The sequence below is a fragment of the Python bivittatus genome, unplaced genomic scaffold (assembly GCF_059951505.1).
Source record: "Python bivittatus isolate LINGU-HERP-01145 unplaced genomic scaffold, Pbiv_v1 ctg000010_np1212, whole genome shotgun sequence".
NCBI classification, from domain to species: domain Eukaryota; kingdom Metazoa; phylum Chordata; class Lepidosauria; order Squamata; family Pythonidae; genus Python; species Python bivittatus.
The window spans coordinates 2,193,941-2,701,082 of NW_028277029.1; the positions used below are offsets into that span (position 1 = coordinate 2,193,941).

Genomic DNA, 507,142 nt, shown 5'->3' on the forward strand with positions numbered 1-507,142 from the left:
AAATAATGTTTTATTCTGTATTTGCACGCCAGTCTTTCTCTCAAGGTCTTGCAAAAAATCTTCCTTGTTGGCTGTTGCAAACAATGCCTTGGGTTAAAGGGGTCTATCAGAAAGACGAGGGAGAAGAGAATGGAAAAAAAGAAAAACAGCCTTGGATTGCTGCACAAGGCACATGCTTACTTAAGGAAAAACGCCATCTCTGCTTTTTTATATTAAAAAATTTATTGAGATGATGTAATTACAAGCATTTAAAAATTATTTGCAACTCACTGGCCCTGAGAAAAGGCATTCTTGTTTGTTACATTCATTCCGCTCACTCCCTTAACCCCACACCTTGAAGAAAGTAGGAAGCGCCATCTTCATCAGATTATAATTTACTTAAGAAAATAATAAAAAAAGAGATTTTTTTTCCTTTTAAAAAAGAAAACAACACGACAGCACAATTTCCTTTTGACTTTGCATATGGCTGCAGCTAATTCAACAGAAACGGTAAAGAGTTTCATTCTTAGTTCTCGTCCGAACTCCGAGCTGTCAGCAATTCTCAGTACAGAGGGGGAATTTCCAAGTGAATTCTTACAAGAGGCTCTTTTCCAAAGTTTTTACCTTTACTTAGCAGATTTTCTATTCCTTTTACTGCTGGCTAAAAGAGGGCTGAGGGCTGCTGGTGCAGCAGAGAATTGCAGAACGTTACGGCAGGAAGAATTTCTTACAAAAGAGACCCACCGCTGCCCTTTCGACGGGCAGCTGTGCATTAATTGCAATGCGTACTTTGGCTTCAAAGAAACAAACTCTGTGATTCAGTTCCTGAATATGGAAAACACACTGTTCCAGTTTCAGTTTCATCTCACTCTTCAGCATCTATCACAAGCCAGACTCTTTTTCCAGATGCTATATCTTCATAAATAGCTTTGGCCAAAATGCCTGAGTTTGGACAGCCCGGGTGAGTTTAGGACAAGCAAAAACAAGAAGGAAAACCAACCCAACGCCCGCCATCACCATCCAACCCAAAACATCGGGCACCATCTCGTTCTCGGATTTCTGCCTTCTCAGAATGGCCGCCTTTCTCTCCGTTGCAAAGATCTTTCTGCTGGGACTGGGTTAGACGTGATCTGACTGCTTCGCAACTCTTGGCTAACGTGTGGTGGCTACTTAAGTGGCTAATGCAGAAGGAACTGGAGTAGCTTTGAAGCTTTGGTGGGAAAGGAAGAGAAGAAGCTGTAGACAAGGGGCAACACCAATCTTTCTCGTGTTATTTTTTTCATCTGCTGGATTTTAAATAGAAGACACACCTCTCTATCGATAGCAAGTTTCATTTCACTTTGGAATGAAATGGAAAGCAAAGGATTTTTGCTCATCAAAAATTTTGCCTGTGTATGTGTGCGTGTGTCAAGATGGCCACTGTAAACATGAGACTGAAGCCCCCTCCTCTTTTTATGTGCAGGCTTTGACCCCATGATTTGACCCTCTTGACTACCTTAAACACCCCCTCCTGGAGGCCTCTATTGCTAGTTCTTTTTAAGGAATACTCTTGTGAAAAGTGATAAGAAGTCACCTCACCAATGTCTTGGATTGTGTGAACTCACCAACCTTGCCAGGCAAATGCAGAACGATCTTGAGAACCTGAAACATAACTCTCCTTTTCAAAAAGTAACTTTCTAGCCCTTAGCAATTCAGAAGATAGGCTTAAAAGGCTGCAATGAAATTTCAGAAACAAGAAGCGGGATTTCCGGTGATGGGAACTGAAAACGAAATTCAAGACAAGCCTTTGTGCTCCTCAACTTGGAGAAGCAGACTGTGTTACACAAAGTAAAGAAAACAGATGCAAATACACTTCATTTGCCCAGAAGACCCTAATGATGCAATTTCATTATTTTTCCTGACGCCTTTTAGGTTACCGTAAGATTTATATAATCTTGTCCATGGCTTTTATGAAAACAGACACTCTTATGTAGCCAGCATTTTGTCATGACAAATGAACCTCTGAACCCAACAAGGAGTAACATGATTTGTGGTATAGAAGCAGGGATGACTTCAACCTAGAAGAAAGAGTCTGAGTTTTGCAGAACAAAGCCTTCCTACCAACAAAAGGCACATACAAATCTCCTCTTAAGGCTACGAAGCTCATCTGTCGCTGCAAGAATCTAGAACATTGAAATGTAATAAAACTAGTCCTCGGTATTCAAATCCACCTAAGAAATGAGGAAGATGACTAGGAATCTTCAGAGTTGCGCTTGGATAGAGCAGAAGCAAAGGGAATGAGGCAAAGATCAGTCCAGAGATTCCATTCAACCTCTCTGAGCTGTGAAGGCCACTCCTGGGAAAATTACAGCCACCATTTTGGAAATCCTTCCTTCTTTTTTGAGAACCAACTGTTTTCCCCACATACTAGAGGCAATGGCTTGCTCAAACCCCCCTCCAAGGAGAGAGAGAGAAGCCAACACTGAAAACAAACTCACTCCTTACACGCTCCTCTGCCTTGCAGTTGAAACACCTTAGTAACAATTAAGCAAAGATTCCACCCCGTCAACGTGATTTCCATTTAACTTTTCTTGAGCTGGAAAATCCTGGAGAAATCTCCTGCATTTTACTGGAGCTTCTCCTGTTCATTTTTCATTTTGACAGTGCTCAGGTGCTTGGATAAAGTCCATGTGCTTTGAGAAGTAGCTGACACTTTCAAGGCTCATCAACGCTCCCCAAATGAGGGCACCCTCTTCCTCATCTGCCACCGGAAAGGCTTCTCTGCGTTTCTTATGCACCAAACCATGGATTGCAGTCCACGTTCTTTGATCTTTGTGCTGACGGCGAATACAAGCAATTTAGGCATCTGGAGGTTCTCTCTGATGCCTTTTGTCTGACACCTGATTTTCCTACAGAGGGCTCTCGTGAGAATCTGCACTGACAGTTGTGCTATATTTCCATAGGAAAGCATTCAGAATACGCAGCCCCCTGACGTTCTGCTCTACAAAAGGAATAAAAAAGCCCAAATATTAATTGGACGGGTTAATTAGGAAAAAAAATTCATATATATATATATATATATATATATATATATATATATATATATATATATATCTCCAAACTGACCAACTGAAAACAAAACGAAAATCAGCCCAAGGCGAGACAGGTCCTAAAAGCCACGTGAGAGTGCTCTGTTCTTCTCTTTCCACCAAACGTTGTTGCCCACACCACCCTTGCCAAGAAATTTGTTTGCTAAGGTGGTCCTGCACAGTCCAAGGTAAATGCCAAGTCCTGGAGCCCTGTTTCCCATCCCAATGGGTCTCCAGAGACTGTTTCTCCACAGACCACGGTGAAGCACGTGGATTGAATCCTCAGCACTCATCTTCCTGGTAGATCTGCTCATCTAACTCCTGAGATTCCAGATGTTCTAAACGGTCTGTGCGGCCGCTCATAATCTCATCTGGCGTCTTCATGAACCTGCAGAAACAAAGAACACGTAAGGAAGGGAGCGGGGTTTAATTCTTATTTTTTCACTGTCACTGGTGTTTCTTCAACGCTTCTTGGAACTTACTACAATTTTGTAAAAAAAAAAAAAATATATATATATATCAGGTGGTGTCACCTGTTCTGATTAACAAATTTTATTCAAAGGCACAAGCCTTTTTCACCTGCAGCTGATTTCTGGCTACTGCAGATTAACTTGGCTCTCCTCCTACAATGTCCATTATGTTGTAAATTGTTAATTATTTTACTAACCAAAATGGGGAACTCAGATTCTTCATACAAACAGTAGCTACCAGACCTCTAATGGTGGGAAGAATTTTGGGATGGCATTGCTAATGACAAAGACATTAGAATACACATAAAAGGTTTAATGCTAGCCATGACTAATCTTTTTGAGGGACCTCTAAAAGTTCTCAGAAGTTCTCCTGCCTATACACAGCTGAGAAATTAGTGGTCTAAATAAGATTGTGCATTTCCAGAACTAATGTTCTCTCTGAATTAAACGTATGTATACAAATTACACATAACTAGTTGCTCATCAAAATAGATGATTCACTTCAATTTAAATATATTAAACCCTTAATAGATTTATTTGGCTATCTATGAATAAGAGTTGCAGGTTGATTAATTTGTAATCTGTAATTAAGTTCTGTATTAAATAACAAAGCAATGCAAAACATCTGGAGAAGATGGCTTAGCATGGAGCCTTGGCAGGACTATGGTGAAGGCCTTCATGTTTGTGTCTTTGTTCACACCCAACTGCCTTAGAAAGAGTCATCTGTAGGTTTTACACAGCCCTGTGAAAGAGAAAAGGAGGAGTGGAATACAAAACTGAACTGTCCAAAAAATCCACACCAATGGAAAACTATTTTGGCCTCCCTAGGTCATCTTTCTACAGATTTAAAATGATTTCTTCAACAACAGCACACCATATCACACCCTTACACAAGCGCCTTTCCAGGAAGAAACGGAAGAATTGTTCATAGTTGGCAATGCGTTGCTCAAAATAGAACCTTGGTTCCTCTGACATGCTTGCGTTTTATAGTCTGGACCAGTATTTTTCCATTTTGGCCGCTTTAAGACGCAGCTGGGTTTCGAAGAGGCAGAGGAACTAGAGATCAAATCGCCAACATTCGCTGGATAATGGAGAAAGCACGAGAGTTCCAGAAAAACATCTACTTCTGCTTCATTGACTATGCAAAAGCCTTTGATTGTGTGGATCACAACAAACTGTGGCAAATTCTTAAAGAGATGGGGGTACCAGACCACCTTACCTGTCTCGTGAGAAATCTGTATGCGGGCCAAGAAGCAACAGTCAGAACCGGTCATGGAACAACCGATTGGTTCAAAATAGGGAAAGGTGTACGACAAGGCTGTATACTGTCACCCTGCTTATTTAACCTATATGCAGAGTACATCATGAGAAATGCCAGGCTGGAAGAATCACAAGCTGGAATCAAGATTGCAGGGAGAATCATCAACAACCTCAGATATGCAGACGATACCACCCTAATGGCAGAAAGTGAAGAAGAACTAAAGAGCCTCTTGATGAGGGTGAAAGAGGAGAGTGCAAAAGCTGGCTTGAAACTCAACATTAAAAAAACTAAGATCATGGCATCTGGACCCATCAATTCCTGGAAAATAGAAGGGGTAGAAATGGAAGCAGTAACAGACTTCATTTATTTGGGCTCCAAGATCACCGCAGACGGAGACTGCAGCCATGAAATTAAAAGACGCTTGCTCCTTGGGAGGAAAGCTATGGCAAACCTAGACAGCATATTAAAAAGCAGAGACGTCACCTTGCCAACAAAGATCCGCATAGTCAAAGCTATGGTTTTTCCAGTAGTAATGTATGGCTGTGAGAGCTGGACCATAAAAAAGGCCGAGCGCCGAAGAATTGATGCCTTTGAACTGTGGTGCTGGAGAAGACTCTTGAGAGTCCCCTGGACTGCTAGGAGGTCAAACCAGTCAATCTTAAAGGAAATTAACCCTGATTGTTCATTGGAAGGACTGATAATGAAGCTCAAGCTCAGATACTTTGGTCACCTAATGCGAAGAGAGATCTCTTTGGAAAAGACCCTGATGCTGGGAAAGATTGAAGGCAAAAGGAGAAGAGGACGGCAGAGGATGAGATGGTTAGATAGCATCACTGAAGCAATGAGCATGAAACTGAGCAAACTCAGGGAGGCAGTGAAGGACAGGAAGGCCTGGCGCAATATGGTTCATGGGGTCACGAAGAGTCGGACACGACTTAACGACTAAACAACAACAACAACAAAGACGCATGGACTTCAACTCCCAGAATTCCCCAGCCAGCCAAGCTAGAAAAGCGCCCTTTTTATGTCAGAGGTTGTATAATTCCACTTCTGCTACTTTCCAGGTTTAATCTTCCACTGCTCTCTTCTTCTTTTAAAATTATGCCAGCTGACATAAATGCATAGTACAGAATGGTGATATACGAATGACTAACTCAATATTGTGAATGTTGGTCATTCATGGAAGTGCTTCTGTTTTCTTTTTCACAGCAGTAACAACATTCAGTGAGTATTTATTGGAAACCATCTGGAAAGTTTTGTAAGGGATGAACTAATTATTGTTCGTGTTGGTGTTGCAAGTAGTTTGAGAGCACTTTAATCCATATGCTATGGTCAAGTCCTTTCGGAGTAATGTTACGCAATACATTGTTAGAATTATTGGGAAAACTTTGGTTTTTAAGGACATGCCTATTGTATTAAATTATATACCTACGATTTGGAATTCCTGTTCTGAACAAAGATGGGTTTTTTTGTGCTCCTGGAATAGCAAAAAGCATCATCTTTAGGAGATGGGAAAGTACTTTTAACTCCAGATATAAAGGATTGAATATTAGAGATGAGATATCTAGCAATTTTTGAGAAAAGTATTTATTCTGTCAATCAGAAAAAGTTACGTTATCTTTCCTTCTGGGAAAAATTCTTAGACAGGCCTGGTGAATATTGAAAGCTTCGTTTCCTTTTCTGAAGATTGTACAATCAAGTGAACCTTGTCTTTTTCTAGGTTTGCATTTATTGGTTGCTGTTTCCTTTTTTCTTTGGGTGGAGACTTGCTCATTTTCATTTTATGTATATTTATTTGCAAATGGACTGTCCTGAATAACACAGTTAATGAAATCAGAGCAAAAAACAAAATTCTGCAGTCAACAGAACCCAGCCGCTTCCACAAAGTTTGGAAAGAGACATTTCCCCAAGCAGAACAGCCACGATTACCTGAACAAAAGTCTTTGTCCTGGCTCCTTTCTGATAATGTTTAGTTTGTAGTAGTGGCGCAGGGCACGAGACATTTTCTCATAGGTCATATTTGTTCTGTTCTGTTCCGTTCAAGACAGAGAGAGCAAGAATTAAAACAAGACACCGAAAAGATAGAGAGAGAAGGGTTGGACCCACCCCTGTTCACATTTCATGCCCCTTGTCTTAGTTGTCCTCTCTTACGTTATGCTAGATAATATTGGGTTCAGAAATTGCACATTCTATAGCTTAGATGGTGTATAATAAATCAACATATGAGATTGTGTAGGCTTGGTTCTCAAGAACTCCCACCTCTTAGGTGCATCCTAAATACATAAGCAGTTGGACTACTGTAATGCACTCTATGTGGAGCTATCCTTGAAGACCACTTGGAAGCTACAGCTGGTCCAGAATGTGGCGACGCGGGCAATACTGGGCAGGCCTTGGTATGCCCATGGAAAACCACTGCTCTACGCACTCCCAGATGCCAGGCGGCTTCCGGGTGGAATTCAGGGTGCTGGTTATCACCTATAAAGCTCTTCAGGGCTTAGAACCAGTAAGTTCAGGCAGGGCTGGTGTGCTTCGAGACCCTTCAGTCCAACAAGACATCAGTTGGGACCCCAGAAGCACGCCTTCTCTGCCACAGGGCCTGCCCTCTGGAACAGCATTCCCCAGAGATCCATGTAGCTCCCATCCTGACAAGTCTTTAAAGACTTGGCTGTTCAACCAGGCCTTGGGGTAGGGTGTTGAGCTCTGTGGGTTGTGTTTTCTATCCGAGGGAGTGTGTTTGTCCAGATATACGGAACTTCCTTTCTAGCATTGTTTTTTTTTTTAATTGTTTCCTATTTTTAGTGTAAGCTGCCCAGAGTCGCTCTGGAGTCAGGCAGCCTCTAAATCTCACAAACAAGCCAGCCAGCCAGCAAGTTGCTGTGGGGCAGAAGTTAAAAGGGTTCAGCTGGGTAGGGCTGGAGGCTTCTCTAAGTATGGGCATCCCTGGGGGGGAGGGGGAAGGCTAAAACAAGTCAAGATGGAGGCTCTGCCTGCATGATGGAAACCCCACCCTTCTTAACACGCCTTGCACATGTGATTGAGGCTATTTCTCTTGGTAGGGCAAAATCGCTCTCCAAAATTGCCTGACTTCCAGGCACCATTAGTACTACTACTACTACTACTACTACTACTACTACTACTACGGCTACCACCACTAATTTGTAAGCTGCCAAATGCTTCCAGGAAAAAAGCAACATAATAAAGCGACCCAGTTCTCACCCGCAAACAACATCAAGTTCATAGGAAAAAAAATTTAAAAATCAATACGTGGCAAGGACAACACACAGTAAAAAATGGAACCGGTTCTGATCACAAACGATCCTTCCTTGAGGGCCCTCTGGAAGAGTTTGGTTTCCACCAACTTCCGGACCACTGTGATCGAGGGGGCAGCCTGGGAAGTTTTTCCTGAGAATGGACACCATGATGGAGGAATTGCGCTATGAAGCCAGCTGGCCGCTATCAAAATTAGGAGCGGATGCAGTTTGCCCGTTTCATTTTAGCCCTTTCCCTCAACGGAGGACTGTGGACCAGAACAAGGACTTTGCTGCTGGAAGAGACTACATAAGCGACCATCACCTGACAGGAAAGGAGGCACGTGCTGGACTTCTTAACCTTCTACTAATGAGAGCCTTGAACTTTGTTCCCTGCACTACTTTGGTGGACCACAGCTGATGTCAGGACTTTTCTGCTGGGACTTTGAGAAGGGAAGTCCTGAGCCTACCAATGGTCCAAAGTGGTGATGAACCCTACCGACGTCCCCCTTCTAGAATACTTGCAATGGGGAAGCCCAAAATAAGGACAAGTGAGATTATCCCCTCCTGCAAGATTCCCAGAATGCACTAGGGATGGGAAAACCATGCCAAAAGGGGTTGAGGAGTTTTCTGGAAGCAAATCTTCCAGAATGAAAAATGGCTCCCGGAGTTCCTGGTGTGAACATGATTCATGGGGAATCCTGGACCAGTGGGGTTTGCACGGCACCAGAGAGCCACCCTGAATAATTTCTCTTGTCTAAGTGGAGGGAATTCCCACACACTCAGTAACTCAGAACAAATGAAATATGGGAGAGATTTACAAGCCTCTCCTTCCCTAAGGCCCTGACAAAGTAATATTTTTATCATAATGAATTATAGATTAAGAACATGTGGAAAGAAGACTACAGAATTTCTCTCGTAGTCTATGTCTAACTACTCTTTTCTTTCAGCAGAATCATTTTTGTTCTTTCTCCACTCTTCCCCAATCATTTAATAATCGATCTCTGCAAGATAACAACCCTTCGTGGGTCCTCCATACCTTATGGTTTCCCCATAGCCGGGCCAGCCCATTGGGGTCCACTATCCGAAATATTTTGGATTCTCTGTCCTCCCATCGGATGAAATTTTCGTACCGGCTGTCAGAGAGCAACTGATAGACATAATCCCAAAGGAGTCTGCAGTCTGGGAAGAGAACAACAGAAACGTCTTCAGAAGGTTCCTGCTTGAAATGAATTAGTTAACTGGCCACAATGGACTCACCTCCAGGAAAGATGCCAGCAATTATCATACATTATTATTTCTTTGTTTAAAGTATTGAGATACGGTTTCTCCTTGCAAAGAATCCCAAACCAACTGACAATAATTGTAAAAGCAGTATTTTAGAATGAAATCAATCCATTAAAAAGACAGGTGCCAGGAGGTGTGGCAACCTGCAAGGTCTGGCAACGACAGGAAGACCTTTCATGAAGATCGACAACATGTTGGAGGCACAAGTAATTGAAATGTTCAACCCCTTCAGGTTTTCAGGCTAAAGTCCATCCAGGGTAGCCTTCCTCCACCTGTATTGGACTTGAACACCCATCATCCCCAGTTTGGATGGTCTTCAACACTTCCATTCTCACTAGCAGCCAGCATGCACAGTTCTCATCTGGGTGATTTTGTGGGTGGATGTGAACCAAGACGACCATCTGGAATGGGGCCCACCCCGGGATATGCTGTAACCCCTACTTTTATATCTAGCCATAACCTCAGGCAGAACTTCCCAGAGTCTACCTATGTACATATTCATGTATATCATTTTTGAACCTCAACTTTGTGGTTGACGTTCTAGGTAACGATGACACAGTGATCCTTTGGCTACTACCACAATATTCCAGGATTCAGTGAGCTCTTCTGTCTAAGATGTGGCATCAGAATGGAAGGATATGAGCAGAAACATGCACAATAAACCTGATATGAATTTAGCAATTTTCCCCTTGCCCGTCTCTAACCCTTGCAGTTCACCATTTCCATAAAAACATTAAAAGCGCAGCAATTATTCTGGAGGTATTATGCAGTTACATCTCCCTCCCTCTCTCTTTCGATAATCAGATTGAATCTTTCTCCTAATACATATTTCAGTTCTCCAATCAAAGGCCAAAGAAATAGATCAGATTAGCATGCTGGCTGGGGAATTCTGGGAGTTGAAGTCCACACATCTTCAAGTTGCCAAGGTTGAAAAACCCTGTCCTAAAACAACCGCGTTTCACTGTAAAAAAGCAGAACTCTGGAAAAATAGCTTCTTTTTCTCCCCTGCTCTTTTCCTAAATCTACTTTCCCAAGCTATTTTTATATGTTTCCTTCCCTGTTTAAAAAAAAAAAAGGGCAGTTTCCATGTGTGGTTATATGTTAAAAAAACAAAAAGCAGACGGAGAGGCAAGAATTGTATTTCCTTTCCTTTTCCTGCTGCCAACTCCGGTCCAATTCCGCCTTTCCCCACTTGCAGATAGGATCAACGGAAAACAGAACATCTCATCACGAACCTCTCATGGGGTTTTACAAAGAGGTTTCGTATACTGAAGGGTATTATAAAGTGAATAAATGAAGAAAAATAATTTTAGCTCTGTGTCCTGTTGTCCTATCAGGGCAAACAATCGCCTTCTCCTGTGGTAGGAGCTCAAGCTATCTTCTAGCTTCCTCCTTAGCTGGTCAAAGAAATCGCCCCAGTCTGCAGGAAACACTGAAATCCCAGGGGACGCTTTTAAACTGAAAAAGGAGTAAGAGGTGTCCATCAGAGAACTGTGTCTTTTTGGTCAGACGTTGAACAAGCCCAAGAAAACCAATAAGCAGAAAATCAGAGGATGGTTCCTCCATGGAGATTACTTTTATTTTTCTCCCTCCCCGACTTCATATTTGTGTACTAGATTTATCTTCCACCTTCCATTCAGGAGATCAAATTGGGCTACAGAGTGCTTCCTCCTCCAATTTTTTCCCATAACAATCACCTTGTGAGATAGGCTAGGCTGAGAGACAGTGACTGATGGGAAGTCACCCATCGTGGCCCATCGCCTTTGCCATCATACCACTCAGGCTCTCGCTTTGTCTATGAAAGGGCCTGTATTCTTTCGGGGCTAAGGGCATACACCTGAAATTGACACCCATGGGAGGGCTCCGTTCAACCAAGTTGATAGTAAGTAAATCTGGATCAGTAAAAACGATTGGGTGGGTGAGGACTAAAAGTAAAATTAAAATTTAAGGCAGTTAATAAATATTCTCCACAATTTCTCCCTTCTGATGCATTAAACGGGGCCACCTTGGAAGATACCCTGGGAACTGCCCCCAAGCTTCTACAAAGCCTCGCACGTCCTGAACCCTCGAGCTGAACAGTCCTGGTCCAGATCCTGGTTGTTGGAAGTCTGCTCATTTTTTTATCATGTGGGCCCTTCCCTGGGAGCCACTGGTGCTCCTGAAACTACTAAGTTCCACCAAGGAGTGTCCTTGAGAAGGCTCAAGAGAGGGAGGGCGAGCTCGCACATTGCTACTTAGCTGCATTTGTCACTCCTCTCTTATAACTAACTTGGTTCCAGAACAACAGCTGGCGAGAGAAAGCTAAAGAAACCGGATGACTTTCTTTTTCTGCAGCACCAAGTAAAGACTTTTCTCACCTTCTCCCACCCCCTCTCTGCAACTGGAGAGCCCCTTGTTAACAAATGGGCAGCATACCTCTGCTCCGGCTGAGGACCTTAGACTTTAGGAAATTTAATGTAGTTTGGGGTCACTATTCTACCACTGAATTCCTGAATGTCCGCCTGCATCTCTCATAGGAACTAATTTGCTTCCTGATTTCAAATTCTGAATGAACACAAAAAAGACACTGCTTTATTAGCAGGAAAAGGAGAAGAGCTATTCTGGATATCAGAGAACTTTGCCAACAGCTAATTCTACCACCTGCTTTTGCACTTATCAGCTGCAAATAAAAGAGACAATTTGTCATTCTGAATGCAAAGGTCACTCAGAATAATACAAGTTCCCCAGTGACCAGGGTTTGTGATTGCATGACTGTTTCACCGTGCACACAACAAATGCTACAGGCTCAACAATGCCCAAATCATTTTGGCTAAACCCTGGAAACAACAGTTAACATTTTAATTTGGAAAAATCAAAATCTCTTCAAATGCAGCCTTTTGACCTGGGCCTTTCTGCTTCGATGGAAGGGCACACCAAGCTGATGGTGCCCAACTGAATTTGAGGTCCAATAGACCAGAGAAGAACCAGGTGAGGAAAACCCAGATTTCAGGATTCAAGTCACTCTTCCCAACCGTTTGCCCTGGTTGCTGGCTGCCTTCCACAGGCTCCTGGACTGCTATGAAACTAGGGTTGCCATATCTGGGCTGCAAAGCCTTGGGAGACCACAAGATGGCGGCAAAGAGTAGGAGATTTCTCTACCTCCACCTAGTGGTTGCTTATTGTTTTGCAGCCTGGGTACAGAAGCCCTAAATGACAGCCCCAACGGATCAATAGACATCGCTACCATGCAAACTACAACAGCTGCTTCTATGGGTCCCTCTATTTTGCTCACCTGGCTCATTGTGCGACTGAAATCTTTGAAACCCTTCCACAGTTGTCAAGATTTCCAGGGTGCTCACAGGCTACTACCAGCCATAGTGAACATGTCTGAAACTTTCTTGAGGACTGGGGCTGAATCCAAAGACAATGTGCATGAATGGAAGGCAGTTCCCCACACCGAGTTGCTCTCAGATTTCCCCAGTTGCCTCTCCCCCTACTCTGTAGCCCATCTGCATCAGATCTGGGTCTTCCGATCTTCAACGGTGCCTTCTGGATCATGTGTCAGGATGAAGGGGCAATGCCTGATGAGGATGTGCAATTCCCAGTGTGGGTGTGGCAATCAAACCAATTTCTAAACTTGCCTATCCTGGATCCAGAGATAAAGTTACCAGGAAGGCCATCCGATATATACAGGGACATTCCCGCCTACCAGGTTCATGGAACAGGTAAGAGTTTCCTGGAGCCTTTTGATTAATGTTGAAGGAAGTTCTTAATAGCAAGGTCTAATTTTAATCACAGGTGATGACAGTTAAGGGTTGACTTGTTTGTTTATTTTTAAGGCTAATTGAATTCCATTGTTAGACAACTGGGAGGTTGTCTAACAAATTAAATTAAATTGGGTTCTCTCCTTCTTGCAAGGAGTAGCAAGTTTTGTTCTTTAAACTGAAAAATATGTCCTGCCTGTTTCAATAATTCAAATAAAGAAACCCTCGCATTCATTTAGATGCAGGGCTTCCATCTTTCCTTGCTGTTTTCTGAACTGGCCTCATTCAGAGGGTTCTTACCATGTTGGTGTTTTGCAGACACTGGAACAAGATTAGTCATAAAAAAAATTAATTGGGGAAGAAAAGATTGTGGCCACATTTCCAGGGGTGCCTGTTGGGGAAGCCAAGATAGCAGCCATGCCCACACAAGCAAAGACCTTTCCCTTTTCTTTCATGTGTTACACGTGTTTTGACTGCAGTTGTGGCCCCCTGCTTGACTTTTTTGACCCCCAGTTGGCCACCCCTGTTCTCCACTGTCACAGATCTGAGAATGATCTCTACAAAGGCATAAAGGGGAGGAAGCATCATGCTATGTACATTTCCAGCGCACATCCATTCTCCGGGCAGAAAAATTCTCTGTTTCTGCTGAACACAGGGAGGCCATGCAACGTGGCCCCAGCTGCTCTTCACACCCTACATTCACATACTACGTTGAGGGAACATTAGAAGAGGGGCGACATTTAACATAAAAGTGGTCTAACTGGAGCAACCAACGCATCTTCAGAAGCAACAGCCTTGTGTCTTTTGATAAGGCTCCCGTCATGCTCTGGTGCTGAGGGGCATCTCTGGATTGAGTCTACAGATCACATCTTCTCACCAGGAAGCCAACCCTGTAGGGAAGCTGTCCCGGGATTGATCTACATCTAAGGGTTTAGAGATCTTCTAATCTTGACTGCACTAGTCCCCAAATGGCTCACAGGTTAATTTTCTGTGCCGAGTTCCCCTAAAACAATCAGTTGAGGGAAACACAGACTTCTACAGTGGCTGCTGGCGCAAAGAGCTTCTCATGGGCTCTGGATTTTTATACCCCACCAGTTGCCTTGCTCCAGCATTTCTCTGAAATCTGCCATCTTTCTTTTGACCGGAGAGGGGTAGCAAGAGGTCACTACCAAAACTGGTTTGGAAGGCGTAGACACAAAAGTCAAGGTGGAGATTGCAACCGCACGATGGGAACCTTGAGCCATCTTGACTTTTTTATCCGGCCCTGGGCAGGCCTGAGATACTTCTCACAAAGTCAGGCTCCCAACGTTTCCACAGAAGCTAAGGAACAACCAACTTGAACTCCAGCCCCGATGGTTTCAGGTGCTGCCTGTCTTGAGACCGACAGGCTGATCCATGTTCCTGGTTCTTCCTTGTGGCAGGGAGTTTGCAACAAGGCAGATGGAGCTGCTTCAGACCATCCTGGGTTAAATCCACCACTCCTTAACATCTACCTCTATCCAGCCTTCGTTTGTCCTGGGCAAAAACAGCTCCCTTCATCATCTGGACTGCAGGCCACCCCTCCCCTGACTTCTCCAGGGCCTGTTTACATTCCAGATGACGGAAATAAAGGCAGTTGCGAAACCATAAGAATGGGTGTCTGAGGTTGTCGGCTTGTTTTTCTCTTCCACTCCAGGCACATCACATCTATTAAAGATGTGCGTGGACTACGCTACGTCTAAGCTCCGTAGAGAACTTTGGAAGTTGGAGTTGCTTTAGAAAAACGAGTAACCAAAGTACTAATTGGGATGCTGCAGATAAATTAAAGACCTTCCCTGCTTTAGCAGAACAGTGGAATTTAGTGGGTACAAGAAACAGAATCTACATGAAATTGGGTGGAAGGTATTGAAGCCAGCTTACAACTCTCCTCTTCAACCCTACTGAGAATGAATGACAGCACTTAATTTTTCTGGGTTGGCCTATTTTTCGTCCTCCTTCCCCTAGTCACAATAGGAGATTTGTTTTCCCCAAAGCCACAGCATTTTTATCAGTCATAAAATAAATGTTTCTTGAGGAATGTTATGACTGGAAAAAATCAAGGAAGATTAACGAGAAGGCAAAGGCTGTCTATTCTGCCAGAAAATCTGTCCCCCATTTTATTAACATGGTTTCCAAAAACTACAGCTGGCCGTTCACCACAAGGTAAATAAACTATTTTTTTCCCCCAAAAGAAGTGTAAATGTATTTTTATTCTGAGAGGGATCAGAACTGGAAAAGATCCCAGGCAGGTCCCGAGGGTTGTAAAGGGGAGTCAAAAAAGTCAAGATGGCAGTCATGATCATGCCCTTGGCCAGCCCTGCCAGACCGATAGCCCAAAGAAGCCCCAGGGCAATTTAATTACACCTCGGGTGGTCTTTCTCTTCCAAAACTTAACAAACAGACATTCTACCTTTCATTTTTTCACTTCTCTTGAAGCTTCTCACTGAACATAAGGTTCTCCTTCTCCCTCTATCTAGCCGCGAACCCACATGGTGACATGGAGCCCAAATTGGAAGCAGTAAGAATAGCTAGCATGGGAAACCTTCACTCCTTTGAAAGAACTGGATGATTTACCAGGACCCACTGAATATTGAGTATCCATTGGGGGGGGGGGAGAGGTATAGAAAATAGGGTGAAAGTTTGGGAAAGGGGGGGACTGAGCAGATGACTTCCTCACAGAGGATCACCATGTTCTGCTGCAGTCCTTGTGGTTTCTTTGTGCATCAGTTTCTGTGCTCCATAACTGTATAACGCTTCCTGCAAGATGGTCCCCAGTTTAATGCACAGCTGGTCAATCCAAGCCCATGACCACCATTTGGAGAACAAAGTAGCTCTGAGAGCAAGAAATGTTGGCCAATCCTGACTCAGAATAGTAACCAGAATCCATGATGCTGGATCATGACCAAGTGTCTCCTTGATGTACCTGCGTATTCACATCAAGAAGACAGGTTTGGTGCAGCGCAACTGGAAGACTTTTGGAGTGACCCAGAGAGAGGGTGGCGTCCACACCCCTTTCTTGTTGTGGCAACTGTTGCCGCTCCTTAAAGAGTCATCCCAATTGTCACACTGCTTCACACTTTGCATGTTTAAAAAAGGGCAGCTTGGTATTACAGTTCCCCCTCTGTTTACAGTATAAAGCTATAACCATATGAACCATGTTCAAAACACGGATGGGCTGTAGACAGTAGAAAGTGCAAATGGGGCATCATGCACACTGAAGTTGCCTTATCATTACAACATAAAATTGGGCTTCTGAAGGAGAATATCTTAGGAAATAGGGTCCACCGACAAGATCTGCTCACCTCGATGGCACCCTAAAAATGCCTGCCTTCATAAATAGGTCCCTCTGAAGTCTACTACAGTGTGTCCCTGGCTTACTTTGAATGACCCTGCCTCCAGTTTGTGGCTCATTCTACACTTTTAGGAGAAGCCAGGGAAGCACAAGTATCTACGTAAGGCACAGAAGTGTGCAACGGCAGCCCTGCCATGCCTGCTGGGGAGAGCTGTGGGGTGGATTCCAAAGAGACAACCATGACTTGGGACATATTGTACTAACCTGCGATTCTCCCAATTGGCATTGCGTGCTCTTCAGGGGGTGAGACGGAAACCATGATGTGGTTCATGAATGCTAACTCTTCGCGGTGGGACAAGTTGATGGGCTTCACCTCTCTGTGCAGCCCATCTTCCGACAACCTCGAGGCTTTGAAGTCAACAGAGTGTCGGGGATTCAGTATCAAAGGGTGCATTATTGGACTGGGCATCAACTGAATGACCCTAGTATTTTCCTGGCGAGGACTGGAAGGCTTCTGAAGCGCTTCTGAAGGTGTTGGGCAATGATTGCTCTCAACTGGAGACACGGAGAGAGGGTAAGACTCTTGATGGTTGTTCTCCTGGTGGTGTCGCGTGCCCAAGAGCCTGTCAGCTGGCGAGAGGCGACGGATAGTGTTCTCCAGGGGGGATTTCAAGGACCGCTGCTCGGATTCTGGTGAAGGCCTGTGATTGGCACTGAGGGGTGATCTGGAGCGATGCAAGAGTTCAATGGTAGGCGGGTTGTGGTGGATCGAGTCTGTTGACTGTCTTGAAGGTCTTGGGATAAAGTTGTCTGTAAAACAAAGAAAAAAGATAAGAAAAAAATCAGATGTTATCGAATAGGACCAATAAAACTATACCTATCCTTGCGGCCAATGCGTAGCCTGTAGACCTGAGATGAGCCATGAAACAATTAAACAAAGCAAATTTTAACTAAGAAAGAGCTATCCTGTGTTTGTTCTCTGGAGAGGGAAAATGTTTGGAAAACTGAGAGACAGAATCACACATCATCACACTTGTTGCCAGCTTGCACTTGCAAGTCTGAAGCCTATCTATCTATCTATCTATCTATCTATCTATCTATCTATCTATCTATCCATCCATCCATCCATCCATCCATCCATCCATCATCCATCCATCCATCCATCCATCCATCCATCCATCCATCCATCCATCCATCCATCCATCCATCATCTATCTATCTATCTATCCATCCATCCATCCATCCATCCATCCATCATCTATCTATCTATCCATCCATCCATCCATCCATCCATCCATCCATCCATCCATCCATCGGCTTCAGACTTACATGTGCATATATATGTATGTATGTATCACACACACACAGAAGCGCGCGCACACACACATACACCAGGAAATGCTGTGGCCTGTCAAAATGAGGCAAAAGTGTTTCTTCTTTTTTCTAATTTATTCTGTAAAAACAACTAGAGTATAGGGTTTGCGCATCCACAAAAGCCAACTATCAGAAAACATGACAAAAACTCCTTAATCTCCCAACACATGGACAGACCCAACCACAGTTTCAGCTGGGAAACTATTAGCATCTGAGACCAAGCCAAGTCCAAAAATGTTAGGGAATTCCTGGAAGCTTGGCATTCAGACAAATCACCATCAACAGACACCTAGAGATAAACCACATTTACAGACCAGTCAAAAGAGACAAAAACCTAGGAGGGGAACAAAAAGGCTAGAACACACCTCCTCCAGCAGCCAACACCCAGATAAGCAGGGGTGAACACCAGACAAACAATCAGGCAGAAAATAATACTCTAATCAAGGAACCACCAAGGAGGTAGCTACACCCCCACCAACACTGGCAGGGCAAGCTACTGTATATAAACAGGCAGCCAACCCCACACTCACTTGCAGCGAGACTGTTCCCAAGTTGGGTCATGAAACGTCTGCAAGCAAATAACCAAGCTCGGAGGGCACCAAGGACTCCACAGTTCAGCCCTGAGCTACAGACACAACTCTTCCCAGCCTGGAACCCTTCAAATGTCCTGACCAAAATTCCAGTCAACAAGGCTCATGGGAGGGGTCTTGGGAACTATTATCCAAAATACATGGAAGGAAGCAGGTTGAGGAAGGTGTAAACTATATTTGCACATGCAAGTTGATCACATTTTCATCCACAGCTTTTCAGCAAACCCTTGCCTACACGCTTCTTGTGGTCTAAACCATTCCCAAGGAAACAATGGAAATGAAAAGTCATTAATGTTATTGTGCTATAATGCACAGAGATGGAAAGACTCTGAAATACCCACAATGGAGGAATGGTTGGCGAAGATGACAGAATTTGCAGAGATGGCAAAATTGACTTGTTTAATTAGAGAAAAGATAATAACTCCATTTGTTAGCAACTGGAAACCCTTTATGGACTTTTGCTGAAAAAATGTACTTGTGATTTATGGGTTTGGCGTTTAGAAATGGTAGATTATGGAAAGAAGGGAGTTATGACGTAACCTTAGAAAGGATAAAATTCAAATGCATTTATAACTGCTGTAAAGAAGATCTGAAGTCATTTCTTTTGTCTTTTGTCTTTTTTTCTTTTTCTCTCCTTACTCCTTCATTTCTTCATTCTTCCCTCACCCCTTTCCTTCTACTCCCCTTTGTTTTCTTTTTCTGTAAATGTTTTTATTCTGTAAAAATTTCTTTAATAAAAATTAATTGAAAAAAATATTATTGCACTGTGCTTTATTATTACCACATCAAAGACCGGGCTTTTTATATTCATATAATTGTAGACCACGCTGATATCCTGCCTTTCCACTCCAAGAAGACCTACGCGTGAGATGTGGAAAAGCTGGGAAAAGGCATAATGTGCCGCTACTGCAGGAAAAAAAGAATGCCCTCTTTTGCAAAGCCAAGCCAGGGCTTTCTACATCCGTGTAAATCTCCGAATTGAGTGGAACCATAATTAGTTCCAGCCCATTTGTGGCTCCCTAAATTTGCCCCCCTTCAGCAGGGAGCATTTCTGCTCCTCCACTTTCTCTGCTGGTGCGCACTGGGAGGGGCCCTTTGAAGGATTTACAGAGCCCCCCTGCTGCAATCCCAAGAGATCCGTTGCTGAGGACCCCGGGGGTCACATCCTGCTGGATTCCTCCGGTGCCGCGCAGTGACCTTCGTCTGACTCCAGCCCCCTCAGACACTCCTCTCGTCCAAAGACAGCGCCCACCCGTTTCCTGGCTGAAGTTGGAGAGGAAACGGGCCTGGTGTGGATTTTATGATTCACAGAGCCAAAGTCATAAACAAGAAAGGTCTCTCTTTGTTTCACTATTTAGGTCAATCTTACCCAAACGGGCACAAGGAAGTGAAACTCGAGTGCCAAGCCATGCCCCTGTCTGCGGCGGCTGAAGAATGTTTGAAAACTGGAGAGAGCCGATGACAAAGAAGACGATTAAAGCCTCATTCCGGGCCCGTGTGTGGCCCCCAGGTGAGGCTGCCTGTGGGCAGGAGAGCAAATCAGGGCTGCGGAAAAACAGGCCCAGGATTCTGACACGACCTTGGCGTTTGAATCAAAGATGCTCAGAGTACGTTTATCCCCAGAGGGGCCCATAAAGCAGGGAAGAAACCACCTAGACGTCAGGAAGAAAAGTTCCAAGGCTTGGAAGGGGATGCCCCAAACTCAAGACTTCCCAGCCCAAATTTGGTTCCGTGGAAAGATTAAGATTTGCACAGGGGAAGGGCTTCAATTCCAAGTGACGAATTTAACGTAGTAAAAGCTCAAGTTGGGCTTGAGTCAAGGGGGCAGGGGGCAGGAGTTCTCAAGAGCTGAGATGGTGACCAAGACCACGCAAAGCCTGCCTCTTCTTTATGTGAGTTGTGTGTGTGATGCACATAAAAAATGGGCAGGGTTTCAAATGTGCAGTCATGCCCCTTCTGTTGACTTTTTTGACACCCCCCCCCAACGTGGCTGCCTCCAACTTGACTCCTACTGACTTCACAGATCCACCTCCCATCTAAATACAACCAGGTCTAACCCCGCTTAAAGTCCAGCCAAGACTTCAGAACATTGTTTATGGTTATATTTTTGTTGACCTGGTCTTTACTGAGATGACTGGCATTTGGATTTTATGTCCCAGGAACCAACTTGGGTTGCCTTTGTGCACACCCTTGGTTAGCTCAAATGCAATGTACGTTTTCTGTGCAAAGTGGGGGTTGAGTAAGTTCACTGCCATTACCGAAATGATAGAGAGGTTACAGAAATCATTAATTCTGTTAAAAAACATGCAAAATTCCAGATAAGCTCCACACCATCCATGTTGGTCAAATGATGGAACCTTCATTAGGGCGACCAGGTCTCTATAACATGGGACATGTGACTTCCTGCTCTCACACATCTTGCTGCATGGATGGATGTTCTGTAGAGGCTGACCTACCTTGGGGAGTACTGACAGGGGGGTGGGGGACCTGAATCAGAGACTAAAACCTCCATGAGGTTCACAGGATGGGTTTGGGTACCTTCTCTCCAACATGCAACTCTATAGACAGGGTGATCACAGGGATGGTCAAAAAAGTCAAGATGGCAGTCTTGAAGAACCACCCCTTTGTGGGGGGCAACCCAAGTAAAAATGTGCTGGGTTTCTGCTGCATGGTTGCGGCTACCATTTTGACCTTTTTGACCTTCTTTGTAGATACCTTTGATGCGGACCATCTCTATATGTTAATGCAGAGGTTCACATTTCAAAATAGTTTACTTTTCTTGGTTCTGTATAAAATAACATACAGTACAGGGAGCACATAGAAAACTGCAGATAACACAATGGAAAAAAGACTTTATCATATGAGGAATTATTTACAGGGCAAAACCTAGCTGCAATCTTTCATGCACTTGTTCTTAGAAGTTGTTTTCTTTATAAATGGAAATATGTGCCAACTTTTCATGACACTGCTGTTAAGATATGTCTGTCCGCTATGATGCTCTGGCTCCAAGTCACGGGAAAAATTCACAGACCCATAAAATTTGAATGGGGCCTTCAAGTCATCCAACACCTTGCTGAATGCAAGAATTCCCAATGAAAAAGATTGAAACCCTTCCACCATTAAGTGGAAGAGGCACAGCAAGATGTTTCTTGAAGGGAAAGCCATTTTGCAGAGCTGCTGGGTTGCGTTCGATGGGCAAAATGAATCCCTTCCTTTCTGAAGTCCTTCAAACATCTGCACAACCTTGGCTGATCTCAAAAAGCTAAGCGTGGTGCACCTCAGTGGACCTGGATGAGAGGCACCAGGAAACCCAGGACTTTAAACAAGGTTGGGAAAGTTAAGATACAAAACCCAACCCCCTTCCTGGAAGAACACAGGGGCGACCAGCTCCAAGTCCCAGCAATCACACTTCCTTCTGAAACTGACTGGAAGCAGATGAGTCTAGATCAGGAGATCGTACAGATATGCAACCGGCAACTTCTTCCGCGGTTGGGTGATTTGCATTCTTAAGTTTCAAATTCCAGGACCCTGTTTTTGGAGGACATTAGCAGCTTTCTTGCAGCACAGACTGCGACCCCACATGTATCTTAGAAGGGATGCTCAAGTTAAGGCTGACGGCACGCAGGTATCGCATTTCAGAGGAATTTGTAAAGCTGATCTTAAGACTTACGGTGAACCCTTGCACACCTTGAGTGTTCCTCTTGCCTGCCTGTCCACAGTGAGCTGGAAGGAGCAAGCGTGGGCTACAGAACCCCACAGAATAATAAAACCAAGCCCAAAGGAACCACTTTCCCCAAAGGGGACACGGGACTATATTTAGCTATCCCAGTTCCTCCACCAAACCCCAGAGAACAGGAAGAGTGAGTCAAAACTGTTCAAGAGAGGTACGATTATCTGCCTGTGAACCTTGGCAGAACGGGTTTCTCTCTCAGTCCAATATTAGAACGAGCCTGGCAGTGCTTTCTCCAACTCACACATGTTATTAAAAGGCGGAAGCTTCTGCCTTTTAACAACACGGGTGAGTTGGAGAAAGCGCTTCCAGCCACTTCCCGATTTTTGGCTACCCTAGACTAACCCGGCTCTCCTCCTACAATGTCCTCACCGCCCAGAAGAATCTGCGGCTGCCAAGTAAATCCGTAATTCAAATGAAACACCCTTCCTCAGCTTTTCATTCCTACCGGTGGAGGCCGTCAGAAATGCAAACCTGACAGCTTAATGTGGGAGCCGGAAGTGAATGAAAAGGATCGGAGAGGTTTTGGGGCGCTGGAGAAGGCGGGCACTGGTGGAGCCCAGCCACGCACAGGGCACGATGCCTTCAGATGATGGTGGTGGGGTGAAAAACAGTCTGGTTACAGTGAAACAGCCTCTCTGGGCCCCAACCCTAATTGGAGTCTGCTAATCCTGGAAGGGCAGTTGGCAAACAGGGGCGTCCATGGTGGGAAGTCAACTAAGTCAACATAGTGGCCGCAACTGTGCAACTGAAGTCCTGCTCCCTTTCTAGCTGCCTGTACGTTGTAAGGATGAGCCCAGGGTTATTTGGAGATAAACTCCCCCCAGCAATGTTGTCAGAAAAGGGACGAGAGCATTAAGAGCTATCTAGCCCACGGCCCACTGCGTCAAAGCCGTTGCTTCCATACCAAACCATGGTACTCTACGAATTCCACGTCTCCATGTGTTTTTCATCCTCCATAGGCCTGGGGGGAGGGTGACACAGCGAGAAAGGGGACTGATTTTGGTATTCTGTCTGGGGGTGGGGGTGCCAAAAAAAAAAAAAAAAATCAAGATGACGTCTGCAAACACCACCATTGAAGCTCCGCCCTTCTTTATTTGAGGTGCGCATGCAGATGCCCCAGGCACAAGCCTTGATTGAACTCCCATGGATTTTTATTATTTTTTTCCCCAAAAGTTAACAAAAAGGGAGGAATTGACAGCCATCCACCTGTCCCCCTCCCTACCCCTCAAGCAGCTGGGAATTATTAATATTCTAACTCAGTGTTTTTCAAACTCAGCAACTTTAAGATGGGTGGACTTCAACTCTCAGAATTCCCCAGCCAGCATGGCTGGCTGGGGAATTCTGGGAGTTGAGGTCCACCCATCTTAAAGTTGCCAAGTTTGAAAAACACTGTTCTAACTTTATGGACATACTCAGAATTCATAAATCACTGTTAGAGGAGTGATCTAAATAGGAAACCGCACACACATTCCATTTGCCATAATGTGAAGAATGAGCCTTCAGTTTTTGGATTTGTTTTTTTTTTCCAACTGTCCTCTTTCCACAGCACCCCCCTGAACTCTCTATGTAATTTTGCTTCTCATAAACAAAGAGATCCCTGCCATTACCTTCATCGTGGTTCTGATGCAGCATGACATCTGGTGGAGCATGAACAGAGTTCCCCGGGTGGAAGAAGGGAGAAAACAGCACATGAGAATTTCTTTGCTTCAAGATGTGCTGAAGAAGCTCATATAACACATCACCTGAAAGAAAAAAGCCAACTCAGGAAAATGAATTTTTAAAGACTGTTTGCTGTCTTTGAGGTCCCTAAAGATAAGGCAGGTTATATGTATTCACTTATTTATCTGCATTAATTCTGATATTGCCCAGCCCCCAGGAAAATAAAATACAATTCTGGAGAAGTCCATGGCTTCTTCCTTTCAAGGCACAAAACTCTGCCTTGCAGTTGAGCTGCAGAAAAGTATTTACTAGGTGTTCTGTTCTCCACAACTCACAAAACACATTTGGCTTCTTCAGGAGAAGGTTTGCTCCCTTGCGTGCAGGTGAGATCCATCAGATCAGTTTTTCAAGGAAAGATGGAGTCAACAGGGCATGTTTACCCTTGAGGAAAATCAACTGATGTTTGATAGTCCTCTTTAGTCACCTAACAGGATGTCACACAGGAGAAGGCCAAGACCTGTCTTTTCTCATTCCAGAATAAGAAACTGAAGTCAAGGGAACGTAGATTTTGATTTAATTTTGTTTCTGCGAAGAGGAAAAACAGAACCGCCAAGTTTGTAGATGCTGATCTTAAGGCTGCATGGGGCTATTTAGAGATGTGGGAAGAAGTCTTATCTCTTCAAGCACAATGCCTGTGGTAGATCTGGCCTCCACCTGAGAGGAGGAGCCAAATCCTGAAAAGTTCTCGGCTTTTCTTAAGCATTTCTTATGGAAGAATATAGGTAGTTGCTGCGTGTAGAAAACCTGTGTATTAGCCTGACTTTGAGAACATTTTTCTCAAGGCAGTGGTTCTGATGCAAAGTTGAAGCTCTTGGCAATTGTTTTAGATATTCAGATGCTTGAAGATCAGAAAGAACATGAGTATTGAGATCAAAGGAGTCTCCGTCGCACCAAACGTTGAAACACACCAGCACAAGATGGAAACTGAATAGATGAGTGATTTGTATGCTCAAGGAAGGGATCTACCATCTTCTGGATGATGCAGGCACTACTTTTTGTCTTAATTGAAATGAGAAAAAAATCATTCTTCTATCCCCCAATAAAAGAAAAGGGCAGATCGTGGCTTGCACTTCAACTATGTTTCAGCCCCAGATCCATGATTTGGCTTGAGTACTTGGGTTTGTCCTTCTGATGAGAAAATACTAGTCTAGAACTCATGGAGAGATAAGGTAGACAACCTCCTCTGAAGGCTGGTCATTGGGTGATCTATGGCAAAAGAATGAAGTGTGCTGTGATACAATGAGGAACTGTTGATGGTCTGAACCACTGCTTGATATATGTAGAAAACTAAGTCTGGGCTACTGGAGAACTTTAGGACAGTATGACTACTGATCCTGTGATATGGACTTACTTTGCTGAGAATAGCAAAGTAAATAAAGAAATAATTTCAGCTTGTTTTGGATTGAACTGCACCTCCATGCAGGCCAGAGTATCAGATTTGCAATGCAGGAGTGATCTTAACCTAGTTTTTCAACCCAGAGCTCTGGCCAGATGTGTCTGGAGGTTGAGTCATGGCAACTGGACTTCTTTTCTTTTGGTTTGATAGATTTCACTGCTTGTCCAAGCAGCTTCTTCAGTCTTGGACAAGCAGTGAAACATATCAAACCATGACTCAATCTCCAGATAATTCCACCTGGATGACTGAGAATCTTTATCAACATACTGGCCAGATGTGCTTTTGCAAGTTAGACTGATGTTCGTGTTAATTTCTGCAGAAGTAGGACCTAGCCTTGATCTTGGAGAACTTTAGCTGAGAGTTACAATTTTAATAGAAGCCAACATGTTAGATCAACTGCAACCATTCCCAGTTAATTTCCAAGGACAAATGATGGTTGCCTTTAAATCCCCAGTTTTGGAAATTTAGCGAGGCAGAACCCAGGACACTTCTCTCACATGATCCTGCCCATCTACTCTGTATCCTCTCAATATCACAGCACTTGGGAAGGAGCCTTCTCTGTTAGACTGATAGACTGACTTTTTCACTTCTGAGTTTCAGACAGGCCAAAGCACTTTGTGTGGCTGAGGTTATAGTTTGATCAGTGTTGTAGTGGTGTTGCTGCTGTTTTTAATGCTACAACTTATATTACTCTTAAAAACATTCTTCACAGTTGTTGTATGTTCTTTTTAATAACATTAACTGCTGCTCTGAATATCTTGTATTAAATTATAAATATTTCCAATACATTCATTTTTCATACCACACCAGCAATTCTCCTTGCAACAATATGGCAATTACCAGAAGTTAACATGAATTTGTCAAGAATTAGTCTTCCGGACTAACCTTATTATTTCCTAATTTCCTAATAGATTGTGGGAATGCTATAGTCATAATATATCTTGATTTCAACAAAACATTGACAAAGTATCCCATGACATTCTAATTTGCTATATAGTTAACTGGACAATAACACGGATACATGGTTGGCTGGAAAATTGTACTCAAAAACTAATCACCAATGGTTCTTTCTCAAATCTAGTGGCATGCCACAATATTCATTTTGTACCCTCTCTCCCACAATATTTTTTATTACTGACTTGGATGAGTTGGGGGAGGGAAATGCTTATCAGATTTGCAGATGACACAAACAAAAATGAGTGTGATAGCTAATGCTCTAGAAGATGGAAATAAAATTTGAAACAATCTTGACAAGTTAAAGAAACAGTCTGAAAGGAACGGAATGAAATTTAACAGAAACAAATGTAAAGTTCTTTATTTAAACAATCCAAAAAAATGCACAGATGAAGGATGGGGGATAGTTGGCTAGGTAACAGCACTTGAAAAAAGTTCTTGGAATAGTAGTTGATCACAAGCCTAATATGAGCCAGCAGGGTGATATGGCTACAAAAAAGGCCAATAAAATTTTAGGCTGTATCAACCAAAACCTAATTTCTAAATCACAAAAAGTATTTTCCATTGATCAGACCCCACCTTGGAGATGCTCTATCTTGTTCTGAGCAGCACCCTTCAAGAAGGGTTCAAGGAAACAAGATCAGGCTCAGAGACAGACAATGAAGATGAGCGGGGACTAGAAATTAAGCTGATCGAAGAGACTGAAGAAGCTGGGAATGTTTAATCTTGAAAAGAGATGGCTGGAGGCAGGTGGGGTGGGGGAGATGTGTATGAAAGTAGTTTTCAAATGCCTGAAAGGATGTCACACAGAGGAAGGCCAAGACCTGCTTTCTCTCATCCCAGAATCCAGAACCCAGAATAATGGATTTAAGTTAGGAGAAGGAAAGTTCTGGTTGAAGGTCAGGAAAAACAAAATTCCCTAAGAGAGCAGTTCTCAGAAATGTGGGGGGCTCCCTTTGGTTGGCTGGGTTCAAGAGGGGGACAGATGACCATCTTTTAGGAATACTTCCATTTGGATTCTTATATTGAACAAGGTGTTGGAGTTGACAGCGTAAAGGGTCCCTTTCACCTCTGGGATTATGTGAAACAGGAATCCCTCCAACATCAGCCCGATCCCCTTCTATGCTAAACCCAGATGCTGTGGTTGCTACTTCTGAACCATCCAGGTATTGCTCACATGGATGCTGAGCCCATTTGAAGAGGCCAAGGATTCCACCCAACACAGAAGTAGCATGGAATACAAGAGACTCAAACTTGGTAACAACATTTAGTAACATTATAACCTGAGTAGAATTCTCCCATTTGCATATCTACCAGCTTCCTATTAGTTTTTATTTTTAATGGGAAAGACTGGGACTTATTCTATTAAAATATATTTGTGACATCTATTTGCATCAATAATATCAGAATTTTCTGACAACAACTGCCCACAACGATCCCTCCAAGCACAAGTTTGTATGATGAGAATGAATCAAATTTCCACCAACCTCCCTTTCCCCATTCCACTTACAAAGGAAGAGTTTGGAGTTATTTTATTTCTCCCTTCACCCTGTCTTGTATTATCTAAAATAACAATCTAAATGGGGTTAATGTTAACTGGAATTTGTCTGATGTTATGGTTAAACTTTGTTTTTTTTCATCTAAACTGAATCGGGGGTGTGCAACATTTCTGCAGTAAATAAATATTTATAACAATAATATTAATGCAATAAAGATTATTTAAAAATATTGCAGGAGTTGATTCTCTCTCACATCTAATCTCTAACAGATATTGCATTTTTGCCCTCTAATGGAGTAAGAGATTTCCTTCCTCAGTTGGTTCTTAAATTACTTACCAGAATGTGGAGACCTGTATCGGAAGTCCTCTTTGGTTAGTAGCAAGAGAGCTTTGCCATTCATCTCAAAGGTATTGCTGTCGATGGGTCTGAGGGAGAACTCCTTCTCCGCCCACTTCAGCCACTGAGCCACATCATCCCTGCTCCAGTAAATGGGTTGCAAACCTGTAGAGAAATCAACAGAACGATGTCATCAGGAAGACACTTATATTCCCTTGGTGGAGGCAAGCAAGGTCCATAGATGGGGAGAAGTGTGGGTAATGAAATTAGTATTTCAAAACCACAAATATGCATATATGTGCACTAAGTTAGAGAAGCTAGAACTCATGGTTTTGAAATATACAGGTCTTCTGATATTGACCGCAACACAGATACTGTGGATATTAAGCTCTTCCACTTTGCTACTTCCTGAAAAATATATTTTTTCTGGAGTACAACATATTTCTGGAAATACAACCTTCTACCTAGGCACTGAGCAAGATCAAGGAAGGTGTCCTGTACTCTCATAATCCGCCAGGATAAAGAGAATTTGTCACTCTGTCCGTAGGCCTGTCTTAGGACCACAGGCTTCACCCTCAGAGGATGGAGGGGATGAGTGCCTTGCTTTCAACTGTGGGAAAAGAAATAGAATCTTTACGGACGACCCATAGTTAAGAACGGAGCCTACTGTAGCAAAATCCGAGTTAAATACACAATGGTTTGAGTTCATTACACAATACTACTTATACAGTATTATACAATAATACTGTTCCAGCTTACACATAAATTTGACTTAAGGACAGACCTTGGGAACGGAATTCGTTCTTAAACTAGCTGTATATGACTACAGCTGGATCACAAGATCAAAACTAATTTTTCTGACTTTTTGAACACAAATGAAATATCTAGATAAATATATCCTCTATCAACACAATCGCTTGCTGCTTTTTAACCAATTGGGATCCTATAATGGCACCTTAACCAAACCAGAGCACATGGTCAGACAGGGTTTTCTTGAAATCCACAAGAAGGGTGCAGTTCTGAAAGACCAGGACCCTGAGTGCCTGGACCAGAAAAGCATCTCCATGATGTGTCTTTAATAGTGAAGTCATCTGCTGAAATGAGAGGATGAAGGATCTATTCAGATTGTGGAGACATCATCTGTGGTATCACCTTCAGGCTTTACAGACTGAAGCAATGGGAAACAATGTTGGTGAAGTGTTGAGCTTCAGGGTTTAGTGACCGTGGTCTAGACAACACATTTCCTGATGTTTCACCAGCAACTGTGGTTGGCATCTTCAGAAGCAGGGTGATCTGCTATGTTGACCAAGGCAACTGAGCAGGGGCTGACTTGGCTCCTGTCTTTATAGCCAGGCATCAAGAATCTGTTGTCTAGACCAACATTGCCCAACAGATACTGGCTGTGAAAGCCTATACCAGTATAACACTGGTGAAAGTCAACTTCCTCTTCTCTTAACACCTGTCCATCATATTACTAATACCTAGCAAAAAAGGGTTTTGTTGCTGTCTTATTTAGTAAAATCATCTCCATGTTAAGCTTGGCTCCTAGTGACCACATGAGACATCCATGCAAGTAGCTGGCAGGGCCAACCTCTGGGACATTTCTGCAACATCCCTTGGATATCTGGAGGTTTTCCATCCAAATACAAACCAGGTCCCATCAATCTCAGTCAACTATAAGTCAAGTCTCCTTTGAGCTGAACATAATTCCTGAATGCCCACGTGGCATCTTTGATAAAGATGTGTAAATGCTTAGACATGGTGTTTCTCTGAGATGTTTTTCTGACTTCCCAGTCAAGCTTAAAGCTAATCTTAGGAGGAAAAAAGGGAGTGTAACTTCCTCTTAAGAGACCTTTCCTGGACTCAGAGGGGCTAGAGAAACGCTCGGCCTCTAAGCTTTTCTAAAGTTTGCAGTGAGCTATTTCCCCCCCTGATCTTACTGTTAATGTCCCTCAATTCTTTATTACTTCCCTTCCCATCCAATCCGTCCATGCCTCAGGCAAAAAATAAAATCATTTCTCATTGAACTGACGGATATGGACAGACTGAGGTTGCACACCTCCTTCTAGCTATGAGACCAGACAAAGAATTAAAGTGTAAGGAGAAGGCATCCACAGGGGGTCAAAAAAGTCAAGATGGCAGCCACAACTGCACTATCCAAGCCCTCTCCCTTTTTCATGTGCATCCCAACTGTCGTCTTGACTTCTTTTATACCCCCTGCAGATGTCCTTGCTCAAATGGGAGGGAGGGAGGGAGGGAGGGAGGGAGGGAGGGAGGGAGGAAGGAAAGAGGGAGGGAGGGAGGGAGGGAGGGAGGGAAGGAAGGAAGGAAGGAAGGAAGGAAGGAAGGAAGGAAGGAAGGAAGGAAGGAAGGAAGGACTTTCCCTGATGCAGGGAGGGAGGGAGGGAGGGAGGAAGGAAGGAAGGAAGGAAGGAAGGAAGGAGAGAGCAAAAATGAGCTGAGATGCTTCGGGGCATGGAGATGGTGATTGACAGAACATTTCAACAAGCGGGTGGTAGAATGGAGAGTTTGGGTGGAAAACTAGATACCTGCACACACGCACACATGGCAAATCCTGCACATCACAAACAGGGAGGAAAAACATCTTGATGCTAATTACAGCCTCCAAACTCCGCTGAGCCACGCAACCTTGGCAAAAACATGCCAGCTTTGGAATCAGAGCTAGAAAGGGTAGCCACGGGGGCATTCAGAACAGAAGGTTGGAGTAAAGGAAAGTGGGCTAGTTTGCCTGCCTGGTAATTCCAAACTAGGAATCAACTTTCAGGACCGTGACAGCCATCATAGACTGCTAACAGAAAAAGGGCTGAGGTTGTCGGTGTTGTTGTTTCCAAATGTTCAGAACTACAATCCCCGGCCTGTATTTTATTCTCTTCAACATCATGAGGGTTAGAAACGTATTTTTAAAAATGCATGCATTCCAATGTTTTAGTTAAAGGGTTCCCCCCCCCCATACTTAGATTTCCTTTCTTTAACTAAATTTTTTTTTTTTAAATAATATCAACCATGAATAACAGACATATAGAAAGAATAGGGGAGTAAAATATAATTAATAAGATACAAATAAGTAAAACATGGGGTCTCAAATGTCACAAAGCTTACAGTTTTTCAATACATCATTAAGTTACTTGCAAAGTTACAAATGGGTTATGCCACTTTTTAAAGGAAGAACTAAAAATCACTATTATACTTTGATAAGCATGCCCACTCTGCCAGATCTCACTGGGTGGGTGGAAACATCATGTGGGGAAGGGGTTTAACCAGGCCCTTGAACTGCACTGCCAGCCAAGGCAGCTACAGACAAGTGGGGTCACATGGGCGTAAGAAGACCTGCCCATCACTGCCCGTACTGCTACATTCTGGACCAGCTGTAGTTTCTGAGTGGTCTTCAAGGGCAGCTCCATGTAGAGTACATTGCAATAGTCCAATCACGAGGTGACCAAGGCATGAGTGATGGTTCAGGAAAGGTGCCACTTTGCAAGGCCCTCTTGGCCATTGCTACCACCTGCTCCTTGAGCAGAGCTATCAGTCCAAGACAACCCTGAAGTGGTGAACTAGCGTTGAAGTGCAACCCCATCAAAGACCAGTGGTGAAAACATCCCCAACCCAGGAGATCCAAATATCCATAACCACTCAGTTTTGTCAGGAAGAGCCTGAGTCTGTTCCTCCCCATCCAGACACTGGGTCAGTAACTCAACAGCTTCACTTGACTGGCCTGGGATCTGACGGATGACCTCGCCCAGAGGCTTCATGATAAAAAGGAGGGGAGACAGGATTGAGCCCTGTGGCACCCCAGAAATGAGGAGCTGCAGGCACAACTTCTCCCCCAACACACTGATTGAGACTGGCCATAGAGAAAGGAGAACCACCGCCACATGGGGCGTCCCATTCCCAAACCTGGCAGCTGGTCTGGAAGGACCCAGAAAGACATTGAAAGCCCCTGAGAGATCAAGGACCATGCACGTCAAGAGATCAAGAGCCATGCTGACTCTTTACTGCTGTTTGGCCTAAGCCCAACTGAAAGAAGTCCAAATGAACTGTCTCCTTCAGAATCAGGCCAACCACCTTCTCAACTACCTTCCCTTAAATTGTCCAGGATTGCTGGGTCCAGTGACAGCGTCTTGAAGAGGGGGTCACATCACCACCTCCTTTGAGGTTGAGGGGAAGACTCCCTCTCTCAAGAAAGCAAATTCCCAATGAAGCTGTTTGCCCAATGAAGCTGTTTGATTGGCTAACTTATCCTCCCAATTACCTACTCTGCCAAGTTCTACTCATGATTAATCCCAAGATTTTCTCATTATTCTCCAGGCTCCATATCTACCGTCGACTACCACCAGATTCCTCCAGGACCTATCTGAAGCTTCCAGTGAGAAATGATTGTGGACGGATGTGGAGAGACCACTGTCTGGAACACTAGCTGGAAGGCATATTCTTGCTGGTGTTATCTCCTTGGATCAAAGGGAGATCATGAGATAACCCACTTGCACTCTGGATGGCTATTCCCCATGGGTAAACTACAGAAACAGAAGTTTTTGCAGTCAGCTCAGAGGTTGAGCAGCTGGGAGTCCTGGGATTCCATCTACGCTCACAGCTGTGGTGTAATCTATACGGACATTAAGCCTTGCCATCCTCATTTCTTAACCACTTTCAGAAATAATTAATCTACAGATATAGAGAGATTTCCTTTGCAGCAAAGACAAGATTCCTTACAGTGAGTTAAACCTTCTTTTGGGATTACAAAAAGAGGGAGGGGGAGAGAGAGAGAGACCTTAAGGATTTAAAGATTTAAGAATTTTTTTGCAGAAAGTTTAACACAGAGAAGATTTAAGAAAGTTTCAAGAAGGATAAAGGGGAGAGTCACTTTTCTATTTTCATTATTTTTACTTTTGACAAAAGTGCTTTGGTATAAATTTGCACTAAGCCAGGTAAAGAAACCAGACCTTTGTGGGAATGCTTTTTGTTTATTGTTAAATAGCGCATTTAACTGGCAGATTCTTCATAACAAAAGATAAGGTAATGAACTGGACTTTGATGTTTTGTTGCCATGGTGATGTGGTGCATATTGTGGCTTGAAGTTACGGAGACCCATTCAAATGAAAATGTTGAAGCCACAGTAAAATAAAAAGGGAGGAAAAGAGAGGCTTGCCTTGAGATATTTTCGCTTTTGGATTACAATATATAATGGCAACTACTAGAAAAATGACAAGAGAGGGTAGGAAGGGATCGCTAGAGCAACCTGCAGAAAAAACAATTACACCAGATTTGGTTCAGAAATTATTTGAACAAATAGAAAATAAATTGGAAGCTTTTGAAAAAAAGAATGAAAAGTTGAGAGGGGAGAAGATGTTAAAAAGATGTTAAAAAGTTCTATAAAGCAAATATCTGAAGAGGTAAAACAAATTAATGGTAAAGTGGAAATTTCAGAGAGTAAGACATAAGTTATAGATGGAGAGTCAGAAAGAGAATTAGATAATTTGGCTTTATTGAAACTGAGAAAGAATTTTGTTTGAGATTTAGAGCTGTTCCAGAGGTTCCAGATGACGATATTAGAGAATGGATTATTAAAGACTTGGCAAATGTTCTGGATTGGGAAGAGGAAGATATGAAGTCAGGAATTGATAAAGTTTATAGAATAAATTCCAGATTTGCTAGAACAAGAAATGTCCCAAGATTGGTGTACTTTGAAAGTATTGGTGTACTTTGAAAGTATTTTGGTGTACTTTCTTAGAAGGAAGACAAGGGATCCAGTTCTACAACAGCATTTTAATACAAGATTGAAGATTGGTAATACAGATTGAATTGTTTTGAAAGAGATTCCTATTAGAATTTTACATAAGAGAAAAGAATACACCTTCTTGGCTGAAAAATTAAAACAGAAAAAGATCCCATTTCGAATGGGATAAGTTGGAAAGTATGATTTTTACTTTTAAACAGCAGAGATTTAGACTGAATTCTGTTCAGAAGGCAAGAGAATTTTTAGAAATATTTAAAGGAGAATTGGAGGAGATGCAAATCGATATCTCAGAGGAAACTACACAAAAATCCCAAGAGATGCAACAGGAACTGGAAAAACACAATACTGAATTAGGTGCTATAGGTATAGACTTTTCTAAATTTTTGGCCTGATTATGGATTACAAATGTTTAACATGGAATATAAATGGAGCAAATGCTCCTCAAAAAAGAAAAAAATAAAATAAGACATTATTTGCCTACAAGAGATTCATATTAGGAAAAAAGATACAAAATATTTGACTTATAAAACTTTAGGCGAAGAATTTATTTCAGCAGATATTAAAAAGAAAAATGAGTTGTTTTGTATATAAATTCTCAACTATATGCAAAACTTATATTGACTGATGAACATGGCAGATTTTTTGGGGTAGAAGTTAATTTATATGGGGTTAAGACTATGGTGTTGGGAATCTATGCCCCAAATGAGGATAAATTGCTTACAGACAACTTACAGAGAGATTAATAGACTTAAGAAAGCTGGTGTTTGATGGGGGGTTGGAATGGAGTGATTTCCCCGCAACTGACAGGACTTGTGAGAAAAATATTAAAATTACTGAAGGTAAATTACCAAAAGTCTTTTTTGTTTTGATGGACAATTTAGGGTTGGTTGATATATGGAGACAGAAAAATGGCAGTTCAAGAGAGTATATTATTTTTCAAAAAGACAAAAATCTTTTTCAAGAATAGACATGATTTGGATTTCAAGAGACTTAGCTACTAATGTTTCTAAAGTAGAGATTTTACCAAAGACATTTTCAGTAAAGTACAATTGATACCAGAGGCTTTTCTTTTGGGACTAATGGACAGATAGCTAAAAAAAAGACATGGAATTTTGTTTTTATATGTGACAACTGCAGCAAGACTATTATTGTCTCAAAAGTGGAAAGGTTTGACACTGCCCACAATGGAGGAATGGTTGGTGAAGATGATGGAACTTGCAGAGATGGCCAAATTGACTTCCTTGATCAGAGAAAAGACAATATCTACATTTATGGCTGACTGGAAACCCCTTACAGACTTTTTGCACGAAACAGGGAAAAAATGCACTTAAGATTTGTGGTTTTGATTATCTAGAAAAAAACTAGATAATAGAAAAAAGTTAACTTTTCTTTTTGTAACCGTAGAGTAAGAGATAACTTTGTAATCATACTTTTATTTGTGCAAAGAAAATCGGAAGCTTCTTCTTTCTATTTCTTTTTATCTTTCTTCCTGCACCTTTTGCTTTTTTTCTTTTTTCTCTTTCTTTACTCTATATTAGATTTTGTTAGTTTTTATCTTCTCTTTAAATTTTTTTTAATAAAAGTTATATATATTACAAAAGAAGATTCCTTCAGGCCATATCTATTGTATCATAATTTCTGTTTGAACCCACAGATCCCAAAGCTGATTCTCGACCTGACCTTCTTTATTTGCTTTTGACACTGTACAATTTCAATTTCAATTTTAATTTCACATTTTCAATTTCAATTTTACATTTTTAATTTCTGGTCTGTGTGTATGCATCTTAATTCCACTGCTGAACAGACAGGTATCCGTGAGTGATGTACGTGTGTCAAAAAAAGTCAAGATGGCACCTCTGACTTTCAACTGAAGACCCGCCCCTTTTTTATGTGCATGTGAAAAAAGAGGGTGGGTCTTCAATCCAGGTGCTGAATGCCATCTTAACTTTTTTAATCCCCCCCCCCCCGACACTCCTGGGAGTTGTTTTTTCTTTCTCCGCTGGACATTTCTCTTAATTTGGATACCTTAAAATCTGAATTACGTTCTTCCTGTAGAGATGCATGAGATGATGTCATGCTAAATGAAATCAACAAGAAGCGAGTAACATTTCTCACTCTCCCTTTCTCTTTTCAGAAAGGACCTCATTTAAAAGACCTAAGAAAAGCCTATTGATTTTTTTTAAAAAGCTTCGGAGCCTTTAGATGAAGAAATAAATCTTCCCAACTCCTGGGCAGAGCTTCCTGGAAGCGTGTCGGCCCCGTTCTGGAACTAGACTGAAAATCCTGCTCCATCAACCCTCCCAGCTGCTGACATAACCCAGAGCACTTGCTGAACATCTTCCAACTTTCTTCCTGAAACCAAATAAAATGAATTGGACCTGTGTTGGGGCTTCATCTCCTCCTCCACTACATAGTTAAAAAAAGGGAAACAACACCCGCTGTGCAATAATTAAGCATCTCTTAGAAGAATCCAGATTTCCAAAATGAACACAACACATACAGTCCCAGTTCTGTGGCAGAAACAATCCTGCTTCAGATGCTTTTTATATGAAGATGGAGCTGAGCTGAGTCCTGCAGAGCCCCAAGTACAGGTGTGGAGCGGATGCACAGAATCCCAGAACTGTGGAGTTGGAAGGGTCCTCAAAGATCTTCCAGTCCAACCCTCTGCAGGAGAAACAATTCCACCACCACTAAGAGGTGGCTGTCCAGCCTTTACTTAAAAACCTCCGGAGACAGAGAGCCCACAGCCTCCATAGGCAGGCTTGTTCAGATCATCAGGAAGTGTTTTCCTTATATTTAAGAAAGAAACCTAGGTAGCTGCAACTTACACCTGTTATTTCTGGCCCTAGTTTCTGTGGCCATGGAAAAGAGTTCGTGGCCATCTTCCCATGGAATCCACCGGCACAGAAGCTGTGGGTCTGCCTCACTGGGGGCTGGAAACAAATGCCTTGTGATTGGTGTGATCTAAAAATCGACAATATGCAGAGAGCCAGTTTGGTGTCATGGTTAAGGCGCCAGGCTAAGAACTGGGAGACGGTGAGTTCCAGTCTCACTTTAGGCACAAAGCCAGTTGGGTGACTTTGGGCCGGTCCCTCCCTCTCAGCCCTGGGAAGGAGGGGGCCAGGGCAAACCACTCCCAAAAATGTTGCCAAGAAAACCGCACGGACTTGTCCAGGCAGTCGCCGGGAGTCAAGATGAACTCAAAGGCAGGCATAAACAAACAACTAACAAAAGCAGCAGCGACAACGTCATGCCACTGGGCTCTTCTGCACTCCTTGTTCGATGCAATTAACGCTAGCTGCCTATTTGCTAGGATTAGGGCTCTTTTTTCCTTCCTGGCATTTTTCCTGCAGGTGCAGGGTCCGCTTTTCGGATCAACCGACTATTGATCCATTGGTTGCGATGCCCAAGGCTGATGTCGGGGGCTGAGAGAGAGGGACTGGCCCAAAGTCACCCTGCCGGCTTTCGTGCCACAGGCGGGACTAGAACTCACCATCTCCTGGTTTCTAGCTTGGTGCCTTCACCACGAGACCAAACAGGCTCTCTTAGGGCTACCCTAGCTAGGCTGGAGAAGTCCAGATGACCCACTCCATGACAGCAAAAGGATACAGAAATTCCTAAATCGTGGCTGCCACTTAGTGATTGATTGATTGATTGACTGATTATGTGACATCAACTCAGTACTATTAGTGGCCACACAGATTTTCTCCAGGGGAATCTGTCCCCAACCTGGTCCTTCAGATCTTCCAACAGTGGAGACCTTTCCCAAGGTCTTCCTGATTACTCTACCAAGTGCTAGTCGGTGGCATATTTCTAGGCTCCTTTACTGCTGACAGTCAATTCTAAAAGGCAGAAGCTATCTACCACCTCGATATCTTCACTGTTGGTTCTCTGTCTGATTGGTGTATCTGTTTTCATTAGTTTGATCTTCTTTATATTTAACCTCGATCCCATTTTTTCACTGTGCTCCTTGACTTCCATTACTAGAGCTTGTCGATCATTTTCAGCTATCAGGGTAGTATCATCAACATGGCTCAAATTATTGGTATTTCTTCCTCCAGTTTTAGAACCATGGTTATCTTGTTCCAATCCATCCTCCCTCAAGATATATTCTACATATGGGTTGAATAAATAAGGGTAAAGTCTGGTGTCATTCCTTTGTCAACCTGGAACCAATCTCTTTCGTCATGTTCCATCTGGACTGTAGCCTCCTGACACATGTGCAGATTTCACATGAGGACAATGAGATGTCCTGGGACTCTCATTTTTCCAAGCACATTCCATAGCTTGACACGACTGATATGATCCATCTTCTCTACAGTTTTCTATAATCAATGAAACACAGCAGGACTTGGAGGGGATACTTAATACTCATCTGAATTTTTGCTCTATTTAAGATCAGGATTTGCCCAAATTGCTTTTGCAGCTGGAAATGCTTCGTGGCACAGATGCAAAACCCAAGATGGAAAAAAGAGGCAGCAGCAAAAAAGTCCAACCCTGAATCTTAAAATAATGTTCAACTGCCTGCAAAAGTTCACTTCGTAGTCCTCTTTTCCAACTTCCCATTTTCAGTAAACGAGGCAGAGGATCGACCTGAAGCAAGATACGCTAAGCCGAAGGCCAACGGACCGATCGACGGGGGTTCCCCTTGACCTACTTTGTGTAGTCTCGCCCCATAAGGTAGGCCAGTCCCACCGAGGCCGAGAAAACAGTTGCTTCTCTGCCATCGCTTTTTAAAAGGTGACGTTTTAGGCCAGGGACTTCCCGCTGTCAGCCTTTGCCAGAAAAAAGAAATAGGCCAGTGGAATGGGGAAATGAAAAAGATAACAAAAATAAGGAAGGAGGAAATGATAAAGGCATTCGCTGCAAGAAAGAGAGTGGAAAAAACCTCAGCAACATCAAGGCCAAGAGGAGTCAGGAAGAAAGTTGTTAGGTGTGGCCTCTCCGATACACAACGGCAGTGCAGAAACACCTTTGGGCCAGTCCATCAGAAGGGAAGCTCCTAGAAAAGCCTCCTTCAAGGGAAGAGCAACTCCTGAGGTTGCTTTCCTGGCAACACGATGGCAGTCGTTTGCCATCACCTTCTTCTGGGGTCCTCTGGTGGTCTCCCATCCCATTAGTATCGGCTCTGACTTGGCCCAGCTTTTTCAAGCCTGGGTCAAATAAATGCTGCTGCTTGTCTCCCTTCTCAATTTCACAGAGCAGAGTCTCTCTCTGCCGAGCTACGCAAACAGGAATTCTCGGCCGGTCTGAACGGAGAAGACACTTTACATCCACGGGAAGAATGAGCTGTTTCATGCGCAGAAAATGCTAGAATAAAAGACAACCCAGTCTGTTAAAGATCACATCCATGACTGCATAATTCTTTGCGACCATGAGAGCAAGGCAAATCATAGCACCGAAATAAAATTTCCCTATCGTTATATGCAGGCAATACCCTGGCGCTTGCTAAAAAGCCCTCCAGCTTTCTTTGAACCGCGTCATTCCATCGTTCCTCGGGTCAGCCCCTCTTAATAACCCACCTCCAGAACCAGAAATGCGATAGACGAGGGGGCAGGCTTCTCTGTGAACGAGCGTCTGGGGCTCCCCGCACCTACTGACTTTGGAATAATTTCTTGCAATGTCTTGCTCTGGTGGCCCCTTTCTGTGGGAACGGCTTATGAGCAATGGCAAGACAGCGTCTGTGCCGTGAAAATGCAGGGAGACCAGCTGGTGTTTGTACTTTGGCACAGGAAAGCTAAATCTTAACAGCTTTCTGAGTGAATTTACCAACCGCTGATTCACAGGCGGAGCGCTCTGATACGCAGAGAAGAGTGAGACCGAAAACAAGGCAGGCCCGCGTGCTGTGATATTTCTGCTGCACAGAACGTGAAGGGATGTTCCCAGGAATGAGCTTTTCACAATCCGTTCACGCCCTAGGCACAGAGAGTCAGGAAGGTGACTTTGACAGAGAGATGCAGACGCCCAGGCAAAGGGGATGAAGCATTTGTAAGTCAAGAACGACATTTGGAAGCAGCCCAGGCAGACACCTCCCTAATTCACTGAAGTATAAGAAGGCGGGGGAGCACAATCAGGCTTGCAAGATCCTCTTATTATAGTCAATCTCTATCAAAGTAGCGTTAGCTTTCCTGTGGAGTTGATTTCCTGGTCTGGTCGACCTGGTGGTGTCTGTTCCCAACCATGACGACTCCAAAACGACGTTGCTTCCTGGTGAAGTTGCAATCCTAATTCTGCCCCTCTGCCATGTCCCAATGCACGTTTCATCATCTGTTCCCTGGGACACAAACAGAACTACCAATTCTGGAGTGAGAGTTGAAACTACTGTGGGAAGGAGAACTGAAAACAGTGCGTGAACTGAGTAGAAGAAAGGGCAAAGAATGAGTTTTTAGACCCAGTTGGCCAGAATCCAGCTTGGTGGGGTATGCACTGATGCAGTGGCTTTGAAGAGTAGCGTTGCTTCACTCCCACCAGTCCTACAAAGGTGCTTCCCCTGAGTTTCCCTGCAACTTCTTGCACACTTCTCAGGCGAGTGAGGAACCCCACTCAAGGCCTGGTTGAACTATCCCAGGATTGATAACTGAGCTACTCTTTGGGCTACCAAAAACCAGATTAAGCAGTGTAGAAAATACCATGAGCTTCTGCAAGGGATCCATACAGCATCCTTTCTCTAGCCATGTGTTTTGCAGTTATTTTTGGAAGGGAGGGGGAGGTGTTACTGACCGTAATCGCCGCAGAGAAAGCCTTCAACTGAAACACCACCAAACAAGATTACAGACACAAAGAGCAGAGGAGGAGGAGGAGAAATATATCAGTGGCTCCTTTTTGCAATTTGCAGACAAATGTATTAAAAAAAAAAAGTTTGGACATCCACCACTACCATTCCTCTTTATTCAAGTGGATTGGAACTCTTTCGCTGGGGTTTCTGTACGTCTTTTCTTGCTAAAGAAAATGTGGGGAGAAAAGCAGATTTAGTTACCCAAAATATTGATTTTCTAAACTGTGCCTTTGTTCAGTTTTTTTTAAATATATACCCCGAGCTCTTGGAAAATAAATTTGCTTCTAAACACACCAGCTCAAGACTCCATTTCATATCAGCTGTACAGTGAACCAGACTGGATGATCTCTCATGTAAAATATAAATCTATTAAAGAACCACAAAGAACGGAAATAACAATAATATTAGCTACCACTAACATGTAAAATATGTGTCAGGCGTCCATACTATAACCAGCGAACTCAACTGATTCCCAGAATTTTTTTTTTAAAATCCAAGCAGAGAGCAGCAAAACATGAATACACAACTTTCTGGCAATGTATTTTCTTCCCTCTTGCTGGCAAAAAACAGGCCAGCCTGTTTTTGGTTGGCAAGCAAAGAACGAGATGTGCTTTAACAGCATCTGAGCATGCACAGTGATGATGCTACACACCGCAGTATCACAATTAAGGAGGGGCTTGCCCTGTGATACACTGTGGTGGGGTTTGCCATAACCTGTCCTGCTTTGCTGCAGACACCCTTGAATGGGAGAGGTAGACAATGGTCCCATCAAATCCACTGGTCCTTCTCCTACCTTGCAGCTTTTTGTCATTTGTATCATGCTGTCACTGTGTAGATTAGGCAACTGGGGTCATTTGTGCACCGAAGCCTTGACAGGCATGACATATCATCGTCAGACTCACAGGTGCCTGTGAGCTGAGTGGGGAGAAAAGAAACAGAAAGGGGAAAAAGAAAGAAAGAAAAGAAAGAGATGATTGAGGAACAGAGGAGTTAGCAGAGTTTGAAGGAAGGAAATCAAAGAAAAGGAAGGAGGTAAAAACCACCAGGGAACCTTCAGTTTCCCAAGCTGCCTCACAGCAACCATGCCAGTTCTTGTTTCCATCTGCTAAACGACATGATAAGGCATATAACATGATTTTTTTCCCCCAAATCCTAATACTTAAATAATAACTAGTCTTGCAACTTGCTTTGCCAATTTTGCTGTGACGGAACTGGGGCCAAGCATTCTAATTAGTTAAATTAATGAGTCTAGTCCCTACAGCAGTGTTTCTCAACCTTGGCCCCAGTGGCTTGAAGATGTGTGGACCTCAACTCCCAGAATTCCCACATATCTTCAAGCTGCCAAGGTTGAGGAACACTGCCCTACAGGAACGGTACAAAGAATGTGACTTTGTCAACCACGTGTCCAGTCCCATAACTGCTCAAGGAGCCCCCTAGTCTGCTGCTAGAAGTCTCTCAGCATCTCTACCACTCAATCCCCTGGCCCACCACAGGCATCCAGAAGAAGCCTCAACAGTATTACGTACATCACAATCTAACCACACAACGTGGGCAATGTGGTCAGGGTGCACTTGACATCACGCATTTCCCCCCGCCCTCCACCCACACTTTCCTACAGCAGCCATGAGCAAGAAGAAAATTGGTTGGACAAGGGTGGCAGTTCTCATGGAGGGATACCTTGAGGACAACATCTGCTAAAATCCAAGAGTTCCCTAGAGGTTAGGGTTAGCCCTTAGAGGCATGCAGACAGCCACCATCTTGACTTTTCTGACCTCCCCCTGCAGATGTCCTTGATTGCTACCATGGAAACATCACTGAAAGGGGAAAAGTCAGATCTTCAGGAAGAATTCTGTAGGCTGTTCTACGCTCCTCCTAACAGATCCTTCAGGTTTCGGGGCTGTTACTTGGTGAGGAAGTCAGCCAGCCCTCCCTCTGCAGCTGCTGCAATCTGAGATTTGAACCATGGCTATTATCTGGCCTTTCCAGCATCTGGCTGACAGGAAGCTTCCCCTGCCTTTTCCGTCACAGGAAATTTCCTGTGGGGAAACACTTATCAGGCAAACAAAGGGCTTTGGGGTATAACGAAAACAGTCAGTGACAAGCTGAAATAGCATTTAGGTCATTCTGGTAAGGCGGCTGAATTTATTATTCAGTTCCAGGAACAGAACAAGGAAGTCAAGTTGGAGGTGACCTGTCTTGATAGCAGAGGAAGCATGCAAGTGAACTCCTGGCTCTGGACGTCTCCTCTCCAACCTGAATTTGCACCAACGTTATTCAGGCGACCCGACAGCTACTAGTTAATTTTTAATTCTCCAGGAAAGCAGAAGAAGCAGAGGTCACTCCAAATGTGGGGAAGAATTATTTCCAAAATAGGCCAATATATACAAACCCCCCCCCCCGCTTCATTGCTGTGACCCAGTTCAAACAGAATCCTATGCAAGTCTATCCCAAAGTAAGAATGCATGTGTTCAATTGCCTTCCTCTTCAAGATGAGAACATATTAACAGTAAATTCCACTAAGCTCACCTCAAGAATTTAGGGATAAGGTTGTATTATAAAACTACTCCCAGCTAAAATAAGTCCTATTCTAGACTTAAAAGTCAATAACAATTCAGAATATCAGACACAGAGGAGGCTGTTTCTTCAGAATCTCAGGTTTTATGATTAAAAAACACATCAGCCTTATAGATCATTGACCGATTGACTGACTGATTGATTTAAAACATTTATTAGCTCCTTTTTAAGTTAAAACCCTTCCAAATTAGCTTCCCAAGATTGCATCTAACATCAAGGAAAAAAGAAGATATAATCAAGCTAAACATTTACAACAGCAGGAACGCTATAAAAATCACTACATAGGCAGAAAACGAATCACTGATTTCCTCTGTGGATTCAGCAACCCAGTGAAAACATCTATAACAAAGAGCAGCAAAAGAATACTTTCTGCGGGGAATCTCCTAAAAAGATTGGGCTTTAGGCATCGAGCGACCTTGACAGAGTCTTCGAACATTAAACAGAGTTAGTTAATGCTTGGATGAGAGAGCACCAGCTAATGTCAGGGTTGCAGATGGCCTGGAAAGTTTATTTATTTAATTCAGTTGGGATACGGCCCGACTCCAAGCAACTCCAAGCAACTTGAACTATTAAGAATCAACAGGGTTGTCCCTCCTACCACCCATTTCCACGATGTAAAATATTCATTAGAGCAGTGTTTCTGAACCTTGGCAGCTTGAAGATGTGTGGACTTCAACTCCCAGAATTCTCCAGCCAGCATGGCTAGCTGGGGAATTCTGGGAGTTGAAGTCCACACATCTTCAAGCTGCCAAGGTTCAGAAACACTGCACTAGAGGGACCAAGACTGTTTCTGCTCCAAAACCAGGCTACAACTGGGATGGGCCAGATCTGTAAAACTAATGCACCACCTTCAGCCGGCACCCTAGACAGGCTCTCTGTGACTTTGACTTGTGCATCTAGCCATCTTGGCTGACCCCCCAAACGCTAAGCCGGGTTAGGGTTTATACCTAGGTTTATACTTTCAACCCCTCCGTTGGTTTGCTTACATTCTCATGGCTGGGAAGCTGAAAAATAGCCATAATTAACCCCGTGCCCTAATCACAAGCTTTCCCGACTGTTAATACATCTTTCAACGTGAAACAAACACAACCAAAGTTATTGGCAAACGCCCAGCCAACTAGCCACGATGGGTCTGAGGCTCAAATTGTTGCAACGTGGAGCCTCCTGAAAAGTCCTGAAGAGCTCAGTTGGGCAACCCTGAGCATCTGCAGTGGTGACACAACCGTGGCTTTCTTTGCAGCTCTTACTGTGAAAGGCCAGAAGGTCAGATGGAGTCTAAGCAGCATTTCGTCATCTTGCTGACACCTGCATGCGACTTACCATCACCGCCAGTTCGTTGTTCTCAAGTCTTCAGAACTTGAGACCAAGAGACCAAGAGACCAAGACGACCAGACTTCAAACCAAGTGTTTGATACGGCTTGAGTCAAGGTGCAAAGAGTGAGACAGGATTATTCGCTTGTGGCAGCCACCCTCTGGATCTACTCATGTACAGTAAAAAGCCAAAACAGCAGAGGAAACATGCTCGAGAAGAACAGACAGGAATGAAATAATGGCTGAAAAGGGTCCTTTTGGATCAAGACCGTCTGGAGCAACATAGCTGATGGGTTTTAAGCTACAATTAGTGGATGAGTTAATTCCCTATACACTAGATTTTTATAGTTGGTTAAAAAAAAAAAAGATGTTTATAAATGTTGAAGACCAAACAAGGAAGGGGTGTCTGTGGGGTATGTGTGTCTCTGTGCCTCAAAGGTGGACGTGAAGATGGGGCTTCAACCATACAGTTGCAGCAGTCGGTTTGACTCTCTTGACCCATTCCCCCATGGATATCCTGGAACACAGGAGGCATTTGCAACCACATTGTGTAAAGGCACTGAGTTGGTTTTACTGGGCTTCAAAAATCTGCCCAATTTATTTGCATCCATAACACTGAAATAGCCAAAAAATGTGCACAGGACAAGAACTTCTATTGTACTGATTTCAACAAGCTGGAAAACTGTTCTAGAAAAATTTCCCAGGAAAATTGTAGGCTTGAAGAAGACCGGCAAATATATTCCCTAAGGGTTTGGGATTTTTTTTTAAGCCTTTGCAAAAGGACCATAGCTGTCTGAAGTCCTGTTTAACAACGAATAAACTATCCCTTATAAAAACAAACCCATTTTCCAGGCATGACTTCCTGGAGCTCATCTGTTCTGCTCGCAAAGGACCAACGGAGATGTGAAGCCCTGGAGCTTTATTTATTCAGCCTTCAGCCTCCTTCCTTCCACCTGGATCCAGCCTGAGCTTTTCACAGCAACCTGGTCAGGTGAATTAGCTGGGGTGATACTGACTGGCCAGTAACTTTCATGCATCAAATATCTGAACTGCAGCAAAGTCTTCTGTCGTTCTTCGGCTGCCAGGAAGAGGTTTCTTTCATGGGGGAAGAATCCAGCCACAGTTTTTTCTGGCTTCCTGGCCATGAGCAACTTCTACCACAAACCCACAACTTTGATTGAAAGCTTGTCCCTGCAGAATTTTTTTTTGGGAGGGGGGGAGGAAAAGGATGCATTCAAGCTCTATTTCTGAACTGTCCCCGGACAGACTTCTGACGGTGCTCTGCCCTTCTTACGTCCCTGGCGTGCCCCGACTTCCCTCCACCCAACAAACTGCAGCTGTGGTCAAGAGCCTCCTGCCAGCAGCCCCACCATGCCCTCCTCCACAGGAAGTTCCAAAGATCTCTTCCTGCACAGGAAATTTCCTGTGGTCCAACAGACATTCCTGTTTGCTTTATCACCAGTGTGCATTTCTTCTGGCACATGGCAGTTCTTCAGCACGAAAGAAACCAAGAACAAAAAACACCCATAACTGGAAAGGAACAGGTTTTGCTGGCCTTTCTTCTCCCCAGAGAGAGTTTTTGACACAGGGGCGTCACTCCCTTTCAGTACATTTAGTTGGCAGGCTTGTAGGCTAGGTCTGCTTGAGCAACGAGGTGCCTGCATGTGAAAATGGGGAACAAGAATCAGAAATGGCTGAAAGAGGCTGATAAACTAAAACCTGACCTGTCAGGGGCACCACGATTCTGTGGAACCAAGAGCTGGTGTTGAGTTGCTGCAGGAATATCCTATGCTCCTCCTTTTAAGCACTAGGTTTACACATACTAGGTTTGCAGCCCCAAAGTATTTGGGAGCCCAGCACTGGGTTTGGGTTCTCGGCACGGATGCCCTCTCCCCAACTGAGATCAATGCACCTGTTATGGACTCTGCTGGATAGTTTTTCTAGGTCTCCTGCCGCCAATAATGTCCAGGCTAAATTATTGCAAGGTGCTGTTCACGAGAATCTGTCTGAAGAGCAGACGTGAGTCAGGACTCCCTGATCGGAATGTATTTTAATCTTCCTTCGGTTCCAGTTGATTTCCGAGCTCAAAACAGTTCAGAGGAGACCTGAAGATCTGCCCTCCTCTGAGAGTGCCGTTCTGGATCCCTTGCCAAGCCCGCCTCCAAAGTACAAGATACAGATCATAAAATTATCCATCAAAACAGTCAAAAACTCTCTTTATGGAAACGCCAGAGCTGTTAATAAGACCTAGCGGTCAAGAAAACAGTGCAGAAGAAAACAAGGGCTAACTAACTAACTAACTAACTAAGTGTCCAGGCTCACCCATAGCCAAGGATGTGCTATGAGGTCCCAGCGGGCTGAGGTCAACTCGGAGGAGTCATTACTAGGAGGTCTCCTTACAGGAGTTGACGGCGCTGCCTCCCTCCGCCTTGCCTCTGAATCACGGAGACTCCATATTTGCTCGCCATGCAGCGTCTCTCTCCGTGCCACCTTCAATTAGCCTCTTTAAATATCCCCCGGCTATTTTTTCCGGGTTCTTTATCAGACTTCCTTATTAGCTCTCAAGCTCTTCTCCCAGCTCTAATTATTACCTTCCTTATTCAGTTTGAATGCAGAACAGCAGCAGGAAGAAAGCAGTGTGCTAATTTGTAGAGAGGGAAGTATCTGGACCTCGTTCTGCCTTTGCCTCTAAAATCCTCACAGCTATTTAATTTTCCAACAGGACTCTGTCTTGCCCTCCCTCCTTCCCATTCCTTAGGACTTTTTGTTGCTAATTATTTCCTTCTCGTCAGCTCTCTCCATCTTCCTCTCTGATTCTCAGGCAAGCACAATGACATAATTCCCATTTCAGCACCGAACAGACACTTCTGCAAGGCTGTCTGAGGGAGAGGGGTCAAAGAAGTCAAGATGGCGACTGCACAATCAAAGCCCCTTCTAGGCGACACCTTGACTTTTTTGCACTGCCTCCCGTGGAAGTTTTCAACTTCCTCGGCTGATCGTTTCTGCTAAAGTGCTACTTGACAGGGGCAAAGGCATTGAGAGTGCAAAAAAAATAAAATAATTCTGCTGTTCAATCAGCGTGGGTGTGGGTGTGTAGGTGTGTACGGAGGTGGGGGTGAGGACAGAGGAATCAATCTTTAATAACCGAAGGTGGTTACTTTGGGATGTAAATGTCTGGTTCTCACTGTGTGAGCAACCTAATTCTAGAGCAGTGTTTCTCAACCTTGGAAACTTGAAGAGGTGGGGATTTCAGCTCCCAGAATTCCCCAGCCAGCAGGGCTGGCTGGGGAATTCTGGGAGTTGAAGTCCACACCTCTTCAAGTTCCCAAGGTTGAGAAACACCGCTCTAGACTGTATTCCTTCAAGCCTATTCTGATTGCTAACTTTGTGGCCTGCTTTTCCCCAGGAAAAATACACGCCTCCCTAACATAGAAAGCTTGCAGGTCCAGAAGAATCAGGCCTCCTACCCAACGAATTCCCTTTGCAGTTCCAAACAACTGATTCAGCCCTACACTTAATTGCTGAATGATTATTGACTAGCAAAACACCAATTTGGACGGTTGGTCTCCCTGGAAATGTTTTCTGTATTATATCCTTTATGGACAACCACAGTTCTTCAGGGAAGAGAAAGGGGAAGCAGAAAGAGGAAAACACATTGAAGTTACTCACACTTCACTTCTCTTACGTTCTGGAGAATAAGAGAATTTTGCAAGTTACTTCTTGCCTCTTTCGCTGGTATTTGCGGTAACCTTTCAGAGTTGGGAATAAAATCAATGCGCTGGAACAACTTGGAAAGTGACCCCAAAAGAGCATTCCCCATCAGAAACAGGAGGAGGCTACTGGTCTGAGCAGATCAAGGCTTCAATGGCAGGGGGAGAACCAATCTTCCTCAACCTGGTACCTTTAAAATGGATTGGATTACAATTCCCATAACTACGAAGAGAATATTCTGAGGTTTAGACCGCCTCAGAGGCCCTGGGAACATGAACAGCACGTGCCTCTGTTCCCTAGAGACCCCCAAAATTGCAGCCAAAGTGTGACTGGAGGGGGGAATGCTGGAATACACAACTCTAATCCTATTAATTATATTTAATTAAAGGAAGCAGAATTGGAGGAGGGGGTCTGACTCCACCCACTACCCTTGGGGGCCAATCCCCAGCACCCCACTCAAAGGCTCTTGACTTGGGTAGAATTGTCTGCACTGGACTTCGCATAAAGTTGCATAAACTTCATAAACTCAGAGCAAGCTTCATCTGAGGTCCAGGAATCCAGATTTCCACAACGCAACTTCCAAGGGAGACCCAGTCTGAAGTAGAGAGCAGGGAGCAGAAGGGATTAACTCTGCATCTGCTACCAGACTTTGACCCTCCCTGTACTTCCGCTAACTGTAGAAAGCTACTAGAAGGAAGCTTCTTACGTTCCTAACGATCAAACATCAGCAAACGTCCAACCAAATTCAATCAGTTAAAAAAGACCTGGGTAATTTTTCCTGAGGAAGCAAGCAAGCACCTTGGACCATCCTGAGTCACTGAGAATGAGTTATGAGTCATAGTCAGATGGATGCAACATATTCATCCTTGCATTCTTGCATGGCTTTTCTTAGCTAAGCAGAAGTGGACAACATGTGGCCCTCTAGATGTCTTTGGACTACAACTTTTATCGTTCTTCACTATTAGCTGTATGGGTTATGCCTGATGGAAACTGGAATTCAGCCCCATCTGGAGATCCACACATGGCCTATTTCTATTTCTAAAAAAACTCAAAAACAGAAAACAGAAAGTCTCTCAGGACTTTTGTCCAGAAGCTACAATTAGTATAGAATATAGTGGCTACAGATGATGTATTACACACTTGTAATAGTTCTGCTTCAAGATTAGCCACTAAGTCAGATTCAAGGTATCAGAATTCGCAAGACGTAGTCCAAGGTGCTTGCTTTTTCCTCAGGAAAAATTACCCAGGTCTTTTTTAACTGATTGAATTTGGTTGGACGTTTGCTGATGTTTGATCGTTAGTGACCTTGGCTGATCTTGCACAGCTATGCAACGTTGAACAGGTTAGTACTTATGAGGAGAGTCCATCAGGAAATTTCAGAACTGTAGACTACAATGAGAAGTTTTTAAAAAAAATCTCAGACGAAGAAAACGGTCAACTACGTGAACTTGGAACCTTCTTCTATGATGCAAGAATTCTCATCCATTAGATCAGTGTTGTCCAAACTTGGCCACTTTAAGATGAGTGGACTTCAACTCCCAGAATTCCCCAGCCAGCATGGCTGGCTGGGGAATTCTGGGAGTTGAAGTCCACTCATCTTAAAGTGGCCAAGTTTGGACAACACTGCATTAGATGTTCTATCGGGATCGTAGAATATACGGAGAGTAAGTAGTGTCCACAAATTCTTCTGGAGTTGACCTAATGAAGAATTCACAATGAACTGAAGGAAGGGAAGTTTACCAATGTCTATTTGATACTTGCACACGAACCCAGATTGCTCAGCAGAGAGATTCGCAGACCAGCCCTCTACAAGGTCCAGGCCCCCTAAATCAGGGGTGGGCAACCTTTTTGGCCAGTGGGAAGATCAGGCAGTTGAGGCCTACAATGGGTGTGTCACCAACCACCCCAGTTTAATCTCATCTTTTTCTGGTAGGTGGGCACATTTCTAAAGAAGACACTAGTCTAGGGACACCTACCATTTCAATGTTTCAAGAATGCCTACAGGATCGGATGAGTTCACGGCATCTTTCTTGAACTAAATACCAGCTACGTTACAGTTTGCAACTAGCAATGATAGAAGGAGAAATATTTATTTCTTTTACTTATTTTAACAAGATGTCTTGCTGCCCTAGTCATTCCACTCTGGGAGGTTCACAGTGGTTAGAAACCACCGAACAAAAGCAATCAAGCCATCCACAACAATAATAAAAACACAGAATAAAATAATAAACAAACATAGCTAGCCAAGTAACTTAGCAAGTACTTCTAGAAAGTCCAATTGTGGTAGGTCATCCTAGGCTGTTGCATTAGCACTGAAACGGAAAAGTAAGCTTTTTCACTCTTGGGGGGCAACAAGGGAGTGTGAAAAACATGGAAACCTGATTCTTAACCATTAAAAACCTTACTTGTATCATTCTTCCTTTTTCTAAGTTTTCAGCTGGCGTTGTCTGTATACTTCTTAGCAAACTTTTGGGTCCCTGACATGTGTTCTTTTAAGAAAGATGAGATTCTTGGGAAGCCAAATTCTGTGCCAGATGTCCTATCATGAGAGCTTTCTATCCTCCTGGAGAATTGCAGAAGAGCCACAAGCCCACCTATTTTATTTTATTTAAAATATTTAGACAATGCCTATAGGAAATACATTTCCAGGAGGGGTCCAAATTGAGCATACATTTAATACAGCAATATTAATATAAATGCAATAAAACACTTCCATAATGACCACCATATGATGTCCAAAGCATTTTCTTCAGGCACACAAATGTTAGCCTTGCCTTTAAGGCAAGTGTTCTGGAGAACAGAAGACCATGACTGAAAATATCCTACCCCTGGTATGTCAACCGAAAATCTACAGGAAATGGATTATGACCACATTGGGGGAGCAGATCTATAGCCCAACTGATCCCAAGCTGTTTTGGGCTTTCTAGAGCAACACCTTGACTCTGACTCAGTAACACACTGGCAGTGAGTACAATTCTTTCAACAGTTGTGTTCCTCCAACTTCCAACAGCTTTAGCTTCCAGACTTGGCATAAGGGCAGCCTTGTGGAGGGCGTTACAATAAGTAAGTAGTTTACCAGTGCATTTATTACACCACCTGAGTTATCCCCGCCCAGGAATGGTAGTCATTAACATACCGATTGCACTCTCTTTCACTACTGCAACTTGGAGGAAGAGGAGGAAGAAGATTCTTAGAGAGCTTCAGATTATGGGCTTGTACCTTGTGAGGAAACACAATGCCATTCCTGTCAGCTACATTACTTGTTTCCCAGAACTGGGAACAAGAGATCTTTACAAGATATCTGTCATATCAAGATTCAGCTCAGTTTCCTGGTCCCCATGCAATTCTTCCCAGTTCAACCTCTCCTGATTCAGATACGACCAGATTCTACAAGTAACCCTTACCGTTCTAGTCAGTGCTCAATAAAACCAACATTATCATCATGTCCTCAAGAAGGAGAAGACAGAGGAAGGGTTCTAGGTCATCATTTTCACAGATATTTTCTGAAGATTCAATAAAATCTGAGTGTACTTAAGTGGAGATTTTTGGGGGGAGGAGCCTACCAGCACCACTGAATAATTTTGTTCCAAACCAGTGTATGCTAGAAAGTCAAGCAGAAGATGTCCTGAGTTATTATTCTCATCCAGGAAACGCTGTGTTAGAACATCCACTTCTAAGATTTTGGACTTTGTACGCTTTCAGCAATAATAAAACTTTGGGTCATCCAAACAACTGAAAAAGCTTCAAATTACTTTTGTGCAGGAAGCGTGTTGAAAAGAATACAGCAAATGATAATACATAGGCAGGAAAACCATTCCAGCCCAAGAGAATTAAGTCTGAGCAAGTATTTGGAGCCGAAAGTATATGAGAAGAAGAGAGAGTTGCTCAAATAATTTTAATACATTTTAGGGCTTTGTAGAATCTGTCTGTGCACCAGGTTAGCTATTTTGGGAACACCTGGTTTGGATTCTGGTCTGTGGCGTCCCATGTGTGCAAGAGAGTGCATGCACACGCCAGGAATGGGTGCCTAACTTGCAAAGGAAGCTATGGCTGGAACATCTGACACTGCCTCTATGCCCACCTCTGGGGACCCCAATGTAGCTGCAGATACTTACCGTGGCATTTGCCAGGCTAGGCAGCCATAGTACAAAGCGTTCAGGGGGCAGGCAAAGAGGGGGTGTCAGGCAGTATTCAGGTAAATTCATCAGTGCTTTGCAACCTGTTATGCCTCCATTTTGTGAATGGCCACATGGTCTCGTTATTCCAAATGTAGCCAGTATCCAGAAAAGAGTGAGGTCCCCAACCAATTTCTCTTTATCCTTGAACAGTTTGGGGATGCAAAGTGGCATGCAAGTAGTATCCTTTTTAGTGGCTTCCTGATGACATTCTTCCTGCACTAAATTTGTAAACCACTGATGCCACCTGACTCAACACCCTCTTTGCTTCTCTCTGCCTTGGACTCTATTACTGCTGGTGTTCGGGGCTCAGTAGTACCACTCCCTCCCATAAATGGATTTCAGAGCACTTTAATGACCATGGCCTCATACCTGGGTGGTTTTGTCTCAGTTTAAAGATGGGCAAATTGGTGCACCTTCATGCACCCAAGCTGATTCCTCTGGACCAGTTCAAGGACAAGCTCAGAGACCACCCTTGGTTGGAAGGGTGCAAGTCCACAGGCTGCAGCTGACTTATGCTAGCTGGTTCCCTGGGTGTTAGGTAAATGGGAAACTAACACCAGCTCTTTCCTGGGCATGTGCCCCAACAGCTGTTATTCAGAAACACAGCACTGCTAATATCAGAGATAAGAGTTGTGTTCTCCTGTCCTTTTAGGATCTGCATTGCTTCCTGCTTGATGCAGAAAGAGTAGAAGACATGTATGAAGTCTTAGGTCAATCATGGGGAAAAGGAAGAGTAGCAGGGCGTTGGATACCCAATGCACCAAATCCTCTTTTTTTGCACCAAAATGTATTATAGCCAAGAGCCAGTGTGGTGTAGTGGTTAAGATGTTGGACTGAGACAAGGGGTTGAACTGCCCTGGACAAAGCTATGCAAAAAGGCTTGATTTTCAAAAATCTTGAAGTCCTTTACACAGGACCGAGGAATAATTCCAACTTCTATCATGCTATCAATCGATGCGGCTTTTTAAACTTTTGCCGGTGCAAGTGAATAGTTGTCATTCACTCCTATGGATACAATTCAAACATTCACAGGAAGGCCAGGCGGTGAGAGGCCAAGCGCCTGTGTGACTCAATGGCTGAGTGAGTAGCACAAAGGTGCCACAGATTTGGAAGCACCTCGACATCTATAAATCACCTTTCCCGACTAGCAAATGTAATTACAAGGCACACACCTTGCAATGGAAAGCTTCTGATTTTGGACTACCGTAGACTAATGTGGCTCTCCTCTTACAAGGACTGGCATCTATGTATTCAAGGGTCTTTAAACAGCTCTTTCAAAAGAGCTTCTCCAGGCCCCTTCAAAATCACTCTCGCCATGGAACTGACTTTGTTCTTGGAGCAAGGAGAGAGGAGAGCAGCCACAGAAAGTGGTCTGTGGTTACTTGCTTTGGCTACTGCTCACCATCCCTACAATGTTAAATGTCAACATCTGTCAAGGTTTTGCAGTGTAACCCATCTTGACCTTGCATATCAAGGTAGTCAACGAACTGAAACACGCAATAAGGGGACACAACAGTTGGGTCAGATCACGGGTGTGACTGTTTTCCAAATGGTTGCTCTGGACACATACCTTCTAAGCTCCCAATACAACAAGAAGGATGGTCATGGGAACATACGCAGCCATGTGTGTTGGGTCATCCAGCCCACCTCTTTGCTGGCCTAGGCAAGTAGATCACACTAGAGACCACCTGCTTTCTCTAATGTGGCCTGGAGATTGCAGGGTCCATGTCTGGAGTGAGAGATAGCAGTTCTGCTCTTCCAGCATGCCATGGCTTGTATCCATCAGAATAATTATTGTGTGGGTTATGAAAGCTCCACAATTCCAAAAAAGGAAATGCACCCTTTCCCTGTTTAAAGCCCCTTTCATTCTCTGAAGAGGAAGAGAAATGTCTGCTTGACTTTCTCAACACCTGCAGAAATACGCAGCGATTCAACAAACAGCCTCGAAATATTCCATCCCTCTGTCTGTTCATCTACTCAGAATTGTGCAATCACCTCTGTGGAAAAATTCCCCTTTTGCACAACTCCTCTCTGTCTTGTATCTGAAGGCTGAAAATACGGCATTCTCCCCTCCTCCTGCGTTTCCCCACAACAACCCCATGAAGTGGGTTTCTACAGGGTGTGAAAGAATTTGCCTGCCTTTCAGCTCAACCATCTTTCTCCACCTGGGTACCACGCTGCCTTGGGAATTATTTTTAGCGCCGGGGCCGCAAAGACATCATGTGCTCATCAAATGATGTCCCAGCAGGTGGACCAATTTTTCTCCTTTGGGGTGAGCTTTGCTGTTTCAGGTGTGTTCAACCAAGGCAAAGATCTGGAGAATCTTATTTCCTTTTTTTGGAAGACACTGGCATTTGGCAACTTCACTACCAAGTTTTGAGAGTGCAATCATGGGTAGTTCAGAGAGCTGCAAAGGGGGAATGCTGGTGGGCCGTTATGAACAAATGCATTGGGACTGACTTTTGAAGGCCCTTTTTCTGCTTTGGAGAAGTCTTTCTGAGGCTCTTCACTATTTTCTTTTAGTCTCCTTGGTACCCTTCTTGAACTTGGTTGTTTCACCACTGACTTCTAAACTAATGAACAAGTCAAAAAATACCCATTTTTCAGCTGAGTTTTGACAAATCCCATTGTTGACACTCTTCTATTGAATTACTTTCAATTCCTTTAGCCAGTTCCTGATTGCTACATTCTCTGAGAAATCTTTGTCAAGCTTTTTAAAAAACAAACAAACAAAAAAACCCAATATTTTCTGGGCTATCTCTATCCATATATTGTTGACTCTCTAAAGGGTTAGTGAGAAATTTACTGTTGAAGAAGTCGTGTTGGCTCTTTTTCAGTAAGATTTGTCCAGATATATAATTTTCTAGGTAAACTGGCTTTCTACACAGCATCGGTCAAGGTTGGAAGTTTCCTGGTTCATTTTTTTTCAAAATGATCATGATGTTGGCTGTTTCCAATCTCTGGAAGAGGAACTGATCATAAGGCCCTGTTTAATATCCTTGTTTCAAGATCAACCTTTTCTCTTTTGATTTAAGAATTATTCCATGATATTCTCTGGACTCTGTGGTTGTTTGTTACTTGTAAATAGGGTCCAACCATTTGTCTTACATCTGTAGATTCCTTTCTTAGACATGTCCACTCTGGCACAACTATCTGCCTGACATCTTTGAGCACCACCTGGTGAAATGTTTTATCTCTTTTCAGAAGATTGCAGTCAGTCTTCAGAAATAAACCACCTGAGACTTTTTTCTCTACTTGTAACTATGATGCAATACAGGGGTGTCCGCAAGGCATGGTCCAAAAAGTCAGGATGGTGGTGCAATTGAAGCTCTGCATGTTTTTTATGCACATTGCAATATGACTTCAAGGTGGCCACCAGGAGCACATCAAATGCCACCTGACATGCTTAGTTCCACTCCTCTAGGATGGTCCAGATAAGCCCTGCTTACTTTTGTAAGGCATGGTCCCCAATAAAATACTAAGTTACATCCACCCATGGTTTGTATTGCCTCAGAAAGCTATGGGACCCAGCACTAATCTTGGAAATAAAGATGAGGAACGGCTTGGTAACCTGTTTGCAGCACGCCAACTTTCCACTTTTAATTAAAAGGGATTTTTGCTGTACAAAGAATCAGAGGCTATCCTTGGAGGATTCTGTAACCGTAAGTATCATCTTTTTTTTTTTTAAGAATTCTTTGGCCAATATTATGGTGGAATTCCGTATATATCAATTCTATACAAATTATCTTCCTGTTGTTTGATATACTGAGACAAGACCCAACATTGCATATGGCTGTTGATCCATTGTCGCGATGGAAATCTACGGACTGGCTTATTGCCCGAGCCTGGCATCGGTTGGCTCGTGTTCAGCTCAGCACTGCCCTTGCAGGAGAGCAGTTTCCCGCAGCGCCAACAAGGAACAGACCCCTGCATGCTTTTGACCATGTTCCACATCAGCTGACATGGTACACACTAAGTGACCATGGTGTGCCTGAGCTACTCATAAAATGGGTCCAGATGCTCTATGTTAATACCAGCAGTTGAGTAAGATGCCCCACCAGCCTTTCTGACAGCTTTCCTGTGAAAGCTGGCATGCACCAAGGCTTGGCACTATCACCATTGCTGTTCATTCTCGTCATGGATACCATCACGCGAGACCTGCATCACAGTGGCCCCTGGGCCTTGCTCTATACTGGCGATGTCCTGCTCGCAGCTACCACCAGGGAAGAACTGCAGTGTCCAGACATGGAACAACTGTCTTAGCCAATTCGGTTTGCACCTCAATATCAAGAAGACTGAGTATCTAGAGACCAGCCTGAGCACCTCCACCATCCAGGTCAGCGGCAAAGTTCTAGTGAAGACAAACTCTTCAAACTTGTTTCTTGACCACATCAGCAGCGATACAGTCCTGCAGTAGAAGGGCTTTGCGCCAATAACAAAAAATGCGGGAGAAATGCCTACAGTGGTATGGCCACATTCTACGAACACCACCCCACGCCGTTGCCTGCACCACCTACCACTTTAACACCGACAGCAAATGCCCACACAGAAGACCAAAGTAAAGGTGGCAGGACACAGTTAACATGGACATGAAAATCATCTAGTTGGACCCAGTTGCTGCATTCGATCTCCTGAAATGGCATTCGTCGATCCGAAAAGAGGACCTTGCACCTGTGGGAAAAATGCAAGGAGGAGGAGGAGGAGGAGGAGGAGGGAGAGAGACAAGACCCAAGCACCTGCCTATACATGTCATTATAATTAACCATATAGCCCAAAGAAGGCAACTTTGACTACCAAACAAATTACAAATTGTCAGCTATGTGCTGGCCTGTTCTCAAACTGGTAGCCATCCCCACCACAGGGGACGTCTTGATTTCATAGCTGTGTATATGAAAGAGTTTATTCATAGTGCAGCCTCATTAAGTGACCTCTGTTTGCCTAAACCTGGCCAAAGAACAAGGACGTTCTTCTTTTTATCTGTTCCAAATTTAGTACAGTAAAATTGCATTTAGCCATCCCAAATTCTAGGGACCCGAAGGAAGAGAATAAGTAGAGAAACTCCCATTCGCTTCTCCAAAGGGTGCGCAGCTGTGGTTATAAGTCATTAATTTGGTTGATGCAGGTAAAAAGGGAATCAAGTACACAAGCTTGCAGTCCTCTTTTAACCTCCGAACCATAGTTAGGAGTTTGAAAACATCTGTCTCTAGAAGACCCTTCAAGGTCTATAAATGGGGAATTATTTACCCTTGTTCTCTGGATCTGCTTCTCCATCCACATCTCTGCAAAAAGACAACATTTGCCTTTTTCCCACTGCAGGATAATTTCATGTGAAGTTTTAAAGCTCTATAAGAAAATGATTTTCTTAATCTCCCTAATAATTTGGATTCACTAGGATAAACATTTGAGTAAGTGCTAATTATAAAATGCAAATTCTTTCCAGACAGAAAATTTATTTAGATCCTGAACAGCAAGGGTCCAGATAGAACAGCAGTTGCCATCTGGAAGCCTCTGTGGTAGCTCTGACAAACACACAGGAGGACAGATTTACATTTCAAAGACACATTAGCAGGGCTCCGATTCCAAAGATTTGTTCTGAGAGGTCTAATTCTCAGATCTGGAACACTAAAACTTCTGACTAAACAATTAACCCGTGAATACTCTCTCATTTACACGCCTCTTTGTTCCCTGTTTCTTCAATTGGATTCACAGTCCAATTTAATAATAATTGCCTTAATTACTGAGATTTGGGTTGAGTTTCTTGGACTGAACAGAACCACGATGGGTTGATAAATCATGCTGCATGCATAGCCTGGGATTCTAACCTATGTGGCTTAATCAACAAGCTATGGTTAAAACAAACCAAAGCTCTGCATAATATACGAAGCCAGCCTTGGAATCCAACCAAAGTATGTCTCCCAAAAGCACATATCACCACCGCAAACCTTAGAAGGGGACTTCTCCAAACATTGCTGCCAACCTGTAATTTGGAACAAGCCAGAACGAGGAAATTCTTAGGTGCACGATGAGCAAAAAGGTTGAGCTTATTAATGGAACTCTTCATCCTGCGCTCACCAGCTTGGAGGGCTGGTGGGGTGATCCTGGACCTGCCAAAGGCTGAATGTTGCTCACACAGGAAATCATAGGATGTCTTGTGCTCTAAACTGTAGTTCGCACAAACTCCAGTACAGCATGTTGTTTGAAACTGAGCTTGTGTTTCTGTGACTAAATAAGGATGATTTGCCATGACAAGTGTTTACAAGGAAATGTCATGGTAAGGTGAGACATGCCTCTTAAGTTTTCCATGGTCAGGAACATTATCTGTAAAACTGACTTTGCAAACTAACCAAAACAGCCTGTATTCAATGTTTCTGCTTATTTATTTGAAAGTAAAGCATATTGAGCTTGATCGGACTTATTTCTCAGTAAAAGTACATAATATTGCAAAGGCAAATTCTCAGAGCAAACACTCTGAAAATGTCATAGCCTTTGGGGTAAAGCTTGCACTCCTAAATGATTAGGATTTAGGGTTTCTAACACTTTTAGTGTGTTTTGGTGGTGAAGGAAGAGATTCAAAATCTAATCTTGTATGATGGGACTTCTTGTTTTCAAATGTACTTTCCAGTTGGCCATGTTGATGTACGTTTTAGCATGATATTTGATTGTAAAATGTTGAGAGATGCCAATTTTCTCCCTTCTTAAAAAAAAGGGGGGGAGGGGAGTTTCTAGTCCTCCCTGTGGCAGAAGATGGCAAGACCAAAGCTTCAGAAACACAAGAAAAAAAGACAACCCTCTGTTTCCAAGTCCACATTTTCAATATTTTTCAAGGCCTGACTCACCCTTTCCCACATGGCAGGTAGGAATTCTGACAGTGGCTAAGCCCCTAACTAGGTCTGCGCTGTGGAGAACCCCAAAGAACAGCACTTGTTAGTTTCCAGATGCAATTCTTTGCAGGCAGACTGGGGCAGGTTATAAATGAGGTCAATAAAACAATTCTGTTCAAAGGGCTGGTCTTGAAATTCAAAACCTGCACGTCCAGCAGATGGGTTACCTGACCCCTTTCTGCCTTATGCTCCTTGACAAGCTTCACTTGCATTTCTTCAGGATATCACTTCTCTCTCCTGCTTCCAACCCCAAACACCCTTGATCCTAAAATCACAACTTAAAGACCAGGATCAAAAGCAAATAGATCAAAGTTGATAGAACCTCTGGTGCGTAGAGAACTATATTTTTAAAATGGGGGTGTGGGGCTTCCTGAGAGGAATACCACCGTTGGGCACAGCCATCTGTTCACAGAAGTAGCTCCACCACACTCAGAGCAACCTTCTTCTCGGCTCCCAACGACTCCCCACAAAAAAGGAGGAGGGTGAAGGGAGCTGGAAATTCCCTTTACAAACATTTTCCCCTGCGTGGTAGTTAGAACCCAAGGATGTATTTTCAAGGTCCTACAGCCCTGTTACGGGATGGTCCAACCACCGTCATTTCAAAAGCCATCTGGAGGGTCAACTGAACAACGGTATCTACTATTTGCAGAGTAAGCTTGGACACAGGTAACAGAAAGAGATTGTGCAAGACCTAAGGTATTTTTAACGGGTGATGAGAATTGAATCTTGGACTTTCCACACGGGAAGCATGCAGCCTGTTCTACGCAGTCAACATGTCCACCTCCCACTTTTGGATCTAGATGACAGAAAGGGTCTGCCTTCAAAGAACCAAACTCTGCATTAGTCAATAATATGTCAACAGCTGCTTTTTCCAGGAAATGTGCAACCCGGACACTCCCTCTACCCACATTCAAGTCTTCTTTCACATTTTTGCATGACTAATTTCCTCAGAAAGGAAATTTCCCTGAAGCAAAATACCCGTTGCTCCTCTAAATGTTCATCTGCTCTTAGCAAGGCAAGAAATGTCCACAGATCCCATTGCAAAACTAGCTTCTGCAGACAAATGCCTGCAGCAAACTTGACTTCAGCCACTGAAGCTACACAAGCATATAGATAGTTACAGCTGGCTTAGCAGGAGCTGAAACAAGTACCCAATTTCTAGATATCAGAAGATTTATAGATTCTTAATAAACCGCCCTTTTATAGATCACACTTTTGAGTATTCACCTGAGACGTTGTACATCAGTGTCTTTCAAATTTGGCCCGGTGTTTTTCAAACTCCCAGAGTTTCCCAGCCAGCTGGGAGTTGAAGTCCAACTTTGGGAGTTGAAGTCCACCCATCTTAAAGTGGCCAAGTTCGAAAAACACTGTACTAGATCCTCTACTTCTTTGTTAGGACTATCCCACCCAGTGAAGAGCTTTTCCTAAGGGAAACTGGTCCGTCTTGCAGAAGAGAGAACGCAAAGTTGAGAGAGACAGGCCTTCCTTCGTTGCAAAGAGAAGGAGCTCCAGAAAAGACAGAGCAACTCTGCCCTTTGCACCAGCCTATTTAAGGAGAACAACAAGCCAGCAATGGCTAAAAAGGGAGTAACGGAGACCTGGTTGAGAAGGGCCTGTGGGAAGGACATTTTCTGTCCCCAGTGTGAATCTGCTCAGAAGGGAGTTTATTTTCATCACCCGCCGAACTGGGCTGAGCTCATCCGAGAGCTGTTTGGAAGAGAACTGGTATGTCTTTAATTTGTCATTCCATTATGAACCCTTTTCCCATCCAAGAAGCCTTCAGCTCAGGAAGCTGCGTCTGCCCACACAGGAAATTCTTTCGCAGCAGCTTCCCCAAAAAGGAAATTTCCCTCCAGTGTGTGGCTCGGAGCGGAGGCTGTTTGAAGACAGGGGTTTTTTTTCCTCTCTCTCTTTTTGGCAACCTCGCCCTTCGCCTCTGCAGCCAGAATTTGGGGCACGGAGGGGTTGCAGGCAGGACAAACAGCCCCCCTCTGCTGCCCCAGGGACACCCACAAATCTTCCTCCCCAACCTGGACAGGTTTGAAGCCAAACCCTCGGCTTCTGCTTCTTTGCAGGGATTTGGGGAATGCCAGCAGCTGGGAGGCTGGGGAAAATCATCTGCTTGGAAATCCGGAATAAGCCAGTCCTTGAAAATGGATTGTCCCACCACTTACATCTGGGCAGATGTGTTTACGATTAAGGGCAGCTTTTTCCATGACATCTCGCTGGAACCGGCTTTCACGTTTTTTCCCCCATGTCTCCCAAATCCTGCCTACTGCAGATTTTATTTTAAATAAACTTTCACACAGAGGAACTTTTTTTTTCCTTCCCAGAAAGAGAGGTCAGTGCAAGCGGACCTACAAACCTACACAATTTATTCCTACAGACATCCCGTGAAGAGAGGGAGAGTTTGGGTGAAAAGCAATATTTTCTCAAGGACCTTGGCAAGGAGATGGTCAGGTTCGCTCCTGGACTTGCAACCGATTGGTCATCTCTCCTCTCGTCTCTGATCACAAGTCTTTTGTGTGTGTGTGTGTGCACGCGTGGAAAGCGTACAAAAATAAGGAAATTATCTGTGATGCTGTACAGATGTTCTTTATTTCCTAAACGAGTTGGCAAGTCCTGATTACAAAACCCCCTCATTATATAAAGTTAGCTCTTGGACCGTTTGAGCCCTAAAGGAAGTCAATCTGACAGAACATGATATTTGTATAAATATAGCAGACTCTTTGTTAAAAATAAATACAGAAGCCTCTAACAATTGGACTCTCACTACTCCTTCACTCCACGATTAAAGTGCTGTGACAACGTGGAATATTCGCCAGTTTTCCAACTGATTTTGGTGTTGGGCACCCTCTTCCATTTCACAATTTTCATGCTGTGATTCACGAATTCCTCTAATTCAGTGTTTCTCAACCTTGGCAGCTTGAAGATGTGTGGACTTCAATTCCCAGAATTCCCCAGCCAGCCTTGCTGGCTGGGGAATTCTGGGAGTTGAAGTCCACACATCTTCAAGCTGCCAAGGTTGAGAAACACTGCTCTAATTTCACAATCTCCTTCATGTCTCTTTGCTTTGTCTGAAACCAGACAAAGTTTCCTTTATCCATCAAATTCAACCACCACTCCTAGCCTTACACAGCAGTGTTCTTCTTTTGCAAAGAACCTATTTTATACACACACACACACACATATGCACAGACACACACACTCTACGTACCATTCTCCTTCTCCTCCTACCAATTACGGAAAGTCAAGTGGAAGCTCTACAGAGGGACAGCCAAACTTGAAATAAGGAGGAATTTCCTGGCCACGAGAGCTTTGAAGCAGCTGAACAAAGTGGGTTCAAAGAAAGTCTGGGTAGGATCCCTGCACTAGACAGGGCGTTGGACTACAACCCTACAAGTCTAGGATCATTCACCTAGTAATTTGGGGGGGGGGATTCCTTTTCCAAACATACAAACACCACAGCTGATTCTCAGCACAACGTACAATTAATAATTGCGTGGAATCAATCTACCGATTGATCAATTGTTTCCTCTGAAAGGCGTCTTTGTAACCGTAAGGGCTAGAACTTTGCTCTTCTTCTTAAAAGGTCTTCAGGTCCCTGAATTCGGCTTCCCGGGGCATAACCTAGGCTTGTATAGAATCAACGCCCTGAAGATGTCTTCCTCGTTCAGGGGAAGCATTATTCATTCCCCTTATCATAGCAACTGAGAAATGAAATCCAAAGTGCCAGGAGGGTCGGGGAGAGGCTTTTGAAAAGACGACGGATATTAAGTCTGTTGTTCTCAACGGGAGGGGAAAAAAAGAGGGAACAAAAAGTAATGGCATGGTGGGGAGGGGGGTTGAAAAGATGTATCTGCTGAGTCACAAGGAAGGAAGTGAAAGCCAAAAAACCCTAAGAAAGAAATAGATGGTGAAAGGGGTAGTTAGTTCCCAGGAGAAGAGAAGAGAAGAGAAGAGAAGAGAAGAGAAGAGAAGAGAAGAGAAGAGAAGAGAAGAGAAGAGAAGAGAAGAGAAGAGAAGAGAAGAGAAGAGAAGAGAAGAGAAGAGAAGAGAAGAGAAGAGAAGGGAAGGGAAGAGAAGAGAGAAGGGAAGGGAAGGGAAGGGAAGGGAAGGGAAGGGAAGGGAAGGGAAGGGGAGGGGAGGGGAGGGGAGGGGAGGGAGAGGGAGAGGGAGAGGGAGGGGGAGGGGGAGGGGGAGGGGGAGGGGGAGGAGAAGGAGAAGGAGAAGGAGAAGGAGAAGGAGAAGGAGAAGGAGAAGGAGAAGGAGAAGGAGAAGGAGAAGGAGAAGGAGAAGAAGGAGAAGGAGAAGGAGAAGGAGAAGGAGAAGGAGAACAGGGTATCTTTATGAATCCAGAAAGGTATTTACAATTACCAGACCAAAACACTACAGAGTTGTACATTCCTTTCATAAGTTTCTCAATTTGTATTTTCTTGCTTTAACACTCTAGTCTCCGATGGCTACATGAATGATGGGCATTAAATGAAGCTAAGCTTCTTCTCAGGAGCACCCCACTGCCACCCACCAATCCCTCTTCCCTGGACCTTACGAGTGAGATCAACTGTGTGCTGCAGCCTCAGGTCTCCGTAGCTCAGCTCAGTCCCTGGCCCAGCGGATTGTGCCCAGGCTTCCGTTCCATCAACCATCCAGTCCAGTCTGCAAGCTCCAGGCTCAGAAAGTTACAGTGCTGGAAGTTCTTGCAAGAATCAGGCAACACCCTCAGAAGAGCTACTCTGCTCAAGTCCCAAATACGGCTGGGAGGCTGTTCTGATGCTGGTCAACAGGAGGCCAGAAGACAAACCATAGTTTGAAAAAAGTGCCATCTGAAGTTCTTAAGCAGAAACGGAAGAAGCATCTTGCAGACTCTGATTGTAAAGCCTATCCCTGTGCAAAAACGTTGCTGGGAGTCAGGTGGTGTACAAATTAAATAAATAAATAAAACCAATGTGACCTTTGAAGTTATAAATACCAACCATAGTTTAAAAAATCAGGAGTCTGGTAGAATCATTTCAGACTAACCAATTTTATTAAAAGGCATGAGATGTTTTGAACTCACGAAAGCTTCTGCTTTTTAATAACATTGGTTAGTCCGGGAAGATCCTACCAGACTCCTTCTGATTTTTTGCTACTACAGACTAACATGACTTCTACTACTAATACCATGTTTTCCATGGCCCTGATGGGAACTAATCCATGGCACTAATCAAATCAGAGAGTAGAAGTACAAAACCAAGCCAAAAAAATACTTGTGTCCAAAAAGATACGGTGCTGAGCCCTTAGATGGCATTTTAGCAAACAACAGAAGCAACTGGAAATGTGCTTTGGGCCTGAGGCCAGAACTGAACATGTCTCAAAGGCCAAGACTGGTCTGTTACAGTAGTGGAACACCTTCTTGGGAAGAGTTCAACCAGAAGATCTTGTGAAGTTGGTTATGGGAGGAGAAGAACAATAATTTGACCTTGTGTCTCTCCGGCAAGGGCTGAAATAGCGTTGGTAACCTCAGAGTAATGGTTTTCCCCCCCAGCATGGCTTTTGAAGACACTGCTACTCTTTGGATGATATAAAATCACATGCTATTCCATGGTAGTTTCCAGAAACAGACATTTTAGGAGTAACGTGGACAAGTTTTTTGGAAAGGCAGCTGGTCTACTCATCAGCATTGGTTGCAACTTGCAGGAGAAAAAAAATCAGCCCTCTGCAGGAGGTCCACAAAATTTGAACATCTCCAGTTGTGTGTCTCTGGTAGGTCTGAACATACAACTGTGTCTCTACAAGAAGGTGGGGCAGGGTCTACTATGTAGATCCACAACAGCATCCAAAAATTGCACTGTGTAGACTTAATTCTTATACCAGAGAATGACTATTCTTACACTTCAATGTTATTTATTTATTAATCAAATTTAAACAGCCACCCATCTCCCCGGTAAAATGACATACTTCTACCTAGAACACCACACAACACCAATGCTGCTGTCAACTGACGCAACAGAGACTTAACAACTTATATTAGAAACTGAATACAATATAACCATATCTATTCACACACACATGTACACCCCCCCAATCAGACCTTTTTCTGAGTAGAACAGTCATCTAATAAAATGAAAAAATAAGCCCACTAACAGTTCAGGCACAGGAATAATCCACAAAAGAGACCCTCAAAAGAAAACAACTAGACTAGATTAGAGGCCCAGCAAAAACTGTTCAAAATTTATCACTGGTGATTTACAACCCATGGTTAGCAAGGACCTTTTCTACAGTGGAGAACAGATGCAGTTCAGGGTTAAATTGTTGGGTTCTTGGTGCTGTCGGAGGTTGCTTCTCCTCCTGTAGATGCTTCATTACCAGGCTAGGTAGCACCATCAGCCTGCTAATGAAACATCTAGAACCCAATAAGGATCTCTTCCTTCGACAGGCTCTGGGTGGTTCACCTGTACTTCTTAGACATGGCCAATCTGAAACTCATTCAGAAATAAAGGCAGACCACAGTGACAAAGGAGACTATCTCCATTTGTACCCTCACAGTCCTATAATAGGCATGCCTTCAACTTCTAATCTTCCAGACATTGCTGTTAATCTGTTAGCCATGCCCCGTGCTTCCAATGCAGGGCAAATTGGTCCCCGCTTCGGTGAAGGACTGTGAACCCAGGTTTGACCCCAGAAATGGCAATATCCCCAAAACACTGAAGGAATGCTTCTCTCTTCAAGACACTCAGGGGGAACTTAAGGTGAGAATCTTTGAACAAAAGAATGAGGAAGTCCTATTTCGCTGCAGGGCAACCAGAATGATGCCGAAGCCCTTAGTGAATTCAATTTCCCAGGGATTAAACAGGTAAAGCACTGTGTTCTCCCTACATGCATTAATTAGTTCACCAAGTGAATAATATCTGTGTCATACCTAACAATTATTTCATTAGTGGACACGGTTAAGAAGATAACTGCTGCTTCATTTCCCTCTGACATCATCATGTATTTTTTCCCTTTCTGCACAACCATCTAGATAGGCAGGTGTCCGTGTTCATGTGTGTGTGTGTGTGTGTGTGTGTGTGTACATGTGCAAACACAAACAAAACCCCTTCTATTTCAGAAGAATACCCCTGACACCCAGAGAAGTACATTAATGCCCATGAAAACTTATATCATAATAAGTACGCCTAGCTCAGTTACAGCCTGTGCCTCCGGTCAGTCTCGCCTAGCTATCCAAGTGTGAATCCAAGAGACTAGAATAACTCTTCTTTTTTAGCAACTGACATGCATTAGATTCCAGCCTTGCACAAACTAGAGGAACCACCTCATGAAAAGTTAGTAGCTTCAGCAACAGGAAATGAAACCAAAAGGAGCCCAGACTAATAAAACTCCTGCTTTATGTTAACAGATACAGACTTATTTCTGATTTCCTTCACAATATATTATCTTGGCAGTTATCAGCTCACTTCAGGTCACGTATGAACTGGCTCACTTTAGAACTGGAAACCTCTCCCCCCCCCCTTTGCTAGTTATCTGGAATGGCAAAAATTGGGTAACTAGAAAGCAACAGACCCACAGGGGTGCATTTTCCTCTCATGGGCTTCTCCTGAGCAAGGAGCTTCCATGTCACCTAGATTTCCCACAGTCAAGGTTCTCCATTTCTTCCGCTCAGACGTTCATGCACTTTCAGTCAGTGCTGTGCTGAATCCTGCCCAAGGATTCTGAAGAGTTCTTGGGGCTTTCTGCGCAAAATGTGTTTTGCTGCCTCTTCGACAGACCGGTGGAACGTCTTGAAGGATTTTGCTGGTGTACGACATCTTATTACATATACAGTATCTCAAGGATTCAGTAGAAGCCACGACGACATCACATGCGCCATGACTTCTTTGTGCAAATGGCATGATTGGTGTTACGTGTCTGATGATGACACGATGATGTAACGTCACCTGTCCTTCTTGTGGCTGGACACGCACAAGGTGGCCAAGGGGTGTATTGTGTCTGGGTCACCACAGATGTGACCCTCTTCATACAGACCCGTATTTCAGCAGTCCTTCCTGGAACGCCCGTACATTCCACTGATGCTGGCTGGTCACATGGACAGTCCAGGAAGTGCTGCTGACCTGCACGAAGGTGCATTAATTGCTTATGGGCAATAAAGATAAATGGATATACCTCCTTTTGAAGCTTGTCTTTCTCAGAAATTCTTCGCGTCTGAATCACAGGGTTCTTTATTACTTTGACTAAATATATTTTGTATCATTCTGTACCCTGAATTTATGGGTGGGGGGTTAAGGCAGCATCTTCTCTGTCCTCAGAGTAGTTGAGATACTCACAAAACAGAGAACACTGCTCTGCAAAGCAAGAAACTACAATGTTTTCCTAAGATCTCGACTGCGCAGGAAAAGTCCCTGAAATTCCTAAACTGCAGATCCAGAAGGCTTTCCTCATTAGGGGAGTGTGTCCAAATGGGAAATTATATTCGCCCTACTTGCTGATTTGCTTCCCAACTTCTGCATTAAGGTTACAATGCAAAGCGGAAAGGCTGTTTCAGGTTTTCTAAAGTTTCTTTCAGTAAAAGTGTGTAGGGTAAATTTTTGCAGAGAATGAACACATCAAAGGCCCTCACCATGAGATTGGGGTAGACAGCAAACCTGCATAACTGAGCTGAAGTCATCCTTTCTTTAGGCAAATGAAGTAAATACATCTCTCGTTTTTTAAAAGTAGCTATTTATAGTCGTCTTCACCAGACCTACTTCCTTATCAGGAAGCGTGTAGCTGGGAACAAGGCTCTGCCTTCCCTGGATATTTTTCCCAGAGACCCAGAAACCCGAAAAGGAACATTTTGCTTGAACAAGACTGTGGCACTGACTTTCACAAAGAGATGGAAGAGAGCACGTGTTATGGGCGACAGAGGAACCCCGACATCCAACTCTCTCTTTCTGCAAAAGACTGGGCTGGAATGCCATTTTAAGATCAAACCGAGCCTTTAAAGCAGTGTTGTCCAAACTTGGCCACTTTAAGATGAGTGGACTTCAACTCCCAGAATTCCCCAGCCAGCATGGCTGGCTGGGGAATTCTGGGAGTTGAAGTCCACTCATCTTAAAGTGGCCAAGTTTGGACAACACTGCTTTAAAGCAACTTTCAGCAGAGGATTCCCAAGACCCTTCTACATTCACTGAAAAACAGATTCCTGGAATTTGAAAAGATTTGGAAAAAAGTAAACCAGCCACATCTTTAGAATGGATATTTCTAGGAACAAAAGAGTACCTATTTGCAGAATTATCCTGAGCTAAGGATGACTGTGATCTATAGCTACTTTCCTATAGAAAGTTGCAGCCTGGTAGGGTGGAAATAAAGACATATGGATCTTGTTGCCCTCTTCCCAACGTTTTTTTTTTAATGGCTGATTCAAATTTCTGTTGTTGTTTTTTAATTTTTTTGAAGGGGAAGCGATGTTCTTAGGGTCTTCCCTTTCTCTTACACCACTCTTCATCCGAGCTGAATTGAAGATCAGGTAGGAAACTGGCCAAACCTATACAATAACGTTTGGAACCCAGGACCACTTGCACACTAAGGATGAGGTCCTGTAGCCTGTGAAAAAAGAAGTCTCCTGTCACTTGGCAGAGCTAAAGGTTACTAAATATGGAACTTGTTTCTGGAAAAGGAGAATTTTGCAGTCATGCCTGGCCTGGATTTGGTGCTCCCAAGGGGTTCTTCAAACCTCAGGAGTGACCCTTGGCCAGGAAAAGGTTCTGCACTTCTGCAATGGACTCAGAGCTGCTCTGCATGCCCGCAACGGCACCCTAAATCTTGGTTTAACGTCTCACCCTGGCATCTTCACTTCCCTCTTCCGCCACTGGATTGTTCTGATTCTTTAAAAACACGTCAAATGGGTTTTGGCCCAGAATGAAAACATTTGCATGCTTTCCTTTCCTGGTCTCTTTCTTGTGTTCTTGAATTTTTGGGAAACAGGAAACCTCTTAATGGCCTCTGACATTACTTAAACAAACACCTTCAGGGCTGTGCAGATCCTATAATCTCCCCGTGTTGCACCGCATATGCCCAGACAAGGGATCAACGTCAGAACTAGGCCGGGCAGGGAAAAAACCGTCCGAAGCCACAAGCTCTCCCCACTTTGCCTGAATTCCTCTGGCATTGTTCCATTTTATGCATAAAAAGATGAATAAGGAAATGCAGCTTTCTCAGAAAGTCAGAGATGGTGAGATACAACCCAGACATGCAGTTTGTGGAGCAGGCCAATTTTGTGAAGCACCCACGTGCGTTTGGCTGCTCCTGTGCAAGTGCTGTATTGCAGACATTTGGGATAAATTCTATTCTCTCTGTTGTTTATGGGATGGTGTAACTGAATAACATGTGAATGTGGCTAACTCGTTCAAAACAGATCATGGGCGCAAAATATGCACCTTATACAGCTTCCCTGTTCTTTTCACCTGGCAGACGTAGCACTATTGACAGATGTTCCCTGGCTTTGCAGGTTAAAGCTAACAGCCTGTAGGTCAGCAATCCTTCCTTCTTACACATAAACCCAGAAGCCAGAATCGTGGTTATTGCAAGTAGCTCCTTGAGGCTATGCTGTGGATCAGACTGGTGGGATCAGCAAGGCCATGTTCCTAGTTCCTTTCCAGCTGACTCGACCTCCTTCTGTTCCCAAGTATCTGGCAAGGGTTACTGGAGCAGCAGAAGGAAAGAAGAGCTAGCTGTTACCATCACATTTGCCCGTAAAGGCCCCTCTGCACTTGACCATCTCACCTTGGCATCCCAGTTCCCCTCCTTGACTCTACAGCTTGAAGATCAAGCTGTAGGGTCAAGGAGAGGAACTGGGATGTTTCATCCCCTGCCCGTGAGGGAGACCAGCTTTTGTTTTCATAACGTGTTTTGATGTTATCTAGTCTGCACCTTCTTATTCCAACACCAGGAAAGCCTCAAGATGTTAAAATCTGTTAGGCTTCACCACCCGTGACCTTGGAAGGAAGTCAGAGGAACAGTGCTGGGTGGGACTGGAGCTATAATCTGGGACAGTCAGGAACATGGAGACCACCCTTCCTCTCTGGTTACTAGCCAGCCTCCACCGCAACACGTAATTTTGTTCCTGGTCTTTGCTTCCTGACTGCCAAGGATCATGGGAGCATTAGTCGACAATATTTCCAGTCCCAGTATCTACATAGGTGCAACTTGGGGACTGTTCTAAGTTTATTTCGCCTGGTTTCTCCAGCACAAATCACACCTAAACATACACTGAAGTTGTGGGCACATCTGGTGCCTACAGAAATAGATGATTCTATACAGCCACAGGCATCTTCAGGGGCACCAGGGGGAGAGAGGGCAAGGGAGTTTTGGCATTTTGGCACTACCACGTTTGGGAGCAGACACATACTGCAGTGTTATGCAAAGCTGCAGTTAAAGTCAAACAACTTCAGCCTTGCAAATAAATATAAATACAATAAAGCAATGATAACCAAACATTATACCATAGCCTGTTGCCAACCTATACAGACCAACCTCTGGAGATCCAGAGATCGTGTTTTTAATCCTCGTACGCCACCCAGAGTCACCTGTCTGAGGTGGGAAGACATATAAATCATATAAATAAATAAAATAAACAAGCACCCGCTGGTTTTGCTACCTTGAATTCCTTGTTCTTTCAGGCTGCTGAATAGCTGCAAAGCACCAGAAGTCATCCAACATAGTTCCTGCTTCCAAAAGTTATGTCGTTATTAGAAGCTGGTACCAAGGGTCACAAAGAGATTTAATTAAAGTGATCAGTTAGGAAATCCAACATACACTTGTAGTGGAATGGGCATCTTCTGGTCTGCAGGATGGCTTTCTAAATACACATTAATAGGCAGGAATTTTTCTAAAACAGTGTTTATCAACCTTGGCAACTTGAAGATGGGTGGACTTCAAGTCCCAGAATTCCCCAGCCAGCTTTGCTAGCTGGGGAATTCTGGGACTTGAAGTCCACCCATCTTCAAGTTGCCAAGGTTGAGAAACGCTGTTCTAAAAAGAAACAGGACCATCCTCAGGGTCAAACTAAGGTCCACTTTGCAATTAGAAAGTCAACAGCAACCGAAAACACAGGGCTCTGATCTACTTTTTGCCTCCTAAGAAATATGGTCCGTGATGGTGGATTCTCTTCTGCTCTCCCCGGACACATTTTCTTATTGCACTCTGAACCAAAATCCCCCAGCTCCCTTTTGTCACTGAGAACATCCCTACAGGACATCCATGGTTGTGTCTGTGCGTGTTAAAAAAAGTCAAGATGGTGGCCATTTTCTGGAACGCAACAAACTTTTAAAAAAGGCAGGGCTCCAACCGTGTAGTCACAGACACCCTGGACTTGTTTTACCCTCCCCGGGTCAAAAAGACACCTCGATCTCCTAAGATGTTTTTTTCGAGATGTGATTAGGCAACATCATTCACCCTGTTAAACCACAGCTCACAAAGATATTAATACGAGTCTCAGGAAGGCAGATCTTTCGTACATCGTCACATCACAGGAAGAGGATGATGACCAACAGCATTAACTACTTCCCGATCTGGGATCAGAGGACAAACCGGGATTCTCGTCTATCTTCCCCTGCATTTCCCCCTTAAACACCAGCCACGCAAACCCACTCATTTGCAATTTGGCTGCTCTTCTAAGGGAGAGTTTTTCTAGCAAAACCACCGAAGTGTGCCCATATACTTTTTGTGGGCTTCCAAGAAACGTACACCCAGAAAGCTCTTAACACAGGGAGGCCTGAATCTTATGCAACGTCATCAAGAAATTGAATCTTGGCCTTTGGGCTGATCAGGGGAAAGGCCTGGGGCAGAGAGAAAAACCTTCTGAATTTCATTAGAGAAACTGAGCTCTGCTTAAAGAAAAATACGGAGGTGACATAAAAGAGAAACAAGAGGAAGTCTAGAAATCAAAAGCAGCTGATAAAATCTGTTGAAGGCTAACTTGTACACACTGTTCCCTACCCTAATTTTCTTTCCCTATTTTCACACGAAGAATCAACGGTTAGCCCTGTCGAAACCTCTCATTCCACACACCACTTTCCTTACTCGAAAATCGCTTCCTTCACATTGATTCTAAAATGTGCAAAGCAAGCATGTTTGTTCCTCGGGGAAAAAATATGCTACAACACGTAATATTTTCCTATTATGTATTATCAGAAATATAAACAACCTTGGCTATTTGCAGGACGCAAAAGACCAAGCGGTGTGCTATGTAGCCCATACTCCTGAACTAAATTTATAGGCGCCAGAATTGAAAGACCACCCAAGAACAAAAGTACAACTTCTCAATATTTTAAGGAGAACCCAATAATCCAGTGTTAGGAATACAGACAGACCATTCAGAGGGGCATCCTTAAGGAAAACAGAGAGAATCTAATCGTCATCAACATCATCATGACCAGGGAAGAATGTCAGGGCTGTACCTGCACAGAATCTCTGAAAGTTGCTACTAACATGTGAAGACGAAGAACAGTGATAGTGGTAGAGAAAAACAGCATGCTGAGATTGGTTCTGAAAACATTTTGTGATCCTTTAGTAAGCACATTAAGGCCACCATGAAACACTGCAATGCCCACGCAGACCTTACCACCCTCAAAACAGGCCTGTTCTAAACATGTCTCCATATGGTATCGGATCACTTTTGGACCACACAGAACAGCTCGTTATGGAACTGGAACCTTTTAGGATCCACCATCGGAGACTTCAGTGGCCTGGGCAAGGATCTCCATTTTGAGACGGAGGACCAAGACCAGCCCTGTCCCTCCTCCACATCTTCTCAAAAGGCCACGTCTGAAACACTCACGCAAATGGGCTGGGAGTCTGAGGGTCTCTTCCTCCATCCTGATGGCTCGAGATACTGGGACATGGAGTGGTGACGAGGAAGGAAAATCGTCTACCGGACTCACAGGCGGAGTATACGAAATCCTTTCTTGCTGTGAAAGGGAAGAGAAGACAACATGAATTTTGGGCAGCAACCAAGAGAAATAAAACAGATCCCATCTGAAAAAGTAGAAATCTGCATCCCCAACAAAGAGAAATAGCTCCTTCCCAGAGAGAAATCACAAGTCTTTGGGCAGAGCGTGGTAGAATCAGCCTTCAAAACCTTCCCTTTCTCTCTCTCCCTGTCTCCTAAGTTCAAATGCTTCTTGGTCCCTAAAGGGTTCCTCGCAGAAGCCAAATATACCAGAAGTCACTTCTGAGATGAGATATGAGATAGGAAGGAGAGCATCAGTTTTCGAACAGCCTTCCAATCACCTACAAATAAGTTCTGCTCACCACTGGTGAGCAGATACGGCAATTTACAATTTACAAGTCTGCTGTTAAGTTCTGATAGAAAGATGCATGTAAAAGAGACAAGTAAATTATTGCCAGGAAGGAAGGAAGGAAGGAAGGAAGGAAGGAAGGAAGGAAGGAAGGAAGGAAGGAAGGAAGGAAGGAAGGAAGGAAGGAAGGAAGGAAGGAAGGAGGGAGGGAGGGAGGGAGGGAGGGAGGGAGGGAGGGAGGGAGGGAGGGAGGGAAGGAGGGAGGGAGATCTGTTTATGTAATAGAATGGAGAGATCTTCCTTCCTCAAATTGCAATCTAAATTGATCCAGATTTTGTAATAAATCTATGATTAGAAGTTAACTGTAACTGAAACAATGTAACTCATTATTTCCAGATCATTCTCATCAGGATAAACTATCATTTAGTAGAGAAGAACATAGCCTATGGCCCTCAGAGATTTCCAAACATGACCATCAAAATGTACTACTAAAAGCAAAAGAAGAAAAATATTAAATAAATAACTGGAGAATCATATTATTCACTACATTTTCTTTTAATTCACTTCGTATACAAATGAGATGGAATTAAACTGAGGTTTCTTCTGGCTACACCCAATATTTTAGAGAGCACCTTCCCCCCTCTCCCCAACATGCCGGTCAAAAACCAAATGCAGCCCCCAAATTTGGAAAAAGCCCGGTTTTAGTGACACAGTTTTAAGAAATCCATTTAGCTGAGAAACTGATCTGGCCTGTAGAGCACATTAAGTGCTTGTTTTAACCACAATTGGCCAGGTTCACACATCACACTAGGATCAAACGAAACAGACCTTTCGGCGAATACAACATGGTAACCCAGTTGCTACACCATGTAAACTTCCAAGTGGAAAACTGGCAGGTCCAATGAAAAACCCTTGGAGAAAAATTCAGTCATCCAGAAATGGAGGCTACCTACCAGCAAAAATTAACTTCAAAGAGAAAATTGGAGTACAGTAAAAACCAGAATCATTTCACTATCTTGTAAAATTTTGATATCTTTGCCTGAAACCTTATAAGCTATTTTGTCAGATTGCTGCCATTTAAAAAAAAAACAAAAACATTGCAATGAATTGGGGTGTTCTTTGGGCACCATCTGGGTGTCAAAAATGCCCTGATCACAATGACCCTACACTGCCAACCTCTACAGCTAAGCATCTCCAGGTAAATCTTAAGAGTTTTACTTACAGAGTAAGTAAATTTTTTTTTTTTTTTACAAGTCTTATCAAAAAGGCAACACATAAATCAGTTCGCCTCTAAGCAACTGCTTTCTAAAGCAAGCCAAAGTCATTGCTGGACTCAAGCAGGGGACAATAAATTAGAATAAGTGTTTCTATAAACAGGGGTTTTCGCGGGTGGTTTCAAAATCGGCAAGGTGGTGGCTGTGGCGTCTCAATCAAAGCCCTGATCCTTTGCACACGTGTGATCACAACGTGGGTGTACCATTTTGCAGATGTGCCCCCCTGCCCCCCAAATGCCCTATCCCTGTATCTCCATTGCTGTGCAATGCCATTTTTGAATCTATGCAACTGTATAAATCATGTACAAACTCTTCCATTAAAACTTGCTCGGTTTCATCAGCACTACCTGAGACTCTTCACAGCAGTTCAATAATCAACATTTTAATCCCACTTTTTCCAACATTCTCAGAGCGCTTGACAGCATATTTAAGATACACTAAATAAACACCTTATTAAAATCAGCAACAAACATACTAACACAATAAAAACTAAAGCATTGAGGAAGTTGCCACCTTATTGATTTTCTAACTTGGGAGCAACTCTGGATATTAAAGCACTTTTAAGGTGTGGTTTAAGACTCTAGCTTGTAATGAAACTGATGATCGTAACTGCCTAGTTTGGGCAAAATGGAAAACTCTACATACTGGACACTTGGCTGGAGTGCATCATGTAGGAATGAAAAAGGCCTGGGCGTCTCTTGAATTATGAAACTGAGAAAAACTGTCAAGCTGGAACTACCTCAATCTGTGTAAAAATGAAACTGTCTCTGAGAAGAGCCTGATGCATTCAAGTAGTTGAATGGGGCAGTTCTTAATGTGTCTGGAGATCTAACAGAGATCTGCCACACTGGCCACTAAGCTGTGCTCATAAGCTTTCCATATGACTTTTTCTCAGTACTTCTCAACCTTGGCCACTTGAAAGATGGGTGGACTTCAACTCCCAGAATTCCCCAGCCAGCCATGCTGGCTGGGGAATTCTGGGAGTTGGAGTCCACCCATCTTCAAGTGGCCAAGGTTGAGAAACACTGCCCTAACTGGACATAAACAAATGTATATAGCTAGGAGCAAATCCTTCATAATTTCCTTTCCTCTTTATTGGGGACCTGCTCTTAAGGACACCATCAAGTCATCACATCGGAATTACAAGAGCATCCCAAAAGTCATTCAGACCCACTCAGGACTGTGCCTGTATGTTTCTCTTGCACCACTGAGATACTGAGGCACCTGGAGAAGATCCTCCAGAGGTGGCTTCATCAATCAGACAGAGAAATATGGGAAAAAGCCCCTTCAGTTAAACAGGTCCCCCAAACCATTTAGGGCTTTTAAAGGACAATGTTAGCACTTTGGCCCGAACCCCTAAAACAAGTCATAATATGACCAAATGATTACAGATGGGTTTAATTGTAATTCTTTACCCACATCTGGCTGCCTTCTATTCATATGATTCTAGACAACTCTAGGAATTTAGAAAATTACCATTGGTTTGTGTACAATAAATTACAAGGCCACTTCATCGCCTCTATCTTTTCTCTTGTTCCTTGTCCTGTTTATCTGTAACAAACACAAGTCCCACACACACAAGGAACCTCCTCGACACTAGAATGGAGATCTCTCAGGCCAAAAACTCTTAAACAGAAAACATGTGTAGGACAGATGTAGGAAAGCTGGGCAGAGAGAGATCTTTAATCTTCAGTCACACAAAACTTTATTCAAGAGCAGGAAAGTAAATGAACAAGGGGATTTGCCCTTGTGCCATATTTTTCATTAAATGTCCTACACCATAGCACGGTCTCCCCAAAGCTGGCATGCTGCTGATATTAAAAAGTCTAGGTGTCCCCCCCCCCTTCACACACACACACACACAAATCTGGGAAGGTTCCAAGCAATAAGTGATCAGTCATTATGTGGTTTAGGAAGTTTGCCAAAAAGAAGAGCTTGTCAGGTGCAGAAGACTAGGTCCATTCTCACAGGAGACCAGTTTGATTAGTGACATGAGATAACTCATGTTTGAGGGAATCCCAGGTTTCTTCAATGAGAAGAACAAAAGATGGGACAAGCTATGTTGTTGGGCAGTCTGCCCTCACCAGTGCTGCTCTGCCCTGTCTTGCTACAGATGGAAAGATATCATCCACAGCACACTGTCCATGGTTCTCAACTGAGCAGAACTATGAGAGCTGCCTGGCTGAACAAAGCACCAGAAAATGAAGGACAAGTGTCATCTTCCTCAGTCCATCCAACCTACACTTTGGCCTTTATCTTTTTAAAAAGCAAAATGCACTAATTTGATGTGAGTCTCCAAGCTCAGTTTCACGGAAACCCTACCAGGATTAACATAACCCCATTCAAGTTTTGTTGCCAGGCCCTCCGAGACCCCAAAGTGTTAAAGATCAAGACCACTGAAGCAGGCAATCTGCATGAAGTAAGACCACCACAGAACCTTTCCCAGAATTCAATTCCTTCTTTGCAACTGGCATGGATTTTTCAGAGCGCTCTGCAAAAGCTTTCTTACAGACTGAGTTTGAGCCCTGACCACTTCATCAGAAACAGCTAAACCTCATCTTCGATTAAACAGGCAACCCATCCATCAAGGAACAGAAGAGCTGACTCTGTATCTGGGCTAGGAGGAAGAGGAGTTTGGTATACACAGAACATCCCGGGTGCTGCAACAAGGTTTGTTCAGATCAACCTCCTTGTAGATCCTGCAAGGCAAAGTTTCTAAAAGGAAGTATGGTACAGAAATACAGGCTGAGCTTTTCTCCCTTGCAATTTACCTTGATGCTCTTCATGTCACAGATCTATTATGGGTCCAGTGAACTTATTCAGGGTAAATAAAGCATGGTAAATAACAAAGGGGATACTCAAGTGCTTTGGAATAGACCTATGCAAAGCAGCCTTTGGAAAAGATTAACATCTCATTTCCTGAACACAGGGAGCCAAGATTCTTTATTGACCTCAGTGAATTCTTGAAGCTAATTTGCTTCCCCCCACCCACTTTTCAGACCAAATCTGAAGGCCCAACCACTCCTGCTAATTTCTCACACCTCGTTTCCTATCAAGAAAAAATTCTGCAGGCAAGGGAAATCCATGGAGGTTCACCAGCTCAAGTGCACTACGCCTCATCCACTCTTTTAAAATTCCATTAAAATTCTTCCAACTGCTATATTAATTAAATAGGGTTGAAACACTTGGTTCATCAATAAATGATTAATTAAACAAAATTAACATCCGAAGGAAAACTTGAATTTGGATCTCCACTAGTCCTTGCCTGTCACTGTAACTACTACAGCATTTTGGCTTCCTATTATGTGACAGAAAGGAGAAAATAATTAATGTATGTTTTCACACATACACATTTACTTCAATTAATTACATTTTAATTAAATCTCTTTGGCCAGCCCCTGCTGCCTTTCTGAAATGCAGCTCCTGTCATGCCACTCAAAATACAAGGGGAGCCATCACCCCAAAAGAATTCTGTGTCCTTGTGAGGGAAAGAGGCAAAAAGTCTTGAGCGCCGACAGTAGCTAAAAATGCTAAAACGTCTTCGACTTTTCTCCAGCATCAAACTGAAGAACTGGACATGCCAAAGGACTGCCATCCAATCCTTGGCCTTTTAGACTTCCACTGGAAACTTCTGTAGGACAGGTTCTCCCATGATGACGGATCACCAGCCTGTTGAGATCTTCCATTACTTTCTTCTAAAATATTTAGAAAGTTGGGAAGGAGAGGAAGGAAAAAGACTGTGTTTCAGATACCTGAAATGTTACTCCTGGAGGGGTCACCCAACTGCCTCTTCTCTGGATCTTTCCTGCTTTATGAAGGCATCCATATCACTCTCATAGCAACATCTATTAGTCAACCCAAGTTGTATCTTAAAACTACATAACACAAATGTACTTTCACACTCCCATGCATGTGACGCATAACAAGGAAGAGCCACACCTCCATAATACTCTTCCAATCTGGAAGGTATTCCAAGGTATGAATACAAATACAAATTAGACATTCATTTGTAGTTTATTGTTGACCATTATGCAAAATTGCAGCACTGGGTATTTTAATAAATTGATATTATAAAGTTTATTTACCGGGGAAAACTCCTAGAAGCTGTGAAACTGGAATTGTAAGAGGCTGCTCTAAATACATGAGAAGTTGCCTATATCATGTGCTGGAAGTATTGTTATCACTTCCCATAGGTTTTCTTCACGTCCCACCATAAGACTGCTCCATACAGGAGTTTCAGTGGGAGGAAATTTGTAGTCCAATGTTTAAAATGCAACCTCTCCTCTTAAAAGCCAGGCCATAATTTAGGGGAAAAGCATGTGCCCCAGATAGCCGATTCCCATGCATACCACGATGACTCCAGTTAAAAGAATCTCCAGTAGCAGAACTGGGAAAGGGTTTTGCCCCAGATTCTACAAAGCCACTGTCCTCTGTCTCCTCCTGGTGATTCTTTTTCTTTAAACAAGAAAAGCTATGCTAGGAATTTAGATCACTTGACTACTTCCAAATTGCACGTTGCCATCTTCTCGGAGGCTAGATTATAATTCAGACGAGCACAAACGCACTGCAGCAACCCAGAACAGCCAAAAAAGGAAACAGACCACCTATACAACATCTTCCAACAAAACGGATATCCACGCAACTTTACCAAAAAGTGCCTGGCCACTCAACCCACTACAGCACAACCAACACAAGCTATGAAAAGGATCACACTGCCATACATCAGAAACTTCTCAGAAACTACCAACAGACTACTACAACCACATGGCATCTCCGTAGCACACAAACCGACTCAAGCCCTCCAAAACATCTTAAGCAAACCAAAAGACCCAGTAGCCCAAGAAGAGAAAGCAGGAGTCATCTACAACACACAGTGTAAGGACTGTAACAACCACTGCGTAGGACAGACAGGCCAAAGACTAGCAGAGCGCATCCATGAACACCAACTGGCACTCAGAAGACACGATGAAAACTCCTTAATCTCACAACACGTGGACAGACTTAACTACAGTTTCAGCTGGGAAGCGGTCAGCATCTTAGGCCAAGCTAAATCCAAAAAACGTGAAGGAATTCCTGGAAACTTGGTATTCAGACAAATCAGCCATCAGCAGCACATAGAGATAAACCACATTTACACACCATTCAAAAGAGACAATACAAAAGCTAAGAAGGAAATGAAAAGACCAGAACATGTCCCCTCCAGCAGCCAACACCCAGATAAGCAGGGATGAACACCAGACAAACAACCAAGCAGAAAACAATACCCTAATCAAGGAACCACCAAGGAGAAAACCAGACCCCCACCAACTCTGGCAGGGCAAACCACTGTATATAAACCACTTATAAAAATATAAGCAAGCCCCACACTCACTAGCACTGATGATGTCAGCTGGTCGGGTAATGAAACGTTTGCAGTCCAACAACAGAGAGCACCAAGGACTCCACAGGCATAATTCTTGCTTGTTGGCTACTTCAAGGGTACCCCATCTTATGCAATCATCTGTGCCAGGGTGAGGAAGATGCCACTGGGTCTTAGATCGGTGGCTTCTTCTTCCATTATTACTAATGGGATATGAAGCATAGATTTATTTCTCCTGTATTAGTCGAGTACCCTGGAAGATCCCTGGAGTGGGGCTTCTACTTGATAGCAACAATAAAGGTGTGACTGAATGCCTGCTAAATTTTTGGAACAGCTACGACACTGTGTAGGACAACAAGTCCTGGCTAAGAATGCAAATTGCACAAAAACTGCACATTATTGTCCATGTGTGTCGGTGTATAAAGCTACCATATATTTAATTTTGGTTTTATTTTTTCAATGTTAGTCCCCCCCCTTTTTTTTTACTGCTTAGCTTTGCATTACTATTTTGTGAGAATACTAATACAGAAAAAAGAGATGACTCTTTTATCAGTTTTTTACCACCGATTTCTAGCCCGGCCCCTGACTGCATTTCCTGCTTTCTGTGACCTGTTTCATTTTGTTGTTAATTTGGGCCTGTGATTACAAAAAAAGTCAGGAGAAAAGGACATCAACAGTATTCCAAGTATTTAGTGACACCTAAGGCAAAAAGCTTCTTTATGGTCAAAAAAAAAAAATAGCTCACTGTAAATTGTCAAGGAAGTAAGGTATGGTCCTAGAATAACTATTTCCAGCATGTCTTCTAGGGAACCACATGGACTCCTTACTTGTTCGCCAAAGACAGGGTGTTCTTCATGAGATAATAAAAGGGAGGAAAAGCAGACCAACTTTCTTCAAGGTCACCTTACCCGGGCATGACTGATCTCTCACTGCAAATGCACGGAGGGTAAGGTTTCTAGGGCTAATTCTCTAGCCCCATGAAGTGAGCTCAGTATCTCAATGGCTTCGAAGGCAATTAATGTACCTATAAACCTTACACGGAATATTCTGCTAGGCCCTGGTGATTCCTTCAGAGCCAAGCCAAGAAGGGTTAAGAACCAGAGGAACAAATCAGAAAGGGAGGAATTCATGCAGTGGCTTATAACCCATAAAGAGTCCTGTTCTTCTGCAGAGGTCAACTTTGATCTCTGCCCAAAAGCTATAATACGATCACTTTTTGTTCCATCTCTTCTACTCTTCAACAGCTCCCCACAGAAGAGTTTCACATCATGAAACAACAATATCCAGAACCATCAAAAGATAATTATGTTTATTCTAGAATTAGGAGGCTATCATCCTAATCCCCAATGCCCTGAATTTAACAGAATGCAAACTTAACAGAACTCCATCTTTCCCTCCCCTCCATAATCCTATTAACCAGATTTATAAATGTTTCACTTTGCATAAGGAAAAGTCCCAATTCCATGCAAAATGGATCCTATTTGTACCCTCTTGTTCCTTGATAGAATATTTTTTCACCAAGACAACAGATTAAATTCAAGACAGCTGTTCTCTGTGTAACTGGCCGGGCTATGACGACACTTAAATTCCACTTCTTGTAATTTACAAGAAGTTCCATAACCTTGCCAGAAATGGAGCCATCCTTGGAGAAAGTCTGGTGGCAACCATCAATCTTCTTTTGACCGATGGTGGTTGGGGTCAGTGAGAAACACCCAACTTGGAAGGGGAATGTAGTTTCCCTGACTAGGTCAGGAATGCCTGACCACTCCATTAATTCTTAGTCTGCCTGCTGCCAGACCTCACTTAAAATGCTTTTTCTTTATATCTTAATTCATTTGGGGGAGAGCGATGACCTTGATGCAGGTTAAGAGATGTAAAATAACACCTAATCTTGTTCATTTCATTAGATCTCTCTAGGAGACAATTCACAGACTAGAGGGCAACTGTTGGGACATACATGCATTTTCTCAGGATTTGATTTGACTATTTCAGTATGGAAGGGCAGTCTCAGCAGGTAACAACACCTGCCCAATCTTTATCTGGTCTTGGAAGGTCAGCAGACTCAATCCTGGTTAGCATTTGGGCAGAGAACTAACTGAGCTTCCCAAGTCTGCTGGCTATCCTGGGAACAAGGAAACATAAGACAAACCATTTCCATATACAGTAGTTGCCAAGAACACCACTTGAACACCTTATCATCATTCTTCTATTTTAAACAGGAGAACCTGGCCAGATGTGGAATCTTTGGCTTTGTAAAGAAATGCAAACAGTTAATCTTGGTTAACTTGTTTAATCAGTCAAGTTGCCCCCTAAAACAAATGGCCTTCAGGTAGCAATTTTGGAAGACTCAATGCTCCTGAAGGAAAAAGCCAACGATGGTGTGTGGAGGTCACTTCCTTGCTCCTATGGGGGTAGATGCTGGGAGGTCCTCTTTCTGGTAACAGGAAGGCCAGAAAGCCACTGGAAAGGCATCTGTGGGCTACAAATACTGTGGGGTTAGCTGCTGAAGGCATGGAAAGAAGCACAGGAAGAAACCTAGGACGGAACACAATCATAAGCACCAGGTGGGCACCATCCTGGGATACCACAATTCCACGAGCAACGGTCCCATCTGCCTAGGGAGCGAAAGGCATCCTTCAGCTAATGCCCTCCTTCTGGAGAAGGCATGGAGAAGCATCCAGACATCCCAATGAACAGGTCAAGAGCCCTCGCCAGGTCCTGGGAGAGGGAGAGGAAGAAGTGGCATCAACTGAAAGTGGAGAGTTCACAACGCTGATGTTCTCTGAATGTGTCGCACTACCCCTGTTCTATGAAGCTCAATTTTAAATTTGCCAGAGGGAGGAAGAATTAAACACTGGCCTTTGCTTCTTTTGAGGCAAAAAAAGGTGATGAAATGTTTGGTGGGTCTTTTCCTTCCACCTGAGCTGCAGTACTCGCCCAGAGATTAGCTTCCTTGAAGATCCGGAGGCACCGATTCACCAGCTTCTTGTTCCAGACTTTAGCCTGCCACTGACCTTGCCTACAAAATCAGCACCCAACGAAATTTCTCCAAGATTCTGTTCCTTCCTGGGTGATTTGGGGCCAGAAATTCCCTTCCAACTCAACCTACTAGAGGTGGGGACACTGTATACACCCCTTTGAGTTCCTGAATGAAAAGCAGAATATAAGCATAATAAATAAGTACGACAATACTATAATCTAGGGACCAGAATAACTGGATTTAGGCAATCTCTTGCAACAACGTGCTCTTGCATTGATCCACCAGCACAAACAGTTCTAGAAAAACACAGCAAGCTCTTACAGCATCCCAAGGATTGTATATACTGTATATTATTAAGAATTAAAGCTGCAAGGATTCACAGGTCTTTGCCAGCTCGAAGCCACTCAACCTGTGAATCCGTGTGGCATTCATTTGGCTTGTGCAATACCAACGGAACCTGTTGAATTGCTTTTCAGCAGCTCTCTCGATACCTGGACTCTCATCTACACAAAGCAAATAAGCCTCAATATTTCTTAATGCCGATGGGAAATTACTGTCTGAAGCAAAACACCAACTGTGAAATTCAACCCAGTATCAACCAGGCAAGGGATCCCTTGCTAGAGGTGAACCTGGATTCCTCTCTGTTCTGCCTCCTCTCTGCCAAACTCAACAGTGCCCAACTTCACTGTTCAAGGAAGTTCGAAGTTTCCATCTTTTCAGAAGGAAAAGGGCTGATACTTGCTCTGTTTTTAAAAAAAGGAGAACATGAATTATAAGCAGGAAACCCACATCCCTTAGCACTTCAATAAATATTTGAGGTCTGACTGGCATTTCTGGATGTATTATTGCAAATCTAACATAGAAATTTTACATCCCGAATGAGACTTTCATTTCAATATAGGAGTACTTTAGACTTGTGGTGCTTCTTAAACATTCCTCAAAGAACAAATATAAAATGGTTGTCAATTATTAAATAGTTTGATTGAACCGTTGACGATCTCATACTTTCAAGATATCCTTTTGGGGAATCCAGCCATGCATTTTGTAGGGTCGGGAAATGAGTGTGTCACTTTTTTTTTAATTTCAGGGATTTAAAATTTCAATTTTGCAAGCTGTTTGCTTGATGTTCTCTCATTTTATAACTTCATCATCATGGCCATCAAGCTATCTTATACGATGTACCCTATTGTCATATTCTAATCAGCACCTTTAATACAAAGAAAATGACTATGAGTGCTACATAATGGAACTGTACTCTAAAAAATATAATAAACTCCTCTTGCAATGTGTAAGAGTACCAAGGTGCAAGCCCCCAAAATCAGATAGTTTAAAAGACTTCTGTGGAACTACTGAATACACAACACCACCATCAAAAGTCAACCAGGAAAAAAATTCACTGTCCAACAGAGAGACCCACAGCTATCCCATGTTAAGTGCCTGATGGAAATAAAGCACCACGCCAGTAGCGGTTCATCACAGCTTTGCAAATGGATATTTAGCCTTGAGATCACACCTCCAAACAAGTGGAAACGCACGAAACACCGCGCCGCATCCCAGGAAGCAAAAGAAACATCGATTCTGATGTTTGAAAACCTTCTTTCACCTAATGGCTCTACCAAGAGATATTAAGCAGAAGTTGTCAGGGATGGGTAACAGGTGGTCTCTCTGAAAGTACCCCACCAGGAGAAACAAGCTCAGGGATATTTCACTTTCTGGGGAGGGCTTAGGTCACTCATGGGACTGAAGAGCTGAAATGGGGAAGAAGGTGAGGTTCTGAGGAGTCTCTGGGTCTTGGCCGTTGTGTGGAGGAAGAGATGAACGCACCCTTTACCCCAGGGTTCGGCTCTTGCAACAGCTGTTCTTTAAAGGGTGAAGGCAATGTTGTGGGGTCCCTACTCATGTGAAGATACAGCGCTTCTAAAATATTAGATGTAAATACTTCCATTTAGGGACTTGCAATAATTCAACTACATCCTTCAGGTGAGGCTGAGACTGAAAAAGTAAACAAGCTTTTCATTGAGGCATTGTTACAAAATGGTCAGATAAAGCCATGGGCCAATTTTTACTTTGCAACTGTTCTACAGGAGGTCACTTTGAACGGTCACATCACGTTTTCCTTTCCTATCAGAGCAAGAAGAACTTAACCTATTTCTGCCAAGCTTTGAATTTAGAAAAGTCTACAATGCTGGTTTTAAAAGCTACCTACAACAGAAAGTTAAGGAATCGTGCACCACCTTGATTCTGCAATTTAAACCAATTTCAACTTGTTCGCTATTAGCTAAGTCTGGCTCGGTAGATTTACTTGCTGGATTTGGGATCACCTATTCTCCAAGATGTGCAGGTGATGCTGTAACTCCTGGCAGAAAAAGAAGAGGACTTGAAGCTTCTAACTGAGAAAACCAAAACGAGTAAAAAGTACAGGTTAATGTAAAAAAAAAAAAAAAAAAGTGATGGTAATCTCAAGGGGGGAGGGGGGGGGAACCTCCAAAAATAGAAATAATGGTCAATGATGCCTCTCTTCGGAATGTCAAGAATTTTGTCAGTCTTGGACACCTAATCACAGAAGATGGGAAAACAGCTGGTGAAATAAAGAAGTGAACAGAAATTGCCTGGAAAACCCTTCCAGAAAGTGAACAGAGCCAAATAAATGTATTATCCTAAAATCCTTCTTAAATTAATTCTTCTCCAATTCTTTCCAGCATCTGTAAAAATGTCGTTTTGATTTTCCATTCCTAAAAGTATTTTTAATTATGATTTGTGATTATCTGTTATTTATACAAGTTGGTAAAAGCTACTACACCATGCCACAAGTTTTTATAAAAAGAGTAGTGCCCTACTTCTTTCAAATATTTTCTTAGTATTTATATCTGTATTTAATTCGCACACATTTTATTCCATCTCTTCTGCCTCATTATTATATTTTAGAAACCATCATGTTCTGATTGTATACAGTAATTTTTCCAAATCTTTTAGCCCTCTTAACCTAACCTCTTAAGGTTTTAGCCTCAAAATATAATATTTTGAAAAATAGTTCACTATAATCCAAATGTTTTCTTTCCCTTAACTAAACTTTGCCATTTCAGTCTAATATTTAGGAACTCGAGAGAGATACTTTTAAGCTTATCGTCTTAAATTAAGAACTGGAAAGTCATATATTTCTGTGGATGCTAGCTGACCCAAATCTCCAGAGAGAGAGGAAAGAGGCTTGGATTTAAATCTTTGGCCAATGGTGATATGCAGAAAAGCCTCACTTATCCAGTCAATAACACCCTCAATGCAACTGGTTAGGAATACAGATTTAGCTGACTTAATAAGTGGCCACATTTCAATTTTATTTACGATTTGGGCTTGAATGTTGCTTTATTTTTGTTATCCCAGGGTATCTCTTGGAACAAACACGATGGAAAAGATCAACGTTTTGCATAAACATCCCCTCTGAATTGTTAAATTGCGACCACCCCAAAGTCACTGAAAAACTAGCCATGGTTCTTTTTCCAATCCCAGGAAAAGGTGCAGCTGCTTTAGGGCTATCAGGAGGCGTCCAACAGCACCTTTTCCAACCAACACATTTTACTGAAAAGCATCAGCCTTTGCGAGCGTAGCTCCCTTTATCCGAGGCCCGGAGCGGCTGAACCGATACGGGGCTTAAATCAGGATGGGGCGAGGGAAGGAAGCTGAAAGCAGGTTGATCATCTGGTGCAGGTTACAGTCAGCAACTCTAATGTGTTAAAAACCCACTGTGTTTGTTAAGAACATCTGAGATAGCCTAAAGAGACGTTGACGCATGTCTGTTCTGAATTCTTCCGCTCCAGAGCGCTGGTGTGGTTTTGTCGTTCCAAAACAGCTGTCTTGCAACGGAGCGTCTTCTGTGCATCTGATGAAGCGAGCTGCAGATCACAAAACCTTCTGCCTTTCCATCAAAGGGGGTCCTCGGAAAAGGTGCTATCAGGCTCCTCCAGAGATTTCTACAGTTTCTCCAAAGAAATCCCGTGGGTTACCCAGGCAACAGATGATAAGACTGCGTGAGCATCTAAACTTTTCTCCAGAGGTTTTCTTAGATACCTACGTAAGCATGATGCTATTTTATTTGGGGGTAAGCAACATTATGCAAAGGGCAGAAAAAGAGTGAGACGCAGAGCAAGCAAAGGAAATTAAAAGGAAGAAATAAGAAAAAGGAAGAACATCTAATTAAATCTGGTTTACACCAGCACCGTTCGCTGTATCTCACCATATCTCTCTATCCTTACAAACCGTCCATGCTGCCACCACAGCCATGCACCATTTCTGGAAGTTATATTTTTTTATAACGTCCTTTGTATTTTTTTCCTCTTTTTTTTTTTTTTTTGCAAGCTGCCTGCCAGCCACAAGCCCAGAAAATGCAAGTTATGCCTTTGTTTGCACATAGGAGTGGATACTGGCTCATGAAAGCTTCTGACTTTTAATAAAATGTGTTACTCAGAAAAGGCCCTTCCCGGCTCCTCATTTTTTTACCCCCATAGACTAACACGGCTCTCCTCCCACTATGGTTACATTAATCATCGACTTGCCTAATTGATAAGTGAAGATCCGAACCATGAGGAGAGGTCATTCAAAAGATTTTGAAAAAGAGGGGCTTTCAAAAACAGGTAACCAAAGAAGACTGAGACACCGCTGATCTCAACACATTTCAAAAAGGGTTGATGGTCAAGTACCAACCCAGTAGAGCCCTCTTGTTCCATAGATACGTCTATTTTCCCTCCCTTTAAGTACGATCTCCATCACAGCCCTCTGGCCCGATGCCATTATCTGAACCGCTAAAATTGAAAAGACATGTGGCATTAAATATAGGATAATGTTCCATTAATTTAAAACAGTCAAACCACAGTTCAATTTCACCTAATGAAATGCTCCCTTGCACGCTAAGCGTACATCTCAATTCTCTTGGCACCTGCCAAGTATAGTTTGAGGGATTCACAATTCTTTGGCCATTAGCCAGGTTTCCATAAATCACGTAAGGCTTTCAGGACCCTTAAGATACCTAAACAGCTACTGTGAATGGGAATATGTTGCGTCTGAGAATGCAAGTGTGAGCGTTCAACACCACCGCTTCATTCAAAGCAAGGCAACTTTTGGGCAAGACTTAGAATATCTGTTATTTTAATAATTAAAAATATTTAATTCTGGGAGTTGAAGTCCACACATCTTCAAGCTGCCAAGGTTGAGAAACACTGGTTTACAGTTCTCCTTGCTAAAGGAATTAACTGAAACTTGCAGGAGAATATTAGACATGTAATGAAACCAGTGTTGTGAGTTTTCTTCTAACTGCGCTGTTGAGGTTACTCTCTGTTTTCCCTTTAGACTCCATGTCCACTTGATTTCTTTCCAGATTCTTCTAAGAGCAATAGTAAAAGAGAATTAGACTTCTCTTTTGCTATTTACCAGCACTCTATTGGTTTCCAGTTGTGCTTTTGGGCACCAGAGAGAATGTATGGACATTCAGAGACTTTAAAAAGGGTGGTTGCCTTTGTCTGACTGGGGTAGTTGTGCCTACTACCCCAGTCTGACTAGTTGTACCTACTACCCCAGTCACAGAAAGCAGCAGGAAAAGAGGTGATATAGACAAATCTCATTTCTTCGTTGCCTTCTGCTATTCATGTATCAGAATTACTTATGGCTTAGAATCCTCTTCATCTAGACATGGCCATCTGTAAGAGAGGGGTCATAATTAAGTCCCATGCCCATATGTAAAGAGGATTCTCTAATTAATGGAAGTAACAGCCAGCTTATATCTGTTGGATCATTTAGAAGAACACAGACACCCTTGATTCAATACACCTGCCATGGGCTTAAGAACCATGTCACAAGTCAGATGCAATAATTTATTCCAAATAATTCACACTGGGAAGGAATGCTTTAACTTTCCTTAATTATGGAATTAGCCACAGCAATGGAAAATTCATTGCACTGCAGAGATTAATCAAATCAAAGTCTTTCTTATGTATCCAGATAAATGTTAAGGAACATTTTGCTAGAAATTATCCATATCAATCTAGAGTACATCATAAGGTTTCTGAACTGTAAACACAAATAACACTCAAAATTATCTTGATAGGTCAGAGAAATGGGCTGAAAATAACAAAATAAATTTTGACAGAGATAAACACAAAGTTCTTCCCCTAGAAAAGAGAAAGTGAAGGAAAGAAGGAAGGGAGAGAGGGAGGGAGGGTCTTCAAATACCTGAAACAGCTTCTCTCAGAAGAAAGTCAAGATCTGTACTTTATTGTTCCAGAACACAGGATATGGAATTATATATTTATGTTATGGGAAGTGAAATTCCAATTATATTTCAGGGGGAAAAGTTTCCTAAGAAGTGGTGGGCACCTCTTCACTGGATGGGTTCAAGCAGAAGGATGCTTCAGTTTGGATTCCTGCAGGGAGCAGAACCCTGGACTCAGTGGACTAAAAAAGAACCCCTTCTGACTCTACCATTCTAAGAGCCAATCAGTTAATTGGCGTAAATAGCTCATTACGTTTCTGAAATTATTAATTTAAAGATAAATCTAACGCTGAGAATCAAGGACAGACCTCCACACTCCATCTTTTCAAGCCCTGACCAGCTGCTCAGCATTGGCAATGCTCAGAGACCCCCGTTCTGTTGCTAATGGAGGGATTCAAGAATGGAGAACCACAAGTTGGAGATGTACTGGGGGTACAGGAACCCACTCATAGGTCTGCAAAATTGGGGCCCTTATTTGAAAATAAATGGATGCCAAAAACTAGGAGAGAAACCCAGGAGGGAAAAGCAACTTCTGAAGCCTCAAGTGTTGTGTTGGTGGCCATGCCTCCAATTTTGTCTAACATTCAAACACGTACCTTACAGTAGTGCAAGATCAGGTTTATCTCAAGATGAATGGTTTGATGGCTGGGCCATCTCAGGACAAACCTGATCTTGCAGTACTAAAGGACAGAGTTTTTCAAACTGTGTTCCCCACTTGATGGGATTCTGTGAGAGACCTAGGGCAAAAAAACTAAAAATAAAATAAACCCTTTACTTGAGTCCACGGAAATTTTTCTAATGGTCAGTGGAAAGGTAGGGCTTGTTCCTCTGCAGAACCCCTGCCACGGCTGCATTTTTCTGCTCAGGGCTTCCAGAAGTTTGGTTTTTTAAAAAAAAACTAACAGGTTCCACAGCCTGAGGAATCTGGGCAAGCTGATCTAGCTGTGAATTGGGAAATGCAGCACCCTCCATGCACAGAAGAGCAGGATGTGGGCGGTTTGCACCACAAGCGTTTCAGATGTTTGAGTCCTGCTTGTTTGATTCCAGCTACAGATCAAAAGATGGGTGTTTCTGGATGAGTAGAAGAGGAGAGGAAAACAGGAGAAAGCCAAAATTGAGGAGTTCCTTGGTAATGATGTGTGTGAAGATGGGAGATGGGAAAGCAGTGTGAAGGTTGGCAACAGCAGCCCTATGGAGAATGTAGTGCTGGATCACCACCAATGAAGGTGGCCCCGGGGAGGCATCGGAGGGAAGAAGGAAGCATGGGAAAGACGTCTCAGCAAGCAGGGCAAGGTAGAAGCTGGGCAGAAGATTGGGGCAGAGAGAGGATCATGCATACCACCTTTCCACAACCTGCCTTATCACTCCAGGATCCCCAAGGATTTAGTTTCGGCCCAAACCCGTAACTACCAAAATGTTCGTGGCTTTGATTTTGCTGAACCATCCCGGATCCAAAACAGGCCAAACTTTCCTAGGACCCAATTATTTGGGGTTCAAAGCAAAATGTAGCTTCCGTTTCCTGCACATCCCTACCCGTATGCTTTGTTAGATGTCCATTAACAATTCTGATTTGGAAATACAAAGCCTTGTTTCACTTGCTGAGTACAAAATTCACTGAGTCCGTTTCACTTTTCGCTTAGGAACTTCTCCTAGGCCAACGGGCAGGAGGAAATGAAATAGCCTTCAGTTTTCTCCTCTACACCATACTCTGAATGCCAACTGGACCTTTTCATCATTTTCTGCTGGTTGAAGCCTCAGCAGGTAGGAGAGCCTAAAGGTGCGAAAACATTTCCATCTCAAAAACAGGCTGTTTTAAGGTTACCGCAAGCATCTGGATGCTTTTTGGCCTTTAGCAGAAGCATTCTGGCCCCAAACGTGCCCTGACTGATCTCAAAACAGTAAGGCAACATCAGAATACTTCTAGGAAGGAGAGAAGTTTCCATCTGAGTTCAAAGTGCCTATTTTGAGCTTGAAATGGGGCATCTCAAGCTAAAAATGAGCTTTAAACGATTTACACCCTAGACCAGTGTTTGTCAACCTTGGGAACTTGAAGATGTGTGGACTTCAACTCCCAGAATTCCCCAGCCAGCATGCTGGCTGGGGAATTCTGGGAGTTGAAGTCCACACATCTTCAAGTTCCCAAGGTTGACAAACACTGCCTTAGATAAATGTTTACTTATGTATTTATTCCAATTGCAATATTACATCGTACAATGAAAATGCAAAAGCAGCACTAAACCCAGTGATACAAAGATCAGAATCAGAGTCAAGATTTAAGTCATCAACCATGAAAAGTCCGTTCAAAGCCGATTTATCTCTAATTGCTTGGGCTCAATGAAACCGATAAAAAGAAAGCGTGCCAAAAACTTGAGTTAAATCAATGCTGCTGGGTCCAAAGTGTTACTTGGAGAAGAGGAAAGAGGAAAGCACGCCACTTTCAGTAACACAGGGACAACCCCATAATGAGCTTTTCCTATTTCTCTGAAAATTAGCACTTATGTCTTCAGTAGGAAAAGAGAATGGCAGTGCCAAATTCCATGAGAGAGACTTATTATTTTGAGAGCAAACTACTGTGCTGGATCCTAGATGAACAAACACTGTAAAAGGAAAGGAAAGGAAAGGAAAGGAAAGGAAAGGAAAGGAAAGGAAAGGAAAGGAAAGGAAAGGAAAGGAAAGGAAAGGAAAGGAAAGGAAAGGAAAGGAAAGGAAAGGAAAGGAAAGGAAAGGAAAGGAAAGGAAAGGAAAGGAAAGGAAAGGAAAGGAAAGGAAAGGAGTCATCTTAGCATACATAATAGCAAAAAAATTAATGAAATTGGTCCAAATAAAAGTTTACTCTTTAGTCAATAGACACACACACACACACGCATAAACTATTCCATATTCTGTCTTCATATTTTGCTCAAACCTTGTCTAAATAATAATAATAAAAAAATCTGGGTGACTGGGGAACCAACCATAATAATTTATTAAACTTGTACGCTGCCCGGCTCTCCATGACTCTGGGCAGTTCACAGCAATCAAAGAAATTACAATAATTTGTAATGGTTGTATCTTTATTAACGTATTATTATTAAAATAGAATTGTATTATTTCTACAACAATTGCAATCATTAGATACAATAAGTATCTAAGCAAAAAAAAAATTTTCCATTTCCACCCATTGCATTTGTATGAGGTCTAACCTGTTGGACGTATTCTATTATATGGTGAATATTATAGGGATCTCCTGTAAACGTGCGACAGTAAAACCTTGATTTAACTACACTATTGGGGGGGGAGGCGTCTGCTAAATCTCAGATTACATTATCAGTGGCCATTTCCGTCACCCACACCATGATGTAAAGGGGTATAAATATCGTGATGTGCATCATTTGTCTAATAACTTCATGAAGCAAATCTTGTAAGTCACCAAAAATGACATAAAATTACTGTAAATTATGCCTTATCCAGAGTCCTTCAGACGCAACGGTCTCGTCCGCTCCTTCGGGCAGACGTCTGGACTGAAATGTGGTCTTCTGTATCCCAGGACCGCTAACCGGAGATCTGTTAACGGGAGGCTTCACTGAAAGAGCCTTTTAGCAAATTGTCCTGCTTCCCCCCAACCCAAACGCATCCTTGTTGTCATTGGCAGACAGGCCGCTTAGTACAACCCACACACTAGCAAAATTTTGCAGAACAGCCTATAGGAAAAAGCAAGAAATTAGGAGTTCTCAGCACAGCTCATCATGCAGCTCTCCCTACCATCTCCCACTCTTATCACCTACTTCATCAAGTTAAAAATCAGGAGGAGTCTGGTCTCATCTTTTCCGACAAACAGATTTTATGAAAAGGCAGAAGTGCCTGCGAGCTGCACCTCATGAAGTCTGTGCCTTTTAATAAAATGTCAGAAAAGATGCAACCAGAGTCCTTCTGATTTCTTGCTATCGTGGAGGAACACCGCTCTCCTCCTGCAATGTCATTAAGTTAATAACTCTTTTAGTATTATTGTTTATTGGGTGGACTCTTCAATGCTGGTGGGCTATTTTAAGTGGTTGGCCTTTTGCCCTAATAAAGAATTAGTTCGTTCATTCATTCATTTAGATCAGATCTGCAAGTAAGATTAGCTTCCATCCTTACATCATTATAGCTGCTTCCTGCAACATTTAGCCAAAAGGCATTCATATCTCATATGAAACATGTAACATGGTTAAATTATTATTTACACACCATTTGTAGGGTTCCCTCACCGCACTCTGCCAAAATCAGCTAAGCCAGATAAGGGCTTAGTGTGATGTGTGACCCATCTACGGAGACGTGGGCTCCCCCATCTTCCTCCAATGGGTCAGCCAACTGGAAAGTGACATCTTTCATTTCCATTGACAGTAAACCACAGCTTCCCATGACCTCCAGACTCTGGGGACAGTGAACTGTAACTAGAATAAAATGAACTAGGATTTGACGCATCCCTTTCCATATTCACGCAGTGTAGATTTTATAAATGTCACCTAGCTTCTTTTATGGAGTTGCTAGGGTGATGTGAGCCATCTGAAGGTGCTCTGGTAAAGCTCCAGACCCAAAATCAGAGAAGCAGTATTTTGGAAATTTCCAAAATTTCCAAGTCACCAGATTTTTTTCCCCAGAAAAAAAGAGAAATTCTTTGGAAAACATGAAATATATGCCATGTTCATTTTTATGGCAGCCATCCCGGATCTGAATTCCATCTGCAACTTTTTAAGAAAATGGAATGTGTTTTGTATGCTTTAGCTCACCTATAAAATCACCAGGTTTGGTATATTTATTTCAATGTGAAAGGGCAATCTACTTAACAGTAATTACATTTACTAACTGAATTTACTTTAAAAGAGCTTTTAATTGTTACTGCAGATGGAAGGGTAGGCGGTAGAAGTCCAAGACACCAAAGACTTTCATGTTTTGTTAATCTGGTAGGTGAACAAAATAAAGACAGTGGAAGACAGAAAAAAAATCAACATAATAAAAATCAGAGTGATGTCTTATGACTTTAGACACTTCCAGGTGTTCACACTTTTAGGAAAAAAGCAGGGGAAACAGGAAAAAAACAAGGAGATTCCTTGCAACAACTTTTTGTTTTCCAACAGTGTCTTTCCTAAACTACTATTACTATCAAGAGTTTCTGCCTTTTCCCAAGAATGAGATTTAATCCCTGAGGTTTCGGATTTTGGAAATTAAAGCTTTGCTCAACATAGACACACTTCTCTATTCTTTTACACGTTAGTCCTCGGGTACAAGTAATATAGTTTTCGTATTAAAAGCAATTGTTATTTTGTATTAAAACTACTAGAGCGTCACACGTGCCTTCACTCAGCTGCAAAGCTCACTACGCTGTTTTTCCATACAATATGCCAATCTGGTTGTTCTGACAATGGCTGGGTAGTTTTCTGGAAATAAATCTTCCAGCAGAGAAAATGCAAATGGTGCGGTTTACACACCCTTACCTTAAACCTTGCAGAAGTTTAAAGTGCACATTTTATCCCTTCCACCTGACTTCCCCCAAAAAGTTATTCTTCCCACCTACTTTTAGGATATGGTTATTGACATGACTCCCAAAACTTGCAATGGCTTTTCAAGCAAAGAAAGCTCACCAAATTCAACAATATTTATCTTCGTAAAAACTTCCAAAAGACTTAGGTGTTCTGAAAAAAGGGAGGTTGCCCACTGCCTCTCTAACGTGAGTCACTGTTCTGGGATTGGTGAGTCAGCACTGGGTGCACCCAAATGAGTCACCTAAACAGAATATGTGTAGCTTGATGGACAATGTACCAACACTCTAAAGGCCAGAACTGTGATTTCAGTTCTAATTCAGAAAAGAAACTTCTTGTAGACTATGAGAAGTCTAGGAAATCTGCCATAAAAGTTAGAAAACAGGTCATTCCCAGACCCACTGAAAATCTGGAGTGACCTCTATATGACGTGAAACGGAGCAAGTTTCCTCCCTCCACTTAGAAGGGTGTCATGCTATAATACAACAGATGGTTAAACAGGCTTGGACAATCTGTCAGCAACTGTGGTCCAGAGCACCCATTTGAAATTGCATTAAGGTGAAGATGGGTATGTCCTTGGAAGACAGGGGATGGTGCAGAAGATCTACAGCAGTCTTTAATTATTACAGCTTTTCGACATCAGAACACGTTAGTGACCAAAACTTAACTTGCAGGCCATGGAATAAGACAAACATCCCAGCTATCAGAAGTTTCTGAAGTCCTAAAGATCACCTCCAAGTCAATCTCGTCTTGTTCTTCCAAACCACAATAGTATTTCTACCTGGAAACCATATCACTAGTCACCAAATGGCAGGCCAAACAGAGACCAAAAGATTTGATCACCCTGATGAGGAGGTCTTCTTTTCCAACAAGCCACCCAGAGTTGTATATAAGTGGGTGGTCAGATACATTAAATAAAACGAACAAGCAAAGAAATAATTGTCGGAAGAACAAGCAGTGGGGGCGCTTCTCCTACATTACAGATTTTGGAGGAACTCCAACTGCCTCTGAATTTCAGTGGCAAATCCAGGGGCAAGTAGATGATTTGGGCTAGTACCCAACTTCCCAAGTTCTGTGGGCCTGGTGATGGAGGGTCACACAAATGGTTTGTCAACAAAGTCCCACCAAGCCACATAAATACTGTAACTCAAAGCCTGCTAGGAGACCAGTTGACTATCAATAGAAGTAGTAGCTTAATTTTGTTTTAAAAAATAAAATACACTATTTACATTATCACAGACATTCTAGTCACTGTCACAATTTGATTTTTAAAACATTAGACCGCAGCGCATTTAATCCTGGGTTCCTTCACTTGGCACATGTGGGCATTAATCTACCTTGAGACCAGAAGGTACACTCAACTTCAAAACATATCTTAAAATACAGTAATGAAAGCATCAGCCTCTGGCATCACCTTTATTTCCAAAGATATCCTTGGATCCCACAAAGGTTCTTCCTAATTTTTGGTCCCGATATAATTTAAGCCATTTTTGCATCTTTCCCCCGAACCTTCAGGATGGTTGTAGGCCTGATTTACACTGTCACATACGCTAAAGTCCAATACTTGGTAAATGTGGGCTAACCCACTCTAAAAGAAGACAAAGAGAACGTCTTGCTGTTGAGTGTCCTGGGGACAAGAGAGCAAGTGGTATCTTTGCCAGCATTTATTCTGGTAAACTGAGGTTTGAAGACTGGCCTCCCTTATTGTAGTAACCATTTTAAGATTGACCTTAGCTCCCCACAGCAGCCATCTTCACTGACCACTCACAGCAAAATGCCAGATGCATCTACTGGTCCCAAAAAGTTGAGGGCTCTGGTTAACTGCCTATTAATCCCTCAGCCCAATAAATATAATAATAAATACCTGAATAAAAGTCTGTGTCACTTACAGTGCTTAATACCTGTAACGTATTCCAGATTTTTTTTAAGGTTAAAATTGTCAATATTTCATGAATTGGTTTTACTAACTGAATATATTATATCATTTTGAAAACTACAGGCTGTTATTAAATTCCAAACCATATATAAATACCAGTACAGTCTAAATCATAAAATAAGATTAAAAGTTACAGTAAATTCCATTCAAAACACTGAAGATCTATTCTGATTTAACAGCTGTTTTACAACTTGAATATTAAGACTCTATGTTAAGAGAAACCTCAAATTTTGGATGTGGTACAAACCCATATATAGAATTATAATCCAAAAATGCTTTCCAAGCCAAGTTAAATTCTGTGTCCAATTAAGTAAATTTTGGACATTGAGATTTACTCCCTTAACTTAGTTAGCTGTTCTTCTACAGAGAGAACTGTACATACTTTCCAGTAGAAAGCACAGAGTATCCTTGGAAGAGTCATTATACAATGCTAGTACAGTATACTTTGTAGGAATACAAGGCTTAGTAATATTTAATTTAAAAACCGCATGTTGGAAAGGAAATGTAACTTTTAGAATTTCTTTCACTCTGGCATAAATCATTTTCCAAAACTGTTGAGCTTTACAACATTGCCACCAAATATAAAAAAGAATATTTCAATCTGATTCAGAAAATAGTCTTTAATTCACTGTGTTACACATTTGTGATTCAGTTTTAGGAGATTGCCAGTGCACTCTTGTATTAGCATTATAGTCAGAACTCATTTTAAACTAGATTCCCTCTTCAAAAGAGGCTTCCAAAGGAACTGAAATCTAAGGCAAGTTTCCACACTTGTTTTAGATATCCCAAGCAAAATCAGGAAGAGAGTTTCCATCAGATTACAGAGTTAGGTTTGCAGAAATCTCCAATTAGCCATTGTTTGGGTAATTGAAAGAATGGCCGGTCTCGGCATTCAAGATGAACAAGAGGAGGGGAGGAAGTGAATAATCTTGCCACGCGAGCTGTCACCTCCTTATTGTGTTCACATTTTACAAGCTTTTTTCTCCCTCGGGGAGCTACCATAAAAACCTGCCCAACAAAGGTAAACTGGCAAGATTGAGCTTTCAAATTTCATATGCCACCTACCTTTAAACACACACACCCATGCAGGCAAGTCATCTCGTGTTGCAGTGTCAAGCAACCCGTAGGATTTCAAAAGAGCAAAGACGTGTGCCTTGAACGAGATAATGAAAACGGGCTCCCTGATATGATGCTACCAACATCAACTGTGAGTACTACCTTGCCCAAAGACAGAGCTTCCTTTCAAGTCAGGAGAGATCCTCCCCCAACGAAACAATTACATTCTGAATACTTTTAAAAATAGGTATGTTCAGATTTACACAACAATCATTATTTTTTCCTACTCAGTGAAAGACCACGCTCCTTGCAATCAAAATAAAGTACTGAGATTTCCTCAGATGTGTACCACAAGGTTTATCAATCACTACCAATCCTGTTGAAATCTTCTTTTCGGATAAGGCTGGACAACCCCACCCCACCCCACCCCTACCAGAAACAGGACTGCTTATCTGACCATCTTCTGTTCATGCCAAGCATATCAAAAACCCACCCAGAAGAACTGACGGGTTATTGCTAATAGTCTTGCATGCATTTCTCCATTTTCAGTTGGCCTTTATAAGCAAAGCAACGAAAAGACTTCTGGACCTCGAGTGTTGCTTCATTTAAGAAAAGGGACAACCCCCTGCTTTCTTCCTACTTCGAAACTGGTGGCCTCTTTGACAGCTATGGTATCTATGAGTTCTAACAGGCAGAAATTAAATTCCAAGCTCAGGAGTATGAACGTGGCACCTCTCTGCACATCTTTACAGCAACCGCATCTTTTTCTAGGATCACATGGCTGCTTTAAAGGCTTGTAGATGGACTATGGTAACAGCCTCACGTAGCCCAAAGCACCTGTTTGGAATTGATCCCCAGGTTCTTCACAGCTCTATTGCCTATAAAATCTTTTCTAAGGGTGCAATTTGATTTCTTGATAGCCCAACCAACAAAGAAAAGATATAGTAAGAAGAGGTTGGGAAATACCTTCCCTTCCAGAGGTTTATGTGGAATTACTCAGTAAAAAGTTAGTCTCTTCCTGTAGAGAGTAAGGAAGGTGACCTTGACCGAGATATGCAAGACCCATTGAGAAGGATACGAGGGGTGAAACGTATCTTAAGTCCACAACAGACAGATAATATTTGGAAGCAGTTCAGGAAGACACTTCCCTAATTTAAGTATAAGTAAGGGAAGGAAGTACAGTACAATCAGACTGTTATTATAGCCAATCTCAATAAGAGTAGGTTTAGCCTTCTGGTGGAGTTGATTTTTGGGTCTGATCTACCAAGTGGGGCTGACGCTTCCATAAAACCAAGCTTAACTGCCATCTTCCACCACTATCTATATTTCTACGGGGAGACCCTTGACCTTTGGCAGACAATTCAAACATCCTATCAAGTCACATTTTTTCGACAATCGTAATGCAGATAAATCAGATCACGATTTGAAGCAAAGGTACAAATAAGGAAACTTAGATCTGAGTGACTTCCTTGCTTTTGTTTGTTCTCTCAAATCAGTGCTTGAATAGTTAGAAGTAGATCTCTTCTGAGTCACATTCAACTTCTAGCTACTAATCCTTGTAGTTACAAAACTGCAATACAAAATCTGCCTGCCGCTGTCCTCTTCTGAGATCTCCTTCAGCTTCTTAACCTAGCCTCCAATCTGGGATTCCCTGGAGATTTCCCACCCTAGAACTAAACCAGGTCCAATCTTGCTTTGTTTCTCAAGACCAGGATAGTGCTGCCCCGCAGCTGCGCATCCTAAGGTGTGTTGAATCTAGATACAACCCTATACAGCTTTGGGAAGCTCCTAGATGCCAGATCTAAGCAGCCTGGCACTATCCAAGACTAAGCACATTTCCCTTCCTCAGAGGCAAGAGGTGATACTCTACATTTACTCTGCCAACTTCTCACCGAGGGCAGTTTTCCTCCTGGTTCTCCCCCAGGTTTTCTGTCTTTCTCTGGGTCACCTGCGAAAGGAAGGTGGACTAATGAACTAAAGGAATAACCCTTTTGTCAATCATGTGCCCGCGTCGGACTTTCTTTACCTAGCTGGTTCCGTAAATGACATCAAGGCCAGAATATTGCACCATCCAGACCACTGTCATGAAATAACACATTCCACAGCGCAAACATCATATTTAGCGAATGCCATTATGGCACCATTCTGCAGAGAAAGGAGCTGAGTCTTAGATACACCACCAACTCGGTTCCAGGTCAAGAATGTTTCATTCTGGGTGGTCAATCAACCCCAATGTTCAGAACCAAACCCATCTGCAACCAGCTTATTTACAGACTAGTGCTCTACAACGTGATCCAGCTTCTAATTTCCAGCCTTTGATTTGCCAGCAACCAGCCTGTGCATGGTTGAGGTGCTGTTAGACTCTGTCTAGCCCTCTTATCAATCGTCAATTCATATGCCATCTCTGTTCCACTGCGTTTTATTATTGCCCCGGTAAGCTCTACCATGATAAATCTTGCATTTCCAGTTGACTTAAACAGCAATCGGACCACATGAAATTTATCTAAACAGTAGGCGTTCGGCAATGGCCATCTGCAGATATTTGTACCACTATATATGCTAACTGGCAGCTCCCTGTTTCTTTCAGCAATCTGCCATCTGCATTTGAAGAGCATAAAGCAGGAAGAGTGAAAGATCAGAGGAAAAATCTGTTCCGCCCACTCACTGCTGTCCCCAACCCAAACACCATTTCTAGCTCAACACTGTCTACCAGCCATCTGAAGAGATGGGAGTGCATTCACTCAGACAGGCGACCATTGGCCCACATCCCCAGACACCTGTCCCCAGAACACGCTGCTGAAATGCGACAGCCAAATGATCAAACTTTGGTGGCGCAATTTCAGGCCACTGGGAGGAGATCCTCTTCCCACCCCAACCTGCTCAGAAAATGGCAAAAACAGACTTATTGCAATATCAGCCATTATCCACCTTTCAGTGTTACCAGGACAGCCTGATTCAGCCTTAGATTTACCAACGGTTGAATCATGGGCTGGATATACTAATTTTATTTTTATTTTTTTCAAAACTCCAAAGTAGATCTCAGGTTGCGAGTCTTCTCAAGTATAGGAGGATAGCGGTAAGTCACTGAGCCCCAGAGAAAGAAGTTGTGCAACTTTTCATGGAAAATTATGGATGGTTTCAGCCCCATTTTAATTCGTATTTAAACAAGAAAATTATTCCATGGAAATCCTGTGTAGAATCATTCTTAAGTGAACATGCCAGTTGGGGTTAATCATGGTTTTGCTTACTTCTTTTTACTCAAGAATTCTGGAATGGATTAAGCAATTAAAACACCTTTCCCTAAATTGCACCGCCCCCCATACATCAGGACTACAACTCCCAAAATCCCCCTTTGTTATGCTGGCAGAGAATTCTGGGATTTGCCATGCCAACATATATGGAGAATAACAGGTTGGGGAAAATAAAGAGTTTTCTCCCCCCCCTAAGACCAAATCAATTTTCAATCAATATTTGGATTCGCACAATAATCTTGAGCCACAAGGTGGTTTGCCTGGTTTTAGCTTAGTCCAATGAATGAACCCAAATATTATGAATTCCAAGCTTTGATGTATAGCTTAATATAATATATAAATCATCCTTTATAGCCTGCTTAACCACCTTCAATTAATTCTGGGTCAACATACTCCACACGTCACCGCCACATCTCAGAAGGATATGAATTTTGACTATAAGGTGAATTTCTTTGGGTTCTTGAAAATCTCGAGAACTTGAACTGTTTGTCCCAACTCCCCTGCCCAGAATTAGATGAAGGAAACAGCTTTAAACAATTTCCATTTAGACTTCTGCAATCTTAACTCTGCAGATCAGATCAATCAAGTGTCAGTTGACTGACTAGTTGAAGCCAATTTTTTTTCAGAGGAGCCGCAAATTCAGAGCAGTCTTGTTTCCTTTTCGAACAAGTAAACATTGGCTCCAGCGTGCAACCATAATAGGAAGTGGAAAAAGAAAATATTCAACAGCGCAGTTCAGGCTGCCGTCCGTAATGTACAGTACTCCTCAATTTGATCCCATCCAGATGGGTTGAATTACCACTTTCATCGTGAGCAGCACCAACTCGGGGAGAGCTGAATTTGACAGCAGTGCAAACCTGGAGAGGATTACACTGTTATATGGGAGGTTGGGGCACGCTTATCAATGAAAAGGTAATGATCCCAGCTTATGTGCAAGACAGGAAATGCAATGTTTAAGGTATTCTTGCCGGGGGAAAAAGAGCCTTGTTTTTAAAATTTAGAAAATGCTCAGTGATGTATGCGTTTAATATTTATGTTGGGCATTAACTATCAATACTAAATGTTCATTTGTAGACAGAAAGCAAGATGCACTTTTCTCAAATGGTATTTCCATCCCTCCCACCAAGATCTTTCTATACCTTCCCTGAGCATTTTCTCACTGAGGAATTTGGAGCACCCCCTTCTTGAAACACGGACTTGGGTCCTTATCTTCAGGCATAACTCAACAGCATGACTACAATGGACAATGGTGGATTTTACTCTTTACATACACACCAGCATCCACAATGGTGGGAATGCTGAAAACTGATTTTCGCATTTGGGTTGGAAGCTGGATTGAGAAACTCAGGGTTTCCTCCTGGTCACTATCCTCCTCCTTTTCAGTCTTGACCAGGCCCAGGTTGGGAACAGAATAAGCCAAATATGGTTTAACTTAACCCTAGCCATGATCTCCATCTTAAGCAGAAGTTGAAGCAGAAATGCATTTGCATCTGTGTAGATGTAAATCTAGAGCAGTATTTCTCAACCTTGGCAACTTTAAGATGGGTGGACTTCAACTCCCAGAATTCCCCAGCCAGCCCACCCGTCTTAAAGTTGCCAAGGTTGAGAAACACTGACCTAGAGGAAAAATGTATCCAAGACAGAAAGGGAGTAGATATTCCCATTGCTGGTTCTCCAAATGCAAGCCAAGATTAGCAGCACTGTTGCCTTGAGACCATGAGCCTCCATGTCACTGAAGAAGAGAAGAGGAAGACTATACAACTGACAGGGGAAGCCAAGAAACCAGCATATGATCAGAGAATAATGCAGTTGCCCCTTGCTTGCTGAATCCAAAAGAAGCAGGAAGATCATCCAATCCTACCTAAATTCACCTTTGCCCAGAAAAGTCTTCTCTTCTCTTCCCTCCACCCAACATACACACACAGTTTGAACAGCCATCTTCCCACTGATGAAACATGCAAGAAAACGACTAAAATGTTTCCATGAATAGCTCCTGGAACGTGGGGAATGCACTACTGGACAAGCCATCAGAGGAGCCCTGGAACTCAAGGAAGTCTTATTCTTACCCAGCAGCAGAGCTCCATGAAAGCAAGGCTAAGTTGGGTAATTAATCAAGGAATTAATAATCTGAGGCAGAGAACATTTGGCAGACCAGGAAGGAATCTATAAAGGACAACACTCAAATACGAAGGAATCTATTCCTTGTTCAGGCTATCAACAGGACTGCCTGAATTGATTAGATCTTCGTGGATCCACTGTGGTTTTCCAAAATGTCTCTTGGGCCATCAGCTTTCCACTAAATGGTGCCAGCTGGAACTTCAGGAGAGCTTGCAAGCAGTGTAAAACTGATTATTTATCACAAGTACTGTGGGCCAGTCTAAGATCCTCTGGATCTTGATGCTCCATTTAACAGTAGCACTAATGGTCATGGACAGTACAATACTGTCAACTTTGGCTGCTGTTCTTTAAAAGAAAAAAAAACAACCACAGAACTGAGTGGCAGTAAATTACATCATGTAGTAGCAGCCTAGGTGATATACAGGCTGTCTATCTGGAGCATTCTGCAACCCATTTAATTATATCTTGAGAACTGTCATTGTAACATAGTTTTTCCCCCCTCTCCTTTTCCTTCTTTCTCCCTACCACAGGCCCTCACATCCCTAAGTTTCAAGGTCTTTGAAAGAAGACTTCCTCTCTAGAAAGTTACCTGGGAAATTCCCAACTTTCCCTGGATTGGAAAGGATATACTTGCAATGGAAACCAGGATCTCCAAAAACAAGAAGGAAAAACAAGGTTCTTCCCTCCCACCCAACCCCAGGAGGTGTTTTTGCATGAAATGAGCCCATCAAGGAACTTTCTGAAGTTGCTTTGAGAATCTTCAGGCTCTTTTCTTTTCTTTTTAATACTGAGACCTCTTCAGCAAAGATTTATTCCTCAGAGCAAACAGAAAAGACACTAAAAGAAAAATAAGGTTTGTACACCAGGTGGGATTCAAAGGAACATCAATCCTGAAAGAACTTCATGGACATCATCTCTATTCTAATTTCTCTACGCCCAATATTGACCGAGGTAGCATTTTGTTGTACACACTGAAAATTAATACATGAAACAGCTTCTTCCAAGAGTGAACCACTGGGATACACAACCACGTCAACATTGCATTCGGAAGCCCCCATCTGTTAGAATTAGCTGAATCCATCAATTAATTAATCTCCACAATTCACACCCAGAAAGGATTAATTTTAACTCAGAAAGCCCTGGGTTTTTTTTTTTTTTAAGGCTAAAGTAAGTCCCGTAATCAATAGTCTCATGCAAATTGTTTACTGGGAAGTTAACTGTCGCTTCCCAGTTTTAAAGCAGAGGCAAAGTCCTAGAGACACTCTGTGAAAATGGAGTCACTTTAGGGAGCCACGTGAAAAAAGGGGTGGGGCTTCAATTGCACAATCATGGTCACTATCCCTACCTTTTTCACACCCTGCCTACACACGTCCCTGCACTCTGAAAACTCTGCTTCCTTTTTTTATGCCCCAGATAAAGGGGAAGAAAACTAGATTTTGCTACTGCAGATTTTTCATTCCATTTATTTAAAAAGGGCAGAGAATTACCATACTGCTCCTGAGAGCCCGTTTGGTCTAGTGGCGGAGGCCCCAGGCTAGAAACCAGGAGACGGTGAGTTCTAGTCCTGCCTGTGGCACGAAAGCCGGCTGGGTGACTCTGGGCCAGCCCCTCTCTCTCAGCCCACAACGTCAGGCTTGGGCAACAAGCCGGTCGGTCAATTCCTTTCGCAACCAATGGATCAACCTTTGGTTGATCGGAAAAGCAGACCCTGCACCTGTGGGAAAAATGCTAGGAAGAAAAGAAATTACAGTACCGCTTCCTGGATCCTTTGTAGGGAGGTGGGGAGGACTGGAAAACTAGTTAATGCTCTACTAACTAACCCAGCACAGGGAGACTAAGTCAACTGACCAGGGACCACCTTGTACAAATAGGATTGTTTTGAACTGTTCTTCCCCATCCCTAGAAGCACAGTAGCTTTCAATTCTGCTTATGCCTCAAAGCCTATTTTTCAAAGCTATGGCTTCTGAAGTATGATAAACCATCTTATACCATTAAAAAAAATTAAGTTAATCATCCCACGGAGTGATGCGTCTTTTCATCAGGAGGAGCTGTTCTTTTTAACAGGGAAGCAGGTGGAAGAGCAGCAATGCAACTCTTCTATGCCATCCATGTTAAACAGCAATGCATTCAGCCTCATTCTTACACACACACAATCCAATATTATGATTTTGAGGCCGGGATGGGCAACTGGATTAAAATAGTCCCAAAAACTCACACATTTTATCCAAAGGCCAAAATAAGAGTTATGACTGTTCCATAACAAAGTTCGGATGTTTGTTGATACAGTTGTGTAAGCGTGGAGGGAGCCATGTGTCTATAGTCATTTTACATTATGTATTTAGTTCATATAGCCACCCAACTCAACTCAACTCAACTCTTTATTACGGTCATAGACAAGCATAGCTGTCCGCCTCAAGCACTAAGACTTTGGATGGCTTACAATAACCAAAAGATAAACACCAACCAACCAACCAACCAACCAACCAACCAACCAACCAACCAACCGTTCCATTAAAATAAAAGCACATTTATTATTGCTGCGCTTCTGGAGATGGAAAGGACTAATTGTTGATGTTTGGTGGGAATGAAAGGAAACTAGGTGGCCAACAAGCAAAATATATCCAAGTCTGAAGACGTCCCTCTCCACGTCCCTCTTCCAGCCAAAGGCTTTCAAGCCATGCAGAAAACAATTCCGCTGAGTCAGCCTCTTTGCCTCTAGACCTGACTTCTTCCTGGAAAAGTTTTCCTGGGGCAAACTCAAGGCAGCAGTAAATCCCTGTAATTCCAGAGGTTCTGGGGAAACCCAGAGGCCGTGACTTGAAAAAGAGACTGTTTCCATACTTCCGGGGCCACCACAGGGCCACCAAAATTGGTTTACGGTCATTCTAGGGGAAGGGCCTGTACCCTATATAAGTACCCAAAGGTCAGAAATCTCAAGAGTAAGCTAGACCAGTGTTTCTCAACCGTGAGAACTTTAAGATGCGTGGACTTCATCTCCCAGGGCTGGCTGGGGAATTCTGGGAATTGAAGTCTACACACGCTGGCTGGGAATCCTGGGAGTTGAAATCCACACATCTTAAAGTTGCCAAAGTGGAGAAACACTGACCTAGACCAAAGCCCACCACTCTTCCTTGAAAGCTGGGAGAAGCTATTTTAACATAAAATAACAACAATTTTAAAAATCCCTCAGTAACAAATGTTCACACAATGTCCACCCACGTTTCAGGGACCATTTCCAAGGCTGAGACTTCATTCTCAATCTAATGGCAGAGGCAGACAGAGGTTTGGGGTGGGATGGCGAGGCTCTGCAGAAGAACAGGGGACGAACTGCATTAAGCATTAAGCATGATGGTTCAGTTCTGGTTTAGCATGTGTGAACCCAAATGGGGAGGAGGGGAAGAGCATCAAACTATGATTTGCATGGTAGAGCTTCTCCCTTAAGTCCTCTCGGGAGCAAACACTAAAATGGATAAAAGGCATTTATTACACTGAAGCAAAACACTTTTCACTAGCGAAACTGCTGCAAAAGAAAAGTATTGTAACACAGGACTGAAAGTTTCCATTTAATAGGCGTATACTGGAGTAGTATTGCTACTAGATTGTTTCCCAGAAAGCTATTAAGTAAAAAAAAATTCCAATAAACAAATTTCACTTCAGCCAAGGAGAAACAGCTCATCTTTTATGTGAAGAAATGTAGGATATGGCTCATTCCTAGACCTTTAGACTGACTTACCTTTTTATTAGCTTCTTGTATCTTAAGGGAACTTCTTGGATTTTATGTGAAGCTTTCTACCTTCAAAACGCTTTTAATTAAAATTACCATTGTACTCACCCCGTGTCATTTATTCTGATCTTTTAGTGTTATCCTTAGGCTCACCGTTTTATATTTGGTTTGAGTTGGGTAATGACTGGAAGAAAAATTGGCTTGATTTGATTTATGAAAAAATGAAAATGCCCAGGTGGGGCAGGGGATGATGTCACATGTAAATTATGCAAATGGTCTCACTGTGAGATGACATTATGTCAATGAGATGTCATCATGGTTTCTACCAGATGTCAGTAACTACGAATGCAACTCATAAGATTGCAAGACTATTAGATCAGTGTTTCTCAATCTTATCAACTTTAAGATGTGTGGACTTCAACTCCCAGAATTCCCCAGCCAGCATGGCTGGCTGGGGAATTCTGGGAGTTGCAGTCTGCACATCTTAAAGTTGATAAGGTCAAGAAACACTGCTATAGATAGAGCTGCTGAATTCACAGAGTTTACTAGGTAAGCCTTAACATGGTTTGGTTTTGGCTAAGCTGGCGGGAATGTAGCTCATTGTGGTTTATTCAATAAAACATGTTTAAACAGACCACAGCTTACAATAATGTGGCTGCCACCTTTAAGAATCAAATCTCATTTAGTAAATAAGAACTATGGCATATTCATTTCGATCACCAAAAATAAGTAGAATTCCTCCATAACTGGAATTATTTGAACAAAAACATTTCTTTGATGAGAGGAAAGGAGAAACAGCACATGGGTAACTATCATAAAACTTATAATCTAGAAGCCAATGTCCAGTTCTTCAGAAGCCATCTTTCTGAGAAGCATTCAGGAATACAATGTTAATGGAGTCTGAATGCCAAATTCAAAGTTTAACTAGGAAATTATATTACTGGAATAATGTCATGGAAGAGTATCTGTTTCCTTTCTGCAGATGTTCCTGAAGGAGGCTTTGTTCTAAAAGAGTTGGCTACAAAAATGAACACACCCTCTTAGAACCCCCCAGGTTAGCTGGTTTGGATCCACTCATTCCCAGTCTAAATCATTGGATCAGACGGTGTGTTTTAGGCATGGAAAACTCTCTTCCGGCCCCAGTACCGTGTCTAAAATCAGATCACAATGGCCATGCAAAGCCAAGAGCACAGAAGATGGATGCCTACAAGCGTCCACAAGATATGGTCAAAAACATCAGGAGGGTGGCCACAACGGTGTGATGGAAGCTACAGATAAATAGCAGGTGCAGCTTCCATCACACTGTTGTGGTCACCATCTTGACTTCTGACCACACCCTGCTCCCAACCATGCACTTTGTGGGTGAAGCAGGATAGGAGGGTTTGATATCTTCTCCAGCTGGGCAGCCGATGGCTTTTGCTGATGCTGGAAAGCTGTTCAGGTACTTGGATGGGAATCCACCAGGGAAACCCAACTGAAAGCTGGAACTGGGAAGTTTAAAAAAAAAACTGCATGAAGACAAGAGCAAACCCCTTCAACACTGCTGCCAGGAAAGCTGAGCTCAACTCAAAGTGGCCATCTCAAAAAGGTTTAGGTCAGATCAAGACATAACCTGGGCGAGAGGCACCCACAGATACAGGCAAGATGGGAAATTGGGGACTTCCCCTTTACATCTCCTTTTTTCCTGGGGGGAGGGAAGAGGGAATGTGGTCGCAAAAATATAGCACCCTTCCTGCCACCGCTAGCAAAAATCATGGAGTAAGGTCCTTCAGCATAACCCCAGAGAAGGTACAGGAGCTGATGGAGGAGATGCTCTCCACCAGTTCAGGATAATCCCAGAGTCTGGCCCAGGCAGGCCAACTCCCATCTGGTTTTCAACAGGGTGAATCAGCCAGACCTGGGACCAGAAATGTCAGGAAATTTAAACGCATCTCACTCACCACCCTGGCCCGCCCCTGCCCCACCTTGGGAGCTATATTTCAGAACCCATCGCCCCTGCCCTTGGAACACACATTCCCCGTCTCTTAGAAGAGACCATCCTGACATTTGGGGCGGAAGGCAAGGCAGGATTCCGGTGGAAAACAACCTTTGTTCATTTCCTCCTCGGTTCGTTTGATAAACTCCTTTGAGGAACAGTTGGTTTCATTTACTTCTCTTTCCTGAATGATTTGTATTTAATAAAAGGATTGTGTTCTGGCTGGGGGAGAGAGCGCAGGACCCAGTATACCGAACCAAATATAACTGGACACCCAATTTTTCAATTACCAAATTATACTTGAAATTCCACTTAAAGGCCCGCCTTACTTTTAAAAAAGCTTCCCCCTTTCTTTCGTTCTTTTTCCCCCAGACTTAAGATTTTGATATTGTTTTAAACATTAAAAGGTTTTGCAGAGGTGCACATGTAAGGCCCAGGCCAAATTATGAAAGAAAGAGATTAAAAAGATGGCTTGCTCGCTTCTTTACTGCAAAAGACGAGAGTGCTAAAACAAAGGTTACCCCCTTTGTGGGAACTTCGTGAACAGCAAATTCCAAACTGAATCACGGAGGGAATTTCGCTTGATTAAATGATGCCAGGATACAGTACACAACTTATATTCACTTCTCATCTCTGGGGAAAGAGGCGCATGCAATATTGATTTTTAAAATGTGTTTATTTTTACCTTGGAATTCGTCCCACTAAATATGAGAGATGACATCATTCTGAACAGAAAAAGAATTTTGGTACAGCTCAGAAGTGTCTTTGCCCTGCGAGCGACCGACTGAGCAAAACCATACCTGTCATTATGCTGGAACTGGATTAGAGAAGACATCCTATTATTCTGCAAGCTAATGAGGACACACGGCCTTTTAACTACAGAGCGAAGGGCCCTTCCACGCAGGAGAACTACAAAAACAACACTGCGGCAGTTTGGGGAGCAAAACAGTAGGAGTCTCTACTGCAGTATTCAGAGAAGAGCTGCAATTCTCAAACTCGGAAAGCCCTGCCTGGATAAAGATTTCCTTTCGTCCCACAGGGCCAGCCCCCAGAAAGCAAGTCCTCTTAAAACAACCCAAATTCAACCAAACCCTGACTTCAGCCTCTGAAACTGAACTGAACGAGTTCACTTCTCACTCTTAACTCGACTACACATGGGCAGCATGCGATTTAGTAAAAAGGAAAAAAAGAAACAGAGGTTGTGTCATCATAACTGTATAAAGAATGTATTATGCGATCGTGCATAATATGTAGCATTTCTGGTAAACCCTGGGTTGCGTTGCCAGAACCACACAGGGAAAGAAAGCAGTTGGAAACGGCCTGAAAGTGAACCGCTCAAACTGCCCTTAAGAGTGAAAAAAGTTTAGCCATCCCATTAACACGGCCTTTGCTTTCACGGATGACAAGAGCGAACTTTGCTGGTAACCACCTTTCCTTCAACTGACACCCTTTTAAGGATGGGAATGTTACAGTACGTGTTAGCGTATCTCAGTGAAACAAATTATGGACATGTCGAAATCAGGTTTTTGGGTGTGAAAGAGCACAATCTGTCCTCAAGGGAAATGTAGATTAAAGCATAAATCATGGGATTTAAAAATATAAAAATAAAGGATGTTCACTGCTTGTAGACGGGCCTTTGTGATTACAGAAGTGTAAAGGGCAGAACACAGATAAAAAAGGAGATTTTCAGACGCAGGCGGTTGTCAGTTTCACAGACCCTGAAATTCCCGGATTTGCTCTCCTCGACCAGCCTAAACCAGCTTAACTTGGACACAGGTCCTAACTTCAGCTGAAGGCATTTCTGAACCCAGATCCATCGGGGTATTAGGAGCGCGACCGGATAACATTAATGTCCTCGTGGTCACCCAGAAAATCAGAGGCAGAAAGCCACAGTCCTATCCAATGTGGAAGGGCGTTATGGTTTGCCTCAGTAGCAACAGACTGTAATACGGGAATACGTTACGCATAGGGTGAATTCGTACACGTGCGGTACCTGTCTCTTTGCTTACAGAAAACACCCCCAAATCTACTAAAAAGTATCTTTTTGTTTCTTTACGCATCTTGGGTTTATGTTAATGCAGTGACTTGATAACGTTTGTTGATCATCGCTCAGCAAAAGCCATGGAGAAAAAGGGAGCGCGGCCGAACACATCGCATCCCCCCGCCCCCGCCCCCACTCCCGCCCCCGTGCCGGGAGAGCAGCGCCGCGAGAAGGCCCCCAAAAACGTTACGTTGCATTTCCGTTCTCCTTAAAACAGGCGAACGGAGCCTCCCCCGGCTGCGGAAGAGGCGGCGGCTGGGCTCGAAAGCGAAAAAGGAGCAGGGGAGCCCCACGGCAGGCTCGGGAGAACAGCGGCGGGCCCCCCAAGAAGCCCCCCCGAACGCCCTTCCCGTCGTTCCCGAAACGCATCTGGAGTTTGCACGAAGCTCGCCGCTTCCCGGCTCCTGAAACGCAGCAACCTGTTTCCTTCTCCCCAACGGCCGAGGAGCTGCACCCCGCCGGCCCCCCAAGCCCGATCGAGCTTTGCCCTGCCCGGGGTCGCCTCGAGGGACCTGCTGCCGGCGGGCCGGCCCGGCCCCTCCGGCGCCGAGCCCGCGGGAAGGGAGCAGCCGCGCGGGGACCCTCGCCCTGGTGCCCCGCCGCCCGCGCCCGCTCCCCACGCCGGGTCGCCTCTCCGCCCCCGGGCCGTCACGAGCCCAGGATCGCTCCCAGCGCGCTCGGCGGAGGGCCCAGCGATCCCCGGAGCAAGTTCAGAAACTTCTCCAAAGAGGCGTTTCTTCAGCCGGGGATCTGCGGGGGACAGGTTTCTTTGCCTCGGGGCGCTGCTCCGCGAGGTCTGGCCCCCCAGCAACTGCAAACCCGGCTGGGGGGGTCCGCCGATCCCGCGCCCGCAAGTCCGAGAAAGACGCGCGTTTCCGCCGAAGCCGCCCCGCGCGCGCGCCCTCCCCGCTTGCGGGGCCGGGGGCCGGGGGAGAGGCGCCGGACCCCCCCGCCGGCCGACTTCCGCCCGGCCCCCGCCGCGCCGAGGCCGGTGGCGCGGGCGCCGCGTTTACCTTGATGCAAACCAGGTCGGGACCCTCCGACATGTCTGGGCAGGAGGCAGCGCAGGAAGTTGGCCGGCTGGCCGCGCCGCGCGCCTGGCTTCCCCTTCCCGGCTGCTGGGCTGCGCCTTTCCGCCCGCCCGCTCGCTCGCTCGCTCGGCTGGCTGGCTGCCTGGCTGCCTGGCTGCCTGGCTGGCTGCTCCCCGCAGCAGCTCCTCGGCCGGCCGGGCGAAGGCGCTCTCACGGCGCGGCGCCTCCGATCATCGCTGCGCCGCCCGCGCCCGCCCCAGCCCCAGCCCCAGCCCCAGCGCCAGCCGGCCCGGAGGGGGCCCTCGCATGGCTCGGAGGCGGCGCGGGGGCTCCTCCGCCGGCCGTGCCCGCCCGGTCCGGGCCCGCCGCGCGCCGCTGCCCAGGAGGAGAGCGCGCCAGGCGGAGCGCACGGAGGAGGCGGCGGCGGCTTCGCTCATGGACCGGGAGAGTTTCTGGGCTGAAAAGTGACGCGAGTTCCCGGCATCGGCTCTGCCCTCTTAAAGGAGCCGACCCAGCAGGAAATGGAAAGCGGCGAGCTCCGGTTGCCGGAAAAGCAGCGAGAGGGGGAGCCACGGGGGAGGGACGGGCGAGCGGGGGCCGCGGGGAGGGGCGCGCCTGACCGCCCGCCCGCCCGCGATGGGCTTCGCCCGAGACCGAGCCGGGCGTGCAGCGGGCGCAGCCTTGCAAGCCCGGGGTGCCGGGCCGGGCTGCAGCCCCCTCCCCACCCCCACCCCAATGGTCTCTCGTGCAGCGGGCGGGGGGGGCGCCGGGGGCGCCACTGGGGAAGAGCCCGGGCCGCGGGGAGGCGCTTCGCCAGAACGCGCGAGGTGGGCGCCCGCCGCGCAGCATCGCCCCGCTCGTCTCCAGAGGCGCTGCCCGGCCAAGGGCGCAGGAGCCGAGCGCGTCTTGGCCCGCGGGCCGCGGGGGCTCAGGCGCCCGGAGTGCCGAGGTAAGGGCGGGGGGGGGGGGCATTTGCGGAAATGAAAGCCGGGGATCCCGGCAGGGACGCGGGTCCGGATCTCCGGGAGTCTCTCTCCCTTCCCCAGACCCAGCCGCGGAGGCGCACGGCGCGCTTTTGTCTGCGCGCTGCTCCGCCCTGCCTCTTGAAGAGGCTCCACGAGGAAACGAGAGCCGCGGCTGCCCGAACGGGGCCCGGGGAACGCGGGCGGGGGAAGGAGCGCGCGACGCGCCCGCGGAGGAGACAAAAGAGCGGCGGGCGGGGACGGGGCCGGTTCCGCCGGCTCTCCCCGCTGGATGCGCACCGGAGCGGCGTCGCGCTCCGGCCTTTCCAAAACAAACATTCCACTCCCCATTTTCCCATCACCCTCCGGCCCTTCATCTTCCGCCTTCCACCAGCTGCGCGGAGGGGATGGCTTTCTCAGCTGGAAATGGACGCGGGGAGCAGCAAGCTGGCTTCCGAGAGAGCGGCCTGCCTGCGTCGGCCTAGTTTGCCCCAGTACGGTCGCCCCGATGAGGCCGGACCGGGTTTCGAGCGGGACCCCTCCGCCTGCGCCGCTCCAGAAGCCCTCCTTTACGTTTCTCTTTTTATTCCAAGGCTTGAAATTCAAGGCAAAGGGTAACAAAAGCGACTGGGGAGAGAACCACCCAAGGGTTACAAAGTCATAGGAGAACCTAATTAACTAAGTATCTGGTTTAATCAGAACGGATAGGACATCCCATCCCCAACACATCCAGAAGTCAGGCCTGTGTGTTCCCCAGGGTGCAGACCCCGGGGGGAAAAAGTGTGTCTGCAAAAATAAATTGTAGCCAATCTGGTTGCACCATCTATTTGGAATAAATAGATCTCTGGTTGATCATCACAACCTGCTTTCTTCAGAGTTGACCCCCATCAGCAAATTACTGCTGAATCTGCAAGAGATATCACGAGCCGTGTGTCCAGAAGAGCAAAAACTTGGCTTAAGCGCCTGACACACTTGGAAACACTTCCTTTTTAGCGGATCTGCTAATGCAGCACAACTCTACAGGGACATTCTTGGACCAAGAACTCCATGATTTCACTGATCAGAACTTGCTAAGTGTGTGTGTTGGGTGGGGGTAGGCTCAAGTGTCAACGCCATGATTTACAAGGTCCTCACAGTCACCCAGAATATCATGAATAGGTGAGGACCACTTAGTTGGACTTCCAGAAAGAAGACTTAAAGAAGACCATATTGAAGATATCCAAGTCCAAACACATGTAGAACTTTAAAGGTAAGGGCAGGACATTAAACTAGGTCCCAAAACGATGCTATTTAAGCAGCCCCAATTGTTTCAGACCTGATGAAAGTAGGAGGCTGAGCTGATATTATGGGATGTGAACCTCCTGATGACATCTTGACCTAGATCTCAAAGCTGCTTTGCCAGAAGTTCCATGTGGGCATTTACAACCGTAAGGGAGGGGCTGGGTCCAATTGCAGAGAAGCTCTGGGGTTGGCAAAAGAATCTGCTAACTCTTTAGCACCACCTTGCGGGGCCTGTGGTCCAGCCAGGGTGGGAGCTATCTCAGTTGCCTCATCCTAGCCTAGACTCTGCCTCGGACACAGCTCCATCTAGCTGTAAAGAGTTTTGACCGTGGTCAAAAACCACAGAGCCTGGGGAAGGAGCGCCTCTTCTCCATTTCCTAACACAAGCTGTTCACTTCAGCAATCAGGATCCTTCTTCAGATCAGGTAAAAGGGAACTAGGAAATTCCTGGAGCTGGAATGAATGATTGACGGCCATCGCTTAAGCTGCAATCTTATGTTGATCTATCTGGGAATCTGCTGAATAGAACTCAACAGAGTTTAACTTCAGATAGGATTGTACTGTATACGTACGACTGTTCAATATGGTTTTCTATTTTATAGTTTTTCATTCTTACCCATCTTATGTCACTGTATATGAAAACAGTAGTTTTTTTCCTATTAACAGCTTTGGTTCATATGGGGGAGGGGTATTCTTATTTTATTAGAGTATTTCAGCTTAGAAATCATCTTTCCACCTCAGGTCAGATTGATGATGATGATTCAGTTAAAGTCAAAAACACCAGCTGCAACTACATTACCTGCAAAGTGAAAAAAATGAGACTAAAATATAAAGAAAACCACAGTAAGGACATCAGGTAGAATGACCAGCCTTAGAATTGGCCGTGAAGATATCGAAGCGGTGGACAGCTGCTGCCTTTTAGGATCAGCCATCAACAGGAGAGGAACAAGCAGTCAAGAAAGACGCCACAGACTTGGTAGAGCAGCCTTGGAGGCCTTGGAGAAGATGCTCCAATGCCGTGATGTGTCTCTGCCTACAAAGATCAGAATTGTGTAAGCCATGGTGTTCCCTGGGACCCTCTATGGAAGCTAAAGTTGGAAGCAGGATAGGAAGAGCATTGATGCCTTTGAACTCTGGGGTTTGAGAAGACTCCTGAGGACACCGTGGACAACCAAGGAAACAAATCAATGCATCTTTGAACAAATCAACCCAGAGTTCTCACTTGAGGCACAAAGGACCAGGCTCAAACTATCCTACTTTGGAGATATGATGCAAAGACCCAGCTCTCTGGAGAAACGCTAATGCTGGGAAAGGGAGGAAAGAGAAGAAGAGGACGACCAACAGCAAGGGGGATGGACTCACAGTGGCAATGGGGGTACCATTGGGAGACCTGAAATATCAGGTTAGAGATAGATCATCATGGAGAAAATCTAAATGATCATTAGGAGTCGAAAACAACTTGATGGCGCATAATAAATCAGTTTCGATTATGCATGGCTCCTTACATTGCTATGAGATGAACCAGAGCAGAACTCTGATATTTAAGTGCACAGTGCAATTAATTCCTTGTCAAACTGTGCTGCGTGTCTGAGTACAGTCATAACAATGACCAGTATTAAAAAAAAAAGTAGAGAAAATGCTTTTTAATGCATTGGCAATTGTGAACTATGTTCTTATTAAAATAATCTTGATATATTTTAGTTTCTAATGGCAAATGTGGAATCCATTTCCTCCATAAATCAAAATACAGGAAATCCAGTAAAATAACAAATGCTAATGGAGCAATGCACCATTTTAGATTTAACAATCACTGGAGGAAAATTTATTCTAACATGAAGCTGAATACATCTCTATTGTATATTAAAAATATTTCCCCCTTTTTTTCTTCTACATTAAGCCACTTTACTTATAACGTTCCTATCATACCCTATACAGTATGTCAGCCCCTGAACAGTTTATGCATGATGAATATTTATGGAAAATTCTTTATTATTCTTTATGCATATTAAATTAAATTAAATGCTATTTAGTTCTAATGCTAACTCTTCTTGACATCAAGAAGAGTTCCCTCTTGCTCAGTATATTCTAAACCAGTGTTTCTCGACCTTGACAACTTTAACTTCAGTTCCTGGAATTCCCCAGCCTGCTTGCTAGCTGGGGAATTCTGGGAATTGAAACCCACACATCTTCCAGTTGCCAGGGATGAGAAACACTTCGAAACAAAGCCCTACAAAATTCCCAGGCTCACAAGGAAACATCGCATAAAAGGTTGCCCCTGAAGCTTCTCAACACTACATAGGTGAGTTGAATAGATATTGTGACCCACAATGATGCAGATCTTTCATGTAGAATATGACTTTATTGCACTGCCAAATATTCCTTTACATTGGTATCCTTCCAAACCCACACTAACATCTTTATCGTAAAGCCATCTTATTTTATACCTGCCTAGCCCATTTTTCCCCAGCCTTGTCTATCTTGCTTAATGAGGACACTTGTTTAGCTCCTTTGCTTCATTAACCGAACCTATTAGATTTTCATGTCAAATCCAAAGAGTTTTTGCTAATAAAGAATCAGCTACTGTTCCTTTCTCCTTGCATGGCCCAGGACTACCAATTCTGGATGGCGGAAGTCCACTGGATGACAAGAAACAGTTGGCATTTCGTACATCTCTTTGCTGTCATCTCGCAACCACCTGGAGATTTACTGCTCAGGTACATGCAGTAAAAAGAAACAAAAAAACCTCAGTGAGGTGCCTATTTATTGCTAGAATCTTTTAGGAGAGCTCCCTCATCTGAGAAAGAAAAAAATTATCTGTGATTCTTAAAGAGCCAATTATCTTTGCTTTACTGACCAATCCTGATTTGGGTGCTTTAATGAGCAGCTCCATTGACACCTGAGAGTCCATCTGGAACTAGCCAAGAGAGGTATCAACTGTTGAGATATTTGCTACACCACAATCTATAAACAAAGTATATACTAGATCAGGGGCTTATTGATACCTGAACCTCATGAAATCAGAATCCAAACACAATCAAAGGAGATGGCAACGTGCCAGGATGAACTCACTCAAATCCAAGGCCGTTTATGCAGGAGAACACTCAGAATTTTGAACCTTCCCTATAGGGCAACATGGGCAGCTTCTGGAGGCTGTTATGGAAAAAGGTTTTGGTGAGCTGTTTTCCTTAAAAGTTTACTCGGTCAAAATTGAATCAGCTTACCGGGTTGTCTCAAACTTATATCCTTATTTATTTCTTTGATTTATATGGCCGCCCATGTCAACCGCAGTAACTCTGGGTGACAATACCAACAGAAAAACTGCCATATATATATAATGGCCACCAAGTTAAGAAACCATTCTACAATAAATTAAAGCACCACCTCACGGGCCTCCACAAACCATTTGACCGCCATGCCTGGGAACATATCCAGGTCTTCAAGGTTTTTCGAAAAGCTGGCAGGGTTGGGGCCAATCTAATTTTGGGAGTGGGGGTGAGGTATGATGTTCCAAAAGGCATTGTGGTTAGCTGAATCTGGTGGGCATGGAGTTCCTCACTCTTTCCACTATGAAACGTTCATGTTTTATATTTTGAACAATATCACTGTTTCATGAGACGTTAGTGATCTGAGATGAAATTTTTTTTTTACAAATTGACCACAAGGAAACCTGAAGGATACGTGTAGATGTAGATGTAAATGCAAAAAAGATTGAATGCAATTATTTCCCCACTAATTAAGATGCATCATGGAACTTGTCAAGGATGTCCATCTTCTCTTACATTTCATTTGGTGTGTGAACTTTTCACTTGTCCTATCAGACAATCCAGAGATGCACAGTTCAGCCAGGTGACTGGTGAATACAAGCTGTTATCATATGAAGATATATTTTAGGCCCTATTAATAATTATCAAAGCTCTTTGTTGAATTTTGTGGAGCTTATTCAACAATAACACCCATTCCAATTAATTGGAATAAAACTATTATGCTGTCTGTCGATAATAGGGTCTCTATGGAAACTATAAAAGAATGGGACTTATTGCTAGAATCTTATTGTGTATTATCTGGAATCTCTTAAATATTTGTGGATAATAATTCCAAGAAAAATACCTTCGTTAATAGATGTGAATATTTATCACTTCCTGGTCCAGTTAAGATTGGCTGCTACCCAAGGGCCTCTACAGGACAAACAGATCTTCCATAGATGTCTCATGGATTCTGATGGTTTCTGGCAAGTTGATCCAGGACTCTTTGAAGACTACCAAGATCCTCTTGGAGAAGGAGCAGCAGCAGAAGAACTTGGAATGCCAGCAGAGAAAGACAAAATGTTACTCTGACCAAACACAGGTTTAAGCTCAAGTATGCGTCTACATTATGATGATAAGGGACATCCAGCTTCATGGCTTTTCCTCTTCAATGCATTGGTGGGCTTGTTTAAGGTGGCTAGCTCCCTTTATGGAAGGGACACCTCACAGATCTCCCAACTAGCCACTGTAAACACTTGGCAGAGTAGTTTGCCAATAAAGTCACTTAGATTCACCCAAGACAATTTTTTGTGGATTGAATCCATTGTAGTGATGAGGACAAGGTCTATGTTATCTGAGATCACTTCTTGCTGTGAACTCTGATGGGGTATGGTGTTCCTTTGGTTGTCTTCAACCCCTTGATCCCTGCCCCTCATGGCTCCTTAGCGGGTGTGGAGGAGTTGTGACAGACTGGATCCGAGATGTAGTCGATACCTCACTGTGAGAGCGGATGATACCAGCAGTCCTAAAAATCATTGAGATATTCCTCCATCCATAGAAAACTCTCATTGGATCTTTCTGTATTTGATAACAATTGTCCAGCCTCTAACTTTCCTTCCCTGGGAAAAGTTATTGGGACTGTAGCCATTGTTCAGTTAAGGAGAACCCTTACAGGAAGCTGATTAACATAACCCTTTTCAGTTAGGATTCTGGCCTGGCCATGGGACCAAAACAACATTGGTCACCTTTTTCATAACCTGAATGGGGAAATGGAACTTCCTGGTTCTTTTGGACCCTTCAGCAGCCATTGACCATGGTATCCTTCTGGACCACCTGCAAGGGCTGGGGAATGGAGGCTCTGTTTTACAGTGGTTTCATACCTTCCTCAGTGGGTGGTTCTAGTTGGTCCTTGTGGGAGGAGAGAAATCAACCAGGTTGCCTCTTCTTTGTGGAGTGCCGCAGGCTGTTGTCCTCTCTCCTCTACTTTTAAGTATATACCTGAATCCACTGGGGTGTAGTTTCATCAATATGCTGATGATTCCCAGCTGTACTCCTCTACCCCAGCTGCCCAGGCTGTCTGTGCCTTGATCTGGTGCCTGGAGCTTTGAAGTTCTGGATTGGGCAAAAGAGCCTGAAGTTGGACCTGTCCCATTTCAGACAGAGCACAGATGGGCTTGATTTACAAGGGGTCAACTAGTGAGTAGAAAGCAATGCAAAGGCAGCAGCACAGGTGTATGGACATCTTGGGAAAAATAGGAAGGAGCATGATCTTGCCCAAGAGTTCAGTCCAGAGTCAGATGAAGCAAACGTAGTCCACGACAGGAGGAGGTGAGTCAGCCAGTTTGAGTTGAAGAACTGAGATTCTGGAGGCAGAGTAGGAAACAAGGGTACGAAAACACAGATCTGAATTGTTATCAACAAAGAGTTGGCCGCTGGTGGCTCTTCTTAAATAGGCCAGATGCAGGCATCGCTCAGTTGAGGGCACTGCCTCCCTTGCTTCTTGAGGAGCTCGGCAGAGGGACAAAGCATTCTGGGAATAGGTACCCTGGTCTGCCTGGACCAGGCCCCTGTCCCTGGACTCACCCAGTCCTATTGATTTTCTCCCAGATGGCTGATCGTTGGCCAGCTTGGAGGCTGGAGACTTGATGGATCAGCCAGAGACCACAGTGGGACCCAGCAAGATGGAGTTACTGTTTACCCATCGCAGGTTTCTAACATCCCCAGGGCTGTCTCTTGATGGGGTGGGACTACCCCTGAAGGCATCAGAGTCACTTTATTGTGGCGGGTAACAAATTTAAGAAATAAATGTTTTAAATTGTACAACACGGATTAATAACTATGCCAACAGATGGTGGAGAATATCCATGAATTTTAATTATATACTTTAAGATGGACGTCTATATTAATTATACTTGTACATTAGACACATCAAAAAGTGAACACTTTTTATGGAAGGCCAGGCTCCTGTCTTTCTAAATTGTGGCCCTCCTCCTCCAATGAAAATTTTCAAGACTTAATTGTATTAATGAGTGTGATTGCTATATAGCCCGACACACATGGGCTTTTGTCTTGTTTTGTAACAAAAACGGTGTTGAAAATATACCATTGCGGATAAAATTGGAGCATTATTATTCAGATCTTTGAAATCTTGGGAAGTATTTGGTTCCAATTACAGTCAGAATTTAGTTGTACTTCCAGTATTAAAGGCAGCATTTGAACGTTACTAGGAAAGAGATTTAAATCTAATCCTTTCTGTCAGGCTCTGTGGAATGGTTCCTAGTTAAAAGTGGTTGGGAAACTTTAGTTTTCTTGGGGAAAAAAGAAAGGGCTGAAAATGAGATTAACGCCCTAGACCAACTTATTGCTAATTCTACCTTGCTTGACACATTACAAAAAGAATACAGCTTGCCTGAAACTGCTGAAAATACATATTCAGTTCAAACATTGCTGATTTCCTTAGTGGCCTGAACAACTTCTATAATTCTAAGTGTATTAGCCAAAAATATTTTAGAGGCTAAAACCAACTATCCCATTTTACTGACAATTGAAGAATCTTACAAAGATAAATATAGACAATTTACGAGAAATCTGGAAGAAAGAATTGGAGTATTCAATTCAAACAAGTCATCAGGTTTCAAAAAGTGTCTGTTTCTTTCAATCATAAGAGAGGAATTCAGAAAATTCTGTTGGCCCCTCCAGCAAATGTTTAAAAATAGTTGGTTAATTACTTGTTTATCTTGCACATTCAATCAATTTAAAAGTATGCTAACACACACACAATCTGATTATACTCTCTGGGGATTATATGTGGGTTGACTTATAATGCTATTGTGAATATTTTAGCAAGGGACTTAAGATTTGAAGATACTCAACTATATTCCTAACATTGAAGTTTGTCAGTTTTTGGAGAACTTTGGATTTATCATGTTTGGATTCTTTCAAAAAAGGAAAAAAGGATTCTTGGAAAGAAACTTGTACACCAGATACCAAAGGCTGAGGATCAAATATGCCTTTGAACTGACTCCTTATTGGTGCACTGGAAGGACAGGGCAATATGATTCTGTGAGGTGAAGATTTAACTTGTTTAAACATAATACAATCATTTGTTGTATTTTTTTTTGTAGTTACCATTTTAGCTCTCTTTGTACATGTTTTGTTTGTTCATTATATTAAGGCAATAAAAATAAGTATTGAAAAAACATGATTCTTGGTGACTTCATGGACGCATGAATGTCCGTGAACCAACGAGTGTGTACAAAAAGTGGTTTGTCGTCGTCTTCCAGAATGTTTTTGCACTTCCAGGCCAAGAGGTCTCCTGTCCAAATCAGAACATCCCTGGCAGAAGGTTGTCCAGCTTGTGCTGAACCCAGTCTCCAAACCAGCATAGAGAATGGGCAAAATAAGGTAAAAATTTAAGTAACAATAAATGGCGCATGAAGTCAGAGTAATAAAAAAGCACACGCTTTTGCCATTCTAAACCATGAGAACCATTTTTAAAATGTCTAGGAATATGAAAGAAGTCTTCCCTTCGTGCCAGGTAGACCATAAGACACCCTGGTGAGCTCTCTGGGGCCACCTTAAGCAGATAGGATTGGAAAAGTGTTTTCCCTTCTAGCTTCCTGTCTTGCCTCATTAGGAGAGAACTTGAGGAAAGATCTTAGCATCCTACCAAGTTAATGTGGAGGAGATATCCCCTAACCTCAAGCCATGTCAGGCTTATAGGTAGATATCAGCACTTTAAACTGGGGCAGAAAGAAAACAGTTACCAATGCAGATGGCCAAACCTTGGCATGACACCAGCCCTTCAAGATAAGCCTGGGCAGGGAACAGACCCCACCAGGATTCCAGGAGTGCCACTTCAGTGTTGTAGGGTATAATAACAAAATCTTGAAACCCTGCGAGAGTTTGCCCCCTGCCCTTATAACCAAACAATCAAGGTGGCATTACTCTGAGTGTTTCTCTCCCTCCTTCGCCTTCCCCAGGACCGAGGTCTTGTTTCTCCTCCCTTAACGGCTCCTGCATTCCTTCATCAAGGTCCTCTCTGCATTGTGTGATTAGGTCCTCCAATCTAGCAAACCCTTTTCGAACTACCAGAAGTTCCCTCCTTCGCCTTCCCCAGGACCGAGGTCTTGTTTCTCCTCCCTTAACGGCTCCTGCATTCCTTCATCAAGGTCCTCTCTGCATCGTGTGATTAGGTCCTCCAATCTAGCAAACCCTTTTCGAACTATCAGAAGTCTCTGGACCATTTTCCAAGGCAGCCTAGCATGGGAGCTGTTGCGTCGTCCGAAACTCAAGATGAGCAGGAGCAGATAAATAGGATAAAACAATAAATATGATAAAATATTGCTAGAATCATGATCACCATACCCGTCTATGCTCAGAAAGGGGAGCCTGGAGTCTCAGAGCCCCCCTTGGTCTCCAGTGCCATGACTGGATTCACAAGTACGCCCAGATGGGGCCTCCAGGGCAGAGAAGAGTCCGCAGCCTTCTCTGGTCACCTCTGGAGTCCACCCCAACCAGAGCTGGTAAAAATCAGCATCTTGGTTCCTTACCCTTTGGTGATGGAGCACACATTAAAGTCTTCCACATAGTTCAGAAAAACCAATAAAGAAACACAGCCAACTTTCCAGACCAAAATCTCCACAGCAAAAGCAGAAAAGCCCAGCTTCGTCATTGTGTAGGCCACCACCCTGTTCACACAGCATCACTGCCACCCCCACCTTCTCCCAAAGGATTAACTCAACCCTCCTTTAAAGAGAATGCCATCTCTTCCGGAGCAGGATTAACATAAATTAATTGCAGATTAATCATTTGCAAACAGAATCTCTTCCTCATCTTGCCCACTCTGGTTTATTAGCCTTCATTCCTTTCATTGTCCTCCCTCCAGCACTGGTTCAGAACCTCAAGTGCCCCCTCCCATATTAGAAGGATCCCCAAATTAGGATATTGAAGGAAGTTGCTCTTCAGCCTCACTGAATGCACAACAAACTGATTTTAAGAAACGATAACATAAAGGAAATCTTTTGATGGGAAAATCAATGGGGTAATAAGACAACCAGCCTTGCTATTCACCCTTAAAGCTACCACCAAAACAAGGATCATCACAGTCAGAAAAATGAAACTAAATGTGCAGTGCCTATTTTCAAAGAATATCTAGAGAGGTTCCAGGGAAAAGTTTCTATATCTAAGAATCAAGTGCTTCCAAACTCTCTCAACCTGAACAGAATCAGCTGCCAATCTACTTAGTCGGATGGAGCTCCAAGTTTTATCATGTTCAGAGAGAGAAAAGAGGAGAAAGGGAGAGAGAGAAATGTCTCACCACTCATAGTTCCTTCACCACCCATTTCATGTTGGATGTGTGTCCTCAGAGAGGGTTCATGTAAGGTTCTTGCCCAGGTCCTCTGAAGAGGAAGCAAGCCTTTGGGCCCCCTGAAGTTCTCTAAACAATCATGGTTTAAACTCCCATCTCCAACTCAGACTTCACTGCAGATCTTGAGTTGTTCTTCATTTCCATCTGAACTCACGTCAGAGTTCTGAGTGCCTCATTCTCTGTGCCATGGAGGCATGTGCCAATGAGAAAAATGGGAGGGAAACCTTGTGGATAATTAATCCTGGATAAAATGAAAACAAGATCTTATCAGATGTCCCACTTTTTAGCCCTGGCAATTATGGAAAAGACCAACTTGCTTGGGGCAATCTGAGCAGAAGGTTCAGAGAAGCACCAACTCAGCAAAAGAGATCTCTGAAGCAAACAAGACTGGCTTGGCTGGGAAGACTCGGTATTTCTGCAAGAAGTCAAGGGGTCTTTAGGGTGCTGTAGATGCATTGAAGGGAAGTGACAGCCGGTAAGCCTGCTAATCTGGATTGATGTATTGGAGCAGGAAAAAAAACCCACAGGAGGACAGAAATGTCTAGATGACGCTGGAAGGTTAGAAATGATAAAACTGCCGGAGGGAAGGAAGAGGAAGAAGAGCCGAGGAAAGACGTTCTTGGCGTGAATCTTTAAGTGACCTAGTTCTGCTGCTGGATGTGCAATCAATGTAACTCCACTGAATTATTATTTTTCTTTTGCAGCAATTACCATCGTCAACGTAATCATCACCTCATGATTAATCAATCAATTTACATTATGAACTAATTGTGGCTCATACCTTGCCATGGAATAAAGAATGGGGACTTAGCTCCCAGGGAAACCGACTGGTAGAGCTCTTCCCTATCGTGCTGCTCCATGATGTCCTTCTAATTCTGACAATTAAAAGTGGCCAAAATACATGGGGTATGTCCAGAAGAATGGGTCTCTCACATAGATTCAGAGTTAGTGCCCAATTTTCCTTGCTGGGCAATTAGATCAGGTTCGTAAAAATTAGTAGCAACTCCCACATTTTTTGCACTTGGGGGATTAGAGGGGTTTTAAGGGAAAAATGCCCAAGTGTAGATCCCCAAATTGATTCTCTAACACGCTGTCCACTACCTGAAGCCAATGGAACTCGTGCCCTTGGAGGACTTCACGAGCTACATTGCACCCCAAGTGCAGTCTCAACGAACTGCATTGCTAAAGAAACTGTGACGTTTGTAGCAGGGGCATGTAAGAAAGGGGTGGGGCTTTGATTGCACGGTTGTGGCTGCCATCTTGATTTGTTCTGAGCCCCCTCCCCTGCAGTTACCCCTGATTTGCAGGGTGGGACTTCCAAATTCCGTAGAAAGTAGCATTAGAATCTCATCACAGAGATGTTGTTACATAAGGGATCTGATGACCGATTTTAAGGCCACAAACTCTTCTCTGATCCTTGTCCAGGGATCAGAATATGGGTGTGAATCCTAGTGAAATGGAAAAGTTTGTTTGTTTTGTTACAGTTCAGCTTGATGCTTACAATTTCGAGAAAGAAGGAGAAGGAGAAGGAGAAGGAGAAGGAGAAGGAGAAGGAGAAGGAGAAGAAAGGGCAGCAGCAGGAAGGACATGAGGAGGAGAAGCAGAAGCAGAAGGAGAAGGAGAAGCAGAAGGAGGGAAGAGGAAGAGGAGAAAGGGGAGGAGGAGGAGGAGGAGGAGAAGCAGAAGGAGAAGCAGAAGGAGAAGGAGAAGGAGAAGCAGAAGAAGGGAAGAAGAAGAGGAAGAGGAGAAAGGGCATGAGGAGGAGGAGGAGGGGAAAATTCACCCTCTGAGGTGAAAAGGTCAAGCAATGGACTATGCCATTACAAGTACCTTCTGCAGGAGATAATGTGCAAGACTCAGTCCGTGTAGGTGGCATCCACTCCAGGCAGTAGCGCTGGTGAATAGGCAGAGTGAGATCAATCATGTAGACAAGCACCGCAAGAGAGACAATGGCTTTCTTTAGTGAGCTCCCACACCCAGGATGTGTTGAGACCAATTTCCACAGCGTTCAGTTTGCTAATTTATTCCAGTGCTCTGACTTCGTGTTGCAATCTCTCTTGGAAACCTTTGGGCAAGTTTCAAGTCTGCCGCAGAGTGTTCTTGGAGAAAGGCTAGCTCCCGAGGGTTACCATCCGTAATAGCTGCTAGGTGTCCTTTGGGGACAGATAGTCTCACGTAGCCTCACCGGATGGCCACACTTGGCTGACTTAATCCTGCTTAGTCCTCGGAGTGGAGACACCAGGAAGTCCCAGGATTTTAGGCTAGTAAAACATCCCAGAACAAGTCAGTCATGGCAAACCACTTCTTGCAAGGCTGTGCAAGAAAACTGCATGGTACTGTCCATGTGGTCCTCAAGAGTCCAGCTTATCTCCAGGCTTTTGGGGGCCGGGGAAGGCTTTTTGTGATATCAGAAAGTGTTCAGCTGGGATGAGGAAGCTTTGACCCACAGACTAATCTCGCCCACCAGGGCCCTGCCCTCAAGGCGCTTTCTTCCATGATTGCCACAGCCTGCCCCGCGGAGCCCATCTGGCTGAGCCTTGTCAGAGCAGCCCGCGGAGACCTCGCACTTGGAACATGACTCACACTTAAACCTACTTTGTCCTTTTCTCAGGGGTGGCAAGCGTAGGACGAGAAGGGAGTGGCTACGCAGACAATGCCATTCTTTTTCCACGGAGAAGGAGCTTCCCATCTCGCTGTGCCCAAAGAAATGCTAAGAGGCAAGAGCTTTTGACAGGGCCTCTCTCTCTGAGCATCAACCAACACCAAGGGTGGATCTACCCTGCACTGAATCCAGTTCCCATCCCTGATAAACTGGTAAAGGAATCCCTGGTGGTGTGGAGTGACTAATGTGGTCCAATTAGGTTTGTCTGTTCCAGCGGAAGACACGGTAGAGAAACACCTTCCTTTTTTCTTAATACACTCTCAAACTAGAGAGCTGATCACTGTTAATCTTGGCTGGGCCTCATAGTAGAGGCTTCAGGACCTAACCTCTAAGAGGGATTTATACTACTTAGATTTACTAGGTTGTTATATTCCTAGTAAAAAAGAATTGAACATACATGCAGGATGTCATTCTGGATGTCTACCTATGCCTGACAAGGCCCAATACAAGGATGAAACCTGTCCTATAGCGCATCCTGGTGGTCGGTAGCAAGTATAACAACCTCCAGGCAAAACAGGACTTCTAGATATAGGAGACCCTTGACTCCAGCCTCTGCTGAGGATTGGAATCCAAATCGAATGGCGGCCTGGGCTCCACGTATATATTCCAGAACAGAAGAGAATATTATCTCTCTGAGTCATCGGTTTTACCCTCGACACGTTCTTGCTCTTAGGAAGTGTTTTCTCACATCCAGTTGGCTTCTGCGTTTCTGAAACTTCAATCCATTATTCCTTGTCCTGCATTCTGGAACAAGGTACGTGGTAGAATTGCAGTCAGATGGACTGTGGAGGGTTTAAAGTATTTATAAGTTGTTTAATGCGGGAGGGAAATTCCTTCTAAAAGGCTACAGCATGTCTTGATGAATTATTTGTTGTTTTTAAAAATGGCCCTTGATTAGGTTAGCAGTGACCCTGGGTCAGTCAAAATTTGAAAATACGTAGACCCCTTTCATGATGAGAATGGTGCTCAAAGTCCAGTGAACTGGGAATTTTTAAAACTGTCTTGAAAACCGTTTCAGAAAGACCTGGGGCTGTTTACAGCAGCGCATAAAACATTCAGCCCATTAAATATCCTTAGCAAACATAATTAAAATCAACATCGTAGACCAGTGCTGGCTTGGGAATTCTGGCAGTTGAAGTCCACACATCTTCAAGTTGCCAAGGCTGAGCAACACTGTTGTTCAAGGAGGAAGAGGGGAGGAGAAAAGGAGAAGCAAATAAATAAATAATCAAAATTCAAGACATAAACTGAGCACCAAAGTTAAACTGGAATGAAAAAGGGGGAAATGAACCAGTCACCAAATGCTCTCCAAAGCAGTCCATCTCAGGTGGGTTCCAGAATACTTAGAGGGACAGCAAGAATCTGAATTCCAAGGGGACGCTTTTCTATAAAGGCAGAGACCTGTCTGAGAAACAGGACCTCCTGGCCTCCATTCCTCTTATGTCATGAAAGTGGGGTATGACCGTAAGCTTCTCCTAGGACAGGCTGATTCAGGTAGGTAGAAGTGGCCCTTCAGATACCTAGTTGCCAAGTTATATAGGTTAGAACCAGCACTTGTACCAATTGTATCAAGAAATCATTAAGAATATTTTGACAAGAAGTTGCTGATTTTCCTGGATAGTAACTATCTATAAAATGGGATTATTCCTGGATAGTTACTAAGTAACTATCTATAAAATGGGATTATGCCTATCAAGAGTGAATCGATTCACTAGGGCTCTGCGGTGCCTTGAATTTGAAGGCAAAAAGATCTTTGAAGCACATGGAGCCATTCGCTCTGCACTTGCCTGCAACTCTTTAAAGCAGCTGCCTCTTTTCCTGCTGGGTAGCTGTGCAATCCTTGGGAAAGGGGGATTACGTTTCAGTGAGTTGCGCTCAGGGCAGGAGTCGCTGCAGAACGTGGTCCAAAAAGTCAAGAGGGTGGCTGCGGTGCTGCAATTGAAGCTCTGCCCGTGTTTAAGTGCATTGCAGGAAAGCTTGGTTCGCTGTATTTATTATCTCAGACTCACTGAAAATCGTTGGAAGATTCTTGGGGGTCCAATCTGCTGAACAGCTGTGCTGCTCAAACTAAAGAAGAGGTTGCCAACCATTCATCTTCCCTGGCAATGTGCAATGCTTAGTGGAGAATTTGTCCTCAAATATACACTTTGTCCTAAAAGGATAATAGTGAGGCCCTAAAGATCTAATCCAGTGTTTCTCAACCTTGGCAACTTTAAGATGTGTGGACTTCAATTCCCAGAATTCCCCAGCCAGCAAGGCTGGCTGGGGAATTCTGGGAATTGAAGTCCACACATCTTAAAGATGCCAAGGTTGAGAAACACTGGTCTAGTCAACATCCCCATAAACATGGTGCAGGACCTTCTGCAGTCCACGGAAGCTTTTCATCAGAGAAATCTAAATGGAAGGAGCTCCCTGATGGTAAATAAAATCTGGAAACCACTCTCTTAGTGATAAAAGCAGAGCCTCTCCACCAGGAAACATTGGTTAGGTAATCTTCGGAGCCCTTGGGGTTCTCTGAGCTTGGTTGTTTTCTTGCAGACGTTTCGTGACCCAGCTAAGTAACATCTTCAGTGCTAGCCGGGTAATGAAACGTTTGCAAGGAAACAACCAAGCTCAGAGAACCCCAAGGACTCCACAGTTCAGCCCTGAGCTACATGTATTCTCTTCTGTTGGTAAGCAATCTTCCATAGTAGTGGGCTGGGGCAAAACCAGTCCATGTTCAGCTTTGTTAAGCCTGCAGACGGTGTGAGATTCTAAAGTGCCTATCTGCTTTAAATTCAACAATTACTGGGAAGAGAAGCGTGATATACAACACTTGCAAAGCTGTAATTAAGCATTTAACCACATGCACATTGCTTCCATCTTCGATATGGGGAAGTCAAGTGTGATGGGCCACCCGAGGCCACGTTGTGAGTCAGCAGCAGCCGGGGAACCGAGCAGGGCACTCCAAGGGCCTCCCTCATTTCTCAGCTAGCAACCCTGATGGGCAAGGAAGGAGTTAACTGGCCTTGGGCAGCGTTATGACAATTAAGGGAAGGGAAGGGATCAGTGTTTGGAAAGACAAATGGAGATGGGAACAAACTGCAGTTAAGAGGCAAACAAGATGACAGGAAAAATATAGTTAGAAAGTGGGAAATACAAGAAACACAATTCGGCAGGAAGCCAGAAGATATTCAGCTGAAATATAATCCCAGTTGCACATGTATTGTTTCAGGTGCCCTGCTTTCTTGGTGGTGGGAATTTCTAGGGTTGGGCCTAGAATGCATTTGTGTAAAAAAAATATCTTTGCAAAAACACAGGCTGACTTGTCTGGGAAGATTCAGAGACCTTTCTGAAACTCACTACGCTCCCCTGGAGCTGATTTGGGTCTGCTGGCTCCAGAAACTCAAGACTCCTTTCTCAGTGGCTTCAGCCTCTAACTTAGTTCCTTTTAGCTCGGCAGATAAATATGGCAGTCAATAAATTCCCCTCTTTCAGGGGATATCTGGGAAGTCAAGTCTTCGTATTGCATGGCCTACTTAAATGGGAACCAATAACACGATGCTTCATCTTCTCCCTGTCTCTCCTCAGCAAGGTAGTTCAGAGGAATACAGAATTTGTTAATATGAAATTTCACTACTGTCACTCCTGATGTCCACCAGGTGGTATAGAGGAGGGCCAACCAGTTTCCAGCCCAAAACACAGGGCCTGTATGATGCCGTGGTTAAGTTGATGGACCAGGATTTGTAGAGAGCAGAAGGAATAGATAAGTCCAGGAGAGTGCAGGGGAGAAGCAAAACCCTTGTCATCTACCTTAACTCCACCTGAGGCCAAGGAACCTGGAAATAAGAGGGCAGTTGGCAATATTTCCTAGCGCCCCCTTAAACTGGAGACTTTAAGGACTCCCAGGTAGTCCTTAAATATTTGCCTATGTTTGATATTCTGTATTTTACATTGGCTTCAATATTTGGAAATATGTAGTAGCTTTTGCATGATTTAATTACATTTGATAACGTATGAAATTTAATATTTGATGCCTGCCAAAACAATTGGCACAATTCTAGCTAGTGCTAAACATGCCAATTTCAAGCTCAAATTTCTTATTCAAAATGAGGATGGCTGATTTGGAAGGGCCTGTGAGCCTGGAGGGTTGGCAGGGCTGAGAAGGAGGCGGGATGGAATGGGGAGGAAGGACAGGTGCCAAGACAGGTGGGCTGGGGGAACAGAGAACCAGTCAGTTCTCCCAGCATCCTGTGCCAACTCAGTGCCAAGTTATCATATCCTTGGTGGTCCTGGCTCCAACTGTTGTGGCTTAACAGTCTGTAATAAAGGCTCCTGCATCCATGAATTGATCATGGATGAAGTGCCAACCAGGCTTATATAACGAAATATTGGTTGGACCCACAGGGAGATCTGCCTCCTCCTCAAGAAGTCATTGCTGGATCTAAAGGTGTTGGATAATTTCTGACCAGTTTCCAACTCTTAGTTTTTAATGAAAGTTATTAAGAATGTGGTCAGGTTGTAGTTCCAGAGGGCCTGGAGGAAATGGATTATCTGGACCTTTTTCAGCTGGATTTCAGGCCCGGGCATAGTATGGAGATGGCATTGACCACAGTTGTGGATGATCTCTGGTGGAACCAGGATGGGGATGGTGTAACCATCCTGGCCATCTTTGATCTCTTGTTAATGTTCAGTACCATTAGTCATGGCATCCTTCAAGACTGACCACAGGGAATGGGAGCAGGGCATGGTCCTACAAGGATTCTTCGTCTTTCTTCATGGTCAGTTTCAGTTGATGTTGGGGAGAAGAGGTTGGATCCAAAGCTCCTGGTTTGCAGGATCCCTCAAGGCTCAATGTTCCAGCCTCTTCCATTTAGGATCTACATGAAGCTGCTGCATGACATCATCCAAGGATACAAGGTTAGGTACCATCAGTTGTGTATCTTGACCTTGGCCAACTAATCAATGTGGTCAAAGTTGTCTCAGAGCCTGGAGGTAGTTTAGCTCTGGAGGAGGATTCAAGCTTAATCTTGGCAAGACCAAGTTGTTAGGGATCCATAGATCATCTGATTCCAAAGATTTACCAATGTCACTTCTCAATGGGGTTGCCCTTCCCCATACAGAAGTGATGTGCAGCTTAGTTTTTTTCTGGACTCACAACTCAAGGAACAAGCAGCAGTTGTGGCCAGAGAAACCTTTCCTCAGATCTTGTCCTGTGCACCAACTGCACCCTTTCCTGGATCGGGGGCTTATTCATGGTCCCTCACACCTTAGTCACCTCACATATAGAGTAGCTCTTGAAGATTACTCGGAAGCTATAGCTCCAGAATCCAGTGACACAAATAGTGATGGGTGTGCCTTGGTATGCCCATGTAACACCTCTGTTTTATGAGTTACACTGATTACCAGTTGGTTTCTGGGTGCCTTTCAAGGGGCTACTGATTGTCATTTATAAAGCCTCACAAGGCATTATTTGTGGACCGCCTGTCTCCAGTTGTGTCTGCCAGGTGGTAAGATCCCACAGGGTTGGCAGACTCTGGGTCCCATCAATTAAACAGTGTCATGTTATGGGACCCAAGTGGTGTTCCTTCTCTGCTGCTGCCCCTGCCCTCTGGAGCAACACTCCCCCTGAGTCTGCACAACCTCCCCCTGTTGTCCTTCAATACAGCTCGGAAGACCTGTCTCTTTCCACCGGCTCCAGATCAGGATGCTATGCGGGCCCACTCTTGAGCCTTGAACCCTTTGTGATGAATTGTGGTTTTATCCACCAACACAGCTCTCTTACTGTTGTTTTAAACTGTGTAGCTGGTTTTAACGCTTTTAAGCCACTCAGAATTTTGCACAAGTGGGCAGTCATAGAAATTGAAAGAATAAATGAACAGTTTGGGGTGAAAGCTGTTTCCCATCATCTCCTGCTTTTGCACGTAAGTGATGCAGACATTCGCTTCTTATGCGTTCTGGTGTTTGTCCTCTTCCCACCTGACACAGGATCAGGGCCTGTTTCTCCCAATCAAAACTGAAAACTCCTACAGCAGTGTTTCTCAGTCTTGGCAGCTTTAAATGTGTGGACTTTCAGCTCCCAGAATTCCCCAGCCAGTGCTGGCAAGGGAATTCTGGGAGTTGAAGTCCTCATATCTTAAAGTTTCCAAGACTGAGGAACGCTGTCCTAGCGGGACCAATTTCCTACTGGTAGAAAAATGATTCCTAACCAAGTACTAACCAGGTCTGATCCTGCTTAGTTTTATGAGGTCAGCCAAGGTCATATTATACTTGTTCAAAAGATATTGAGACAGTGGATTCCCCCTTCCTCCCCATCTTCCCATGTTCTGTTATCTCTTTAGGTAAGTAAATATTGACTTATTATTGAAGTTCGTTTGCCACTACGATTATTTTTCTATTTAGGATACATACTCTTCTTAGGTCATCACAGGACCGTCCAGCACTGGGGTAAAAAAAGGATGGTCAGCCTAAAATTTGATGTTCATTCCGGTCACATCAGACAACCTACTTTTCTCTCAAAAGATGGACCCAACAGGTCACAGGGCTGTCTAGTCTTTACTAGTTTTCTCCCAGGATAAAAAGCATAAGGAAATAAGGTAAGAAGCATAACAAGAGCCTGATGTCAACACTTTCCACTTGGCTCCAAATTATGCAAACTTTGATAGAGCTCCTGATAAATTATCCACATGCAGAAAATCATGATGATATCAGCCAGCTTTTAGCAACAGCTATGAAGTTCCAACGATGTCCCAATTGCTCCTCAGATCAAATTTGCATGGAGTATCAGTGATAAGAAGATCATGAAGCCAAGCTCTAATTTTAGTTTCAAAATCTCATTAATTGGATGACAATAGTCCAGCTTCCCCCAGCTTAGTATTCTTCAGAAATGTTGGTCTGAAGGAATTTTGGAAGCCCGTACCTATATGCATGAAGCCAGACTGGATAAAATGGCGATAGATGGTGTTAGATATTGGGAAACAGTGTTAGCTAATCTCAGGGGAAGGACACTTACATATTTCCAGCATCTGGCAATTGGAGGAACACAATATCTGCACATGTAGATTGCCTTCTTGCTGTGATGAAGTCTATGAATAAATCCATTTTGCTTCATAACAACACAAGAACGAGAGAATTGTAGCCACCATTATAATCCAATGCTTCACAATGAAACTTCATCATTGGTCAATATTCTCCAATTAATGCCCCTGTAACTTTAATCATTCTACTGATTGGTTAGAGAGCTTTTACCTAGCAAAACTTAGGATGACCACATATCTACTTTACAGAGAAAAGAACTCTGTTTCAGGCACAGAGAACTCTTGGTTTCAGTTGACGGGAACAGGATTCAAGAAATATCTGGAGAGGCACATGTCTCTCGCCTTTAATTTTCCTGAAGGGCCAATCAGCTCAAGTCCCAAAGAACCATTATAAGAAGATTAAGCTAGCATCTTGGAGCCGCCCGCCCACAGTTTATACCTGCAGATTTAGCAGGCACATAGGAAATCAGTCAACATATTTCAAGTGTTCCCAATGGGATGAAATATATTTTTATCTAAACCAGCATTTCTCAACCTTGGCAACTTGAAGATGGGTGGACTTCAACTCCCAGAATTCCCCAGCCAACAAGCTTTAAGATGCGTGTACTTCATGCTGGCTGGGGAATTCTGGGAGTTGAAGTCCACCCATCTTCAAGTTGCCAAGGTTGAGAAACACTGATCTAAACCTTAATAATTATTTCTAATCCTGCACCTATATCCATAATTTCCATAAACCTCTACACAATCTTCTTTCTCAATGAATTTTATCTTTTTTGGATCAAGCATAAATGGCTGCCTTCACCTGATTTCATTCTTTTTCTTACACATCTCAACTGGTAATTCCTTACTGTTTTCTTTGCTGGTTTGTTTCAGGATCAGGAATCCTCCTAGAAGAGTGAAAAACAGTTTTTCATCTCATATGTTGATGAAGATTCTCAGTCATCCAGGTGGAATTATCTGGAGGTTGAGTCATGGCAACTGGACCTCTTTTCTTTTGGTCTGATACATTTCACTGCTTGTCCAAGCAGCTTCTTCAGTCTAGAAAGTTAGTTGGGGGGACCCCATAAATGTCTTCCAGGGTGGCTGCGTTCCTCACTAACATGATGGGCTCATTGAAGGGACAATAGGAGATGTGATTAGTAGAGTCTTTGGGATGTGGGTGTCTTCCTCCTAATCCCTCACTCATCCCCAAGTGGTGCTGTCTCCCTGGTGAACTTGTGAAGTGGTCTTAATCTTCCTGGGGACTGGTGAAAGAGCAGCATGAAAAATGGGAGACAAGTTGGGTCTGAGGCCTCCACCTCTATTTAGGGAAGGATTTTCCACTTTGACCTAAATGGATTCCTTCACTCCTCTCTCAAACCACCTATCCTCTCTGTCCAAAATGTGAGCATCATTGTCCTCAAATGAGGGTCCTTTTTCCTTCTTTTAGATGAAGGTAAATGGCTGATTCTGGTCCTGTGTTGTTGCTCCTCCTATGCTGGGCCATCCTCTTGTGTCAAGGCTGTTTGGTTTCTCCAGTGTAGAGCTCTGAACGCTCCTCACTGCACTGGATTGCATCTACTACATTGCTCTTCTTATGTTTTGGTGTTCGATCTTTAGGGTGTACAAGCCTCTGTCTCAGTGTATTAGCGGGTTTGAAAAACACAGGTATGTGGTGTTTTCCAAATATCCATTTTATCTTCACTAAGTTTTTCATCCCATGCAGATGTGTAATATAATCTTATACCCTAGGGTTGAAGTCATAGACCTCTACTAACTTCTGCCCTATAGAAGATACCACTGACAGTACTTTCCAATGCTAGCTTCAGTGAAAAAGGATCTTTGAGAGGTTTGTAGCTGCAACAGAAGAAACAAGCAACTGATATTTTGTAGGATACATCTTCACTCCAGATGGCCTCAGAGTTGTCCCTTTTGAGCTAAAATGACTTGCTGATGATCATCACTACATTTTCCCCAGAAAACCATCAAAACACAGTTTAGCCATCCTGATTAACTTTATATCTTTCAAGACAGACTTCTGAAAAAGCAACTTTTTTTCAGAGCAGAGCAGATCTTCATAATTTGCATCTACTGTCATCCTGCAAAGATTTCCCTCCCACATGAGGATCCAGAAATTACATAACAATCTAATATGTTTTCCAGTCCTCTTAAATACTATTAATTGATTCTGCAATGTTGAAATGTTGCACCTGCAATGGTGTGATCTATTTTTTAATCAGCTTGTGACTGAAATCAAATGAAACTGTTCCCTGTAAATGCACAAACACACACATAAAAACACAAACATACACACAGCATAATTCAGCCCCAGCTGAATTTTAAATCTGTATTCACTTCACTAGAGAATTAATTATAGGCTGGAATGTCCACAACATTTTCAGACTTGGCAACCTGAAGATGTGTGGATCATGGATGCACACCACAGATTGAACAAGTACCAGCAAACAATAGACAACTTCAAGGAACAACTAGAACTGACCATGACCCCAGAGATACTGACTACCACCATCCAGAACACATCCAGAAGACAAGCAGAGAAAAGAAAAACTAAACTTCAAACTAAACTACTCAAATTAAACCCTGGAAACAAAGCGGTACCCGAACCAGAATATCCTCCAGAAGGCCTCACCTACAACATGGACAATGCCAATCAACTAGATTTCTGCGCAGCCCTAGAAGCACAATTCAAAACAACAGGACTCAACCCAGAGACCCAAGAAAACATAAGGCAGACAATCATACCACAGATCAGAAGAACACACCATCAACACCAACTCAGAGCAGAGGACAGCGCAGCCCTCAATAGCCTAAGGAAGGACCAAACCATCATCATCCTCCCAGCAGACAAAGGCCGCACCACATTTATTATGGATAAATCACAATACCTGCAAAAAGCCAAAAAGTTATTAGAGGACAAAGAAACTTACATCCTTGTTAACACCAACCCAATACAGGAACTAGACAACCTCATCAAGAGAACCTTTAATGACCTAAGCAAGGAAGGCCAGATCACAAAAGAAGAACAGTGGTGGATGAAAAGCAGTGGACCCATCTTCCCATGCTTCTATGGACAACCAAAAATACACAAGCCTGACACACCGCTCCGACCAATTGTATCTCTACCGGGGACTCCCACATACAACACAGCGAAAGAACTGACAAAAGCGCTTGGACACCTCACAGAGAACAGTGAATATCAACTCCTCACTGCAGTCCCTCCAGAAAATCAAAGACGTGCACATAGACAAAGATGAAATTATGGTCTCATTGGATGTCACAGCACTCTCTACGTCCACAAACCCAGAACTGGCGAAAGAATCCATGTCAGCAGTACTACACAACACACCCGACCTAACCAAATACACCCAGATTGAAATACCCAGAATCATGGACTCATCAACCTCTGACTCACCACCTATTTTCAGTTTGATGGACAAATATACCAACAAATCAGAGGCACACCCATGGGATCACCACTCTCGGGACTCATAGCAGAGATTGTAATGCAATGCCTAGATGCTATAGCACCTCCCCACATACAACCTAAAGTATGGATCCGGTATGTAGATGACACATTTGTTATTATAAAAAAGAAACAACTAGAGAAGACACATGAAACCATCAACAGCATCTTCAAAGGAATAAAATTCACCAGAGAGGAAGAAAACAACCACATGCTACCCTTCCTGGATATCCTCATCAGCAGAGGAAACAACAGTAAATTAGAAACCCAAGTTTATCGGAAGACAACCCACACCAATCAAGTACTCCATTACCAAAATAACAGCCCAACCTCCCACAAGAGGAGCTGTGTAAGAACATTAGTCAAGTGAGCACAAACACACTGCAGCAACCCAGAACAGCAGAAAAAGGAAAAAGACCACCTATACAACATCTTCCAACAAAATGGATATCCACGTAATTTTATCAAAAAGTGCCTGACCACTCAACCTACTACAACACAACCAACACAAGCTATGAAAAGGATCACACTGCCATACATCAGAAACAGAAGCCACCAACAGACTATTACAACCGCATGGCATCTCCATAGCACACAAACCAACAAAATCACTCCAAAATATCTTAAGTAAACCAGAAGACCCAGTAGCACAAGAAGAAAAAACAGGACTCATCTACAACATACAGTGTACGGACTGTAACAGCCACTATGTAGGACAGACAGGCAGAAGACTGGCAGAGCGCATCCACGAGCACCAACTAGCAGTCAGAAGACACGATGAAAACTTAATCTCACAACACATGGACAGACTCAACCATAGTTTTAACTGGGAAACTCTCAGCATTTTAGACCAAGCTAAATCCAAAAATGCAAGAGAATTCTTGGAAGCCTGGTATTCAGACAAGGCAACAATCAACAGATACATAGAGATAAACAGCATCTACGTACAATTCAAAAGAGACACGAGACCAGAAGATCACCTCACCAGCAATCATCACCCAGATAAGCAAAGGTCACCACCAGGCACACAATCAAGCAGTGAACATATGCCAGTCAAGGAACTACCAGAGGAGCAAAACAAAAAAAACCCACCAGCACTGGCAAGGCAGGCCACAGTATATAAACAGAGAGCAAACCCCATCCTGTTTTAGCACTGAAGATGTTACCTAGCCGGGTAACGAGACGTTTGCAAGAAAAGAACCCAGCTCAGAGAACCCCACAGACTCCACAGGTCAACCTTGAGCTACACATATTCGCCTCTATTGGTAAACACTGACTTCTCACATCAAGCTATATTCAGTGACTGTATAAACTGTAATACATTTAGCTTTTTGACCCCAAACACTAAACAAAATCAGGACTTGGACATGAGTTCCTCAGAAAATCCAAGAGTTAGACGAGGGTATTGGAAAAACTTTCTGGAAATCATTTCCATATTGTGGCCAGGAAGGTGTCTGGAGGTCATCAGGGTCAAGTCTGATTCCTGGGAGACCTTTTTTTTTTTTTTTTAAAAAAAAAGCTCTAATTCTCTGATCTTTGGGGTGACATTAGAGCCCAGAAATTAATATAGAAGGAAACTCTTTTTGAAAAAAAAGTCTGTGTACGTGTAGGGTTGTGCAAATGGAGGTTAAAAATGAGTTTGTGCGTGAACAGGTGTGCATAAGATCTCAGAGTGAAGTAAAATTTCTGCCAATTTTTTTTCCTAGTTCAAAATGTGCCTATCTATTTAATTGTAAGAATCGTGCAAATATCAGCAGAGGGTTTTTTGTCATTGCTGTTGTTATGCTAAAAAATGAGAACAGATTTAAAACTCAAGATAAAACATGGTAAGAATGTGAGAGATAAATGACTGACGTTCTTAAATCTGAAGCTTTTTCTTTTTAAAAGGCAGGGTAGACTGTTAATAGATAAATGAGGCTGTCATGCGATGTTTCCAATTTGATAATGAATAATACCTTCCTGAGGCAAAATCACATCAAAGATCTTCTATCAGATCTGAGATGATGCAATTCCAGTTGTGACACCTCTGAAAACTATGGTATCACCCAAAGAAGAAAAACACAGAAGATCATCTGGGGACTTACTTTATCCTGAAGAAAACTGGCATCTGGATTTGGAAAAGGCTCATAATAGAAGATTAAAGGACTTACTTTATTGCAAAACACAGAGTATATTCTCAATATGAGTCGATGGAAAGGAATTGATAAAATCTTTCCAGGAATTGATAAAATCTTGCCTTCCTTCCAAGAAGTCGGAAGCATATCAAGCCCAGCAGGAGATAATTAAGAAAAGAACCAGAATGAATCAAGTTTGTTAGGATCATCAAATGTTATGCTGTCAAAACGTATCACATGTCCCTAAAAGAACCATTGTCTAAAATAAAAACGTAATATAAACAGGGGCTCATGAAAAGGTTTGGTCTTTTTCAGGGGGGCAGGAGAAGGAGATAAAAAGCTATTACTTCTACAAGATAATTTTACCTTGGCATTTAATATTATGGAAACCGAATCAAATTTATTCAACAGATCCCCCCCTCCTTCTTTTGGCTGTTGTTGATATACAGGTCGATCTTGTTATTCCAGCATAAAATGAATGATTTTACGATGCAAGTTTGAGCCTGTGAGAGTTGGAAGGTTAGATCTGGGAGCTCTGGAAAACGTCCGAAAGCTCACTAAAAATATGAGAAAAAGGCAGATTTGGTAATCTCAAATGGACATTACCCATGCATGAAAAAAAAATCATAATTCTTCCTGTGTTGATGAATTCCAGATACTGGGAATCAGGAAGACATGATGCCCAGGTTATCTCAGTGTTTCTCAACCTCAGCCACTTTAAGCTGGCTGGGGAATTCTGGGAGTTGAAGTCCACACAGCTTAAAGTGGCTGAGGTTGAGAAATATTGGGTTATCTGGTGGCAGTCCAAACCCAAGTAGTTGACATGCCATGACTGGCCATTAACCATCAGATAATTACTTTTCAGGGTTTGGACTACCACCAGACAACCTGCGCATCACGTCTTCTATCATGTGAACATAGCTTATGAATGTTATCTCAGTCACTGCTGGAACTCAGTTGGCTGATGCCCACAGCCAGGCCTGGAGAACGCTCTGGTTGTTTTGCACACCCATCGCACAGCTGGCGGATGGTGTCTTCCTGCCCTCTGGTGGGCACAGATTGAATTAACAGATGTTTGCGTGGGTTATTTTTCGAAGTCCTGTGAGGATCTGCCCCTAGAATTTTAATTTTGCTCTTTCAAGAAACACGTCGTCGTTTCCTGCATCTTTTGCCTTCCTTCTACCATTCTTGAAGTAAATCAGCTTATGGGTGTTATTAGAAAGCGGAGTAAGCTTTTAATCTCATGGCACAGGTTGGCTTAGGGATCCTGGCTGGGGTGGGGGTGGGAGGTGATCTCCAACAATGCTCCCTGCAGAGGTTGGTGGCCTTGGTTTCACGGTAGGGTTACACATTTACTCATTTATATTGATTGATTGATTGATTGATTGATTGATTGATTGATTGATTGATTTGATGTATAAGGCTGCTCATTTTGCCTTCGGGCCCTAAGCAGCCAATGACATGCAAAAACATAACCCAGACTAATATCAAAATAGCATGAAAACCCTATAAAGACAGCTTGGGTAGAAACCAATCTACAAAACTGAAACCCACAACCCCACAAGCTTCCACCGGCTACCAACTGGAGCTCATCCATCAGTGTTTTCTGAAAGGCTGGCAGAGTCAGGACCAGCTGAATCTCCAATCTCTACAACGGGGTTTCCAAACTCAGCAACTTGAAGATGTGTGAACTTTAGCTCCCAGAATTCCCCAGCCAGCAGGCTGTATTCAGTGGTCCTCATCCTGTAGCCAGCCTTGGTTGATTCAAGAAGGTGACCATGGATGGACCTTGATTGTTTTTGCACCTAACTGACAAGGTCTGTAAATAGTGGGGAAGTTGAGGATTTGGGTAGGTGATGTCCTTGGGATGACTTCAGCCCTATCTGAAGAACGGTGGTGACTAGCTGGGACCTCAGCAGGGTGTAGCAAACCCTTGAAGTGTTTGGGTATCAGAAGGTGGTTGTGATGTGTGGGAAGAAGAAGAGGAGGCGGGGGGATGTTGGACCCAGAACGGGGTTCTTGCCCGGAGACAACTGCCAATAACTTTGCTGGACACAAGAAACCTTTTGGAGCAAAACTGTGATGGAATGGACTTATGAAGGCCAGGCTCAGGGAGATAAGCATTTTCTTAGCTCGCCGCAGGAGCATGGGAACTACAAGAGGATGAGACTGGCACCTCCCTGAGGAATTCACACTGTTGTGGCTGGCTGACTTGGGAGATGGGGTTTGAGTCTGGGAAGATTCTTGCTAGAGGTTGTAGCTAATAAACATAGCTGGACTGAATTGGCATTGTCTCTTGGAGTTCCTTGGGCTAGGCCTGACAAAAACTCTTTTATTGGTGCCTCTGTCAAAAGAGGCACCCCAAACACAAGGAAATTGGGTTTTTATATGTTGGGTTCAGGAAAACAGAGTCAAAAGGAAAGACATTTATTGGTTATGAGCCTCTTGGTGGGTCCCCATTATCAGGGAAGGGTCCCTAAGTTAGTTTGCATTTATCTCTTTCTCACTAAAGGGAGGGGTGCCAATTATCTCTTTCCTAAAGAGGGAGAGGCACCAAAAGAGAGGGGAAATTACAAGCTAATCCCTTTGTGCTTTGGGAGGTTTCAGATATGGGTTACTGCACCCTTGCCTAAAGACAGAAGGATCACTAAGATTAAAAGATCCACAGGAATCACGTGTACAGAATTGCACGTACAGTATTTTCCATTTCATGCCCCTCAGGGAGGAGGAAGAAGAGGAAAAGGGACAAATAAGGAAGTGTTTTGGAATGGAGTAGATGAGCTGAGGGGAGGGTGGCAAAAGTTGGATTGGACTGAATTGGATTACAAGATAGCAGGGTTCCTCAACCTTGGCCACTTTAAGACGGGTGGATTTCAACTCCCAGAATTCCCCAGCCAGCAAGGCTGGCTGGGGAATTCTGGGAGTTGAAGTCCACCCGTCTTAAAGTGGCCAAGGTCGAGGAACCCTGCAGTAAAGGCAGGAGAAGGAGTTGGAGCTGACTGATGGCAGGAGGCTTGCAGAGAAAGGACCACAGAAGGAGGACAGGGAGGGGAAGCCTCAGAAAGGCAGAAACTAAGATCTGGTGGTGGAGTGGTAGCCAAATCTCCGTAAGAGTGGGGCAGAGATGGCAGTCCCCAGAACCTCCTAAGCTCCTTCACGATCAGTAAAACAAGGGTTTTCAACCTTTTTCTGGCCATGGAACCTGTTAGATTAAAAAAGATAAAAAAATCAAACTCCTGGAACCCCCGATAGAAAATTGGCTGCATTCAAGTGAAGTTTCTTCCCCTTTAGGGTTTCATGGAACTCCACCAGATGAGAAATTAGATTAGATTAATGTTGGTCAGTGACCAGGAAGGAAGGAAGGGCAAGTATGAAGGGCATAAACAGAATAAAATAAATGATACAATGATGCAGACTGTAAGAACTAAAATTCTTGGGTAAATTTTGTATGCAGATCTAAAACAGGAAGTAAACATTCAGCTTATAATAAAGCAATTTAACAGTATAAACATAAATCAGCCTATGAAACCCCATCAGGTCCTCACAGAACGCAGTTTGAAAAACTCTGAGCTAAAAGATGGGCCAGTCTGTCACTTCACCAAAAGAGAGAAGAGAAGAGAAGAGAAGAGAAGAGAAGAGAAGAGAAGAGAAGAGAAGAGAAGAGAAGAGAAGAGAAGAGAAGAGAAGAGAAGAGAAGAGAAGATCCACCCAAATATATGCTGGGGATATATTGGCTGTATATTGAGAGACATTTCAGTTGCCAGAATTCTTGTAACCCCATCTTTTTCTTCTTGCCATCTTGGGTCTTGCCATCTTGGGTCTTGCTAAAGAGACCCAGTGAGCATAATGCTGGGAAAATAACACTGCTTCCAGTGTTGGGAAGAATCCTAGAGCCACTCTGGGAGCGGCTGAATCAGAAGGAACCAGCTGAAGGGGACTCCCTGCAAGACAATGCTGCTGTTTGTCCCCAAACCATCTGGTCCTCTGGCTTGAGGGTCCTTCCAGAGTCATGGCAACTGCTAGAAATGCAGGTGGAAGTTGTAGCTGAAGAAAGAGGCCCTGGAGACAGTCACTCACACCTTCAACAACTCAAGGCTTGGCACAGACAATGTACTCCACATGGTTCTCCACTTGAAGACTAGCCAGAAGCTCCAGTTGGTGCAAAATACACCCGTTGGCAGGTAAGAGCCACTGCCAATTCCTAACACCAGTTCTGCAGGCGCTGCTGTGGTGGACTGGAATGGTGGGAGGGGAGTAAAGAATGTGCTCTCAACACCAGAGGAGCGAGGAAGAGATAAGCGGAGGAGACTGGCACCTCCCTAAGAAATTCCATCGGTTTGAACTGGCTGAGCCTGGGAACTGGTTTCATTCTGGGAAGATTCTTGTTAAGGGGTTGTAGCTAATAAACCTTGCTGGATTGATTCTGCATGGTCTCCTGGAGTTCCTTGGGCTAGGCCTGACATCAATCTTCCCAAAATGAAACCAGTTCCCAGGCTCAGCCAGTTCAAACCAATGGAATTTCTTAGGGAGGTGCCAGTCTCCTCCGCTTATCTCTTCCTCGCTCCTCTGGCGCTGAGAGCACATTCTTTACTCCCCTCCCACCATTCCAGTCCATCACATCTGCATTATCTGATAGGTTTGAGAGTCTCATTCAAACTGTTGGTTTTAACCCAGTGAGGTCCTTATGGTCTTCATCTCAATTATCTCTAGAACCATAATCTTTAGGCAGAACCTACCTGTCCAGTCCACTTGTCTCAAGGAGAGATGTTCCCTGTAGGTGAGGGGGCTAGGAGACCCCATCCTTCTGGAACATTTTTCTCCATTCTTGGAGATTCAGACAGCTCCCACTCTCCTGTGTTCAGGAAGGTGGTTAAGATGGAGCCGGTCTAGGGAGCTTTCAATCTATAATGACTGTCACTCGGAGTAAAAACACCAGGGTGTGTTGTTGTTTTTTATTATTCAGCAGCTTTATATATTTGTTTTTATACATACTTTGATTTTAATGTTGTAAACTGCTGGGAGTCTTTTTAGATTAGAGTATAGAAAGATCACGAATAAATAAATACTTGGATGGGAGACCATCAAAGCAGGCGAAGCAGGTCAGAAAACATCTCTGACAAGAGCAGTGCCAGAAAAACTATAGAATAGGTTGAAGGCTTTACTTCCTAGTACTAAGCTGATCTAAAACTGCCCAGCTGTAAGAAACTGCGGCACTCAGCTCCCAGCAAAAGCAACTCCCCTTGAAACCGATGTAGACTCAAAGAAAAGTTCATTTACTGAGTTCAAAAGTCATTGCTGAAACTAAAAGCCCGTGTGTGCCAAACTCAATTTGACCCCCTTTCTCCTTTCACCTCCCCCGTTCTATCCCATAGTCCTTCTCGCGCATGCCACTGGGTCTCTCCTGGTCTCATGCTGGTACGACCTTGGGCATTCCTGAGAACCAGATAACAGTCCATCTGCCTTAGTGGTTCACCTTCTGACTCTCCCCGCACCTTTCTTGTAATGGCAGAAACGAAGCAAGCAAACTAGCAGGACGGCTGATTGATTGCAAGGCTTCTGACACCAGCCTTCTAATAAACTGATCTTAGACTTGGGGGGGGGCAAGGAAAGTCTAGAGACCCTCTATTACTAAAAACTAGATTATAAATACTTGTAGATTGTTTGAAGCAGCCAGATTTCCTCAAGGGAAGTCCATAAGGTTGGGAGATACGGCAATACTCAATGCTACTACTAGTTAGTAGTACTATACTAGTACTAACTAGTAATACTACTAGTTCCATCTGCTCCCAACTAATAATTAGGTTATCTGATGTAAAACTGTTAAGAACAGGTGCTACATGTTGATCTTAGTGCAAGGGCTCTTGTCTTGGGAGTCCCCAGCAAGTGGCATTTGAGCTTCCCAAGAGCATAGCTATGTAGCACTGTGCCCATCAGCTTCCCAGGGATGCAACTCCAGAGAAGGTGCTGTGAAAAGGTCCCCCGACCCTCCAGCCCAGAGACTTCAGCTTCTGTATTTGGGGAGGTGTAATGGTAGGTGGGAATGACCTTGGGAGACAGGAGGAAGAGCCGCAAACCAGACAACAGTCAGATAAGAGGCAGCTGAGCCTGCAGAAGGAATGGGGGCCTGGCAAAAGTCTCAAAAGAGACCCTGCCCAGTTCCTTGGACTGTAAAGGCAAGGGGGAAGAGATGTACTTCCAGACTTACAAAATTCTTTTAATGTAACCTTATAATCAAGTAGAATTAGTCCATCTGGTTGTGGCTACCTTGCTAGGCTGACAGGAGGATCATTTTTTGGGAACATCCTTGGCCCTGGAGCTTGGATCTGTCTAAAGATGCCCACTTCCTTGTCACCAGGTTGAGGGATTAAGGAATGTTTCTTCTTTCTTCTGCTCTCTCTCCCTCATGTCATCTGGAAAAAGTGCTCCATGGGGAGTCGGAGGGTTGATGGGCTGGACATGGAGTGTAGATCAAGCAGGTTTCCATGGAGGGTGGGGGTCTTTTCCTGCAAAATTGTCCCAGTTGTCAGCAAGGCTGGGAAAGCTGTAGGAGGTGCTTGGATTTTCTTCTGGGTAAGCAAGGTCGGTGTCGTGGTGAAGGCCCCAGGCTAGAAACCAGGAGATGGTGAGTTCTAGTCCTGCCTTAGGCACAAAGCTGGCTGGGTGACCTTGGGCCAGTCCCTCTCTCTCAGCCCCAGGAAGAAGACCAGGGCAAACCACTTCTGAAATCTTGCCAAGAAATCTGCAAGGACTTCTCCAGGCAGTTGCCAGGAGTCAACACCAACTCAAAGATACACACACATATACGAAAAAGCAAGTAATGGGTTGTTACAAGTGGGCAAAGGAAAGCCCAGGGTGGGGTGTGGGCGGGTCTGCTCTGGGTCATGTGACCAGGAAAGAGGTGGGAGGGGCCTTAGAGGAGGGGACAGCATTCTGAGCTGTGCCAAACTGACCCTCCAGTTGGGTTGCACTGGACTTGGGGAGGGGGGAACCCAGTTTCTTTTCGAGCCCCATCTGGTTCTGTTTTGCTCAATTTCCAGAGGATTATCCTGCTGACTGTCAGTGGGGTGAACAGAATCCCACCCCCTTCCAACATTTCCTCCCAACGGAGAAAAGCTGATCCGTTCTGCTGCTGCCGTGGGCCTCTGTCATGAAATCAGATAACCCAGCAACCGAGGGAAAGAATAACAAGCTGGCTTTCTTAAAACAAAGCAGCGGAAATGCTGACTCCTCCTTGAGGATGCTGTGGCATTACTGTCCTCACGTGCCAAGCTGGGAAGCCATTGGCAATCAAGGAGACGGGCAAGGTAGCAGTGTGCATGATGCCCGCCAGGTACAGTCACACCTGGCAAAGCAGTTCTGCCCCTCTCCCTTCCCTCCCAGGGGACATCCAAAGGATAACCCCGATCCATAAGTAACTTTGGAGCACGGGATCCCTACAACCCTAGGCCCCCAGCTGAGTGTGTCAGAGCAACGGAGCATGGTGGGCTCCCTAGTCTAGTCCCATGTATTCCCAAGAGCATCAACGTTGAAAGAACTCGCACACTGGAAGAGTATGTTCCCCATCATGGTTTCTCCCAACGGGTGATCAGAGGTCCCCCCCGAACCCGCCGTGGTCCCATCGCATCTGAGCTGTTCTGATCTGTCTTATCCATGACAGCAATTTAGGAAAGAGTTGGAGGGCTTGAAAGACCACTGTTTCTGTGTAATGGTTGCAATGATTGGGAGTTTTCTTGTACACCACAAGTGCATGTGAAATGTGGCCAACTAATAAATAAATTCCTAGAAAGCACATTATAGGAGGAGAGCTGTGTTGATCTATGGCAGTGTTTCTCAACCTTGGGAACTTGAAAATGTGTGGACTACAACTGTGCTGGCTGGGGAATTCTGGGAGTTGTAGTCCACACATTTTCAAGTCCCAAGGTTGAGAAACACTGGTCTATGGTGACAAAAAAAATCAGAAGGAATCTGGTAGCACCTTTTCTGACTCATAAATTTTATTCAAAGGCAGAAGCCTGTGGGAGCCGCAGCTCCTCCATCAGAGCCATGCTGGCCGGGGAACTCTGCGAGTTGACATCCACCCCTCTTCAAACTGCCAAGTTTGAAAAACACTGGGCTAGACTCATGGAAGATTTCTATGCCTGTGATGAAGGGAGGTACAGCTCCTCAAAGCTTCTGCCTTTCCATAAAACGTGTTAGTCGGAAAAGGTGCCACCAGATTCCTTCTGAGTTCCTAGAGAGCATAAAATACTAAACCTGAGAGGGGTCAGAGTCCAACCGCCGCTTAGAGCAGTCATCCAAATAAGATATTCCTGTTGGATGGTTGTCTCACCCCTCCTTGGCACGTCCAACCAGAGATCCACCAAGCTGCTAAAGGAAGTCACCAGACATCAAAACAATGTATTCAGGGCCGTTGAATTCTTGGCCCCTTCCTGCTATGTGTAAGAACCACGGTACTTAGTTCCCAGTGAAAGCCACTCTCATTGAAACCAAGGCAGGTTCAGAGGAAAGTTCATTTATTGGAAAGTAGTGAACAGCTCTAGAAACAGAGCTGGAACTGAGTCCCGCGCGTGCCAAAACTTAGTTTTACCTCACTCCCATTTCATCTCGCCTTCTGTCATTGAATCCCTCTTGCGCATGTCGAAGATGTTCTCAGGTTCCCACGTTGGTACGACCTTGGGTGTTCCTGAGAGCCAGATAATGGCCCATCTGCACCTAACCTCCCAACCTTCTCTCCCTTCCTCCATCTCTACCGTAATGGCAGAAACGAAGCAAGCAAACTAGCAGGGCAAGGGATCAACTGCGAGGATTCTGACACTATGCTCATTACAGAGATCTAGAAATGCTCTCCCGGAACCCCTTCTTAAGACATTATTTGGCCATTGTGATGAATGTTACGCCCAATGGCTCTCAATAGATAAAGACCCCAATCAATCAGGTCCCTTGTACGTTCCTACAGTAGCTTATAAAACTGACAGAACTCGCAGAAATGGCAAAGAGTCACCCATTGGGGGAGATGGGCGGCATACAAATTTAATAAATAAATGGATGGATAGATAGATAGAGCTGACCAGTTTGGTCAGGGAAAAAGCGATAAAGACTTTTTCAAAGAAAAAAAATGGAAGTCTTATATGGACTTTTTGTTGAAAGAAGACAAGACTGAATTGATGATTTATGGATTTGGGGATTAGAAAGGGCCAAAGTGGAAGGGGAAGGAATACGATAGCAATTACTTGATAGAAAGAAGGGTGTAAGTCTTATTCTGTGTTTTCTTTCTTTTTTCATTTTTCTTATTTTCTAGATACTTTTTTCCTTAATCTTTTATGGTCCTGAAAAATTCTAATTAAGAAAACACCGATCCCTTCTCTGTTGATTTCTTGCCTGCTGGCCGTGTATGATACAGGATACAATCTTGCAAAGTTTTGTTATCTGGCCTCAAGATTCATTTGGCGGGGGATCCGCAGCGGAAAATAAGGCGGATTGCTGGAATGTGCAGAATACGCTTATTAGCTGTTGGTGTACGTATTTTTCCCTTCCTTTTTTACGCTGTTTCCTCGGCGGGCTGAAGCCGCGGCCGAAAGACCCCCAGGAGCATTCCCCGGGGCTAGCTGTGCTCTCGGGCGCAGCGCTGGCGAGCCCTTCGTAAGCCGGAGTGACTTCGGGGGACATCGGTTCTGCAGCCGCCCCCCTCCCTCCTCCGCCTTCTCTTTCGGCCCGCGACAGGAAACCAGAGCGCTGGCTGCGCGCAGGCGACGCGAGGGCGCCCCGGGTTCCGAGGCTGCGCCCCTCCTCGCCGCCCAGCCCCGCGGCTCCCCCTGCCCGCGCAAACCGCCTCTCGGGGCCTGGGGCAGGTCCGCCGCCCCCCGCCCCGGCGCGCCGGCCCGGAGCGGCCCGGGAAAGCGCGGCACGGCGCGAAGCGGAGCGGCTCCCGGCCTCTTCCAGGGGCCCCCGCGGCAGGGCTCGGGCCCGCGCTCGGCCCCGCCCCGGCCCCGCCCCCGGCCACGCAGGCGCCTGCCCCGCCCCGCCCCCCCGCCGGGCGCCCTTCGCTTTCGATTCCCGCTGGCCGGCGCGGGCGGGCTCGCGGCGGCGGTGGCGGCGGCGGCGGCGGCGCGAGGATGGCGGACCCGACGGTGTGCTACCTGGCCAAGGTGCTGTGCTCGCGGGGCGGCCGCGTGCGCCTCGAGGAGCTGCCCCAGGAGCTGGGGCTGTCGCCGGCCCAGCTGCGGCAGGTCCTGGAGGACGCGGGGCAGGCGCGCTTTCTGGTGCGCAAGCAGGGCGGCGTCGCCTGGGTGCTGGCCGTCTCGGCCGCCCGCCTCTGCGTCCGCCAGGTCTGCGCCGGCTGCGAGCGCCTGCACCTCTGCAAGCTCAACCTTCGCGGGAGATGCCGAGTCAGGTGAGCGGCCGGCGGCGGGCAGAGCGGTGGGCGCCGTGCGAAGCGGGGCGCTAGTCCTCATGACGCCTGGCTGGCTCGGGGCGAGGCGAGGCGAGGCGAGCGGTTGGCCGGGGAGACGGCGGGCGAGCGAGGCGGAGGCGGAGGCGGAGGCGTCGTGGCGTAAGAAGTCCGCTTTGGACCAGCGGGGACTCCCGGGTCTGGGAAGGGGAAAAAAGGAAGAAGAGGGGGCAACTGAACCGAACCGAACCGAACTTAGCTTAAAATAAAATGGAAACTCTTGTCCAGCTCTTTTTAGCTGGAGCGGGGGGTCCCTTTCTAAACATGTTTTTTTCCCCCCATTTAAAAATCCTCTTATAAAAAACCAGAAGACTCACACGACATGCCAAACCTTGGTTCTCAAATGTTCTGAGAGAAATACAGCTGCGGCTGTATTTAATTCATAGTTTACACCTCTCTCGCATTGCAAGCCGGGTCCGGCCAGAGGACAGTCGTTTTTCAGGTCCTGTTGAAATCCACGGAGAAAAGGGTCTCCAGAACCCTCTGAAAATTGGCATGAATTCCTCATTGGAACTGCTGGTTTCTACCTGTATCTGACCCGAAACCATTTCCAAATCCAGAGCTTTCCCAGCCAAGGCCAACCAGCTCGTGCTCCTGAACCCTTTGGGACGGAAATGGCGTTTTTGGGGACTTGCTGTGAACTAAAATGGTGCTGATGACACAAAGCCATTTCCCCAGCCTGTATCTGGCCTTCTTTTCAAAGAAGCGAGCATTTGCACTGAGTTCCATTGTCAGCCGGTCTACAAGTTGCTGAAGGTGTAAGAGTGAATGTAGTTTATTTATTCAATAACTTTATATGGCCGCCCATCTCGTACCCATGGCTCTGGGCGGCTGACCATTAAAATAAGAACAGCAAAAATTAGCTGAACGCCTCTTATAAAAAATGGCTGGCTTCAGGCGGAAAATGGTAGAGAATCGAATAGTCTGATTATTCGCCAGATGAAAATGTTGTGAAACGGTTCAGGGAAGTAGCTTGTGACTGGTCTGAAGATCTCACAAGTCAGTTTCCTTGGAGCTCTCGTGAATGTTTTAGCACACTTGCGTGATGTACAAAGTACAGTTGAGGTCTGTAGTTCTTAAGTAGCCCCACTATAACCAGCATTTTCCAAACAGCCATTAAAAGCTCCCCAAATATACCAAACATTTACCTTCTGAGAAAGATACTGTGGCTTTTTCTGCGAGACTTAGAGTTATAGTCTAGAAGAGTGTTTCTCAACCGTGGCAACTTTAAGATGGGTGGACTTCAACTCCCAGAATTCCTCAGCCAGCAAGGCTGGCTGGGGAATTCTGGGAGTTGAAGTCCACCCATCTTAAAGTTGCCAAGGTTGAGAAACACTCTTCTAGACAATGGTTTGTGTTAATCTGATTTATACCAGTCTTAAATTTCTCACTGTAGTAAGAGTCTTGATGTGGCCAAACAACCCATTTCCCAATAGATTTGCATTCTAGGATTTTTCAGTAATGGTGGAAAATATGTCTTGTGAATTCACTTTAGTTACCCTACACATATTGCAAGCTTTTCCTATTAAAGAAAGCTTTTTTAAAAACCAAAACAAAACTGACATCAAGGTATTGCCCAATCTCTGGGGACTAGTCAGAACCAAACAAATTCTACTGCTTTTATTTGGGGAGGGGAGCAAAGCGATTCAAAATAGAAAATGAAAAGTAAAATGCAAATTAAAGGGAGCCTCCTAACAGGTGTGAGCTGTGCAGATACAAGCCTTGAAAAAAGAAGCTGCATTTAGGAACTTGGCTGGGTGGTTTGAGGGGTGTGGGGTTTTGATTATTTTCGGCCGGAAAGGGGAGGAAGATTTGCATGGAAAGACTGGCTTTAAGCAAAAATGGGGGGGGGGGAGGACACAGCAGCCCAAGGAGCCCAGAAAAGAGATGGGAAAGAAGGAAATCCAAAGGCTGGTGGTGTTTTGTTGTTGGTCAGAAGCCAAAAGGGAAAAACCCATGCCCCCAGAAGCCAAACATGATTAAAATAATATTATTATTTATTAAACCTGCATGCCACCCAGCTCTCCAGGCAAAGCCCTGGGTTCCTTCTGCTGCCCTGGTCAGGGCTCCCTTTCTGTTGTAACAACTGAGAAGCACAATTGTTCTCCCCTGCCCCCAGGCAATGGGCGTATCCTTTGTGGAAAACGAGGCAGGGTGTTTGCCAAAGGAGCCGGATTTCGGACGCTTCTAGATTCTTAATTTCTCTAAGGAAGGGGGAGATTCTAAGGGTTGGGAGGAACTTTGGAGTCCAGCCCCCCCTCTCCTGTAGCACCCTCACTGAACATAGGGTGGGGAGGGGTCCCCAAGACTATCTAGTCTACCTTTCTTTCCAGAGGCAGCCCCCTCTTCAGCTCTTTGGGGCTGTAAATCGTTGGCTTCTACTTTGCCAGGAAAATGGCACTGCCCACACAGGAGCAGTGGGGGACTGCCAAGCGGCTGGCCTTGGGAGACTGTAAATACAGAGCTAGCAGCGAAAGATACAGAGGCCAGAGAGAGTGGGAAAAATAGTTTTTGCCAGAGGTTCGCAGTGTACAACTTCAAGCCTGGAAAAGCAGGTAGCTGATGTTTGGGGTGGGCTGATTCCTGAAGACCCCACCCTTGAATGTGCAGAATGGGGTCTTCAAAGGGGAGGGGAAATAGTTTGCAAAAGGTTGAATACAGGCTTCAGGCAAATGCAGGAGGGGTAATCATCAGAGAAGAGTAGTTGATTTAAGCCAGTGTTTTTCAAACTTGGCTACTTTAAGATGGGGGGGACTTCAACTCCCAGAATTCCCCAGCCAGCCATGCTGGCTGGGGAATTCTGGGAGTTGAAGTCCCCCCATCTTAAAGTGGCCAAGTTTGAAAAACACCGATTTAAGCAAAGGCTTCCTGTGCATACCTTGGTGGGTATACCTGTGTATCTTGGTGAGTATCTGCCCATCCATCCATCCATCCATCCATCCATCCACCCATGCTTCCCTGCGCCAAGTCTGCAGCCTGGACATCTTGTAGGACTGTCCCTACCTTGCTTAGCAAACACAACCTGGGGCTCCTTCAGTTATTCCGGTGGGTGGCCTCAACCTTTTCTAGCCCCCTCCCTATTGTATCAGATACTCAGGCCTTCAGAGGCCTAGATTCTGGGCGCTTTGCTCACCAGGACAATCTTGGAAGGAGCAGTTACTGTGGCAGAAGCAGGAAAGAGAAAAGATATTCAGAAAGTGAATAATCTTGGATCGGAAGGCCTGTTTCCTGGAAAACTCCACTTTTCTCGCTTGTAACTGTGAGTGAGTGGCAGATCTCAGGTGGCTAAACAGGGTCAGGCTTGATTAGGCCTTGGATGGGAGACCACCAGGAAATCACGTACTGATGGCATCAGAAAACAGGGGATGTGCCCCTGTAGTCAACACGAATGAGTCCCACTCAGGACCAGGGTCTCCTTGGGGTCCCACCAAGATAACGAGCACGAAGAGTCATCAAGTTCATTGTTACTTGGAGGCAAGGTGACCGTTCCACTGACTCTTTCCACAGTCAGGATGAGAAAAAGCTAATGTTTAAAATCCATGCCTCACACCCTGGTTTAAGTCCAATATTTAATGCAGTAGGATCTTCAGAAGAGTCACACGCCCTGCAACAGCAGATCAGCCACGGGTCTAGGTGAACTGCCTGCTTTAGTACTTCGTTTTCTGTTCTGCATTCTGTTCGCGAGCAAATATCTAAAACTGCGACCCCCAACCTTCAGGGATTCAATCTGCTCAGCTGAGGCGGACCCGAAACGGGAGTGGAGCCTCAGAAGCAGTGGTGCGTTTGAAACAAAACAGGGTTTCCCCCCTGCCCCCTTTCATGCACGCCTCTCTGTTGGTTGAGTGCCTCCATTTGCAAGGCGACAGGGCTAGACCACATAAAGGGGGGCTGATTTCTTGGGGCGGTGATCAGCAAGCAGAAACTGGCATCCTTTGGCCACGATTAGGGGTCGCTTGGGGATGGGGGGGATAAAGAGAAAAAGCAGCGGGGAGGCGGATGGGCAGGATCAAAGGAACTGCTGAAAGGTCTTTGCAAAAGCTAGCCCCTGGGTCGGACTACGCAGGGGTCAGGCCTGACTTTGCCGTCCTAATGAGGAATTAATTGTGCCTGGTGTCACTGGCACCTTTTAGCCCCGCCGTTGGGGTCCCCCCCTTCCCAGTCCTGACAGCCATACCCACTTCGGTCAGTTAAAAATGATAAGCAGGTTCTGTACAAAAGGATTTAGTCAGCTGAGCGCCCGATGAGCCGGCCATGCAAACGCCTCCTCCTGTTTCTGCCCTGGCAGCAGGAGACCGTATTAGTCACTGCTCGCTCTCGCGTGCCAGCTATCAGCGTGGGTTTTCGGTTTCGATTTCCTTGGGCGCTGCGGGAGGAAAGGCGGAGCTTAACCTGATCTGCTTTGGAGCCAGATAAATGCAGACTGTGGCTGGCCTTTCCCAGGGCAGCCCCCTGCAAAGATCCTTGGCTCTCAAGGGGACCTCGTGGTGGGTTGCCGCACCCCCCTCCCCAAGCCTTGGGGCTGGCAGACCCCCAGTTAAAGCAGACCCTAGGGATGCGGGGAAGGGAAGGTTTCGGTTCATCTGCCTGTCCCTTGCCTGATCGTGCAAGAGGGTGAGTGGCAGAGCGTGTGCAAAAGCATCATCTCTAGGAGTTAGATCAAAGGCTGGTGCTTCAGGCCCGACGGTGTCAAGAAATGGCGGCGCGCATTACAGTATCGTGGTTAGAACTAGCATTAACCAGGACAGGCGGAAAGCAGGGTGAATGGGTGAGGGGAGGATCCCGACGTTTGGTTAAGCTGCATCTCACCCTGAGCCATGCACTGCTTCATTTGCCTTTGGCTTCAGAGGGTGGGGATAAATCTAGTCATTGGGGTTTCTGAGTTGCGGATTAGGGCTTACTGTGTTGTGTCTGAATGCAGAGAACTATGGTTGAACGCCCCCGCCCTAAAGGTTTGGCATCCAGAACTGGAAGGAGGTGAGATTTTAAGGCAGTGTTGTCCAAACTTGGCCACTTTAAGATGGGTGGACTTCAACTCCCAGAATTCCCCAGCCAGCCTTGCTGGCTGGGGAATTCTGGGAGTTGAAGTCCACTCATCTTAAAGTGGCCAAGTTTGGACAACACTGTTTTAAGGGCTCCCCCCACCCCTAATTTGCTCTTGTTCCATAGTGCTGAAAATGTAACCTGTGTGTTTAGACATGGTTACAGTATGTATGTGGAAATTAAGCACCTGGTTTTTCTCAGACTCTGATGCGGTGTTTCTCAACCTCGGCAACTTTAACGTGCTGGCTGGGGGATTCTGGGAGTTGAAGTCGACACATCTTAAAGCAGTCCAGGTTGAGAAACCCTGCTCGAATGGATCAATTCAGATTAAGCTTGAAACCTTATTCTGTAAAACCTGTAAAATAAGGATGATATTTGCCTGAATTTTTTTTAAAACTCCGTCCAAGTCTCCCCAACTGGACCGTGCGTTAGAAATCTCAACTCTGCTTGAACTGCAGCTTAATGGTGCAATTTTAACAATTTGAGCATAGGAAGAGAAGATGCTTTGAATCGAGTGATTTAGCCTTGCTTTTTTTCCCCTTGTAATTAAGTGAAAAGAAAAGATGAAGGGAAGATAAAGCTCTGAAAAAGCTAAAACTTGCTTCGAGTAATGACTCTGTATGCTTAGGGTTTGCGCACATTGATCTGTTTCTCTGCAATGGTTAACTTACACAGTTGCTCCTAGATAATAATCATCAGTAAGTTTTCAAAGTCCAGAAAGTTTTGGTGTTGTTTTTTAAGGCTTGATGGTCACTCCTCCTGCCACGTTTTGGTGAGACGTAGGTTTTTTCAGGGTGGGGTAGCATTTCGGCATCGCAGAAAAGAAAGGCTCTTGGAATATATGGGTTTCCATATATGCAATTATAATTTTAGGAACTCTGAATAGTTTACTTATCTCTGTTTCTTATATTCTCCTTTAGCCTTTGCAAGTACTCTCATGACATTTTATCAGAAAGTAACCGGAAAGTTTTGAAGAATCATGAACTCTCTGGCCTCAATGAAGACGAACTGTGTGTTTTACTTCTCCAAAACGACCCTTTTCTTTTACCTGATGTAAGTTGTGCAAACTTATAGACCAGTTATTTGTTACAGGATCACTGATCTGAGAGACCTTGGTTTTAGAATCGGTTTAGCAAGAATAGATCTTGCTGACTTAGGTCAAACTTTGGATATCTACACTTCCTGACTGCTTCTGATATGAAAGATAAAATCCTTGCTCAATATATAGGGGTAGAGATGGTGGACAGCCACAACATGTTGAAAGTTATGTTGTAGTATTTATTTATTCCATTTTTATGGCTGCCGGAGTCATGCAGAATCCCTCTAGGTGGCTAACGAGGGTTAGTACACAAACATTCCTTTCACTGCCTTATTTTTGAATGGCCAATTAATAAATATACAGCGTTAGAGTGTATGTCAGATGGATGGCTCATCATTTGTAAGCAGGCACTCCAATATGTGTCTATTAAGAGGCAAGTCCCTTTGAGTTCAACAGAGCTCATGTCCTGTATAAGAACATAAAAAGTCTACAATTCTTGTGAACTGCTAATCTGCCCTAGAATAATACTGATAAAAGCATGACTCTGCAACTTTCTTATAATACAGCTGGGGGTTGAATATTAAGGGCTGCGCTTCAAAGGAAGACACATTTTGGAAGGAGCTCAGCATCTATAAGGGATGATGAAGTGGCTTCCATGTTACCCCTTAAAATTTCCCCAAACTCCCAAAGCTTCATAGAAGGTCCCAAAGCTTGACCCCATCCATTTGGGGGCTATAGAAGTAGTCATAAGACTATTCCTGGTTTAGGCAAATAAAGGAAGAGAAATTGTATGAAATTGAAAGAGAAATTGAAACTTTTGGATGAATGTATCGAAACTGTCAACTCCTACATTGGTTTATTCAGGTTTACTTTCTCACCGGGGCCCCGGCTTACATGTCATATTAAATCACAATTTAGTACTATAAAGACTTCTTTTGATGGGGCTTGCAAAAATGGTTTTGATGGCTGATGAAGACATTTGTTCGCTGCTTCCTTGTAGAATGTCGGCACAAGAATATTGACTGCCACACTAGCATTTCAGTTGCAGACAATATTTTGTTTGATTATCCATTCTGTATAATCTAGTTTTATAAAAGGTCTTCAAGTGTCCAATAATATTACAGTAGTAATTGATATTTTCCCTATAAATTCAGGGAAGACTAATGATCTCTAGCGGTTCTGATAGATGCGGAAAAGGCCTTTGATATGGTCTAGTGGATATTTTTGAGACAAGTCTTGTTTGAATCTGGGTTTCCTCTGCCTGTTATCAGTTAGATCAATGTGCAGTATTGTGTTCCTTCTGCTTCAGATTTTTTTTTCTTATTATTTAAGCTGTTCCACCCTGCTCTTATTTAGCTGACAGATCTAGGTTAACTCATATTTTGAATTATTATGGACGTATATACATGTGGTCTAGTATCATTATTGCAGTTGGTTGTTTTATGGTTAGAATTTGTTTACTGGGTTGCTGCTAAGTTCTGCGTTAACCTGATAATTTAAAAAAAGTACCCTGGAACAGTCTATCTCTAGAAGCTGCAGTTTCTCCATCTCTGGAGCTTTTAAGAAGAGGTTGGACAGCCTCCTCTAGGAATTGGTTTTCTTACACATTGCAGAGGGTTGGACCAGATGATCTTGCGGTCTCTTCCATTGTAAAGAGTAAGGAGGATGACCTTGATGTTGTTTAAGCAGAAGAGGCTAAAGCATTTTTAAAGTCTAGAATGTCCAGATACCATTTGGAAGCTGATTCACTGAAGTGTAAGAAGGCGGAGGAGGTCCAGCACAATCAGACCTGCAAGATTCTGCTGTTGTGGCCCATCTCAGTAAAAGTCAGTTTAGCCTTCCTATTAAGTTGATCTCATGGTATGGTCTACCTGGTGGGGCTGACATCAGTTCTCTGATTCTATAAAAGAACTTTAAAACCCTTTTAAAGGCCATCAAATTTCCACAGTCTTGCCATCTGAACAGTGGTCGCTTAACTTCTGGAATATGGGTGGAATTTTGCTGTTTTGTTTTTTTAAGAAGGAAATGCACATTTCTTTCATGAATACAAGTAGTCCTCGCTTAAGGACCATTTGTTTAATGACGGTCCAAAGTTATGACAGCCTCAGAAAAAAGTGCTTTACAACCTGTACTTGCATTTACGAGTGTTGCAAACTGTTGCACCACCTCTGCAGTCACGTGATCGCAATTTGGATGTTTGACAACTGGCTCACATTTACGACTGGTTGCAGAGTCCTGAGGTCACATGATTGCGATTTGCATCCTTTTTTGTTGGTTTCCAACAAAAAATGTCCATTGGGGAAGCTGGATTCGTTTAATGATCCCATGATTTGCTCAATCACTGCAATGATTCGCTTTATGACCATCATAAAAATAGTCTTAAAATTGGGTCTGGTCATGTGGTGACTTGCTTAATGACCACACCATTTAACAACCAATTTTCCAGTCCCTATTGTGGTCGTTAAGCGAGGACTACCGGTAAACACAAATCACCCAAAATGCAGGTCCTTTAGTTTCTGCATAAGAGAAAACAGCAAATCATATTACTTAAATATAGGCCAATGTTTCTGTGATTTTTAATAGGTAAGGCTAAATTAGGGTCTCAAAACAGGTGCCCTGAACACGAACGGTCAGGATGTTTCCCTACTTTCTGTGCAGCCCCGAACAGAAGAACATTGGCGTCTTTCTGTTTCTCCTTCTTTCCAGGTTTGCGGTGCCTATAACAAAGGGGAAGGGAACTGCACCCAGGATAACTGCCCCCGGCTTCACATTTGCCGCTACTTTCTCAAAGGAGAATGCCGGTTCCCCCGTTGCAAGAGGTCTCACAATCTTCTGGACCCCAATTCTGTGAGGCTGCTGCTCCCTGAAGGCCTGGACAAGGAGATGATTTGGAACATCCAAATGATTTGTGAAGCCAGAATTGCCGCCTTGATGCAAGACCTTGCTTTCTACAAAAGTGAGCATTTACGCCAGCATTTCTCAACCTTGGCGGCTTTCAGATGGGTGGACTCCAACTTCCAGAATTCCCCAGCCAGTTGGAGTCCACCCATCTGAAAGCCGCCAAGGTTGAGAAATGCTGGTTTACACAGTTGCAAGCTTCTCAGGCCAGTTCCTGTTTCAGAACCTCCCTTTTCTCATCCCCTTCTTGAAACTCCTCTCCATTCTTGTAGGACCCCTCGCACCTGCAGCAAGTGGAGAACGCCCAAACGCTGCGCCTCCGAAAGATGACAGACCCCATCTGGCGTTTAACCCGAATCATTTTGTGAATCGAGACCACCCTGACCAAAGTGAGCCAAAGTCTTTTTTTTTTGAGGGGCAAACCCCAGGGGCTGAGTTGGTCTCACATCAATGGCTTCAAGCCTTTGGCTGTTGTAGGTGAGCCCTGGGCTTCAGCATGGGCGAATCTACAACCAGGTGCCCCCTTCTGTATTTGTATTCATCAGTCCAGATCGCTCAGTTGGGAAAGGAGAAATGTTATGAGGCAGAGGATTAACGCATCCTGCGTCACCTAACTTCTGCTTCATTGGATGAAAATTAAATTTTAATAAGTGAAAGGGATGTAAGCGCAGGAAGTCGAATGCGAGGAGGTTAAGAAAGATAAGTGGGTTAATGAACAGATACATACGTGCAAAGAGGATGGGCACCGAGAACGAACATATCCTCAGAGCCAGGATGGATAAGGGATTTTTCTCTAAAAGTTCCTAACAGTGAAAGGAGCAACAACTGAATTGCTCAGGAGGTGATGGATTCTCCTGAAGCTCCTTAAATAGAGTGAATTCCTGCAGTGGGTGTTGGGTTGGACTAGATGATCTCCCAAGGTAATGTACGTTCCAGGAAGATCACCCCTAGATCATATGGAGCGTAGAGCACCACATGCTAAAAGAGTCCTCCCGTATTTCACCAGTCAAGATGGATCCTTGAAATAGGATGTCCTGAAGAAGGAGAACAAGTCATTCCAGCCAGTGAGTTGGGGGTCATATGACCTGGGAGTCATCCCCCTGCAGACCCAGCTCGCATGAGACTGTTCCTGATGAGAGACCTAAGAGGCCCTCTTGCATTTGCATCTCGATGGAAGAGGACACCATTCGGTGGCTTATACCAGGAGAGGATATCGTGTCCCTTAATTTCTCTTTTTCAAAATTTACAGATGGGAAAGGAGTTCCTCCTCCTAAACCTCCTGTTGCAGCGAAGGAAAAAAGCGATGAAATCTGTCTGCACTATGTCTGGCAGTTCTGTAAAAATAAAAGTAAGTCCCAGAAGATGAGGATTAATTTGCCCTTGCGAGTTTTAATACCTTTGCATGTTCCATCCACATTAGTCACAGCGCTTCTGCCCAATTAACACAGCAGATAGATGTGGGTCAAAATATGGGTTGCTGATGTTCAGGTGGAGGGAGGGATCCATTGAGGTCGGTGATGGCATAATCTACACTTCAAGAAAGAAATATAGACCCTCTTTAATCTATAAAGAAGCAAATGATTAAGACTGACATGCAGATTCAGTGCTTATGTTAGGATCCAAGGCCATACTGGACCTCTTCCAGTGGTGTTTCTCAACCTTGGCCACTTGAAGATGGGTGGACTTCAACTCCCAGAATTCCCCAGCCAGCAAGCTTTAAGATGCGTGTACTTCATGCTGGCTGGGGAATTCTGGGAGTTGAAGTCCACCCATCTTCAAGTGGCCAAGGTTGAGAAACCCTGTTCTGGTGTATGGGAAAGAGGCAGCAGAGAAAGGCAAGGAAAGTGGGGGAACCCCTCAGGTCTAGAGTGACTCCTGGAGGCTCCCAAGAGGCCTCGTGGTAGGTTTCTTGGCGGTGATATGGATGTGGTTTGCTGGTGCTTTTTCCTGGGAAACTAACCCAGTTTATGCAACAAATACTGCCTGATAACCAACGATTCACTGCTTTATTGTAGGGACCTGAAAACGGGACACTTTTTACACGCAACAAAACAGGTCGTGAAGTTCAACCTTGTCGTTGCCTTTGGGTTTACATGACGCAGAGCAGTCCAAACTTCTTATGGCCAGAAAACAATGCATTCGATTTTTGTTTCTATCTGTCAGCTTGGAAACTTGACCAAAAGTATAGTTCTCTGGGCAAAGATGGTCAGCCAGTACTTTTATAGTGAGCACATCAGTAAGCCGGGTACACGGTATAAAGAAGATGAGATGAAAACTTTCCCTTGTTCTCATTCTCTTTGTAGATAATTGCAGTATGATCCATTATGATCTTCCTTATCGGTGGCAGGTATTTACCAGCAACGGTTGGAAGGATCTGCCCAGAAGAGAGGAAGTCGAAAAGGCTTACAGTGACCCAAGTGTTACCAGGTAGAAGCTGGACTTGCTCTCTGCAAAAAACCTTAGTGGATATTTGCATTTCCCTGGTGGGAGTGAAGCCCTGGTTCTTTCCTTTACGAAAGGAGAAGATGGCCAATACCAGGGGCATCTGCAAGGAGGGGGTGTCAACATCTGCAAGATGGCGGCTGCGGTATTGTGGTTCAAGCCCCACCCTTTTTGTACGTGCATGCAGAGGGGGCGGGGCTTCGATGATAATGCCACACCTGCCGCCCTGCAGATTTTGCCAGGCACCCCAAGGGCGCCTCTGATTCAAGGGCTCTCTGTCTCAACCTCACACAAAGTGCTGTTTATTACAAGAACGATGGGTTTCATGATTTTAAAAATGTCACTTACGGGTCTCCAGCTGTATCTATCAACAAGAGCATTTACTATTAAGAAAACGGCTTATACATGTGAATGTTCCTTACTGCAGAGCTGGCCATTCAGGTAGAAATTTCATCAAGTTGTTCCATGGGCCAGTGGCATGGAAGGTAAGAAGTTTGGGTCTCTGGTAGGAAGAACCTTGGCCTAAAAGAAATCTCGGACTGTAGATGCTTTGGGTTCCCCATCGTTTTTGGAATCTCATAAGTAATCCTGAAACGCTTAAATTCCAACCCTTGGATATTAATATTTCCCTTACAGCAAACCCCCCAATTTAGATTCACGGTTTAAGATTATTAGGGCAGAAAAGAGACGCACGAACTCTCCCTGCCCGATCTTGGGGCAAATCAGTGCTCCCATGGATGTATTTTCCCTGCTGCCTTTGATGAAGACACCTTTCCAATAAGCAAGAAGTTTATTTTACTTTTCACTTCATGAGTTTGTATTTTATGATTATTAAGTAATAAGGTAAACTGAGTGCATTTAGTCTATAGCAGTGTTGTCCAAACTTGGCCCCTTTAAGATGAGTGGACTTCAACTCCCAGAATTCCCCAGCCAGCCATGCTGGCTGGGGAATTCTGGGAGTTGAAGTCCACTCATCTTAAAGGGGCCAAGTTTGGACAACACTGCTATAAAGGGTGGTGTGTGGGGCCCACCCAATCAATCACGGTTTTCTTGTGAATGGACCATCATTGGATGAAGAGTTTCTTTTACCCCCAAAAAAGGTTTTCAAAGATCCTCTTTCCCAGATCTGAATCTCTGAATGCATCAATTACTTATTTTTCAGCTGCATGCGATTCTCTTTTTACTGGTAAGAAAGGCTGTTTATTGGCTGATAATAACAGCAAGCCCTCTGAGCTTGTACAGAGGGCTCCTTTTTCATCCAAGTGGAGCTAGGTCAGGTCAGGGAGGGATGTGTTCCACAAAGGCCTGCAGGACGTAGACCTGGAGTTGGGAAAGGGCTCCAGATCCGAACACAAGACGCTAGGGGGAATGGATGTAAAAACAGAAGAATAAGATTTCCCTTTTGATAAGCTAGAATTCACTAAAATCAAGCGCAGAATGAGCAAAAGGAAACATTGATAGTCTCCATTTCCCCGAAAGGATGGACCTGGAGGAAGGGGGTGGGTGGGTTAAAGTGGCATCAGGTCACAGCCTCATAAATAAACGCCCGAGTCTTGTGGTGTTTCTGGACTTCTTACATATGTGGAAACCCAGGACAAGTCAGCAGGCAAAGAATAAAACTGGGCAGAGTCCACCTGGCCCTTTTTAATCAGCCACACAGCACAGAGGTTTGTTTCACCGTTCGGAGGATTATCACAAATGCTCCCTTTTCTCGCCAGCCCCTATTCACACAAGTATCGCCCAGCAGCTTCTAGGGGTGGGCTTTGCAATGCAGCTGCGATGACTGTCTGGATCCATCGCTTGGGGCACCAGGTCCTCTTCGAAGTTCTGTTGCACAACCCTCCCAAGTGTTTTCGCACAGCCCTAGTAGCCAGCGATCAGCAGCGTTTGCTGAAACAAGTATTTTCTATTAGCAAACTACTAAAAAACTGAGACATTCTGCATGCCTAAAAGGGACACTTATAACATTTTACAGAAATGTTAAAATAGAGGCAGCATTACATGCAAGGACAGAGATGGTAGAAGGTTTTGTTTTGACTCTGGGTTGTCCAGTGCACCGGTCAGTCACGGTTTAACCTAATCTTAACATGCACAGGACAGTTTGTAATCCTGGATGAAAGCGCAGACCTGACATGCATCATGGAGAACCCACTGAGAAGAGAAGTTCTGCCAGTTCTGTGCAAACCCAGTATTGCAGTTTGTCAGACATTGTTCAGGATTTAGCCTTCTGGGTGAACCCAGCCAACTGTGGCTTGTTCAGGGGAAAAAAAGAGAAAAATTAAAACCAGATGGATTTAGCAGAATGGGTGAACTCAGCCAAACTCTTTCTCCTTCCCAGTTTTCCAGATCTAGAGCTAGATTTCAGGACCATGACTTCTACTGCTGCTCCAATTCGGCGCTTGTCCACCGCATCATCGGTCACCAAAGCCGCTAAGTTTGTCATGACAACCAAGTGGCTTTGGTACTGGAAGAATGACCAGGGCCAGTGGATTGAATATGGAAAACAGGTCAGTAGAGAACTAAGGCATCTCTAGTCTGTGAAAGTATTCTGTTGGCTGCTTCCAGTCCTAAGAGAATTCTTAGCATCTGGGGAGGAATCCATGTCAGGTCTTAAGGCATCAGTCCACCCGTGAGGGATTCTGTGAGAAAGAAGTTCAGAGAACTCATGGAGACCTCCTCTTAATGTACTCACCAAGAAATGAGAGTACCTCTCTAGTTTTCAAGATTCCATAACTAATCACTTTTCCCCAACATTGGAACGAACGATGGTGATTCTATGTCAGTCTTGCTTCCTTACCTGTTGAAGGCTGGTTAGGAAAGGATAAGCAATGTTATTAGGGTTAGGGTCAGAGGTTATGTGAGGCTGATAGGTGCCTCCCTTCCTCTTCCCCCCTTCAGAGGCTGCTGGTTTCCATATTCCTTGTGTGTTGGCAGGAGGAACAAAGAATGTATAGAAAGTGTTTTAACAACATGGCATTTTCTTACATTGTAAGTGGATCATTGGCATGGAACAGTGTTTTTCAACCTTGGGAACTTTAAGATGGGTGGACTTTAAGATGGGTGGAACTTTAAGATGAGTGGACTTCAACTCCCAGAATTCCCCAGCCAGCATGGCTGGCTGGGGAATTCTGGGAGTTGAAGTCCACCCATCTTAAAGTTCCCAAGGTTGAAAAACACTGATGTAGAGTAATCAACTATAGATGGTAGCTGTGGGGCTAAAACTCCTGTTTACCTTGGAGAGAGAGTAACAGACTGAGTCTGTTATTCACTGAATGAGTGAAGCTCATTGATGAAACAAAATTCAGATTGGGCATTAGTAACGCGTCAATGGATTTCTCTGTTGTTCAAGAATATCTCTTCTAAATATGTTGTGAACCCAGAAAAGTCTGTCTGTAGTCTTGTATAAGTATTTCATTCAAGAAGGCGCATGGAGAGGGGAACAGCTGGTCCTTATCCTCTGACAACAAATGACATATTTCTTCTCTATAGGATAGGCACCTCCAGCAGGCCAATCTAACTTCGGATGATCTGGAGAACATTTTCCTAGCAGATCCAAGTGGAAGTATCAGCTTTGAAGTGGGCTCTCAGAAATATTTGCTGAACTTTAAAGGTAAGGAATCCCACTTCAACAGGTACAGTACTGTGTGTTCAAAACTAACAGAAGTCTGGTTCCCCCTGACACAATCTCAGCATTAATTGGAAGTTGTTTTTGTAAGCTGGCTATGCACAGAGGACTTTTATGATTGCTGCTCTGCTCTTAAATTCCCTTTGAACAAGGTGAGCAATCCATTTTTGGCCTGGGAGCTATAATTTGCTTAGTGCCTCCTGGGGCACAACTGTTTTCTGATGATTCTGTTGGCCAAGTGGGAAGAGCCAGAATTATTGGTCTTCTTTTGCATAGGGAAGAGGGAGATGAAGACTAAAATCCCTCCACTATGGGGGGATGAAATGAGTGCCTTAATCCCCTGCAACATTTAAGGTCCCCATTTCTCCCATCATCTTACCCCTCCAGCACAGAAGAAAGAATGAAGCTGTTAGCACTGCTCCCTCCAAGAAAGTTCTGGAGGCCAAAAATGGGACTTTGGAGCTTGCAAGGCTGTGCAGGGCCCAAGATGCTACTTGGCTCTTTGAGAGGAAGAGCATGTCATTCAAATCAGATTTGGGGGTGACAATCACCCCATTCTCTCTGTCTCTTTTCTCTAGGCATAATCAGTGACTTTTGGATTTTCTTTTTTAATCTAAAAGCATTCCATCTTCTTTTTCAAGATATGACCCAGAAAAGTTTGAAGTATACTACCCAGCGAGAGGTCCGAAGGCGTCCCAAATTTGTCTCCACTGAAGATGTCAGGACAAAGAAAGGGTAAAGTGTGTGTGTGTGGGATGTCATAATGTAACTTAAGACCCCATGCTTCTGTTTGCTTTGTCCCTTCTTTTTCCAATTTCTTGAAAAAACGTTAAGTCTGAGGACAGGTGGAGTCCTGTTACAAACGTTTTCACCATTTTGGAGAGATTAGGGGCAATCAAGTCACGTCACCCTTCCCTTAAGATTCTGCCATGTAGAGTGGCTTGTTTTGACTGCATTGAGACTGACCAACCTGAATCTACCCAGATCTACTTCCTATGGAGTGTGTGTGGTACGAGTAATTCCTGACTCCAATATCAGGTGATGGTTTGCTTGAGTTCTCAAACTGTTGGGCAGCATAACGGCCAAATGTTCACATGGGACAGGCCTGAGCAAGCCAAGTTTTCCTGCCTGCCCGTTGCAATCTGGCTGATAACCACCATTGCCTTCTCAGAGTCTGAGACCTGTAGGAATGGGGATACAAAGTTCCAAAAAAGAGGATATAACCCTAGACAACTGAGATGACACAATGTGATTTCATTGTGCAAATGATGCAAATAATGTAGCTGCACCAGTTGGCGATGCAAAATGATGTGCGTCATTTGCACGAAGTCATCTCAAATGCATTGCCATTTTGACGACATCATGGCTTGTACTGGGCACCAGTTTCGTAAGTTAGACTTACGGTTAGGCTTTTCTCTGCTTCTGGCAAAAGTTCCTGGGTTGTTCGTTCTTGCTGTGCTAGCTGCTATATCTAAAACCGTGGCAGAGGGCTTAAAATCACCTCTTGCTCATTGCAAAAAGACCTGTTCAGAAATGATACGGTAACCACGTCTCGTGTCAAAGCACTTGAATAGCTTGAGGTATCTCTAAAATGAAGAGCTTGGGGAAGGGGCCCAGAAACGACCTGTAGTTGGAAAAAAAGCAGATAACCCAAAAAGCATTTGTGGGGGAGAGAGAGAAGGCTAGAAGAAAATTGTGGCTGTGGGTGATTTTGCTGTGGCCTGACTTCCAGTGACGTTTTGATCGCTGGTTATTGTAAAAACAGTTGAACTGCTCTTCAGTGTGTACAATACATACAGTTAAAACAAAACCTGAACTTCATCTTGACAAACAAGAATATAATCAGATCGGTTTATCATTTAGTAAGAACACGGTCGTTGGATATTGAAATAGGATTCCCCCCTCCCCCAAGTTTCATTATTTCACGCTTGTTGGCACTTAAGGACAGATACTCTTTTCTGTGCCTGATCTTCCAGTTGGGAGGGAACCCTCTGAAGCTCTCTGCAAAGCAGGAGACAAAGAAAATGCATAGGGAGGAGTCTTGCGGACAGTAGCCCAGCAGATTTTCTGATCCATGGGTCACGTCAGCCTGTTTCATATCATCCTCTCTCTCAAAACACTTCCTTGCCTCCTTGGCTCTTCGCAGATTCCTCACGAAAGAGGGCCCAAGTCTCTCAGTGCTGATGATAAATAACCTGTTTGGAGCCTGATTTTTTTGACGGTTTCATCTACTTTTTCCCAGAGTGGTTCTTCTAGGGAGAACTAAATGGAGCAGATTACTGTTCTCCCTCACACTCTTTCTTTTGCTTGTACCCAGACACACAGCAACCGCTGTTCCAGCGACGACTCCCGTGACAGCACCAACGTATCCTCCAAACTGGGATAGGACAGCCCTGCCTGCCATCGGATACGCGGTAATTGATTTCTTGACGTTGTTTGCAAAAAGGATGGAATGTTTTCCTTCCCCTCCTGGGACGCCTCAGATTAACCTTCAGGGCTGACGATAGGGTTTGGGTTCCCCTTTTCTGCGCTTAGGTGCGAGGCAGCCAGAATGGCAGAGGGTGTGGTGGGTGGGCCAAGTTCATGGCACAGTTTAACTATGAAGTTCACCAGGCTGGTCCTACTTGCAGCTCATCTCCTAGGGTTCTGGAGGGGAAATCAGGGTGGGAGATGAGCGCCTTTGATTGGCAGCCAGTTATGCCCACAGCAAGATTCCCACAGAGATTTCTTTAATTGCTTTATTGAAAGGGAACGTTTGTTTTGATTTGGTTATCTCCCCCCAAAGATGGGTCTTGTGGGACCCCGCTGATCTCTAAATTCACTGGGATGGGGCTTTTTTCCTTCTCTTGGTAACCACTCTTTGATGAGCAGGGGATGTTCATCATTGTCCTGGGAAGTGAAGGATCTCCAGATGTTTTGCCCTGTTTTCCAAAGCTCCCCTCCTCTTTTGCAACCTCACCATCTGTGAACTTCCACTACACTGGAAGAATAGAAACATAGTAAGCAAAAGGAAGATGGCTATATGCCTGTAACTTAGTTTTTGGCGGACAAATATAATGGAATGTGTAGTAATGATGACCCTTTCTCCAGGGCACCCTGTGCCAAATTTCAGACGCCAGCTTGGGGGAAGTTTTGAAGAAAAAGAAGGATGTTAAGAATGATGTCAGCCCTTCCAGAATGTGATTGAGCTGTTTCTTAGGATTTTCATTAAATAAGAAAAAGGTCATATTGCAAAGCAAAGTCCCAGCCCTCCGGCATGATTGCATTGCCAAGAATGCCTTCAGAGCCCAAATCAGCCCCTTGAGATTTCTTAGAAGATAGAGATGAGGAAGGGCAGCAGTGTTAGCAACTGCACCAAATTGCCTAGAAAAGAACAACAACATTGAGTGTGGTCAACATCTCTAGGAGGGAAGGAGACGGATGGTAGAAAACACTGACAAATCCTTACCCACCCCCGCCATTGGCCATTTTGCGAGAGCAGCCACAGATAGGTTTTCCAAGTCCCAAATATGTCTTTCAGCTAGGGGACCTGTACTAATGAAGTAGTTGTTTCTGCAGCTCACGCAAAAAGTAAATTATGCTAAAGAAGCTCCTCGTATAGAATAGCCTGTTTTGTGTGACCCCTTTTTTTTCTGATGGCAAAGAAATCACAGAGTTAAGCTACTTCAAAAAACCCTCTGCAGAGCCTTAAATTCCTATGTTGTTTTCTGTGTAATGGAGGCCTGCTTGCTCCTGTCCTCTAGTTGGCCCATCAAGTTGAATCTGGACAAAGTCTGTGCAGAAATTCCATACTGGCACCATCTTCACCTGTTCTGATTCCAGGTCCTTCTTTTATTTTAGCTTCAATCCCAGAGACCACCTCCTTTCTGCTCCTTCATCACTTCATTCTCTGTTTGTTCCTGCCTTTTTCTTCAATTTGCAAAACAAACTCCAAAACACCTTGACAGTTGACTGGTGTGACCCACCTTTTCTTCAGCATCATCTCCTGGTGCAACCACAGTTGTCTTCTCTGTTACACAGTGGGGCTAACAGAGATAATAGAGGCAAAAATGGGTTTGCTGCCTGGGAAGTGGAGGTGTTTTTCCCCTTTGAAGGACACCAGTTTGGGCTGGCGCTGATAGGTTCTGTGTTGCCTATAGTGTAAGGCACAAACCTGATAAAAATATCTAGAGGTCTTGATGGGACAATTGCATTTCTTTTTTCACGTATATCTGTTACTGCTCTGTTCCATACTTTATAGATACTGGGGAACTACAGTATAATTGAGTGCTGCAGAAAAGTTTTCTCCTGGAAAAAAATCTAATATCTAAGGGCAGTGTTTCTCAACCTTGGCAACTTTAAGATGTGTGGACTTCAACTCCCAGAATTCCCCAGCCAGCCATGCTGGCTGGGGAATTCTGGGAGTTGAAGACCACACATCTTAAAGGTACCAAGGTTGAGAAACACTGTTCTAGGGGAAGTGAAGAATAATAGTACATAAGTATCTGAAAAGCACATGTCATCTTTAGGCTTGCATTAAAATATCCAGAGGAACATTAGAATATATACCTCTGAACTGTAAAAAAAAAGTCTATTTCCCTTTAAGCCTGTTACAAGGATGATTGGTGGAACAGCTGGGGAGAAAGATATGCTTATTTATAGTTTCAGTATCCCTGTGGTCTCTTGTGGTTTCCATCAAAAGCCAAAACAATAGGGAAGAGAGGAGAGTAGCAATCTGGGGGGGAAATATGGTATAATAACCTTGCTCATCCTGTGGGTCCATGTTCTGAATAGGATAATCAAACAACAGCAGCATTTCTGTAGCCTTTCCAACTTTGACGTGAACCAACGTCAAGATGGTTATAGGATTCCAAGGCTTCCAGTTTGGAAATTCAATCAAATGAAAACGCAGGATGGTCCCTTTCTTCCTGGAATCACGGCAAACAGTTTCTCTAACACCTTGCGATATCTTTGGTTTTAGGCCATTGAACTCAAGAGAGACTCTCCAGAGTTCATGAAGATTGAGAGTCTCTTTAAAAAGACGATGAAAAACTATAAGATTCGCAGAATAGAAAGAATTCAGAACCCATCTCTTTGGCAAGTCTTCCAGTGGTTTGTATCCATTTTATTACGTCATTGCAGTCAATGTTAGTAGATTTTGAAGGTTGGATATCGAGTCCTCTTAAGGCACTCACTTTATTACCGCCGTTGACTTTCCCATGGCACCTCCGTAGGCCCTTCAGAATTGATCAGATGCACAATTTTGGTTTTTATACCTCTATAGTCACTACGTTTTCTCAGTGATTAATTTAATAAAAAAAAATCAGAACCTGTATGCACATGCACAATGTACAGTCCATAAAACATCGTCGTAATTAGCTACAAAACCATTGAAGATGGTGCCAACCTGATCGTTCTCCAGAAAAGCTCCATTTTAAACACTTTCTGGAATACCATCAAGCTGGGTGCCAGCCTGACTTCAGGAGAGAGTCTGTCCTATGATCAGAAGAAGTGAATGCCTAAGGGGGTTTTATCAGGAGAGGGGTCTGAGTCAATCCCCCTCATTTGTGGGTCTGGGAGGTTCAGTTTGGAGCAAACAAGGAGAAGGAGACGATGAAGTGGAATCTCTTCACCTTATTCCTCTTCTCCAAGTGATAATCTCTTGTAGTTTCAAAATACTGTTCATGTGTCTCAAGCCTAACATGATAATCTTGCTTCTGGATGACAGACTTTTCCAGGATCCTTAAATCCTACCCTCTTCAGGTTTATCTGTCAAAAAAGAAATCAGTTTTGATAGCAGAAGTAGATACTTCAAATTGTAGAGATGCTCAGCAGAGCCAAGTGACATCACATGCGTCACTTGCACAATCTCCTCAAGATATGCATGACATCATTGTGGCTTGTATTGGCTGCCTGTACCACAAATGATGACATTCGTGGCAGATCTATACCACCTTTATTGATTTCTCTACAGATTGTATAAATCGCTTGCTTTTTAATAAACAGCCCATACTGCAAATATGCCAAAAGGGACAAGTGTCATTAAAGGGAACGAAGAATAGTAAGCAGTTCTGGGTCTGCTTGGATCCTACAGATTACATGGTAATCATGTAAAAGCAATTTGATTCTACCTCCATCCTCATATATAGGCTATGTAGTTGCAACTTTTCTGTTCAATGAACAGTAAAAAAAACCCTTTCTCTTCTACAATGTCTACAATTACAGTTTCTAAGTCTGAGGAACAGAATAAATTATAGGAAAGAAAACTGACAAAAGTAAATTGACCATTGATTATGGGAATCAACTCAACTTCATTACCTTTTTGAAAAGTAACCCTTCTGGCTCTTATGGAGGGCAGAAATGCCTGATGACATTTCAGGATTTGGAATAGTTTCTGAACAAGATGTTGGGGGTAAAGGCTGGCAGAAGTGTCACTATTAGTACTGCTGAAAGAATGCAGATAAATTAAAAATGAGGACCATATAATAACAGAAATGGTATTGATGAATCTGCTTGTGCAGATGGCAGTACAAAACTTTCTTGGCGTGGGGATCTGAGCTGGTCCGGAATTGGAATTGCGTTAGAACAGAGCATATTCATCTTCAATAGAGAAAAGAGAAGCTTTGAAGAAAGAGGAAGCTTTTTCTCTTGCTTTTAGCTCATTTCCTGATGGAATGTGGTTCTCATCAGAAATGTGGTCTTCTCCTGGTTCATCATTCTCTGTTGTCCTAGAAAAATTGCCCTCTCCTCTTCTTAAGTGCCCCTTTTTCTCAGTGGTGCTGGGCAGAGAGGCCATCCCCATGGAGGAGAATAGTTGCCTTCACCCTCATCAGTGGCAGGTAGAGATAAATCTTTCCTTCGTTCTAGGCAAAAGGAGCAGATGAAGAAGAAGAAAGGAGGGCAGAACATTGACGAGAGGCTCCTTTTCCATGGGACAAGTACTTCGAGCATGAAAGCCATCTGCATGGACAACTTTGATTGGAGAATCTGTGGCACAAATGGGACTGTCTTTGGGAAAGGTAGGTTCTTAAGGAGCTACATTCAAGCTTGGAACCAAAATAGAAGGGAGCTTTGTTCCCAGGGAAGAGAAATAATGCTGGCATGTCCTTCCCTTTGCCCTGCTAGGGGGCAGCATTTAGCTGACCTTGGTGGGCTTTCTGAACTACCAACCAGGTCTTCCCAAGCTTCATCCCCCCCCCCGCCCCCTTTTGTCTATGTTACGATCTGTGAATGAGATATTTTCCATCTAAGAAAGGATTTTTTAGGTATTAATTTTTGGTTATTTTCCTATGGGAGTTGGGCAGTTCAGGGAACAGGGTTACATACAAAGTATGATCTCTACATGAGGGAACGCAAACAGCAAAAAGCTAAATAAAACTTTGATCTGAGAAAGTTATAAACAGTTTAAGGGTCCAGATAAATTTGGAATAAGATTTTGAAATTAATTATAAAGAATCCTTCCCATGGAAAATAGATTTGTTTGGATTTCTGCAAGACAAAATAAAGATAAGTAATTTTAAAAATTGGACACTAGAGGGAACTAAAGATTTTAGTTAAAGGAGAAAAATACACAAGTCTGATTAACAGGTAATTAATTGGGACTTATAAAATGATGCAAAACATTACAACATTGAAAATACTGAAAGACACTTTTGAAAAACGGAATCAGAAGTTAGTATCAACAATGTCAATAGCGATGTTTGCTTCTATGGATAGACTGTGTCCAAACGATGTTATGGAAGAAACAGCAGATGAGGAACAAGTTTTATTTGACAAGACAAGTGGCGCTGAAAGTGGATCTACAAATGACAGGCTATGAGAATAACATGGATGTCTCACTGGACATCAAAAGAAACCAGTTGATGCTTTAAAAATCAAAAGGGAAATACAAATAACAAACCAAGCGAGCAACTTGAATAATTTTTTTTGTTGGATTTACAAAAGAGGCTCGTTAAAGCTTTGAAGAATCTTGTGAGAAGAGACAAAGAAGAAATGAAAAGAAATCAAATTCTATGACATTATTTGAAGGTACTAAGGATCAAGATTGTCAAAAGTAAAAGGAAGGAATATAAAGTTGGGTTTATTTGATCAAGGTTAAAATAAGATATATTGTGATTTCTGGTGACCCTTAATGGACTTCTGCTGACACCAGGACTGAAATGATGATGCTTTATGGATTTATCTATAGATAAGAGATGGGACATGGGATGAAAAGATCATTGGTTGTAAACTAAGAGGGGGTGAAGAGTTACATAAATTGTTTATACTTGTGATGAAGGTTGGAAGTCACTTCTTTGTATATTTCTTTTCTTTGTTTTACTACATCCTTTTCTTTTTTCCCATTTTCTACATTTTTTTTCTTTGCATCTTTCACTCTTTCTTTTTCTTTTTCTTTTTCTTTTAGTTTGTATTAGATTTTACTACTGTAATTAAAATCCTTAATAAATGTATGTAAAGGTAGTCCCCAGGTTAAGAACGTCCAGTTTACGGACGACCCATAGTTAAGAATGGAGCCTGTTGTAGCAAAATTTGTTAAATTGAGTTAAGTATACAATGGTTCGAGTTAATTACACAATGCTACTTATACAGTATTATACAATAATACTGTTTCAGTTTACCTACAAATTCGACTTAAGGACAGACCTTGGGAACCGAGTCCCCAGTTTAAGACAGGTCCCATTCCCAAGATCTGTCCTTAAGTTGAATTTGTAGGTAAGCCAGAACAGCTGGAACATCCGAGAGAGATGGAGAGAGAGATGATTAGATAGATGATAGATAGATATGACTAGAGATAGATGATTAGATAGATAGATGATGGACGGACGGACAGACAGACAGATAGAATGTCAGCACCTGTCAGCACCCGGAAGAGCCAACTACTCCCCCATATCTGAAGTTCTTCAAGCCATCATCTTGAAGTCACGCAACTCGTCTTCCTTCCCATCTGAGTTTTCATCTGAAGAGTGGAATTCACTGATGTGGCCTCCGTTCGAAACCTTAAGCTCTGCAACATCACAGCACTCGTTGGAAGCGAGGAGTAGAGGCAGTAGCTGTGCATCAGCAGGAACACATTGTGGGCTGTGAGCAGAGCCAGCCGTCCGTGTACTGGATGCGAAGTCACGCCCTGGGGTTAGTTGGGTTAGGGTCGAACTGAGGAACCGCTCTGTCTGTGTGAAGCATTTTGAATGTTTTTTCGGTGCTGTTTTCCAGGAAGCTACTTTGCCAAAGACGCCCGTTACTCAGACAGCTACTGCCAGTCGAACGACAATGAGAAGATGATGTTCGTGGCTCAAGTCCTAGTTGGTGAATTTACTGCAGGGTCTGCGTCGTACAATCGCCCACCAGCAAAATCGATTGACAAGGTCAACTCTTATGACAGCTGTGTGGATAACATATTAAGCCCGTCTATCTTCGTCATTTTTGAGAAGCATCAGGTTTATCCTGCGTATATTGTCACTTACAGTGAAGACAAGGCATGTATTTTATCTTAAAAAAAAAAGCTGAAACATCTTTTAATTGCCCTAGTGTGCTTTGCTTTAGTTTAAATGCATATGCTTAGTTTAAATGCATATGCCCTTCTGTTCAGATCGATCCAATTTTACGGAAAGAGTATATAGCTTCAGATGAGTAAGAGATGTTGAATCATTATTGTTGATGGATAGAAACCTTACTCTATTTTTTATCTAGCCACAAAGATGTTGTAAGAAAGAAAACCGATCACCCAGTAACCTATTCTAATAGACAAAAATTGTCAAAGTTAGAGTTTTTAATCTGTTTTTACTAATCTCGTTTCTTAGTTAGCAAGTTTTTGTTCCCTTCAGCCATTAGCTTTTAATAAATCAGCGTTTATTATGGATGGGTGTTTAATCCATCAATAAGGTTGGACAAACTCTGCATATTATTTTGTCCTCCTAGACGGATGCAAATTGTTGTTGCACTGGGGACTTGCGAGTGATTATCAAAAGAAACCCCGGTTTGCTCTGAGTACGGTGCAAGTTCGCATCAGGTATAAGATCTGACTGTCTTCTATCGGGTACCCCGCGTTTGGAAATGAACCTGTGGATTTAATCCGTGATTAAAGTTGTTCGTTTTCTGTTTCAACTAACACCGGCGTGTTTCCGGCTACTCTTCGCGGCCAACCTGTTTTCTCTTAACGGCTTGAAGGGACGCTGTCTGGCATCCACCTTCAGCCATTTTACACTGTGTGTTCAGCGCAGCAAGCACGCTGTCTTCACGGGTTCATTTTTCAGTTTCAACAAGCCTAGAATTACGGTTCCTTGTTTTGTATATTAATTTGCATATTAATTATACCAAATGGAAGTTGGGAAAATGTGCGATCCCTGCTTTTGCAGCTTGGGTTGGAAAGCATCGTTCTGGTAATAATAACCATGGGACCGCTTAACCCTGGCAATGAAAGTCATCTCTAGATCGTGAGAAACATCTAGTTGTGCTTTATGAAGGAAATCTCTGTTACTGAAATCTCTGTTACTTTATAGTGGTTTCTATGCTCTGTTGCTTTTTCCTCCCTGTTAAAGCGGTTTATGATTAAAGACATTAAAGATTTAAGCAGGTGGTCCTTTTTTTACCCTCCTCATCTGTAAATTCTGTACATTTTGGCAATTCCCTTTCACTCCATGCAGTAGCCCAGGGTTCCTCAACCTTGGCGACTTTAAGACGGGTGGACTTCAACTCCCAGAATTCCCCAGCCAGTGAAGTCCACCCGTCTTAAAGTCGCCAAGGTTGAGGAACCCTGCAGTAGCCGACATAAAAAAAAAAAATCAAAATGCATCTTCGTGGTTCAGTTGGTCGCAGCCAGGTTGGTGCCTCCCTGACCGCGCATTATGTGCTGATAAGAAGGGGAGATCCTGCTTACATTTCCAATCACAGATCAGGTTTCCTAGTGGAGGATTCCTGAGGATTGTATGATCATCCGCGAACGGGTTTAGTTCTTCACCCACCTTCAAGGAAGCCTTTGAGAAGAGTGACGTTTTGCATGCAGAAAATGGGTGGGGTTTTCATCTGGCTGCAGCCATCATTCCCTCCTCATGTTCCTCCACAAGGGAAATTTCCCCGGACCCCCTGCTTGTTTCCCTTGTTTGCAAACATCTTCAATAGTGCATGTGAGTTGGAGACTCATGGGAAAAAGATGTTTAGCATAAGTGTGATAGGCCTGTAAATGTGTGTGCATGCAACTGTGTGTCTTACGAAGGCGGTCACACAGATGCCAGATTACTGCCCCACATGTCTACCTAAGGAGCTCATAAATCCAATACAGACATAAATACCTTCCAGAAAAACACGACTGCAGACTTGAGTACCTTTTCCATTTATTTCCTAGTTTACAATCTAGGAAACGTTCAACATGCTCCAAGACTAGATTATCTATACTGTATACAGTGGTACCTCGGGTTACGAACTTAATTCGTTCCGTGACTCTGGTCGCACCCCGAATTGGTCGCAACCCGAAGCAAATTTCCCCATAAGGTTCAATGTAATTACCGTTAATCCGTTCTGGCGTGGAGGACAGGGAGGCGGCTATTGCTTGGAGGGAGAGTCCCCCTCCCTACGACCACGTGTCGGGGGGGGAAATGGCCACGGACCATGTATCAGGGGCGGAAAAATGGCCGCCGACCGTGTCACGGGAGGGAAGGCCGCATATCCTGCTCGTACCCCGAGGCAGAGTTCGCAAATCGAGGTAAATTTTTGCGGCCGGAGCTGGTCGTAACCCGAAAAGTTCGTTAACAGAGGCGTTCGTTAACCCGAGGTTCCACTGTATATCAAAATATAGCAGAACAGCTTTTGATGATGCTCCACACTGACTCATTTATTACATAAAATGTTTATGTGCGTGTATACATTTGACATCCAGAATTTAAAACAGGCAATAAATTTGTACTTTCCAAACAATCAAAAGTTTGGCTTATGGCTCTGCAGACCACAAGCATTTAACTGTACCCCACTGATTTTTTAATAGTATTTGTAAATTAGCATTGCCAACAGAAATTGAGCTGTATCTGGCTGCATTTTGCTTCTGTAGAGATGTACAGAAACAACCAACATTTAAACTAAGCGGGCAAGATCAAGATCAGACAAAATTAAGCAAGGGTAAATCTCCAAAATACTACTTTCCTAGGACTGTTAATTTTGGATTTATGCAAGTCTGGACACCAACTATCTCCTTGACTTGAAACTTGTACATGATATTGGGTTTATCCCAGGGCGTGAACAGCTACTGTTTTCCGCATCAGTCGCTCAGTTAATGGTGAATTTGGTCTGAGTTCATCGCGTTCCATAAGGAGGCATCTAAAAAACAAAGGGACAATGCTCTTGAAGCATTTTATCTTGAACAGAAGTGAAGAGCTCTTTAACATCCAAAGCATCATCTAGATCTCTCAAATAAGACCTGAAATGGTTATGTTAAAAGAAGTACAGCTTTCTTTGCAGGCATCTCAGGGTAGGCGTAGAATTATACCCTTGGCAGGAATCACGTGAGTCATCTAGTCCAGTGTTTCTCGTCTCAACTTTAAGATGTGTGGACTTCAACTCCCAGAATTCCCCAGCTAAAGTCCACCCATCTTAAAGTTGCTGAGGTTGAGACACACTGATCTACTCCAACCCCCTGCAGGAAAACCGATGAAGCCATCCTTGAGAGGAGAACCCAAAACCTCCATAGGAGGCTGTTCCATAGCATAGTGTGGTGAGTTCCCCTTTGCTGGAGAGGTCTTCAAGGAGAGACTGGATGGTCACCTGTCAGAGATGCTGTAGTGGATCCTGGCTAAGCAGGTGGTTGGACCAAAGCAGGGTTCCTCAACCTCAGCAACTTTAAGATGGGTAGACTCCAACTCCCAGAATTCCCCAGCCAGCATGGGAAGTTGAAGTCCACCCATCTTAAAGTTGCTGAGGTTGAGGAACCCTGGACTAAAGGATATCTAAGGTGCATGACGACTCTGATTCCACGAAGAAACTAATCAATGGGGATAAACACTACTAATTCAGCTAATCAATTACAACGAGAGTTCAATACAAGTATCCGTCATTGGAGAGTTTTTCAAAACTCATTTTAATTTTTCAGCCAAATCACCTTCTCACACCTTCAAAAGAACTAACAAATGACAGCGCCTACTATTCCTGCTTAACCAAATCAAATTCCTTATTTCAGGTCAGGGACCCAGACTAAATAAAACCTACAAAGCAGAGCTACACAGTAGTTAATCTTGAAACAGCTAAACAGGATCAGATCCGGTGAGCCCCACCAGAAAATCCCACATCGGTGGACTAGATTCAGAAGTCAGAAAAACATCCCGAGAGAGGGAGATAAAGGCAAAATATTTCAGTCTTGCTGCTAAGAAAACAAGACGTGTCCAGGTAGTCACCAAGCCTCAAGCTGAGCTCGAGGTAGCTGTCGCCTTTTTTTGTAAACACCAAAATGGTTTATATTGCATTTCTGGGCAGTTACACCTGCTCTGAAAGTTTGTTAATAGCAGGGATGGGCTAATCAACATTCTCTGCACATCTCCAATAAATGCGGGAGTCGGTAGTGAACTGTAGGCATTTGCAATAAAAGGGAAAGTTCTCCACCTTCTTCCAAATAATAACAAATGTTTGCTTTTCCTCTAAAGATGATTTTCTTCTTTGCTAATTGGTGACTGCAGACCATGCCATCATGAGACAGTCAAAAACTGCATTTCCCCTTCTTACTGATTATAGCAATGTTTCTCAACCTTGGGAACGTTAAGATGTGTGGACTTGGCTGGCTGGGGAATTCTGGGAGTTGAAGTCCACACATCTTAACGTTCCCAAGGTTGAGAAACATTGAATAGCCATGATTCACCTCTATGTTCATCACTAACTTTCAACCAAGTAAAATCCAGAATCTGGCACATTTTGTACTTACCTAGCAAGTCTTTGGTTAGCTTTAGATTTACAGTTTAAAGCAGCCTGAATCAGTAACTGGGCAAAAATATCTCTCTGGAAGAGAAGGAAAAGTAGAACAGACGTTATTCATTCCTAGCAAGACAACTGCAGGGCCAGCAGCTGGGACCGATTCAGTGTAAATGCAGAGAAAGTTTGCGGCCCACTTCCATGGAGAGATGAGCCAATATGGACCTAGAAAGGAAAGGGGTGTCCGCTTTTCCAGAATTAAACATAGGCAATATCGTCCCTTCCTTATTTTTCAATCCAGGGCTGCTGCTATAGGTTTTAAGGAAATACTCCAAGGTGGAACATGGTGCTCAGGCTGAATTACATATGTGCTTGCTACTCAGGTTGGTAAATCCTCAATCCTCAAAACAGAGTCTTTGACTGGGAGCATCTGCAGGGGAAGGTCGAGAAACTCAAGATGTTGGCCATGATTGCATGCTCAAAGCCCACCCCTTTTTTTACCTCCGTTGTACACGCAAGAAAGAGGTGGGGTTTTGATCACATGGTTGCCGCCACCATCTTGACCTTCTTGATTCCCCCATGGATACCCCTGCTTTCGGTTATAATCAACCAACCGATTAAGTAGCGCTCTCTCTTTGCTTCAATGAATTCTGTTTTACTTACTGAATGAGCACTCTCTTTTTCTTTTAAAAGCCAATGTAGCTAATAATGATCAACATGCAGAGGTCATTCTGGGCAGGGTCCTCCACAGAAGCCCAACATTTGAGGAAAGAGAAACAAGGAAGCAGAATGGCCCCCAAGGCTGAACACCCTTCCCACATAGGAGATGACTGGCAACCACAATTCCTGTGTGAAAGAGACAAAATCAGGGCTTCAGGGAAGCTGAAGCCAAAGATGGAAACTCAGAATTAACAATCCAGAGAAGGAGCAAGCCAAGGTCCTTCTAAGACCCCAGATAGGTTTTAAGGAGATCATGAAATGGGTGCTCAAGTTCCACCAGCCAGCTGAATGTCTCCCATCCTGCACACGGCTCAGCCTTTGAAGTGGAGTCTCCTGGAACCAGAGTCAAGGGACCCATCTGACATTTCATTGCAATGATTCTTGGTTTTTAACTAACTGAGTTTCCAAAGTTAAGCTATGGATCCATCGTGCATCTCAGTCACTCTTGACAATAGCATTTGTATGTGTGTGTATGTATTTAGGACATTCCTCCCGGAGGTCCCCCACCCCTAACAGGACAAAGGAACAAAACGCTTATGAAAAAACCAGCAAAGCCCCGCTGTCTTCTCACCTGGGCATTACTCCCTCCTATTTCCACAATCTGATATCGAATGGGATACAGGAGTTCCACTGCCTTGTCGTAATGTCCTTTGTCAAACTCCACAAATGCTTGCAGAAGGGGCAGCCCCAATTTTGGAACCAGGCTCAGCTCGTGATCTTCCTTAGGAGTCCTAGCAAAGAAAACCAGATGGAAGTGGCCACATAGAATTAAGCAATTAATAGCACTCAGTTGACACATTTACTGCTGACATTGCAAGGCCAGGTAGTCCAAACAAAGTCCAGAGCAAAGATCTGACCAAACCAGCAAGATGTCCCTGCTGATGGAAGGAGGTCAGTGGCCTCTTCTGCTTCCAGTGACCCCATTGCATGGCCTGAATTCTCTTGCCCGGTTGGTAGGCAGCATTCATTTGGTTCGGCAGAGTAAGACTGAATTAATATTTTTATGGGCAACCATGCTCAATCCCAACAGCATTTTGAGCTCATAAGTAGCTGCACAAACCAAAAAGCAACAGCAGCTGACCCATCTCATTACAGACCTCAGAAGGGAGAGCTCAATAACCTAGTATTATTTTTTACGAAAAACTATGGTCATGAATGATCAACCGTTACGGATGGAGGCGGTCGTCTTATGGACACTTAAACAGCAACTGCCAGGTTATCTGCCAGAGAGGGGGTCAAAAAAGTCAAGATGGCAGCTACAATCACACAGACGTGATTGTGTTGATCACAGGGGGGTTGCCATTTTAGCCTCAACACAAACACCAGAGAGTCTTACAATAGCAGGAAAATAAGAAATCTGTTTCGCAGATTTGATCAGAGGCTAATATATGAGGTGGAGCTGGGAGTTTCTAGATCTGCTGTAGCCCTTTTTGAGATTTGTGGAGAATAAATGCTACGGGGTCAAACGTGCCACTCAATTGCAGTTCAGATGGACGCTCTCTTCCGAAGCATTACAGCATCTTCAGGAGAACGCTTGTCCTAAAATACCGCTGAAGATGTCAGATGAACACACTCTTGAGAAAATGACCCCGGTTTGCTTCTCTGGTACTCAGTCACCACAAAAGCCACTTATTCTTCTTTAAGCCCCCTGGCCAAGCCCCATCCCGCAGGGCATGATCAAGAAAGCAAGAATCGCACCGATTTCAAACAGGAGCTTTAAGGCAAGAATCAGGAGGAAGAAAGAGAATTTTGGAAACCGCAGTAGGAACTCCCAGCTCTCGCTTCTTAGTAAGTTGATTAAAGCAGAGATTATCTGAACATTTTGCATATTTTCCATTTTCTTACAGACCGGATTGAGCAGCTTTTCACAAGATAAGCTGCCTCTCCCATCTGTGGGTTGTATTTAGCCTTCCCCCCACCTTTATTTTCTTGCCCTCCTTGCTAGCTCTCATCCTTTCCTCTCCTACGTGGATTTAGGATCTTTGTTCTGATCCAGAAGGGTGCAACTGCTTGGATCTGACTGAGTGGCTACTGGCCCGCTTAGTTTGAAAAGAGAGAAAGGTATGGAGGGGGTAGAGTGAGTGGTGATGAAATAAAACATCAGTTTCAGCAATGTTTGTTGTTCTTGTGCAAATTTCCCACCTTCACTATCTATGGCTAAGTATCTCATTCTCTTTTTCTGTGCTCTACACAATATTTACTTAGACCAAAAGGGAACAGAGTAGGTATATATATATATGTACGCCTGTATGGGTGCGTTTGTGTGTGTGTGTGTGTGTGTGTATATATGTGTGTGTATATATGTATGTATGTATAAATATAGTATATATCTGTATGTTGCTGTCTGCACTGCAACAGACAAGTAAAGTTCCCGCTTGTGCACTGTTTGGATGGGAATTTAATATTAATTTCCACTCGCTCCTCAGTCCTGTGCTCCTATGTTGAGACTAAAACTGATTTAGTTGCAGTAAAAAGATCAGATTAGACTTCAGCTAGGAAGGTCTATGATCCAAGGCCCTTACACCAGACGATGACTGATTTTTACTTCCATTAATTAATTATTTTATTTCTATTCATTATTTCATTACCTTAATTAAGTAACCCATACCAATTTAAAGAGTATTTAAGCAATTGTACTTAAGTAATTAATATATTTTAAACTTAAAAGAATCCAGAAGAGAAGTCATTCATAAAAGTACAAACATCAGTTTAGAGAGAACAGCTGACAATCCAACCACCTGCACAACTGGAATAAGAACCGAGAGTGAACTTTTATGAAGGTCAAGTCTGATTCTTGTTATTTTCCATCCGAGAGGGAAATGTTGCTCCTAAGAGTTTTGGTATGGACTGACCCCTTGACTAAGATCACAGCAGACAACTGAGTTGGGTTGATCTCCAAAAGCTCAGCAATAAACCTGGTTAGTTCCTGGACGGGAACAACAACCCACATTTGCAGGCTGGTCTGGAAAGTCAAAACACCCCCTCTATTGACTTGATGAATGGAGCTCATCGGAAATACCCCACATGAAGCCCTAGAGAACCTCACAGGTAGGATGAGGGCATCTGTTGTTAGGACTATGGGTCACTTACTGGGCCAAGTCCTGCAAAGTGGTCAGAAGCTCACTGGAAGTGTTTTGATCTTGAGCACCTAAGGAGGCCATCAGAATATGGGCATCGTTGAAGATCAGGATGTGGTCATGGGCATGTTTCTTCGTCAGCTGGTTTACTTCTTTCCATCTATTGCCCACCTTCACCCCTGTGAATAAAGGTGAGGGTTTGAAATGGAACTGATCTCTTCTGGAAGACATCTAGATAATATAGGCATGAAAACCCATTTTTTTACCTTCTAATTCAAGCCTATATAGCATGGAGCAATTGTCGACAACATCCAGCATGGTCCCGCTCAACCGGCAGCTGGGAGCAATCTGTGGACCAAAAACCATTCAGAGTTTTTAGACTGAGCTATTTTTCTGGAGAGGAAAAAAAAGAGCACTTTCTTAAACTGTTCAAGTTCCTCAACAGAACTATCAGAATAAAAATAGTTTTGCCTCTTCCTGTAACCTTATTCCTGCTTAAAAGACAATGATGATTTCTATTTAAAAGAAAGGATTTCCTTTTCTGCAAGTGAGGATTTCATAGAAGAGAGAAAACCCCTTTAAATTAAGAGTCTCTGGAAGCCAGGCAGTGCACAAATTTAATAAATAAAAACCTGACATTTTTCATAGTCTAGAACTGGCTATGGCGATCCTAAGTGACAAATAACATGTATATATTCTGGTGCCCTCAAAGGAGAAGGAACAGCACTTTCTACCCACAAGAAAATGGGCCTCAATATATTGAGTGTGCATAAGAGCCACAAAAACCACAGTTTCCTAGAGCACAGATTTTTCTTCTCTCGCACATTTCTCAGGCTAAATGAAGAGTGCTTCCTCATACAATGGACAGGAACGTGGAGTAGGACTATCAGAGCTGAGCTGTGGATCTGGACAATCTCTAAAGGGCAGCAAGGAGATATCCCTAACTCCACAGCCATTATTTATTTAATTAGTAAATAAGCATACAGACAGACAGACAATTCACCCTCTCTCGTGGTCACCTGTGACACAGATCTGGTAGCCCTGGTGTGAAAGGAAGTGTGCCTTAACTCTGAAAAAACCCCTTATTACATACTCAGGAGTGATGAATGTAGATGAATGGCCCACGTCTACATTGGGTTTACCCATTTTGGGGTTAAAACCATTAATTCCATACTAACTTAGCCCCAAATTCTGCAGTTTTGATGTTCATCAGGGCTTCCCAGTCTGTGTACGTTGCATCGCTGCAGGAAACGGCAGCCAGAAACGGTCTTGAAAAAGCTAAACAGGGTCAGATCTAGTTAACATTTGGAGAGGAGACAACCAGGAAACCTCAGTCTAGAATGGGGGTTTGAAGAAACACAAACTGGAAGACCTTTCAAATCGCTGCCAGGTTAAAATCTCTCTGAAATGTGCCAAGGAGATACAGTAGGTCAGTGTTTCTCAACCTTGGGAACTTTAAGATGTGTGGACTCCAACTCCCAGAATTCCCCAGCCAGCATGGCTGGCTGGGGAATTCTGGGAGTTGAAGTCCACACATCTTAAAGTTCCCAAGGTTGAGAAACCTGGTCTGGGGTTCACCTTCAGCATCTTCATGAACAGCTGGGACAAGTTTCCATCTGAAGCCTTGAAGCATGGCTACTTTCAAAAGGTAAAGGCAGGAAACTGACCAGCGTTCTCACTTTGTCAAAGGAAAAATTGCTGTCTTCCAAGTCAACAAATCCCCAGGATGTGCAAACTATTTTAACTCTGACTCATTTGAAAACTTCCCCACTGGATTTCCAAACAGCTGGTTTTGAGTGGAAGCAGCTAATTTCTGATCATTTTGGAGTATTTTAGCAAAATATTTACTTATTGAATCATCTCTGCAGTGAGGGCAAAATTCTCCATTTCAAGCTCAGAGCAACTCTGTTTTGCACTTGAAATGCCTCTGAAACCCTCAAGTTGGGCATTATGATCCTCTCTGGCCCCTAACGCTCAAGCAAGATGTTGCTAAACCACAATTTCCACAATCATTGCTGAAGGCTTCTGGGAACTGTAGCGCCACATCTGGGGGGCAAAGGAGCCTCAGGAGTCCCCTAAAACACTGCCAACTTCAGTTTTATGCCCTTCCCACAAACAGCAAAACCAAAATATGTCACCAAAAAATAAAGCAAAACAAAAACACTGTTCCATAAAGTAGTGAACGTACAAGAAGTAGCGTGTATTGTATAAATCAAGTTGGCGTGCTCAATTTCTATAGAGCATACAGGTCATCAAATCCAGCTTTATTTAATACAGAAATGTAATTATTTTGCCAGCAACTGAATCCCCTGTTTCAGGTGTAATAGATAAGAATACAAGATTAAGGTTTGCCAGCAAGAAAAATCTTGTACTTACGTGGGTATCATAAATGGTCAAAGCAGCCTCATAGTCACCCTGCACACAGAATAATAATAATAATAATAATAATAATAATAATAATAATAATAATAATAGGAGGAGGAGGAGGAGGAGGAGGAGGAGGAGGAGGACGACGACGACTCTAATATCCCAGATTCTAGCCCTGGTAATCTGTTGTCCTATTTGCAATTACTGTGCACTGTGATCCAAAAGAAACTGGAGCATGTAAAAAGCCCAGCAAGCAGTGAATTCCAAACACCACATTTCCGGCCAAGTGAAGGTTTCCTCAGCCCAGCCCTCTGGTGTGAGTCCTCCTGGCACCGTCGCGGCTGACATCCCTGCCCCTCCCAGCTTCAGGAAACAGCCGCGGGTGTGCAGCAGGTCCCACTAGCAACACAAAGCCAGCACACTCCACACAAAGCCCCCGACCGGACGCCACATCTGCCCCAAGGCCATTTGGTTGCCGAAGAGAAACCCCGCCCCTTGCCAGATGTGCCAGCTAACCGTTCTTTCCCCGCCTCACTGAAAACCAAGCCCTCCACGCAGAGAGGCCCCTCAAGGCTGTTGGGGCAGAACTGCGCTTAATCTCCTCCTCCTCGTTTCCAAGCATGGAGGAATTCTCACCCTGCCCCTTGCCGTCGAAAGAACGGCGGGAGGTCTCTCGGTGAGCGTATGCCTCACACATGCTAGACTTCTACCCTGCTTTTCCTCCAGATGCTCAAGCTATTCACCCTCCTCCTCTGATTGTTCCCTGCCACCCTACCCCACCTTGGTAAGGCAGGTTGGGCTGAGAGAGCACGACTGGCCCCCAAACCCCCGGGGAACTTCCATGGCCAAGGGGAGACTTGGGTCTCCCGGCTCCTAGCCCAACACCTTCGCTGCCCCACAAGCCGGCCCTCTCATGGGCCAGAGCAAGGGAGCCAAACTAGTCATACGGTGCCTCCAAGAGGTCAGGAACAAGCCTAGCATCTTTTCTCGTTTTCTAAATCAAGGAGAGCACTAGAAAAGGATGTGTCCACTTAGAGTCTGATGTGCGATAAAATATTCTGTTGATTCAGCTCTATCTGCAGAGGGGGTTCAAAAGTCAAGATGGCAGCTATGTGCATGTAAAGAAAGTGGGCCCTTGACCCCCACAGCCGCAGCACCATCTTGACTTTTTTGCACTGCTGGCGGATGGCCCTGATTCCGCCCCAGCTGCACACCTAGAGCAAGACACTCTCTCACAAAAGGGGTTCTTTTGCATCCTGCTCTATTTCTACTACTTTGAGACTAGCCTGGCTCTCCACTCCCCACAGGCAGTTGACCCTCCTGAAAGGATATACGGTGGCAGAAGAATCCACTTACCTTTTCAATGAAGTATAAAGCCCAATGCCAGTAATTATGGCACGCAAGCATATCGCTGTCCTGGAACGGAGAAAGAGTGGTCACCATGAACCAGAAGCGTATCCTGGTGCAACCAGAAGGGAAAGACCCTCCAGAACTACATTACTGGCAACTATCATCAGAGAAATGCCAGGAGGATCGACTCAGCACCAAAGAGCTTGGTCCTGTATGCTGATGTTCCAGATGTGAAACATCCCCCCCCCCATTCTTCTCCTGATGCCGAGGGTCCCTGTTGCAATATTCATTTTTAGAGCAGTCTGCTAAGATAGATCAGTATTCAGACTCCTGTATTACTGAAGGATGGAGTTAAGCAAACAGTGATTTGGCCAAGACCTGCCACCACGTTTGAGACAGTGACAAGATCTGAATGGAGAATTCTCTCGTGCACAACGAATCTTCAGCTGCCACCCTGATGGATCACCAAACGCCGGACATTTCATTTGCTTGCTTATCTGGGCTTCCTAATCTGTCCCCTGCTAAATATCCAGGGACAGCAAAACTGATCACACGCAAGGCCCAAATAATAAATGAAGTGCCTAACGTGTGACAAAAATCTAGGATACTGATAAAAGCACTCAAAATCTGCCAGGGGTCTGCAAGTAACAGCTCTCCAAAAGGCACCCCAGATGATGCATGTAAAAAAGGGGCAAAGCTTCAGTTAACCTCTTGACTTTTTTGACCACCCTGCAGGAACCCTGTAAGGAACCACTATTGCTACATCATGTGACACGGGCCAAAATGTGCCACGAGCCCTTCCAGGTGAGAGGAAGCTGGTGGCCACTTCAGGAAAACTGAAGAAGCAAAGGGTTACCTTCCAGTTGTTTTCAGTTTGCTTCATGAAGGCCAGTCCGCTCTTCAGATCTGCTTTCATTTCATTCACGTGAGCTAAAGCGTGGACAGACCATGCATCTCTCTGGTTGATTGCTAAAGCCTAAGAGAAGAATGAAGGGAAAATAAAATATGCATTTTAACTCGGTTGTCGTTGCGTTATGAGAAAAGCTTCATGTAACACTTGGCTAGACTTCCTGGAGTAAGAGGGTGGGGAAATCCAAACCCAGGCTCAAGTAAGCAAGGTGCAAAGGATGGCAGATCTGGGTTTGGGGAATGAGGAAGGAAGGAGCAAACCGTTCAGGGGTGACCTGCAGAAAGGATCGCAAGTCCTGAGAAAGGCAGAAGCATGAGACAGAAGCATCCAAGAACCCCATCTTGATTTTGTTTAGGGTAAGATGGGGCAGAGTAAAACTTGGCCAGGTTTTCAAGGATCCTGTTATTCTACTTTACTACAATAAAAAGCATTGCTTGAATCCTTGCTGCGCATGTTTCTTGACCTGGCCTACCTCAGAGGGCTGGCATCAATCTTGAAAGCTGCCTGAGTTTCCTTCTGCCCCATCTCTTCCTTAACAAAATTATGGTGAGGTTCTTTTCAGTTTCTTTATCACACTTCCCTCTTTCTCATGACCGTGTAATGTTTTTTGCAAGTCCCCCCTTAACCCTTTGCTCATTCCTTCTCTATGCCAAAGATCATCTCTACATTCCTTTACGCAGGGCTAGCCAATATACTACCGAAAAGACCAGAAGAAAAGGCTTCTTCAGGGTTCCTGGAGGGGATGCGGCTGGAGGCTACAGAAGAACCTCATAACCGGTGAAGGGAACAAGCTGACTTTGGGTCAGCTCAACAGAGGCCCAGCTGTGCCCACGTCCTCTTTGGAGGTTCCCATGGGCAATCTGAGTGTTCACTTGGAGGGCTTCTGAGGAACCACCTTCCCCCAAGGAGAACAAAGAAAATTGAGGGTGGACTCAGCAGCAGAAACTCAAATGAGAGACAGCAAGGGTCATCACGACATTAATCCCCTCCTTCTTCCACTTGGTCAGTTGTTGGTATGTTTCTCTCTCTGCCAACCCCGTGGGGATCGAAATATTACTGTACGTGCTCCAGTAGATGTTTTGTCTGTAGAGAAGGGTGAAAGGCTTCAAAGCAGAATGCTCAGACAGCCCTTTGGCCAGAGATCAGCCTAAAGAGCATCCGTTCTGCCTCCTCTTTGGTCCTGGGAGCAAAAATCTGGGGAGCATCAACATTTGGGAAACCCCAAAGGAATCTCCTTTGTTGAGCTCTTAGGAAGCTAACGTTGCCCTCCGGGGCCCAGCCTGTCACCCAGAGCCACCCTCCCTCACTCAGCACGGGAGGAGAGCGTGTTAGTCCATGGTAGCAAATGATCAGAAGAAGTCTTCCAACAAATTTTATTCAAAGGCAGAAGCTTTCTCTGCATCCGACGAGGGAGTTGCAGCTCATGAAAGCTTCTGTCTTTGAATAAAAGTTGTGACTCAGAAAGGTACTGCCAGGTTCCTTCTGATTTTTTCCTCCCCACTCAGCCTTTCCGTCAAAAAATGAAGGGCAAGGTTGCCTGTGTGCCCAGGTCGGCTTCTTCTTTTAATTACCTCATAGGCCAGCTTCTCAGCACGATCAAAGAAATTGGTTTCTACCAGTCCAAAGGAGTACATGCCTTTAATGTAGCTAAATGAAAAAGGGAAAACTCTCACAGTCAAAGAGGTTAATCAGCAGCGCTTCGATATGCCTCCTCAAGCAACATTTCTGACCCTCGGCTGACAGGCGAGGCCAATCGGGTTTCGGGTCAGAAGTGACTGAACTCCCAAACCAGGTCAAGGTAAAACAATTGCGCAAGAGGTAATTTGGGTTAGTTTTAACGCTCAATTGGTTTTCTTTGTGCTTTAGCAAGCTAGGTGAACCTGGGCCATTTAGTTAGTCTGTGGGTCGATGACGTGGGTTAATTCAACACTGTCGGTATATTCAACAAGCAAGAATGCTGGGCAGACAGGCTCTCTTCTGAACTTTTCCTGTTTCATCACAACTCTCCTAATGGAATCCTAGTTTATTCCATTCAGTCTCAGTTTTTCTCCCCAATCCTTCCATCTTTCATTGTGGTTGTTAACACACACAAAAAAACCTGTTAGGGAGGGAAAGCTAGAATACTTTGGACTGAAGGGCATTTTTGGGGAGGCAAAGAGTGTCTCACTCACCATAATGCCATTTCGCAAAATGATGCAACTTGTATCACTTGTGCAATGACAGCACAACGCGAGTGGCATTGCTGCGATGTCATGAGGCATGCAACATCACTGGGGCTTGTACCAATGTCGGAGGATGGGGGAGAGAAACATGAAAATGGGGGGAGGAGGGAAAATGGAAGAGAGGGGAGCAACAGGAAGACGGGTTTGAACTGTGAACAGAAACACTTTGCACTGGAACAATCTGTTTGTAGAAAAACAATAGCTTTGGGAAAACATGCAACTAGAACAGCTTTTTGGCTCTAAAATTGAATCATACTGAAGTAGGATATATTTCAGGCTGAATTATTTTTTTAAGGCTGAGACCATGCTAGAATCTGCATCAGAAGCAAAACTGCCTTACCTACTAAGAGGAATATCTGGGGTCCAGTGAGGATAAACTCGGGCAATGGAGTCTCTCATTTGAGTCTGGTATCCCAAATAAAAATAGCCATCGTGGGCAAATTTTAGGGCCAACAAGTCAGTTGGATTGCTCTGTAGGATTTCTTCCCACGTATCACAGGCTCTAAGCAGCTGCCTGCACAGGAGAAAACTTTACAAATTAGTGTTCATGCAAGGCTATAAGTAATCATTCTCACTTCCTGTAACTACCCTCCAAATGCAATTAAAACATAATTTTAATAAAAGGCCGATAAAAAGTTTCTTTTGCTTTTACAGGTCAGGAAGCGTGCACAAAACATTACAAAACTGAAATATTTCAAATTCAAAATGCCCATTTTTGCATGCAAATCTGATCTGTTGAGTGTGGAACATGCTGTTTTACCATTTTGAAAGCGTTCCAATCTTGAAACAGCCCTGTCTTGAGTTCAAAATACTCTGAAAGTGCCCTGGAAACACAACTGACTGAAAGAGCCCGTTTCGGGCTTAAAACAGGGCATTTTGATTTCAAAAGGGCTGCAATTCAAAACCTTTTGTGCATCTCTAGAGGCCAGGAACTTCTGTGAGCCTATCCTGCTGTCCGTAATGTGAATAGGATGCCCTGGTATTATAATGATTCACCGCTGCCCTTTGGGACGGAGAGAGAGGCTACTAAGGAGGAACGCCCCAAACCCCTTGCTGTTGGCTTTGCTGGAGAGGGAGCTGAACTTCCAAACGATGCCAGCTAGCCCATTTTTGCCCAGCTCACAAGCCCTCTGCCGCAGCTGCCAGACCCACGCTGGCTTGGTTGGAACGAGAAGACCCGAGGGGCCAAGTCAACTCTTCCTGCCTCCAGGAAGCCCGAAGAGGAACTGCAAGGGAACCAACCAAGACCTTTCCAAGTGGCGATGCAGTTAAGAGCAAGACGGGGTGGCTCATTCTTTTGGAGATGTTTTTGTTTGAGTTCAAAACCAGAGTGCCTCAGTGCCCAGGTCAACAGGCATGGCCAAGGAGTGCCTCGTTTGGCAAGGAGAAAAAGTCAACTGAGTACGAAAACCCCAAACCAGAAATCTCACCAAAAGGGAGCAGAGGCTGCACAGTGTCTCCATTTTGCAACAGAGGTCTCAGAGAGAAGCGACACATTCTGTGGACGTCCACAGGCCTCGATTTGACTGCAAATGCAAAGCACTGAACGACTTACCCACGAGCAAAGAACTCCAGGGCGGACACATGCATCTTCTCCCGCTCAGCCAGTGGCTGAGAGTGTGAGAGGGACACCATTTTCTTGATGGCATCGTCCAGTTTCCTGTCCAGCCGCACCGAACTCCCAGTGCCAACCAGGACCAGGCCGTTGGCAATCACCTCACCCATGACTACAAGGAAAGCCCAAAGGTGTTTTCAAGCCTAGAGGCAGACTAGCAGGCAACCAGCCAACTAACCAACCAACCAGCTAACTATAGTTTTACAAACTTAAAGCTTTAGGTTAAGGTTAAAAAATAACCTGTTGTACTATAAATCACATTTGCATATTATATCGTAAACTTTTCAAACATAAAACGGAAGGAAGGAAGGAAGGAGGGAGGGAGGGAGGGAGGGAGGGAGGGAGGGAGGGAGGGAAGGAAGGAAGGAAGGAGGGAAGGAAGATGGGAAGGGGAGGAAAGGGGAGGGGAAAGAAGAGGGGAGGGAAGGGGAGGGGAAAGAAGAGGGGAGGGAAGGGAAGGGAAGGGCTGCAGACCAGTGTTTCTCAATCTTAGCAACTTTCAGGTGTGTGGACTCCAACTCCCAGAATTCCCCAGCCAGCCATGGAAAAGCCACATAAAAGAGGGCATGTTTTACTGGTTTTCTTCCCCCGCCCCCTGCTGCTCTTGCCCCTAGAGCAACTGCTACATCTTCTTCATAAGCCTATTCGTCAGGTCCTCACAAACTTTCATAGCAAAATACAGCCTCAAAACTCTGAAAAGCAAGCCACAGATAAATCAGAGTTGCTCTCAATGAATTCCTCAATCCACACCACAAACGTTCTCAATCGTCATTATATCCCTCAACTAAATCAGAAACAAAACCAAGTTGTTCATAGCATCTGGGGAAGGAAGTGAGCTTTACTTCCATCATGTGCCACTCTTATTGCAATCAGTAACCAACCTTCAACTTCACATAAATCATTTTATCATTCCAGCCTCTTTGCTGTTCCCTGATTGGTGAGTTTTGAACCAGTTCAGAATTGCATTAAGATAGCAAACAGTGGTCCAAATGAAATCTTTGGCTTGCACGGAGGCATTTTATAACAAAGCAGCTTTTCCCAACCTAAAACTTTCAAACATGTTTTCCTCCGGCCCTCTTTATCCCCAGTATGACTAGCCGAGAGTCAGGAAGAAGTTGAAAACTCTGGGCAGAACGAGGTCGAGGGAAGCTGCGCTAAAGTCACTCACTGCGTGATTCCAGATGTGTCAACTAGAACCTCCTCCCAAATAAGTGTGTAAAACAATGAAAGGTTAATGTGCAGCGGGGAGGGGCAACCTTTTCCATGCCAAGAGTTTACTCCTGCTGTTACACTGGAAAAGCGATCCCAGACCTTCACCCTGATGTCCAGCGGTCCTGCTCCATCTTATATCAAAGTTTTGAAATTCAGGAGAGGAGCCCCCCTGCCCCATTCCCTTTCCCCAGAATTCCAGGCAACTCCCTGTCCTGGATCCTTCTCAGATCACCACTGAAGACTTCCTTACCAAAGCTAGGATCCGCAGCGTGTAGTTTTGAAAGGGTTCCTTCAAGGCCCCCGAGACTCTGATCGTTCGCCCAAGTCACATACTGGAACAATGAAAAGAACTGTGTTGGTTAAGAATCCCAAAACAGCCTTCTGGGGAAGCTTCCCAGGGCAACAAAGCAACTTCTTGCAAATGTGGAAATCCAACAAAATATTCTTAAGCCCCTTCCTTATTTCTACTCATATTAAAAGATTACTAGTGGACATTGCTTGGCTTCTGTTTCTTCAGTCATTACCCGAACGCTATGTCTTCCCACTGCATTCACAAAGCCATTCCGGCAACATTAAGACCTTGCAGCCATGCCATGAGAATTATGATAAATTATATACTTCACTTTCAGGATTTGCTTCCAGGATTTCTGCGCAAAATGCACGCTAAAGTTCAGTGTGCACTTATTCACTTGGATTTTGTTCAACATGTACAGGAATTTGCACCTGACCCCACGAGAGGGCCTCTTCTGAAAGGGGACCCTGATTTGCCAAGGCTCCCAGCACAGAAAATCCATTTGTCTTAGAGACGTCACAAGCCTCTTTGGGTTTGCCAAGAAACAGCTATGCTGTTAGTATTTTGTGACGCCTTGCAGATTAATAAATATATTATGGTACCAGCTTTTCTGCATGATGTTTTATGTTGCTTAAGAAATCTAAGCACGAAAGAACGGCCTGTGAATCATGAAGGCCAAGGAAAATCTAACAGATCAAACATAGTAACTAATAGCATTAAAACATCATTAATGAAATAGCTATGGGCAAGAATGTGTCCTTTCTCTGATTGGGTAATGAACACATATGCTGACTGAGAATACAACCTTTCTCCCCATTCAGGCACTCCTGAATGAACTGTGCTTAATGCAACTGACTGTGATAAGTTTGTTTGTTCAAGAACAGCTGCCTTTTGACCAGCAATGTCCTTGAAAAAGTCCCCCCGTTTGGAATATCGCTCAAATCGGTCTGGTTTGAGTTCCTTTTGTGTGTGGCCACCAAGAAAGGGAATTCTTATGGGGGTACTTCACACTTTCTACCTGCTTACATTTCACCCCCTCCCAAATACACTGAATGTGTGCACCTCTGACCTAGATAGAACTGATCTCAGGATGCCAGTTTGTGCATCTCAGTTTAGGTGGGAGGAAGAGAAGAAGTGGGCATCTTGACACTGCCCCCCCCCCCTTGTACCAGCTTCTGCATCTGAACTGCGCTGAGTCTGCAAAAACGAAAAGCGGAATCAACGTGCTTATCTTTATGGTACCACGAAACTCTGCAATTCTTCCTCTTCCTCCTCCCCGCATCACAATTTCTGCAACTGACCACTAGCAATGAGACCTTTTATGTCCATCAGCCTCTCCGATAACCTTTTGCTCGTCCCCACCTGAGTCAACGCAGCATCAAACAGTTTACAAGCCTCGTTACTTGTGGTCGAAAGGGAAAGTCCCGCATCCTGCCAGGCCTGGAAAAGACGCAGAATGGAAATTGGTGTGAAGCAGAGGCGCAACGTTCAGGAGCCCCCAGCGGGAAGGACGCTTTTAAAATCAAAGCTGTTGCTTACGCTGCTGTCTTTTTCAAAAGGAGGGCTTCAAATCTATGCTGCTCAGAGAGATGTTGTATGTCTCCATCACCTTCAACGGATTAAAATATAACACTAACTTCTGGATAGGGTTTATACTCGGGCTCGTGATTTGATAGGTGTGGAAAATGGTTCCAAAGGTGGGACAGAATGTAAAGACGAGGCAGCTGAAATGCGATTAAAGATTCTGACACACACAAATGTATGTTTTAGGACGTCCTCTTGGAGGTGTCAAAGGATGTGGCCGCTTTCACCGTATCGATGTGTGCAAAAGAAAGACAGGTCACAGGCACCATCTCAACTTCTTCTTTGAGACCCTTGCAAATGCCCCTGGCTTTTAGCATCATGAGAGAATTTATCATTATTATCCAACTAGGGTGTTAAGATGCTTCCCTCACGTGCCAAGACAGACATAATTGTTTTTTATAACAATACAACTATTTCTCACCAAGAAAGTTGGACCTCTCATGGCACGTAAAAGGGAGAAAAAACTTTCTCTGTTTTGAGCTCAGCATCTGCTCACTTCATGCTGTCTTCTTGGCCTTGCCGTTCCCTTCGATTTTCCAATTTGCACAGGCTGGGATCTCCTGGTAGTCTCCCATCCAAGCACTAAAGAAGCCCAATCTTGCTTAGCTGTTCACGTTCAGAAAGTCACCCTATGTTTTACAGGGCTGCAAAATCAATCCGTTGTCCCCTTTGTCCCCATGGCCTACTGCCTCTACAATCAACTGAACAGGCCCCACCCCTCAAAGAGAACCGGTTTGGTGGCGCAGCTAAAGGCGCTGGCCTAGAAATCAGGAGACGGTGAGTTCTAGTCCTGCCAGAGGCTGAAAACCATCTGGGTGACTTTGGACACTTTCGAAAATGTTGCCAAGAAATGTCTTCAGCAGTGTTTCTCAACCTTCGCAACTCTAAGATGTGTGGACTTCAACTCCCAGAATTCCCCAGCCAGCATAGGAGTTGAAGTCCACACATCTTAGAGTTGTGAAGTTGAGAAAAACTGGTCTATGGAGTCTCCAGGAATCAAGCCTGACTTGGAGGTGTGCGCGCACACACACAATACCCCTCAAAGTATTTTTCTAAAAAAAACACCACCAATCTGGCACATGAATGAATATCACTGCAGGGTGATCACTCCCTTTCAGATCAACCTCCACCTCTGCACCCCCCAGTAATGCCTGGATCCTAACAAAGGGCCTTATTGACCCTGGCAGAATACTATTTTTAATGCAGCGTTAGAAGGGGCCATTTATCCACACCCCTTGGGTTGTGATGTCATCACGTCATGACCTCACCACGCACATACTGTGACTTCCCTGAGGTGATGACGCCATAGCCTGTGTGATGTCCTCTGCCACCTTTTCCCCAGTGAACATCTATTTTGGCCACTCAACCCACGCAAGGATCTGAAGTCAGATACTCCAAAACACTTTTGACGTTGAAAGATCCAACTTGTTTTAACGTCGGTTTTAGAGATCGTTTCGAAACTCTTGCAAAATTACTTCGAGAGCTCCAACTCCAGCGTCCCACCCAGGTGAACCCAAACACCCCTTCCTGAACTTTGCCCCCTCTTCGGTTTCCCAGGTAATGAATAACCTGCTTTGTCCCCCCTCCCCTCTTTCCCCTTCAGCTTCCCACTCCTGCAGCAGACTCTGGAATTGCTCCCAACCAGGCCAGTGCAATTCAGGGGGTTCACACCCTTGGGGAAAGGAGCCGCCAGCAGTCCCTCCTCCGCAAGAAGCTGGCAGGGCTGCCCCATTCCGAATGCCCACGCCTTCCTCCAACATCCGTTCTGCTGCAACCTGGGGAAGACTGAGGGGGGCCTTTCTGGCCCCCAGTTGACCCGGCAGCTTTTCTCCCCCGGACCAAAGATACGAAGCAGCCGGGTCCTCACGACAGCCGTGGTCTTTCCTGCACCTGGCTCGGCAGGGGGCAGCCTCAGAGACTGTGCCCAGGATTGGTGGGAGACCACCAGGAAAAGGACATCCCAGAGGTAATGATTTGCAAGGGCAAACCATTTCCATACTGTGGTCAAGAAAAGATTACTTTCTTTATTAGTTATCCCACCCCTTTGGTTCAGCAACTCAAGCTGGCACGCCGGCTGCTCTGGCTTCTCCCATTCCCTTCTGCTGACTCCACAGTGGGTTGGGCACTGGCACTGACTGGCCCAAAGTCACCCCAGAAAGCTCTGGGCTGAAGCTGAACTCGAACCCAGGCCTCTTTGTCCCCACCCCGCTCCTCCTCTGCTCGCCCCAAGCTGAACCTGACCGGACGGAGCCGATCTAAGCCCCCACCCCCGCACCCCCCGGTCTCCGCTGATATGGGCAAAGAAGCAGGACGGTGGCGTCCTGGACGGGAGACCACCCGAAAAGCCGACGCTCCCTCCCGAACCCCGGCCCCGAGAGGCGCGGGGGGGGGGCGCTGCGTCCAGCAAGCGCCCAGTCGCGAGGCGGCGGCGGCGACAGCTGGAGACTTTCTGGCCGCGGCCACCCAAGGGCGGTTTCAGAAACTCGGAGCGGGGCGAAGCGGTCTGGGGCGCCGCCACGGCGGGCCGCCCGGCGCGGGGCGCAGAGCAGCCGCGCCCCCTCCCAGCCGCTGCCCGCGCCCTGCGCTGCGCTGCGCCGGCCCGGCCGGAGCCCCCGCCTCACCTTGCAGTCCCGCAACGCCGCCATGCTGCCCCGCCGCCGCCGCGCCTCTCCCGAGCCGAGCCGAGCCGAGCCAGCAGCTCCGGCCTCCGAACGAGGGAGGGGCGGCGGCGGCAGGCGGAGAGTCGCCGGCGCCGCCCTCGGAAAGGAAAGCGCACCGGCGCCGGCCCGCCCGCCCACCCGGCTCCCTCGCGGCGATGCAGGGCGGAAGGAGCCGCGCTCCCCGTCCTTCCTTGCGGAGCGCTGCGGCTGCCCCGGCCTCGGCCCCGGCCCTGGCCCCGGCGGCTCAGCCAAGCCCCGGCTCGGCTCCCTCGCCCGGGAGAGATCGCGGTCCCGACCGGCGGAGAGCTACCAGCGAGCCGAAGAGGAAAAGAGTGGCTCGGAGGATGATTCCAGAGGGCGGAAAGAAACGAGATGGCGTTGCCGCTTACGGGGAGGCTGAGCGGGAGCAGCAGTGAGCTGACCTGGTCCGATCCGGGAGGACTAGGCGGGGGGAGACCTGGTTAGTCTTCGGATGGTACTCCCGGAGCGGCAGGCTGGACCGCAAAGTTAAGAAAAACCTCCCAGGGAAAGACAAGGATAAACTGCTCACTAATGTGCCAAGAAAACTGGATGTGCCCGTAAACTCACCTAAGAGTCAGGAAACAGGGCCATTTTTTTTAAAGGATTAAGGTTTCCAGGGCTGACCATGTGTCCCAAAGAGACTCCTTCTGAGTCCCTGTTCTGCTGTTATCTGAGAGCCAAGAGCCTTGAAATCGGGGATGTCTGCAGGGGGTCAAAAAAGTCAAGATGGCAGCTGTGACCATGCAATCGATGCACTGCAGTGAGTGTAAAACAGGGCAAGCCTTCAACCATGCAGTCACAGGTGTCATCTCAAGGTTTGAGGTTGAAAACGAGGGTGGACAAACGTGTCAAACGCGTCAGCCAAATTTAGCCAAGCTCACCTGTTGATTGCGCAAGGTCCTCCTTGCTCACCTGCCACCTCCTCCTTTCTTCCTATGGCCAGAGGGCAGATCACGTGGCAGCTGTGCCAGTGTGAGCGAGGCTCTGCCTGTTTTTTATTTGCACCCCTCTTGACTTTTTTGACCATATCCTGCGGATGCCCCTGCTAAATCACGTAAAATAACATAAATCACACGATCGCCTGCTTGACTACGTACATAGGTATTTTGGAATAAAATAAAATATAAAGTATAATAGCGCATGAAAGCTTTGTTGACAACCTCAAAAACTGCAGGATGCAATCGGAACTTGGCTGTTGGCTTATTTATTTCCCAGCCAGGAGAGATACTAATTGAATGAACTGGGGGGGGAAAATGAAGTGAAAAGAATGTGAAACCGAGTATCTCTTTTTACCCCATTATGTGATTAATGGAGCAACTCAAGGCGTGTTTAGAGGACTGAAAAGATTTCTCGGTTGGAATAAGGAGGAGCGTGTAGAACTTGGTAACAGATTCTAATCTTGTGTGTACATATGGGTGTGTGTGTATTTACACCCTACTTTTAAAAGATAAATGTATAGTATTAAAAAGCTTCTAATCTAGACGAAATGATTTTTCAGTGCATGAAAGCACAATTGCATTCCCTTTTTCTTTCCTATACATTTTTATCCTAATGTGCAATGTGTTAAAGATGATCCTTTTGGCCAGTTTTTCTGCAAGATGAGCTAGTAGCATTCAGCGCATAGGTGTCACCCCTCTATATTCGTGACTCTGTGGCACGAGTGGCATGTCCCAAATCTAATGTTTCCTGTTTCTTGCTATTTCAAGTTTGGTTCAGTGGAACAAGGCCTGGCTAATACATTCCGATGGAGTTGTTTTATTTTGAACTTGAAACAAAACATCTTTCTGTTTCATGCACACCTTAGAAAACAAAATATCCTTGAATCCTTTTAAAGGTGCATATATCGTGCATAGAGTAAAAATATTAATAGAAGACAAGGTACATACACCTATGAGGAGCTGGTTGTTACCTCTGCATTTTGGAAATTCAGTTAGACCTCAGCTATCCTGCAGTGGACTGAGTGTAGTTTATATGGCTCTTGGATATTTGTTAATAATTATGTTGCATTTAAATTGTTACTTTTAAAACCACCAACAAACTATTCCAAACCAACACTGAGACTTTATATTTTTGGATGTTGACAAGTAAATACTAGTGCTTGCTTACTGCTACTTGCTAAAGGCATCCTGAAGCTCAGGAACATCAACAGGACGCAAGAGCACACACTTAGCACATGTGCCCACACGCATGGCAGAGCTCAGCTAGCTAGCAAACAGGCTAACCAACGGCATACTTTTCCTTTCTACAACCTCAGTAGCATTAGCCACACTTGCATGTGAAACAGAGAAGTGTTTGTGAGCAAACACATGCACCTGTGCCATGCCCCCTTTGCACTATCTGCCTGCAAGCAGAAGGAAGCACAGTGCCACATGGGTGTGCAACCTACAAGCCTAACAAAGATTGTACAAACTGTGAACAGCCTTTGTGGGGTTTCTCCATAGCCGTAATTCAGTGTTTCTCAACCTTGGCCACTTCAAGATGTGGGGGTGCATGCCGGTTGGGGAATTCTGGGAGTTGAAATCCACACATCTTAAAGTGGCCACAGTTGAGAAACACGGCCTGAATTGTTCTTTCCTCTTAACTTTCCAGCCCCACGTCCCTCCTTTGGGTCTAAATCTATAGGACTGAGACGTGTCTGCTGCAATTCTGGTGAGGCTGGAAAAAGTTTGAAAAATGGTGATCCACAAACTGGTGTGCAAACTGACAGCCCAATGAAGACATTTGGAAACCGTTGGAACCCTCGAAACAACCCTGTTGAAAAGGGATGGGATGGAAACAAACGCTCAGAACACACTTGCTTTGCTTTGGGTTCAGAATACCCAAAGCCCACCCAGGACAAAATGTCTGGCCTGTTCTCTTTGGGTAGCCCGCACCTAATTCATTAATTAATTAATTTTAAAGATTTCTGCAGCCACCCATCTGAAAACACAGCTCTGGGTGGCTCACCGCCGTAATAAAAGGACAAACCATAAAATCACAAAAACTAAACTAAAGCTGAGAATGGAAAAACCTTAGCTAATTTGTTTTTGCTTCCTCGGTGAAGAAAAGCAGGCAGGATGCTTCGGAGGGCAGGGAATCAAAAAGAGGTTCCGCACTGACCGGGGATTCCAGTCGCCCGGGGCAACCGCTGCAGGGTTCTGGAATCAAAACAATCCGTGGGTCTGGAGGAGGGCGGGCTGCTGCCAAGCCGCGCTTCCTGAACACTCACCCCCTCCAATGCATTGCACAGAGCTCCTTATTTTTCTCTTGGGGTGCGCCTGCCAGTGTGCAAAGACTGCGCTGCACGCTCTTTGGCCCCCCCCTTTGCAGGTCATCTGTTCAAACCCCCAGCATCACGTCTACCAGAAGCAGGACACGGAGCTGCGTCTCTCGTGCTTCTGGGATGGGCAAGTCGACCTGAAGTATTCCAGGATGCCCGTGTGGGCATCGGAGGTTGAGGGAGAAGAAGCAGACCCCCAACCTCCTCCTCGCTGTCAGTGGTACCAAGATGCCCTCTTGGTCATGCAAACCCAGCGCTGGTCAGGTCAGCTTGTGCTGAGCAAAGGCCTGGATGGAGGACGCCCCGACCCCTCTCGGGCCTTTACCCGGATTGTGATGCAGTGTGTGTCAGTCCTGTGCCGGGAGCCGCCCTGCACTCACCGCAACTTTAGCATTGACGTTTCCAGGCAAGATGTCCGCCTCTTCCTCCTGTCCCCCCAGAACCTCCCCATCTGGGAATGGCAACCCGTGACGTTGGGCTGGTGTGCACGCCTTAAAAGTTCCCTCTGGAGCTACCGCTTCAAGAGTGAAGGGGGTAGCCCTGCAGACGTGCTTATTCCCAGCAACCAACACAGTGAACCGTTTGCCTCCACCACAGGCCTCCACGCACCGTTGCACCATGCCTGTGAAGTGTATTATTACTATCACACAACCGTGCGTTATCCCCAGCGTGGATTCTATACGGTGTCGCTCCACTTAGAGAATGGGCCTCCACTCAGCCTTAGTCTGGCAGCCTTCCACGTGCGGCCTGCTCTGCTCCACGTCTTCAGCACCTCTTCTACCTTGCTTAGTCGAACCCAGAGGTCTCTCGCCCTCTCCTGGCGTCTCCAGCCCCTGAGCTCCACCATAGCAGCCTACACATTGGAGGATCTGCAGGGACTGGAGGAATGGTCTCTCTCCTACCAGTACAACCCTTTTGCTCTGCAAAGCAACTTCTGTGCTCCACCCATCTCACGAACCTCTGGGAAGAAGGTGATCTCCAGAATCTACTTCCGAACCAACAAAACGTTCTCTGAGGAGCTGAGAGGACATCTTGATTTCTCTAATGACACTTTGATTTTCCAAGCCAGCAGTGCTGCCCGGGTTTCCATCAGGCTCAACCCACAGAAAACCAAAGTGGGGACATACATTTTTAACCAGCACCTGGGGCTCTTGTATTCCACCCTAGAAGACAGTGGTTCCTCCGGGACCAGTGGGACCTCCAGTCTCCACCACCTCTTTTTCCAGCAAGTGGCTCTTTCTTCCCTAATTGCCATTGAATTTGTGAAGATACAATGGTTCAGGTTCACCGTGCACTTATATCTGAACCAAAAGGAGATCCTGTTCAAGTCCTTAGGCGAAAAAGAGATTGAAGTTCACGTCTTCAGCGGGCATTCCCCCGATAAAAACTTTGTCTATATTGTGTGGTTCATACCTGTGCCGCACCCCCGCTTGCAGTGTGACTGGGCGTTCAGCCTGCAGCTTTTTCACTCCGGGAAGGAACTCCTCCTTTGGCATAAGACGTACACCTACAGGGACCGTGTCAAAAACGCCTCTCGCTTTCTCCCTCCCTCTGCCTTGTCTTTCAGACCCACGCAGTATGCAGGCTTTGTAGCAGAAGTGAATTGCAGGCAAAACGGACTCGTGCGGGCTGTTTTAAAAGCCACCATTGGGACTTATGCCTCGAGGGTGATGGAGCCGGCTGTGGCCTGCCAAAAAAGTTATTGCTATAAACTGACCGTTGCGATCCATAAACCTAACCCTTTGGATCCCGTGCTGCGTTACAGGAGAGAGAAGGCGATCGCTTTGCAGGCAACAGCCAAAGCGAAATGCAGGACCCGTCCACAGCTGGGTCTCCTTTGGAAAATATACAATCTGAGCACTGCGTGGTCCGTTCCAGATTGGCCAAACCCGCTCACACTCCCTGAGGGGCTGAACACCGGTGGCACCGTGTTGCACATCCCTGGAAATGTCCTGACGTATGGCTTCCACCATGTCAATGTGAGCATGAGCGTACACCTACCTGCAGAAAACATAACGTTCATTGAGTCCAGCTCAGTTTTCCTCCAAATTCTAGAAAGTGGGTTAATGGCAGTTATCGCCGGAGGCCTATTTCAGACTGTGGGTGTTTCTGATCGGTGGTCCTTGGATGGGTCTCCCTCCTCAGACCCTGATTCCATCAAGCCTCTGGAAGGAATTCTGTTCCACTGGTTCTGTAGCAAGCGGGAGTCAGACTATTCGGCAATGGAGTTAGGTCCCGGTCAGAAATGCCACCCAGGACAACTTGATATGCACTGGACTCACTCCAAAGAGCCAGTACAAGTAGTGGAACCAAAGACCCTTCAGGAGAACACGATGTATTATTTTAAGCTGGTCATTACCAAGCAAACCCGGTCTGCCCACACGTTCCAAGCAGTCCGTGTCCTCCCTGGTTCTGCGCCTGTCCTGAGCATCGTCTGCTTTGAGAACTGCGAGAAAGCCATCCAAACCACGGAGAGATTGATTCTGTATGGAAAGTGTCTGAACTGTGAAAAAGCCCGCTTGGTTTATTTTTGGACCCTTCTTTTAGCCGATTCCAAGGAAGTCAGTTTTGACTGGGCTTCTAAAACTACGACTGGGAGAGCCAGTCCATATTTGCATGTAAATTCTTTGGCCTTTAGGTACGGCCAGTTCTATACCCTTAAACTGAAAGTAAGCAAAGGGGGCGTCCCGTTGGCCGTGAGTAGCTATTCCTTTTATGTCCATGTCCCTCCTCGGGTGGGAAAATGCTTTATCGAGCCAAGGGAAGGAATCGCGCTGATGACAAAATTCATTCTCCAGTGCACTGGATTTGACGACAAGAAGGGACCTCTTACCTACAAAGTGATAGCCCGTGCTGATCTAGCCGAAATAGCTAACATATCATCTGTGCAAAATAATACATTCGGAACCATCATTTATCTTGGCCATCAGCAGAAGACCCCACCCTCATTTCTCCCCAGTGGTATTCCATCTGAAAAATATGCTCTGGACATATTTGTTCAAGTATATGACACTGAGGAGGCGTTTTCTCAAGTCGGGTTGCAGGCGACGGTGCATGAGTCAAGATCTAGTAAGCCCACTGATGTTGTTCTTGACGAATTGTATCGCCTAATCAGACAGCTTAGTAGCCCCCCCTCTGTCTTCCTTGAGACCAAGGATTACTTTCATGCAGGCTTCATTCTGTATATGGTGGCCTCCGAACTTAATCACATTGAGGCATTGCCAGGTTTTTATCATTCTAAAACTGAGCTGCGAGAAATGCTTCTTAACAAGTCTTCGCAGATTCCCACCACCGAGACAGGGGTGCTAAACCAAATAATCTCCAGCATTTGCCAGATAACACAGGACCCAAATGAAATCAGTAGGGAATCCCAACTTATCGCGGTCAGAACCCTAAAGAAAGTCAGCAAAGCTCTGAAAAGGCATAGAGACACCGATCTTGGTTCTGAAGAAGTGGAGGTCCTCGCCAACGGCGTCTTCACCGGGCTGTCCAACGTGTTAAGAGCTGCCCTCTTAAACCATAGGAATGTACGTGTGAATGTAGTCAAAGAAATAATTTCTGTGTCAGAATTATTGGCAGAGATAGTCTTGCAAGGCAGAGTCCCTGGGGAACACGGCATTTTTATGGAAGCCAAAGGCTGGTCCATCCATTTATGGAAAGATGAAAACGGGGAAGTTTCTAGGACTCTCGCTAAGAGAAGACCCTGTGAGAATTGCTTTTATCCTAGAGTGAAGTTGGACAGCCAGAGGGAGTTACCGGCAAATGCTCTGATTTCGATTGCTCATTACGTATTTGAGGAGAATCCTTTCCCTTGGCTGGCGAAGGCAGCGGATACTCACACGGTCGTGATGGGGTTCAAAGTGGTGGGTGCCAAAGCAAATGGTGACGTCATTGGGGTCACCCCTAGAGTGGCCGAAGTGATCATGGATAGACTAGATAAGGATCCCAACACATTTAACCTGACGATGGGGCTAGATAAAAAGCGTGCTGCAACAGTGGGTGGGTTTAGTATGGAAGTAAACAGAAACTCTCCCGACATATACATCCAGATTTTGTGCAATAGGAACATCACTTTCAATGTCTCTGTCTACTTGGGACTCAATGTTAGCTCCCCCCCGGTTGTGTCTTACACTGCTTTCCCTGACAAACCTCCCGTTCTGCAGAAAAGGGAGACCAGTCTTGACTGTGCAATTAAGGCTCCATACATCCTTTGCCTTCCACGGGCCTTGCTCTGGTCTGGACTCCAAGCCAAAGCTGCAGATAAGTGGAATGTTTCAGTGGTCCTCAGATCTCTACCCCTGGTGAGAAGGCAGAACACCAAGATGGTTCGCATTGTGGCTTTTACCGCACACTGCCAAGATCTCGGTAACCTTCCCAACCTCGAAGCTTCCGGAGAGACTTGCCATCTGGGCCCTCAGACCAGGTTGTCCAAGCTCCATTGTGTCTGTGGAACAAACACCAAAATGGCTCGGAGCCAGTTACAAAAGCCTTCTAAACCTGAAGTCAGATTCGTTGCTGGCACGTTTGTTATTTACCCCAATCCTTTGGATATAAAGAAAGTACTCTCGGCCAGTTTTGACACAAATCCAGTGACCATTTTGACAGTATTTTTCATTTTTGCAGGCTACTGCTTCTGTGCATCCTGGGCTATAATTAGAGATAAAGAGGACATGAGAAAGAAGAACAAAATCTTTGTCTTGGCAGATAATGACCCTTATCACAGAATGCATTATCTGGTCACCATCTATACTGGAAGTCGCTTGGGATCTGGAACCACGGCTGATGTTTTTCTTGAATTGATTGGGAAGGATGGCTACAGCGATGTCCACTGCATGAAGCATCCAAAATTCCCAACCCACTATCGTGCAGCTGTTGTCACCTTTCTTCTAGCTACAAGGTATGACATAGGGGACATTGATTACATTCACATCTGGCACAATAATGTTGGTTCTTCCCCAAACTGGTACTTAAGCAGAGTCAAAGTATTTAACGTGGAAACTCAAGGATCGTGGCTGTTTATCTGTAGGAACTGGTTAGGCCTTGGCAAGGCGGATGGCAAAATAGAAAGATTTGTTTCTTTTTCAACTCCAAAATCGAGGTTAGAGAAAATGGATTACTTTTTGATAAGCCTGGCTAGAGACTTAGAAGACAGTCATCTCTGGCTTTCCATATTTTCTCAAGTGGCCACCGGTTCTTTCACCAGGGTACAGAGAGTTTCTTGCTGCCTGGCTATAATGCTTTCAACTTTGCTCCTGAACATCATGTTCTTCAGTGGTCAGGAAGAAGAAGATGTTATTTCATTAAAACTACGTATCATGAGATCCATGTATATTGGGTTCTTCAGTGCTCTGTGTTGCGTTCCTTTACAGCTGACTATCACCGTCTTATTTAGATATTCCCAGGAAAAACCTTCCGAAGACAAGGATGACATAGTGCCTGAATATACCCCCTCATCTTCAGAAACAGATGAGGAAGCTGACGACAGCTCCTCATCTTCCGAATCTACTGATGAAGAAGAGGAGCCAAAGGCAACTGCCAGCGCGGCTAATGTGGCGGAAAAGGAGCCCACTAGTATTAGTGCAAGGAAAAGATTTATTATGCTGATCAAGTTATTTACTCGAAAGCCACAGTTTGCATGGTGGTGGAGATACGTCGCTTGGGTCCTCATTTTTCTAATGTCTTTCATCTCTGCCTTGTTCATTATCTTATATGGCCTCACCTACGGCTATAGTACCTCAACAGAGTGGTTCATAGCATCCATCACGTCGTTTTTCGAGAGCGTGTTTCTGCTGCAAACCCTAAAGATGGTCGTCATCTCAGGTGTGAGTACCATTAGCCTCAAGCACTGTAAGAACCTCTCCTGGGTAACTACAGAGCAATACCAAAAGATGAAGCTGGTCAGAGTGAATATAGATGTCAAGGATGTTCGAAAGTTTCACCACGAACTGATCAGAATTAAGCAGACCAAGGAATATGAGCCTTTGGAAGAGGACGAAGTCGTTATCTTAAGAAAGAAAGTACGAGCACAACACCTAGCATTTGTTTTCATAAAGGATATCATCTGTCACCTTATCTTTGCTTCTTGTATTTTAATTGTGGCTTACTCTACTGACCCCACAGTTTCTTTTTATCACAACAAAGTTCTCTATGATAAGTTTTCCCTTGGTCTGTCCAAAGTAACGGAACTCAGAGACATTTACATTTGGATGAAGGACACCTTTGTACCTTTGATCCATAATGACTATCAACCCACCTACCTTTCAGACTCCTGGTCCAAAATCCTTGGCTTGCCCAGGATGAGACAGGTCAGAGGACAGCATTTCACAAAGCCATGTTTTCCTCCAAACCACTTTGCAAATAATTATTTGATTGGCAAAAAACCCTGTCACTATGATTTTGCTCATGATCCAGAAGATCAAAGGCACTACCTTGGGTCATGGGCCAAGCCAACTAACACGTCCACCTCCAAGCACACTGCTGATTTTCAAGGGTTTACTTACCAGTCAGACATTGATCAATGGGAATATAAGTCTTATGGTATGGTCAATTCATATGGTCCTGGAGGATATTCCTTTTATTTCTTTCCAGGAGAGCAACGACCCAACACAACAATAAGATTGGAAGAATTGCAAAGGAATAAATGGCTTGATGAACGGACCTGGGCTTTGATTTTTGAGCTGACCACCTTTAGTCCAGATGTAGATCTATACTGCAGCATCACTGTCATTTTTGAATACATTGACTTGGGCATTATTAGTTCAACTTCGTCAATTCATTCCTATAAACTCTCTAAATTCCAGTATGAAACCACCTCTCGGATGGTTGTCTATGGAATCATAGTGTACATTCTTGTATTCTACCTAGCAGATGAATTTCACATGTTACGTCAAGAAAGAATAGGTTATCTCCAGACAGCGACAAACTTAAATAATTTCGCCATAAAGACCATCTGTATGTTTTTTATATTGCTCATCGCACTGAAATTCAAGCTGGCATTTACCTTGCTGGAGTTTTATCTGCTTCATCCAGAAGAATTTGTTCCCTTCCAGGTGGTTTCTCAAATTGACCAGGTCTACAGGATGGTGGCGGGCATTTTAGCTTTTCTCCTGGTGCTGAAACCCTACCGTTATTTCAGGTTCTTGTACAACGTGCGTCTTGCCGAGCAAACTATGTCCAAAGCCTTCCCTGTGTTCCTTCATTTGACGGTTCTTGCCATACTGCTGTTTTGCACATACGTGTCATTTGGATATCTCATATTTGGTCAGCACGAGTGGAGTTTTAATACTTGGTTTCGGTCTCTGCAGACTGTAGTTTCCTATTGTTTTTCGGGGTTTAAGCAGATGGACGTTGCGTCGAGATGGTGGCTCACAGTATTTTTCCGAGCCTCATTTCTCTTTACCATGATGTTCATCTTCATCAATTTATGGAGAAGCCTGTTAATATCAACTTACTCATCAGTGAAACAGACAGTTTACGAGCAACATTCGGATGAAGCAGAAGCAATAAACTTTTTGTATTTGAAGATGAAAACCGTATGGTGTAAATTAACCCACCAGTCAGCACCTGCAAGTGATCAGGCCAACGTTACAATCTTTGGAAAACCGGTACGCAGAGGTAGTCAACTGCAGGGGTTGAAATGCAGGCGAATAAATGGCAAGAAAATGGTTTACCTTTCGGTTTGAGAAAGATATTGGTGGACGTCGAATACGTTCCCAAGCTGACCTCCACAGAGTTTTCAGTCTCAAAACTTTCCGTTGCAACCACCTCCATCTTTGATGAAATTCTCACGCCGCTCAGATTCTTATTTTTCCTGTAACCACAACAAACAGCCCAAGATTTAGCATGCAGTGTCATGCTTTAAAAAAAACTGTTCTGTCCTATGTTCCCCCAGTTATTATTCCAATAAAAAATACATTTAAACCGTGTGCTTTTTCAAGTTTTTTTTTTTTTTTTTAGGTTACCTGTCAGAGGATTAGTAAAGTTAGGCAATCCTGCTACTGTGGTAAATTTTATCTGTATGGCATTTGCAATCAGGCTGCAAAAATAAAATCAAATAATGAAAGAAACAGGATAACAAGGCAAGACCACCAAGAGTATGTTACCACTTTTCTGGTTTTTAGCCTCTTATTTGTAAGAGCATGATCAGTATTTTGTGCGATTGTAAAATCTCTGTCGTAGCTGTAGTAAAAAAAAGTCAGCTCTGCAAGTGTCACCAAGTTCACACCCACAATCTTTGAAGAACGCCCATAAAAGCTCCCAGTCGATATAGCTGTTATAATATGAGGACACAGCATTACAGTTCCAATCGCTGGACTTTATAACTGTGGGGATCTGATTCAAATTAGCTATTCAGATATTCAGTGGTACTGTTTAATTAATCAAATGTGCAGTAGTATACTGTATTTCACTTTTTTCCCTTCTAATTAGGGCCCTCAAATTTTCCCCAAATTATTTGGGTTTGCTTTCTTTTAAGCTGCCCATTAAATTATACACAGTCATAATCTCTTTGCATTCAGTCGTATTAACTGTTCTATTCCGTTAACTTTGAATATTCTATTTGAACTTACATTTTTTATTGACAAACCAGTTATTTAATCAGTCAGTGTTGATTATTATTTTTATCTGTGACATAGAAGCTCTTTGGAGAACATTTTTCTGTAATTATTTTTTCTTCCAAGACTGAAAATATGAAGCCTATTAAGAAATCAACTTCTTGTGATTTATAATCGGTACAGGTAGTGAAATCCCCCAATTTTTAAATTTTTTTTTGTTTAATCTGGTCCACGTCCATAAAGCTGTTGAAAGACTGGGGTTTAGTTTCATAAGGTTTTGCTTCTATTTTCTCAGTAATCCAGAATAATGTCATTAATAGTATTATATAACGAACTATTTCTCTGAATAGAACCAGCTAGATAATTTGCAGGCTGACAACATTATGAGGCAGAGCATGCTACATTTTGACATCTCTGGCTGCATTTTGCATTATTAAAACATATCACGGCTATTTCATGGAGATGTGACTAGTCACAAAAGAAGCCAGTAACAAAAGATGTGGAGATCTACAACCAAACTCGGCTGATTTCAAAAAGCTAAACTAGGTTGAGCCTGGTTTAGTACTTGGAAAGTGCACCACAAGGAAACCTCAGGAAAGAAACGTATTTTTGTACCTAGAGGTAGTCCTCACCTAATGACCAACTCTGGGACCGGAATCTCAGTCATTAAGCGAAGCAGTCATTAAGAGAGATGCACCCGTGACTGCTTCGCTCAACGACCGCAATCCAGGCACTCCCGGTTGTGGTCATTAAGCGACCTCCCGGGACATTAAGCAGACAGAGCGAAAGAGCTGTCTGCTGAAGGAGTTCGACACGGAGCTGAAATCCTTCAGCAGACGAACTCTTTTGCTCCGTCCTCTTTCTGCTCCCCTCTCTCAGCGATGACTGGAGCACCTGAAGATTTGAGAAGCACTACTTGTATATGGATATGAGCAGTGCTCAAATGCTGCATTGCTTGGGGGTTTACGGCACTGATTTTCTTTTGAGCCCCCTCAAGCCCCCTTCCCCCAGAGGCCAAACCTTTTGGTTTTGCATGCTGTCCAGATGGCTCAGGGGCAGTAAAAGTCTTAAGAACCTGAGACAGTTCTGCTGAACCAGGCCTGGGCCCATCTCAGCCTTTTATTTCTCCCAGGGCCAACAGATCCCTCTGGGAGGCTTGCAAGCAGGAGACGCAGACCAACCCCTGTCCTGCCATTGCCCCCCTACAACTGGCAATGGAGACATGCTTCTCCTGGCCCTGGAGGTTCCGTGGGGTCTTCAAGACCAGTATCCCTTGATCAACCTTCCATGAATTTATCCCACCCCTTGGAAAGCCGTGGTAAGGAATAGAAATTACCTTTTAACAAAACTTCCTGGTAACACGACTTTCCCATACTTAAGGGTCAAAGTGATGAGGCTTGGAATTTGAATGTGTTTACAAAAAGGAAGGGGTCACACACCCCAAGGTGAGAAATGGGGATGAAAGCTAATGAAACAAGTCTTGCCTTTTATTGGTAAGAATGTGTGAATCAGGGAAGGAAGAAAAGATAACAACACAAAGGGCAGTTACTTAGTGAAGACAGATGGTCCTGGGCCTTGACACTTATCTCAAGAAAATTAGAAACTGTGAACAAGAAAAAAGGGGTTTGGGAATAATATATGCATTTTAGGCGACTCGGATAGGTTGTGAACTCGGATTTCCCCACCCCAGGCAAAAATGAGGCAGGACCAACGCAACGTGTGAAGGGATGCATCAAAACCTTGCTGAAATCTCTCATGGCGCGCTTCCTGCAGCCTGAGAGCTGAGAAGCGTCAGCCTTTGTAAACGCTTGGAATTATTTTTATTTATTTATTTATTTATTTATTTATTTATTTATTTATTTATTTATTTGATTTGTCCCTGCCCATCTCCCCACAACGGGGGACTCTGGGCGGCTTACAACAAACTAAAATCGGCAATACATAATTAAAAGATTATAAAAACCAAAGTACAAAGAGAAAGATAAAAAGGCTAAAAAATCCAGGAGGCCGATGGAACCCACACTAGGCCTCTAGGGGGCCAGCCAACCCCGTTTCTGACAACCTCCCTCCCCGCCCCAGGCCAGGTGGCAGAGCCAGGTCTTCAAATCCCTCCGAAAGGCCTGGAGTGAGGGGGCCTGTCTCACCTCTGGGGGCAAGATGTTCCAAAGGGCGGGGCTACAGCAGAGAAGGCCCGCCTTCTGGACCCCGCTAATCGGAGTCCTAAACGTTGCCTTTTCAAACCCAGAAGGATTATTTGTGCAGCTTTGTTTCTCACAGCCGCCCAAGTTGGTGGCTGCCACCGTGCCCTGTGGGAATGAGTGCTACAGGTCCATCAGTGCCCTTTGGCCTCTTCTAAAGCCTCTTTCTAGCTGGCTTCAAAGGGTGGCTTCGTTTTTCGAGAAAAGGAGGGAACCATCATCTCCTTGTCCTCTTTCTTCATGCCACGAAGGATTTTATACACTGCGATTGTGTTTCCCCTTTTTGGCAAGCCAAAGAGTCCCAAATGTCCCTGGCTTCCCTTGGAGGGGCCCCCTCAGACCGGAGCCCCAGTCACCTCTCCTCAACTTTTCCCTTATGTGCTTGTCACAACTGCAGACGCAGATGTGTGATACGCGACCGTCCCCCTTAGAGATCGGCCTGTCTGAGGGGGGGCAGGACTTCTGGCTCCATCGCCATCCTTTCAGCCACCGCAGCACTTTGAGACTCAAGTGCTGCCGCATCCCATCTGAGCCCGCAATAATGCCAGGACTTGTTGTCACTGCAGCGAAGATGGAGAAAGAGGCCTGTGGCATTCTGGAGGAGAAAGGAAGGGCAAGAAGCTTGGCGGCCATATTGAGAGTGGAAACGGGTCGCCCGGGGCAACCAAAGAAAGTTCTAGAATGCACTTGCTCACTTCCTCCCTAAGGTTGCTGGGCAACGGCTGAGCGACAGAGCAACGGCTGAGCTTCAGAGACGGTTTCCTTCCCTGTGGGAGCAATGCCGCTCCTGTGGCCTCTGCTCCCCCTCTTCTGCTGGGCCAGTTGCTCCCCCAGCACGCTGGTGGCCCCGCTTCATCTAATGCCGCCACCACTGTCAGTCACGTGCACCAAGCCTGGGAACCACGTCTATCAACGACAAGACCACCCTTTCCAGGTCTCATGTCTTTGGGACAGATATGTGGCGTTGCGCTACTCAAAAGCCCCTGGGGGGAACCCCAAGGGCAGAGGGGCAGAGCCACCGGTGCCCCTCTCTGCCACTGGTACCGGGAGTCCACCCTGGTCAACCACACTACTCGCTGGACAGGTCAGTTGATGTTCGGCCCAGGCCTGCCGAGGGAAGGCCCCCATCATCCGCCTTGGGCCAGCACTCAGATTACAGTGCAGTGCTCCTCAGCTTCATGCTCGGCTCCCTTGTGCTTGTATCGGAACTTGAGCATTGCGGTGGTGGAGCAAGACATCCATCTCTTCCTGCTCTGGCCACACACGCTTCCCGTTTTGGAAAGGCAGCCGGTGCGCTTGGGCTGGTGTGCACGCCTCAAGAGTTCGACCTGGCACTACCACTTCAAGAGCCAAGGGGGTCATCCCGAGGACCTCCTCATTCCCACCAACCAGCACAGTGAGCTCCCACCACTGACTGCCTACCCCAGGGCAGAACTGCGCCAGGTCTGCATGTCTTACTACAGCTACCACTTGACCGTGCAGTACCCCCACCGTGGATCCTACACCGCTTCCGTCAGCGTGGAGCCCGGACCCCAGATCAGCCTCAGCCTGGACTTCTTTGTGGAGCCGGCCCTGCTCTTTGTTTTTAGGGTAACTTCCCATCTGCAGAGACACCCACAAGGGACCCTGAGCCTCTCCTGGAACCTGCAGCAGCTCAGCCGAGAAATAGTAGCTTACCAACTCTTGGACATGCAGGGGTCCCTGGAGGGGTCTCACTCCTACGATTACAACCCGTTTGGTCTGCACAGCCATTTCTGTGCTGCGCCCACATCACGCCGGGCCACGGAAACAGTTGTGGCCAGCATGTACTTCCATACCAGCAAGAGGGTGTCAGGGAGCGTGAGAGGAAGCCTCGATTACTCAAACGGGACCTTAATTTTCAGGACAAGCAGGTCAACCTCGGTATCCATCAGGCTCAACCCACAGAAAAACATGATTAGCACTTATATTTTCAGCCGTGCCCAGGGCCTCTACTATTCCAGCCGAAAAGGCAGTGGGACCAATGACCCTGCTGGCAACTCCAGCCTCTGCTATGTCCTTTACCAGCAAGCGGGCCTCTCCTATCTGATTACGGTTAAATTCACGCAGCTGCAGTTTTTTAGATTCAGCCTGGATATCTATCTGAATCGGAAAGAGGCTCTGTTCAAAACTCTAGGGGAAAACGAGATGGAAGTGTATGTTTTCAACAACACTTCCCTGATAATAGCTTGGTCTACGTTGTATGGTTCATACCTGCGCAGCATCCTCTTCTACAGTGTGAGTGGACCTTCAAGTTGCAGGTTTTTGATTCGATAGGCAGAAATCTGGTAAAGAACTATAGTTTTGCCTACGCTGATCAGATCCGAAACGCAGCTCATTTCATTCCTGACTCTGCCTTAGCTTTCAATTCTGCCTCGTATGCGGGCTTTGTAGCCAAAGTGAAATGCACAGAGAGCGCAAGAGTTCCTATGGTATTCACAGCAACGTTTAATATTTATGCCTCAAAAGTCATAGAATCCCAAATTGCCTGCCAGCAAAAACCTTGCACCATTCCTGAAGTTAGGATCCACCGGGCTGTTCATACCAAGCACATCCTGTATTACGCGCAGGGGACTGAATTTACTCTAGCAGCAGACATGCAGGTCAACTGTCCAGGAGCCAAAGCAACCAACGTCACTTGGAACATCTACAAAGTCTCCCATCTGTCGGAAACACCAGACTGGTCAAAGCCTCTTAACCCACCTGGTGTTGAGGGAAGAAACTTTGTCATATTAAAAGTCCCCAGTTCAAGTCTTGAGACTGGCCTGTACCTTTTTAATTTCACTCTGCAATTAATTTCATTCACCCTCCCCAAGAAGACAGAGCGCTCTGACGCCGTGCTCGTGGAGATTGGGTCGGATCGATGGAGGGCCGTCATCGCTGGAGGCCAGTTCCGGACCGTTGGGTTTTCTGACCGGTGGATTCTGAGAGGATCTGTCCTGTCCAACGGCGAGGTGGTCAGTCTGTCTCAGGGACTGTCCTATACTTGGTATTGCACCAAGCGAAAAACAGACTATGAATCAATGACTCTCAGCAGAGATGGGAAATGCCATCCAGATCAAGCTGACCTGAAGTGGACCACATCCTCCGATGCCGTTCAGACGGTGCTTCCCCAAACTCTTCAAGCAAATGACACATACCATTTTCTCCTGGTGGCTCAGAATGCTAGCAGGATAGCTGAGGCTCACCAAACCGTACACGTGCATGTTCACGGTGGCCTGATTCTGAATATTGCATGCATTGAAAATTGCGGAACTTCAGTAATTCCAACAGAAAGATTTTGTCTGTCTGGTAAATGTGCGAACTGCAGGGAAATTAAGTCCTTGTATTACTGGTCACTGCGCTCAGCCCAGTCCAATGAAATCAAATTTGACTGGTCTTCCAAGACAGCTACTGGAAGATCCAACTCCTATCTACATCTCAAGGCGTTTGCTCTGGTCTCCATGGCGGAACAGCCCTATATTTTGAGCCTAAAAGTCATAACGAAAGATGGACGGTCATCTATCTGTGAATATTCTTTTTATGTTAATGCTCCACCCCAGACAGGGAAGTGTGTCCTTAATCCAAGGATAGGTACAGCTTTTCTAACAAAATTCATTATCCAGTGCAGCGGATTTGAAGACAAAAATGAGCCTCTTTCCTATAAAGTAATAGCAGCATCAGATCAAATTAGAATTAGTTCCATATCCTCAATTCAGAATAACACTTTGGGGATAATCATCTATGCTGGACATGAATCCCAAACTCCCTGGACTTTTCTCCCCCCTGGTAGACCATCCCAGAACTCTGCTTTGACTATCTACGTTGAAGTTTATGATGCACTTGGCTCATCTTCTCAAGTCACTTTGCAAGCCACGGTCCTTGATCAAAGAATGCAGAAGACTGATGCTGTCCCCCATCATGAACTGCATGATTTGATCCATGGATCAAGCGCCCCTATGACCGCGTTGCTGATCACCAAGGATTACTTGAGGATAGGCTACGTTGTATACATGGTGGCCTCGGCCTTAAACAATATTGAAGCTTCCCCATCCAGTCAGGTCCCTAAAGCAGATTTGCGTCAACGCCTCCTCGATATAACCGCAGGGATTCCTAGCACTAATATCGGGGAAATCAATCAGGTGATTCTAAGTATTGGCCAAGCAACGCTTGAAATCGCTGAAGTCAACAGGGTATCGCAGCTGCTTGCAGTCAGAAAACTGAAAAAGTCGGCGAAGCTCTGAAAAACACAGGGAGCAAGGTTTAGGTTCAAAGGAAACTGAGATTCTTAGCCACGGGATTCTCACGGGGTTATCCAATATCTTGAGTGCTTCTCTCTTGAATCACAAAAATCCTCATGTGGATGCCGTTAAAGAAGCCATTTCTGTAACGGAAATATTAGCGGATCTCGTTTTACACGGCAAAGTCCCTGGTGGGCATGAAACTAACATGGCCGCCGAAAACTGGACCATCCGCCTATGGAAAGATGAAAAATGGGACGTTTCAGAAACTTTCGCAAACCGAAAACAATGCAGGAACTGCTTTTATCCAAAACTGAAGCAGGGCTCTCGTGTGGAATTGGAAGTCGATAGTGTCGTTTCCACCGTTCTCTATGAATTTGCGCAGAATCCTTTTCCTTGGTTGCATTTTACTGGCAACATTGGCACAATGGTGACGGGATTCAAAATGCTGGGGACCGATTCTAAAGGGGAGGTAGCCAGCATTGTTCCTGATGTGGTTGAAATGCTCTTAGTCAGAAAAGACGAGGCCATCTTTGACTTGACTGTAGGGCCAGATAAAAAACTTCCTAAAACAACGGGTGGCTTTAACTTGGAAATTAAAAGAAGCTCCAATGACATTTTTGTCCAACTTGTGCCCAAAATTAAAATTACTTTCCAGGTATTGATCTACCTAGGCGTCAATTTTAGCCATTCTCCCTTAGTTTCATATAATGCTTCTCATTTCAGTCCTCCAGCGCTCATGAAAAGGGATGCAGCTATAACTGAATGTGCCGTCAAGGTTCCATATGTCCTTTGCCTTCCAAAGTCATTGCTTTGGTCCCATGCCCATCACAGTGGAGCGGACACACTTAACATTTCTGTTGTCTTACAGTCACACCCAGTCGTGAGAGACCGAACTGCAAAGCTGGTCCGCGTTGCTGTTTTTGCAGCAGGCTGTTTGGATCTAGAAGGCGTGCAGGACCAGTGGAAAGAAGAAACATGCAGCCTTGGCCCTCAAACCAGCTGGTCCAAAATCCACTGTGTCTGCAAGGCAAAAAAACGGAGCCCAAAGTCAACTGGATCCAATTCAGCAGGGACCTCCAGACCCGGAATCCGATTTGTGGCCGGCAAGGTACTTTTATTTCCCAAACAACTTGATATGAACATGCTCCTTTTAGCGCCGACGGGGAAGAACCCTGTCCCAGGGTTGACTGTCTTCGCCATCTTCCTAATCTACATTTCCCTGGCCGTCTGGGTGAGAAGAAAAGATAGGGCTAGCGTGGAAGAGCAGGTTATAGATTTGCCAGATAACGACCCCTTTCACACAATGAGATACCTTCTGACCATCTACACCGGGAGCCGTCCAAGCGCAGGGACCAAAGCCGACGTGTTCGTTGAGCTCATTGGCCAGAACGGGTCGAGTGACGTGCATCACTTAAACCATCCAGCATTTCCAAAGATCCTTCAGAGCAGATGCATTGACACTTTCCTGCTAACTACCAAGGAAGACTTGGGAGACCTCTTCTCTATCCACATCTGGCACGATTACGGTGGCTTCGGTCCTAATTGGTACTTGAGCCGAATCAAAGTCCAAAACATAGACACAAACAAGTCGTGGCTATTTCTGTGCAGGAAGTGGTTGGCTCTAGGCAGGAATAACTACCAAATAGAATGGACTTTTGAGGTCACTGATCCACAAGTCCCCATAAGCAGAGCTGATTATTTTTTTATAATGCTTAGCTATGGCTTGTTCAAAGACCACCTCTGGTTCTCTATCTTTGTTCACAGAATTGACAGCTCTCTGAACAGATTTCAGCGGCTCTCCTGCTGCTTGGCAATACTTTTGACTTCCCTGTTGCTCAACACTATAATCTTCAGCACTAAGAAAGAAGAACATCTTTATTTCCTAGAACTGCAGTATTGGGAATCCATAAAAATTGGCATTCTTGGTGCTTTTTTTTCCATTCCTGTGGAATGGATTGCAGTGACCTTGTTTAAATGCTCCATGAAGGAGCCTTCCGAGCGTTACATCGCTCAGGGCCGGGGGAAAGAAAGTTCCCCTTGCTTGGCTGAAGACCTTCATAAAGAAGGCACTCACCTTTCAGAGACGAAGTCACAGCAATTTCCAGCCACAGATAATAATTTCAGTAATAATTATGCAGCAGAAGAGAAAGCAACTTTGGGGAAAGCCCAGAAATTGCAATGGTGCAGATATTTGGCCTGTAGCACATGGTTCTTTGTCTTCTTCGTATCTGGGGTATCGTCATTTTTCATCACATTCATCGGCCTGACTTACAGTAACAAAACGTCCTCTGAATGGTTAATTGCTTCTCTGACATCGTTCTGTCTCCACATGAGCTTCTTTGAGAGCTTACAAATCATTATTTTCTCAGGCTGGAATATCTGCTTGACAAAATACTGTGAAAACATCCCCTGGCAAAGCTATCAAGATATTAAGTACAAAAGAACAATGAGGGAAGCCGATGAGATGCGGAAGTTGCATGATGACCTTGTTCAACTTAGAGCTTCCAAGAAATACCAGCCGATGAAAAAGGAAGAAGTTAGAGCCCTGCAAAAGAAGCAGATGGTTCAGTATCTATCTTACAAAATCGTAAAGGACATGTTGTGCCATTTTATCTTCTTAACCTTAATTTTAACAATTTCGCACCCAATAGACATTACCAGATCCTTTCACTACAATCGAGACATGCATAGAAGGTTTTCTACTGATTTACCCATCGTGGATAGAATAGAGGATATTTACAGCTGGGTGAACAACAGCTTTCTGCCGCTCATTCACAATGTCTATCACCCAAGCTACCTTGTAAACTCCTGGTCCAAAGTCCTGGGGTTGCCCAGAATGAGGCAAATAAGAAGTGGACCTTCTGATGTGGAATGCTTACTTCCCCATGACTTGAAAAATACATTTGTGATGCATCATGTTCACTGCAGGAAGAAATATGGAGTTGACCCAGAAGACCGAGCCAACTACCTGGGATCCTGGGCAGAGAACAGAAATGTTGACGGGGTGTCTTCAAGGGAGAAGGGGGGAGGGGGTCAAGAAAATCAAGATGGTGGCCGCGACCACCTGATTGAAGCCCGGCCCTTTTCACCGGGCTTCATGTGTGCGATGCATGTAAAAGAGGGGTGAAGCTCAATTGTGCAGTCACAACCTCCCTCTTGATGTTCTTGACTCCCTCTCCTACAGACCCCCCCAACGTTTATATCTTTATTGGGATTAGGCTTATAGAAATGCTACGCAGTGGGCGTGCTTCCTTACTAAAGACTTGAACTCTTCCCTCCTTTCTTCTCGGGTTCCATATCTTTCCTTATTTTATGGTTAGCTTCTTATCTTAGGAGCCTTTCCTAATATTGCCGTTTTTTTTTTTGCACTTAGTAGTTATGTGACATTTGAAATGTAGTGACATGAAAGTTCCTTTTTTAATCTGTCACCAGTAAGCATCTCTCCATGTTAAAGCTTCCCTGTTTATCTGAATAAATTCTGTAGGTTTATTCAACTCGTCTTTGATTGATATTAACGTTGCCAGTTCTTTTCACACTTTGCTTGGACGTTTCCAATTTGATTTGATTTCTACCTCTCTGTCCAGTTTGGAATAGAGCGGTGTTTCTCAACCTCAGGAACCTTGAGATGGGTGGACGTCAACTCCCAGCATGCTGGCTGGGGAATTCTGGGAGTTGAAGTCCACCCATCTCAAGGTTCCTGAGGTTGAGAAACACTGGAATAGAGTCCCAAAAGTTGCCCGTTTGATTCAGGATGGTTCACCTTCAGGGCATATCTGAATTGCACCTCAAGCTGCTTCTGTCCTGTGCTGAAGTTGATCTATTCTAAGCCAGTTTAAGGAAATTCAGACTGGCCTGCTTTGCTGGCATGTTGCCTCGGATTTACCGTGGATCGTTGGCTACCAAAGCGCCCTCAGTGGATAAATTTCCCTACAGCTATGCCTCTAACTTACTTTCTCTCTTTCTTTCTTTCTTTCTTTCTTTCTTTCATTTATTTATTTAATTTTATTTTTATCTTACATTCTTAACATACACATTTCACAAAACAATATTGAACCTTAAAAAAATTAATGGAAACCAAAAGAAAATTGAAAAAACAAACTAAGAGAAAGGGGGGAAAAAGTCTCCTATATGTTATACCTATCAATAGTCACTGGTTTACTAATAAATACACTACTGTAATATAATAAATACAAAAGATTATTGTAAAATATCACAACATCTCTGCCATAATAACACATGTTGGTGTATCCTTTGTTTAGTAGAAAATATTGCCTTTCCCAAAAGAGATAGATCTCACATTCTAGCAGCCATTCCTTAACATTTGGAATAATAGAACTTTTCCAATTTCTCAGTGTGATTCTTTTAGCTACCTCCTGTACTCTATATAAGCATAATTCCTGAAATCAGTCAGATTTTTACACCTCAGTGTAGTAAATCTGATGTCCGTCCTTTCAAATACATTCTTTGGGGAGTCTGCCGCACCCAAAATACAATTTTTTGATGAATCAGCTTTAATGTCAGATCTGTAGATACCATTTAAATGTTTTTAAGAATGTGACTCCATTGATGGGGCAGTATCAGAGATTGCAATTCCTTAACCTGTGTTTGGAATATCCCAGAAATGTCCACTTTAAAAATATTCAAAATCCATGTATATAGAGGCACCACAACCCCTTTTAAGACACACGTTCCTTTCTTGCGTTATTAGCTTGGGTTCAATAAGGTCTCAGTAACACTTGTCTGACACGCAGAACTTTACCCATTCAAAACACAACAGAAAGGGGTTTTTAAAAATTATTAATGCTATTTCCCCCCCCCCGGAGCTGGACTTTATTTTTTTTTTTAGTGAAACCCAGCGGGGCCCCATTTCACCATTTTTCTAGTCCCTGGAAGTAGCTGGTGAAACCCTTCTATACCTCAAGTGCGTAGAAAGATAATGAGCGAGTACACAGAAGGAATTATTAAAAACAAAAACAGGAGAAAAGTAGGTAGCACAGGGAAAGAAAAATAATATATATACATATATATACAGTATATATCTTTAAATGTATCTTTTGCATTTTGAACTGGTGATGTCCAGGTTGTCCGTAGGACGTGATCAAGAAAGTCAAGATGGTGGCTGGGATGGTGCGATTAAAGCTACACATAAAAACGAGGAAGAACGTGGATCGTTCCATCGCAACCAGCATCTTGACTTTTGAGGCCATACCCTGTGGACACCCCGGGGGATATTCTGCACGTCAGGCAACTGTTACAACCCCTATTCTGCTAAAGCACCACCACAAAAAGTAACTTCAGCTGGGGTTAGGGGGCTACAGGGCGGTGAGCGGTGTTCCTGCCTCTGTGTGGGACCCAATCAAGGCACGGAGTTGCGTAGTGTGAGAAATGCACTCACTAGTCTTTCTCTGGGTTAGTCAGAAGTAAAGTTTATTGAAGCGTTTGCAAAGGCGGGTGGAACTCAAAAGCTGCAAGCTGGAGTCCACCCCGAAACACAGATCTCAGCCATTTTTAAACATCTCTGCCCCCGGCCGTAAATCCCTCCTTGTTTCCTCATTGGCTGAAGTACTCCAAGTTACACTCTACACGACCGCCTACTTTCTACAGACCCCCTTTTACAGACCCCTACATACTACATACTACATACATTATGTTCATGGTAAATAGGTGATTAGCTATGCGGGGTGCGGTTTTTGTTATGGTAATGAAGGTTGGGGTGGCAAGAGTTCACTCATTCCTAAAAGATTTCTGCTAAGTATCACTTCGGATAGGTCAAGCCACCTTAAACTGGCTCTGTCTTACCTTATCTTACTCCAGAGAGATTTCCCCCCTCCCTATTTCCTGTGCCCCTGGGAGCTGCTTGGAGGCCCCTTGGTGACCATGGCGATGTCTCCTGATCTCTCCCTAGTTTGAGTAGAGCGTTTGGCAGCTAGGTACTAGCCTAGTAGTTCGTGGTAAAGCACTCCACAGTAACCAACCCGTGTGCCTAGCAAACTCTGGTGAAGCAACCAGTGGTTTGTGGTAAAGCACTATGGGAGGAGGCTGGAGTAAGGTAAAATGTGTTAAGAGGATCCGGAAAAACCCTAAATTTAAGATTGATCCAGAGGGCCCTTTAGGAAAATTATTATGAGGCTGGACCTCTTCCCCTTATAAGGAAATAATAGAAAAATGGAAATTGAATAAAGAAGACATGGTAAATAAGAGAAAACCCGCGGTTAAGAATTAGTCCGGACAGTCCGATCGGCCAGTTATTAAGAAATTGGAACAAGCCTCCATCTAAACTAATGATGGAAGGCTTAAATCTGACCAAAGAAAATATAGTTAATGTGTGTTATGTGTGGTGGGAAAACAAACAAGTTGCATGGCCCCGGGATGGGTCTAACGACTACTTCCAGTGCCATGCTTTATGTGAATATGTAAATACTGAAAATGGAATAGCAAAGGGGGTATTGACTCAGAAGTGGGCTGGACAGAGAAAGCCAGTGGCTTTCTTATCCAAAATGATGGACCCAGTAATCAGAGGATGGCCAGTTGTGTACAGGCAGTTGCAGCCACTGCTATTTTGGTGCAGGAGAGCAGAAAGCTAACATTGTGGGGAGCTTTAATTGTAAGCACCCCTCACCAGGTCAGGGCTATTCTGCATCAGAGGGCAGGGAGGTGGCTGACTGACTCAGGGGTCCTAAAGCATGAAGCCATTTTGATGGAAAAACCAGACTTGATCTTGACTACAGATCCAAATGTGAACCCAGCCCAGTTCTTAGCCAATGAACATGAAAATGAAAGAGAACTAGAACACTACTGTGTAGATGTAATTGAATTACAAACTAAAGTTCGTCCAGACCTGTTGGAGGTCCCCTTAGAAGGTGGGAGAAAAGGTGATTCTGGAAGCAGGGAGGTCACTGACTCACTGGTCTGCACAGACCTGTGAGTTATATACGCTCCTGCTTCTAGCCCTCCTGCTTCTAGAAGGACAACAGGGAACTGCCTATATTGACTCTGAATATGCCTATGGTGTAGTGCACACTTTTGGGAAAATCTGGTTAGAAAGAGGGTTAATGACCAGTAAAGGAAAGGGATTGGTGCATGAGGACTTGATAAAGGAAGTAATGGAAGCCATTATGCTACCAACAGAAATAGCAGTAGTGCATGTTGATGGACATCAGAAAGGAGGTAGTTTTGAAGCAGTGGGAAATAATTTAGCAGATATGCAAAATGATGAGCTGGAAAAAGGTGATGCAGACATTAATGCTGCCTGGGGAGATGGCATTTGTGCATGTGAAAACTCTCCGAAAAGGAAGTGGGGGTCTGGTGATAGGGGGAAAAAAAAGATTCAATATTGTTGTTTTGTGTGAACTAAAGAAAGTATCAGACCCCCAGCTGTATTTTGGCCAAAGTTTGGGGTCAGATGAAGATTGGGTATGTCAGACTTTAAATATATATGTAAATAACAAGAAACTTTGATCCCAGGAGGAATCAGACTATGCCTCCTGTTGGGTAGGGAGTTCTAATGGAATGTTTGTGGTGAAAGGTAAAACTGAAGGGAAACAAGTAGAAGTAAAAAGGGAGAAATGTGGGAGCCACTGGATAATTTGCAAGCTCCCCATAATCCTCCTTGGGTCGCAAGACCTCCAGAAACATCACCATCAAATCAGGAGGGGCAGAGTGTGGATAGACCTGGAACAGCAACGGCCCCTTTGTATCCAAGACTGCAACAAGAGTTAAGACAATGCCAGACGGATTTAATTAATTTCCCCCTGGGGTCTGGAACTAAGAACATTGAGAAAAATACAATGTGTCCCTTAAGAGAAGTACCTATGGGACAGGGGCAAATTGGATATGTAAATGCCCCTTTAAGTGCTGCAGAAGTAAGGAATTTTAACAAGGAAATGAAGAATCTCATAGAGGATCCAGTAGGATTGGCAGAACCATTGGATCAGTTTTGGGGACCAAATTTATATACTTGGTCCTAGTTGATGTCTGAGTATTCTGTTCAGTGGAGAAGAGAGGGGATTAATTAGACATGCAGCTATTGTGGAAGGGGATAGGAGAAATCCCCAGGGGAAGGAATAGTGGCAGGAGATCAGAAGTTCCCAAGTATGGACCCTAACTGGGATAACAGCAATCCAAATGGGAGAAATAATATGAAAGATCTAAGAAATATGATGATTCAAGGCATAAGGAATGCAGTGCCTAAGTCTCAAAATTTTAATAAAGCATTTGAGATACAACAGGACAAAGGAGAGGCACCCTCAGCGTTTTTACAGCGTCTGAGAGATCAAGTGAGGAAATATTCTGGTATGAATCCAGAGGACCCAGTAAATCAAAGTTTGTTAAAAATCCATTTTGTTACCAAAGCATGGCCTGATATTCAGAAAAAGATTCAGGAAATAGATGCTTGGAATGAGAAACCATTTGAAGAATTGTTAAAAGAAGCTCAGAAAGGATTTGTTAAAGGGAGGTGTTACACATGCTGCTCCCAGGTTCGGCTTATGGTCACTCACTCGCACGCTCACAGCCTGCTGAGGCCCACGGATCTTGTCAGCCCCCCTTGCTTTCTACCTGGGTTTCCAGATAGGTGTGGTTGGAGCAGACAGACACACCGCCCTGGTCAACAGCCGGGAAATAATTGGGGATACACACAAATCACTTCCAACCAAACACTGGGGCAAGAGAGGTTCTTTGTAATACATGGAGACCCAGTGAATTTAAAGCAACAGCAAAACTTTACTGGTTGCAAGGTACATTTGCTCTTTCTCATACGCACACACACTTATCCACACTTACCCACGTCCTTCCCAACTAGGCTGCCAGGCTCTAGCCAGAGGGACTGAAGCAGCCAAGTCTGGATCCAAAGGTGACTCAGATGACTCAGAAGACTCAGAGTGGGCGGGCTTTGGGACCCCTTTCATCCCCAAAAGTCCTTGCTGGGTTGATTTACAAGTTGATGGGATTGGGGTGAGGGTTTCCATGTGCTCAGGCCCAACTTTTTTTTTTTCTGATTCAGGTCCTTTGTTTCCTTAATGACTTGCTTCCTTCTTATCTACCTCCCCAAAGGGATCTCATAGACAAGATCCCTGACTTTTTCCTCTCTGCTTACCTGCCTAATTCATCTTTAGGTTATGGCAGCTTCAGCCTAGCCTCGCAGAGGTTGGGAGAACAGAGGCAGGGAGATGGGAATGAGAAGTAATGGAGGAGACACGAGATGGAGAAATCGAACAGGGCCCATTTGACCCCCAGCAAAATGTTTCCATTGTGGGGAGCCAGGGCATTTTATGTGGCATTGCCCTAAATTACAGAGGGAAGAGAGAGTCATTCCATTGATGACATTTGGGGATGGTGAATGGGGGAGTCAAGAGTTTCTTAACTAAGGTCCCACCAAGAACCCTTGAAAAATTTAAAGGTGGGACCTCAGGAGGAAGAATTGGTGCATAATTTAAAACAAAGTTTGATTACTACCCTCGTGTTGGCTTTACCGTCCCTAAACAAGCCCTTCCATCTGTTTGCCACGGTGAACAGAGGAACACTTATCTCAAGAAAATTAGAAACTGTGAACAAGAAAAAAGGGGTTTGGGAATAATATATGCGTTTTAGGCGTCTCGGATAGGTTGTGAACTTGGATTTCCCCACCCCAGGGCAATAACGAGGCAGGACCAACGCGACGTGTGAAGGGATGCATCAAAACCTTGCTGAAATCTCTCATGGCGCGCTTCCTGCAGCCTGCGAGTGGAGAAACGTCAGCCTTTGCAAATGCTTGGAAATAAACGTTGCCTTTTCAAACCCAGAAGGATTATTTGTGCAGCTTTGTTTCTCACAGCCGCCCAAGTTGGTGGCTGCCACCGTGCCCTGTGGGAATGAGTGCTACAGGTCCATCAGTGCCCTTTGGCCTCTTCTAAAGCCTCTTTCTAGCTGGCTTCAAAGGGTGGCTTCGTTTTTCGAGAAAAGGAGGGAACCATCATCTCCTTGTCCTCTTTCTTCATGCCACGAAGGATTTTATACACTGCGATTGTGTTTCCCCTTTTTGGCAAGCCAAAGAGTCCCAAATGTCCCTGGCTTCCCTTGGAGGGGCCCCCTCAGACCGGAGCCCCAGTCACCTCTCCTCAACTTTTCCCTTATGTGCTTGTCACAACTGCAGACGCAGATGTGTGATACGCGACCGTCCCCCTTAGAGATCGGCCTGTCTGAGGGGGGGCAGGACTTCTGGCTCCATCGCCATCCTTTCAGCCACCGCAGCACTTTGAGACTCAAGTGCTGCCGCATCCCATCTGAGCCCGCAATAATGCCAGGACTTGTTGTCACTGCAGCGAAGATGGAGAAAGAGGCCTGTGGCATTCTGGAGGAGAAAGGAAGGGCAAGAAGCTTGGCGGCCATATTGAGAGTGGAAACGGGTCGCCCGGGGCAACCAAAGAAAGTTCTAGAATGCACTTGCTCACTTCCTCCCTAAGGTTGCTGGGCAACGGCTGAGCGACAGAGCAACGGCTGAGCTTCAGAGACGGTTTCCTTCCCTGTGGGAGCAATGCCGCTCCTGTGGCCTCTGCTCCCCCTCTTCTGCTGGGCCAGTTGCTCCCCCAGCACGCTGGTGGCCCCGCTTCATCTAATGCCGCCACCACTGTCAGTCACGTGCACCAAGCCTGGGAACCACGTCTATCAACGACAAGACCACCCTTTCCAGGTCTCATGTCTTTGGGACAGATATGTGGCGTTGCGCTACTCAAAAGCCCCTGGGGGGAACCCCAAGGGCAGAGGGGCAGAGCCACCGGTGCCCCCTCTCTGCCACTGGTACCGGGAGTCCACCCTGGTCAACCACACTACTCGCTGGACAGGTCAGTTGATGTTCGGCCCAGGCCTGCCGAGGGAAGGCCCCCATCATCCGCCTTGGGCCAGCACTCAGATTACAGTGCAGTGCTCCTCAGCTTCATGCTCGGCTCCCTTGTGCTTGTATCGGAACTTGAGCATTGCGGTGGTGGAGCAAGACATCCATCTCTTCCTGCTCTGGCCACACACGCTTCCCGTTTTGGAAAGGCAGCCGGTGCGCTTGGGCTGGTGTGCACGCCTCAAGAGTTCGACCTGGCACTACCACTTCAAGAGCCAAGGGGGTCATCCCGAGGACCTCCTCATTCCCACCAACCAGCACAGTGAGCTCCCACCACTGACTGCCTACCCCAGGGCAGAACTGCGCCAGGTCTGCATGTCTTACTACAGCTACCACTTGACCGTGCAGTACCCCCACCGTGGATCCTACACCGCTTCCGTCAGCGTGGAGCCCGGACCCCAGATCAGCCTCAGCCTGGACTTCTTTGTGGAGCCGGCCCTGCTCTTTGTTTTTAGGGTAACTTCCCATCTGCAGAGACACCCACAAGGGACCCTGAGCCTCTCCTGGAACCTGCAGCAGCTCAGCCGAGAAATAGTAGCTTACCAACTCTTGGACATGCAGGGGTCCCTGGAGGGGTCTCACTCCTACGATTACAACCCGTTTGGTCTGCACAGCCATTTCTGTGCTGCGCCCACATCACGCCGGGCCACGGAAACAGTTGTGGCCAGCATGTACTTCCATACCAGCAAGAGGGTGTCAGGGAGCGTGAGAGGAAGCCTCGATTACTCAAACGGGACCTTAATTTTCAGGACAAGCAGGTCAACCTCGGTATCCATCAGGCTCAACCCACAGAAAAACATGATTAGCACTTATATTTTCAGCCGTGCCCAGGGCCTCTACTATTCCAGCCGAAAAGGCAGTGGGACCAATGACCCTGCTGGCAACTCCAGCCTCTGCTATGTCCTTTACCAGCAAGCGGGCCTCTCCTATCTGATTACGGTTAAATTCACGCAGCTGCAGTTTTTTAGATTCAGCCTGGATATCTATCTGAATCGGAAAGAGGCTCTGTTCAAAACTCTAGGGGAAAACGAGATGGAAGTGTATGTTTTCAACAACACTTCCCCTGATAATAGCTTGGTCTACGTTGTATGGTTCATACCTGCGCAGCATCCTCTTCTACAGTGTGAGTGGACCTTCAAGTTGCAGGTTTTTGATTCGATAGGCAGAAATCTGGTAAAGAACTATAGTTTTGCCTACGCTGATCAGATCCGAAACGCAGCTCATTTCATTCCTGACTCTGCCTTAGCTTTCAATTCTGCCTCGTATGCGGGCTTTGTAGCCAAAGTGAAATGCACAGAGAGCGCAAGAGTTCCTATGGTATTCACAGCAACGTTTAATATTTATGCCTCAAAAGTCATAGAATCCCAAATTGCCTGCCAGCAAAAACCTTGCACCATTCCTGAAGTTAGGATCCACCGGGCTGTTCATACCAAGCACATCCTGTATTACGCGCAGGGGACTGAATTTACTCTAGCAGCAGACATGCAGGTCAACTGTCCAGGAGCCAAAGCAACCAACGTCACTTGGAACATCTACAAAGTCTCCCATCTGTCGGAAACACCAGACTGGTCAAAGCCTCTTAACCCACCTGGTGTTGAGGGAAGAAACTTTGTCATATTAAAAGTCCCCAGTTCAAGTCTTGAGACTGGCCTGTACCTTTTTAATTTCACTCTGCAATTAATTTCATTCACCCTCCCCAAGAAGACAGAGCGCTCTGACGCCGTGCTCGTGGAGATTGGGTCGGATCGATGGAGGGCCGTCATCGCTGGAGGCCAGTTCCGGACCGTTGGGTTTTCTGACCGGTGGATTCTGAGAGGATCTGTCCTGTCCAACGGCGAGGTGGTCAGTCTGTCTCAGGGACTGTCCTATACTTGGTATTGCACCAAGCGAAAAACAGACTATGAATCAATGACTCTCAGCAGAGATGGGAAATGCCATCCAGATCAAGCTGACCTGAAGTGGACCACATCCTCCGATGCCGTTCAGACGGTGCTTCCCCAAACTCTTCAAGCAAATGACACATACCATTTTCTCCTGGTGGCTCAGAATGCTAGCAGGATAGCTGAGGCTCACCAAACCGTACACGTGCATGTTCACGGTGGCCTGATTCTGAATATTGCATGCATTGAAAATTGCGGAACTTCAGTAATTCCAACAGAAAGATTTTGTCTGTCTGGTAAATGTGCGAACTGCAGGGAAATTAAGTCCTTGTATTACTGGTCACTGCGCTCAGCCCAGTCCAATGAAATCAAATTTGACTGGTCTTCCAAGACAGCTACTGGAAGATCCAACTCCTATCTACATCTCAAGGCGTTTGCTCTGGTCTCCATGGCGGAACAGCCCTATATTTTGAGCCTAAAAGTCATAACGAAAGATGGACGGTCATCTATCTGTGAATATTCTTTTTATGTTAATGCTCCACCCCAGACAGGGAAGTGTGTCCTTAATCCAAGGATAGGTACAGCTTTTCTAACAAAATTCATTATCCAGTGCAGCGGATTTGAAGACAAAAATGAGCCTCTTTCCTATAAAGTAATAGCAGCATCAGATCAAATTAGAATTAGTTCCATATCCTCAATTCAGAATAACACTTTGGGGATAATCATCTATGCTGGACATGAATCCCAAACTCCCTGGACTTTTCTCCCCCCTGGTAGACCATCCCAGAACTCTGCTTTGACTATCTACGTTGAAGTTTATGATGCACTTGGCTCATCTTCTCAAGTCACTTTGCAAGCCACGGTCCTTGATCAAAGAATGCAGAAGACTGATGCTGTCCCCCATCATGAACTGCATGATTTGATCCATGGATCAAGCGCCCCTATGACCGCGTTGCTGATCACCAAGGATTACTTGAGGATAGGCTACGTTGTATACATGGTGGCCTCGGCCTTAAACAATATTGAAGCTTCCCCATCCAGTCAGGTCCCTAAAGCAGATTTGCGTCAACGCCTCCTCGATATAACCGCAGGGATTCCTAGCACTAATATCGGGGAAATCAATCAGGTGATTCTAAGTATTGGCCAAGCAACGCTTGAAATCGCTGAAGTCAACAGGGTATCGCAGCTGCTTGCAGTCAGAAAACTGAAAAAAGTCGGCGAAGCTCTGAAAAAACACAGGGAGCAAGGTTTAGGTTCAAAGGAAACTGAGATTCTTAGCCACGGGATTCTCACGGGGTTATCCAATATCTTGAGTGCTTCTCTCTTGAATCACAAAAATCCTCATGTGGATGCCGTTAAAGAAGCCATTTCTGTAACGGAAATATTAGCGGATCTCGTTTTACACGGCAAAGTCCCTGGTGGGCATGAAACTAACATGGCCGCCGAAAACTGGACCATCCGCCTATGGAAAGATGAAAAATGGGACGTTTCAGAAACTTTCGCAAACCGAAAACAATGCAGGAACTGCTTTTATCCAAAACTGAAGCAGGGCTCTCGTGTGGAATTGGAAGTCGATAGTGTCGTTTCCACCGTTCTCTATGAATTTGCGCAGAATCCTTTTCCTTGGTTGCATTTTACTGGCAACATTGGCACAATGGTGACGGGATTCAAAATGCTGGGGACCGATTCTAAAGGGGAGGTAGCCAGCATTGTTCCTGATGTGGTTGAAATGCTCTTAGTCAGAAAAGACGAGGCCATCTTTGACTTGACTGTAGGGCCAGATAAAAAACTTCCTAAAACAACGGGTGGCTTTAACTTGGAAATTAAAAGAAGCTCCAATGACATTTTTGTCCAACTTGTGCCCAAAATTAAAATTACTTTCCAGGTATTGATCTACCTAGGCGTCAATTTTAGCCATTCTCCCTTAGTTTCATATAATGCTTCTCATTTCAGTCCTCCAGCGCTCATGAAAAGGGATGCAGCTATAACTGAATGTGCCGTCAAGGTTCCATATGTCCTTTGCCTTCCAAAGTCATTGCTTTGGTCCCATGCCCATCACAGTGGAGCGGACACACTTAACATTTCTGTTGTCTTACAGTCACACCCAGTCGTGAGAGACCGAACTGCAAAGCTGGTCCGCGTTGCTGTTTTTGCAGCAGGCTGTTTGGATCTAGAAGGCGTGCAGGACCAGTGGAAAGAAGAAACATGCAGCCTTGGCCCTCAGACCAGCTGGTCCAAAATCCACTGTGTCTGCAAGGCAAAAAAACGGAGCCCAAAGTCAACTGGATCCAATTCAGCAGGGACCTCCAGACCCGGAATCCGATTTGTGGCCGGCAAGGTACTTTTATTTCCCAAACAACTTGATATGAACATGCTCCTTTTAGCGCCGACGGGGAAGAACCCTGTCCCAGGGTTGACTGTCTTCGCCATCTTCCTAATCTACATTTCCCTGGCCGTCTGGGTGAGAAGAAAAGATAGGGCTAGCGTGGAAGAGCAGGTTATAGATTTGCCAGATAACGACCCCTTTCACACAATGAGATACCTTCTGACCATCTACACCGGGAGCCGTCCAAGCGCAGGGACCAAAGCCGACGTGTTCGTTGAGCTCATTGGCCAGAACGGGTCGAGTGACGTGCATCACTTAAACCATCCAGCATTTCCAAAGATCCTTCAGAGCAGATGCATTGACACTTTCCTGCTAACTACCAAGGAAGACTTGGGAGACCTCTTCTCTATCCACATCTGGCACGATTACGGTGGCTTCGGTCCTAATTGGTACTTGAGCCGAATCAAAGTCCAAAACATAGACACAAACAAGTCGTGGCTATTTCTGTGCAGGAAGTGGTTGGCTCTAGGCAGGAATAACTACCAAATAGAATGGACTTTTGAGGTCACTGATCCACAAGTCCCCATAAGCAGAGCTGATTATTTTTATAATGCTTAGCTATGGCTTGTTCAAAGACCACCTCTGGTTCTCTATCTTTGTTCACAGAATTGACAGCTCTCTGAACAGATTTCAGCGGCTCTCCTGCTGCTTGGCAATACTTTTGACTTCCCTGTTGCTCAACACTATAATCTTCAGCACTAAGAAAGAAGAACATCTTTATTTCCTAGAACTGCAGTATTGGGAATCCATAAAAATTGGCATTCTTGGTGCTTTTTTTTCCATTCCTGTGGAATGGATTGCAGTGACCTTGTTTAAATGCTCCATGAAGGAGCCTTCCGAGCGTTACATCGCTCAGGGCCGGGGGAAAGAAAGTTCCCCTTGCTTGGCTGAAGACCTTCATAAAGAAGGCACTCACCTTTCAGAGACGAAGTCACAGCAATTTCCAGCCACAGATAATAATTTCAGTAATAATTATGCAGCAGAAGAGAAAGCAACTTTGGGGAAAGCCCAGAAATTGCAATGGTGCAGATATTTGGCCTGTAGCACATGGTTCTTTGTCTTCTTCGTATCTGGGGTATCGTCATTTTTCATCACATTCATCGGCCTGACTTACAGTAACAAAACGTCCTCTGAATGGTTAATTGCTTCTCTGACATCGTTCTGTCTCCACATGAGCTTCTTTGAGAGCTTACAAATCATTATTTTCTCAGGCTGGAATATCTGCTTGACAAAATACTGTGAAAACATCCCCTGGCAAAGCTATCAAGATATTAAGTACAAAAGAACAATGAGGGAAGCCGATGAGATGCGGAAGTTGCATGATGACCTTGTTCAACTTAGAGCTTCCAAGAAATACCAGCCGATGAAAAAGGAAGAAGTTAGAGCCCTGCAAAAGAAGCAGATGGTTCAGTATCTATCTTACAAAATCGTAAAGGACATGTTGTGCCATTTTATCTTCTTAACCTTAATTTTAACAATTTCGCACCCAATAGACATTACCAGATCCTTTCACTACAATCGAGACATGCATAGAAGGTTTTCTACTGATTTACCCATCGTGGATAGAATAGAGGATATTTACAGCTGGGTGAACAACAGCTTTCTGCCGCTCATTCACAATGTCTATCACCCAAGCTACCTTGTAAACTCCTGGTCCAAAGTCCTGGGGTTGCCCAGAATGAGGCAAATAAGAAGTGGACCTTCTGATGTGGAATGCTTACTTCCCCGTGACTTGAAAAATACATTTGTGATGCATCATGTTCACTGCAGGAAGAAATATGGGCTTGACCCAGAAGACCGAGCCAACTACCTGGGATCCTGGGCAGTTCCTACCAACACCTCAGTTCCTGGGCACACTGCGGAGTTCCTAGGCTTCAGTTATGAGCCAAGTACGACCCAGTGGGAGTACCTCTCCTACGGAGAATTAAATAAATACCCTTCCAGGGGATACACTTTTTATTTTTTCCCCAAAGAACCCCAAGTGAATTCAACAAAAAGGTTGGAAGCTTTGGAAACGAACAGCTGGATTGACAACCAGACATGGGCCGTGATTTTCGAATTAACAACATTCAACGTTGATGCCAATATGTTCTGTAGCGTTTCCGTCGTCTTTGAATTCTCTTTACTGGGCCCTGTAAATACTAGTGTCTCCGTGCATTCTTACCAGCTCCCCTTTTTCACCCATCAAAGCACAAGCGAGATTTTCTTCTTTTGTCTCACTGTGTACATGCTCATAATTTATATCGTCGACGAATGCCGCATGGTGCACCAGGAACGACTAAGCTACTTTACCACTGCCACCAACCTGATCAACCTTGGGATAAAGTCAGTCTGTGTGCTGTTTTTGGTGGTGTTTGCGTGCAAATTCAAGCTTTCCTCTGACTTAGTGCAGTTTTACTTACTTCACCCCCAAGAGTTTATTCCATTCCATGCGGCTTCCCAGTTTGACCAGATGGTCAGAGACGTACTGGGAATTTTGATTTTCTTCCTGGTCCTGAAAACATACCGCTATCTCAGATTTCTGTTTGATATACGCCTAGCCCAAAAATCCCTGCAGACAGCCCTCCCTGGAATAATCAATATATTCGTCATGGGTGGCATATTTTTTTATGGATATACGTTCCTCGGATATGTGGCCTTTGGCCAACACGAGTGGAACTTCCGCACCCTGCTTTATTCCTTCACGACCGTGTTGTCGTATTGCGCTGTGGCATTTAGGAACACCGAGTTTAGGTCGGACAAATTGCTGGGGGGGATTTTTTTAGGGACCTTTATGGTGGTGATGATCTGTGTTTTTGTCAATTTAAGTCAAGTCATTCTCATGTCGGCTCACTCGGACATGAAGGAAATTGTTTACAATGAGCCTTCGAATGAAGCTGAGGTCATGTATTTTATCCTCCAGAAGATCTACAGAATGTGGTATTTTGCCCACACTGGTACTTATACAAACACAGACACTGACATTTTTAACTCTGTCCTGTATGGGAAATATAAGAAGCGCAGAAGACGACCCTTGAGAAAACACTTGGAAAGAAATCAAAGGCTTTATCTTGTTGTTTGAAGAAAGCAGCCTGAAGCACGCATTTGTTGGTTTTCCTGGGCTATTCCACTGGATCATACTGAATTCCCAAACATCTTCTGCTCTGATCCCAGATCATCCTCTACTGCTTAGATTTAAAATGGCCGTTCTGTTCTCTGTTGTTCTGGAAGCCCTTCAGCAATTGATTGAGTTCTTAGTTCTGGGCTAGCGACTGATCTAATTGTCATCAGCGAAAGGGTTGAATGACAGAGGATCGGAGTGAAGTCCTTGCTGGGGAGATGTTCACCTTGCTCAGGATCTGCTCAGGAACGAGGGCCTCCTCACCATCATGCAGGCACTGTGGTCTGACGAACTCACCCAGTTGCTTTGAGCCAAGCAGAGACAACCTCAAGAATGTTTAAAACGAAGAAGTGAGAAAACCTCAGTACACTTTTGGTCACTGGCCACTGCACCGTGGCCAATCCATTTTGTACCCTTGCTGGTGTGTCAACTCAACTGTGGAAAGTTCTCCGTGTAAATACCAGCCGCCACGGAGAACCAAGTCACTACAGTATGATGCGCGGTAGAATGTGCACACACATTTGATGGCCAGAGACCAGAAATGTTGACGGGGTGTCTGCGGGGGAGGGGATCAAGAAAATCAAGATGGTGGCCGCGACCACCTGATTGAAGCCCGGCCCTTTTCACCGGGCTTCATGTGTGCGATGCATGTAAAAGAGGGGTGAAGCTCAATTGTGCAGTCACAACCTCCCTCTTGATGTTCTTGACTCCCTCTCCTACAGACCCCCCCAACGTTTATATCTTTATTGGGATTAGGCTTATAGAAATGCTACGCAGTGGGCGTGCTTCCTTACTAAAGACTTGAACTCTTCCCTCCTTTCTTCTCGGGTTCCATATCTTTCCTTATTTTATGGTTAGCTTCTTATCTTAGGAGCCTTTCCTAATATTGCCGTTTTTTTTTTGCACTTAGTAGTTATGTGACATTTGAAATGTAGTGACATGAAAGTTCCTTTTTTAATCTGTCACCAGTAAGCATCTCTCCATGTTAAAGCTTCCCTGTTTATCTGAATAAATTCTGTAGGTTTATTCAACTCGTCTTTGATTGATATTAACGTTGCCAGTTCTTTTCACACTTTGCTTGGACGTTTCCAATTTGATTTGATTTCTACCTCTCTGTTCAGTTTGGAATAGAGCGGTGTTTCTCAACCTCAGGAACCTTGAGATGGGTGGACGTCAACTCCCAGAATCCACCATCTTGACTTTTGAGGCCATACCCTGTGGACACCCCAGGGGATATTCTGCATGTCAGGCAACTGTTAGAACCCCTATTCTGCTAAAGCACCACTACAAAAAGTAACTTCAGCTGGGGTTAGGGGGCTACAGGGCGGTGAGGGGCTATTCCTGCCTCTGTGTGGGACCCAATCAAGGCACGGAGTTGCGAAGCACAGCCGACTGGGATGAGAACGTGATATCTGCTCCTGTCTTCCAGGAGCAGGGCCATATGGCATGGTGGCTAAGCTGCCGGGTCGTTTCCTCTCAGCCCCACGAGGTAGACCAGGCCATGCGATCTACTCCATGGAAAGGGTGAACCTCCTATTATTGAGATGGGCTACAATAGCTGACTCTTGCAAGTCTGATTGTGCTGGACCTCCTCCGCCTTCTTACACTTCAGTGAATCAATCAGGGAGGGGTCTGTCTGAGCCGCTTCCAGACTTTCTGGACTTCAAATGTGTCTTACCCCTTGTCACCTTGGCAACGGAGTCTGCGTACCTTCATCAAGGTCATCTTCTTTACTCTCTCCATTTCCCATCCCCTTCTGTGACGGCTGTGAATGCTAGCAGACTTTGGAGGAAGACAACAGGTGTTCAAACGCAAAGTTTCAACGTTCTTTTTTCATTAAAAATAGTAAGCCAGTAAAGTGCCAACACTCAGGTGTTAAAAATGATCCTTGGAAAGGGACAGGGCTTCAGTTGTGATGCTGTGGCTGCCTTCTGGGGTGTTGGTGCCCATTCCCCCTCCATAAACACCCCAGCAGGAGACTCACATTCAAATCTATCTCTGGGTGACTTGGGCCAGGGTTTCTCAACCTTGGCAACTTTAAGATGGGTGGACTTCAACTCCCAGAATTCCCCAGCCAGCAAGCAGACCATGACCTTGCGAAGAATGGCGCGGCATTAATGCAAAAACTTGCTGGAGCATGGCAAGAATGACGCATGAGCAAGGCCCATGTTGCCTGTGCATCCAGGTGGGTAGACTGGGAGTTGATATGGTCTCATGGGAGGGGGAGGGTCCTCTACTGCAGGGTTCCTCAACCTTGGCGACTTGAAGATGTGTGGACTTCAACTCCCAGAATTCCCCAGCCAGCATTCTGGGAGCTGAAGTCCACACATCTTAAAGTGGCCAAGATTGAGAAACACTGACTTAGGGCAATATAATCAAAGGGTGGCCAGAATTACAATCTACCAGAACTCCAACAGAGGTTGCCCAGTGAGGTATCAAGTTCTAGAACTCACATAGTCATTCCACCTACAGCAGTTAAGGCTGTTGATCCAAACCTTTCCAGATGTATTTCCTCTTCTTGTTCAGGGTTTGTTTCCCATGGGCAGTAACCATGCCCCTTTCTTTATGCCTGCCCACATCACTGGTGACCTCTGCCCAACCAAACCACATTTATTGGCAGGAAGAAGACAAACTCCAGACCTCGTTTGCATGGGACGCTAAAAGTGAGCATGGTTCTTTCAGAGCTGTAGGGCTCCTTTCAAGAACTTGGAAGCAACTGAGAGATATGTCTTCTCTACAGCGTTGTTGGGTTTGGAGTTCAGCTTTTATGCATAACTTTGTTTTGGGGTCAGGACAGATAGTGCTGGGACCTGTCTTTGCAGAAGGTGACATCCGTCCTCCTTCAAACTCCACTCAAATCACAATCCAGTGTGTCTCCTGTTCCTGCAGAGTGCCTTCTTGTCTTCACCAACATCTGAGGATTAAGCTGTTTTGCCAAGATGTTCAGCTCTTCCTGCTCTGGCCACCTACGCTCCCCAGTCATGACTGGAAACCAGTGCAGTTAGGTTTCTGTGCATGCCTTCATAAAACAAGATGGTGCCATCATTACAATTATAGATGGGGTGGGCGTACAGCCCTTTTCCTTCCCATCAGCCATCATCCAAATTCTTCACCGTGTAACCACTACCGTGGTGATCGGCTGTCCCACAGGTGCTCCTCCTATTTCAGGTATTGTCTGATTGTGCACTACACCCAAGGATTATGCATTTCTTCCCTCCATGTCAAGCAAGGTCCTTTGGTCAGGCTTGGTCTGGATGTGCAGGTGGAACCCATCATATTACATCTTTACAGTGCCCGTTCCAGATTACTCAGCATCCGTCATAGGACCATCAGTCTATTCTGGAACGTCTCCTTGGCCAACTCCCAACAAAAGACCTACAGCCTGGTGGATGCTCACAGCAGATGGATCTGGTCTACCATATACAATCCATATGCATTACAGAACAACTACTCTGTTGCTCCTACTTCACCATCTTCCAGGAACAAAGTTGTGGCTAGTCTCTCTTTGGTTCTCGAAGAAGCAGAATCTGGAGATTTGAGTGGGACATTAGATTTCTCAGGTGTCATTTTAGGTCTAAGGTTCAGGAATCAGCCTCTGGCTTATCTTACTCTCAACCCATGGAAAATCAAGGCAGGCAACTATTTTTTTAGCTGTGCACAGGGGTTCTCCTATGTTATCAATGGCTCCCCTAATGACTTACACATCCCTTCCAGCATTCACTACCTTTTCTACCAACAGCAAAGTCTCTCTTACCTGATCACCATTGAATTTGTCCACCGGTCCTGGTACAGGCTCAGCGTCCATCTGTATCTTAACAGAAAAGCAGTTCCTTTGAAGTCTTACTCGGAGAAAGACATAGAAATTCACATTTTCAACAGTGGCCCTTCGTTTGTGCCAAGTTCGGTCTACATTGCTTGGTTTATTCCTCTGCAGCATCCGCTGCTACAGCACAAGTGGATCTTCAACCTACAGTGTTTCGATGCAGAGAAGGAAGACCTTCTGTGGAATGATACTTACAGTTACAGAGATCGTGTCCAGAGCGCTGCCCGTTTTATACCTCACTCTTATCTTCCTTTTAACCCTGCCTTATATGCAGGCTTCGTAGCACAAGTCAACTGCACACGAATTGGCCAAATGCTTATTATTTTAAAAACCACAGTCAGTACTCACATCTCAAAGGTCCTGAAGTCTACCGTTGATTGCCTTCAAAGATGGTGTTTCCTTCAAAGAGTAAAAATCCAGGAATCTGATCGTACTAATCCTGTTTTAAATTATAGTAAAAAGGCCCCATTTATTCTTTCAGCTGATACAGAGGTGAATTGTCCAGAACCTAGGCAAATGCATATAACCTGGAAAATCTATAAAGTTCCAGATCTGAAGACTGGTCCAGACTGGTCAAAACCCTTGAGCCCACCTGGAGTTAGGAGAGAAGATCTTTTAATCTTAAAAATTCCTGCTGCTAGCCTAGGTGAAGGCTTGTATTTATTCAATTTGACCATAACATTAATCACAAGGGACACTTTAGAGAAAGTAGAAGACTCTGATTCAGTGTTCATCAGGATTAGACCCAACAGACTTTTGGCAGACATTGCTGGAGGTGATATGCAGACAGTTGGCTTTTCTGACCGGTGGATTCTGAACGGTTCTGCTTCTGTTGATCCTGACGCCCCCCAACCCTTTGAAGGCCTCACCTTCACTTGGTACTGCTCCAGACAAAAAGCAGACTATATTTCCATGACTTTGAGCAAGAGTGGGAAGTGTCGTCCCGATCAGGCAGATCTGAAATGGACAGCTTCTTCAGATCCGGTGCAAACAGTTCTACCTAGAACACTTCAAGAAAATGCCACGTACTATTTTCTTCTGGTGGTTCATAAAGGAAGAAGACAAGCTCAGGTTGAACAAAGGGTGTGTGTGCAGCCTGATGCTCGGCTGGCTCTGAATGTCACATGCATTGAAAACTGTGGAAGGTCACTGATACCAACAGAAAGATTTTGCCTTTCCAGCAAATGCCTAAACTGCAAAAGCTTTAATAGGCCTCGGTATCGCTGGTCGCTTTTTTCAGGAAGCTCCTCTGAGCTCCAGTTCAACTGGGCCTCCAGAACTTCAACAGGGAGAACTAATCCACACATCTGTCTGAAACCACTGAGTTTGATGCATATGGCAGAACCCTCCTATAGACTTACATTAAAAGTAAGCCTGGAGGGGTATGAGTCATCGCTCTATAACTATTCATTTGCTGTAAATTTACCTCCGGCGCCTGGAAAGTGTAGCCTTGAACCTCCCCTAGGAATAGCTTTTCTAACAAAATTCACTGTTCACTGTAGTGGGTTTACAGACGAACATTTGCCTCTTACATATAAGGTCAAAGTGGCATTAGATGCAACGAAAATCCCTGCTAGAGAAAACAATACCTTGGGCAGCATTGCGTATTTTGGTGACCAGTCCAAAAGTCCACCCTTTTTTTTACCCGTTGGTGCACCCTCTAAGCAGTATCTTTTGACCATATATGTCGAAGTATATGATGTACTTGGTGCATATTCCCAAATAGCTTTACCAGCAACAGTGCACGGCCCATTGAAAGGCAAGGAACCAGAGGCTGTGCTAAAGGAATTGCATAGTTTAACCAGGGGAACATCAGCTCCAATAACATATTTTCTCAACAGTGGAAATTATTTTAGCACGGGTTATTTTGTCAGCATGGTGGCGTCTGCTTTAAACGATCTAGAAGCACTTCCAAGACTTCGTTCCTCTAAGGCCGAACTGCGTGAAACTCTTTTAAATCATTCTGCTGGAATCCCAACGACAAATATCATGGAGGCAAATCAAATGATCTCAAGCGTTTTGCAGATAACACAAGAAATCAGGGAAGTCAATAGGAAATCACAGCTTCTTGTGGTCCGAAAGCTTAAGGAAGTGACTGATGGGCTGAGAAGATGTAACAAAGAAAATGGAAGATCTAAGGAAATAGATGTTCTTGGAACCGCTATTCTTGCTGGGTTATCCAATGTCCTGAAAGCTTCTCTGTTACAAAACCCACACAGCCACAGAAACGTGGCTGAGGAAACCATCTGTGTCACGGAAATTTTAGCAGACCTCCTCTTACAAGGCAAAGTTCCAGGAGAAAACGAAACCACCATAGAAGCTGACGACTGGACCATCACATTAAGGAAAGAGGAAAAGCGCGATATTCTGGACACTTTTGCGAAGAGAAGAGACTGCCAAAACTGTTTCTATCCCAAAATGCAGCAGGTGGAATACGACCAGTTGCCCGATGACACAGTGATTTCTACTGTACTTTATGACTTTGACAAGAATCCCTTTTCCTGGTTGCCATCTTCAGATGGCATTAGCACAAGGGTGGCAGGGTTCAAGATGGCAGGAACTAAATCTAACGGTGACATGATGGAAGTTGTGCCTGATGTGGTTGAAATGATCCTGACCAGAAATGAGGAGAAGACAGCTGTATTTGAGATGATGGTGGAGCGCAGTCAAACCTTCCTTGAAGCATCTGGAGGATTTAGCTTTGAAGTCTGTAGGAACTCCAAAGACATCTTAATCCAGATTGTGACAAAACTAAAGATCACTTTCCAGGTGTTTATATATGTGGGTCTCAAGCTTAGTCATCCTCCTGTAGCTATTTTTAATGTTTCCCATAATAAGCCAGTGACATCAACGACTAAGAATTCCACAGGTGACGATTGTGCATTTCAGACGCCTTACGTTTTTTGCCTTTCTCGGATGTTACTCAAATCCATATTCCAAGGCAGCAGAGCCGAAAAACGAAACATCTCTGTTGTTTTCCAGTCTGACCACTTTCTAAAGGACCACGAACCACAGCGACTTGGCCTCACACTGTTCACAGCTGACTGCATGTATCTGGATGATGTCCAAACACTTTGGAGAGAAGATAAGTGTCATCTCGGACCTTGGACTACCTGGCAAAAGCTACACTGTGTCTGTGCAGGCAAAACACGCATTTCGAGGACCGCTGACCCACCGACGGGAAGAACCTCCATAGGAGACATCACATTTTTGGCAGGGAAGGTGACTGTCTACCCTGATCCAGTAGAGATGAGGAAGATCCAGTTGGCCCAAATCCAGAAAAATCCAGTGACAATATTGACTGTGCTTTTCATTTTTCTCACCTATATCATGTTGGCTGTTTGGGCAATGAGAAAAGATAAGGCTGATGTGGAAAGCAGAGCCCACACCATTGTCTTGCCGGATAATGACCCATTTGATAAGGTTTGCTACTTGGTCACCATCTATACAGGCAGCCGCTGTGGGGCAGGAACAACAGCCAACGTTTTCATCCAGCTGATAGGGGAGCAAGCGGTCAGCGACGTCCATTGTTTGAGCCACCCTGAACATGTGCTTTTCCTCCGTGGGGCCATCAATACCTTTCTCCTGACTACTAAGAATGACCTGGGAGATATTTATTGCTTTCAAGCTTGGCACGATAATGCAGGTTCTTCCCCTAACTGGTTCCTGAGTAGAATCAAAGTGGAAAACATGTACACCAAACAGTCTTGGATGTTCATATGCCGAAAATGGTTTGCTCTGGATAAGGACAATGGTCTAATCGAGAGGGCATTCATTGTGGTTCAGCCAATGGCCCCTTTAAACAAAGTGGATTTCTTTCTGATCAGCTTCGCCAAAGACCTGGCAGACAATCACTTATGGTTCTCCATTTTTGCCCGCGTGTGCACTGGGTCTTTCAACAGGCTTCAAAGACTGTCTTGCTGCTTAGCCATCGTTTTCTGCATCCTGCTGATCAACATGATGTTCTTCAAGGCTGACCTGGATCAGCAGATGTTTTGGCGACAACTGCAGTATCTGAGGCTTCTAATAATTGGGATTCAGAGCGCTTTCATTTCTGTCCCTTTGCAGATGATCGTAACAGCTTTGTTCAAATATTCTCAGAAGGAGCCTTCTGCCCAGAAGGTCACTGAAACTCAGCAAAAAGAATGTTCTACTTTAATGGCTGGAAATCTGAGGAACTGGAAAGAACTCTTGCAGAAATGTTACCTGCTAGAAACTGCTTCAAAATCCCCAGGGCCTGGTTTCCCAGAGGGCAGCTTTTTGGGTGCCTCTGATCCCCAAAACCTAGAAAAACAGAAGCATATAAGGGGGCGGCAGAGAGCAAAAACCCGTCACAATTGCACAATTCCAGAGGGGGACGCCAATGTAATTTCAACAGAGGAGGACGCCTCGCAAGATGGCCACGCCAACATCAATTTTAGCAATAATTACGTGGAGAAGGAGGCAGCCCACCCAACGAGGCCGGTCAATATTCCCAGCATGCTTTTCTTCAAGAGGCCACAGGTCATATCTTGGTGGAACAGGTATGCTTCCTGGATGCTGGTCCTGGTTATTTCTACCGCGTCCTCTTTTTGCATCATGTTGTATGGCCCGTCTCAGGACTATGAAACATCTTTGGAGTGGCTGGCGGCCTCTGCCATCTCGGTGCTTGTGAGCGTGTTCTTCCTTCAGACGCTGAACATCCTTTTTTTTTCTGCCCTGAAATTGCTTCATCCCAATTCCTGTGAAAGCCTTCCGTGGTCAAGCAAAGAAGCCTTCCTAGAGATTAAACTGAACGACGCCGGCCTGAATGCTGATGACATGCGGGAACTCCATTACGATCTTGTAAGAATGAGAGGCACCAAGCGGTACCAGCCTTTGGAAGAAGACGAAATCACCATTTTTAAGAAAAGAGAGAAGATCCGACACCAGGCCTTTGTTTTCCTAAAGGACGTCATATGCCACTTTGTCTTCTTGCTGCTTATTTTGAACATCGCCTACTCAATGGAGAACACCACAAGCTTTTACTACAACCAAGATATGAACATGAAATTGTCCGACGGGCTTTCCAAGATCAGTAAAGTAGATGAGATTTATCTCTGGCTGACGGAGGTCTTTGTCCCGTTGATTCACAACGACCTGAAGCCCACCTTTCTCCCAGAGACCTGGTCCAAAATCCTGGGCTTGCCCAAAATGCGGCAGATCAGAGCCAGGAATTCTAAGAAAGAATGCTTCTATCCACACAGTTTCATAAATAAATTTGTGATTAGTAAAAGCCATTGCCTCCACAGATACGGTTTTGACGAAGAAGATCACAGGAACTACCTTGGGTCTTGGAAAAACCCAGTTAATAAATCCACGGCTAATGGTCTCGGCAATTTCACAGGATTCACCTACCACACGATCACGGATCCCTGGAGGTACAATTCCTACGGAGAGCGAAACGTGTACGAAGCAGGGGGATACACTTTCCATTTTTATCCAGATGAGCCGCTCTCCGAATCTATGAAAAGAATGGAGACATTGGAAGGAAACAACTGGCTTGATGAAAATACCTGGGCGCTAATAGTCGAGATGACCACCTTTAATCCCGATGTAGACTTATTTTGCAGCGTATCCGTCGTCTTTGAAATTTCTCATTTAGGCCCTATCAACACATCCTTGTGGATCCACTCCTATAAACTCCCCATTTTCAAGCAGCTGAACCAAAAGGAGAAGTTTGTTTTCATAATGGTGGGCTACATGCTGGTCTTTTATATCATCGACGAGTTTTGCGTAGTGGAGCAACAGAGACTGAACTACCTGAAGAACGTTTCCAATCTGATTAATTTTGGAATAAAGGCTGTGTGTTTTTTTTTCCTCCTGCAACTTGCATTCAAGTTTAAACTGGCTTCCAGCCTCGTTGACCTCTATCTCCATCACCCAGACGAATTCATCCCGTTCCACAAAGTTTCCCACGTCGATAAAACCTTGCGGATCACGCTGGGGTTTTTAGCCTTTCTGATCGTCCTGAAAACTCTTAGGTATTCCCGCTTCTTCTACGACGTGCGCCTGGCCCAGAGGTCCATTTTAGCTGCGCTGCCTGGCATCTGCTCTATGGCCTTAGTGGTGGCCGTGTACTTCTTTGTCTATATGGCGTTTGGCTACCTTGTCTTCGGCCAGTACGAGTGGAATTACAACATGATGACCCATTCGGCTCAGACCGTCTTCTCCTACTGCGTTTCAGCCTTTAAGGACACGGCTTTCAGGTCCAACAGAGCGCTGGGCGGGCTCTTCTTGGCCTCCTTCATGATGGTGATGATCTGCGTTTTGATCAATTTATTCCAAGCCGTGATTATGTCAGCCTACGAGGACATGAAGCAGCCCGTTTACGAAGAGCCTTCCGACGAAGCAGAGGTGGTCAATTTTCTATTCCATAAAATCCGCCGCGTGTGGTCCTTCATTACCTGCAGGCCAATATCAACGGCCGATACGGAGCTTTTTAATCGGGTCCTCTTTGGGCTCCCTGAACGCAGAAACACGCACCACCTCGGACTCAAGGCCAGGAAAATAAATGGGCGGAAAATGGTTTATCTTGTCATCTGAGTTTTGGGCAAAGTAAGGAAAAAGAAGTGAAGGAAAATGGGTTGTTCAAATCATGACTCAAATTTCTAAAAGCATGTTTTCAGGCATGAGCCTCAGCACCGACTCTGCTTAGTCACAGCACAATATTGTGGAATAGTTATTCCTAATTACTGGCAAGCATACGTAGAGCTGATCAGGATGAGAAATGAATACACTTTACTCTGATTTCTTTCACTTTCATGCCTGCCTTTCTTTTTCATCCTGGTTATGGTGAAACAAGCATGATCAGGACCAAGACTTGTATGCAACTATGTTAAAATCTCTGTATTTATTTCAGAGATCTTGTTTTGGCGAACTCATTTCTCACCCCTTCATTTTTCAGGGTCCAGCATTAGTTAACATGTTCGAAGAAGGCCGGTGGCCGAATCAATCGTCTCGAGCGTCTTTTTCTTGGAGAGGAAGAAGCGAAGCGCAAAGACAAATACTGAAATTCATGCCATTTGTTTTTAAATGTTTCAGAGGGAGCTTCGTAAACACCATTAGAGCACCTCGCTCCAAAGAATGATCACCGCCAAGATTAAAGAATATTTTAAATCTTTCAATTGTTCTGTTTTTATCCTTAATGTGTCTTCAGAGCTGCTATCCCATATTCTGCATTAGGCATAGGAACTGGCCCAGGAAATTGGTTGGCGTCCATTAGGGGTGTCCAGAAGGTATGGTCAAAAAGGTCAGTAATAAATAATCACAGTGTGCAAGTGGGAGTGTGCATGTGCGTGTGTATGTGAAAAAATCAGGAGTGGTCTGGTGGTGTCTTTTTCGACTCAGAAATTTTATAAATTTCATAAAATGTCTGAGCTGGAAAAGGCACCACCAGACCACTCCTGATTGTCTGCCACCATAGACAAACCTGGTTCTCCTCCTATAGTGTGTGTGTGTGTCTTCGTGTGTGCAATAAAAACGCCCTCGTCTTGCCAGCGCAGCGGAAGCAGCTTGCCAGAGCCGCTTCCTCGACGCTTTTCCAAGCCCCCCTCCCCCGCCGCCCTGCGATTTCCTGATGGTCTCCCATCCGAGGAATCCTCCGCAGGTCCAGCCCTGGTCCGCCGGCGCTGCCCCGAGGGCCCCGCGCGGTCGCAGCAGCTGGGCAGGTGGCCCCTTGGTGAGCTGGGTTGCGGGAGACTTGCGTTATCCCCTGAATTTACGGGGAAGCCAGAACTGATTTCCCCGGGATTTCCTTCCGGTAAGCGCGCTCAACTGAGCCGGGCCCTCTGCGTGCGTCCCCGTGCGTCTGCGTGTGCTTTGGGAGGAGAGATCCAGCGCGCAACGCAGCCGCCGCTCCCGCGCCTCTCCAAGCGCCGCGCGGCGCTGCACGGTCCCCAAAGCGCTCTGCCGCTCCTTTGAGATGGGCGGGGCAGCGCAGCTGAACTTGCAACGTCATCGCCGTGGGCGTGGCTAGGAAACAGGAAGAGGCTGCCCGGGGGCGCCCTCGCCCCCGCGCTTGGTCGTTACGCGCAGGATTCGCGGGTGAGTGTCGGCGGTCGGGGACGCTCCCGGGAAAGGCAGCCGCGGGGCAGCGGGAGTCTGTGCAGGCTTGCTCGGGAGTAGACCTCCTGGCGGCGGCCTCGGTGGCGCCCTGCGCTGGGAGGACGGGGGGCCGTCGGCGCAGCCCTCGGCGCGCTCCTGGAAGAAGCGCCGCGGTTCCTGGGCTTTGCTCTCCAGGAGGAGGGGACAGAATAGCGGGAAGCGGGGCTGGGCTCTCCCCTGGGGAGGGGGCCTTGCTGGCCCTGCTGCGCCGAGCGGGCTGTTTCGGAGAGGGCGGCGGCTGCGTTGGCGTGGGGTGGGGGCCTCGGGGGCCAGGACCTGCGCAAGCTATTCTTCAAAGCCAGCAGAAAGCATGTGAAAAATGTAGAGTAGGGGCGTGGAGGATAGAGAGAGGGTTTACTGACCTTGGGAACGGAGACTCTGACGTTGGGGGAGAAATCCGCGGCTCCCTCTTTTCCCGAGAGCGCCCAGCGCACCAAAGCTAAGCAGGATGGGACCTCCTTCAGCCTGGATGGGAAACCACCAGGAAAGGTCTGGATGGGAGGCTGGGCTGGCTTTTCAGGGCAGGAAGCAGACTCCGCAGGGAATCCAGGAATACACTATTCAGTCTTGAAAGCCTGCCCCAAACCTTCCCTTGCCCCTTTCCAAGGACCCAAGGTCAAGGCGGGGCTGTCCTGAGGCTTTCCCAGGGCTGAGCAATGGTTTCCCCCCTCCCCCTTCCCAAGCGCCCCCCCCCATTCAGCTTTTGCATGTGCCAGCCTGGATGGGAGACCTGCCAGCAGGGCACTGTCAGTGGTGGCCCCGCCAGTGTGGAATTTCACCTATTTCACGTGCCGCTTCTCCGGCTCACTTTAAGAAGCGAAAGGCTTATTTTTGTCACCGAGCCTTTTCCCCTTGGAATGGCTGGCTCTTTTAGCCTTTGGGGGCAGGGACGCTGGGCAGGGGGGTGTCCAAGAAGTCAAGATAGTGGCACGACGCCTTGATCACCCCCCTGTGATGGAAATCAGCATTGAATAAAGGACAGACTCTTGCACCTTTCTCAGAGAGGCCCCTTTCGTTGATGTATTTAGACCCGTGTTTCTCAACCTCAGCAACTTTAAGATGTGTGGACTTCAACTCCCAGAATTCCCCAGCCAGCATGGCTGGCTGGGGAATTCTGGGAGTTGAAGTCCACACGTCTTAAAGTTGCTGAGGTTGAGAAACACGGATTTAGAGTATATATATTTGCCCTCCTTCTCCAGCTACTTCTGTGGTTGTGAGAAGATATCTTCCCGGCGCTGATGTACGTGCCACAGACATTCCATCCTATGTGGATAGATTAACACACCTGGTCACACCAGTCTAACTCCCTATCACAAGTGGCTGACTTCATGACCAAGGGTCTGTGGTCATGCTTTGTCCAAGGGGCTGGGGGGGATATAATTTTTAAATTATATTTTATATAATGATCTAAAATGATGCAATTCTATAACTATATTTAGCTGCATTTGTAAGATGCTCTTCTAAAGAACTGTGTTTGCTTGTTTTGGTGATGGTGGCAGGAGATAAATTTGAGTAACGCGTTTTAAAAAGTAATAAATATCATCGATTAAAGGCCTGAGCGGTCGTGTCCAAAACAGCAAAGGCCTAAGACAGTGTTGTCCAAACTTGGCCGCTTTAAGATGAGTGGACTTCAACTCCCAGAATTCCCCAGCCAGCCATGCTGGCTGGGGAATTCTGGGAGTTGAAGTCCACTCATCTTAAAGTGGCCAGGTTTGGACAACACTGGCCTAAGCAATATGTGAAGCCGTCGATCAGGTCGGCAGCCTCTCCTCACGTCTCGTCTGCAAAGGAAAAGAAACCTGTGCCCAGAGGAAAAGTGACAGCAGGCTACCTCTGCATCAAGGTTTTAGTTTGATTTATTGGTTGATTGGACAATTACCTGCAAGTCGTTGCGGCATCACAATGAAAGCAACAACAGAATTAAGATCGCAAAGGAGGAGGAAAAGGATCAGAAGACCCAGAAGAATTCCACAGGGAATGTTACAGAAGGCCTCTTGGAAAAAGCTCCCCTTTTAATAAGTTCCTCAGAGCTTCCAGGGAGGGGGCAGTCTAGCTGAAACATTTGCATGGTCTCTAGAAACATGCAACCTTGGCATCTGGGATCCAGCATTTTTTGGCAGGTTCTTCTGCTCTGCCAGGGCCCAATGGGCCCTCAGCACCTCTGGTTTTGTCCTCTAGATGGCAGCAGCACCCACAGAGGAGCAAGAATATTTCTCATTAATACACAGGTAGACCTCATTTAGCAACCCCAGTTGGGACTGGCAACTTGGTCATTAAGCGAAGCGGTTGCTACGTGAAACCACAACTGCTTACGATCTTCCTTCAGCTTTCTTTTGCTTTACAGACCTGCAAAGGTTGTAAATGCAAGGCTGGGTCGCAAAGTGACTTTGTCATCCCTGTTGTATCTGCAAACAGTCGCTAAACGAGACAGTTGCTAAATGAGGACGACCTGTAGAGAGAGAGCAATCTTTAATAACCGCTGGCTAGTTCCAGGGTATTATGAGGGAGGGCGGGTTTGTTGCCAATGCTCCTGCGTGAGTTGAGGGCCTCCTCTCATCCCATTTCTAGCACGCAGGGTGTCTACAGGGTATGGTCAAAGAAGATGGGATTGAGGCTTAATCTCGTTTTTGTGTGCCTTGCATGTGCTGGAGCGTTTAGAGATAGCAGTTCTGTGGCTGGCTTCTGCAAATCCTTCTTTTCCTGCACTGGCTTCCTCGCAGGGCAGGCGCCTCTTCTTCATCACCCCGCTGCTCAGCGTCTTCCAGCTTGCGCAGTCAGAAGCTGCTGCTTCGTCCTTCTGGATTCTGCTTTTCCCAAAACAGATTTTAAAAGCCACTTTACATCGTTTTGACGGCTTGAGTCAATTTCACCGAAATCACTTCTGTCCTGCCAGCCAGCCAGATAGAATTGTAAAGGGGGAAGCGGGTTGGGTGGGGACCCGGTGTCTCAGTTCCGCATGCCCGCGAGGGCTCGTCCTGAGAGTTTTATTGGAAATAAACTCAGCTTCTGCTGCAAATGGAAGTGGTGAGGCGGGGGGGGGGGAAGGAAGGGCTTTTCGATGAAGATGCAGAAGTGAGCGAGCTTTCATGGTGGTCTCGCTGCTAAAAAACAGTTTCTAAGCAGGAGGGCATCTGCTGTCTTGAGCTTGACCCAGCATGTCCATGGTCCGTACCATTCTTTTGGCAACAGTATGGTAGCGGTTTCTCAAAATTGCAGGGATTCCTGTTGGTCTCCCATCCCAATGTGAGTCATGTCTGATCCTGCTTAGCTTTGAAATTGGCTGGGGCGGTGCTGCCCTTTGCTGGGAGGGGCCGTATTTCCATTTGAAAGAGAGAGAGTGTCTGTATATATATCTACATTTTGAAACCTATTTTCAAATCATGCATTTTTCGAAGCTGCTGGGACATTGCAGGCTGGGGCACCCATGAGTCCTGCCTGGGTTTATAAGATATTTAGTGGGTATCTTATCAACCATCCATCCAGTTGGAAGATTGCTTAGTGCAAAGTTGTGACTGCCATTTTGACTTTTTGGATGCCTTGAGGATGTCCGTGGAGTCTTAGCGGCTGCATGAAAATTGTCCTGAGAATTATCTAAGTAGTCCACCTTTCACTCCAAAGTGAAACTACCTTTAATTAGTGGCCAAATTCTGCCAGGCATCTCAGGAACTTGGGCCTGATTTAGACCCAGTAACATCCCATTGCTTGTGTTGAAGCCTAAATCCATGGTTTGATCTTGCACAAATGTAAAGGATAAACCATGATTCTCAGTTTATCTTCTCAGATCATTGACTTTGGCGTGGTGAAGTTACCTCTGGAGATAGGACAATGTGCGGCTGACCCATAAGCCTCTTACCTGCCAATTTCATGCTTTGATAACGCACATAACTCTGGTTTGGTGGAATAACTGAGCTTTTGTAGCAAGGCAAATTTCCTCTGGTGCAATCAGATGGCTGCCTCCTGACCCAGAAAATATTGGTGTTAATATTCCCACTGGTTGTCCTTAATAATTACAAGAGAACACCCTGCAGGGGAAAATCCTACAAGTGCTGGTATGAACGTAATTTGGTAAGATTAAATAAAAGGTGTGTCGGTGGAAATCCTCTCTTGACACAGACTGAATCTTCTGTTGAGGCTTGCCTGCCCTTAATCACAGCCCAAGTACTTGAGAAATGGCCCTTAAAGAACCACAGAAAGAATTTACTCAGTTGGAGGGGAAGGGTCCTCTCCTGAATAAATTATCTCTGTGGTTCTTTAAACCCCTGTGTGCACTTCAACTCCCAGAATTCCCCAGCCGACATTTGTGGACTTCAATTCCCAGACTTCTGGGAGTTGAAGTCCACACATCTTACAGTTGCCAAGGTTGAGAAGCACTGGTTTAAGCTAAAGATGGCTTGTTTAGGTCTCTATGGATCCTCATGAACATCTCAGACATAGGGCCATTAACAGCCATTCAATTAATTTAATAATGCAAAAACTCATGCATTATTATTATTTCTTAACTTTATTTTGGGCAACACAAGGTGGTATATACATGATGCTCCCTCCTCCTATTTTCCCCACATCAACAACGAGAGGTTAGTTGGGCTGAGAGAGGGACTGGTGGCCCAGAGTCAGCCAGCCAGCTTTCATGGCTGGACTACAACTCATGGTCTCCTGGTTTCCAGCCCAGTACCTTAACTGCTAGACAAACCAGCATTGTCTTGTAGATGTATATTGGTGATTCCCCCACACATCTTGAAGGTGAAGAATCATACTTGTAAACTTGATTTGTGAAACAACAGCATTACATGCCTAGAAAAACATGGATTTATGTTCATCCACTGAAGGAAGGACGACCAGCTGATTGCCAGTTATTTATGGACAGTCTTCAAGGGTATGAACTCAGCCACTTTCTCTGCAAAACCTCATTAGCTTCCACACCAAACATGGTTAGCTGCTCATGGAAAGCCAGCTGAGATGTCACAGGAGGTTGCCTGGCTTAGCCCTTGTACATCTTGTTCCCCCACGCTAGTTGGGGTGCTTTCCACCGTAGTGAAAAACAAAAACTCCAAGCAAAATACTTGTACCAGCTTCATCAGTGAGAGAAATGTGATGTTGCAGGTTTTTAAAAGCAGAGGAGTTCTAAAAACATCCATAATTCAAACCTCATCGGTTATCTATTAACCTGGAGCCTTAGTCAAGCCATTGCATGTCAGCCTTAATAAGAATTCATCTACCTTTCAGGTTTAAGGATTAATAAAAGAGTCTAAGAAATCCCTCAAGGCCTCTGCCCTACTGGAGCTAAGATTAGATGAATAGAGCTGAAAAAAATATGGCATGTATTTTAATCTTTAGACATTTCTCTCCCCTTTCTCAGTGATCAACACTGTGCTTGCTTCACAAATCTGTTCCTTCTCTCTTTCTCCAGGCTCTTCTACAAAGATACAGGTCTCAGGTGTAGAACTGGACCCCTGGTGACTTCACGTCCACGTCGCGTTTTTGGTAGTGCGCAGAAGTGGTTTGTCTGTCTTCTTCCAGGATATTTATAGTCCTGAGGTGTCTCACTGGTCTCCCATCCAAGTTACTAAGCCCAGCCCTGCTTAGCTTTCTGAGATCAGCCAAAGTCGGTAGGTGGTTCTACCAGATGGGACTAGTTAAGTCTTCTTCTTCAGATCAACTCCTGGCACTGTCCTCCACCACTCCATGTTGCTTTCAGGGCAACCATTCAGAAGTGCTTGGTGGTTGCTGCGTTCTACTGTGCCGAGACAGTGTGGTACACATCCCTGGGCTGAACAATCTGTAGAATATGTGGATATCCTTGTCTGAACCCCAAAAGGGAATTAAGGTTTGGGTCATCATGGAATGCTACTTTTCTGCCATCTGTGATGCTTTAGAGCAGTGTTTCTCAACCTTGGCAACTTGAAGATAGGTGGACTTCAACTCCCAGAATCCCCCAGCCAGCATGGCTGGCTGGGGGATTCTGGGAGTTGAAGTCCACCCATCTTCAAGTTGCCAAGGTTGAGAAACACTACTTTAGAGCAAGGACTCTAAATGTGGGGTGGATGGATTTCAGAGCGCCTCTGAACTTGCATGGGGAAAAATGCAACTTTAGTGTCACTAACCTCTAATTAAAATTTAGCTTTTCATTCAATGATGGACAGAGTCAGCCAAGTAATCCATGGCCTCTAGACTCCAAAAAAGTCTGTTAACTTCTATAAATCTCTTATTATTCCCTAAAAAAAGGGTATTGTCTTATTACTGATTTGATGGATCCATAAAGGAGCCCCTATATTACTATATTATATTTTTTATATATTTTGATAACTCTGTTTGAGCACAATTGGCTTCCTTTGTAATACGATCTGCAGCTCTGTATTTTGTCTGATGCCTTTAAATGCGTTTATGTACGTTTTGCCAGACTCCCTCGCACAAAAAGATTAAGAATCTGCTTTAGACATAAACGTTCCTGTTCTCCCACTTATTCCACCCCATAATAGTGCCCAGATGGAATTGAAACAAGACACCTTTGAATGTGAGCTGTGTGGATTAACCGCCCCCTACAGCTACTATGGACAGCAACCTCCAAACGCCTACTCCGTCACGTAAGTAGATGGCCCGGCTCATCTTTTCTCACCACACGTGACCCGTATTGTGGAGGACTCAGCAGGGGAGCCCAAACTTTCAAGGAGAAGCACTGCTGATCTCCAGGGATCCTCCTGGCAGCAAAGGTAGATCCCAGAGGGAGAGCAGTGGGGCAGAGTGGGTGAAGAAGAGGCCTGCTTTCTGTCTCATTCTGGCCCACTTCTTTCCCCCTTCACGCTCTGGGTTGGCACCTCGCTAAATGGGACAAGGAAGGAGAACTTCCTTCTCTTCCTGCTTCTGAAAATTGTGACTCCCAGCTATCAATGTCCTGAATTTGAAAACGAGTGACCCAAAAGTTGAAGCACAGATGTGGCAAACGCCCACTTCAGAATGGGCATCTGGGCCAAGACCTTGGTGGGCCTGCTCACCGAGTGAACCCTTGCTGGCCAAGCCTGATGGGTGTCTGAATCAAGTATAAGGATAGTTTCCTTTTCATGGGAGGAACTTATATTTGGTATGGGTCCAGAACAAAATTGTGCGCTCTGTCCTCCACACTGAAGTTCCTGGGAGATGCTAGTTTTGGTCATGTCTGGATGGAGCCCTATTTGGGGATGTAGAAGGCTTTATGGAGCAAACTCAGTGCCTTAAGGCTCCATTTGGCCTCTTCAGATCCTCTAAAACAGTATTTTTCAAAGTTGGCAACTTTAAGATGTTGGCTGGGGAATTCTGGGAGTTGAAGTCCACACATCTTAAAGTTGCCAACTTTGAAAAACACTGACTTAAATAAATAAACTGCTGGGGAAACCTTAGTGAAGAGTTGAGGAACAGCCCAGAAAATGACATCTAGCTTGCCACGAAAGCTGCTTTGGGGTCCCAAAGAGGAAACAGAATAAAAATACACTATGCCACAAATTAAAATCTTGAGTGTTTTTCTTCCCCATCACAGCTTGATTATTTCATAGCTTTCCCATTCCTAGTCTTTAAGTAGGAAATTTATGGTTGCTGTTTTTCTTTTTAGTTGGTCAGTAACCAAGCAAAACCTTTTCTTTATATCATCGTGATCCTTACAGTAACGGTTCCTCCGATGCGCCCAAGAGAGCCTCGTCTAAGGCGGATAGAAAGTATTTTGGTTCTTGGGACCATTGAGGGACCAAGATGGAGCAGCTCTTTGAAAGCTCTGGGGTCACCCTTTGAGGTCATCCAGGAGGAGAAAGATGGGGAAGGCCTTCCAGAATTCAGGTAGCCCTGAGCATGTTGGAAGCCCTGAAAGTATTTCCTTATGCAGTAGCGTGGCCCTGAAGATGCTGACTTGGGAAGCAGAATCCAGAGGGCCAGCTCTGACCATCAGAGCTTTTGGTGGCTTGGAGCCCCTGTTCTTGGAGAAGCCTGTTCATTTCCCAGACATTGAAACCCGGATCCAGAACTCTTCTCTGTTTCACCCCCACCCCCAACTGAGAGGTAGCTGTGGTCACCCGGGGGGCAACCCTTGCCTTGAATGGATCTCGGAGCCTTCTGAGGTCTCTCTGCAGCCCGCTCACAATGTCCTTCTTTTCTCCTACGTTTTAACATCTACTTGATTTTTGAAGAAAGAAGTGGTTTTCTCTTGAAAGAGTCTCTGGCAAGCTAATTTGATAATGGGGTTGACGAGCAAGTGAAACAGCCTCCAAGGGCTTTGCATTGTCCAGGAGGCAACATGCCTGTCTCCCGGGCAAGCAGGTGGCACCCAGCCAATGAGACTTGGCAGGCCCCTGCCTTCAGTGGACGCCTCAGCTGCTCGTTTCCATCTGCTCACCTCTTGGCTGGTCCCTGGAGTCACGAGTCGAAGGGCGGGAAGCGGAGGAGCTGAGCACCGGCCCCCAGGCCTGGGGGCCTTCCTTGTAGCAGCTCCAGGAGGCTTCCCAGAGTTAGCACATTGTCCATTTTTAAAGCCACCTGATGAGAGAGCAAGCTTATCGACTGCCTAGTTAACATCAAGGAGAAATGTAAGCAAATCAAACTCAGTTTTTCTTCTGGCTTCATGCGTGGCTTACATGGACCCCCAATGTACTGCTCAAAGGCCAGATGTGGACAGCGGTCAAATAGGTTGCTCGGCATTGCGCTGTTGTGGTGCAAGCCTCTCCCTCCCCATTTTGCACGCTCACTGCAACGTTGTACAGTTGTCCAAAAACGGGTGCAGCTGGTGGGGTGACTGTGATGCTCTGCCTCCTGCCACACAAGGGGGGTCAAAAAAGTCACAATGGCCAGGGGGCTTCAGTTGCACAATCAGGGCTGCTGTCGTGACTCTTTTGACCCCCTCCCCTGCAAACATCTTGCTCCAACGGATTTAAAAGAGCTCCGACTCTTAAAACTCCCCCATCTTATTTTTTTCAAACTTGCACGCAAGGCTGAAGAACATGACGCTGCCTTAAGGCATAGCAGAGGGGGGCTGCATTGACACCAAGTTCAAGGCATGTGTAGGGAATGACTTTGCGAGTTTCTGCAAGGAATGCCTTTCTCTAGACACCCGGGAATCAAGCATGTTTTGTCTTTCACGAGCAGGTGCCTTGCAAAAAGAGGAGATGGTTTTGCAAGAAGGACCGTTACAGCCTTTGCAGAGTTTCTTGGCCATCAGCCACCTCCTCCGTGCAAGAGAGGAAGCTGCTGATCTCAGAGCCGCGAGTGCAAGCCTTTGCTTGCAGCCTGAGACGCAGCGGGGAAGTGTTTGTGTGGCTCATGTGTGCAATTGTTCTTTCTCAGCCTCCTGGAAGATTGCTATGTTATGAAGGACCCGTTCACCCCCGAGAAGGACAGAATCCTTATCCTTGGAGCACAGTGCAGTCTGTGTCACAAGCGGGTGTGTGTTGGCCCGGTAAGTGTGAAGTGATCCTGCTGCATTTGTACCGCTGAGGTCTGTGTCTTCATCTGTGACCTACTTACAGTGAGACCGAGATAGACAGCCAGCTTCTCTGTCTTCCAAAATGTCATTCCATAGTATGGGCTGGGATATTTTTAAACGAGTACTGTGGACGTTGGCCATCAGGGTCAGGCAAGTTTCAGCTACCCTGCTTCGTTCATTGCTTTTATGCCACTAGGTAAGGCTGCAAAAGCTCCAGACAGCCAGCAGGGGGCAGGAAAAGACATCCAGAAAAAGGGCTCTGGGGACCCCTAGTGGCCACGTGGGTTGTTGCAGCCCGGATAGAGTGTGCTTACCACCTGGAGAGGGTCCTTTCAGACCAGGGACATTTGTGCTGCTCCCTAGAGTTATCTGATGTCCCCGGATTATGCTAACCTCCCAGCAGATTTTTGGCAGTGTAGACATTTGAGGCCTTTTTAACATTTGTCCAGGCAGTCACCAGGAGCCAACACTGACTCAAAGGCAGTAAGTAAGTAAGTAAGTAAGTAAGTAAGTAAGTAAGTAAGTAAATAAATAAATAAATAAATAAGGCATTTAAAGACCTCAGTGGGGATGATTCACCGGTTTGGAGGCTGAACATCCCCACAAGGATCTTTAAGCATCCCCAAATGCAAAAAGAAAAGGTTCAGTTTCAGCCCTGCCCATCCAGAGGGGTCCAAAAGGTCAAGATGGCGTGGTTGAGGGCATGATCTTGATTTTTTGATGCCCCCTGAAGCTTTGAGGGAGCAAAATGCTTAAATGCAGCCCCCTGTTGCTAAAAGATGTCTCCCCGCCCCATGCCTAGGCTTGATGACATTTGCACGAGAGTGAAAATAATTCCTCTTTATTTCTCCTTTCATGAAAGTTAGAAACAAGCCACAGGTTTGGTGGCTGCAATCTAGTTTCTCACTCCAGGGGATCTGAGAACTTGGATGAAGTCTTCCCCCCCGAAGCCAAGATCAGGTGCATATTTGAAAGCAAGATTTGGTTGTGACTTAAGAATCCTGCCTTAACTCTAAACTCCAAACTTTGAAAGGAAGAATCCTGGTTAACAGAGAACTGAACCGTAAAACTTGCGGAAGGGATTTTGGGTTAATGCAGCACCGTTCAGGCATATCTGAGTTTACTAAGCCAGGATTGCAAGCTTAGCGCAATATGGCATGTGGGCCAGGGTGTGAGTCTCCCCTCCACTCCCCATGCCGTCCAGATAGTTTCTTAATTCATCCTGTACTTTCAGTTGCTGGAAGGTTTCCAAACTGTAGTGACTTCAATATTTAAACCAGCGTTTTTCAAACTTTGCAACTTTAAGAAGTGTGGACTCCCAGAATTCTGGGAGTTGAAGTCCACACCGCTTAAAGTTGCCACGTTTGAAAAAACATTGATTTAAAAGAATAAACTACTGATGAAGCATTAGGGAAGAGTTGAGGAACAGCTAAGCCTACTACAGAAGTAAACGTTACACTATGAATTAACCCAAGATACAGAACGGAATGCCTGGATGTGGAGAGTAACTAAATGATCACACCCACACCCCCATGCACACACACCCCTCTGTTCCAGCCTCTCACCATGCAAGGTTTGCTTCAACTTGTTTGGCTTGGCCAGGCACAGGAGACAGTCTCAGATGGGCTGAACGGTCTGGCTCGGTTGGGGTCTCCCCAAAGAATCCAGGAGTTATTCCATGGAGCTTTCTTCAGATGATCCTGACTAAAAGGAAGACACACCAGAGCAGTGTTTCTCAACCTCAGCAACTTTAAGATGTGTGGACTTCTGGGAGTTGAAGTCCACACATCTTGAAGTTGTCAGGGTTGAGAAATGCTGCACCAGAGTCTGGGAGAGAAAATCAGAGTGGGTGGAATTATATACTTCTTCCCTTCATTTTGATCCAACCTGATGGAAGAGGGTGGACTCCCATGGCTGGAGGTGGTCAGGCCATGTAGAACAGAGATGGGTGGGTGGGTGGGTGGACAGATATGCATCTAAAGCACTTTTTGCTTGTCCTTGAGTTCCTGAAAGTGGCAGGTTGTGAAGGCATGGAGAATTCTTTGATCTTCTGCCCTGTTGATTTCTCTGAAAGAAATCCGAATGACAGAGGACTTCCGTGCTCACCATGGACACAGCATAGCAGGAGCTGAGCTGAGCTGACCTCTGCTTGCTGTCCATGGGGGATGCCTCCATTGGCCCAAAGCAGACTTCTGCCCATGGTTTCTACGTCAAGCCACGTAAGAAAACAGCAAAGTCCTCTTGGGATGGTCTCTTTGTTCTGAACCCTGCTTTTGTGTCTCTGGCCAACAAGAAGATCTGTGACTTGTTCGAATATGAACAGATTGCGTCAGATGTAATCGGAAACAGCCGGAAGCTGTGTCCTGCCTGGAGGGCTGTAAAAAAAGGAGTAATTTTCCCAAATTGTGCAAGCATTTTTCATCCTAGCTTCCACTCCTCCACATCTATCAGGGTGTGGTCAGAAGCATGATTCATGACCCATTTCTTTCCTCATCTCCCTCTTTCTGAAATGATGCATGCTCAAGAAATCAAATTTATTCAGTGAAGTGTCATGACAACTGGTTGGGGCTTGCATCTGGAATAGAACATATATTCTATAGGCCTGTGGCCACAGAATAATTGTAAAACTAGTGAGAGAGATGTGTAGAAGGGCTGAGTGAAGGTGGGGATCTTTCTAAACCACCCCAAGGATCCATTTTGTCATGTGACCAATTTATATTGAGATTCCCAAGAGCCAGGATTTGGGGGGCTAAAACGTTGGGTAAAATCAAATAACTGGGAAAAGGGACGCCCGACCCAAGCTTTTTGAGATGGGCATACCAATCTGGAGAAGGGGTGCCTATCAAAAAAGTCCTGGGACATTTCTCCAAGGGGTCTTTGCACTGCTCCTCAATCTAGGCCTGTGTGATTTCGCTTGATTGTCTGTGCTGATTTACTGCCAGCTCAGCTGCGATGTATGTGGAACCGTATCAGAGCTGACCCTGGCAATCCAAGACTTGGGAGGGCCCATGTACCCATCACTTGCTTCACCCTGCCTTTCCCTTTCCCAATCAGAGGGCTAGCTGCCTTGATAGCATGATCATTTCACGGGTCTTCCAAGTGTGACACAGCAGTAGGGCTATGACGGCTTTGCAGCTCCCCCTCAGAACATCCATCCAGATTTCTGCAAATCAAACTTATTCCGGAGTAAAACTGTGAAGGGGTGGTGATAGAGTGCCCTTCTTGGCGGTTTTTTCTGTTGATCTCCCAAAGGGAGACAGGGATCCGCTCCCGTGTGTTCTGAAGGATTGAAGGTTGCCCGATATGAACATGGTTCCAGATAAGCTTGAAGTCATTCTGGAGGACTGGAGTCTTTCCCACAGTTTAGGCCAGTGTTTTTCAAACTTGGCAACTTTCAGATGGGTGGACTTCTACTCCCAGAATTCCCCAGCCAGCCTTGTTGGATGGAGAGGAAGACCTCGGACCAGCTGTCCACCCCAGTCTGGTGTCTTTGGGAGGGGATAGTAGTTGTTAGAAGTTGTGAACACCAACCCACAATTCTCCATGTGGTTCTAACTTGCCCAAAGTTGTACTGCTCACAATGTTACACAAAGCACCATCAAAGAAACACGTTGGATCCAGGCCAAAGACACCTCCATTGAAATGAAGGTTCATTAACCCGATTCATTGATTGATTCTCCCTTTTCCGTTTCTTTTTTAGGACTGTAGCCTTTTCTATTCCAAAAGGTTTTGCCTCCCCTGCGTGAACTCGCACATAAACGAATTTCCTTTGGAAATAGAAGAAGATTTGAAAAAAAAAGCACACTCAAAATCTTCAAAAAAAGGAGATTCCAAGGATTTGAAGGAGGACTAGCCTGTTTTTACTGCCGGATGTGCTTTTGTTAAATGGAATAAGAACAGTATCTTTTTCATCTCTCGTAGAAGAATGGCGTTATTTTGATTCGTTGCAAAATTCAAGCTTCCACCTTGTGCCTACCTGGCAGGAAAGCACGGCGAAGCAGGAGGGCTGGCTTTGAAAATAAATGTCCAGGGCCGCGTAGTTGAAAAAGGAAACAGGCCTGAAATAAACTAGCCAAACCTGATTTCTCTGTTCAGAAGGACCGAGATAGAGGAAGGAAGAGTTTCGTCCTTGGTCATTCATATTTCTGTTTTAAGTAGGGGCCGGCTTCAGACCAATCCTTCTGCAGCTCCACCAGCTTCTGTGAGGTCCAGATTCCACCTCCCATTTCCCACGGAGGCCTGGATTTGCTCCATAGCTGCAGGATACGGTCAAAAAAGTCACAATGGCAGCCACAACAGTGCTAAGTCCAGCCTGGTTTTTACGTGCATCGCCACCATCTTGACTTTTTTGACCCCCCCTGCAGACCCCCAGGATAGACCACTTTCTGCTACTCCCTTGTTGTGTTGCTCTGCAGCCCACAATGGGTTGTCTGAAATAAAAAAGGTAAGCTCGTTCTTCAGCCGAGCTTGATGCCTACACCCATGAGACGTGTCCCCAGTGTTTCCTTTGGGGATGTTTTTTCAGCTTCCTAGTCTAGTATTCACCAGGGGATTTCCTGGTGGTCTCTGATCCAAGGACTAACCAAATCTGACACTGCTGAGCTTTCTGGAGTAGCCATTTCCCTGTGCCCTGGCTTTATGGCCAGGAATTTTAGGGCAAGATCTTTGAAAATGTCATTGTCACATAGGTTGATAACCGCCAACAACAGAGATCTCTGCTTGGTTAACGGCCTTTGGAGGCAACACAGTGGTTGGAAACCTACAGAAACGCACTGATTTTCCAGTTTTGTCCTAGTTCACCGAGGAACTGGCGTAGCCTTAAACGGTTCCTTACAAGGTTGGCCTAATGTTTGATTGAAGGGGGGAGTAATCCATTAAGAGTTGCGTTTCATTTTGAAATCAGTCTGTTGCAAAAGGTGAAACGCAAAAGGTAAGACTATGTTTGGATCTGATTACAAAGACAAAAGTGCATTATAAAACTTAGTTACTGATTTTTTTGGGTTTCCCTCCAGCTTCCCAGTAAGCGTTTAGGGAAGTTATCATCTGGGAGGGCCCTTGTTTTCCTAAGACAGTGTTGTCCAAACTTGGCCACTTTAAGATGAGTGGACTTCAACATGGCTGGCTGGGGAATTCTGGGAGTTGAAGTCCACTCATCTTAAAGTGGCCAAGTTTGGACAACACTGCCCCAAGCATTTGAAGAACACAAACACCATGCAGAGTGCAGCGTTTTGGTTGACACCCCATCTTTCCATCCAGGAACGTCCCTCCTAACAGGCAACCGGGCAGCAGGCAAACTTTCAAACTTTCAATTATTTGTGGCATCGCCCTAGCAAAGAAGGTGCTTTGTAAACTTACTAGCGTGGGATTAGATGTTATTTAGTTGCATCGATTCAAGTGGGATATGTCATAAAATGTTAAACTGGAACCTTCCAGTTTAAACTCAGCCAGTTTTCTCCTGATCTTCCATTCCTCCCTGCTAAGCACAAAAGCATCATTAGCATCTTCTCTTTTGTCATTAATTTAGCTTAAACCACTAGGCTGTTTGTTGCAATGATGGAGGTGCTGGACAAGGAGCAGGGAGGGAGGCCCAGGTTCTAGACCTCCCTTCAGCCCTGGAGACTTCTAGGCGAAGGATGATCGCTCAAGCTCCTGGATAAAATCTGGATGGAAAGATGGGGTGTCAAATAAGCAAAACGCTGCACTCTGTGTGGTGTTTGTGTTCTTCAAATGCTTAGGGCAGTGTTGTCCAAATCAATTAAATGGAACAGAGTGGAAAGAGTAAAAATAGCCACACCTTCATTGCAACGTGATGGTCTGGTTGATGAGAAACTCCTTCCCGGAAAGACAGGGAGGAACTCCCCTGGAGATCATCCGCCCCGGAACGCCTTTCCAACAAACAGGGGCTTTGGAGGGGACCTCTCAACACTGGGCAGATCCATGCGATCTCGCTGGACCCTTGGCTCGTTAGGACTGCAGCCGTGGCGAGTTTGAAGCCCACTCCTTGACCTGTCCTCGGAAAGCAGCTGGCAACTGGAGCCGGTCATTTCATGGGGCATAACGTGGTTCTGGTCTCGTGCACCAGTTGGCAACCCCGACGCTGCGTTTTGCACCAGGTGAAGGTTCAGCCCAGCTTAGAGTGCATTGCAAGGCCTCATGGGGATCCGCAAGGGCCTTAACCACCAGGCTAGAGAGCAGACAATCCTGGTTTTGGTCCAGCCTTAGGCACGAAGCCAACTGGGTGGCCTCGGGCTGGTCCCCTCTCAGCCTGGGGAAGAAGGCGGCAGTGACCGAAATCTTTTCAAGAAAACCGCAAGGACTAGTCCAGTCAGTCGCCAGAAGTCAAGGCTGACTTGAAGGCTAGCCAGCTAGCTAAATAAGGCGGGGGGGGCGGGCGGGAGATTTAGCCAAAGCATAGGGACCTGGCTGGACACCCCCTCACACCCATCCCAGCTTGTTTCAATTCAGTCTTTTTTTGCATTGTTGCCTGTTGTTCGTAATGTTTTCCTTTTGCACCCCTGGGTTTGGGCTAAAATAAAGTAACGGTCTGTCTAGTCCAGGGGTGTGTGTCAAAAAAGTCAAGATGGTGGCCAAAACTGTGCAGCTGAAGCCCCACCCCTTTCTTTCAGGGATTCCCCCCCAAAGGGTAGAAAATCATGGGTTTCTCTTAACCTGCAGGGAGATTCCACCGAGCTCATGATTGCATTTCGCTGGCGCTTGGGATGACCCGAAGGCCGAGCGCCCCGCGGTCCCGTTGTCCTCTTTTCGGTCAGGGAAGCCGCAGGACCCCACTCAATGCTTCCCTTTAAGATCCCCCCTCCCCTCCGTCTGGGCCCAGCAGCACTCAGGCCAGAGGGGACCCTTCAGGCTTCACTAAGTAACTTTAGCAATCAAAATAATACACAATGAATCTCCTTCCCTTTTTCCTTCTTCGTGGTGACTTTCAGATCCACCTTTATGAACCTCCGGCTGTAGCTTCTGATGAGGCAGCTGCTGGTGACGGTGCTGTACGCTGGCAGGAGAAAGCAGGAGACCCTCAAGCACTGCCCAAGCTTGGGAATTGGGAGGGGGGAAATTGCAAACCAAAGAAACCGACCCCAAACCACCCACCCTCGAGCTACACTGCAGAGATGTTGCGAACTATTCTGTTTTAGCCGACCTACGGCTTTTGGACAACGCTGCAGGGTTCTTGCAGCATCTTTCTAGCTGGGATCTGCGTGAGAGGGCCAGAAGGTCCATCATGTGTCCTTCTCTCCCAACTAAAAATATGGAGACAATAAACCGAATTGGCTTCCAAATCCGTGCTAGTAAATGTTTAATGTCCCACGGAGGTGCAAAGAGCAAATACTTTCCTGTGCTGTTACTTGTTCTGTCGGGCTGGTGGTGGAAAATCTGGCCCCAGGCACAGCCACGCTGAAATGATGGATCTGGAACGGAATTAAGGGGGTGTCAACTCATAATTCACCTCCCACATTTTTGCAAGTTTTGGCCAGGGCTATTTCCCACCTTCTTCCCAACGCAGAAAGACTGACTGGGGAAACGCAAAAGCCCTCTGCCGTGTTTGCCAGACCAAAGGTCCCTCTTGCGAGCAGGTGGTGGGTAACCCTTGTGCCTTTTGGCACGTGGGCATGGTCATCTGGGTGAGGAAGGCTATCTTTAGCATCCGGTTAATTTTTAAAACTGGCCTCTGAATTGGGACAGCATGCTTATATGCTTTTTTTTTTTTTAAGTGCCCTTAATTTAAATTAGCACCTAGGCCCCCCCCAGCCCCCCCAAGCTACATAGCAACCTGTGGTTAGTCTTTGCTGATCAAGTCCCTGGAAGGGAGAGTCACAAGAAAATCCAAGGGCTGGAGTTGAAACTATCCCAAGAGTAGATAATGGGAATACATTTCCATATCGAGGCCAAGAAAAGAAGTCTTTCACCTTTGTCGAGCTTTGGACCAGGTGGTCACGGCTGCCATCTTGACTTTTTTGACACACCCTATCCCCCAACACTCCTGCGCCTACCCTCTTTGAGCAATTACTTAGCCACCACAACACACAGGTGAAACCAGAGCGTAAAATGCAGAGCAGTTATTATTTCCTTTGCTGTAAGTCATGATCTTTTAGGGCTAGAAAGTGGTCCACGGGCAGCAAATGACACGTTTTACCAACTTCTTTTCCCGTTTCATTAATTTTCTTCCCCTGGGCCATGAGACAGGATGCCCTCTTCATTAAAACTCAGGTCACACTGTTGGTTTGTTTTCGTTTTGTTTTTTACAGAAATACTTTATTTGACTCCATTAAGGCAAGGGGGAAAAAAAATCACACAATGAAATTGCTCTTTACATACATTCATCAGTCTTACAGAAAAATTTAAAGTACTGTACACACAGATGTTGACCAAGATCCCCGCAGACTCATTAAATACCTATTTTATTAGACAAGCCTCTATTCTTTGAATAGGGAAATCAGAGGGTCGAACTCAAGGTTTGAGAAACTAATGGGGGTTTTACATTTTAAAATGCAAGAGAAAGGTCCAATGATGCTTGTCTATAAATCCCAGACTTTACAATTCACCATGACCTCCTGAAGAGGAGACACGGGCACTGTGGGTCTGAATTTCTACCCAGAGTTACTAAACTCATCGGGTTTAGCGGATGACAAATCTGGCTCCTCTTTGAATATCGTTCCAGCACCATTTCCAACCAGGCGGTCCCCAATGCGCAGGTCTCCCCAAAGTTTTATGAGAATCCAGAGCCGTTTATTAGAATCAGGGTAACTTAAACTTGAAGCGCACCAGAATTTTGCTTAAAAAAGTGACGCGGTTCTCATTATGGATAACCTAATGCATTTTAAGATATAGTCTGACATCTAAAAAAAGCAGGTGAAATGTGTTTCATGATTATACATTGGTTCAAACATCTTCCTTATTAAGGACAATATTGATAAACATGTGCTTTGCACAAAGCTTGAACCTGCAAATCACCCCCGAAGCTAGGAAAGTTTTTCAAAATCAAGTTTTTTTCCTTCTGTCTTATTTCTCAGCTTTTACGGTACATTGATCACAACAGCTAGAAATAATTCTTTGTGGTTCCCCCAGACTCTCAAGTCTCCCTGCCTAGCATCTTAAAACCCTTCTCTTCAGATTGGATGTACCTCAACTCCCAGCAGGCACAGCCAACACAGCCCTCGCACACAGGCATCCGGCAGAAGCCGTAATGACACGCCATAGCGTGTTATCTCACAAATGCTGCATCGCTGCAGCTGATATAAAAGATAAAAATTGTGCAATGACATCATGAGTCCCGTGACATCACTTGGCTGGCTCTGGACACCTGGGTGCTTGTGCAAGTGGAACCCCAACCCACCTGGAGGGCACCGATCTGCGTTTTAAACTTCCACAAACTATGTGGGATAGGAAAAAAGTTAACTTGATGTTCTGTAGTTGCTTATGAGGTCAGTTAAAGCTGTTTTAACGATTGGTATTTAAGTACTCTTAAGGCCAAATTTCCATCTTCATAAAACCTACTTTTGCTCCTCATTATTATCGAGGAAGATCTTTTTTCCTATGTTTGGCCCTATGCTCTCTTTAGAGTTGGGAAGAGATGACAAATGATCATTCATTCTTTTCAAGAAGCCATCTTTCCAAGTGTTCCTCAAACTTCCTATAGCAAAAAATGTACCTGAAAGCAACGTTGGTGCCATCCACCCTTTCTTTCTCGCAACTGAAGGGAAAGCAAAATCTGGTTCACCAGATGCTTCCAGATCCTCCTTGGGATCTTGTTTCACTCATCTGCATTGCGACCAGCTTAGAAGGTAGCCGTCCCCCAGACAGCTCCCCATCCCACCTGATGCTGTGCAGAACCACGCTTTATACCAGTGTTGTCCAAACTTGGCCACTTTAAGATGAGTGGACTTCAACTCCCAGAATTCCCCAGCCAGCATGGCTGGCTGGGGAATTCTGGGAGTTGAAGTCCACTCATCTTAAAGTGGCCAAGTTTGGACAACACTGCTTTATACAATTCGGGACTAAAAAATGCATAGTGCATCTGCTCTGATTCCCTTGAATATGTCAAACATAACCAACAGCTGGTCCTATTCTGCGAGCGGCACTGAGGGACACGCCACGCTTCTGTAGAGTTTGCAAGAACTCTAAGTGAACTTAGCAACTGCCCTCCGATACGTTCCAAGATGATGGCCAAGAGGTGACGTTGTGCATATTAAGAAGCATAAACTTGCATTGTTTCTCTTCCCCCATTACGGAACAGGAATAATAGGGGGACTTATAGGAGTAAAAGTGCTCAAAAAGTGCCCTGACATAGAACTACTGAGGTGCGTAATTACCGGGTACCAGCCCTTTATAAGGGGAGTGAGAAAAGAAACATGAAACGAAGTCCCAACTGGAAACTCTTCCCCTTCTCTGTCATTAAACAAACCACTAAGGATGCTTCGCAATGTTTGTCGACAACGATCTTTGGGATACGGCTTAGTAAACTGCTACAACATTTTCAGCTTCATTTTTTCCCTGATCCCTCAAGAATTGACACGGAAATAGAATTCAAAGGGAATTTGCCCATTTATAGTCAACAAGTATTTTCATCCCATTGTGGACTTTTCAGTTTACCGTGAGAATACTTTACAATTTAACAAAAGAAGCCGAATACCAAAAATATCTATTAAATCCTTGGGCTAAATCTACAATTCTTCCCTAACCACTGAGTCATAATCGTACAAGTGCAGCCTCCGTACAATCTAAATATGGAGATGAGCTCCCATTTTTGATCTCCTTTCGGTGTTTTGCTCTACAACTTGGAAATAGCTTAAGAGATGCAAGGTAACTCCAAACCATTCAGAGACAAGGCACTGGAAAGCAGACAATTATAGTACAATACAGTTGACTGAATTCTTCATTGGTTTTGTTTTATTGCTGCCTCAGACCAGGAAAAAAGTGCAGAAAAATTAAGTTATGGATGAAGTCGTAGTCAGTATTACAGTTCACGTCTGCTTAAAATGGGCATGATGAGCCTGACGTAAGCTTGCATGGCAAAAACCCATCTTTAAAGGTGGTTGCGCTTAATTTATCACTTACATTGTCAATATTATACTAGAATGCTTCCAAACAAAACTTGAGCTACAAATATTTAAACTGCCTTTACCAACAACTGCTTTACCTGAGGCAGGGGTGTCTGCAGGCATGGTAAAAAAAATCAGGATGGCGTCTGTGACGGTGCGATCAAAGCGTGACCCGCTCTTGTGTGTCCATGACGCACTGAAAGAACAGACAGAGCTCAATCCCACCGTCATCTTGACTTCTGTGGCCTTACGCTGCAGACGTTCCCGATACGAGGTCAGTCTTTATAACATGTAAGTCAGTAGAACTGAATATAAGCATTAAGGCTTTGTATCTTGCTATAGATATCAGAGGGGGCGCAGCCAACGGAAGGGGGCCAGACGCGGCAACTGCCACTGTTAACTGGCATAATTCACCAAGAAGGGTGCTACAAATCTCTCCCATGAATTTCAACGATACCGGAATCTCACCCCGTCTCATTGGATTCAAGAGCGGTACAGGTGATTTTACGGGGCTGCCAAGGTATTTTTAAAAGCTTTAGTTACAAATACAGTGCAAATTCAGTGCATGTTATCCCTCCATTTAAATTCGTTACTCGTGAAAGTCATCCGGGAGGTCAAACGATTCCTATGAAGCCTCAAGATTAAATCCTCTCCACGTAAGACAAAAAAATCGAATGCATAGTAACTGTAAACATTTACGTTACGTGATCCTCTCAAACTGGCACATCAGCACATCGATGACAAGCCGAGTATTATGCTTCCCACCAGCTCACAATGGATTTCCCACTCATCCACTAACACTTGACATCTCAGTTAGATTATTACTATTATTTAATTAACCTCCTATTGTATTTAAAACCTGTGACATTAATATTCAGTAAGATTGTTCATGTCAATTTCACACGACATGGATGAAAACCTCCAGTGCGTTCAATCAAACAGTGACATGACCTCCTAACTCTCTCACCAGAGGCAGAAAATAGGGCGGGTGGGTCCGCATGAGCGTAAAATCCCTTCCCCAACGCCCACAAAAACATGAAGTGATGGAAACAAGGGTGGGGTTATGCAATGTGAGGACGCAAGCAGGGTAGGTCTGTGCTGGGAAACCCTCGTTGTCCCACTGAAGTTCCAACGGTCTCCATCCGAGGCAGCCTAAACGCCCTTTCTGGCACGAAGGAATTCAACCCAATGCAGAAGACCAACCCGTGTAAATTCCCTTCTCAGAAAAAAAATCTACTTATCAGGTCAATGCTCCGTTATCATCCCCATCACACAGCAAACAATTCTGCCTGTTAGGTTTCAGCTAAAAATAGCATTTGAGGTCCTGGCTCCAGCTTCCTCTTCACCAAAACAAGGTCATTAAAACAGGCCATTTCAAGAAATGGTTTGGCCATGTGGTGTCTGGACCTGATTTCAACAGAATCTCCTTCAATATATATATATACTGATATATATATCAGTACTAATGATTTCTTTATGCCCCTTAGTGTGCGCTCGCTCTCTCTCTCTCTATTCTGTATGCCCCTTAGCTATATATATATAAAAATATATGCCCCTTAGCAATATATTTATTTATTTATTTATTTATTTATTTATTTAGCTAGCTAGCTAGCTAGCTAGCTAGCTAGCTAAGGGGCATAAAGAAATCATCAGTACTCCACAAGAGTTTTGATGCATAAAATCTTGCCGTAGTGTGAAATTGGTTAAACTTCATGTGCTAGGAGACAAACACCTATAAAGAATATTTAGGCAGATTCCCCTCCCACCCCCCTATTGCCAATTCACAGGGAGGCATCCAGCCGAGCGCGCGCCAATCCGGGTGCCCCGTCGATGCGGCCGCCCTTTGCACAACTCCCGTCATGTGCAAGTAAAAAGGAGCAGTGAAAGGTTATGCAACACAGAGAACACCAACATAGCAGAGGTCAAACCAGCAGCAATAATATAATATGAATGCAAGTTTCCACTTTTTTGGGAAAAAAAATTATATATTTTTAAAAAGCAGAATAGCAAGACATTTATTTTATCTCCAAAGACTGTTCACATGGTGAAAGTATGAAAAATGTTTCTGGTTCACAGGCACAGGCCTTCCTGAGCCTGTCAGTATGATAAATTAGTATTTCTTGAACAATTTGATTTACAACGGGTTTTTTTTTTTCAATTTGTTGAGGTAGTCGGTTTTACTTTGGGGAAACAAACCTTCCCAACGTTAATTTCTATCTTATTGCCCCAATCCTGAGTAATCTGAATAATAGTGCAAACAGTTTTATACCATACTTTTAGACAATGTGTTTCTATTAAAATTTATTGGCACTTAAACTGCCGTTCTGTCTGAATTCTTTCTCCCATTCTAATTCTTACGAGTCAGTTTCATGTGGGGAAGTTCAGAACTAGCATCTTATGACAGTTTAAATGATGGTAGATTACAAACAAGGGAAAGATCTGGTCAGTTGGAAGCCAGTATCAGTAAATGCCACTTTTAAGTAAAGTAAGGGATAAACTGATAAAATAAAATCACTCCCTGCAAGAAAGTTGGCTTCTAAATAACGCAAATCAACAATTTTTGCCTATGATTTCCACACAGTTTGTCCAAGACACTTTGATTATAAAAGAACTTCTAGCCTGTCAAATGTTGTTTGGAGCTCTGCAGAAAGCAGGCCTATTTTCCATGGTATGAAATCCTCACCCCTAAAATGATTAAGAATATACAGATAATTATAATTCCAATTTGATTTTAGAAAACATCAGATACTTTTCATAATTTTTAGAAATCAGGGTTTTTAAAAAAAAGTACCACCCACAAAAACGGACGCCTAAATTATTGTAAGATCTTACAAGATGGAGCTCCCGGAGAGATAATTTAACTGAGACAAATTTGGGATTTTTCCAAAATCAAAGCCTTTGTAGGGCAAACTGAAGTGATAGTTGTATATAGCATTGAAAGATCACAAGCCCCCTTTGGAATTTGTGTTCAGATGACCAAACAAAGGTGAATAAACAACCCTCGAGAATACAAAGCATTTCAAATATTATGGTTTTAGAAGATACCTGGTTACTAAATGCAATGTATTAAATTATCTGAATGATCTATAGGCCTTAAAAGTCTAACACTGTCTATGCTGGTACTTGTGACATCCACTGTCTTAAAAATACACAAGACACTACAAGTGGAAGATTTGGCTTAGACAAATCCATAGACCAGGGCTTCTCAATCGTGGCAACTTTAAGACGGGTGGACTTCAACATATGCTGGCTGGGGAATTCTGGGAGTTGAAGTCCACCCGTCTTAAAGTTGCCACAGTTGAGAAACCCTGCTGTAGATTAATCAAGCCACCATTTAAGGATTGGGCTGCAGTTTCGTCCCTTTTCAAAAGGACTTCTAGCCTCTTCGACCACCACCAAACTGGGAAATGTCCATAGTGTTAAGTAACTCTCGATTTCTCTTCCACATTTCAGTGCAAATTACATGCCGATGGTATTCAACATTGCTTCCACAAAACATGGTACTCTTCGTCCTTAAATGCGGGATTACAGTCCATTTCAATTCCAGTCTGACATCATTTGTTTAGAAAATTCAAGCTGACACCCAAAGTGAAGCCAAACTATGAGCCCCACCTTAGTCTGTAGAACTAAGGGGGTTTTAGGCCTGGGTTATCAGTCACGCAGCTTGATTCATATCAGAGTAAGAAGAAGCTCCTATTCCACCGAGATTCCAAAGTCCTTAAGATCCGGCACAATGATGGAATCCAACTTCTCTTCAAATTTGGCTGTTCCCCGCCCCCCCCCCCCGAGACTCTGCCCTCCCACCAGCCCTCAGAGGTACATTTTGAGGAGGTGGTGGGGCTAAGGAAGGAAGGAGAAAATCTTCACTCCCCCATTCCATCAGGGCTCACCCAGAGTCTTCGGTACTACACAGCTAACCTTATAGAGGCTTCACATAGTTCTATGGAACGTACTTCCTGGAAAGCATATTTAGGATTGCAACCTTAGCCAAAAAAAAGTAGTGTATTTAAAAAAAAAAAAAACTCTTCTGTGGTCACTGATCTAGTACCAAATGCAACCGATCTCAAGAACAAATTTAGATGCATCTAAAATATATCCCCTTTCCCCCTTTAATGGCCAACCCTCTGACCTTCTCTGTTTTCGAAACATCCCTGAGTTTCAAGTATATATAATTCATCCTGCAAACTGTGAAAGAAACACAACCTCAGAGCCCTTCCGGCCACTGCCCCCCCCATGGCTCTTTGGATCCCGGTCCAAACTACTAGCTTTCACCCATTAATGAAGCAGGGGACAAATGCTTAAAAGTGCAGAAACGTCAGAAGGCATTCTATTCGTGAGTTATGTTAAGTTGTGGCACGACAAAATTCCCACCATGGCCCAAATTTCAAATCAATCACAGCTTATCATCATCTCTCTCTACATTATGCAACGTCCTTCAATTACTGAATTCCTGCAAGAGAAGCAGATATTCCAGTTACCTAGATTTTAGGATCGCAAATGTTCCATCTGAAGCACAACGGAGACCATCTGGCTGAGGTGGCTGGTTGTGTCGCTACTGCTTTACCTATGGTACAAAACTGAAACCACCTTAATACATATCCCTGTATATTTCTTGTAGCAAAGGATGTAAGTGTGCATCGGATTCAGTCTTTTTGATTATCTGAACAAGCTGAGCGTGTTCTGTGACAAGCTGCCGGAGATCTGCCAGTTTCTGGAGAAGTTTGGGGAATAGGAAGATGTCATCCGGATGGTTGCTTTCTAAGTGAAGTTTTAGTACGTGTACAATGCTTTCCTGCATCTTTTCAATGTGTCCTATGTTTACCAGGCCTGGCCGATCTGTTCTCAAAAACAAAAATATTGTATTATGTTATCCTATCACTGCTAATGGGCATCAAGCACTTATCTGCACTTAGTCCAGTGAAAGTCCCTTTATTACTCAGGGGCTATATTGTCAATGCCCAGATACTATACAGGTAGTCCTTGTTTAGTGACTGCCTTGTTTAGCGGCTGTTCGCAGTTACAACGGTGATGAAAAAGTAATTTTCACCCGTTGGGGGGAGATGGGCGGCATACAAATTTAATAATAAATAAATAAGTAAATTCTGTGACCAATCCTTCCATTTATGACCTTCACAGGTCTGTAAAGGAAAGGAAAGCTGAAGTGAGATCATAAGCACAGTTGCGGTTTCACGTAGCGATTGCTTTGCTTAATGACTGAGTTGTTGGTCCCCACTGTGGTCGCTAAATAAGGACTACTTGTACCAGCTTGTTGGAAAACAGCATTATTTTGCATGCCTTTGAAAAGGATGCAGAACTTTAATTTTTGGTTTCATTACCATGGTAGCTATTTATGGGATTATGATCCTTGGTTAACTATACCTTGTTAATTTTAAATTACCTTGAACTGTTTACCTCCCATTTTTCCAGCCCTTTTAGTGAGTATGTTACAAACTCTTTCATATGGAAAGAGCGGCATGCAAAACCTGAAACGCTCCTGCAGTTGCCAGAAGAATATTGGAATAATTCTGGTAAGATCTGAATAACAAATATTGAATTCAGAATATAAGGAACCCAGAATACCTGTTTGGAGTCTGAAGTGGGTCCCTTTTTGAGCTGAAAGCAGGACCCTTATTGAGAGACACACTCCATAAAACATACTGCTATTACAGGAAAGACAACGGTAAATGAAGGCTTACCTCCACAACATATTATAGCAGCCACGAAGAGAGAGATGTCACTGTCATCTAACTCCAAGGCGTTGAATTTCATTGCAAAGTCAAACTTCGGCTCCATGATATCACAAAAAGGCTTCCTTAAGCTTTTGAGGAATTCTCGCGTTATGAAACCATTTCCATAAGCAACAAGCATGCCATCTTTGTTCATCATGGAGGCCAGCATGGCAAAGATGGCTTCATAAACCCCATATTTCAACAGGGTCACCTGGTCATTCAGGTCTAGGCTACAGAAGCCAGGAATTGATTTGGCAAATTCCGTAAGTTCTGTGACAGCCTCCACCGAGGTGCACTGGCAGCAGTGGAAAATTCTCACCTCGGCCTCCTTGTTCTGGATGCCGTTGCCCACCAGCTTTGCCACCAGTGTCTTCTCGGCCATGCACAACGTGTCCATATCATGTATGACAAATGGCTGCAGTGAAAGAAGAAGAGCAGGTCCTTCAATTAAGTAACTGTCAGGAACAATACAGTGCAACAGATGTGGTTCGGGAAGTTCCCTTTTGAACCTCGGGCACTGTTATTACAGATTAATGTGGACTCCACCAACTTAACAATAATTTAAAGAATATATAGTATTTTGACAGCAATAGTGGTCATTACACATACCCGGTAATTCTCATGGTTATTCTCTGTGGCTGTGCTTGCAATTACGCACTCTAAAATCTGACTAAAAATGATTATTTGACTCCTGGGTTGCTTCTGTGCTCGTGCACAAAAGCGAGCCATTTGCATCGGGCAGGTTTGTTCTGCACCTTCGTGCGCAGGATTCACACCACGTCCAAGGAAGTGCGGGCTGACTCCAGAGAGAAAAGAGGTGCAGGAGGACAAACTCTGTTAGCTGGAGGCAAAGCAAGGCAGGATCCAACTCAAACAGGTTTGCACCCTTGGAACAAACGGGGGCACACACAGACGCTGCATTTCTGCCCCTGTGTGTTCCGAGGCCCCACTTGTGATGCAAATTCGGATCATTGCACAATCACGATCATTTGCTCAATTACCCGAACTGAAAAGTTTGAGTGTGTTTCTGTTTGAGCTGGATCCTGCCTTGCCTTCCCCCCAGCTAACACAGTGTTAAAACACATCAACAGGAATGCTGTTTCTAAAAGACACTGTTCTTATCCCTTTTGCATAATTGTTCCAGAAAAGCTAAACGGCTTTGTCAAATTCATTTCAATCTACCAGCTCAGCACAGAAACAATATTCGGAACGGTTCAGAACCTTAAGAACTGGCATCATGAACTGGACCATCTTTCTCAACACTGCAGATGAAAAAACAACGCCTCTGTTTTCACCCCAAGAATGGTCTGAATTCTATTACATACCATGTGGTCCTTGCTCCTACATGTTACATTCATAAACTCTACAGTAGCTTGTTGACTAGAGTTTTAAAAGAAAAAAGGTGTCTGTTATTTTGGTTAGGTATTCGAGAAAGAAAACCACACTTGCTACATCTAAAATAAAAAGCTGGAATTAAGCGGGAGCTAGAAGACGTCTTGGGGTAAAAATTAATGGGATTTATTTCTGAGTGGAGGGACTGTAAGTGCATTTCATTGTTCCTGCAATTATTTTGGCAACGGAAGAACTATTGAATGCCATGGCATTCTAATTAGCAGGATACTTAAGTGTGGCCTGGATGGCAATGACAATTAGGCGAATACACAGCTTGCATGAAAATCATACTCATCAATAATTCCTCAAAAACTGAAATAAAGTATTAACAAGGGTATCACAGGATTCTGTTTTGGACCCAGTGTTCTTCAATATCTTTATTAATGACTCGGGGAAAGAAGCCCAGGCAACCGATCCTGTAGATCAGTGTCGTCCAAACTTGGCCACTTTAAGATGAGTGGACTTCAACTCCCAGAATTCCCCAGCCAGCCATGCTGGCTGGGGAATTCTGGGAGTTGAAGTCCATTCATCTTAAAGTGGCCAAGTTTGGACGACACTGCTGTAGATCCTCCATCAAGGTCATCTTCTTTACTCCTTACAAAGGAAGGCTTATTATGATCAGAGGACTAGAAATTAAATTTTAAATTTTAGAAAGAAGAATTCTGGGAGTTGAAGTCCATTCATCTTAAAGTGGCCAAGTTTGGACGACACTGCTGTAGATCCTCCATCAAGGTCATCTTCTTTACTCCTTACAAAGGAAGGCTTATTATGATCAGAGGACTAGAAATTAAATTTTATAAAGAAAGAAGGAAGGGACTGTGAATGTTTAGTCTGGAGAAGACTAACACCCCTGTAAGGCAGCCGTGCAGAGAATCAAGTCCTGTTCTCTCTCCTTCCAGAGCACAGGACATGGAATCATGGATTAAGCGACAGAAGGGCAGATTCCAACTGAATGGCAGACAAAACTGCTTAACCTCCAAAGCACGCTGATAGCCGATCCCTTCACTGCATGTGCTGAAGTGGATATCAGGGAGCCATTTATTAAGGATGGTTGAATTTGGATCTCTACGCTGAGCAGGGCTTAGACAAACGGCCTTTTCAAACTCAAGGATTCCAGGCCCCTTAGGGTTCATTTATTGATAAAATGCTTAATCCCAGAATGTGCCATAGATGTTTCCCTTCAGGTCAGGTCTACTCTCACAGAAGCATTTTTACCAGATCCTGCAGCATCACTGTTTTTAAATGCTTGTTACGTGTTGCCTGCCTTTCTGTATACTCGGTTCTAGCGATGCGTTACGTAAACTCAGTTTAGTTCTTCCACAGGAAGTAATTGCAGAAACTGATGTCCAGTTTTCCTCCATGCCCTTGGTTTGGAATCAAAGACCACGCATGTGGCTATTCCTAGCTAAGCATTTCCTAAATACGTGTCTTAAGAAAAGCATCCATGATTCAGCAAGTGAGGCTTCAGCATGCTGAATTCCCTCCGAATCATACCCCCAAGTACCATAATGTCACAATCCACCACTTATTTTATGCACTATTTGAATATAATTCCCAGATATTATCTGGATTGCAAAAAAGGGGTTTTTTTTGCAAGGGGGTTGTGATTTTCATTTGTTTGGTAAACTGTCTTGGTTGCTTACTGAAGACTGGGACATACAGCCCTAAAGTATCTGGAAAATAAAGCTGTCACTCAATTACAGAAACTCTGACCATGTAACAAATTAAGCAATTTAGTATGTTTGCCCAGGGTTGTCAGTGTTAATCAAAACTTTTTTTAATATAAGGAGCATATGCGCATCACAAAAGTCACTATTGTCGGAAAGAAGAAGAATTATTATCTAATTAATGTCACTTTATAAGTACATTCACATTTCTTCTCTTAGATCTACATTAGTGCGCCATTTACGTGGTTTGCTTCTATGCAATTCTGTGATGGTGAATACTTACAGGATTGTTACTGGCTTTCCCCACAAGTATGAGCCTGGCTTTGAGCTTGGTCATATTAAAGTTTTTCAAATAGGCTTCATAAATTCTCTTGGCAAGTGATTTAAGATCCGCGACTTCGGAATTTTCTATACAAAGTTCACCTGTTTGAATTTCAGCTTTCAGCTTTGCCTTCTCTGATCTGGGCATCCGTCCAAATCGAATTGCTGAGGGGAAAACAAGCATTTCAAAGGGAGCATAACAACGCATGCACTCTCTCGCCCACAGCTATATTCTCCCATTCTGGACTCAACCGTAAGTTGGGCTGTGCGAGGACATTAGATTAGCACTGCGTAGACCCGTGTTTCTCAAACTTCAAGATGTGTGGACTTCAACTCCCAGAATTCCCCAGCCAACATCTTAAAGTTGTCAAGTTTGAAAAACACTGGTGTAGATGCACTCAGCTTCAATGGCATTAGGAGAGAACAGACCAGGGTTACCTACAACTTATTGTTGACCGAGACATCCTTTCTATCTATATGCAACCAACCTCTTCTGGGCAAATCCTGAACATAGCAAGACTACACCTATCAGAAAGCCAATAGGATTCAACCTGTGCTGGTCAGCCTTCCTTTCATTTCAAGGGCACTGACTGGGATTGACCCCAATTTCCTAACCTTTTGCAATCATGCTTCATGGTCTGCTCTACCTCACTGTGGCCAAACTCAAGGAGGGCAAAAAACAGAACAAAACTAAACTCAAGGAGGACACACACAAGAGTGAGTGTGAAAAGAGTAAATATACCGAGAGGTCAAGGTGAGGAGGAGGAAAGAGAGAGAATCATATTGAGAGGCTCTACTGAATCATATTGAGAGGCTCTACTGAGGCAGGGTGAGAAGTACCACTGAAAGCTGGAGATGCAAAGAAATCTATGGTGGCTTTGCTGATTTTATTTTAAGATGTAGAAGGGAAAAAAGAAAGGTAAGCAAGAAAGAAAACTTTACAACAGTCTAACAGACACAAGAAGAGGAGGCAAAAGAAGGGGGGTGGCATTCTTATGGGGTAACAAATCCATAGAGTAGGAGAAGGGAGAAATCTACTTAATTCACATGTGAATTTGAACCAATACATGGACTAAAAATTATCATTCAAAATTACTCCTCCCAATTGTTAATGCGGATTGCCATTAAAGATTTGTCCTGAGGGAAGCTGAACGTATGTATCCATGAAAAAATGTATAACGATGCATCTCATTAGGGAAACTCTTTACAAAACGATGTGCATTAGGCAAATCCAAACAGCGGTGCACACTTTCGGAAGAATATTGTTTTTATGCAAACTTATAAAAAAAATCACAAGCTCAATAAACCAAAATGAGAAACTCAGAAAACATACATCTGAGAGAGTTTACTCGTCTCCAGAAGACAAAGAAGAGAACCAGTACTAAGGAATGCAGCAAAAGCAGAAAGAAGGAAGATCTAATGAAAAAGGAACCATAAGGCAGTGTTTCTCAAATTCAGCCACTTTAAGATGTGTGGACTTCAACTCCCAGAATTCCCCCAGCCAGCATGCTGGCTGGGGGAATTCTGGGAGTTGAAGTCCACACATCTTAAAGCCACTGAGCTTGAGAAACACCATATAAGGAGAAAAGAGTGTCAACACAGGTCATATAAGGGGGTTAAACTCAAATGTAGTAAACCCTTGCAAAATTGTCTTCTTGAATTAATAAATACCTACAAATGGGTCTCAAAATTATAACTTCAATCTAGGTGTCAGCATCACGTAGCAATCACGAGTATACCATTACTCAGAGGTCTCTCTTCACCTGAACCCAAGACTGGTTTGAGAGGCTGCAAAGGAGCCTCCTAAAATGAGGACCTGACTTTATCCTTCTGACTCCTCAAGGATTACAGATCCCCTTTCCACACTACAGAAAGAGAACAGTGGACCTTTCAGACTTAGGCCTGTCTTAATCTAATCCTAAGAACAGAAACCAGCTTTCTGTTCTTAGGATTAGCTGATTCTTCTGGAGCTAACAAACCAAAGTAGCATAGGAACTATATACCACCAGTATTATCTGCATCTTCAAGCTCTGTTGCACATCCTGGATGCAGTTCTGAGATCCAGGAACTCGGGAACCGAGAGGAAGGGCTCTGTCTTTTTGGAACTCAATAGCTCCAAAGTCTTTGTGAAGCTGAAGCTTGAGAATTTCACCAAAGTGGTGCGAGATTCTTTCCCACGTGGGAAAGTATTTAGTAATCAGAGATGGAAAACTTCTTTCACGGCAGTTGTATATTTGGACTGCCTAAATGCCATGTCTCCTTTTTCTAAACTTGTTACCTGCTTCACTCTCTCTAGGTATGACAGGGGAAGATATCTAAAGAAATAACTAAATATATTCCTTTAGCATTTACAGAAAAAAAAGGCTGGCGCAAAATGAAAGCCCCAAAATCCTACGTAAAACTAAAATATGGTTACTGGTGCTTGAAAGCAGATGGTAGGATGTGCAGCAATTTCAGTCTGAAACCTTTATTGAGGAACAGACACGCCATCACATTGTGTCAGAAATTCCTTAGAAAAGATTTGCAATTCTTGTCAGACACCTCCAACACAAATGAATTCTAAGACAAAACAAAGTGTTGTTCATGATTTAGGATTAAGGTAGCTTACTGCTCTTCAAACCATGAGTAAAAGCTATACTAATCCTACAAGCTTTGCGGGATTTACACCGTAGCCTCTCTTGGGTCTGCAGTGTGAGATGGCAGAGGAAATGAAACCTAAAATAAATGTAAGCATATATGTGTGGTTTTTAAAGACCATGGCAATCCGGAGACCAAAAATAAGGTACATGTCGCACCAATTTGCCTGTACATAGAAATACCTTGAGGAAGGAAGAACAGAATAAGCAGACAGAATGATTAGCCAATCGGGGAGATGTCATCAGATCCCCCCGTCCCTGCAATAAATGAATGGCTCAAGGCCAGGTAGGATTCTGTTGCTCTTGCTAGGTCATGACACAGCAAGGAATTAATTCCATATCAAGCTTTGGAATTGCTCAACTAAAAAAAAAAGAAAGAAAGAAGCATTTACCTGCCCTTTTGACATTCAGTATAGCGGATTATGTTCAAAGAACATAAATGGAAGGAAACAGCACTGAGCTAAATCCCGCTATGTATAGGTTAATGTACAACATTTGTGCGGGGTTAGAGATTAACAAAAGGTTGCACAAGTGTTTGTGCAAGGGCGTCGTTGCGTTTGTACTGAGGTTCACTTTTCCGGCACAAGTGGGCAAACGGTCTAGGACAGCAGGGGTTACGCCTCGTTGGATGGGTCTAGCCCCTTCCGCTTTACCCCCGCGCAGAGGACCTCAGCTGGCGCATCCAAAACCGAGGGATGCCCTTACCTACCATTATGAGACATTCCAACGGAAAGGCACTTCTGAAAACGACAGTATTGGCACTTGTTACGGTTCTTTTTCTGGATTTTGCAGTTGCGATCGCATCGGTCGTAAACCAGTTTTAGCCTGATAGTTCGCCTGAAGAAGCCCTGGGGACGGGATGAGGAAACAGAGCGTAAATACTTGGAAGGGGGGCCTTATTAGTGCTGGAGTCGTGCTTGAACCGCCTGTGCTGCCAGAAGAGCGACCAAGGGAAGCGGAAGGGCCGCAGCCCGTCTCGGACTCCACATGGCTACGTAACAGTGAACTCCTTCAGGCTTGTGTTAGCAGAATATGGCCTGTTAGCCTGTAAGGCGTCAGCACATCAGGCCTCCTTACTCTAATGAGCATTTCTGCATATTGATAGATCCAAAGATCAACATTTTTCAGGAACTTAATCTGTTTCCAACTTTTCCAGGCCTAGCTTCAAAGGTCACAAATCCAGTCACGCGGGGACTCCCGTTAGTAAACAGCTAAACCCCTCCTCTTCAACATCTCGGTTACATTCCTGGAAATTGCAGGTATTTTACAACATCGTTAAGAAATAGGGAATTGCTCTCCCTGGAGAGGGAGACGGCCTAAGGTCTCTTAAACCTAATGCCGAGATGAGCAACTTTTCGACAGCTGCGTGTGCGCAAAAGAATCGATGTTCTCCACAAAGTATGTTCTGCGCTATGAGGGAGAATCTCATTTTCATGCTTCTCAATAGCTCTGCTGACAACTGCTGCTTTATGCTATCCTTCACGCTTCCCATAACGTTTGGTGCCATTGTAAAAAAACACGTTCAGCGCTGCGTGCTGGTGACATACCTTGCAGCCTTCACACGCATGGACTCCATAGTGATAGCCCGATGCTTTATCTCCACAGATTCTACATTCAATGTTTAAAACCACACTGGGGAGCTCATCTTTGCTATTTGGAAGAGCGGCAAGATTCACAGATGAGGGGCTTGATGCTGGTGAAAGAGAATCTACAAAGGGAAGGAAGAAGAACCCTCAGCAAAAGCTCTGGTCATCCCCGTCCACCTACCTCGAACCCCATTACCTGAGTAGTTCTAGCCAGAATGGCACTCTAGATGCTCAAGAGATCAGAAACGGAGGAATCCCAAAGCTTACAGACACCCAACATACGCTCAGAAAAAGTCTCCAGAGGAAGGGAAGCTTTTAAAACCTAGCCCTATGTGGACAAAGCTTCTTCCATTGCCTGGGAATGCTGGGGACTTGCAGGAAGAACAGGAAAGTGGGCAAGAAGGAGTGGAAGGGCGGGAATATTTTGTCCTGGCACACCCCATGCTGTCCCGTCGGTTCACTCTTACTCCAAATTCAGGCAGGTGACTTTGGAAGTGACCTCTACTTAAGGCTGAGGGAAATTTAAGACACAGGCTGAGCTTACAAAGCAGAAAAGGAATACAGAAAGCAAAGCACTTGCCATCTTGACCATGCCCCTCCTGGCTGGTGAAAGCAGCTCGGGAGGTGACATGTGGTTGGATCCAGGCGACGGTTACTACATCCTTGCAAGAGGGAGTGTTTCCGGCTGCCTTCAAGGAGGCGTTGGTGCACCCCCTCCTCAAGAAACCCTCCCACCGTACTGGATCCCACCGTACTGGACAATTTTAGTCCAGTCTCCCACCTCCCCTTTCTGGGGAAGGTGGTTGAGAAAGTGGTGGCTTCACAGCTCCAAAGGGTTCTGGAGGAAACAGATTGTCTGGACCCCTTCCAGTCAGGTTTCAGGCCTGGCTATGGAACGGAAACGGCATTGGTCGCACTCATGGATGATCTCTGGCGGGAGCGGGATGGTGGAAGTGCAGCCATCCTTGCTCTCCTTGATCTCTCAGCGGCTTTCGATACCGTCGACCACGGTATCCTGTTGGGACGGCTCAGGGAATTGGGGGTGGGCGGCACGGTCTTGTGCTGGTTCGCCTTTCTTCAGGGCCGGTCCCAATCGGTGGTGACAGGGGGCGAGAGGTCCCATCCTCGGCCCCTCCTCTGTGGGGTGCCGCAGGGTTCGGTTCTCTCCCCACTCCTTTTCAACATCTACATGAAGCCGCTGGGTGAGATCATCTGCCACCATGGGATGAGGTAGCATCAGTACGCTGATGATACGCAATTATACATCTCCATCCCTGGTGAAGTAAGTGATGCTGTGGCCGCCTTTTCTCAGTGCCTGGAGGCTGTGGGGGTCTGGATGGGGAGCAACAGGCTTCGGCCAAACCCTGGTAAGACGGAGTGGCTGTGGGTCAATGGCTCCTCTGTATCCGGGACTTTGTCATCCTTGGTGCTGGATGGGGTGGCACTACCCCAGACAGACCCAGTGCGTAATCTGGGGGTCCTCCTAGACTCACGGCTCCTGCTTGAGCAGGTGGCAGCCGTGGCAAGGAAGGCCTTTGCACAACTTCAGGTTGTGCATCAGTTACACCCTTTCCTGGATCGGGATGCCCTTCGAACGGTCACTCATGCCCTTGTTATCTCCCAGATAGACTACTGCAATGCACTCTACATGGGGCTACCCTTGAAGAGTATCCGGAAGCTACAGCTGGCCCAGAATGCGGCCGCGTGGGCTATTTTTGGAGCCCCGAGAAGGGCCCATGTAACACCATTGCTCCGCAAACTGCACTGGGTACAAGTTTGCTTCCAGGTCCAATTCAAGGTGTTGGTTATTACCTTTAAAGCCCTACATGGCATGGGGCCAGTTACCTAAGGGACCGCCTCTCCCCTATGACTTCACCCAGTCCCACCCGGTCGCACAGAGAGGGCATGCTTCGGACCCCCTCAGTAAAAGAACTCCATCTAGCGGGGTCCAGAAGGCGGGCCTTCTCTGCGGTAGCCCCCGCCCTTTGGAACATATGCCCCCGGAGATGCGATTGGCCCCCTCACTCCTGGCCTTCCGAAGGGCCTTGAAGACCTGGTTCTGCCACCTGGCCTGGGGCGGGGAGGGAATACTTCAAGCAGGGGGATGGCTAGCCCTGTAGTGGCCAGCTCTCCGCAGCCTGATTTTCCATCTTCTTGGATCTTCCTTTTTTAGTATTGTTTTAAATTTTGGATGTTTTATGTGTTTTACATATATTTATAGTTTTAATGTCTTTTGTAAGTCGCCCAGAGTCCCCTATTGTGGGGGAGATGGGCAGGGGAGACATCCAATAAATAAATAAATAAATAAAGGAAGGGAAGTCTTATCTCACACAAATGTCTGAAGGAGGAACCAAGAGTTTGACAACTACGTTGCTTCCCATTTCTAGAACTACAGGCCTGAACTGAATTTTCTTGTTCCTCCAAATACTTTGTTTCAGGACTGGAAACCGTCAGCGGAGGGGGGGGAAAGGTTTCTCAGGATGGGGGCCAAACAGAGCCTCTTAAATGGCCAGCAAGCTGCAGAAGGCCTTCTGCTGATGTAGCGCCAACAGTGGAAGGGACGGTGCTGAAAAACAGTGGTCCATGTTTCCTCGTTTGGGAGAGCTGGGGCATTCATGGGCAAGTAATTAACTTCCAGCATTTCCACTTTTTTGTTTTGTTTTTAAGCCAGACAATGTCCCCACTCCGTAATTTGGATAGTTTGTCACTAAATTTCTGCAGCACGATCTCAGGGTGCTTCAGGAGCTGCAAAAGGATGGGGTTGGCCACCCTTGCTTTAGCATCAAGTAGCATCACAAGAAAAACTCAAGTACTGGAAGAAAACAGGTATCCTTTATCACTTTCTCAGTCCTGAAAATCACCCTTTCCCCCCTCCCAAATAAAAGTCTGAACAGCGTGAATCAGGAGCCAAAGCAGGAATATTCACGGGGACAAGAATTCTTGATGGGACCCTAAGAGCATCCAGTCCAGGCCTTGCCAAAGCGGAGTACCTACTCTTGAGGCATCCCTGAAGGACAGCATAACCTTCTGCTTCCCAACCTCAAATGAGATCCACCACCTTCCCAGACAGCGTGTTCCCTATTAAGTAGCTCATACTAAAGTCACTCCAAAGCGTAATGTTTTTCCTTTGCCCATTAGTTTTTCTGCTACACCCTGAAGCAAACGGCTAGTTTGCTATGTCATCCAGGTAGTTGGTTCAAGGTTCAACTTGGAGTTCTGAATGCAGGGCAACTGCCTGCATTCCAAAAGTGACCGAGAGAGGTAAACAGAAAATATCCCTTTTGGAACATAATACACCACCACCACCGTGGAAAGCAACGTTTATATAAAGAAGGTCTTTTTGCTTAATTTGAATTCAGTTTCTTGAAAGGCTAAGATGACCAGAATGAATTTAAGTCACTGCAATTTATCTTATAAAAATGCAGGCCTCTTCCCAATAAATCTTATTCTATATCAGGTCTATATTTCTGTACGAATGGTGTCCTTCTCAGCATCTTCATCTCCTCTCCTCTCAAAAAGAATTCCAGAAGTAATGAAAAGAACGTCATGCTTTATAGGATGGGTGCAGCCCACGTGGGGGTCCCTGGGGATACACATTTTAACATGCTAATTACCTCCACAAAAATTACTCCAGACCATTTCCAAACTTTATAAAATCTGAACGGTAACAAGTGACAGCACATAACACACATACTCCAACGTTCCTGTCTGAATTAAGAGCATGTACGATTATTTCTAAAAGGATCCTAGACCAGGAAAAAAAATCTAATTTCTGTCTAAGCAATTTAGAAAATAAAGCACTTGAAACAATTCTTATCTATACAAAATACAGGCATTATGAAATGATGCCCATCACTTTACCTCCTTAGGTTATCATTTGCTTTTCAGAGCTGCCTAGGAGCCATTATGGCAAATCTATCTACACGATGTAAGATAAAATCAAAGGCGGTGGCCATGCATTACTTGAAGATAATCTGAATAAAGTTTTCATTATCTTTCATTATCTGATAACAATCAAAAGATTTTACCTGTATGGACAGATCCATCCGATCCATTTGCCAGCGACTGGAAGTCAGCTAACACTCCAGAGCTTTCCGCGCTTATAGATGGTGAAAGTTCTGTCATGCTCTCCATCTCTTACAAAATATCTTAAGATAAAGGAAGAGAATCTTGATAGTCCTTTAAGGGAATAAAGGGGCAGAGCTGGCTTTCTTCTAAGTCCACCATTTTGATGAGGTCAATTGTGTCCATCAGCATGGATCCCATGTCTGAAAGGTAAACACAGATTTTGCAAGGCAACTGAAGCCATTCATTTGTGGTGGGTAACCCGCTCTACCCCCTGCCCTTAAGCCTTTTGAGCCAAGGCTGGCTCATGGAAAGAGGCTGTGTGTGTTTGGAGGCAACACAATTCCTGCAATGGCTTGGGCGGGGGAAGCCATCATCATGAGACCAACGTCTCATCCAAAGATTCACGTACAACACACAAATGCTCCTTCTTGTGGCTGGGAACTTTGGTGGCGCAAATGCTATCTCAGACTCACGGCTATTTCTGATGGCTCAAACGCAAGAAAGAAACTGAAATAAAACTTGCAATCATATTTATCACTTCCTGTGACTCAACAATTCTCACTGGAAGGCGATGGGACAGGGTGAGGTTAGAGCTCGGGGGTTGTGTTGCTCAATGGACAGTTGCGGGCCATCTGGAGTTGTTCTTCAGAAGATGGGTGGCCATGTAAGTCTTTTAAAGAAATAAATTATGCCTCTTTAAAATATAATTTGCCTTTTTGGGCCAGTCAAAGGAATTGGCCATGACATCTTTGAAACAATGCCTCACGGAGATTTTTGCTCAGCCTACTGATCCTCTTTTTAAATTCTTACCCAGGAAAGTCCCCCCTACTATATATTCAGTGCAGGGTTTTTCAACCTCAGCGACTTTAAGACTTCAACTGGGACTTCTGGGACTTCAACTCCCAGAACTTCCCAGCCAGCATAATTTAAGGGGAAGGACCACAGTCCAATGGCCAAGGGTTGCGAAGAAGCTTGGCTGCACTGCCCGTTTTGAGCATTTCTGAGCAATTTGGATCCTCGAATCTCCTTTCCCTTGGGAAAAATCTGCCAAGCAAGCATTAGGCCCTCCAACAAAACCAAACAGAACAGACATTCGCAGTTTCCCCCAGCACACATCACTGGAGACAGTCCCATCCCTGCTCAGTCAGGGTGGGGCTTCAGAGGGAGACCCGAGGCCCCGTTTATTTCGTCATTCTGGAGCTCCGTGCCAAGGCAATGCCAACACACACGTTATTAGCATCGGTTAAGACTGGAAGAAGCAACCCACATTTTCTGGCACCCGTTCTGAGGCCCCCCGGGGCCAAAAGGTAAGAAAAGCTTCTGGGAAGTTCTAAGCAAGCTGGTATTTCTCATGGGGCGGAGGGCTTTGAAAGTGCAAAATAGGTGCCTCAACTCCCTGCAAGGCTTAAGACATCCACCCTTAACCCTCCCCAAGATGATGCCCCACCCTCTATTTGCCCTCCCTGCAGGCCAAACATAGAAAAGGGTATGGTCCCTGGCGGCAAAAAAGGATGACCAGCCAAGAGGTAGCCAGAAGCCAAGGCATACATTAACAATCCCTTCTGCGTAGCACATTCATGCCAAAACCGCCAGATAGAGCCAATTTTCCCTTCTTCTTACCTGTGATTCCCCACCATATTTGCCATCTCTCATTTTTAATGGTTGGGTTTGAGGGGATTTAATAAGGCTCTTTCCTTCTCACATGTATCCCCCTGGGGTATATCGCGGGGGACATATTAAGGAGAGAGAGAACACCCTTGTGTTGCTGTCTGAGTTGGCTTTCCCTGTAAAGCGATCAAGTAAAGTTGCACCATCGAACCTCAAGGAAGATCATCACCGGAGTGACTCTCGCTAACATTCGTTAGAACAGGACTTTCTCACGACTTACCTCTAGGGATGCACGCTTTGGGTTTAAAAAGTATTTCATTTTAGTCTTCTCTTTCATTACTAAATGTGGCAACAAAAGCATGCTGAGCACATACCGAAAACCACCAACTTAGTCACTGGCAACTGTGATGTCAATGAAGATGCCTATGATTTGAAAATCCACCTTATTCCTGGTTTCTGTTGTTTATACTAGTTTTTTGGATAAGCAGACCTTCTTTACATGGTATTTTGAAAAGTCAGCTCTATACGGGTGAAATCTGAATTGCTTTGAAGCTCAGATGCTCTCATTGTTTTCCCATACAGAAAGACAACCTGCAGCAAAAGTTAACATTTGCAACACAACCCTGTAAGTATCTATCTTAAAGCCAGTCCCACCAAGCTCGAGACCTGGATCCCAAGTGAGTGCATGACAGCAGGCTTGCTCTTACAGAGGACTACTTGCGTCTGAATGAGTTTCACTGACTTCAACTTAAGAGAGCTAAAGTAGCAAAAAAGCATGGGATTTTGATTCTCTTTCAGATAATATGAGGTTAAAAAGACTGGATCTGGTCACACAGCAGCACAAACTTTCCAGAAGTAATGTACTATAAATTAAGCTAGGAGACAAGGAAGTTGTCCTCTGCAGAAGGAAACCCAGTAACAGTTAAAAAACAGAAGAAATCGTGAATGCTTGAACCTCTGTGACAAAGGCGATGCCTACAAAGATGTCAGTTGCTCTAAAGATATGCAAAGAGAATCCTTCATGTATCAGTCTACTGAGGGGTTGGCACACAAAGTCAAGGAAGAAATCTGCGGTATTCCAGTGCCCACCTTGTAAAGAATCTGCTGGAAACATTACCCACACCTTCTGCCACCAATAAATCTAGTTAACTCAGAATGGGAGGAAAATTTTCTTCTGACTTACAAATTGTTGACTCAAGATCTGGAGATAGCTAGCTAGACTCAGTCACTACTAGTTGAAGATTAGCTGACCTTCCCCTTCTCTGGGCAACCTAAACTGGAAAACCTAACTCGAAAAGGGAGTGGGAAAGGACGAGAACGAGGCAAAGTGATTGACTTATGAATTTAGGAACCTGACACTATCCAAGTCGTTTATAAAAGAGAAAGTAAAGATAGAACAGGGAAGGAGAGTGGTAACCATGCACTGTAATATAAGCAAATCAATTACTATAAAAATATTTACCATCGCCAAATTGAGCCTTTCACGGTGGTTAAAAATAGATGGAGTGGGACTCTGAATGGGCATCTTGCCCCTTTTCATTTGGATCATGGGATGATCATGAGTGACTGTTAAGAAGCAACTGACGACAGGCAGACCTTCAAGCACAGCGTCTGCCCGCAGAAAAGGGCAATCAATGTGAGAAGGGAGGGACGGAGCACCGGCCAGGATTTAGCTAATCCCTCCCCGTCAGCCTGTCTTGCGTATTTAAAGAGGCCACAGCATGACCTGGAGTATATGAAACTGCTATTCTAGTACTGGAAAGATTTAGGAAGTCAGGTACGTCAGACTCAGATCCTGTGACACGCAGCATTCGCGACGACAAGAAGATTCTCCCATTTCAGAACCAGCAAACCATACTGGAATACTAGCATGATGCTCAGCCACACAAAACAACTCCAGATTCTGTAACAATTAATTAATGAAGCTAACATTACTTCAACGCGCAGGGCAGCCTCCCTGCACATCTACCCGTAACTACGTTCTACTAAATCATGCCCGATGGCACCACTGAGCTAACCTTGAAAAAAATTAAACAAGATCAGAACGTGTTATTGCTTGGATGGGAGACATCCCAGGGTCGCAAGCTAGACTGGCAAGTGAAAAAATACGTCTTGGCAGAAAACAATGGCAGATAACTTCTGCACCGTAGTTGAGAAAACTAGATGGGCCATGAAGTCACTGGGAGACCAACTTGGCTCAAAGTAGTTTTTGGTCTTTTATGTCCTGCTATACACAGGTATGGAACTGCACTACTGACTAAAGGTTGTAACAGCGGTGTAGTTACTTCAGAAATATTACTTGTCAGAGCAGCACGCACACTGCCAGGGCCACACACTTGGTGCCACCACTGAGCACTTGCTCCCAGGGGCCTTATTATCCTCCTGTTGGGTTTCACAGCTTTCCCCCAGGGGTTTCCGAGTAGGCTCAAGCCCCAAAGATATCTGTCAATCAATGCTGTTGAACTCTTGGGAAGGAACCACCTTCTATCAACCACAGACGTTCCTGATGTGACTCTCTCAAGCTAATTAAGGGCCCATTCATTGGCTCAGGAACTCAAAAGCAGTGGAAATGCCCAGGAAAGTAATTTTCATTTGCCGAGTCAACAGGAGTCCAGGGAGACTTTACCTTTAACCACAAGAACAATACAGAGGTTATTGCTCCAAGCCTTCTCAGTTCCAGTAATGAATGAAACCAGAATATAGTGTTCCTGACCCACTTGGGAGAGAACACAAACATTACTGATTGAAAAAAGCATTGTCAAGAGAAACAGGGCCAGTATTTTGGGGGGGAAGGGAGCAACCATGAATCCTACTGAGTTGGCATAATTTTATTCAAATGTCTGGTGGGAAAAGCTGTCTATCTGCCAAATGACTAGTTGCCATTTCTTCTGCAGCCAGGGAAAGCCTCCTTCTATTTTCCCAGAAATGATGCTCATGAACCCTGGGAATATGGGGAATAAATGCTGATGAGAAAGTGCAAATCAGAGGTCAAGCAGAAGTTCTGGGGTGAACTAATACCAGGCTGTAGGACTCAATGCAAGTCAGCACTCTCAAATGAAAAAAAAAATTAGAACAAAAATTAAGAAAGAAGAGAAATTGCCATCCTAATACAATGTAGTAAAGTTGTTGTTGTTGTTGTTGTTGTTGTTTAGTCGTTAAGTCGTGTCTGACTCTTGGTGACCCCATGAACCATATTGCGCCAGGCCTTCCTGTCCTTCACTGCCTACCTGAGTTGGCTCAGTTTCATGCTCATTGCTTCAGTGATGCTATCTAACCATCTCATCCTCTGCCGTCCTCTTCTCCTTTTGCCTTCAATCTTTCCCAGCATCAGGGTCTTCTCCAAAGAGATCTCTCTTCGCATTAGGTGACCAAAATATCTGAGCTTGAGCTTCATTATCGATCCTTCCAATGAGCAATCAGGGTTGATTTCCTTTAAGATTGACTGGTTTGACCTCCTAGCAGTCCAGGGGACTCTCAAGAGTCTTCTCCAGCACCACAGTTCAAAGGCATCAATTCTTCGGCGCTCGGCCTTTTTTATGGTCCAGCTCTCACAGCCATACATCACTACTGGAGTAGTAAAGTTACCTATATATATTGAAAACCAGACCTCACAAACTGGACTTGGAGAAACAGTCTCATACGCTAGCAATTCCAATCCAAAAATTGCAAGGCCTGAAAGAACAATTGTGTATTGGCATTCTTACAAGAATTGCATTCTTATACTGCAATTCTTACATCGCTTCAAACAACTGCAGGATTGGAACTGTAAAAAGTTTAATATAACTCATGTAGCAAATTTTAAGTCTTCACATCGATATAGCTATTTGGATAGATTTACAAAGAGGTTGATTTCCTTCCCTCCCTCATTATTAATTATCAAAACCAATTTACTGTTGGAAAGGAAATAAAGCAGAGTGAAATCCTTCCAAATCAAGAGGAATAGAGAAAAGTTTTAAAAAATGATTGGACAGGAAGGATAGGAACAAGACAATGAGAGAAAAAAACTTAAAATCAGGGTATTGTAGCATAGGCTACAGAAGCTTCTTGATACTTTAACTGATCTCAAGATTTCAAGAATCCCCCATCTTGCACTTGAAAAATCTATTTATTGTATCTGGATGGCCAAGGAGATTCTTATAATTTTCTTCCTGACCTCCTGCTCGTGACGTTGCGTGCTGCAGCAGACAGGATAAATTTGCAGGCAAAACACTTCTATACTGTCGCCAAGAAAAACACATGGACAAATTTCCATGTACTATCAAGCATACAAATTCTTCTTTTACCTCTTGGCTATGGATTCTATGTAGACCAGTAAGGTTCAACTTGGCCAAGCCCAGGACTGCTCACATCTGGATTTGGAGAACATTTTTTTAAACCAAGTATCATGGTATGGTGGAAACAATACTGTTGTATCTTCAGGCAGACTTCTACCTACTTTTGGGTCTCGTTCTATCAGTTGAAGGCCAAGCAGAGGCTTGCTTGCACCAAACTGTATTCAGAATTGCAAGCGTGTGAAGACTTGTGTAGGAATGGGTTCCTGCTATGCCCTTATTCTCCATTGTATCAGAAGTTCTCTAAGATCCATTAAATTCTTTTAATTGGCTATTGCAGTTTTGAAAAGAGGGAATTAAAACATTAAAATCTGAGAAACATAAGCTAAGTCATGAAATACAAAAAGCTGTATATTGTGCTATGGCAATTCCCCCCCTACATACTTTACCCTTCCTGTTAGGCAGCTGGATATGATAATTTTGTTTTCATCAGTTTTGCACTTAAGTTTTTCTTTAATGCTGGCAAGTAAGGAAAATACGATTTTCTGAGTAAACACATGCAGCTCATTATTTTTAAAAGCTTAAAACTATTTTTCCTGAAATGAAGATAAAACACACATACAGATACTGTGAATGCTGCTGCTGGCAGAAGGAGAGGGTGAGCGATGTTTAGTTCTAGTCTGTGATCCAAGTAAAACTGAGGAAATACTTCAGTAAAACATGCAATTGAAATATGAGATCTTGGGTTCAAAGAGCTTTCCTAGGACTGTAGATTGAATTCAAAACTTGGAAAAAAGAAAAAAAAGAGAGAAAGAAGGCAGTGGTACCCCTCCCCATTGCCTGCTCCCAAGCAGACTAAAGGATGTGTCCATGAAGTCAGCAAGAGTCAAGACTGACTCAGGTATCTTTACTTTTCAAAAAACACGGGGGAAAAATACCCCTCCTTCCACATCCATGATAAAACTTTGCATTTCTTTTTCACTTTTTCTATGGTGCTTCCACAAATCATTTTAACTCAGTGCTCCTTCAAATGTCTTGCTGTGAGCTTCATCCCTGAAAGCCCCCAAATCTGATGAAAAGGAGTGAAAGTTAGTGTCCCCCCCCAACACTTATACATGAATAGCATAAGCATTTGCCTTACTCCTCTTAATGTAGCCTATGAATAATGCTTCACAATTTTGCATAGCGCTTTTAGTCTAGCATCTGAACGATTATTCTCTACCCACTCCCCAACTCCAAAGCATGGATTATAGAGGCAATGCTGCAAAATAAGCCAGAATGTGCCTGGTCCCCAAATACCGTCTTAAACATCAACTGAGGTTGAGATGACAGTTTATTCCTAACACAAGTGGATGTTTTTAAGAACACAGATACTTTTCTCTGCAAAAAAATAAAATAAAATAATAAATGCATTACTACCCACTCTAACATTTCAGAAGGCACATGTGCTAAACCAGATTAACCATGGTTTGCTGATAAAACCATGGTTTGCTGATAAACCTAATTGGCTAGGTTTACATATCACACTAACCCAGAAATCAGTCTTGAAAGCCGCCAATTATTGGGTTCCTACAACGTAATAATCCCAAATCAAAGGAAACGCATCATGGATTGTCTACATCCAAGAAGAGTTAACAACTTTCCTCACCATTTACTGAAAAGGCACATCTGATTTTTACTATACTCCATTCAAAGCGAGGAGCCCTGGCACCCTGGCGTTGTTGTTTTCCAGCCACCTAATCTCAGGTTCAATAAGAGGGATGGCCGGCTGCCCTTGGACAAATAGTTAAATATTCACTTTTCATTTAGGACTTTTGACCATAAGACCAAAACACCAGCTGAAACAGAGATTCAAGGATGGCATGCAGTATGAAATGGCAAAGGTTTACCACTTCCATGCTACGTTTCATTGCTGGAAATGTGCTGCGCAACTGATCTTAAAAGCTTACGCTTTTGTCTCAGAATTACGGCGGGTCTTTTTCTGCAGACGTTATAATGAAGCCTTTTCCACCTCTCCTCTAGGAGATTCACTTCATCTTTCTTACCTGATCATCCAAACCAGCTTTCCAGAATCTGGTGTCCTCCAGGGACTTCCACAATCCCTGGACTTTGTCCGTGCCAGCTTGGCCTAATTCAAACTGTTATCTCCGCTTATGAAAACTGCACTTCCAGTTAGTACCTTACCCCCATTTTCACCGCCACAAACTTCCATTCCGGTGGATATTTACCATGCACGATTCTCATTCAGGAAAGTTAAAATGAGAAATGGGAAGTCTACACAACTTGCTTCCCACCCAGCTGCGTCAAAGGGTTTGAAGTGTAATGAAATGTGGACGTATGATGGTCAAGTACAGTGACCACGACCACCTTTCTCTTTTAAACAGTAAAAACCGCAGTGGTAGAAACAAGGGCACCCACACACATGCCAGGTTCTCTCCCTCGCTGCATTTCGCACCTGGTTGGTCTTGCAGGGAATGCATCTGAGGGTATAATACCCCAGTTGGCATGTCAACAAGGGGCAGCACCCAGCCAACCTGGGCTGATTTCAGAGGCTAATCTGGGTTGGCCCTGGTTAGACCTTGGATGGGTGACTACGAAGAACTGCCAAGGGGCAGGCCAGATGGGGAAGTCGGAAAAGTGCCCGGGAAGAACGGCAGGGAAACCAGTTCTGTAACACGGCCAAGGAAGCAGCATGGACGCATCATCAGTATCGGAGCTCAGCTGGACTGCGTAATATCTGAACGAACCCACAATGCTCCGTGGCGCTCCTTCCTCGGTTATTGCTTTACTCCGTCCTCCCACCCCCTCTTCTGCATCCCGCACGACCAACGCCTGGTGGGCACAAGGATCGTTCAGGGTCCCCTGGGTCTCTCAGCTGCTCTCCCCTCTCCTTAAGGGAAGGTCAGCGCAGCCCCCTCCATCTGCGCCAAGCTCCCCCCAGCTCCTTCTGCTCCAGCCCACAGCTGTAGGCTCCTGCGTGATTCATTACAAAATACAAACAGACCACAATTATTTACAAGCTGAAAAGCCATAGTGGAACATAGTGGAACTTTCTTCTGGAAGAAATGAAACGAGAACAAATTCCTCTTGGTTGGAGGAGAAAAATGGGACTGCGTCCCCTTGCTGGCTTTCTCTGTTTCTTTCAACCCATCTGCGTGCATTTAGCTGGCTACCAGACGAAGCAAGAAATCACATATTTAAGGCCCAAATTCACATGAGGATATCTTCATACTTGTTTATAAGGGCTAATATCACTGTACCATAAAAACCACGTTGAAGCAATGTACAATAAAAATATGGTCTATGGACTGCAGCGGTCAACCACACCAATCGTATTTACAGCCCATAGTCAACATTCTAGCAGCCATTACTCAAGACAGACCCTGAACGGTTGCCATAACATTGCACCGTTTCCTCCCTGAGAAAAACACGCCAGCGTTACAGCAATCGTGTGCTTTAGTGCCCGGGGGGTCGAAGGAACTCAGGACACTGGTTTTAATCATTCTCATCTGTACAACACAATTTAAAAACAACATAAGCACACGTGACCAAAGTGAAGGTCTTTCTCCGAGATGGGAGGAGCTGCCTAAAAGATGCTTCGTGTCACACATTTTTTGAAACTCAGGAGCCTCCAGAGGCTGAGATAGGGAATTTTTTCAGTTTTCCATTTCTGGAAACTGCTGTTTGTGGACCTCCCTCTGTTGTACCAGGGAGACCACAAGAAGCTGGGAGATTCCTAGCTCTGGTTGTGTAACGTTTACACAATTTCTTTAGCGCTTTTTGTATTAAGCTAGATACTCACATCAGGATGAAATTCCACATCACATGGAGCTGAGGAAGTAGAATCCCTAAGCCCACAGAATCTTGCATTTGACTCTTTAGTACGTTGTGCTTTCCTGTTTTACCATACATTTTCTCAAGTAAGCAGCGCTCTATGAGTAATACTTCGTTTATTAATTTTAATGTACACAGTTGTTCTTAGGCCGCCCTCTTCAAACGAAGGACCCGAGGTTGTTTACAACTGAGCAAAACCAGTAAAAAAAAATCTCATTTATCTAACCCAGGTAGTCCTTGGATCATCAGCGTCCACATGATCTGTGGAACAATAGACTTGTTAAAGTCTTCCTTAAGGCCAGGAGGTTGGGGCATTCCTTATCTCGTGTAGCCGGCATGTTCCAAAGGGAGGGAGCTGCTACCGAGAAAGTGTGTTGTTGGGCCCCCAGCCCCCCATACCTCTCATGGAATAGGGACCATCAGCATACATTCCTTCGGTGATTGCACGGTACACAATGAATCTGGGTGGGACAGGCCCATAGCTACCTGGCTGCTAAGCCATGTAGGGCTGTAACGATGATAACCAGCACTTTGAATCAGACCAAGAGGCAAACCCCAACCTACGCAACAATTGCCTCATAGGTGTAACTCTGCTGAATATGCTACCTCCAGTTAGTAGCCAGACCACGGCATTTTGGACCACCTGAAGCTTCCAAGTCATCAAGGGCAGGTCAGTGTGGAGTGTTTAGTAGTAGTGGCCTATCCATAAGTTGTCGAGGGCATGAGTCATTATTGTCATGGCACCTTAGTCTAAAATGATATGCAATTGGCACACCAGCCAGAATTGGGCGATCCCTTCCCCTCACCCCCACCAAGCCATGGTGAACACCTATTGCTGTAGCAGGCACTGTGAGTCTAGGAGGATTTCCAAAAGGCACCCCACACTGGAGTAATCACAGGTGCATCAGGACCTCCTCTACATACACCCACTAGAAAGGCCCACTCAGAAAGCTTTAGTACAATGTCTCCAAACCCCAACCCTTCCAGAGGGCCCAGAAAGATGCCATGTCAATGGTACAGAAGGCCTCCAAGACAACTCATAAGAGCGCATTCTCTCCTTGTCGCTGCCTGATACATCACACTAAGCCATAGTTTGGATAGCTTTAGTTCTCTGAACAACTAGTTATGTTTGCACAAAATGCTAAGCCAGAAGCCATAATTTGAAACCACAACTTGCTAAGATAAAACCAAACAAGCTACACATGGTTTACAACAACATGTGGACCTAACTCCAAAGGGCCACTCTGCAATGGTTGGACAGCCTTAAACATCACTGATAAGAATGAGAATAGCCAGTCTGCTGATCATTTATGAGTTTGAGCTAAATGTTTTCAGTCCCTGCAGCATTATTCCTTCCCTCAAGTAGTTTAATTCAGAGTTAGTGGAGAACCAGAAGATTATGTCCATTTCCCAACTGACATGCCAAGACCACCCTACTCGACACCCATAAAAGTAAATCACAGGGTATTTTAAACCAAGATTACTACACAAATGACTTGATTCACACTCCAGCTATGTGCACCTGGGGAATGCAATATCACTGACGTCTGTGAAAACTAAATCAGATGAATATTTCTTCTAAGAAGGGCTATGAAAAACTCACTGATTCAGGAAGGTTTTGGAGAACCGAAGAACGTTCTCTTCTCTAAGCCATGCTGAGCTTCCTCCAGACCAGACAACTTCCAGAAATAAATCGTCTGAACTAGAAACAGGTCTGTACATCCCGGACAGTGTTCTAGGATGCTAAGAAATGTTCCCTTCCCGAATCACACTGTCCTTCCCATTTTAAAAATATAAATGATGATTGAGTCAGCTCTGGAAAAAGATCTCTCTGCAAATGCTCAGAGGCACGCTTCAGCAAACAGGATGTTTTTGGTAAAACCGAATCAAGCAAACCCCTCAAATAACATGTAATAGGCAGGTTTCAAGGTTCACAGGCAGCCAGCAGTTTCTAAAACGAAATTTGAGGATCGAACTTCCATATTTCATAATGAAAGCCTGGTGCTGATGTGGGCACTTTACATTTTTAACTCTTGCTAAGTTAAGCAATGGACAAAAAAAATCACTAGCATCAGCTCACGGGCCCCAGCCACCAAGCCAAGCACCAAGCCCCTGACATAAACAAAACAAAACAGTACTTTATGCATATCCCCATTTTGGACATTCACCTTCAAGATTTGGGAAACTACCTTTAAAAATTGGCTTGGCAGAATACGCTAACTGCAAATTTTACTTACCAAGTCTGACAGGTTTTTGGAAAGCTAAAAGTGGAAAATGGGTCCACTTTCTGTTTCTCTCCCATTGTGTAGGCACATTTGCTTGTTACTGACTGATTCACCGTGAATTCTGGACTGCTGCTAATTCCACCTTAAAGAGAATAAAAATAACAGGGTTCAGATGCCGTGAACTTGCAGAAATACAACTGGAATTGGGCTATTCCAAGAAAGGACGCTAATTAGCGCCTAGCAACCCAAACAAAATTTACGCATTAGTAGGTAAATTGCTTGTCCTTGTATTCAATTAGACAGTAGAGATCAAGAGCAAATTCACTGCTGTTCATTTGTCCAAAGCGTCTGCGTACATTTATGCACCTTTTTTGCATCAGATCAGAGAGAGTTCAAAGCTTTTGGTGACTTTCAAACCAAGGTGTATGGATGTGCTATAGCTTTAATTAAATAATCACCACTGAAAATACCAATCACACCATTAAATGGATTAAAAGTTTCACAGTGAAACAAAGCCCATGTGCCATCTGACTACATTTCCTTTCTGCTCCTGAAGGTCTCCCAATGAGCTAGAGATCTGGGGGTGCCTAAGGGTGGTCTTGGGGCTCAGGAGTACCTCTGAGGAACACAGAGGGCATCTATTTCACCAGCAGTGCCTCCTGCCCTCACAGACTGACACCATTCAGCTGAACTCACTTTTAGCTATCCTTTTTCTTCCAGTTGTTTGCAGGAGTTATTGTTCTCTGCTCTTTCTTCTTCTGAGTCCCCTTTAAAGGGAGGAGCTTTGGAAATCTTTGTACAGTAGTTATTGTTATTTGTCCCGTATGCCACCTGAGATGCAAACTAAGCAGGTTGGCTTTATTTCCGTGGCAAGAAAAAACATCTCTGTAGACTACCATTAACTGGATAAATATTGGAGCATTCCCCTGTACTTCTGCCCAGGACTCCAATTCCTTGCTCCTTCTGTACCAGTAGCGACAGGTACTACAACTTGGCTCACAGAAACTGAACCCATGAAACTTCTTCTGACATGAACAATCATGAAGGAAGCTCAATCACCCACATTTGGGCATGTCAGCTTGCTGCTACAGTTATAGAGCCAAGCCAAAACACCCATTCACAGCCAACAGAAGCAGACCAGAGTAATTATCCAGGGAGTGAGAATGGGAGCGGTTGCAGAATGAAAACAAGACCTGGCTGGGTTTTAAGGTGGCATCTTCATAAACGTCTTAATTATGCAGCGCTAAAGAAGGCATGGCTACTGGGTTGTGTTTTCTTACGTGATGCTTTCCATGAGGCATGGCTTGGCGAGTGGGCGGCCGCAGAAGTTAACAAATATATAAACCAGTCCAAACCTGCTGAGTTTCAGCAACCTGCCACACCATAAACAAGGGTTTGCAACTGGATTCAACTAGCACGCTAAGGCAAAACAAGCAAACTACGTCATAGTTGTTTAGCTCCACGCAGAAACCTAGTCCACAGATCAGAAACTACTACCAGGTTCATATATGCGCTAACTGATAGAGCGATTTGCTTGGTTTTGACTTAACACATGTGAACCCAACTGCTATCGGTGGTAAACCATCATAATGGCCCAGCACAATGCGTGAATCCAACCAGTGCTGCTTAGTCAACGCATCGTATTTAGCACAACGGGTGAACCAGCCTGCATTTCCCAAGATGCTCTCGTGCAAAGAGATCCTACATCTTTACATGTAAATAAATGGCCCTTTTTGCAGGAGCTCTTAGCTACAAATAACTGTAATCTTGAGTATCTACTTAGCTAAGCATTGCTTTAGTTATTTGTATCCAGTTTGTGAACAACCAATTCATTTGTCCTGCTTTCAGTTTCTTAGCTCCACATCCAGCAATAACATAAACATTACCAAAGCCACCTCTTAAAGTTAGAATGACTTCTAGTCATTACAAGAGAAAGGTGAGTCCTAAGCGACACACGCATAATGCTTCTATTTACCAAAACAAAAAAAAAACCTTTGTCAGGATCTGCCCTATACTTCTAGAAGCTGAGAAGAAAAATATCAGTTGAGCTGCAGCCTCCCCCAGGTCTGCTCTTCAACTTCTCCGTAACAGCCTTTTATACAAAAAGAGTATTACTACCCTACGAAGTCCAAAAGTAATAAAAAGATCGTATCATCCAGATGTCTGCTGGTCTACCCAAAGAGTAAACTGCTACAACGTGTGTTGCACTATCAGTGACACTCTTAAAGAGGCATTTCACTTCCGTATATCACAATACTATAATATATAATGATCAATACACACCCCACTCACAAGAGAAGTAAACAAACAATGGCCTGATTAGATCCACTCCTTAAGCACCCACCCAAAAAACAGAGAAAGAAAAGCTTTAGTATAAAAGGCAAAGGAGCAAAGCTCTTAAAATGCAAGGTCCTAAATTAGTAAAAAGGCAAAACAAGTTCTTTTTAGGAACAGAAAACAACACCCGAAATGCCGGCTTGCCACCAGCACAAACATTTTTGGCCATTTCCTGCTGGAGTGCTTTTTTCCCTTTTTCTTTTAAATAACTCATCTAAATAGTAAGTACTGAAAGAACCAGTCAGTAAGGTACGTTTTGTAGCAACGTTTGTAATCCGGAATGACATCCGTAGACTCCATCATTCTGGCGCTAACGAAACGCTGGGAATGGGGGCAGACTGCAGGGAAAATCAACAGTAGTCTGTTTATGGTCCCCAGCAGGTATTAAGGCAGATGTTATTAAACCAGGCATTATGAAATCTAAAGAGCGATATACTGTAATTATTGCTTTGCATCCACGCCCGTCATCTGTCCAGAGAACAACTGTAAGAAGCCAAGATAAGGACACGAGGGAAACGAATAGTGATCCTGACGAATCCTCCATTCCGACAGCAGAATGGAGAGAAAACGAAGCCGTCCGTAAAAAAGACTTGCTGCGCGTGGGCTGCGGCTGCAAGCGGGACGGAGCCAGACAGGCAGCCTGCTAAGCAGCCCATCTTTGCACTGCCCCAGTCCAGAAGCGTGTGGCCCCGAGAGATGCCAACGCCCCGGGGCAGAGCTGAGCCTCCGGGGCTGAGAAAAGCCACCCGCCGCCCCCGCCGGGCCCCTTCCCGGACTCACCGTCCCCGCAGGCCCTCGCCCTCCCGTCCTTCCCGGAGGGCCCCAGCCGGCCACCGGGCCAGAGAGCGAAGGCGACCTGCAGAAACGTGCTTGCCGCGCAGGAGGCAGCGCTCCCGCCCCGGACCGGGAGCCGAGCCGAGCCGAGCCGGGCCGGCCCTCCTCGGGGGAGCACCGCTGCGCCCCGGCCCACGCGAGAAACCCGCCCCTTCCGCACGCGCGTGGCACGCGCACAGGCGCAGGCGAGGAAGCGCCGCTCTCCCACTCCGCGGGGCTCCGGAGGCGACTGCTCTGGCTGGACTTTGGCCGGGAAGCGCGAAGGGGCCGCCCCGCGCAAAGTCCGCCCCGCGCCGAGCGGCGCTCAGTCCGCGGGCTGCGCGCTGAGCAGACTCCGGGCGCGCGGGGCCCGGCGGGACAGGCGCCCGGCTCGCCCCAGACGCGCATCCCGGCCGGTCCACGGGGGGGGGCTGGGAAGGGGCGCCCGGCCGGAGGAGCCCCGTCCGCCTCCTCGGACAGGCAGAGCCCCGCGGCTCCCGGCCGGGGCCCTCCTGGGCACGTCCCAGCCCTCCGGCCGGCACGGGACCCCCGCCGCGCCCGCCGCCGAGGGCGGAGCAGGCCCGGCTGCCGGCGGCATCCTCTGCCCCGCGGTCAAGCTCCCCGCCGCCCGGTGGGGGCATTTCCCAGAACTGGCAGCCTTCCTCCCCCCCCCCAGCGCCTCTGCTGCCGCTGCCGCTGCCGCTGCCACTGCGTCTCCTCCTCCTTTTCCGGGCAACTTCCCGGGAATGCCTACCCTCCCGAGGCAGCAGTGCAACAGGTGCAGCTGGCCCGCACGGCGAGAGACGGGCGCGCCGCTGGGGGGCCGCCTCAGCCCCCCCGCCGCCCGGCCCGGCCCGGCCCGCGCGTTCACACGTACCCGCGTCCCGACGGAGGCTGCGTCCCGCCGACCCGGCAGCGCCGCGGCCCCTCGCGCGCTCCCGCCGCCTGGGCCGCGCGACAGGTCCGGAAGTGAGGTCGCCGCCGGCAGCCGCGCACCCGCGTCCCCCGCTGCCCTCCCCGCGCCAGGGAAGAGGCGGCCACGCACGCACGCAGCACGCAAGCGCGGCCGGCCCCGCCCACCGAGTCGGAGGGCGGCGAGGAGCCCGCGAAGACCCGGCGCGGAACCCGGAGAGGCGCCGGCGTCTCTGCGCAGTGCGCACGCGCCGGGTTGCCGGGCAGGCGCTCCGCGGGGGTGCGCTGGTGCGGGCGGGGCGGGCCGCTCTCGAGGGCGGCCGCTCGGCCCCTTCCGGGAGAGGCCCGCCAGAAGCCGCGCCGCCCCGCCCGCCCGCGCCCTCGAGCCTCCCGCGGGGGACGCGCCCGCGAGCCGCCGCGATGCCCGCGGAAGGGGCTGCGGCTGGGGTCCCGGGCCCGCCGTGCCAGGGCCGGCGCCGGTCCGCGCCCTCGGAGCCGCCGCGCCCGGGGAAGACGCCGGGGCCCCTCCGGGCCGGCGGGCAAAGCCCGGAACCAACGAAACGACGCCCGACGCCTCCCTGGGCGGCGACCCTTCAGGACGCCCTTAATCGACCGGCGCGGGCCGTCCCCGTTGCGGGGAAGGAGGGGGCGACGCTGCCGGGGGCTCCGCGCGCCCCTCCGCTCCTTCCTCCGGGGCGGCAGCGTGGAGCCCGCGCGGGCGCCGGTGCCACGGAGCCCGAAGGTGCCCCAGGGCGACTCAGCTTGGGCGCCCACCCGCCGGCGAAGGCAGCCGAGTTGCCCGGCGGTGCCAGCGGGAGATGGCGGAGGGGACAGCAACGCGGGTGTCTCCTGAACGCTCAGCATAGACCAGTGTTTCTCCATCTCAGCAACTTTAAGATGAGTGGACTTCAACTCCCAGAATTCCCCAGCCAGCCCTGCTGGCTGGGGAATTCTGGGAGTTGAAGTCCATTCATCTTAAAGCGGCCAGGCTTGGACAACACTGGCATAGACGGACTCTGGGTGCCGGTGCCAAGGCAGCCCTGTGAATTGGTGCAAGCTAGCAAGAGAGTTCAGGGGGCCCGTCCTTTGCACGACGACGCATCCCTGGGGACCGAAACGGGTTCTTCGGGGAAATAACGTCAAGGGCATCCAGGACCATTGTCATGGAAGTGGTGTGAATGCCGGGAAGTGAAAAGCGTGTTTCGCTTCTTCTTTAAATGGGCATGACTGGCTGGGCTGGGGAGAGCGGGTGTCAAGAGGGGGCCGTAGTCTGTGTCGCATATAAAAAGGGGGTTGATTGGGTGGTGGTACGGCCACCATTTTGACTTTTTCGACCATCCTGCACACTTCACAGTCCAATAGTCCGCTTTCATTAAAAAAGAAAGAAAGTTCAGTACTCTGTTTTCATTAAAAAGAACATTTGTATGTAGGCTTCTAATCCTCTAGCATAGCGTTTCTCAACCTTGGCCGCTTGAAGATGGGTGGACTTCAACTGGCTGGGGAATTCTGGGAGTTGAAGTCCACCCATCTTCAAGCGGCCAAGGTTGAGAAACGCTGTGCTAGCACATGGAAACATATATAAAGAATACGTCTAGTTTTCTTTACAAGGGTCACAAAGCAGTCATTAAATTCCTGCTATAAAGACACGGCGATTCAGGCAAGCCGAACGTTGAGGAGGAAATTCCACTGACCGAGTGGTTAATGGAAAAAACTCTTCCTAACCAAACGCGGCTTTTGCACAGTAATAAAACGCTTATTACTGGAGGTGTCTCTGCGTAACAGCCCATTCAGCCTTTCTGCGGGCCTCTCAGGTCCAAGACGCAAAGGTTGATGTGAGCTCCCTTAGCACTGCTGCTGTGCTGAACATGAAGCGTGGTGTCCTTGTGGACCTAGACGCACATCCAAACCTTGTAGGATGCAAAACATAGGCAGGAAGAGGGGATTTCCTGGGAAATGCAGGAAGGAAGGAAGGAATGCATATGTACAAGATGCGAGATGCTTGTTTAATGTCACCTGTTCTGGGTCCCAGAGAGTAGCTTGCAGGAAAGCGAGTTAATTCCATATATATTCCATGTTACGCAGCAAAATAAATGCACGTATGGATTTTAGAGCTTATGCCAACAGTTACTGCAAATTGGTTGGGAATTCTGGGAGTTGAAGTCCACCCATCTTCAAGTTGACAGGGTTGAGAAACACTGCCCTACACTGTTGTAATTCCTGTTTGGAAGCGTCTGCCAATAGTGAAAGCAGAACTTTGGAAGAAGGGGCCTACCAGCTGAGAAAGTCATCCATCACAGAAAGGTCTGCATGAGGAACATCAGAAACATCCTTCTGCACTCCCAGTGTTTCAATTTGCCAGCTACTCCAGAGTAGAACAGGGCTCTGAGTTAAGAAGAAGCCTGAATCCAGGGAGAATTGGAACAGTTATGGACAGCCTGGCTCCAGTTTGACGTACCGCTATTCGGCTGTTCTGCAAATAGCACACTAAAAACATTTTTTGGAGACGAAAAAAGGGCTGTTTGTTTATTTGTAAAATTTATAGGCATGACTCCAGGTAGCTTACAGAATAAACAAGAGAAAACAAAAGAGTGCATAAGCTAACAAAAAATGTCTAGAGAAGTAACACCAACAAGAAAAAGAAAAGAAAGAGAAAGAGAAAAAGGGAGGGAAGGAAGGAAGGAAGAAAAAGAAAGAAAGAAAGAAAGAAAGAAAGAGAAAGAAAAAGAGGGAGGGAAGGAAGGAAGAAAAAGAAGAAAGAAAGAAAGAGAAAGAAAAAAGGGAAGGAAGGAAGAGAAAGAAAGGGAGGGAAGGAAGGAAGAGAAAGAAAGAGAAAGAAAGAAAGAGAAAAAGAAAGAAAGAAAGAAAAACACTACTCAAGGGGTTTGTTACTGCTCTGACCCAAGGCCAGGTCCTGAAGAAGCTTGTTTAAATAAGGCCAGCGTGGGGGCCAAGTGAATCTCCAGAGGGCAGGTGCCATGACCCTTCCATAAAATGCTTTCATGGAGAGATGGAAGACTCACACAACTAGACTCAGGGATTAGCACTAGGTTGGACAACCAAGAGTGATCCTTGCAACCTAGTCCCCCTTTAGAACCTTCCGAATGAGAACCCAAATCCAAAAAAGCCCAGGGCCTTTTGGCCTTGCTTGGAAAAGGCAGGAAGCCAGCCGGAGGAACCTGGAAATGTGCGATGGAGGGTCTCAGCCCACTAGTTGCATGCAAAGGAGCACTGGAAATGTCGTGGCCATGATCCAAGCCAATAGTTGCCACAGCGCAGTGATTAAGTCAAGAATAGAAAAAAGTTGGTATGGGCTGGGGGGAAGACCTTTTTTAACGATGCAAAGAAAATGCTGTAGCAAAAACAGTATTGTGTTTCCAGAAGTCATGCTTTGGACCAGGAACACATTAGGACAGACTACCCCTGACCCAGCCTGGTTGGGACAGGCTCTTTCCAGGGTATTTACAATGTTGTATCCTTTAAAGTTTGGTTTTTAAACTTTTTAAATAAATTGCCTTGAGAAATCCTCTGATTTGGAAGGCGCCATGACAATGCTGCCTTCCAAATCAAAGAATTTCTCAAGGCAATTTATTTAAAAAGTTTAAAAACCAAACTTTGTGTGTGTGTGTGTGTGTGTGTGTGTGTGTGTATATATATATGGAAATGAGATGGAAAGAAAACTATGAAATAAGGAGAAAGAAAACCACTTTCTTAACAGAAAATATTATATAATTTATCCAGAGGTGATTAAGGGTTTCATTAGTTTATTGAAACCTAAAGATTATTACCGCCTTGGCAAGGTAGGAAGATAGAATTGCTTTCTGCTCCACCCCTCCTAAATTAATTACAACCAAAGACTCTTCTTTCAGTGCTGTATTTAAATTCAAATGCTCCTTGGCTGAAAGCGTTTCGACGTGTTTCTGGGTTGAGGGACTGATGGTGGCCAAGCTGTGTTTGCTGTGGGCTTTATTTTGAGAATGTGGCTCTTTCATGGGACTGAGGTGCCAAGTGTGGGATCCTGACAACTCAAGTAGTCAGACCAAAGAACTGTGGATATAGGTAAGAATAGGGGAGCAGAACTTAAGAGAAAAAGCAGCTCTCCAGGAGAGGAACTCCTCCTCCCAAAGAAAGAAAGAAAGAGGGAGGGAGGGAAGGAAGGAAGAGGAAGAAAAGGAAATAGCAATAAGATGAAAGAGTTTTGAAAAGCTGCTGATCATATCCACAATTTAATCTCTCTGAATCTTCTAGGAGATTTTGGCAGCTCAAAGGCCTGTTGCGGTGACTCACAGAAAATACTGTTGCATTTGATAATTTAATTCAGTTAAAAACAAATGCCTTATCTCTCTGAATTCTTCCCAGTTCCATCTCAGGAGACTGATTTCAATGCACTATGAAAAATAATTGGAAAAAAAATAGTATACTTATTTAGCCACAATTTCTAAACTTATCAGGAACAAATAAGGTATGAATCTAATGTAACTGGTATTTTGGCTTCAGTAAACTAACCAGAGGAAAACTTAAATGTGTCTTTTTAAAAAATAAACATCAATTACCAGAAATTGCCTTTTGTAATATAACTTCATCGACATAGGTGGAGAAGCAGCTGAGGCCATATGTGCTTTTTGGAATCTGAAAGTGGAGCAGTGACTCTTTGGCTAAATGAAGAGGAGGAGGAGGAGGAGGAGGAGGAGAAGGAGAAGGAGAAGGAGAAGAAGAAGAAGAAGAAGAAGAAGAAGAAGAAGAAGAAGAAGAAGAAGAAGAAGAAGAAGTAGTAGTAGTAGTAGTAGTAGTAGTAGTAGTAGTAGTGGAGGAGGAGGAGGGGGGGGGGGAGACCTAACCTCTGCACCTGTTGCAAGGAAGCAATTGGGCCAAGGAGAGATGTTCAAGGAGGCCCCTCAAAGCATCTCCTGTGAAGCTGAAGGCACCAGTAGGAACATGACCTGCTTGTAAATTTCCCAAAGGCACAGACTACAAGCTGCTTTGAATAGATGGCCTTCGATCAAGGCAATTCTCAGGTACTAAGGCTCTTCTGTAATTAGATAGACCCAGTGCTCATAATACTAAAGAAATCATTGTCACTGGAGTTACAGTAGTGGTAAAAGCTGAACCAAAGATTCACCATTCTTACCTTGATGATCATAGCATATTAATAACATTTAGGAGCCAATGCAGTAATATTGCAACTGAATCCAATGGATTTCAGCAATCGTTATAGGATTTAATTTACATCAGAAATAGGTAGGCAAGTGGAGAAAGGGGCTGTTCTAATGAATATATAAATTTGTTCCAAGTTCCAGCCATGCTGTTAATCTGTCAGAAATGCGTGAATTATTTGATAATGGCTGTTCAGTATCACCTGAATATATGAGCTTCAAGGTTTGATGTGCAGGTCCAATTCATTAGATATTTGATTTCAGGCACCTAAACAAAACTTAAGAATGCTCCCAAGGTTTTTTCTTTACCGAGATATTGAGAGAGGAAAATATTTGAGCTGAATGGGACGTGATTAACTTAACTGATTTTGGTGGGTCAACTTTCCATGTGATTAACCATGTAGGAAACATGGCATAACTCAGGTTGCTCGCGATCATCGGGTATTCTGTCTCTGCAGATTCCTGCCCGTGAAGGTTGGTCTCCAAGGATTAACCAACTTGTTGGTATGAGAAAAGGACCTGGATGATGATGATGATGATTATTATTATTATTTAATCATCAGGGAAGTGATCAGTGTTTCAGAGTGAGACACCACAGTAGGATATACCCATAGAATTTGAGAAGAACAAATGGTTAGAATGAATTAATACACACACACACACACACACTTATTTATTTATTTATTTATTTATTTAGCAGACTTGTCCCCGCCCATCTCCCCCCAATGGGGGACTCTGGGCTGTTTACAACAAATTAAAACAAATAAATACATAATTAAAATGTATAAAAAGAGAATATATATATACATTCTAAGAGTGAGTTTTCGAGGCCATTTCAAAGCCAGGATCAAAAAGATGAGCTTCTTCACTTGTCTCCTTTAGATCAGCTAACGTTCTGGCCAGCCAGCTGGGGACATATTTCTTGCTTATGTTGATAACTCCTGCAGCAACTGCAGTAGTTACTATCTCTGTGCATGATAATCAGGTATATTTCAGGAATGTCCTGTGGAGGGTGTGGCTGAAGCCCACTCTTTAGCCCTACACAAGATTTAAACCTTCTATTTCCTAATCTGAGGTTGATTAGATCAAGCACCGATTGCTACGCAAACATGGGACGTATAAGATAAAGCCCTGTCTTCCACCTGCCACTCCGTCTATTCCAACTGCTTGGAAGGTGGATCTCAAGATTGCTTTATAGACAAATACTGCTTTTTAATGTCAATTCCAATTGTGATGTTAAAATGGGCTGTAATGTATTTGTGATAAATACGTCTGGCTTAATAATGCTGCTGCTAAAACATGAATAAAATTCACAATGTGTTTACAATTTTAACTTGCTAATACTTTATTCATGGTTAGCATATAACATTTATGCTAATACTGAGCCTCAGATTGAAAAGCATTTCCAAAACAGGTTGGAAGGCCTCTTATCCTTTTTTAACCCAGTGAAGCTTTATCTGAGTTCTTTGATGAAGGTTTCCCCCCCCCGCTTGGTTAATCACTGTGACTCAGCTTTATTTCTTGCATCGAATCCTTGCAAATTCAAAGGACCGTGTTTTGTCTTGCTTGTTTTTAATTTAATGGACAGAAATTCCATTTAACATGAGCTGGAATAAACACAATATAATTATTAATCTGCATAATCACATTTATGATGGAGGTAATATATGATGTAGTAATATTTGCAGGATAAATAAATACATGCCAACTGGGTCTGTTCAATTCCTTGTACACAGATTAATCTGGATGGGTTGCAACAGAATATACACCTGAGTACATCAATAACTACAGAGCAACAGGTCTGCGCCAGTAATAACAGTCTGAGCGAAACTGAGTACAGTATATGATCTTCACGCTGAAGTCTCCTATGTCACGGGGGAATTGAAATACTAGTTTGATGTAATCATGTTGCTTAAAAAAAGCACTTTTTATTTCTGAAAATAACTGACATTTTTATAAAGCTGTAAATTGAATGGGCGGCTTTAGCTACAGCAGGCACATAGATCAGCAGGTTTGCATGAGACAGGAAGACTTTGCATCTGGATATGGGGATTTGGACCCCACTGTTTGCCTGGGGGAAGTAGATGAGAGGATTGGGTGCAGTGAACATGCAACCAGGCAACTGTTCTTAGCCATTTTATTGCAAGTGTAACAGGAATCATATGAAAGGTAGGATGAGGACCTGCCTTCCTTCAGCTTCAGGGACCCCACTGTAGCACTGCAAGTTTGGGCACCACACTGTCCCAGGATCCAGGTCTACACAGGGGTTCATCTCTCAGGGGTGAAGTACATCCCACCAGCTCTTCACTAATCCCTTTTGCTGTGGCCATGAAGTATCTTCCAGGCCCTGGAGTACGAGCCACAGACAACCCATTCATTGCACGTGAATAGATCAACACGCCTGATTATACCAGCCTAACTCCGTATAAAAGGTGGCTGACCTTATGATCCAGGGTTTGAAGTCACGCTATGCTTACATAGTTGATTAAGGATCTGGGATAAACATAGCATGTTATGCTGACATCATGTCCAAAAAAGCAAAGGCCTAGGAAATAAGATCCACATTAACCCATCAACCACTGGTTGGCTGCCTCTCTGCATTTATCATCTCAACATGGAAAAAATAATAATAAAAATAATCCATGTCCAGAGACGCTTGGCTAGACGCTTGCTCTTGTTCCACAACTCTATTGCAGCAACACCGATTACATCTGATAATCTCATCCAAGGAAAGATTTACAGTATATGATCTGAAGAGAAATCAGAATACTCTCATCCAAGGATGCAATACCAAAATCAGGCGTGCAACATGATGCCATACTTGCAGCCCTTGGTAGATGTTGAATCTATATCGTTGTGCTGAAGATGGCAAAGCTGAGGTTGAGGGAGGAGAGCTGTTCCTCGGCTATTCAAAAGAGTTAAGGGCCAATTCATATCGGTCTCCCTTGAAGGCACACATTTTGTAGCCTGGGCTTTGTTGATGGACAAAGTCTTGGAAGGTTATATTGTAGGGCTGCAGTCACTATTCTGGCGTTGGGATCCTCTGATGTCCCCTCATGAGACCCTTAGAATTTCCCAGCTCATGTGGAGTAATAAGGGCTGCCTGTCTTGAGGTGAGAGGTGTGGAAATTATAAGGAGTCTGTTAATTAACCTTCCCACAAAAAAATCCAGAAACTACGTTTTTGTTAAAATGCATTTAAATAAATGTTTTAACTGGTATTTGGTTATTTATGACCCCTTGAACAAAAATAACAGACAAACCAACACAATGCAGTGGTGTTTGGAATGTCAGGGTGACCTTCTTCAAGTTCCATCTTGTCTCCTTAGTTCTAGCATCTGCCTAATAAACGAGAAGAAGTCATTTTCCCAGAAAAATAAATCAAATCATAATGGGAGACAAAGGTCCCCTGTTGAAATCTGATACATAAGGAAGCCAGGTTCCAGAAAACGATCTTTCTTAACTATATCTCTGCCAGTTTGTCTTAGTATGTCAAATGCTCCTGGTAGGTAGTAGGAACTCAGGACTGAAACCTGGACTTTAGTCTGAAGCTCTTTGCCAGTTGTTAGTTATTTCTGTCTCCAAGATTGCTAACAAAAACATTGTCAGTTCCTTGTAAAACGGGAAAACAAGACTTTGCATGTGTGGAAAACATAACGAACAATGAGTTTTTCAAGAGCGGAAAGACCATTAAAATGTGCTGTATTGCGTTTCTCACTGTAGTGGATCTTCTTATCTAGATCTGCTTAGAATCATAATTTTGCTGATGATTCTTCAAATTATAACTATTTATGGCCCCAGACCAATAAATTGGTGACTTTTCCAAGGTCAGCATGGATATAATCAAGGAAGTCAACATAAAAAATGGGCGGAGCTTTAATCACACCATTGCAGCTGCCCTCTTTGACCTTTTTGACCACACCCTGTGGACAACCCTGAGTCAGCAGATAATCCTTGATGCATATCATACTTTTCATAACATTCTCTCTTTGCAGAGGGAAACGTCCTCTGGTTCAAGCACGCAAGAATTACTATCGGACCTTTATGTCCTAGTGTTCCAAGGTCTGAGATGCATTTGACGTGGATAATGGACCAAATCAGAAAACACTGTAACATTTTTGCCTCTTCAGAATCAAGTACGGAACCAGTGCATAAATCTCAGATATCTGTTTAATTGGCAATGTGGCACATATTCTATCATCAGGACCACAGCAGAAAGTTGGACTCCATATCTCAATGATTCTTCCTATCGGAATGGGTAATATTTGCAACCCAAATAAGATGTTGCAGAGAAAAGCAGAATAGGGTTAGGGTTCACTGGGATTTTTCAACTAATAATCTTGATCGATGAAACAAGAATCAGAGATGAATCTCCTTGCAAGTGGAAACAAAAAATAAATTTAAAAAAAAATTGGGCTCCAAGATAGCTTTCAAGGCAACCTTTCCCCAAAGCCATAGTTTATAGAAGGTTGGTCAGTTCTGTTGGTGAAGCCTACCCTGGTTCTTCCTAGATTTCTTAGTTTTAGTAATTTCAGGCAAGAGCATCTAGATTGAACATTCTCCTGCTGTGTGGCTATGTCCCCTTTCAGATAAAGGAAACCCTTCCACATTGGTCCTACCTTAATCCCCAGAATTAAGGCTTAAAAGGTGATTCACCCAGCCTTCTGCTCTATGCTCCTGGTCGCTAGACAAAAGACATGGCAATGGTTAGACACCTGCAGTGAACGATGACTCTGCTCTCATGCAGGTTGATTCATCTTTGTCTTTTTCTTCAGAAAGGAAGAAAGCATCTAAGTCAATCATTTCCAGATGATGGAGGAAGTGTTTTATTTTAATTTACAAGACCAAGGTTGAACAACAAGGCCACTGCTGATCTTCCATGCAAACCTTTCCAGGAGTTACAAAACTGATAGCATTTCCTTGATAAACTGTCTTCAGGAGTCAGCACTTTTGTGGAAAAAGTAATTGCTCCTTAGATCAAAATCCTTATCCTTCTTGCGTTGTCCTTCTTATCTGTATCTCCAAGATTCTGGAACGCTTGCTGTGGCCAAGAAAGAAGGGGAAACTCCCTAATTAGCTGGGTCTCCTAGACCAACTTCTGGATCCACAACTTCCATTGGACTGAGGATTTCGTAGGTGCCCTTGAGAATGGGTGTGGTTGTTGAACAGAAATGAAATCCAGGTACGGAGTTTCAACCCATCAATGCTGCTTACCTGTCTGCTAAAACGAATAAAGGAATAGGGGTAACCACAAGTGAAACATAAACATTTTCCCTTCACTGAGACCTATTGCATATAAAATGCCCCCCCCCCGAGTGTGAAACTGAAATGTTAAAAAAATAAATTTAAGTTAAATCAGTTTTAGAAATCCTGCAATTCGTGTCCGTGAAATCTCTTAAAATCTTGGCCATTCGTTTCTGGAAAATTCTTCCCAATAGTGCGGTCTGTGTAAGAGAGGACTTCGCTGCAGGAAAGGGAAAAACGAAAGCAAGAGTAGGTGGCTGGTTGTGGGAGGGGGGAAATGATGTACATGGGGGGGGGCATGGCATACTGTAACATCTGTCTCTCTCCTTGCTCTGAGAGCTTAAGGGAGAGTGGGTGCGCTGAATATACTCTTTGGATAGCCTCTTCATATCCCTTCCTGAAAGCTCCTGAGCTCCGGGACCTGATAGCTCCTAAAGCTAATATACTGTATAAAGTCATCTAAAGTGGGAAGGTCCATGAGTTCAGTTCCTAGTAGAAGGTTTGAACTCCATGGAATAACGTCTGGCTATGTACGTCTGGTGATTCCTAATAAGGGTGAAACTAGCCGTGCACTGCCTCTTGGTGGTCAGTGTAACTGGAACAGGACAAGGGGCAGAAGGCTTTCAGGAAGGAGAAAATGGGTGGCTGAGTGAGGAGAAGAGAATTAGGGGAGCAGAGCAAGGGGAGAAGAGGATGAGGGTGCCATTCCTGCATTCAGTGTGGAAAACTGTGGGCATCGGAGGAACAGGGATGCTGGACACGGGAGGAGGTCTGAAGAGGATGTAGAGAGCTGGATGAAGGGAAGGTGGTCTCTGGGAGGAGGAAGGGAAGGAAGAGAGACAGGAGCACCCGAGAGGTGATGTTGGAGGCCACAGGCTCTACCAAGGTTGCACACCCATGTCCTACACCAGCAGCGGAGGTTTTATGCACCAGTACCCGGACTTGTGCACAGATGTATGTGACTCATTGCCTGAGCATGTGTTTGCTGAAATGGATAAATTGACTTCTTTGATTAAGGAAGAGACACCACCTACCTTTACTGGTGACTGGAAGCCTCTTAAGGACTTTTTGGGTAAAAATGAAAAAAAAATGAACTTGCGATTTATGGTTTTGATGATCAGACAGAATAGATTATAGAAAGAAGAGTACTATGATGTAAAGGTAGAGAGAGAGGTTAAAATATATTTGTACTTGTAACTGCTGTGAAGAATATCGGAGGCCACTTCTTTATATCTTTTTCCCTTCCTTTTCTATTTTTCCTCAATCTTTTTTCTTGCCTTGCACTTCTTGCTTTTTCTTTGATTCCTTTCTTTTTCCTTTTCCTTCCTTCCTTTATATTCGTTTGTGTTAGTTTTTATCTGCTTGTTTAAGAGCTTTAATAAGAATTAGATTAAAAAAAATAGTGCACGAGTGTGTGTTTGTACCCTAAAGCCACTTCTGAAGTCCAAGCTCCACTGTTGGTCTCATGGATGCAGCCATGCCGTTTGGCATAACATAAACAGTGGTTTGTTAGAACTTTCCTTCAGGCCGCTTTTCTACTTCCCAGTCTAGCATCTAGCCCTAACACGGCCCTAACCCTGCTTAACTTCCCGGGCAGGCCCCCGTTTGCTCAGGCATTAAGAAATGCAGAGGACAATAGCAGAACCTTCTGGGTGTATCTACTGCTCCTCACCCTTTCTATCATTTTCTCTGTCCTCCATCTCATTGTGGTTCCAAGAGGAAAAGTCTTCTACCACCGAAGCTAGAATGCCCTTTGGAGATCCGGAGAAGCGGGGCGAATGGTTTTATTAATTATTTGCTCTCTGCCGGAGGGAATAAGTTCCATGTGAAATTTACGTAGGGAAATGTCTACAACAGGTCAACAACAGAAATCAGGAGTATCTTGAGGAGGGCGGGGGGGGGGGCGTTAAAAAAATAATTTTTATTCATGTACAGGGCATCTACAGGGAGCAGCAAGAAAGTCAAGATGGTGGCGGTGAATGAAGCCCTACCCACTTTGTACACGTGAGAAAGGGCAATGCACCAGCTTGACTTTTCCGAGCCCCTTTCAGACGCCTGAATACGATTAAAAATATTAGAAAGCCTTACTGACTTCCTTTATTTGCATAAAGTGCGACGTTATGTGGGTTGCAACTAGGTTTTCATTGACCGATTCGCAAAACGTTCTAGACGAAATGGGTAAAGGGGAAACCTTCAGTGAAAGATGCACGATGTGAGGAAGAAGACCAAAGAAGGAAGAGAGATAAAAGCCAAGGATAATTTAAACTGAATCGTGTAAATGGAAAGAAGTGAGGGAGCCAGTGAAGAGGGCGCACACAAAGCCCATCACACACTGAGGGAGCTCTGATTGCACTGCCACGGCTGCCATCTTGACTGTTTTGACCACACCCTGCAGACACCCCTGTTTGGCTCCACGGAACTCAACTCGTCCAGAAGGATCAGTGTTTTCTCTAACGCCACGCACAATGTTGCATTAGTTAATCAGTCCATCGCTAAGGAAGTTGTACTGCTTCCCCATACTTTCCTTTATTAATATGCTTGCTGCTGGAACATGCCAAAAATCAGCTTTTGATTAAGTAACTTCGAACAATTTATAGAAGCGTGGTAAACCGCCAGGACTCATTTTGAGTGGGACAGCATAAAACTAGGTGTAATAAATAAATAAATGCGTAAGTCCCTAAATAGCCACAGGTAGACGATTGTGTTTTTCATCATCTAAATTAAAATCTGCCATAATATCTTAAGGATTTGAGCCTGGTAGGAAGAGCGGGCAGCTTATTATCTAGAGCTTTCATTGCATGGTCTCAGCTGCCATCTTGACTTTTTTGCCCCCCATGGATGCCCTTGCAGCCCCAGCTTTCAACAAACGAATCCCCCCACTATTTTGCTTCTTGCCTCTCCACTGCTGGAACCTGAATGCAATTCAACCTCAGCATTCATCGGATCTAGAAAAACAAAGATTTCCACATGGTAGGACCATTGGGCCAACAGGACCCAAACCAGAGATATATAAAACGGTCATGTATATGAAATATGTAATGATGATGTATCAAATACATAGGCTGTCGATTTTCCAACTTTCGTATACATTTGGGAGGCGTCTTGCTTTTTTATTTATTCGGTTTAGAGGGTGCCCTACTCCTAACAACTTTGGCTAGCTTTGCAATTAAAAAGAAGGTGAGAACAATGCAAAAAATAAAAATTAATCATGCACAGCACAAAAAACCCCACATAAACACTCCCCCCACCCCCCATCCAACGGGGACCCAACCATCGCCCTGCCTAAAGCTTGGGAGAATAGACCGTCCCACCTGTCCTCCTACTTCTCTGCAGCCTGGAGGATATTTTGGTCGTTCATGCAGAGAAAACTCACCCGACAGCTGATTCCGCCCAGGTGAGCTTCCGGGATCTGTCCACCCTTAAAGAGGTTACCGAGGTGAGCCAGGAATTCAAAGCCAGCTGGATTATGGCAGTATATAGTAGGTTTCTCCAATACATCATAATATGTTTTGCCGTCTTAGGCCATTTCAGTTGCTCGTTCATCTTCAAAATCAATACTTTAATTATTGAAAAGGAAGATTAATAACACCTTACCAGGCCTCCTTGAATAATCTGGAAAGCGGTAGGATGGCGAGGAGGAACAAGAAGCGGGAGCGATGACGGCAAAGCCTCTCGCTTGTCGAGGAGCAGAAATTTTAAGAAAGGACCGTGTGCCTCCTTGTGGTTACAGCTAGGTTTGGTCCCCGAGCTGATGCACACCTCCCTCTCTTCTTACAGCACAGACGGTTCTAATTAAAATTGTCCCAATCTTTCAGCTAAAGAGAAATTGGAGGTGGATTTGAAACCTTAAGCCCAGGGAAAGGGTCCTAAGGAATTTAGAGATAACGATAAAAGATGGCTTAATGTAGGCACGTTGGAAAAGAAGCAACTGAGGAGCACTGGTTGAATTTCTTTGCAGCCTTGGAAACCACAAGGAATCTGGAAGCGTCTTTTCTAACACATTTTATCAGAAAGCATCAGAGTTGCAGCTCCCTTCATCGGATGCATAGAGGGGCTAGTCTGATGCATAGATTTTTTGAAAGCTTCGGACTTTTAATAACACGTGTTAGTTGGAAAAGGAGCTACCAGACTCCTCCTGATTTTTGGCTACTGTAGACTAACAGGAGTCTCCTCCTACAAGCCGCCTGCAACTCTTTGACACCATCTTGTGGCCATCATCCTGTAATCGGTAGTCCAACTGTAGAAAATATTGACCAGCTGGGAAAGCCAGGTGCCCAGAGAACTGGGGCAACCATCTTTCAATTTCCCTTTAGTTATGGTTCTGTGCAGATGTTTTAATGTGTGAGCCGTCCATTATATATTTCAAGAACTGAACAATATCTATTTGTCAGTACTGGTCTAAGACAGTGTTTCTCAACCTTGGCCACTTGAAGATGTGTGGACTTCAACTCCCAGAATTCCCCAGCCAGCCTTGCTGGCTGAGGAATTCTGGAAGTTGAAGTCCACACATCTTCAAGTGGCCAAGGTTGAGAAACACTAGTCTAAGATGAGATACCAAGACATTCTTCTTTTCGTTTCTACCTTGGCTGATACCCAAAACCTAAGTAGGGTCAGACCAGGTTAATATTTGGATGGGAAATGCCAGGAAGCCCCAGAAAATATTCCTGAAGAGCACAAACGAAGAGTAATTTCCTCCCTGTTGTCCAGAAAGCTACATGGATGTGTCCAGTCCCTAGCAGCCAAGCTTGGCTTGAAAGAGACCTCATTTTTCACTGTTCTTGTTTGCTAAATACGAATTTGAGTTTTGTACTGCTTTGTTTTGTCATCTGCCTTGGAAGGGTGTGTAATTGATGTTGCAGACGGGAAGGCCGCCGAGGCATCTCTTTCCAGCTCGCCTGCGGAGTCTACCTTGGTGGGCCTACGTAATGAAGAAAGCGCCAGAGTACAGGGACAGAAAATGGCTATACATCTCCAGCGATCGTACCACCCCAATGTCTTTTGATCCTCTGGGTTTTATTTTTTCTTCCTTTAAGTGTTATTTTTCATCGCGTACAGCCTGGCTTAAAAGCCATCATAAATCTGGGAGATGCAGTGAGCATTAACTGAGACAGCACTATGTAACCTAGTGAGATCATGAGGCTTTATAAATCAGCCTGGGCGAAGTTCAGCGGAGAATAGAAATGTTGAGAGTGAGGCTCCAACTAAGCCTAGCGAGACATCAATAAAGCAGGAGGGGGACCTTTTCCTTTCCAGGCCAAGAGAATATCTTCACAGTCAGTTGACAAAAATCCTCCCCCCCCACCAGCAGACTTTCAACATACAGTTTGCAGTTGGGTAGGGTTGCACCTCAGGGGACAAGGATGGGATTCTGCAACTCAATGCATGCGTGCCAGACTGCTGCCAAAGTCATAGGAGTGATTTTTGCAAAAATGCATGTTGTTGACAAGGAAGTGAGCTGTAGGCAGGGCACCCACAACGGTCAAGATAGTGGCCATGAAAGGGGCAGGGCTTCAATCTTGTGGTTGTGTCTGACGTCTTGACTTTTTTTTGACTCTCCCTCCGAGGACACCCCTGCTGATAGAATAAAGCGCTTCAGTGATGTGCCAAGTTATGGTGAATATCAAGGATTCCAAACAGATGCTTTGATTTGGATGTATGTGTTAAAAACACCTCCTTGATACTCTTTCAATAACTCTAAGATCCTCCTGAAATGTAGCACATTTCTAGAAGACAGCAGGAACCCCTTAACTGGAGATGAGTCCTTCCATAATAATGTTGGCCACAGAAGATCATATTTAGCATTGCAACTGAATGAAAACATTCGGGCCCTAAAAACTAGACCCTGAACGCTCATGAAAAATCCAGATCAGCCAGTCATAAAAGAATGTTTCTCCCTGTGACTTAAAAAGAAACTAAACATCAAACAGCTTCCTTTAGCTGGTCATGCTGATGATTCCTGCTTGGTATTTTCCATAATCCTCCTTCAGCTGTTTTCAAAATAATTTTCAGGAATGCATTTGATCCTGTTAAAGTGAAAGCTTCTTTTAAACGGCCTTTTAAATATAAGCTGTCTAGGCGATTTTCTCTGTTCAGAAGCGAGCGCGATGACTACAAATCGGGGAGCAATATTTTCACATACGTTCACACTACTGAATGATCTACCAGAGCAACAGGAGGTAGTGACCCCAAGCCCACCGCTTCTTTCTTCCAGAAGGTGTCTCTGCAGACAGCTTGGTAGTGCCTTAAGAACACACATTTTTGCAAAAATCACTCCCGCGACTTTAGCAGCAGTCTGGCACGCGGGCACCGAGTTGCAGAATCCCATCCTCGCACTGTGTGTGTTGTCAGAGCTATTTTTTGCATGAGACCGTCTTTGTCTATAATAATCGGGAAGGAAGAATTTAGCCCTCCGCTAAGATTTCTACCTGTAGGCTACGTGCAACAAGGTGTACGGGCTCATGTGAATTGCTGGGTAGGGTTTATACAGGAATTACATTTATTTGGATTTTGGCACAGCGGGATTCACCTTCTTTGGGTGACTGGCGGACAGGCTGGCAACCTCCCAGCGTTGGGAAATAGTTGGATCTGAGCTGAATCTGCCTCCACCTCTCTGTAGACAGAGAACCCGGGGCTGCTGCTGCTGCTGCTGCTGAGAAGAAGTTGGTGGGGCATCACTCGTAACAAGTCCCCCCCCCGCCTTTTCCCCAATAAAACAGGCGTCTTTTAAATAGACGTTTGAGCATCAACACGTGAACTGGATCAAAATACTTGCGTTGGTTACCCGTGGGCAACGCGGATTAAGGCTAGATTGTCTTCTCCCAGCGTACTGAAAAATATTGATGGATCTGTACTTAGGGAGAGAGCTTCCACAATCAATTTTCTCACCAAGGCTCAAAGGGCCTTCCAACACTTAATGCATCATAACACAAAGACAGAGATTTCTGCTCTGTTCGGTACTTTGAAATTCTTCCTCCTGCCCGCTGCTGTTCACAAGAGCCTCTGGGCTTGCCTCTGTTTGTGTTTGAATACTTCCAAGCAGGAGGATATCTGTATGCGTGTGGGTCAAAAAAGTCAAGATGGTCATCACAGCACTACCGTCACTCTTTATGTGCGTTGCACGTAAAATCACGCGATCGTGGGCACCACCTTGACTTTTAGGATCCCCCCCCCCTTCAATGCTTCTGTAGAAAGAGGTTCGAGTCCACATCTGCTTGGTCTCAACTGTTCATCTCTGTGATAAACCCAGAAATCTTTCCCAGCCCGTATCAGTTTTTTTCTGCTATAAAATTATGATCGCTGGATCTGATTGTAAATCAATTAGCAGCCCTGGGAAAAAGACAACCATGACAATTTAATCGACACTTAAGACAAATGACACTTAAGACAAATACTTGAAAACGCAAAACCTTTTATTCCAGTTTTGAGATAATTAGGAGGTTGAGAGGCTTTCTAGAAACACGCATTGACTGGCAAATACAGGAGGATTTATTGACATAAAGGCTTTGATCAAGGGAATAATTTAATATCCACATATACATTTATTTTGGCGATCGTGAAGACTTAGGGAGGATATCTGAGGTGGATGGAAAGGTGCAGTTCTATAAATGGGAGAATTGGCCTTTTCTGCTAGGAAATTCTCAGCTTCCTCCCCAACTACTTTTCTTGGTTTCTTCTGCATAAAGCAGAATGTGGCATAAAACCAACGTAGGCAGAGGCTGCAAAGCTGATCCTCAAGGAAGGCAGTAGGTTGTATAGTTATCTCCTGATTGGGGCAAAATTACTACCCTGAAACCACACAACCTACTACCTCACCCCGTGGAAAGCTGGGTGAAGCTTCAGCTGACCTTGACTGACCCTGAAACTCAGTGCCGGGTCTGGTTCCTCCTCGGCTGGGAGATCATCCGACTGGCGTCATGAGAGACTTGAGGACGCTCTGACTCACATGATTTGGTCATGTCCCGTCACGGCTCCCTTCTGATTTCAAGTTACAATACATGTTAGCAGAGTCTCAGAAAAAAAGAAGAAGCTGTGGATGTAAACACGATGTTGAATTATACGCCTGGAAGAGGGAATTTGATATTTTATGAAGAACTCTCACTCTACCGAGCCTGGGGCTTGGGAAAGATAATTCTTTCACCCACATAAAAAGAAATGTATACTCCTGATGTTAAGGAATAGATTTAAGAGATGTGTTATTTATACATTTTTGAAACGTCCTTATATTCTAACACTGAGAAGTTGGCTCAGTATGTTTCCATATGGTTTAGATTTAATAATAAGTGTAAGGATTGAATTAATATTATATTGACATCACATGGATCCTATTTTTTCCCCTTAGTCTCTTTTTTTTTCTTCCTCCCATTATGTTTCGTTTATCTTAATCACTGTAATATATTGTAGTTTCTTGCTGTAGGATCACTAATGGACTATTTTTTCTGTTTGTTATATATTATTAATAAAATTTGAAAATATTTTAAAAAGTATTTGGATGGGAGGTCACTGGGAAGACCAGAACTGGGATAGGCTGGAGAGTTTAAAAAAAAATGACGAAGGAGGCAACAATCTTGCACCTTCAGGGACCTTCTCATCCATGGGTCACCACCTCACTGTGAGGAGCCATCCTGAAGTGCCCTCCTCCTTCTCTCACCCGTGACCCTGAAAGTCAACTGTGATGGGAATGTGTCATGGTTGGCAGTCTGCATAAGTGGCCACCCAGGAACACTGACTAGGAATACACGCCTGGACCATCTTCCTTCCCCGCCGATGCTCGCTGTCAATTCTCATCAGTGTCAATTTCAGACAGCCATCCAATTCTTCTGAGACTGACATCTGCATCAGCTTGCAATCTTTTAAAACTTTTATGAAATTCCTACACAAAGGAAAGTGACTCTTTTGTCCTCTAAATCTCTGCAAGAGTTATTCTTTTTCTTTTCGTTTTGAAAAAAAAAAATCAGTCCATTGTTAGACAAACGTATAAATCAGGACCTAAGGACTGTTCATTCTGGGTACAACACACACACACAGAAAGACATTATGGGGAAGTAGGGCATCTGCAGGGTGTGTGTGTGTGTGAAAAATATCAGGTTGGTGGCCACAACCACAGGATTGAAGGCTCGCCCTGTTTTATGGGCGCTGGGGCAGGTCAAAGAGGTGGGACTTTGATGAGGTGGGTGCAGCCACCAGCTTAACATCACATAAGTTCAGTGGGTTTATTGTAAGAAACAGGCTGTTGGGCTGTGATGTTGGCTTGAATTTCTAATATTCTACCGTACCTTCTAAGCTTTTACTCGGTGTATATACCATGCACAAGTAACAAGGCGCAGTTTCCAGAAGGATGGGAAGATGTCTCCTGTGTTGCTATCACAGCCACTTCAGGAAAGACAGTAGATTGTATAGTTATCTGACAGGCAGGGTCTAACCCTAAAACTATACAACCTACTACCTCACCCCAAAGGACAGTCTGATTCCAGGGCCGTTGGCGTCCGTCCGTCCCCCGTGAGACCTCCTGGCCACCTGTAAGACAAAAACGCAAACAAACTCTCCACGGTAGCGAAGAACTATCGGCAATTGCTGGTCCGCTCGGTAACCCCCAGATTTCTATTAAATCCCAAGGAAAGGCTTCAGGAAGGAATTCTTCTCCTTGCTTTTCAGAATAGGAGGTGTGAGCAGCCAGGGAGGCTGTGAGGAGGACCAACGGATGTGTATTTGCAGAATTTATGCAAATGTGACCTTTGGGCCTGGTTGGAAAAGAGGTCGTCCTCAATGTTGCCGAGCCATCAACTCCAGAAGACCCAGCCAAGATGTGGCGATTTGAGGCTCAGAACTGTTCTGAACTTTAAATTTATTCACTGTCAGAGAACTTTTAGTCCTGAAAGTTTAAATCTTGTCATCAGCCTGTGAAAGGGACCTGAACAATTCTGGGCCAACAGAAGAGAGATTCCAACCTTAAAAAGCAGATGCTAGCACAGGTGTCTGGTGGAAGCCACAAGGATGCCAACATGATGCTGCAACGTCTTTTTGATGCTATCAGGCTTCGACTGGACGCCTAGGCTGGCACCTGCTGTTTAGATTCCCAATGCACGTTTGCGTGCATTTGATGTACTTTTCTGCTACGAAATTACAAACCGGGCTGCAAAGCAGCGTTACTCCAGCGAAGGCTATCTAGGGACACTCTCTGATCTCTGGTCCAACCAGTAATTGCTCTAATGACCCATAATTTTAAGAACCTGAGTTTGGTGAACGGTGTCTTCTTCTGATCTTCTTGGCCATGCTCTGGTGGAGAAAGAAAAAGACGAGATTCTCGGCGAGGCATCTCGGAATCTGCAATCTTGACTGCAGAGAAAAAATATGAAATGCATAATAGTTTGGGACAAAACGTTGATTTTCTGGTGAAGAACTTTAACAAACCCTTGTGCTTTTATTTGTTTATTATTTATTTAGCGTATTTGTTTAATGTACTTATTTACAGGGCTTAAAGACTGCGCGAATCCAGAGACTCTGAGTGGTGTGCAACCTGTCCCCCTCCCCAATCTGTTACTTGGGTTGTGTCTACTCAGAAGTAAGGTGCCTTGAAACTCATGGCACATTCAGGGTAGACAATCACTCTTTGGGCTCCATATGGCACAGATTAGGAATATGTGGTGTAGCAGACCACTTCCAGATGCATAGATGATCCACACATGTCTGTCACGACTGCCAGAAACAGGAGGAACCACTTATGTGGCATTACATAAGGCGGAACTATGTATTATCAAAAACATCAGCCTGGTGCTGAAAACGTACAGCTTGGTGTTAATTTCTCTCCTCCCACTCACTAACAATTTAATTTAATTCTAATGCAGGCAACTTTTGGCAGATGGGACCCACACTGATGGAAATTATTTATTTCGCTGCCAAGAACCTAAATGGCAGGTGATGGCCAAAATCTATCTCCAGGGTTCCCCCCCCCCCTTCTTCCTTCCTTTTTTGGGTTGGTTTTTTTGGGGGGGGAACGGGAAATTGTTAGAGACGCGTCAAGCTTATCAGAGTTTTGATGCACCTATTTTGGGTGGTGTTCCACCAAAAACTGGTGGAAAAACGTGCTGTGGTTCTTCATGGTTTTAGGGAACTTGATCGACGGGCCCATCTCTATCGCAGAGTAGTGAATTTGAAACACCAAATGCCAAATGTTATGGTGAACATCAGAGGTCAGATTACTGGGAAGGCACGGTGAGCTGATTCCTATATAACGGCCACTGTTTCCATTACGTATGTCTTCGCTCCCAACTTCACGCCTATTTTTTTCATCGACTGGTCTCAGTTAATCTTAATTTTAGCCTCTTTTTACGTTCAGTTTCTCAGCTAGAGATGCCCTCAAGGGGAGTTAAAAAACGTAAGATGGAGCCTCTCCATGCAATCAAATCCCTTCCTTTGATGTGTGCATGCGCAATGCGCATTAAAAAAGGGAAGGCTTTAATCGCACAGGCATGGTTGCCATCTTGACTTTTTTGACCCCCTCCCTGAGGACACCCTGCTCTCGGTTCAAGAGTTTCTCAAGAACTTACACCACAATAATAACTGTAATTACACTGAGTCATTAGAGGAATGTTTCTCAACCTTGACAACATTAAGAAGTGTGGACTTCAATTCCCAGAATTCCCCAGCCAGCCCTGCTGGCTGCGGAATTCTGGGAATTGAAGTCCACACTTCTTAATGTTGTCAAGGTTGAGAAACACTGCATTAATATGTTTTATTCTGCAAATGTGCATTCTGTGTTAATAAAGGGTTAGGGTTAATGTGTTTTATTCATTAAATAAATAAATAAATAAACAGAATAATGTGTTTTATTCTGCAAATGTGCATTGAAGTAGGAGATTCACAGAACTGTTGAGAAAAGGAATTTTTTTATCTCAGGTTCTCGGCTTACAAAAACCAGTATTTAATTGCTTCACGGGAAAGTCCAACCTTCACCGTAAATATTAACTGCAAACTTATTTTTAATCCTATTTGTTTTGTTGTCAACTATATATTAATGATTAAGGCACCTGGTATGAAGCATTTTGCTCAAGGGTAAAAACCTCATCAGTTTTAAAAGTCCTTGAAAAATTATTTCGACTCGTTAAGATCTTGCTTAATAAATCTGACAACACCTACTCAGTCAAAGTAAGACCTATTCCCCAATAAAAAAGCTTAGCTCATTTCCCCAATCACCCCATTTCTAACCCTTTCAATGCTCAGCAAAGGAAGCTATTTCTTTCTGAAAGACCGGGATTCATGTTAATAAATATCATAGCAGCATTTCTTGTTATGACTTCTACTTATTTCTGCTGGATTATATCAAAAATGCGCGGCCCAAAAGTTAAAAATTGCAATCATTTCGTCTTCACATACCTGGACCTACCAAGGTTGGGATCTGAAATCGGAATATTGTTTGTGTATTATTATTATTATTATTATTATTATTATTATTATTATTATTATTATTATTTTGCCCACCCCCAGCATCCTTTCTGTTTGTCAGATCCTGAAGAGCTAGATTCTAAACAAATCAGACATTAGTAACTGGGTCGGTAGCAGTATTTGGCATAGGGAGAATGGACTTCCTCAATGCCAATCAAGAAATAATCTAAATAGTTAGTGGGAATTAAATGGGGCCAAAGTAGTATTTGGTAGGGTGAGAATGGACTTCTCCAAAACCAATCAAGGTGGCCCCCTGAAGATGGGTGGACTTAAACTCCCAGAATTCCCCAGCCAGCATTACCTAGAACAGGTTCCCCAGGAGAAAGCAACTTATTACACTCCAGGTGGTGCTGAACTAGAAATCCCAGTATCGCTGATGATTGTCAATATTTCTTGCTGGGAGTTTTCAAACTGTAATGGTTCTTGGAAGAACATCAAGAGTTCTTGGAGAAGACAGCATTCCCAAGAAGGAGTTATGGGACAAGACAGGACTGAGGGGCAAGGAAGACATCAGGACTGAAGAATGTGCGGTCCGTTGCCTCCCTCAATGTAGAAGATAAGAAGATGAGACACTCTGGATTGCTCAGTGTCTATAATAAACGATGGGCTGGTTGAGTATAAGAAGAACCCTGCTATATCAGAGCCAGAGTATACCTAATTCAGCACTCTGAGTCACAACCAGATGCTAATATGCTTGTTCATGCTGGCTGGGGAATTCTGGGAGTTGAAGTCCACCCATCTTCAAGTGGCCAAGGTTGAGAAACCCTGATCTAAACGAGTGAGAATTAACAGAGGCTGAAGAAGTGTTTAGCATGGTGAGGGCACTCTTCCTTAGAAGTACATCTAAATAATGAGCAGAAATCAACTGCGGCTGCAGCAGAACCTGTTACTGTATTGACCAATTCACTCAATTTCTTAAGAAGCTTCTGTCTCTGCTTGGGGCCAAAAAAGTCAAGATGGCAGCCCCAACCACGTGATCAATGTCCTGCACCTTTTCTACACGTGTTGCTGAATGGGATTTCTTTATGAGCAGCAGGGTCTTCTGGCAAAGCAGTCTCACTTCAGCATGGAACTTGCCTGTTCAGATTATCTACAGCTTCTTCATCAATCATGATGCAGCCCAGGGTGCTAAGAAGTCTTCCTTGGCACCACCAACCGTTCATGATCTTGTTGGGATGACCAACAGTTTAATAAAGGAGGGACGAGTTGCACTCTGGAGCAGGCGTGGGTGTGCATGCTGCACCTCCTTAAAAAAGCATGATCTTTTCTTGGATTTGCCCAGTCCTTGCGTGATCCCAGGAAAACACGTCTGAGTTAATGAGGGACTGGCAGTGAGCTCAAAAACATGTTGTCTTACTTCACTGACAGCTCCTTAACTCAAACGGGTGTTTTGCTGGGAACAAGCAGCGACTGTGTGCGCCAAGAAAACAGATGCAGCTTCTTTAAGGAGTTGATGAAGATTTTCAGTCATCCAGGTGGAATTATCTGGAGGTTGCCATTACTCATCCCCCAGATACTTCTTTAAGGAGGTGGTGACAAGCATGATGATCGCCACCTCCCTAAAATAAAGCATCCTAAGATGTCAACATGTAGTTTGATCATGGCAGGATACAGTCCTACGGATTGTACAAATGAAGGAAGATGCTAAGGTTCTGAAACTGAGTTATAACCACCTCTAGAAACAGACCAGCTTATCAGCTCAAACCCTGAATTTATCGGCTGTCCTTCTCTCCTGTGTTTGGCATGCCTTGTGGCATTTTGGTGGAACAGGTCTGAGATATGAAACGGTGCTGAAGGCCATTCCCCACAGTGGGATCCTTTCAAATGTGCAAAACCACCGAGGTGAAGCAGGTCTGAGATTTCTGTCTTCTCAGAGAACTTTCGTTTTGCACTTTTTCCAAAACAGTAAAGAAGATCCACCAGAAAACCATCTAGATCATAGATGACTCTGCCCCTTGTTCTGCTAGAATTGCTAAATGGCATGCACGGTCAGCTCCCACCAATTGTCCCACTATCTCTGGAGAAGCTTCAGATTTCCGTTGTGTTTGCTGGTTATTTCCAACAGCCAAGAGGCCCCCAGTCTCTGTACAGAAGCTTGAGTTGGAGTTATATTTTTCAATGGGCGTTTCAACATGGTTAGATTAACCTTTGGGACTTGGAGATCCAAGAAAATCCAGAGGATTTACTGAACTTGGGAAATGAGTGTGCAGACTCTGACAGCTAGAGCACTGGGTGAAACTGATCCTGCGAGACCCCTTCCCAGTCACCTGGAGAGGGTTAGAGACTAGATGGGGAGAAGCAATCCCACCAAGACGAAATCGCTGTAAACATCTGTCCTCTGCTTCGACATATCTGTGTGAGCCTTTTCATCATAAATACTGCACTGGAAAAGTCATAGGATTTGTTTCACAAAAAGCATCTTCCCCAGAAGAAGAGGATGACTTTGAAAATAAAATACGGATTTTCAGAAGCAAAGCCCCAGACTAGACCTCTTCTTGAAACTCAAATATTGCTCCAGGTAAGAAAGGAGCTTTCTTCAGCTGTGAAGAAGTCTTAGAAAATGCTGTACTGTTCCCATTTTTTCCTGTGGGACCCCCCTCCCCCCCACTTCACAGAAATGCTAATTAAGACCGACTCTTTCAATTAGAAGAAGGCGGCAGCTTTTATTTTCAAGATGGGACACAGGTTCTATGGAGAAAACAAAACCATAATTTGATGTCACACGTCCAGTAAGAGTCCTGTAAAAAATTAAAACCAAAAGGGGAAACACTTTTTTATTATTATTCAAAGGCCTGGAACTTGCATCAGAAATACTGGAGGGGGTCCATAGGGCCATGACAGGCAGGGCCCAGCAGGACTGGCTTCTACCTCCAGACGGCCCTGGTCTTTTGGCCTTCAGCCATCTCCATCTACCACTGGGCTCTGCGGTCACTCCTCCCACGCTTGGGGGTATTGTGGGCTTCCAGGCAACCGCTATGTGGCTCCCACTGAAACAGCCACATTGAAGATCCTCTCTCCTTGCTCCTTTCCCAGATGTTCACCAACCGATCAAATAAGGGCGGTTGATGGGAAAATGGGACAGGAATGAAACAGACTGCAATCCAGGCAATAGCGACCGCAATTCCTTCCAATAGGAACATACAGCTGTGAAAGCTGGACACCGAGAAAAAGGTGAAAGAAGACAGACGAATGAATGATGGCGTCTGAAGATGCCTCAAAGCGTCTTGGACTCCAAGAAGAACCAACCAGAACCTGGAGAAAGGACAAGCTGACCGCTTCCCTGAGCAATGATTAGGAAGCGGAAACTCATACTTTTGGCATGCGATGTGACTGGATCCCATGGATAAGTGAGCAAATGGATGAGAGGGTCAAAGAGGTCAAAGAACTACAGGTTGTTTCTGGAGACGGGTCAGGCGGTAAACCATTTATCCGTATATGTTCTGGGAGTCAAACCCAAGTCAGCGGCACCTCACCCAGCCAAACCCAAGCGTTTAAGTTCTCCGTCTTTCCGTCTTTTGCATGTTTTCCATGAGTCACAGAGAGTTAAAGCACGGGTGTAATTCTTGAACTAAAATCCATGGTTCTTGGGGGTGGGGGTGGGCTTCCTCTGGACTGGATTCCTTTCTTATCTGGAGCAGTATTTTGGAACGGGGCCTTGCTTCTGAGGATGTGTTAATGTTGGGTTACCGTCAGTAGGCCTTACGGCAGGGTCTGGCACGGTAGCGGAAAACGGGAGATGCAGCTGATCCAGGTGGTGGCAGCAAAAACTCAAACCAGGGCAAGTTTCCATGATCCCAGCAGGAAGCAATGATGGCTAGCAGATGGCCTGACCTCAGAAACTAGTACTGAGGGGTGGGGGAAGAGAAGGGAAGTATGTTGAGGAAGAAAAATAACTATCTAAGGCTCCAAAGCAAGCTGGGAAGCGGGACAGGAAAGGCTGAGCAGCAGAACGCCCTGGGAGGACAATTTGGGCAAACATCGTGCCACCACATCTTGACTTTTGCTTGCCGGCCCCAAATTAATTGGGTCCTGGAACTTTCTAAGCAGTGGAGAGAAATATGTGAATCTCCAGCCCCATTTCATCCAGACCAACAGCTCTTTTCTCAACCCTGTCAAGTTCTCACTGAACAACCATTCTTAAATAGTGCAAGAGCGACTAGCAACAGGTGAAACATTCCTGCCTACATTTGGGATGGACTGACTGTTCGCCGCCTCGAGGCCCTTGCTGAGATGGGCAGCCATACAAATTGAATAGATGGAGGGAGGGATGGATTTGGGGGCTCTGGAGGAAATGCAACCTATTGAAGTCAGCCTTCCCCAACTGGGCAGTCTTCAGACATGTTGAGACCTCACTCCCAGGATTCCCAGTCAGCATGAGGGTCCTAGCACCCCCATACCTGAGGGGCCCCAAGTAGAGAGAGCCTAGCCCGAGTGATGCCAGATGCTTGAAATCTGTCCACGCAGAGGCTCAGCTCTGCAAAGCGCGGATGAAAAATAAGTGCATTTTTTAGAATGGGGACCCGTGACTCTCAGGAGACTGTGCTGCTCGATGGATTTACTGCAATGTGGGTGTTTCTGTGCATTTAACTCCTGGAACAAAGCTTTTGGGTAGCGCAACCTTCATTAACGGAGTGCAAGGATGTCTTCAAGACGTCAAGAAAGAGCAGAGAGCTGCTGCCGTGGCGTCCCGCAGCACGCTATTCTCCAAGTCAATTATTCATGAGGCTTTGCTGCAAGAACTCTAATTTGACACCAACGAAAGCAACAAGAAAGCTGTTACCACAACTGGCAAAAGAAAGGACAGGAAACTGGAGAATAAAAGCCTCTTTCTGACATTTTTTTCTTCAGCTGATCCCACACAATATCCTAAAAGTCAAGCTGGGCTTGAATCCAGGTGATTTCATGAATGCGTTCGTGCCGTTTTCTTGGAAATGGCTTACCACAGTCTTCCTCTGGGATTTTTTGTTTTGTTTGGGGGGCTCTATAGCTCAGGAATTCCTGGTGGTCTCTCATCCAAATGCTAGCAAGATCAAACCCTGATGAACTTCTGAGCCAAGGCAACACTGCCCAGGTATTGGCACCTGCTGAGACACTCAACTTCCTACTTGCTTTTTAAATTTAGTTGCCCTGATCCAGTTAGGGCTGTGAATCTCAAACCCTGGCCAGTTTGTTGTGACATGTCTGATCCCAGTAGATTGGGGGGGGGGGGAGTGTGTCACTACTCTTCAATCTGGAACTCCAATGATTTGCTGGCTAGGATTATACTCACACAGCTATGATGCTGGATCAGGGCAAGAACTCTGCACACAGCAGTTTGTCCAGGTCCTGATGTGCCTGCAAAAACCACCCTCAACTTGCTCAGGAGCAGCTGGAGTAAAAGGCAGCTTCTTCCCCATCTCAGCTTCCTGCTGCCTCAGAGCAGCCCATCTTTTCCTTGTGGGATTCCTTCTGAAACAACACCTCCAGTGTTCAGCACCTCATCTTCACGATTTAGCACACCAATTTTTTTTCTTTTCAATCAGCCTTCTCAGATAACTTTTTAATTCTTAAAAAATTACATTCAAACCATCTGGGTGGTTTGTTTTTAACTGAGACGTTACATGACAGGCAGTCCCCGGGTTACAACTGAGATCCGTTCCTAAGCCTGTCCTTAAGTCAAATTTGTAGGTAAGTCGGAACAGGTACATACGGTTCTTACTTATTTCTCGTCACCGATGGCCCTGCAGCAGATGAGGCCCTCAGTAACTGTACGGTAAACTCTGGTGAACCTCTCTGCACTAGGATCTTGCTCCTCTAACTCTGCCATCCCTGCTTCAATGAGACGAAAGACTTCAGCTGACTCTTTCGTGAGAAACATTTTCGATTCTGGGGTTTTTAGGCCCCAGTCTTCTTCCTCAAACGCTACCATCTGCTGCTGTAGTTCCATAAGGTCTTCACTGGTCACTTTATCCTTTGAAATTGCTCCGATCGTTGACCGACTGTCGACAACACTTTCCCACTGACCAACGGCGTGTCACCTCCTTCGGATCGCTTTATTATGTCCACTTTATTTTCAGCCATGATTGTTTTCTTTTTCTTTGATGCATCACCAGCACTGGCACTGGATTTATGCTTCAGAGGCATGTTTACAAGGGTAAATAAGAGAAAAATATAAGCCAAGTACAAAGTTACACACTCAAGACAGTGTTAACAGCAACGTGATCCGACTTAAAATGGCGGACAGCGCTCTCCTTCTTCGAGCCGATGAACCGTGCAATGTTTTCATGAGCTTCACAAAGTAGTGAATTACGAACCATTGTATTTAACTCAAATTTTTAATATAATAGGCTTTATGGCAGTCCATTCGTAAGTATGAGTTGTCCGTAAGTCGGACGTTCTTAACTCGAGGACTGCCTGTCATTCTTTTAGTAGCTGGCAATCCCCCTGAATTTTCCTCTTTTTCAAAAGAGACAGAACAATAAACCAACCCATCAAATCATGAGAAGAAGAAAAATTACTACTATTTAAAGCGATTCCTGAAGCCATTCATATCATATCCCCAAGCTCTGGGGGAGGCTTCAAAATCTCTTTCTCCAAGGCAAAGGACAACAAACCAGAAATACCTCAATTCACCTTGCACTCAGCGGTCAGTTGTAATATGTTGGGCGAGCCCATATGTCATGATTGATAAATTATGATTTAGGGCTTGTTGTGTTGTGTAAAGCAAATCATTGGTTAGCGTGATGCGTGTATGCAAACTATTTGAGGAATGTATACGTTATGATCTACGGTTCCAATTTTCAAGGAAATGTGATCAAACTGCAGGGTTCTCACGATAGGTTACGTCTGTCCGTCTGTCCGTCCGTCCGTCCGTCCATCCATCCATCCATCCAAAGCACACGTGGACGCGCACACACACAGTTGCTGTCATATAAATAAATAAATAAATAAATGCCCACCCACCCCAATACAGCATAAAAGTTCAACCGCTTTGCCCGTCAAGGGTTTATGTGTGTGCAAAGACCTAATAGCTGCTATATTTATTGCTGAGGCTTACGATTTCCAGGAGATCTAGCCATGTTGGAAATACAAGCTAGTTTTTGCTTGTCCTTTACCCTGTTTGGCAACATCAATCACCTTTAAGGTCCCTAACTCAGCTGCACGCTTGGTGCCAACGCGTGTTTTCCTGGCGGCGTTATGGAAGTGGGTTGGCCCTGCCTCCTTCTGGGGGTCTGCCCTACAGCACAGGGGCTTCTTAGCGGTCTCCCACGCAAGAACAGACTAGGGCTGATTCTACTTATCTTCCAAGATTAGCCAAGGTTGGCTAAATGCTGCTATCTGCAGCTCACCAAGAGAAGAATTGGCATTAATTTGGCCTTGAGATTTACTGGACTTCTTTGTTGGCCCGAGAAGGCATATCGTAATAGAAAAATATTACTTACATTGTTTTTTTAATTTAATTTAATTGTTTTATATTAAGTTTCTCCAGCACTTACCTACCTTAGCAACCAATAAGGTGGGTTTTTAATGCAATACTAGTAGGAGACAAACAACTCAGGGAATTTGCTTTTTTAAGGAGTAATTCCACAGGCCACGTAAGGCTCAGAGTTGGGATTTCCCGACGGAGCGGCTGAGCAACTCCACAACTTTTGCAGGCCGTTGCGAAGAAACGTTTCCGACCCAGAATCGCTTTCTCTAATAAAATTAAGACAAGATGTAGGTTGAGGCGATACCTGGACGGACACTAGGTGGCGCATCCCCGTCTCCCAAACAAAGGAGGAAGATTAGCGCTTGGTCAGCAAAAAAGCCGTGGAGGCGTTGAATTTGTTCAAACTTATCCTTTCCTTCACACCCCACGACACCAGCCCACGTCAAGGAATAGTGGATATAATGCTCTATCAAAAAGGCTCCTCCCTGGCTGTAACTGTGTGGCCGAACACCACATTGTGAACAGGAGGTGCAAATGCAACTTCTTTTCTTCTTCTCCACCCCGTGCAGGATACGAGCGCTGAGCTCCTTCATCCAAGGCTTGGACCGAACTGCTTCTGTAGCACCTCAAGCTTGATTCTTATTTAACTCAGCCGAGTGGGAGTTTTGAGGGAGAAATGCCTTCTGGTAGAAGTCATGACGGTGCCACTTCTGTTACGATGTCGATAATTCCCGTCATTTGTATGAGGATGTCATGATACCTGTGACATCACGTGCTCCCCACGGATGCCAGGGCTTGCAAGTGTTCTACCATAAAATTAGCTCCTTCCGCTCACAAATCTTCCTAAGTTCGCTGCGTTTAGGAAAGGTAAGGCAATCATTCAACCAGTTTTCCAGTCAAATTTGATTCCAGATGATACCCAAGTTTGGGTGCAAAGATTGAGCGATCTAACAAAGAAAAATGTTGAGGGATCTTCTCCCCCATCTTTGTGGGCTGGGCACTGGCACTGAGACAGAGCCAAAACTTAACCAGTTTTCCGTGATGGGGAAGGCGATGTAGGCAAGGCGCAGGAACACCTTCAAACACTTCAGATAGAGCCCCTGCAAGCACAGATCTCACCATGGATGGAGAGGAGCTCACCTGGTGGGATGAATTAGAGTCTACAATTTATCAGGCTTTGAAGTGGTTTGAAACCTAGGAAGGGAGGCCTCCTGCTCCCATCCTCCCCTCCCAGCATCTTCTTGGCCTTGCTGGATGGCTGAAAGAGCCAAGATGGAGTTGCAAAGCCCAGCTCTCCAACGCTGCACCCCCTACGCAGGGCTGGTGGTGACGGAGTGGAGTGGGCGAGCTTCTGCTTCAGCGTTTCTCCCTATCTTCGCTCCAGCATCTCCCTGCCTTCTCAGATGCTGCTGACTCCTCAGAGCACGAGCAGGGCAATAATTACCACACGCGTGTGGACACTTGCCCTCTCTTTCTGTTTTGCAGACAACCTGGTGATGCATGCAAACGCAGCCCCGTGCCACACCAACCTGGTATTTCCAATAGTTAATACCTATTTGCTGAAGCCAACCACAATGATCAAAGCTGCATCTTGTTCGCCTCCGGAGGAGGAAGAAACGATGTCCGAGGAGAAAAAGGAAAACACCGACGTGCGACACCCTCCCACTCTCTGAAGAACCTTCATCCAAAAAACTTTACGAGGCCTTTTTGCTTCGCTGCAGACATCAGGGAGCATCTGACACGCCAGGAACGTTCCTTTCAGGGAAAAACGGTTTCTGTTGCTGCAAATAGAATTGGTGCCTTTTTGTCAAATGACAATACAGCTTGTCAAATAAAGAAGTGACAAGTCTAACGCAAAATATCATTGCACATGAGGAGCTTGTACAGACACCACAGAAGCCCAATTTTTGGAAAGAAGAGTTGGATAGAAGCAGGGTGGGGCCCCAAATGAAGCCTCACCCCTTTTCTTGGGTTGATGCATGTAAAAAAACAGTTGGGGCTACAATCACACTGCTGTGGCTGTCATCTTCCATGTTTTTGACCCCCTCCGACACCTTTGGTGGATAGGAGTTTGTAAGCTTTGCAAAGGCCCAACCCTTTGGTGGATGCGCAAAGAAATGCATTGAGCAAACTTCCGCTTCTGAAAATTTATGATGCTCAAAATTGATCTCACATGCCAGCGAATGACTTTTGGTTTGAGACAATGTGCATTTTTCTGGCCTCGCATGAAGCGATGTTCTTTGGAAACAACAGTAAATAAGATTTATACAGCAGCAGTATTCGTATGAGGCCCAATAAAAATAATTTTTAAAACAATTCTGCTATGATATTGCGCCTCAGAGTTAAACTCTTTCTAAAGCAGTGTTGCCCAAACTTGGCCACTTTAAGATGAGTGGACTTCAACTCCCAGAATTGGGATGCTGGCTGGGGAATTCTGGGAGTTGAAGTCCACTCATCTTAAAGTGGCCAAGTTTGGACAACACTGTTCTAAAGGAAAACTTCAGCAAATGGCTATTCCCTCTGAGACATGGCAATCAAAGCTCCGATCCGTGTGATCGTTCAAGATTCTTCTGCTGAGATGTTTGCAACCTTGCATTTTGGTGATCTGGACCGCACTATATAAAACACTAATTATTGTTCCTAGATAACAGAAACTCCATCCAGGAAAGATGCTCTGGAGATTTTCTATCCAAAATTCAGCACATTCTCTTGCACCATTAATCAAAGTTCTAATTAATCAACCCAGCCAGTCGCTTCCTGGACATCTGAACAAAGGTTTAAAAAATCGGAATGACTCATCACACTAAACGAGGGCAGATCATGTTTGGTCCTTCACTGGAGAGTTCAAGACCTCTTGTTAAATAAAATGGAAGTAGGTTTCTCTTCTTGAGTTAGAGGGCAGAGATCTTCACTTTTCGTTTGAATGTGCTGTTGCAAAGAGACTCAAAACACACATCTCTGTCTGAAAGTCCCTTGCTAAAAATCTCGTTTTTCCCTTGCTTTAGCCTTACCAGGTTAATAAAACTGAGCAGGAGTGTCTGCAGAGGGGGTCAAAACAGGTCAAGATGCTGGTCACAACTGTGACCGAAGCTGCGTTTTTTACCTGCATGGCTTCTGCAAAGCATGTGAAAAAGGGGTAGGGCTTTGATAGTGCAGGTGGCCACCGTCTTGACTTTTTTGACCCCTCTGCAGACACTCCTTATTCTATGTGACTTTACATGATTGTGGTAAAGACTGCAAGATATAAAGGAGATGAAGTACTAATGAATATTCCAGAGTGCTGTTTATTATTCATATTTCCAGCTACGCAAAATAAGAGAAACAATATTCAGAAAAGAAATTCCAGTAGAAGAGAATATCTGTAGCTCTGGGGAGTCCCTGGGGTCCTCTGAGCTTGGTTGCTTTCTTGCAGACGTTTCATTACCCAACCAACATCATGAGTGCACAGATTTCATTTCTGCTTCAATTATTTCAGGAATTCAGTCGATATTAGTTAAGATTCTCAGTTCTTGGTTACTGATTACAGTACGTCGAATCACAGATTCGACGTACTGTAATGCCAGCCTGGTCTGCAGAAAGCAAACATAATCTGTAAGCTTCTAACATCTCCTGCCCTGAATTTGTTTTTCTGGAAATAGTAGAATAATGTTGATATCTAAGATCCAATAGGGAAGATAATCACGATCTAGCTATCTTGGCAAATTGATGGGTAAAGCCCCCTTCCACAGCTTGGTAGAATCATAGAAGGGTGGAGATGGAAGAGATCACCAGATCATCTAGTCCAGGGTTTCTCAAACTTGGCAACTTTAAGGCATGTGGACTTCAACTCCCAGAATTCCCCAGCCACATTATTGATTCATAATGTGGGAGTTTGCCCAGATTTGCATATCACAAATCTTACTGTAAACATCACAAGTCAGGGGTGTCCACAGGGTGTGGTCAAAGAAGTCAAGATGAATATTGAATATTCATGAGTACTTCATCTCCTATATATCTTGCAGTCTTTACCACAATCATGTAAAGTCACATAGAATAAGGAGTGTCTGCAGAGGGGTCAAAAAAGACAAGATGGTGGCCACCATCCAGGCCATCCCACCCAAGCAGAAGATGCTCAGGGTTCCAGATCAGCTCCCAAGGCACATTTGCTTACAGAACCTCTAGCAAACAAATCAACCCCCCTTATAAAGATGAGAAAATTTGGGAAGGTCATTTTGCTCCGTTATTATTCCAACCTGAACTTTGCTTCCTCCCATAGTCTTTTTCATCAGTCTGCAAACTGTTTTAAAGTCTGCACACAACACGTCTTTGGTGCATGTGTCTTTTCAAATACACTTTTTAGTAATAGGTACCATAATTTACATATGGCAGAAGCAATTTTTCCAGAATGGGGCTTTTTGTGCTCCTTCCCATCCACGTGTTCTCTTAATCTAAGCATTTTTGTGTACATTTCTCTTTATGTGTTTTCTGTGCACATTCTGCGAACGTACACACACCAAGCTGCAAAGTGGATCACAACATTTGGAAAATGGTGGGCCCTGGCAGAGGAAAAAATGGAACTCAGACTAAGGCTGCATTAAAATGGCAAGCAATGTTGCTGCTACGTCTTTGGAGGGGGTCGATCCCACTATCTTGCCAGGCTAAGCAGCAAATTCTCCCAAAGTTTGGTTGTTCCAGCATCTAGGTACTAAACAGGCTGAATCCTTCAGCCTTTCTTCAGAGAACGTGGTCTCCATGACTCCCATTTTCTTTGGTTTCTTCAACACTCCAAGCATCGTTTCCTCAACTTTCTGAAAATGGGGGTGAAGCTTGGTGTTTCTAGTAGAAATCTCTCTTTCAGAGCTATCAGAAATGTCCAAAATGCAGGGTTATTAAACAATCTCTCTCTCTTCTATCTATCTATCTATCTATCTATCTATCTATCTATCTATCTATCTATCTATCCATCCATCCATCCATCCATCCATCCATCCATCCATCCATCCATCCATCCATCCAATCTTAAAAAACACACTCCTAGTTTTCCTGCATTTTCCTCTTTCCTCTCACCTGTTTCAATATAGTCTTTTCCCCTTCTAGGACTTTGACTGGTAGATTCTCCAACCTGTCTCTCCCCTCAGATGTGTCGTGCTGCAACCAAGATTTATTCCGAATTTCAAGATGTGCAGCGCAGCGCAAAAGAACTTCCAAAGCTAAATTAATTCTTAAATTAAAGAAGAAGGGAGCTGTCCAAATGCTAACGGAAGGCGTCGTTGTTGTGTTATCGTTGTTATCCTCCTCCGACGGGACAGTCTTCAAAGACAGTACATCTTCATTATGGATTGACAGACAGATACCGTTTTCTATGGAGTTACGGAAACAGTAAGATCTCCTTCATGGGAAGCCCAACAAGTCTGGGTTCTCAGCACAAGATGTTCCCCGAAGAGTTGTGGTACCAACTCATTTCACCTTCCAGTTATTCACTATCATACATATTTAATACACATGTACATACAGGCAAAGTTTTGCAATGAGACTAGAGAAAAACACAGAATAGCATATTTCAGGTTGTAGTAAGCCCAATTTTGAACGATTCATGTCACCAGAGATTAAAAAAGAGTGTAGAGTGTGATCTCCTCCTGACGTGAAAATTTGCTGTTCACTTTTCAATGGAGAATTAGGGTAATTTTTTCCTACATCTTTAACTGTCCTAGAGGGTAGGCTGCAGAAGCAATGGCACGCCATACTTTCTAGGAGTCTTGGATACATACAAGCCTCAAACTCTTTGTAACGTAACACAGGAGCTAAGTCTAAGAGCTTACTTTCAGTAGGTCATGTCTTCAATAGGTGATGAGATTTGGGGCTCTCTCCATTTTGTGAAACTACAACCCCCCATATCCCCTCCCAGATACCCAAAAACCAAGTTTAACTCTCATTCTAACCATCTCTCCGCTATGCTCTTTGACCAAAACTTCATGGATGACATCTTTTTTGATCCCCCATGAGGACCCCCGGTCTTCTACTACCTTACAAATAAGGACAGGAATTTGGTGGAAATTTCTAAGTGCTTTGGAACCAGCGGACTGAAACCAATTCTGTATATTCACCCAACTTTATGTCTGCAACATACCATTCCCTTTTGCTAAAATCTCTAGAATATGATAGGTACAGCATAGTCCCTAATTAATTTTTAAATCCAAGTTCCCCAGCTACCAGCTCTTCATTAATACTGCCCATCAGAAAGATATCAACAGATAACGTTTAGGATTAATGGAAATCACTACAATTCTTTTAGGCTTGCAGAATAAATCAACCTACAGGCTGATGGTGTGAGTAAAGAGATCGTGGAAAAAACCCTCTTTGTAATTACCCGACACCGTTCTGCAGTTTTTCCCCGATTCGTGCTGTGAGGAGCTGATAGATTTACTTTTTATGCATTTGTTTGCTCTAAGCCTAAAATGACATTTGAATGAATGAGGATTGTCCTATAGAGTTTTAAATGAGTATTTAATTGTCCGGTGCACCAGGGAGATAATTTTTTTTCTATCCCACTAACAATATTGTACAATCCCTGTTTCCATTGAAAGAGTCTTACAAGCTAAACCAGTGTTTCTCAACCTTGGCAACTTTAAGATGTGTGGACTTCAACTCCCAGAATTCCCCAGCCAGCCATTGAGTTGAAGTCCACACATCTTAAAGTTGCCAAGGTTGAGAAACACTGAGTTAAACCTTTGGAGACTGAACTTTGCAAAGCCTTTCTTTCAAGTTTGTTTCCCAAATATTTCAGGGACTATTCAATTTGAATTCAGAAGGTCCTCCTCTGATGAAACATGATACATTTGGAGGGAAGTCAAAATCATTTTTATTTTCTTATAATTTATTTTACACTATTTATATACGCCCCAAACAACAACACTCTAGGCGGTTGACAAGGAGCAACCAGAAACTCTAACCCAAAAACAATCACAGCAAAAATACTCTGTGTCTATGTGTATTACCTATTTTTAAGTTATGACCAGTTTAAGTTAGGCTAATACTAAATCTCTCTCTCTCTAACCAGGAAGAGCATGCAGCAAACTTCAAGAGAAACCAAAACCATCAGATTAGGCCATCGGCCTCCTTCCTCCTTCTTTGAAACTCAACACAGCCTACTCAACTGCGCACATCAAACCATTGATCCATCCAAGCTGTGTGTTGAGAGAGAAGCTAGAAATAAATGCGACTGTTGTGGAAGAGAGTGTGATTCCGGGAAATAGGAGCTTTTCCCCATAGGAAAAGCGATTGCAAGCTTAAGACCCACTACAGGGGTGTCCTCAGAGCGTGGTCAAAAAAGTCAAGATGGGGACCATGACAATGTGATCAAAGCACTACCCGTTTTTATGGGTGTCACACAGCTTCCTTTGAGGATGCACCTTGTCAGTCAGGGCAAGGATTGTAATCTGATCCTACAGCGGGCAAATCAACGATCCCTAAAACTTTCAAAACCTGATTCAAAAAGAGGACTTTGGAGAAGTAAAGCAATGCTTTACTTTGGAGGGCTTTCACAGCTTTGCATCTGTTGTTTTTGAATTTTTTCATTTTTTTCTTTCCTTCTGGTCTTTTCTAGTTTCTGAATATAATTATTTTAGCCATCCTAAATGACAGTTTTCAGAAGGACAAGGAGAGCTGTAGATGATTAGGAGCACAGATCACACGTATCCAGAATATCTGGGTGAAAATTCCCAGAATTCCTTTTGTGGGGGCTGTCATGCTATCTGGGAATAAGCCTTTGCTAAAACTCAGTTGCTTCTTGGATGAACCCCGGGCTGTCTTCTCCATGTGGAAAAAAAATACAGTAGCATAACAGGAAAAACTAAGACATCATCATCTAATCCTGCAGTCCTACTCAACAACAAAAATGCTGGGTAAAAACGGATGGGTATGATGAAACAAAAATGAAAAGTTTGGTGTTACCTGAAATCTAAACCTATCTGGGATTTAATGGGCATGCATGTTCTCCAAATGAACTCTCCTTGAGAACGTCAAACTGTTGCATCCTTGCTTATCCGCCACTCCCTGACCAGACTAAGGGTTGCTTTGTCCTCAATTGATCTGTTGGGTGGTCAATCGAAAAAACGGTCCCATCATTGTGAGAAACGATTCTTGATGGGTTTGGCTCAGAGGAAACCTGAGAGACGGCACGTTCAGAGGATCTTGGAAGCCCATCAGCCGCAGGAAGCTGACTGGATCTGCGTCATCTGGAAGCCTGAGAGCCCTGGGCCGAGGGTTCACCACTCTTCAGAGCTAGTAGAGATGGAGGCTAAAAGTGGAACGGGATTCAGCAAGTGAAAACAACTGAATTTAATGCAAGCAACAACTCAGTGCATGGTGTTGACGAAGAGGCGGTGCTGTATTTGGAATTTTGGAGAAGGGGTGAAAGTGGAATGCAGGAGATCTTCTACTGTCTAAACGCAACCTTCTTCTAAATGAGAAATAGTGGCAAGGTCCAGAAAAAAAGGCAACTGCCCTTACGAAAGGTCCAGGAGGTAAATGACTGCCGCCCTGACTGAGAACTAAGTAAATATCCTAACAAACAAATAAATAAAGTAAGTATCTCTGGATTCCTGGTGCAGCGGTGGGAGTTTCCATCCCACAACCTTGTTCCTTCCAAGCTCAGAGCTCTTTTTCAGGGGTGTATAAAAAATGGATGGTTCATAACTGTACCTAAATCCCTCTCTACGCTGGTATTTTAAAGGACAAGCTTTAAACCGGAGCCGAATGAGAATCGGAGAGAAAACCTTCTCAAATTTTCCTCTTTAAGAAAAAGATATTGGGCTTCCCTGCGTTGGAGAATTTTTTTTCCCCCAATCAAAACTCCATTAAATTTTCAAGCATTTTGAAGGTTAAATCTAATCTCCATTAACTTGAGATTCTTTTATCTAAAACATGTAGAGATATGTTTGCAGACAGCTTCACTGTGGCTTTACTTGATGGTGAGAGATTTCAGTATTGTAAAATTAAAGTTTGTTTGGGATCAGGTTGATTATGAAATGAGATTACTCTCGTCCTAGAGAGAAATAGATCATCTTGCTGGCTAACTAAGGTCCACCAGAGCTCCTAGGTAACAACTGAAACAACTCTCCATTCCTCATTCGGCTCTGGCATAAAGCTTGTCCTTTAAAATACCAGTGTAGAGAGGGACTTAGGTACAGTTATGAACCATCCTTTTTTTACACACGCCTGCAACCTCTGACCAATATTTGAAACTGTGGGAAGAAGAGAATGAAGTAGGCCACGGTCCAACCTACGTTCAATGACTTGCCACATACCTGTTTTAGTCTGTGCCATTTCCCACAGGGCCACCTGATAAAGGGGTTTCCAAGAAAAATCATACTTAATCCATGCGGTTTCTCTTTGCAGAGCAACATCTGGATCAGTCAGTGAAGTCTTCAAAGGAGCCAACATGAAAATCACCGCTTGGGACATCTGCTGGCTGCCTCCTTATTGAGTTCCTCTAGGTGCAAAACACCCAGTTCTCAGCAACTGCTGAGGGAAGGGAACGCAGACAGACATGCAAAGTGTTTAAAATAGGAAACACAGCTTCACTGGTGGAGCAGGTGTATGTGCATATGCGCGTGTATAACAGGTGCGTGTATACCAGGAACGTATTTGAACAAGGCTTTTGTTACAACATGGATGCAACTGCCAAGACCCTTTTCTCTCCCCCCCGCCATCAGAACTCGGGTGGGCTTTTTCTGAAAGTCAGACAGGATAACCTCACAGTGACCTCCAATCTGGCACCCAGCCATGAAGAATACTCGAGGATGGTCTTTCTTTGTAGCATTGATTAGATTTCTTCCCATAATACCTCCTCTGTTTTCGCTCAGTAAACCTTACTGACAACAGAGCCAAGAATAAAGGCAGATCCCCTAAATAAAAGCCAATCTCCATGTGAAAGTGGCCCATAGAATTAATAAGATTCAAGGTAGTTCTCTATTCACAAGCCGAACCAGAAGTGGAAGCGTGCAATGGAAAACGGGGAGGCACACTTGTACAAAAGCTCTGCCAGCATCAACCAGCTCTGTGAGAATGAGTCCAAAGTGATCAAGTTCTGAGACTAGATTACTGGAAAAAAAAGATTTTATACACAGTAGAGATGTACTGCCATGTTTTGCTCTAAAACTTCCTAGGTTCAATGCTGTGAATTTTTATGTACATGCCTAATCAGAGACATGCATGTAAAAACAGGGCAGGGTTTCAGTTGAACAGTGGCCATCTTGACTGTTTTGATCTCCTCTCTGGATGCCGCTAGGCCCAACTGTCTCCTGTTGAGAAATATTAATCAGAAGGAGGGTCCAGGCTAGTCAGGAAGCTGTAGATGACCAACAACAGGACAAGAGGAAAATCTGTTCCAACTTCAATCTTCTTTTCATCAACATCCTGCAAATACTTTAATCAACATCCTGCAAATACCTACAGAAAAAGTTGTGTAGGTAAGCCTGATTCAGTTCAGTCTTGGTTTAGGTCTTTGATAAAGGAACACCTCACTCAAAGAGTTGCACGTAGACCCAAATTCCCTTGCTTATTTTTGGTCTCTACTGAGGTGAACCCTCAAGGCTAGTTGTGAGTTTGGCATAAGCTAACACAACCATCATCATCGTCATTACATAAAATAGGCTAGTCTGTGAAGATTCATCTTTGATGTAGAGCACACCAAAACCCCTGCCTGACTTTGTAGAGCAAACTCATCAGAGAACTGAGTGCATTGCAGGGAAGGTGAGATAGAAATGTCAGACACACAGACAATTAAAAGTACAGTATAGTAAATCCATCTGACACATGTTGCATTACCTTCATCTTTCTTCTGGTTTGATTTTGCCCTAAACCATGCCGAAGCTAGAAACCATGGTGTGTTTCCTCAGATAATATATAAATATTATTCCTTCACTCTTCTTCTCACATTTGCTTCCTAGCCATTTTTGCTTATAAGGTAATACTCTGGTCAGCACCTTCAGAAATTCAATGTAGGGTGGAGTGTCAACATAAATAAATGAATCACTTCTCTTCTTCTAGCCTGCTTTTTGCATGCAGCCTCCTGTCCTGTCCACCCAACAAACTTTCTGGTCTTTTTCCCACTGTCATCTTGTCTCCCATCCCTCAATTGCCATCATAGCAGGGAGTCAACCCTTTGCAGGAAAGTGAGCATAACACAATAGGAAAAAGCGTTGGTCTGGCAAATCCCCAGTTCAAATCTTACCCAAGCTCTGGATTTACTAGGTTCTTCTTAAGTTAGTCTGGTCTTCCCATACCTCAGTAGCCTTGAGATAATGCTCATGGCTGAATGTTACTCTAAGGTTTAAAAAATGACTGTCAAAAGACGTGCTTAGAAAAGCAATCAAACAGAAGGCCTACGAGCTTTGATTGATCATCTGTTGGTCAACACTGAGATTGAGGCATCCACTTACAGTCCTACAGTTCAGGGTCTCAATTCTTTTTCTTCCCCACCTTGACTTCCTTCCACTTTCTTCTCTCATCTGTGAACTGGCTTCCAAGTGCCTTTCCCACACTTGTATCTCTCTCTGCACACGTTAAGGATTTGGTGATCAGATGATGGAAGCAAATGAAAAGGAAGACCAAAAGTGGGGCGGTGCATCTAAACTCCTAGCCCACTTAGGAAAAAGACTCCGCAACAGTTTGGTGGAGGGCCCCCAATATTTCTTGTTAGAATTAATGGACAAGGATGCCCACCTTCCATCAGTAGGTAAGCTTGAGTGTTCCTTCTTTCTCTAAGTGTTTGGAACAGGACTCCATCAGCAGCAGCACAGAATAAGGTAGAGATGTCCTTCATAGCTCATAGGAATGACCTTCCAGACTATCGAGACAACCCCACCCCCCAGATCATGATGGAGCTTCCTTGCATATCTGTTGCAACTAACCCTATAAATACAAATGCTACTATAAAGCAGTAGATAAGCAGCAGTATCTGTGGGTTGACGGAGGAGACAGGGCGTATACAGAGAACTGTAGACTGAGTTAAGACACTTATCTAGCTAACAACAGTCTTTCTATTGTGGAGGAATGAATATGCATCTTTCTCATCTGCCATAACATAAGGAAAGCCATGGAGGCATGCCACCCAGAGATACTAAGTCACATGATTCTTCTCCCCACACGTCAGAGAGACCTTGATCGTTATGGTCTTTCACACATTCAGGAATCTGTGTAGTAGTGTTTTGTGCAAAGGACGATGTCTGGATAGAACTTTATGTCTACGGTTAAATTCCAGTCCGTTGCTTTCAACAGGACTTCATTTCTGCAGTCTCAACATTACAGGCCAGGCTATAACTCAAATAAACTTTTTTTAAAACAGAGTTTTTCTTTGAGTTTGCCTCATAAGCCTCATCCAAATATTTGCTTGCACATGGCTTAATACGTATGATTTAATAAAACTGGCAATCTTCAGGTACATTGCTCCTTGCAAAGATTGTTGTGTATTGAATTGAAGATCTGAAATAGGGATTGTAGGTATCTACACAACCTAGGTGACCAGAGACCTTTTTTTAATCAAGGCTTCCCATTGTTGGAACACGTGGGATATGCGACATTTCAGGCTTTATCTACAAAAGGTACTTTGGAAGCATGCTCGTAGCTTCTCTCTGCAATATCTTAAAGCAGCCACTTTTTTCCCAAGATCATGCACAACCCTGGGAAAAGAGGCAGCTGCTTTAATGAGCTGTAGTGCATTCAAAACCATCTCTTCTGAATCTTTTTTGAAACATGTACAGTTGGTCCCCGGGTTATGGGTTACAGACAACCCCTAGATAAGAACAGAGCCTATCGCAGCAAAATTCGAGTTAAATACACAACCGTTTGAGTTCATTACACAGTACTACTGTACAGTATTATACAATTATACTGTTCCAGCTTACATACAAATTCTACTTAAGGACAGACCTTGGGAACAGAACTTGTTCTTAAACTGAGGACCTGTCCCACTGTACCATTTATCCTGACTCTGTTTATTCCGACTGTCATTTACTTTTCAGGGACTTAAAGTCTTTTTTATCATGATCTTCTGAAGAGGTCTGGAAATGAATGGAAGATCTTGAATAACAGAAAACACGTATCTTCTTATTTGTGTGCTCGTCCTGTGCATAATCAAGTCTTCCTTAACTTAATGTTGTCTAATTACAGTCCAATAGCTTTTAAGATTACATGTAGCAATGCGACCTCAAAATGTATAAACTAAGGAAACAATTAAAACACAAAATCTAATCCTACCTTCTGAAGCCGTATCTCTGCCAAATTTCTAATGTTAACAAACATACAGAAGCCAAGGATCCAGAAGAGTCAATGTTGCAAGTGTTGGAAAAACAGGGCAAACACATGTTATCGATTAAACTTTGCGTACACGTCAAATCTCAGCGTTAAACATTCAGCTATTTTACATTATTTTCCCAGTGGGGGGGACGGGGGGAGAAAAAACCAGGACACTGTTGAAAAAGCATTTGGGTAGGGTGGGAAGATGTTTTCCTTTCTATATGCAAGTTGATAAAAAGATTTTAGAGCAAGTCTATATAAACTGTGGCCCTTAAACAACCAGCAAAAGCTTTTTTTGCGGGGGGGAACAAACAAACCCTAGTGTTTAGAATGAGGAAAAAGCCATTTATGGAAACGTATGAATTGTGCAAATGATTTTAAAATAGGCGGTGCAAAATCAGACGGGTGGGACACCCGTACACCAGAGCAATGCACTCAGTACTGGCCCCTCTATAGCAGACTTGGCTCTTATGGATTCGTCTGCACACCATACATTCCCCGGGAATTGTGCTCCAAAGAATTCCAGCTTCAAAATGCTCGTTTGACCTCTTTGAGCACACAAAATGTCCCTGTATATTTTTAAATGTCCCCCCCTCTGCCTGGAATGCTACTGCAACAGGTGGAAGCGCTGTGTGCTCTTCTGTCAAAACCTACTCTTTGCCATGTCTTACACAGGCACAACAGCCCCGAAAGCTCACAGGCCGTCCCTAAAACCGTTACTCTGAATGCTGTGTGGATTACAGCTGTGCTTTGCATTTGTTAGAAAACCCCCAGATCCCGAAATGCCATCTGGAACAGAGTGAAGTTACAAAACTCTGAAACATAAGTCAAATATGTGGAAACATTAACTCAAGGTCAAGACCCTTTCGAGGAAAGACTGCTTGATTAACACACACCCTGTCTTTCTCTCTTCCTGCGGAGTAGCTCGTCTTGGGATGCAAACTTCTATTTTCTTTCCCAGGGTCACTAAGAGCAGGGTTCCCAGGGTTTGCAGGAGCGAAGCTGATTCCAGCTTTGCGTGATGAGAACGTCCATTGCTTGAACTACCCAACGTCCCCAAAGGCCCAGGCACAATCTGGCTTTCACCTTGGCTGCCATCTTCTGCTCCTGCAGCCCACAGCTAGGCCATGCCTGCTTCACTAAACTACACCTTTTATCTCCCAGGATGTTATCTCTGAATCCCAGGGTCCGAGGTACCAGTGACCAAGTACAACTGTGCACAGAGGTTACCCTAAATACGTTGTAAAATTCCATGCAGGGTTGGCTCTGCCTTGGCAAGGCACTTGTTCCATGGAAGGGAAGCGATTCTCCTGAAAGTTGTAGTTCCAGCAGCCAACAGCGCTCTCAACCTGCTATTTATCTTCAGGAGGACTAGAACACGCTCCTGCAAGCACTCAAGCACTGAGAGAGAAAGCAGTGAGGCAAAGCGAAGTAACGCGCCTGCCCCACGCTTAGAACCCAAGGTCCATGGCAGCATTGCTTCGCGGAGCAGCTTTGAAGGGGCACTTTGCTCAAACCTCCGCCAAAGTGAAGGGCTGTTCAGGAGCTGCATCATGTATATGTGTTCAAAATACTGAATTTAGGAGCTTCAGGGACAATTGCTGAGGTCCCCAGATATTGCCTAAGACAGTTATTCAAACGAAGGACAACCTAAACCCAGTCCACGCGTTGCACTGGCACAATACATGAGCTGGTAGACCAGATTTTGGAGGATCACAACTTGGGCAGTTGGAGGGGCTACGCTCTTAATTTGTTTCGCTTATCTGTAGGTTTACTCCCAATTGCCTTGCCATAGCTTCTAACATTTTACAGAAGCGCCAACATTTCGCAGAAGCTTAAACATGTCTAAGGAACATCCTTCTCCTTGGACATGGCTGAAAACTGTTCAACTGCTGCAGGATCCTAAACAGCTCACTTTGGGAAGGATGGAGAGAAAGGCTACAGAGAGGATGGTTTAATTCCACAATGGATCTGATTGTACAGCAGCTACAATATATTCAGCAGCTCTTGCTTTCTGGATAACAGTGTGCTGGTATTTTGTGCTTAAGAAAACGAGCAATCACAACGAGCATATTTTTGTGTATCATCTACCATTCCTTGCAGCACACGCAAACGAAGATGTTCTCTACCTGTTGCTCACTTACTTTTAAAATCCAACACTGCTCATCTCCTGAGAAATAAGAACCAACTGATGTTTTACCAGAGACAAGTGCCAAAAAATAGAGGTTCCTTTCAGTATTTCTTTTAAGGAAGTGATCTGCCTTACGGGCATGTCTACAACCGTACAAAAATGTCTAAATTAGCTAACATAATAAAGTTGGAATTTACAAATGGAACATTATCTTGAAAAAGAGAGAGAGAGATGCTTTTAAAACTGGTCTCCTTTAAAAACAAGTCCGCAACATACGTTGCAAGGGAAAAATCTGGGGAACCTAAATTATGCTGAAAGCTGAAATCTCATTTGCAACTAACAGATATTACTGATCTTAATTGGACTAGCTTTATTGATTCATTTTGTTGGTCATGTAGTGAAAAACTCGAAGCAATGTACATTCCAACCTATGTCAGCTGAGTTAAAAACGATGGAGTAAAAAGCAAAACGTGCTAGCAGAGCCATAATTCAGATATATTTACTGAAATAAACCAACACCCAGAAAAACAACTCTTCCACTGGTAGAGGAAACAAGATCTAGCCTTCAAGGCTTGCTGAAATGACCATGTGGCCTTTCTGAAAACCAGGAGGGGCGGGGCCTTTCAGATATCTGGTGCCATGTTGTCCCACGAAAGGGGGCAGTGATTCGGAAAACTCGCTTCTGTGATCTCTGGAGATGATATTCCCTGAGTAAAGGAACATGGAGGGAGATCACTCTACCAGATCTTCTGGACAAGCAGAAATTCCAGGCAACAGGTTGTCCTGAAGATATCCTCAGATGCAACGTATTTTACTGAGTAAACTGCCCACTATATGCAGTTTTTGGAGGAAAAAAACTGCACCAAAATGTTGAATTTTGAACTATATCATGGTCAAAGACCTTCACATTTGCTGTTTTCTAAGCAATGCGCAAATTAGGCTACTGGTAGTGTTGAAAAAGCAGAAGATACCCAAAGTGACAATCTGATGTTTTAAAAATACAGTATTGATGTTTCCATAATGAATTAAGGCGCCTTTTTATATGAACCTTTTCCCATAATCAATTTTTTTCTTCTTCCTAATGTTTTCCCGCATGTACAGGATCTGCTTTTTTCAGATCAAACGTTGATTTGTTGGTTGTGACAGGAATTGACCAACCAACTTGTCACCCGAGCCTGACACCGATTTCCCCATAATCAAGTATGTAAGCAAAATTGCTTTGGCAACCAGAAGAATCCTTTGATTTGTCAACAGGAAAACCAAAACTAAATCAAAATAAAGTCTCTCTTTCTTGTCTATCTTAAACTGAAAAAAATTCCACCAAAAAATAAATATTTGAAACAACTTCCTCTTCTCAAACATTTTCAAGTATTTTTATCTTTCCAAGGAAGAAAGATAAAAATCCAAACCTTGGCAAAATATAGTTACAGGGATCTTTAAGAGCCAGGACTTAATGTCCTTAGAGCTGAGAACTCACCAGTGGTGGTGGTGGTGAACTTACTCCAATGTTGAGATATGCTCAAGGAGGAGTTCTGAACTCAGTGAAAAATATTGTGGGTGGAAAATTGAAGTCAGCTGCCTTGATTTCTGATGATGGCCTAACCCTGAACTTGAAACCCAAGATACAACTTCAGCAACATTCTAAGAGGAGAGGTGATTTCTCTAGAGCTATGAGACAGGAGAGGAGTCCTCCTCAACCCAGAGCAGAATTCAAGGTTACCGCTGGTCTAGATGCTGAAGACAAATGTTAAGAAAAGCCTGACTTGGTCTTCCCAGAATGGCCAAACCTCTCATTTCTATGGCTCATGTTGTAAGGAATGAAGGTGGTAAACCAGGAATCTGACAGGTTTCTAGGCTAAGGAGAACCGCTATGTCAACAAGGTGCCTTCAAGGCTTTTGACTCAGAAAGGCTGGAGGAAAAGGCCTAGAATTTAAGCCCTCGAACGGATGTACGTAAGACCTACGTTTCTGTGCTCTGCTGTGAACAAATCTTGTGTTTATAGCTGTGTTCTTGTCATAAAGAGCTCTGCCATCAGCCTTCTGCCAAGTAAAAGCCAATTCCTGCTAAAGAGATTTAGGTACTGGAAGAGCTGAAATTTACCGTGGAGCCTGGTGTGAAGTTTATGAAGCAGAGAAGCAAGCTGTCAGAGATCTACAGTTCTGAGCTGGCCTTGGTAGGTAACAGTAAAACCTCTTTCGTGCGGATCTTGACTCCTGGCGACTTCAGAGTCTCGTCCACAGAGTGTTCCTGCCAGCAACATGGAAATTGTTTGCCATGACCTCCTTCCCAGATGGCTTCTGACTTCCCAAGGTAGCCTGTTCCCTCACAGTCTCCCATCAAACCACCCCGGTCCTGGCTAACTTCCAACCTTGTTGGCCAGATACTGTCACCTGCTGTGCAGCCATTAGCCAGTATGTAGCCACAACTCTTAGCTGCATAGCCATTAGCGCAGTGATGACACTGTAGTCATCAGGAGCCTGTCCTTCACGAGTGAGTCTGTGCTACTCTTGCACTCCCCAGTCCAAGAATAGGAAAAGAGACTGGCCAGGGGACTGCTCGTTTGCTATTCATTTACTGCCCAGCTCCAATTTTCCAGGACACACTGAAATGCACCCCAGGCTGGATTAAACTCTCTGCCCCCACCAGCCCCTTTCATAATCACTGGCCTCCAAGAGAAATATGTGTAGTACAGGTCTTATTTTTGGTTTTTACTTTCAAAACATCTGAGTTATTTTGGGGGGGGGGAGTCATATTTTTTCACAGGCCCTTTGGAGCCTTCTAGAACCCAAGTTCTGCTTTATTGTGCCCAGTGGATAATCCTGCTCTGAAGGCTGCTTTCTGAGAATTGGACAGAAGGTGGACTTTGCTGCATATTCAGAGGATGTTCCTACCCACCTTTGCAGAAATGAAGCTTGAAGGACTGGATCATGTCATGCCTGTTGGAGTGTCAGAGACCATTAGTCATGACCAATGACTTTAGTTTATTGTCATTCATCCCTCGCGCTATTGCTCCACCAGTTCAATACTCCATCCATCCATCCATCCATCCATCCATCCATCCATCCATCCATCCATCCATCCATCCATAGACTATCTGGGGCAAAGTTCTGTACGCTTTCAGATTTCTGTCCTCCAATAATCTTTACCTCCTTTATAGGTAGCCATGAGAAACTGACGCAGCTTCTCTCTTCCCCCACAAAGGAAATCCCTGCATTTCTACAGCCATTAGCAACAGTGAAAGCCCAATCTTCCTCCCCTTGTGTTGCAGGCTTTGTATGTTCAATTCTTTGCTTGGGTCCATCAGGGCAGAGAGGAGGGATGGTTTCTAGGGCTGCATGCCGCCCTTGGGCCCCAGGTTGCCAACACTGAGATCTAGGAACACCATTCAGAAGCTGCCCAGAAGCTCCAGAACAGCTCTCTTGGTGTCTGACTTGCCTCTTGACCAAATGACCAAAGGAAGGTCTCTGGGCGCATCGTCCTGTCCTGGTCCTATAGTCCAAAATCACCTCAATCATGTGCAATCCTCCATTTAATTTACTTTAAATATGTTGAATATCGATGTTCCCATGTCTACAAAAGAAAACCCTGGGCGATACTTCAATGGGGTGCGGGAAGGGTATGGGGTGATGTGAGAGATGGCTCTATCAATGTGCCTGTAGGCCAGTGTTTCTTAACTTGGCCACTTGAAGATGCGTGGACTAACTCCCAGAATTCTGGCTGGCTGGGGAATTCTGGGAGTTGAAGTCCACCCATCTTCAAGTGGCCAAGGTTGAGAAACACTGCTCTAAGGATATGGCTTCATGGCCGAGGCACAGAACAACTCAGCCAGGGGCGTGATGCATTTTTCGGCCAATACAAGGACAGAAGTACCCATTAACGGGGCTGTGAGATGGTGCCCTCTGATGAGCCGCAGATACAACTGGTTGTTCCTCCAGGCTGAAAGGAAAACATGAGAGCTGTTGATCAAGTATGACATTTCCCATTCAGAGCAACGTGAAACTCAGATAACGCTCAGTGGCAAAGATACGCAAAACTTCAGGAAATTCCAAAGGGGGGGTGAGTATTTTTCACGGAACGGCCATTTCTAGGTCTGGCTTCCAGAATGGCCTTCGTAGGACGGCATTTGGCCCTTGGCTGCAGACCTGCAGTGAATGTGTTAACTTCACATTTGGGAAGAGCGTTGCCTTTCGGAAGAAAAGCCCCAGAGCTGTCCAAGTTTAATAAAAGCGAAACGAAGCCCATTCGTTTGCCTTTTGTCAATATTTTCATAGCAACAAACAGATCAAATGCAAGATATTCCAGGGCTGTTTATTTTGTACATCCATTGGGCTTGGATACATTTAATTTCAAATGAATTCCCCGTGAATGGTTTGGCACAACAGATTTAAAACATCTTTGCAGTCCATTTTGCCTTTTGTGCTAGTAATGCAGTATTCTCCTCTGTAGGATTTTTTTAAAACAGATTTTTCTTAAAAGGATCCAAAGTTGCATCTATTTTCATTCACAGCTTTCCCCAACATTTTAAATGTTAATTTTTATGTTTCCTTTAAAGTATATACCATCACTTGATCTTGCTCACATTCTGTGCAGTGGCTTTCGAAACCGATTTACTGCATACCTTTGTCAAGAGCTACAAGACTCTTGCTGTTTGCTGCAACGGTGGCCGTCCTGCTCGGAAAAGGGAAGCAGGAAGCAATTACAGGAGAGGAAAGACGAGAATATAACCGAGAGGATCTGAGTTGGGCTGACTCTTGCAACAGGCAGAAAGGGGAGCCAAGGAAGTCCTCCCCAGGTGACTTCATGGACAAGGCCAGGTAGATTTCTCGGCAGCAACACCGAAGTGCTTACCCCTTGCCTTCTTCTGGGATTTTGTTCTTACTTCCCAGTATATTCTATGATTTCATAGTGGTCTCCAATCCAAATACTATCGAGATCGGATCCTGCTTAATTTTTTGAGATTTTTCAGACCTCTACACACTATTTCAAACATTGCCTCTTGCTTCTTGAACTACTCGCCTCTCTCTTTTACTGGATCTCCTCAACTTTGTCCAGCCACAACATTCTCAACCTTCCCACCCATTCACCCTCTCACCATGTATTTGTTTTACTGAGTGACCTTCATTCATTCTCTCTATCCTAACAAGTCACTGCAAGGTTTCTTCTTCATCCTGGTCCCCCACTGTTGCACGTGGACCTATTTCTTCAGCACCCGTTCGTTCCTGACCTTCTCTCTCCTTGTTTTACCATACACATTTCTTAACGCACCTCATTCCCAAAGCATTCAATTTACTTTCAGCTTTTTCCTGTCATGCCAAATGTCACTTTCATGTAAGACAATGGACAGAAGAAGGCTGTTATGGACAGTTCTCTTTGCTTCGCACCAGAAACATTTCTTCCTTGCAACACACCACAGAGCCCCAATGCGTTCTACCATCATTTGCGTGTCTTCACATTCCTCTGTTGGTATTGCCACCTTTAATAAACATTTTACCAAGGTCCACTAGGTATAATTTGCAATCATTTGATTCATTTTCCCAGTCAAACACAACTACCTTGGTTTCTGATACATTGATTTTTAGATCCAGATTCCTTATTATTACGTACAACCCAGCTAACGTTTGCTGCAAATTGCTTTGGTTCTCAGCTGACAACATAGTACCATCTGTGTACAACAGTACGTGTATATTTATCTTCCAAAACAGTACACCTGTAACACTGCCAGAAGCACATTTATCCATAAACCTATTAAAAACCAACAGGATACCCCACATCCATATATTGTTCCTTGCCCAAAGCCAAACCCTTCACTAAGCAGTCTAGGCTTCACTTCCAGTGCATTTCTTTCAGATTTGATGCTGTCCTTCGCTTATTTCATCCATGCCTAGCAAATTTAAGAAAGAAAGAAAGAAAGAAAGAAAGAAAGAAAGAAAGAAAGAAAGAAAGAAAGAAAGAAAGAAAGAAAGAAAGAAAAGAAAGCAACACACCTCCTCTTTTCTCTTTCGAAACAAAATATTCCTTCCCTAGAATCATAAATCTCTCCTAAGTTCACAATGACTTTCGTGCCTCACTGTATATTTTAGCCAGTTGAGGATCAAACACTTCATTGCAACCTTATGACCCAATAAATGTATGAATGATCAAGATCCCCTTAGATCTGGTTTCTCAACCTTGGCAACTTTAAGATGTGTGGACTTGAACTCCCAGAATTCCCCAGCCAGCCATGCTGGCTGGGGAATTCTGGGAGTTGAAGTCCACACATCTTAAAGTTGCCAAGGTTGAGAAACCCTGCCTTAGACATTTTAGGATTTTTCATTGCTTTGTTTTTCTGTGGCCATTCTTCTTCATGGGATACTACAGAAAGGCAAGCTGCTTTGCATGGAGATAAAATGATGGACCCATTCACTGCTCTGTTCTGCTTTATCGGAGTATGGAACAAATGGCGGAAAACATCAGCTGACAAAGAGGAACGGCTGGAAAAGAGGACGAAGAAAGCCACGCAGACTGATCTACCCAGCCTTCGTTTCCCTTGCAGTCCAAGAAAAGAAAGGCGAGCGTTCTTCCTCATGGCCACTACCCTGAGAACAGCATTCCTACTCTCCCATCCGTTACTTACAAGTCCATCCCATTCATTTTGCTGTGACTTAGTCAAGGCAGTTACCATGGGAAGCTTTCCAAAATGAAAATCGACGCTTTGCTTTTTTTAGTTGGTTTGGCCAGGGTGGCCATGGGGCCGGGAGGGGGAGTAAAAAAAATCAAGATGGCGGCAGCGGTTGCATGATCAAAGCCCCACACAACCCGTCTATCATGAAGTAGAATTGTATGTATATATGCTGGTCAAAAATGGTAATAAAGTTTACCTATCTACCTACCTACCTCCTATAAATAAAAGTTTGGTCTATGATCATGCAGTTGTGGATGTAATCTCTACTTCACTGACCGCCCCCCTCCTGTGAATGTCCCTAGTAGCTTCATTGTCTGTCCATCCATCCATCCTTTACCTGCCAGGGGTCCTGTTGACTGGGCAGTTTGCAAACATAATAAAATAAATAAATGCATCATCAAGGTTAACAAACAAGGAATATTCTGAATCCTGACCTCCAGGGTTAGGGTTAGGGTTAGCTGACTTACCTGACTCCAGACGAGATCCTGCCAAGGATGTAACTTGGTCTTGTTCCTGGGGATGATCATCAAAAAAATGGAAAAACTCTGATGTCTCTACAGGAAAAGAAAAAGAGAATGGGTTGAGAGACGGGAAAAAGATTCATTTATTGTGAACGTTTTCCTTTTTAGAATATTTACACAATATTTACATTATAGGGTGTTTAGAACAGTTTGCATTAAGGAATCTTTACAAAGTACAGCATCCTTGTTATTCCCAAAACAGTGAAATGAAATGAACCAAATGACAGCCCAGTGTTTCTCAACTTTGGGAACTTTAAGACGTGTGGACTTCAACTCCCAGAATTCCCCATGCTGGCTGGGGAATTCTGGGAGTTGAAGTCCACATGTCTTAAAGTTCCCAAAGTTGAGAAACACTGGGCTAAACCCCAAAGATACTCTATTAAATTCTTGATCAGCTGTGAAGTTTTTTGCATAAAGCTGAGTAAGCCCTTATCTATCAAATTCAAGGCTACTTTTATGTAAGAACAGGTGCAAATATACTCATGATTTTAAAATAATACTAAGATTGGAAAAAGAGATGTCCCTTTCAAATTCTTACTTTCAGATTGACATCTGTAAACGCCTCTTGAATGCTATGCCAGGCTAGTTGAAGTCAACCTCCGTGCATCAGATAAGAAGAATTTGGCAGAGACTGTCCTAGGCACACATTAAATGTATTTTTTGAGTCAAATGACATCCTATGCTGTTTTAAAGAGATACTTAAACTGTCTTATTTTCAGGAAAGAAGGGGTTTATTTGGAATAAGCACCTGATCCAACGTGGGCCTCGTGGAAAATTTCTTGCCAAAAAATGTCCCCCTCACCAGCTATTTGCAGTAAATAGCCCTTTCAAGAAAAATAGTTACCAGATGTTAGGGTGGGGGAGGAGAAAATAATTATAAGGTTTTTAGCAAGCAACTACTCTGATCCCTCCTGTAGATGGATCTCATTTGTGATAAGATACCTAGGATATCTCTTCCTTCAAAAATGACAATGGAAGAAAAAATTGAGTAAATGTGTAGTTTGACCTCTAATAATCTATCACAATGATGTACTGATGCATCTATCACAATGACGCAGCCCTTCTTAACGTGGGTTGAGGTGGCCTTATAACAGCCTTGAAGCAAAATCTTCAGATGACATCTCGAAAAGAACATGGTGTGAAAACTATCCACAAACTATGGCATAAAATATTTCAGATTAATTCATGCCAACTGGGAGCTTAAAATGGGCTGACACTTGGAGACATTTCCCCTATCTTCAACACTTTTCTCAGTTGTGGAAAATATGTCATAACATCCATAAGAAGAAAACTGTTCATGTTGAAAAGGAAAAAAAAAATTGTATTAGCAGTGTAACTTAAAAGCCATTTGCTGAAGGAATGGCTTCCAAGTCTGGTTATAATCTTCTGGAAGCTCACAGTTCAGTTCCTCCACATCTGGAAACTGCGAGTCCAGTATTGGCTACAGCCCAAACATGGTTCCACCTTCCACAGGGTGGAAAATCTGGATGTTTCCTGAGTTTTCCAAGAATATTTGTAAGCCTCCTTCACCATTCTTCCTTCCATGACCTTCAAACCTCCCCAGAAGACATGAAAACGGACCCGTTCTGCTCTTCTCTCCCCATCCCTAATGAGGCCCAGTGACAATCTGAAGCATTTAAAAGCTCGCAGCCTTTTAATATTTCATCTTGTAGAACCATAATTTGGTCAGTCCTCCCTCCTATTTTTGACAAACCTTTTGCAAAATTGAGGGGGAAATAATGAAATAATATTTATATGAAGCTGCTGGGAGATATTAATGGGTGGTTCAGGGAGTCTATGATCAATACACTGATTGGGGTAAACGCGCTCCAAGTGGTGCACGCCCATGACCAGGAGGGCCTTCACCCCACCCCAACTGGTGCACAGGTTCTGGCCTGTCCTGGAAACTGTGGTAGGACAGTCTTCCTTGATTAGTGAGTTCACAAGGCAGAGTTTCCTTGGATGTTTTAAACTTCTCTTTCCTGGGTTTTTGGTATCTGGACTGAGTTGCCCCTTATGAGGTAAGATGCTAACTCCTTTCCCATGTGTTGCTTATGCCTGGTGCTCCTTCCATTTCGTTTTCAGCCTCTCCATCACCTCTTGCATGTTAGTTTTCCCTGGCCATTCAGCTCCATGGAAATCCTCTGCACTCTATATCTAAAGCCATTGTTAGGGCTGCCTTCAAGTCTGCCAGCTTATTAACTAGGCACACTTCTTGGCTAGTGGATCAGTTAAATATACACGCCTCTGCGTCATCCTATCTGATTTTGCAAAACTTAGGAAGTTCTAAGCTCTTTTAGATCAGGGCCCTCAAACTGCGGGCTATGATCCCTCAAGGAGTCATAGCAGCTGAAAGGGGATTTTTAAAAAAGTTGATCAGGCTTGCAGAGGCAAAACAAGAACGCTGTCAAAGTTCATCCCTGCTTTGCCTCATAGCAGGCTCACACAGGCAAAGAGGAGAGCAAAGACAAGCAGGCATCTTGAGTGATGGCTAAACTGGTGGGCCATCTCTCAGAATTAGCTTGATTGAACAGTGATTTTTGGTATGGCACGTAGTGATGTATCTACCACCTCTGAAGCATCCACAGAGGGCATGTGATTGTGAAATGTAGTGTTTTTTATCTGCTATTTTGTATTTCAACCTTTTGGAATGGAAAAGCTATGGTTGCACAGACAAGAAAAGGTAAATACGACTCGTCTACTGATAGAGCTGATGAAAAATAAGCCTAACTGAAGATATTATGATGCAAGTCACATAACTTTTTGGAAGGGTTATTCTCGAATGACTCTAAGCCCAGGGGAATGTTTAATTGATTCATGAGGAGTCACACTTTTATTGTTTTGTGGGGTCACGACATCACAAAAGTAGAGAATAACTACTTCACAGTTTAATGGACTAAAGTGAACATTAAGAAAAGAAGTTCATATTTAACACTACCTTCTCAATTTCCAGCACATCAGAACCAGAATGACCTCCCTCAACAAACAAAGCGTGCCATTTACACTGCAGCCTCGGGATTAAAATGACCTTGGTCAATGCAAATTTGTCTCTTCTGATTAATCAACTAAAGCTAAATGACTATTCTATTAATTTAACATATTAAATCCTAACAGTCCCAACACCTTCACCTTCTTAGCAATTAAACCACCTCTTATTACAGTCCAGTTATCTTTATGACAATATTTGACCAATACATTATTTTATAATATTTAATAATATAACATCTAACCCTGAAAATGTCAACGGATATGCAAGCCAGATGATTTTAGCTTCCAGTCCTGCCATCTTTAAAATACCGTAGTAAATGGAACGGCTGACCCAACTAGGAACTATTTCGAGAGAGTTTGCAGAAAGCCATCTGAATGGGTGGAGACAGGTTTCAACTCACTGAAAAATCCAGAAACCTATCCAGAAGTAAAGCTCAGCTCAGGGGAATCTAAATTTACCTTATATTAAAAGATGGAGAAAGTCATCAATTTCCAACAGAATCGGGTATCTTTCAATGCTTTCACAGAATATACGATTTTCTCAAAAATTGCTAAATTGCACCTCTCTGAAATCCAATCCTTTATATCTGGAATTCTAGCATTCTCCCATATCCTAACGATTATTCTTTTGCTATTGGTAGAGCACAAAAAACATGTTCAGAACAAAGGTGGGTTTTTCATGCTCTAACCACAGCGAAAGAATAATCCTTATTGCCGTCTTTTATCTTTATTATTTTATTGATTTTACTGTAATTTCTTTGTTTGTGGTAAGCCACCCAGAGTCACTGAGAACTGGGCAGCGTACAAGTCTAATAAATTATTATTAAGATGCATATCTTTAATATATTATCATTAATATGCATATCTTTAAAAAACAGAGAAAACATCTACTCTTAATTATCTGAATTAATCTGTCTTCATCATTCCCCAAAGTACTTCATTCTTTACCTCAAGAGTCTTTAAAAAGACGTTCGCTAGAAACTACTCAGGTTCCCACAGGGCAAAAATTATTTATTTATACATAATTCTATATATTAAAAAACTAGGATCACAGAAACAATCCAAGCAAGAATAAAATGGATGTCCAGATACACTATCTTTGAAACATTATTTTGACATGTTTAATTAAAGCAGTTAATTCAGATTATAAGGACATTAAATAAAGGCCAACGGATACAAACAGAATTAGCACATTTGATTCTCTGTCTATAAGCATAATATAATTTATCTCTGGTTCTGAAAAATTGATATCTACTACCTCAAATCCATACTAGAAATTTGGAAACCAGCTGTTGACTTCTGATCTTCCTCCTCTCTCCAGTTTGTGAACTTATAAAGTAAGAAGATACCTTTTTGATAGAAAAGAAAGTCCACCTACTTCAGTTAATGGAATGTCTTCAATATTAAATTATAATTTTTCCTACATTAAACCCAAAAGGGTCTGTCTAAAAAAAAACCTCTAAGATAATTTGGGATTTTAACTCTGTGAAACTGTTTGGAATTCTTCGAGGGAGAGAATCCTGATTAAATCTGTTCTACTAAAACATCAAAAAGTGACTTTACCGATAATCCACAGATGGCACTATGCTTGTTTGAAATATATTACTGTGAAATCAGTTTAACAAATATGAGATGCAACAGACCAAATTTTCATTTATAATTCACCCACAAATCTACAGACAAGTCCATCTGGACAACTCCTGTAATTTACGAGATATGTGTTAATTTATGTCACTAGTGTAATTATGCAACTGACGTTTTTAGGTCATTTGCGTAATTATGCAAATGACATTTTTAGGTCTTTTCTGTAATTATACAAATGATGTAAACTGTCACAAATCATCTAGAAACATTGATTATGTGATTTACACAAATGTCATAAATTGCATCAATCTGTATTTAGTGGACATTTGGAAGTAAGATATAACCTTTCCCCCAATGGTTAATTAAATCAAAGTTTCAATTTATATAAATTACAATCTTTCAAGAATATGTTGGAAGGGATGTAGGCAAATAAGCACATCTTGATGCTTTTGGTGTAAAGCTCGATTAACTCATAATTCTGGTCAAACACGTAGAAACTGAGAAAAACACGATTAATTAATTAATGCGGCTGTAAGTAGTAAGTGAAAGTCATTTCAACATTTCAACAATCTACATTTCAAAACTTACTAAACTCACACTACGTAAGAATTTAGCTCAATTCTTGTAACTACTGTAGGTTCCAGATTCATTACAGCAAAACATAGAAAAACGAATGAACATTGTTCTTTGTTTCACTGGTATTTAAGGCTGGGAAATTCAAATTGCACTGGTTGGAAAAACTACTCCAGTAGACAAGAGTTTTGAAGATTTCTATTGCTCACAATTTCTTGGTTATATTAGGTTTATCCTAATAGCTTTTTTTGGTCAGCGCAAATATTCTTCAGGACAAGCCTACTGCGCTTGAATGTTTCAATTACGTTTTTCTTTTTGATTTCTCTCACTTGTTCTCACACCTATACAAACAGGTGTGTTTTGGTTTGGTTTGCTTGTTTCTCGATGGGTATCTTTTGATAGTACTATTTTAAAGGAGAAAAAAAAGAAAAGAGAATTCTATGCCCACCGTGGCCAGTCAGGTGGCCCCCAAATCTTTTCCGGATGTACTTCAGCTTCATGACATGTATGAAGATGCTCTGCCCAACGCCCCTAGTTTATGTCTGATTAGACTAAACTTCATTTGCCATTTCAATGCTCATTCCCCCACTTCTGGGAGATCCTTTTGGATATACGTGTTGTTCCCCCACTCCTTTTTGAGGGGGTACCATCCCAAATAATTTGCTTCCATCCACAAACTTGGTTATCTCTTTGCTTTGCCCACAAACTCTAGACGGTTTATGAATTACTAAAACCTCTTCATGGAAACCCAAGAAGCTGGATGTATCAGATCCCTTTTCCATTAATGCTGGCATTTCAAAGATCTGTAAGAGGTTGGCAAACAGGACTTACCATGGCAGAAGCCACAATGATCTGGGCTTTTACATGCCTAATCAATGTTATATTTAATCATATGGTCTACTAATATATACAGAACATACACTCATGACTCATGAATTCTGGATTCCAATTCAGATATTCATCGTGATGTTGAATGCCAGGAAACTAATTTGCACTTTTGAAAATTCTGGACTCAAAAAGATAATAGGAACAAAGCTGTTGAAAGATTAAGATGGTGTTTTGGAATATTTCCACCTATGGAGCACCCAGAGCTCTTCTGAACTTGAGCTGATATGGATAAAAAGCTGCAGAAGAGGCAAGCCTTGATTTGCTGACTTTGGTGCTGAAATCAAGACAGTACAAGATGTAACGCAGGACAGTACAAGATGTAACCACCCCACCCTTAGAAGCCTTTCCACCCTGGTTCCCAGGTATCTTCACTGCCTGCAAGCCAAGCAGCTGAGCAATGGGTGCGCACCCAGCCGATGCCCTGTTCCTATCTGTGCTTTGCTGTAGTTGTTTCTCCAGCGTGGGAAAGGAACACCCCTTTTCTGAGTTTAGGAAAACCAGGGAGATGGTGGCAGGGTTCTTGGTGCCACTTCAGAAGGGAAGGGAAGAGCTGACAGGCTGGGACCCAATGGAAGTCTGCCATCCTGCAGTCGTGGTGTCAGTGTCATCAAGCCCTTCAAATGGACTCAGAAAATAATTGGTCCAGAGGCAGAAAAGCTGAAGATGACGGATGGTGCTGTGGAAATGGAGGGCGCCGATCCTGGCCCAGCATCAATCAAGTGTGGGGAATGGGCCTTGCATCCAGAGATGGATGTAAGCAAAATGTTGTTCTGCAAAGCTCAGATTAGGATGACAGCCATGTAAAGCTAGATATTACCATAAGGTAGAGCCACCATGACTCTAGTTCCATAACTAGAAAAGGAACGCAGCATATTAACGCCCTTGGGCTTCCATGATGCCCCAAAGGTCTTCCCCTCGCAACGTCTTCTTGCTTGTCATCAGCAGGGAATAAGGTGAAAGGGAGACGTAAATGGGTTGCATCAGAATATCACAATGTGAGGTAAGAGAGAAGCCACCCCTGGTTAAATCCTGAGACACCAAAGCCCAAAGCTTCTTAACTTGGTGCTCTTTGGATCCATAGAGTGAAAACCCCCAGAATTCCTCACCAGCATCTGGAAGAAGAGGAACCAAGCTGCTGATAGACTAAGATGGTTCAGGAGGGTTACGAAAGAGTGCTGTGAGATACCCAGGGGGTGCCAGCCAGAATTAAACCAATGATGCTCTAATTGCCACCCACTGTCCTCGTTTGAAAAGTCCCTTATTTTGATGACTGAACAATTCAACCGCACTGGATAAAGTGAGTGAGCTGGACAGAATGGGAACACAACTCTTTGATCAACCAGAGACTTAGTTAAAGACAGCGCTTGTCCAGAACTCAGAACCAGACTCAAGATAGAACAAAAACAGCTCTCTCAGACCTCCTTGAAGAAAGCAAGGAGCTAAAGGAGAGGGTCATGGTGGCCCAGAAAATTCAAGAGAGCACAGTTCCAGCTTCCCATATACAGGTACTTTATCATTCATGGTTTCTATAAAATACACACTTGTAGTTGTATTTATTTGTAAGCCACTGAGACTCGGCCAATTACAACAGGGCATACATTCAAATAAACATACTCCTAAAATTTGCAATATAAATGCTATTAGTTGCCTTGGCTGAGAAACTCTTCCATGTCGACCAACTATGAAGAAGAAACATCTACTTTCTGCAGGAGTGTAAAAGGCCATCAAATTGTCACATCCATTCAACTGGTTCAGTCTGACCGCTCACTCTGGATTGATATCCAAATGCCTGTAGACGTGTCTGAAGTTGTAATTCGGAGACTGAAAGCCATTCAGTCAAAACTGATCAAGCCACTTTCAACTTCCAAACCAAAGTCTTCTAGTATCTCAGGGTTTCAAGAAGCCTCTTTCTCCCCATTTGGATAGAGCTGCAAAAATTTACCAGGACACCTTTTGCATGCTAACCTTTGCACTTTTTGATTGACCAACAACCATCACAAAGGACCACAATATGAGTTCACTTATTTACATATATTAGACATTTTTCCAAGAAAAAAAAAAAATATCTTGGAAGGAAATGATTGGGGAATCTATTTTTTCAGGGGAGTGATCTGTTGCTGGTGGCTGCTGTTTCCTACACAAAAGTAACACAAATGAAACTACATTTTTTTTTACCAGGTATAATTCCAGAACCTATCAATAAAAAACGCATTCCAGATGCGGTGTCAGGTCTATTGGTTTTAATATTTTTGGTTTTAATAATTTTTATTGTAAATAGAGGTTGTTTTATCTTTTGGTTGTGAGCCACCTGGAGTCTGGTTCAAGACGGGCAGCTATATAAATGTTTTAAATTAAAAAAAACAACAACGTTAAGAGTATGGTTTCTAAAGTTTATGTCAATAGGTATTGCAAATCAGTTGGTGTACAAAAAAGGGGTAATTCAGAAATAAAATATTTATCTGTATTATTTTTAGGGGTGTTTGTATTTAACATTTATAAATGATAATATAGTCGAGATTTTGGCATTAAGTTAAAAAATTTATATTTTTTATATCACGAAAACAACTCAATGTACTTTGCTTGGTATTGTTTATCTTTTATTAATGTTTTATTGAGTATTAATTGTATAACTTCCGTAATTATCAGTCCATTTATAGATATTATCTTTTTTGAAAATACACCTTTGCTTTAAATAAAAAAACAAAATTAAAAAAGAAGCAAAACAAAATCATCATCAACTCCTCCTTCTCCTTCTCCTCCTCCTCGGTCCTTGGGAAGGACTTGATAGGTGGATAAAAATGCCAAATCCAGTCTAAACATCTGGTTGACCGGGCAACCAACCATAATAATAATAGTAATGCCATGGCTACCAAACATCAAAAACATCTGTCGGGCTACCCCACCTCCTTTACATGGACGATCTGAAGCTGACTGGAAAACACCAGCTGAAATGGAATCGCTGCTCAACACTGTCCAAATATACAGCCAAGATACTGCAATGGAGTTTGGACTGGACAAATGTGCCACCCTGACCATCAACAGAAGCAAAATAATAAAAACTGAAGGAATCAAGATGCCCAATGGAACTAACATCAAGAGTCTGGATGAAGAAGATCACTACAAATACCTGGGCGTCCTTCAAGCTGACAACATCAAGCACACTGAAGTCAAGAAGAAGGTTAGCAGTGAATACATCATGAGAGTGAAGAAGATCTTAAAGTCCAAACTCAGTGGAGGAAATACCACCAAGGCAATTAACACCTGGGCAATTTCAGTCATTCGATATACAACTGGAATAGTGGACTGGACTCAAGCTGAACTAAACGCCCTGGATAGAAAGACCAGAAAAATAATGTCAATGAATCATGCCCTTCATCCATGCAGTGACGTTGACAGACTCTACTTAGCAAGGAGCTTTGGTGGGCATGGAAAGTGGCAAGTTCACCAGACAGTTGAAGAAGAAAAAAGGGCATTGGAAGAATATCTGAAGGACAGTGAAGAAGATGCACTGGAGCTACTACACCATGAAGGCTTACTGAATACGGAAGAGACCAAACTGGTCTACAAGAAAGACCAAATGAGGAATAGAAAAGAGACATGGCAAGGCAAAGTATTACATGGCCAGTACACACAAAAAAACTAGCAGGCAGCGCAGATCACAAGAAGACCTGGCAATGGCTAAGAGCAGGAAAGTGGAAGAAAGAGACAGAGAGGCTAATTCTGGCTGCCCAAGACCAAGCCTTAAGAACAAATGCACACAAAGCCAGAATCGAGAAGACAGCAACAGACAGCAAATGCCGCCTCTGCAAAGAAGCTGCAGAAACAGTGGACCACCTCGTCGGCTGCTGCAAGAAGATCGCACAGACTGACTACAAACAACGGCATGACAAAGTAGCAACAATGGTGCACTGGAACATCTGCAAGAAATACCCTTTGCCTGCAAGCAAGAACTGGTGGGACCACAACACAGGCAAAGTAATGGAAAATGAAGAAGCTTAAAGTGCTCTGGGACTTTAGAACTCAAAGAGACAAGCACCTGCCACACAACACCCCAGACCTAACCATTGTTGACAAGAAAGACAAAAAAGTCTGGAAAGTGGACACTGCAGTACTTGGAGACAGCAGAAGAGAAGAGAAAGAACTGGAGAAAGTCACAAAATACAAGGACCTACAAATAGAAGTAGAACGACTGTGGCAAAAGAAAGCAAAGATAGTGCCAATAGTAACAGGCGCGTTGGGTGCAATCCCAAAACATCTGGAGCACCCCTTGAAGACCATTGGCCTTGACAAAATCACTGTCAGTCCATTGCAAGAGTCAGCTTTACTTGGAACAGCCTCCATCCTGTGATGACACCTTTAACGCCATCGAACAACATCTGCCTATCCCAGATCGGGAAGGACTCAGGTGGACAAAAATGCCAAATCCAGTCTAAACAACTGGCTGACTGTGTGACCAATCATAATAATAATAATGCATTCCTATACAGGTTAATTTCAAAGTAAGTTCATATATGAGTCAAATCTTGTTATTTCAGGCTACTGATTTATTGTGAGTTTTGAGACCATCTGTCATCCAAAGATACCTGTTCTTGCAGACTTTGAAACTATTTTTGTAGGTCTTTAATAATACATCTCTTGGTTTTTATTCAGCATTCAAAGGACCATAAAAGGACTTGAAACTCTACTCCCTTCTCATTTTTCTCTCCCCTAAAGTTGTCAGGGTGGGAAGTGCTGCGTGGATGATAGAGTGGGTAGAACTGGGCTGTGGGATGAAGAAGCTTCTCTAACATTAGAGGAAACTATAATATTGCAATTTGATATACACAGAATAAACTGAGGACGATCCTGCCAAAAAAGTCTAGGCTTACCTGAGTGCATGTTTAGATTTTTCTGCTGAGAAACAATGAAACTTAGTTTATTTGGGGGCAGGCAATTGTGCCATAATCAATTCCTCAACACTCAACGTTGGTTCAGTTATTTGGTTGTTTTCACTGATAATGAACATTACTGTCCTAACTTTCAAAAAACTTACAAGTTGGGCTCCCAGTTCTCAGCTGCAAAAACCTAGATGGCCACTATGGAGCCAGGCTTGTTCGGCAACTCTTTGCAGCCCTCTAGTGGACACATAGACTTTTGCAGCCTAGATCTGGTCAACCCCGTGGGACATCCTGGAAGCAAGACATCCAAGATCTCAGAAGTGACCTTCAAGACTTATTTTCCTCTCCAAGGTCTTCTCAGTTGCAGCCTCCTTCTCCTGTCCCATCAACACGAATGGATATTTTCACTGCATTTACTGCTGCAAACAAAAATTACGCAATGGAGGAACCCAAATGCTTCAAGATGTGGTTGCCTGGGACTTTTTTTGCTTTAAGATGTTTCGATTCAGCTGGAACTTTTTCTCTCCTAGCAGTATGTGGTTATTATAATCTACCCCCTTTGGTACTAAGCCCTTCTCCAGCCCTGGGATTCTCTGGTGGTCTCCCACCCATTCACTAACCAGCTGTGACCCTGATGAGATTTTTTGAGACCAGCCAACGGCAGCAGGGTGCATGCCTGGCCGTTAACATGCACAGACAATTGCAAACAGCAGTGAAAATCTGTATCTGTGTCGTCCAAATATGTTTTCCCAGGTAGCTTACCAAGATAAATAGAGCATATTTTCTGCCATGGAGTGGGTCTGGGTTTCTTTTTTAAGAAATTCCAAACGGTAAGGACACCAAAGGGCAAGTAAAATATATCTATTCTAGGTATATTAGGTATAGTAAGTAATCAAGGAAGGTCACGTTACAAAATTAAATTTATTATTCAGCCACAGTTAAGTGCAATTAAGTTTCCATGTCACAGAAAGGTACTCACGTTTCCCTTTCCAAAGAAAGGAGCAATTTAAAATGTTTAAAGTATTTTTTTACTTTTAAGTAAATCTTGCACGGATAAAAGGATGGGCAGGCATTGTGAGTGATGTTGGTATAAACTAGATTTGTTTCTACGTACATTTCTGATTCCTTTCTTGTCTCCCTGCCTTTCATTTCCCTGTAAACCGCAGCTTCATCTTTTTCTGCACTTCGCATAATGTTGCTTACACCCAAAAAGACGAGTGTGATGGGTACATATCTATGTAATTATAATGGAGAACTATTTTTTAAAAAAAATTGGACTGATCACATAACATTTTATGAAGCTAGGACTCACAGCTATCAGAATTTAAACTCACAACCCCGGCTCTCTACCCACCCACTTAGCAGTATGTTCTATTTAACTTAATATAGCTTGTTTCTATTCTGGAGAACAGATTTGATTGCATTGAAGCAATTTCAGTGACTAATTCCTCTTCCATGTAGATGATTGTGCTGCAAGAACCCTTTCAAAGGGCTAAATCGGTCAGGCTTATTTTGAAGAAGAGATGTTTAGCCTCTCCATGCACCTGCTTTGCTATTGTAATGCACAAAGCCTTAATCAATTACACCAGTTGCTCGGCCTTCTCAACCTGGCTCTTTGTGGCAACAAAAGGAACATCAATAGCAAGGCACAACCAGCACTCTACCTGGGTTTTCTCTCTTCCAGATGTTCTCCTCCACCCGCTGCGACTCCAAGTTCTCTCAGTAAACGACTCCTTAAGTTATAAAAGCGCACCCAGATGCATCACAGGCCTGCGTGGCTGAAATGTCTTCCGGAAGGAGGATGAGAATCTCAGCTGCCGCCCCCAGCTCACTCCAGCCCGGTCAGCAGCCCCGCCCGCAGGGACACTGAGATGGGCTTCCACAAATAGCTGGAAAGTTATATTAAGAAACCGTCTGATGTCCTGCCAAGGTCTTTGATTCTCTTCCAGAGTCCAGAGGCCAGATTCTGTTTATTCGGAGGCAAGATAGGTGCTCTGCAAATCATCCAATTTGCACTACTTTAATGTAAAGGAGCACGCTCCGAGTGTAGCACACACACGCAAAATGGAGGTCTTTTTTGGTTCCTTAGTTTGGGCAGGGATTTAAAAGGCAGGAGACAAGCTTCCACGTTCTTGAGAAGGTTTGTAATGGTTGGCATTTGGACCATGAATCTCTTGGTCCAAAGAGGGAACACCATGGGTTGAGGAGAAGAGAAGGACTGTCAACAGCCAAATCCATAAAATTCATGCAAAAAATCCCATTCTATTTACAGTATTTTTTTGCTACTTTAAAACAAAAGTACTCAACTTCCATCAGCTTGAGGTCTGGATCGGGCAGTGCCCAACATGTCCAAGGGCGGAAGGGTGGTCTGGACCAGGCAGTGCCCAACATGGACCATTTGGAAGGATGGACTGGAAGTCTGAATGGGTGAGATGCAGGCACACAAAAAGAGGTGGGCTTTGGTTGCTTTGGCATTGTCATGGCCATGATCTTGACTTTTTTGACCCACACACACACTCTGTGGACACCCCAAAATCTTCACCAAACTTCAGAAAATGTAGAAAAGAGGCCAAAGATTTTAGGTCCCTTCCTTTGATGGGATTCAGGAGTCATAAAAGGGACACAGGTGGGCCACACGTGGCTTCTTGGCTGCACTTTTTGTGTCCGTTTTAAAATGATGATAAAAAAACCCTCAGCACGCTGAGCTGAAATTCCATTCATTGGAATATCTCCACTAAAATCACGGAGAACAATGTGAAGTTTAGGGGAAAGGGGGAAGAACTTTCAGAGGTGGATTTGCTGCTGTTTCTGTCCTCTACTTTTCACACTGCTCTTCAAACAGTAAAACCAAACAACAAAAGCAAACGTAATTCCAGGGAAAGCACAATGTGCGGTTCCATGCACTTGGATGTGCGGGGAGTGCTCTGAAACACATTTGGACACAACTTCCCTGTGCCAAACATATGTACTTGCACACATTTTCAAATGTAGTTCCAGGATGTATCAAGATCAGATGGGATGACCCAGAGCAGAGCATCTTCTGCATGCAGAAAGTGGACCATCTCATCCCTGAGCTCTTTGTCTCAGGAAAGGCAGAAGGAGCTGTTCGCAGTCAAGTAGAGAAGACTGGTTAGATGCCAGCAGGCCCCAGCCAGGATCCACAGACGTATCTGTCGTGTTTTCTAGGGAAGGAAGCATTAAACTTGTAGGAACCTTTCCTGTGTTCACTCCTCTGCAAACTGTACGTGGGATGAAAATGGAGCACGCCCAAGAAATGCATTTGTAAACACCCAGCCCTTTCTATCCCGCAAAACCAAAGCAATATCCAACTTTCATTTACGAACTAGAGCAAAGAAAAACTAAAAAAGCAAGCTAAAATGGAAGAAAGCAAAAGCAGGTCTTTGCCGGACAACTAGTGTGAAAAAGAAGAAACAGTACAAGCCCATAATCAAAAGTGCAGAGCCACCTTGCGCGACACTTCCCTAGTTGATACTCCCTAGTTATCAAAGGCAGTGTTAGCGAGTCGGTCAGAAAGACAGTAAATCAATGGAGTTCCTCCTGTAATATTTACAAAAAACATGACAAAGGAGCTGAGCAGTGGGCAGCATTAGCCAAAATTGGCTAATCTTGAAAAGCTGTAGACTAGACGGGAAGAACGCAACAGCAAACCACTTCGATATTGTTGCTAAGAGAGTTACAAGGTCATTGGGAGTCAAGCTCAACAGTGTCTTTATTTTCTCTCAGTTAAAAAATACTGTGTACAGCAGCTATAAACCAAAACAATACTCTTCCTTCCCTTCCTTCTTCTTTCCCTTCCCTTCCTTACCCTTCTCATTTTTCCTTCCTTCCTTCCTTCCTTCCTTCCTTCCTTCCTTCCTTCCTTCCTTCCTTCCTTCCTTCCTTCCTTCCTTCCTTCCTTCCTTCCTTCCTCCCTCCCTCCCTCCCTCCCTCCCTCCCAGTCTTCCTCACTTTCGAAGCAACCCTTGAAACGCCGTCAGAAAATTTGGGCCCCGGGATGGACAGCTAAGAACGTTAGCCAGCTTCCAATCCCAGGGCAACTCAGGGGCCTGAATTAATCACTCAACGGCTCGTGATAAACAAGTGAAAAACCAAGAATGGTGTGTATTAACCTTGTATTTAATTTATCTCTATAGAAACAGGAACTATATATTTCCTTAAAAATGTTTCTCCTGTACCTTTCAAGCAATGATAATATCAAGGCCAGTATCAAATATATAATGTATTGAGATGTGGTGATCCTCCTTGACTGTCTACTTTTCTGCAGAAGTAGCAACCGTGGAGAATTAGAAGCTTTTTCATTTTCAGATAAGATCCATTTTCAGATGAGAGATCAAAAACATTCTGAACAGGACGTACAAATCACACCTGCTCCTTGTCCTTTTCTTCTCTTTCGTTATAAAACGAGTCATTCTACGTAAGTGTGTAAATGGTAGGAAGGTTTATTCTGAAGCTGCACAAGGATCCTGCGGTTCTTCATCTGCAGCCTTGGCACTCTCGATGTTGGGTTCTCTGCCACGGTAGCACCTGGGTAATTTTGTCTGGGCTCCAAACCTTCAAACGCTGTTTTAATACACACACACATGAATGTCCTTATAAAGAGTCGGCTTCAACATTATCTGCTTATCAGCTCTTCACTCCTACTTCCCAAAGCAAGAAAGGCAAACATGGTGACTCGATGTGAAAGATAACGTGTTACGAAGGAAAGATGCCAGATGAAACGTGCACAGGTTGAATCACTGCGTGGAATTCTTCATGCAGAGCAGCACCCAGAGCATACGATAACAAAGTGCTGGAAAGTGGAAATATGGAGAGATTTCCATATTATGAAATCTAAATATTGTTATTTAGACAGTCCTGGTCTCTAAATCGTGTTCTCCCAGTCCCAAGCTGCCATGTTTACAAAATGGTTATAGATTCACTCCAATGTGCTCTTATTTCTGATCTCATGTCAACGAATCACGCTGACCTCTGACCTTGCTAGGTTTTTCCGCCTCCGCGCAGGATCACAGCACTACAAGTCACCGTGCAATCATTCCAGTAAAACTCCGCGCTCACTGAGAGGTACCCCCTGCAACAAAACTACTACTAACTTACAAACTGAGCAAGGCCAAAAAAAGAGTATGATTTATTCCAAAAGACTTAATAACTAGATTTGCTAGAACATCAGAAGTGTCATCCCACCATAAATATTCTTCCTGGGCTTTTCCAGATGTTCCCTGTTCTTTTTCAGCTTAATGCGCATTTATGGACTGAGACTAGCAAGAATATAGTCCCACTGGGATGATATCAGGACAATTTGAGTTCCATTTATCAATCTCTCTCCATCCCCTTAAGCGGACCCCGACTCCTGGTGATGTCATGGATGTGACCATGTAGAGTTTGTCTCACCAACAGAAGTAGTTTTGGGATTTTCCTGGAGTCTCCCTCCCAAGCAGTAACCCTTTCTGACCCTGCTTAGCTTCTCAACCGAGCTGCCACACTGAGAATCTAATTCTAACAATGCAAGCAATATATATCAGGAATCACAGAACAACTGCACAACTTCAGAATAAAATCTTGTACAGTTTACAAGAATGCATTCTTTCTCTGTCTTTTTTTCCTCATGTCCAAAATAGCATGCCAATCATTCAGGATTTCTCACTTGATTCTATTTTAATAAGAGACTGATGTTCAGTGTGCTCAATATTGATATAAAAGTTCGTGATAGCAACCCACTTTGCATGTTTAGGCCTCAACTGGTGGTTCCACAAAGAAAACAGCAAAAAGAACAACTTTTGACTAATTTTTCATTTGCAAATTTTTCACCTCTGTTTTCCTTTTTTTTGGTTGAAAATTCTTCTTTCTGTGGCTGGTAGGTTAAAGAACCATTTTCTCTTTAAATTTAGTCTCCTTTTTAGGAAGAGTAAAAGCATACAGTCGGTAAGATTCAGCTGCGGAGGAATGTCACAGAAACCAAATCAAGCCAATTCTGAGCGAGGGCAACAGTTCCAGCCCTGCACTGCCTTTGCTCTGAATGCGCGAACATTTTCCCTTCTCTTTCAAGCCTCTGCAGAAAAATTGCTGGGAAGAAGATGAAGTTGTTTATAGGAGACGCCATTTTATCCCAGTCCCAGTCCAAGTTCAGAGACAAAATCACCCAACTATAATACAACCTAGTTTATTTTATGTAAAATAAATGGTATCAAGTCCTACCCCGCATCAAAATTCTACCCTCCAAGGACAGAAGCTTCGTAAAACCTGTGCATTAATAGCTGTTTCTTGCAAATCCACATTTTAAATGTTTACTTTAAAATAATCATATCCACTTGAAGACGGGAACCATGAAGTTGTAATGTGTCGTTCTGTAAGGAGAGCCAACCAGCTCTGAAAAAGTGTACTTTAAAAGTTTCTCGCTGTGGCCCCCGAGACACCTTGTGGCCCTGAACACAGCACTGAACTTCAGCAGCAAGACATGGTCTGAGGCTTATTCTTTTGGTCTTTCTTTAAATCATGAAAAAAAAGTATATTAAGCCTTTATACCTGTTTCCTTCATAGTTCCCGCACAACTTGGAGGCCATCATTTTTTAAAAAAATTAAAAGCGGAGCTGTGGCTGAAACACATTGCCCGTTCCTGGTTTAGCCAAGACCTGTTTCGCCGTCATGTGATGTGCATAAAAAAGGGACAAGCTTTGAAGGCCTATCGTGGCTACCATCTTGACTGTTTTGCCCCCTGGCTCCCTTAATCTTCCCTTCTCCAGGATAAACAAACTCTCTCTCTGAACCAAGTTCTAACTATAGATGCCACTCATCCAGCTGGGCTAGGAGAAGGACTTTCCTGTCAGCTTTTTTCCCCACAGCCACGATGGCTTGGTTTTGGCTCCTATGACCTAAGACACAGATTTCTCTTCACACGTCCTGGTGTAAAATCAGGTCTGACCCATCCTACACTCTTGCCTGTGATGTATTTTGTACCTCAAAGGAAGAACTTTCATTCACTTTTAATTCTGTTGGTTTCTGGACCACTTCTAAACTTGTGAAGAACTTACCTATCCTGATTTTGTCTCCAGGACTCTCTTCATACTTCCTCCAACTTTTGTGTCTCCTGCAAGTTCCACTTGTGAATCTTCTCTGCCCTCCTTCGAGTTCCTCCACTCCAGAGTTGAAACTTGGATACGGATTAAGACAACGCTTGTTAAAAAGGGGGCAGGACTTCAATTACATGGTTGTGGCTACCACCTTGACTTTCCGTTCCCCTTCTTCTCCTGGACACCCAAATGGCTCCTAATAATTCATACTTCCTTTCTGGTTGCTCACCAATCACCTGCTTTACAGTCTCTTCAAATATTCTGTCCAAACTGTAGGACTTTGGTATGTAAGTGATCTACCTCTCAAACCTGACCTCATTTAAAGCAACTGTGACATATTTATGATAGCTGGATCCCAAACTAGTTTAAGTTACTTAGATCAAAATCTTTGCCAGAAGCAAATCAGGAAGCTATGAAGAGGGAAATATGATAAGTCTTATATTTTCCAGTTAACAATCCGGCTGCTGAAAGCAACTGTAGTTCCTGACAACTTTTCAAAGAAAGTTTGATATGCAACACATACATGACATGATCAGAGAAGTTGTCTTTTCAAACAGGAAATATCCGTGGGTGAAGCGCTTGCCAACAGCTGTTAGCTACAAAAGCGATATAGCTCTGAACACCAAACCTCCAGGGATATCATCGTTGAAAAAGGTGCTTCTAGAGGCATCACGCATAAGCAAAGTGTTGTGTCGAAGAGCCACACAATCTTAAATTGCTAGCGAATGTGAGGTACATTTTGAAGTCCTTATTCTAGAGGACTAGAAAAGAAATTCTGCAGAAGCCGAAGAAGTATCTATAGACATCTGCTGACATTCTCAACAGGAGACGACCTATCAGCATGGGCTTAGGAGACAAAACCCGTCATAACTGCAGGACCATTCAGTCAGCCCTATCCATCTCTCCCCCAACGCATGTCCGGCCTCCCACAAAAAAGTCCCAAGTAAGCAAGCTTGTCTTTCTGGATTGTATCCCTTGAAACTCTGAGGAGAAGCGGTCGTGGGCCTGTATGCCAAGATTCAATTCTTGGCACCACCAAGGAGTAGGAGGATTTGCAGCCCTGGAGAACATCTGCCGAGCAGGTGGAAAATAGTGAGATCAACTGGTTCTCAATTTAGAGTCTTAGGCTTGAAAAGTAGCATTACTACACATACCCTGTTCATTCTTCTACCTTTCCCTTAGTTTTTGCTTCATTTATAATTCTTTTCATCCGGCCCAGGAGTTTGTTGACTTATATCCTAATGGTAACATGTTATAATCCATTACTAGCAATTACCAGCCCTAGAAGGATAATATACATTTGCTTATTTAAAGGATGTTAAAAGGATAATATACAAAATGTTTATTTTCTGGGATCTGGCCTTTGAGGGAATCTTAGCAGTCAGTAGCCGATGCCTACAAACTTTCATAATTCTCTTTCTCTCTTTTATAGTGTGTGCACGTGTAAATATTGAAAAGTAAAACTCAGTTTGGAGTTTTAGCAACTGAGGACAAAATACATCTAAATCCAGACAGGGGAGAGTCAGTTTATCCAACTTTTCAGAGAAGTGGGCAAGAAATCCTGGGGGCCAGGAGACCATTCCAAGAATTCAAGCGCTAAACTACACAAAGTGTGCGTGTGTGTGTGTGTGTGTGGGTAATGCTATTCTTTTAGTACCTAGAGAAGTAAAGTGAACAGAACGTGTTTGAAACTCTGTTAGCATTTTCCAAGTGTTCAAAACAACTTTCTGAACACTGTTGAAAGTGGGGAACCCACTTGTTACTTCAATAAGATCAGGAAGATCTCCAAATATTCTAAACCAGGGTTCCTCAACGTCAGCAACTTTAAGATGGGTGGACTTCAACTCCCAGAATTCCCCAGCCAGCATGGCTGGCTGGGGAATTCTGGGAGTTGAAGTCCACCCATCTTAAAGTTGCTGACGTTGAGGAACCTGTTCTAAACAATTTCCTTCTATACAAATTAAATACTTGTTCCTCACTACTCTGGAGGGGAAAATTGTGCTGGGGCCAACTTATTCTCGGTGTATGGGCAGTGCTGTTCCCCTGATTGTTTATATACATAACTTGGTTTCTGAATTCTGTGAAATGAATTGACTTTACATTATCAACTTATTTAATGTTCAAATGAAAGCCTCTTAACTAACAGTCTTCAGCTGTGTTATATTCAAGTCAACCCAGTGTAATCAATCACCAACCAAATCTTAACTATATGAGTTGTGCATTATTGATTTATGAATCCAATCATTCACTCTGATACAGAGACGGACTATCTTGCACCTTCCAGATATTTGGGTTAGCAGTCCCAGACCACTGGCCATGCTAACGAAGCCTGATGTTTTGGAAGTTGGAATCCAAAACATTAGTTACCTATTCCCATTCAAATTATTAATTTTGCTTAGGAAAAAAAAATTTAAAAAGCTCCAGTTCTGGATTAATTCCTGTTTCCACTGTTGGTTATGTTATGTTATGTTATGTTATTTATATAAATTTATTCCTCACATTTGGTTGGTTTGTTTGTTTGTTTGTTTATTTATTTATTTACATCCATTTGCCACGTTTGGCTATTTTATTTATTTATTTATTTATTTATTTAAATCTACAGTATTTGTCACGTTTATATAGCCCACCCATCTAGCACAAAGGGACTCTGGGCGGCGTACAGCAATTAAGAAAACAGCAAATAAATAAAAAACAATCATTATGAAAAGATAAAAAGTAATTATTAAAATGGAAACGTCATCCTAATGTTTACAATATACAAGCCCCACAGAGAAAGCAGAACGCCAATTACAGTGGAGCCATCTAAGGGGGTCTCCGGTGCCCAAAGACCCCCAGGTCTGATGGCACAACCAGGTCTTGAGGGGCTTCCTAAACGACTGCGGGGAAGGGGCGAGCTTCACTTCAGGGGGGAGAATGTCCCACAAGGGGGGAGCCCCAGCAGAGAAGGCCCACCTCCCGGGCCCACCAAAGGCAAGTCGCTGGCCGTTGGAGCCCGTAGCATACCTTCCCTGCCAGATCTGACGGGAGGGGCTGATGTGACCGGGTGGAGGTGGTCCCTCAAATAACCCGGCCCATGCCCTGAAGGGCTTCAAAGGTCAAAACCAGCACCTTGAATTGGACCCGGAAGCAAACCGGCAGCCGATGCAGCTCACGAAGCAGAGGCGTAACATGTGCTCTTCTAGGAGCCACAGAACTGCCCGCGCGGCCACATTCTGCACCAGTTGGAGCGTCTGGATACTCTTCAAGGGCAGCCCCACGTGGAGCGCATTACAGTAGTCCGATCAGGAAGTGACCAGGGCATGAGTGACTGTGAGCAGAGTTATTTGGTTATTGGACCCTTCTAAGCACAAACAAGGATATAGAAGACTTTATTAACCTTACTTTACTTTATTTGATTTAGACACCGCCCAACTCCAGGTGGCGTACGATACAACCAAACAGAATACAAACACAATACAATAATTGTGAAAGAAATGAAAAAAAGAAATGAAAAACAAAAACCGACGGTGGGTTCTGCTAGCCACACCCACCCGCAAAGCAGCAGGGGCCTCAACCACCTACCCCAAGGCCTGGGAGAACAGGTGGGTCTTTACTCCTTTCCAGAACACCTACAGGGTGGGAATCTCACTGTTCCTTGTTTGAGGAACTTCTTCTGAAGTTTCTGGGCATCTGGCGTCCTTGTTCTAGCTCCCTACTTTGCCCTTGCTCTGCAGTCTGAACATCTCATTTTCTCCTTGATTGTGCCTCCTGTTTTGTTCTTTAGCCCTCATTCCTAGCTTGTCCCTAGCTCTTGATTGTTGGCTCGCCTCAAATTGTTGCCCGTCAGAGCCACCTCTGACGCTGGCATGGAGGTTTCCATGGGTGAGCTGTCTCCCTGCAAACCCCCCCTCTCCTTGCACAGATGTTGAAAACAGAGGTGCAACTCAGCCTCAGGATTTGAGCACGGGCCTGCTTCCCGTAACCATTTCCATTTATAGCTAGCCTTAATGATTCCTTAATTCCATTGCCATTGAAGTACGTTACAGCGAATTTAAGTGGCACAATGAAGCTTGGAGCAGTGACCTTTCTAGGTGGAAGGAAGATCTCTTGGCCACGTACACACTCCTTTCTGCTTGCCTAGGATGATTCAGAGACAGAAATGCCCCCAAAGCACACGTGGGAGAACTGTATGGTAGGGTTCGCGTGATTTCCTTACACACGCTCAACTTGCTTTTGTGCATTCACATGAAACGCAACCACCAGCAAACCTTTGCCACAAGAAGCACACAAACGGAGTTTTGAAAATTGTGAAGTTTAGAAGGAAAGAAAGAAGAAAGAAAAGGAAGGGTAACGACAGCTCAAACAGGAAGCAAAAGGCAAGAGTAATTAAATGCTTATAGATCTATTTAGGATGCCTGATGAAACTCACTATGAGAACAATCTGTTTTTAATCTTAAGAGGAAATAATGTATGCTAAGACATCTACTTCAATTTTTCTAAGGGTTTGAAAAACTGCCATCAAAATATCCAGAAATAGATGTATAGAATTCTCCTGCTTTGTTATTACAGGTGGACTCTATTTTGTATTCCGTGAGGAAGACAAAATTTTATAGCTCTATTGGGGAAAAAAGGCCTTTTGCGTCCGTCCTGATGGATATTTAATGATGCCTCCTTGGCACGGGGAAACATAATTGGATGATTAAGTCTATAAGAACTTACTCGCATGCCAAGAAACAGTTGATATTATTATTACTATTATTACTATTAATAATACCTTCACAAATGGATTTGATTTCCTTTCATTGTTCTTAAAAGTGAAGAACTTTTCTAAGTTCTAACATTCTGACTCTTTTAATTATACATTTTCAATACCAATGTACTTAGCAAGAAAAGGAAATCTAGGGAAGAATCGTTTTCGAGAGACAGGGGGGCATACAAGCTAATGTGATTTAAAATTAAATTATTATTTATTATCCCCTGCCCCTGAATGTTCAAGATGAAACTCAGGACAACAGGCAAGCAAACGTTATGAACGGGGTAGGGATGGCAAGGAAATGAAAACAGATTTATGCAGCTCAGATTTACTGATGGAGGAATCCCTGTTGGGCATGAAATGCCTCATTGCTTTTAGCCATCTGGATTTCCCCCCCTACTAGACATATTCCGTGCCCTACTGGAACATCTGGTCTGTTCAGTCTTATTCACTACCTTTATCTGCTTGTGGCACGCTCTAACAGAGGAGTTCCCACTGAATATTGGTCTAAAATAGACTTCAAATAAGGATGGAGATGTTGAGCCATCTAAAAAGCTTCGAGGGAACACAAGTTTCAAGAAACTTATTGGAATTATCTCTGGGTTTTATCCCTTATTCCATCTACCGCCAACCTGAATGTAGGCGTCGAAATGTCCCTTAGTAATATCCCTAATGACTTGACAATGGTCATCCAGGCACCCTCCTCCAGATGTCTAAAATTCCTGGCCAGCATGGTCATTGTTGAGAATTCTGGGAGTTGAAGTTCACACATCAGGAAGACACCCTGATGATGTCTGAACATGAAGGTTCTTTCATATCAGAGAATTTTAGTTAGAAAACGTCAAACGTATTTATTTAGTCCTCCCCATCTCAGTCTTCCTGTTTTTATCCAACCCCTTACCCATCTCTCAGTGTGGGATACACATTGTTTAACTGGTTTCTAATGGTTTTATTAGTTGTTCATTCGCAATTGTTTCTTGTTCTTTAATCGTGCGAGCCGCCCAGAGTCACATATGGGAGATGGGCAGCTATGTCAACCGAACAAATAAAGTAAAATAAAAATACTGGGCGTTGTAGTCAAATGACATCTTGAAAGACAGAGCTTCCCTATCTAGGCTACAAGCAGGGGTGTTTACAAAGACGTCAAGATGGCAGCCACAACAGCACAAGCAAAGCGTTGCCCATTCTTGAACTGATAACCCTAATATTTTTGCCTGGAATACACTTCAATGGGGGCAGAGGTACGGGTGAGACAAAGGAGATGAATACACTTATGTCACATACAATAACGTGCGCCTCACCTGGGGGAATTCTCGGGAGGGAGTATCAAAAAAGTCAAGATGGTGCATGACCAATTTTTCAAAAACGGGACCCAAACGCAGGCCGCGTTTCCTTCTGGGATGTCCTTGAATCGCCGCACTGTCTCTGCACCACATTTCTCAACATCGAAGCCTTTTGTGCCTCTTCCAGATGTGTGTTTGAAAAAAAACAACAGGCATCTGGAGAAAACCGCAGTGGTCAATGTACTTACTTACTTATTTATTTATTTATTAAATTTGTATGCCATCTATGCAGTGATGTGATCATGAAAATGCTCCAATTACATACTTGCACCTCAATAAGTTAATGCTTGGATGGGGGACACCATGAATTCCCCAGGACTATAGCCTATCCCAGTGTGTCTCAACCTGGGCAACCTGAAGACGGGTGGACTTCAACTCCCAGAATTCCCCAGCCAGCAAGGCTGGCTGGGGAATTCTGGAAGTTGAAGTCCACCCGTCTTTAGGTTGTCCAGGTTGAGACACACTGGGATAGACTAAGAAACTGGGACGGGGGGGAATTCTGAATAGTGGCCAGCCATTTCTGTATTATTGACACCCAAAAAAAGGAGGAGCTGACTTGAACTCAAAGGAGAAAGTACCAAATTTATCTTCGATATATTCTCTAACCTTAGGAACTTCTGTAGGGCTGAACCTGATAAAGACGGGTCTCGCAACAATTATCCACTGACCCCATTATCCTTCAGGAAGCCCTTTTTTCCATGGGGGGGGGAACCTCTAAAGGCACTGGCATTTTCTGGCTTGACTCTCTCAGTTTGGCGGTCCCCAACCAAAGAATGCCACCAGATGGTCTTCCCGTATCCCTGCAAAACTGTTTGCCGAAGCATTCCCCCCCCCCGCCCAGTTTGAAGGGCTGCCACTTTTAATACCCACACAGCACACGGCATAATTATCGCCATTTTATAGCTGCCTTAACAGAGAGATTGAGATATCAAGTGACTTGCCAAAGGTCACAGAGGAAAGTGGGAATAACGCTGCAAATAGAACTCCGCTTCCTGTCTTCTGGACGGGTGGCCACAAAGCCTACCTTCCTGTTTAGGACACCCTGTGAAACACACACGTTTTCTGTGTCACTATGCAAGGGAGTAGGTGTTACAGCAACAGGATGCAACCAATTAATTAAAACATCCATATTAGGATATTCCTGGAGCCGAAGCCAGGCGAGGCTGAAATCAGACGAACGCCTTTGCCAAAAATTCAGAAAAACCAAACCTAAACTCAGCGTACTATGATTATATTCTGTGGCATCGGCACCCTAATGTTATACTTAGAAGACAGGACCCAGAAAGGGTCTCTTGAACACGGTCATGCTGCAAAGGTAATCAGGCCCTGGGCTTCTCTGGGTAAATGCATTTAGCTCTGATGTCTCCCACGGTGGTGCACGGTGTGCAACTCACGCTTGGAAACCTGGGAGGGGGGCCTTCAGAAGAAATGCACTTTTGCTAGGCCAGCGGCTCCTTCCTGGCAGAGCGACAGAGGACTAGAATGATTATTGTGGCAGACTCGTCCCATTTGTCATTCCCAAGGAAGGAATATTAGCTGATCTGCTAAGTCCTCACGACACTGCACTGAATTACATTCAGGGTGATGGATAGCGAAGTGTGCAAGGCGAGAATGATGGTCTGTATGTAGAGAGGCAGATTACAATGACTTGCCAGATGAAAATATCTGGAAAGGGACGAGGAACACAGGAAAAATTCATCCTCTCCCCGGGCAGTCAAAACATCAAGATGGTGATTGCGACTGCATGACTGAGGCCCCGCCCCCTTTCAACATGCATCACGCGTGAAAAAGGGGTGGACCTTCTATCATGTGCACGCAGCCATTGTCTAAGAACAGGCTTCAAAGCAGATTCACAGCAGATCCAAATGTATCTCAAAAACCATGTAACAACTTTGCATTAAACTTCTACAAAAGTCCATGTCCTGTAAAACTGCATCACTCTCAGATGGTTTTCCATGTTTCCTTTTCAGCTGCATGTTCTGGGTTGGGATTACAGCTGAATCGAGAACATCGTGTAACCTCCAACCCAACTCCTTTCCAAAGCTGGCCCTGGAGAATTTGCTGGCCTCTCTGCTAATCTCATACCTAAAGGAGGTGCTCAGCCTGATGCTCCCATATAGACTATGAGTTATCATAGACTGGGAAGAAGGCAGTTGCAAGGCACTTGAGTATAGTTGCCATGAAAACCACTCAGGCACCTCCATGAAACCCCCACAGCAGACTCAGCTCCAGGGCGTCTCCGTCTTTTCATCATCATACTGGGACTCTGTCCTAATTAGCACATTCATCCTGGCCCAGATGATGCCAACCCTCCATTTGTCATTTTCAATCTTGCATTTTGGTTGCACAGCTAGAACACCAAACTTTGGAATGACATGAAAGCCTAGGCAGGCCAGTGTTTCTCAACCTGGGCAACTTTAAGATGTGTGGACTTCAACTCCCAGGATTCCCCAGCCAGCCATGGGGAGTTGAAGTCCACACATCTTAAAGTTGTCCAGGTTGAGAAACACTGATGTAGGCCAATCTAACAGACATATCAACAGGGGTCTCCTCAGGGGTGTCCAAAAAAGGAAGATGGTAACCACAACCACACAATCATTGTCTGTAAAAAAAAAAAAAAGAGAGAGGGCTTTGATTGTGTGGTTGGGGGATTCCTCTTGACTTTTTGGACACTGATGAAGTAAGTATGCCTAAATAGGAAGGGTTGTGTATGGGAATTTCTGAGCCCCTGGCCCTGGTATGAGCCATTCTCAGGAACATTGGTCTGCATTTGCTTCTGGATTCCTATCCCATCTTCCTTTCACCTAGACACAGTGGAAGCAATGACATTTGGACAGGGAGGTAACCCAGTTACTACATTTCCCATCTCCAGCCTGGTCTAAACCCACGCTCAGATGACTTGTGCCTTCCCTGGGCACCAGCAAGGACAAAAATGGGTTCTTACAATGGGGCCACTGGTTAGCCAAATGCATTCTAGGACAGGAAGATCTCCACAAGACTCTTGACTGTTTTCAGTCTGTTGATTAGAACATTTTTATGGCTGCCCTTCTCTGACAACAGTGCATTCGAGAGATTATCAAACAAAAATGCAAGAAGAAGTAACACACACCATTGAGACCAACACAAACTATGAAAGGGCAATTAGCACTAAAATGCAAATTCTGCTCCTTTGACCTGGTCAAGGGCCAGGACTCAGCTGCTTTTCTAAAGGCCTACAGTGAGCAGATCACGACTACCGCTGATCAATAAAGCTGAAAACGAAGCAAACTGAACCCTGCTTATTTATAATCCATTTAGAAAATGTGCTTTTCCAAACTCACGTATTCACCTCTTTCTGCATTTTCCACGTTAAACTATAAATACTCTTTGAAATTCTACAATGGCAGAGTAGGCAAGTGAATTTACAGTAGTTTATACTGGTCTTTCTACAGATTGCATTCTCATGTACATTCTTGAAGCCCTAAGTGTTATAAATTTGACTGGGGGAAGCCATTAACAAAACCAAGACCACAGTTACCCCAAATCTGGGATCTACATCAAATGCAACATCCTGAAGTTCAAGAAACGAACAGCCTCACCCCAGCCCTTCCAAAGATATACTCCCATACATCAGGGCTGTTAAAAATAACAGAGGTATTTCAATTCAACCACCTCAGTTTTGCAAAATGACAGCAATCGGATCTTTGGGGGTGGATCTGGAAGCCCACACGGAAGGGATGAGACAGTCAGGACCCAGCAGACCAAGAATAGAATATTAATCTTAATATTACTGAGGTATACGGCACCTGGCATTGGCAATACAGTAGAAAGCTTTTCTTAGCCACCTGCCCAAATTGGTGCCAAGGATAAAAACCTGATCCAAGCTCCAAAACTGGCTTGCGATGGTGCTTTCTTCCTAGGAGACCCAACTTAAAAAAAAAAAAAATTAAAGACACGTTAAAGTGCGGGTTTAAGAGGCTGTTTTGTGGGCGTCAGGCGTGGACTGAGATCCAACATGCCCTGAGCTAGATAAAGAAGAATGAGTCATACTTGCGTCTATGTTATTTTTCTCTCTTTTGATTCAGACCTAATTTTTGATCATGGCAATTATGAATGGACTTTGACAAATCTAACACTGTGTGGAAAAGTTAAGTAAAAGTCAACTTAAACTATTAACTAATGCCAAGGACGTTGGTTATGACCTTCAAAAGGGAGAGGATGTGATTAAAAGGTTTGAAATTCACACTGTCTGACAATTTAAAAGAAAACTTTTTTAAAATGATGAGCTGTTGGGATAGGACACCAGAGAAATTGTCTAAGATGTTTAAAGGCGCTTCTAGTCACTGTTGGAAATGTGAAAAACCCAAAGGGTCATTTTATCACGCATGGTGGACTTGTGAAAAAGTGACAAGATACTGGATACAAATATATATGGTGATGCAGAGGGTTTTAAAAATTAACATTCAGATGAAACTAGAACTTATGGACACTCAACTAGAAAAGGCTCATGGATCACTGGTTTTGTATATGGTAACTGCAGTGAGGCTATTATATGCAGAAAGACAGAAGACCAGAGAAACACCAATAATGAAGGAGTGGATTGTGAAGATGGCTGAGTTTGTGGAAATGGCTAAACCGATTTGATTAAGGAGGGAACGACAACTACTTCTATAAAAGGCTGGAAACCCTTTATAACAGTGTTTCTCAACCTTGGCCACTCTAAGATCTGTGGACTTCAACTCCCAGGATTCCCCAGCCAGCCTTGGGAATGGGGAATTCTGGGAATTGAAGTCCACACACAGCTTGAAGTGGCCAAGGTTGAGAAACACTGATCCAGATCATCCTTTCCTTCAAGCTCAGTTAAAGTTGGAAGGCAACTGTTCTCTGCAATGTTCTGCTCATGAAAAGAGTATCTGCAACTGGGGGATAGTTGTCCCAAATCTTAGAGTCAGGCTTATTTCAGATTTTCTACTATACTGTACAGTACACAGCTAGATAAAAGGATATTTCCAGGTCCAATGTGACTTTAGGAGCAGAGTGGGATGAAAGTGATTTTCAGTTGGATTCTTCTCTGACATCAGCACTTTCCGCTCAAGTTACATTTCCCTTTAAGCTGGCAAATATGACTTCATCATGCTTTCACAAATGCGGAACATCTGAGCACCGCTATGTAAGCTCTTTTAAATTGTTTACAGTATTTTTTTTTAAAAAAAACTGAAATGATAATCACTAGGAAGGCTTTTTTCCCAACAAATAGATGACAATTGGTGCGTGGGTGGCCTGAAACAGAGTGTCTAAGCCGCCAAGACGTTTGGAGATGCAACATCCTTCTGTTCGCAGCCCCTCTGATGTGGGACCCCTTACCAGTGAAGAAACTGGAAACAGATTTGCTCGGTAAGAAGTCTAGTGCCGTTTCTATTTTCTATTTTTATTTTTTGCATATAAGTGAATGGCATCTGTTCATTCTTATGGGATCAAAGAAAAGGATGCTTTAAGGAGCATCACTGCGCTGCCACAGATATGAGATTAACCCTTTCCCTGCCATCAGTGTAAGGGAACGAGTTAATTCCCTTACACTGATGAGTCATGGAGATCCAACTCTTGTTGACTGCCATTTCTTTAGTACACGTTGCTATGCGGGTTTCAGCCAGGATGGCTCCGTTTTTCCAGGAAAATGTCAAAACAGATCCAAGGAATGGCTTGGAAGTCTTTGATGAAGCCCAATCCAGGGGCGTCTGTGGGGGTGGTTACAAAATTCAAGATGGTGGCTGCAACCACATGATCAAAGCCCTGCATTTTTATGCATGTCAGAGATTTTTTGACCTTCTTCCACAGACACCCCTGGCCGAATATATTTCCATTATTACACAGTTCAAGCTTGCAGCCACAAATAGCTTTGTGAGCCCATCAGTGACCTTATTAGCAGTGGAAATATTGAATCTGAAGTCTGGTGTACCTCGGTGGGGCCAGTCTGATCTTCTGGTGTCTTCCTCTAGTTCATGCCTCTAGTCAGGAAAACACCCAGGCTAAAATCTTACTTTCTGGATGTACTTCCTTATCACTTTTAACTGTCCTTTTCATGTTTTGAGATGATACCTAAAAGCAGAACTGAAAGTGGATTCCACCAAATCAAATAATGAAGACCCCCTTTTGTTCTCCACCCTGAACTATTACTTGATATTGCTGCTGTTTTTCTGAAGATGAGGAGGAAGTACTCATGACTGTTGAGGAGTCCACATTCAAACTCTCATACAGCTGAATGTGCAGATTCAAGAATAGCAACTTCCCAGGGGAAGGCCAGACTTAAGGCTTCTGCCCACACAGAACCATCAAACGGTCATTGGTACCAAAGGACTTAGATGCTTCACAAGGCACAAGGAGGCCACAAAAGCATGGGGCAACTTTGCTGGCCCTATCTAGACCTGGATCTCAAAAGGCCAAGGAACAGCCTGGGACTGTGAAGGACTACTTGTAAGCAACATTATACAGTGGGAGGGGGGAATGTTTGAGGGCTCAAGGATCTCAAACTTCCAGAAAAACATGTGGTGATGTGGTGACATTATTGGGCTGTAAGAAAACAACCGAACTTTCTCTCTCTCCCTTTTGGTTTTTAAGAGTGTTAAGGTTTAAATTGTTCCCATTATTACTCTTAAGAGTCTTCACTTCCCCATGGCCCGAAACAGCTTTTGGGGACCGGAGTGCACCCTGTTTTTGAGGACTGAGAGGGTCAGAAGCAGCCAATATATTTGCGTCTTGCACTCCCATCTCCAGCATTAATTTAAAATAAATCTATCACCTGCATTCAACCACACTGCCCCCAAACTCTGGCGGTGCTGGGGGGTGGAGGGACATATGGGGTCTTGGGTGGATACTCCTGTTACACAACATCACTATTAATTGTGGAACTTGTGCGTGAGATACTGACATGCCATAGTGGGGAAAGCGCCGGACTTCATGGCTCTGTGGAACGTGAGCCAATATGAAGCAATCTTAATTTGCATCTCCAACAGGTAGATTTTTATCATCGGACTTCCGAGATGCAAAATGCATCATTATTGTATTGCTTATTTTTCTCTCCATGTATCTGAAGCTGTCAGAGAATAAATAGGCTTAAGTAATGGTAATAATTCATTTTCAAGTGGATATATCACTGTTTGGCTTTAAGACTGTAATTCTGTTAGCGCTACGCAAAAGTCACCTTTAAAACCAACTTGTGAGATGTCCATAAAGACTTTTGTGTCCCGAATCACGACCATCCCCAAGCAGTCCTCAATACACAATGAATGTTGTGATGCCAAATGGAAGCTGCAGTCTTCTCCTCCGTATTCTTCTGTGACTGGTGCTGATAAACGTCTCGCCACAAAGACGCCGTGGCCATTGTGACATCACACACACAATGCAAATTGTGCAATCTGCACCATTTCCACATGACCCCACGACATGCATTATGTCACCTGGTCCCAGCAGACTTCCTTATGGTGCTTGCTATTATTTCTTTTTCCCAGTCTCTTCCCTCAACATTTCATTTTTGCCCCTCTTAGAAATTATTTCCTTAGACGCTCTGGGGGTTCCACAGGATATGCTCAATAAGGTGAAAAGGGTGGTCATAATGGTGCAACGCACATAAAAAACAGACAAAGCCTTGATTGCACCACCATGTCCACCATCTTGACTTTTTTTGATCACCCCCTCAGGGCCAAAAAGCAGTGGGTTCTCAACAGACCCAAGGATTTACGCAACCCCTACCCCATCTTGCTACTCTTGAGTCCTGGGCAGTATTAATAATGCTGTGCCCCAAATGATGTGATTTTGTATTTTACACCACAACGCTTGAGACAGGCAAGTTGCTTCATTTGCGTCCTGATGCACACAGTGATGCTGTACCCCTGTAAGGTTACCCGTGGGAGCCTGGCATGATTTTAGCTTGACTTATTTGAGGGCGCTCAATACCACAGTGTCAGCAGTTGGCACCACAGGCTCGAATGGAACAGAAAACTATTTTACCAACTCCTATCACAAGATTCGGGCATCTGTTTTGAACTGCTGCTCAGAACTTCATTTAGAGTAAGGTGGTTTCTCGGTGAGGTTGAACAAAGCTTTCAGCAAAATTTGACAGAAATATTTCTAACCCCTGCTAGGGTTAAAGATTAGAGTGAAGGCTGGGGAAAAAGCTAGATAAAAGAAGAAAAAATCAAAATGGATACTAAAAAGTTAAAAGGGTGGGTGGTAAGGAGGCATATAGTAGCGTCCTATCATCTTGAGGGGGAAAAAAATTATTTCAGGTTTTTGTGTAATTTTATTTTTATTCGCTGTATTTGTTGTCCTTGGCTTTTATGACTGGTCTTGGGCCATAAATAAATTATAAAAGTATTCATGTGAACAGTTCAGGCCCTTTTAATTTGATTTTATCAGATCAGTCTGAAATTTCACATGAAGTAGATCATGAAACCAAATTTACAATGACTGAAACCAAAGATGTCATTTTAATTAAACAAAACAACCAGGAGACTCGTAACAATAACTAAAGAGACTCTGCTGGATTTTTGGATTATTGGGGTTTTATATGGTAACCATGGTCATACATGAATGAGGAACAAGTGGACATTTTAAGTTGGCCAAAGTAAAGCTAAGAAAACGCTGGAAGACATGAGCTGCAACAGCAAGATTTCCTCTGGAGCAGGAGGTGAGATGTTCCAACCAGATGGATGAAATCAACAAGGAACTATGTGAGAAAAGAAACAGAGGCTAAGGAGGACAGGTTTCTCACCACAGGAGACAGAAGTTCTCCCCCCCAAATCCTTCTGGAGTGTAATTTCCCAGACATAAAGGTATTAAAGAGATAGAGAAGGGAATGAAACATTTGGAGCTGATCAACCCAAGAGAGAGACAGTTGCATACAGTAGAAACTCCCAACTCCTCCTCCTCCCCCTAAAACATTATGGACATGTGTTAGGAGGACTACATCAATAATGCATTAAAGATCAAAAACTGAGTAATCATCAAGTGATTTTCCATGTAACACAAACATTGTTCTATGATACTTGGTGCTTCCATCTTCTTTGTAGCTATGGTCCAAACCAACAAGTCAAAAAATTAAAATACCAACATCTACAAGAAAAGAAACAGCATTATCAGAGGAGTCCCCAGGGCATGGTCAAAAAGGCAAGATGGAGCCCGGATGGCATGAGTGAAGATCCTCCTGTTTCTCCCTGCTTACTTTTTTAAGGTCAACCAAGATTGTCCAGATGCTCCCGCTGAGTTAATTATTCCCTTTCAGCTCCTCACACACACACACGCCTCTGAAGAAGGTCAACGCCGTAGCCAAGAATCTAGCAACACCTTTTGTAATGCCACAATCCTGATCTGAAATCAAACAAGTTAATACGGTTTGTCTAGTTTCCCTACACCTTGATCTCCTGAAAGGCGGTGGGAGGCTGTTCAGCCTCCCCTATTTGGGAGCAAATTGTGCCTTAATGGTGCAGAACCATTTTGATTTAAATTACAATTGTGCCTTAACAGCAGTACGATGTCCTTTATGGCGGAAATGTCTCAAAAATGCAGGTGAACCGATGAAGATTTCTCTGCTCAGATACCTTCCAGAGAGGGAGCAGAAATGTATTTCCAGGCTGACGTGATTGTTATAGTAGAAGAATTATTACAAGATCTAAAACATTCCAGGCTTCCCCTGGTTTGGGGGCATCGAATTGACACCCGTCAACAGAGCGATAGGTGCACCTATTCAAACGTGAGCACCTCGAGCAGAAAGGCACTTACTTCCAGAAGCGCATGCATTAAGGCCGCAGCTTGGATGGAACTGAGGAGTTTCTTTACATCCAATTCATCCCATCGCATGTGCATTTCATGCTTTATGTTCCACAGAGTACTTAATGTTCCAGCAGTTATACCCTTCCCTCCGAACAAAATAGGATTTTCAGTCATTTCCTGTGTACTGGAACTGAGCCTAGATTGAAGTGATAGGCTTTGCAATGGGGAATTGGCTCATTTTCCATTTGTGTTGCTGAGCGGCGAAATTCTCAGCCGTGCAAAGCAGAATGAGCTTTTCACACACAGCCCAAAACTTGAGCGGTATTACTTAAACGGCATAATTTGTGGCAGAGTTTCGGACTGCAGAGGAAGAAATTTAATAACGTGTATGTGCGTTACATATTCCCACTGCGTTAATCTCGATTAAGCATATTCTGGGATGTCGGTTTCGGTAGTCCAACTAAATACACTGCTTTGTTTCACACGGATACGATGCACCTGAACTCAGGTAAATACTGGGATGTTTATCAAATTATACCCAATTCTTTTTCTGAACTCTGGAAAATACATTTACTACTTTTTGATGTTTGCTAAGAACTTGCATCTGTTGGTTTATTTACTAATTTGGAGGTAAGGTAGGTAGATTTCTTTTTTAAAGCAGAATGTTCTTGTGCAGCTTGGCTATTTGTATAGACCACCTCTGACTTCGTACTCACAGTGACACTCACTTTTATAACAAGGGAAATAAATAATAAAATAATGAAAGGAAATCGAATCGAATCGAATCAAATCAATCAATCAATCAGGCGGTTCCAGCCAGTGACCTGCTAGCCTCCAGCTTTGTCTTCTGGGTGAAGCTTGACAATTTTGCTGAAAATTCAATCGTTAATAAAACTAAACTGCTCATTTCAACATTGTGAAGTTTACCATGCAAGAAGCAGGCAGGAACTACAGGCACTTGAGAAGCCACACTGATCAGGGGAATGACGACATTATTGCACAAATTACGCAGTATAATGTCACTTGTGCAATGATGTCATGACAGCACTTGCCTCTCTCTCCCCCACGCCGACAGCCACAGCGGTATCAACCAACAGTCCAAATTTGGTACAAATTAAATCTGCTATGTATAATAGCTTTGCACTAGCATTGTAGGCAGGGAAACACACCTTTGGTTTTATTTTTGATAGCTGGGACTGTTTTTAAAAATCCCGGACAGACCCAAGGCTTGTATTTCTAAGTGTGTTTGTTTTTTAAAGCATGGATAAATATACAGCTGATAAAACCCTTTTGATGGGCATGAGGTGAGCAAAGATCAATGCACGAACTGGAAATTAGTTCTGGAATCTGCCATCAGTAGAAGTGCAGTTTTGGGCTCTGAAGATTAAAACTTTTGACCATGTTGGTTGCTTAAAGGGATCTCAAACTACCAAGTTTTTAAAGCAATATTACTCCCCTCCTTTCATTCAAATTGATGTGTAGGTCTCCAACTGGGTGGAGCACTAAGGAGATGGGGTTAACTTATCAACCAAAATGGAGATTTAAGTCTTTTTTCATTCCTTCAGAATCCAAAAGGTTTTCCTGCATGTAAGTGGGAGGTCAAGGAGGAAGAAGCGAGGAAAATCTGCTTGGAAGCCACCTGACTAGGAAGAATTTTGAGAAGCTTTATCTCCAGATGCAGCTAGGCATAAATTCTATGCGGTAATCAGGGAAAACTGTACCTGTTGAAGGTCCACCTGACTGCATCCCTCCTAGGCCCAGTGCTGACCTGGGAGACCAAGGCAAATTATGGGTGTGTGAACCACATACACAGTGTGGAATATAAAACTGCTCTCACACTGCATCTTCCTGGGGCTCAGGCCATCTCACCTTCAACCAATTTTCTTAAATATACATCATCTGTACATGTATAATTGCTCTTTGCAGTTTGTCTTTCACAAAAAACTGTTCATGGAGGGGCATCATGTAAAATAAGTCATAAACGTCTAAAACAACATCACTGTAATAAATAAAACCAATAGCAAAAGCGTGGGACGAATAATACCCACACTTCTTATGAAATCCAAAAAATCTGGATTTCTGAATGTTTTTTTCAGGAGGAACAAATCGCTGCCTGTCAAGCGAAATGATTTAAAAATTAACCAGGATCTTTCTCCTCTAGACAAGGTGTATATCTGTCAATGCTAGGACTGTTTATTCTGTCTAAAAATGCCAAAAAGCAGACTTTTCTTACCAAACTGAACAGACAGACATTTTCACTTCTAAAACGGCTAAAGACCTGCTTTTCTAAAAAAAAAAATCTGCTAGTTTTGGCTAATGAATCCCTGTTTGCAGAGATCCATTGTGCCCACAATGAGAATCCGGAGGGATCCCTTTTGTACCATCCGAGCTCCCTACAACTCAAGCACCTGGTTTTCTTCATGCACAGTAATGCAAAGTGATTTCTGAAATGCTCTGCTCTCTAGGAGAACATCCTGAGGCCTATAAAGAAATAGAAGACCATAATTTGAGCAGTAATAAGTAGGAAAATGCTGCCCTTGTCCACTAGATATCTGTTAATAATCTGTTATTATGGCATGTCATGTTGCAAGCAGGAAAAAAACTGTTGATATGCACTCGGATGCACGCATGGTTCAGTTCCAGTTTTGACAGTATCTATGATGGTCACATAATTCTCTTTGACACCCATACCACAAACTTCTGACCTTTGTCCTTAGGTATTTACGTTTTTGTCAATGTTTTAAAACTCTGGGGGGGAAATTCTTGTAAAGTGAATATCCTGCTTTTTTCTTTTTCTTTTTTTTTTTGGTTTCTAATAACATGTTAGAATACAAATATTCTATTTTAATAAACATCTTGCACAAGGCTGACCAAAGGAAAGAGGGTTCAAAACACACCCGTCCACTAAAACAAGATTTATAGAGTTCTACCCTGGCTATAATCAGATACTGGAAAGCAGAAAATCTGAATTTTGTATTTGTAATAAAATCCATTAACTACTTAACATCTTTTAAAGTGGATGATGAACTCTTTGATGTCAGGATTGCCCTCTTGGTCATACATTTAGCCTTAACACCAGGATTTAAGGAAACCCAGCAATATTCCTCAATCATTTCCAAGTCTGATTGCCAGTAATGTATAATATGCTGATTGCACAAATCCATTAAAAGGCGATGCGAGCAAGAGATCCAATATCATACCGGGGTTGGAGGGCTGGACAAGGCCAAGGGAGAACTTCAGATCTCCGCTCAGACATGGAATTCAGATAATGAGCTTATCCCGTTCTCAAGCTTTCTCAACCAGAAACAAACCAAGTTTCCACCAGCACAATCCCATGCAGTTCCTGTGGGAAAAAATTTTTTTCAGCTCAAGTAGGTCTAGTCCCAGGTCTACCTGGGATTAATTTTTACCTAAGTTTGCCCTAACATGCCTTTGGTTTTCAAAGGAAAACACTGAAGCAGAAAGGGTTGGCGTTTACACATGGGGAAGAAAACAATCAAATCCAACTGGAGTGGAAGTGCTGGTGGAGGGAGGCCACTGTACGTGCTCCCACATGAAATAACAAGAATATCTGTCGGCAAGGAAGAGCTAATACATCAAATGCATCAGAAAGAAAGCCCCTGTTTTGTTGCTATAGGGATACATTCAAGGTGTGTCTTGACACCTTCAGCACTCTACCATGTCAGGAATCAACCATCTTCTTCCAACATCATTATTTTGCACTTATCAGAGGATCATGGAATGCCAAAGGATCAATAAGGTCTAAGGAAAAAAGACAGGATTAAAACCAAGGTATTTGATCCTGTCCAGCCCTGATTTAATGGGCCATTCTAGGTGGAGGGTGCCTGATAAAGCCAAATGTCATTACATCCAAATGAATGGCCTTTGGGCAATTTCACAAATGATGGAAATTGATGCAAATGGAATAAATTACATGAATTTGTCCTGACTCCTTGGATACAATAGGTTTGTAGGATGGTGTATAGATGGACAGCCGAGATCTTGCTCGGAGAAGAGCAAGAGGAGACTTCTCTTGGCCTCATACAAAGGACGCCTTCCAAGCCTATCCAGATCAACCAGCGAACTAATTTTTTCCCCTGAGTAGTTACTCATTTTCTATACCCAACACCCAGATTGGAAGACACCGGAATGATGTTTCCAACCCGGGGGGGCAACTTAACCCCACTCTCCCCATACTCTCAAATGAATGCTATTACTTTTATTAACGCCGGATGAGAATCATTCAGTAAAAGGGTGAAGGAGAATCAAACAAAAGGCATAGGTTGCGTGTTTTACAAAAATCATAAATTTACGCAAGTTTCAACTTCTGTGTAGTATGACGCTATTCTGTCAGTTAGTTATTGTAATTATCCTGGTTAATGTGGAATTCTAATATCCCAGGGCCAGGATTAAATATACAGTTCTTCTATTTTGCTCAAGCTGTGCTTCTAGATCAATTACTGGCAGGTCATTACAATATCATATTCTCTGTGGGCATATTCATATATAATGCAACTTGAGTTTTCAGTCGCCCTTAAGATGGGCTGATGTGAGACTATTCCTCATTTAACTTGCATTTTTTAATTAGATAATCACCAGAGAATGGTTATCCCACAAATCATTTTAAAAACTGGGAAGGTTTTCAAAGCTGCTTGTTCACCGTTCAACAATGAGTGGGTAAGTGCTCACAAGCACCATCCATGTGTCAAACAGGCCTCAAAGGATCACAGTGGTCTTTATATTCACTTTTAGCAACTCCGACCACTCAGCCAACCAGGCGCAGCCCATAAGCCATACTGGTTCTCCAAGGAGGTGTAAATCTGCTTTTGCAGCCTGTCTCGGAGAAGGGAGACCACTGAGCCGTGCTGATTACCCTGTTGAAGGATCTGTATTCCTCAGTTAATGGATCTTAAGAAATGTAGTCTCCTTTGGTCAAGTTCAACTCTTGGTGACTTCATCAACATATCCATGTTATTTTCTTGGCCATCAATTCAGAAGCAGCTTCCCATGGTGATCTTCCAGGGTGCTTTTCAACTTCCCAGCCTAGCCTTCACCCTGGAACTCCCGAATTGTTTCCCACCCAAAACCTGACCAGCTCCAATCCTGTTGAACTTACTTGGGATCAACAAAGGTTAGGTAACTGCTGCCACCTAGCTGGACGTGGCTCTTGCAGCAACGGTTTAAATATGAGTAAGAGCAAAAGCGCAACTTTAAACATTTTTTTGAGGATGGACCCAAAGTTATCCAGTTTTTGTAAGAAAATTCATGAATGCTTTAAACTAGTAAAATGAATCCAATAAAGGTTATGTAAAGGTAGTTTGGGGATATAATAAATAAAAAGCAAGTTCCTGTACAGATAGTTGTATACAATAATTTCCATAGTTATCATTAGATTTTATAAAAATTATTGCCTAAGTAACCAACCCAGCTATTTCATGCTGTAGTTCTTGTATATCTCCTTCCTTCTTCCTTCCTTCCTTCCTTCCTTCCTTCCTTCCTTCCTTCCCACCTTCCTTCCCACCTTCCTTCCCTCCTTCCTTCCTTCCTTTCCTTCCCACCTTCCTTCCTTCCTTCCCACCTTCCTTCCTTCCTTCCTTCCTTCCTTCCTTCCTTCCATCCTTCCTTCCTTCCTTCCTTCCTTCCTTCCTTCCTTCCTTCCTTCCTTCCTTCCTTCCTTCCTTCCTTCCTTCCTTCCTTCCTTCCTTCCTTCCACACCTTAATAATTAAGGCAACATACATGACAAATTGTTTTTAAAAATGGTTAGATAATGCCAACCAGCTGTATTTTTGTCCAGCATTGCATTAAAAAAAAAACCACGCTATTACCCTCCACCCATTGTGAAAGAGATGATAAAACTAGATTCTGCCTCTATGCTCTGCCTATTACAACCAACTGTGTATTATTTGTGTGAGTAGTTACGTATCACTTGCCCTTAATCTGAACAGAATTCTCTAAGCGTGCATTGCAACCTGCCAGATGTTTTACAACTCCCACTTCATTTCAGGTATCCCAGGCAACGGGGGGCATCTGTATGATCTAAACTCCACCCATAATGCATGCAAAAAAGGGGATGGGGGTTTGATTGCAGCTGCCATCTTGATTTTTTTCACACCCCCCCGGAATGCCCTTGCCAGGGAGGAAGAATGATGGATTTTGTTGCGTCCACAATGTGACTACCATACAATGTCCTGCACTTTACTTCGTAGAACACAGCTGGGAAGGGCAGAGTTACAACACGCAAGACCACATCTGGTACGGACTTCATGCATGGATGCTCCTTCCAGCGCACCTGCAGCAAACCTATCCGAAGGCCTGATCAATCTGTTATCCTTTCAGTGGCCAGATAAAAACTTTTCTTGCGAAAATAATAAACTTCAGTCTTGAGAATAAATCCTCCAGCACAAACAGCCCGAGACACTCTCATTGTTCGCAGCTTCCTCGGGCCGCTCCTTGGAGGGAGAGCTGTCACTCTGCCAAGGCCCGCTCATGCCAAAGTGCTGCGTGTTTTTCCATTTATATTTCTCCTTTCCCACCTTGTGTGTAATGAAGAATAATGGATCTTACCGGAATTCTCTCTATTTTCTCTTTTTCACCCTCCCAGAACTGTGGCACATTTTTCTTCTCTTTCCTCTCTAAAAGAACAAGTCCTTTATCTCATGCTTCCATGCTGTCGATGCGCAGGAGGTACAGGAAGACCCCTTCACACGTTCAGACACCATCCATGGGGAACTACCCAACCGCTATAAGTTGAGCCCTAAACTCAACGCAACGGCCACAGATGGGGTGATTCTCAAGAGGCATTTAACACCCAAAATTTGGTAACAAAGAAGAGCACCAACCATGTGGGTCCCTCCTTTCATGCATCCTTTCTTTCCAACCCCTTCTTCTCAGCCGGTTTCTGGCACCCTCTCAAACTTTCCATCAGCCAGGTTGAAAGTCCAACTTGGGACAGGCAAGGTGCCACATCTTATGAAACCTCTCGGCCAACAACCTGGCCCCGCTTTCATCAGGGTGTCCACAACTTCATTCATCAACCTCTAAGCCAGTGTTGTCCAAACTTGGCCACTTTAAGATGAGTGGACTTCAACTCCCAGAATTCCCCAGCCAGCATGGCTGGCTGGAGAATTCTGGGAGTTGAAGTCCACTCATCTTAAAGTGGCCAAGTTTGGACAACACTGCTCTAAGCCTTCTCAAGTAAACCTATATTCTAGCACAGCCTCAAAGATAAGTCGGGGGTATCTGACCAAGAGGACATCTACGGATCAAAACAGCCCTCAAATAAATTGCCTCTCTGATTCCTTTGGCGTTCCTTTCTCTGAGATGTCAGTCTTCGGGAAGACACACATTTATATAGCTGGATTTTAGTAGCGAAGGGTAAAGAAGGACAAGGCAGAACAATCCGTGTATTTACATTTCCCCTGAGTCAGATACTAGCACTCCAATTATTTAAAAATAAATGAAAAAGCAGCTGATATAGATATTTATATCAAAGCAGTCTATGAAATATCAGGAGTCTGGTAACTCTGATTTTTGGCTTCTATAGACTAAGATGGCTCTCCTCCCACAATGTCTTTCAGATTTCAAATTTACTGAATTTCTTTTAACCTAACCTCATGCTTGCTTTTCTTTCTTTCTTTCTTTCTTTCTTTCTTTCTTTCTTTCTTTCTTTCTTTCTTTCTTTCTTTCTTTTTCTTTCTCTCTCTCTCTCTTTCTCTTTCTTTCTCCTTCCTTCCTTCCTTCTCTCTCTCTCTCTTTCTCCCCTTCCTTCCTTCCTTCCTTCCTTCCTTCCTTCCTTCCTTCCTTCCTTCCTTCCTTCCTTCCTTCCTTCCTTCCTTTCCTTCTTTGGCTTCCACCCTAAAGAACGGCTCCCATTCAGTGAAGCTTACTTCCAAATAAACTGCGCTGTTACTAACATACTAGTCCTTCTATTCTTTTTCAATTTACATCCTACAGCTTATTGTATATTCCAAAAAACAGGGAGAGGTAAACCTGACTTATTACTAAGCTAATTTTTCATTTTTTAAAAAAATCCTATTAAATACCTTTAGGGTCTAAAATTAAGTCTGACGACATTCCAGAAAGGACCATTTAATATTAAAGATATATCAGATTAGGACATATGTACAACTGGATGAGTAACTTATGGAAGACCTTCTCAATTGGGAGCAAGCGGGGAGTAAAAGCTGAAATCTTTCTCCCAAGATCTGGTATCAATTATGAGAGATTTAGGCTCTTATATAAAACAGGGCCTATTTGTTTTGAATTAGTGTTGTGATTAAGCTGTCAGAATGGAGCATAAATGCAGAGGCGAGCTGATTTTCAAAATGGCACGTTTATGAATTATGCAAGTAATGCGATGGTGCAGGCCTGTCTGGGTTTTAAAAAATCTAATTGTACGCAGAAATGGAGCTAGCAGGCGTCTCTGTGCGAGAGGGGTAAAAAGTCAAGATGGTGGCTGCCGTCAAATCCCACCTCTTTTTTACGTGCCTCGCACGTGCAACATACACATAAAAGGGGCAAAGCTTCCACTGTGGACATTTTAAACTCCTCTTCCCACCATGGACATCCTTGGGAGCTGAACTTTATTTTTGTTATTATGCTTGGGTATGGCAGTGATACAGTACAGGCAGCCCTCGATTTATGATAATAGCAACTGGAAAATTTGTCTTTACGTGGTGGGGTCATTAAGGGAGGCATCACATGACCACACCTGATTTTACAACATTTTTTGTGGCGGCTGTTAAATGAATCGCAGTTCCCCGTGGACTTTGCTTGTCGGAAGCCCCCTGGGAAAGTTGCAGATGGTGACCATGTGACCCTGAGATGCTGCAACCGTTGTAAATACATGCCAATTGCCAAGCACTCAAATTTTGATCATATGGCCATGAGAATGTCGCAATGGTCGTAAGTGTGAGGACTGGGCCTAAGTCACATTTTTCAGCACCGTTGTAACTTTGAATGTTCACTAAACGAATGGTTTTAAGTCAAGGACTACCTGTACCATTTCAGAGGAAACTAGAAGCATTCTTTAAAAAATAAATGCTGGATTTCTCTAAGCCCGCCATGATGTCTGTTCAGCCCAAAAGATAACACTCGCAAACAGCATTTTTCACTGCAGTTATGGGCCTGGCAAAATCTAAAACAATAATAATTGGGCTAAAACTCCAAGCTACTTTTATTCCAACTATATTTTTCTACCTGTGGCTGTGATTATAACTGCAGTCTCCTTTCCATGAAAATACAGGTGAATAAGAGGTAAAAAAACAAAAAAAACAAAACCCAACCACCAAACTTTGGAAATATGAAGTCAAGCAAGGATAATAAACGTTGAAAGAGAAAGACGTAACCCGCCTATCTCTGCGGTCAATTACATCTGGACTTTCCAGCAGGAACAGCTCTGGTTATGTAATATTTCCTAGCTATCTCTGCATCAATGCACAAGCCCTGATCCAATGAGGCCTCTTGAGCACATCAATCCAAACTCCCATCAAACACGCCTATCAAATCAATAACTCATTTAATCCACAGAGAGATTGTCGTGATGGTATTAAAAGGAAAGGCTTGTCTGTGGATGCTGCAAGCCAAACTAGAGTACTGGTCATTACTAGCAGCTAACAAAGCATCCGATTAACTCCCCGTTCTTAATCCACAGGCCAAAGATTATACTTCAGCGGTCCACCTTATTATAGAGTACCTCTCGGTAGTCAATGGAGAACCTTCTCTTGCCATGAAGGAAACTGAATTACTTGCTTTGGGTAGTAAATTTTAGAGGAAATCCCATCTTCCTCACACACAAAGTGACTTTTACTCTAACTCCGGGAGAGGAGGTGGGTGTTACTAAGATCTTTCAAAATAGCCAGGGTGCACCTTGAAGCTTTCTTTGAGGTTATCACTGCAGTGGCACCATTGTTGAAACAGGTGGAGAACCACTTCCATATTGATCTGTGCTGCTCTTGTATGGAGGCTTAAAGCTTCCAGATCCCATGAACTGGTGATTCTGAAATTTTAAGGTTTAGTTTCCTTTTTGTAGGAAGCCATAAAAATCTGAGTTATGTGATGGAACCAAGGGGTTAGAAAACTCCTGAATTTGTTGCCCTGTCCAATTTCCTCAATCTATTACACCTCCAAAACACGGTATCCTGACCCTCACTAGGCCTCTGAAGACTTCTATCCAAGGATTTATCTTCCATGGAGCATCTTCCCAGGTTCTCCCCTGCCTCTCAGAACCTAAACATGAAGAATTCTGGCAACTTTACATTCTACTCTGATGTAAATAATGGTTGTTTTTAAAAAAGGAAGCTCTTGAGTTCCACGCCCGGTGCACAGCTCACTTACTGATTTACTGACACTTACTCACACAAAAGGCTGTGAGCATTACAGATGCGTTTTTAAACGAGTATTATAAATACCTTAGCTGTAAACCTGTTGAGTGACATCCAGGATTGTCAATGTTGGAAGAGAAGAAGCATTTCGCTCACTGAAGGGAGCTAATTCTCATCAGATGAGTCACTCCGTTGAGAACAGCTCTGCGCCATGAATGGAACTGCAACACAAATGAACCTTAATGGATACATCTCGATACCATTGATAATAGGCAGGACAACCATTAAGATGCATTTGTTACATTTTCTAACTGAATTTGTCAATAATAAATAAATAATGCTTGGGGTAAATATTTTCCCTGAGCGAAACAAAGCAAAAGCCACATGGAGGTTTTGATTGGAGCTTTGGGTTCAAAGGTTTCCCAGCATGTGGGGACAAATTCTAGGGATATATAACAGGCAATTGATAAGCACGAAGAATATAATATTGCTAATAAACCCAATGTAGTCTAAGCAGTTAAACTTGCATTGAGCTAACCTGATTAATTTTATTGCACAAATAACACTCGATCTCGGCAAAGTCTTCAACAGACGTCGATGGGAATAACCGTGGTTTCTGCAAAAGGTCATTTGACATCGAAACGCCTAAGTTGATAAATGGAAGGGTAACTGAGACCCACCTTTTGGGGGTCTGTTTCTGCTTCCCGACTCAATTCAAAGTGCGGGTGCTTTCATTTAAAACCAGCTGAGATCTGGATACACGGAGGAAAATCTCCCCCCATCCTTGAATAGTTCTGAGGAGTCTTTTCTGGTTAGGGGACTCCTGTTCCCCCAGGATTTCCACCCTGCTTTTGAACTCGACCCCCTAGAAAAGCTCCCCCAGGGTTTTCAAGACCATTTCATTTAACCTTTAGCATTCAGTTAAGTTTTCATGACTTGACTTGACTCCTGTACGTTTTATAGCTGTTTTGCTTTAATACATATAAAGGGTGATACTAAAATGTTTGAAATTTTTTTAAAAATGGATATTCTGTTTCTTTAAGCATGATTTTAAAGTTGCATTTTGAGAGCACATTTTACATTTGAGCTATGTTTAGGGTTTTTTTCACCCAAAAATCCTGAGTAAAAAATGTGTGCATGTACAGACATGCACACATACAGAGCCCTATTTAAACAACCAACAATTTGATATGTGAAATAGGTCTTCAGGGACTACACAAGGTTGTAGATTTAATAATGAAAACACTTGCCCCTTGCACTCTCGCTTCCCTCTGAGTGTACATTTGTCCTATTTCTGAGTATCTCTTAACCTACAAAGATAATGCTAAAAATGTGAAGAATACAGAGGAAGCATTCCTTAAAAACCACCATGGTGATCAGAGGTTTAAAATACAACTTCTAGGCAAGCATTGGTGGAAAAATTGCAATTATATGTACATTCAGGTTCCGTGCTTTGATTCTTGGTTTGTAATAATGAATAGGTCAATGAAAGACCAGAAGGACACCATGTCTAGATTAGGGTTTGAGACCGGAATGTGCTTTGGTCTACTGAAAGACCACCAGTGATTGCTGCTTCTAAAACTACCTCTGAAGAACAGAAAAATATGTCCTTTGTGACATTACTGAATAATTGTAGGATGATTCTGTATCTTCTTGGAATATAATGCTGATTCCAAAATACAATAAAAACAACAGCAGCAGCACTGGAGCACCACCTGAAGACCATCAGCATTGACAAAATCGCCATCAGTCAATTGCAAAAGGCAGCTTGACTTGGAACAATAAATCATCCTGTGACGATACCTTTAACACCATCAAACAACATCTGCTTTTCCCAGTCCTTGGGAAGGACTCAATAGGTGGATAAAAATGCCAAATCCAGTCTAAACAACCGGCTGACTGTGTGACCAACCATAACAACGACTAGCATAGCGTTCAACGTGGACTACGGAGACATGGGTTCAAAGCCACCACGGAGCTCCCTGGGTGACGGTGGGCCAATCATTGTCTCTCAGCCCAACCTGCTTCACCAGACTGTCATTGCTAGGATAAAATTAGGAGAAATCCCTAATGGATACCTTCCTGAACTCTCGGGGAGGAAAAAAAGCCGATATATTTGCAATAAACAAATAATAGCTTAATTAAATGCAAGAATATAAAGAGTTATATTTTGTACTTTACATTTATTTATAACTTAAGGTGTAACAGAAGACACACCTAACAAAACAGTGAATAGTGAATTTACGAGTTTACAGTATTTGCCATATTTTCTTCCAATGCTATGAAGAGATGGCAATTCAGTAGCCTAGCCTACGATTAATACATTTACATATATCATGCATATATAATTTTTGAATGTTATATTATATATTCCTTTTATTAAATTAACCACTGAGTTTTTTAAAAAAAAGATTTATGGGAATCTAGGGGGCTACAACAAAAGGGAATTGCCAGATTGGTTTACCCATTTTGGGGGTGTCCACGGGGCAGGAATATGTCAAAAAAGTCAAGATGGCAGCTGTCCATTTTGTCCGTCAAGATGACCCACTATGTTTTTAAATTTTAATTTGGTTTTCCTCCTTCTCTTTAATTCACTGAAAAGCCTAAAAGCAAAAAGTGATGACTTACAATTATACACGAAACTTAAAAGAGTAACAAGCTTTGGAAAGGTAACAAAAGTAGAACCCAGACCATCTCACACGCCCCGAGCAAACCAGGATGAAGACACCCTCTTCATCTCCTTAACATCATTAAGTCTGACTTAAATAAATCTACTTTGGAGTAGGATCCTAGCACACAAATCCTTCAAAAGAAATTACCCGTGTTGCAAAACCCTCATCCGTCAAAATAACGGACGTGTCTTTTCACCAGTGCACACCCGAGTGACACTGTTGCCAACACGCTTGCACACCGAACGCCCTTCTTGGCTGAAGAGGGTCTCCTCCTTTAGCAAAAGGCCTTCAGCGCGATTGAAAGGAAAGGGCGGCCTTTTGAAGCCGGATTCTTTTCGCCGTACCCTGAAGACATCCGTGGCTTAGGATGTCGTTTTAAATTCTGTTCCTGTTTCAGTGGACGAGGACCACGAATCGGTCAATCATTGCATCTTCTGGGCTGTTAATTTCAACATTGCAGTACTTATCAAACAAGCAAGAAAACCACGTAGGCTGCTATGTTGCCGCCCTTTCTTGACTGATTAAGCCACGGGAGTTATGCCCATCCTAGCCAGCAAACCTTAGGAGGAGGAGCTGGGGCTGTCTCAGATTTCCATCCCCAAACATTTCTGTAGCAGAAAAAAAGCAAAAGCATTGCTTTAACCACATTTTGACATCCCCCGGGGTTGGCCCACCTCTCCTTGTTTGGAGGTCTGGCTGCAACTGGCCCTTGATCCTGGCTGGTTTGTTAAGGCTTCCCTCTTAATTCCTGGATGATCCTAGTCAGTCAGGGAACACCTTGGGGGGGGGATGACGTCACGCCACCCGCTCATGCACCCAGTTTCCCACTGCTGATGCTTCTGGGCTCCCCGGTTATCTTAGTGCGCCGCAGTGCGGCTGGTCTGTCCCATGCAGCGAGCCGCATCGTACCCCACAGTTGTTGAGACGCCCCGTTTGGCTGTTCTAAAGGCAGGCAGTGAAACAGCTGCAGCGTGCCAGGACAAGAAGCATCAGCCGAGTTGCCTTGGCAATGCCCCAGACGCTGTTTGCAGGCTCTTTCAAGCCCACTGGAGGAGGCGGGGGGGGGGGACAAAAACATGGCTGTCCTTTTGGCCTGGAAAAATTTGCAAAAAAGCGTCCCCGGGTTTTGCCTCGTCTCTCCTTACGCAGCTTCTGTTAACGGCCACTTCTAAATCTCTTTAATTAAACCAACAGGGCAAAAAGATTTGAAAGCAAAAAGATTCTGTTTGGGAGCCTGAATGAGGCACTATTCACCTTAGTCTGAATCTTCCCTTCCTAACGCTTCCTTACTTGCGACATCAGTAATGCATCTGTAGGCAGTTATATTTATCCGAGGTTGATTTTCTTTAATCATCGTTAATTGATATGTCTGAATAGCGAATCCAAGAAAAACTGGCTACCGGGGTGTGTAAAACCACCGTTGAAAGAGAACATGCAGTAACCACAGTTAAGTGTTACATCTCAGGAAATTAACTACAGTTATTCCATTTCCCTTCTCTGCTCTGTCTATTGTTTAATGGAAGGAGCAAGTTTTATAGCTGTCACTCTACAGACCTGAGCCAGACAGTGTTCTTGCTTTATGCACGGCGTTTTTAATTTTAATAAAAGTTAAGCAAGAACTACCTGCCTAAAATCATTTCATATGATGGGGGGCCATATACAAGCAGTAATAAAATAAACAAGCACGTAACCGCATCAATCATGAAGCATTATATCTGCGACCGGCCCCTTTTTATGCTTCTAGAAGGAAGCAAATCCACGAACATTTCCCAAATAAAATCGCCACTACTTTCTGCAGCACACAGTAGCTCACTACATATTGCCGTTTAAACAATTAAACCACCAGAAGTGCCCACTGTACACCGATCGCAAAACTGCACGATCTGCCTCAAATCCGGACGGCACGAAGAAGAACCGAACGTGGCAACGGTTTATACCAAACCAAAATGGTTTGTGAATGGATGCAAAACCGCTTGGGCCCTCTCTTCACGGTCTGGATCTTTCTTACCGTCTTTTGGGAAGATTATCAAGGATGGGACAAAGCAATGTCCAGTCCTTGATATGTCCTTTGGACGAGGATCCCTTGCTGGCTCTTTAAGTAACGTCTCTGAGTTGAATTTGATTCCTGCTGACCACGTGGACCCAGCCACCTAGTTTCCCTGCAATGATTTGCCATGGTCTTCCAGGATGGTTGTTCAACTCCACAGCCCTGGGATTTCCCTGTGGTCTCCCATCCAAATTCTAACCAGGTCCAACTTGCTTAGTTTTTTTTAAAAGTCAGCCAAGGCAGCTAGATGCTCTCCCTAACAGCGGCCAGCTTTTTTATAAAGGCCACTGACCGACAGAAGAAAGCTGGATTTTCCTGTGATATGCTCACGATATCAGCAGGCGCTCTGGTAACTAAACTGAATCTTAATAATGTCCAATTCAAGCCTAAACAGACTAAGATTAATGTAATTTATTCATAAATCAACACGTTACAAACAGAACCACTAATGTCTTATTCTTTATTATTGCAGTTTCCAGTTTGCTTTCAGAAGCTGATTCCTTACGCTAAGATTTGCTTGCGTATCACAAACCGACGTGAATTTGTGCTGCAAATTTGTGCAAAATCCGGAGCATTTCTCAGAAATCAATCTAGCTGTTCTACCTTCTCCGTCGGACTCCTTGTTGGCCAGCTAGCTTTATAAATGCTCACAACAGAGCAAACCATGTTTATAATTGGACAAGGATTTCTTATTATTCTAATCTGCCTGCCAAAAACGTACCCGGGTGCCATGCGCAAAATGAACGTTGGCTGCTAAGATAACAGACGCACCCCATTTTCTCTTCGGATTTATACTGGATACGCTTGGCATAATGGTGCCCATCCATTCTGCAAAGCGACGAATACAATCTAACCAGATTTGGCCTGATGAAGGTTAATTCCCCTTTCACACCCATCATGTAAGGCTGGGGGAGGAGCTCCCACTAAATTCTTTTTCTGACAGCAAGAAAACGTTCAGACAGACTTTTTCAACCTGAGAGCACGTTCTTCCATTTCACACTCCTTAAACACAAGGTAACATCTGACCCATTTCTATGCGTCCATTGCAAGCTATGATGACACTGCACACGTCACAATGTCACTGCAGAAATTACATAGTTCTCATGATGGAGAAAACCCATTTTCAAAATTATTCTATCTCACTGCAGCTTAGTAGGAGACTAAAAACCCAGATTTTAAAGGTTAAGACTGCTGGGAATATACATGCACGTATGCGTGGGGATAATTATTTTCTGGGGCATACACTTTTGCAAATAATTAAAAAATGCCAAGTTGCTTCAAGAGATTCTACAGAGAAAAATACGGATAACAAAGAGCATTGTTTTAAGAATTCCCCTTGCTTTCAATCTTATAGATCATGTGGAGGATCTATTTTCACCTAACTGCGAAGATTTTGCTGGGCTCCTCAGTTCTGGAAAATGTTTTGGTTGCATCCACTGCCGTATTTTGTGTGTCCATGTGTGTTGGTGCGTCTACACTTTGGCAACGATTAAGAGGAACATTTAAAAAAAAATCTCCATCTCTTAATTTGGGGAGGGAGGGCAGCCCAAGCCATCTGCTACTTCATTTATTAAAAGTATTACTTTCCTAATAATTGCAGAAAGAAGATTTATATCCATCACCACTGAAACATACACACCATTTGTGTAACACGGTCAGTCTAGGCCTTATTTTCTTAGACTGTTTGATGCTCTTTGGGGGGGGGGGGTTAACGTACAGTGCCTTGCCCAGGAACCGAATTTCATGTACTGTACAAGAATTCTATGCATCCACATACCAGAGAGATATTCAACCATGTACAACTTGGGAACAGGACATGCAAGCCCCAAAAATTGTTCCAGGAGCTTTTAAAAAAAAGGGAAGCCTTTTCCAAACCCTAGTCCCGTTGATCAGCTATCACGAGGAGAAATGAGTGACTGGATCCAGACCCTCCTTTAAGGTAAACTGATGGAGGAGAGCTGAGCTTAAAAAAAAAAATCTGAATCACCCCTCTGTTGTCATATACCAGGTATCTGGCTACAGTGTTCAGCACAAATAGGAAAATCGATTTATTTCAGCTAGCAAGTAATACAGGGGACCTTCCTCTGTTCTGGGCCTCGTGTGCATGGGACCTCTTCACACAGAATTCTTTCTCCTCCATTGCTTGAGAGAACAACATCTGCAACACTGGCAGGTTTTCATCAAGGAAACAGGTTTTGTATTCAATCTATTTCCTTGCCAAACCATTGTAAAGGACAAAGCCATTTGCAAGGGAGTGCAGAGCCCTGAAACCCCCAGCTCTAAGCCTAAATCTCACAAAATTATACAAAGAATATAGATATATACATATACATACATGCACATCTGTATGTGTGTGTGTGTGTGTGTGTGTGTGTGTGTACACACACAAATACATACATACATATACATACTATACCCTAATTCCTGGTTGTATTTTCTTATTTTAAACTTATGTAGGATTCATTTCCTAAAAAAATTATGCAGGCTTAATTTCTATACATTTCAACAGTTTTCTGCGAGCTGAGACTGCATGTTCCACAAGCACTGGAGGATGGTATAAAACTTCAAATTTTATATAAATAATCATGGTTTTCTTTTTGCGCATCTTTTACAAACGCATGGCATACACAGCATTTTATTTCTTGCCAAATCTAGCCTTACCAAAAATTAAAGTTTAATTTAAAGTTCTTTAAAACGTTTCCTCCACCCCCCCACAAAATATTTACTACAACAAACAACGGGAACGGTACTGCCCCAAATATTGAATAATCTGCAATATGTTTTTAGACATTCAGATATGAGCAATGCCTCACATGTTGTACCATTTGACTACAATATGCTGGTATTACAAGTGCTGAAAAGTCATCGAGATTAAAGAATACCTAAACTTTTATTAGTACTGATATAGAGATGACACAGGCCTTCCGAAGCCATCCTGTTTCAGAAACCTCTATTACCTTTTATCCCAAAAGGATGTGTTATCTTGATGCCCAGATAATCATAATATGCTCCGTGATAAATATCCTTCTTATATAAGCTGTGGTTTCAATTTTAGATACTACCGAAAGAATACAGAGTTACTACAAACTAACATATCCAGGGTTTAAAGCGATCTGTGCACGAAGCAGACTTGACTAGATACCTTCTACTCATTTATAGTTTAACATTTTTGCATTTCTAAAATTAAATGTAGTAAATGTGGAAACAAATGCATCAACAATAAAAACCTGGCCTTGCTTCGTCAAACCAAAATGTTTGATGTGCCAACCTAAAGAAAAATTCTGTGTGCAGCAATTCAAAGCTGATTTTTTTTTTCAGCCTATATATTTATACATCAGTTATGCCTCGTTTGGCACATACGACAGACATCCACTTAGGCTTTTTTTTAAAAAGCTGAATTGCTTTTAGTAATTATCGCAACCTTTCCCTCCTTCCTCCCTAACAACGCGCCACACAGGCTGCTGTCCTTCTCAAGGAAAGGTGACCGTCGTGAAATGATATCCCCGAAGAACAGAACCGAATGCAACGACCCCTTCTATCGCCAGGTCTGCATTCGCACCGTGTTACGACAGCCACAGACTGAAAGCCCCGAGGTGCCAAAAGTTCTCGATCGCAGCGAGAGCGGCGTCAGAGCACGACCGGAGCGATTCAAAGCAGTCTCCTACCTGGGCAAGAGGTCCTTTGCTCAAGCCGTTTCTTCGACCGCTGCCCGGCGCGTTTACACCGCGAGAGAATCAGAGGAGGGTCGGTGGCCAAAACAAAAGCAGACAAAAAGAAGAGAGGAGAGGATTCGTGGCAATTTCAGGTACAGCGGGATTAGCCGCGGCGTCGCCGCTAACTCTCAGGAATGAAACCGTGTTATTGACCTTTGCGGCATTTTCGTAAGCGAAAGCTGGCTGGCTGGAAACGAGGTTGGCAGAGGGATGGACCCGACGCTAAGAATAAGAGCCGGCTCGGCCGCCTTTTCCTGTGGGGGGAAGCGAGGGAGGGTTAGGTGGCCGCGGGATCCCAAGGAAATCTATCGATCCCCTCCTCCGATTTGCCGAAACTTCCCTCTCAGACTTGGAGCGGGGTCTTCTGCTCCTCCGCTCTCCCGCGGGCATCGTCCTCAAGGAGAAACGCCGCCCAGCAAAACCAGAAGCCGACAGAAGCGTTTAGAGGAAGAAACCAAGCCTTACCCAGGAGGAAGAAAGACCCGGCCGCGGGGAGAGAAGCCGAGAGGGGCCGCCCGCTCGCCCGCCTCGCAGCGCTGCGGTCTCCTGCGAAAGCGAGGCGAGAGCCGCCGGGACCGCGCCGGCGTTTTGCGAGCGCACGCAGGCCTGGCGCGCGTGGGGAGGCAGTGCTGACCCAGCAGGGCTGGCGCAGCCTCTTCAGCCCCTGCCACCTCTTGCCCACCGCTGCCCACTCCCCCCCCCGGCTGCCAGCTCCCAGCAATAACAATAGGCGAGGCAGAGCGGGCTGGCATGAGAGGGAGCGCCAGAGGAGAAAGGGAAGGAGAGGGAAGCGTGTTAAGCTCGTCTGGCAGTTAACAAGTCTTGAATGAAGAATGTTAGCAAACAGACAAACAGCATGTCTGATGCATGCTAATGTCCTCCGAGTCACCAGTGACAGTTTGAATAATTCAAGAGGCGGGGGGGGGGGAGGAGGAGGAGGAGGAGAGAGAAAGAGAGAGAGAGAAGAAAGAAATCTCCCCCCTCTTCTTGCAACGCCTGGAGAAACTTTTCCCTTCGCCCATTTTGCTTGACAAAATGGAATCACTGCCCTAGACTAACTCCGGGAGGGCTGAAAACCCCGGCTCCGCTCTGCCCGCTTCTTCCATGCCCCCCCTTGCCCAGAAGCTGGCACCTGCCCTCCCCAGCCTTCCACTGCAACACCCCCAAGGGACGGGGACGGGGGGAGCCAGACAGCCCCGGGCGAAGCGAGGCGGCGGAGGGAGCGCGCCAGAAAGCCTCCGCCGCGTTCGCCCCTGCCCCTGCCCCTGCCCCGAGCGCCAAGCGCGGTGCCCGCTCGCGGCAGCGGGATGCGGCGCCCGCGGGGTCGCCCGGCCCCGTGTGGTGCTTGTTGAACCCTCAGCTGCAGGGCCTGCACGTGACACTCGTTCGGGACTGGGCCGAAAGAGCCGGCGAGGGGACTGGGACGGGCGCGGGGGCGCCGGCAGAGAGGGGGAGTTCGCCCCCGGAAGGCAGCCCGGCTATCGGGCGGCCAGCAGAGTCGCGCAGCCCCGCGGCTCTCCTCTTTCGCCGGCGCCCGCGGAGAGCAGCTGCCCGCGGCCCCGGCGGGCTGGAAGCCCCGCGCAGCGGCTCCGGCACCCGGCGGCGAGGCCCAGGCTGGCGCAGCCGAGGGCCGGCGCTGAGGAGGAGCCCGGCCTCCTCCCCGCGACGCACGCACGCACGCACCTCCTCCCGGCTCGCACGCGCACCCGCGCGGCCCCGACAGGCGTGCAAGCGACGCCGTGCCCCGCGCCCTCCGCTCGGCGGGTTGCGCTCCTCGCTTCGCCTCCCGCGCTGGCACGTCGCTCCGGCCGCATTGTGCGGCCGGAGCGGCGTGCCAGCGCGGGAGGCGAAGGCAGGCGCTTTCACACGTGCGCGCTCCCGCGCGCGGGAGCCAGATGTTGGCCGAGAGCGCCGGATTCCGCTTTCGACACGGCCTCGCCTCTTCCCTCGCGCGGCCGGGGGGGCGGAGTGGGGCAGCCCGCCCCGCCTTGCACACAAAGACCCGCCGGCCTGGCACCCGCCGGGCGCGGCGCGGCGGCATCCCCGTCGGAACCTCGGCCGCGGAGGGGGCGCTGCCGCGGCTGCCCCCTCCGCCGAGCCGGGCCAGCTGGCGGCTCGCCCGGCGCCAGCGCCGACGCCGACTCCGAAGCCGAGCGGGGCCGCACGGCCGCTCGCCGGCTGGCTGGAGGGTGCCCGCCGCTCTCCGCAGCCCCGAGAAAGGCCCTTGGCTCGGCTGCCCCCCCTCCCCGGGCGAGAACACCGTCCGCTCCCTCAGGGAAGGCGGGCGGGCGGGCGGGCGCGCGCCCGGCCGAGCGCGCGCCCCCACACTCCGCCCCCCTTCCGACGTGCCCAGCTCCGGCTCTTTCCACCCGCGGCCCCTGCGCCGCGCCTGCGAGCGACTTCCTGCCCACTGCGGCGGGGGCGGCGGGGGGTGCTTCCTCCCGGCCGCGGCCCTCGCCCCGCCGCGAAGCCCCCTCCCCGCCCGGGCAGCAGCGGGAGCGCGCCGCCGGAGACCCGCCGCGTCCTCCAAGGTGGGACGTCCTTCGGCCTGGAGGGTTCAAGTCCGGCCTTCCCGGGCGAGCGGCCAGGCGGGCCCGGGGGCGGCGCGGACGCGGCTGGCCGAGTTCAAGGGCTGCTCCGCCAGCGAGGCGGGTCGCCCGCGGGGGACTGCTGGGAAGCGGCTGCGGCGCCCCTCGCCCGCAGCCCGGGCTCGGCTCCTGGCGGCCGGGCAGGGCGGCCGGGGGAGCGGCGCGAGCCGAAGCCCGCTGAGGGCTACGCGACGGGGAAGGCCTGGCAACTTTCTTTCCTCCTTGCACTGTTGCACACCCGCGCACACACCGCTGCTCGGCGTGCCCACTTTGGCATACCTCGGCGTTTCTACCCATCCAACTGTCCTTGTGCGTCACATCTCGCCATTTCAATCAACCAATTGAAACCCCCCTTTCTTCTTATAAATAGATAGCCAATTTTTCTCTATTAGTGGATTTGGAAATGAGTGGCTCTCACGCACTTGCATACACACGCACACACACACACACACACGGGGCTTCACACGCTCCGAGTCTGATTAACTCCCCAGACCTTCCGAAACATAATTGCAGCATTCGGTCGTGGGAACTTACTCTAGGCAGACGCTTTGCCAGGGGGTGTGCAAATAAAGGTACGGCCAGTGCAGTTCTCCCCACGTTGACAGAGCGAGTGTGGGACTGTCGCCCCAGGCATTGTCGCGGGCCCGGCACAGGTCGCTGCAAGGGTTTCGGTCACCCCCTGGCCTGGCTGTCTTCACTCGGGTGTGTGATAATGTGACAGATCCTTCCCTCCGTTCCTCTGTGCCCAATTCCCCTCAAAAGGCCCCTTCGTCAGGAGTGGGCGATGACTGCCTGGGTCTTAATTCGAGGTACATTTCCACAGCCTCTCTGGCAACTCACAGGAGCCCCAGACCTGCCCGTTCTCCTCCTCCTCCTCCTCCTCCTCCCCCCAACAGAAGTTCTCCTTCGCCCTTTCCAGTCCCATAAATTTGCAGCTGCGACTATCTGGCCCCGGGTCCACCTGCAAGGCACTGCTGGCGCTAAGACCCCCCCACCTTTCCGACCAGGAAAACTCAAGTGGTAACTCCTGGCCGAAGCGAAGCACACAATGTAGCCGGTGTAACAACTAGCGCCGAGAAGGAAATGAAAGCTACCGAGCCTGACAACAATGTCTCCTGTTTTAAAACAGGCGCTTCACCAGCTACTAAAAAAAAGTCGAGCTTTGCACTTCGCCTTTCCATTAAGCTTCCTTTGTCTCTCTACTTTTTAAGTACGCTTGCTTTTCTTCTTTTTAATTCCTCCTTTCAAGATGGAGACCGTCCACAAGTGTTTTCAGTGTCTTTCTTTAGAAGAGGTATGAACATGGAAGGCCATTTAAACACGGGTTCTATCACATTTTCCTAAATGCTGAAATAATTATGAACATACTGGATTATCCAGTACATGGTCTGCATGATTATTTCGGCTGCTTTCTTGTAGATTTGTAGCATTAGCTTACACAACAATCTCCAAGGACAAGTTCAAGTCCACAATGTTAGTGGAATTGTTCTGAAATACTGATTTAATTTTTGCAAATGATGAAAAGTTAATACTTCATTATGTCACTTGTTTTTAAACCTTACGGACCTGCAAAGGTTACCTATTCCAATACCATTAAATAGCTAATATTTGGAACTTAATTTATGAACATCTGTTATCCACTAGTTAATTTTAATCAATTCAGTGTGACATTAAATATAAAACCTCATAGCAGGACAGCAAAATAAAAATATTAATTGCACTCTTTCACTTCTTCTAAAACCTTAAATTAATCCTATGATTTAGGAAGGTAGGATTAGAGGAATATTTCTTTTTTTTTTTTCCAGTAAGAATTATAACTACAAAATAGGCATCTATTCCAAACTATTCTCCAGTTTTTATCTCTTGGAATTATAGCATCCAAACATTACATTATTGTGGAAAATGAGAATAATCATCGCACTATTTTTGAAGAAATGTTGTATGCTATGAGCATTTTTTAAAAAATGAACTCACCATTTAGCAGTGAATTTTTAAAAATGGCGTTATGCTTTTTTTAAACTCTCCATTTCCTCTATTTTCATTAAGAGGTTTATTTTGAAATAATCCAAGGCACTTTCTCAGTCTTCCTATGTAAATTTATATATTGGTATCCCATAATTGTCCTAATTTAGTCTCATATGTGTAGACTAAATGCTGATTCCAGTATAACCTTTAAAATGGCAAAAAAATTAAGTGTAGCATTTTGATGTTTTGGGTTTTAAATGGCATACAAGGCTGAAGTTGCTGTTCCAAATACTGTAAAATATACATCAATGCATATCCAGTGTATAAGTCAGTCTGTCTCTCTTTTCTGCCCCCCCGGCCCGCCCTTTCCCCTGCTTTTTGAATTGATCCTCACAGTATAATAAAACATTTCAGAAAAAGTACATATAGGAAATACAGTATTTATAGGAAATACAGCAAGGTCACCATTTTCCATGCAGCTGCCAGTAAAGTACAGAAGTGGTTACATGGAAAAACTGTGACCCCAAATGTTTTAACGTTTGTGTTTCATAAGAAATTTGGCAACGGACTGGGAACCCCGTAAAGGAAGTTTAATGTGTGGGACACGTTGGCTTTCTTGCACCACTATTAATTCCTCCTGCAAGAAGACACTGGCTCGTTTTTAACAAACGGCTTAAAACGGTTTGCAATGGACAGTGTCCATATTTTGTCATTGCTTCCATGTCAACGATTAATATTAATAGCAAACTCCAAGAAGCGAAACACAGAATGAGGAGTCTAATGTAGTGAAGTTTCACCTTTGCTGGTTCCCCCTAATATTTATTGTGATCTGAAGACCTGTTTGGGGTGGCACAGAATTGAGGTGGACACGCTTAAACTTTCACACACTTTCTCTCCAGCTCTCTTCTTTCCATGAATTTATGATATATAAAATCCGTGGGGTGTCGCATATTTGCTATAATTCTGAGCCATGGAATTTTCTGCTATTACTAAGTTCCCCTGTTAGTATATTATTTTTAAAGAGGGAGCAGTGGCACCAAGACACAACTAAATCTGAAAGGATGTGATTGTCCTGCTAAGAAGGCCCCATGGCATTGTGCAATATTTTAAAATGCATTTCCAATCAATTAAGCAACAAGATACTGAATACACATTTATTTACATGGGTGCCCTTTAAACAGGGAGCTTTTAGCTGACTCGCTTTTTAGTGGAAAAAAGATGTATGCATTTCTTTCCTAAAAAAATATGGACCCCCAATTTCTCACAGTTGTTCAAAAGGAATTATATTTTTTTCTGTAAAGCTTTTACTATCTGTACATTACTTGGGGACAATGAAATATTCGGCAAGTATTTTTGCCAATGTTTTAATTTCTAGAAAAAAGTAGGTTAGAAATGAGAATTTTGTGAAGAGAAACAAGAAGGAAATATAAAATATACCTATAGATTGAGCCGTCTTTCTGAATTAAATCTTTTTCTATAGTTATGCTGATAACCTTCACCTTTTAACTGCAGATGTCTGGCAAAATTAGAAACTGGGTCAGAACTGCACATTTTTGGCCAAATTCCATTTCATCTTTCTGCAAATGTTATTTTACCTAAAGCTAGCTGTAAAAATGAAGGCATAATGGGGAAGAAGTATTGATGTATTTTGTGTTCATGGTTACCTTGTACACATAAAAAAAAACAGGCATTGTACTATAATTGGTAAACTATAACTGAAAAACAGTTTTGTTTAGGAAAACCACACACCCAGTAGTTGAAGATTATTAAAAGATATTTCCTCTTCTGTTTTTAGTGGAAAATTCCATTTTGGATCTATCTCATACTTTTATTGAAAAGTCAAGCATAATGTGTTTAAAAACTTAAGTAATATGAATTATGTGAAGTACAAAATTCCAAGCTCTCTTTATTTCTTAATGGAACAGTTAATAAAGATTTAAGTCCAACAGTACTGTATTATAGAACATTGTATAAAAGACCATATTTTGTGTCAGTAAATGTGATTTTTTTTTTCCTTTTGAGTAAGCCTCATTCATTTCAGTGGTACTACCTACAAGTAAAGATTTCTAAAAATACTTGTCCTATTTTTTAAGGAAAAGCATAAAGGCAGAATCTGTAACAAATGCGATTTTGTTACTGGAGCTGTTCTGCCACACCCCTCTAATTCTAATCTCTGATTATACCATTTTAAGGGTTGTATAATGGTTCAAATTCTGGATGATTACTGAAGTCTGTTAATGGCTGTGCAGTATAGGAAAACATTGGAAAGCAGCATGTAAAAAAGATCCTTAATTTAGATTAATGTGCTACCTGTAACAAGGAAGAAGTGGAAGGAAATAAAGGGAATCATTAAGAATATTTTGGGCGTGTGTGATAATTTCAGCTCACTAATTTAAATTTGAATAAACTTAACAAGTTTGTGTCCTCTTTTTGAAACCATTTTAAATGCATTAAATTAATAAAAAGTCAAAAGGATGATCAAATGCAATTTCTCAGGATTTCTTGGAGTGCTGGCTCCAATCGTGGCTCGAATGCAGTAAAGGGGTCGAACATTGTGAAAACTCGCAAGGGGTAGAAAATATTGCTACTGAAGTCTGCGTCCGGGACACCTGATGCCTAGATGTTGAGGTCCACCATCCATTATTTCCTCCTTAAATTAACATTATTGGCCGTCGTCACTGCGATTTGGACAAAGCTGGTCTTTTTAGGGCAATTATGAACTTGTCCACTCAGCAATAAGTCTTTCTGAATTCGATGGAACTGTAAATTCATGTCTGTTCTGAATTTTATGAGACCGTAAATTCATTTCTGCTTTTTTGGTACGGATAGCACAGCTTCTGTGCAATCTGGACACGTAGCCCACTCTGGTTCTAGCCCCAGTGATATATGGGACCCATTTAATTCAGTCAAGGGAGTGGCCTTAATTTTTCCGGACGTTACATGGCTGAGTGATGCTGTTTTGTTAAAACTGGGAGGGGGCTCATGGACAGGAGCAGGGGGCGTATGTGTGTGTCAAAATCTGCAAGATGGCAGGTGCATCACTGCAGTGGAAGCCCCGCCCCTTTTTGTGTGCTTGCAAGAGGGGCGGGGCTTTGAACGCATCGCCGCCTCCCCGCTTGCCGATTCTCCTGGGCAGGCAAATCGATGTAATTTATTTAATAAACTGCAACATTGGGATTCAAAGGCACAGCCTTTTGATTCAATATAGGACAGTGGGGTCTTAAACAAAGCAAATGCATTTATTTTCCAGACATGTTCTTGAGGGAGAATTTAGAAGGTAGGTGGAATCAGTCCACGTGAGATCGATCGATTAGGTGCCATCAAGACAGTGTCAACACCTCAGTGATCACACAGATTTTCTCCACGACCACGTTATATCCTTATTCATTTGTGCTTATTGTTATGGTGATGTTAAAAGCAATACATGGGTCCCGGCATAAATGTTTAAGGCCACATGAAGTGGCCACGAAAGTGCATATCTGCCAGGGAAAGAGAAGTAGTGGCTGCTATTCTTACCCTTATTATTCCACACTCGATTAAAAGACAAAATCTTTTGTCTGTATTTAAGGCATCCCTGAAAAAATTAGAATTCCCTTGAGGTGAGCTCAACTCCCGGCAATTCTATGAAAGCAGTGTGCCACCACATTTCCCGTCTACAGCGCTGGCATTTCCTTGTGGTCTCCCATCCAAGGATTAATCAGGCCTGACTGATTTGTTTCTTTGAGGTCAGCCTCAAAGAAGATCCTGTCCACTGACAAGATTTACCCATTTACATAGCCATTTCTTAAATCTGATTAATACTTATTGATTTCAAGAGTCTAACCCAAAACTTCAGACTCATTACAGAATTATTTTTATAGAACTATGTACCACTTTCTTGTTTCTTTAAGAGCGCTCCAAACACAATTGCAATACTTGTGTTTGTGCAATTGGTAGTGCAAAAATAAATAATCCAAAGATTGCTATGCAAGTTGAAATCAGGTTCATTTGCTTTGGTAAAAATTAAAAAAGGACTTAAGGCAGGATTTTACAACTGCAAGCAGGAAATTTAACTAGAGAAACTCGGGTGGTGCTGTGAACTGACATGGGAATATTAATTCGAGGCAGGAATTTCATGCTATCTCTGAACAAAAGCTGCACTGTATTGTGTTTTTCTTACAAGATCAGAATTTGAAGGTGCGTAGTTTGAGAGTGCCTTCACCAACATCTGCGAAATTCGGCACTCTTCAAATCTTAATATGGAACTAGGTTTCTTCTACATTCTGGCTGTACATTCTTGAACATTTTTTAAAACTTACTTGGGTAAAAAGCAAGAAGAACAACTTGGTTGAAAGCTCAAAAACCCTACACCAATTCAGATTTGAAAGTTAGCCAGTTCCCTTCCCTTTTCTTACAAAGAGGGAGATCTGCAGGACGCAGGTTTAAAAAAATATGGTGGCCACAATCACACAAGTGAAGCCCCCCCCCAAAAGGGGGCAGGGCTTTCATCATGCTATTGCAGCTGCCATCTTGACTGTTTTGACCTCCCGCGTGGACACCCCTGCCTACAAATGCCATTGCATTCTGGGATCATGACCCCAACCCCAATAAATATGTATGGTTTTCCAATGCTTGTTTATGAGCAATTGTAATTCTGCTTTTTTTTCTTTTAGAAAGATAGTCCAAACGATGGCTATATTGATATAAAACTGGCTGGGATTTTCTGGGAGCCTTTTGAGTGACTGCACAGCGATTGAACTGCAAAGCCCCGGTTAGGAACGAAATGCACTTTTCAAAATTTTAGAAGAATTTGATTGAGCTTGTCCGGTCTCTCAGAATGCACTAAAAACGATGAAGGTCTTCATCTTCTTTTTGGCCAAGAGACCCTCACGCTACAAAAGTAAAAGATTTTTTAAAATTATATATATTTTTTAAAAAGTAAAAGATTTTTGCAGGCTTTCCAGATGTTGCTGGACCATTGTAAATATTGCTAAAATCAAGGAGGTTTATAACGGATGACAGCACATCCCAGGGCACGACCACTTTTGTATTTTTTGCCACTTCTGAACTTAAACATTGTATTTCTTATTAACTCCCTCGTGGTTTTCCAAAGACATCAAACAAAAACATTTAGCCCATTATACCCAAAGCAAAATATGGTTTGTTTTTTATGAAACAAACTTCTCCAGAGTAGAAAATGAAAGTTCTAGTACTACTTACTTACCCATTTAGTTAGTAGCACTTCAGTTTAGTTATTTTAAAAACTTGCAGAACAGTCTGTTGCCTCAGAAATACAAATTGTGTGTGTGTGTGTATAAAACATATATATAAGGCAATGATTGTCAATATTTCTTGTTTTGTGAGAACAAACTATAACTCTCTTATAAAAGGTAGCCATTTAAAAACTCATTTTGCTTTTTTAAAATCAACAGCTTCAGCGTTTTTATTGATTTTAAATCAACTACTTAAACATTCATTCGTATTAATTTGGGCAAAAGTAAGGAATAGAGTTTGGCTGTTTTTAAATTACATCATTCTTACTAAGTTTTTTTTTCTGACTAGTATTTTCTTCAAGCTTGAACAAGATTGTATTTTATAGCATACCTCTTCTAATAATGCTTCAAAAAGTTTCTTCAAAAAGTTCTCCTTGGAATCTTTATTTTCCCTATCAGGGTAAAATTGCTTTTTCATTTATTTATGATCTGTTATACCGTGAAACAAAAGTTAAAAAGAGAAAAGAGTTGTGTGTTCTACATGCAGCACACTCTTCCTACAGTATTGGCACAGGGCATAAGACTGTTTTGGCATAAATCAATCCCCAACTTCTTAGCTGCCTGTTATTCTTCGGAGAAAATTAACACAATGCAAAGAGCAACAGCTCAGTAACTTTTATAATTCCGAGCATAAAACTCCTGCAATTCAACATCCTCATTTTTGTTGCTGCTGTTGTTACAAATTGGAAGCCTGTGAAAATCTGACGATGGCAAGCTGTTTGCTAGACAAACCCTTACTGGCGTTAAAATGTGGATCTTCTTAAATACCCTGAAAGTCAGCCTGGGCTATAAGCAGAAGAGCACCGGGAAATTCTCATGGCTTCGAAGGAAGATGTTCTCCCGTTGCTTCTAGGCATGCTTCTTCCTAGCACTTCTGGGCTGCGCAGGAGCAAAGACACGTGGCATGTCGGTTTTTGGAAACCCTAATCCCAATTCTCTTTCAATAATACGATTTCTAGGAAAGGGTTTACGCTGGATGGTTGGGTGTGGTAAACTGAAATTCAAGGTGATTATTTAAAATGATGATAATAATAATAATGCTCTGCAGAAATTTGAGACTGCATTTCATTAAAAAGGACAACGCCCCATGGACTTAGTAAGCCCCGTTTGTATAAAACCTCCCTTGATTCAATAGATCATTCGTGAGCTTTAGCCTCCTCGATCTGGCCGTAACTATGAAACGGAGCAAAGGCGCAACGTTTGCAGGGAACGTGAACCGTGCCGTGCCTTTCATTTTGGTGCATGCCCAGGTTAGCCCCGAAGAGGCTGCCATGAAGTTATTCTGATAGTTTCCCCTTTCATGCCTGCACGTGGCTCAAATTAGTTCTCCATTTTGCGATGGCCCTCAGCGGGCAATTCCCATTGAGAAGGGAACAAAGGCCGTAACCCCGGGGTCAGAGGGCAATGCACGGAGCATGACCCCCTCTTTGTAAAGATCAACACTGTTTATTTTGCCTAAGTAAAGATCACCAATACATTAACTAAAGAGCATTAAAAGGCTGCTCGTATCCCCCCGGGGAGAGCGATCAGACAAGAGTCGTTCTCCTTAGCCAGGAACAACCACTGGACTTTTTTCCCTTTAACTTCGGGCACAGGCGTTGCGTCCAAACGGAAGAAGTAGCTGGACGTGCTCGCCTTTCATTCTGCCTACTTCCCATGCAGAAGAAAAATACGTTTTAGATCTTTTTCTTAACTGTTCGAAACAAAATAAGGCCATCTGCAAAACGTTTACGCTGATTTTCCCCCCTGAACATTCTCAGCTCGCCCTTACATTTTAAAACAGATTTTAAGTATTAAATAAAAAGGATAATCAGGTTTAATTTTTTTAAAAAAAGTAAAGTAATTCAATACGCTGATAGGTGAACAGTATTTGCCGAGATAAAGTTGTTTGTAGGTTTCCTTTTATGATGCCTGATGCCAAGGAGACCCTAGTTCTAGTCTCTCCTTGGCCACAGAATCTCCCTAGGGGGCTGTCGCTCCTGTCCCTGTGTGGTCTACCTCACAGGGCTGTTGTTTCATGCAGGGAAATAGGAAGAGAGAGTACTACACTCATGATTTTGAAGGAAAAATCAGATATAAATTTAATCAGTCATATCAGTCAGCTCAAAACTCAGGAATTTTCCTCCCATCCGTTCCCTCAATAGATCTCAGGTATTTATTCCATTCTGCTATATTTAATGAAAGGTAACAAAGAGAGAAGAAAACAATAACAAAAAGAGAAAAGAAAAAAGAAGAAGAAGAAGAAGAAGAAGAAGAAGAAGAAGAAGAAGAAGAAGAAGAAGAAGAAGAAGAAGAAGAAGAAGAAGAGGAAGAAGAAGAAGAGGAAGAAGAAGAAGAGGAAGAAGAAGAAGAAAGCAACACCACAACCATAACAAAAATTGGATATACTGTATAGAAGGGCTTCTCCTCTGTGTCTCTGTGTGTTTATAGATATGAGGTTTTACACAACAGTTTCAATAAAGGGGACTTCCGGGGGAGTAATAGCGGATTGGGGACAGCTCCATTTTCACGGAGCTGATGACCGCAGCGGATAAGAGGAGCCGATGAAAGATCCGGCTCTTCGGAACCATCTCTGGACAAAGGAGATGACTGGATCACCCACAAGTACTCCTTACAGAGGCTCCCTGTGAAGAGACTGCAAATTAGTGATCTCCAGTGGGTTGAGCGCTCTTGGAGTCACGGGAAACATCGAGCCCAAGCCGCTGCTCGGAGCCTTCAAAAGGACACCAGACTTGCTTTCCGTTCCTCTTTTAATTGCCATCGGAAATTACTTATTACTGATTTACTTGGACATTAAAAACCTCTGAAAGGCAAGTTGCTGTACACGGGGAGAATTTCCTTCTATCTTGGATGAAGGAAGATTTAAGTAAGTGTAAAGATTAAGAAGAAAAATCTTAACTTTTGGAAACAGTGAAAGAGAGTTAAGAATGCTGACTGGGGACAGTTAAGGGGCCAGATGGATTTGAAAAAAAAAATTTTTTTTTAATGACTTTTAAATTTTATAAAAATACAGCAGGTGATTTTGGACTTAACTGTAAAAAAAACCCTAGCGTGGGAAAGTTTTGGCTCTGAAAATAAACAAAGGATAAGACTGGGCCTTGAAGGTTAACTAGAGGGAACCAGGGAGCAATTAAAGGAAAAGATACATCCTGACATAATGGAGGAACATTGTCTTACTATAGAAGGGTTTAAATCTGTTTTGGAACAATGTGTTCAGGACTTATTTTTAAAATTGGATCTAACGGAGATTATAGAAGAAGAAAAGACTCCACTGGATAAAACAGAAGCTAAGGATGATTTGAATAAGGAGTTTTAAAATGGACTTTAAAGAAATGCCAGGTTATAAAAGAGATATGGAAGATATGGAAAAAGATGTTGTGAATCTGAAAATGGACTTAAAGATGTTTGATTACAAGAGTGACATAGAGAAAGAAGTTGTAATGGATATACAAACATTGCTAGCTGATGTCTTAACAATTAAAAGGGATATCCAGATTACAAATCAGAAAAGTGAGTTGGAGAATTATTTTACTTTGGATCCACAGAAGGGAAGTGTTAAATCTCTGAAGTCGCTTCTGAAAACAGACAGGGAGAAAATGATAAGAAATCACTATGTGGGACTTTATTTGAAGAAGCGACTGAAGATCAAGCCTCTTAAAAAGAAGAAAAAAGGTGTTCAGAGTGGACTTATTTGACCAAGGTTAAATTGTATAAGTTTCGATTTTGGGTGTTATTATTGGAATCTTTTTCCTGGCCAGGGGTGCAAGACGATGTGATGTAAAGACTTTTTTATACAGGGGTGAATCTTTTATTTCCTATTTGTTAGAGATTGGCTACAATAGCAGAATCTTGCAAGTCTGATTGTGCCGGACCTCCTCCTCCTTCCTATACTCTAGAGCAGTGTTTCTCCAGGGAATGCTGGCTGGGGAATTCTGGGAGTTGAAGTCCACACATCTTAAAGTTGCCGAGGTTGGGAAACGCTGCTGTAGAGAATCAGGGAGGTTTCCGCCTGAGCTGCTTCTGAATGTTATCTCATTGCTCTGGACTTAAAAAATGTTTTAGCCCCCTGCGTATTTCCGCCAAGGTCATCTTCCTTACTTTCCACATCATCAAAGCAAAGGGTAGTATTTATCTAACATTGCCTGAGCTGGGAAATTAAACAGGGTTGGATCTGGTTAATCCTTGAATGGGGAACTATCAGGGACACTAGGCTAGACTGGGAACTGGAAGAACTTTCATAGTGATGGCAAGAAAACTAGATAGTCCTGTTGGTCCCAGGAACTGGGACCAACTCAAAGGAGAAGTTACTTACTGTAGTGAATGCAGAAGAGTGGGCAGATTCTGAATCGGCCCTTTAAGGAAACTTTTTGAATTCTTTCTGAATTAAAGAAAGCTATAAACTATAGTTGATTGAGGGGAAAACCCTGTTCCTTCTCTTCTCTGGTATCGTACTGAGACTGCTTTGAATAAATCATGAATGTGGTGGTGAGTATCCATGATGAGTAGAATTTTGTTTGCATTTATTTATATGTTTAAAATATTTCTGTATCAACCATCAAGTTTTTGGTTGCTGTTTTTAATCTAGGACAGTTTCCAACATACACACACACACGTAATGGCTATGGTCCTCAAGGAGGAGAAGTTGAGAAGAAGCACCCTAGTATGGGTGATTAATTTTGGTGTCAACACAAGTGCTCCATAAAGAAGTCACATCTTCAGTGACAGATAATGGTCTGGAGGGCTGCTAAGAAGCTATTTCTGGGTTCATTTTGGGCCTATCTGAAATTGATAACAGGAATCTTCACTCTTTGGTTAACCTGCATTAGTCTTTCATCCCCAAACCAAAATCTTAAAAAAACAAAAACCAGATTTTGCTAGGGTTCTTTAGGAGCCCCAGTCGAGAAAAAACTCTCTATGGTGAAACACAGTGCAAGCATTTCAGCCCTATAGGACAACGGGCTATAGGAAGGGGAGAAGGTGCTTTGCTGATCCTGCTGAAATGCTTGCATCGTGTTTCACCATAGAGAGTTTTTTCTCGACTGGGGCTCCTAAAGAAACATTCCGGTTGCTGGGCTCATGTTTTGAGACTAATACAACTGAATAGGCCTGATCTTGGTTCTGCTCTTCAATATTAGCTACTAGCAAAGCTGTGGGAACCATAGTTGTGGTTGTTACAGAACAGAGGCTACAAGCTCATTGCAATGACCACCATCTTGGTCAAGCCGTGTGGAAGACCAGTTAGAAAACCCACCGGACAGGCAATTAGTCTGGTTCTGGCCAAGATTTTCAAGCATGAAAAAGTCAACCTGACCCACATCATGCCACGAAATGGCCAGAAAGAGGATATCCAAATGCAATGGTCAGCTTTATAATGGACGTTAAGCTTTTCCTCCTGCAAATTTACAAAAAGCAAACCTCAGTTAACAAGTTCCTTGGATCAAATGGCTTCACCACCTCAGCACAGACTATTAGATGTACAATCTAAATTAGATATTCTTTTTGTACAGATGTCAAAACTACAATCACAGTATTTATTTATTATGTGTGTATCCTGCTGGATCCTACAACCTATGAATGTTGTGGGGGGGGGGAAGCGGGAGTCAGAAGACTCAAGATGGCAGCTGTGACCATGGCTGAAGCTTCGTTCCATTTTTTACACGCGTTGCACGTGTAATGGGTGTGAAAAAGAGGTGAGGCTTTGGTCACACGGTCACAACCACCATCTTCACTTCTTTTGACACCCTCCTCCCCCCCACCCCCAGATGCCCCTGCTTACGACCCACGTCTGCCTGTAGTGACCCAGAAGTGGACAGAGCATTCTACAACTCAAAACTAGCTTCGTTCCCCAAACCATTTGCGTTTTTGTAACTTGTCCTTTTACACTGCCCAGGAACAGACGTCTTTAGAAGGAGCGTGTTGCCAAATCCAATTGGCTGTTTGTTTTCTTAAAAATTAGGAATGGCGCTTTTGTGTAAAAGTGGGTTCCAGTGTGCATTTAACAGCAGATAGTCCCCGTTGCATTAAAACAAACGACAGGAAATGTTTCACCCCAGCTTTTAAACCAATCAAAATCAAATAAATAAAAACCGATTCTGCCGAAAACGATCTCCTGAAAAGGCTGAACATACAGGGGCAAATTCACTACGAGGACCCTCCCGGAGACTGTGCAAAACCAGCGTCAGCCTAAATTCCCAGAAGCCAAGAATTTCTGCAACGTGGTATTTATTTTAAGCAGTGAGGAAGCCATACCTGAAGAATTCCAACCCGGGTTGTGTTTCAAAAGCGGATCCTATCGACAGTCAATATTCAATCAGCTCTACGCCTCCTCCTCGTCCCTTTTTTGGGGGGAGGCCCAGCTTCCATCTGTCCTTTGGTTCTGATCTGCTACCTCGCTGCTTCTTTCTGACTCTGAGCATTAATTCCCCCAGAACACGAAAAAAGACCTTCTCTCATTATGACCAGCGTTAAACTTTTCAGGAACCCCAAACGCCTTCGAGTAACATCCCGCAGTGAGAAATATTTCCCGCCTGGTATCCAGACCTTTCTTCCCCCAGCCCAGCAGTTATAAGGATTTTGGAGAACAGTGATACCAGCCTGACCATTTTCAACACGAAGGACTAGCAGGAATCGCCTGCTATTTTAGAAAAAGTTTTGAAAACGTGGCTCGGCCAGACGCAACTCAGTTCAAGGAATGAATAATAGTTTGGAAGCTGCACTTTCTCCAGTTCTGCTCCTTTGGCCCAGCGTTGCATCCCCAAAAACTGAATGGGAGAGAAAGTGTGGGAGGGAAGGGGCTGCGTTGAATCAGAGCAAGGCTCCAGCCATTAAAAGCTCCCCTTTCACAGCCAGGGTGTCCTTTATTAATTAAATATTAATTGGGCCTGGATAACAAGGCATTGCTCACCCAGAAATAGGTAACCGTGTGTGTCATCGTATGGAAATATCAGCTGATTAACCTTCCTTCTGCCCTCGTCCACCACCGTTTGATCCTTGCACAATGACTAGAAATAGATAAACAAGGGGAGAAGAACCGATCAACGCGATCCGCATTGTATTAAATCCATGTTCAGCCATTAACAAGGTTGCTTATAGATTTTTAAATATTTTTATACTTTTTAATGTATTGATTGGTGGCTTTTTTAATCCCTGTTGCACGCCGCCCAGAGTCGCTTGGAAAAGTAAGATGGGTGACTAATAAATGTTGTAAATCAATCAATCAATCAAATGAAATCTGAGATCTTGTTCCAGTCGATAGGCATTCAATGTATCTGTATTTGAATTCTGTTTTAGCCATGTTCATTGCAAGTTAATCTGCCACATTCAGCAGGTTTCTCTCCTTCTCAGCTTGTGTGCACAAATTCCATGTGTGATGTTTGGGTAACTAAAGCTCACTCAGATCCAGGGCTAATTTAGACATCTAAAATAATAAAACATCAAATTACAATTTTACTGCAGAATTCATATTATAGTTTATCAGCCTAGTCCATCACCCCTCTTTTCCGAGGAAATATGCCACAGAACTAACTGCAAATATTGATGGAAGTCATGGCAATTACAGGTTTTTAAAATTCAGATATTATTTTGGTGTCAAACTGTAATTTACCTTCAGCGTCAAATTATAATTTTAACAAAAAGATAATTCAGTATCTATCATTATTGCATATTCAGCCTCCTACAACATAATAAAACAAATCTAGGTGTCCTGGAATTTAACAAAGCAGAATTATTCTTTTTAAAAACATGAGTATTTAATGATGCAAATATTACTTGATCATTACAGTTTTATTAATACGTGGAAGTAATTGCTGGTTTATCTTTAGAAAAACTGCTCAGACTGTGATGTGGGTTTTTTGTGAGGGAGGTCTCTGAAAAAAAGCACTTCAGCTGATGAAACAATAAGAATATGAATAAAATTTAAATGCATTATGAAAATCTGAATTCTAAATGAGTTGACTTCATTATCACTGATATTCCAAACAATTTTAATTATAAGGCTTTTCTGTGTGTTATTTAATTTTTTTCCTGAAAAAAAGCCAAATGCACAGACAGTGATAATTTCTTCATAGGTCCATTAATTAGAGAGGCAGTCGGTTTATGTATTCTTTTAAATACCAAAAAGGTTGCCAGCTTCACAACCTTCCTAGGGACTGCACGCAAAAATGATTAGTGAATGTAAAAAAAAGAAAAAAAAGGAAGAGCATTTTATAAAAACTGCTCGCCTGCTCCCCTCTGTCCATTTTAAAATGCCTTTTAGCATTGGTTGCCCTAAAATATAGCAAGATGAAAAAAGAAATCAGGAAATTTAGGTTTAAGAGTTTGGTCACCTCCTCCACTGGGTGCCCAGTTTCGCTGCAGCGCAAGGCCCAGCTCTTATTAAAACGGGTAGGATGCAAGGATCAATCATGCTGTAGCTTTAATGGATTTCCATAAATTTCAGCTTTTTGCACAAAAACTGCTGTAGCATTCACAGTAGGAAATGATAGTTTACATAACAGGCAATGCTGTAAATTTTTGTTTCCCTTGCTTTTTAAAAAGGTTTTCAGTTTTAACAGCAATTTGCGGGTGGCAGGAAGATATAATAAAATCCTTTATATATTTTAAGAGTCAGTCCAAACCACTGGAAGTACAACCTCAAAGTTTCTCGATGATGGAGATACGTAATCAATAGGAAAATGGAATTACTTCACTTCCCCGTGATAAAAGCAGCAGGATTCCATTATATTTTATTCTAAAACAACACAGAGAATTTTTTTTTTTAAGGGTTGGCCTACATCGTACAAAACCAGTGAAGAAGGAACTCAAAAGCATTTGTTCTGGTTGATCCTTGCAAACAATAGGGGTTCTTTCCCCACCAATAATGATTGCTTACATTTTAATTCTAAAAGGCAAAAGCTTAAAATGCTGCAGTTTATAGGGATCTGCCTCCTCCAGACTGGCCCAACCAAGTTCTGCAATGAATTAACTGAAGTTACCTCATCAATTATTCAGCCCAGCTAATCCAGGATCAAATGTGACTGTCTGTTTGCTCTTTACCTAGTTATTTGATCAATTTCTCCCAAGAAATCTCAGTGATTTTTACAAGACTACTGCATGTAAGGAGGCTCATCAGTCAGTCAGACCATAATTAGCTCTTCTCCAAAGTCAGCAGTTTTTATATTACGCCTTTTCCCCAGGAGCAACTCCAGAAAAACTAGTTCATGCGCGTGAAGAGGTCACAAAGACTGTGATTAAGATCACAAGGATTCTGCTCGACCCACGATGTGCTCTTTGACTGAAAGCAGAAGAAAATGAGGTGGTAGAAATATTTTAGGGAAAGGTGAGGTCAAAAAAGAAGGAAAATACTTCAGTGCCTATTCAAAATTCCAGATATTCCTGCAGACATACAAATGTCGAGTTCAGTTGCGGGTTTGAACCAGGTATTAGCAAAAGAGCTGGAAATTATTTTGCCTAAAGGACAATGGTAGCTTTGCTCCCCCATCTGAAAAGAGCGACAGGTGAGAAAAAAGTTTGCAAAGCTACGTGCACGCGCGTTTTAAAGTTTTCGCACATGTGCACAAAGGTTCGTGAAATGAGTGGGATTTAATGAACCCATTAAATTATTTAGACTGCCTTTCGGTGGAGATTCGAAATGTGGAGATGTTCTCCTTGGTGGTTGAAAGCTAAACAGTCATATCAGATGCTGTTATTTGCAGGTCGATGGAAGAGAATAAATAAAATTAATTCCCAAATAACTCGAACAAGAATTTACAGTATTTTTTTTTTCTTCCCTTTATAAAATGGACACTTATAACGTGGCATTCCTGTGGTTGCACTGTTTAGGGAGATGAAAAAAGAAAAAAAAAAGCTGATAAAGCTGCTACATTTTTCCTCTCCAAATATCCTCACTCCATTTGCAACGGGGGTCGTTTCTCAAAACAATGTCATTACTCTGTCTTGCACACACATAAGGCAAGTATAATTTAGTATAGATTTCTTCTGTTATTATCCACTTGTGAGAAGGCATTTCTCAAAATAAAAAGCGTAGCTGTTTTCATTCTGAAATAAGAGACTAATTTTTCCAAACAGGCATTCGCTAGCAAATGGAATTGCCTTGGTTAGGATATGCTTTCTTTTTGGGACCGACTCAAATGCAAAGTATATCCCTTTAATCTTTCCGTAGTTTGAAAGGGAAAGAAAACAAAGTTGCCTTCTTGAAATACGTATCAGGAGGTAGGATTTTGTGGGCACCATCCAGGAGTCAAAGTGCAAAGGCTGGATTTCAGGTGAACTTGACTGAGGCCTACGAAATGCGTCATTGGATGGAAATCCATTAATCTACTCTCCGTTTATGAAGGAGGTCTCTGGAGTTTCCTGGCCCAGAAGACCAGGCTCTCCAGAGAGTCATCCTTGGCACGCGCATCCGGCTGCCCGCTCCACCCAAATCCGTGGGATGTTTTTCAGGGTCAACGTCTTCTGGAGACCCCCCCCCCTTTCCTCTGAGGACCTCCAACCTGGTCACAGGCTTCAGCTACCGCTGCGTTTTGCAACCAGACGAATGTGGGAGGGGGGCGGCCTGCCCTGGAGGCCAAGGTGGGATAAAAGGGAGGGGGGTGGCAAGGTCCATGCATTCAGCATCGCAATTTTGGATCGCCCTGGGAATCTCCCCCTCCTCTTAATGGCAGACTCTTGGTTGCAGAAGATGGCATGAGGATGGCTAGCACGCCACGGCCAGTTCACATTTATGCTATTTCTACTGGAGGAAAGGATGCTCCCGGGGGGGGGGGGGGGGCTGTGTAAAAAACCAAGGAGGGCACCCCTGGAGATGGGCCCTTCCAGGGGGTCTGCGGTGGGCCAGGACACTGAAGCCCCGAGCTGGGTTGTGGGCATCACCCAGGCGCCAGGCCTCCCTGCCCCCTTCTTTCCCTTTTAGCCCGGGCGCCATCCGGCCTCTTCGCCAACTTCGACCCGGCAGGCAGCGGGAACAGCTGGCGGTCCTCTCTCCCACCGACGGGCAGCTGGCGAGGCTGCCCCCGGCGCCCAGGCAGGAGCCCAGCGGTGGCCGGACCTCGCGGCAGCCGCCGCCGCCGCCGCCGCCGCCGCCGCGCCCGGCAGGAGGGGCGCCCCGCCCGGAGAAGCCTCCCTCCCCGGGGCCGGCTCGCGAGGCGCCCCGCAACAGGAGCGGCGCTCCCCTGCCGCTGCGGTCCGCGGAGGCGTTCGGCGGCGCTCCGCAGCAGCGGCAGTCTGGACGTGACGGCCCCTTTGTTCTCCGCGAGCCCCCGCGAGCCCGAGGGGAGAGCCCCCCCGGAAGAGCGGGCCGGGACTCCTGCCCGCGCGGCCCCTCCCGCGCCCCGGCGGCCCCGAGCCGGCCGTTCCCCGACGGCGGCGGCGGCAGCTGCGGGCTGGCACGGCGCCCCCTGACCCGGCGCCCGGCCCCGCCGAGCGAAGGCTGCGCAGCCCAGACTAAACAACGGCCATCTTGCCGGGGGCGCCTTCTGCGCGGCTCTTATCGCGGGGCGGGGGCCTGGCGGGCCGCCAAGCCCGCCCCCGCCAGGCCGGTGTCAGGCCAGGGCAAGGAGCCCCCCTCCCCTCCGCAGACGGTCACGCGGCGCTGGGCAGCGCGAGGGGCGCCTCCCCCGACGGGGGCGTCGGGCGCGGTGACAAAAGGCCCTCGTCCCCGCTCTCTGGCTGCCCCTCCCGCCCGGGGGGAGAAAACCCGGACGTCGTGGAAACGGTCCAGCCGGAGGAGCACGGGCGCCTGCTCGGGGAAAGCGACGAGCCCCTCCGCTCAGCCCGCATTCCCACGGGCGGCGGGGCCCCGACGCACGCGCTGCCCAGGTGCCCGCCGACGGGGCGGGAAGGGGAGACGGGCGTGCGGTCTCTGCACACCGGCGTTGACCCATCCCTTAAGTGCTGGAACGGCGAAATCGGGGGGGGGAGGAAAAAGGAGGCCCCCCCACTGACCCCCCCCGAAAACTCTCTCACTCCCCATCTGTTGGACGGGAGCCACCGACGTCTGCTGGCTTTCGCTCGCACGGCCCTAAAACACCCAGGCTTCGCCGCGGTGGCAAAGGGCTCCGTGTCCACCGAGATTCCGCTTCCCACGGGCTGTCTGCAGGGCAGGTCAAAAGAGTCAAAATGGCGGCTGTGCCCGTGCAATCAAAGCTCCTCCCTTGTTTACAGGCACGATGCGCGCGAGGAAGGCGGTGGGGTTGGATTGCCCGGGCGTGGCTGCCTTCTGACTCGCTGGACCACCTGCCCCCCCTCCCCCAGGAATCTGCAACACAAGCTTAGGGTGGGCGTTTTGTGAGGGTGGGAGCTTAAAAAAAAAAGCAAATTAATCTGTTGCTGATGTCATTGGAGAGAATTCTGGGGCAGTTGTCTTTCGAGGCTGTTACTTTAAACCAGTGTTTCTCAACCTTGGCAACTTTAAGACGGGTGGACTTCAACTCCCAGAATTCCCCAGCCAGCTTTGCTGGCTGGGGAATTCTGGGAGTTGAAGTCCACCCGTCTTAAAGTTGCCAAGGTTGAGAAACACTGCTCTAAACAAAGGCTTACGTGCACATTTTGCTGCTGCTGCTATTATTATTATTGTTGTTGTTGTTATTGTTATCATTATTGTTGTTATTGTTGTTGTTATTCCTTTGCACAAAATCAAAAGGAGACTGTACTGCCAGTCTGGAAGCTACCAGTGGCTCTTGGGCTCAGGAATTCCCATTCCTTCTGGATGTCAAACTGGGTCAACGGGGTGGCATTTGCCTACCCCCTCGGGCAATATCTAGGCTGCAAAAACACAGGAGACCTCTAGATGGCAGTAAAGGGGCTCCGAAGACTCTCTGCTGCCATCTAAGAGTTGCCTGGTGCTTGGTGACACGTGTCCAGCAGCCACAGATCCACGGCCCTTCCGTTCAGCAGTTGTGGCTAATATTTTCCGGTAATCCTCTGGATCTTGGGCCACAGCCCTGAAGACAAGCCCTGCTGAGTGGAGGAGCAGTGGCAGGCCAGATCCTGGTCCCCATCAGCTGGTGATGAAGGGAGACTCCCTGCTCCTTCATGGACTTGTCTAGCTAGTCTCCTTCTAAAATCAGCTATGTTGGTGGCCACCCTTACCTTTCATGGCAGCAAACACTACCGTTCGACTGTATTTTTATAAGGAAGCCCTTCCTGAGTCTCTCTGCACCGACGTTTGATGGATGACCACAAGTTCTAACGTTCTGGGAGATGGGAACGTGTATATCGTGCTCCTCCCCATTCTTTCGCTCTAGGCTAAAAAGTGTCAGATTCCACCTTTCTGCTAATATTGCTGACCGTCCATGGTTGCTCCTTTTCTAGGTTGGATTACTGTAAGGCGTTCCTCACGGGGCAGCCTTTGGAGACAGCCCAGAACCTGCAACTGGTCCAGAATGCTGTGGGGAGACAGCGGGTGGGTCAACCCCACCCTTGCAAGGTGGCCCCAATCCTGAAATCACTCTGCTGGTACCCGGATGGACCCACTTCAAAGTGCTGGTGATGACCTACAGCAGTGTTGTCCAAACTTGGCCACTTTAAGATGAGTGGACTTCAACTCCCAGAATTCCCCAGCCAGCTGGGGAATTCTGGGAGTTGAAGTCCACTCATCTTAAAGTGCCCAAGTTTGGACAACACTGACCTACAGCATCTTTCATGGTGGAGCATCCGGTGACATCAGGGCCCTGCCAGGCCAGCAAGAACATCTCAAGACGAGAGTCACCTCCTCCACAGAGGAGCATGGAGCAGCAGCAGCTCTTCTGTGGGGGCCCCCCTGCTATGGGTTTTCTCCCCCCAGAAGAGAGGGCCACCCCCTCCCTCTCAACTTTTCATATAGTTAATAAATTATAGGTTTATAGGCCGAATTTATTCTGGCCAACTTTTAAACGGAGCTGATTGTTTTGTGGTGTTCATCATGGGGTTCTTTTTATTGAATTTATCTCGTTTTTGCCACCGGTACTCCCTGGTATGGGCTACAAAAACTGCAAAATTAATAGATACATAAATAAAAGAGTCTTGCTGAGCTGGGTGACCCGATCTGCATGCAAGACTCACTCAAGATTTATATGAATATACCTTGGCTGCTTTGATTTTGGTTCTCATCCTAGCGTGCAATTCCACACTCACACACATTTGCTTTACGCTACACCATGTTGCTGGCTGGAGAATTCTGGGAGTTGAAATCCACAGGGAATTCTGGGAGTTGAAGTCCACACAGCTTAAAGCTGCCCTGGTGTAATCCGAAAGCTTGGCCATCTCATTGCTCCTCCCTGAGTCCAGACTGAGTAAAGAAAGTATTTGCTCTGATCCTGATCCGCAGGGTCCCGGTGTGAAAATCGCTGGTTCTTCCTGCTTGGTTTCCAGCTTCCAGCCCCAAAGAGCATTAACTGGAACTGTTATATGTGAGAAGGAAGCCTCTTTGAAGCGGGTAACTGAGAAAACAGAAGCAGAATGGAGGGAGGACAATGCCTGGGCATCTGTGGGCAGGGCAGGTCCAAAAAGTCAAGATGGCAGCCTCGACTGGGGATCTGACGCAGCCACCCTCTCAGCCTTTCAGCCCCCCACTCCACGGGCGTCCCGTGATCCTATATAAAAGTCTAGATTCTGTATATAAACCCAGAAGACGAATAGCAATGAGATAAACGGTGTTGATACCATTGGTACCATTTGCAAATATCAAATGGCTGTTCGAATTCTGCAGGGCCAGCTTCCTCACTTTTTAAAACCCGAGGCTAAAAAATGCAGCTCGCTCTTATTTGCAGATTATGATTGCATCATGTCTATTGCTGGAAATCATTTGTCTCCATGGAAACAATAGCTTGAAGCAACAGGTTTCTAGACTGGATCCTTCTGAATTTCCTCGCCTGAATTTTCGGGAAGTTGCTTTAATTACATGTCTATTTTAGGCTCGAGGAAGGCTATCCTGACTCCTGTTGGACACACAAATAACATCTGACACACTGAGAGACAAATCTGTGGCAAACAAGGAATTTCAGAATGTGAAATTTGTATATGGTCACATCGCTTTTACGGTTACGTTAAAATGTAGAAGATAGCCCTCCTCCCACCTTTTTTGTGTGAATTCAAACCGCCTTTCTAGTGGTTTCACCACCGATTCGTTCAAATGAAAATGTATTTTCAGAGCATTCGCCTCAAGCTAGCTGAATTTTTCAAACTACATTATTTGTCCGTCCATCCATCATCCAGAAAAGTCATCACCGATCATCATCCATAGGTATAAATTACCTTCTCATAATTAACTTTGAAGACCTGAAAGACCAAGTTAGGGGCTGACTGTCATGGAGAAGATCTCTCTCTGTGGTCGCTGGGAGTTGAAAACAACCTGGTGGCACATGATTCACTTTGGATGTCTTCCACTAGCTGAAATATGAATTGAGGGGTTCAGAGCCAGACTACCCACTTCTGCTCCTCTTCTTAGGTCTTCAATGGGACCTCTCATCACTAGCAGGGTCTTCATTGTGGAACAAGCTGTCCGCCAAGTGGAGACCAGGTAGGAGAGAGCTCTGAACAGATGCTTTGAGCTTCAGGGATTTTATGCTGCTGGTTTGGACGGGTTTACGCGCATGGTTTGTAATGTTGGTTTATTTAAACGTAACCCTGGCCAGAGTCTTTGGGAGTAAGCCACCCCCCCAATTCCTCCCGTCACCTCCCTCAAACTCCCGCACGGTCCTCTTCAAATGGCAGAGGTTTTCACCCGCTGAAATTTTGACGGCAAGTCAGACCCAAAGAATAGGAACCCACCCAAAGGATAGCTGTGCGAAACAGACTTAAAAAGAAATTGTCAAGGTGAACAGCGTCTTCTATCGCGGTCACAGACCACGAGGGCAAGCGAGCCTGGCACAAAGAGGTCTGTGAAGGTCTGCCAGGCGACCGTCCTCCAGCTGAAAACGAAGCAGAAAAGCCCTTTGCATCGGGCTTCCTATTCGGGGGGGGTGTTTTTTTCTCCCCTTTTTCAGTGGCCTTTTGGGATCCTGCGAGAAACAGGACCCTCCTTGGCGATGGGCCTGAAGGTCTGCAGCAAACCCCGGGGTCCTGGTTCCCTCCAGGAGAGAAAAGCCGGAACAGTCAGCCCCCCGCCCATCCTCACCAACAGCCCCCCAAGCAGGGAGGGCAGAGAGACCCTGGTCGGCGTCTCCGGGCCTCCCTCCCTCCCTCCCTCCCTCCCTCTGCCCGCCCGCTGCCAAGAACATCCTTTGTGGCTCTGCCTCTCCTGCTCATCGATTATCAGGCTCATAAAAACCAGCCCTTGGCACCGGGGACCAGACGGAAATGCTAATTCCAAAGCAACCGGTTGCCGCGTGGCATCGCGAGGCCTCTGTCTGAGGCTTCACCTTCCATTCAGCGTCTTTCCAAAGGGGCTGGCAATTGACCGGACCTGTCTGCGGGCAATGAATCGAATGTCTGGGTTTTTGTATGGTTTAAAACCCCCTTTGTGGCCATGAAAATAATATTTCCCCCCCACTCCAGTCTATTAAATGGTCGCTGTGGGGCGGGGGGAGCCCAGCCAGCACCCTGATTAAAAAGGCTGATCATCGGCGTCACATCGTTCGCTCCGAGATCCGTTTCCTTTTGCAGATCTCTCCAGACGCTGCGGCGTATGGCGGGCCTTATCGTCAGACATAATTCAACAGAAATTAGTTCCAACAATTAATAGAGCCATTTTTATAAAGAACTAGGCCAGTGGGGCCTTGCCTGATTGCAAGAATTCAGACCTTGCTCTTTCTTTCAGAGAGACTTTTAATTTAAACAGGATTGAAAACTGAGCTCATTTATGCGAACTGGAGAGGTACCGCGAGGATTAGGGCTGGAACGAGGGGCGTCGGCAGGGAGGAGGGCCGAAAAAGCTAAGGTGGCAGCCATAACTGCACTATTGGAGCCACCATCTTGACTTTTTTGACACCTCCCCCATGGACACATCCTCCTCCTTTTACAATCTGATCTAGCTGGCCACTAGAGTTAAGTCCCCTTTGAGCTGAGCTCAACCCCTGGCGATTACAAGGATTTCCCTGTCTGGCTCTAGCTGTGAGCTTTCCTGGTGGTCTCCCATCCAAGTCCTAACCAGATCCAGGCCTGCTTAGTTTTTCCCCACTTAGCGCTGCCTCCTAGCCTGGCTTTCCATCCGTGATGTGTATATGTAACAAAACATGAATGTTCTGTCGCCAAGAGAAAAATGGGCATGCCTTGGAAATTACCAGGAATCAAGCTCGAATCAAAGGAAACTTGATTCTGCATCAAACGGCTACGAAGGACGAAAAGATTTTCTGTGGAAAATGTGAGATGAAAGAACGTGAAGCTCATGTTTGGATCACGATCTAAGGTTTATTTTAATCTGATGCCACACTCGGGAGCTCCAGCATCTAAACAATTCTGAAAAGGCTTTAAACGACGAAACACAGATCAGACACACATCAGACCCTGGAGGGAAATGCGCCTTTTCAAAAACAGTTTATTTCTGGAGGCCAAGAAAGACGTTAATTTGTAGGGAATTGGCACTATCCCAGTTACTCTGGATGAGCCTATATGGCGCTGCCCGCTCTGCTTCTAGAGCTTCCTGTTTTCCTGTATCGCTTCTCCTACATTTTCTACTCGCTTTAACGAAACATGTGCCAGCCATAAGCAGGAGAAAATATACCATAAGCATATCACAGCTTTTTCCACTAGAGGAAATTAATTTCCAGTCCTCTAAAACTTTTCATAAGCCCAGGCTTTCTGGTAACAACCCTTCTGAGAATTTCCCATCAACCATCATCCACCCTAGCTGGGTACTATGGGAGTTGTAGTCCAGCAGGCCAGGAGGACACCAGAGCGGGGAGACTGCACTGTGCAAGAGGATGATGCAGTGAAGAAATTGCCGTGACTCGGTTAATACAGAGGTTCCCGTGAAGTTTTTCTCTCGGTCTGAACCATGAAACTTCTGCCTGTACAAGCTCCATTCTAGATGGACCAACAAGAGGTTTATCAGGAAGGTCTGCAGGGCAGGGGGTCAGAAAAGTCAAAATGGCAGTCATGACCGCGCGTTTGAGACCACCAGCTTGGCTTTTTAACTTTTCCCCCACAGCTGCCCCTGGGGCTTATGAAGCTATGAAACATAGCTTGGGGATTTTGCATTGCATGTTAAAAATGTTTTATTTTCCCTATTTTACTATAAAGGGGTTGGGAATGATAAATTATTTACTATAAGGTAGTTGAGGATAGTAAGAGACCTGTGCTGCTTTCGTGCACCTGCAGTTTTTTGGGAGAGGGGCTGAGGACTGATTTTATTTTGGCTGACCGTGATGATGAAGCCGATATTCGGGCCTTAATTTTACAAAATGGACCCAGGTAAATATTTACTGAATTGCAATGATTTAGCTCCCGAAACACAGAGAAGGTCTCCAAATGCGTCTGTCGTGCAGGGCTTCGGTCACATGCCTAAACGAAACAATCTAGCTGTGAGAACTGTGAACTTAAAAAAAATGGGCAAGCTAAGGAATATTAAACCTTATTTATTTCAATAGGATTTTAAAAAGCACTCTGGGATATCCAACATCTTTAAATAGGCTAATTTTGGGAAGACAGTCCTCTCCCTGTCCCCGGTCATTAAAACAATGCAAGCTTATCATGTTCATTGCTTGTTTTATTCCACATTTTTTAAAGTCAAATCCCACATTTATTATTTAACGAAGTTATTATTTGAGAATTGTTCCTGTACAATTGGTTGTCTGTGTGTTGATGCTACCATTACTTCGTCCATGCGTGTTATTTTGCAAATTATTATGGGCAACACATGTGACCTTTTTCGAACAAATACCTAATCTGAAGATCAAGCTCTCGATTTCAGATGGTTTTCCCCCCTCCCCTTCCCCTATCTGATGTGAATGCCTTGCCTGGGATTATATAGAGATTTCTCAGTGATTAACATCTGTGCATGTCAAAAGACACTTTCTGGCCTTCCTGTAGGAAAGGGACAGGCATTATTTCAGGGGGCTAAAGATGTACTCGGACGGAAGAAGGTCTGGTTTGGACCACTGTATTGAAGGAGGTCAGAATTAGATTTACACTGAGATCTACAAGAAAGTCCGTTGGATCGGGCAATTTTCCAAAGGAAATTTCCTTCTGCGAATGGAATGAATCAGGGTAAGTCCCGTACCACATCTAAAGAGTTTGGAGCTCTTGCAAAACAAGGAAACTTACAGAAAACAACTCACTTGATATGGAATTATCAGCACAAATTGTTCAAGGTAGTTTCTTCAGGATGGGCATCATCACTTGGAAGATAAATGTGCAAGATCTGGTGAGTTTTCCTTCTGAAAATCTTATCTGACGTAAGAGAAAGCTGCATCATTTAAGAAACCAAGCACACCATCCATGAAGCTACTCTTTTTTTAAAAAATGTGATTATATTTCTTTTGTACCGACTCCAGGAGGGATAAGCTTCATCTCAGCCAGTTTTTGGAAAGATGTAGAGAAATAGGTTTGGAACGTTAGTAATAAAGGCCACTATGCGTTATCTTAAGGAAAAGGCATTTTTAAGCAGAGAGGTGCCATATAAATAAGTAATAAATTACCTTCTATTGCAAAAGTTCTCCGTTGTACAGCGCCATGAAAATATTCTTTTAAACTTGAAATAAGATTGCCCTTAGCTTGATCGTCATTAGTTCAAAGTGGCCTTCATTGGTTAATCATCGAGCACTGTAATGCTATAGGTGACCATCTGAGCTAGCCTTGAATCATTCACAAGTGAAGGGTTTTAAGATGCATTGAATTATACGGAATTTCACTCTCAGAACTCATGTATAGGAGTGCAAGGTTAGCTGCTTAACCCACCAAACCACACAGCCCCAGTTACATGAGAAGCGTGCATGTCTTGTCTGTGCATCTTTACACAATGCCTATTTTAAAAATATTTACCCCAGAGATTCGGAATATTTTAGAGGTTTTTCATGTAAGCATATATGTATCTGGGTCTACAGTAAATTGCCCAGAGCTATTCAGGCATATAAAAGGGCAAATAAAATGTGTAAATAAAACAGCCACCGCACCTTGCAGTAAGAGTGGATGCTCGGCCATAACACGCACGCACAAAAATTAATCTGCTTGTGAGTGAAAAAGATGTGGAAGGAAAGGGTGGCCGGGATCTCTCCAGGCCTGGCTGACACTGCCAGAGACAATCAGGCGATTGTACCTGAACATTTGTTTGGGGGGGGGGGGGCTGATGTTTGGCTGAAGGGTTCGAGACACGGACTGAATGCTAATCAATTCCTGGCAGCCGTTCAGGTCTTCAGATGGCATTCCCTGCCTGTTTCAAAGGGAGACATCAAAACAGCTTTAGCCAGCAAAGCCTCTGAGGGGAACCCATCTGCATTCTGCAGGATGCCTTTTTCAAGTGGGTTCAGGAAAAGAGAGTCCGCGTTTGCATTTAAATGGGGGCATTAAACCCCAGGCTGGGCAAACGTTGGTGCCAGGGGGATCGGGGGAGCTGCAGACCCCAGACACAGAGGCGGGGTGAAGGGATTCTGGCCGCCGACATCGAGATCTTTACCAGCCCCAGAGAAGGGCCGTTCCCTGCCATCGAGAGCCCAGCACTGCCCCTTTCCATTAAAACCTCGGCCTCCTGGAAGGATCGGTCCGAAGGCGGCCGCCGCGCCTCTTGCGCCAGCATCCCTTAATCGGCGGGCGCTCTGCCGGTTCAAAATCCCGTTTTTTCCCTTTCACTCCAAGCCCCGGCTGATCGAACCTCAAGGTCTGGAGACCCTTAGAAGATCCCTTTTTGAAAAAAAAGAGAGAGCGAGACCCCTTCTCGGAACGCTTGGCATTCTGTAGCACAACCACCGCCCCCCGGCGGCATCCTTACCATGCGTGACCCAAGGGGCATCTTTATCACAAAGGGCTCTTCCCTGTCCCCAAGGGCAGAACTCCCGGAGTTAACGGGTGCATTCCACGAGAGGCTGCATCTGGCTTCCCCGCCGACACCGAAAGGCGGCTTTCGCGGCCCCCCGCCCCTCCCCTCCCCTCCCCGCCCCGGCTAAAGGCAGCGGCCGGCGCAGGCAGCCGCCCCGGCCAGCGAGAGTCGCCGCGCGCCGCCCCGCGCCGCGGAGCTGCCGGGCGGGCGGGCGGGCGGGCGCGCGGGGGTCCCGGGCGCGGGCGGGCGGCGCCCCCTGACTGCCCGCGCGGGTAGCGACGCGGCCGCGGAGGCTGCTTCGGGTGGGCACGCGGGAGGCACCGAGGGAGGGAGCGGGCCGGGCTGCGAGCGCCGCGCTGGCACCGCGCCACGTCCTCCATCTTAGTCCCAGCTGGTACCAAGCTCCAGAGGAACAAAGCGCATTCAGGCTGCGCCATCATATATTCATGGCGGAGAAGAAATATACATTCCTGACAAGCAGAGAAGGACGGGCAGAGCCCGATGGAGGTTTTCTGCTGCCAGCCAGCCTCGCCTGACCTATAAACCTTTGTGACTGGAACAAATGCAAATTGCGCCGGGCTGCCTCACAAGCCCCCGAAGGGCGCTCGGACGGAGTGGTGCCGAGGGGGCGAACAATAAGCCGCTGTCCCCCCGTGCAAGAGACACCGTCTGGGGGACCGCTTTACAAAAGCCCTCGGCCGAGACACAAAACGCAGGCGACGTTGCGCAGAAACAGGCATCTTTCTTCTTGGCCCTCATTTGTTTGCACCAAATGCCTCCGACTTGCATGGGCATCCCGGGGGCCGGGGGGGGGGGCGGGCGGGCGAGGCGGGAGAGCCGGTGGGAGCCGAGGATGCCTGGAGACCCGTCTGAAGCACGAGCGCTTCCCCAAAGAAAAGGCCAGCTCTTTTCCCCCCTTCCAGACCTGATGGCCAGGCAAATGTAGGAAAACAAAAAATCCAGAAGAAAGGCAGCATTTCAGAAGAATACGTCTGCCCTGGCGTGGAAGGGAGAGAGGCGGAGATCCACGCCACTCACGGTATCTGCCCAGATGCCAGGGCCCGAAGATACCCCAGAAGGAAGGCAACCTAGGTGTACCCGCTCTGGAGAGAGAGAAAAGGAAGGAAGGAAGGAAGGAAGGAAGGAAGGAAGGAAGGAAGGAAGGAAGGAAGGAAGGAAGGAAGGAAGGAAGGAAGGAAGGAAGGGAGGGAGAAAGAGGGAGGGAGGGAGGGAGGAAGGGGAGAAAGAGGGAGAAAGAGGGAGGGAGGGAGGGAGGGAGGGAGGGAGGGAGGGAGGAAGGAAGGAAGGAAGGAAGGAAGGAAGGAAGGAAGGAAGGAAGGGAGGGGAGAAAGAGGGAGGGAGGGAGGGAGGAAGGGGAGAAAGAGGGAGAAAGAGGGAGGGAGGGAGGGAGGGAGGGAGGGAGGGAGGAAGGAAGGAAGGAAGGAAGGAAGGAAGGAAGGAAGGAAGGAAGGAAGGAAGGAAGGAAGGAAAGAAAGGCCGGCAAGAGCTAGAGGGTACGTTGATGTAAACAAGAAATACGTGGCGTCGTTCCCATAATTTCTCAAAGGCAAAAGGGCCCTAAATTTAAGTTAAACACCCCACCCTGTGAAATTAAAAATCAGGAAAGGCAGACGGAAGGAATGGTGAGCAGACAAATGGCTAAATCCTGGGCAATGCTCGGCTTTCTCCTTGCAAACACCGCTGGAAACCAGTATTCCCCCCCCCCCCTAAATTTGGGCACATATACAGTTATATATGTATATCTATGTGAATGTATGTTTATGAGTATACACGTGAGAAGCCGAATAGATTTACTGTAGATATATTTGAATAGTTCAGTGTTTCTCAACCTTGGCAACTTTAAGATGAGTGGACTTCAACTCCCAGAATTCCCCAGCCAGCCATGCTGGCTGGGGAATTCTGGGAGTTGAAGTCCACCCATCTTAAAGTTGCCAAGGTTGAGAAACACTGTAATAGCTATTTATCAAAATTAGGTTCCCATCAAACAGTGTGCCACATTTACAAAAGTAACGGGTCTCTAACTCACACATACACAAATTGTTCTTTCACTCAAACCCACAAAGAACAGCAAAAATCAAGGTGATCTCTGGAAAAGAGCCAAAAGATCGCAAACGAATCCCTTTTTGCTGCCATCTACTAACCAACCGGATTTCTGCCATCAGATATGGTAGCCCTAACAAACACCGCACTACACAGACACACAGGTATCGCCCCTAAACTCCTCCCAGCAGAAATATCAGAACATAATAAGGAATGGAAATGGGGCAAATTATAGGGGTAATTGTTTGGGGAAGGGAAGGGAAGGGAAGGGAAGGGAAGGGAAGGGAAGGGAAGGGAAGGGAAGGGAAGGGAAGGGAAGGGAAGGGAAGGGAAGGGAAGGGAAGGGAAGAACCAAGGTAGATGGAACTGAGGCAGAGGAAGAAGTAACGGACAAGACAACAATCTCTAGGCAATATACAAAGGGTTAATTTCACCAGGCAAGCTGCCTGCCCCTAGCAAAGGCTGATCTTCAGATCTATTACACCGGAAACATAGGAGGCAGAAATCAGACTCAAGAGGCTTTGAATTGCCTATGGACAGATTCCATATTTAAAAGCAAAGTTACTTGCTGGAATTCTTATATTCTCACTTCATCCTTCGTTAATCTTATTCATGTGCACTCAGACAGAATTGTTCTTTGCTGTACTTCTCCAGTTCTGATTGCTGCTAGGGAGATCTGGCAATAAATATGATTATATCACCCCCATCAATAGGCAATTATTTGGGGAAGAACCCTTTCCGGTTGGATAAATGTATAATTGCGCATAGCCCGTGTGTTGCAGTGGGACCAGAACCGGGATGATCCCAAATCCAGTCCAACATCAGCCACAGAGGTTCACTGGGCCAGCCTCTGTCTTTCAGCTCAGCCGCCCTCACAGAGTTGCCGTAGGGCAGTGCAAATCTTTTTTACACCCACCCGCAATCCACTCCTTGAAGCTTCCGAATAGTGGCATTTTCACAAAGGCTCAGCACAGCCATTGCACGGGCCTTCAAAGGTCATCTGCTCGTGCGTGTGCTAGTAGAGAAGGCCCTTCAAAAGGGCCCTTCAGCAGAGCTGGTACAGCCCTTACATTGTTGTGTGGAAAAATTGGAAGTGATGAATGAGAGAGAGAGAGAGAGAGAGAGAGAGAGAGAGAGAGAGAGAGAGAGAGACTAACTTGAGCTTCTGGAGAAAAGGAAAAATCTAATCAATAAATTAAATAAATCATCCTGGCACCCAGAGAGAGATGGAAATACCTTTGGCCTTATTTGTATATAACCATTTATTAGATTTCTATACTGCTGCCATTGAAAGATCCTTGGCATTACAGCAAAGAATATATCTCAGTGCAGAGCGTATAGAATCTACTTAATTTTTTTCTTCAGCCCTTTTCTCTCTGTGCTTCTGGAGTAGGTCCGTTTTTTCTCTTTTACTTGGTTGCATCACTTGTATTGAATAACCGCGGCTGTGTATCGATTAATTAACAATATGGCTGTTTCCAGGCGCCATGCGCTTGGACTGGAATTGCTCCCAGTGTTCTGAGAGTTTTGATTTCGCTGTCGTGAGATGACCCTTAGCTTAGATGGCTTGGACAAGAGAAAAACAGATAAATTAACGGAGGGATGCTGAACTGTTTTTTTCCATTGGCATGGGAGTTAGATAAAGCCTCCCCATACAGTGGTAGTCTCTCCTGCAATATCAGAACATCTTCATTAAAGATGTTAATGAATGAGAACATCTTTTTGTGGAATTATAGACCAAAGCCTTGGAAATTGACTGTTGATCGGGAATTGTGGTTGTATCGTGCATGGGGGGTGGGGGTGGCAAAAGGAATGAAATTAAGAAATTGGAAAAGTGAAATTATTCCAGATGTTGAGGAATGGTGGTCATCAATGTGCGATCTATCTGTTTTGGAAAGGGCAATGTCTTCTACCAGTCAAAGAATGTGGCAATGGGTGTTACTATGGCAGAGATTTTGTGATGTCTGACAATAATATTTATTTATTTATTTATTTATTTATTTATTTATTTATTTATTAAACTTGTCCCCGCCCATCTCCCCCCATTTTACAACGTATTAAAACAATAAATAAATATACAGTTCAAATGTATAAAAGGACACATTTACAAAGGATAAAAGGAAAAGGAAAAAGGAAAAATACAAGGAATATCTTGTATTGTTCACATTACAGTAGTGAATTCACTGGTAAACCAATGATTACTGATAAGTATAAAATATAAGATAGACTGTTTTAAAAAAAAATTCCTTCCTAGTTTGTATTTTGAGTTTGTATTTTTAATTTTTTTAAAGTTTCCTTTTTTTAAGATTGAAGTGGTTTTATTACAACAATAAAGATTTTTGGAGGAGGAGGAGGAGGAGGGGAACATATTTTGCTTCAGACCAGTGTTTCTCAACCTTGTCAACTTGAAGATGTGTGGACTTCAATTCCCAGAATTCCCCAGCCAGCCATGCTGGCTGGGGAATTCTGGGAATTGAAGTCCACACATCTTCAAGTTGACAAGGTTGAGAAACCCTGCTTCAGACCCTCGAAAAGCTGTTGGAAACAGAAGACTTGCAGATCTTGACACCTCCCCTCCATGGGTGGCCCCGGCAGTGAGGGGCTTGGCTCAGGTATAATTTGGGTGCAAATAAATACATGTGAATTGAATTGTGGTACGATCCGTGTGTAAAAACACTTTCTCAGCCAACATATATTTGTAAGCAAAGAACAAGGAAATGTAAAATATTTAAGGGGTCTGCTTACAATCAGATGTGTTGATAAATTGCATGGAATCATGTCCACAACTAGTATTCATTACAGAAGAAAAGCATCTACTGTATTAGTTTTGACGTTAACCATCTAGACGTGGGAAGAACAGGTGCGATTCTGCTAACAAATTGCCACTAATTTAATCCCACTGATTTATGATATCTGTAGGATTTCAGGGGTGTCCACAGGGAGGGGGGTCAAAAAAGTCAAGATGGTGGCTCGGCCATGAGATCAAAGGCCCACCCGTTTTAAAGGTGCATTGGGATGAGGCTTTGATCACATGATTGAGGCCACCACCTTGACTTTTTTGACCTCCTCCCTGTGTCTTACTGTTCTTATTCAGGAATAATTGAGTTGTACACACTCATATGTGCAAAATAAATAAACTGGCCAAATAAAATCATGTTTCATTTACTGCTGTCTGCCCAGTTAGATAGCAGCCTCCAGCTGACCTTGGTTGATCTCAAGAAGCTAAGCAGGATCAGACCTGTTACTACTTGGATAGGAGGCCACAAGGAAACCCTAGGATGGTGGACTAGACTGTGATGTTGAAAGCCCTTTCTGGAAAAAGCCAGAAGCAAACTGCTTCCATATTGTTGATGAGGAAACTGCACAGATGTGTCTATGGAGTTTCACCAGGAGTCAAGGTTATTTCAGGGGAGACTTGACTTTATTTATATCCCCGAGTTTAAAGCAGTCCAGGTGTTCCTACTGGACTGTGGTCTCTGGTGTTTACCTTTCTCCACTTTCTGGGACAACAGACAATTCAGGGACTTCTTCACAGGTTCAGATTCCTGGCACGGAGAAAGTCAGTCGAAGTAGAAATTACATTTCAGGTAGTCCTCACTCAGCAACCCCAATTGGGACTGGCAACTCCGTCACTAAGCGATGCAGTCATTAAACAAAACATCATGTGACTGCTCCGCTTAGCAACGGCAGTTCTGGCAGTCCCAGTTGCTGTTGCTTAGTGAATCCCATGCGATTGTTGGGGGAGGACCCACCTGGATCCAAGCCATTCTTGGAAGAAGGTAAGGAAGGGACTGCCCCCACTTCAACTCCCCCCATCTCTGCCCTTTTACCTACCTCAATATTTGCCTACCTACCGCCACCGTGCCCACTGCACCACATGCCACTACCAGCCGGGGCCTTCTTTCACAAAAGAAGGCTGGCATGCGTGAAAAGCCCTGGGTGGTGTGCAAGAGAAGGCCCTGGCTGCATTGGCATGAAAGAAGGTGGCATGAAAGAAGGCTCCGGCTGGTACAGTAGTGGCAGGCATGGTGGCAGGCAGGACTGGGCAGCAGGGGCAGCTGGTGGCGTCAGGTAGGCAGCTGGCCAAAAGGTGATTAGAAATGAGGGTGGGCCCGATTTTGTTCACATGACCGTGGGGATGCTACAATGGCTGGAACTTCAAGGACTGGTCGTAAGCCACTTTGTTCAGTGCCGTCGTAACTTCGAACCATCGCTGAATGGATGAATGTTAAGCGAGGACTACCTGTATACCACCATTTGGCAGCACCTGGCTGACTTTGGGTGCAGAAGCTAAGCACAATGGGGTCTTATTAGTCTTTGGATGGGAGACCAGCAGGGGATCCCCATGTTGCTGGCCAGACTGGAAAGTCAAAAAATGTCCTGGAAAAAGTCAGTGGCAAATGCCAAGAAACTCCGTAAAGTCTCCCCAAAGAAAACTTAACATTTACCTTCTAAAAATCAACTATAGGAAGTAGTGCTGTTCGATATAGTAATTAAACAGGGAAATTACGGGGGTGAATGGTACATTACTAGTAGCCAGTAGGCAATCTGTCTCACGCTGAACAACGCATCCCTCCATGGATGACTTCTGGGTGCCTGTGTGTGTGTGCATATGTGCAAACTGGGCTTTTAGTGACATGCGGGTGGCAACCCACTTTAAAAGAATGGAACAGTTGTGATCCGGGGTATCCTCCGGCTGTGGCCTAAAACGTCAAAGTGATGGTCACCCGGGTTCGATCAATGGTTTTAAGTGCAGCCGGGGCTTCCATCGCACTGCTGTCCCTCCCTCTGGACTTTTTTGGTCACACCCTGCGGCCCCCCTGGCTGAATTATACGAAAAATACGATAGAGAGTAGAGATCCCCTATTCTAGTAGATCCCCAGGAGCTGAACCGTCCGCTCTGTCTACATTTTCCACGACTTAATGATCGCAGCCATCCGGTCGGTCTCTGGGGTGAACCATCCTCAGGAGATGGCCAGTCTGGATGTCCATTTCTTCCCGCCCCCGCCCCCCTGCCCCCCCTTTCACGCTTTGGGTTAGAAAAAAGGAAAACTCCTATTTCTGAGGAGCAGCTGTTTGGTGATAAGGCTTGGTCCTCGCCCCCACACAAAGTTTAAAATAGCTCCTCTTCCACGAAGTCGTGAGAGTCTATTTCGGAGCAGGATGGTTTGGGGGAGGGCAGCGTTCATTGGTTGGTGGGCTCCCCTACCATTTCTTGTCTACCAGTCCAGCTGCATGAGAAGGTCTGAGAACCAGGGCTGTTTCTCCCCTTCGAAAAAGGATTGATGTCTGCTTTAGACAGGGGGGTAAAAGGCGAGGTGTTGGCTTGATATGGAAGTGGGACTGGAATTCTTGGCTGGAGTTCTTGGAACTCCCTCCTTCCCTTCTTGATGGATCTCGCTGGAGAGAACTTTGTGCTTGGAAGGAATGACTTTGGGCTTAAGCCGTTGCTGTAGGCCTGACCTTCCACCACCAGAAAGGGCAGTTCTGCACAGCCACCAGCATCAACCTCTTCTGCATCGCTGTACGAGTGTTTTCATGGCGGCTTCTTGGCGCCGGGGAGAACTTGAGCAAAGAGGGAATGGAAAAAGATGAGAGGCTCTACCCATGGAGAGCCAAGGGACAGGCAAGGGGCCTCAGATGCATCATGACGTCATGGTGCAATTGGCATCATTTGCACCATGACATCGTGGTGCGTGTGGCATCAGAAAATCATGGAGTTATCCAGTCACCTTCTCAGTGCAGGATCCATTTGACCTTCTCTGGCAGATGAACATCCAGCCTCTGTTTGAAGATCTCCAGCAAAGGAGAACTGACCACTTTATATCACCTAGTACAGTCAGGAAGTTCCTCCTGATGTCCAGCCTGAACACCTTCCTTGGAGTTTTGACCCACTGGTCCTGCCTTTTGGGGCAACAGAGAAGAAGTCCACTTCTGTGAGACAGCCTTCAGGTATTTGAAGATTGCTATCATATCTCCCATCAGTCAGGTCTTCTGTAGGTTAAACATACCCACATCCTTCAACTTAGACCTTTCATCCCTTTGTTAGCTCTTCTCTGAACTTGATTCCATCTGTCACCACCTGTTTTGATCAAATGGTTTCCAGAACTGGACACAAGGATCCTAATGGGGTTTGACCAGGGCAGAGTAGAGGGGCATCAACTTCCTATGATCTGGACTCTGTGCTCCTGTTAATTCAAGATAATATTTCCCTTTTTAGCAGCTGTATCACGCCGCTGGCTCATGATTAACTTGTGGACAGGGACACCCAGATCCTCATGGTTTGTACAGACATCTAGGTGGCCGCCCAAACTTCACCACTTCCTTGTGCCATTTGTGTGCACAATGTGGGGGAAAAGGCCATTGTTCCAATAGAAGCACAAGGCAGAATGGCTTCTTGGCTTCAGGAGAGAGAGAGAGAGGAAATTCTTGGGAGAAGTTAACAGAAACTTCATTAGCACTATTTGGGAAGACCTCCAGAAGTCCTAAAGCACAGGAGGGGATCACAGAGTAAACCCAGTCCCAGATGCAGCCCTTGGGTGTGGAAGGAGCAACATCTGATGGAGCCAATCCTGACCCTGGTCAAAAGCAGGCTTCTGGTTCTTCCAAACACTGTATGTAGGTATAACAGAGGGTGGTTCTTATATGGAACTATCGGTAGCCTGTTGCCTATAACTTCTTTAAATCAACCGCTCTGCTCTCTTTCATAATGCCTGCACGGCTTCATTTGGATTTATTTATGGATGGCAAAGGAGGAGGAGAGCCATGTTAGTTTAAGGGAGCAAAAAATCAGAAGGCTGCAACCAGCTGGCTAACATATTTTTCAAAGCGTAAGCTTTTCTGAGCTTCTGACTTTAATAAAATTGGGTCGTCAGAAAGGGTGCTACCAGAATCCTCTTGATTTTCTAATGACAAGAAAAGGAAGTACTAAAGCAGCGTTCTGCAAACTTGGCCACTTTAAGGGGTGTGGACTTCAACTCCCAGAATTCCCCAGCCAGCATGCTTAAAGTGGCCAAGTTTGCAAAACACCTGTCCTAAAGGAACAGCCGTAGCACTTTATTACAGAAAGATCATTTGTCACCAAGCCACTCCTGGAATACAAAAATGGTTTGCCCCTGATATGTTTTTATAACCAGTCTCATCTATAGCCGTGGGATGTATTAGTGGTCTCCCATCCAAATACTAATCCGGCCCACCTTCTTAGCTTTTTTGGAATTTAACCAAGTTGGCTCTGTACTGCCACCTATTTGGTGGGTAAGAGTGTATTTCTGAGCCCAGAAAACCACGAGTTGCCAGCTGCAACCGGGATAGCCAGGGCTGTGTCAAAAAAGTCAAGATGGTGGCAGTGACCACCCAACCTGACAATGCAAGTTAAAAAGGGGTGAGGCTTTGATGCCAGGGTTGCAGCCAGCATCTTAACTTTTTTTTTTTTTACTCTTTTTGGGGGTGCCCCTAGAAGTGGCAATTGCATCAGTTCTGCCTTGATGGTCTGATTAGAGAAAACAGAGGCACCCAGAACCAAAATTAGGAGGAAAAATTAAAGAGAAGACAAATCTCCTCCACATTTTCCCTCTAGGTCTTTCTACAGAAGCTGCAATGCGGACAAAATCCATTGTTTTTCACTTCCTACTTGCAACACAAAACGCTCCCTTTGTTAACCTTGATTTCCTCCGAAGCAGAAACAACAACCCGGTCGTGGATTGTCTGCTATCCAAACGAATTCCCCATTAGCTGGATTTTTACAAGGCTGGTGATTTATATTCCCATCGCCTTCTCCAGGCCTTTCTCTGTCTTCCACAGGGAAGGGGAGGAACGACAAACAGAAAAAGAAGTGCCCACCTAAATATGCAGAGGTCACTTGGGGAGCATGGACCGTAGGCCTTCTACCCCATAGGCGACTGTCACGTGGAGTAAAACATCTCAGCCAAGTTTGGAATGGCCCATTTGGCTGAAGAGGTGGAGCAATGTGAAGCTTTAGAAAGTTATTTCAAAGTTGCCCTCAGTTCAAAGCTCCACCGAAGCGGACTTTCCTTCATCGATGTCTGATAGTATCTCCAAAAATCATAGAGAAGAGGGAATGGATTTCCTCCCTGTTGCCCAGAAGGATTAAAACTCTAAGGAAGGAAGTTCAACTAGATATCAGGAGGATTTTGCTGCTGGTGGAACGGGCTGCTACTTGAAGAGATGAGTTCTCCTTTGCTAGGAGTCTTCAAAGGGAGGGTGGAGGGACCTCTGGCTGAGAGGTCTTCATGGATCCTGCCCTGAGCAGAAAGCTGGAGCAGAAGACTCTTAGATGTTGTCCCCAACTCTATGTTTCTCCGCACTGCACATGGGTGACTCATTGACTTCTTGCAGGAAATTATTACAGAAACATTGCTAGCAAACAAATAGCCCAAGAGGTGTCCAGGGTGTGGTCAAAAAAGTCAAGATGGTGACTGGGATGGGTGGAACTTTGATCGCACCATCTTGATCGCCATCTTGACGGTTTTGACCACACCCTGGGCACCCGTGGCATAATGCAAATTCCAACCCAGCAATTAAGAACTAAGGGTGCTGTATATGCCATTATTTTTGCCAAGCAGCGCCCTCAAAACCGTCCACACTTGCACCCATTCCTCCCCCCCACTATTTTTTTTTGGCTTCCATCCACCTGGACCATTTTGGTGTGGCAGCTGGTATTTTCTCCTCATTACACATGCTGGAGATAAACCGACACTCTGCCCTCTGCGTATTTTTACATAAATAGTCCCGAAGATTAAAACAAACATATGCAGCTGATGATTGTATTGTGGGAATGGGGTTGGCGCGTGCCAAAAATTATTTATGGAAACATACATTGTTGTCTTCGTTTTTGACTGAGGGAACGTTGAATAGCACGGTGTGTTTTCAGTCAATCAATCAGTCAATCAATCAATTAACCAACGAGGGCTTTAAACATGTAGGACTGGCGCTAAAAGTGATGCTAGGGTTCTGCCCTGAAAGTTCAGAAGTTTGCTTGAACTTACAGTTTGTGAAGTCGAGTGGCTTGTGTTAATTGTTATTTCACACACTGTATATCAAAACCGAGGAGGCACCGTCCTTTTCCCCCTGCTGATCGTTCCCTAGTCACTGACAGTTTAGGGAGCTGGGGCTGTCCATGAAAAAGTAAAACAGGTCAAGATGGCAGCTGTGACCACGTGATCAACCCTCTGCCCCTGCCCCTCTCTGAGCGTTCCTGGTGGTCTCTCATCCAAGAACCACCATACTTAGCTGGCAGGGGCTATCGGCAGGCCAACTTGATTTGGTGGACCTCCTTAGAAGGTTGACCCTGAGGAGCTCAGTCCAAACAGATCCTGAGGGTGACAGAGAGGGAAGGAGGTGCCAGCGTGACACGCGCGACAGTCCTGGTTTCCCCTGTGGTCACCCATGGTTTGGGGATGACTGTCCTGTGCCAGTTAGGTGGGAGAAGCATGGCTCTGGTTCCCAGTGAGGTTGCTCTAGCACTAACTCAGATGCAGATGGCAGAGCAAAGCCCCCACCCTTGCGTATTGTCCATGTCCATCGAGTGTGGTCAAAAAAGTCAAAATTGCGATGCCCATAATTGGGGGGCATGGGAATATTAAACAGGAACCAATCCTAAATACATCTGTGAGTGAAGGGGCATTTGCTTTTAAACCAGAGGGGAGGAAGGAACAAGGCTGCGGCTTGCTTAGGTTTGGCGAACCTTTATTTCTCAGCTGGATCGATTTTCCAAGCCGAATGTTGACATATTGCTATAAATCGTGCGAGGTTTGCTCTTCCAGGCTGGGTTCCAACGGGACAGAATGCGTCACTTGCCGTAATTTCCCCCCATTTCACAATTTGCCTGCCTGTTTTTACTAATTATCGAATCTGCGTGATGGAGGAGATTGTTTGGACACCTCGCAGCTGGTCTTCTCCTCTTCCAATTAAATCTGATCCTTAACTGAATATGGAGCGCTGGGTGTGTAAATGGCCACCTTCTCTTCAGGTGCTAATGTATGCTGGATGCAACAGAGAGGGGGGCGCAAATTGCAAATGATCAAATCACGTTCAGAATTAACAGCCTACAAATGAGAGATGAACCCAGTGGCCCATCATTTGGAAAGACTGAAATCAAATAAAAAATCACATGCTTTGTGTGACCAGGGTCTTTTAATACAACTCTTCTTCCTTCCTTCCTTCCTTCCTTCCTTCCTTCCTTCCTTCCTTCCTTCCTTCCTTCCTTCCTTCCTTCCTTCCTCCCTCCCTCCCTCCCTCCCTCCCTCCCCTCCCCTCCCCTCCCTTCCCTTCCTCAGGGAAAGTCCTTCCTTCCTTCCTTCCTTCCTTCCTTCCTTCCTTCCTTCCTTCCTTCCTTCCTTCCTTCCTTCCTTCCTTCCTTCCTTCCTTCCCTTCCCTTCCCTTCCCTTCCCTTCATCAGGGAAAGTCCTTCCTTCCTTCCTTCCTTCCTTCCTTCCTTCCTTCCTTCCATCCTTCCATCCTTCCTGCCTTCCTTCCTTCCTTGCTTCCTTCCCTTCCCTTCCCTTCCCTTCCCTTCCCTTCCCTTCCCTTCATCAGGGAAAGTCCTTCCTTCCTTCCTTCCTTCCTTCCTTCCTTCCTTCCTTCCTTCCTTCCTTCCTTCCTTCCTTCCTTCCTTCCTTCCTCCCTCCCTCCCTCCCTCCCTTTCCCTTCCCTTCCCTTCATCAGGGAAAGTCCTTCCTTCCTTCCTTCCTTCCTTCCTTCCTTCCTTCCTTCCTTCCTTCCTTCCTTCCTTCCTTCCTTCCTTCCTCCCTCCCTCCCTCCCTCCTTCCCTTCCCTTCCCTTCATCAGGGAAAGTCCTTCCTTCCTTCCTTCCTTCCTTCCGTCCTTCCTTCCTTCCTTCCTTCCTTCCTTCCTTCCTTCCTTCCTTCCTCCCTCCCTCCCTCCCTCCCTCCCTCCCTCCCTTCCCTTCCATTCCCTTCCCTTCCCTTCCCTTCCATTCATCAGGGAAAGTCCTTCCTTCCTTGCTTCCTCCCTCCCCCTCCTTCCTTCCTTGTGCAGCATATCTAATCTCTCATTGTCTCAATGGGTTCATTAATAAATTGATAAAATATATATTAACATCACCCCAACACACAGGGATCTTGATGGGTGAAGAGATATTGCTTAAAAACATAAGCTAATCATATAACGCCAAGCCGAGATGATGATGACTTTATTATGAGAGGGAGTAAGAATGTGGAGGAGTTACCACCTGTTTGGGACACAATCACCCAATTTCCAATTTGGGGGCTTAGAGCTTTTTAAAACCCAACATTTTTCTCCCCCCCTGCCCCATAAGTGGGAGAAATAGATCTCCCTGCCTGGAAACTGAATTTTAGCAGAGGTCCCCTCTGAAGGAAGGAAGGGTTAGGAGAGGAATGAGAGTTTCTGGCAGTTTACAAAATGTCTTGTCTGCCCAGGAGTGAGAAGTGGAAAAGAAAACCCTGCTAAGATCCTTTATACCAGTGTTGTCCAAACTTGGCCACTTTAAGATGAGTGGACTTCAACTCCCAGAATTCCCCAGCTGGCTGGGGAATTCTGGGAGTTGAAGTCCATTCATCTTAAAGTGGCCAAGTTTGGACAACACTGCTTTATACTGTAGGGCTTCATTGATGCAAGGAGGCGATGATTAGTTGGATCTGGCTCCCACTGGGAAAACCTGGTTCAGGCATGCCCGCAGAGGGGGTGGTCCAGACGGCAGCTGCAGGTTCTTGTTCATACTAGGATGGGAGACCACCAGGAAAACACACAGCTACAGGCTCAACGGGGAAAGCCATGTAAGCACCAGGATCTGAACTCAATTCAAAGGAACTGCAATGGCCAATTTAATGTGCAGTTTGCAAATGGAGGAGGGATGTTCGATTCAGGGAGACAGCTCCAGTGCATGTTTGGGGCTGCTACTTGGACATTTAAGTCCCCTTTCCCGGTAGACCTCTTTGACTGGTTGATATTCACTGGCAAAGGGTAGAAGCATTTTTAGGATTAGCAAGGAAAAGTGACCAGATCAAGCCTTTGGACTGCTAATTGCTGAGTGCTAAGGTACATGCTTTTTTGTTAGCAGGAAAAATCCAGATTGAAAAATCTTCTTCATGCGTTGCACCAACACGGTGGTTAAAACACACACACACATAAAATGCTCTACATTGCCTCTTCCAACTATCTACTCAATAATTCTTTTGATGGGGTTTGTGAAAGCTTTTTTCTCCCGCAACCCTGAATTATTCAGACAAGTGAAGAGAAGAGTTTGCCGATAGCGGTGATAAATAAATATGAATCAATAAGGAAAAAGATCACTTGGGATTATCTGACTGCGCATCAGAAGAAACTTCAAACGTGAATGGAAGAGGGTGCGGCAGACCCAGCCACAGACCATCCTAAAACCCAAAGGTAGCATGTATTAAAATAACCTTCGGTGTATTAAGTTCCTATGCAAATTCTGAGTTATCAAAATATTAACACCAATGCACCATCCAGGGTGTCGTGGGCCATCAGGTTATGCGATGAGTTATGAGGAGTGTTGTGACTTCACATTTCTGAGAGACCATGGTCTTCCTGGAAGACGCTGGCTAGAAAATGCCCATCCCTCTGAACCACCCTGCAGTCACCCTGACTGTTATGCCATTGGGGGTGAGGGTAGGGGGTGGAAAAGCAGGTGGGTGGCCCTGATTCTCCAGACTTCCAGGCACAGTATGGGCGCCAGGCGGCCAGAGAAAGGAGGACATGAGACCGGTCCTGGTGTGATAACCTGCCCGTCAGTTGCAAATCAGTGTCTCTGCTCTCATTGGCAGGCCTTGAGCTTCTGGCTTGGAGCTCCTGCAAGCTTGCTATTCTCCTCAATTAAAATCCAGAGAAGAGATATCTCACTGACACAAATCTGGCACTGGAGAGAAGGACCTTGAGGCTACAGGCGTGGTTGAAGTCTCCCTACCGAATCTTACTCCTGCCAGTAATTACTTCCATAGTTATTTCCAAGCTGCTGCCTGTTCTTCTTCTCATACACATTCTTCAACACAAGGCCCTGGTGGGAACAACCACATTTTCCCACCCAATGGGAATATTTAGCCACTCTCTCCATAGTCAAATAGCCAAACAAACAACCATCCACACTCATTAAAGGGGCTCCAGCAACCAGCATTGCACCGGACTTCCCCACGCTGGATCTTCTTTGAAGCCACCCCACTGGTGGCATCTTCTCTGCTCCAAAGCAACCGGATCAGTGATAAAGGGGCAGAACCAGGATGGGCAGGGCACTGCAGCCCAGATGCTAGCAACAGACGCAAGTGGCCATGGGTTCAGGCCCATTTACCAGGAGTCACCCTAATATAACCGTATCAATATTGTTCTCCTTCACCCTGATGTCAAATGGAGGGGGACATGAAGTTGGGTTGGATGTGACATAAGGATCCCTGGAAACCAGGTAAAACCCAGTTACTCCCTCCTGAGGCTGTGGGGATACAAACCACTTCCCGAATGAATATAAGATGAGTGCTTGCACATGGTGAATCTGGATTTCGTGGAACTAACTAGAATTCAGACCTTATCAAAGCAGATGTTTGAACTTTCTGTTTCAAGAATGCAGATCCAGCATAAACATCAAGCTTCCTTTCTTTGTCCTGCAGAGATGTCCATGGGTGTGGTCAAAAAAGTAGGTGGTGGCCCCACACGTGAAAAACAGATGGAGCTTCAGTCACAATTTCACAGCCATGTTCCTGACGTTTTTGACCTTCCTCTGCAGACACCCCGGCCATCTTGAACATTCTTCCATAAATTCCTCTCTCTGCAACCTTATCTCTGGAGCAACTTGGCCTACCTCCAAGGATGATTAGTGAATTTTCCTTCGCTTCTCCTCCAGCTGCAGGGCGCTCATGCCAGAACATACTGAAACCAGAGATCTCCAGCCATTCCAAGGGAACCCCAAAAGTCTCTTCAGTGATGAGCCCGAGCATTTATAGCCACAGAGACAGGCAATTCCCACAACGTCCACATTTTGCATAAAACCCAACTTCGGTTTTATCATTCGACCTATACTTTTTAAAGTTTCTGAACTACGGACAAATAATACATCAATTCGTTATTGGCACAAGTATTTTAAATTGTTTGCTTTTTAATAGGTTATGACCTATGCTGTGGTTAGATCAAATGCATCCTCTCATTTCTTCATTGCTGCAGTTACAAATACGAATGTCCATTTTGTTCCTCCCTTTTATTGGATGATATAAATCACTCTTAAGAAAGTGTGGACGTTTTTTTCCCCAACGACAGGCCAAATCTAAGTCTAGTTTTGATGCTCGTGACTGTTTCAGACCTGGAAGCATTTCAGGCCCAAAGTGAGCATTATTATCTGTTTTGCTCTTGCCATAGACTGCCCTGATAATTATTGACCCAAACCAAAGGGTTAGTTGGAAGCATCTCTTTAGCAATGTGTTGGCACAATAAAGGGCATCAGAGGGGAGTGAAAAGGTTTTAGAAGACTTTCAGACATCGTATCCAGTGAGGTCATGCTTGGCAATGGTCTCCCTGAATAATCGGATTACCAAATCATTCTTTTTTATATACATTGTTGTTTGGCCCCCAGAATTACTTGTTTGAGATGGGCAGTCATGTAAATTTTTTGGTAGATAAATAAATGCATACATCTATAGGGGTGCACATCTCTAGAATTCCTTTGGGGCTGCCATGGAACCGCCGAGCCCTGTTTAGAAGAACAAGGTCCCGTGCTCATAGTGGCACCAAGGGCCCCCTTGGGGTATTTTTAATAATGGAGAAGGTGACCCTTCCAGGGTCTGGAACAATTCAGACTATAAATGGAGTTCTCAGATGGAATATTTCTTCCCGCTAACAAAGGGCGAAGCCTTCTGAGGTTGCCCCAAAAGGAAGGAACAGAGACATGTGCAGGGAGGTTCTCCTCAAGGGGTCTGGCCTGCAGCCTGAAGCGGTGCAGTTCCATGTGGCCCGGGTCCCATCCACATGCAAGAGATGCTCCAGCCTGACATGGGCACCATTGCTGGGCATCCTGTGGGAAGTCCGGCTGTCTTGGAAAGCTGAGCCATTTCCTCTCGTGGGTTAATTGACTTGGATCTGCAGCAGAGGAAGCTCTGGGGTGGTTGTTTCGTAGCTTCTCTGGAGCTGTGCTTGAGCCTCCGGGATTCTTCCCCTCCAGAAACCGAGACCCCCTGGTTTTCTTTCTTCTTCTTTCTTCCTCTCCTTGCTGCCAAAGGGGGTGCTGAGTGAAGTGCAAAGACAGGAGCGTGTCCACAGGGTGTCAATGGCTGCAAGGCAGCAGACGTAGCCCGGTGATGTGAGCCCCGCCCCGGTGGTCCATTCGCCACGCCTGTTCAAAAGGGACAGGGCTTGCATCCCAGTGCTCTGTCTGACTCTCCCTGTGGACGCTGCTAAGGCAGCCCTGCATGTTAGTCATTTCCCCACTTTGGGCTCAGGAGGCTTTCACTGCAGTCTGCTTCTTCTAGCTTGGCAGAGAGAACCGATATTGCATCGCCTGTCATTTGAATGAGGTTGGTTCCTGACTCAACCAGGGTCAGAAGGATCTTTGCCAAGACGTGGGTGAGCTCTTGCCAATTGTGGCAGACAGAACTGGGCTAGCAGGCTAAGTGCACACCAGCTTCACAACAGGCCTGCCTCCCAGCTACGTGGACCTCAGTGAAACTGCCCGCTGTTTGTATATTCAACATCAGCACTTCCTTGTTCTTAAGGCTTCCAGCATGGCCACAAATGTTGATGGCAACAGGATCAAAAAAACAAGTTGTATGGAGAAGGCACGTCAGAGGAGGGCCACAGACGAGAACAGCACAAGAGGAAAATAAAAGGCTATGCTGACTCCTTGTATTCATATTCTCTTCACTGTCTCACCTTCTCTCTTGTCTGTGGTCACAGACCACACGTGGCTTTTCTGCTAAATTCAACTAGTGTGCACCAGGAAGCAGAACTCATTCTGTCATCAATATACATATCTGTGTGGGAGCTTAACAGGACATGAATCAGGATGATCTGACATTTCAGCCATCCTCAGTCACTCCCATGAGCAGAATCTCTTAACCCTGCCTTCCACATACAAGGAGCTTCAGGCGCAGATATCTGTAGATCTTGGGATTACAGAATATGAAGTTCATTACTTAATGTTGCTGCATTTGGCTCCTGGAGGTAAGAGAAGAACACACATCCAGTTCCCCCTTTCTGGCCCTGGCCCTGGCCCTGGCCACACATTGCCAGGGATGGTCTGAAGAACTATCCCTGTGTTTCGCCAAACCTGGTCAGAGTCTGGCTACGTATCTGCAAATACTTCGCTGAATTCTCAACATCCCACCTTGCTCACACTTCATCTGATCACATTGTGGATCAGCCCTCTCCGGGTTGACTAGATGAGTATAGGATAGGAGAAGACCGCTCTATTGTGACCAGAATACCCAACCTAAAATAGGGCTACAGAGGGAGATCTGGGTTCCTATGCTTTGAGATAGTTGAGTCATCACTCTGTTTGCCAGCACTCCTACCATGAAAATTATTGCTATCTATTCCTGTAGATAGGAACAGCTCTCGCTGAGAAGAACGCTAAGAGAAGATGCGCAGAGACTACATGGACACACATACACACGTTTCATCAACTTTACTGACTAGACAATCAAGCTCAATTAGATAATCAAGCTCATATCTCGCCATTATTTCTGTTTCAGTTTCAGCAGGGGATTTATTAGAATTGGGCATCCTCGTCCTAACTACGAAAATGATCCGATTCATTAAGAACACTCGCTCGGTCTGCTGCATCTTTCCTTGTTCTCCTGGGCTAGACAAGTATGTCAGCCTCTCCTCTCCAGAGTCCAAGCTCCCACAAAGTAGACTTGGAGCCTCTCTCAATTGAGTGAATGAGTTGCAACTGCTGAAAGAGTAAGATGCTTGATCTATTCAATGGTCTGATGATTTATTTGGCCATCAGGCATCACTGCTCCCCTTTCTCTTCCATAACCCTTTTCTTGAAATATAAATAGGCTTTTTGTCTGCTGCCAGCATCTGATGAACCATGTGATAGTGTGGTCTGGTCTGCTGCTAATCTTCCCTCTTTGATGAAAGTATACACACATGCACAAACACACACACACACAAACACACAGTTTCAAGAGATGATGACCTTATTTTCAGGATTAGAATGATGTTCTCTCTATTCAAAAATAATGCAATACCTTGAATACCAAATCTACTCCCTAAAATAATATTTGGGGAAGGCTACAGGTTCCATGCTTGGAGTGGAGAAAATCAGGAGGAACTTTAATGCTCATGAATTCAGTCTGAACAAAACAGAAAGATTTTTGGTGGGGAGTAGGGCTGATCCAAGTCTTCTTGGTTTATTCATTGATAGAGTTTGGGGTTCTCCTTGATCCAAGTTTCTTACTTAATATCCTGGTACTTACTGGGCTTATGAGAGCCTCTCCTGCTTCTCTGAGCAGTAAACCAATTATGATAATTTCTGGAGCATACTGATCTTGCCAGAACAAGCATGCCTTTGTCACCTCTCAATTAAATTACCGTCACTCTCCCTGCATGAGGCCATCAGTTGCTACCGTTAGTCCAAAACTGGGTTTTGACAGCTCTGTAACACCATTCTCATTCTAGCTACTTTGGTCACTAATTTACTTTGGGACATTTTTCCTGTGTTGGTTATCTCCTTGGAGCTCAGGACCAAAGACTACTTATGCCCACATGAAGTCCTACAAGGCTAGAGAAGAAGTTTCTCCCCTCTATGAAGCCAACCCAGAATGCACGTGGCAACAGAAGTCCTTTTTGGTACCTACTGTAGGGATGTCCACCGGATATGGTCAAAAAATCAAGTTGGCAGCCACAAGGGTGTGATTGAGGCCCCACCTTGTGACAAACGCAAAAAAACAGGCAGAACTTCAATTGCACCATCAAGGGTGTCATTTTGACTTTTTAACCACATCTTGCGACACTCGTGGCCTGTTCCCACTTTGTGGAAACTGGGGATGGTTTCAGCTTTGCTGGTTATATTTAATCAATCTAATAATTGGACCTCTTGGTTGGCAGGTGTTTAAAGATATACACTGTGATTTTTAATGCTGGTTGTAAGTCCAAGTCATATTTTAATTCTATTTTTTATTATCTTTGATAACCATATCCTAGTTTGCCTAGAACAGTGTGAGCATATTTGGGGCTATGACTGAACTTGTGGAGAATGTGCCCAAACTTACTAATATGGTCCTTGCTGTTAGCAGGGAATGTAACCTAGTTTACACCTTCTCTAGCTCACAAAGAAGCATTATGTCTTATGCAAATCCACAACTAAGGAGAGTCCAAGATGTCAGTAAGGTTATGAGGACTTCCATCCTGGAGACAACAGATACTCTATTAGCTCACTAGCAGTGCAGGCCGAATTGTTCGAGTCTGACCTTGGCCAGATGATCAGGTTCACCTGTCCTGGGCAGAGGTCTGAACTCCTTCAAAGCAGGATCAGGATCCCCTGTATTGCCATCCGTATCTAACCATGATGATGCCAAAAATTCTTGGTCCTTTCATACCTCTGTTGTAACATTATAACACACTTTCATCCCTTGTCCCTTGCTGTAGAGGAGTATGGAGCTGGCCTTGAAAAAGGAATTCAAGGACTGTTATGTAAACATCAGCTTAGCCCGTACGGGGGGGGGGGGGTGAGGAAAAAACTCAACTTTGTCTCATCTTGATTCTCTTCAGTATAAGACGGAGAGAGACAATCTCTGTCAAGCTTTCAAGATTCTTCTTACTATATCCTATGACAATAGAGTCCCCATAGTTTCCTGACCTGGTCTACTTTGAAGGGCTGACACCTATGGATGCCCGTGATTGCCCATCCACATAGAAGGAACAAGCCAACAATGGATATCCTGGCTCTGGGAGCGCACTGACCCTATACAGCATTCTCATGCTATCTCTTTGACGCTTTACCCCGTAAGTTTCTTGTCAACTCAGAACGTAGCAGATGAAGATATGGGATGAAAATTGTGGATCAGTGGAATCCACATTCTGCGTTTCCAGGTATTATAATGGGGAGTGAGGATCACCTTGAGGAACAGGAAGAAGAGCAGCAACCAAGCCAACGGTCCGATAAGAGAATCTGAGTCCAGAGCAGAAATGTAATTTGAGAAAGCGTCTCAGACTTGACCTCCCTAGTTCTCTTGAAGGTAAAGGCCGGGAAGGGGGAAGCGCTTTCAGACTTGCAAGATTCTGTTACTCTAACCCTATAACAAAAGTAGTTTTAGTATTCATGACTTTGGTTTCCTGGTCTGGGCTACCTCAAAGGACTGACTGTTATACATCCTGATATCATCAGGGCACATTTACACTGATTTGTGAAACTTTGCTATGCAAAAAGAGAGATGGCACAAATATCTTAGCGACATTAACTTACTTTACATACCTTTTTCTCATCACTTGGGAAAAAACAGAAACAGGCAGAGATCTTTTAAGCCTTAAACTCTGACACAGATTTCAACAATTGTGGTTTTATAAGTATAATGCCCCTATTTTCCAGAAACCCACCGCTCATTAACTACTATTCCAATGGCATCTTCACTTTATCTTATCCTTTCGAAAATTCAAATGCTTTCAGTCGTATTGATGGTGTGACTGGCGAGACACTCATCTGAGTTCTCTTCTGTTCCCGACAAATCTCCCTGTGTGCGGTGCGCATGCATGTTGAAGCTAATGAAGTATGTGTTGCCTTGTCAGGCAATTCAGACATCTACAGAAGTTCACTGTGAGTCTCTGATAATACGAAAGTGAAGCATGTTTTTGTAGAAAATGTTGTGACCAAAATTACTTTCTTTTTTCTTCCACCAGTGCAGGACAGGGTTCTATAGAATAAATCATATACAAATGAACGACTAATTTTAGCAATGATCAATAGTTTCGGTGTCTTGGAAGAGTCCGGCAACGTTTCTTGTGATAAAGATAAGAAGAGCTTCATTTAAACAAGTCTGACTCAATTTCCATTGATTCAGCGTCAGTCGTCTTATAAGGTATATAGTCAGATTCCAGATGAAATATCAAAACACGCAGCCCAGCCCAAGTTATCCTTACTCAAAAGTAAGACTGAGTGAAAAATTCACATGAACAGAATTTAGACTGCTGCACTTCAGAGTCTCATGTCTCTAAATATCGAAGGGCAGGTCTTTAATAAAAATGTGAACAAAGATGCATGTATTAGGAGAAAGAAGACATAAAAATGCAAATTTGCTGAATCCATGCTACAAAAATGCATTTTACGTTTGCATATGTTGTGGGAGATACACTAAAGTGTGTATAAAATGTTATGGAGATTTTTTTTTTTTAAAGAAGCAAAATGTGGCAAAGCAACTTGACGCTAACGGCATGACAGATGGAGATGACCCAAAGTTCACAGATTCTTCCTTCCCTCTTCAGAAGAAAGTTCTGGTTGCTTCAGTGGATCTTACTTGGGGATACGTGTTCATAAGATTGTTAGGTTTATAATAGAGTTGTAACTTGCTACTCAGAATAATTTCCATTGGAAATAATAGGGGCTTCCAGATAAGTGGGTACAGAGTTGCCGGCTTTTTCTACCACAGCAGACCCGCGAAGAAAAAGCAATGTAGCCCCTGAACGCAAACAGATCCAATATATAAAGCATTAGATGCAAACATTTGCAAAAGTTAATGCCCCAATAAATGTTACTCTTTTGGATACTTCATGGAGAAAATCTATCTCTGTGGTCACCAAGAGTCCAAACTGACTGGATGGCACATAATCAATCCATTTTGGGTGGCACCCTAAAAAACGGGTGCATTTGATACATGTTTATTTGAACACGTGTCCAAACACCCGGAACAAGTATCTGAGGACATCGTAAGAGTCACAACATCATTGGGCAAATGTTACGAATTATGCAATTTGGGTCTGTCGGGACGGGCATAAATTGCATCATTTGGGTCATTTGGCAAATAATGTCAAGACATCCCTCCCTTGCGGTGCCATTCACACGGACATACCTTCACTCCCATGCAACGCTGCTCAGATATTTTTTTATTTCTCTGTCGTACCATCAGAAATAAGCTTTATATTCCTGGCAATGCAGAGCTTAAAACTCAACCACCCCAAGCTGAATAATACTAGGCCGCACAGAATTAAAAGAAAAAAAAAACCCTCGTCTTCTGATATCACTTCCGTGTAAAGATTCATAATTTGGCACAATTTCTGTTCCAGCTTTGTAAATGTCAACAATTATATTCTCGTTCAACAGTGAAAATAATTCCAAACTTCGGTGTAACTTTGTACAGAACGATAGTATTCACTGGCTAAATAGCCTTTATGGTATCATTTCCCCCAAATACGCTTGTCTGTAACTGCAGCCATCGGATTGCAAGGCCCTATTCAAAATATAAAGCTTAACACGGAGGTGTAACCTTACCCAACGGCGGATGAAATCGACTAACTTGGATTCACTAACTGGAGTTTCCTTACACGTTCGAAAGTTCTCAGTCTGGCTAACGCTACCTGTGCAAAGAAGGGGACACACACCGTCCACAACTGTACGACGCTGCTCCCTTGCTCAAAGCTGTGCTGAACTCATTTGCTTTTAATGCCCAAACTAATTAGTTTCGAGACGCTGAAAGAACAAGGTGCATAGGTCCAAAAACACGAGGCACAATTATCGAAGATATTAAAAATCAATGACCCCTCGAGTTATACCTATATATTATAAATTAAGTCCTTTATAGATATTTTTCACATATCGAAATACTTTTCCCTATTCCCCTTTTTTTACTTCGAGGAAGGAAAAATCAAATAACATGGTCTTCTTCTGCTCAGCTTGTGCAAATTGAAAGAGTAAGTTGTACTTTCATTTAGATTTGGAGCATTTTGAGCTTGCTCTAATTTTCAAAACTGCACATAGTTTTTCTTCCTTACATATTATTTCCAACTTCCAACTCTTGGTAGTAAAGAGAGTAGCTTAAGCAGAAACAGGGAAATATATTTCTTTTACAAAAGTCCAAAATATCATTGCTTCAGCACACATTGCATTCTGCTAATCCAGTCTACGGGATGTAAAAATATTTAACTTCAGACTAGGCCAGCTTGGCTTTGGAAATGACTTTAATATCTCATCTGCCCTTTTTTTGGTACACTTTTCCAGTTGCAGGTATGAAACAAAAGTCAGGTTTATTGACTGTAACCTGATTATAAAAGGTGATCAAGTAATAAAATTCCATTGACCCAAATGCAGTCTAAATTATTGATTGCCGCTGTAAGATAAACATCTATTAGAAGCAAAGGCCAGAAAAGAAAAAAAAAATGGATTCAACCGAAATGTTCAGGAGAAAAGAAAAAAAAAACTTAGGGAAGGACTGTTAGTCAATTTCATGAAGATATTATTTTAACAAAGCACTTCAGAATATTCATTTTTTTGTCCTTCCTTTGAAACCTATGGTCTCATTTTACCACAATTTCCTAGAAGTGAAACTTTCCAATTTCCACTGACTTTATTTATCAATAAGTAGAGGCATCTGCGTGATGGAAGCCCCACCCCTTAAAAGGGGCGGGGCTTCAATCACATAGCGGCTGCCATCTTGACTTTTTAAAACTGTGCCCCTCTCCCCCTCCCCATTCCTCCCATTGCCTGCAAGATCGTTGCTTTGCTTGAATCTGGTCTATCAACTATATGGATGCATTTATATTTAGTTACTCGTATTTTTTTATTTTTTCAGCCACCCCCTGAAATGAAATTCCCTCCTGAAGGAAAACCACCTCAGCTCAGCTTGGGGTCTCTGCTCATTATTATTTGCATGAAAAATATGCATCCTATTAAGAAAAAAGTAGGGTTCTCCCTACCCCACCTCCCAGTAACAAAAGGTTAGACCCGCTGATTGAAATGAGTGCTTCTGAGAATGACCACCTTGGTCCCGAAGAGATTCTGGATAAGGCAATGCCATTCACAACAGGAATTTTTTTTTAAAAATGCAACCTGTTCTGCTTTTAGTCCCCATAATTACATTTAACTAGTGCGAGATGACTTTCTAGAAATTCAGCCATTGGAAACCTCATAGTTTCAAAGACCTGAAAACCTTTTCTTGCAAGGATTAAAAAATCTTTTCTCGCAAGAATTAAAAAGTAATAATAATGGTGCAGGATGAATGCCACCGTTTGACTTCTACTACCTGGTGGACATTCCTGCTTGTTTTCTTTGGGGCACCTCTCAAATACTACCCCGAAATTTGTCTTTTTCTGGTCAGGGGGAGAAGATCTGCCTTTGCTAATTCTTGTCGACAGCTTGTGCTGAGTCGTGAGACGCTTAAACTAACCTCTAGGTCAATTGCAGTCCAAGCTCTCTGGAGCCCTTCATTAAAACTGGGTGGAATTGGGGAAAACTGGGAGTTTATCACTACAACTGTCAAGATATTTGCCAGGCAGAGAACGCAGAGAAAGAATATTTTTTTCAAACAAACCTTCTCAAACAAAGGAGCAAAACTGATAAGATGGCTAAGTTCTTTGAATTCATTATGCAAAGCCACACAAGAGCTTTGCTAACTGAATTCGGGAAGATATTCCTCATAACTGCTCCCCTACATGGACATTTATCCTTTTCTATTTTCTGAATATCAACCACACCGAATTCTCCATAAGCACAACCGAGTAAAAAAACCAACTTAACCACACTTCTCAAACAAGGCTTACGTTCTCAGTAACACCTCAAGACAAAAGCATTCGCTTTCTAATTAAAGAAAAAACTAGATGCGAGCGATGGAAATTCAGACAAGACCAGAATCTGTTTCAAAATCCGATTTTAGAACTTCAGATTTAAAAGAATGCCCTTGGTATTTTTTTTTTTTTTTAAAAGGACAGAAGAAATTAAAATGGATTATGAAACTTGTTTCTTACCTTGGTGTAATTGCTGGAAACGTAGCTACGGACACTGGAGTCCTGTCACTCTACTGCTTTAACTCTACACGGAAAAGAAAGTAAATGTTAGTTTCATGGAATTCTTCATCCTATCAATCCATCACAGATATACTATAAATGGATGACAGTTCAAATTACATTTTCACACGCCTCGTTTTTTTCTAAAGGCAAAACAGATAGCCAAGTTTTAAGATTAAAAATAAACGGTAACGAACCATCTTGAAACGTTGTCCCCATCTTCACCTGTCAAGAAGAAAAAACCCTACAAAATATGCATTGAGGATTCTCACTCCGGCTTCGCTGTATTTATAGTGCTTACCAGCTTCAGGGAAAAAAAGCCCACTGGCCTGATTTGCAAAGTTTCGCATCGGTATCTGTTCCTAATTTTTCAGCCTGACCCCCGATCGATCGTGATTGCAAACTAGAGAGGTCCAACTTTATAATCCCCCGTTGCCAAGATTTAGGGGTGTTGAACATAGGATGGGGATCTTGAAAGAGTCACGTAGGTGTGGGGAAAGGATCTGCAAATTACATAACCACCGAAACATTAGAAGTTGTCAAGAAGACACAACGGTGTAGGAAAAACCTCAGGATAATTTCAATGTTTATCACAACCGCTGGGATTTACAGCTGTCTCAGACAGACGAATACCAGGCCTGGGGGACCCAAATCCAAAATCTTCGCCTTGGTTAACTTACCTTGCATTCAAAAGCAGGCAAGTGAAACTAAGCCTGCTAGAGATCTCAAACCTTTTGTCCGCCGCTGTCTCACTTTACGTCGACTCCCTCCACTCTGCTGCCACCTGCTGGAAGCGATGCCTTCCACACGGCATTTTTACAGGACATAAATTTGAATTACACAACCAGCATACAGTACGAAACGAATGTGGGTCATCTCCCCCCCCTCGCCCCGCTGGCATTTGTTTTCGTGACCAGCCAATCAGACACAATTACAGATTCAAGTCATACATTTTGAAATACAGCAGAAGGGATACAGAGGCTGACATTTGACTTCTCCTCGCTTCGCTTCAGCAGCTGCTCTGGGCAAAAAAACGGCGTTTGTGCATTGCATTCGCCGCTTCGGTTTCCAGCTGAAACTTGCAAGGGGTTTGAAGCAAGGAGGCAAAAGTCAAGGTTGCTCTGGGCTTTGCATCAACAGAAGTTTCCTTGCCACAGCATTTCCTGAGACGGGAGGGGGGAAATAAAAGCTGGAGAGGGTCCGTAGCTATGTAACTGGAAGAATATCTGTCTAGATGGGAAATCGTTCCCTTTTGGCCACCACCATACGTAGAAGAGGTTAAAAAAAAATCAAGATGGCAGCCGCAGCAGTGCGGTAGAAGCCCCGCCCCTTTATTGCGCTCATCTTGACTTTTTTGACCCCCTTGTGGATGCCTCCTGCGCCTGCCCTGAGTAAGCAGGCTTTACAGTATGTTGCAACCTGCAAGGAAAGGGCACGATCCATTCCAAAGGCCCAGCGGTCCTTTCCAAATGATCCCCAGTCTGCTTCCTGCAGAACACAGGCGGGTTCGTTCTTTCAGCTGCGAGCGATGCTCTCGACGCTGTATTTCGTCAGTCGTCGCATCTGAGAGATGCTTTCTCCAAGCCTAGCGCCCTTCAACTACGTTGCATTTCAATACCCATAATTTGCATAGGGGATTATAGGCTTTGCAGTCCAGCACAGAGGAAAGGCAGCAGACGGCGGAGGAATCTTTCAGAGGGTTCACAGAAACTTCCACGCTACGCGAGTTGGTCAATATCTTTAAGACAATCCAATGGGCCGGTCACTATTTTTATAGACCACGCAGACTCCATGTGAGGTGAAGACTTAGCGCAGAGAGAATGGTCTGTTAAGGCCATCTAGTTTTGCATCGCAAAGCCAGAACTAATAATTGCATGATTTGTAGCTCAGCCCTTAATGCAGTGCAGATGGGAGGTCCGTTGACTCTTTAATGTCAAGTCTCCTTCAAGGAGGGTTCAACGGCTGTGGCTCCCACGGGTAGCCCCATGCAGAAGTGCAGCCCTCGTCTTCCCAGATGGTTCACTCACCGAAAGACTAACCATGTTAGCTTCTGAGATCGGCTGACAGCTGCCTATAAGCTCAGTATGCGCAATCAGGGTCCCGGTTCACTTGCCAGATCTGCATGCGCTCATGACTTCTAGGAGGGATTATAAAGGGAAAACATGAGGGATTTGGCTGCATTCCCACAGAAGCCCCTTTTATGTGCACTGCTACATCCTCTGGCTTTGGATGCCGATCTTAGCATCGGTTGGGGGTTCAAAGTCTCAGCAGGTAGCAACAGGTAGCGGACAATGTCTGAGCTGAGAAGCTAAGCAGGGTTGGGCTTGCTTAATTCTTGGATGAGAAACATGCACGCCTCCCAGAAGAAAATAGCAAACGGTTTGCATGTTGTTCCTGAGAAAACATGGAGTCACCGGGAGTCAAGCTTGGGTCAGAGAAGGCTTGACCCTTTTACCTGTGGCTTAGAATCATAAACTCATGGTGGAAGGGAGCTTGGAGGGCATCTAGTCCAGCCCCCTATCCAGGGCAGGAAACTTCAGACCGTCCCAGACCAATGGCTGTCCAACCTTTGCTTGAAAACCTCCAGCGATGGAGCCCCCACGACTCCAGGAGGGAGGCTGTTCCGCTGCTCTCACGGTCAGGACATTCCTCCTTATTGTGGGCTTGGATCTTCTCTGTAAAGCGTCCCCCCGTTGGGTCTTGTCCTCCTAGGGAGGCACTGTGGACTGTAAATCCGCCCCCTCTTCCCTGGCACGTCCCGTCAAGCATTGGGAGACTGTCCTGTCTCCCCTCAGCCGTTCCTCCCTGACGCTAAACAGACCGGGTTCCTTTACCTGCTCCTCGCAGGGTTTAGCCCCCAAGCCCCTGGCCCTCTTTGCCGCTCTCCTCTGCCCTCCTTCCAGCTCCTCAGCATTGCTCTTGAATTGTGGCGACCAGAACCGGACGCAGGGCTCCTTGCGGGGTCTGGCCAGCACAGCAGAGAGCAGGAAAATGCCCACACATCTCCCCCCCACCCCGCCCGAGAGCATCATTTCATCTCAGCAATTGCCTGGGACAAGGCGGGCTGCTAGTGTCCCCCTGAGGTCGCTGCGAGCGTGCGCCCCACACCTCTCGCTCACACCCTGCCTGCAGTTCCCACGGCATTGCCTCCAGCTCGACTACCATGACATCAACCACTTAAATAATGGCCCAAATAAATATTGGCATAAGCTATTAATATTGAATGGAAGCTAATGTATCTCATTCGGAACACGCAGCCTTTTAGTTCCTTGATTAATCACTGGTCAGCCCGGGCGACAGTTGACATGCTGGGTGTAAAATGAAATAAAGGTGTCTATTTTTACTGAAATACACGAGCTTGAATGAATCCATTAAAAAAATTAATGTTACTGGAGATAAGTGGCTTTTACACTCACTTAAACATGGCACAAGACAGAAGCATATGATAGGCTGAAAAATGGCTATTGCTGAACGATTAATATTTTAAAAACCACAGCACTGTGGTGGGAACAGGGAGAGGGCAATGGCGTGAATTGAAAAGAAAACACCTTCCATTTTCTCCACAAGAGCATGGGGGCCCTGCAATTTCTCACAGGTTTTATGGCTCGGTGGTGAAGAGCAGGCCAGCCCCACTCCTGCGCTGACTTTTCGGCAGACAGCTAGAAGGCTCGGAGCACGTTCTTAAAAGTGTCAGGCGGGAACGTGGCCTGTAAGTCAGGAGGGGCTGCAGGAGGTCAAGAAAGTCAAGGTGGCAGCTGTGACAGGGCAGTGGAAGGCCTGCCCCAGTTTTACGGGTGGGCACCTCTGCTTAAGGGTTGAAGATGAGAAGCACCCCAAGTTCTGTGTTCATCTGGAAGCCTGGGTCAAGTAGAGATGCCCCAGTCAGGAGCAAGAGCACATGGGACAAACACAAAACCAGGGGGGTAGTCCTCATGGGGGCTGGAAATGGAATATAGAACCCCAGCCAACATGGGGCTGGAAAGGCAATAGGTTGGAGAGCCCTCAGTCAGACCGGGAGTCCCAGTCACCAAAGCAAATGCGTACAGGTCATACTAAACCTCTGGGGTGATAAAGACCATTCACTTTCATACTTGCACAAAATAGCAATCCTCCATGATTGCTGGAGAAGGTAATTGTGCCATTTTTAAAAAATCTGTTTAAAATGTACACTTTTCCTGCTATAGCGGTGGGCGGAGGCTGTGGCCAAGGGAGCCTTTACCCAACTTTAGCTGGTGGGCTAATTTTGGCACTGGGAGGCCCTGGCAACATGGCAGGTGTCCTCTTCACCTCGTGGGGAGACTCTTGCGTCCCAGTCTTGTGCCTGAGGACAACTGGTTCAAAATGTGACAGCCCGTCTGGTAACTGGGAGCAGCCAGGTCACGCTGGAACTGGTTCCTGCATCGTCTACTGGTTTGGTGCAAAGTCCTACTTTGAACGATGTGCAGTGAAATGGTTGGTGGCTGGAAAGTCTCAGGAGCCTGTTAGGTCAAGAACCACCCGCAAGCGTCTCCATTAGCAGAGGAATGACCCGTCTCCTCACCAGTTCATGGGAAGTCCATGAGGAAGAGAATCAGAAAGGTACGTGGACATATATTGGTTGACAATGGGAATTTGTTCAGCTGCTGAAATTCTTGTCACTTTATCTCTTTCTTCTCAAGAAATCTGACCAAAGAGAAGACTAGGAGCATAGAGAGAATTCCTCAGGATGCCCTAGACAGATAACTTTATTTTGGTCAACAACCAGTTTGAAGCAGAAGATGCAGCCATGGAGAAACAGCATGCTCAAGGACCAAAGAAATCGTGCAACATTGCACTCTGTTAAGACTAGGATTAAAAACTAAAACTGAAGTTTAAAAGTAGTTAAGGATGCTGAACAAAAATATTGTGCTGGAGGCCTTGTGGGCAGGGGTGTCTGCAGAGGGGAGAAACTGTGCCCAATGGGGGGCACAGTGTCATGACTGAAGCCTAGTGACCTACATTGCAATGTCACATCGGCCATGTTGCAGAGGTCTCCTGGTCGATGTCCCCATTTACAGGAAAGCGAAATGGAAGTTTCTAGACCAGTGTTTCTCAACCTTGGGAACTTTAAGACGTGTGGACTTCAACTCCCAGAATTCCCCAGCCAGCCATGTTGGCTGGGGAATTCTGGGAGTTGAAGTCCACACATCTTAAAAGTTGCTGAGGTTGAGAAACACTGGCCTAGACACCAACACCTTTCCAAGGGAGAGGAAGATTGGACAGGCATTGGCAATGGACCCTGTGAAAATGCCAAATTGCAGCTTCTGGTTGTGAAATGTTTCACTGTCACTCCTGGTGGCAAAGAAAAAAAAATCTCTTTCATCAACCTTTGAATCTAGTTCTGGGAAAGACAGTTTCCAAAACTGAATGCGGCAACCGAGGGGGTGTGTCTGGGCAACCAGGTAGACGTGAAACCGTGCCAAAGCTCTCTGAAATCGTTCAGTCCCAAGGCACTTTGACTATGCCCGTCTGGCCACGGTTCATCAGATACTTGCATTTCAAATTTATTAGACCAAACTTTCCAGCTGATTTCACAGCGTTGAGCATTTGTTCAAATGAGTTGGCCTCGGAGTCCAAATTCCCAGATCAGGGGCTCTTCCATTTTGTACCTTTGTGAGGAAAACGTAGTCCTTTTACTTGTTACAAAGGATCGCAGGAGATCTTCAGACCGGACTTTTACAGCCAACAGAGGAGAGACAGGGTGTTGTGTGACCAACACAAAGCAATCAAATAAGAAAACAGAGTAGCTTGGCCAAAACCCTCAGCAATCATTTTGTGAATCACCCAATCTATGCCCATCAACTCTTTATATTCTCAGAACACTCAAAGAGAGAAAAGCCTGGCTCCAGATTTAAATACCTTAGACCGGTGTTTCTCAACCTCGGCAACTTGAAGATGTGTGGACTTCAACTCCCAGAATTCCCCAGCCAACATGGCTGGCTGGGGAATTCTGGGAATTGAAGTCCACACACCTTCAAGTTGCCACGGTTGAGAAACATTGCCTTAGACTAAATCTGAACCTTGTTTAGATTGCTAGCTTAATGTGACATGCAAAAAGGGGTCAGTGAATAAGCCATGGGTTCTTTCAAGGTAATAAACCACAGCTTGATAGTGGCTGGGCTGGGCTGAGCTTTGGCATAATGTGTGAATGTAGATGTGTGGTTGTATGCGGCCTTGTTTTTGTGCCCAATTTAGGCCATGGCTGTCCATGAGGGGCAAAAGATGACTTGTGTGATCCAATATGCTAATGCCATGATTTACATCTGTTTTTCAGATGTTAGGGGCAAGTACATTACTTTGGCACGCTCTACAAGGCCAAGCGTGTTTTTAAAAAGAGGAGAAAAAAAGCCCCAAAATGAGTCAAAGAAGCAATGATTAGCGTGCTCATCTGCAAAGCTGGCTTTGGCTTGGTCAGGAAACCATCATTAAACCAAGCCATGCGATAATATGATTTGTGAATTTAGGCTGTGAGTAGAGCCATCCATTTTCAGCCTCAGCACCAGACATACCTGGCAAATCTTGTCCAGGGCTTTGAAGCTAAACAGGGTGAGCCTGATTACTCCTTGGACGGAGGGCCACCAGCACATCCCAGGTCTTCAGAGGGAAAGTAGAAAACACCTCCTGGGAGACATGCATAGTCTTTTCCATATTCCTGCCAAGAAAACTACATGGAGTTGTCCATGAAGTCACCAAGGGTTGAGTTCAGCTCAAGGGGGTGGATATCTCTTTAGCCTGTTGAGCTGAAGGGGCGAGAGAGGCGAGGCCCACTCACATCCCTTCACAACATTCAGTGCTCGAACAGAGCTGGCGTATTTCTTCCTCCACTCTTCTTTTCTGGCTATTTCTGTCCACTTTCTGTCTTTTTCCTCATCTACAGTTTTGATCCTTTGACAGATCCCGGAGCGCTGAAACCCATTTCTTCTGCACGGTAGCTGCCATTTTGACAACCTCAGCAAGATCATTCTTTTCTGAAGTCTGGAAAACTCCAAAAATGAAGTCTTGTCCTCTAGATTGTTCCTTTTCTTATGGGTAACATCTAGGAGTCTCACTGGGGGCGACTGGAAGGAGGGGTGGTCAAAAAGGCACAATGGCAGCTTCAATTGCATAGATGTTTTGGACCATTCCTGCACACACTCTTGATTACATCACCTTATCTTGTGGCATCAATTCCACAGATTAACTAATGCTCTGCGCGAAGATGTTCTTTCTTTCATCTGTTCAAAAATCTCCCCCCAGTCAGCTTTGCTGGGTCCTAATGTTTGGAGAGAGGGAGAAAAACTCTTCCTGTCTGCTTTCTCCTTGGTGTAGGATTTTATGCACCAGGATTAGGTTCCCCTTGAGTTGCCAGAGAGTCCCAAATGTTGTAGGGTAGAATAACAGAATCTTGAAAGTCTGTCCAGGTTTCTTTCTATTCCACCTTATACCCAGCAAAATCAAGATGGGGTTATTTTGAGTTTCTCTTTCACACTTCCCCTGGACTGAGCAACCTTTTCTGAAAGTTCCCCCTTAACGGTTTACTCTTCCTTTCCCATTTCCAAGACCAGGTCTACATTCCTTCCCGCTTTTGTTAATATTGAAAATGGGATGACGGAAGGGTTATGGAGGCTAGAACAATGCAATGTTCTGTAACCCAGGTGGAAAACTTAGTTCCCAACTGCCCCGGCTAGAGGAAGGATGGAGATGGAGTTCAGTAATATCTGGAAAGGCAGAGATTCCCGTTCCAGGCTAGAGCAAATCACCTGGAAAGCTGCTGAGCATCTTCCCTAACGTGGAATTAGGGAATCAGTCTTGTCTTTTGACCTAACAAAGAGAATGGTGTTGGGCTTTCTGGATGATGCGGTGAACCCTGGAAAGCTAAAACTGGAAAGTTAATTGCTAAATGGGGAGCAGGGCAGTTTGAACCCACTGAATGTATTCTTCCCCTAGAATCCTGTGCATTTTCTCAAAGGTTCTAGGCTCCATTCGCACCTTTCCTCACAGAACATGTAATCTAAGGACACAATCAAGCCTAGAAGGGACCTCAAGGACCCAAAAATAAAGCATTCAGAACTGCAAATGGGGAAAGTGGACGTTTAATTCCCGAAGGTTTCCAAAGTGCCTGGGTGTGGTTAAGGCATTGTGCTCCTAATTCTTTGAGAACCTGCAACATTTATAGATTAGTAACCCATTGGAAAGAAATGTAGAAATGACCTTGATAAGGAAGGTCAAGGAAGGACTTTGAGAAGCGATTACATGGTCCAGAGCAGACAAGAAACTCAGAATAACCCTACCTTGATTTTGGTAGCATAAGAGCGGACAAAGAAGAACTTGGGCAGATTTTCAAGATTCTGTTATTCACCCTACAACACCACAGCAGCGTTCCTGGAATCCTTGTGGTGTCTGTTTCCTGACCTGGTCTCCTTCAAAGGGCTGACACCCATATAGGGGCATCTTCAGGGAGAATGAAAAAAGCATAGATGATTACATATGTCACAGGCATGACATTTTTAAAAAGAGGCAGGTTTTAACCACGTGGTTGTAGTCACCATCTTTACTTTTGGATATCTCCCCTCCCACCAGTGCCCCTGTTCTCATGCTGGCACAGCCTGATAGCCCAGATGTAGAAGAGATTGATAGATGGACAGATGAGAGAGAGATGAGAGAGAGAGAGAGATGATAGATGATTGATAGATGATAGATAGAGATAGAAAATAGATTGATAGATGATTGATAGATTATATATATATATATATATAGAGAGAGAGAGAGAGAGAGAGAGAAATGATTGTTAGATAAATGATAGATAGGTGATTGATAGATGGACAGATGAGAGAGAGATGAGAGAGAGAGAGAGATGATAGATGATTGATAGATGATAGATAGAGATAGAAAATAGATTGATAGATGATTGATAGATTATATATATATATATATATATATATAGAGAGAGAGAGAGAGAGAGAGAGAGAGAAATGATTGTTAGATAAATGATAGATAGGTGATTGATAGATGGACAGATGATATAGGCTTGCCTTATTACAAATATGCAAAACCTTGAACAGCCAAATCCGTTTCCTACCAGAGGCCATAAATCTGCATTTTAATTTGACAAAATGTGCAAAGCAAAATATAAGATAAGATAAGATAAATGAATAAATAAATAAATAAATAAATAAATAGAGGCAAATGCACGCATGCAAAGAAGTTGAGCAAACAGAAGCCCTGAGCGGGTCTCGTTTAGAGAACTTTGAGTGGGCTTGAAACTTCTTCATCCAACACAAAGAAAATTGGTTCCATTTCTACTTGGAATCCAAAAGAGAGAACAGGAAAGAATGTCTCAGCTCCGTAGAGATTCAGTTTTTATATGCTTACAGGACGTGGCAGATATAAAAGCTGGCTTTATTTTTCAGTATCCTTAAAGGACCTAACATTTTCCCCCTATTCTTTTTGGCAGGCTGCTGTAGCTAGAACTTTGAGTCCAGCCAAAATAGACAATAAAACAGTCAAGAGGCAGAGTGCCAAAATGCAACAGCATCTGAGTCCAGAACCTAATTTCTCTTCTCCCCCACCCTCCCCCAACACGGTTTGCACAGGATTTGCACACTTAAAAAAAATAATAACCCACAGGAAAATATACGTCCTGAAATGAACTCTTCATATGTTAAAATGGCTTGTATATTATCAGCCGTGCTGACGTTAAAATATTTCAACAAGATTTTTTTAAATCCATATGTTCTTTCATTTGTTTCCTTTGAAAAAGACACATGCACGGAGTTTTTGAATGCCTTAATGATCCCCAGATTTCTAACTCAGCTCAACATGGAACTGTAAGAAAAGGATTTCCATACTGATTTTTTTTTTTTCAGTTTACTTAAGAGCAAACCATACTGGTTTATTTCTCCTAGGGGTAAGAACTAACAGTGGCCTTTTTTGGAGTGGATAAAATGCAAGTCCATTTTGCTAAAGTCCACCTACCTGGCATTTGGTTTCCAGAGCTAGATTCCTCTAAAATGCAGACCAGCAGAAAAGGAGACCATGATCTCAACCTGTTTGGTTGGAAAGGATTGGGTAGGACAGCGTCCTACAGAGGGGCCAAAAAAAGTCAAGATGTGGCATGTAAAAACAAGCAGGGCTTCAACCATATGGGTGCAACTACCATCTTGACTTTTTTGACCTCTCCTGCAGATGCCTCTGCAGTCTTCTGCTAGCTGGCTTAACTGGATAACCCTGGTTTCTATGGCTCATGGAGAAGAGGGCTTCTTCCTTGCTCAGATACTGCAGATGGGGAACCAAAAGGCCTTCTTGTGTGCCTGGCCTCTTTCCTCATCACCTTTGAATACTATAATAAGCCAGCTGTGGCTGATGGGATCTGGGATCCATTAATAGCTGGAGGGCATTAGAGACAGCCAACTTGGCACATGGTAACTGAGCTTTGTCCAATCATCAAGGCTTCTCTGCTCCAAACTCTCTCCAGCTATTTTCCTCCAGATTAAAGCTCTGAAGGCGGGGGGAGGGGGGGGGGAGAGTTGCACTGGGGAGATCAGTTTGGAGGGGAAAAACTAGACTTTTCCATTGCAGAAGTTAAAAACTCCTTCCTCAGATGATAACAATCCCAAACCTTCTGTGCAACAAAATTTTCTCTTTCAGTTAATCTGGAATGATGTTATATTTGGCACGTTGTCATCATGGTTTAGGAATCCTGCTCTGGCTAAGATGAAGTGTGAATATATATCATGGGGGATATTTGCAGCTCACTTATTCCTCAGCTAAATCTTCCTACCTCTTAAATTATAAACTCTGTTTTTTCTGTCCTGTACTGAAGTCTAGCTGGGGGAAATAGGAGGGAGGTAAGGGGGAAAAGTTAAGCAGCTTCAAACTGAGGGGTGTTGCCCCCCCTTTTTTTACACTCCCAAAATAAAAATGGAGACTGGATTGGAAGACTCTCCTAGATTTAAAGTCCAGGATGGGTTCCCCAAGATTTATATCAGAAGGTGTTCTTGGTGTTGGTGGATTCCATGAAAGCATACTTCCATATTGCCATTTGACTAGGGCACCAGGGATTCCTGAAGCACTCAACCATCTGGTTCTCCTAGGCCTCCAGAGTCTTCACTACACTCATGGTGACTTTGATGAGATATCTAAGAGGTATACGTTCATACTTGTGTCTGTAGAAAATCTTCTGTCTCCACAACTGGACAAGGCAGGACATACAGGTAACAGTTATTTGCATGCAAAATCACTGCTTCAAGGTCAATAATGCAAAGAGCTCCCTGTCTCAGTGGACCTATCCCTGGTCATGATCATAGACAGAATGAACTTTTTCTCCTCCAGGAATGAGCAATCAACTTCTAGTAGTGTCTCAGGGAGGTTCTCTTCAGTGAAGCCTCCATGAATGACCTTACCATGACCTCAGGAGATGAAATCACAATCATACATGTGGTTCTATGGCCCGGGTTCCACTCCCAGATTTTCAGTTCCACATTATTTTTTTCTCTTATCTTTCTGCAGCTTCCAATAGGCACGATAAAGTTGTTCCAACTTCTGCATCTCTTACAGGGCACCTTACAAATGAGAATATGCTTCTGATGGGAAGCAATCTTTTCCAATCAATTTGTTGGAACCGAAGAGAGTGCACCTAGCCCATTGAATTAGTGTGGAAGGCTTGCATATCCTGATTGGAATAGTAAAGGGCCCTATCAATCATCAGGCAGGGTCCAACTAGCAAAATCTTTGGATGAGGACAAACGAGTTGCTGACCTGGGCAGAATCTCATTTTATGTCCTCTAAGTGAAGTATATCAAGAGTTCTTTGAATCTTGGCAAACCCTCAGGGAGAACAATATTCCCAACAGAGGAGGAGCCAACCTTTTTATTACAAGGTGGTACTCTCTGAAACTTAAGCTCGTTACAAATTTGACCAGTGACATAGTTCTCAGGCAGTTCTCTCACTTCCTGACTGATGGAGCAGGCATAATGATGACCCCAAGGATTGTTGTATTTCCTTCCACCTTTTTCAGTAGTCTCTGTGGTGCACAAGATCAAGATTCTAGGAGCTCAGGTCATTTTATAGCCCCTAACTGGTCTTGTGAGCCCTGATTTTCTGCAGAAATTGCCTCCTTGTAGATAACATGACTTGGGTGACTACATCTCAATATGTGGAGATTGAATAGGCACCACGTCTACCCAGTCAGTTGTCCCTAGGCTATGGTCTTCATCTCTTGAAGTTGTTTAAATATATCCTAAACTGGCTTGCACTCCAAAGATGATGCAAGAATCAAAGGTGGGAAACAGTCTTCTCTCAAATTCCAGGGCTGCTGTGTTAGAGCAAACTTTATTGGCTCCAACTTCATAGATGACATTGGAGTCTCCTCCAATAGTCACATTAAGGTGAAGAGTTCTGCAAGGGATCCATGCACTGTATCTCTCTGCCTATTGATTGATAGTCCATTGTCTTTTGTTCTCAGATTTTTCCTATGAGCTTTACAGAGTCCTATCTTTAAACCTCAACTTCATGCCCCAATCAGGGGGTTGACATGGAAGATGGCTTCCTCAACATTTCTTATACCTGCAAGAAGAGCGGGCAAACCTACATCACTATCACGAAAGGTCATCTTCATATTTTTCCTTCTAACAGGGCTCTTTTATGTCTGAATCCATAGTGTTTCTTTCTCTCCCCACCCCCCAACATTTCACAAGACAGGAGAAGAAATTGTCCTGCTTGATTTTTGCCCAGATCTTTCTCATTTAAGGGACTATGAATGGCACAAGTTGGACTTGCCAAGTCTGTAAGAATTTATCTTAGCCTTCACTTCCATCAGTCAGAGAAGCTGATCCCTACAAATCAGTTTAATCAGGAGAGAAAGGGTCAAACAAGGTGATGTGGTGTTGAGTCAGGGAGTGCACTGTCATGGCTAAGCTTTAAGTGTACCATCAGGAATCAAGAGACATTCACCCAGCACTGTTGCCTTGGTAGCCTTGACAGACAAGTTTCTTTGGTAGCAATCTACAGAACTATCCATGGATTAATATGCTTCTTGAGATGGACCCTCGGGCTTCTTGTTTGGCAAAGAGCCTTGTGTTAGTCAGTCCACTCTGTGGTAAACCCTATCATGTACCCCTTTCCTGTCAGCTCCATTCCTTCATGACTGAGAAGAGAAAGTTGGACTTATCTGGAAAAGCTCTGATCACCTGATAGTAGAACTGACTGTCACTGCTGTGAGAGAAATGATGGCCGATTGTCTTTCCATGTCCTCCAGTTGTCTAAGACTCCACCAACCCTCCAATCCTAACCTTAGCCCTAAGTCTTTCATCTTGGGTTGACACAATGAGCTATTTTGGTTAAGGTTGTAGCATTATGGTTATGCATATTATAGTTTCACAAGTGACCGGTCTTCTCTCCCCCGGGCAGGGTGAAATCTAGCAATAAGCCCTGCTTTCTCTTGAAAGAGGAGTTAACCCTTTCTAATTGGGTTTGCCCTCCAGTGATCAATCCCCTACCCCCTTTCAACAGAAGTCCACTTGCCCCCCACTCATCCAGCTGGAGAACGAGCAGCAAGGACCAGGTTAGGAACAGAGTGGAAATCTTGTGCAGTTCATCCAAAAGGATGGGGTTCCAGGGCCCTTAGACCTTCAAAGGTCAAAGCCAGCAGCTTGAACCAACCAAGAAGCGGGCTTGCAAACCAGTGAGGCTGCTGGTACAAACCAATCGCGTCCTTCTGGTGACCCCAGGCAAAATTGGTTGTGGAGTTCCTCAATAATAATTACTTTCTTAGAGGCTCTATTTGTGTGGCAAAATATATTTCTGATTCCCAGGCCAGGTTTTGGAGAATAGATGGGCTCTGAAGGATTCAGGCTGCGCTTCCCTCAGCCTTGCCCAGCGCGGGGTGGCTTTTCCCGTCTCATTTCTCTCCTACTGACTTTCCGGCCCACTCCTGAGACTTTTCAAAAATGGTTTTCTTTCAAATAATCAGGGAGAAAGAATTGCATAACTGAATCTTCACAGAAAACCAGTGGCATATTTAGTTCCAACTCTGCTGTTAGTGAAGCAGCAGGAAAAAAAGGTCACAGGAAACATCAAGAAATGTAAATGACCTATAATGAGAAACCAGTATGGACTTGGCTAAGCGATTCCACGTTAGATATATTTTGGCAACAGCCCAGTTCCCCACAGAGCACAAACCTCAAAATGTTGGAGTTCTGTTTTCAATTCTCCAACGCATGAAGTTTAAGTGGATTTGAAATTAGGCAAAACAGTATTTGCCTGTCTCTCTTCCTCTTTATAATTCTGCAAAATGCCAGAAAGGGTAGATTGGTGGGAAATCAGTTGGTGCCCCTCATCTGTGGTCTGGAGAGGCAGAAACTGATTTTTTTTTTTTTTTATGTAAAAGTTTTCTCTGACTTTTTACTTTCCAGAACTGCAGTTGGCTTTTCTCACATCTCTTCCATCTGAAACTGGCTGTCTGGCCCCTTAAGTGGGAATTTGTTTAGACAGGAATTCAAGTTGCAAAATTCACTGGGCAAAGTCAGAACAAGCGAGAGAAGACTGTCAGGTCAGGCTTGGTTAGAAACTTTCAAGAAGACCAAATGTAGGAGTTTAGGGCTCCTAGATATCAGGGCTGCCTATGCCTGAACAACCACTAGGTGGCAGCAAAGTGAAACAGAAAAGCAGAGTTTTGCTGCCCCCCAGTGGCCATCTGGATTGCAGTTTTGCTTTCTGTTTCTAGCTTGGCCCTTCTGAGTTCCTTGAGAGTTTATATGCTATCATTAAATTGAGTTGGTGTTTTATTGAGGTCTCTGTTCCCGTTCCCTTTCAAATCAGACAGCACTAGCTCGAACTCCATTGATGACATGTGAAATTGCAATTTTTCTGCCCAAATGTGCATCACTCTACACTTCCTTGCAGCAAGCTGCATGTGACATGTTGACGGCTGTTTTCCGAGACGGGAAAGATCCTTCATCAGCTCTTTGCGGTCTGTTTTTGTTTCAACCACCCTATATATTTAATTGGGTGAATGGTCATCTAATCATTGGGTGATTCTTCCTCCTGATCAAGCAGAGATTATGGCAGCAGCTCTAGAAAGTACATAAGGTAGGCAATTTCCTGGCAGATAACTGACTGAGTGAGCAGACTATGAACATCATGTCAGCAGAGTTCAGCAGGGAAGGCAAAGCTGGAGGCCCTTCAAAATTTCCCTATACAACAAGCAGATGGTGAGCGGTAAGAAGGATCAAACTGTCAAAGGAATAAGGAACAAAGGCATCGCGTAGAGGCCACGATGTACGCACCTGCGTCAAAGGTCCTGAACCAAGTAATGTAACCGCAGCATTGGTGTGATGACACTGCACTCCTGTTGCCATTTTGGCAGGCGCTGCTGCACAGGGACATCCATGGGGCGGGGGGGGGGGGTCGAAAAGGGCAGAGACTCATTCATGGGGTCATGGTCACCATCTTGACTTCTTCAACCCTCCATCCCCACGTACACCCCTCTCTATGAACTCCAGTCAAACATTTCTCAGCTTGCCAGAAGACTTATGGAAAGCACTCTCTCAGCGAGTGGCATATCATTTAAGCCAAAAAAAAAATAAAAAATCAGATTTATTAAAGAAATCAGAATCGACATAAATTAAATGTAGTGCAATAAAGCTGACAAGCTGGGAAAGCAATATATGGAAATAAATTTCTCCAAGACTTTCCTCTCTCCTTCCTCTCTGGCAAACTGACCAATTCTTCTGTTGGGCTGATAAAATTACCCCTGCAATTTCCTGTCTATCTCACTTGATTCAGACTATTCTAAATTAAAATAGAAAGAGGAAAGGCTGTAATATTATAATTTGGTACACATTTTTTTATAAGATGCAGCCAGTTTGCAGCCAGTTTGCAGCCAGTTTGGCCTGAAACCCACAATTTCAGGCTGAACAGTGATCCAGACTCATTTCGGAAGGGGTGCTTCTGGCGGCGGCTTCTGAAAGTAGCCGTATCTTTTTCTGAGATCACTCGGCTGCTGCGAAGAGTCTTTAAAAATGCAGGAAACTGGCAGCCATTCAAGAGGTGCAGCTTCCTCAGTTACTTGATTAAGATGCCCCTGAGGATTTTCGCCAAATGCACCTCTGTAAATAAAATTCTACTTCTAAGTGTGCAGGCAGAACTTTTTAAAAAATGCAATCCAAAAACAATGTTTCCAATCGTCCAAATGATGGTCTTTTCCCTCTTTCACTTGTGGATCTGTGATCTGAAAAGTCTCCATCCTGAAGTATTTACAAAACCAACTAGGCTGAGGTTTAGGAGTGCTGGAGGCAGTAGGGTTGGGGGGAAATTCCCTTTCTATCATGCCTCACTCATTCAAAAGCATCCAAGTTGGACTTCCAGCTTTTCCTTCTAAAACCCCAGTTGCTGATGCAGAACCTGCCTCTGCTGAAACTTCTTCTTAAATTCTCGCTTTTGTGTCTTTAGCGTAACATAATGCAGCATAAAAACCATTCCCAAGATGGCGCTTCGGAAGATGCATTTGACCTCCAAAAGTTTTTCAATTATGCGAGGTTGTACTTTGAACCTCCCCATATTTCATGCTGAATTCACTATCTTGCAGCAGGGAGTCCACCCAGAGTTTCATTTGTACCTTTTCATCCTGCTTTATCATGATTTCTTGCAAAGTTGTAAACATTATCCATGGTTAATAGTAGAACCTGGCATACTCTAGCTTTTACATTGGCCACCATATCTATCAAGAACGCCTTCCCCTGCTCTGTTTTGTAACTTTTTATAGAACTTGGATATGTTCCATTTTTGCTCTTTCTCTAGGTCACATTTTATAAGGTAACATTTCTATTGTACGTGAAAACAGCCTACCTCAAAGCTATAGTTCTGTGAAATATTATTGGGTTTTTTTCCTTTTTTTTCCCTGAATGTTTGCATATCTCGGCCCTTGAATGTTATCAGAGCTTCGTACGGAGCCTGCTGATAGATCGGGAATCTGAGTGAACAAATAACACCAACGTTTCAATTATTTCGTAAGCAAAATCACACAAGCCGAAAAAGGTCATCGCTTCATTAGATTGCTGGCCACACCACCTTCAGCTATAATAATTGCTATCAAACTGCTTCCAGTTACTCAGGATCAATCTCTCACACCTCTGTGGAGGACTTCTGGCCTGTTCCTCAGCTTCAACTCATAGGGCATTTGCAGTGGGGCAGTCACAGACCCCTCCTTCACCTTTTAGACTGTCCCCAGACACCTCTGTCAACATCTGAGGGTTTTCTAGCATCCACTGTTCATTTCGGTTCCTGCCACCACATTTCTGTGAGGGCTGGGTCTGGACTGTGACTTGGCCATTTCAAAACAATGAACTTGGTCTTGGCCCATTCTTTTGTAGACTTCTTTGTATGTTTTGGATCGTTGCCTTGATGCATGACTCACTTCAGCGTTATCTGAGGGACAGATGGCTTGACGTTCTCCTGTAGAACGTTCTGATACAAAGCAGGATTCTTTTCGTGCTGACAAGCAATCAAGGTCCGAAGGCTGCAAAAACCATGACAGTGCCATCACCCTGCTTGACAGTTGCTATGAGGTCCTTATTGTGGAATGCAGTGTTTGGTTTCTGTCAGACAGAGCGACACCCACGTAGCCCTACAAGTTCCTCTTTTAACTCATCTGTCATGAGAACAACCTTCCAGAGGGACATCCAGGTGCTTTTTGTCAAACCTGAGATGCTCATCGATGTTCTTCTTAGTAAACCATGGTTTCCACCTCACTACTCTCCTGTAATGTACCCTCCCCACTTATAGCCAGTGCTTCTCTGATGGTGGAGTCACGAATACCCAGGTGATGCAGGCCTGCAGGACCCTGGACATACTTCTAGGTTCTTTGTGACCTTCTCAATAATTTTCTTCTGTGCTCTTAGAGTGATTTTGACCAGACAGTCAGTCTTGGCAAGGTTCATTCTTGTCATAACTTTTTCAACACTATACTTTGACCTGTGGATTGGTGAGTCCAAGGTGTGGTATTGTAACCCTTCCCAGTGGATAGGCATCAGTGATGTTTTTATGGAGGTTTTCAATCATTTTTTAAAAATAAAGCTTGCAGCGTGTCTAAAATCATCGTGGTGAGAACTTTCACCAGCATGTGTGTGATTTCTAGCCCTGGTTGTTTATTGAAATATTCACATAAACTAGTTAATCGCATTAACTGGACAAGGGGGGAGCATTACTCTTCCAAAGGGGCACATTGGATGTTTATTTATTTGTTGAATTTATATAGCCTCCCATCTCACTTGCTCGTGGGATGGCTTAATTTAGGAAATGAATGAAACGAGCACCAGAACATGTTATTATTTGCGCAGCTATATTTCAATAGGATCCACGTGAAGCTCTGATCATCTTCAGGAGCAAAGATATGTAAAAATGCTGAAAGGTTAAGAGAGAGAACGGATACTTTTTCACTCCTCTGCCTGCATTCATCAGCCAGCCCTCCTTTCTCCATAATCTGTGTTTTCCCTGTTTTGGCCTGATTTCCATAGCTGTGATGAGAACGCTGTATCGCCTTGAGAGTTACTCAAACAGCAGCAACCCAGTGCCTGTCTTGTGCTTTCTTTAATTTCTTCTTCGATTCTTCTCACCTAGCCTCTGTCTTCTCTTCTTTTGTCCCTCCATTCCAGGGTTCCTCAACCTCAGCAACTTGAAGATGGGTGGACTTCAACTCCCAGAATTCCCCAGCCAGCATGGCTGGCTGGGGAATTCTGGGAGTTGAAGTCCACCCATCTTCAAGTCGCCAAGGTTGAAAAACCCTGCTCTAATGTTTAGATAACTTAAACCTTTAGAGATAAAGAAAAAGAAGAAGCTTATATCAGTATTAACTATGATTTCTGGGTTGAAAGGCATAAAACGTTTAAATTGTACACCCAAAGCTAAACGTGGCATTAATAAACAACTGCAAAATCCATCAGACGACTTGTATACAATAAAGGTTTCCGTCTTAAGCTTAATACTTAATACCGAGGTCTCCGCTGTAGTGTTACTTATTGTTTGTACATATTAAAGAAAAAAACCCACAGCAGCTTCCGTCTCCACTCCTTCTGAATCCAATTTAAAATGTAGCCAAGGCTGATTTGGACTCTACTGATTATTTTCAGATCGATCGGGGCGTTGGGACGCTGTGGGTGAAAGAATCATGCAGTTGGAAGGGACCTTTAGTGTAATCTAGTCCAGCCCCAAGCACAGGCATGTTTATAAGCCTGAGTCTATAATGTATAGAAAACAACCGGCTAATCGACATTCGATCTTCCTTGACCGAGAATTGTCAGTCAGCCAGGGCTGACTTGCTGGCTTGGATGGTGAAAACGTGGTATATTAACCACATTGAAGCCACTTTTCGCAGTCGCTGTAATGATGGTATTTCTTCATCCGTTGGTTTGCAAGGCAGTCGTTGCGTGTTGCAATGGTGGACGGACTGGAAAGGAGCAAATGCATTCTAAAAAATGACCATCTCAATCTCTCCTCCCTGGCCTCTTGCAGGTAAACCATAGCATCCTGTTCCTGCTGCTGCTGTTTACCTGCAAGAGGCCAGGGAGGAGAGATTGAGATGGTCTTGGAGCAATGAGAAGCCCCTTGCATCCTTCCACACACACCAGGAAAGGAAGGCCCACCATCCTTGACTCAGTGCTCTAAAAAAAAACAAGTAGCCAACCGCCTGGAAGCCTGGCCATTGGCGCATTGATTCATCTCCTGCCAGAGGGAGAAACAACCTTCTTATCAGTTTTATCCCCACTTCCTTCCTTGTGGGCTGTGGTGTAAGGGAATAATAGTAAGCCCCAGTCCATCCTGATCATGTTATCAGGATGAATCAGCAAGCTCAGATGCATTTCTGGTTGCATGAAGAAAAGCATCAAAGTGGTTGCTGTGAGGAAGACCTGCAAAACCCTCATGCCGCTTTTCCCTTTGAAGGACCCCCCGACGGACTAATAGGCCACCAGTTGAAACTAGGAGCCAGTCAGTGGGTACAGCAAGAATTCCTGCCAGCAGGAAGGCGGAATTGACACACTCTGCAGAACTTCAGTTGTGGCATGTAGAAAAATGGCCTTTTGTGTGCAACTGTGTGTGTGTGTGTTTTTGGATATTCTGAACCTTTGTCAGAAATAAACCAGCTACACCACCCAATACACATGAGAACAGAGAGGCTGGACCTGATTCTGAAACGGTGCAAAGACAAGGCGTGCAAATGCTCTTACACATATCGTTACACATCTCCAGCAGGTCACCAACTGGGAGCCAGCTCTCCTTCCCCAGCTCCAATGTCCCGCTTTGCAAACTTTTCAAGTCCTCAGAAGCTCATTTTATTTTATTTTATTTCCTTTCCTCTTCTTTTTTTCCCATTGTCGCCCTTCCAACATACTGTTTCCCTTTTGGAAGACAAGCTGAGCTGAACAGCTGTAATGTTTTAGGTTCTTTTTTCTAATTCTGAATTTCAAAACCTAAGATCTGAGATCTCCTGTCTTCTGAGTAAATTATATTCTGCTCATGTTTTTTTTTTTTTTTTTTAAGTCTTACAACTGTAACTGAAAGTAAGACTAAACCGGACATGACTTGTGTAGGGTTATTAGCGTTTTTCCGTCCAATACACAGAGCTCTGACTCTCTGCACATGCCGAGGAAGGAGGGTCTGCAGGGCACGGTCATAAAAGTCAAGATGGCAACCTCAGAATGCCACTGAAGTTCCACCAGGGTTTTGTGTGTTTTATGTGTTATGTATGACACACGTTAAAAAAAAAAAACCAGGAGGAACTTCCATCTTATTGTCATGGCTGCTATCTTGACGTTTTTTACCATACACCTTAGACCAGTGTTTCTCAACCTTGACAACTTTAAGATGCGTGGACTTCAACTCCCAGAATTCCCCAGCCAGCCTTGCTGACTGGGGAATTCTGGGAGTTGGAGTCCACACATCTTAAAGTTGCCAAGGTTGAGAAACACTGCCTTAGACATTCTCGTACAGTGAGAAGAGGCAAGTAGAAGCCAATTAAACTCTACGTTTAACCATAAATCAAATATTTCCAAGATTACTGTGATGTTCTGCAGGCCAGTTTAGAGGTTTCTCGCATCCATTTCATGGGTTCCGTCAATTTGCACGACGAAATGAGTTTCTAGGCCAAAACACCAGCCTCATTTGGCGGTGTGCGTGGACGTAGAGATAGATGTGAGTGGGTCTGTCTGTCTGTCTGTCTGTGACTCTTCTCCAACTTGGGTCTCCATCTGGACCTCTTCTGTCACTCTAGGCTCTGACTCCTGCAGGAAGCCTACGAAGCCCGTTTCTGCTGGGGATTTATCCTTAAGAGCCAACGCGGCTCAGTTTCCCCTGCGCCGTAGGGAAACCTGGTCCTGTAATGTACTCCAATTACTGGCTTTTGAGGCCGGTTGACGAAGGATTATCTTCTCTTGCAGCTCCGGGGAGCTCCCCAGTCTAATCTTCAATTAGTTCAATTCATGGAGCTGACAAGGCCAGGCACTGGTTTTCCCACGGCTTGCACAAATAGCCTTTCTTCACACCCCGCCATTCATCTTCTCCCCCTGCCTCTCCCAAACAATGCACAGATGGTCTCAGGACGGTCTGTTGCAAACTTATTGCGTCTGGCCCCTTAAACCTCATGTACAAAGAGGGAGCCTCAAATGCTCGCCAGGACGGACTTGTTTCAGTAACAGCCCAGCTTTCTTTCGCAGAAAGACCCTGAGCAAAGTTATTCAAGGAGTCAGAAAACAGGTGGGTAAACAGAAACAACAAGCAACAAATCTCCTAGCCCCCCCCCCCTCGGTGGTTCCTTGCCAATGAGTCTGGAATACGCCTCTCTCCCCCACCCCCAAAGAAAGTTCATGTTATCTTGCAACAAACCTCTTGATGCTCTCCTTTCAATTGGAAAAAGCCAGTCCTGGAAACCAGATTCGTGTCTGTCAAGTCGCTGGCTCGTTCCCAATGCCCAACACACAGACCCAGATGCCCGAGGAAATGCAGGCGGAGCACGGGAAGACCAGGAACAGCCAGATCTGCTGGTGTCCGGTGGGCAGAGTCGGAGAGAAACCCTGGGAATGACCACAACTGCCCCTTGACCTCATCCCTAAAGCGGGTCGTTAGGGAATTCTCTGGCCATGGGCCTTACTTTCTCTACACTTTTGCCAGCCAGTGGTATCTGGGTGTGTGTGTGTGTGTGTGTGTGACACATGTAAAAAAGGACCAGGACTTTGATTGTACAGTTGCAGCCCCATTGTGACTTTTTGACCCCCATGTTGATGCTCCTGCACTGGGACCTAGACCAGAGTTTCTCAACCTCAGCACTGGGAGTTGAAGTCCATGCATCTTAAAGTTGCTGAGACCGAGAAACACTGGTCTAGGCAGAGTATTGGGCCGTAGAGGTGTGAGTTCAGCTCTCCAGTGATCCAGAGAGCTGACTCCATAGCTCTGAAGCACTGATCTTCTCTACAGCCTCACCCACTTCCAGGTTACTGGTCTGTTGCAACAGGCTGTCAAGGTCAAAATCTAACCTCTCTCAAGTCAAGCTTAATACCTGATGAGTTCATGGGTACATCCATGTGGTTTTCTTGGCAACAGCAAAAAGTGGTTTGCTCGTCTTCTTCCAGGAAGTCTTCTTTCCCAACTTCTCAATCTAGTCTATGCCCCTGAGATTTCCTGGTGTCCCCAAGGGTATGGTAAAAAAGATGGCGGTCCCAATGGCATGATGGAAGCGCCATCCATTACGTGTGATGCGTGTGCAGCACAGATGCAAACATGTGGCGCTTCCATCACATCACTGGGGCTGCCGAGTTGACTTTTTCAACCATACCCTGGGGACACCCCTGCCCGTGCAAGAACTTAACCGACTCAACCCTCCTTAGCTTTCTGAGATGAGCGGAGTTTGGCTGTGTGCTGCCACTCAGCTGGATCAAAATAGCGTACCCCCTTTCCAAAACGCCCCTAGTTTTGCTGCCGATGAAAAGCAAGGGCCAATCAATCAATCTCATCATCTGAGCCCACATTCTTTCACAAATAGGCCCATTTTGTCTCTCCTAGGTTGCTCAACCTCAAGAAACATCCTTCTCTTTATGGGCTGGGACGTGCTTTCCAAAGTCAAATATTCCCACATTTGAAAGGGGGCAGTGATGGCGGTTACCATCTGCCCACCCCAGGAATGCCAGGGCGGGCCTGGCTGGGGACAGAGGAGGGATGGGAACCCTCGCTCGTTTGCATATTCATTTGAACGCGTGCCAATTTCAGGCTGGGATTCAATTAAAAGCTGTAGCCTGGCTCGGGGTGGGGTGAAGGTGGAAGAACATTCAAAAGATATAAAGCCAAGCTAGTAAATGGGACATCTGATTTTCCTTCCAGACAATCTGGAGTGCTTTTGAGAAGGTATTCTGAAGTGAGAGTTCCCACCATGGTTTGCTAAGGGCCATGCATCATTTTGGTCAGTTACGCTTAATTTAACTCGCGAAGTGAGCCTGGAAGTTGAGAGGAAGTTGCAGCTGGTAGAAGGGACAGACTTCTGAAGAGTAAACATGTGTGAAGAGACACAGTAAAACATCTTAACCTCCATTTTAAAAGTGTACCGAATCTGTCTTTGTTCCTACCATGTTTCATTTCTTATAACGATTTACGTTATTTTCCTGGGGAATGAAAACAAACGATTTTATTTTTCTTTTAAATTAAAAAAAAGTCCAGAGAAAAGAAAAGAAAAGAAAAGAAAAGAAAAGAAAAGAAAAGAAAAGAAAAGAAAAGAAAAGAAAAGAGAGAATCACATTATGAAAACCGCATGTTTTCTCATACGATTTAGTTAACTCCTGGTTGTCAAATATTGAAATAGTTAAAAAGTCATCTGTGTATGAATGAGGTCAGCTTGGCTTTTCAAACCTGCAAAGAGAATAGAGGTTGCAATTGAGGGCATCTGTGTACGTGTGTCAACATTTGCAAGATGGTGAGCATGATGTTGGGGTTAAACCTATGTGCAAGTGTACAAAAGAGGGCGTGGCTTCAGCCCTGACACCACTCCTGCTATCTTGCAGTTTTTAATATCACCACCCTGCAGATGCCCACCAGCAAACCATGGTGGGAACTCTCACTTCAGAATACCTTCTCAAAAGCACCCTGGATGCAAGTATAACGGAGAAGGCCAACGCTAGAAATATTTATTTTTAAAAGAAGCCTTAAAAGACACCAGCATTGTGGAAGCAATCCCCTAAGACAGTTGCCCCTGTGTTATTTCTGAGTGGCCACCCATAATGCACTACCCCCAAAGGAATGTCTCCTTCAGATGCATGGAGGTAGGTGCACCTGCAGAACTTCCAAGATGCTCAAGTGTTTCTAAACCAACATTCACACTTGGGGGCAGAACTACTGTCTGGTGTGACACCGTTCTCCTGAGGGGCCTCATAATGCTGCACTGCTCCAAGCAGCCTCAAGGGGAGCACCCCCCCACCAGAATGCCAGCTGTGGGTTCAGCAAAGCATCTGGACTCCCTGACATTTGGAGGAGCAAGCAAAGAAACTGGATGGCCTTGAGAATGCAATAGATTCCTAGCTGACTCAAAAGTATTTTTTTTAAAAAAATTCCCATCAAACTGCAAAAACATTACAATTAATATGATTTTTTAAAAAAAAGTTAGTGAATAGCACTATAATACTATAACCATATTATTATTATAATATAGAGAACTATATAGTTTAAAAAAGAAACCTAAGCAGTTATATGGGGAAGCGAAGGCCCCCACCCCAAAATGCTACATTGAACCATCTAGAGAACAAACAAGGAAAAAAAGTGGGGGGGACTTAGAAAAGAGGAGGAAAAATGGGGGGAAAACCCCCCACCATAAACAATTTCCTTTATCAGTGTAGCCCCTCTGTGCCTCTGATGAAGTAAGCTGCAGTTCACAAAACTTCTGCCTTTCAATAAAATTGGTTAGTTGGAAAAAGTGCTACCAGACTTCTCCTGATTTATAAGTAATTAAGTTCAAAACTCAAAAACCACCTAAAATCTATATTGTCTGTCTGTCTGTCTGTCTGTCTGTCTGTCTATCTATCTATCTATCTATCTATCTATCTATCTATCTATCTATCTATCTATCAATCATTCCCCAGTTAAATGGGTGATTTAACAATCACAGATTATTAACATTATATTAAATTCTTCAACTTTTTCAATGTTATTGAAAAAGGAACTGAATTCATTTTAAACCAAGAACTGAACTTAAACCCTTTGGAATCCTACTCAAGGAGTGCTTCTCGAGGGTTTCTCCAGAGGAAGGTACTGAGTGGGCCTTGGTGTAGAGCCTCACCTGGGCAAGGTCATAAATCTCTCTCTAGAAGCCCCATTAGCACTCAGGAGCTAGCCATGGAAAAATCAGGGAGATTTGGATAGAAAAGTTGTTTTTATTGCAAAACTCTCTGGAGAACCCATACCTTACAAGGCTTTCTCCTGGCCTTATGTGGTAACGGGCTGCTGCTTGTATCTCAGCCTTGGATGCGGAAGGCATCTTCACCGTGCTTGGTCTCAGGGACTTCTCTTTGGCAAGAGCCCAGTAGTGTGCCAACTAATAGAAGCGAATATGTGTAGCTCAGGGTTGAATTGTGGAGTCCTTGGGGTTCTCTGGGCTTGATTGTTTTCTTGCACACGTTTCATTACCCATTTAGGTAGCATCTTCAGGGCTTTCCCTTCTAGCACTGAAGATGTTACCTAGATGGGTAGCGAAACGTCTGCAAGAAAACAACCAAGCCCAGAGAACCCCAAGGACTCCACAGTGCGCAAACCAGTTGTCTTTCCTCTCCAAGCGAGTGCTTGAAATAAAACGGCTCCCTTGACCCCCAAACGTTGAGAGGTAGAGGCAAGAGTTTTCACACCCATCAGTTTCACCATGGCAAAGTATGCCAAGAGTATATGTTCCCAGCAGGGTCACCTGAGATAGGAAGGTCATCCCAACTGCCCAGATAAAGCCAGCAGGTACCTCCATTGGGCAGCAGCGATATAGGTAGATGCCGGAGGCAGATGATCACTTAAGAGACAATGGCAAAGACATCAATTCATGCTGCACCACTCCTGTATTTTTACCAAGAAAACCACATGGAGAAGTGGTTTTCCCCATTGGGAGTCCTGAAAGAACAGGTTAGGAATAGATCATAATGGAGAAGATCTACCTATGTTATCACTAGGAGTCGAAAATGACTTGATGGCACATATCAATCAATCAGTCAAAGATAGAACAAGGGGAAGTCATCTCTCAAAATGAGCCAACTTGATTTGACCATACAGGTCCAGGGCTGACTCTGAAATGGTGTAGCCCGCCTTCTGAGATGTGCTGCTAGTATGATTTAGTCTTGTCCGATTATTGTTGAGTTTTGATCTGACATCAACAGGATTGTTAATATGACTGGATCGATAGGATTCTGGATCAACATTAAAGAGCCATAGCCTTTTCTTGGCTGTATCTTGAATCTATCAAGATATCAAGAACTGCGGATTTAGGGGGCCTGCAGGTTGGGTAAAAAGGATTATTATACACACTGAAAGGAGAAACCTGCTTCTGATTAGCAGTGATGGAATGTTGATATTATTGTCTGTCAACATCTGAATTAGCCTTTTTTTGACAAAAGGGGCACGAAAAAGACTTTTGATTAATATGGACAACGTTTTTGGACCTGTTATGATTGAAACTTAATTTGCAGTTTCCCCCCTTTTCTCCAAGGGCCATCAAAGGTGCGGTTCATATGGGTTTGTTTAAAGTTGCTGGGTATTTCTCACCAGACTCTTCATCAGTCCTGAGTTTGGTCCTGATTTGCCGTTGCGCTGTTTATGTGAGGTTGGGCGCGGCTCCCCATTTTGGAGAAGATAAAAAGAAGCAAATCAAGCAGTTCTGAATGCTCTGTATTACTGAATAGCCATCCTTCAATTTATCTTCTCTTCTTCCAGACAGATCAATAACAACTCTTTTTGCTACTGTTAGCAAGATCTTGGCGTTTCTGATATTTCTGTACAAAACTTTGTTGCAAAACTTTTGGCTTTTCTGTACAGAACTTAGTTGCAGTTCCCCTCCTTCCTTCCTTCCTTCCTTCCTTCCTTCCTTCCTTCCTTCCTTCCTTCCTTCCTTCCTTCCTTCCTTCCTTCCTTCCTTCCTTCCTTCCTTCCTTCCTTCCTTCCTTCCACCATCTCTCTTACTGGTACAGGGCTGTAGAGAGAAATTCAATTAAAACAACAAAATACCTTTAAAACGAAACTTACATTATTAAAACAGTAAAGCAGTGCCTTTGGAATCAGTTAAACTGTTCAGATGGTTACACATGTGAAGGTTCCTGCATTTCATGGCTGTTCCATAAACCACAGATTTAATGTTTGGCAAGGGGCACTTAGAAGACACTGCAGTGAGCTCCCAAAGACATTGATATTCCATATCTCAACCAAGCATCCAAACGGGTTTGAGAAAACATTACCCCAAGCTGCCTGGTATCCAGTGGGATCAACAGTAATCCCTGGGTGGATTAATCTCTTTGGTCTCCACCTCTGCAGATGGGAATATCCTTTCTTCATCGGGACATCCAGCTATGAAATTTGTCTAGCATTTCTCTTGCCTTATTCAAACAAGTTTTCATACAGTACAAGGTGTTTGACTCCACTCATTTCTAGCTTCCCATAAGATCATGAATTCCTGCAGTATGTAGTCATTTCCCTCATGTTTCCACTAATTTAATTGAATTTCCACTTATTTAATCTCAGTAGTGGTTAACGGGGTTGTAACAAGTGGTAAAGAGGAGCTGGTCTCTGTGTTCCTTCCTCTGCTTATGATGGCTCCTGACAGATAAAATATAACAAAATACAAGATTTTTTTTTTCAAAAAGAAAAAGAAAAAACACAACGAAATGAAAACGGACAATTGATGTTCATAAATGTTAGTGCCCTGCTATAGTCAGATATAAAGACAGCCAGCTGAGATGATCGTAACAAAAGTAATTGCAGCCAAATTCTGCCAAGTGTCAATGGGGAAATGTGGCCACGTTTGTTTATCTATTGATTTGTGCTTTTATGAATGGAATACAAAACAACAAAGAAACAGAAGGAAAAGTAAACAATACAGAATGTTAAAATAAAAGAAAGCAAAATAAAAAGAATATTTAAAAAAACCCACCCCACGATATGGAGTATCCGTAGATAGATATATAAAATGTGTGTGTGTATGTGTGTGTGTGTATGTACTGTATATATAGTGTGTGTATGTATATATAAAAAAATTCCCCTCTTACCCCTATGGGTGGTCTGTGTCTTCCTCAATCTCGGGTCCTCTACCAGAGGCCTGGGAGTTTGAGGGTCCTGCGCAGGATCTTGGCTGTTCCTAGCACTGCTCTCTTCTGGACAGAGAGCTCTGAGGTTGCTCCTGGGATCTGTTGGAGCCCCTCTCCCAGCTTAGGAGTCACAGCCCCGAGTGCTCCTACCACCACTGGGACCACTTTGGCCTTGACTTTCCACATCCTCCTGAGTTCCTCCTTCAGGCCCTGGTACTTCTCCAACTTCTCCTGCTCCTTCTTCCTGATGTTGCTGTCGCTTGGCACTGCTACGTCTATCACCACCACTGTCTTCTGGTCCTTGTCTACTACCACGATGTCTGGTTGATTGGCCAGTACCTGCCTGTCCGTCTGGATGTGGAAGTCCCACAGAATCTTAGCCCTGTGATTCTCCACGACCTTCAGTGGAATCTCCCATCTGGACTTGGGAGGGTCTAGCCCGTACACTCTGCAGATGTTCCTGCCAGCTACTTGGTTGTGCCATTCAGTGTATGCTGTTCCTGCCTGCATCTTATACCCTGCCTCTATGTGCTGAACTGTCTCTGAGGCTTCTGCACAGTCTGCAGATATATATATATATATATATATATATATATATATATATATATGAGATATTATATGAGATATAAACTAGAAGACTTTCAATGAAGGATGGTGTAATGGTATGTGGGAAAGACCTTAGGAAATGGGGTGAAGAGATACTGCCTAGGTCAGATAAGAGGGGGCATAGCCCACAGCAGGAATGTGGGCAGGGGAAGAGGCTCAGAAGGAGATTTGTACTTTCAGACTTGAAAGATTCTGTTAATGTAGTCTTCCAATGAAGTAGAATTAGTTCACCTGTTCGTGTTTCCTGTCTGGTCTACCTGGGAAGGCTGACACATGATCATGTTCATTTTCATCATCCTTAGCTAATCTAAGCTGATCAGTGACTCCTTCATAAGTTGCAGATAACGCCGGTTCTGCAGAAGACTCTTGAGCAGCTGGGGGCACATGAACTCTTGTGTTAGAGTCAGACAAAAGACAGAAGTCACCAGGTTCATCTGGCTGCCCAGGAGGAAAGGTTTATAAGGGCATGCTATTGACCCAAGCACTGAGAGTCAAGCCTCCGAATCAACTGCTGCAGCTCCATTGGGGCAGATCCTATTAGCATAGGTCACCTGTCTGAATTTATTCCTTAGGTATGCTGAAAATCAGACGCTGAAGGAAAAGGGACCAAAAGCTCGGTGGTATTTACAATTTACAATACAATACACGAGGCCCCACCCAGCCCTTATTTACATGCACCACACCTGCAGTGCATGTAAAAGGGGGAAGGGCTTCAACTGTGCAATCATGCCTGCCATCTTGACTTTTGGACACCCTCCCCCCCCAGGGCACCCCACACAACAAGTCTGGGTTGTAGCAAGAGCTAAACTTTCAATGACTTCCTCTTAATGATATCTTCCTACTCGGCCAATTTATCAAACATTTCTTACCTCCTATCAGACTAACAGCTGTCATTTCTGGCAGTGAGGCAGTCAATCAAACTTTATGATGGTCATAGACCAGCTGAAGGAGGGCGGGGTACAGTCAGTTAAAAAGCAGCAGTGTAGCAAAGCTTGTGCCAGAGGTGTTCACAGGGTGGAGGTCATCAGGATCAAGATGGCAGCCCTGACGCATCTAAAGATAGTCAAGACTTCCGCCGAGTGGCTACAGCTTCCATCCTACCTTTTTTAAACATCCCACGCCACCTGGCATTGCCTCATCCCATGGCTTACCTTACGCATCTCCTGCTGGTTAGCAAGATTTAAGGTGCCCCCTTTGATAAGGGTCTGTGTTCCTCTCTTTAACTTTTGCTTTAGGGTCTGGGTTACGGGTAAGATGTTTTACGGCGAGTGTCTTTTTTTTGGTCTCAATATTCTGTATGCTAGATGTTTGATCATAACCATAGACAATGTTTTAAGATCTGTAGGGCTACGGGAACCAGGGGAGTGCCCATGTTAGGAGTAACGTTCGGGGAGATGGAATATGGTTTCAGCGCTTCTAAATCTTCGACATAGGCTTGATTTTTGGACGACCTTAATCAAAGATTACCTTCCCTGCTGAAGGACTGTAATCCTTTGCCAGGGAGTGTAATCAGTCTCTGTCTGATCATCATAATTCTAGACAAAATTCTTCTTCTCCTTCTTCTCCTTCTTTCTCTTTAATGCTAAGTACAGTTTGCCTCCGTGTCTCGTCCTTTGTTTGTTACCTCTGGCCCGAACTGAGACACGTAAACAAACACAAAACATTCCCAGCTTGTAAACCAGCCCAATTTAGCCTTACCAGCCAGGCTCGGAGAGGGTCTCTGCAGGATGCCCAACTAATCATCAGCTTGAAAAAGCGTTCCTGCTGAAGAGATGGCATTTCCATTGTTCTCTGTGCACACCATCTCAATCCTTTCTTTCTCCTCCTTTGTCCACCCTCAGAACAAAGGTCTGACCAGGCTTGAACTGGGCACCGGGCCATCCGAACAGATGGGTAGAACAACTTGGGCAGCCAGATGCCCACGTCTGCTGGGGAAGGGAGGGGAAGGAGAGCAGAGTTAACTAGCCAGCTTCAACGGCTCTTCGTTCCCTCTGAGCCTTTGCAAAATCCAGACACGGAAATCCGCCCTTGTGAGATTTGAAAAAGAAAAACCAGCCTTCACGGAAAGTGAAGAATACGCCTGCGGGCTGAGAAGGGCAAGATCAAGGAAGCCAAGGCTATAGCAAAGGAAGATGTATAAAATAAGTAAAAATAGTAGTAGAGATGATGAAGATGAAGAAGATGGTGATTCCGTGCCACCGTTAGGCATGGATCTCTTCTAAGGCACCAAATCAAACAATAAAAATAAATAAAACCCAATGATTATCAATACATCCTGTATCCAAAAATACAACGGAGACCATATTTTCTATCTTTCTGTGCATTTTTCGTGAAGCCCAAGGGTCACTTCCTTTCCACTTCTCAGCCTAACCACACTTGGTGGAAAGCAATATGAAGGAACTCAGCGTGCTACCTGATACCTATGAACCTACTTCAGATAAATAAGGTCAAACTCTTTAAGGAACCTGTAACAGCTGAGAGATGGAATTAAGAGATGGAATGAAGATTGGTGACATTTGAAAATGGTGGTGGAAAATGCAGGCCTATTGCATCCTGTGGACATCTCAGCAGCTTTTGATTCCACCAGCCGTGATAGTCTTCTGAGCTTCTGATGGGTTTAGAGGCTGTAGCTCTACCTTGCTTGTGATGTATCCCGAAGACTAGGTTGGGGATCTCCGTTTGACAGTACAACTATGTTTCTTCCACTGTTCAAAGTTCCTTACTGGTAATGTGATTTCTTGTTGTTAAATGTTTTAGAAAATGGCTGAGCTGTGGAAGGCTTCAGAAGAAGATAGTAGCTTTCGTCTGCCTGCCATTTTTATGCCCTGAATGCCTCAGGGCCTCACACAAATGTAAAAATCTTGACAAGTAGAGAGAGCAACCGGTTGGTTTTTTAACTTGGCCTTGTCAATAACTTTTAGTGTTTTATGCCTATTTTAAAGCTTTAGATAAGGTTGGTTTTTGATAAGATTTATGTTATTGTTCTTGGTTTTTATATCTTCTTTTTTATTATAAACTGTCATCCTGGCTTCTTAGCAGAAAGGTGATATTAACCTATGATAAAGGTTAAAGCAAATACTTTAACTTGGACTTGGATACAGTGTCCATCAAGGCAACAGAAATGATATCTCAAGAGCAGGATGTCTGTTTCCCAGTGAGCATCTTCAAAGTCCATCATGCGTGGAGTGGGCTGTAGCCAAGATGTCACGAAAACATGAATAACAAAGGGAAGATCAGCCCTTTTCAGATCAGATTAGCATTTTCCCAGGTAGCGCTGAGTTCAGAAATATTCTTCAATTGGGCATCTAATGCTAGATTTTTAAAAAAATGTAGATTGATTAATAATTGCTTGAAGTTTCAACCTCTACCCCAGTGTTTCTCAACCTTAGCAACTCTAAGAGGAGTAGACTTCAACTCCCAGAATTCTGGGGAATTCTGGGAGTTGAAGTCCACTCCTCTTAGAGTTGCTAAGGTTGAGAAACACTGCTGTACATCCAAGATGATTTCCAGATACTGATTCAAGAATGCTCAATCCCCGCAGAGTCATTATGTGGACCATCTATATATTGATGTTCTCTTATTTTATACCTCCTATTTACTTCATTTAGCTGTTTCATAGAGGATATAGCTGCTGAAAAGCATAGCAGGTAAAGTAGAACCATGTAGTCTGAACAGGCCAATATTGAAAAAGAGACCAGCTGAAGACAAGATGGCTAGATCCTATCACTATTCCTGTTCCTATATCCTATTCACATGTGTGAACTTGCAGAAATTTAAGAGAGCAGTTACTGACAGCCAGCCCTGAAGAAATGACACCTGTTGGGTCACAAAGGGTCAGAAGTGACTGAATAACAGTAAGATGCCAATAACTATGGGATGGAGACATGTCTAAGCATTATCTTCTGATACTATTAAAGGAAGGACTAGAACTTCCTTAGCAGCTTATTGCCCAACCCAGAGACTTTCTGGAAAGAAGAACTGGTTGGGGATAACTAGATTGACGGAGAAATCTAGGAGAACTGGTTGAACGCTCTTTTGCTTGCATATTCACCAATCTGTTCACTTCCAAAACGAGGCCTAAGATATATTGGTAGATTATTTTTCATGCAAACACTGAGGATAGAAGTGCCCCATCAGGAAAACCATCTGGGCCCCAAAGTCCATTATCTCCAGCCTTGCGGGAACCTCGTCCAATGAGAATGGAGTTACGCAGCTTGTTTACACAACTGGTATCTGAGAAGTGCTACACACAATGTGAAAGTGAAACAGAATCGTGTCCACCATCTTCACTCCCAACTCTAACATCCTCAGGTCAATATTCTGGCTCCTTTCGTGGAGCTGATGTGCCACTTCCCTGCCTCTCTGCACAGAAGTGGGGACCTAGTGCATGGAGAAAGGCTGCTCATAGAGATAAAATATCTCCAAGGGATGGCCCTGAAGATATACAGGGCCCTGGTGTGGTCTTTCTAGTTCCCAGGTCTTCAGATATTCTGTGAAGAAGACGTATGGTTCTCACTCCAACAGGATTTTTAAACCAGCAGCCTGTTTTTCACTGTCTTAGGAAATGCAAGCTTCTTCAGGAACACCAGCCACTGAAAATCAGGCTTGCTGCTAATCAGGAGGGGACCGGAGACACCTTTTCCCACTACCCCATTTTATTCAAAGGCAACAGCTTTTGTGAGCAGTGGCTCCCTTCATCGGATGCACGGGGTGGCTAAACTGCTGGAGGATTTCTATGCATCTGGTGGCTCACGAAAGCCGACGCCTTTCAATAAAATGGGGTAGTGGGAAAAGATGCTACCAGACTTCTGGTTTTTGCCCACCGAAGATTAACATGGTTCTCCTTCTGAAGAGGCTTGCTCCTACTTTCTCTAGGCCTTCCCTGAACTGCACGGCTTGGCCCCACAACTACCTTTTATATTAGCATACCCTGTTATAAATATAGAGCTGAAATCTTAATCTCTAATTCTGAGCCAAGCTGGGTCATTCCACACCCCGATGGGGTCGTTACAGACCAAACATCCAAGGAGAAGCAGCAAACTTCCAAACAGCCCAAGCCACATTGGGACCCTCAAGAGGCCCCATGGGATTTCCAAAACCATGGGTCTCTGCAGGAGGGGAAGGGGAGCCCTGGGACACAATGTGCCTCGTGGTGTTCTCCTGCAAGATGCATGATGCGGTCATGAAACATTGGGTGCCATTGAGGCTCGTAGCAGGTGCCGAACTGCTGGTCCTTTTAGTTTTTCTCTCTCTGTGCTGGACATCAAGGGGGGAACGAGCGGAACTGAATAACGGATCTGCCTTCAGACCCGAAGCAACTATGCGCCAGGTGCTGTTCAATCTCGCTGTATTAGCCTGGGTGCCCTGTGAAATTTCTCTGGAAACTTTGTTTTGAAAAAGTCCTTACAAAGCTGCATTTGCTTGATCCGTTCAAATACTGGATCGTGGGGGGAGAGTCCCTTGCGGGGGGACGTCTCCGTTCAATCGGGCCGATGGCCCCATCCGCTCACGGAGACTTTTCAGGCTGCCGCGTTTTCGAGCTGGTTATTTAAGGGCTCTGGAATCGCTCCAGCACTAGCGGAGCAAATGGCGCACATTTTGAGAGACAAGAACCAGGTGTTTCATGAGAAAGGGGTCAATGGGTATCTGCGCCCTTCTTTTGGGAACAGGCACTTTTCTTTCTCGGTTTCGTTTAACGTGCCCAACATGAAAATCTTTTCTTTTCCTTTTTAAAAAATGGATGCCAAGCATCTTGTCTCCGGTGGGAAGCGACCCTCCTTCATCCCACGGACTCCAAGGGAAAGGGTTCAAACAGCCAGTAATACCTCTTCCTTTGGGGGGGGATTTATTCCACCCCCGCCCCCCCCCCCCAAGAGCAGCTTCTCTCCAACCAGAGCAGCGGGTGCTGCTGAAGCCCAGCCTTTGATAGGAAAGCTGGCAGGGAGGAATCTCCCTTTCAACGCCAAGCCGTGCCTTCCCCTCCCTGGCACACGGGGGGCGGGGGTGGGCTCCCTTTAAAGGCCCGTTGGCAGCTTCTCAGGAAGACCAAGTCAGTGTCATCTCCAGCTTCTGCCCGCAGCCGGGCACAGCTTTTGGGGACGGCCTGTGGCCTTACAGTGGCTTGCCATCAACTCAGATCTGATGCAAATGTTCATGGGGACCCCAATGGTGGTCCTGGGACTTCAGTTGGTGTCATGAGTGGTTCCGGATTGATCCCAAAACAGTGTCTGGGGTTCGTTTTTTCATGGTTTTCCAGAGTTGATTTGCGCTTTCTCAGAACTCAGGCCGCTCAGGGAGGGGGTCAAAAAAGTCAGTAGGGCAACCCCAACCGTCCTATCGAAGCCCCACCCTTTTTTCATATGTGATGGCTGCGATTCTGAGATTTTTGACTCCTGACTTTTACCTCTGACTCAGGCTGAGCAGGTTCCAAAGGAAATATTAACCATGCCTGGTTTTAGTTTGTAGGTTTTATAGGTTTGATCCATCAGGGTCACCATCAGACAAATGTTAAATCTGCCATGAAAGGGTATTTCATAGTTAGCAGTCTCTGGATTTGAAGCTGCTGAGATCTTCTTTTTCTTATTTTCTTGATATGTTTCAGAGCTGAAAAGACCTCAACAGAAAAGAAGGGAAGGTGTCTTCCACGGGGCCTATTTGCATACCAAACTCAATTAAATGGCTCCAACCTGGAGTTCCACATGTGAAAACTGTGCGCTTGTGGCTGCCATCTTGACTTTTTGGACACTGCCCACCCACAGATGCCTCTGCTTGACTATTGGCAAAGCACAGATGGTTTGAAAGCCACTCCTCTCTAACTCCTTGTGAGTAAAGCCAGTGGCTGCACTCATACATACCAAAAGATGGGCTCTTAATTGTGTGGTCCCAGTACACCGTACACAACTGGGCACATCTGTTCTGATTCAGGAACACGGAGAGCGCAATCGAAGGTTGAGCCCAACCAGTTAGGATCCAGCTTGATTCCTGGGTCATCTTGTCCATCAAGGAGGTGCCCCTCTGTGGTTTGGCAATGGTGAAGGGTGTCCTCTGAATGCAGGACGTACGAAGTAGAGTTTGTGGCAATTTAGTTCATGGTTAAACTAAACCCCTTGGAAGTAGCCTTGTCCTGCTTACGAGGGAGAGAGAGAGAACCAGGCGCAAATAAATCAGCCACAGATATTTTTAATGCATGCCCAGCTTGGTTGAGCTTCGTCTCATCCGGCACTGCCAGGGAAAATATTTCCAGGACTGGAATCACCCTGAGCTTGGAAGTAGCAGGAAACCCGAGGATTTGGGGCTGAACGGCGTGTTTGGACCTCTAACGGTTCAGCTCCTTCGCTCCTGGGGAGGGGAGGCGGACCGAGGCGGGCGATTTTGTTTTGGACTTTTTTCCTGGACTCTGATCAGAAGAAGGCAAAAAATAGGTCAGGCAGATGAAGCGAGAGAGGAGAAGCTCTTGTTACTGAGGGCGTGAATTCAGCGAGGTTATACTCCTTTAGCAAAAAAAATCAGAAGTATTGTTCTGAATTAAAAACAAAAGAGACGCGGTTAGCCTCTAGCTCCGGGGCGATGGAAGGAGGCAGGCTTGGTCAGGCTTTCGGAAAAATAGGACGCCTTCCCTCCTTGCAGAAGGGGAACATTGCCCCCTTGTGGGAGAGAAGCCCCTTCCGAGCGAGGGTCCGGCCGCTTGGCCTTTGGGACAAGAAGGGACTCCACGCCCTTCTGCTCCTGGAGTTCTTCTCCTTGACCCGCTTTCACGTTTTAGCAAACCCGAGACTGGGGCTGCAGGGGAAGCACTGAACAAGGTGGGGCTTAATCGTGTGGTGGGCTGGCTTCTTTGCTCCTTTTTAGTGTTTAGCCTCTTTCGTAATTACTCCCAGGGTTGATCTCTATCTCGGGGCAGGTCTGTATTTTCCCCGGAGTAGCACGAGGAAAGGATACAAGCTGAATCCAGCGCAGTTAAAACGGGACGAACGTTTGCCCTCTCGGCTGCTGTGAGGCTTCTGATGCACAGGGGCACCTGCACGTGGGTCAAAAAAGTCAAGATGGTGGCCATGACCTCAACTGCATAGTCGTGGACACCATCTTGACTCTCCCCCTCCCTCAGAAAGGTGCTCCTGATGATGCAGGCCCCCTCTTGGGTCTTTTCCTGTACTTCTGTGCACCACCTGGCCTTTCTGCAGGTTCCCTATCACAGCAAAAACATTTAAATTTAATTTCACCATTGAGAGGCCACCCCACTGCACAAGACCCTGGGTGGCTTGCAGCTTTAAAAGCAAGAGCCAACAGTAAAAGAACGTGGATCGCAGATGTCCGGAGAAACCCATTAATAACAGATTAAAAATCCCGCAATGATACCCCTCTTACCTCAAGGTTTGGGATAATAGCCAGCGGGCAAGTCCTGCAACAGAGAAGTCCCACTTCCTGGTTCTGAAAGACAACCTTGTTCAACTGAAGGGACCTGAGTCCTCCTGCTCGGCCTGATCTCTCCTGGACAGCCAGAAGTGATCAGAGAGAGGCAGCCCTCCAGATCACCAGGCCCCGTGCCACGGTGATAACCAGCACCTCGGATTGCACCCGGAAGCCAAGGGGCAAACAGTGCAGCTTACAGAGCAGTGGTGCCACATGGGCAGATCATGCCCTTTGCTGCTCGTGCTGCTGTATTCTGGACCAGCTGGAGCTTCTGAGTGATCTTCAAGGGCAGCCCCCCGTGCAGCACGTTGCAAGTGTCCACTCATGATGTGATTAGCGTGTGTAATGGTATGTAGGAATGACCTTGGGAGATGGGGGGAAGAGATGCTGCCTAGGGAACGGTCAGATAAGGGAGGGCATAGCCCACAGCAGCATAATGGATGGAGAAAGAGGCTCAGAAGGGACCCTCCCTAGCTTCTCGGGCTGTAAAAGAGACGGGGGGAGATTTGTACTCTCAGACTTGCAAGATTCTGTTAATGTAGCCTTACAATAAAGTAGAATTAGATCATCTGGTTGTGTTTCTGTCTGATCTCCCTGGGAAGGCTGACATCAATCTTGCAAATCTCGTAGTACAAATCTCCTGCCACCCCTTTTACAGCTGAGAAGTTAGAGAGGGTCCCTTCTGAGTTTCTTTCTTTGCCAATTATGCAATGGTGCCCCCCCCGGGGGCATTACTGAAAATACAACTCTTAGTTAGGCAGCTAAGACCTGGACTTTCATGTCGTATTATTTTATGCGTTTTTATTTACTTGAATTATGTTATTGGCTATTTGGGCTGAGTAAAGACCGACATGTTTCATTAGTTTTGCTGCTTTAGTGACTATAATTTATGTTTTGGCTAAGCATCCATCTTTTGTAATTTCGTTGTGTCAGATATTTGTAACTATTGGTTGTCTTTGACATTCTGATGTTTGGTCTTTTGAACTTTAAAATCATGTTGATGATGATGCAAACATTTGTATGCTCTCCTGTGAGTTCCTATGGTAATCAACTGAGTGGCATGACGCTCTGGGTTTCTTGAGGCAGGGTTGATTCATTCGTGAGTCAGGCTTTGAATGAAATGGTGTTTGGGATCCTCTGCAGGGGTACAAGGAAACAGGGGATTCCTAATCCAGGGTTGTCTACACACCCGTGGCTCCTGAGATCTTGCTTTATGACCCCAGGGACCTGGGATGGCCAGAGGGCATGGTTGAGAATGTCAAGACAGTGGCCACGCCAGTGTAATTAAATTTTTGCCCATTTTCTTTTAATATATATAATTATATATATAGTTTATATGTAATATATATTATATAATATATAATTTTAATATATATAATCTTATTAAAGATTTTTTTTAAAGGAAGATAAAAACGAATACAAATTAATATAAAGTAAGAAAAAGAAAGAAATCAAAGAGAAAGGAAAAAAGTGTAAGAAAGGAAAAGAAGTAAAAGAAAAATAGAAAAGAAAGAAAAAAGATAGAAAGAAGTAGCTTCCGATCTTCTTTACAGCAGTTACAAGTACAATTATAAATTTACCCCTTACTGTATGGTTACAATATAACTCTCTTCTTTCTGTAATCTAGCCTGTCTAATCATCAAAACCATAAATCATAAGTTCATTTTTTTCTGTTTCATGCAAAAAGTCCATAAGGGGTTTCCAGTCAACCATAAACACAGATATTGTCTTTTCTCTGATCAAAGAAGTCAGTTTGGCCATCTCAGCAAGTCCCATCATCTTCACCAACCAACCCTCCACTGTAGGTTTTGCCAAATCTTTCCATCTTTGTGCATACAATAATCTCGCTGCACTAATCATGTACAAAAACAAAATTCCGTGACTTTTTTCCAACTGTTTGTCCATCAATCCCAGAAGAAAAACCTCTGGTCTCAGTTGTACATTAATCTTTAAAATCCTCTGAATCAGTGTGTGTATTTGAATCCAAAAAATCTTCTGGCTTTTTTACACATCCACCAAGCATGATAAAATCTCTCTTCTTGTTGTTCACATTTCCAACTTAAATAAATCTTTGCCCATTTTCAAATCTTCCCGAATCTTTGGCACAGTTTTAACATATTTTCTGATCTTTGTCAGTGGTCTTTTATACCTTTAATTAGCTCTATTTCAAACCGTTTGCTCCTCTTTCACTCACCCTGTTCACAAATGTTGGAGAATCCAATTAAGAAAGTGAAGAGAAATGAGGTGTGTGATTTCCTTCTTGAATTCATGGAAAGGGGAAAACCAAGAGATAACTTTGGATTTTGGGGGGAAGTTTTTCTTTTCTTGGTTATTTTTTAACAGTTTTGTTTGATAGAAGAATATTCTTTGCTTCTGACTTTCTTTCAATCACCTGGCTGCCTAATGGTTTGGTATTATAAAACTAGGTCCGAAAGTAGACTGAAATAGATTTAAGAAAATCCTTTTCATCCAAGTGCCCTTGGACTGATCGGCCATCCTTGGCTCAAGGGCCTTGCCCAAAAGGGGATGTTTGCAACTGCCCAATGGTGGTGATCATCTCCCAGCCTTAGGTCAGCATTCTTCACCAGTGGCCTAATCGCTACCTCTTTTAGACGGTGTCCTTAAGGGTAGTCTCCTTTACAGTCAAGTCCTGGTCGTGTGCTCTATTCCAAAGAGGAATTAAATTCCTGGATTCAGCAGGGCATTCCCTCCTTTGACTTGTAACAAGCCAAGAAGATCAAAGGTTGGCCATGCAAATGGTTGACCAAGCACCAATCGTCACCTTGTCAACAATCTCAGGATTCCTTAACCTTCCCAACAGAATGGCTGGGAAGGATGACTTTATCTTCAAAGCATCTTGCCAGTGGGTCCCAGCATTCATAACAGTTGGTTCTCAGACTGATAAAGATTCAGAACGCTGTTATGTGAACAGCCAACTGCAATCTTATCCATTAAGAGACCCACATTCTTACCTAATTACGAGAAAAATGTTGGGAAATCGTTCAGCTGCTGGAATTCTTGTAACTGCATCTTTTCTTCTCAATAAATCTTGCTAGAGAGAACTCAGTGAGAATCACACTTGGAAAGAATCACTTCTGGGTTTATTGATGACCAAGGACTCTGTTGGTGCATTTCCAAGGATGGAACCACCTCACTCTCTGGACCAGTTCACAAAGATCCTTCTACTCAGAAAAGCTCTGTTAAATGACACTGCAAAGATGAAACGAAAAACAACCCTCCTTAATTATAATTAATGACCTCTTGCTATGTTCAGTCCAATTGGCATATGTTTTTCTCCACCTGGGTTCTAGGTATCCTGTCTTCTTATTTGTTTTGTCGCCTTCAATTCTGGATCATTCCAAGGAGGAAGAGCACAAAGGATGTAAACAGTGCCCAGTGATTATCTCAAATACATGGACTTCTCTGGATTTCATGGTGGCCAGGATAGAAGTATCACCAGGAGAGTCCTGCAGATCTTCCCATGGTGAAAAGTCCTGGCCAATGATATCAAAATGTCACCAGAGTGGATGAGGTCCACATTTCTGGCCCTTTTAGGTGGGGAGCTTAAGAAGCAAAATGGCTTAAGCTTAAGGCAACAATTTTTCCAGTTTAAACCTCCCCTTCCTTGGAATAACGGGCCCAATTTCAGGAAGTGGGTCTTTTAAGGGTCAGAATACATATCATAAGTCCCTGTGAGCCTTAGTTATCAATTCTGCTCTTTAGACCCCTCAGCAGCCTGTATCAGTTTTGTCCCCACCTACTCCAAGGGTGTTTTGAAAAGTTAGAGGGTGCTGAGAGCTAGAAAGAGGGCATGGGAAGGGGTCATCTGCTGCCGATGGCAGACTGTGGCGTGTTTAACCCTAATGTGAACCTTAGCAAACCCCCAAAGTCTCTTGAGATAGTTTGCCTGCTTCAAGCGTGTCCCTTTATTTGAACTCCCAGCGTCACTAACTGTGAGCCCAACCAGCTTTCAGCCATAACTTTGCAGATCCTTGACTTGATTACAGATTTCAATGACCATTTACTGGGGAAGGCGTGCAGTGAATACAAAATCTTGCTCCCAGAGGGTAAGATCTTTCTGCCCAAATGCTGTCCCAAAGAAGACAGCCTTTATCATTTTCCTGAAGAGCATAAGAACTTCTCCTTAGAGGTTGTTCCAGAGAGAGGAAACGTTCTCCAAGTCATTCACCAAGCCCCAAGCCCTTGACTTCTTGCAGAGTAGACACCTGGAACCTTTTCTCCTGGCTAGACTATGTGGGGTGGGCAGATTCTACCTGGGGAAGATGGTCCCCAAAGTCATATTGGGCTTCATAGGTAGTCACAAGCATCTTGAATTGGGCCTGGAAGCCTACAGAATGGCCGTCGTTTTTCTGAATCAATTCATGCCAGTCACCAGCTCACAGTAGTCTAATCAAGAGATGACAAGGTCTTCAACAGCTTCAGTACCTCCTAGTCCAGATGTTCCCAATCCCCATAGAGTTGTGCCACTGTTCTTTGATTAAAATAAAATCTGTACATGTGGACCTTAGATTAATCAGGCTGCTCAAAGCAGCATTCCATTGGTTCTGCTATCTGTGATGCCATATGGCGAGTGCACCCAGTTTGTCAAGGAAGAGACTGAAGATTACCAAATGTCATTCCATATAATCTTAAATGTACTTTCTGTTGAGGGTACAACCAACAAGCCAAGTTCAGGTGGAATCCATTGTGTATGTCAAAATCTGTGTATGCATGTACACATTATACTGACATTGATGCATGCCTGTGCAAAAATCTTCATTCAAGATGCCACGCCCATCATCTTGCAGATTTCGAGCTCCTGTGGATGCCCTGCCAAACTGAACAGGAATTTGCTGTACAAATGCAAAAATTCAGAATAAATTGCTGTGAAATTAGATATACAGATCCAAAAATTTTTAGCTCTAATGATTCATTAGTTCATTGGTTGCTATGAAGCAGCGTTTCCCAACCTCAGCAAATTTAAGATACGTGCATTTCAACTCCCAGAATTCCCCAGCCAGCATCCACACATCTTAAAGTTGCCGAGGTTGAGAAACGCTGCTATAGAAGAGCAGAAGAGACTTCCTGTGTTCAGTCTCTTTTCTTCTTATGCATCACCATTCCTGTAGTCCCCAAAAGAGTTCTAAACTTTGGGGACCCCCCAATCAAGGGGTAAACCTCTTGGGAAGTGTGAATTGCCATAAATCAGGGACTGGCTTCTGGCGTTCTCCAGATATTTGGATTCAGCTCGGGGAGATCTACAGAGGTGGTAAAGAAATATCAGAATGGTGTCCCTGGTCATGCCATTGTGGACACCAATTTGATGTTTTTGACCCGCCACCCCACGGGTGCCCTTAGGAGAGCTCCCAGAGCTTTTAGACATTGGGGCAAGCTGGTTAACGTGGCCTCAATATCTGCAGGGCCCCTGGTTGGAAAAGGGGTACCACGGATGGCATTGTTTTCCCCACCACTCTCCGGAGAGACCCACAAAGAAGCTGGTTGCAGTTAAGAGCTGAAAGAAAGATTAGTGGGGAATGAAGGGAATCCTCAGAATCCAAAACTGCACGAAAGCTGGTGCTCTGCGAGACGTTGTGTGATGGGACGGAGCAGCCTTGCGTAACCCAAGATGAAGAATATCTAAGGCCAGCGGTGGCGAAAGGAAGATGAGCTGTTGAAAGCAAAATAGGAACCAAACGTTCTGCCAAGCAAATCCCTCTGGGGAGTTTTTGGGGTTTCCAAGACGAGAAGAGGCTGTGTCAAGTCAGAGTGGATGTGCGATCGCTGGAAAGCGCCACTCGTGTGATGGGGGGAAACGGGTAGTGAAACTTCCCGTGGTTTCTTGAAAAATGAATTGCAGCTGCCGTGTGTGTGCGCGCACGTGTGCAGGATTTGGAATGGGATGGGAGGCTGGGAGGAGGAGGAGGAACTGATCCTTCCTTGAGTGGTTTTACTAGGAGAAAATTCCTTCCAGCTGTCTGCAGGGTAGCAAAAAGTTGCAGGGGCCACTGATTTCTCTTCGCATCTTTTGCTGAATTACACACGCAAGTGCACACGCACACACCGTTTGTTAAATACCCCATGAGGGAATACTGTTCCTCCCAGACCATAATAGTTTTTGTTTCTCCAGCACAGCATTTCTCAACCTCGGCCACGTTAAGAGGTGTGGACTTCAACTCCCAGTATTCTCCAGCCAGCATTTTGCACAGGGAATTCTGGATGTCCACAGGGAATTCTGGGAGCTGAAGTCCACACATCATAAAGTTGCCAAGGCTGAGAACCGCTGCTCCAGCACACCTCTGATTTTGCTCTTGGAAAGCCTTGCAAGCTACGTGGTTAGTTGTTTTTCCAGGCCGGCTTTGCAGCTGGTCTTCTGCAGTTCTGCTTCCCAGCCTGCTCAAGATGCACCTTCCACGTCTCCCGAAATCCTTGCTCTTCCATCCCACTTGTGATTGTTCCGCTGTTGTTCTTACAAACTGGGTTGTGTTAGATGAAGAGAAGGACCTCTCAGTACTACTATGAGGTGGGAAATATTCTTTGGCAGGTTTCAAGGGTGTCCTCAGAGGGAGAGTCATAGAAGTGAGGACCACACAACCGAAGTCCTTCTGGCCACCATCGTGGCTGCTCTGACCCCTTCTGCAGATGCCCGGGTTCGAGTGGGCAGCGGATGAAGTCGAACTGGAAAAGAAAATGGTATTACGAGGGAAGGGAGGGGAATCCCAGTCTGTTCCCATTGTTCTCCGCTAGATGGCAGCATTGCCCCAGCGGTCACCAATCGGAGCCCTTGAAATGCTGGCCTTGCGTCCACCAGGGGGCGCTCTTCTCGCCCGGAATTTCTCCCACGACGGGTCGGCGCTGCCGCAATTCTGGATTGCGAGAGAAATGCGCTTCGTTGCACGCTGTTGGAGTCCCTCCCGTTGCCATCCTCCTTTCCCACGGTCTCAGGCCAGGATTAGACGCATCTTAGTCGCTTTTGCGGGCCAGAACAGGCGCCCTGTTCTGATTCTGCCCGTAGCCCAAAATCCCACCCAGTCTCCACCCAGAATGGGGGGAAAAACCCACAACAATGTCGCATCTTCATAGGACTAAATAAGAAACACCAACACTTTGTATTCAGTGAAACAATCCCTGGAGGGACAGAAAAACAAATTAATGGTTTCCAGAGACCCTCTGTGAAGTGGCAGCTTTAGACTAAGATGTTCATTACAGCACTGTTTATTGTGGGTTTCATTACCCTTTAACGCACACAAACACACACACACACTTCTAAAAAATATTATCCAAAGATAGGAGTTCTACCTTAAAGATGGTTGGTAGGTGAGGGACGGAGCGAAAAAAAAGAGAACGAAATGTAAGAGAAAGACAGTCAACACAATCTAGAGCAGGGTTTCTCAACCTTGGCAGCTTGGAGATGTGTGGCCTTCAACTCCCAGAATTCCCCAGCCAGCAAATGCTGGCTGGGGAATTCTGGGAGTTGAAGGCCACACATCTTCAAGCTGCCAAGGTTGAGAAACCCTGATCTAGCAGTCATCTAGAAGCACCAAGTGAACCTTGGGTGGCCTTAATAAGCCAGGTCACCCCTGATTTGGGCTTGAATGGGGGACCACAAGGAGATCTCAGCGTGCTAGGATAGACCAGGAAGTCTATCCTAAAACCCAACCTTCTGAAAGAAAGCCATCCTTCCTTAATGCTGCTGATCAACCTCCATGGTCACCACGGGTCAGACCTGACTTATGGACATTTTTACCTTTCTAGTGGCTATTTGCAAAACAGTTTTGGGAGGGGGGAGGCAGGCAGGCATAAGTGAGGAGCACTCAAATCCCCATGGGAATGGGGAGACCCCTTACCTCCACACAGGGTGCACAGACGGGGCAAGGAAATCCCGTTGGCAGCAGATGGCCCTGCAGCTTCCAAGGAGTCTTCAGATGCAACCCCATGTAAACCACAATGAAGTAGTCTATCCTTGAGGGGTGTTGTGAATTGCTGCATTGCCACCAGAACCTCTTTTTTCAGAAAAAACACAGCCGGTGTAGCAGCCAGAGCTGGGCAAAGCCCCCCGCCCCCGGGCCCTTTTCTGTGTACCCATTTAGCTGTGAGTCTAGGAGGAACCCCAAGTCAAGGACCTGCCCATCCAGGGTCATCACCGAAGCAAACCGAGCCTCGTGCAATTTCTGGACTTCACCTGGCTTCTGCCCGTCCCCATCTTTGCAGAGTTGGCTCACAGCACCCTTGGCTTGGCCCAGGGTGGAGAGGAACAGCTGAAGATCTCACCCTGAATGAACAGATGACCTCTCCAAACAGCTTCATGGAAATGTTAACAAATAAGGGAGAGAGGGAGAGGAACCCAGCAGCTCACACCCAAACATCTGGCAGCTTGAGATCTCCTTGCTTACCATCACCAGCTGGAACTCAGGAAGCAGCAGAACCACTGTGAAACGGTGCCCTCCCCACAACCCTTGCAGGAGGTCCAGAAAGAGATGTTGGTGAACAGGGGACCAAGGACCAAGGGGGAGCGCTCCCCCTATCCTGGTCCCAGTGAAGATCCAAAACCTGACTGAGAAAGATCTAAATAATCTGTTTCTTCTATGGTCTCTGCAGTTGTATTTCTTCAGTTAAAGCAACTGTCTTCCTTTAAAGGGATTCAGAATGGGAAACTGAGGATGAACCCTCAATATCAGGGTTCCTCAACCTTGCTCTATATAAATGTTGCGTATCTTGATCATATTCATAATATAAATCTAGGAGAGTGAAGTGTTGAATTTTGGATCGCTTAGGATGGCCAATTGTTCTTCTGAAACGACTTTTGTCTCAGTCCAGCATAAATGTTGAAAGATAAGGAAGGGTCTGCCCACAGGCCAATGGATAAGTAGATGCATCACAAAAGGAAAAATGCATGGGGAAGAAAGAGGAGAACAAGATCTGGAACAGCCCAGATCTGTTGGGGGGATTGTTGGAGCTGAGCCGTCTCCACCTTATCCTAAAATTCTTTGGGGGGGCTTTGTTCTCCTGGCTACTGGCAGATCCCCCCTTCTCAAAACTCCGCTGTGTCC

At 44.5% G+C, this 507,142-nt stretch overlaps 9 protein-coding genes and 3 long non-coding RNA genes across 29 annotated transcripts; 7 read left to right on the forward strand and 5 right to left on the reverse strand.

Moving 5' to 3' along the window:
* Positions 1-206: 206 nt before the first annotated feature.
* ETV6 (ETS variant transcription factor 6) lies at positions 207-112,369 on the reverse strand. Its single transcript, XM_088147124.1, has 8 exons — positions 111,886-112,369; positions 72,945-73,074; positions 27,968-28,132; positions 23,671-23,805; positions 16,631-17,176; positions 9,066-9,208; positions 6,708-6,808; positions 207-3,435 (listed from the first exon to the last, which is right to left on the reverse strand). The coding sequence occupies exons 1-8, from the start codon at positions 111,916-111,918 to the stop codon at positions 3,330-3,332; spliced, it is 1,359 nt and encodes a 452-aa protein (XP_088003250.1). The 5' UTR covers positions 111,919-112,369; the 3' UTR covers positions 207-3,329.
* Positions 112,370-112,532: 163 nt separating this feature from the next.
* LOC112542069 (uncharacterized) lies at positions 112,533-121,578 on the forward strand. 4 transcript variants are annotated; one of them, XR_015797319.1, is made up of 4 exons: positions 112,537-112,852; positions 114,888-115,548; positions 116,754-116,860; positions 118,266-121,578. It is a non-coding gene; the product is annotated as an uncharacterized LOC112542069 (long non-coding RNA). The 4 variants fall into 4 exon arrangements; XR_015797320.1 differs by having other exon boundaries at positions 118,295-121,578; XR_015797317.1 differs by lacking the exon at positions 114,888-115,548 and having other exon boundaries at positions 112,533-112,852.
* A 27,286-nt stretch (positions 121,579-148,864) lies between these two features.
* On the forward strand, positions 148,865-175,064 carry LOC103051375 (protein mono-ADP-ribosyltransferase PARP12-like). Its single transcript, XM_088147386.1, has 13 exons — positions 148,865-149,403; positions 155,421-155,553; positions 158,246-158,495; positions 158,710-158,826; positions 159,687-159,785; positions 160,741-160,864; positions 163,218-163,386; positions 164,369-164,489; positions 165,146-165,239; positions 166,822-166,918; positions 169,465-169,595; positions 171,351-171,502; positions 173,694-175,064. The coding sequence occupies exons 1-13, from the start codon at positions 149,126-149,128 to the stop codon at positions 173,972-173,974; spliced, it is 2,046 nt and encodes a 681-aa protein (XP_088003512.1). The 5' UTR covers positions 148,865-149,125; the 3' UTR covers positions 173,975-175,064.
* Positions 175,065-175,793: 729 nt separating this feature from the next.
* On the reverse strand, positions 175,794-196,481 carry TTC38 (tetratricopeptide repeat domain 38). Of its 2 annotated transcripts, none has more exons than XM_088147470.1 (14): positions 196,335-196,481; positions 193,492-193,569; positions 192,088-192,169; positions 190,566-190,737; positions 189,351-189,524; positions 188,360-188,435; positions 186,735-186,854; positions 185,885-185,944; positions 184,538-184,576; positions 182,428-182,509; positions 182,175-182,340; positions 179,656-179,815; positions 178,378-178,451; positions 175,794-176,786 (listed from the first exon to the last, which is right to left on the reverse strand). In XM_088147470.1, the coding sequence occupies exons 1-14, from the start codon at positions 196,356-196,358 to the stop codon at positions 176,693-176,695; spliced, it is 1,401 nt and encodes a 466-aa protein (XP_088003596.1). In that variant the 5' UTR covers positions 196,359-196,481; the 3' UTR covers positions 175,794-176,692. The 2 variants fall into 2 exon arrangements, with proteins under 2 accessions (XP_088003596.1, XP_088003637.1); XM_088147511.1 differs by lacking the exon at positions 196,335-196,481 and adding an exon at positions 193,669-193,817.
* A 3,129-nt stretch (positions 196,482-199,610) lies between these two features.
* On the forward strand, positions 199,611-207,528 carry LOC112542068 (polycystin family receptor for egg jelly-like). Its single transcript, XM_025173939.2, has one exon. The coding sequence runs from the start codon at positions 199,611-199,613 to the stop codon at positions 207,333-207,335; it is 7,725 nt and encodes a 2,574-aa protein (XP_025029707.1). The 3' UTR covers positions 207,336-207,528.
* Positions 207,529-211,181: 3,653 nt separating this feature from the next.
* LOC148217189 (polycystin family receptor for egg jelly-like) lies at positions 211,182-217,771 on the forward strand. The gene is given in 4 exon segments (XM_088143203.1): positions 211,182-211,422; positions 211,425-212,600; positions 212,603-214,640; positions 214,642-217,771. Coding segments are annotated over 4 exon segments (6,585 nt in total).
* Positions 217,772-224,916: 7,145 nt separating this feature from the next.
* LOC112542933 (polycystin family receptor for egg jelly-like) lies at positions 224,917-232,858 on the forward strand. Its single transcript, XM_025176955.2, is given in 2 exon segments — positions 224,917-230,322; positions 230,324-232,858. Coding segments are annotated over 2 exon segments (7,683 nt in total). The 5' UTR covers positions 224,917-225,154; the 3' UTR covers positions 232,839-232,858.
* A 4,358-nt stretch (positions 232,859-237,216) lies between these two features.
* LOC112542934 (polycystin family receptor for egg jelly) lies at positions 237,217-243,264 on the forward strand. The gene is made up of 2 exons (XM_088143270.1): positions 237,217-237,865; positions 238,340-243,264. Exons 1-2 carry the CDS (start codon positions 237,217-237,219, stop codon positions 243,262-243,264), a joined length of 5,574 nt encoding a protein of 1,857 aa, XP_087999396.1.
* Positions 243,265-244,591: 1,327 nt separating this feature from the next.
* Positions 244,592-258,331, forward strand: CDPF1 (cysteine rich DPF motif domain containing 1). Of its 2 annotated transcripts, XM_088147942.1 has the most exons (6): positions 244,592-244,764; positions 250,232-250,430; positions 251,301-251,405; positions 252,456-252,624; positions 254,122-254,233; positions 257,961-258,331. In XM_088147942.1, exons 3-6 carry the CDS (start codon positions 251,372-251,374, stop codon positions 258,111-258,113), a joined length of 468 nt encoding a protein of 155 aa, XP_088004068.1. In that variant the 5' UTR covers positions 244,592-244,764; positions 250,232-250,430; positions 251,301-251,371; the 3' UTR covers positions 258,114-258,331. The 2 variants fall into 2 exon arrangements, with proteins under 2 accessions (XP_088004068.1, XP_088004127.1); XM_088148001.1 differs by lacking the exon at positions 252,456-252,624 and having other exon boundaries at positions 244,614-244,764.
* Positions 258,332-265,837: 7,506 nt separating this feature from the next.
* On the reverse strand, positions 265,838-298,892 carry PPARA (peroxisome proliferator activated receptor alpha). Of its 5 annotated transcripts, none has more exons than XM_088147598.1 (8): positions 298,679-298,892; positions 294,664-294,793; positions 282,674-282,913; positions 278,607-278,767; positions 277,769-277,907; positions 274,386-274,588; positions 271,011-271,458; positions 265,838-270,150 (listed from the first exon to the last, which is right to left on the reverse strand). In XM_088147598.1, the coding sequence occupies exons 3-8, from the start codon at positions 282,777-282,779 to the stop codon at positions 269,903-269,905; spliced, it is 1,305 nt and encodes a 434-aa protein (XP_088003724.1). In that variant the 5' UTR covers positions 282,780-282,913; positions 294,664-294,793; positions 298,679-298,892; the 3' UTR covers positions 265,838-269,902. The 5 variants fall into 5 exon arrangements, with proteins under 5 accessions (XP_088003724.1, XP_007425989.2, XP_088003857.1 ...); XM_007425927.4 differs by lacking the exon at positions 298,679-298,892 and adding an exon at positions 297,769-298,313; XM_088147731.1 differs by lacking the exon at positions 298,679-298,892 and adding an exon at positions 295,348-297,758.
* A 17,605-nt stretch (positions 298,893-316,497) lies between these two features.
* LOC103058761 (uncharacterized) lies at positions 316,498-461,634 on the reverse strand. Of its 9 annotated transcripts, none has more exons than XR_015797463.1 (6): positions 404,576-405,367; positions 404,063-404,364; positions 366,648-367,261; positions 364,116-365,633; positions 351,488-351,574; positions 316,498-319,438 (listed from the first exon to the last, which is right to left on the reverse strand). It is a non-coding gene; the product is annotated as an uncharacterized LOC103058761 (long non-coding RNA). The 9 variants fall into 9 exon arrangements; XR_015797448.1 differs by having other exon boundaries at positions 364,116-365,690; XR_015797476.1 differs by lacking the exons at positions 364,116-365,633; positions 366,648-367,261; positions 404,063-404,364; positions 404,576-405,367 and adding exons at positions 460,750-460,813; positions 461,469-461,632 and having other exon boundaries at positions 316,498-318,619; positions 319,333-319,438.
* Positions 430,104-434,862, reverse strand: LOC148217190 (uncharacterized). Its single transcript, XR_015797422.1, has 3 exons — positions 434,752-434,862; positions 433,106-433,165; positions 430,104-431,852 (listed from the first exon to the last, which is right to left on the reverse strand). It is a non-coding gene; the product is annotated as an uncharacterized LOC148217190 (long non-coding RNA).
* Positions 461,635-507,142: the final 45,508 nt, after the last annotated feature.

Coding starts and splice junctions, on each gene's coding strand:
- ETV6 (XM_088147124.1), bottom strand. CDS start 111,918: ATGTCGGAGGGTCCCGACCTGGTTTGCATCAAG. Junction 23,806..27,967: donor ATACAGGTCTCCACATTCTG/GTAAGTAATTTA, acceptor TTTTTCTTTCAG/GTGATGTGTTATATGAGCTT. Junction 9,209..16,630: donor GCCAATTGGGAGAATCGCAG/GTTAGTACAATA, acceptor TTCTCTTCCCAG/ACTGCAGACTCCTTTGGGAT.
- LOC103051375 (XM_088147386.1), top strand. CDS start 149,126: ATGGCGGACCCGACGGTGTGCTACCTGGCCAAGGTGCTGTGCTCGCGG. Junction 159,786..160,740: donor GCAGTTCTGTAAAAATAAAA/GTAAGTCCCAGA, acceptor TTCTCTTTGTAG/ATAATTGCAGTATGATCCAT. Junction 171,503..173,693: donor TGGGACTGTCTTTGGGAAAG/GTAGGTTCTTAA, acceptor GCTGTTTTCCAG/GAAGCTACTTTGCCAAAGAC.
- TTC38 (XM_088147470.1), bottom strand. CDS start 196,358: ATGGCGGCGTTGCGGGACTGCAAG. Junction 186,855..188,359: donor CTGAGAAGCTGGCCTATGAG/GTAATTAAAAGA, acceptor TTCTTCTCTTAG/GCTTTAGCAATCAACCAGAG. Junction 182,510..184,537: donor TGACCATTTATGATACCCAC/GTAAGTACAAGA, acceptor TTTGGTCCACAG/ATTGCTCCCAGCTGCCGGTT.
- LOC112542068 (XM_025173939.2), top strand. CDS start 199,611: ATGCATTGCACAGAGCTCCTTATTTTTCTCTTGGGGTGCGCCTGCCAG.
- LOC112542934 (XM_088143270.1), top strand. CDS start 237,217: ATGCATATAACCTGGAAAATCTATAAAGTTCCAGATCTGAAGACTGGT. Junction 237,866..238,339: donor GTCACTGATACCAACAGAAA/GATTTTGCCTTT, acceptor GTCCACCCTTTT/TTTTACCCGTTGGTGCACCC.
- CDPF1 (XM_088147942.1), top strand. CDS start 251,372: ATGGACAGCAACCTCCAAACGCCTACTCCGTCAC. Junction 251,406..252,455: donor CCAAACGCCTACTCCGTCAC/GTAAGTAGATGG, acceptor TGATCCTTACAG/TAACGGTTCCTCCGATGCGC. Junction 252,625..254,121: donor GAAGGCCTTCCAGAATTCAG/GTAGCCCTGAGC, acceptor GTTCTTTCTCAG/CCTCCTGGAAGATTGCTATG.
- PPARA (XM_088147598.1), bottom strand. CDS start 282,779: ATGGAGAGCATGACAGAACTTTCACCATCTATAAGCGCGGAAAGCTCT. Junction 278,768..282,673: donor GGATGGATCTGTCCATACAG/GTAAAATCTTTT, acceptor TTCCCTTTGTAG/ATTCTCTTTCACCAGCATCA. Junction 277,908..278,606: donor ATGCGTGTGAAGGCTGCAAG/GTATGTCACCAG, acceptor TCCCGTCCCCAG/GGCTTCTTCAGGCGAACTAT.